General features: G+C 38.5%; 9 protein-coding genes, 1 long non-coding RNA gene and 1 pseudogene across 23 annotated transcripts; 6 read left to right on the top strand and 5 right to left on the bottom strand.

Moving 5' to 3' along the window:
- Positions 1-11991: 11991 nt before the first annotated feature.
- Positions 11992-22862, bottom strand: LOC141367265 (uncharacterized). Its single transcript, XM_073872203.1, has 12 exons — positions 22698-22862; positions 20345-20521; positions 19384-19533; positions 15926-16843; positions 15653-15753; positions 15421-15474; positions 14901-15333; positions 14640-14813; positions 13291-13423; positions 13057-13183; positions 12810-12942; positions 11992-12663 (listed from the first exon to the last, which is right to left on the bottom strand). Exons 1-8 carry the CDS (start codon positions 22849-22851, stop codon positions 14683-14685), a joined length of 2118 nt encoding a protein of 705 aa, XP_073728304.1. The 5' UTR covers positions 22852-22862; the 3' UTR covers positions 11992-12663; positions 12810-12942; positions 13057-13183; positions 13291-13423; positions 14640-14682.
- LOC129448138 (uncharacterized) lies at positions 11992-73324 on the bottom strand. Of its 4 annotated transcripts, none has more exons than XM_073872193.1 (15): positions 72957-73324; positions 70776-70943; positions 70008-70175; positions 68453-68620; positions 66884-67060; positions 65890-66039; positions 55886-56803; positions 55612-55712; positions 55379-55432; positions 54864-55296; positions 54603-54776; positions 53236-53368; positions 53002-53128; positions 52173-52886; positions 11992-12445 (listed from the first exon to the last, which is right to left on the bottom strand). In XM_073872193.1, exons 1-13 carry the CDS (start codon positions 73072-73074, stop codon positions 53080-53082), a joined length of 2811 nt encoding a protein of 936 aa, XP_073728294.1. In that variant the 5' UTR covers positions 73075-73324; the 3' UTR covers positions 11992-12445; positions 52173-52886; positions 53002-53079. The 4 variants fall into 4 exon arrangements, with proteins under 4 accessions (XP_073728294.1, XP_073728297.1, XP_073728296.1 ...); XM_073872196.1 differs by lacking the exon at positions 11992-12445 and having other exon boundaries at positions 51938-52606; positions 52807-52886; XM_073872195.1 differs by lacking the exon at positions 11992-12445 and having other exon boundaries at positions 51938-52606; positions 52753-52886.
- LOC129451467 (uncharacterized) lies at positions 30172-32978 on the top strand. Of its 3 annotated transcripts, none has more exons than XR_012371559.1 (5): positions 30172-30597; positions 31277-31830; positions 31967-32087; positions 32168-32282; positions 32416-32978. It is a non-coding gene; the product is annotated as an uncharacterized lncRNA (long non-coding RNA). The 3 variants fall into 3 exon arrangements; XR_012371558.1 differs by lacking the exon at positions 30172-30597 and having other exon boundaries at positions 31189-31421; positions 31737-31830; XR_012371557.1 differs by lacking the exon at positions 30172-30597 and having other exon boundaries at positions 31189-31830.
- Positions 73325-75528: 2204 nt separating the features above from the next.
- tmod4 (tropomodulin 4 (muscle)) lies at positions 75529-88887 on the top strand. Of its 2 annotated transcripts, none has more exons than XM_055210263.2 (10): positions 75529-75653; positions 80745-80907; positions 81418-81574; positions 84737-84859; positions 86732-86824; positions 86928-87058; positions 87623-87730; positions 88037-88180; positions 88284-88428; positions 88546-88887. In XM_055210263.2, exons 2-10 carry the CDS (start codon positions 80800-80802, stop codon positions 88566-88568), a joined length of 1032 nt encoding a protein of 343 aa, XP_055066238.2. In that variant the 5' UTR covers positions 75529-75653; positions 80745-80799; the 3' UTR covers positions 88569-88887. The 2 variants fall into 2 exon arrangements, with proteins under 2 accessions (XP_055066238.2, XP_055066239.2); XM_055210264.2 differs by lacking the exon at positions 75529-75653 and adding an exon at positions 80055-80176.
- Positions 88888-89659: 772 nt separating this feature from the next.
- Positions 89660-92516, bottom strand: scnm1 (sodium channel modifier 1). Its single transcript, XM_055210265.2, has 8 exons — positions 92337-92516; positions 92133-92203; positions 91954-92042; positions 91774-91868; positions 91573-91673; positions 91343-91458; positions 91106-91250; positions 89660-89968 (listed from the first exon to the last, which is right to left on the bottom strand). Exons 1-8 carry the CDS (start codon positions 92514-92516, stop codon positions 89860-89862), a joined length of 906 nt encoding a protein of 301 aa, XP_055066240.2. The 3' UTR covers positions 89660-89859.
- Positions 92517-92973: 457 nt separating this feature from the next.
- On the top strand, positions 92974-94943 carry lysmd1 (LysM, putative peptidoglycan-binding, domain containing 1). The gene is made up of 3 exons (XM_055210266.2): positions 92974-93156; positions 93505-93806; positions 93988-94943. The coding sequence occupies exons 1-3, from the start codon at positions 92974-92976 to the stop codon at positions 94136-94138; spliced, it is 636 nt and encodes a 211-aa protein (XP_055066241.2). The 3' UTR covers positions 94139-94943.
- tnfaip8l2b (tumor necrosis factor, alpha-induced protein 8-like 2b) lies at positions 94726-102470 on the bottom strand. Its single transcript, XM_055210267.2, has 3 exons — positions 102294-102470; positions 96665-96984; positions 94726-95749 (listed from the first exon to the last, which is right to left on the bottom strand). Exons 1-3 carry the CDS (start codon positions 102307-102309, stop codon positions 95507-95509), a joined length of 579 nt encoding a protein of 192 aa, XP_055066242.1. The 5' UTR covers positions 102310-102470; the 3' UTR covers positions 94726-95506.
- sema6cb (semaphorin 6Cb) lies at positions 96870-451257 on the top strand. 6 transcript variants are annotated; one of them, XM_073872208.1, is made up of 23 exons: positions 96870-97006; positions 220610-220689; positions 226280-226436; positions 302746-302844; positions 348768-348871; positions 390657-390850; positions 394590-394704; positions 397538-397595; positions 399762-399818; positions 400391-400492; positions 408961-409051; positions 409325-409447; positions 411697-411785; positions 411978-412195; positions 412374-412505; positions 414768-414923; positions 415204-415377; positions 417498-417635; positions 421932-422009; positions 427690-427748; positions 430904-430954; positions 435739-435891; positions 447667-451257. In XM_073872208.1, exons 6-23 carry the CDS (start codon positions 390712-390714, stop codon positions 448944-448946), a joined length of 3213 nt encoding a protein of 1070 aa, XP_073728309.1. In that variant the 5' UTR covers positions 96870-97006; positions 220610-220689; positions 226280-226436; positions 302746-302844; positions 348768-348871; positions 390657-390711; the 3' UTR covers positions 448947-451257. The 6 variants fall into 6 exon arrangements, with proteins under 6 accessions (XP_073728309.1, XP_073728310.1, XP_055066246.2 ...); XM_073872209.1 differs by lacking the exon at positions 220610-220689 and having other exon boundaries at positions 96874-97006; XM_055210271.2 differs by lacking the exons at positions 96870-97006; positions 220610-220689; positions 226280-226436 and adding an exon at positions 286620-286864.
- Positions 107749-124916, bottom strand: LOC129449201 (soluble guanylate cyclase 88E-like; annotated as a pseudogene).
- A 16459-nt stretch (positions 451258-467716) lies between the features above and the next one.
- On the top strand, positions 467717-477013 carry LOC129448152 (cortexin-2). Of its 2 annotated transcripts, XM_055210285.2 has the most exons (5): positions 467717-467877; positions 467990-468040; positions 474525-474823; positions 475068-475246; positions 475625-477013. In XM_055210285.2, the coding sequence occupies exons 4-5, from the start codon at positions 475232-475234 to the stop codon at positions 475940-475942; spliced, it is 333 nt and encodes a 110-aa protein (XP_055066260.1). In that variant the 5' UTR covers positions 467717-467877; positions 467990-468040; positions 474525-474823; positions 475068-475231; the 3' UTR covers positions 475943-477013. The 2 variants fall into 2 exon arrangements, with proteins under 2 accessions (XP_055066260.1, XP_055066259.1); XM_055210284.2 differs by lacking the exons at positions 467717-467877; positions 467990-468040 and having other exon boundaries at positions 474250-474823.
- A 1740-nt stretch (positions 477014-478753) lies between these two features.
- On the top strand, positions 478754-486580 carry tmem79b (transmembrane protein 79b). Of its 2 annotated transcripts, none has more exons than XM_055210281.2 (5): positions 478754-478944; positions 479845-480450; positions 483134-483328; positions 485066-485288; positions 485689-486580. In XM_055210281.2, exons 2-5 carry the CDS (start codon positions 479856-479858, stop codon positions 485882-485884), a joined length of 1209 nt encoding a protein of 402 aa, XP_055066256.1. In that variant the 5' UTR covers positions 478754-478944; positions 479845-479855; the 3' UTR covers positions 485885-486580. The 2 variants fall into 2 exon arrangements, with proteins under 2 accessions (XP_055066256.1, XP_055066257.1); XM_055210282.2 differs by lacking the exon at positions 478754-478944 and adding an exon at positions 478980-479139.
- Positions 486581-492131: the final 5551 nt, after the last annotated feature.

The raw sequence follows: 492131 nt of genomic DNA on the forward strand, positions 1-492131 counted from the left end.
GCATCACCTGGCGGCCATCTTACGACAGGGCGCTCGCTCACTCGTAGCATTGAGTTTAATGGTGCAGGTACTTTTAAATGACCATAACTTGCTCAATTTTCTACCGATTTTCAAACGGTTTGGGTTTTTACAAACGTTATTAACGTGGCTATAATTCTGGATGCTTTAACATGTTTCATGAATTTATTTTTTATTTTTAGTATATGTATGCAGTGTCATAGGTACATCTTTGACGTTTATAACAAACCAAACCGTTTGAAAATCGGTAAAAAATTAAGCAAGTTATGGTCATTTAAAAGTACCTGCATCATTAAAACTCAATGCTACGAGTGAGCGAGCGCCCTGTCGTAAGATGGCCGCCAAAATGCGGACGTTGCACTCAATTGGCCAGCAGCGCGGACGAGCCATCTAGCCTTTATATACATATCTATGCTTGTTACGATCTCACCTCACACCAGTTCGTCCCCCCTATCTCCTAGGGATCTGCCCACTTTTCTTGCATTTTTCAAATATTGCCAGTGGGTGGAGTCAGGCTTTGACCAGGGGTTTAGTTACGGTTTAAGTTACTCCCCAAAAAGTAACTAATTGCTTTACTTAGTTACTTTCGTGGAAAGTAATGCTTATGTTACTTTCACTTCAGAAAAGTAAAATTATTACATAATGTGCATTACTTGTAATGTGTTACCCCCAACACTGCTTATGACAAGTTAAAAACATGTATATAAATACTCTTAATGTTGTTGTGCTCTTGAGCAAGGTGATTCATCACAAAAGCTGTTCATATGCGATGCACTGTATAAAACATGTAAACAAGACAATTAAGCTAATTTATTCTTTCTACATTTTAGATTTTATCATCATCAAGTGTGGTCCAAAGTGCAGGTTATCATTACACTTTCACTGCTGTTACTGTACATCAACAGTAATCAGACATGAAAGTATTAGTGCACATTTTAAAATGTGTAAAAATCCAGTATCTGGATTCTGGACAGTCTCCATTGCCAGCAGCACCACCTTCATCCCCAGCATCAGCATCACCACCTCTATTCTCAGCATCAGCAGTACCACCTCCAGGATCAGCAATACCACCTTTACCCCAGCAGCATTATGCCATTATTTACCTGCGACTGCTTGTAAATAATCAATATTAATTATTGTTTTATTACTATAGAAAACTGCAAAACCATTTCGCCCAGCCATTGGAACTTCTTCTTACTTGTAAACTTTTTAAATATCTGTAGTGGATGGAGTATTAAGAAAGAATTCAGTACACAGTTGTGTATGCAGACAATATATACAAATAAAGCAATGCATGCCTAAAAACATTTTAATGTTTGTCTCTTCCCACAGTCAAGTCTCACAACTCCCTCACCCAGGAACTAACATATCCAGATGAAATTCACACCACCTGAGTCAGATGTCACGGAGATCACCCAGACACCAGAAATCAATGTATGTAGAGGGAAGGTTTATGTATTGCTTGACTTGTTTAACTTGTTAATTTGTGTATTAACCTTTCCTGTTTTATGAATGTGTTTATAAGGAGCACTTCATTATTAATTAAATTAATATTGGAATTCTTATATAGCACACAGAACTCAGCGGTGATGAGAAACATTCAGCTGACCTGTGAGTGGGTGAAGGAGACCACTTTACTGGGAAGATGGGCTGCAAAAGAGAAAAGAGTAGGAGACTTATTCATTATGCATAGCCTATCATAAAGGTTGAAACTATCCTACTAAGTTACAGTCAATATTCCATTTAAATTTGCAATATCATTTTTACCGCATATGCTTTCACATTTACGTACAAACCTAATCTTATTTATTATTAATAATATATTTATTTATTTTTTTGAATTAATCAGATGATTTTGGTAATACAATAAGGTTGTATTAGTAAACATTAGTAAATGTATTAGCTAACATGAAAAAACAATCAACAATATAGTTTTTCAGCAAGTATTAATTATTGTTAATTTTAGTTCATGTCAATACAGTTATTTGCTCCAGCTCTTCCCATTTGGCTCTGCAGCGAGCACCCTCTCGTGAAAAGAGCTATTTGTTTCACATGTTGCATTGTAGTAAATATTAAGTAAACGTAAGTAAATCTTTACAAAAATATAAAAACTATAATTTCAGTGAAATGGTTGAAAGCAGAGTCATATAAAGAGAGAGTAACGACACACTTTGATCTTGCCGCCGCGCGGTCACGTGATTCATGTAACGTTCTACAGTTCCAAACCAAGCTGGGCGGTCAATCTGTTTGCATAGGTTTTCAGCTATTTTAGTTAAATATTATCTTGTAATGTGAATTTATTACTATACTTACTATGTGTATAACGTTTTTTTTACTAGGGAGTGATGGAAATACAGTAAATCAGTTAATAAAGATAAACAGTTAATGGTGACCCAAAGATAACTGGTTATGTATAACAACTACAGCAACACAGTTTATCTTTTATTTTTGTAGCAAAAATATGGCTATATAAATGGCTATCAATCTGCTAAAAACATAATTCCTACACTTTGACTATATTAAAATCACAGAAAAGATAGCCAATGCAGTTATTTGTAACAGTGAAACATAACAGAAACACACTACATTCATATTTAATTATATTTATAGTAGACATTAAATGTTAATATAATTGTGCATGATTTTCGAGGATACATCACTAATATTACCTACCAAACACAAAATGAAACGCATAGCAGCATTGTGAAGCAGTGTGACTTTCTTATAAGGCATTTAGCTTCTCGCTGTTGCCCCCTAGTGTTACTCGTAATAGATATAAAAGATATGATATGGCCACCAGGAATAAAATATTAAACCATTAAATCTATATTATTCACACATTATACACAACTCATTAAAATATAAAAATTTTACTAGTTATTATTAACGATAATCATTACCTACTAGCCTAGAAATCTAGACGCACCCTAGCGGCCGCAAAATATATTTGCTGCCAGGGTTTAGTCTAGGCACTCACAATACACTTAACAGCTCCAAAAACCAAAATTTGGTCAGGCCAATCACATCGTGTGTAGCGTCTGTGGGGCGGGCTTAACATGATGACGACAGAGCTGCCTGCGACGGTTCCTACTTGAAAACAAAGAATGGCTGCTGCTGCTGGCGAACAGCTTTCTTTTGAAGCGGCTTTGGCCGCGACTCTGGAGGACTTAGACTTATGTTTTTCTTTGAGTGAAGAGCAAATAACCCTATTGAAGTCCTTTTTAAGCAAGAAAGATGTGTTTGGAAATTTGCCGACTGGTTACGGTAAAAGTTTGATATACCAATTAGCTCCACTGGTGGGGAAACGCATGGGACTCATACGTCACCTTCTTCGTTGCTCTGATTGGTCATAGCGCTCTCCTATTGCGTACAGAGGCATTTTGAGGGACAACCTTATATCCCGCCCCTTGCATTGAGCCGTTTGTATGAAGAGTTGCCAGACCTTATACATCTTGATGTAGGTCTGGCTAACCAGGCTAATTACCTACAGCAGAGTTCATAAAATATCACTGTTGACGATATTCATGAAATGTCCGAAAATGTAGGGAGAAACAGTAATTTCATCGATTTACCAGCAGGTGTCATTGAAATGAATGGGCTTCAGTGCTGCGTTTGGACCTATGGGTCACTACATAACACGCTGTTACTTCAGCATTCCATTCTTCCAACGGACGTCTATGTGAGTGTCGTAACTCTCTTATTATATGACTCTGGTTGAAAGTTACTTAAACTATTTTAGCATATTGTTTTTGTTTACAGGTGATTTAATTATCAATATGCCTAATAATATAACATTACTAATTTACAAAAATCACGCCAAGTAAACTGACTTGTGTGAAAAAATGAAATAATAATTGATGAAATAAAAAAAAATTGCTGTACCTTGACACAGCTCTGTTAGTACATATTCAGGCAAAACAGAATGCCACAGTACAAAAAAAACTGTCTAGATTGAATGACTCATACACTTGCTGTTATACAAACAACACAATGTTTGTGGTATTTTTAGATGATATTTTAAAATTTTTGTTATGATATGATATAATTTACAATACCTACAGTATATGTCATATGGTGTAAGATATAAGAAACAATGAAGTAGAGACTTTCAAGTGCTGCATGGCAAAATAAATACTTGTGTTAAATAATAATAAACTAATTTTAGAAAGCATGTCTATTAATTTATAATCATTTAATAATGAAAAGGGAATAAAACTGCATATATGGTCAAAATGAATAATGAGATTTATATTTTGACAATCGAAGAAATTGCTCTGTAAAATTTTCTTGTCATTTGAATTTCATATGTTCATTGCAAAATTCAACTCATTCATTCAAGGAAACCAGTTGTTGTCTAGGACTGATGTCAAAGAGGACTGAAGTTCTACGGAAGGATGATGGACTGTGTGCCATTTCCGTGTGGGTTGTAGGAGGTCAGTGGATCCCCTATGCCATGTTTTCATAGAGGTTATAGTGTTGTTATGGTGTGTCAGCTTGTGCAGTGAATGTTGATGTCACCCTTAAACAATAATCCTGAAGATTACACATAAAAGGTCAACTCCTCTGCTCTCTGACATTTCTTGTCTGATGACAAAACGTGAGTCACATGCATTTAAGACTCGCACTACACACGACATTAACAGGTATAAAGGCTAATATACTCATAAGTGTAACACACTGATCTATATAAATGACTGGATTGCGCATGACGTCACAACTGTGAAGCCACCGCGCCGCCATGTTGGTATTCCTAAACATTCCATTAAATCAATGAACGCGATCAGATTTTAATGATAAAACATCACTTTACTAGTCTTCGTTTTTATATCTGAAGTAACCCTGCACATTATTACAACACAAACGTCCTAAGCATGTACATAGTTATTTACTGAAAGTTGTACATTTTAGTTTTTAATCAGTTATTATACATTCATCTTCATTACTGTATAAGATCAGCAGACAGACCGCAGCATATTTAGTATTAATGACGTACGTGCTCATTCTAAAATCTAAATAAATAATCATACTTTGTACCGTATGTGTATGCAATATTTGCTGGTTTTGTAATTATGTTATCTAAACTTACAAGTTACCTAAACTTACTTAGAGAAATAACACTGACCGTGTAGCTGAATGTCAAAAAAAACTTTATTTATACCCGTGTCATTAACAGAACGCAGCAGACACACTCACCTTAAATTTTTTTTATAAATCCATTTTCCTGCCCGATTAAAACATAAACATTGCAAATAACACCAGAATTAACAGTTAGTTTATTTACACATATCCTAAAAATAATCTTGCGTGACTGATACGCTGTAAAGCGGGTGAATTTAAAACATGATTTTGAATGGAAGTGCTGAGTCCCAATTCACCTACTTATACTACGACCTAAAAGTATGTACTGTTTTTGTGGGGAAAACGTACATACTTTTGAGTGTGTAGCAAAAGAGTATGCACGTTCTGGGACATACTTCGATGACGTCATGCAACGTGAACGAAAACGTGGTTGCCTAGTTACGCGCACACCGACTGTTAACAATATTTCATTTATTCTTATAACTTATGTCCAATATAATTTTATTTACTATTCCCATTTTTTTTTCTCATCGTTTTTTTTTCACAATACATTTTACAATTTGTTCTACCAAGTTGAGGAGTGAAGAGCGTCATTAGATCCAAACGCCGGTCGTTTGTGAGGCGGCTGGTTCTGACGTTCACGTTTCACCGTGTTACGTTAAGCGTTCTATGCGCAATCCAGTCATAGATCAGTGGTTATTGTGCATATTGCCATGTCTACCATCTATCTGATAGCACTTTTTTTAATATTCATCTAACGGAAAACACAACTCTGATGTGATAAGCTTGTGAAACAGTTGCTTGAAGTACATTTGACCTCATGATGGGGATTCTGACCGGAAATGGGGCCAAAGAGCAGATGCGGTCGGAGTTATTTTAGGCTATAGTTTACCACAAAAAAAAGTAAAAATTAATTTAATTCGAGTCTGAGATATTCTAATTTTAATAAACAGTACTTTTTAACAAGAATAACTGTTGCACATTTCATGCTTTTGGTCTTATACTGCACTTGTAAAATATGTCAGTGTTAGAAAGGTTAGATCATACATGGGCAATATATGGCCCGGGGGCCGGATCCGGCCCGCATAGTGCTTCAATCCGGCCCTCGCGATCCACTCGCAATTTCGATGAAACTGTCATGGTTGCAGTGTTTCCCATATCTTTCCCATATATTTATCAGTGACAGAATCAACACTGGCCGCCATATAGATTTTTCATAATTCACATTTACGCTTTTTTTACCATTGAAAACGTCTTAATTCATTGCAGCGAGCGCTCAGCATGCCTCCTCTCTCTCTCTCTCTCTCTCTCTCTCTCTCTCTCTCTCTCTCTTTGCGGTCAGCGCCTTAACAGCGCGCGCCCCTCCCCTCTCTGTTTTACGTGCAGCGCCAGCGCGCCTCTCTCACATAACAGTAAAAAGTATTTTAACTCCACTTTCCTATACTTTCTTTTTCGCGTTAACGTCAACAGTCACGGATGTTATAACAGAGACGGCTGATCATAATCATCATGAGTCATGTCTTAATGAAAGGTTAGCAGTAGTGTTTCCCACATATACACGTTCTGGTGTGAGTCTGTGTCCGAGCTCTCTCCCTGCCTATGATGCGGTATGCCCGTGCACGTAACAGCAACTGTGTATTCTCTCATATTTCTGAATTTGCAACAAATTGTCTGCGATTTACAATAAAACTACCACTCGTATTTAAAATAAAAAAGCGCTCATAACACAACAACACTGATGAGAAGAGCAACATTAGTACAGCCTCAATGTAAATGTATGATGATTTTTTTCAGACGATGTCGCGTTTTAGCAGCAGTTAAAGAAAGAGCTGGTTTGATTAAACAAAGAGTTACTGGGTCGTGGGTTGTTACTGGGTCCTGTTTAGTCACTATTTTTTAGACAAAGAATAGATAATATGTAAAAAAAATAGCATTCAGTTGTGTTAAATGCAATATAATGTGACAAATCAAAGAGTACAACACGACGCAATGATGTCACATATATGCTAATCAATGTGTGACGTCATCACCCCACTGTCTCTTAAGATCCTGTGGGAAACACTGTGGTTGTCAATATAAAATAAAATATAAAAGAAATTATAATAGTAATAATAAATCGTCTGAGTGTGTGTGTATTGCTGTAGTATGAATGACAGTTGAACAATATGCAGGGTAGGAAATAAATCCTTGAAATTTAATCCAGTTATTGTAATGTTAGAGTAGCCTAGGTCAGACCGGCCTAGCAAAAATAAATATCAGGCCTTGATATAGGGTGTCAAAGTAACTGTAGAGTAGCCTTATACATATTCGCATTGAATTAATTTTTACCATTTAATCATGTTACTATGTTTAATTGCAGTTTTCCCAAGTGTGGCCCTCCGCTAACTTTGCCAAAGTAACTGTGGCCCTCAGGCTAAAACTGTTGCCCACCCCTGGGTTAGATGATGTTTTTCTCAATTTGTGTCAGGTCAGTAAAGGAGTCATCAAATCTCAGCTGTGTTTGTATGACCTAATTTACACTATTTAGGCAGAATATAGTATGTATGTATAGTATATAAAAGTATATATAGAAGTATTTTTTCTTGTTATAATTATTATCTTTTTTTCAGAATGACATTCCTCTGATACGAAGGTGGTAGTGTGCTGTTCCCTGGACAACTTCACTTCGCAAATGTATGAAGCTGTGAGAATGTTCTTACCTTAAACATTACTCTGTATCATATCAATATACCTATCTCTTGTCATTTGTTCAACCACTGAAGCAGAGTCCAGTGAAAACCATAGACATTATATACATAGACACCTCATGACGTGCTGGAACGCATCAAGCGTCAACGCCATATTGGATGGGTCTCCTCACTGTACGCTAGCACCAGAGTCAATCTGAGTTAACGGAAAGAAAGCAACTATGCCCGTAAGATTGAACAATCATTTTGGTTATTTTACGTCATTATTTATAATATTATGTCAATGTTCAGCAGGAACTGGTACTCTCTCTCTCTCTCATGATCTTTTGCTGTTTTTTCTTCACATTTGAAGGTTTCCCAGTGATACAGGCATGAGGAGGCAATAGGAAGTTGCTAAAAACGGGAGGGTTTTGTTGTGACAGAGTCGTCAAAGCTCTGTAGTGAGCACTTCAAGCCTGATGATTTTGACAGGATGGGTCAGATTGTCAGGCTTAGAGATGGTGCGACCCCACCTGTCTTCAACTTCCTACGTCATCTCCAAAGAGTAAGTGTATTTTTACTCTACATGACTTATTCTGGCCTTACAGTCTATGATTCGGACGGGATTAGTTTTACGAGGGTAGATGGAGTAATGTAATTTTACCACAGGACGTCTGTATACTGATAGTCAATTTCCACGGGATTAGAAATCTCAGTAAAACATTGACTTGTTTCACCGCCTAGAACGCAAGTGAATGCTTCTTTAAGTGCTTCTATAATTGAAAAGAAAATACCCAAAATTACAGGAAATGACGAAACGGTAAAAGTTGCCGTAATCTTTACTGACATTCCGTAATGATTACTGACATGAAGCATTCGGATGGGACTAAAATCACTGAGAAGCTCTTATAAAAAATTGACTTTACTAAAAAATGTTCACTACATTCTAAACCATAGAGTCATAGTGTGTATTCCTTTTATATTGCATATTAAAATTAATTTAATACCTAATTACTAGGGGTGTAACGGTACACAAAAATCACGGTTCGGTGTGTACCTCAGTTTTGAGGCCACGGTTCGGTTCATTTTCGGTACAGTAAAGGAAAAATGCATTTTATATATATATATATATATATATATATATATATATATAAGTTCTCCACTTAATAACATACTTTTTACATTATTTTATTAACAGTAGGTACGTCTTTTCTTAACCTTCTCTTAAACTTTTCTACTAAAACCTTGCAGTAAACTAACAAATTCAAGTCCTGAATACATTTATGAACTATTAGCCTACATTTTTGCCACCAACAATATTTTCTGTTTTGATTTATTTAGGATTTTTTTAAGTCACAGTATTGAATTGGTTATGTACCATCTCTGTGTAAAAATAATATAATTGCTCTATGTGTAACTGCATAGCAAGCAACATGATGATATACTTATTATACACTCACATTGAGATGAGTGAGTTGCATAAATAGCCATCTTTTATCTTTTGCACATTTCTTCTAATCTTTGTTTGTGTCGCCAATGTAAGCTGTGACTTTACAGCTCTTCTCTGTCCCGACCAGATTAACTGTTCGCATTGTGACAATGATATGATTGACGTAGGTGCAGATGAAAAATCCGATCACGCATCCTGTTATTCTCGCGTGTCACAGAAAGCGCATCTCATGATTGTGTAGCAACAAAAGACGGGCAACCTCTCACGCACTTTTGAAAGAACAAAACAGCGCGTTGACACGCGTTTAACACGTGCTTTTAGACGCGAAGCGTAAATGTTTACATCAATAATCAAACGAATATACAACTAAGTAAATAAAAATCTTTCAGCGGGCCGAATTATGTTATATGTTTGACAGAAGACTTGCGGAGACTTCAGGCACTTAATATGTTCGTGTGGAAAATTAACCTATGTTCTGCACACAAAAGACTGCATTTGGTCGTTCGGTGCACATGTGCACCGCGCCGAAAGCCCTGTACCGAAACGGTCCGGTACGAATACACTTAAGGCCGATTTATAGTCATGCGTAGGTTCTATGCCGTAGGCTATCCGTAGCCTGTGCGTAGCTCTGCGTAGCCTGATGCGCACCTCGCAAAATTTTTAACAGCGCGTCATATAAGTATATACGTTTTCCAAAGAAAAACGCTGATAAAATACAGATCCTTGAAAATGTACTTTTATGTAGAAAGTAAAACACTTAAGTAGTGCAATATGCCATACTTAAAGAGCATAATACAAAGTATTTTAGCATGAAAGCAGTATTTTTCAATGTGTGACAGCATCCTCCTGTATCATAACTAAATCTCTGCCGCTTATAACAACTCAAACCGTGTGAAAATCTGGTAAAACAAGAAGAAAATAAACACGATTGACATTATATATTGTGTTGTATCTGTGTTCTTCCAGTCATTTCGGGTATGATAATAAACTGTAACAATACTATAAGAAAGTTTAATTTTGCGATCTGAAACCACATCAGCTCACAAATGGTTTTTAAAAACTCAACTTCTGTTATAATGTGAGTTTGAAGCAAAAATATGTTTTTAATCCCATTATTTCTCCTGTTTTGATGGTGTGCTAAACTAGCATGCCAGCTAAGCTAACGTGCACCTGTTAACAGTGTGTTTTAGATATTTAAAAAATGGGTTAGGAATTATTTTGAATGGTAAAGCTCATTGAAATGTATATTTTTATAAAAAAAAAGGTATTTGACGCAAAGTCAAAGAAGGTGAAGTAAGACATTTAGGGGTGGTTTCCTGGACAGGGATTATCTTAAATCAGGACAAGGTCTTAGTTTAATTAGGAAATATAAACTAAACCTAACCTAAAAATTACTTGCATTTCGAGTAATTTCGAGTTTTTCGACACTGATGTATTTTAAGATATGTCAGTGCAAGTTGTTTTCAGTTTGGACATATATTAAATTTATTTTAGTCTAGGACTAGTCTAATCCCTGTCTGATAAACTCCCCCTGAATCAAAGAAAATAGTGATTAAAAGAATGTTAATTGATAGTTGTCTGTAATTATGAAAATAACAAAGAATGATAATTAGACGCCATATCCAGTCTGAAAGCTTCATTTTTGTAATAACTGTTTCAAAAATCTGATGGGTTACCACTAGGGGGAGTTAATCACAAATGACCACTGTCTAATAGGGTAGGATAAACTCGGGTGAGTTTTATTATGCAAATTCATAAAACATTCATCCTTATGACTGATAACACCATTTTGCCTTTTTGTTTATAGAAAGATTTAATGGCAAACGTGCATAATTAAAAGGTAAATGGTGTAAAATGTTTAGGGATGAGATCTTGTTGCTTTTAGGTCTTCACCAGCAGGTGTTTTGAGCGCTTCAAAATCTAATTTCGAAGCAATTGGTTCATTTGATTTCCATCACTACATCTGGCTTTGGCCTTAAAATAATCTAGAAATGCACTGTAGCTAATTGCAATTATATTATTATCATAAATGTATATCAAATGTTATTTGTTAAGTAATGTCCTTTTAATGAGCTCCTAACTTTACAACAAAATAACAGCTAACAATGATAACAAAAATAGCAGCAGTTGTATAAATAGAAAACAGCTAAAGCACAGTCCTATAACAGTAACAGTAAAATGTATGCATGATGGGTGAAATTTTCAAATCCACAGATTTAAATAAGCTAAAGTAAGTTAATCAAAATGTCTTGTTGAATGAGAAAAATCATGCAAATTGTGCATTAAACTATTACAGATTTCTGAAGGGTATTTTCAGGTTTAGGTTAAGTGTACCTATTTATTTGGGTTAAAACAACATCAGGTTTAACAGTGTGTCTGACTGGATTTACTACGTTAACTCCCAGTATTTTATACCAAGGTCAAGGGTTTGATATTGCATGTGAAAGACATTTACATAAGTGACCCAAGTTAATAATTTCCCATAACAGTTTGAGCAAATAATCCAGATCCCGAAAAGTCTTCCATACTCAATTCAATTTGATTTATATACTGTATCATATTTCACAATTGTTCAATTAATTCAAAGCAGCTTTACATTAATAAAAGCAGGAGAAAACACTGAAAAATGGGTGGACAACAAAAGTTGCAAGATTAAACTGAACTATTGAGCATTGTAATAATGCAACTTATAAAAGAGAGATCTAAGTTAAGCCAATGTCGGCTTACTCCCTAAACTCAGAGGGGGAAAAAACTTGAGAAAGAGACAGAAATAGCTGATTCTTTTAAATTCAATTTTATTTATATAGTGCTTTTTCAAAGCAGCTTTAATTCCCCCAGCTTTAAGCAGGGGACAACACAGAAAAATCGACAGACAACATAAGTAGCGAAATACAGCGTCTATGAATAAACTATACAAGCGAGTCTGTTAATGATGTAACGTATAGAAGAAGGTGCTAAGTTAAGCCAATGTCGGCTCAGTCCCCGGGTTGAAAAAACCCCCTAGGAGAAAAACCTCCCGCATTTTTAGCCAGGAGGAAAAAAGTCCTAGGAGGCAAAAAACCCTTGGGAGTGTTTTTTGCTAATCATAAATAGATTTGCTAAAAAAAATACAGCGGCTATGAATTAACTTTACAAGCGAGCGTGTTAATGATGTAACGTATAGATGAAGGTGCTAAGTTAAGCCAATGTTGGCCGAGTCCCCGGGGTTGAAAAAACCCCCTAGGAGAAAAACCTCCCGGATTTTTAGCCAGGAGGAAAAAAGTCCTAGGAGGGAAAAAACCCTTCGGAGATATATATATATATATATAAACATATATATGTAAACGGATTCTATAGAGGATATACTATATATAAAGATACTATACCATTAAACCTTAAAAATTGTGTTTAAGGATGAGACAGGATCTTTATGAGACGTTCAGCCAACGATTTGTGTTCATGGGATACAACCTGAAGATGAGAAAGCAAAGAAATGTCAACATTTAGTTTTTAGTCATCATATGTATAGTATATCTAGAACCTTAAAGCCACAATATGTATGATTTCTATAATATATATAATTTGCACAGTGCGATATACTAAATGTGGTTGTGTACTGTAAAGTTCCCATGAATTTGTAAATCCAGGGAAATTCCTGTTTTAAATAATGCCTCGTCTCTTGTCTCCCTTGTAATTGTCACCCTGTTAGTGACTTAATGTCCATGGTATTCTTGGTTTCAGTTGTAGAAACTAGGGAGACACGAGAGGACAAATGCAGAAATGGTGGTTAGACCTGCAGCTAATTCATAACGATGGCATTAAATAATGTGATCAAACATACAGTTGAAACCCATTCATTCATACCTTATCCGGAAACATGATTAGCAAACTCCATCCGTCTCTGGATCATGAAAACAGCATCTCCCATCATTCCCTAATCCTTCAGATATAAAGCTTGTACTTTGTTTTGGGTTTTGTGGGTTTTTTTATACTGTAGGGGTGAAAATTTACATTTAAACAATCTTACTGTTGAACACACTATACAACTAACAAAGACAAAGCATGTCATCTGCAAAATGTAGTTTCCTACTCTGTTACCTCTTTCTGCGTTCGAATTCCGGTTTTTCATTACGCCAGTCAGTTCTGAACCAGTCGTGACTTAAGATCTGGTGGAGCCATGGACGTCTATGTGGTCTTACATCCAAGCACCAGTCTATCAGTTCACGGATTTCTGTACAATTTTAGGAGAGAGCTGATTAGTCATCATGACACACAAATGGCAATAATTATCATGGCATAAAGAGACACTTTTGTTGTCATTGAATAATACTGTAAGAAGTCTGTCTGTCTATTATCTAAAGCAGTGATTCTCAACCGGTGGTGAACCTTTATATCTTTCACTTTAAATAATTTTTTTCTGCTCAAAATGACACCTATGTGGTTTGGTTTTCCATCTACAGGGGTACCACCAGGTGTACATTTAGTGACACAAAATGCATGTCACAGTGCATCGTTTTTCTGTTATTTTGCGTTGATACTATCATGTTTAGAAAGGTGGTCCTCTGAATGTCTTAAACGGTCATTGGTGGAGGAACCCCTGATTAAAAGTCATTTGTTACCAAATTGTGACCCTGGACCACAAAACCAGTCATAAATCGCATGACTATATTTGTACAGTTTGGGTCAAAATTATGAATTTTTCTTTTATGCCAAAAAAATTATATTAAGTAAAGATAATTTTTATGAAGATATTTAGTAAATTCCTACTTACAACTTTATTTTGTGAGTGGATGCAGCCGTTTGCACAAAAGTTAATTATTTGCAGATTAATTCTTATAGTTCTGGATTAAAACGAAATTAACGGAAAGCTTTAAATAAATTCTTTACTGTATCTTTGTAAATATTTAGGTATTTTATAATATGTAAGAATTTATGCATGAAAGCACACTGCTCACGTATCCTGTGCATCAGAAGTGCAAATGTCCCATCAAATTGGATTATTTGTCATTTTGCCACAGAAACAAGTCAAGACTTTATACTTACGTCTACTAGACATACGGTTTAGTCTCAGACATGCGCTACGCCTAAATCGGGTGTACGCCCAAATATTCAAATCGTTGTATATCAGCCAAACATTGTGCTAACAAACCATACAACAGTGAAAATGCTTATTTATTTAGCTTTCGGATAATAAATCTTAATTTAAAAAAACTGAGCCTTATGACTGGTTTTGTGGTCCATAGTCACATCTGGCCACAGACAGACATTACCTCCGGTTAAGATGATGGCAAAGTGATGTAAAACATTGGGGAGCCACTAAATGACTGATAAACTAAACACAATAAAATCTACCATCTTGCCAGACAGACCATATCCTCTGATAATATTTATTGTGTGTTTGATAAGAGGCTTTGTGTGTGCATATGTTGATCGATCATTTCACTCACCCTTTGATAAACCTTCATCATATTTCTTCGGTTCACCCTCATACTAGTCCCATATTTGGGGGTAAGCTCCATGCATCATGAAATATAGCAAAACACCTAAGGCCCAGGCGTTTGCTGGCATGGCAAAGAATTGCTTACTTGTATGAACCTCAGGCGGTGTGGAATGTGCAGCTCCTGTACACAAGACATTGTGTTTAGTCATTTCGTAAAAGATGACCCAGCATGTTTCCATACTCTGCTTCATTAAAAAAATCAACTCACCTATAAAGTCCTTGGAATCATGGCCATCACACCCAACTAGATGTCCATGGCCATCACTCCTAGATAGATGTCCATGGCCATCACAGTTAAATACATGTCCAAGCCCAAAGTCAATTAACTTTAACTTCATAGTTTTCTTCTGCACCAAGAAGTTCCCCGCATGTATGTCCGTATGGATGACATCATTAAGCAGGCAGTGTTCAACCGCTTTTACGGCCTGATACATTAGATGTCGTGCTGCATTTTCACTCAGTTTGTGTTTATGAGCAAACCTAAACAAGGATTCGCTCTCCTGAGGATACTCCATCACAATTGAGAACATTTCGCTGGTCTCATACCAGTCATACATCTCGATGATATTCGGGCAACGGTAACCTTCTCTTAACTTAAGCATTAATGCTATTTCTGTTAGCAGCGGTTGGGGATATCCAGGCTGGAGAAAAAAAAAAGAACAAATTACAATTAGATAAAACCAACTAATATTTTGTGTATTTTCTCTCTAGTTCACTTTACAACTTACAATCTGAATATATCTGTCCTTCTTCTCTTGTTTCATAATTTGCTTGATGGCAACCTGTAAAGAGGAAATAAATACTGAGTTAATTTCTCCTGAGCTGACTGAAGCAGCTTACCTGACACTGCACACATTAACTTAAAGGTTTGAAAATCTACAAACTTTAAACATCGTTTAGATCAAGTGGACGTACAAATTTCTGCAAACATTGTGTTCGATATAAATATGAGTGCATTACCAGATTCCCATCCGTTTGTCGGATCCCTTTGAACACTACGCCAAAGCTACCGTGCCCAAGCACATCCATCTCTAAGAGTTGATATTTAGACTCCAAAGTCTCTGAACAACACACAGAAAAACATGAAAATTGATGAGGTGTTAAAGTACATCTTAATACAGGGATCAGAAGTAAAGTACAGCATACATTTCAAGGTACAAAAAAATATGATAATGAAACCATTTCACATATTGGTGCAACCCAGTCTAGGACTAATAAAGGCGGTACACTCACCTGTAGTCACTGAGGGACCTGGCTCGGGATCGGTTGGTTTCTTCTTGCTTTGCTTTTTAAAAAGATTTGAAGTTTTTGGCCTAACAACTTTTACATCTTTTCGGACGGGATTTCCAGCATCTTTTGGTTTAGGATTTCCAGCATCTTTCGGGACAGGATTTCCAGCATCTTTTGGGACAGGATTTCGGGGATTTCCGATTGCTTTTGGTCTTGGATTTTCAGGTCTTTTTGGGTCTGAATTTCCACCACCTTTTAACCCGAAATTGGGTGGAACGGCACCTAACTTTTGTAGGCTGGCATTAGTTGCAGTGATGGCAGGAAAACTAATGTGAGGATTTAACTCACGACTGGCCAGATCGGCATCGAGCTGTGGAGTCGGCACTGACTCTACATTGCTCCTCCGGAAGCAGTCAAGGAAGCAACACTTCTTTGACATTCGTTTGTCCGGACGAATCTTAGTTTTTGCCTCATGGCAGGCCAGATCAGCACCATCCATTCCAACAGGATTAGCAAGATCGGCGTCAAGCTGTGGAGTCGGCACTGACTCCAGATTGCCCCTCCGGAAACGGTCAAATAAGAGACTCTTCAAAGTCTTTCGTTTTTCCGTACGAATACATATATTCGATTCGGGGCATGCAAAATCAGCAACATCCATACCAACAGGAATAGCTGAATCTGCCTCGACATGTTGCGCTTGAACAACAGTCTTTTCTTCCTGGAGGTCAAATAAACGGCTCTTCGAAGCCTTCTGTTTCTTCTGACCAATCTTAGTCTTTGACCAGAATGCCAGATCAACCACTTCCCTAACATCAGGGATAGCTGGATCGGCTTCAAGCTGTGGAGCCGGCACTGGCTCCACTTTGCCCCTCCAGGCCCGGTCAAAGTACGTCTTTCGTTGGTCAGGACTGATGTTACTGTCTACACCAAAAAACAAAAACAAAACAAATGGAAACTATTAGAAAATTAATTATGACAGTAGTTGAAAGTGAATGACAAAGAACCATGGCCAGTGATAATACTTAATAAACACATTTGACAAACTGTGGCAGGGCTCCAAACTGCGACCAAATATATTTATTTGCGAGTGAAATTTCTGTCAAGGTCGCCATTGGCGACAATACAAATTTACTCCCTTTGATTGTAAAATTTGCATCCTACGTGCATGTTTTATAACCAGTAGCCTATCGCTTCATTTGTTTTATTAACTCTTTCCCCGCCATTGACGAGATATCTCGTCAATCAAGAGAAAACGCTTCCCCGCCAATGACGAGTATTTCCGTCTTTCCGCAATACTGCTATTATCCACTAGGTGGCGCCCTTCGGCAACTTTTTAAACCCGGAAGTATTGCCCTCTGGCAAGCTGCTGCATGTCCGTGTCTGTTTTAAAGCTGCGGTCGGCAACTTATTTGATCATATTTTTTGATCATATTCACTGAAACCAACACTATGCTCCGATAGAACAACATAAATTAGACTGTTTAAGAAAAAACCCCGCGCTTCTAGCTCCACCTGGAGCCTGTTATTTGTTTAGCAAAAATCCACTGCTCCCGGTTCATTTGGTCCAATCAGTGCAGGCTGGTTCATTTGGTCCAATCAGCGCAGGGCTGTGTAAAATCTGCCTGTCAATCACAGTACCTGCACGCGCCAAAGATCCCCATCCCCCTCACGCGTTACAATATCACGTGCATCCGCCTGAATTCATAGGTGTTTTGGTTTCAACAGCGTGATGGCGGAGAGAACTTTCAGTAACAAACTTCCGATTTCTCGGTTAACAACTAGAGCTAGGAAAACAACCAATAAAAAGAAGGAAACAAAGATAGAAAGCGACTGTGACCGTAATAAAACTAGGATCAATATCGGACCGGCATTTGAAAGGAATCTACGAGATTTCAAGCTGGATGCAGAGCTTGCCACATTTCTTTTCAACAGGTAATTGTGCTTTATCAACCATTGATTGTATTCCGGAGTGTTATGCAAGTAATCTAAGTATTCTTGCTAAGTATGCGTTCACAATAATACTTTTGCACACGTGCTGACGAGAACGAGCTCTGAGGGAGGTTGCTCGGAGGTAATGGGGGAGGGACATGAAATTGTAAACATTTTGAAACTGCTCAATCCTCCAGAGTTGCCGACGGCAGCTTTAAAGATCGCTCTGAATGGGATCTCTATGAAAAGTCCGTCACAAAAATGGAATTATCTCTGCTTTTTGCTCAAAATGTGGTGTTTTTGCAGAAACCTACCCATATTCAAAAGCTGATTACAAAAGAACCACTGAAGGTAGGAAGAAACGTTTTTTTTTGTTTGATGGCAGAGGGTCTGTTCTTTCATTTGGTATATTGTATGTTTATATATTTAAAGAAGAACATTTTCTCGAAGGCATTAAACTTTGGTGAAAATCATGAAAAACGCTGGCGCTGGCTGGCAACTTTTTTTAAAAACGCTGGCGGTGAAAGAGTTAAATGCCTAATTTAAAGCTGTATTTGTAGTTCAATTTATAAATCCAGTTATTTATTTCTCTTTTTAAATCGCTTTTTGAAATACATTTTGAAATTCCATTATTTAATTAAGAATTTGTAAATGCAATTTAAAATGATGAACTTATTGAGTGTTTTATGTTGTTTTTGTAAATAGTTATATTACTTTGAACTATTTATTAATGGATTAATATTTCATTTCTACATTACTTTTATAATCTGACTTTTTATTGCCTAATAAAATGTTACATAATGATTTTTTTGCAACTTTGTCTATTTATTTATAGATTAATTAATTAATTTTTAAACAAATGTATTAATTGCTATTTTTATTGTCCACGTAGTTATTAAATATTGAAGTTCTGTATTACATTTTGCATGACTCTTGTGGTCCTCCATAGATGGGGAGAGGTAACCCCCCAATAATTTAAACTAGCAATGACAACCCAATATTTACAAATGATTTATGATAACAACATTATGTACACTTGACACTTCAACCCCCTTAATATTTTAACCAAATCTGTGCCTTGTAGATTATGGAGGGGGTTGAAGTGTCAAGTGTACATAATGTTGTTATCATAAATCATTTGTAAATATTGGGTTGTCATTGCTAGTTTAAATTATTGGGGGGTTACCTCTCCCCATCCACCTGGACACTAAGCCTCCATTAATAAAATAATGTAACCGAGTATCTTATAAAACTGATTTAATAAATTCATTTTTTTGTTTGTTTTTCTAATGTGTTCTAACTCTTATTTTAACAGCATTAGTAATGCAAATAGCATTGCTGTATTTTCATAATGCTGTTAAAATAAGAGTTTAAAAATGTGTCTAACATTCATTTCTTATTGTAAGATGTTTTATTTTACTGACTTTAATGTAATAAAAATATCAGTATCTGCATGGGCCATCTAAACTTTTGAGGAACAAACATCATGACACAGATTTAAAAAATGGCAAGTACACAAAATTCCAACTAACCTATTGGGCTGTTCGCCTCATCAAAAGTAGGAGTAAACTCCTTTCCTCTACCGGCGCGTCTGTCTAACAGAGATCCGATGTTCAGGACACTCTCAGGCAAAGCACACGGCAGGACAAAATCCATTCCACTATCTTGACTCCTTCCCAACACTGCAATTCAATAAATAATGTTATAAAATTACTGCTAAAGTGATTTTGTGTCATTTTAATGTATTGTTTATTCTGCATCAGTGGCTGCCGGTGACTTCATTTTCGAGGGCGCCCGAATGGGAAACTCATCTAAACATGTATTTAGCCCGTCATGTGTGTAGCTCATTATGTGAAAATATGCGTTTAGCGCGTCATGTTAACCTATGGGCATTACGCATCAGGTCAAAATACGTGCTTGCTGCACACACTTTAAAGGGGTTTATGATAAAAGAGATGCTCACGTTTGCCAGACACTCGCTTAATCTCATGTGTAATCAGAGTTTAGAATTAAGTATTTTGTGAATGTGAGCGTCTCCTTTATTGCCTAGAATTGCCTATTTATTATGTTATACATCCCTAATGAAAATAAAAGATGGTTTTACTATAGTTGCATCCAAAAAACATGGTTACTGTAGTAAAACCATTGTTACCACAAAATAACCATGGTTTTGCTAATAGTAATCAATACACCATTAAACATGGTTACTACACTTTTACCACAAAAGGTCAATTTTTGTGAGGGATATTAAAACACAAGGCCTCATACGACCTAGCTCTTATCTTAAATTGCAGGGATGTTTTATTAATTTTGGTCGCTTTTTTAAATTAATGGAGTCAAAATTTGGCTGCGTGTCAAGAAAAACGGCATGTTAAATGTCAAGTACACGAGCACCACCTTGTGTGTCTTTATGTACACGTGCATTAACAACACAATAACTGTATGTAAACTTATCAGTATTAAAGTCACATTTTGCTTTAACTTGAATCTTACTTGTTGGGCTTTTTGCCTCAGCATATGCAGGAGAAACTTTCTCCATCTCCTCAACTCCTCCACACGGATTCACACTACCGGCAGCTTTCCCGAATTCTGACAACGGTCCAGTGTTAAGGATAGTGTCAAAGCTCAGAAAAGTATCCGATAGGAATAAATCCATATCTTGCTCAAACACTGCAATTACAATTCAATAAATTAATGCTTAACTTGAAATAATATTTTTGTATAAAACATGTAACTTCATTTAAACTGACACTGTTTACTATATTGTATTAAATAAACATCACATTTGCAGTTATGCTGAAGGTCTGGATAACAAAAGTTATATGCAGTATTCCATAACTATATTTTTAACATCCCTTATGAAAATTAAACATGGTTTTACTACAGTTACATCCAACAAAACATGGTTACTGTAGTTAAACCATTTACCACAAAATAACCACGGTTAAAGTAATCAATACACCAATAAACATGGTTACTACACTTTTACCACAAAAGGTACATTTTCATGAGGGATATTAAAACACAAGGCCTCATACGACCTAGCAATTATCTTAAAGGGGGGGTTCAATGGTATTTCAAGCATTCTGACTTATAAACATGGTTATAGAGTTGTTTCCTCATGCTAAACGTAGGCAAAATGTCAAAAAAGCATTTGGGCGTATAACAGAGTATTTCTGTGCCGAATGCACTTCGCCAGGGCTCGTACAAGTTTCGGAAAGTTTTTTTCGATTACAGGTCCAACTGACGTTTCAGGGGTTTTCTATACGCACAACCGGCGCAACGTCATAGAATGTCTCCGAACAGGTTCACGCCCACTTTTGGGGGAAATCGCACTAGACGTTCCATTGGCTTCCATTCAAAATAGCGGAACAAAGCAACCTTCGTACACAGCCGGCAGGCGTAAATAACTTATGAAATCACTCAGATTAAACATGTTGAGTAATTATCTGTCCACCCTGCCGGCCATAGAGCGCGAAAGATAAATTAACATATTTAATTTGGTCAATATAAAAACATGTCTCTTTCATTCTCCCAGCATCAAATTTGTGTAACAACGCTCCCTATTGGCCAGAGGTGTCTTACCCGGACATTTACTCGTACCTCATCGAGTCAACAGGGAAGCAAGTGAATGATTTTACTTCGTATTTGAAAGTTACTTCATATTTATTTATTATGTCTTTATATTTAGAGTAATGAGTGCACTTTTCCGTCCAGCCATACAACTAACTGGCTTAGTGATATTTCCAGCAATCACTGGATGGCGTTGTTACACAAAATTTGACGCTGTGAGAATGAAAGGGACATGTTTTTATATTGACCAAATTAAATGTGTTAATGTACCTTTCGCGCTCTATGGCAGGCAGGGTGGACAGATAAATACTCAACATGTTTAATCTGAGTGATTTAATAAGTTATTTACGCCTGCCGGCTGTGTAAAAACGTTGCTTTGTTCCGCTATTTTGAATGGAAGCGCTGCTTTTTTATCCCCCGAAAAGGGGCGGTGACAAAATTTACAGTCAAGTTCCCGGATGTGCCGGTAGTCCGTATACGTATCACTTCTTTATATGGGCACTTCCCCCGGAAATCCCCGCCCACCCATCAATCAGCGGGAGACGCTAAAACTTTCAAACATCTTATCACGCGATACAGCTTTGTTTAATTTCAAAACTCAACAATGGCACGAAAGAAGAAGTGTGTTTTTGGATGTAAGGAGAAGAAATCCAACCTTATGAAAACAATGGATATAGTTTATTTTCCGGGGTAGCAGCGGAGTTTTGCGTGTGAGTTTGATGCGCTGGATTTTCCCAAACGGGTCATGAGTTGCACGCGGTAAGTAAGACTTTTGTCTTATGTTGGAAATAGGCGCGTGCATATTATATAAATGACACGAATATGTAGTGAATCATAAGTTAAACTGTGTTGTATAGTGTTGCATGACTCGTACTCGCTCCTCTCACGGTAGTAACTCCTCCTCCATTTTTTCATACGTTATCGGAAAGATTCGGTAAAGCTAATCTTTCTTTTATATATCTGATTAAACTAAAGACTTTTTCGGACATGATGTCATACTACTCTATAGGTACTCCAGATTAATATCAGAAATGCAGAAACAGCATGTGTTACGTGAGCTTTAAATTGTGGGGATGTTTTATTAATTTTGGTTAATTTGTTTTATCAATTTATTAATTTGGCATGTTCTGCTGGTCAAAAAAAATGGTGGGTAAAATGTCAAGTACACGAGCACCACCTTGTGTGTCTATATGTACACGTGAATTAACAACACAATTACTGTATATAAACTTATAAGCATTAAAGTCACATTTTGCTTTAACTGGCATCTTACCTGTTGGGCTTTTCGCCCCAGCATTTGCAGGAGAATCCATCTCAACTCCTCCACACGGATTCACACTACCGGCAGCTTTCCCGAATTCTGACAACGGTCCAGTGTTAAGGACAGTGTCAAAGCTCAGAAAAGCATTCGATAGGAATAAATCCATATCTTGCTCAAACACTGCAATTACAATTCAATAAATTAATGCTTAACTTGAAATTATATTTTTGTATAAAACATGTAACTTAATTTAAACTGACACTGTTTACTATATTGTATTAAATAAACATCACATTTGCAGTTATGCTGAAAGTCTGGATAACAACAGTTATATGCAGTATTCCATAACTATATTTTTTATGTTAAATCAAACATGGGTTTACTACAGTTACATCCAACAAAACATGGTTACTGTAGTTAAACAATTTACCACAAAATAACCACGGTTAAAGTAATCAATACACCAAGAAACATGGTTACTACACTTTTACCACAAAAGGTACATTTTCATGAGGGATATTAAAAAACAAGGCCTCATACAACCTAGCAATTATCTTAAAGGGGGGGTTCAATGGTATTTCAAGCATTCTGACTTATTAACATGGTTATAGAGTTGTTTCCTCATGCTAAGCGTAGGCAAAATGTCAAAAAAGCATTTGGGCGTATAACAGAGTATTTCTGTGCCGAATGCACTTCGCCAGGGTTCGTACAACTTTCGGAAAGTTTTTTTCGATTACAGGTCCAACTGACGTTTCAGGGGTTTTCTATACGTATCACTTCTTTATATAGGCACTTCCCCCGGAAATCCCCGCCCACCCGTCAATCAGCGGGAGACGCTAAAACTTGCAAACATCTTATCACGCGATATAGCTTTGTTTAATTTCAAAACTCAACAATGGCACAAAAGAAGAAGTGTGTTTTGGATGTAAGGAGAAGAAAGCCAGCCTTATGGAAACAATGGATATAGTTTATTTTCCAGGGTAGCAGCGGAGTTTTGAGTGTGAGTTTGATGCGCTGGATTTTCCCAAACGGGTCATGAGTTGCACGTGGCAAGTAAGACTTTTGTCTTATGTTGGAAATAGGCGCGTGCAATTTATATAAATAACACGAACATGTAGTGAATCATAAGTTAAACAGTATTGTATAGTGTTGCATGACTCGTACTCGCTCCTCTCACGGTAGTAACTCCTCCTCCTCCATTTTTTCATACGTTATCGGAAAGATTCGGTAAAGCTAATCTTTCTTTAATAAATCTGATTAAACTAAAGACTCTTCGGACATGATGTCATACTACTCTATAGGTACTCCAGATTAATATCAGAAATGCAGAAACAGCATGTGTGTTACGTGAGCTTTAAATTGTGGGGATGTTTTATTAATTTTGGTTAATTTGTTTTATCAATTTATTAATTTTGCATGTTCTGCTGGTCAAGAAAAACGGTGGGTAAAATGTCAAGTACACGAGCACCACCTTGTGTGTCTATATGTACACGTGAATTAACAACACAATTACTGTATATAAACTTATCAGCATTAAAGTCACATTTTGCTTTAACTGGCATCTAACTGGCATCTTACCTGTTGGGCTTTTCGCCCCGGCATTTTCCTCCTCAACTTCTCCACACGGATTCACACTACCGGCAGCTTTCCCGAATTCTGACAACGGTCCAGTGTTAAGGACAGTGTCAAAGCCCAGAAAAGCATTCGATAGGAATAAATCCATATCTTGCTCAAACACTGCAATTACAATTCAATAAATTAATGCCTTAACTTGAAATTATATTTTTGTATAAAACATGTAACTTAACTTAAACTGACACTGTTTACTATATTGTATTAAATAAACATCACATTTGCAGTTATGCTGAAAGTCTGGATAACAACAGTTATATGCAGTATTCCATAACTATATTTTTATGTTAACATCCCTTATGAAAATTAAACATGGGTTTACTACAGTTACATCCAACAAAACATGGTTACTGTAGTTAAACCAGTTACCACAAAATAACCACGGTTAAAGTAATCAATACACCAAGAAACATGGTTACTACACTTTTACCACAAAAGGTACATTTTCATGAGGGATATTAAAAAACAAGGCCTCATACAACCTAGCTCTTATCTTAAATTGTGGGGATGTTTTATTAATTTTGGTTAATTTGTTTTAGCCATTTATTAATTTTGCCTGTTCTGCTGGTCAAGAAAAACGGCGGGTAAAATGTCAAGTAAGTTACACGAGCATCACCAGGTGTGTTTATATGTGCATTAACAACACAATAACTGTACATAAACTTATCAGCATTAAAGAAAATTTTGCATTCTCTGGCATCTTACCTGTTGGGCTTTTCGCCCCAGCATTTGCAGGAGAATCCTCCTCAACTCCTCCACACGGATTCGCACTACCAGCAGCGTGCATGACTTCAGACAATGATTCAGTGTTTAAGACGTTGTCAAATGTCAGAAAAGCATTCGATAGAAAAGCATCCATCTCTGCTTTAAACACTGCAAATACATTTTCAATAAATTAATGCCTTCATTTGAAATTATATTTTTGTATAAAACATGTTACTTAATTTAAACTGAAATTGTTTATTAAATTGTATTAAATAAACATCACATTTGCAAATATGCTGATAATCTGGATAACAACAGTCGTAGTATTGCATTATATTTATAATATAATATTGTATATTATATACAATAATATATATAATAATATACTTGTATAATACTTTCATGTTATACATCCCTTATAAAAATTAAACATGGTTTTACTACAGTTACATACAAAAAGACATGTTTACTATAGTAAAACCATTGTTACCACAAAATAACCATGGTTTTGCTAATAGTTATGGGGTGCAAACTCATCAGAGGTTAAAAAAAATAGGTGACAAAGCCACAAGCACTCTCTCTCGCTCCCATACATATACATATATACATACATGCATTCATATATTTGTGTGTGTGTGTGTGTGTGTGTGTGTGTGTGTGTGTGTGTGTCCTTATTTTTCAACTTTTAAAAGTTCATGCTCTTACCCCACTAATATGTTTGAATAAATAAATAATAAATTGGGCAAAATGTTTTCAATATTAATTCATATTTAGAGGTTGCTCAAGACCTTTGAAGTTTAACATTTGCATATTATGTGATACTTTGTGCTAGCATGTATAATTGTTTAATAATATATACTTATGGCAGCAATGGACTTATTTGACCATGCTCCATGTAATTAAAACTCCTGTTTTAGTTGTGATATGTCTTTCAAAGCAAGAAAGCTTCAATGTGAGTAAAGCACAATAGGCAATATACACTGATATATGGTTACTCGAATCAGAAGAGTAGTTAACAGTAGTTAATGCACCACAAACTAAGATCAATTACTGTAATGACATAAACAAAAATTTATAAAATGCTTATATACAATGCATTAACTATTGTGGAAAAAATACAACCGTTTTGTGTTACAAAAACTTGTATTTCATATTATTCAGTAGGCATACACATAAACAAATAATTCAGGGTCTGTTCTGTTCACAGTTATAGCTGTAATACAGTATGAATATGAACTCTGAACGAAAAACTTGATTAAAACTTGTGTACAATTCGACGTACAAATCTTATTAAAGGTACAAAAGTGATTTAGTTAAGAGCTGTGAGCGATTTTCCCTCAATGCTGTTTGATTAACACGAGTGACAGACAGGAGCAAAATTAGGTAACTTCCCCTTTAAGACCGGATCTAATATACTGTTTCACATGCGTTTTCTCTTTCAGCTGTTTACTTTCTCTTCAGACCTAAATGGTTGTTTTCATGAGGATACTTGCAAAGAAGGGGATTTTGACGCATGTGTGTATTTAAGGCTAATACAGTGGATTTAATACTTACAACCTTAATGATTAGCGGACTGGTAGCGGATGCGCGCGTCTTGTACGCTCCCTTAGTAACAGCGCGCGCATGTAATGTTTGTTGTTTGTGTTTTATAATCACTTGATTAAAAACTGCGGTGCGTACAATGAACACTCATCGGATCTAGACGAATCACAAGAATGACCTATTTTGGATCCAAAACGTCCCCGAAAATGTGACAATTGCACCCCTGAATACACAAATAAACATGGTTACTACAATTTTACCACGAAAAGTTTAATTGTCGTGAGGGATATTTAAAAACTAGGCCTCGTACGGCTTCATCTTTAACAGCGCGGATGTTTTATTAATTGTGGTCGCTCTTGGTTAAATTAATGGAGTCAAAATTTGGCTGCGTATGCTCCCTGTCAAGAAAAACGGCGGGTAAAATGTCAAGTACATGAGCACAATCGTGTGTCTAAATAGTTACACACGCATTAACAACAAAATAATTGTATTTAAACTTATCGGAAATAAAGAAACATGTTTTGCTTTACCTGTTTTTGGGCTTTTCGCCTCGGTGTCAAAGTTCGGCACAGCATTGAATAGGCAAAAATCCATGTTTGCAACATCGGCTCCTTCCCTGACCATGAAGGACGTTAAAGGGCGAGACATGATGTTGAAAGTAGACTGCAGACTGTGTTAAGACTTGGTCTACAAAGATTTGTGGTCTGAATAAACCGTCTCTCTGTACACAGCGCGTCAAAGTAGCTTAAAGTAGCAAACTGTTTGCTTAATTCAGCAAAATCACTCAGTAATCTGTACACAGGTTTCGGAGTCAACCAGAGCCAAGCGTTCAGATCAATAGAATGGTAGCGTTTGCTTCTGACTGACCCTTTTTATAGGCACTGTTTGTGACGTCATAATGGTTCCATGACAACCATGCGTTCTATGAGAAAATGGATTCCATGATTATGACGCGTTCTATGTTCACTGTTCAACAGTAATGATTTTTTCAATTTATATGTCCCTTGTGTTGTTTAAATAAAACTATTTACAACTTGTGTACTTTTTATTGCAGATATGCATATCATATTAAAATGCTTTAATGTGTCTTACTTAATGCTTATTGCTACTTTTTGAAATGTATTTTACAGTAAGTTAGACCTATTGTGTTATTCATATACAACCACTAGATGGCACTATGTTTATTACAGTAACGTTAAAAGAGTAAGATCGTGGTGTATTAGTATTAGTCGAGAGTAAAACACAGACATGCTGAGATTTTTGTGTTTCATTTAAATCATCAAAAAGCATCAGAGGTCATATATTTTAATACATACAACAGTTTTTTCATTGCTTATATGGCAGTCAGTAAAACAGACAATTACAAAGAGGATAATCTCTTACAGCAGTTAAATCATCACCAGAGACAAAGTTACATATTGCTGGGTTTACTGCAGGGTTAAATTCACTAAACACTCCATAATATTAATTCCTAAACACATTAAAGAACATTTGACACGTTGACTGATGAAGAACCACTACAGAAACTAAGGGTCATGGTGATGGACAAAATACTGTATGAGGTGGGAGGAAAAGATTTCGAAAAATGTTTCCACTACCAAATTTTTTTGTTCTGCCCCCAAACCAATTGTATGCAACAATATCTATATCTATAGCAAGTGACGCCTAGAGGTTAAATGTGGCATAACACTACTTTAAACAGAGATATACCTTATTAAAAAAAGATTACCTTAGTCAGTCTTAAAGATATCAAGAGTGTATTTTTTACACTATAGATTTTATGTAGAAATCTCTGAAACTTGCTTCACTGATACTCTGTGTTTAGATATAGTTAATAAAGTTCAGTTTAAGGATTTTGCCCTGCCAGTCCAGAAGACCACATGCCTTTATCTTCATTCACTGATATATCTACATTTAAGATAAAGAACCCGGTACCATATACCATTAATCTATATAAAGCACTGTTCCATACCACCAAAAACGTCCTAAAGTCATACTTTTGTTAAAATATTAATTTTTATCACCACCAGGTGGCGACTGTAGCTCAGACATGCACTGTTTCATTTCTCTGCAAAGGTTTGAGTGGAGATGTATGGAGGACCACAAGAGTCATGAAAAATGTAATAAAGAACTTAAATATTTAATAACTAACTGGACAATAAAAATAGCAATTAATAGATTTGTTTAAAAATTCATTAATTAATCAATACATAAATAGACAAAGTTACAAAAAATCATTCTGTTACATTTTATTAGGCAATAAAAAGTGAGATTATAAAAATAATGTAGAAACGAAATATTAATCCATTACTAAATAGTTCAAATTAATATAAAAATTTACAAAAACAACATAAAACACTCAATAAGTTCATCATTTTAAATTGCATTTATAAATTTTTAATTAAATAATGGCATTTTAAAATGTATTTCAAAAAGCGTTTTAAAAAGAGAAATCGGATTTATAAATTGAACTACAAATACAGGTTTAAATTAGGCATTTAAAAGGGCATTTCCGTTTAACATTTCTGTTTTCATTTCCCGATGGTTCTCCTTATTCTTTTCGCTATTCGATTTGCATTTCGTTTTAGCCTCTCTATTTAGCTTTTCCGTGACTCTTTGGGTCCTCATCCGAGATCTATAAATCTGCGCATGACGCTCAATCAGAGCCAATCAGTGAGCTTGTTATATCCACCCGGCCATAGCTAATTTGCATTTCTCATTTGACCATTTGCAAGGACCCAAAGAGTCACGGAAAAGCAAAATAGAGAGGCTAAAACGAAAAGCAAACCGAATAGCGAAAACAATAAGGAGAACCATTGGGAAATGAAAATAGAAATGTTAAACAAAAATGCCCTCTTAAATGCCTAATTTAAACCTGTATTTGTAGTTCAATTTATAAATCCAGTTATTTATTTCTCTTTTTAAATCGCTTTTTGAAATACATCTTGAAATTCCATTATTTAATTAAGAATTTATAAATGCAATTTAAAATGATGAACTTATAGAGTGTTTTATGTTGTTTTTGTAAATTGTTATTTTAATTTGAACTATTTTTTAATGGATTAATATTTCATTTCTACATTATATTTAAAGTCTCACATTTTATTGCCTAATAAAATGTAACATAATGATTTTTTTTTGTAACTTTGTCTATCTATTTATTGATTAGTTAATGAATTTTTAAACAAATCTATTAATTGCTATTTTTATTGTCCAGGTAGTTATTAAATATTGAAGTTCTTTATTACATTTTGCATGACTCTTGTAGTCCTCCATAGAGATGAGCACGTGGACCTGTGTGATGATAATAAGAGATTATTCAAAGACATATCAAAATTATGATAACTTTAGTATTAGGCTAAACATTTCCTACTGAAAAACAGCTAAAACCAACCTAAGTTAGGTGGCTGGTGGTTTTAACTAGTCTCCTAGCTTGGTTTTAGCTGGTTTAGTTTAGCTGTAGCAGGCTGGTTTTAGAAAGGTTTTATGAGCCCAATTTTAGCAGTTCAGATCAAAAGACCAGCTTTACCTGGCTAAAAGCTTTGAAGAGTGGTCTTAGCTGGTTTACGGCGGCCCTCTAAGCCTGGCAAATATGCACACATCTGGTTTCCTGCCTGGTCAAGCTAATGGGTCACCTGGTCTTCCACCATGACCAGCCAAACTCCCTTTAAATCCAGCCTGCTGCAGCAGTTAAAACAGGCTGGGAGACCAGTTAAAACCAGCTAGCCAGCTTAGGTCTGTTCAGCAGGGTTATAGATGCAATCTACTGTATAGAGTACACAGCAAAATCACCAGTGTTAAATTTTCAGGGATGGTGTTAAATACACAGTGTTGATGCTGTTTTAACACTATCTGGTAATAAAATAACACTGCCATTGCTAGGCCAGTGTTATATCCATGACAGTGTCAGTGTAAAACAAGGGTGTTACCAGATTTCACACTGAGCGGTGTAAATCAAGCCACGCCTCCACTAAACATTTCCTGTCAGGGATTTTACCGCCATTTTCTTTCAAAGGAGGACTGAATAGAGCAGGTAAATCTCATAATATTCACATGGTTTAGCTAAATTAAACTGTTATTTCTCTGTCTGACTCTACGCAGCCATTTGCCAAAAAACCTAAATAAGATATTTTTCCCATTTTATTTCCCCTTTGTTCGTTATTTGGTTCAGTTTAATCAGAGCTACCTTGTGTTACGTTGTTCCCTTGTTAGTTTGGTATAAAGTTAAACTTCTAGCTTAAAGTTTTAACCAAGAAGGATAATATTAACAGGAGATATGAATGAAAGTAAGAATTGAACCCTGATAAAACGCGACATGCACTACATATTGAAGGTATGAAATTAAGTTAAATGAAAGCTCGTTTATTCACCATATGATGCTCGTTATGAGGTAATCATAATAGGCTAGATACCGTGAGTTAACGAGGTCGTTTACATGCACGTGAGTGCACGGATATCGGTTAATTATTCAAATTACTGAAAAACACGGAGAAATCCGCAACCGCATCGTCATGTGTTTTTTTTTTTTAGATGTATGCAAACAAGGAAAATATCGCCAAACCAACAATTCATTTTACCTCAGAATATGCACAGATTGGATGCATTGTATGTTGTAAGCTTTCGTGGCGCTAGATGTCAGACAGATGCAAATAGCAAATACATACGAAAGTATAAAACGTGTATGGCGAACATTTGTTTTTCTGTCATTATAGATGCTAGTTTGGTGAAAGTACACACTGAGTGCTTAAAATCATTCAGAAGAGATGCTGTTTTAGGGCAGTTTATTAAAGAAGACCTGACATGGATGACTTCCAATGAGAAACGACTGCTAATACTTATATAAATTCATTACAGAAGGTAAGTTTCATTTATACATATAAATCATTTTATTTGACATAACTGAACAGTTAACCAATCTTTTTAGTATATGTAGTTTTGTACATATTATGGTTATTAATCAGGCAAGAAAGTGACATGACCTGCTGCCAACTTTAATAAAAATATATTATCTTCTCATACATCGTTTTGCTATTGATATCATATTAAATAGCAATCAAATTGATTACTATTTTGAAAATGTATAATTGAAGATTCATATTGTCTTGAGTGCTGTTTTTAATATAAAAAGAATGTTGAGTTTTCAGAGTCTTTATTGTCATTTTTTTGTGATAGGACCCTACCAGACTATATTTGAATACGGCATACCCATGAATTCTGGAACTTTTATTTCTTAACCCAGTTTGGAGGATAAGAGCTTACCAACTATGTGAGTACACAGAGTACATTAGTACTGTACACTGTCTCTAACATGATTATACTGAGATGATTTTGATTCAAATAACGGTTAAAACTGCATCCTTTTTGGTATTTTCTTGACCCTTTTTGTCTTTGAAAATCTGCAGAAATATGCCGAGGTGATGTATTGCAAAATAGCCAACATACAACAATTAAAGGATAATTGCAGCCTATATCCTGATGAAGATATGGACGACCATCTGTCTGGTCAACAGGAGTTTAAATATGGTAAGTGTAAATGGGTTTGCTACTTTTACGGTTTTAAAGTTTAACTGTATACTCATGGTGTTTAAATTCTGTTTTGCTAGGATGGGACAGTGATGTGGCAGCTCTTCCCTGACTCATTCCCCTCTTGCCTTCATTTGTGAAAGGAAGAAAGACTGGAGAGGGTCAATGTGCAACTGAAGCTACTGATTGTGCTGTGTAAGTTTTTTGGTATTTTGTTCTAGTTATTTATTCAGCAGTTAGTTTGCATTGTTCACCCCATGTAAATGCATACAAGTTCATAAATACACATGAAATACATTCATCAAATACACTCTTTTAAAACACTTAGGTGATGAGCATCAATCCATGCTTTGAGGGGGATGAATCAGCACAGCCCTGCCTGCTCTGCGTTGGGAACAAAAGTTGCATCCAGAATTTTTGCATCATTCTGGACCAAAAAGCCATTCCCTGCATGATGAAGACCACTGATGCAGCCTTCCACTACATCATGAGTAAAACAACTACAGAACTAAATACCAGGTTGGAACGTGTTTAAGAAAAATGAAACGTCTTTTGAATTGAAATGTCTGTTTTGTTATGGAAAAATCTTTAGTATTGTGAAGGATAAGCATTTCTGCTTGCCGATAAGGTAATTGCATGTATTTTAATGTTCAAGTTTTGAGTAGGGTGGCTAATTTTTTTTAACTCTTATTTGATTTATTAAAGACCTTTATAATAAGTGGTTTTCATGTCACTGCGCTGTGGTATAAGATAACTTTCATTATTCCATACTGTATTCTGTTTCTAATTGTAGCTGAGGTATTTAAATAAGCAGTGTTAAATGCAAAGTGTTGTGTGTATCAATGTAAATATTAAATGTGATTTACTTTAATAAAAAGAGGTTTTGCAATATTTCTTGTCATTTTTCTTTTATAGAAACAACCCATTAGCAACAAAAGTGGCTATTAATCAGTATTTTAACACTTAACATTGTTGAATTCACATTACACTGGTGTTGACCTTAAATTAGGAGTGTTAATTTTTAACACTGTATTTCTGTGCCAACACCAGTGTAGTGTGGAAACAACAATGAATAGTGTTGAACAAAGTGTAAAATTTAACAATATTGAGTGTTAAATTAACATATCATGGGTGTTGTTAAATTAACACTACACTTTTGACTAAATTAACACAGTGTAGTGTGGACACATATACACACTTTGCCGGTGTTAAATTTGACACCGTGGGTGTTATTTTAACACCAGTGATTTTGCTGTGTATGTACCTGGGGCTTAATACAGTTAAAGTTCCTCAAAGTTACAGGATTAGTTTTGAGTTGACAAAACCAAACTTTCACTCTAAAAATATTTGTAACTAGTGCTGGGCAAAGATTAATCAATATAATTAATTATTTTTGCGTAATGTATGTGTGTATGTTGTGTGTAATTATTATGTATATTTAAAAACATTTTATGTTTTATATAGTAATTTATATAGAATATATAAAAATATTAATAAATATATGTAAACATGTAAATGTTTCTCAAAAAAATACATGAATGTGTGTGTGTGTGTGTGTGTGTGTGTGTGTGTGTGTGTGTGTATTTATATACATAATAATTACGCACAGCACACACATATAACACAAAAAATAACTAGATTAATCTTTGTCCAGCACTATTTTTAACCCATAATGGCACCTAAATAATGGACAAAACATGTGCTGGTTTAAAAATGACCCAATGTTGTGTTGTTGTTGTTATGCAGAATACCCAGCATTGAGTAAATTTTAACCCAGTGGTGGGTTCTGTCCAATATTTTCCCAATATGGTTTAAAAAACAACCCAGACATTTTTAGAGTAAATGTGATCACTGATGACCAGGCAATGTTGGTACCACAAAGCTGATCATCAACTTTTCAGTAATCATTTATGTTCTCTTTTTTATCAGTTTTTATCTTAGCAGTATATACAGTCACCCATCATACAGTCCATCATGCAATGGTAGTTCATTGTCATTTCTTAATAATCATGCACAAATATTAAGCAAGTTATATACTGTTTCTCTCCTGCTGTCAAAGCAAGAAAGAAAGATTGCTGATACATGACAATGAGTGCGTTAAGTTAAACAAATATGAACCTGTTAGCTGGCACTTTTATTGTTGAGCATTTTCTGAAAAACGACATACCCAAACTAAATGTTTGCAGTTCTTAAAGCCTATGGCCTATATTCATAATTCTGGTCTTGTCCAATAGTCATAACAACTAATTTTACCTAATTTTAATAGAAATTAAATTGCTAAACAAGGGGACACCATATAGGTAAACTGAATGTCTGACCATGTTGTGATTCAAATTTGAGAATGATACTCCAAAAAATGTAGTTTCTTTGAGCTTTTATTTTTAAAAAAAAATCCTGACGTCCTTTCAAAGAAAATGCACCTGAAGACTCCAAATAGACACATGATAACAAAATGACATGATAACCAAATGAGAATGAGTCAGCACTACATACTGCATGATGTATATCAATTCAGAACCTCTCTGCCCACCAAAGCACATAAAAAACTATTTCAGAAAAAATATACTTATTTTGAATGTGGTCGCTCAGGAATGGACTCCAGATTCCAGTCCTAATCTGTGTCATTTGAAGGTCTATTTTACATCACAAGGAGAAAACACACACACACACACACACACACACACACACACACACACACACACACAATTGGTCCCCACAACATGATAATTACCAGGTACACACTCAATTTATCTATAAAATGACACATCTGCAAAACATTGTATCCTTATTAACATTAAAGAAAACAAGAAAAAAGAATATTAAAAAAAGAAATATCGATCAACTTACAGCAAACTGTAACAGAAAAGACTTAAAATGTGTCAATTTGCCTGAAAAAAAATAAAAAAATTCTTATTTAAAATATTATATTTTTTGACCATTTGATACTGAAAAATTAAATTACATATAATCAATAAATAATAATAAAAACTCAAGCGGCTTATCAGCGTGATTGGGGTGTAATGTCTTTAAGTGACAGTGCAAAAAAATCATTTCCTGAAAAAGTATTTTTCCCCAGGGTCTCGCGCGCCCCCCCTGGTGTTGCTTCGAGCCCCCCCTGGGGGTCCCGCCCCACTATTTGAGAAGCACTAACAACGCGCCCGTTTCTTGACTTCCAGGCCAAATACAGAAGCCCCTACACTCGTAATATATATTTATTTATTTAAAAACGCGACAATTTTTCTCTAGAAAGGCGCAGGTTCACTGAAAAAAATGTTATGTTGAATTTACTTAATTTTATTATGATGCACACAATTAATTTATCTAACTCCAGATATATTTTTTAAGTTGAGTGTACTTATAATTTATCAATTGAGTGTACTTATATTTTATAAGTAATTTCAGATTAATTTGGTTCAATGAACTGCCGTAGCCAAGGCGACATTTACTGTACATATCTATGACATTCCCCCATCCCCCACAAGTGGTGCGTAGTATTTTCAATAAATTATTGTATTTAAATATTTGTTGTGCCTGCACAGGTACTGCTGTCTATCGAGAGATGCACAGTGTGCTGGAAAAAATATCACTGTGCCTACTGTAAATAATCTGTAAATTACCTATTTTAATTATACTCTGTATTAAAAACAATATGTTTGTTGAACCTTTCTGTTTGTCCATGTCATGGTAATTTCTTCCTTGCATTTAAAACTAAAACATATTGTTTATTTATTATTATCCTGTGTTGTATCGTAATAACTGTACTACACTTTAGTTATTGTTGTAATAGTTTTTCTGCATTACATTACTTATGAGCAGTGTTGGGGAAAGTTACTTTTAAACGTAATACATTACAATATTAAAGCGTAACTAAACCCTAAACCAACTTTTTTTTAAGTTAATGATCTGTAAGAATAGGGCTTTATTAGTGCCGTTCGTTGATTTTAGTAAGTTTTTTGACATTTGGATATAAAGTGTTTCAATCAATACTACAATATATGGTGTAAAAACGTCTGAGTGCTGCCCTCTTCAGGTTAAACGGTGGCTACTGCAGTTGAATTTTCCAATTGGATGTTGGGTCCAAAAAATGACTCGTGACGTAAGCAGGTTCAAGATCACCACGCCCTTGTTACCATAGATATGTATAAAGGCTAGATGGCTCAAGGCGGAGTCCCTGAGACAGAGCGCCGTTATGCAAATTTGAAAACCACGCCCACCGGGGGGGAAATCAATCCAACCGTCTCCATTGAGTTTGTATTGCGAGAAGCCGCCTCCTTGTCATTTCTGGCTTATAACAAAAAACTGAATAATGCCTAAAAGCTGCTGTGTGACAATATGTACAGCTAACAAGCCAAAGAACCCAGAAATAAGTTTTTATAAGCTGTCGAGCCGTAAAACCCAGCCTTTAAGGAGTATAAAGTGGATCGCCGACTACGTTTCCCCCTAGTGGACGCAGTTCTACTAATAGAAGTACTATGAAAAGTTGCCTGTATCCATTTTTGTGTCTTTAAACGCTCGTTTTTTTGGGTCGACAGCTTATAAAAACTTATTTACAGATTAAACTTAAAAACAGAATAATACCTAAAAGCTGCTGTGTGACAAGGTGTACATCTAACACGACAAAAAAATAAATAAATATTTTTTTATAAGCTGTCGACTTCAAAAAACGAGCGTTTAGACACAGAAATGGAAACAGGCAACTTTTCATAGTACTCCTGTTAGTAAAACTGCGTCCAATAGGGGGAAACGTAATCGGCGATCCACTTTATTCTCCTTAAAGACTGGGTTTTACGGCTCGACAGCTTATAAAAACTTATTTCTGTGTTCTTTGGCTTGTTAGCTGTACATATTGTCCCAAAGCAGCTTTTAGGCCTTATTCAGTTTTTTGTTATAAGCCAGAAATGACAAGGAGGCGGCCTTTTGCAATACAAAGTCAATGGAGACTGCTGGATTGCTTTCCCCCCCGGTGGGCGTGGTTTTCAGGTTGTGACGCGCTGCGCTCTGTCTCTATCACCTGGCGGCCATCTTAGGACAGGGCGCTCGCTCACTCGTAGCATTGAGTTTAATGGTGCAGGTATGTAATGGTGCTTTAACATGTTTCATGAATTTATTTTTTATTTTTAGTATAGGTATGCAGTGTCATAGGTACATCTTTGACGTTTATAACAAACCAAACCGTTTGAAAATCGGTAAAAAATTAAGCAAGTTATGGTCATTTAAAAGTACCTGCATCATTAAAACTCAATGCTACGAGTGAGCGAGCGCCCTGTCGTAAGATGGCCGCCAATTGGCCAGCAGCGCGGACGAGCCATCTAGCCTTTATATACATATCTATGCTTGTTACGATCTCACCTCACACCAGTTCGTCCCCTCTATCTCCTTGGGATCTGCCCACTTTTCTTGCATTTTTCAAATATTGCCAGTGGGTGGAGTCAGGCTTTGACCAGGGGTTTAGTTACGCTTTAAGTTACTCCCCAAAAAAGTAACTAATTGCTTTACTTGGTTACTTTCGTGGAAAGTAATGCTTATGTTACTTTCACTTCAGAAAAGTAAAATTATTACATAATGTGCATTACTTGTAATGTGTTACCCCCAACACTGCTTATGACCAATGTTCCCTAAGCTGCGCGCGCGCGCGGCCGCGCAGGCCAGTCAAAGTGCCCGCGCAATAGATTTGTCAGACCGCGCATATTTTTCAGGAGAAGAAACTTTCAACCAATCGCTGATCTTGCTACGGTGACAGACACTTTTATGAGCCAATGGTAGCAGTGCATTCAGTTCACACAGGTGCCAGCACGAGCACAGAGTGAGAGCGAGTCAGATGAGCAGCTGCACGGGGCGATCTCAAGAAACTAAAATATTTATTAAGAGGAAAAAGTGATTCAAAACAGTGATTTAAAACAAATTACTGGATTCCTGAAGTGATGCGATAACTTGGAAAAGCTGTCCCTAGAGTGAGGAGAGAGCAAAATAGAAAATTAGAACGGAGGCAGATGCAGAATCACAGAGCATCAAAACACTGCGAATGAACTTCTTCTTTTAAATAAGAAGTTAAAATGTATGCTTTGGTGAGTTATATTCTAAATATTAACTTGACATTATGGCATAAGTGTTGCAAATTTGGCAGCAAACTATGAGTTTTATTAGTTTGTTTACATTGGCCGTTGGTATATAACGAACGAGCTGAAGCTATTTACATTTGAAAGTTAACAGTCAAGTAACGTAAATGTGATTAAAAAAATAACATTTTAAGTGTCAATATGTTCAATAAGTGTTGAAACCCTGAGTTAGGTTGATATTTAAAATGTTTACATGATACTTATTGATAAATCTGTTGAATTGAAGATTAATTACTGTTCTGCCTTGTGTTTTTACAAGGCTGGATTTTTTTGTGAGAATTGCGAACATCTGTGAAGTTTTCCTGCTCCATCTTGGACACGCGAGACAATTAAGTATATACTGAAGGAACTGATTCAATAAAAAAAAAAAAAAGTATATACTGAAGGTGTGTACAAAAAGGCGAGCCAACCAGAACTGTGCTTTGAACTCATCAGAACTGGTAGGAGGATATTCCTTTTTGTTTCAGACAACTACTAGGACGTGAATTCGCTGAAACTTAATTTTCCGCATTTTCTTGGATTTTCTTCAAAGGACACTGAATTTGAACTGAACTATTTTAAGGAACAAACGGCAATCAGCAATACCACTTTTACCCCAGCAGCATTATGCCATTATTTACCTGCGACTGCTCGTAAATAATCAATATTAATTATTGTTTTATTACTATAGAAAACTGCCAAACCATTTCGCCCAGCCATTGGAACTTCTTCTAACTTGTAAACTTTTTAAATATCTGTAGTGGAGTATTAAGAAAGAATGCAGTACACAGTTGTGTATGCAGACAATATATACAAATAAAGCAATGCATGCCTAAAAACATTTTAATGTTTGTCTCTCTTCCCACAGTCAAGTCCCACAACTCCCTCACCCAGGAACTAACATATCCAGATGAAATTCACACCACCTGAGTCAGATGTCACGGGGATCACCCAGACACCAGAAATCAATGTATGTAGAGGGAATGTTTATGTATTGCTTGACTTGTTTAACTTGTTAATTTGTGTATTAACCTTTCCTGTTTTATGAATGTGTTTATAAGGAGCACTTCATTATTAATTAAATTAATATTGGAATTCTTATATAGCACACAGAACTCAGCGGTGATGAGAAACATTCAGCTGACATGTGAGTGGGTGAAGGAGACCACTTTACTGGGAAGATGGTCTGCAAAAGAGAAAAGAGTAGGAGACTTATTCATTATGCATAGCCTATCATAAAGGTTGAAACTATCCTACTAAGTTACAGTCAATATTCCATTTAAATTTGCAATATCATTTTTACAGCATATGCTTTCACATTTACGTACAAACCTAATCTTATTTATTATTAATAATATATTTATTTATTTTTTGAATTAATCAGATGATTTTGGTAATACAATAAGGTTGTATTAGTAAACATTAGTAAATGTATTAGCTAACATGAAAAAACAATGAACAATATAGTTTTTCAGCAAGTATTAATTATTGTTAATGTTAGTTCATGTCAATACAGTTATTTGCTCCAGCTCTTCCCATTTGGCTCTGCAGCGAGCACCCTCTCGTGAAAAGAGCTATTTGTTTTACATGTTGCATTGTAGTAAATATTAAGTAAACGTAAGTAAATCTTTACAAAAATATAAAAACTATAATTTCAGTGAAATGGTTTAAAGCAGAGTCATATAAAGAGAGAGTAACGACACGCTTCGATCTTGCCGCCACGCGGTCACGTGATTCGTGTAACGTTCTACAGGTCCAAACCAGGCCGGGCGGTCAATCTGTTTGCATAGGTTTTCAGCTATTTTAGTTAAATATTAGCTTGTAATGTGAATTTATTACTATACTTACTATGTGTATAATAGTGAAGCTAAGCAGGGCTGAGCCTGGTCAGTACTTGGATGGGAGACCACCTGGGAAAACCAGGTTGCTGCTGGTAGTGGTGTTAGTGAGACCAGCAGTGGGTGCTCACCCTGTGGTCTGTGTGGGTCCTAACACCCCAGTATAGTGATGGGGACACTATACTGTCAAAAAAAAAGCACCGTCCTTTGGATGAGACGTTAAACCGAGGTCCTGACTCTCTGTGGTCATTAAAAATCCCAGGATGTCCTTCGAAAAGAGTAGGGGTGTGCCCCGGCATCCTGGCCAAACTTGCCCATTGGCCTACTAATCATCCCTCATACTAATTGGCTATATCACTCGGTCTCCTCTCCACTAATAAGCTGGTGTGTGGTGAGCGGTCTGGCGCAATATGGCTGCCGTCGCATCATCCAGGTGGATGCTGCACATTGGTGGTGGTTGAGGAGATTCCCCCGTTCATATGTAAAGCGCTTTGAGTACTGAGAAAAGCGCTATATAAATGTAAGCTATTATTATTTTTTTATTATTATTTATAATGTTTTTTTTTACTATAGGCAGTGATGGAAATACATTAAATCAGTTAATAAAGATAAACAGTTAATGGTGACCCAAAGATAACTGGTTATGTATAACAACTACAGCAACACAGTTTATCTTTTATTTTTGTAGCAAAAATATGGCTATATAAATGGCTATCAATCTGCTAAAAACATAATTCCTACACTTTTACTATATTAAAATCACAAAAAAGATAGCCAACGCAGTTATTTGTAACAGTGAAACATAACAGAAACGCACTAAATTCATATTTAATTATATTTATAGTAGACATTAAATGTTAATATAATTATGCATGATTTTCGAGGATTCATCACTAATATTACCTACCAAACACAAAATGAAACGCATAGCAGCATTGTGAAGCAGTGTGACTTTCTTAAAGGCTAATATACTCATAAGTGTAACATCATAACTCATAATATACCAATAATAATAATAATTTGATCAGATTTTAATAATAAAACATCACTTTACTAGTCTTTGTTTTTATATCTGAAGTTATCCTGTACTTTATTACAACACAAACGTCCTAAGCATGTAGATAGTTATTTACTGAAAGTTGTACATTTTAGTTTTTAATCAGTTATTATACATCCATTTTCATTACAGTATCAGATCAGCAGTCAGACCGCAACATATTTAATATTAATGACAAACGTGCTCATTCTGAAATCTAAATAAATAATCATACTTTGTACCGTATGTGCATGCTATAATTTGCTGGTTTTATGTTATCTAAACTTACAAGTTACCTAAACTTATTTAGAAAAATAACTCTGACCGTGTAGCTGAATGTCAAAAAAACCTTTATTTATACCCGTGTCATTAACAGAACGCAGCAGACACACTAACCTTAACATTTTTTTATAAATCCATTTTCCTGCCCGATTAAAACATAAACATTGCAAATAACACCAGAATTAACAGTTAGTTTATTTACACATATCCTAAAAATAATCTTGCGTGACTGATACGCTGTAAAGCGGGTGAATTTAAAACATGATTTTGAATGGAAGTGCTGAGTCCCAATTCACCTACTTATACTACGACCTAGAAGTATGTACTGTTTTTGTGGGGAAAACGTACATACTTTTGAGTGTGTAGCAAAAGAGTATGCACGTTCTGGGACATACTTCGATGACATCATGCAACGTGAACGATAACGTGGTTGCCTAGTTACGCACACCACGACTGTTAACAATATTTCATTTATTCTTATAACTTATGTCCAATATAATTTTATTTACTATTCCCATTTTTTTTCTCATCGTTTTTTTTTTCACAATACATTTTACAATTTGTTCTACCAAGTTGAGGAGTGAAGAGCGTCATTAGATCCAAACGCCGGTCGTTTGTGAGGCGGCTGGTTCTGACGTTCACGTTTCACCGTGTTACGTTAAGCGTTCTATGCGCAATCCAGTCATAGATCAGTGGTTATTGTGCATATTGCCATGTCTACCATCTATCTGATAGCACTTTTTTAATATCCATCTAACGGAAAACACAACTCTGATGTGATGAGCTTGTGAAACAGTTGCTTGAAGTACATTTGACCTCATGATGGGGATTCTGACCGGAAATGGGGCCAAAGAGCAGATGCGGTCGGAGTTATTTTAGGCTATAGTTTACCACAAAAAAAAGTAAAAATTAATTTAATTCACGGGTGGAATCGAGTCTGAGATATGCTAATTTTAATAAACAGTACTTTTTAACAAGAATAACTGTTGCACATTTCATGCTTTTGGTCTTGTACTGCACTTGTAAAATATGTCAGTGTTAGAAAGGTTAGATCATACATGGGCAATATATGGCCCGGGGCCAGATCCGGCCCGCATAGTGCTTCAATCCGGCCCTCGCGATGCACTCGCAATTTCGATGAAACTGTCATGGTTGCAGTGTTTCCCATATCTTTCCCATATATTTATCAGTGACAGAATCAACACTGGCCGCCATATAGATTTTTCATGATTCACATTTACACTTTTTTTACCATTGAAAACGTCTTAATTCATTGCAGCGAGCGGTCAGCATGCCTTCTCGCTCTCTCTCTCTCTCTCTCTCTCTCTCTCTCTCTCTCGTTGCGGTCAGCGCCTCAACAGCGCGCGCCCCTCCCCTCTCTGTTTTACGTGCAGCGCCAGCGCGCCTCTCTCACATAACAGTAAAAAGTATTTTAACTCCACGTTCCTGTACTTTCTTTTTCGCGTTAACGTCAACAGTCACGGATGTTATAACAGAGAAGACGGCTGATCATAATCATCATGAGTCATGTCTTAAAGCTGTAGTCTACGATGTTGAAAATCGGTCTAGAAAGCCTGAGACGGTTAGTAAGTTTTAAAAAACTCATCCCGCCCCTCTGTGCTACCTGATCCCTCCCACGGGGAAACGACCTGAACAACGTCACTCATTCAAGCTGTGATCACTGGTAGTAAACATCAGAACAGAGATTTACCGAGCAGTAAACACATAAAGGCTTGAAGGAATGAACAATTACAATTATGATTGTAATTGACGTTATTTACTTTCACAACAACGTTTGGCATACGTTTCCCCTCATGAACTTCAAGAAATTACTTTGTAAATATAATTACTTTGACCCGTGATACGCGATGCTAAACGGCTAACATTCCAATGCCGACTGGCAGCATGGGCATGTTGTCAGACTGATAATATCATATTTATGTAACACCTCACACAATCTTTGTAAATATAATTATTTTGACCCGTGATACGCGATGCTAAACGGCTAACATTCCGATGCCGACCGGCAGCATCAGCATGTAGTCAGATTGATAATACTATATAACACCTCACACAATCTTAGTAAATATAATTACTTTGACCCGTGATACGCGATGCTAAACGGCTAACATTCCATGTAACACCTCACACAATAAAAGTATATATAAATGCGTACCTGTTCAACAAAAATCTGCCGTGTCGGCGTCGGTTTTCAGCCCCAAATCTCCCTGAAGCTTCCTCCAACAGTCAATGGCGGACCATATATTGATTCTACTTAGAGTCCGGCGTTTTTCAAATTTTTTTAACCTCTGCTTTTTCTTCAACAGACTTTCTTTTTCTTCCAACCTTTACTGTAGGGACAAGCAGGGGCTGCTTGCTGCTGTCGTTTAGTTCTTTTTCCATTAGTGAGATGTTGCTGCTTCGTTAGCTACCATACACTGACACAAATTTCATGTCGCAGGCAGGAGAGGGGCGGGGTGGTGTGCGATGGGGTGGAGACTCGAGCACGAGGTGGATTTTCAAATGTAGCAGAGATTGGATGAGAGCAGTTGACCAATGTAGGCTATCCGGCCGGACCGTTTACATTGGTCAACTTATCTGCTACCATACACCCAATAGACTGAATGGATTTTTTAAATTCTTTTTGTCTCTTAATATTGTTAGGATGTTACTGTAGAACCATAACCAGCATCTAAATGAGGTTATTAATAATGAACAATCTTTGAAATCGTAGACCATAGCTTTAATGAAAGGTTAGCAGTAGTGTTTCCCACATATACCCGTTCTGGTGTGAGTCTGTGTCCGAGCTCTCTCCCTGCCTATGATGCGGTATGCCCGTGCACGTAACAGCAACCGTGTATTCTCTCATATTTCTGAATTTGCAACAAATTGTCTGCGATATACAATAAAACTACCACTCGTATTTAAAATAAAAAAGCGCTCATAACACAACAACACTGATGAGAAGAGCAACATTAGTACAGCCTCAATGTAAATGTATGATGATTTTTTTCAGACGATGTTGCGTTTTAGCAGCAGTTAAAGAAAGAGCTGGTTTGATTAAACAAAGAGTTACTGGGTCGTGGGTTGTTACTGGGTCCTGTTTAGTCACTATTTTATAGACAAAGAATAGATAATATGTAAAAAAATAGCATTCAGTTGTGTTAAAGGTAGGGTAACACATTTTGAAAAATGCTAACGGTAGCCGCCTAGCAATGAAATCCCGATCCCACCCTCAAGTCAAACCGCCATCCAAAGTCACGCCTCTTCCAAAACACATGAACACGCACAGATCAGACGGTCACATCTCATGTCTCATTCAGCAGTGAGAAAACTTTGCAGTACAAAGTCGAATAACACTGCCAAAATAACCAAACAACTGGTTTACATCAGAATTAGTTTAAGCACACGTTCGGTTGTGTAGACGTAGTAACTATATCGTTACGCTAATCCGTAAACGAACACAAATTTCATAAGCAACACAATGTTTCATCAAAGTAGAATATCTGAATCCATCTCAATACAAACATATCGCGTACCTACCTTACCAAAATAAACTGTGCAACACCTCTTTCAGACCCTTTGCGTCCTGCAGCTGTTTGCATCTCGTGGTAAAGCAGTAAAGTTACTGATGTTCATTTGGGGTTTTGCTCTTGCTGATCCAGGCAGTTTTTGCTGTTGTTGTTATAAAAGATGCCTTTAGTTTTGTGCCTCCTGTGTAGGTTGTCAATTTAGCAGAAAAGTTTGCTGTTCTCACTGTTTACAGGCAGGAGGTGAGCGCACGTGAACGCACCGATGACGTATGGTGTCTGCGTGGACTCGCTGCACGGTGGGCATTCAAATTATGCTTACGTATGCGGGACAAAAATGGACACGTCCGTTCGGACCGAAATCTATGATTTGTTGAACATTTTTTGGTCCTACGCCTTTCACAGATGACATAAATTTCTACAAATACATTTAAACAACTTAACACAGTGATTGCTATCAGGATGTAAGGAGACTTTTAACCAGCATAACAAAAAATGTTTCAGGATCAAATCTGTTACCCTACCTTTAAATGCAATATAATGTGACAAATCAAAGAGTACAACACAACGCAATGATGTCACATAAATGCTAATCGATGTGTGACGTCATCACCCCACTGTCTCTTAAGATCCTGTGGGAAACACTGTGGTTGTCAATATAAAATAAAATATAAAAGAAATTATAATAGTAATAATAAATCGTCTGAGTGTGTGTGTATTGCTGTAGTATGAATGACAGTTGAACAATATGCAGGGTAGGAAATTAATCCTTGAAATTTAATCCAGTTATTGTAATGTTAGAGTAGCCTAGGTCAGACAGGCCTAGCAAAAATAAATATCAGGCCTTGATATAGGGTGTCAAAGTAACTGTAGAGTAGCCTTATACATATTCGCATTGAATTAATTTTTACCATTTAATCATGTTACTATGTTTAATTGCAGTTTTCCCAAGTGTGGCCCTCCGCTAACTTTGCCAAAGTAACTGTGGCCCTCAGGCTAAAACTGTTGCCCACCCCTGGGTTAGATGATGTTTTTCTCAATTTGTGTCAGGTCAGTAAAGGAGTCATCAAATCTCAGCTGTGTTTGTATGACCTAATTTACACTATTTAGGCAGAATATAGTATGTATGTATAGTATATAAAGTATATATAGAAGTATTTTTTCTTATTATAATTATTATCTTTTTTTCAGAATGCCATTCCTCTGATACGAAGGTGGTAGTGTGCTGTTCCCTGGACAACTTCACTTTGCAAATGTATGAAGCTGTGAGAATGTTCTTACATTAAACATTACTCTGTATCATATCAATATACCTACAGTTGTGTTCAAAATTATTCAACCCCAACTGAAATTGATTGTTTTGGCCGGTTTGACATTGATTTTGATCATTCAGTCATCCTGCTTACAATTACATCAAAGAGGCATGTGTAGGTCAGAAAAAAAATAACATAACATTTATAATGAAATAACCACAAATGTCTTTTCTATGCTCACATCTTTTTCAGTTTTATTCAACCCCCAATTGACATTCAATCTTAGTACTTAGTACAACATCCTTTTACAGTTAAAACAGCTTTTAAACGTGAAACATAGCTTGACACAAGTGTCTTGCAGCGATCTACAGGTATCTTCGCCCATTCATCATGGGCAAAAGCCTCCAGTTCAGTCACATTCTTAGGCTTGCGCACTGCAACTGCTTTCTTTAAGTCCCACCAGAGGTTCTCAATCGGATTTAAATCTGGTGACTGCGATGGCCACTTCAAAATGTTCCAGCCTTTTTTCTGCAACCATGCTCTAGTGGATTTGGAGGTATGCTTGGGATCATTGTCCTGTTGAAAGGTCCAACGTCTCCCAAGCCTCAGGTTTGTGACGGACTGCAACACATTGTCATCCAATATCTCCTGGTACTGAAGAGAATTCATGGTACCTTGCACACGCTGAAGTTTCCCTGTACCTGCAGAAGCAAAACAGCCCCAAAGCATGATTGACCCCCCACCATGCTTCACAGTAGGCAAGGTGTTCTTTTCTTCATAGGCCTTGTTTTTCCTCCTCCAAACATAGCGTTGATCCATGGGCCCAACCAGTTCTAATTTTCCACAGAACACTATCCCAAAACTTCTGTGGTTTGTCCACGTGACTTTTGGCATACTGCAGTCGACTGGGAGTTCTGGCATGGAGGCCTTCAGTACGCAGGGTGCGCCATATTGTCTGAGCAGAAACTTTAGTACCCACATCTGACAAATCTTTTCTCAGTTCCTCAGCAGTCACACGGGGACTTTTTTCCACTCTACGCTTCAGATAGCGCACAGCAGTCGCAGTTAGCATCTTTTTTTCTGCCACGACCAGGAAGCGTTTCAACAGTGCCCTTTGCCTTGAATTTGCGAATGATGCTTCCTATGGTGTCTCTTGGTATGTTTAACATCTTTGCAATCTTCTTATAGCCATTGCCCTTCCTGTGAAGATTAATCACCTCTTCTCTTGTCTTCCTGGACCATTCTTTTGACTTCACCATGTTTGTAACCACACCAGTAAATGTTTAGAAGGAGTTGAGTATCACAGTCATTTTAAAGCTGCCTAATTGGTGCTTATTAGGCTTTATTGCTGTTCCCTGACATCCATAGGTGTTTTCAATACCTGATTGAAAACACTTCAATGAACCTCTGTTCTTCAGAGTGGTAGTTCTTTAAGGGGTTGAATATTTGTGTCAATGAAGAATTCACAAAAGAAACATTTACTACTATATTACAAAACCAATTGATGTCATTTTAGTTGCATATGGTTCTTTAAGAAGTCATTGTAGGATTTCATTCTGAATACAATTACAAATGTACACTAAATTCCCTAAAACCCTTAACAGCATTGGGGGTTGAATAATTTTGAACACAACTGTATCTCTTGTCATTTGTTCAACCACTGAAGCAGAGTCCAGTGAAAACCATAGACATTATATACATAGACACCTCATGACGTGCTGGAACGCATCAAGCGTCGACGCCATATTGGATGGGTCTCCTCCCTGTACGCTAGCACCAGAGTCAATCTGAGTTAACAGAAAGAAAGCAACTATGCCCGTAAGATTGAACAATCATTTTGGTTATTTTACGTCATTATTTATAATATTATGTCAATGTTCAGCAGGAACTGGTTCTCTCTCTCTCTCTCTCTCATGATCTTTCGCTGTTTTTTCTTCACATTTGAAGGTTTCCCAGTGATACAGGCATGAGGAGGCAATAGGAAGTTGCTATAAAACGGGAGGGTTTTGTTGTGACAGAGTCGTCAAAGCTCTGTAGTGAGCACTTCAAGCCTGATGATTTTGACAGGATGGGTCAGATTGTCAGGCTTAGAGATGGTGCGACCCCACCTGTCTTCAACTTCCTACGTCATCTCCAAAGAGTAAGTGTATTTTTACTCTACATGACTTATTCTGGCCTTACAGTCTATGATTCAGACGGGATTCGTTTTACGAGGGTAGATGGAGTAATGTAATTTTACCACAGGACGTCTGTATACTGATAGTCAATTTGCACGGGATTAGAAATCTCAGTAAAACATTGACTTGTTTCACCGCCTAGAACGCAAGTGAATGCTTCTTTAAGTGCTTCTATATTTGAAAAGAAAATACCCAAAATTACAGGAAATGACGAAACGGTAAAAGTTGCCGTAATCTTTACTGACATTCCGTAATGATTACTGACATGAAGCATTCGGATGGGACTAAAATCACTGAGAAGCTCTTATAAAAAATTGACATAACTAAAAAATGTTCACTACATTCTAAACCATAGAGTCATAGTGTGTATTCCTTTTATATTGCATATTAAAATTAATTTAATACCTAATTACTAGGGGTGTAACGGTACACAAAAATCACGGTTCGGTGCGTACCTCAGTTTAGACCCCATTGTTCGGTTCATTTTCGGTACAGTAAAGGAAAAATGCATTTTATATATATATAAAATAAAAGTTCTCCACTTAATAACATACTTTTTACATTATTTTATTAACAGTAGGTACGTCTTTTCTTAACCTTCTCTTAAACTTTTCTACTAAAACCTTGCAGTAAACTAACAAATTCAAGTCCTGAATACATTTATGAACTATTAGCCTACATTTTTGCCACCAACAAAATTTTCTGTTTTGATTTATTTAGGATTTTTTTTAAGTCACAGTATTGAATTGGTTATGTACCATCTCTGTGTAAAAATAATATAATTGCTGTATGTGTAACTGCATAGCAAGCAACATGATGATATACTTATTATACACTCACATTGAGATGAGTGAGTTGCATAAATAGCCATCTTTTATCTTTTGCACGTTTCTTCTAATCTTTGTTTGTGTCGCCAATGTAAGCTGTGACTTTACAGCTCTTCTCTGTCCCGACCAGATTAACTGTTCGCATTGTGACAATGATATGATTGACGTAGGTGCAGATGAAAAATCCGATCACGCATCCCGTTATTCTCGCGTGTCACAGAAAGCGCATCTCATGATTGTGTAGCAACAAAAGACGGGCAACCTCTCACGCACTTTTGAAAGAACAAAACAGCGCGTTGACACGCGTTTAACATGTGCTTTTAGACGCGAAGCGTAAATGTTTACATCAATAATCAAACGAATATACAACAAAGTAAATAAAATCTTTCAGCGGGCCGAATTATGTTATATGTTTGACAGAAGACTTGCGCTGAATGCGGAGACTTCCGCCACTTAATATGTTCGTGTGGAAAATTAACCTATGTTCTGCACACAAAAGACTGCATTTGGCCGTTCGGTGCACATGTGCACCGCGCCGAAAGCCCTGTACCGAAACGGTACGGTACGAATACACTTAAGGCCGATTTATAGTTGGGCGTAGGTTCTACGCCGTAGGCTATCCGTAGCCTGTGCGTAGCTCTGCGTAGCCTGACGCGCACCTCGCAAAATTTTTAACAGCGCGTCATATAAGTATATACGTTTTCCAGAGAAAAACGCTGATAAAATACAGATCCTTGAAAATGTACTTTTATGTAGAAAGTAAAACACTTAAGTAGTGTCAGCCTCTGTCAATATGCCATACTTAAAGAGCATAATACAAAGTATTTTAGCATGAAAGCAGTATTTTTCAATGTGTGACAGCATCCTCCTGTATCATAACTAAATCTCTGCCGCTTATAACAACTCAAACCGTGTGAAAATCTGGTAAAACAAGAAGAAAATAAACACGATTGACATTATATATTGTGTTGTATCTGTGTTCTTCCAGTCATTTTGGGTATGATAATAAACTGTAACAATACCATAAGAAAGTTTAATTTTGCGATCTGAAACCACATCAGCTCACAAATGGTTTTTAAAAACTCAACTTCTGTTATAATGTGAGTTTTAAGCAAAAATATGTTTTTAATCCCATTATTTCTCCTGTTTTGATGGTGTGCTAAACTAGCATGCCAGCTAAAAGCTAACGTGCACCTGTTAACAGTGTGTTTTAGATATTTAAAAAAATGGGTTAGGAATTATTTCGAATGGTAAAGCTCATTGAAATGTATATTTTTATAAGAAAAAAGGTATTTGACGCAAAGTCAAAGAAGGTGAAGTAAGACATTTAGGGGTGGTTTCCTGGACAGGGATTATCTTAAATCAGGACAAGGTCTTAGTTTAATTAGGAAATATAAACTAAACCTAACCTAAAAATTACTTGTTGTGTGCATTTCGAGTAATTTCGAGTTTTTCGACACTGATGTATTTTAAGATATGTCAGTGCAAGTTGTTTTCAGTTTGGACATCTATTCAATTTATTTTAGTCTAGGACTAGTCTAATCCCTGTCTGAGAAACTCACCCTGAATCAAAGAAAATAGTGATTAAAACAATGTTAATTGATAGTTGTCTGTAATTATGAAAATAACAAAGAATGATAATTAGACGCCATATCCAGTCTGAAAGCTTCATTTTTGTAATAACTGTTTCAAAAATCTGATGGGTTACCACTAGGGGGAGTTAATCACAAATGACCACTGTCTAATACGGTAGGATAAACTCGGGTCAGTTTTATTATGCAAATTCATAAAACATTCATCCTTATGACTGATAACACCATTTTGCCTTTTTGTTTATAGAAAGATTTAATGGCAAACGTGCATAATTAAAAGGTAAATGGTGTAAAATGTTTAGGGATGAGATCTTGTTGCTTTTAGGTCTTCACCAGCAGGTGTTTCGAGCGCTTCAAAATCTAATTTCCAAGCAATTGGTTCATTTGATTTCCATCACTACATCTGGCTTTGGCCTTAAAATAATCTAGAAATGCACTGTAGCTAATTGCAATTATATTATTATCATAAATGTATATCAAATGTTATTTGTTAAGTAATGTCCTTTTAATGAGCTCCTAACTTTACAACAAAATAACAGCTAACAATGATAACAAAAATAGCAGCAGTTGTATAAATAGAAATCAGCTAAAGCACAGTCCTATAACAGTAACAGTAAAATGTATGCATAATGGGTGAAATTTTCAAATCCACAGATTTAAATAAGCTAAAATAAGTTAATCAAAATGTCTTGTTGAATGAGAAAAATCATGCAAATTGTGCATTAATCTATTACAGATTTCTGAAGGGTAGATTTACAGGTTTAGGTTAAGTGTACCTATTTATTTGGGTTAAAACAACATCAGGTTTAACAGTGTGTCTGACTGGATTTACTACGTTAACTTCCAGTATTTTATACCAAGGTCAAGGGTTTGATATTGCATGTGAAAGACATTTACATAAGTGACCCAAGTTAATAATTTCCCATAACAGTTTGATCAAATAATCCAGATCCCAAAAAGTCTTCCATACTCAATTCAATTTGATTTATATACTGTAGCATATTTCACAATTGTTCAATTAATTCAAAGCAGCTTTACATTAATAAAAGCCGGAGAAAACACTGAAAAATGGGTGGACAACAAAAGTTGCAAGATTAAACTGAACTATTGAGCATTGTAATAATGCAACTTATAAAAGAGAGATCTAAGTTAAGCCAATGTCGGCTTACTCCCTAAACTCAGAGGGGGAAAAAACTTGAGAAAGAGACAGAAATAGCTGATTCTTTTAAATTCAATTTTATTTATATAGTGCTTTTTCAAAGCAGCTTTAATTCCCCCAGCTTTAAGCAGGAGAAAACACAGAAAAATCGACAGACAACATAAGTAGCGAAATACAGCGTCTATGAATAAACTATACAAGCGAGCCTGTTAATGATGTAACGTATAGAAGAAGGTGCTAAGTTAAGCCAATGTCGGCTCAGTCCCCGGGTTGAAAAAAACCCCTAGGAGAAAAACCTCCCGCATTTTTAGCCAGGAGGAAAAAAGTCCTAGGAGGCAATAAACCCTTGGGAGTGTTTTTTGCTAATCATAAATAGATTTGCTAAAAATAAATACAGCGGCTATGAATTAACTTTACAAGCGAGCGTGTTAATGATGTAACGTATAGATGAAGGTGCTAAGTTAAGCCAATGTTGGCCGAGTCCCCGGGGTTGAAAAAACCCCCTAGGAGAAAAACCTCCCGGATTTTTAGCCAGGAGGAAAAAAGTCCTAGGAGGGAAAAAACCCTTCGGAGATATATATATATATAAACATATATATGTAAACGGATTCTATAGAGGATATACTATATATAAAGATACTATACCATTAAACCTTAAAAATTGTGTTTAAGGATGAGACAGGATCTTTATGAGACGTTCAGCCAACGATTTGTGTTCATGGGATACAACCTGAAGATGAGAAAGCAAAGAAATGTCAACATTTAGTTTTTAGTCATCATATGTATAGTATATCTAGAACCTTAAAGCCACAATATGTATGATTTCTATAATATATATAATTTGCACAGTGCGATATACTAAATGTGGTTGTGTACTGTAAAGTTCCCATGGATTTGTAAATCCAGGGAAATTCCTGTTTTAAATAATGCCTCGTCTCTTGTCTCCCTTGTAATTGTCACCCTGTTAGTGACTTAATGTCCATGGTATTCTTGGTTTTCGGTTGTAGAAACTAGGGAGACACGAGAGGACAAATGCAGAAATGGTGGTTAGTCCTGCAGCTAATTCATAACGATGGCATTAAATAATGTGATCAAACATACAGTTGAAACCCATTCATTCATTACCTTATCCGGAAACATGATTAGCAAACTCCATCCGTCTCTGGATCATGAAAACAGCATCTCCCATCATTCCCTTATCCTTCAGATATAAAGCTTGTACTTTGTTTTGGGTTTTGTGGGTTTTTTTATACTGTAGGGATGAAAATTTACATTTAAACAATCTTACTGTTGAACACACTATACAACTAACAAAGACAAAGCATGTCATCTGCAAAATGTAGTTTCCTACTCTGTTACCTCTTTCTGCGTTCGAATTCCGGTTTTTCATTACGCCAGTCAGTTCTGAACCAGTCGTGACTTAAGATCTGGTGGAGCCATGGACGTCTATGTGGTCTCACATCCAGGCACCAGTCTATCAGTTCACGGATTTCTGTACAATTTTAGGAGAGAGCTGATTAGTCATCATGACACACAAATGGCAATAATTATCATGGCATAAAGAGACACTTTTGTTGTCATTGAATAATACTGTAAGAAGTCTGTCTGTCTATTATCTAAAGCAGTGATTCTCAACCGGTGGTGAACCTTTATATCTTTCACTTTAAATAATTTTTTTTCTGCTCAAAATGACACCTATGTGGTTTGGTTTTCCATCTACAGGGGTACCACCAGGTGTACATTTAGTGACACAAAATGCATGTCACAGTGCATCGTTTTTCTGTTATTCTGCGTTGATACTATCATGTTTAGAAAGGTGGTCCTCTGAATGTCTTAAACGGTCATTGGTGGAGGAACCCCTGATTAAAAGTCATTTGTTACCAAATTGTGACCCTGGACCACAAAGCCAGTCATAAATCGCATGACTATATTTGTACAGTTGGGGTCAAAATTATGAATTTTTCTTTTATGCCAAAAAAATTTTATTAAGTAAAGATAATTTTTATGAAGATATTTAGTAAATTCCTACTTAAAACTTTATTTTGTGAGTGGATGCAGCCGTTTGCACAAAAGGTAATTATTTGCAGATTAATTCTTATAGTTCTGGATTAAAACGAAATGAACGGAAAGCTTTTAATAAATTCTTTACTGTATCTTCTTTAGGTATTTTATTATATATAAGAATTTATTGGGACGATCTCTCACTCTTTCATGCATGAAAGCACACTGCTCACGTATCCTGTGCATTAGAAGTGCAAATGTCCCATCAAATTGGATTATTTGTCATTTTGCCACAGAAGCAAGTCAAGACTTTATACTTACGTCTACTAGACATACGGTTTAGTCTCAGACATGCGCAACGCCTAAATCGGGTGTACGCCCAAATATTCAAATCGTTGTATATCAGCCAAACATTGTGCTAACAAACCATACAACAGTGAAAATGCTTATTTATTTAGCTTTCGGATAATAAATCTTAATTTAAAAAAACTGAGCCTTATGACTGGTTTTGTGGTCCATAGTCACATCTGGCCACAGACAGACATTACCTCCGGTTAAGATGATGGCAAAGTGATGTAAAACATTGGGGAGCCACTAAATGACTGATAAACTAAACACAATAAAATCTACCATCTTGCCAGACAGACCATATCCTCTGATAATATTTATTGTGTGTTTGATAAGAGGCTTTGTGTGTGCATATGTTGATCGATCATTTCACTCACCCTTTGATAAACCTTCATCATATTTCTTCGGTTCACCCTCATACAAGTCCCATATTTGGGGGTAAGCTCCATGCATCATGAAATATAGCAAAACACCTAAGGCCCAGGCATTTGCTGGCATGGCAAAGAATTGCTTACTTGTATGAACCTCAGGCGGTGTGGAATGTGCAGCTCCTGTACACAAGACATTGTGTTTAGTCATTTCGTAAAAGATGACCCAGCATGTTTCCATACTCTGCTTCATTAAAAAAATCAACTCACCTATAAAGTCCTTGGAATCATGGCCATCACACCCAACTAGATGTCCATGGCCATCACACCTAGATAGATGTCCATGGCCATCACAGTTAAATACATGTCCAAGCCCAAAGTCAATTAACTTTAACTTCATAGTTTTCTTCTGCACCAAGAAGTTCCCCGCATGTATGTCCGTATGGATGACATCATTAAGCAGGCAGTGTTCAACCGCTTTTACGGCCTGATACATTAGATGTCGTGCTGCATTTTCACTCAGTTTGTGTTTATGAGCAAACCTAAACAAGGATTCGCTCTCCTGAGGATACTCCATCACAATTGAGAACATTTCGCTGGTCTCATACCAGTCATACATCTCGATGATATTCGGGCAACGGTAACCTTCTCTTAACTTAAGCATTAATGCTATTTCTGTTAGCAGCGGTTTGGGATATCCAGGCTGGAGAAAAAAAATGAACAAATTACAATTAGATAAAACTAATATTTTGTGTATTTTCTGTCTAGTTCACTTTACAACTTACAATCTGAATATATCTGTCCTTCTTCTCTTGTTTCATAATTTGCTTGATGGCAACCTGTAAAGAGGAAATAAATACTGAGTTAATTTCTCCTGAGCTGACTGAAGCAGCTTACCTGACACTGCACACATTAACTTTAAGGTTTGACAATCTACAAACTTTAAACATCGTTTAGATCAAGTGGACGTACAAATTTTTTGCAAACATTGTGGTCGATATAAATATGAGTGCATTACCAGATTCCCATCCGTTTGACGGATCCCTTTGAACACTACGCCAAAGCTACCTTGCCCAAGCACATCCATCTCTAAGAGTTGATATTTAGACTCCAAAGTCTCTGAACAACACACAGAAAAACATGAAAATTGATGAGGTGTTAAAGTACATCTTAATACAGGGATCAGAAGTAAAGTACAGCATACATTTCAAGGTACAAAAAAAATATGATAATGAAACCATTTCACATATTGGTGCAACCCAGTCTAGGAGTAATAAAGGCAGTACACTCACCTGTAGTCACTGAGGGACCTGGCTCGGGATCGGTTGGTTTCTTCTTGCTTTGCTTTTTAAAAAGATTTGAAGTTTTTGGCCTAACAACTTTTACATCTTTTCGGACGGGATTTCCAGCATCTTTTGGTTTAGGATTTCCAGCATCTTTCGGGACGGGATTTCCAGCATCTTTTGGGACAGGATTTCGGGGATTTCCGATTGCTTTTGTTCTGGGATTTTCAGGTCTTTTTGGGTCTGGATTTCCACCACCTTTTAACCCGAAATTGGGTGGAACAGCACCTAACTTTTGTAGGCTGGCATTAGTTGCAGTGATGGCAGGAAAACTAATGTGAGGATTTAACTCACGACTGGCCAGATCGTCATCGAGCTGTGGAGTCGGCAATGACTCCACATTGCTCCTCCGGAAGCAGTCAAGGAAGCAACACTTCTTTGACATTCGTTTGTCTGGACGAATCTTAGTTTTTGCCTCATGGCAGGCCAGATCAGCACCATCCATTCCAACAGGATTAGCAAGATCGGCGTCAAGCTGTGGAGTCGGCACTGACTCCAGATTGCCCCTCCGGAAACGGTCAAATAAGCGACTCTTCAAAGTCTTTCGTTTTTCCGTACGAATACATATATTCGATTCGGGGCATGCAAAATCAGCAACATCCATACCAACAGGAATAGCTGAATCTGCCTCGACATGTTGCGCTTGAACAACAGTCTTTTCTTCCTGGAGGTCAAATAAACGGCTCTTCGAAGCCTTCTGTTTCTTCTGACCAATCTTAGTCTTTGACCAGAATGCCAGATCAACCACTTCCCTAACATCAGGGATAGCTGGATCGGCTTCAAGCTGTGGAGCCGGCACTGGCTCCACTTTGCCCCTCCAGGCCCGGTCAAAGTACGTCTTTCGTTGGTCAGGACTGATGTTACTGTCTACACCAAAAAACAAAAACAAAACAAATGGAAACTATTAGAAAATTAATTATGACAGTAGTTGAAAGTGAATGACAAAGAACCATGGCCAGTGATAAAACTAAATAAACACATTTGACAAACTGTGGCAGGGCTCCAAACTGCCACTGTCTTTAGCTCTTTGTGAGCGTGGCGCACACTTGAGGGGAAACTCTATTGGTCCCGCTGCTTTAAAAAGAGCTCCGTGTTGAAAAGTTGTGTGTTTAATTTTTTTTGGCTGTTCTATGTTTTTGTTTTGTTAATTGTTTGTAAAAGTCTTTTGTCCGCAACCCTTAACAGTAGTTGCCCGTGGCACGTGAGTGCAGCGACATTAATAAATATTTAAATGGTGCTTTGACTCGCGTGTCCTTTTTTATGTTGCGTGAACCCCACTACCCTTACTAGCAATTTTGAGGGGTTCGTAATATAAATTGGGGGCTCGACCGAGATTCTTTTTGTAAGTATTGTTTCCCGAGAGTTTAATCAGCTGCCGGTAATTAATTAACGTAATTTGTTTGGTGTGGAGCGAATCTGGTCTGTCCTACACATTTTCCGGTAAGTCAGAGTAAGCCAACAGGACTGTGCTTAGCGCCAGCTCTGGCTACGGTTTACTGTTTGTTATTTTTTTTATTATTTTAGTTTGTTTTGTTTGGAGGTACTCCGGGGGGGAGAGCAATCTCTTAATCGGTACCCTCTGAAGACTAGCTGTAGGATGTAGTTAGACTTCTGGTTAGGTAGGTAGGTCCGGAGTGTGTGTGGATTTTCCTTATTTGACTCCTCACCGTTCGTGTAAATATGGCAACTTTTAATTTGAACAAATTCATAGATCAGCCTAGTGTTGAGGGGTTAGGGGCATGTCGGAAAAACAAAATTTATTTCTGATAGCTCAACACTATGAGATTTCTGTTTCTAAAACACAGCGTAAAGCGAAGATAAAATCTAGTATTATGTCTGCGTTGGTTCATAAAGGGGTTTTTCCTCAAGAGGCTGTTCCTGTGGAAGCAGCCGGTCCTGTGAGATCTGCTACAGAAAGTCCTTCACGAGTACCGATTGGTGATCAATCTACTCCAGTCGCTGATGGTATAGAGATAGTTCCACCGTTTTCAATGCCTAAATTCGAACCGAGTTCTCTTTCTACAGAGGCTTCACCTGGAGTTGTTTCAGATTTACGTTTAAAAGTTTGTTTAGCTTGTCTGCAATTAGAGACTCAGGATCGTGCTCAGGCGAGACAAGATGATTTAAAACGTCAAATTGAAATGTATCGAATTGATGCTGATACAAAAGTGCGACTTCGGCAGTGTAAATTAACAGGTAAGGCGCAAGATGTGTCCCTTTCTTTGGAAGAGAGCGTCCAGTACGATGCGGTAAAAAATGCGATTTTGAGAGGTTATGAATTGGCTCCCGAGCATAACCGACAACGTTTTCGTACTACGAAAAAATCCGCGTCTCAAACGTATGTCGAGTTTACTCGTGAGAAAGGAATGTTGTTTGATCGCTGGATAAAAGCGTGCACTGCTTTGTATTTAAATGAACAAAAAGTCAGTACGGTGCAGCAAGCTGCTGTATTAGCAGACGAATATGCTCTCATGCACAAAACTGTGTTTGTTAAGCGTTCTAATGATTTTGGGGGTTCAGCACCAAATGAGAGCGTATCTGATGGTAAAAGCAAGTGGGTTCCTAGCAGTCCAACTACAAAGTCACGTAAAGAATGTAGTTATTGTCACAAGCTGGGACATTTGATGGCCGATTGTCGCAGTTTAAAACGAAAAAACGAGCGGCAGGATTCAATGCCTGTTCAACCCCGTGGTACAGTTCTGGTGAAAACTGTCTCTTCGTCCTGCGCTACTTCTACCCCTGATCCCTGTTTTCAACCTTTTGTGTTTGACGGATTTGTGTCTTTGAATGGTGTCAAAAGCCGTAAACCAGTGCGAATTCTGCGTGACACTGGGGGATCCCAGTCCTCTATACTGTCGAACATTTTAGATTTTTGTGGAGGTTCTGTGTGTGAAACAAGCACGACTGTGCAGGGCATCGAGATGGGGTTTGTAACTGTTCCTCTCCATCGTATATGGCTGACTTCTGAATTGGCGTCTGGGTGCTTTGAAGTTGCAGTCCGCCCATCGCTACCTGTGAAGGGTATTGATTTTGTAATGGGTAATGATATTGCGGGTGGTAAGGTTATGCCGATGGTAAAGGTAACTGATGCTCCGTGCGGAGATATGCAGTCTGATGCGCTCACTGAAATGTTACCTGATGTGTTTTCAATAAGTGCTGTTACGACCCGAGCACAAGCAAAACGTGATGTTCAGGAAAACCCTAACCTTTGTGACTCTGTTTTTTCAGATATTCTCGGAAATGAAACATTCCCAGTTTTACCGGCACCTAAAATGCCGCAAAGTTCACTTGTTTCTCTTGATTTTGTAACGGATGCGTCAATTTCACACAAAGCCCTGATTGATGCGCAGAAAATTGATCCGACGTTACAAAATGTTGTGTGAGCGCTGAAGAGATATTGTCACCGTGTAAGCAACACTTTTATTGGCGCGACGCAGTACTAATGCGCAAATGGAGCAGTACGCCGAATGCTGAGCAGGCAGATGATTGGAATGTAGTGCATCAAATTGTGCTTCCCTCGCAATTTCGACAACAGGTATTAAACTTAGCTCACGATCATCCTTGGTCTGGCCACCTCGGAATTAATAAAACCTATAATCGAGTGCTCTAGCATTTTTTCTGGCCAGGTTTAAAATCTGATGTTATTAAATATTGCAAAACATGCCATATCTGCCAGGTAGGAGGAAAACCTAATCAGGTAGTACCGCCTGCTCCTCTCTGTCCTATCCCTGCTGTAGGAGAGCCATTTGAGCCCGTTTTGGTGGATTGTGTGGGTCCACTTCCATGCGCTAGGTCTGGTTGTCAATATTTATTGACAAATATGTGCATGGCTACTCGGTTCCCAGAAACGATTCCTTTAAGAAGCATAAATGCTAGGTCTGTGACAAAAGCCCTTAAAAAGTTTTTTACGACTTTTGGTCTCCCAAAAACTGTTCAAACAGATCAGGGGTCGAATTTTTTATCTCGCGTGTTCCGTAATGTGTTGAAAGCTCTAGGAGTGTCTCACGTGGTTTCGAGTGCCTATCACCCTGAATCGCAGGGCGCATTAGAACGTTGGCATCAGACATTAAAATCAAGTCTGCTTAAGTACTGCTTGGAGACTGGAAATGATTGGGAAGAGGGGGTTCCCTTTGTTTTATTTGCGGTGCGCGACAAGACTTGTTGGGTTTTAGCCCTTCTGAACTAGTCTTTGGGCAAAATGTCCGTGGGCCTTTGATTGTAAAAGGAAGAGTTTCTGTGTACAGGTCTTTCTGAGAAGACGAATGTACTTGATCTTGTCTCCCGCACCCGTGAGCTTTTACATACAGCTTGTACTGCTGCTAAAGAAGCTCTTGCCCAGTTCGCAAAAGAAAATGAAGCGCTGTTTCGATCAGAAGGCAGTTGAGCGAAGTTTTCAACCGGGAGAGAAAGTTTTAGTACTGATTCCTACCCCTGGGTCTGCTTTTGCAGCCCGGTTCTCTGGCCCTTATGTTGTTAAAAGCAAGGTAAACGACACGGATTATGTAATCCATATTCCTGATGGAGGCGAAAAACTCGGTTATGTCACATCATTATGTTAAAACCATATTTGTGCCATGCTGATGTTAAAGGTGAGACTGCTGTTCTTAATGAGAGTGCTGATGTTTCCGGACCTGAACCTGACTGAGTCAGAGGAGCGCGTTTTGTTGCTGACGCTTACTCTGCCTACAGATGATGTGGATGATGGATTGGAGGTATCCATGGAGGTTGTCAGGGGTGGTAGTTTGAAAAACTCGGAAGTTTTGTCAAATATTCACTCTCAATTGTCTTATTTGTCTAATGAATAACAGCAGGACATTAAGAAGTTGTTGGATAGTTTTCCGAATTTATTCTGTGATGTTCCTCCAGGTACTAATGTACTTGTGCATGATATAAATGTTGGTAATGCCGTACCTATTAAACAACATGCATATCGTTGTCCTGTCAGTAAACGGGAAGAAATGACACGCGAGGTACTGTATCTCCTGCAAAATGGCTTTGCTGTTGCGAGTACAAGCCCTTGGAGCTCACTGTGTCTCTTGGTGCCAAAATCTGATGGATCTGTCCGTTTTTGGACTGATTTTAGAAGAGTTAACTCTGTTTCTGTCCCTGATGCTTTCCCACTTCCGCGTATCGATGATTGTATTGATAATCTTGGGGTGGCGAAGTATATTACAAAATTAGACCTATTAAAAGGTTATTGGCAAGTGCCTCTAACTGAGCGCGCCTGTGAGATCTCCGGGTTCGTCACCCCAGATTCTTTTTTTCAGTACACACAGATGGCCTTCGGCCTAGAGCCTGAAATCTAGGGCCTGACCCGGCCCTGGTCCGAGACGCTTAAGCCCTAGCCCGGCCCTTGCCCAACAGCTTATCAGAATTTTCAGCCCGAGTCCGACCTTTTTATTCTCCCAATTAGGAAACTGTGACCGCAGATATAGTCACTGCATCGCGTGTGTTTGTGAGTAGAAGTCTGTGCTGTCTGCTGTGAGGTTTTTATGAGAGAAGCACAAACTTTTTAATAGCCTATTTAATATGTAAACTTGAATTTGAAATAAAACTTACTACGGAGAAGTTAATGAGATCTCTATCGTCTCTCTTGCTACGTGACGCGACAATTATTTATTATTTGAAATCCGTTTACAAGATACATAAATATACATTGTGTTGTTACACTGATGAAATTATCTTGCTATACGCTACATTCATTATGAGAAGCCTTTTCTTTTTACTCTTACACTGTAGACAGTAATATATGTATATTATATAAAACTCTATGGTCGTGACAGAACATTATTCATTATCTGTTGGTTCATGTTGGTCCAGTTTTATTCAGGGTAATCCTTTAATAAAATGTATAATGTAGTTATAAAATATTTTATTGTTTTGTAATATTCACAGCGCACATTCTCTCGGATCGTTTTAAAACATTTTAAATCATTCTGCAAAATTCCGCATAGATTTTGCAAAAGAAATCTGCAGAAATAACAAAAAAATAACTCCTTACACAGCTTGTACAGCTGTACTCTTGCAGCAATTAAAGCAGTTCAGTTTTGTTTTAAATGGCAAAATAGTTATATTTCTTTTTTATTTACATTTTAGAGCATTTTTTGTTTGTTAAAGTTTTTTATTATAACCAAGTGGTTAGTGGCCGACAGCAAGTTGACGACATGTTTGATGAATTGAGCCTCTCAAATCAACACTTCACTTGCCTATAATAACAACTATATAAAATATATATTTTCAGCATATCACAATGTTAGTTTAAACGTTTATTATAAACACACACTATTTTTAAAAAGTGAAGGTAGGTTGCTCTGCTGCTCGCAGTTACAACGGGTGCAGAAATAAAAAAATAAAAAGGGCTATATAAAACGAAACGAAATAAACATGAAACAGAATAAACATGCATGTTGCCTTATCTTACAACTTCGCTATGCATATACATTTTTTTAAAATGTAAGGACTTACCACAGAACATGGCTATTCATGTATCCATCCAACCATTAAACTAAGAAAAAAAGTCGATCCATACACAAACAAGAAATAAAGACAGCCTTCTTACACAAAATGAATACAGGGAGAAGTCTTTAATAGATTATGTCTTGGATGCTGTCTGCATAGATTATGTACAGTATCCAAGGTTTTAATCTAGTACTCCATTTAAATTTTTCCTGGTGCGCTGAAGGTCCTGCTGTTATATACGCAACAGCTGCATTGTAAATGTGTGGCTGTGCGTAGCGGACTCATGCGATAGGTTAAACGTCTTGCTATGTTTGTTTTGCAATCATCAATGTCTGTCAAAAGGTTCTTTTAATTAAATTGAAAAATATAAAAAGATGGAGAAGCCTAAATAAGCCCGAGGTCCGGTCCGCGTATCTGCTGTGACGTGAAAATTGGCCCGAAACCCGACCCGAAGGGCGTAAACAGCTCGGGCTGAAATACAGGGCTCTACTTCGGCCTTCGAAACGCACCGGCGACGTTTCAGCGTTTGATGTCTATAGTGTTGGGCGATGTTCCTAACTGTAACGTCTATTTGGATGACGTAGTCATTTATTCGTCTACTTGGGCTGAACACTTGTCACTTCTGAGCAATGTCTTTCATCGATTATCTGTTGCGTCTCTCACTTTCAATATTAAAAAGTGGGAATTCGCTAAAGCGTCGGTCACGTACCTGGGAAAGCAGGTCGGAAATGGGCAGGGGCGGCCGCTAGATGTTAAAGTGACTGCTGTTCTTGAGTATCCGATACCTACTACAAGGCGAGAACTGCGTAGATTCCTCGGAATGGTTTGATATTACCGGTGCTTCTGCAAAAATGTCTCGAGCGCTGTTGCTCCTTTAACTCGATTGCGTAGCCCTAAAGTGGATTTCAATTGGACTAATGACTGTCACCAGGCATTTCTGTCTGCAGAATCTCTCCTTTGTAGTGCTCCTGTCCTCTCGGCTCCGGATGTGTGTCGGGCGTTCCAGCTGGAGGTGGATGCCAGTGCTGTCGGAGCGGGAGCTGTCCTTTAACAGGAGGGTGCTGACGGAATAGCTTATCCTATATCCTATTTTGCTTCTAAGTTTAATCTTCATCAACTTAACTACTCAACAATTGAGAAGGAGACTTTAGCTCTTTTATTGGCATTACAGCATTTCAATGTTTATGTGGGGGCCAGTAGGTACCCGGTTATGATTTATACGGATCATAATCCGTTAGTCTTTCTCAGTAAAATGTATAATCACAATCAACGTTTGATGAGATGGGCACTAATGGTGCAGCCGTATAATTTAGAGATCCGTGGTGGCCGATGCTTTATCTCGGGGGTTAATTCAGTGTGTGTCAGAAACCGCCTTATTTTTCCTTAACTCTAAAAGGAGCTGGAGGAAAACTTTGATCCGTTTCTGTTTTTTAGGGGGGAAGTGTTAAGGCCATGTTTTGTATTTATTATTATGTTTTGTGGTATGTAGTATTGATTTGGTTTATCCTTTTACCGAGGAGAAGCTCCGCCCTCGTGCACCTGCGGCTTATGATGACGTTGGAGATAAAAGGAGAGTGTGGATGTGTGAGAAGGCTGAGTTCCCTATGCTGTTTCCATCTGAACTCCAGTTGCCCCGGTCGCCACTGTCTTTAGCTCTTTGTGAGCGTGGCCCACACTTGAGGGGAAGCTCTATTGGTCCCGCTTGTTTAAAAGAGCTCCGTGTGCGACTGATATTCCCCTGATGCTGAAAAGCTGTGTGTTTATTAAATTTTTTTTTGGCTGTTCTATGTTTTTGTTTTGTTAAATGTTTGTGAAAGTCTTTTGTCCGCAACCCTTAACAGTAGTTGCCCGTGGCACGTGAGTGCAGTGGCATTAATAAATATTTAAATGGTGCTTTGACTCACGTGTCCTTTTTTATGTTGCGTGAACCCCACTACCCTTACGAGCAATTTTGAGGGGTTCGTAACAATACGTGCACACACTCAAGCCCAATGCGCGTTTTAAAAATCACGCAAACACATAATTTCTTTGGGCTTGACAGGAGATATACGCACAAATGATCTTGTAATGCCACAGTCTCTGCAAGTATACTCATAAAAATAGACATTTATAAGTGAGCAGTTGATCAGATGTGTCACTGTATAGATCAGCGCTTCTCCACCGGCATTAAAGGGACAGTTCATCTTATAAGAAAAGCTTATGTTTGAGTCGTTATGTAAATCAGACTACAGAAGACAAAAGGAAAATCACTTTTATAGCTTCAAGAGGGTCTGTTCTTTCATTTGTTATATTGTAAAATTACATTTACTGTAGGGATTCAGGTCCACCCTATTCCAAGGCCAACTTAAAATTGTATGGCCTTGAGACTGATGGTCTGATTATGGCAAAATAAAATTATTGCAGATGTAAAATAGTAAGGGAATGCTACTTGTTACAGCTTTCCACATGTATTAACCCATTTAATTAAACATGGTTTTGGATAACCTACTAGTCGAAGCTAAAGTCGAGGCTAAAACGAAAAGCAAATCGAATAGTGAAAAGAATAAGGAGAACCATCTGGAAAATGAAATCAGAAATGTTAAACGGAAATGCCCTTTTAAATGCCTAATTTAAAGCTGTATTTGTAGTTCAATTTATAAATCCAGTTATTTATTTATCTTTTTAAATCGCTTTTTGAAATACATTTTGAAATTCCATTATTTAATTAAGAATTTATAAATGCAATTTAAAACGATGAACCCGTTGAGCGTTTAAGTTGTTTTTGTAAATTGTTATACTACTTTGAACTATCCATCAATGGATCAATATTTCATTTCTACATTACTTCACAATCTCACTTTTCATTGCCTAATAAAATGTTACATAATGATTTTTTTGCAACTTTGTCTATTTATTTATTTATTTATAGATTAATTAATTAATTTTTAAACAGATGTATTAATTGCTATTTTTATTGTCCATGTAGTTATTAAATATTGAAGTTCTTTATTACATTTTGCATGACTCTTGTGGTCCTCCATAATCTACAAGGCACAGATTTGGTTAAAATATTAAGGGGGTTGAAGTGTTAAGTGTACATAATGTTGTTATAATAAATCATTTGTAAATATTGGGTTGTCATTGCTAGTTTAAATTATTGGGGGGTTACCTCTCCCCATCCACCTGGACACTAAGCCTCCATTACTAAAACAATGTAACTGAGTATCTTATAAAACTGATTTAATAAATTCCTTTTTTTGTTGTTTTTCTAATGTGTTCTAACTCTTATTTTAACAGCATTAGTAATGCAAATAGTATTGCTGTATTTTCATAATGCTGTTAAAATAAGAGTTTAAAAAATGTGTCTAACATTCATTTCTTATTGTAAGATGTTTTATTTTACTGACTTTAATGTAATAAAAATATCAGTATCTGCATGGGCCATCTAAACTTTTGAGGAACACACATCATGACACAGATTTAAAAAATGGCAAGTACACAAAATTCCAACTAACCTATTGGGCTGTTCGCCTCATCAAAAGTAGGAGTAAACTCCTTTCCTCTACCGGCGCGTCTGTCTAACAGAGATCCGATGTTCAGGACACTCTCAGGCAAAGCACACGGCAGGACAAAATCCATTCCACTATCTTGACTCCTTCCCAACACTGCAATTCAATAAATAATGTTATAAAATTAATGCTAAAGTGATTTTGTGTCAAAAACTTGTCACTTCATTTTAATGTATTGTTTATTCTGCATCAGTGGCTGCCGGTGACTTCATTTTCGAGGGCGCACGAATGGGAAACTAATCACAAACATGTATTTAGCCCGTCATGTGTGTAGCTCATTATGTGAAAATATGCGTTTAGCGCGTCATGTTAACCTATGTGCATTATGCATCAGGTCAAAATACGTGCTTGCTGCACACACTTTAAAGGGGTTTATGATAAAAGAGATGCTCACGTTTGCCAGACACTCGCTTAATCTCATGTGTAATCAGAGTTTAGTATTAAGTGAGTGTCTTCCACGTATTTTGTGAATGTGAGCGTCTCCTTTATTGCCTAGAATTGCCTATTTATTATGTTATACATCCCTTATGAAAATAAAAGATGGTTTTACTATAGTTGCATCCAAAAAACATGGTTACTGTAGTAAAACCATTGTTACCACAAAATAACCATGGTTTTGCTAATAGTAATCAATACACCATTAAACATGGTTACTACACTTTTACCACAAAAAGGTCAATTTTTGTGAGGGATATTAAAACACAAGGCCTCATACGACCTAGATCTTATCTTAAATTGCCGGGATGTTTTATTAATTTTGGTCGCTTTTTTAAATTAATGGAGTCAAAATTTGGCTGTGTGTCAAGAAAAACTGCATTTTAAATGTCAAGTACACGAGCACCACCTTGTGTGTCTTTATGTACACGTGCATTAACAACACAATAACTGTATGTAAACTTATCAGCATTAAAGTCACATTTTGCTTTAACTTGAATCTTACTTGTTGGGCTTTTTGCCTCAGCATATGCAGGAGAAACTTTCTCCATCTCCTCAACTTCTCCACACGGATTCACACTACCGGCAGCTTTCCCGAATTCTGACAACGGTCCAGTGTTAAGGACAGTGTCAAAGCTCAGAAAAGTATCCGATAGGAATAAATCCATATCTTGCTCAAACACTGCAATTACAATTCAATAAATTAATGCTTAACTTGAAATTATATTTTTGTATAAAACATGTAACTTCATTTAAACTGACACTGTTTACTATATTGTATTAAATAAACATCATATTTGCAGTTATGCTGAAAGTCTGGATAACAAAAGTTATATGCAGTATTCCATAACTATATTTTTAACATCCCTTATGAAAATTAAACATGGTTTTACTACAGTTACATCCAACAAAACATGGTTAATGTAGTTAAACCATTGTTACTACAAAATAACCACGGCTAAAGTAATCAATACACCAAGAAACATGGTTACTACACTTTTACCACAAAAGGTACATTTTCATGAGGGATATTAAAACACAAGGCCTCATACAACCTAGCTCTTATCTTAAAGGGGGGGTTCAATGGTATTTCAAGCATTCTGACTTATTAACATGGTTATAGAGTTGTTTCCTCATGCTAAACGTAGGCAAAATGTCAAAAAAGCATTTGGGCGTGTAACAGAGTATTTCTGTGCCGAATGCACTTCGCCAGGGCTCGTACAAGTTTCTGAAAGTTTTTTTCGATTACAGGTCCAACTGACGTTTCAGGGGTTTTCTATACGTATCACTTCTTTATATGGGCACTTCCCCCGGAAATCCCCGCCCACCCGTCAATCAGCGGGAGACGCTAAAACTTGCAAACATCTTATCACGCGATACAGCTTTGTTTAATTTCAAAACTCAACAATGGCACGAAAGAAGAAGTGTGTTTTGGATGTAAGGAGAAGAAATCCAACCTTATGAAAACAATGGATATAGTTTATTTTCCGGGGTAGCAGCAGAGTTTTGCGTGTGAGTTTGATGCGCTGGATTTTCCCAACCGTGTCATGATTTGCACGCTGTAAGTAAGACTTCTGTCTTATGTTGGAAATAGGCGCGTGCATATTATATAAATGACACGAACATGTAGTGAATCATAAGTTAAACAGTGTTGTATAGTGTTGCATGACTCATACTCGCTCCTCTCACGGTAGTAACTCCTCCTCCATTTTTTCATACGTTATCGGAAAGATTCGGTAAAGCTAATCTTTCTTTTATATATCTGATTAAACTAAAGACTCTTCGGACATGATGTCATACTACTCTATAGGTACTCCAGATTAACATCAGAAATGCAGAAACAGCATGTGTTACGTGAGCTTTAAATTGTGGGGATGTTTTATTAATTTTGGTTAATTTGTTTTATCAATTTATTAATTTTGCATGTTCTGCTGGTCAAGAAAAATGGTGGGTAAAATGTCAAGTACACGAGCACCACCTTGTGTGTCTATATGTACACCTGAATTAACAACACAATTACTGTATATAAACTTATAAGCATTAAAGTCACATTTTGCTTTAACTGGCATCTTACCTGTTGGGCTTTTCGCCCCAGCATTTGCAGGAGAATCCATCTCAACTCCTCCACACGGATTCACACTACCGGCAGCTTTCCCGAATTCTGACAACGGTCCAGTGTTAAGGACAGTGTCAAAGCTCAGAAAAGCATTCGATAGGAATAAATCCATATCTTGCTCAAACACTGCAATTACAATTCAATAAATTAATGCCTTAACTTGAAATTATATTTTTGTATAAAACATGTAACTTAATTTAAACTGACACTGTTTACTATATTGTATTAAATAAACATCACAATTGCAGTTATGCTGAAAGTCTGGATATCAACAGTTATATGCAGTATTCCATAACTATATTTTTTATGTTAAATCAAACATGGGTTTACTACAGTTACATCCAAAAAAACATGGTTACTGTAGTTAAACCATTTACCACAAAATAACCACGGTTAAAGTAATCAATACACCAAGAAACATGGTTACTACACTTTTACCACAAAAGGTACATTTTAATGAGGGGTATTAAAAAACAAGGCCTCATACGACCTAGCAATTATCTTAAAGGGGGGGTTCAATGGTATTTCAAGCATTCTGACTTATTAACATGGTTATAGAGTTGTTTCCTCATGCTAAGCGTAGGCAAAATGTCAAAAAAGCATTTGGGCGTGTAACAGAGTATTTCTGTGCCGAATGCACTTCGCCAGGGCTCGTACAACTTTCGGAAAGTTTTTTTCGATTACAGGTCCAACTGACGTTTCAGGGGTTTTCTATACGTATCACTTCTTTATATGGGCACTTCCCCCGGAAATCCCCGCCCACCCGTCAATCAGCGGGAGACGCTAAAACTTGCAAACATCTTATCACGCGATACAGCTTTGTTCAATTTCAAAACTCAACAATGGCACGAAAGAAGAAGTGTGTTTTTGGATGTAAGGAGAAGAAAGCCAGCCTTATGGAAACAATGGATATAGTTTATATTCCGGGGTAGGAGCGGAGTTTTACGTGTGAATTTGATGCGCTGGATTTTCCCAAACGGGTCATGAGTTGCACGCGGTAAGTAAGACTTCTGTCTTATGTTGGAAATAGGCGCGTGCAATTTATATAAATAACACGAACATGTAGTGAATCATAAGTTAAACAGTGTTGTATAGTGTTGCATGACTCGTACTCGCTCCTCTCACGGTAGTAACTCCTCCTTTTCCATTTTTTCATACGTTATCGGAAAGATTCGGTAAAGCTAATCTTTCTTTTATAAATCTGATTAAACTAAAGACTCTTCGGACATGATGTCATACTACTCTATAGGTACTCCAGATTAATATCAGAAATGCAGAAACAGCTTGTGTTACGTGAGCTTTAAATTGTGGGGATGTTTTATTAATTTTGGTTAATTTGTTTTATCAATTTATTAATTTTGCATGTTCTGCTGGTCAAGAAAAACGGTGGGTAAAATGTCAAGTACACGAGCACCACCTTGTGTGTCTATATGTACACGTGAATTAACAACACAATTACTGTATATAAACTTATCAGCATTAAAGTCACATTTTGCTTTAACTGGCATCTTACCTGTTGGGCTTTTCGCCCCAGCATTTGCAGGAGAATCCTCCTCAACTTCTCCACACGGATTCACACTACCGGCAGCTTTCCCGAATTCTGACAACGGTCCAGTGTTAAGGACAGTGTCAAAGCCCAGAAAAGCATTCGATAGGAATAAATCCATATCTTGCTCAAACACTGCAATTACAATTCAATAAATTAATGCCTTAACTTGAAATTATATTTTTGTATAAAACATGTAACTTCATTTAAACTGACACTGTTTACTATATTGTATTAAATAAACATCACATTTGCAGTTATGCTGAAAGTCTGGATAACAACAGTTATATGCAGTATTCCATAACTATATTTTTATGTTAACATCCCTTATGAAAATTAAACATGGGTTTACTACAGTTACATCCAACAAAACATGGTTACTGTAGTTAAACCAGTTACCACAAAATAACCACGGTTAAAGTAATCAATACACCAAGAAACATGGTTACTACACTTTTACCACAAAAGGTACATTTTCATGAGGGATATTAAAAAACAAGGCCTCATACGACCTAGCTCTTATCTTAAATTGTGGGGATGTTTTATTAATTTTGGTTAATTTGTTTTATCCATTTATTAATTTTGCCTGTTCTGCTGGTCAAGAAAAACGGCGGGTAAAATGTCAAGTAAGTTACACGAGCATCACCAGGTGTGTTTATATGTGCATTAACAACACAATAACTGTACATAAACTTATCAGCATTAAAGAAAATTTTGCATTCTCTGGCATCTTACCTGTTGGGCTTTTCGCCCCAGCATTTGCAGGAGAATCCTCCTCAACTCCTCCACACGGATTCGCACTACCAGCAGCGTGCATGACTTCAGACAATGATTCAGTGTTTAAGACGTTGTCAAATGTCAGAAAAGCATTCGATAGAAAAGCATCCATCTCTGCTTTAAACACTGCAAATACATTTTCAATAAATTAATGCATTCATTTGAAATTATATTTTTGTATAAAACATGTTACTTAATTTAAACTGAAATTGTTTATTAAATTGTATTAAATAAACATCACATTTGCAAATATGCTGATAATCTGGATAACAACAGTCGTAGTATTGCATAATATTTATAATATAATATTGTATATTATATATAATAATATACTTGTATAATACTTCCATGTTATACATCCCTTATAAAAATTAAACATGGTTTTACTACAGTTACATCCAAAAAGACATGTTTACTATAGTAAAACCATTGTTACCACAAAATAACCATGGTTTTGCTAATAGTTATGGGGTGCAAACTCATCAGAGGTAAAAAAATAGGTGACAAAGCCACAAGCACTCTCTCTCGCTCCCATACATATACATATATACATACATACATGCATTCATATATTTGTGTGTGTGTGTGTGTGTGTGTGTCCTTATTTTTCAACTTTTAAAAGTTCATGCTCTTACCCCACTAATATGTTTGAATAAATAAATAATAAATTGGGCAAAATGTTTTCAATATTAATTCATATTTAGAGGTTGCTCAAGACCTTTGAAGTTTAACACATTTGCATATGATGTGATACATTGTGCTAGCATGTATAATTGTTTAATAATATATACTTATGGCAGCAATGGACTTATTTGACCATGCTCCATGTAATTAAAACTCCTGTTTTAGTTGTGATATGTCTTTCAAAGCAAGAAAGCTTCAATGTGAATAAAGCACAATTGCAATATACACTGATATATGGTTACTCGAATCAGTTAACAGTAGTTAATGCACCACAAACTAACATCAATTACTGTAATGACATAAACAAAAATTAATAAAATGCTTATATACAATGCATTAACTATTGTGGAAAAAATACAACCGTTTTGTGTTACAAAAACTTGTATTTCATATTATTCAGTAGGCATACACATAAACAAATAATTCAGGGTCTGTTCTGTTCACAGTTATAGCTGTAATACAGTATGAATATGAACTCTGAACGAAAAACTCGACTCAAACTTGTGTACAATTCGACGTACAAATCTTATTAAAGGTACAAAAGTGATTTAGTTAAGAGCTGTGAGCGATTTTCCCTCAATGCTGTTTGATTAAAACGAGTGACAGACAGGAGCAAAATTAGGTAACTTCCCCTTTAAGACCGGATCTAATATAGTGTTACACACGCGTTTTCTCTTTCAGCTGTTTACTTTCTCGTCAGACCTAAATGGTCGTTTTCATGAGGATACTTGCAAAGAAGGGAATTTTGACGCATGTGTGTATTTAAGGCTAATACAGTGGAATAAATACGCGCAACCTTAATGAGTAGCGGATGCGCGCGTCTTGTACGCTCCCTTAGTAACAGCGCGCGCATGTAATGTTTGTTGTTTGTGTTTTATAATCACTTGATTTAAAACTGCGGTGCTTCAATGAGTGCACAAATGTTAAATTTTGGTGACCACGCACGCAGCAACGTGACGTGGGCGCGTAACCTCGAACTGCTAACGTTACCCCATCAGACATCCCTCATTAAATAAAACAGCCTCACCCCTCATTAAATAAAACGGCCCATTCTCATGAAATGCGTACAATGGACACTCATCGGATCTAGACGAATCACAAGAATGACCTATTTTGGATCCAAAACGAAAATGTGACAATTTTGCACCCCTGAATACACAAATAAACATGGTTACTACACTTTTACCACGAAAAGTTTAATTGTCGTGAGGGATATTTAAAAATAGGCCTCGTACGGCTTCATCTTAAACAGCGCGGATGTTTTATTAATTTTGGTCGCTCTTGGTTAAATTAATGGAGTCAAAATTTGGCTGCGTATGCTGCCTGTCAAGAAAAACGGCGGGTAAAATGTCAAGTACATGAGCACAATCGTGTGTCTAAATAGTTACACACGCATTAACAACAAAATAATTGTATTTAAACTTATCGGAAATAAAGAAACATGTTTTGCTTTACCTGTTTTTGGGCTTTTCGCCTCAGTGTCAAAGTTCAGCACAGCATTGGGTAGGCAAAAATCCATGTTTGCAACATCGGCTCCTTCCCTGACCATGAAGGACGTTAAAGGGCGAGACATGATGTTGAAAGTAGACTGCAGACTGTGTTTAGACTTGGTCTACAAAGATTTGTGGTCTGAATAAACCGTCTGTCTGTACACAGTGCGTCAAAGTAGCTTAAAGTAGCAAACTGTTTGCTTAATTCAGCAAAATCACTCAGTAATCTGTACACAGGTCTCGGAGTCAACCAGAGCCAAGCGTTCAGATCAATAGAATGGTAGCGTTTGCTTCTGACTGACCCTTTTTATAGGCACTGTTTGTGACGTCATAATGGTTCCATGACAACCATGCGTTCTATCAGAACAATGGGTTCCATGATTATGACGCGTTCTATGTTCACTGTTCAACAGTAATGATTTTTTTTTTTCAATTTATATGTCCCTTGTGTTGTTTAAATAAAACTATTTACAACTTGTGTACTTTTTATTGCAGATATATATGCATATCATATTAAAATGCTTTAATGTGTCTTACTTAATGCTTATTGCTACTTTTTGAAATGTATTTTACAGTAAGTATTTTGTATTAATATATTTAGACCTATTGTGTTATTCATATACAACCACTAGATGGCACTATGTTTATTACAGTAACGTTAAAAGAGTGAGATCGTGGTGTATTAGTATTAGTCGAGAGTAAAACACACACATGCTGAGATTTTTGTGTTTTATTTAAATCATCAAAAACCATCAGAGGTCATATATTTTAATACATACAACAGTTTTTTCATTGTTAATATAGCAGTCAGTAATACAAACAATTACAAAGAGGATAATCTCTTACAGCAGTTAAATCATCACCAGAGACAAAGTTACATATTGCTGGGTTTACTGCAGGGTTAAATTCACTAAACACTCCATAATATTAATTCCTAAACACATTAAAGAACATTTGACACGTTGACTGATGAAGAACCACCACAGAAACTAAAGGGTCATGGTGATGGACAAAATACTGTATGAGATGGGAGGAAAAGATTTTGAAAAATGTTTCCACTACCAAAATTATTTGTCCTGCCCCCAAACCAATTTTATGCAACAATATCTATATCTATAGCAAGTGAAGCCTAGAGGTTAAATGTGGCATAACACTACTTTAAACAGAGATACCTTATTAAAAAAAGATTACCTTAGTCAGTCTTAAAGATATCAAGAGTGTATTTTTTACACTATAGATTTTATGTACAAATCTCTGAAACTTGCTTCACTGATACTCTGTGTTTAGATATAGTTAATAAAGTTCAGTTTAAGGATTTTGCCCTGCCAGTCAAGAAGACCACATGCCTTTATCTTCATTCACTGTTATATCTACATTTAAGATAAAGAACACTGTACCATATACCATTAATCTATATAAAGCACTGTACCATACCACCAAAAACGTCCTGCAGTCATACTTTTGTTAAAATATTAATTTTTATCACCACCAGGTGGCGCCTGTAGCTCAGACATGCACTGTTTCATTTCTCTGCAAAGGTTTGAGTGGAGATGAGCACGTGGACCTGTGTGATGATAATAAGAGATTATTCAAAGACATATCAAAATTATGATAACTTTAGTATTAGGCTAAACATTTCCTACTGAAAAACAGCTAAAACCATCACCGGCCAAACTGGCGGGTAAGTTTAAATTAAGTTTTAATTTAATTTAGAATCCTGCATATAACATGTCACAGTAAAATGAACCCAATTTATAAATCATGTTTTAGTCATCCACTGTTATTTTTATAATCAAAAACAGATAACATAAAACAAAAAATACATGATCAACATAGAAAGACAAACTTTTATAAATTAACAGTTACTGTAGCCTGGTCTTTTTGCACCTCGATCTTGCTCCTTATCTCCAAAATACAAAAAAGTCGTCTGCGGAGATTGTTTATATTTAAACACTGGAGAAAATCTGATCGTATATTTGAAGTCTGTGAGCTAGCCATCGCCAGTAGCACGCATACATGTTCCTGCAAATCTGTGCAGAGTGCACATTACGTACTGTACAATGTGTTTATCCCCAAAACCACCACTGTACTGTAGAGGTCACTCTTTCATTCAGTGAACCATATTTACTGGGTTGTGGCAAGAAGGGATACAGCTACGGCCAAAATGTAGTGAAATCTCGCCGGATGAGCGCTATTTTCTTCCGAATTCTACCCCAAACATAACCCTTAAAGACGTTATGTGGACTTGCCCTTTGTGTAATTCTGAATTTCAAATGTTTAATTAAAAGAAAACTAAACCCAACATCTCGCGAGATTTGGCCGTAGCTCCACTGGCATGCTATCGGTAAACGGTTCTAGACTACTACTACCTACGACCAACCCCCCCACCCCCTTTCTCACTCCCTCTCTCTTTCTCTCTCTCAGTTACTACTCTCTCAAAGCCAAATTAATTAAAAGTTGACCTCACGAAGAGTTGTTAGCGTCCCTGTCAGAGTCAGCACAGCTCAGAAAAGTAGGCGAGCTAGGGAGACGGACAGCACGAGCGAGGGGTGGGGTAAAGGGGGAAAAATACTGAGAGAGAGAGAGAGAAAGGGTCTATTCCCTGATTTCAAACATAGTGTTGGTGTACTGAAGATCCCAGCAGCTCTGACACTTAGTGAGGGTAGGTACTACACAACCTCTCTTTCTGTAATCTGTGACTGTGTGTGTTTGTGTGACTTGTAGCATCAGTGCCACACTTTTAGAAACTGTTGTGTGTTTAGACATGGATATCTTTATGTTTAATGAGATATGTGTCTCCTTAATATAATAAACAATTTATTGGCTATTTCATATAATTCATAATCACGTGTACGGTAATATGCAGTAATGCAGCCAGCTGCTGATGCTTTTATTATTGGTGGTTTATTGCTTTGTTTATTATGTTTAAGCAATCAGGGTGATTGGTAATTAATGGTTAGTAGGCATGTATAAAGGATACAGATTGTATAAAGCGTAACCATGTACAAAGGGTACATCTTTTAATTTAAAGTTAGGCTTTATGGCAAACAGTGCAGACTTTTGCATGGCCTGACTGCACCTGTTGATTCTGCTCAAGTTTATGAATATGTGAAAAAGTCAAGCTTTCCTGTGTAATAAATCTCTTGATATTTTTGTGAGATATAATGTCCCTAGACATTTTCGTTTTCAAGCCATTATTTGCAAGATCTGAGTGTTACTATGTACTGTAGTTTTACAAGCAGAGAAAGGATTTACACAGCTGGAAGTAGCTGACTTGTGAAGCTAAAATTAAGCCGGGCTTGATTTGGAATTTTACACTTGAGCAGTGAGACTTGTTGAAGTCAATTTACAAATATTGTGAAATCTTTTGAGCTGGAAAACGCTTCTTAATCTCAGAGGACGACACTAACTGTTCTAAGATCAGCCATGTAAATATAAATAGTGAATCAATAAGTTTGTTTTTAGGCTTGCTGCATGTCTTGGGAGTTCTGACCTTTGCCGAGAGCTTGGCAGAATCACATTTGGTGCTGAAAGATACGGTATCCAATTTGTCAATGCCCGATATTCGTTCTGCACCCTCCTGAAGTACCAGAGGGGGAATTGGGTTTCTGAGACCCAACTAAACTTTTCTCTCTCATAGACAAAACGCATTGAACAGGGTCAAGTTGCTTTGCATTGACTGTTATTCTGCTAAGGGGTCAGATTGTAAGATACTTGTGGTGTTTTACAACAAAACAGTGGAAACATGAATTAAATGAAAGTTCTGTCTCCAGTCAATGCAGTTCTGCTTTTAGACACTGCAATACAGTTACAATAATAAAGGGTCTGATATAAAGTTTATTATGGAAAAGTGAATCTTTATAATGTTTGCGTTGTGTCTTTGTGACATTTTATAAATATTGTCAGGTCAATGCCTAGAAATCAGTTTATCAAAGCTACAGATCCAGATTGCTAGACTCAAGACCAATGTTCAGTAATTTGTATATAAGTGTTTATGTTTTTTAAATAAATTGTCTGAACTAAAAATAAATTGAGTTAAAGAAATGTTTTATTCATTTGGTAAGGTCATATGCCTGCTGCCTTGCGACAGTGGAATAGCAGGGATTCCATGTTGAAGGACTAATTTAAAAGACCCACTACACAACCAGAGTAGTTGAACAACAGGTGAAACTCAGCTAATATGTTTTTAGGTCTAAGTTGATGTCAGCTGGTATGTGTGAGAACAGGTGTGTAGAACAGCTGATTCTTCCTGTGATATGTGCACAACACAAATAAAGTCACCTGACCATTAAGAAAAACATAGTTTAAAAGCTATTTCTATCAATGAACTAGGGCAGCATGCAAACTTTTTCTTTATTAAAAACAAAAATAACTTTAAAACAGAGTTTGTGTATTTTTAGAGTTAAATTGTGTGCACCCTCTAGTGCAGGGGTTCCCAAACCTTTCATTTTGTGACCCACTTAAATAGCTATAATCTATCCTGGGGAAAACAAGATTTTTATTTTCCTTGTCATTTTATTAAATATACGTAAGTTTATTGCAATATCAATATACCTTATGGTATATAATATCATTGCCATTGCTAGTCATTAGTTGGACTAAACGGTTTTTGTGTCATTTACCTCTACATCCCACCTTATCCCACTGTAGTGTATCAACTGCACTAAACACACTGGGACGGTTTTCCAGACAGGGTTTAGATTAATCCAAGACTAGGTCTTAGTTATAAAAGGACATTTAAGTAGTTTTTACAAACAAACCTTACAAGAAACAATAGTTGTGTTGTGTGTGCATCTTGAGACAAAACAATGGCACTGATATATGTTAAAGAGCACCTATTGTCTGATTCACGTTTTTTCATTTCCTTTGGTGTGTAAGTGTGTATCAGTACATATTAACTATATGTAAAATGTAAGTACCCCAAAGTAAACGATGATGCAAGTTATCGTCTCTAGCGTAAATCTTTTGGACTACAACAAACACATGGATTGTAGGCAACAGTTTACTTCCTGGTATTGGTGATGTAGACAAGAGAGATGGTCCTCACTGCAGAACACGACATCCAGGGGGAGAGGTTGGATCTAGACCCAAATCCTCCCACGCCTCCCACTTGCAACCTGTGGTCGTCAACGTTTGCTCTTATCAGTTTAAGTATACGTTTGACTAATAGTATAGTCGAGAAAGATTCATAATTTAGAAAGTAATGATCACAGTTAGGTGTAAGGGGAGGTAAGGGACATTCCCGACAAGGTGATATCACTGAAGGAATTTATTTGCGTCCCGCTTGGCTGTACATTATCCCACTTATTACACGGCTATTCCTATATAAGTAAATATAAAAACACAAATTTCTTTTATTAGTACTTTTTTTTAAAGTAAACCATATACGAGGGAAACCTTTTTCTTAATGGATGTAAGCAAAGACGCGTTAAAACAAGTTTAAAGTCCATATAAGATAAACATTAAATTTATTAATTTCTAAATAATGTATCATTTATATGTTAATAATTATGCATATTTACACTGTATACATTTATAGGTATTAATCTGCATGTGGTAAGATTACTCGTAGTACCAGCAACAACACGTGTATGACGTGTCTTGTGGTAAAACTGCTGACCAATCAAAATGCAGTGGGAAGAGATCTCTGGATCCAGCTCCGCCCTGAATCTCAATCCAACCCCGCCCCCTGAATCTGGATTTAACACCGCCCTCTGGATGTCGTGTTCTGCAGTGAGGCGCTACTGAGTCAAGACCGACATTATCATAGTTCCTCCCGCTTTAGACTCAGCCTGTAAGTTTACTCCCGTTAGCAGCCGAATCTTTTAAAAATGGTGAGGAGCGTCACATTTCCGGCTGACGTCAGAGGTATTCAGGCCAACCACAACGTACAGATAAGTTGGCCAATCAGGGACACAGGGCTTTTCAGAACAATGCGTTTCAGGAAGATTATGTGAACACATTGTATTATACCAAATACACATATTTACGTTTTTAGCTATGAAATGGGTGCTCTCTAAGATGTCAGTGCAAGATGTTTTTACATTTATTACAAATTAGCCAATTAATATGTATTTTGTGGTCAATATGTTTTATAATAATTTATCACTGTAGTCTATGTGTGTGACTCTATAGAAAGTGATGGAGGTGTGTGCCATTGTAAAATGTTTGAGAAACACTGCCCTAAGCCAATTCTTGTGCCAGGTTTCTTAAAAACTAGAGTTATTTCAGAGGAATATATGTATATTTATTTTTCCTCAAAAGATCAGTCTAATACATTAGCAAATTTGCATATAATATTGAAATGGGTACGGTGTGGTCTGTAAGTTTTGTGTTGGCAATATCGTGTTATAGCATGTGATGTGTGTAATCTTTAGCTAGACTTAGTTTTTGTTCTGTCCTTAGATTTTTGATCCTGTGTTTGTGTAACTGGCTTTACAAATTAGAGGCATAGTAATCTTGCTTAGCACTTAGGCAAAGCTGATAGGCAAACATACACTCTAAAATTGTTTTTGGTTATTTTCATCAAGCAGAATTGGGTCAAAAAAGGAACTAACCCAGCCGTTGGGTTAAATTAACCCAGCCATATATTTTTTATATTTTACCTAACAATGGTTTAAAACAACCCAGCATTTTGGGTTGAAACAACCAAGCATAGGTTAAGTTAAAATCCAATGGGCTGGGTTTGTCCCTTTTCGAGCATTTTTGTGTGTGTACAACCACACAAATACACTCAGACAAACAGTGCAGTAAACATCTATTTGATCTATTTGAGACTATCAGCAGGCAGCAGTATGTGATGTGTGAGAGTGGAGAACATAGCAGATCCATGTGATCCAATGTGTGAGATGGATATGTTCATTAGCATGTATTTACAGACCATGACCTCACTGTTTTCCAAATGGTTTAAACAGATGAATGTAAACACTGAGAGCCCATATTATAGTCTGAGCAACAGTTTTTCAAAGTTTTAAAACAACCATATTGGCAATAGGACAAAATTTCCCAACAGTTCAGTTACAGACGACGTGCTGTCATAGGCTACAGTATTGGTGTGTATTGTCTGTTGTTTGTGTTGCAGATCCAGTTTGGGTGTGGTGGTCTGAAACTGTTGACTAGCCTGTGACTCTCTATCACCCAGTTTCACATGCGGGCGGGTGGCACTGTGGGCCACCTAGACTAAGTGTGAGCCAGCGATAACTCGGCACTATTCAGCTCTAACCTTCTCCTCCTTACTGTAACCCAAAACCCGAAGGTTACTGTTCAGAGACTAAAATAGCCAAGACTATCTCTATGCCTTAAAGAAGTAGGGAGTTTTCTCATAACAGGCCAGGTTTATAGAAGGGCCCGTCTCTTTTCCAAAGTACACCGTATCCTCAGAACCCTTAACTCTTGCCATGTAAACAAATGCTGGCCTTGTTCTTTTTAATTAATTTGGGCCTTGTGGCATTTAACAATGTAAGCAGTTCCCTATCATGTTTCATCAGTGTTGTCTCTCCTGGCGAAGCTAAAAGTTACTTGGAATGGAAAGTGCGTTTTGCCATTCTCGACTTTTAGAGAAAGCGAATGAATGCAGCTATTGTGACTTTATTGTGTCTTATTTGCTAGCCAATTGTAATAATTCAGCTTACACCAGAATTGTCACAGCTTTTTCTTCTGAAAATGCTGGTTTTGTGGGTCTGTTTCTAGTCGCTGATGAAGGTTTCATCTGGCTTGCTCATCTGTCATGTTTTTTTTTATCTTTTTCTCTCAGGGCTCGCTGTCTCTGGGCCAGCTGTGTGCATTGAGAAAACCACAAAGCAGCCAGCATGTCGAAGACTGATCCACGTGACATTGATGAGGATGCCATCCTCCGGGGCCTCAGTGCCGAGGAGCTGGAACAGTTGGAGTGTGACCTACAGGAGATGGACCCAGAGGTACATCGAGACATTGAGGGGGATATGCATCCCCACAATAACCAGAAACATTTATATTTTTAATATACATACATATAGCTCTGAATGCATTGGTCCCCCCAAAGATGCTGTTATGTCCTTGATATACTGTACTGCCATTTTAATATACAGTAAAATTGAGTCCTATACAGTGAGGACCTGCTTTAGTAGGGATTAAGATTACCTGTGATCTAAAATCTAATTTAAACATAGAAATAAAGATTTTATGTATAAAACAGTAAATCACATGCAAAAGTAATGACTTTCGCTGGGTTTTTACAAACTGGGTAACAAATTTGTTCAGTCATCTTCAATAACTTCTTTAGTCCAGCAGAGATTTATGTTCATTTTTTCTGTTCTATCAGTTTTCACTTCAATTGTAATGCCGTTAGCCATTGTATGTTAATAGTAAAAATAAACAGTGTAGCAATAAATGTGTGAGCCCAAATCCCAAATTCAGCTCACACACTTCTTCTGCTCTTTTTGTTTCAGAATGCCATGCTTCCAGCCGGTATGCGTCAGCGTGACCAGACAAAGAAAAGTCCCACAGGCCCTTTTGATCGCTTCGCCCTAATGGATTACTTGGAGAAGCAAGCCATTGAACACCAGGACAGAGATGACCTGGTACCTTTTACAGGCGAGAAGAGAGGTACGATCATAACCTTAATCCATAATGTTGTAGTTTGGTTGATTTACATATATAATATATTTTATCTACATACACCATGGTTACCCTTACATGGAAGTCGCCATTTTGCGCCATCATGTTTCTACAGTAGCCCTAAAATGACAAATTGTTTTATAGAGCGCGTTTTTTTCACTACGTTGGCTAAGTCCGGAATTAAGGTCTAATGCTGTCTTCAGAGGCAGCATGCCATGGCATGAGGGCATCAAGACATGTCCGAATTTAATGTTAGGTTAGGTTTACTGTCATGTCCCATAATTCTATGCGTGGGCGTGCAAGAGGAATGTGATTAGTTAAGCCTGGTCGAGTTTGAAAAAGTAAAATGACGGCCAAGAAAGTGACTGGAGCACAAATGTAGTGTAAAAAAGTTGGGACATTCCACCAAATGGGTTTATCTTTCATTAATACTATATCTAACAACATGCATATTTTACTCTTTAAAATGTACATTGGTCAATCTCAGGCAATTCTTAACATTTTTTTTACAAACTAATATGCACACTATTATATTAACAGACCCGAGAATACAACTCATTCCTGTTACTATTACTCAGTCCTGTTTTGGCTTATATGAGTAACAGGACTGAAGTAAACAGGACTGAGTCATTAGCATAGAATTAGCAAATACATGCTAAATAGGCATGGCACACATGGTAATAGACCCTTTTACAGCCCACGTGATCAAATAGCCTGCGCACGCATTTTGGCAACGGAAGTGGTGATATTCCCCATTGGTGCTAACGTGTAAGCAACTCTGAAAGTTTATTAAAACGATTTCCCAGCATCAAAATGTCTGGTTGTTGCGTTTGGTTGCACTAATATAATATACTAATATACATATATGTATCTGGACACTTTATATTTGGTCATCTGCTAACGTCTTCCATTCCTTCCACTATAGTACATGGATCTGGTAGATTTGTTGAAAAAGTTAATAGGTAAACTTTTTAAAGGTGCAGTGTGTAATTTTCAGAAGGATCTCTTGACAGAAATGCAAAATACAAAACTCTATTATCAGGGGTGTATAAAGACCTTTCATAATGAACCTTATGTTTTTATTACCTTAGAATGAGACGTGTTTATCAACAAACACAGAGGGTCCCCTTACATGGAAGTCGCCATTTTGTGCCACCATGTTTTGACCTGTGGCGGCTACCGTAGCTTCTCTATGCTTTTATAAAGCGAGGGGTGAGCTGTGAACTGAGCTGTTGGCTGCAATTTGCAACCTCACCACTAGATGCCACTAAAATTCACACACTGCACCTTTAAAATAACTTTGTCTGTCTGTGTTGCTTCACTGCTGATTCTTGCCATACTTCCATTGCCTGCATATGTTGCTACGTCATCATTGTGTACAAACAGTAAAAGGGTCTATAGCATGAGGATACTAAGCAAATGCTAGTGATTTATCAGAAATGTGTATTTTTAAACTGAACAAATGACATCTAAAATAATTTAGATAACAGGGCAGTATGTGACCCTCTCAGACACGGTTAAAATATCATCAAATACATTGAAAAGAAAATGAGAGGATTTACCTTTGGTCTCCCCATTGCTTTCAGAAGATCTGAATAATGCAAATTCCGGTTGAAAAAATATATTTTGGAATGTTTCAAGTTTATCCGAGGAGGAAATGTGTAACAGGACTAAATGTAAATCTGGGGACACGGCAAAAATTTGTATTTTATCAAAACTGTTATCGATTTTTATTTATTTTAAAAGGTAATCATTAATTGGATATAAAGTCACACATAAGTGCAAAAACATTTACATTTCTGAAGGATTTTAATCATAATATTTCATGGTAAATTATAGAGGCAGGGAGTGGGCACAATGAACAACTAACTATTTCTTAAGTGTTCTAGGTAGTTTATATTACCGTAATTATTTTGATTATACATTCTAAATTTTGCAGTTAACTAAATGTGAAGACACTTTACTTAATAATAAAATGTATTTTTGAGTTAATTTTCATGGATTTTTATACTTTTAATATCCTGGGGACAGAAATGTTAGCCATTCGTTGGAATGTAAGAGTTATATTTTCACTTTTTACACATTTTGATTGCATTTCTGGTGAGAAATTAGTATCGTAGGCCTAGTTTTCAAATATAGGATTATTTATTACAAAGGCACTCTCAAAATTCCAATTTGCCGCCTATGAAGTCTGTCCAAATGCATTTCTTTGAGCTGCCTTCATGCCGCCGAAGTCATTGCCTCATAAGGCCGGGAAGCAACAAGTCAGCTGCTTAAGCTTTCGGACGTAGCCATTGTCCCAGACGTATTAGTCCTGTGGCGGCTACTGTAGCATCACTGTGCATTTCGAAAGGGAGGGGTGAGCTGTGGACTGAGCCGTAGGCTGCAATTCACAGTCTTACCGCTAGATGCCGCTAAAAATCTACACAGTGGATGGTCATCAATTTTCCTGGTGCACATCCTCGAGTCGACGATGCGGTAGCGGTATTGTCTCCGGTATGTGGTCCTTATCAGAGTCAACAATGCTTTCATCACGGAAACTCTTACATGCAAAACACTGGCTTAATAGTGAGTACTAAATGCCATCCTATTTGTTTATATTCATAGTGATAAAGTTAGGTGTATTATTACATGTGATTGTGACATGATGTTACTACATGCACCGCGCTCCTTCCTCTCCGCTCGTCTGAGGTAAATATGCTGCTCCCAGCAGAGCCAGTCAGCGTCGCGCGTTCATGTGTTTTAGGGGCGTGGCTTTAGAAGAAACTCAGAAGGGAGGGGGTGGAGTGAATGGAAAAATTAGATGTGTTTAAAACAATCGTGAGAGGTCTACAGACCCTCGATTTTTATACTCTCTTTTTCAGAGTACTTACATTTTACTTATGTATTGGTATATAAAGACTGTTTAAACAAATTTGTAAAAAAGTTTTTTTTAGATAATTCCTGTCTATCCTGCCTTTAATTTACTTTGTGGGTATAATGGCATGGTTTTCTGTAAACCTGCTTTAAAACTATGTGCTACATCAGTATAAAACTGACACTTTGTCATCATCTAATGGGCATTTTAGCTTAAAGTGGGTGCCATTTCACTCTCTCTTAAGTTAAGTCAAACTTAATGTTTCATTGTTTCTCTCTGTCTACTGTCTGTAGGCAAAGCATTTATCCCTAAACCAGGGTCAGGACAGATCCCCTTAGAAGAGCAAATCACTCTGGAGCCCGAGCTGGAGGAGGCCCTTAAGAATGCAACAGATGCTGAAATGTGTGACATTGCAGGTGAATCTCTCACCGTTATTTTTATTCACAAACAATAGTTCATGACATCCGGTCCAACAACTAGAGGTCTGTGTAGATCATATTACACTCTAATGCTGATCCATACATTATAACCTGTAATGTCCTACTACGGCTCTGATCGTAATCCAGCTGTTGATCCATGGCTGTAAACTAATCCTCTATTTACTATTCCAACCAGCTGATCACAATAACACCTGTCTATCAAACCTGAGACCTTTCTAATTCCATCTGCTCTATTTGTATTGTACAATCAGTCTCATATTGCAACGTTTTCGATACATAGAGAAGAAACCGCTCAGGTGACTTTCCTATGAGGAACCATGAACTGTCTAGGTCAAATTCATGCAGAGATTTATAGCACACGGTGTCTGTTTCTACAAGCTCAGCAGGTCACCAAAATAAAAATCAACTGGGATAAACTACAGTAGGTAGCCGTCAGAATGAACCTTACTGTCAGTAAACCGAACTGAAACGGTAGTATTAGGAATGGAAGTTATGTTAAAGATTGTCCTTAATGTGTCCTATTTGCACTTAATAATGCTTTTTTTGGGCAAATCACGCATTTGTTTTGAAGTTTTGCAGCCCAGTAGAGCCCCTCAGGATTAAACTCTCAGTATAGGTCTGCCGCTCTGCCATTGCTTTTGCTGTGCTGCAGGGCAGGTAACTGGAGATTAAACATATCCGGATAGTCCTCCTGTATTCTAGATAGTGCTAAAGGTTTTGAAGGGACAGTCCACTTTTTTGAAAGTATGCTCATTTTCCGGCTCCCCTGGTTTTAAACGTTTGATTTTTGCCTTTTTGGAGTCCATTCGGCGATCTTCGGGTCTGGCGGTACCACTTTTGGCATGGCTTAGCATAATCCGTTGAATCTGATTAGACAATTAGCATCCCGCTAAAATATAACCAAAGAGTTTGGATATTTTTCCTATTTAAAATGTGGCTCTTCTGTGGTTACATCGTGTACTTAGACCGACGGAAAATTTAAAGTTGCGATTTTCTAGCTGATATGGCTAGGAACTATACTCTCATTTTGGCATAATAATCAAGGACTTTGCTGATGTTACATGGCTGCAGGAGGTGCAATGATATTACGCAGTAGCCGAAAATAGTCCCCTTAGTAACTTTCAATGGCAGGGGACTATTTTCGGGCACTACGTAATATCACTACGCCTGCTGCAGCCTTTTTACGCCAGCAAAGTACTTGATTTTTACGCCAGAATGAGAGTATAGTTCCTAGCCATATCTGCCTAGAAAATCGCAACTTTTATGATTTAGTGCATAGTGTAACTACGGAAGAGTCAGGTTTTGAATAGGAAAAAATATCCAAACTAGCGCGATGCTGGTGGTCTAATCGGGTTCAGTGAGTTGTGCTGAGCTATGCTGGGAGTGCTGGCGCCAGATCCGGAGATCAGCTGAGTGGATTCCAAGATGGTGGAAATCGGGTGTTTAACTCTGGGGGATCTGGAAAATGAGAATGTTTTCAAGAAAGGTGAAGTGTCCCTTTAATATTGTTATTGTATGCTGGAGTGGCTTTGAGAAGTATTTAAAAGCAGAGTCTGGTGTGGAGCATCTATCTCTCTTTCAGTCCCAAATCTAGTATTAATCTAACATATACTAATTTTCCACTAATCAAGCATTGTAAATTAAAACCTGGAGGAAGTTATTTGTGTTTTGGCGCCATCTGGTGTGGAGTTGCAGCCATGCCACAGTTCTTCTAAACAGTTCTTTGCTCAAAGCATGTTTATTCTATTAAAATATTAACTGCTACATTAAAAAAACATTAATTATTAATTTACACTCATTAATTAGATGTTTAAATCACTAACTAATGAGACTTTCATATCATCACAGCCATCTTGGGAATGTACACACTCATGAGCAACAAGCAGTACTACGATGCTCTGAACACCACTGGCAAGATTGCCAACACAGAAGGCATCAACAGTACGTATACATCAATATAATCCTTCTCTAGACACAGACAGTATCATAAACAAAATAAAGTTAAATATATATGAAGAAAATAAGCTGGTTTCTTCTCATTTAGGTGTGGTGAAACCAGATGAGTACAAGATCTATCCCGATGAACCTCCAAATGACACAGATGTAGAGGAAACTATTCGCAGCATTAAGAACAATGACAGCGGGCTGACGGAGGTCAACCTTAACAACATCCCGGTAAAAAGCACATCAATTGAAACTAAAGTAATAGAAATAAAATAAAAACTGAACTAAAATGCAGTACATTATGGTCTTTAGATGAGACCAAATTATAAATACTGTTAATATACTTAAAGGTGCAGTGTGTAAATTTTAGCGGCATCTAGGGGTGAGATTGTGAATTGCAACCAATGGCTCAGTCCACCGCTTACCCCTCGTTTTTGAAACATGTAAAGAAGCTACGGTAGCCGCCACAGGCAAAACATGTCATTGACGGAGACAACTTAGTAAAAAAAAAGTTTGTCCGTTAAGGGCTTCTGTAGAAACATGGGGCTCAAAATGGCGACTTCCACGTAAGGGGACCCTCAGTGTATGTAGATAAAAACATCTCATTCTGAGGTAATAAAAACAATACAGTTCATTATGTAATGTATTTATACACTCCTGATAATATAGTTTTGTATATCATTTTGCATTTCTGTCAAGAGATCCTTTAAAAAATTACACACTGCACCTTTAACTATAATAATTGATATTTCTCTGCTTGTGAATTGGGATGATAAAATCTGTTTTATGCGTTAGGACATTCCTATCCCAACCCTAAAAGAGATGTTTGAAGGCATGAAGAGTAACACACACGTTTTAAATCTCAGCATTGCTGGGACACGCAGTAATGATCCTGTGGCTTTTGTAAGTACTTTAAGCTCTTTTGATGTTATTTAATTAACTCACAGTCAAAAAATCAAAGTCAAATAAATTAATAGCCAGTTTTAAATTTTAATTCGTATATGCAATCTATAAAAGCAAAAACAATTCATATTTCTAACTCTGAAATCTTGCATTATGGTGTTTTGGGCATATAGCTAATTAGTTTCATGTAGTTGAATCAATAAAGTACATTAGATGAATACAAAGACTAATCAATAGTTAATTAAAAATTGCTTAATGTAATATAAAAAGTTTAAGAGAGCTGATGTAAATTTTCTTGTTTATCAGGCTATAGCTGAGATGTTACAAGTTAACACCACTCTAGAGAGCCTTAACATCGAGTCCAACTTCATCACAGGACAAGGCATGATGGCTGTCATCAAAGCACTGGGTAACAACTCTACCCTAACTGAGATTAAGATTGATAACCAGGTAATAACACTTAAAACTCCTATTAAATTATCTGAAAAGAAGTCTAAAAGATCCTGCATGTTTAAATCTAAAAAAAAACATTTGTGCGTTTTTATTCACACAGAGACAAAAGCTGGGAGACTCGGTTGAGATGGAGATTGCGGCCATGTTGGAAAACAACCCCAGCATCATGAAGATTGGCTATCACTTTACTCAGCAGGGCCCACGTGCTAGAGCTGCTATGGCCATCACGAGAAACAATGACCTCCGTGAGTGCATTCTCTCAAATAATGATGCTTGTGCTCATCAGACGTGGCAATTATTGCATGTACACTTTCTTTGTGAAATACAGTCGTATTAAACTTGATATTTTCTGCATTGCTTAGTTCGTCAGCAGAGAGTAAGTTGAAAGGAGGACTTCTCTGAGGCATCACAGCTCCCCCTGCGGCCTGCGCAACTCCACAACACAGTGACAGCCAGGACAGATATGCTCTTACAATTCAACATCGACCATTGTGGATATCATTATAGTCAACTTGATAAACCTTCAATGCTTTTTGTGGATTTCATCAAACCTATTGCTCTGATCTAATAAAATTGACCTGCTCCTGTTTGGAAAACTTGTAAAGACACTAAAAAGCCAGTCAGTCATTCATTCATGCATTTCTTATAATATGGTGCTCCCAATAACATTTTTGTAAATATTTTAAATAAAATGTTACATTCTATTTTGTCTAATTAGATTTCAAAGTCTTATTAAAATACGAAACCTTCAATCTGCTTTATATACTGTATCACTTGTAGATTTGGACACTACAACCATGTATGGGTTGAGTATATGTATTAAATTAATAATGAGAGAAAATTATAGTTATTAATGTGACAACTTTGATTAGTCCCAAACTTGGAATCACAACACCAGTGGACCAATTTAATACCCCATGGTCGCATTTCCTAACCTATTTATACACACTAGCCAACCAGTCATGAAACCCTGTCTCATGGGTTTAAGTTACAACGCTCCAAATATACCCGCTTACTGGAAAGGGAGGGGGCTAAAGGTGATTTACGCTCATTTTTGGAACAGCTGCACACCTGTCAAGGAGTCATGTGTGTCCAGCACTAATTAACCAACAGTTACTGCGTTTTTTGATAAAACAACGTTTGCATAGTGTGCTTTTAGAGATTTTGAGAAACAGGCCATCAAACTGTTTTGGGTGTGGGTTCCTGTCACTTCTGTGGCTGACTAAACATCACACTTATTTCTGTTGCTGAATGTGGAGTCACATTACGCCAACCTCGCTCTGATGGCGTTAGGCAAAAGAACCACAGAAATAGACTTGGAACCACAAAACCAGCAAAGAGAGAGCAAACTTGTTAAAAAATAAATCGACCACCACACTAAATTCAACAAATCCTCTATTTGATGAAAAATATTTATAGGACATAAGTACACAGTACTAATACAAACTGCAAAATGCAGAGAATTTTTTTCTTAAAAAAAAAAAAGGATATATTGTATATAAAGTAGGTCATAGAGGCTTGGACATAAAAGATGTCATATGAGAGCTATGACCATCAAGACATGATCATCCTCCAGCACATAGTTCAGATGAAATGTAGCCCGCAGCATATTTGGCAGTTGCTAAATGGTATGGATCTTCAGTCCTGACATTTAGCTGTTTTAGCAGAATCTGCCATTAAGAGTCATTGCAGGGAGGTAACACAGCTGGTTCTTCTTCATCGGAGTCAAACTCCACATTTTCATCTTTTACCCATTTACCACTTCTATCCTGCATCCACCCAGAACTGGAATAGTGGAGTGAAAAGAAAGACGGAGATTTAATAAATAGAGGGAACACAGGGTAGATTGCCAAAATAAGAATGGTTGTTAATATCACACACTTTTAAAGTACAAGAAATATGTACTGTATAAAACTGATTAAAATGGCATGAGAATGGGGCTTTATTGCTACTCTGTGAAAATGTATTTTTTCAACTGGTCATACCTTAGTATAGTTAGTATTAACTTTTTATATCATATATAGCCTACCTTTAAAAGGGACACTTTTTTTAATTATATGCTCATTTTCCAGCTCCCCTAGAGTTTAACATTTGATTTTTACTGTTTTGGAATCCATTCAGCTGATCTTCGTGTCTGGCGCTAGCACTTTTAGCATAGCTTAGCATAATTAATTGAATCTGATTAGATTATTAGCATTGCGCTGAAAAAATAACCAAAGAGTTTCAATATTTTTCCTATTTAAAACTTGTCTCTACTGTAGTTACATCGTCTACTAAGACCGCCGAAAATTGAAAGTTGCGATTTTCTAGGCAGATATGGCTAGGAACTTCTCTCATTCTGGCGCAATGATATTACGCAGCGCATGAAAATAGTCCCCTGCTATTGAAAGTTACGAAGGTGACTATTTTCGGTCAGTGTGTAATATCACTACGCTTGCTGCAGCCATGTTACGGCAGCGAAGTCCTTCATTATTACGCCAGAATGAGAGTATAGTTCCTAACCATATCTGCCTAGAAAATCGCAACATTTAATTTTCCGTCTGTCTTACTACACAATGTAACTACAGAAGAGTCAAGTTTTAAATAGGAAAAATATTGAAACTCTTTGGTCATTTTTTAGCGCGATGCTAATGGTCTAATCAGATTCAATGGATTATGCTAAGCTATGCTAAAAGTGCTAGCGCCAGACCCGGAGATCAGCGGAATGGATCCCAAAACGGTAAAAATCAAATGTTTAACTCTAGAGGAGCTGGAAAGTGGATTGTCCCTTTAAGGCCCCATTGAAAATCTGTTGAGGCCCCGGGCCCCTTGGTTTAGAAACACTGGTCTGTTGAGTATGTGGGTATATCAATTTGTTATATAAAAGTAAGCTAAATACAGTAATGTCAGATATGTCATGGATAATGCAAGTCAATACCATACCTTTTTAATTTGAGGTAGTGCTCTAGCTCCTTTTGTCTTTGCTCTGATAGAGTCTCACACTCGCTGGAGTTTACAGCGTTGGATCGCTTGTTTCTCTTTACCTTCCTTTTCTCTTCATTCTGGCCCTGATGCTCTATCGATGACACTTAACACAATACATATGGTAAATTAAATGACATGTAAACGCAACTAGACTCATACATACCAGAAAATGTAAATAGTAGATTTCCGTTGTACCTGTTGTGCTTATGGCTGACAAAGTGTCAGCATGTGCTGTCTTCACAGAAGTAGGGTTCTGGTTAGTTGTTGAGGTGAAATTCCTGCCTTGATCATTTCGTTGATCAGGTCGTTCACTAAAATAATAATCGAAGATAAAAAAAAACACATTCTTATTTCATTAATAATATAAGTATCTCGTCACAGCAAAGTTACTGTAAGCACAATGACGGTTTCATTTTAAGACATACCTGGCCTTCCTGTGACAGCTACTGTATGGAGTAGATTTGAGTAGGGCATGATGGGTAATTTTTCGTGTTTGGGTCAGTAAAGGAGCTGAACTAGAAGGTTCCTGCGGACAGGTTATAATAAATTAAGTGGCCATGCTTTGCAAAAGTGTTATGTGTATGTAGCTGCATTAACTCTTATTAATGCAAATGCAGTTCAGTCACCTGCCGATCACTGTCTGCGCTGACATAGTCTTGATGTCGTCTTTTATCAATTTCACGTTGCATTTGATTCTTCTTGCCGTAAAACCATTTCATTCCTAAGGACAAAGCAGAACAAGAATGATATAACATTGACAAGAATGACTTGAATGCCATTATACACAATGCAAGTAAATACATTGCCTTCGAGATGCCGCTTTCCCTTTCTGTGTACCATGAGCATATCAACAGTGTCCAGCACAGGACGATGAGAACACACAAGGCACGTGTATCTACAGAGAAGGATCAAACAGATCCAGTAACATTGTTAGGTGCTACTTACAATGACATCCAATGAATATTGCACCCAAAACTTTAATCACCTTCCATTTTTCATCAAAGCAGCTTCATCATCCGGGATAAAGTTTGAGAGTAGATCTGCAACGCGTCGTTTCTTAGCAGAAAAACACAATGAGTTCAAGAATATGTAGAAATGACATGTGTGTCCATCAGTTAACTTGGCTGTGTCTGTTACTGTAACGTTATGCACGAGCTAACATGTAATAATATCGGAGGTTTAGGCATACCTTAAGTACATTTAGTTGGCTTTGATCATCACCCTCCCTTTTAAAAGACATACTTATACGGGGATTGTACTTCTTGCAGGTGTGAAAAGATAGTTGTCCGATATTAACACATGAGCTAACTAAAACAAGCACTCTTCCTGTTTTCACAGAGGAATTCTGGGATTCCTGTGGGCGGAGCATATTTTGTCTGACACCATGGCAACACAAGCTAAGCTAATCAGCTAAAAACTTGTGATAAATTTATTTTGTGATAAATAAGACCGACTTTTTACCTAACGATTTAATAATATTTTACGTTGTCTACTGTTAAGTGTTAACTAATGTCTGCCAGTGTCCACAACCAACTCACCGCTGACGTCAACTTACTTCACGTTAGCCGTCAAAGTTAGAGCTGCGCGTGCGGAAGTCTGGTTATTAATTTTTTTCTACTATCAAAAGCATATACTTATTTCGCGCAGTAACCTGCTAACCAGTTTTATTTGGGGCGAGCTCGTTATTAAATCAGGGATTGTTTTGTTTTCTATTTCGTTTTGACTCCGTCTTTCTGCAATGCATTCACCAGCGCAATATTGTCGGCTAAAGTTAATGTTGTTAGTTCGTTATAATTTCTTCAACGTTTGATCCTGGAGCCCGGGCCATGTCAGCTGATCCTACACAGTCCCTATCTGGGACACACGGCCTGCTCCATGGCCACCGGACCCGGTCATATGGCAGTCTTGTGGCCTCTTCATCATTACCCCCCATTAGACAAAGACGAATTGAACACAAAGTTAAGCCCGGTGATACTTTGCAAGGACTGTCACTGAAATACGGCGTGTCGGTGAGTATTCCGTAAGGTTACGTTATAAGTTTTATATAATATTGTGTTTGGTTGTTCTTTATAGAAATAATCGAGTGTTTTGTCATTTGTTGTCTCTATTTCACACTTTAATGTGTTGTAGTCTGCACTATATATATATTGTTTTCACACTAGTAATGCAGTAACAGCTTCTCTTATGCATGGCTGTGTTACTTAAGTTATGTTTGTATAACTAGAATTATATTTGTACTGTAGAAACGCCTTAAACCGGTAACACATTCCTTGTATGCTCTGTGACAAGTGTCAAATAAAGCTCCTGGATAAATTCTAGACTGATAAACTGCAAAAACGATTTGTTTTTCTTTATAGATGGAACAAATCAAAAGGGCAAACAGACTGTACACAAACGATTCAATATTTCTGAAGGAGTCCCTTTTCATCCCTGTACTGACAGAGTCTTTGTCTTTCACAAATGGAGTAAATTTAATTGAGGAGGAAACAAGCTCCGGACAAACACACTCCGAGGTTCAGACCCACACATGCCAAACAGACTGTAGTAGACTTGATGAAAATGCTGATCTGTCCCCGGTGGAGTACCTTAAAAAGATAGACAGCTTGATCAGTCAGTCAAAACAAGCTGCCGTGAAGACCTGCCAGGAGGGAGAGAAACAGTAAGTTGTATGCCTGAATGTTGCTTAAAAGCTTTTGTTAATTTAGCAGTCATACAGCAAGAATACATTGGAAGTCAAATGTATTTTGCTGTGCATGGGTGGGGCTACCGTGAGAATCAGCTGGTTTGTAAAGGCATTGTTAAGAAAGGAATGTGATCTCCAACATCTGATTTGTTTAAAGGTTCTCCTTTATGGAAGAGCAGCTTCATTATAGCAAACCAGCTTCAAGCCCAGCATCCTTCCAGCAGCCCGTACTGGGAGCCATTCCCATTACAATCACCAAACGGAGCAGGAATTTGAGGGATCGGGAGGATGAGATCTTTCAGCTTTGATCTAGGTTGTTCACAGACACTGTTTTATGTTTTTGAAACATTTTAGAGGGCTTGCACTACTGGTTTCATGCATTAAAATGTCAGCAGTTTGCTACATTATGTGAGACATTGGTAAGTGCTGTTATATAAAACTGCCACCAGAGCTTTTAACATGCACTTTGTAATAGCACTGACAAACTTAATGCCTAGAAATGAGGTGAATTGTAAATTAAGGCCACACTGTTGTATTTCTTAAAATTTAAAAAAGCTATGACAAAGTTTTGAGTGTAATGTGCACACTTGCTTATTACTGCATCAGAGCAACAGAAATATGCACGTATGTAGCTTGAACGAATGGTATGTTTGATAATTGACATTTAATACTACCTCACAGGTACCTGTTAGATCTGTTATGGTCTAAATTCAAAATGTATATTTGTAATTGAATGTGCCACAACAAAACATTTTTCTGATATATTGATCTGTTAAAATTGTGAATATAATGTAGTTTTGCACTTTTACAATTTGCTAAAGCGTTTACATTCAGTGTCATGAACGCAAGCAGATCTTCATAAGTTAACAATTTGCTCTGAATGTAGTCTGAAGGAGGCATAGAGTTAAATTAATTTAACTAAAGCAATCATTACCTGAATTGAACCTGTATTCTACCTATCAGATGTTGTCATATTTTGGACCCATTTTAAACATGAACCTGATACCGGTTTAGTACGTTTGGCAAAAGCACAAAGCTATTATATAAGACACACAATAAAAAATTAAACAACACTTTATTGTATTTAAATTATGTAATAAACAATTAATGAGGCCCCTGTGTTATTATTTATTCATTGATTGTCCATGTCAGAGCAGAAATAGCTAACAGAAATAGCTCTCAGAAATGGATTTGTTTTCCCTGTAGTGCTGTGTTTTTTTATCAGGATAATAATCAAAGGTAACACTAGATGGCAACAGTGTACCCTACAAAAATGCTTGTATGGTCTTGATTACCAATTTGGACAATACAATCTAATTTACAGCAGAGTGGTACAACCTTTGTTATTAAAAATAAGAATCTGTACAGCTGGAGTCTCATAGAGATAAAAATGTTCATGTAAAATATTCGAAAAAAAAGTTTGATCTGCGCTCACTCCAGGCAGTGGCTGGTACAGCATTAACTTGTCTTTATAGTATCATCAGGCCACTGAATGCTTAAATGTTTATTAATAACACTGCAACACTATTAAAAAGGTTAAACTTAAGTGTCGTGCTCTCAGTCAGTCCACAGTGTCCTTGTTGCATCACTTGATTGCAATGAATGTACCCAGTTTCAGTTAACGGGTGGTCCACCACACCATTCCTGTTTGAGACCAGTCTGTCCATATTCTGTTCTCATAATGTCCCATCCTCCAGAAGTTTGTTAAGCCCATTGCATATTTTGGTTAGGTGGGGCTTGAGGGAACCAGTTGGATTGTAAAGCTGGGTGAGGAGCTCTGGGTCAGAGTAATGGTTGAAGACGTGGTTGATGCGTCCATGAGATTTTGGTGTAAGGTGACTGTTCACAAGCTTGAGTAGAATATCCCTAGATTCCTTCAGGATTTCTGACATAACTGCCTTGTCAAACGTGAAATCTACCTCGTGAAAGGGGAAATAAGCAACTGTAGTTAGCATAAAGTGCATTTTGGGCTGCTGACAAATCTGTCTTCAGTTTGAATGCTGGCTTGCTTTGTTAAAATCTGGTGAGAGATGGGGCCAATTAATGGCCCTAAATAATCAATTAAACAATAAAGAAATAATAAATCAATTGTGATTTAGAAGAATTAAAAATAAACATGATAAATAGTAATGATTAAAAACAAAATTGGGTAAAATTCATATAAATTATATATAACTTAATTATTTTGTAATGTGTATGCATGTTTATGTGGGCTTTTATTCTGGATTTTTTTCGTCGTTTCTGATCGTGGACCCAATTTCCTTGCTGTTCCATAAATTAAGAAAGATAAAACAGGTTGTTGATACTCATTTATTATTATTTTGACAAATGTAATTATTTAACAACATATCCATGCATTTAACTTAATACATTTGGCAGACTCTTCTATCCAAAGCGACACTTTAATTTCAGTCAGTAGCCGTTTCTCAATCGGAAGGTTGCAGCCTCCGGAGGTCGCAGGCTCAATACGTCATCACGCCTACGTTAACTGAGCAGTACATTCGCAAGTCATTACCATATTACAACAATTTATGATTAACTAAGAGTAATAGTCAACTTCATAATTGTTAATAATATTCTGAAATATAAGTCTTGGCGTATGCGGCCTACAAATGCGAACTCCGTAGGCTGCAGCCTTCCGATTGAGAAACGGCCATCGAACACATGACCTTCACCATAGCATGGAAAACTGCTTGGCACAAAAGAGTCTCCCTGTGTCAGTCATAAATAAACTGTAATGAAGTGCACTTATTTCATTTTTATATATACTTAAAAATGCTAATTTAACGTGGAAACGGATAGCACTCTCAAAATCACACGTGCAGGTGTTTTACCTCGTGAAAGCTGATGGCTGTCATTGCTCCCTGGCGCAATTTCTTTTTGAAACTCTGGGCCAGTTGTAGCTCTTCATCACTGAATCGATTGTGCCTGAAAAGGACAGCGACCTTCACCACCACCTTAATGAGATCTTTTACTATTTTTTGGGCCTCGCTTCGGTTTCTGGTGTACTCCTTCGACACGCGGTACAACTCGTCGAGAATTTCGCTGCTGGTGTCGTCGATAAACATCTGCACGACAGACTTGTTTGCCATTTGGCTCAGGATCTTTTTCTGGGCTTGGAGAGCCATGTCCTTGGAGCTAAACGACTCCATATCTGAAGAGGAAAAGGAATATAGGTAAGTCAACACCTATTGATAATTTTACCTTAATGCATTCGTGTGTCATACACTTATATTACAGTTAGCATTATTTATGGGGGCATAGATATTTTTGTTAAAGGGATAGTTCACCTAAAATTGAAAATTTTTTCATAATTTTTTCATCCTCATGTTGTTCCAAACCTGTATGAATTTTTGTTTTCTGATAAACACAAAAGAAGATATTTTGATAAATGATGGAAAGCACACAGTTGACTTCCATCATTTTTGTTTTTCCTACTATGGAAGTCAACAGCTGTGTGCTTACCATCATTTATCAAAATATCTTCTTCTGTGTTCATCAGAAAAAGAGATTCACAAAGGTTTAGGACAACATAAGGATGAGAAAATACACAATTTTAATTTTTGGGTGAAATATCACTTTAACATAAAAGTCCATAATACCTTAAAGGAGTCAGAGTGTAAAAATCAGACTTTTTCTATATTTAAGTGCTATAATTGGGTCCCCAGTGCTTTTTTCAAACTAGAAAACGTGAAAAATATCATCCCAGTAACTTTGTTTGGGTAAGACATTTTCTGCAAGCATGTGAAAAATTAGGTCGTTCAAATTTCGCCTGTTTTGTGAGGTAGGTAGCAAGGCGCATTACAATAATACCGTACCTTAATCTGCACTATCCAACCACGGCACTGCTATTTAGTGCAGAGAGAAAGAAAAATAATTGACAGCACAATTGAGTTTCAATTACAACAAACCACCATCATTGTGATCATTGTTTGCACTTCATCCGCTCATTTGCATTTTAAAGGACACACCCAAAAACAGCACCCTTTTGCCTACAAAGTGGCAATTTTAACATGCTATAATAAACTATCTGTGGGGTATTTTGAGCTAAAACTTTACTCTGCTTCTTAAGCTTCTTTTAACTTTTAGTATAAATACAGTATATGTTAGGCTTTAGGATATTTATAACCCAATGTGCTTCAAAACAGTGACAAAATCCACATTTAGAACATACAAGTTTACACTCTCTCACTTCCTTTGCAGAACATGTGAAACTATGATGGGTTTGTTTACCTGTGGTGTACTAACAAAACCGCGAACATAATTTACTCAGGCATTGATGAACGCAATTTAATCAGAAGTAATCCATTTCTTGCTTTATGCACTACACACTTGAAAGATCTGCACAGCTCACAGTTTTCTAGTATTTTTCATTTATTAACTTTTAATAATTTGGTGGCTCCTCAGCTTCCGTGGCCTTATAGGATAGAAAAGTGTGCACGATTCAATGCCTAATGAGAATCTTGGCTATAGTAGAAGTTTAAGGTATTTCTGATATGCTGTTTTTGCATACTGATGTTTCAGACATTTTGGACAAGCAAAACATATAGCTTGTGTACTTTTCAGATATAGATAATGAGTTAACAAATGATATGAAAATATAAAAAGGGAAAAATTCAGGCGATCTTAGTGGAGTGATTCTGGAAGAATATAGGAAATAGGTGTTATGTTTTTGAGACAAGATCTGGGTATTCTATTGTATATCCCCCTTGGAAAAGTCTTCTGTATATTAGTATATACTCTTCAGCTGAACTGTCAGGGAGTCCCCCTTAGAGTACCATCATGGGGAAGTCCCCATAGATTGTAGCGTATTTTACACCTTGCCCACCAGGGGAAGGTCCTGCCATGTAGGACTTCATCTTTGCCCATAAATCACATAAACAACACTAATTGTTCTCTAGACTCCTAAGATGTGTCATTATCTTTAGCAGTACACACTCATTATTACTGACACAATCAAATCCAAACAACAGTGTGTGCCACACCACTAGTTTTTCATTATGAGCTCAGAGTTTTTACTTTGTGTGTTTTTATGTAATGAAATGAAATAATAAGATTACAATTTCCCAAAAGACACACTTAAAGTCTCTGGAAAGTCCAGCATAGCATAGTTTAGGAGTGCTTTACAGTATGTGTGCTCAAAAGGACGTGCAAAGACAAGTATAGGAGAGAAGCTCATTGCATCTTACTCACAAGTTCCTACTTGAATCTGTAAGATTGTATCAAGATTCAGGCATCTATGTACTTGGAAAAATGTCTTGCATGTATAAATGTGTTGATGCTATTGTGTCTTTGGATTACAGATTGCATATATTTTGCTTCCCTTATTGCACGAAAAAATAGATTTTGTGGATTTCTTTACCATTTATTTAAAAGTATGAGCTAATAGACTAATTTGCTCAAAAATGATCCTTGTTTGCAGTGCGTAGCAGTTCTTAAATGCCAAGAATACATTAATGTGCAAATCTACACTATGTTCTTTTAAATGAACCGAAGCGCACCAAAGTGATGTCAGATCTCTGGGCGACCATCGCCTGTATTATGTTTTCCAATTCTGTTTTATTGGAGAACCAACCTGATTACTTTTTTTAATACAGTTAGTTTCATTTCCCTATGATTTCCTTTATTCAGTTAGAAACACTGAGGGCATTAGATCATGCATTCATTTCTGCGACAGGACCATCGAAACCATTTAAACAATCAGCATTTTGTACACTTCAGCTGAACTGGAAAAGCAGTTAACGTCTATTTAAGCTGTTATCTAATCACAGCCTAATGGATAGAAGTCTGTTGTTTACATTACATTTACATTGATGCATTTGGCGGATGCTTTTATCCAAAGTGCCTTACAGTGCATTCAAGCTGTATGTTTTTTATTATCATGTGAAATTGAATCTGTGACCTTTGCACGGTTAAAGCAATGCTTTACCAATACAGTGTTTCAGCCAGTATTGTGCTAACGTCCTCTGAGTCTGAAACAACTACTATCTTGCTGACATTAGAATAGGGCTTGATACCTAGATAATGTAAACTAGCTAGCCATTTAGGCATTGTATCAGAAAACTATAAGAGCTGGTTCCATTCTGGGATTTAATGATTATTTTTAATCAATTTCAGATTTATTTTCTTTTATTAATATCCAATTTCTCTCAAAAATATGTTTAGTAAGTAAAATGGATTAAGAAGAGCAAATTCCAATAATATTCAGGTATTCAACGCATGAAAGATTTTCATGTATTTGTGAGGCAGACATCGAATTTTGTCACTCCTGTCAAGATTAAAGGGACATTCCACTTTTTTTTTTAAATATGCTCATTTTCCAGCTCCCCTAGAGTTAAACATTTGACTTTCACCGTCCCGGGATCCATTCAGCTGATCTCCGGGTCTGGCGCCAGCACTTCCAGCATAGCTCAGCACAATCCACTGAATCTGACCAGACCATTAGCATCGCGATCAAAAATAACCAGAGAGTTTCGATATTTTTCCTATTTAAAACTTGACTCTTCTGTAGTTACATCGTGTACTAAGACCGACAGAAAACTAAAAGTTGCGATTGGTATTGAAAGTAACCAAGGGGACTATTTTCCGGCAGTGCGTAATTTCACTTCTTGCTGCAGCCATGTTACGACAGCAAAGTCCTTCATTATTACGCCAGAATGAGAGAATAGTTCCTAGCCATATCGGCCTAGAACATCGCAACTTTTAATTTTCTGTCGGTCTTGGTACACGATGTAACTACAGAAGAGTTAAGTTTTAATTAGAAAAAATATCAAAACTCTTATTTTTTTAGCATGATGCTAATGGTCTAATCAGATTCAATGGATTGTGCTAAGCTATGCTAAAAGTGCTAGCTCCAGACCCAAAGATCAGCTGAATGGATTTCACAACGGTAAGAATCAAATGTTTAACTCTAGGAGAGCTGGAAAATAAGCATATTTTTTTATAAAAAGTGGAGTGTCCCTTTAAGAGTGACTATCAGAAGACCAAATATCTAATAATAAAAAAAGATTGCAATTTTAGTCAAGCAAATTCAATAATTCATGGCTCTGTCTTCTGATTGCCCAATTTACAGTAAGCCAGAATGGCTGCATGCATATCTCCACTCTTCAGATTGAAAGGTTTGTCACAGACAAGGTAAATATTTAGCATTCCACAGATGATTTCAGCGTATAGCCTGCAGGGGTTGTGTGTGAGCACATGTGTACGTGTGTGTGTGTGTGTGTGTGTGTGTGTGTGTGTGTGTGTGAAGCCCAGGGGATTTGTAGGATGTTAGGAATCATTTTAGAGTACCACAGTAGTCACCTTGTCATTATAAAGCGGCAAGTCACAGCACAAACCCTTGTGGCATAACAACAGGTCAAAACCTGCTTTCGAATGATGTTGGACTATAGTATGCAACTGACAGCCCACTCAGTGGTGTTTTTATTCTAGAGGGGACAAACCTGACTTTTACAAACTTTTTGTAACAATAAGAGAGTGTGGAAAGTCCAGTTTTAGATGTCTGTGTGGGGGAGAAGCTTGTTTCGGGCCATTCGCACATATTTCGCATAAGATAACTGCAGCCTGTCCACATGAAAGAGAAGTCGCAAAATAGATCTCTATAATACTCCGGTCGCTTCTCATAAACCACACTAAGATTAGATATCGATCAAATTAACTTCTGCTTCTGTCTCGCCCCCCGTCTCTGTCAAGGCACCTGAACTGCAAGATCTGTGTATGTGATGATGTCACGTTCTGTCATTGTGAAAAATGTCCCTTATTACTCAATACCGCCTGTCCCTTTCATAGTTTACTTTACAGACACTCTTTTGTAAGCGTGTTTGTGTAAGTCTGTCCGACTCAGCCGCAGCAGTTGTTTTTGTAAATGTTCAAACCATGTGCATAACTGATCGAAAAGGAAGTGAAACTTTGGCACAGCTTTCAGACCAAATCTTTTCAGTTAAACGCATAACAGCTAATCTCTCCTGACACTCGCTGCTATAATCAAGCTCATCAAACTGTTGCTGTGAGTGCAATGCTTGCTCTAGATAGGTCACTGTTTAAAAGTTAAAAAAGTCACATACTTTATTTCTATATTGTCATCTCAACATTGTTCTAAAAGGTGTGCTTTATTCAGATTGCTGGAGAGTACTTTGAAAGGCGGTTCATCCGATGAAACATCACCTATCCCTGTGTCTTGCGCATTTTATTTGGGAGTGGTTGAATGGCAGAAACAGGTTTGAACTTGTAATTGTTGTGAGAAAACCTCAATGTATTTTTAAACAGAATCAAACAAAGCAAATATCTAAATATTAGAAATAACCTTTTTGTTAAGGTAAAAAAAGTGTAACTTTTTTAACAACCCTTGTAACATTATTCCATGCATCATAATTTTTTTTCTTTTTCATACTTGTTATTGATCACATCTCTCTCTCTATGTGATGATGGAGGAGAATGCAGAGATAAGGACCAAAGAGTACTCACCTGACTTTTCTCTCATTCACCCTCCTACTTTTCAGACTCTGTCTTCTGTCTCAGATCAGGTGTTTAAAATCCAGCGCTTGATTTTGAATGTCTTTAGTTGGGTAAAATCAAACAAATCCACCACCACGTGAGGTCTATCTTCTTATGCTCACACCACAGTAACAAGATAATTTGACTTGTACTTCCTTGAGGAACTAAATGTATAAGACACACCCCTGACTCCCTCTCTCTCTTTCTGTTTCTCTCTCTCTCTCTGTCACTCCGCCCTGTCAGTATGCGAGCTGCTGACATGGTGTCTTTGCTTGCCCTAACAAGTGCAGCCCTTGTAAAGAATTTAGCAGTAATCCTGGAATCCAGTGCAGTGAAAGGGGAGGTTTTAACTTCTTTGTGATCAGTAGATCTGGTTTTCAGCCCATACACCGGTGTCATCACTTCACTGCTGTCTTTTTAACTAAACCAAATGGGCGAATGACAATGTTATGAAGCAAAAAAGTGAAAAAATCCAATGCATCTGATCACACCCTAAGAGTTGTGCAGTCCAGCCTCCACAAACTAATAACAGCAGTGTGACGTTTGTTGTTGTGTTTGTGATCACTGTTTCCATCGTCCTCATCCACAAAACCACAGTTTTAATGAAAGCTACTGCTTTGCATGTGCAGGACCAGTTATAAGCAGTTATTTGTTTACCATCAGAAATCAAAATGTCATCGTTTTTATGTAAATTATCGGACACGTGCCGGGCCATTATGTTAATCGACAGTGTATATCAGTGGGATAATGTAGTTAACTGGTCATGATTACAAAATATTCCATGACAGGGTGTCCGAACATGATATTTTGGGGTTTTGTATCACTTTTAAGTGATTTATTTTGCTGTAACGATTGACTGAGTAATCTCACTTACTACATATAGACATAAAATATTGATTAGAGTTGTATTTGTTTTTTCATCAGAAGAGCGATAGTGATCAGGGCTTTGAACCAGATTTTTTCCCAATTGCTTCGTTCCGAACAGAAACAGTATTTTAACGTTTCTGGTTTTGGGTTCAACCCTAAAATTGACGTTCTTGAACCAGTTAGAACAAAAAAATAAAGTTCCCGAACCAGTTAATAACATTCAATGTCAGCTGTGAGACATACAAATAAGTTGGCAGATAATTAGGACACTAACCTTAAATTATTAGTTTACATATGTTACTGTCTCTTTAAGATAAGCACAAACCTGGTTTCTGCCTCTAATCTATACATACACTTAAAGGAATAGTCAATTTTCTTAAAAGAAAAATTCAGATAATTTACTCACCACCATGTCATCCAAAATGTTGATGTCTTTTTTTGTTCAGTTGAGAAGAAATTATGTTTTATGAGGAAAACATTGCAGGATTTTTCTCATTTTAATGGACTTTAATAGAGCCCAACATTTAATACTTAACTCAACACTTAACAGTTTTTTTCAACGGAGTTTCAAAGGTCTATAAACGATCCCAAACGAGGCATAAGGGTCTTATCTAGCAAAACGATTGTCATTTTTTACAAGAAAAATAAATAATATGCTCTTTTAAACCACAACTTTTCATCTAGGTCCGGTCCAGCGCGACCTAACGTAAATACGTAGTGACGTAGGGAGGTCACGTGTTACATATATAAAACGCACCTTTACGGACCATTGTAAACAATAAACTGACACAAAGACATTAATTAGTATCAGTCCACATACAACAACGTAGGAACTGTCCTCTTTCAACTCACTTGTAAACACTGGAGCGGAGTTTCGCGTTCGTCCTCTGTGACCTCTTGACGTCATGACGTATTGCGTGGGGTCACGCTGGCGCATCACGACCGGATCTAGACGAAAAGTTGTGGTTTAAAAGTGCATGTTTTTTTTTTTTCTTTTCAAAAATGACAATCGTTTCGCTAGATAAGACCCTTATGCCTCGTTTGGGATCGTTTATAGTCCTTTGAAACTCGGTTGAAAAAAACTGTTAAGCGTATTCAATGTTGGGCTCTATTAAAGTCCATCAAAATGAGAAAAATCCTGCAATGCTTTCCTCAAAAAACACAATTTCCTCTCGACTGAACAAAGAAAGACATCAACACCTTGGATGACATGGTGGTGAAATTATCTGGATTTTTCTTCCAAGAAAATGGAATATTCCTTTAAGACATAAACAAATGTTTTTATTAGAAAAAGAATACTGTGGATATTATCAAGATATATCAAGAACAGAAAGATTGTTTGCTTGCTTTTTGAAACGTGTATGCCCTTTTGAGCACATTTAAACACGCGCACACACACAGACAGAGGACGAATTCCAAACGGCGCTTCGGGAAGAAGATGCAGCATAAACAGTCCCTCCACATAAAGTGAAAATTACGTTGTTTTTTTTAGCTCACAACACTAAGCTAAACACTAAGATTTTTTATCGAACACACCTGAGCGAGCTAATCAAGGTCTTCATGATCACTAGAAAATCACAGGTGGTTAAGTTTGATTAGGGTTCGAGCTAAACTTTGCAGTGCTCCGGCCCTCCAGGGTAAGATTTGAATAGCCCTGGACTACAGTATGAGACACAGTAGCGCAACTCTCTCTCAAGTTTATACGAGTTTTGATCTTTGAAGGGATAATCACGTTTGATTGGAGTTGGACCGGACACATTCAACCGCATGCGCTTCTGTGCGTAAAGAAAATTGCTCGCTTTATTGCCTTTTTGTGCTTAAATTGTTTAAAATCACTTAAGTGTTAACCTTTGCAAGCCTTTGAAACACGTGCAAATAATCAACTTTAACCCTATTTAAATTTGCGTATTAATCCACGAACGCATACGAGCCGAACCGTCTTGAGATACTTGGTAGATATTTACTTCTTATGATTGAGCAGAGACTTGGGCTTGTTTAGGCTACTTGCTGGTGGCAAGCTTCTCATTTCTCAGATGAGTCAACAACGACCGAAAGTGAAGTTCACAGAGTCATACTGCACAGATACTTTGTCAAAGAACGAATAAAATAACGGTATTAACCGGTTACCATTATTTTAAATAAACAATTCTGTTCCGGAACATATCTTTTTTGAAAGTTTCTGGTTTCGTTTCTGCTCCTTGCAAAACATCAAAAGTTTCTGGTTTTCATTCCATGAACCGGTTCAAAGCCTTGATAGTGATATAAAAGACATTAAACTAACACGTCCAGTACTTATAAAAAATGTATACCTTGTATTGTAATGTAAGTCACTTAAGTGGATAAAGCTTCTGTCAAATGCATAAATGTAAATATTTATACACAAGTAATGTCCTATTGTATTTATTATTTTAACACTACTCCCCGTATTTCATTTTAGGGACCTAACTTAATAGCCTAGTAAATAATCCTTATGTGTAGTAAATGGTTTCTGTCATTAAGTGCACCACCCATCTTTTCATAATAGCTTTTTGTTTGCTCTTTCTGCTGTAAAGTATGTTATTGTTAAGTAACTAAAATTAGAAAATGTTGTGCAATGAATCAGTGCTTTGTGATAGAAACTCGCCCATTGGGTTAATGTCTGTGCATTGGTAATGGGAGTCAATTGTCCTTAGTAAAGATGGCTGCTTATCTTTCTGTTATCTGAATAGAAACCATCTGGGTGTAAGCACCAGTGCATATGGACTACAAAGGGAATGCATGCATGTGGCTTGGCTCCTAAAATAAAGACTCTTTAGAAGCTGTTGAATTGGTTGCATCCCCAGCTGGACTTTTAAAGCGTAAATTGTACACCTAGTATGTAGTTGGGTGAATGTTAACGTGCTGAGATAGACAAACTGTTGATAATTTGTTTTTCAGTAAAGACCAAAGTAAAAATTAAGCTCGTCTCCTAGGCAACAGACAGGAAGTGTAGTCTAAGTGGTTTCCTGATGACTTCCTCTTTATCACTGAATGATATCAGACATGTTGTGTGTAATGTGTTTCAGAGACAGAGCAATGCATATCAAGATTAAACTGTAAAATTCAATACAGATCTTAATATACTTTTGGCCAGTAAGAAACATGCGAATATGTTCATAATTGCAGTAATCTGGGACAAAGACCTATTATTTAGATTTTGTTGTAGTTACTTATTAGATCATTACATTTATGTTATTGATTGCCATTATTGCTCATGATGTATGTCTCTATGCAGACTTAAATTAGTTTATAACTTATATTAGAAGCAGTTTAAGTGGTCAAACTAGTATCTGTTTCCTGGTTTATCTTGTATCTCTGTGTGTTTACACGTGCAAGTGTGTATTTGTGTGTGTGTGTTTGTACATCTGTGTGTAATGTATGTGTGCAGACCTTTATGTATGTAGTTATGTCTTATTAAATTTGCATGTGCTCACGTTTATTCAGGTCACTGGTGTTTATCAGATGTGTTTTCTCTTGAGCAATGCACGTGTTTCACATGTTGCAGTGCTCATCAAACAGTAAATACAAATGCGTAATAAATAAGCATATTTAACGTGTAAGAGGTCAAGTTTGTGTTTTTTTGTGTAATCCTAAAATTCTTAGAGATTAATTCTTAGAGGGATAGTTCACCTCAAAATGACAATTTTGTCATCATTTCCTCACCCTAAAGTCATTCCAAACCTATATAAATTTCTTAGTTCTTCTGAAAACAGAGGAAGATTTTAAACAGGAAGCAGGAGCACCATTCACTAAAAAAAAAAAAAAAACTATGGAAGTCAATGGTGCACCAAAACTGTTTGGTTATAAACATTAATTCGGGATATCTTCGGGATATCTTTCTTTGTGTTTAGCAGAACAAAGATATTTATACAGGTTTGAAACAATGCGTGGGTAAATTTGCATCCCTTTAAACATCTATATTACAACTGTACATGCAAATAGACTTTTTGCGTGTTTGCAAACAGAGATGATGTTTTTTGTGGACGAAGCCCAACTGGTGGCAGAAAGTGACAGCTTTGCAGTAGCGGTGTGAAGTGTTTTATAGCATTAAACTGTGATTTTTATGGATCCGGTGTTCTGTCGAAATCTGTTTATGTTTCACTTTAGTGTAATGTTTCTTATAGCGTTTTCATCACGTTACATTCATTTTTTAGATAAATTGAAAGTTTAAATGGCTTGGGTACTTATATGTGTGCATGTACTACTGTATGTAATGTATATGTATTGTTCTTTATTGGTAAATCAATTATTTTTGCAGTATGAATCGCTAAAGTACATATGAAGAGTATGGATCCAAATCAGGTAAAGATTAAAATAAATTATAAACGTAACGTGATAAAAATGCTATAAGAAACACATAGAAGGAACAGACTTCGACAAAACACCGGACATCTCTCTAATTATTTTCTTTTCGAATTATTAATAGATTTCTGGATGATTTCATCTGTCCTTTTAAGGGCTTATTGCAACCATAACACCTACATTTATCTTCAAATGGTGTCTTCGATGACGGTATTCTAAAAATGAAGGACATCTTTTTTTTGGCATTTCTATTCTGATACTTAACAGCACAAGAAGACATTTTCTAGTGAGTTATCTTGCCCGTTTCACTCGTGTATAATTCATTTACACTCTTTTTCTGCCACCACATTCCACGCGCAGCTTGCATTGACGTTACTGTGATGTCTACTTGTAAAAGGTTCATACACTCATATTTATTAATAAAATAGAGAGTTATTCAAACTCTTTAAAGAGGAAGTACTTTACTGTAGCAGCCAGAAAAGTTTTGTTTTTATACAGAATTAAATATAGGATTATATACTGTATTTATAACCTGATTGGTTGTATTTGTGTGGCAACTGATGAATTTTGTTCAAGGTGTTAGATGGTTACAGCTCTGTACACCAGAGAATAAGCAGGTTTTTTAGCAAGCAATATTATTATTCAGATTTATTTTCTTTCAGACTGAAATGTCAAATTGTGTTCCAGAAATACCATGTAAATTAGCTCTCCATCTAAGGCACTAAAGCAAAGTATTTTTTATTTATTTTTTGGCAAATCTGAGAGAAATATGTATTGAAACTGCTTTATGTTCTACAGTCAGGTTGTTTCTTCAGATTTTCTTGCTTAGAATTTCCTGACATAAATGCAATTGTCTAATCATTCGGTGTCTGATCTGATTATCAAAAATAGATCTTTGCTTGAAATAACCTCAGCTGAAGCTGTCAAAACAGCTTCTACCATAAACTGTATTTTCCGATGAGGAAATACAATATGGAAAGATTTGTGGGGCTAATCAATATGTGATTAAAATCTCTCCCAGATTTTCACAGCAGACTGCAGGCTGTGCTTCTCATGGGAAGATTGACTGGTAGTCATAAGTATTGGCTTCTGAATGCTTTTTGTTATTTAGCTCTGGAGCTGCATTCTCCGGTCCTCCAGCAGGTGGAGTGCTGTCCTGTGCATTACCCGATGCATTGTCTGCCTTGCCTCCTTTGTTGTTCTTTGTCTTTTTAAGCTTTTCTTTCTCCTGGGACTCATTGGTGAACGTGTTTGGGTCAGGAGCGCCCTCTAGTGGTGGTATGGGCTTAACCTCAGCCTGCTCCTCATTGGGGGTATTCAGATTGGATGGGGAATGTTTCCTGTTAGTGCAAGTGGAACTTGAAAGAAGAAACAACGTTTGCATTGAATGTTCAAATGATCACTATGATCATAAAATCATATTGTTGTAATGTGGAAAACTTATTCCTTACTCACCTATTTGAGCTTTTGTCCTTAGAGTCCTTCTGCTCATTGCTGTATCTGAGCTCTGCTGGAGACTTAAAAGAGAGGTCTTTCTTACCCTTGAGCCAATATGTGTTCATATAACCTTTACCCTGAACCAGGAGAGATTAGAGGTTTTTGGTCACACTTTGATTCTGTTATCAGTGTGATGTATCGCAGGCATTTTTCTTTTGTTAAAAAAATCACGGGCTAATAAAAAGCTGTTTAATTTTACATTGAGCGTGTCAGCGTCACCACATGGGAGCTGACATTTTGAGATGATATGACCTGCTGAATACTTCCAGCTTTGTGGAAGGGCTGCATGATATTGTAGAAAATGCGATTTGATAATGTTAATGCAATATTCTGTATGCGCTAACATTATGTTTTAAGTTCAAATCTATTTAAATGATACTTAAAAACTAAACAAAATTATAAACAGCATACATGTTTTATATTCTTTCTGCCCATTGATCATCTTCCATGTCAGAACGCACATAAACTTATACACAAACATTAAAGGAATAGTCCACCCAAAAATGAAAATAATGTCATTAATGACTCACCCTCATGCCATTTCAAACTCGTAAGACCTCCGTTCAGATTCGGAGCACAGTTTAAGGTGTTTCATATTTGGTCCGGGAGCTTGTTGGCCCTTCATTGAAAACGGTTTACTGTCCATGTCCAGAAAGGTAATAAAAACATAATCAAAGTAGTCCATGTGACATCAGTGGGTCAGTTAGAATTTGTTAAAGCATCGAAAAAAAAATTTTGTTCAAAAATAACAAAAATTATGACTTTATTCAGCATTGTCTTCTTATCTGCGTCTGTTGTGAAGTGCATGCGTGAGACTAAAGTCACGTGACTGCAGTGACGAGGATGATGTGTTATCCTCAGACATGAGGACATTTTTTTTTTAAACTTACAGCATGTGTCTCCCTCAGACTGCAAACGAAGCCCGGGCACACAAAAAACACAAAAAAATAAACAGCTGGGGCGCACCAGATAACACGTCAGCCACCTCATACGTCATCCGCGTCACTGCAGTCATGTGACTTTAGTCTCGCGCATGTGCTTCACAACAGACCCAGAAGAGAAGACAATGCTGAATAAAGTCATAATTTTGTTATTTTTGGACCAAAATATATTTTCGATGCTTCAACAATTTCTAACTGACCCACTGATGTCACATGAACAACTTTGATGATGTTTTTATTAGCTTTCTGGACATGGACAGTATACCTTACGTAGATATTGAATGAAGGGTCAGAAAGCTCCCGGACTAAATATAAAACATCTTAAACTGTGTTCCGAAGATGAAAGGAGGTCTTACGAACGACATGAGGGTGCGTCAATAATGACATTATTTTCATTTTTTTGAAAACTATCCCTTTAAAGTCGACATAAAACAGAAGTAGCGATTGTCTTTTTTCCTCGTTGTGTATATCCTAGTGAAATGGCTTTTTTAATTTGAAAAAATGGTAGGATGTACATTGATTCCGTCCATTGAGATCTGATTGGATGGTTTGACGTTGGATCATTTTGCTATTTGGTAATCGCTGCAATCTTTTTTAAAGAACGTTTTGAGAAGGGGAGGAGATAGCTTTAATTTAGAGCAAAAAACAGAAAGGAAAATTCAAATAAAATGAAACACTCCGAACAACTGAACAATTAATTATTACCTAATTATTTTGCCATTTTTTTGCACATTTTTGCTCACTCCTACAAAGTGGCAATTTTAACATGTTATAATCAATTATCTATATGGTATTTTGCAGTTGCTCTTCATCATTCCTCTTCTCTTCTACAACATGAAATGAAGAGCTCTCGTTCTCTATGCTTGTGCATTCAGCAGACAAATACCCATCCTCGCAACCACCGTGTCTTTCTCATATGCTGCATGGTGTTCAGGATGTCACACTCTTAAAACTGATGTGTTAAAATTTTACACAAAATATGTGTAAAAGGATTCCAACACATTTTTGTGTTAGAACTGACACATAATGTGTAAATATTATGCTTAACTGCTTACACAATGAATGTGTAAAACACGTTTACCAGTACACCATAAAATAAAATGCATAATTATTGTAAATTAATGACGATTTATATTTAAAGAAGTAACAAAATAAAATATATCTACTGTTAACCAAAATATATCTACTGTTAACCATTACTACCACATAACAGCCAGCGGGGATTTTCATAAGGACTTGCCGAGATCAAGCTGCGTTGGGCGTGGTACATGAGCGCTGAGTATCCGGTGGTTGCTTGGATCAGAACTCCGAAAGAGTCGGAGCAGATTTTTTAATAAACGCTATCTTTATTAACCGACCGCACATTTGATCTTTTTATACATACATTCTGGCCTAAATAGCTTTTGAATATACATTTTGTGACACAATAAGAGTAATATTTCAAACATTATGCAGTCTCTCCCAATGGTGGCTGTCCACACGAGTCAGCTGATGACGTTTCACATGGACAGATAACTACGCATTGTTGACTATTTTATTTTTTTGCGTGTTATTATTATTTTATTATTATGAAATTCATGAACATTATTATTGAGCCTTGGCAGTCTATTTTGTATTTGTTTTATTGAGGAGAAAAAACAGAAAGAAACGCATATTGTTGCGCCTGCGCTGTGACGTTCTTTATTAAACCGCATTTCCAGTCAAGAGGTCAAGAATGTTCCTGTCTGCATCAGGTAAGAATTTAAATTAAAAATTACAGTTATAATATAATATCTATTTATCATATAGTGTAAGAAACGTTCGCATTAATTGTGCAGGAGACTGTTAATTTAAACTTTATTGTGGTAACGTTAAATGCTCGCTCGTTTTGCAAAGCTACGTTTGGAGATTCATGTTAACAGTCATTGTTTAATGAAAGGCACATTGGACTACGGGTTAGTATGTGTGACACTTGCAGCACTTTAACGTAAATCCTAAACACGGTGTCCTAAATAGACGTGACACGCGGTAAAGGGTTTCTTTTCAGTTTATGTCCTGACGTTATGGACGGGATATTATAAATTATGCCTTTCGATTATCGCAACGCCTCGTCGCGTTTGGTTAAGCACATGGTGGAACAGTATGCACATCACTGTACCTAACGTACTGTACACCTGTGAGCGGCATGACAAGACAAAAGACGGTAAAACTCATTATTAATCGGTGATGCTGTACAACCACCGCCACATTTTATAATAATGTTTTTTATTTTCGTGTCGCGCCCCTCGCGTTCAATATAAAGTTAGGCATAACGCAATTACTGGGAGAGTAACTGTTAGTGGTCTAATGGTAAGGAGTCAAACTTCACGAACCTTTCACTGCTTGCAGTAAGGCTGAAATGCTGAATAAAATGGGTGTAGTTTTGTGCTAACTTACTAGATGTAAAGTGTTTTTTTGCACTATTGAGTTATAAATACTGCCCAGTAATACTTAACTAGATGTAAATCACAATTCTTGTGTCAATGTTTGTTTGTAATCTTTTTCAGCTATCCACTGCCACTCGCAAAGGAGATTGTGTTGTTGGATTATGGTATCATTTGGTCAAAATGAGGGACATGTACTGTAAGGATGCTTTTACATACTTCATTTATGTGTATGAAATTACTTACTTGACAATGTGTATAACTGTACTTGACTCTAACTTAGTGCTATTTTTGCATTGATCATGATAGGAGCATTTTTCTTTTTTTTTCTTTTTTTTGATGGGCCATCACACAGTGGATTTATAAAAATGAGACTACAGAACATCAGACGGAAGCTTCAACACGTGAGAGGACATCATCAATAAAGAATGCCATTGACCAAACCTTCAGTCATCAAAGGAGATGGATACAGGTAATGACAAAATCACCAACTGTGGGTGAAATCTTTAAGGAATATCCCCAATGTATGGACATGCCAGTCTTTGTAATATACTAAACTGCAGATAACTTTACACAAAGTGTTTCATCATTTCAATATTAATATTTCTTATTAAATTTACTGAAGGTGGACATCGAGTTTTCCAGACTTACCGATAGGAAAGAAGACATGTTTATCAGGAAATGGGAGGTGACAATTATTGAGAAACTCAGCGAAATAGCATCTTTAGAGAAGAAAATGGACATCAGACATTCATTGAGGAAAGCTGACAGTCAACATAATGGTATGATTTCCTGTCTCTGTTCCAATTTTTTTATTTGGAAAATGACATTGAAAATGTAACATTTAATGTAAGATATAAAAGTAATCCTTTTTAAAGAATTTTTTCTCATAATTTACATTTTGCATGTGACCTGAATGTTTACCACACCCAGATCTTCTGCTGTGTGAATTCTGCTGTCTCAGACCTGTGGGACTTGGTGGCGGTAAGCTTTGTGACTAAAAAATTTATATAAAATAAGTAATTTTCATGCAACAACATTTTCTAATGATGTATATTGTTTCATTTCTGTAGGCTGGTACCAGCGTGACCTCTGCTTACTAAATGATGAAAAGGTGTCTAAAATCAGCTCAGCCACAGTTGGTTTCCAGCGGTTCTTCAGGACATAGAGGCCACTACGTAACTGTTGCAATGAACAATTCTCTCGCCTTTCCACTTGATGTTGACAATCTGACCTGTGCGGTAGACAGACTTTTCAAATTTGCTAGCTAAGTAACCTTAAGTATCCCTGCCAACTGTCTTCAGTTTTTTTTGTATGAATATGATCTACCCTTGTCCCAGTCCTCTTGCAAATGATCCAAGGCAATGGAGTTTCAAAATGGACCGCAAAATTGCAGTCTGTTTTAAACAATGCATGCACTGTGTGGTGGTTTCCCGGACAGGGATTAGACTAGTCCTAGACTAAAACATTTTTAAGAGCTGTCCAAACTGAAAACAACTTGCACTGACATATCTTAAAATACATCAGTGCTCTTTGTTTTGCCTTAAAATGCACACAGGTAATGTTTTTAGTAAGACATGTTTGTTAAAACCAGTTATATTTCCTAATTAATCTAAGGCCTAGTCCTGGATTAAGATATCCCTGTCTGGGAAACCACCCATAAATAATATGTGATGGAAATTTCATTGAATACACTTGTCAAGTTCATTTAAAGTATTTTTCTTCATGTAAAATAACGTGTTAATGTTTCAGGACAAACATTTTATAAATGGTGTTTTAAAATGTATGAATGTAATGTATGTTTGAAGTGATTATATTTGCACTTACATTTATTTAAATTAGCATACATCTAGCAACATACAGTACTAGCATATTTTCATGCTAGCATTAATTGTCAAATATTTGTTCTTTTACAAATAAATCGTTTGTGAACAATATTTAATAGTTGTCTGCTTGATTTCATTATTTAAAGTTTACAAATCGTATTTTTTTTTCTTTTATATTAAAACTAAACAATTACCGGGTAACACACAGTTGTGTTAAATTAATAGAAAGTTACACATTAATGTGTTTACTGAAGCAACACATTTTTTGTGTTGCATTTTATAACACATATTCTGTGTTAAATTTAACTCAACATGTGTTGTCCCTGCGCACACTCAGAACATGTGTAAAAAATAACACATGTTGTGTTGTTTTTAACACATTTGTTTTAAGAGTGGGATGGGTTCGGTGCATCCCTACTTTAATTTTGATTAAAGATTATAAGGGGACATGATTGTTTTTTAGAATGGTAAAGTTCAAAGATAAGTCGTTTGAAAAAAAATGACATATAAAAGTTTTAATTTCATGCACATTCGTATTCCAGTCTCTCTGCTGTCGACATCGACCTAAAACTTTAACTAGACCTAACTTTGAAATAATTAATTCATTAAGGTATTGCAAATGATTGCAATATGCACATTTGCAATATTTATATCATTTCATTATATTGTGCAGCCCTACTTTGTGGTACATTTAGTCGTAGCTAGCTGGAAACATAAAAAAATAACCATTTAGAGGCAAGTTCACTTCTTGTAGAGCATGGTACATTTCCTAGGTAATGCACATCCTAATTCATGTAGCTTTAATGTATGTCACTTTGGATAAGCATCTGCAAAGTGCATACATTTGCATAAAAGTGTAAAATTTTAGAGGTTGCGGATATGCATGATCTTGTTGATGTCAGAAATAAGGAGGGTGGCAGTGGTGAATATTTTAGATTGTGGTACCTTAACAAAAATCTTTCCTCGTTCCTCAATGATCTATGGTTCATGCTCCAGATGATCTTTGGTGGTCTGGCTGATGTGGATTTGCATGCCCTGACAGCACACAAACAGAGAGAGAATTTGATTTCTTAGTCAAACAAGTCTGAAATCTGTTTAATTCTGTTTCTGCAACACACAGTAAAATTGCTTACGATGCCATTTGACTCCATCCGAGAAGCTGTGTTTACCATGTCCCCGAACAGACAATATCTTGGCATCTTCAGACCCACCACCCCTGCTACCACCATCCCAAAGTGAATGCCTGTGTGGAGACAAACACACAATCATTGTTTTAGCCTGAAACCTAGCATTCAAAAACATTTAGCTAGAACAAGTCAATGTTGGTCTTTTGCAAATACTGTGTGACGTGCAGATTTCATGTAAAGATTACAGATACAGATGCTTTGTGAATCTGGGCGCACTCACCGACACGGATCTGGATGTTGTCCCCAGTGGAGGGATCTTTCAAATGATCGATGGAGCTCAGCATGTCTAGAGCCATGTCGCAGATGTGTTTTATTGGGCACACCTGCCACGACCATGTAGGCGTCTCGTATGGTCTCTACCTGAGAAAGAAAGAAAATTGACTTTAATAAATGTTTTAGTTAATCATTAATAATGAAGAGAAAGCGGAGGTTTTAAAGTTAGTGGACAGGTATAGAATTTGATTTAGTTACCTTATAAAACATTATGTTTCTTGCTGAGTGTGTCAAAAATGATGTAAATCTCATTTATCATATCCACCACCTGCATAGGGGTTATATGAATACAGATCTCATTAAACTTCACCACGTCGCTGAACAGAATGGTCACATCTGGAAACACCTAAAAAACACATGACAGCAAAGGGAATGTCAAGAGGAGATTTTTATCATGTAATCTTTAACTGCTATGAGATATAGTCTGTATTTATCAGGGGTCACACAAACTTATGTTACCTAAAGCTGGGACCAATAACCAAGTACTATTTTCCAGCTATAACCCTAAATCTAATACATACAGTACTACATACATCCCCAACTTTCTCAGCACACAAGCTTGTCAAATGTATACTGTATATGTTAGGCCTTAAAGGAAAACACCACCGTTTTTCAATATTTTACTATGTTCTTACCTCAACTTAGACGAATTAATACATGGCTATCTTTTTTAAATGTGTGCACTTAATCTTTGTACAGCGCGTCGTGAATGTGTTAGCATTTAGCCTAGCCCCACTCATTCCATAGGATCCAAACAGGGACGAATCCAGAAGCCACCAAACACTTCCACGTTTTCCGTATTTAAAGACTGTTACATGAGTAGTTACACGAATAAGTATGGCGACACGAATAAGTATGGCGGCACAAAATAAAACGTGGCATTTTTTTAAGCGGATAAAAATGAGAACTATATTTTATGACGGAAAAGCACTTAGTTTGCAGCACTTCGACCTCGGCACAGTAATATTGGCAGAAGTTTGAGCTAGAGGGGGAGGAGTCAGGAGTGATGATGTTACTGTGCACTGAAGTCGAAGTTCTACAAACCAAGCGCTCCTCCGCCATACAATATAGTTCTAATTTTTTATCTGCTTAAAAATCCCCACGTTTTATTTTGTGCCACCATACCCACTCGTGCAACTACTCATGCAAGAGTCCCCAAACAGGGAAAACATGGAAGTGTTTGGTGGCCTCCAAACTCATCCCTGTTTGGATCCTAAGGAATAAATGGGGCTAGGCTAAATGCTAACACATTCACAATGATGTTTTTAATGCATACTAAGATTAAGTGCATGCATTGGAAAAAAGATAGTTATGTATTAATTTGTCTAAGTTGAGGTAAGAACATAGTAAAATATTGAAAAACGGTGGTGTTTTCCTTTAAAATGAAACTACCAGTAGTTTGAGAGCCATTTCAGTCATGAGCAGTGACGGCCGGTGACTTTTTTTCGTGGGCGCACAATGCAAAGCTCGTCAGTACATGTATTTAGCCTGTCATGTGTGTGGCTCGTCATGTCAAAATTTTTGTTCAGCACGTCATGTAAACCTTTATGCATTACGCATCATATCAAAATCCATGCCTGCTGCAGATACTTTTAAGGGGTTTATGATAAAAGAGATTAGTGTTTAGTGTTGAGTTGGTGTCTTGCGAGTATTCTGTCAACATGAGTGTCTCTTTTATCATAAACTTGTTTCTTTTGACATGACCCATAATGCACATAAGTTCACATGACGCATCAAACACATATTTTGACTTGATGAGCCACACACGGCACTCCAAACACCATATTTTGAATTTGTGCCCCCTCGAAAAAGAAATGTTACCGGCTGTCATGTGGTGCATTGTAGTTACTTTATGCCATCTAGGTTTGGGAGTTTGTTCTTTAATGTCTATGAACTTTTTTGGTAAATGCATTGGTGGAGAAGTGTGATTTGCTTTTGTAATTGTTTGTGTTGCATGTGTCTGTACCTGACATGTCTCCAGGGCTGTTATTCTGTTGCGCAGTCTGTCTGCCACGGCTTTGGGTATCATGGCGTACAGTAGGGAGTCTCCTCTCTTCTTCTCCTTACTCAACTTTTTAATGATCTCCTGGAGCTGCGCATACTTCTGCTGCTCCTGTAGGTGGCACAGTTGGAGATAAGCCTGTCAGTCGGATGTCACTTCTTTGTTTGTAACCAGAGTCAGAGACTCTTATGAATCGGCATGCAGGAAACATTTTGCTGCAATGACCTCTGCTTTGCATTTAAATGTATTTGGATAATAAATAAATAATGCTAGTTTATACTTAATGTGCCGCAGTCGTACCTGGTCAAGTGCCAGCTGCAGCTCGGCTGACTGCTGCGTGCCGGCAAGGATGAGCTCTCTGCTTGAGTCGTGCAGGTTTAAATCGTTGACATAAACTCCCATTTTTATCTTGTCCTCCACTGTCTCGATACTGTGCAGAGAAGACAAAGCATTTGAATGGTTTGAAGGTACATCTTTTTGCAGTCAGAATTGAGCAAACTTGAATTAAACCAACCCGATGTCATGGGAATTTGAAGTGAAATGTACAAAATGTTAAATTCTTCAGAAGTAGGATATGGTCCTATTAAATGTGCAGAAATTGTGTCCGTTTTATGTGGCGGAAACTAAGCTACTGTCTTTTCCACAAGCACCGACTGCAGTGCTATAAAGATGTGTGAGATTGTGAGCGCTTACATGGGAGTTCCAAGGAACATGAGGGAGTCCCACTGCGACACATACTTCATCTGACCCTTTAAATGAAGAGGCTTTTTAGGGGGCTCTCGCATGTCTTCAAATATGGTTTCACTGCACTTGCCTGATCAAGAGCGAGCAAATGTAATTGTTAACTGCATTTACAGAAGATTTGAATCAACAAATTGATATGGATGATGCGGAGGCCATTTGAGAGTCAAGTTAGCTTCCAATTTATCTGGCAGTGGTCCCAAAACACTTTAAATAATGATTGTAATCTCATTCACTTGCTTTTGTTTTACATCATTGCTAGAGTGTTTTATATCAGACAAGCATACTACTGCATCTACAGAGATGATAATGGAGGTCATTAAGGGCGGCACTTAAGTTTAGAAGATCTCTAACCAGTGACAGTCTGAAAAGCCAGCAGCTCAATGTCCTCTCCTCCAGAATTAGCAGAGCTGTTGTACTGAGTCAAAGCGCCACTGTATTCTTGGTCCATGCCTTTTATTTCATCCATTACCTTAATGTCTGAAGACAACACAGGAATCAGGATGACATGTATTCAAGTCATTGCATTAATTTACATCAAGGAGCTTGCTTATGTATCGTAATATATATCATATGATAAATCTCATAGGACAGCGTGTAACTGTTTAATGCAGATGTAGGTAAATGCGTGTAGTGTGTACACTCTCAGAAAAAGGTACAAAAGTTGTCACTGGGACAGTGCATTTTAAAAAGGTCTTAAAGGGATGGTTCGGCCAAGGACGATGTTGAACCCATGATTTGCTCGCCCCCGGGCTGTCCGAGTTGCATGTGTCCGTCGTTTTTCGGGCGGACACATTTTCGGATGTTTTGGAGAATATTTTGGATCTTTCTGTTGATTGAATGTGATGTTGCGGGGTCCGGCGGTGGTCCACGACCTTCAAGTCCAAAAAAGTGCGTCCATTCTTCACAAATTAAATCCAAACGGCTCCAGGATGATAAACAAAGGTCTTCTGAGGGTAAACCGTGCAGTGTTGTTGTAGAAATATCCATATTTAAAATTTTATTAACGTAATTAACTACCTTCTGGTAACGCCGCCATCTTAGACTCAGGAGAGAGTATTAGCGTAGTGTACGCACTTTTCTTAGTGACGTATGACAAATTCGGAGGGCGGGGGGACAGAGCAGCAGCAGAGAAACCGCTGTACGCTGCGTAAGCTCTCATCCTGAATGCGGATGACTCTAAGATGGCGGCGCTACCGGAAGGTAGTTTTTACGTTAATAACATTTTAAATATGGATATTTCTACAACAACACCGCACGGATTACCCTCAGAAGACCTTTATCATCCTGGAGCCGTTTGGATTTAATTTGTGAAGGATGGACGCACTTTTTTTGGACTTGAAGGTCGTGGACTATTGCTGGACCCCGTAACATTACATTTAATCAACAGAAAGATCTAAAATATTTTCTAAAATATCCGAAAATGTGTTTGTCTGAAAAACGATGGACATATGCAACTCGGACAGCTTGGGGGTGAGTAAATCATGGGTTTAATATAGTTTTTGGCCGAACTATCCCTTTAATATGTACCATTTTGGAACAGATATGTACCAAATGTCTTCCTTTGAGGTAACAATTTGCACCTTTTGGGTACAAATGGTTACTTTTTAAAAGGTACCGACCCAGTGACAACTTTACCAGTTGTCAGTACCTTCTTGTACCTTTTTTATATTTGGTTTCTTCCAAAAAATTTGCCACATCCAAGCAACATACTTCTTTCATCCTTTTTGGGTTTTCACTTTCCTCTTTCTCCTCTGGTTCCTCTTTGCTAAGTTTGGGGATGTTGACCTTCTGTTTGCTTTCCACCACAGCCTTGGACAGGAGCTCAAACACATTGTTTAGGTGGGTGTAAATCTACAACAGATAATAGGGTCAGTGACAAAAACGGTTTGGCAAGATTCAATTCAATAAAAAATCTAATTATTATTATAACTTGTTTTTAGAATCATGCATCGGGTTTTTTTCAATGGACATATTGTATTTATGTTAATTTTATGCAATAAAAAAATTACATTTGCACCATTTTTAGGAAGACTTTTGACCTGAAAATGTCAAATGGTGTGACCACCAATTGCGCCAAAGAATGAAAAAATATAAAATATTGTATCCACCTTGATGGCATGGAAGCGTGATCACATCCTGATCTCACGAATTTCCGCGGCATAGTCACAGAATTTTTTGCAAATTTTTCCGTGGCATTCTCACGGATCTTTGTATTTTGATGTGGCCCTGCCACGGACTTTCTTTTCCATGGCATTCTCACGGATTGGTTACTCAACTGTTTTGTCCTATTTTCTTACCATTGTCGCTTCGGTTTAGGGTTAGATTTACATAAAATGACATCCCTACCTAACTCTAACCCCAACCCCAGGCGACAATTGGTTAGAAATGTATAGAAAATATAAAAGAATACATCAGAAAAAATTGTATAAACCAATACTGAAAGTGACATAACACCAAATCTAACCCTAAACCGAAGCTACAATGGTTTGAAAATAGGAAAAAGCAGTTGAGTAACCAATCCGTGAGAATGCCACTGAAAAGAAAGTCCGTGGCAGGGCCATTGAAAAATGCGGAGATCCGTGAGAATGCCACGGAAAAGTGAGCAAAAAATTCCGTGACTATCTCATGAAACTTTGTGAGATCATGTTGGCAATCATCTTAAAAAAAATATATATATATATTATGTAAAATTTGTCCTAAATAATCCTTGACAAATGATGTAAAAATGTATGTAAAAAAAATCATATTACACTTAACTAAATGATTATATTTTATTCCACTTTTTTAATGAATATATTTATATTTTACTTTCAAAAAATACTAGTTACACCAATTGACATGACCGGTTACACCACATTGACATTTTTGCAATTATCCCCAAATATTCTTTCAAAATGAAATAAAACCAGAAATTTTAGACTTGGTCCTCAAAAAAGAGAATGTATGCAAGAAATCTACAAATTTATTTAGAAATTTTAACCCTTTTACGTTTCATTTATCCATACGGACACAAAAAAATTAATGTCACGCCATTGACCCAATACTCCTTTGTTTGGGACAGAATACAAGGAGCAAGTGAAGGAACGATTTTTGGAAATGTTGCAGCATTAAATCAGGGCTCGAAATTGCGACCATTTTGGTCGCATATGCGACCGAAATTTAATCTGTGCGACCTTAAAATATAATATTTGGGAGCATTTGTGCGACTGCCCATTTTGTTGTGACGCGAGTTGATTGTGATCCTGCGTGCTGGCGCTGTCCCAGGTTCAGTGTTCTCTCCAACGATACATAACCAATCAAATTTCACCATTAAGTTCTTGCGTTTAATGAAGACCGCAGATTGGCTAATATGAGCGTCAGTCATTCCTTGTTGCCGTGAAGCGCGGAAATGTGAAAAGACGAACGCGTCGCGAGCATGACGAGAGCGAGCCGATTACAGCCAAGGTTATTACTGTATTTTTTGACGACGATCCAGATTCAAATGTAACTCCACCACCGGAAAATACGAGTTGACGTTAAACCTTTCAGAGAGAGTGGCTTAAAGATTTCGAGTGTCTCCGCTATGAAAATGTAACTTACTGTGTTTACTGTAAATCCTGTAAAACGGCGTTAATGGCGGAATCAAAACATTTTAAGCGCCAGACGTACCTTGCTTAAACATGGCGAAAGTGCCAAAAATACAAGACGTGTCGTGACAAATGTGTTTATTATTGATGGAGACAGCGAGCTGTCTGTCAAAGTGTGTTTAATGGTGTATGTGCGCATGCGCTGGTGAATGGACATTCGACAAACATCCTTGTGGTCCATGTTGCTGTGGAATACGACAATGCTGATGGTATGTTTTTGTTGTATTTTTTAAAACATTGCCTATTTAGTAGTAAAAGCATCCTGGTAATGCAGTTATCAATACCAATATATATTAGCCTTCTATATTAGGGTCACTTTTGTAATGTCACAATTAATCAGTGTTTTACGTGTTTGCTAGATTTTCTATGTAATCTTAATCATGTTACCTGTAATTGTTAAATTATTATTGCTGCAATACTATTTCAACAGCATTTGGGTATTAATTTAGGAATTTATGCAGCAAAAAATAAAATAAAATAAAATAGAAGACCAACTTTTAAATGCTGGCCATAGGACGTGTAAAGCCCGGCGGTGGTGTTTTATTTTTCATAAAATAAATCTATTAACATTTACATTGTAGTTGTGGTGCTTTTCAATTTTTTGATGGATGCGCCTTAATTTTTGCTGGTGCTCCTAACTCTTTAAAGTTGGGAGCACCAGTGCTACCAAATAAAAAAGTTAATTTTCAGTGGCTGGGGCGGCAGTGGCTCAGTGGTTCATGTAGGTTGTCTACAAACCGGAAGGTTGGTGGTTCAAACCCCGGCTCCATCGGACCAAGTGTCTAAGTGTCCTTGAGCAAGACACCTAACCCCAGATGCTCCCGACGAGCTGGCTGGCGCCTTACATGGCTGACACCGCCGTCGGTGTATGAATGTGCGAGTGAATGGGTGAATGTGAGGCTAATTGTAAAGCGCTATGGATGGCCATAGGTCTGTTAAAAGCGCTATATAAATGCAGTCCATTTACCATTTATTTACCAATTTTGAGCCCTGATTAAATGGTAAAAACCCCTGCTAGGCCCGCATTCATTTAGATACTGATTTATGTTGGCTTTGGTGCAAGTCTAGCAGCATCCACAATCGCAACATACCTATATTGTATGCTTTTAATGAGAAGGCCTTTAATCTACTTCTACCCAATCTCAACCCCATTCACTCACATTGTCCCAGCTGAATTCCAGCATGGGTCGCACCAGGGTAAATTCTTCATTGACTTTTTTGCCCTGCAGATCAGAAAACACCTCTTTCAAACCGTCTCCGATCCGATACATGGTCATGTCCCTTCGGAAAATCACGCTGAAGGGAAACATATCGAAAAAGATTCCTCGCTTCATGGGCAATTTCTCGTAGCCTGGGGCTGTTTTCTGTTGGGGCATACGGTGCTTAAACGCAGCATTGTCAAAATTCATCTTGTACACCTTCAAGACAAGAGTGAGAATAAAGAACAATTTAGCAGGTTGTGTGTGCACAGAGAAGATGAAGGTCTTGTCTGTTTGGACTCGTACCACATATGTCATTTTCTCTGTTTCCTCTTTGGACAAAATCTCCACCTCGATGTCTGTGTTATAAAACTGACGGCCCACCTGAGAGAGCTGCCCTGCAGAGTTGTGACAAGAGACGCTGTTTGAATTTTAAGCAGTCTGTGAACACTCTGGACTGACCGGCTTTTTTAGTCTTGGATTTAATCAAACATCTCTGTCTTCTGAACGTTGAACCATTTCAACACGCACATATTTCAATTTTAATACGCAAACATTGTCAGAAACTACAAGTGCAGAGGTTACTATACACATTTTGTTCTGTCAATATGATAAATGTTTAAACAGCAAAATTTGTATAATGCACAATTCTTAAGTGATTATATGGAGGTTCTGTTACTAATCTTTGAAAGACGCATGCAGTGTGTGGAGTTGACTCATTGTTCAAAATGCATAAATGGATAAATTACCATTCTGTCATTCATTAACCCTCATATTGTTTCAACCCTGACAGACACAGTCACTATTCTCTTTATACCATACAACATAAGTGAATGGGGACTGGAGCTGTCATTTTGCCTATCATCATGTAGTCACATGGGTTTTTCACTTACACTTGCACTTTCACTTACATACAAGAAACCAACCTTGAAACCAGACTACAATGCTTGAAAATCACCTTTAAGATCCTCTCATAACCATTGTTTCCAATCCGCTTGACCATGTAGACTCCAAAAGTGTACATGAGCTCATCATGAGTTTTTCCCAAAACCTCTCCAGCAGCCTTTGCCAATCGTAGGATAAGATTATCACTAAAGTAAGAAGCACCAGAATTGATAAACTGCAGCTGTGTACACCCAAACGCAATATATGGCATACAAATTATTACATATTAGGGGTCAATGCAAATAATTTTTTATACTGGCCCAGTCGGGCCAGTGGTTCAGGTTTTCACTTGCCCTGCCAAAATTTTCACCTGGCCCAACAAAAAATGTCAGTGTCACATATTTACAAATTATAATTCAAAAGTTAAATATAATTTTATACATATACAACAGACATGTTCCAACGAAAAAAGGCTCCCAACTTTTCTGCTTTACCTGTAAACTGACAGCAAATTGTGCAAAATATTGCATTGTTTCTTTCGTCATGTTTTACCAAAGTGAATGTCTGCTTCCAAAATGTTAAATAATATGCATTGATGAATATGTATTTTAGTGACTGAGGGTGAAGCACTGACAATACTTTTTACTGGATCTCTCGACTTTTATGTTGAACCCTGCATATCTGACAAATGAAGTTTAAAGGAAAATACAGAACTCACTTATACATTTGGTGTCAGACAAATTGGTCTCGATTAGTCTCCATACGTCCTCTCCATACGATTCATCTATGTAGTCATTCACTGCTTCTAAATACAGGCCATACATATTCAGAGGATTGGGAGACTTCGATACACTGACCCAAAAAAAAACTATTGGTTACCGTTCTACCGGCTGAATGAATCTAATAGATACACTGCAAAAAATTACGTTCTTACTTAGTATTTTTGTCTTGTTTTCAGTAGAAATTTCTAAAAATTCTTAAATTAAATTTTTCTTAATGAGCAAAATGACCTAAGAAAACAAGTCTAGTTTTTATGCAAAAAATATAAAATTTAAGTGAAATTGTGCTTAAAACAAGCAAAAATATCTGGCAATGGGGTGAGAGAAAAAATCTTGAATTTACTTTTTTCTTAAACACTTAATTCAAGACAAAAATTTCACATTCACTTAAATTTGTATATTGTATAACTTATTTTCTAAGGTCATTTTGCTCATCTTTATTTGAGATTTTTTTTATATTTCTACTGAAAACAAGACAAAAATACTAAGTAAGAGAGTATTTTTTTTCAGCGTAAACAAATAATATTTTGTTTGTGGCTTACCTGCAGACCCACAGTGGTGTGTATTGTCTGTAGACGTCTCTTCTTTTCTCACTCTCTTTCTCTCTCTTTGAACACCTGTTTCTGGCACCTGAGGCACTTCATACTGCTCTGTCTCAGGACAATGACCACATGGGCTAAAACAGGAAAGTGGAAGTGTGTTTGTGGCAGGTGCTAAACATAAACACCTAAAATCACAGAGACTTTTTATAGAGACCTTTCTAGAAAGTTAATCCAATGAAGCTGCTTTTAAATAGAAATTACAAATATAGTACATAAAACTTGTATGACATTGCTGGGAAATGGGGTTTGGTGTCTTTGTGTTTACTTGGGTACCTAAATCCCTGATGACGTAGTGCCTCCTTAAACATTGGGATAAGAGCAGAAGCAAATGGAAATAGCTCCTATTGTTCAAACTGCCAAAAAAGAACCCATGTGAAATACATGCATTTTGCTTATATTCATGTGTATTAATTTGTATTATTGTAAATTATAAATAATTATAAGTAACTTTAAAGGTAAGATATACTTAGCCAAACAAAATGTTTCTCTATAAACTGCTCACTAAAATGTTTTTATTTTTATTTTACTGTGATGCATTACCGCAAGTGCACACTAGGGGCCAATGTTGACACATCATCCTTAACGCTACTGTCAACGCAGAAAACAGCAAGACTGTGTTTTTGCACTTCATTGTGACATTACTCATTTTTGATGAAGCCTTGGAACACAATTAATCAGCTTACATTATTTTTATCCTACACATAATGTGCACATACATGCTCACTTGTGCGAATGCATTAACATGTACCATGTAAGTCTAATGGAAATATGAGTGCAATTAGCGCTCCGTGTGAGACAAACCTGAGAAGTGTGAATTATGTTCCTGTTGCTTTCAGGAAGGACAATTTTATTTATAAAGTCACCCAATAGAACCCTGTGAGCACATTATCATCCTCTCACACATATAGGCTACTCCCTTTCTTTATTCTTAGAAATGAGGATCATACCCATAAGTAACAACAATTAATAGATCATCACATCTGTCAGAATTAACTCTTTTGTTCTGAATTTGTAAGCCTTTTTCCTTTTTTGTGAAGCACGGCATTTTTAAAATGCATTTTTACACTAGCTTTTTCCATATAGCTTCAGTTGGGGTTGTGAATCATTCATTCTAATTAGCATAATATCTGTCCTAAATATTAGTATTTAGTATAGTATCTGGTATAGTATTATAATATAGTATTTAGTATAGTACATATAGTATCTGGGTGATCTACTATTTTTGGTGAAGCATGCAGGTAATGCATTACTGATGCTGCACTAAATTTAATACATTTTAATTTAAATAAAATTATTTAGTAAACACAACATAAGAAATAATGAATGAAGACAAGCAAGAGAGTTGCGTTTTGATGTATGACATTGTTACAGATGTAAGCATAGGCTACATGTTGGCAACTACGTTATGTGTTATGCCACAAGTTCACACTACACAATTTTAAGCCTGATTTGCAAGTAATCGAGCTCACCGAGATGAAATGTTCTTTTGGCTGGATGATTCGGATCCCCAAATGAACAATTTTTTTTCACAAAACTGAGCATGAAAGTTGAAATCATCATTGACTCTGATTCTTTTGTTTTTAGCTCACTGGTGGGAAAGATTATCAGTGAATAATGACTTTAATTTCAGTCTCTTCCGTGCTTTAGTAGAAATGGAATTTAGGACCTAACTAAGTCACTTTGCTGTGTGGATTTTTTCGACAACAGTCATGGACACTATGAACTGAACCTGAACTGCATCGGCAACAGCTTCTTCAAATATTTTATTCCACATGAGTAGAAAGTCAATACTGCTTTGACATTGTGTCTGAATTAATTTAACATTGACATTTTGACAGAGTAATTTATTTTAAAGGGGACATATCAGGACAATCAGACTTTTCCATGTTTAAGTGCTATAATTGGGTCCCCAGTGCTTGGATCAACCTATAAAATGTGAAAAAGAACAACCCAGTAACTTAGTTTTGGTAAACCATTCTCTGCAAGCATGTAAAAAAATAGATCACTGAAATTGGCTCCCCTTGTGATGTCAGAAGGGGATAATACCGCTCTTTAATCTGCACTATCCAACCACAGCACTGCCATTTAGAACAGAGATTAGCTCATTTGCATTTTAAAGGACACACCCAAAATGACACTTTTTGGCTCACACTTACAAAGTGGCAATTTTAATAAATAATCTATATGGTATTTGGAGCTAAAACTTCACATACGTACTTTGCGGACACCAAAGATTTATTTCACATTTTAAAAAAGCCTTGTGAAATGTCCCCTTTAAGACATATTGATCTCTAATATTTGTTGTCTTGTTGCAATGTATACACACATATATTATACTGTAATGACTGCTTTGCCGTTGTTTACATATGCAGGTCTGCACTTCTGAACATTCATCTAGTTGCTGTCTAGTGAGGTACTTTTGCCTCTGAGATTCTGAATAACAAATACCACTATCATTTGTTTGCATTAGCATTTTAGCGTTGTGATTCGTCTCTCTAAAATCCCAAGTCGCCTATCTGTGAGGCAAACCGGGAGCTTTCAGTGGATACTTTGTGTGTGTTTAAAAACAGCATAGGTGAATGTGTGTGCGTGCATGTGTGGGAAGACAGCATGCTTATGTCTCCAAAGTCAATGCTCTGAAAACCTTCAGAATATTTGTGATGTTATGTCAGGTTAAAAATACATACGATTTGTTGTTTCATAATGTTCTTGAATTTTTGGATCTCGAAAGTACAGTCTCATGACCTCCAGCGGGTGCTGTGAACCTGTTTATACTTGTGTAGTGCTTGTGTAGTTTAGGTTTTGCCTGAGTCTACTCAAAAGCAATGGATGAGTCATGTTTGCATTACGGTAAAAATATTACAAAAATATTAATATTATTACACGGCAACAAATCCTGTGGTCTGGCCCTGATGGATTTCATGAATAATGAGTCAAGACTCTTTCAGGACCCGCGGTCGAAGGAAAGAATACAAATATCTCCATCATATCTAATATGTATTCCCTCATAAATGTTAATTCAATGAGTGTGCGTATTTACCACCAGAATGAGTTCACCGAAATATTGCCACATTTTCAAATATGAACTCACTATTTGGCAAATGATTTGTGTGTTCCCTGTCGGAGAAGATAAGCATCGAGTCTGCAGCTTATTTAATAGGAACGTGACCATACAAAAGCATTGTGGATAATTCACACGTTTTGGAAATGGAAATCTCTTGGCAGACAAGCCAGAAGCTATTATGCCCCATAGTTGAAGCTGTCTGTTTCCCATCTCTTTTCCTCTCACTCCACAATTCACACACTGCCCTTAACAATTTTGTCTATTAATGAAGTTGATATGTAAAGTTTAAGTTAAATCTACAAGTATTAAATGCTTATAATAATTTCATTTTGAGATCTAAAAGATACGACCCAGGACCACAAACCAGATCAAGGGGCAATTTTTGGAAATTGAGATTTATGCATCAAGCTTTCCATGGGTGTATGGTTTGTTACGAAAGTATACAACTTTGGCCAAGATAGATACAACTATTTGAAAATCTGCAGTCTGAGGGTGCAAAAGAAAAATTGAGAAAATATCCTTTAAATTTGCCCAAATTAAGGCCTTAGCAAAACATAATACTAAATACATTTTTGATATATTTACAGTAGAAAAAAAATATATATCTTCATGGAACATGCTCTTTACTTAATATACTAATGATTTTTGGCATTAAAAAATCGATAATTTTAACCCATACAATGGATTGTTGCTACAATATGAATATGACTTATGGTTTTAATATTTTTTTGCCTATGATTGTGGTTGTGCAAAATCATTTATCACTTTTAAGGCATCTGCAAAGCCAATAGTTCTTAAATTGCATTTTAATGAAATTATTGATAACACAATGCTCAATTCAGTTATGCTTGGTGGAGGGTGTAGTGGGACCGTAGCATTTTATTTTGTGTGTGCTGTGATTCATGAAAAAAATCACTCTTATCTGGTGCCATTATGTATCGCTAAATCATTTGCAATATTGTATTATGGGGATGATAGAGACACCTCTCGTAAAGTGTGATTGTAATCTTCCTTTATTTGTATACACATGGCTTCTCAAACATCACATTACCATAATACAATATGTTTTTGTTGACACCTGTAAAACATAATGAACACTGTACTGTATACAAAAAAACTAACATTTGTATTTTAATAATATTTTTAATTCAGACGTGATAGAAAAAGGGGTAAATGTTAGTTTTTAAAGCCATTTCTGGTGCTACTTTAGAATTCAATGGTTAGATTTAGGGATTAATCTTTAGCAGAATAAAAGTTTTTGTTTACATCATATTATGTGTGTGAACTGTGTATAATAATTATATATATATATATATATATATATATATATATATGCACACATGCATGTATTTAAGAAATGTTTACATGTGTATATTCATATGTGTTATTTATGTTTAATTTCTATTATATATATATAAATATAAATACTTAGTATATAAATATATATGTTTTCCTAAAATTATACTTGCATGGGTGCATATTTACAGTATATATGCATAATTATTATACACAGTTCATACTGTATGATGTAAACAAAACCTTTTATTCAGCTATAGATTAATCACGATTAATCGTTATGCATCCTTAGTTAGATTATTACAGCAAAGTTTGCTAAACATTCTGGTGGAAGAAACAACATTAACATAATTTTAAAACTACAAAGTGCATACAGGCTGTAAACACACAGAAAGGACCTACAGAAGTTCTAACATCAAACATTTAGTGAATTATAAAGGTTCTAGAAATGTATAAAATGATATTTCTCAAAGCAAACATAGAAGCGTATGACAGACTTCAGTTTGGACACAAAACTGTTTTGAACAAATTGATCCAGTATTCTGTTTGTCAGCATGTTTTTAGCGTATAAGAAACAGACTTTTTTGAGAACGCCTGTGGCTCTTCTTCTTTTACCAATTTAACAGTTCAGTAAAAGAGGACTTATCAACTTACAGTAATAGCCTTATAATATATATAAAGCTGTACTGACATTTAAATAGGGGTCAGAAAACAGATTCAGCCAAAACACTTCACACTCTATAGAGCTGATAGATGGTAAGCGTGGGTTGGTGTATAAAGCTTATTGATGTCCTTGGATACACTCCACATTACATTTATGTCCATATCAAGTACTTTCTACTAAAGTTACTTACCCTAGTGTACAAATCACAAAAAAAATGGAAAGTACCAGAAAAGGATAGTTGGATTTAACAAGTTTAACCAGCAGCTCTTTCTTTACTCTAAACTCTACTGGGTTATTTTTATCCCAATGCTGGGTAAATATTGATAAGAACATATGTTGGGTTATAAATAAACAACAACCCAGCATTGCATTGAAACAACCAGGATAGGTTTATTTATTAATTTAACATGTGTTCTGTCTAATATTTACCCAGCGTTGGGTTAAAAATAACCTATTTTAAATTTAAAGTGTTGCTCAGGAACCCTCATGAGAAAGCTTATGATGCCAGAGCGGGTTTACCAAATAAATTTGCATTAACCAGTAGTGCTGTGTTCAAAATATCGATACGACGATACATCGTCATGGACGCATGACGATGCGCGCATCGATACAGCACCTTCCGTATCGATTCGGATGCACTTTTGAAAGTAACGTGAAGAAAAACGCTGTTGATCCATATGGAAAGGACGCATGTGTCCCGTGGAGTACGTAGAGTTAAGGTAGCGGGGTATAGTTTCACTTTGCGTGTCTGTCTCGCTGGCGCACGTGTCTGCATAGCGAGCCGCGTACTCGCGCTCTCTCTCTTTCTCGCTTGCGCGCATATTTAAAATGAATGAGTTCAGTATGAAAGCGCAGATATCTTAGCCTATACTACAGCAAAGGGCTTTATTAGCCACTCTCTTATAAAACAGTACTAACCCATTTGAGAAGAACAAAGATTTGCATGTGAAAAGTGTACGTCTAGAGATACAGAACTTCAAACTATAGCTGTCACATTAATAATCTGATTTCTACTAAATAGTATTAACTCTGACTGGATGTTTATAGATATGTTCAAAGATATAAAATAATTAAATGAGAGACAAATATAATGCCTAGAGTAAGGCACTACCTTTGTAAAACTGCTTTAAAAAACATAAGTACTAACTCTGGGATTTTAAGCATTTCTATGTGACCCCAAAAGCTAATAAATGAATGGCAAAAACACAACTGTTACAACACTGCTTATTCAATGTACAATAAACAGATAATAATAATAATTATGTTACAAAAGTCTGAACAAAAAATGTAATTCAAAATAGTCTTGTATCGGGATGCACATCGTATCGGGACCCTTGTATCGGGATACGTATCGTATCGGGGAATTGTTGGCGATACACAGCCCTATTAACCAGTTGCTGGTCTAACCTGGATTTTTTAGCTGAAATACATGATGCTTCCTTAAACTAGGCCTTTTTTTTACCAATGATAACATCATAACTCCTTAGGTCAGTGGTTCTCAAACTTTTTCAGCGTGCGGCCCCCCTTGTGTACGGTGCATTCCTTTGCGACTCCCCAAAGTAAATTTATGACAATTTTGTTCTGAAACTTAACATTTTAATTAGACAAAACATATTAAAGTATACAAAGTAGTGCTGTTGGTTAGTAGCCTTATTTTTTTAGGTTTTATTACACAGAATTCATGATAAATTAATGTATTTTATAAAATTTCATAAAACTGGGCCCCCCCTGGCAACATCCCCCCCAGTTTGAAAACTACTGCCTTAGGTCAACCAAAAGCCAGTGCTGTCTAGCACTTCCTGTTAGTCCTGCTAGTCCACAGCTCCAAGCCATTGGTTGGGACACAAGATAACAGTATTTGAATGACATCTAGTACAATGCAGAAGGAATAAAGAGTGCAAGGAAATACAGAGAGAGAAAGAGAGAATCAGTGGATGAATATTCCATTTACTGTGCTGAGCAAAATAGCACTGCCTTTATACCTTCAGCCACCTGATCTGGAAATAAAATTACTATAGCCGATTCTCTTTTCTTCAATTCCTCACTCTTCCCTTTACTGTCCTGTGTCTTATCAAGCCTGACACTAATCCAATTTCAGCCTGCTGAGGCCACCGCTTGCATGGTTATGTATACTGATTCTTCCTCTAGTACACGCACGCACGCACGCACACGCGCGCGCACACACACACACACACACACACACACACTTACTCACCCAGTTGCTCATATGCACCTTTGTGATATCTGGATGCAACAGCTGCTCTGTAATTGCATTAGGCAGGTTCATTTTGGCCACATCTGTTGAGGAGTGGATGGGCAGGGCAGGTTTAAAAGGTGCACTCTGCAATTCTTTCTTCATTTAAAAGTTAAATGCATAAAAGAATGAATAGTGGTTTTAATTTTTTGTTTGGGGGAAATTGTGTACCCTCGGATGACATGAACCCTCCAGTTGTATCAGCGACAAAATAAAAGCAGTTTTATCTAATACAAAATGGGTCGCATTATGGGGGGTGCCATTTTAAAGTAACATTGCTATCTTTGTCCTTGTATCATCTTTGTTAAAGGGGTGGTTCAATGGTATTTCATCCATTCTGACTTATTAACACAGTTATGGAATTGTTTCCTCATGCTAAACGCAAAGTGTCAAAAAAGCAGTTGGGCGTGTTACAGAGTATTTCTGTGCCAATTGCACTTCGCCAGGGTTCGTACAAGTTTCGGAAAGTTTTTTTCGATTACAGGTCCAGCTGACATTCAGGGGTTTCTATAGGTATCACTTCTTTTTATGGGCACTTCCCCCGGAGAACCTGCCCACCCGTCAATCAGCGGGAGACGCTAGAACTTGCAAACATCACATCACGCGACAGCTTTGTATAATTTCAAAACTCAACAATGGCATGAAAGAAGAAGTGTGTTTTTGGATGTTAGGAGAAGAAAGCCAGCTTTATGGAAACAATGGATAATAGTTTATTATCCGGGGTAGCAGCTGAGTTTTGTGTGTGTGTTTGTTTAACGCTGGATTTCATTGAAAAGTCCCAACCGGGTATTGAGTTGCATGCAGTAAGTAAGACTTCTGTCTTATGTTGGAAATAGGCGTGTGCATATTATATAAATGACACAAACATGTAGTGAATCATAAGTTGAACAGTGTTGTATAGTGCTGCATGACTCGTACTCGCTCCTCCCGCGGTAGTAACTCCTCCTTCTTCATTTTATCGTACGTTATCGGAAAGATTCGGTACAGCTAATCTTTCTTTTAGAAATCTGATTAAACTAAAGACTCTTCGGAGATATAAAGGATGTAATACTACTCTATAGGTACTCCAGATTAACATCAGAAAGGCAGAAACAGCGTGTGCTATGTGAGCTTTAATTTGGAATATAGTCTGAATATAGCGCATTTCAACGTCAGTTACTTAAAAGTTTTGTGCTATATTTGCATGATGATTCCACACCAGACTTGAAATGACTAATTTAGACATTTTCCTCATGGGGACTGTTGGCTGGTCCACACAATGAAGGTGATGTCAGGTTTACTTTACATGTAAGGACATTTGGTCCCCACAAACAACGTTCCCTTTCAGTCGGTCACTACGACGTCACGTCGTGACCGACGAATTGGGAACTCGCATAGAGAGACCAATCAGCTTCGCTTGTATGTAAAAGAGCCAATGAATGTTGGCATGCAGTATTTGCATAATGCTGGCTCCACCCCGCCAGGTGGGTATAAATGCCAGCAGCAGACTGCATTCAGTGGCTTTTCGCTTCGGAGCCATCAGCTTTGCACTGCTGAGTCAGAAGCAACTTGTGTGTGTGTTATTTAGTAGGAACCTGTGCGTGGTAGTTGGCGTGACAGCGCTACAGCGGCTTCCACTGCCTGCGTTCATTTTGAGTTTAAAACCAGAGCGTGTGGTTACTGTTCCCCTGTGTGCTTCATCTTCCATCTGCACTAAAAGAGTAGTTTCCTCACAAAAAGAGCTGCACAGTGATTTGTGTCTTTTTAAAGACTACATTTCTCTGTGCTCCACGGGCGGTTTCGCGTCTTTTTAAAGATGGCGTTCCGTCCGTGTGCTGCTGGATGCGGTCGATATATGGGACCGTCGGATGGTCACGATCGCTGCCTCTCGTGTCTGGGTGTTACACACGCTGAGGCAGCGTTCGTGGATGGTTCATGTTCCCATTGTGGGAAGATGACCATCTCGGAGCTGAAGACTAGGCTGTCTTATATCATGGGTAAGACGCCCCCCGTCCCGCTGCCTCGTTCGGTGTCGACGAGCTCCGGGCTGCCACGGGTGACAGTGGGAGTGCTCCCCGCAGGGAACCAACCTTCCGGGTCCTCTCACTCTTCAGCTCCGCTGCCAGCTGAGAGTTCGGAGGGAGGTAGTGGACCGAGTGTACCACACCTATCCTTCGGCTCTCCCGATGAGGACCGTATGTCGGTCGCAGCATCGGAGGGTGGGCAGTCACTCTCGGATGCCGGCTCGGACCCGCTGCCGCCGTCGGGGCTCGTAGCGCAAACCGAGTCAGATCCGGAGATGGCTGCCATGCTCGCTCGGGCGGCTGAGACGGTCGGCTTGGATTGGACTCCACCTCCACCACCTGAACCGTCTCGCCTCGACGATTGGTTTCTCGGGGCGGCTCGCGCTGGTCCATCCTGCTCCGCCCCGGTTCCTTTCTTTCCCGAGGTGCATGAGGAGCTTACGAGGTCGTGGACGGCTCCTTTCGCCTCCCGTAACCGGCCTTGTAAGCCTTCCCCCCTCACCACTCTCGACGGCGGGGCCGCCAAGGGGTATACGGCTATTCCAACCGTGGAGCGGTCGGTTGCGATGCAATTGTGTCCAGCCACTGCTGCCTCGTGGAGGGATAAGCCATCCCTGCCCTCGCGGGCTTGTAAGTACTCGTCCGCTTTGACGGGAGCTGCTTACAGGGCCTGTGGGGAAGCGGCCTCAGCCCTGCACGCCATGGCGCTGCTCCAGGTCCATCAGGCTAAGGCACTGAAGGACCTGCACGAGGGTGGTCACGACCAGACAGCACTTAAAGAACTGCGTGCGGCTACCGACCTGGCGCTACGGGCGATCAAGGTCACCGCACAGGCTGTTGGGCATGCGATGTCCACCATGGTGGTCCAGGAGCGCCATCTCTGGCTGTGCCTGGCTGATATGAGCGAGGCGGACAAGACACGGTTCTTGAATGCCCCCATATCCCAGGCCGGCCTCTTCGGCGATGCGGTCGAAAGCTTCGCCCAGCAGTTTTCGGCCGCACAGAAGCAGACTGAGGCGATCCGTCACATCCTGCCTCGGCGTCAGCCTGCTGCTACCATCACTGCGCCAGTGGCAGCGCCTCAGCCTGCTTCCCGCCGAGGGCGTCCACCGGCGGCTGCCTCCGGTCCCGCGCCGCCCCAGCAGCGACCTAAGCGGCGTCGTGGATCCGGTCGTCGGCAGGGCGCCCCGCCCGTCCAGGCTCCCGTGAACCCTGGGAAGTAGCACAGAGGTAAGCGGCCCTGAGACGGGCCACCTGGAGATGGCGAGGACTGCTCTTGGGGAGACGGTGACCGCACTGCTCCCTCCCCCGGAGGAGGGCCGGGTGGAGAATCTTTTGTTACAGTTAATTTCTGTTCAGCCGGCTTTTCAGCCGGCACCCACAACTTCACCAAAAGAGCAATTTCCTATTCCTTCTCCAGGTTATCAGAGAGTGATGAGCATGCTGGGTGGCCCTCTGGAGCCAACCCGCCCGCTCATTCCTCCTTCGCCAGCGGACGTGCACGGGCATCCTCGCTGCCCCGCCGTCCAACAGCGGAGCCGACCGAGTGTTCCCATACGCTCGCCTGTCCCCTCACGGGCGCCTACACAGCGCACCGCAGTGGGCATCTCGGCTTCGCTTGGCTGCCCCACTGTGGGTACGTCTGTGGTGCCTCTAGTCCCGCTCGTACGGTACCTGGAAGCCTGGTCAGAGCTCCCCAGCCCGTCGCGGTGGCTTCTGCGCACCATCAGACTCGGCTACGCGATCCAGTTCGCCCGGCGTCCCCCCAAGTTTGCGGGCGTCCTCTTCACCACGGTGAAAGATGTAGATGCCCACGTCTTGCGTGCGGAGATCGCTGTCCTTCTGGCGAAGGACGCGATAGAGCCGGTCCCTCCAGCCGACATGAGGTCGGGGTTTTACAGCCCCTACTTCATAGTACCCAAGAAAGGCGGTGGGTTACGACCGATCCTCGACCTGCGTACTTTGAACCGTGCACTTCACAAACTGCCGTTCAAAATGTTAACGCAGAAACGCATTTTTCAATGCATCCGTCCAGGGGATTGGTTTGCAGCCATCGACCTGAAGGACGCGTACTTTCATGTCTCGATACTCCCCCGACACAGGCCTTTTCTCCGCTTTGCGTTCGAGGGGCGAGCATATCAGTACAAAGTCCTGCCCTTCGGGCTCTCCCTGTCCCCCCGTGTCTTCACAAAGGTCGCGGAGGGTGCCCTTGTTCCCCTCAGGGAACATGGCATTCGCATCCTTGCTTACCTCGACGACTGGCTCATAGTAGCACAGACTCGAGAGCAGCTTTGCGAACACAGGGACATGGTGCTCAGGCATCTTGCCCGCCTGGGTCTACGGGTCAACTGGGAAAAGAGCAAACTCTGCCCCACGCAGAGGATCTCTTATCTCGGTATGATTTTGGATTCGGTCGAACTTACAGCACGTCTCACAGAGGAACGTGTTCAGTCAATGCTCAGGTGCTTGAGTTCGTTAGATCACAAGACGGCGGTCCCCCTGAAAATGTTTCAGAGGCTCCTGGGGCATATGGCAGCGGCGGCGGCTGTGATACCGCTCGGACTGCTCCATATGAGACCGCTTCAGCATTGGCTGCTCGGCCGAATTCCGAGATGGGCGTGGCGCACCGGCACACACCGGGTGCAAGTCACACCAGCGTGCCGTCACACCCTTCGCCCGTGGTCAGACCCTTCCTTTCTCCGGGCAGGCGTGCCCTTGGAACAGGTCTCCAGGCATGCTGTGGTCTTCACGGATGCCTCGGCCACGGGCTGGGGCGCCACCTACAAGGGGCGTGCAGTTTCAGGTGTTTGGACGGGGCCCCAACTGCACTGGCATATCAACTGCCTCGAGCTGTGGACGGTGTATCTTGCTCTGGTCCGCCTCAAGAGCGCGTTACAGGGCAAAGATGTTTTAGTCCGTACAGACAATACAGCGACCGTTGCCTACATCAACCATCAGGGTGGTGTACGCTCCCGTCGCATGTCACAGCTCCCCCGCCATCTCCTTTTGTGGAGTCAGAAGCATCTGAGGTCCCTTCGTGCCATTCATATTCCGGGTGTTCTCAATCGTGCGGCCGACGAGCTATCACGAGCGGTGAGCCCCGGAGAGTGGCGACTTCACCCCCGCGTGGTTCAGCTGATTTGGAGACGGTTCGGAGCAGCACAGGTAGACCTGTTTGCGTCTCCAGAAACCTCCCACTGCCAGCTGTTTTATTCCCTGACCGAGGGAACCCTCGGCACGGATGCACTGGCACACAGCTGGCCTCGGGGTCTTCGCAAATACGCGTTTCCCCCAGTGAGCCTTCTTGCACAAACGTTGTGCAAAGTCAGGGAAGACGAGGAGCGGATCCTCCTTGTGGCCCCATACTGGCACACGAGGACGTGGTTTCCAGAGCTGGTGCTTCTCGCGACAGCCCCTCCCTGGCGAATTCCCCTGAGGAAGGATCTTCTTTCTCAGAGAGGCGGCACAATATGGCACCCGCGCCCGGACCTGTGGAATCTCCACGTGTGGTCTTTGGACGGGACGCGGAGGTTTTGAGTGGTTTACCCATGCAGGTAGCAAACACTATTGCTTCGGCGCGTGCACCGTCTACTAGACAGGCTTACGCACTGAAGTGGAACCTGTTCGTCGAATGGTGTTCCTCTCAGCAAGAGAACCCCCAGGATTGCCCGATCGGTGTCGTGCTTTCTTTTTTGCAGGACCGGTTGGAGAGGAGGCTGTCCCCCTCCACCATTAAGGTCTATGCTGCGGCAATCTCCGCCTACCATGCCCCTATAGCAGGCAGGTCGGTCGGTCAGCACGACCTGGTCATCAGGTTTCTTAGGGGGGCGAGGAGGTTGAATCCATCCCGTCCCCCCTCCATACCCTCTTGGGATCTGTCCGTGGTGTTAAAGTCTCTCCAGGACGCCCCCTTCGAGCCTCTGCAGTCAGCGCATGTCAAGTTTCTTTCTATGAAAACTTTGACCCTACTCGCATTGGCCTCGATAAAGAGGGTAGGGGACCTGCACGCTTTCTCGGTCGACGAGTCGTGCCTACAGTTCGGGCCTGCTGACTCCAGTGTTACACTGAGACCCAGGCCTGGCTATGTGCCCAAAGTTCCCACCACTCCTTTCAGAGATCAGGTGGTGACTCTGCAAGCACTGCCCCCGGAGGAGGCAGACCCAGCATTAGCTTTGCTGTGTCCCGTCCGCGCTTTGCGACTGTACGTGGACCGAACGCAAAGCTTTAGGACCTCAGACCAGCTCTTCGTCTGTTACGGAGGACAGCAGAAGGGAAAAGCTGTCTCCAAGCAGAGGCTGTCACACTGGATAGTGGACACCGTTTCCCTTGCGTATCAATCGCAAGACCTCCCGTGCCCGCTCAGGTTACGGGCGCATGCCACTAGGAGCATAGCGTCTTCCTGGGCGCTGGCGCGTGGCGCCTCGCTGACAGACATTTGCAGGGCTGCGGGCTGGGCGACACCCAATACCTTCACTAGATTTTATAGTGTTCGTGTTGAACCGGTTTCCTCCTGTGTACTCACCTCTAATAGGTAGAGACACTGGGAGCCCCAGGTTCATGTGTCAGCTTGCCTTGCCGGTATGGCGTTATATCGGTGCCATAAATCCCAAAGAGATGTTTTGGTAGAGTTTGGTACTTCCTCCAACGCCCATGATAATCAGACGTGGCGGAGCGTTTGATGTCGGCTTTGCATCAGATGAATTCTTGAAAACCTGTGTTGAGCTTTGGCGTCCATATGAGCGACCCCTAGACAGGGGATCCCATGTGTGTAATGTCTGTGGAGCTAATTCAATCCCACATTTTTCCCTCAGCAGACTGTAAGTCTGCAGTCTCTGTATAGGTGTAGTCTCATTAGATAGCCACCCCAGAGATTTTTTGATATGCAGAAAGCCCTATGCGGTTATTCCATATCGTAATATGCCGCCTAAGAAACCTTTATGGGATGTGGCTTCCGCAGTGTTCTCTGCTACCGCCAGCGGGAACGCTCCCAGTGGTGCCTAGTGGTTACTGAGTGGGTTGGAACAGCAGTGACCGGCCTCCTCTGCATAGACCCAGGTTTCACTTACGTAAAGGGGTGAAAGGTTAATGCAGGGCACTGGAAGGGACAGCCTTCCGTGGCGTTTTGGTAGGGATTCCCAATTCGTCGGTCACGACGTGACGTCGTAGTGACCGACTGAAAGGGAACGTCTCGGTTACGGATGTAACCCTCGTTCCCTGAAGGAAGGGAACGGAGACGTCACGTCCCGTCGCCACGGCCGCTGTACCATTGCTGAGTCGGCCGGCCTTTTAGATGGCTCCTCAGCGAAAAACTACTGAATGCAGTCTGCTGCTGGCATTTATACCCACCTGGCGGGGTGGAGCCAGCATTATGCAAATACTGCATGCCAACATTCATTGGCTCTTTTACATACAAGCGAAGCTGATTGGTCTCTCTATGCGAGTTCCCAATTCGTCGGTCACGACGTGACGTCTCCGTTCCCTTCCTTCAGGGAACGAGGGTTACATCCGTAACCGAGACGTTCTGTACTGACCCACGGTCTCATAAACTCCAATCTTCCAACACACAGAATCAACCACACATTTTAATGTCCCTGTTTGTGTCCCTCTTTAGTGGCTTTAAATCTGAAATAAACAGCCATGTGAAAACACGGTCACCCATAATCACCTGTGGCAGTGCTAGCGGGAGGGTTTAATCAATCATAAGAGCCTGTTTATTTTATCAGGCAAAGCATTATGTTCCTATTTCACTTCAGTTTTTTTGTCTGTTGCTGTTGTGTAGCTGCTGAATATAGATTTGCTCACTTGTATACTGTATAAAATATAGCTGCAATGCCCTTGACCGGAGCTTGTATATGGAGGTAGGCGAGGGTTCAGTATTCTCCTTAAAAACACCTCTTTAAATCAGTTGCTCTGAGAAGCAATCATTGTGTCCCCATTATTCCTACTGCTGTCAACAACAACAGTTAGTGTGTGTGTGTGTGTGCATGTGTGTGTGTATGTGTGTATAAGTGCTGAGTAATGGTGGGTGGAGGAAGGTCAGTCAGTCCTTGCAGAGGGACTCCAGGGAGTGTGAACAGGCGGGATATTAGATTATCCACACATGCAAATCACAGGCTAAATCAAAGGCCACCGCACAGATTCAAATCATATCTGCAGTGCCGCTTTTTTGTGAGTTTCCATTCAAACATGCACAATAATAGAGGATTTAAGATGCTGTCATTAATTTTTGACATGCATACACTACCATTCAAAAGTTTATTTCACAAAAAGGTCTGTTATGATGATGTTAAAAAACCTTTGATGTGAAGGTTTAAGCTTAAAATTTGCTTGTTTAAAATTATTTTTGTAGACATAAATGTAATTTTTTTCACAGAAATAATTTGAAATGTAGATATATTTTTGAAATGGATGACTGAATAATGAATTTAATGCAACCATTTAAAGCCTAGAATAGATGGAAGCCCCTCAATAGTGTTTCAAAAAGCATCTCATAATGAGATGAATCTGGATGATAAAATGGCAAGAGGACGTTTCTGCAACTTCTAAGCAAAGAGTGACACTATTGATACCATAGACTGTAAAAAAAGATGGACAAGGCCCGTTCGCTCTCTTCCATTGGTGAAACGTGAAGCCGCTTGTGTCCCGATACGGCGCTGACATCTTGGGTCTGGAGTCTGCACAGTAGCGATTTCGGGACCAGTCCTGCGCAGTGAGCAGGAAGTAAAGCCACAAAATCAAGACCCTGCCCTCGCTCTCGCAGAATGCGCATATCACAGCTGTCAATCATGACGTCAACCACTAAAACAAATTTATTTTAAAAACAAACATTTGAATTTACATAAGTGTGATAAAACTACAGTAAATGACAGAAACCAACTTCAGAAAAAGATAATTGAAGTGTAATTCAATTGTTAAGTTGGTCTCTAGTCCCATTGAATAACATGGGGGAGGCGGGGTTTATAACCTGTACTAGGACCACTCACTGGGGGGCGATTCAACACGTTTTGGCTTCACTTTTCAGGGCTTGTTCGGCACGCTTTATTGATACTATTTAAGTAAACCAGATTTCCTATAGTAAACCAGAGTTACTATTATTACAAAATGTGCACCCTAATCTTTTGAATGGTAGTGCAAATGTACAAATTTGTGTAAATATTTACCAGCTAACATTTGTAAAACTTTTAGTAGAAAGTTACATGTAAATATATATAGTAAATATGATCAAATGTTCACTGTAATATAAAACTAAATTAGTTAGTGTGCAAATATGCCAAAAGCAGCATATTAAAACACAGAATATTCACATTTGTGACCCTGGACCAGCCTATATATTTAATATAATTTATGATATAAATATGATATATATTTATGATATATTGATACATTGGCTGGTCCAGGGTCACAAATGTGAATATTCTGTGTGTTTTGCAGGTGGTTGGGGACAAGAGTCGACTTTGTGCTTTTATCACCAAAGTGAGGAAAGGAAGTTTTTTTTCAAAAAGCGCCTTTTAATAGTTGTGTGTAAAAAAGGCTGAAATCATCCATTTATGTCTACCATTACAGTAAGTGTGGTCAGTCCTATTGAATCACACCTTCCACATGACCTTCAAACCTAAAGAGCAACTATGGGCCGATTCACGATTTTACATTTCCTTTGGTGTGGAAGTGTGTTGGTACATGTTAACGATATGCAAAAGGTACAAACCCCAAAGTAACCGAGTAACCGATGACACAAGTTATCGTCTCCAACGTAAATCTCTTTTCTTGGACTACAACAAACACACAGATTGTAGGTAACAGTTTATTTCCTGGGATTGGTGATGTAGACAAAGCCAACATTATCATAATTACTCCTGATTAAGACTCACAGCTTGTAAGTTTACTCATGTCAGCATTGCATTGTGAGCGAATCTTTCAAACATGGTAAAGAGCGCCACATTTCCGGCTGACGTCAGAGGTATTCAGGCCAATCACAACGTACAGACAAGCTGGCCAATCAGGGACACAACGCATTTCAGATGAGTTTTGTACAAAATCAATGCGTTTGAGGACCAGTATATCTGTAGCTAAAAAAATGTGCGGTATGTGGAAAATAATGTGTTTTTAACCATAAACCACACAAACATAAAATAACTTTGATTTTTAGCAATGAAATAGGTGCACTTTAAACATCTGTCATGATCTATCCACTCTAAAATTCATCGGACACAAAAGAAGCTATCATTAAAACGTCAATGTGATTATAAGGTATGTAAAAAGTTTCCTGTTGAGTTGAGTTTTATTATTAATTATAGTCTGTATTTATACACAGTCACCTTTGCACACTAAACAAAAACTGTACCGCGCTGATCTAACAAGTCTTGCACTTTATAAAAGATCTGCTAAGTTGTGAAAAGTGTTTTTAGTCGCTAAGGGAACCAAATAAGTGAGAACCGGCACTGATGCATCCAAAACATAAATAAAAATAGACGCCTGTGAGTTCGTACATGATATTATCTGGGGAAAAGCGCAAAAACAGGATGCCAAATATAGCAGATCTACCCAACATAGACAAGCACCAACATAGAACATGTTGAAAGAACAACAAGACAGACGTTTTCCACTTGTTACAGGATGATTGTTTCCGCAAGTGGGAAGTTTGTCAACAAGTTTTCAAAGATGCAAATGACTAATTAGTCAGCTACATTGTACAGCATGAGCGTTTGGCGTTAACTATGCTAAATGTTAGCCTTTTCTGCTGACAGAACGAAACAAACTGTGAACTTGTCCTCCATCGGTTTACTTCCTGTCAATCTTCATTGGACAGAGCGCCTCAGATGCTTTTTATAAATTTAGTAGCGCAATAAACAGCTAAGTTTGACATCAAGCTACTGAGATGAAGGGCTCACTTGTATCTGTTAGTGTGTGTGTCGCTGTGCAAGAGTGTGAGATTGCTTACTTGGAAAATGAAGGGCTCCCAGGAGTGTTTGCTTAGGTAGACTTTCATACTATAACAGAAAATGGTCTGTGCTGTCATCTTCTACTCCGCAGGCACATATGGGGGAGAGAGAGAGAGAGACCCCTGCTAAGCTTCATGCTTCTGCGATACAAATGTAAACTGAGAATTTCATATCGATGCTTTTATAGTGCACATCAAAGACTCTGCTATAGTTCTTCAGACTATTTTATTATTCAGCATAGCAAGTCAGGAAAGTGTTTTAGACAGCAGAACAGTCATCGGTGAATTAGCAAATGAATAGCTGTATGCTTTCACATAATAGTTTTATAGGATATTAGCACATAGAAATGTGTGATTAATTTACATATATTCTGCAATTTTGCCCTGGTTACTGTAGGTCACGTCTTTTCAAGACAGTAAAGCCATATTTACACCACTCGAGCCCAATGATACATTTTTGTTTTCTCCGTCTAGCAATAAAACCTCACCTAACGATAAGTTACGATCGTTGCTTTTCCATCCACCAATCAAAATCACCAATGTTTGGACACGCGTCTTTTTTCCCAGAAGGCTGCAGTGCTCCAGGGAGGGAGGAACCAGAGACAGACTGATGATCCCTTCTGCACCTCCCATCTGTGGTTTGGGTTCCTACCGTTCCTTTGCCCGCAGGCCCGTGTGATATAGTGCAGAGGAACAGGGCCTGTGAAACGCTGTCTGCTGTGAACTAATGTGCTTGTATTTCTCCTGCAGCATTGTCTCTCTACAGCCATTTGCCTCCACTCCTGTGAATTTGGCACCCAATAGATTTCCTGCCTTTCATTCCCTGGCACAAAGAGGACGAGAGAGAGATAGGAAAGCATAATGAGGTGGAAAGATGCAGATTGAGGGTCAAAGTGGGAAGCAGAAAGTGCAAGGGGGGATTCGGAAAGATAGAAAATGTGGAGCGAGTTATCAAAGCCAGATCTTTCTTCATTAGGGCGTTTGGTGGCGAGGTTAATGCTCTGGTCGACGGCCAAAGCGCACTCAGTCAATGATGCTCCTAATCTGGATTCAGGAACACATTATCACGGTCCTGAAGGAATCTGGACCCCACTCATCCATTGAGGATCGCCTTTCTGCTGATGTCTCTTCCTGGCATGGAGCATTAATGTGATGTAAAGACTTCTATTTCTCTGCTCACAGCAGGCCTACACTCTGCCCTTTGTCTGGCTGAATTCAGCTGCTAAATGATTACAATGAGCACCTGATTACTTCTGTGTGGTTGTCAACTAAATAACACTAACGGGAGGCTGATGGGTGAATAGACTGTTGTCGAAAATTGACTTCTATGGGATAATAGTATTGAACCTTCATCTCAACATTTTCAGGGTGTTCGCACATACTTAATGTCCTCTAGAGGATGTTAAAATATTGTATCATATGTGCGATTTATGATTCAAGGGACAGCAGCTGTGTATAAGGCTGAATCAATCTGTTATGTTGACGTATTTAAGAAGAAATCTCATTATGGTGTATTCCTGTAAGCAAACATGTGTCAAAGCAACCTGATGTACTTGTGGATATCAACTTTATGCAGATTGAATGACTAGGTGACTAAAGGGGGTTGCACACCAGACGCGTAGGTCAGCGCCGCGCCGTTCTAAAGAAAATCGAACACATTGTTTTCTATGAGTATGCACACCGGCGCCGACAGGTGGCGCCTGTCTCCTGCGCACAGCTTTGACTAACTGTGCATTTACACCGCCACCGGCGAGAGCGTCAATAAAAGCTCTGGCTGCCCTATTAACAATGCTATTGAAAAGGTGTAGTGGACGCCTTGACGCTCGAATGCATTCTCTGAACTCCTCTTAGGCGAAGGTTTCCGCCTTCCGATTGGTTGCTGCCGAACATTTCCGCCTTCCGATTGTTTGCCGCCAAACCGCGTCATAGCTCATTACCATAAAGTTGAGCTGATTTCAGCTCTCCTCGACGCTCACGCTGTACATGACGCGCCGCTGCTCGCCAGAGCTCGCCGCCGGCTCTCATTAAAAAAACGAATGACTTCCCGCCACTTTGACGCTTTCGCCGGTGGCGGTATGAATGCACAGTTAGTAAGTTGCTCAAATCCCTGTCGCGCCACTGAGCGCCACTCACATAGTTTAACATTAAATAACATCATATTTGTCCCAAATCATTAACGATTAACATTGGCTGCTAACGTATATTTTGCATTTTAAAGTAGACGCTATCTGACTGAGCTCACGCTATTTAATGTGCACTTTTCATTCATTCATTTTATTTATTTGACAGGGACAATGCAAACATACATAGTGTCAAAGCAAGCTTATCACTAAAGTGCTGCATAAAAAGTTTATAGCAAATGCTAATTTTCAACTCCTGTCCCTGGTTGGGCTCTAAAAACAATACAATTGAATTTACATATACTATACTACTTCTATTTAAAACAAATAAACATGATATTGACAATTCATGTCTCTAGTCATACACAATAAAATTTACCCATAAAATTTACCCGTAAGGTTTAAATACATACAGCTCATACCTACTAGTTAAAAATGAGTGCACCTTTGATTTGTTTTTAACCAGTTTTTTAGCCTGGAAGTAAACACATTAAAATCCAGTGCATTCTTAATGTCAGATGGTAATGAGTTCCAGAGTTTGGAGCTCTTCACAGAGAAGGTTGTCTGACCAAAACTGGTCCTACAAAATGGGATTTTACAGTCATGATTTGAAAAACCCCTAGTGACTCGAGTGCTGCTCTGTCTCTCAATAAATGAACTTAGTGGCACAGGTGCTACATGATTAATGCACTTGTAAATTAGTTTAAGAAAGCAAAAGTTGCTAAAGCTCTCAAAATTCATTAAATTATATTTTTTTAAAATGGTACAGTGATGATGTCGTATTGGTTTTTTGTCCATTATTTTTATTGCTCTATTGTATACAGAACGTATACATTTGGTTGCAGTGGGAGTGGCTTGAGCCCATGCTGTCATGCAATACGATATATGAGAAAAAATCATGGCATGCATGTACAGCAGGGCTGCCTGGTGCGGTATAAAACTTCTAATTAATTTAAAACAGTTAAGATTACTTTGGGTTGTTTTAAAAATCTTCTTTATGTGCTTATCAAATTTTAGTTGCGGATCTAAAACCAGGTTAACAATACCTCTGAGTTGTCCTAGACGCAACGCGGTGCTGTGTGGCGCTGTGCGGCGCTGAGCTGGGCGTCAGGTATGCGACCCCCCCTTAAGGCCCTGTGTCCACCAAAGCGTTTCAACGTGGCTTAAACGCCATGCACACACCAACTGCTGGTGCTTGCCTGCGTTTTTTTCGGCTGAGTGCTTTGGTTGCTATTATACTTCTGTTTTGTTTATCAGTCGTTAAGGGTGTCACGATTTCAATTTTAAATTGAAATTGATCGAAATTAAGTCACAACCTCGAACTTTGAATTAAAAAATGGAATCCAGTCAGTCTGCCAAGCGGAAAACAAAAACGTCTTGAGTGCTGCGAGTCAACCTCTGCTAACTACGCTAGCTACAGCCAGTTAAAAGATAGCATGGCAGATGCAGGAGACACCACGCGAGCTGCTCTTTACATGGGAAACAAAAAACAGCAAGCGCCTCCCGCCTTCAGCTGAACTCAATCAGAGCACGCATGCATGCACATCGGAGCGGCGTCTGTGACAGGTCTGGTCGTTTTTCTGAACTGAAATCTGTTTAAGTTTCACAACAACTTATCTCAGTTGCTTAAGAGTTATGAAAACAGCATTTAAACATGACTTATTGGGGTATAGTCTCAAAATCCCATCTAATGGCAAAAAAGCGCGTTTTTAAAAAAGTACTGACAGGAATGCTCATCTGATAGGAAGTTTTGTTTTATCAGGTATGTGCGTGTACTATATTTTTTTCACTGGCAGCACGACTAACATGGCAGAGCATCTCCGGGTTCAAGATCAGATATTATAATTTAATACAAGTCTAGTCTAAAAATGGCATAACAACCTGTTCTTTAAAAAAAAGAGAGAATCGAATCGAACCGTGACCTTAGAATCAAAAATGTAACTGAATCGAGGATATGGAGAATTGTGACACCCCTACCAGTTGTTGTATGATGCGGTTTGTTGGTATGATATTTGTCCTGCCCCTCTGTGATTAGACAGCGGAGTGTAAAGTGACATTGCAAGGTCAGCATTCTTTACCAAAGTGAAGATCTTGGTGCATAGACGTAAATGCAGGGCGCTGGCAGTGAACACGGACCAAAAACGCCAGCTGCTGGCATTTTTTAAAAGTGTGGCGCTTCCATTGGATACAACTGAAATCATATACTATATTTGTGCATTTTCCAATCCTAAATGATTTCCTGATTTACATTCATTCTCAGATTTTCAGTATGGTCTCAGACTTGTGAATCCCACTGTATTGTATACAGTCTGTAATGTTACCTGATGAATAACATAATGTAAACCTTTTTTTTCTCTTTTGTAATCTATTTAAAAACTTCAACTTTCTTGACAACAGTGTTTCATTTAAAAAGCACCATTACACCTCACTCCATAAAGCTGAAAGGATCCTTGTAATGGCCCTCTCGGGACTGTAGCCTCCAGTGCCGTGTGATCAGAGAGTTTCTGTCGCTGCTAAGTGTGTTTGCGGTGATCAATCGGCAGAGCTGTTTCTCAGACATTTCAAAGTCAAGAGTGACACTCATTTACTTTGTGAAGATCCTTCTCGCTTTGTTACTGCTTCACAAATCCTTATGATTCTGTCACACTTGGATCGAGACTAGCTCGAAATCTCCTCTGAGAAACGGGACACACACACACACACACACACAATTTTGTTTTTCAGGATCTTTGTCTTCTAAACCTCTGGGTGATCATCCTTTCTGACTACAGAGTGTTAAACCGTGCTGTTTTTGCCAAAACATCTAGTTGTACCAGTTCAAATGTGGGCATATGCCCTCTCCCCCAGCTCGTGCCTGGATGCTGACACCATCTGTCTAGATGTCACACCCATATTTTCCAGCCCATTTCTTTTCGCCGTAGGACGCCGTCAAGGTGTTTAAGGTTTGTGAGGTTTGGTAAAAAGAGGAAAACGTTTTTCTACGTTGCTGCTGAGCTTTTTATGGTACGCTTTTGTAGGCCAAACACTCAGTCATTCAGAGTGGGAGAAAGGGATCAAATCTAATTCTCTTCAGCTGGATACGCAAGGAAACCAATCAGTTTATGATGCTGCTGGGCTGTCTAGCAAAGGAAGCATTTAGAATGGAGATTTATGCCTTTTTTTTAGAGCCATCAGCATGTCTGTGATAAAGCATTTTGAAGCCCCAAACAGCATCTGGACCCTTAAGCCATATTTAAATATGTCTAAATTTGCTCCAAGCAAATGATGCTGGACCATAACTTACTGGTCCTAAGGTTTAGTAGGGTTTAATTGGACTGTATGAAGCTGATCCAGGTGTAGTAGAGCACATTAACTACAGACAAGTTGTTGTGGTCACTTGTCAATTACTCACATTTAAGTGCACACATGCAGATCCTGAGGTTTGTTATTTAATAATTATATGTTTATTAATTGAAATAGTGAAAGTGGCAAGCTTGCAACGCATACTCAAAATGTGACCTCTGCATTTAACCCATCACACGCGCACTGCAAGTCGTGAACACACGCACCCGGAGCAGTGGGCAGCTATCCCAACGCGTAAGGCGCAATTAGGGTAAGGTGCCTTACTCAAGGGTACCACAGTCGCAACCCGCCGGCAATGAGACTCGAACCGACAAACTCAGGTTACAAGGCTGACTCTATAACCACTAGGTTCTGGTAGAACATTGTGTTAGCAGGGCAAAAGCTTATGGGTTCAAATTCAGGGAACACAGATACTGAAAAAAAAGGTACCTTGTACTGCAGCGTCTGCCAAATGCATAAATGTAGTTTGAATCTTTGCATGTGTTTGTACATACAGTGGGGAAAATAAGTATTTGACACATCAGCATTTTTATCATAAAGGGGATTTCTAAGTGAGCTATTGACACACAATTTTCACCAGATGTAGCCATCAAGCCAAATATCGAATTCATACAAAGAAATCAGAACATTTAAGTATACAAGTTGAGTCATAATAAATAAAGTGAAATGACACAGGGAATAAGTATTGAACACACTTTATTTAATACTTTGTATACCCCGCTGTATATATGTATGTACTTGCATGTACTTTATGAACATGTTGTATTATTATTATGGAGATAAATGTTTACCACTATACTGTGTATCTCTGTCACCACTAAATGAATAAAACCATTTTAAAACATAAGATGAGGTCGTCAGAATTATCATACAGTGTAATTCTTATACAATTTTAGATATATGCATTGCAAATGTCATGCATAATTATATGCATAATATATTCCCTCATTTTCCACAATTAAGTTTTTGTTCAAGATTTCAGAATTATTGCTCTGCAGTAATAAGTTCCAATTGAATTGTAATCATAGCCAGCAAGTGTTCAAAAAGCAATCTTACAATGTGAGAGGAATAATTAAGTTTTGCTTTATTGTAACTCTGATACGGATTAGATATTCTTTCTTTGTCTCTATGTAAATAGACACAAAACCTGCTTTCTTTTATTAAAGATGAGCTGCCCAAGGGGAAACATATTAAATATTTCATCCACAGATATGGGTCTAATTACATGAGACTGTTTTGACATTATTTAATGCTTTGGGGCCAGCTTTAAGACTAAAACATTCTCAAACATTCACATAAAAACATTTCCCTTGATACCATTTTAATCACAGTGAATGTTGCATATGTACAAAACCTTTTGACACATACAGTATTAAAGCTAGGAAGGGTTATTCATTTTCACCACTCATATCCAATTTCCAAGGCATTGAATAATGCAAAAATGGCTTTTGGCAAATCTCATTTTTAACCAGTAGCTATAAAACATTTACAGTTTTTACATTGTTGTTTAAAGGAATAGTTCACCCAAAAATTAAATTAATCTTATTTCTCACCCTCATGCTATCTCATCACTCATGCTGTATTATTTTTTCATCTGACTTATTTTAATAAACATGCTTACTCTCCTTTTTTGGTCACTGTAATTCCATTGGACTGTCCTCAGTGTTTTGAAGCTCCAAAAAGCACATACCGATCCAAAAAGATTGTAAAAAAAAAATGAATATTTAAACTTTTAAAATTGAAAACATTGCTCTCTGGATAATAGTCATTTACATTATATTATGTAATTGGCAGATGCTTTAATTCAAAGTGACTTAGTGCATCCAGGGCATACGTTTTATCAGTATTTTTGTTCCTTGGGAATCGAACCAACAACCCTTTCTGCTGCAATAGAGTACCGCAGGGATGACATATTTTTGTAGGCCAACCCGTAAGTTAGCGGGACACTGGTTCCCTCGCCAAAAAGCCCATAAACTTTTCCCATAGACTTTTGGAATATTGCAAAAAATAAGCTCTGTGTTTATCAAAAGTTTATGACACTTACACGTTTTCTCCAACAAGATCATTTTCACAGATGAACACAAGTTTTATGAATTTTCAAAGTCTAAATAAAAAAGCTAACCTTAGGCTACAAGTGAACTACACCATACATGGTTTCTCATCATCACTGTCATCACCACCAAGCTTCTAAAAACTCTTTCAAACTGTATTAAAAACACATTTAAAAACATTTCCCTAATAAGGAAATACTCTTTGTTGGGAATTGTGTCCATGTTGCTTTGTTTTTAAGATCTTCATGTGTGATGACGTTTAAAGTCCCTGACAAAGTCTGTAGTCCCATTTAGCAACTTATAAGCAACTGCCCTTTTTAAGGTACTTAAAAGTTTTAGAAAGTCATGAATCAGTGTTTTACTGGTGTGTTTTATGTCGCAGAATAAAATGTGAAATTATCCTGGGTTTGGCAACTGGGCTTATGTTAACCCAAGATGTTATTTAAGTCATTTAACCAGAATCCCGTTCAAAAAAACCATTGACTTTGGGACGATGGAACCGAAAAATGCTAAAATTCTGTGTTTTGCCTACAAAAATACATTATCCCTGTAGCACTTTTTTTCTGGAGCAATTTTGACCTTTGATCTCTTGCTGCAAACTGGGCCGCGAGATGGTGCCAGGTCGGACCCAGTTTTATGACATTTTATGAAATGCATTAATTAATTAAACCTAAAAAAAAATAAGGCTACTAACCAAAACCAGTACTTTTTTGTATAATATAATGTTTTTTTTTAATTAAAATGTTGAGTATTAGAACAGTTTTTTGTCACAAATTTTATTTGGGGGGCCGCGAAGGAATGTACTGTACACAAGGGGGGGCCGCACGCTGAAAAAGTTTGGGAACCACTGTCCTAAAGCATACGTGAGCGCTGACACCTTGCATGAAGCAAATAATCTTGGTATAGTTTATAAAATCATTCCTTAGTTTTATAGAGGAAAGAATGATTGAGCACTATGTCACAAAAGTGTTCTCAGAAACTTTGCACGTGTCTCTAATGCCGAGTTGCACAAATTTAGCCCTGATTTTGACTCGTCGACAGGTTTTGAGAAATCGCAGACAAATGCCGAAATCACAGGCAAATCGATGCTTGTACAAGTGAGTGACAATCACACAGTGTGAATTATCAAAGACACGATATGAAAGTCGCCGACACTCGTGAAATATCTGGCATGCTAGATGCTATGTGAAATGTGTTTTGACTGAAAATAACATCGGCAATGACCTACAGCCAATGAGAGAGCAACATACAGGGCAGCTGGAAGTTCGGGGAGGAGTCTCCCCAACCATTTCCTCCTTCATAATCTTTCTTTTTCGTCTTTCTGCTACAAATGAGCACACATGCACAAGCTTCTTGCGGGCTACCATTTTAAATAATAATCCCAGTCTCATGTGAGAACTCCGGTCTTGCACGCGTGACATCATTCTCGCGTGCATTTGGTTGTGAGATGTAGTTTGTGGACCGGGACAAAGTTGTCTGTGATTCTTCCTATGGTAAAGTCATGCAATGTGAACCCCCTGTCGCCATCCATCATGCAGTCTGAAACAGCAGCGACTGAACGCTACCCCAGATAGTCACACAGTATGAAAATATCTGCAGTCTGAACTCAGCATAACTCTTTAACCGCCATTGACAAGTTAATTTGTCAATAAAGAGAAAACGCTTCCTGCCAATGACGACTTTTTCTGGCAATTCGTATTTCCGCATCCGTATCCACCAGGTGCCGCTCTTACCCAACTTAAAACCCGGAAGCAACCCCTTAGGTCAAACAGTTTAAACGCTGTATGTTTTGATCATTGCTCTGAATCTGATCTCTATCAAAAGTCCTTCACAAAAATGGAATTATCTCAGCTTTTTGGTCAAAATTTGGTATTTTTAAAGAAAAAAAATTTAATGCAGAGGCTCTGGTTTTTTTCATTTGATATATTGTATATTTATATATTTAAAAAAGAACATTTTCTGGAAGGCATTAAACTTTTGTGAAAATCATAAAAACTGCTGGCACTAGCTGGCAACTTTTTTTAAATGCTGGTGGGGAAGGAGTTAAGAAACAACCTGTGTATTTTGTCTTTCAAGGCCTAAATCCTAAATATAACATAAATAGTCTTGCTCTCTCTCTCTCTCTCTCTCTCTCTCTCTCTCTCTCTCTCTCTCTTTCATTCCTTATTTCCTCCTCTCTGTATGACCCACACGTCTCTCACCAGGTTAAACTGTAAGGGCATTGATTCTGTAGTAAACAAAGCAAGCTCTTTTCCAGCTTAACCGGTACATTAATATACGGCGGGTGTCTCCTGGGGGAGCTCGCAGACGTTCTGCCAACTGAGCTTCAACATGCTCCAAATGACCGGCTGCATCCTACTTATTATCTCAGGGGTCTGTCTGGGAGTCTTTCCCTTTGCTCTCACAAAGCTGCCTTTTTTCAGATAGGTTTTATCCTGTGAGATTGCTGTTAGCTGAGCATCCATGTGTTTTAGTGTTGGGGGTCTTCTCTTGATGCTCTGTCATTGGTCGTCCTTGAGCTGTTATCGCGCTAGTTTAATTTCCATTGGTCACTGGGGCTTTGATGTACCAATATGTATCTTTAAAGTACCAATATGTACCTCTAAGGTACTAAAATACACCCTTTAGGCACAAAGGTTACTTTTTTAAAGGGTATCACCCCAGAGACAGCCTTTGTACCTTTATTTCTAAGAGTCTACCATTGCAAGAACAACAAATGGTGGCCTTTAACTTTTGCACTACTGTGCGCAGTTTACTTGTGTTAAGTGTGTCAGTCTTTCTTGCAGAATAAAGCTCTTAAAGAGAATTTGTAATAGATGAAGCTGTGTAGGTGTGCTGATTTTTCTCAGCCGCAAAATGAAATCTGTGTATCGCACAAACTGTGATCCATTTTTGTGCTAAATGCATTAAGCAGTCTATGAATATCTCTGTACTGTAGGTGGTCAATAGTGTAAATGTGTTATTTGAAAACTACATTTTGGCTGAGATGTTTCTTAAACCTTTGAACCTTTAAATGTGCTCTAATGGCTCTCTAACTTGGCAAACATTTTGGATTTGATTGCATGTTTCCTATACAGAACTGAATGGAGTGTTTACAGCCAAAAGGATTTTTTATTAGTAGTGTATGATTTGTTAATCCATGCTATTGATGTCTTGCTGCTGTTTGCTCTGGATTGCACAGCCATGGTGGAGGAAAAAGGGCAGAGTGCCTCCTGAATTTCTTTCTCCAATTTAAACCCCGAATGACCTCACAGTCTGCCTCCAGGAAGGCTGTAGGATTTGCCAACGTTTACCTACCCACAATCCATTATTTAGTGTTGGATAAAGGCTGAGGGCGGAAACCGAGCTTTACTGTTCCCTCTGTTCGACTGCTGTTTTTATAAGAGAGACTTGACTTGTCATTGCATTCGTTCTGTGGTTATATTCTTCTGGATCTTTTGCATCATTCAGTTGTTTTTAGTGTGCAGAGCAGAGAGAAGCAGGCGACAGCCATCTTGGTGCCAGTTTGAAGTTGTTCTCCATGACACAGATCCTTAAACTCTACCACTTTTGTTTATAAAAGATGAAAAAGATATTTTATAACAACATTTGTTATGCATGTTACACTTGGCTCCTTCCCTGCTCGGTGAGAGGAGAAAAATTGATGCGAGATTGAAAATAAGTCTGTATCATGTGCACTTAAGAGCACCATATTGTTATATGATACTTTAAAAACACACGCCTGGGCTCCCTATGGCTTACTTTGGCTGAGAGAGCTTTGCAAATTGTTATATTAAACAGCAGTGTGCAACAACAAGGGTTTTATTTATTCCATTTTCTATTTTGAATCCGGTATATGGCAGGAATACTTTAATGGCTGCTTGAGCAACTTCACAGCAGTATGTCAGTATGCAATATTCAAGTCCATGTGGCACGTTTCCTCCTCGGTAGTCGCAAGTCCAAAAAATACAGTAAGTAATTAAAGGTTTTCAAAAGTTCACTGTCAGCTTTATGTGCTAGTGTGGCAGCTGTCGTTTGAGGCGTCTTATACAAGCAAAATGTTATTTAACCGTGAACAGATGTTGATCTCTGCATTTGTGTCGAGAATTAACACTTCGAAGGGGTTTACTATGAAAATGTTGTCAAATACGTGGAAGTTACGTGCAGTGATGGTGCCATGGTACACTTAATCTAAAACTACTTTAAACAAGACTTTTCTAATCATTGTATCATTATTTTACATACAAGAACCCAAGTAAATCGGCCGATAACGCTGACAGAACATTGGCAATTGCACTGTATTGCATTTGCAAATGCATTCAGGACTATGCAAACAGCTTAGTTTCCATTGGCCACATACCAATATGAAATACTTCAAAATGCTCTTTCTCTCAGTTGTATATGAGCTGATGGAGATGTATTTGAAGGTTATAAAACATTATAGCGTGTTTTCCAAATTTTATGGGATGCAATAAATGGTTCGCATTGCAGCATATTGTGTTACTTTTATTACATAGATGTGCTCAGTTTACTTGTAACTACGTGTGTCATAAAGAGATATCTTTTTTGCTGAATTTGAGCAGATTAAAAAGCTGTTCATGTAAAGGTAAATGTTTTAAGGGTTGTTTTTTATTTTATGTACAGGCACATTTTGTACCTTTTGTTGGTGCATATTAGTTCCTCAAATGTACATTTTGGTACCTCAGATTTACTCATTGATATCTCAAAGATACATTGCTGTACCTGAATGGAACACATTAGGACTTTTTTAAAGGGTACCATCCCAATGAAAGCTTTTGTACCTTTGTTTCTGACAGTGTTACAGAAAAGTTTGCCACAGTTTAATATATGCAGATACAAAGTCAATTGAATGTTGATACAACTAAAAGATTGGGGAAACGCATTCATATTTACATTATTTTACCTTATACTTTTAAAAAAAACATTACTAAAAAACAACATTATTCTGTGTATTTGGTTTAATGAAATGTGTTTGCGTGGTTTATGGTTAAAAAAGCACATTATTTTCCACATACCGTACATTTTTGTAGCTACAGATTTCACTCTTTTCCTGAAACGCACGGATTTGAAAAGCTTGTTGTCCCTTGATTGTCCAGCTAATCTGTAAAGTATGTTGTGATTGGCCTGAATACCTCTAACGCCAGCCGGAAATGTGACGCTTTGTGAAGATTCGGTTGCAATGCAACTAGGAGTTAACATTAGGGATGTCAATTTATGCAATTTCCCATATTCAATGATTATTTAAATTAACGATCAATGAATCAAATAATAGTTAACTGTAATAATGCAATAAGCCTTTACTGCAGTGGCATATATCCAGTGACATAAAAGTGTTCGTAAAAACGCCAGCTTCCTCACGCAAATTAAAATATTTTATTTTGACTAAATAACATGCTAGTGGGATTGTAAAATGAGAACATTTTAAAATGGTCTCATAATGAAATATAATGACTAATAGACAGCGTATAACTCCGCCACACATCATGCGCACTCTGCAACAGTCGCATATCCATGCGTCCATGAGTTTTATTATCATCAAGTGTTATTTCTTTAGTTGTTCACCTAGCTTTCTGAGTCGTTGATACACCGTTTGTTGTAATTATATCCAAGAAGCACACAAAGAGCATTTTTCCTGTTGTCACCTTACCTGTGGCGTACTTATATTATGGAGATGGCAACCTTCCATTAGAAAACACAGTCAATTTGGCTATCGTGCAGCACCTCAGCCAGTCAATAATGATCAGTGATATATGTTGCGTTCGGTCAGAGTGTAACGACAGTCAGTTACAGTTTACATTTTACAGTTTCTTGCCGGAATTTAAGATTATACTTTAATCTGTTCATTAAAAGGCTTCTGGTCTCCTTCCCTGTGTATAGCAGCGGTAGCAGCATTGTTATCCTAATCTTGCAGGCTTCTCTTAAGAGGGTCTTTGCTTTCAGTATGCTAACCGTATTTGCATTTCCTGTATCGGACCCACTGCGGATGCCATTTCATTCCGTTGGCAGCCAGCCTCGTCTCACTCTCACATGACGTTAAAAAGCCCAGGTGTGTGTTTGCCATCGAGCATCGTTGTGATCATGGCTGGTTTAACTTTTGCACTCGTTTAATTTTTTTCTCCGATTGTATGTGTTTTGCACAGGCGCCACACACACGTGCGTTCGACAATCGTTAAGCTTTATCGATTAAATTCTTAAACGTACGTGGATGGTACAATAGGTGCTCTTTAATATAAATTGTAATTGTTTTAAAGTCCTGACAGTTCTTATCTTTTAATGTAATGTTGCAGTGTTTATTATCCATACCATTTATCCATGTAAGTCCTTTTTATTACTTTTTAATCAATTATTAATCCGCTTGAAAATTTTAATCAATCTCTGAAAATGTAATTATTCTCTGGTGATGTCAGCTAGATGGTTTGATGCCAGTTCCATTTCTGAATGAAACGACTACTTTTCTATATCCAGTCAAAGCACAGTGGAAAACATAAGCCACACCCACTGTTTTCCTTGCGTGATATTTCGTTTCATTTGGAAATACGTCACAACACGGAAGTCGATTATGACTTCCAGTTCACAGGGACTTTAAGTGTAGTTCATGTAATATGGCAACCGTCCACTATCATGTAAACTAAATAAATATAGCTTGTGCAATAGTTTAGCAAATATAGTTGAATATGGTGGTCAATGGAGCAAAGGAATGTCATGAAGTCACCTGACACATTACAACAAGCAATTCTGTGATTCTCTCAGCAAGAGCCCGCATTCAGCCTCCTTTTTCTTCCTTAGCATTTGCCTGTAACCTTTCCAAGAGTCCAGCGTGAGTCATTGAGACGATAGGTGCCTCTGTTCTAGCTGAACAGTAAGGGCACCAAGCCCATGCCTTTATGACTCTGACCTTTAACAGGCACTACAAGGATGAAACTGCGCCAGTAAAATGAACAGCATGCGTGCTGCTCCCGCAAAATGAAAAATCATACTGTGTGTGGCACAGATTTTTTTTGGCTTGAAGAGGTCAGTGGCTCAGGATACGAGATGAGATTTGTGTAATACAAATGCGGCTGTCCCAAATGAAAACAAACAGATGAACGTTTCGGCTCAAGCTGACTTTCTGGGGTTTTCAATTTGTTCCTGTATAATAGCTTTGACCGTTTACACCACATTGTATGCAACTTTTCAACCCCCTGTGAAATTTAGCCTGGAGTCCTCTTTATTTTCACACTGCGATTGGATGTGCAATCAAAGGCGCAATCCCCTCTGTTTGTTTGGTGGTGTTCGGTCCGGTGGGAAAGAAATGCTGGGATTAATTTTTGATGGAGTGTGGCAGAGCCAACCTTTCCAGCTTTCCCTCAGGTAGGAGACTCCTTACTGACCTTTCAATAGACACCTGTCACCACTCTGCTGTTGGCCCAGCTGCTCCTCTGAATCTTAAAGATGATCTGAGATCAATATGGAGCACTAACTGTAACCACCTGAGGACAGAAGTTTTGACTTGCCATCAATACCAAGCAAGGTTCCATCAGGCAGAATTCATCTCCACCGTAGGCTGTGATTTTGCAAGTTTCCCCGATTCTGAGTTAATCTGGTCCATATCCAAAAATATTTTTTGTCATAAATATTTCAGTGTGTTTTAGTCCTTTGCAGATATGCAGTGGCAAGAAAAAGTATTTGAACCCATAGGAATGAATTGGTTTTCTACAGTGATTTGCCATAAAATGTGATCTGGTCCTCATCTAGGTCACAACAATAGACAAACACAATGTGCATAAGCTGACAACACACAAATAATTCTAGTTTTTTGTGTCTTTTTTGAAAACACCCATTAAACATTCATAGTGCTGGAGGAAAATGTAAGTGAACCCTATTGTGTTGAACCTTTTTTGGCAGCAATTACTTCAAGCTAATTCTGAATCAGACCTGCACATCATTCAGAAGAAATTTTTACCTATTCCCCTTTACAAAACCTATACCAAAATTTATGCAATTGCTTATTTTATGTAAAACTTACTTAAAAAAGTGGTTGCAAAATTAATGCACTACATTTTTAAGTTAAGTCAGCGTATTATTTTTTTTACAGTGGAGACACTGTGCTTGTTCAAAGACTTATGTATACTCATGAACAAAGATGTGTGCCAGTTCCAATGATGTCTTCAAGCCTTTAGCTGTTACTCCTGGGTTCTTCTTTACTGCATTGAGTATTCTGCATTGTGCCTTAGGAGTCATCTTAGCTGTGCTTTTAGGAAGGGTAGCTACAGTATTAAACTGTCTCCATTTATAAACAACTGTAGACTGATGGGTGTCTAAACATTTTGAGATTGTTTTGTATCCCTTTTCAGCCTTATGTACTTCGCACATTATGCTCGAAAATAGTCCCCTGCCATTGAAAGATACTAAGGGAACTATTTTTGGGCAGTGTGTAATGTCACTACGCCTGCTGCAGCCATTTTACAGCAGCAAAGTCCTTGATTATTACGCCGAAATGAGAGTATAGTTCCTAGCCATATCTTCTTAGAAAATCGCAACTTTTAATTTTCCGTTGGTCTTAGTACACGATGTAACTACAGAAGAGTCAAGTTTTAAATAGGAAACATATCGAAACTCTTTGGTTATTTTTAAAACGCAAAGCTAATGGTCTAATCAGATTCAATGGATTATGCTAAGCTATGCTAAAAGTGCTAGCGCCAGACCCGGAGATCAGCTGAATGGATTCCAGAAAGGTAAGAATCAAATGTTTAACTTTAGGGGAGCTGGAAAATGAGCATATTTTCAAAAAAAGTGTAGTGTCCCTTTAACATTTCCATTTATGATGACATCAACAAGTTAGATAAAAACTTACATGTAGCTCAACAAATTGCGGTTCTTCCACCACATGGAAAACTGTGACTCCGAGTCCCATCTGGATGTTGAGCATGCATGCTTTGCGGTGCCAAAGCTAATATTTTGGGGTATATTTTATCTATTTTTTTAGTGTTGCAGTTATAACTGTTAAAAAATACATAGCGCTAGTAGAATGTACCCATTATTTTGTATTTTACTTGCTATACTTAAAGGGACAGTAAGTAGGGTTTTAAGTGTTTTATAAATCAAAATCAATGCCTTCATTCATAAATATGTCCTCGTTGGTGTCAAATGACCTCTGCCAGTGATCTGATTTTTCTTTGTAAGCTTAGAATTTCTTCTCTTTACTTACATTGAACGGGTAAGTCCAAGGAGGCTTCTATGTCGTTAAGCCATACTGATAAACTATAATACCAGAGAGGGACAAAGCATTAGCTTACCAACGCGTTTTCACAACGCATTCTCATTCAGAACATGTGAACCAACTGAAACGGACAAGGAGATCAGTGATTACATACTGCGGCTACCGTAGTTGCAACACGCATTTGGAAAAGCGAGGCGCTAGAGAGCACTATTCGTTTGAATGCAAAATACAATTTCACCACTAGATGGGGGTAAATCCTACTTATTGTCCCTTTAAGTAAATTATAACTAATTTCATTGGTTGTATTTAACACCCTACAGAGTAATTGTTTACAGGGTGGAGTGCAACAACTCTTGATCGGATATCTTTAGAAAGGCATGGTTCATAAGAGCTGATGCCTCTTAAGGACAGCAATCTTAAAATGCTGGAGTGTCTTTTAAAGGCGGGGTGCATGATTTTTGAAAAACACTTTGGAAAAGGGAGTTGGGCCGAGTACCAAAACACACTTGTAGCCAATCGGCAGTAAGGAGGCGTGTCTACTAACCGACATCGCTGCCTGGCTTGTGTATGTGTGAGGCCGGTCTACCCAATGAAGGTTCAGATTCTATTGGGGTAGGGGCGTGTTTGTTTAGGTGATTTCAAATATCAGCATTAGCTTTCAGAGATCATCCACACCTTAAAACTTATTTTATTAATTAGACTCCAGTTTGCCAGCTTCTGACACAAAGTAGCTTCCATTAAAGTAATTAGTCTATGAATTCACTTACCTTTTCCTCCAGCACTGTGAATGTTTAATGGGTGTTTTCAAAAAAGACACAAGAAACTAGAATTATTTGTGTGTTGTCAGCTTATACACATTGTTTTTGTTTGTTGTGATCTAGATAAGGATCAAATCAAATTTTATGGCAAATCACTGTAGAAAAGCAGTTTATTTCTAGGGGTTCAAATACTTTTTCTTGACACTGTATGTTGTTTAAATCTCAGCTCTATGTAAGTTTAGAATGACAGCATCTTGTAAGTCATTGATTTTACTTCAAAAAGAAAAACGGATTGATTTTTGAGTTCATACTGAAATTTTAACTGTAAGAAATCAGGATGTAGTGTGGGTTGTGTCTCCTTTATTAAAAGTGGTTTGTTTAAGAATGGAAAGTCCTGAGCAAGAGGTCAGTTTTTGTTGTGTTGCATCTGTGGTTTTTCCATATAGCCGTGCATCATTCATATGTATGCATTTGTTTATGTTATTAAGATAAACAAAGTTTGTTTTATTTTGTAAAACTTCAAATGTAGGTAAATGCAGGTCACAAACTTTCAGGGCTGCATACACTGTACATTTTGATGTCATTGGGATAACTAGAAATGCTAATGGATATTGTAGCTTTTGTCAGGCATTATAGATTGTCCAAAAGCATATACCACAAAATGATTGTGGGATGTCAAAGGCAGTTAAGGACACATCTATAGGCTCAAAATTAACAAGTTCTGTCAAGAACTTATGCATGGTGAGCTGTCCGAGACTGTTGTTGTGACGCTTTGCTGATGTGTGTTGAAGTGCTTGTTTTTAGAGGCATCTGCTTTGGTTGCTTTCTACCAGCTGTTTAAATTAAAGGCATGATGTGGGACAGACGACACAGCCTGACACCCATTGGTTCAGAACAACCATGACATTTAGCTCTTTATATGTGATTTTGATATAATTTCTGAAATCATGTCTTTTCAACCTAAAATGAATCGAAAAGTATTTGGATTGAAAGGCGGGGTGCATGATCTCTAAAAGCCAATGTTGACATTTGAAATCACCTAAACAAACACGCCCCTACCCCAATTGAATCTGGATCTCCTTTTAATAGACCCGCCCCACACATACGCAACCTAGGCAACGATGTCAGTTAGTAGACACGCCCCTTACTGCTGATTGGCTACGAGTGTGTTTTGGTACTCAGCCCGACTCCCTTTTCCAAAGTGTTTTTTTTTAAATCACCCCGCCTTTAATGCTTTAAAGGATTGGTCCATTTTCTTATTAAAAAATCCAGATAATTTACTCACCACCATGTCATCCAAAATGTTGATGTCTTTCTTTGTTCAGTTGAGAAGAAATTTTGTTTTTATGTGGACCCCAACACGTAACAGATTTAATGCAGTTTAAAATTGCAGTTTCAACGGAGTTTCAAAGGAGGCATAAGGGTCTTATCTAGCGAAACGATTGTCATTTTTGACAAGAAAAATAAAAAATATGCACTTTTAAACCACAACTTCTCGTCTATCTCCGGTCATGTGACCCGCCAGCGCGACCTCACGCAGTGTTATCACTTCAAAAGGTCACTGATGACGTATGTGAAACAACTGCCCCAGTGTTTACAAGTATGGAGAAAGAGGACCATTCCCACATTGTTGTGGAACAATGGAATAATACTAATTAATGTCTTTGTGTCAGTTTATTGTTTAAAATGGTCCGCAAGTATGCGTTTCACATATGTAACACGTGACCTTTCCACGGCATTACGCAATTACGTGAGGTCGCGCTGGCGTATCACAGGGCCGGATATAGACGAGAAGTTGTGGTTTAATATTTTTTCTTTTTCTTTGCAAAAATGACAATCGTTTCGCTAGATAAGACCCTTATGCCTTGTTTGGGATCGTTTAGAGTCCTTTGAATCTACGTTGAAACTGCAATTCTAAACTGCATTAAAACTGTTAAGTGTTGGTGTCCATTAAAGTCCATTAAAATGAGAAAAATCTTGAATTGTTTTCCTCAAAAAACATAATTTCTTCTCGACTGAACAAAGAAAGACATTTACATTTTGGATGACATGGTGGTGAGTGAATTATATGTATTTTTTTTTTTAAGAAAATGGACTAATCCTTTAAGTCAGTGCTTCTCAATTATTTTCTGTCACGCCCCCCCTAGGAAGAAGTAAACATTTCGCGCCCCCCCCAACTCTCCGCCGTGACTGTAAATAGTATAATTTGTCTATAAAATTGCACATCTGCAAAACATTGTATCCTTATTAACATTAAAGAAAACACAAAAAAAGAAATATCAATCAACTTACAACAAAGAATAACTTTATTAACATTGTTTTTTAGTCTGTAACAGAAAAGACTTAAAAATGCATCAATTTGCCTGAAATAAAAAAATCAATTCTTATTTAAAGTATAATATTTTTTGACCATTTGATACTGAAAAATTAAATTAAATATAATCAATAAATAATAATAAAAAACTCAAGCGGCTTATCAGCGTGATTGGGGTGTAATGTCTTTAAGTGACGGTGCAAAAAAAATCACTTCCCGAAAAAGTATTTTCCCCTGGGTCTCGCGCGCCCCCCTGGTGTCGCTTCGAGCCCCCCCTGGGGGTCCCGCCCCACTATTTGAGAAGCACTGCTTTAAGTTGATAAGTGTGAGGAATTAATCAGAATCATCTTCATGGAAAGCAGCAGTATTTTAAATGCATTCACCTCACTGGCACCTGATTGCGTATGTAGATGTTAACCCTCTTCGATTGCATACAATTGTCAGGCATTTTAGCACTAAAAAGACAGATGTCTTTCACCTGTTATGGTAAGAAATTGGGTTCACGGGGATCCAGGTTTAAGTCTGGCACTTGTGAGTATTTTGTATTAAGTGTAGTACAAAAATACATATTTTTGTTGATCGTATTTGTTACTCACTTTGGATAAAAGTGTCTTTAAAACATTTTCTGAATCGCTACATTATTTATAGTATTTTGAAATACATCACTTAAAACCCCATATTACTATACCTTTATGTGTCTACTTTTTCTATCTCTTTGCCTCTCTGTCTGCCTGCCGCACAGGGGAAAGCCTCTTCTAAAAGGTGACAAAAAACCTGGACACTGACTTAGGTGGCTACATTATTAAAAACTGATTTATTCTTCAGACAGCCCAGAACCTTTCACTGAAGATATAAAAAAACTCTTAGAAAACCTTTTCAACATTCTAACATTTTTGTGTTTAAAATGAATAAAGTCTCCTGGTGAATCATCAGTATCACTTGGGTTTCCATGGCAAACACATCAGATATGTATTTGAGTAACTCAGGCTTGTGTTATGTAAAACATGTCTGAAGTGTCTTTACTAAAATACACGCTGTAAACTTTAAATGTTTTCATTTGTATTTATATTCATTAATTCATTCAACACGTTTTCAAGTGACTTAAAGTGCATTAAAAATACATTTTAATTAGTTTGTGTTTTTTGGGAATCAAACCCATGACCTCAGCGTTGCTGAGCCAGATATGACTAACAAGTCTGGCTAAGATCTGAAGAAATAAGAAAGGGGGTTATTGTGAGTTTGCCAGTGTTAACACAACTTGAATCCTCAGACTTGTGGGGTGTAATAAGTGCCGAATGTTTTTGTTCCCAGAAGTTACATAAAGGTGTATGTTGGTCTTATTAGATTTTTGTTCTAGGTTTACAGTAATACTAGAAACTAATATAGCATAATTGTAATGATAGACTTTGTGTTGCTTAACTGGGCTTTTGAATTGTGTTTATCTGGACTGGGTTTGGATTCCTTGTTATGTCAAGTTGGTTTGTCAGATGACTGTTTTTGTATGGTGAGTTTAAACTGTGCTGAGTTTGAGGTAAAAGCTTATATAATAATGGGGTTTACTAGAAATATTTTGTGAAGTTTTGTAAAAAAAAAGACTATGTGTTTGTATCATAGACTGTAAAAAAAAAGATGGACGATGCATCGTCGCCTCCCTACATTGTAATGAATTAAAGCCAAAAATGTCCGACCATGGTTGCCGCCATGTTACATGGAGCCAAGGCATGCGCAGAAGGAATCGTCTGTGGAGCCAGAGGAGTATCAAACTTCCGCCCCAACGCTCGCGTGCCCAATTCAACCGCCAATCATAACGACACGCAACATTAAATTACTAGCTAAAGTGAAACTTATCACAAAAATGAAAACTTAGACATATCAGCGTGTTAATAACTACCTGAAAGGACCAAAACAAATCTTTCATAAACTCTTATTGGAAGTGTAAATAATTTTTTTTATTTAGAGCAGAGTCCCATTCTTGAATGGAGAGGGCGGGGTTTATGACTTGTACTGCAGCCAGCCACCAGGGGGCGATCAAAGAGCCAGAGGCTTAACTTTTCAATACTTATGAGGCACACCCGGTTTGTATACGTACATATGCAGCGGTTTTAAAAGGTAAAATGTTTCTCTGTATTACAGCTGGGTGGCCTATCAAGTTTTGGTAATACATCGCATTTTTCATCAGTGGGATAAGGAATGAGACAATACCATCTGTATCGGTATGGTCTGATATGACCCTCATGGTTTGCAACATAAGCTGTGGCAGAAATTTACTGAGGTCAGATGTAAAGGGCTCGTTATAGTTGTGCGTAGGTCCTACGGTGTAGCTGCGACGGCGTAGGTTCCGCGTCGGTTTCATTTATACTTTATACGTGCAAACACACGCAGACCGCTGGTAGGCAGTAACCACGCGTGTAACCACAGTAGTAGCAGCGCGAACGTCAAAGAAGAAGAAGCTTAGCACGTTAACCCACAAACGAAGAAGAAACAGCAACTTGTTGTGTATAATTTGAGAAGACCAGCAATGATGGAAGTAAGTAAACAACGACTTTGGATGCAGTTTGAGTTAAATCACTCCTCAACTTGGCTCATCTTTGTTTTCACCGTCACAAACGAAAATACCTATGACGCAGTTTTTTGTTTCCTGACGGGAGGGGTTCTGGTGGACCAATCACAGCGCTTGCGGTCCGCGATCTGACGCGCTGTAAAAAATTTTGCGAGGTGCACGTCAGGCTACGCAGAGCTACGCACAGGCTACGGATAGCCGCACGACTATAAATCGGGCTCAAGCTTGCATTTAACTCGTGTTTTGCAGCTGTATATTTCCAATCAGGGAGAAAACCCTGTCTTTGAATATTATTTTCACCTTACACTGTTTTAATAAAGGAAAACATTTATTTCACTTTATAGAAAATGGCGAGATCCATTACATCATCATCCATTACAAAGATATGAATTTTGGTGAATATTGCCCAGCCATATTTTGTATATTAAAAAAACCCACACTTTTTGTGATTTAGTGGAATCTGACCAAATACCTTTTTCACACGACAGCCTGTTCACACGCTGTTCACATGCTTTGCCCAAGCAAACAAGTGTCTTGCAAACAACAAACACAGATATTTAGGCATTTTTAAAACCCTGTGACTGTAATTAATTCCTCAGATCCACCTTTATTCAGTTAAAGTTTCTAGCAGAGGCCGTGGTGCTGAATGTTGTCGACACGATTAGGACTGTCCTTTTGTCTTTACATATTTCCCTTTCCGTCTGGTACTGCTGATGAAGCACTCATTGAGGGAAGAGCACGTACTGTACTGTACAATAATGAGGAGGTTATAGAGTTTCACACAGCCTTTAATCTCTTCTGCTGAGGCTTATGTAGCTAATGAGAGTCTTGCTTTATTCTCACTGATGTTTAATTGCCTGGAATGGGCAGTGAATCATAGATTGTTCCCCGTCGAATCACCTCTGTGAATCTTCTGCTGGGAGAGAACAGATGCTCGCCACATGGGGAAAATACTCAGATGTTAAAACTATAGATGTTTGCCATTATCCGATATGCAGATAATTTTCAATCCATTTTAACTGATAGCTCGTGCTGATACCAACATAAGCCATTTTCAGAATTCCCACAGAATTTTTTATAATTATAATCAATTGAAAGTAAAACACTTGCACAGTCTCTGTATGCATTAAATATAGGCTTATACTTAGTAGAATAGAAAACTCTAAATGATTCATTGTCTTTTTCATTTCAGACAGCAGTCCCAGGTGAAAATAAGTACACTTCCATGGTGTACTTCAAGTGCTCTTTTTTCACGTACTAATTTTAATATACAAAAATCCTTTTTAGTACTTTTTAAGATGTTCTTAAGATTATCCGAGTGTACTTATTTGTGCTCTTTTGAGACACCATATGAACTATCTTCTATCAAAGGGTGCTTCTAAATATCCTTCCTCGCTTCTACATCCCACGATCCGGAAACCCATCGAGTTCCGCCATCATATAAGGGACATCTCAATTCTTTAACTATACCACAAGAGGGAAGGAATGGGGAGTGAGGAGGCTTACTGAGAAGTCATGAGCGAGGATAAACAAGTGTATCCTATTCAGAAGTGTTTTATCTACTAAATCTGATGCACGTATTAATCTCGCCCCCCTTCACATGGTCACGCATAAATTTGTAAATGTAGTTTCAGATATTATATTTAATAATTATGTATAGATCACTAGTCTATAAATGATCAGGGGTTTAGACACTATGGGCCCTATTTTAACAATCTAAGCGCATTGTCTAAAGCGCATAGTCTAGGAGGCGTGTCCGAATCCAGTTTTGCTAGTTTAACGATGGGAAGATTTGTGTTTGCGCCGGGCGCACGGTGGGAAAGGGTTGTTCCTATTCTCATAATGAGTAACGGGTGTGTTTTGGGCATAACGTGCAATAAACCAATGAAAGTCTTATCTCTCATCCCCTTTAAAAGCCAGTTGCGCTGGTGCTATGTCTAATCCCTATTTAGATGACGGACTTTGTAAACTGAAAAACTAAGCGGAGGAAGAAGACCCCCAGTTCAATAAAAATGAAAACAACAAATTTTTTTTAACATTATTCTTAAAGTTATTTTTTTAATTAAAACCTTTAAAAGACGTTTTCTTTCAGTACCAATGTTTGTACTCTAAAAATACTTTATTTGTAACAAACAAGAGATAAAGAATTTACAAACGTGCGGAGAGCTGTTTCAGCACTCGGACAGTGCTATGCTTTTTTTAAAGCATTACTTAAAAACGGTTCTCATCTCATCATATCCAGAGGTACAGAGTCATCATATACAATAAATCCGTGGGGTGGCATTTAAAAAAACATTTGAAAATAGATGCATTTGTTTAAAGCAAAGCATTTATTTACTTTCCAGGCTACAGGTGAGGCAGCTTTTTACTCCTTCTAACATCTCATAATCGGTCCTCATTTATGTCCAAGAGACTCAATAATAATCTTTTACATTTTAATCCTTTAATTTTTCATATTTAAAAGCGTTTTGTGCTGCTGCGCATCCACATGTGTTAAGCAAACCCGCAATATCGTCCTGTTTATAGGCGCATATTACTAACGCGCTCATTAAATAACAAAAACACTTCTGTGCCCTTGACTTTAGACTTTAGACCAGGTTTTTGTTGGTCAATGGCATACTCTATTTTAGTTGCCTGAAAATAGCAATGCGCCAACAATGCTCCTGAACACACCTCATTTTCAGACCAGAACGCCCATGGGTGCAAAATTGAGTGCAAAAGCATTTGTTATTTAAACAATGTGGCGCTAAACATGAAAATGATCATTGCGCCGGGTTAATACTAGCAAAAGACACTTGCGTCACGCATTACACTGCATTGCGCCGGATGTATGATAGAGCCCATTATTGCCAAAACTTTTGGGACACCCCTCCAAATCTTTGAATTCAGGTGTTCCAATTACTTCCATAGCTTTAGAAACTCTTAATGCTTCATCATACCATGACATTTCAGACAAGTTCATGCTCCCAACTTTGTGGGAAACGTTTGGAAATGGCCCCTTCCTGTTCCAACATGACTGTGCACCAGTGCACAAAGCAAGATGCGTAAAGACATGGATGAGCAAGTTTGGTGTGGAGGAACTTGCTGGCCTGCACCGAGTCCTGACCTTAACTTAATAGAACATATTTGGGATGAATTAGAGCGGAGACTACAAGCGAGGCCTTCACGTCTAACATCAGTTCTTACAAATTAGCTTTTTAGAAGAATGGTCAAAAACTCCCATAAACACACTCCTAAAACATAAACACACTCCTAAACCTTGTAGAAAGTCTTTCAAAAATAGATAATGCAAAACTAAAGAGTTTTTGCTCTTTGCTCCCCTTACAGGTTGGAAGTGGAATTGTCCATTACCACTGTCGTAAATAATTTAGCCTACTGCAGCAAAGCTGGCTCTGATTGGAGTGTAGGTGTGCCGTAAAGCACGTTTTTGTAGTTTTCACTCAAACTACAGGACTGCGACCCGACGATTGGAAACTTCTTTAGTGTGGTTTTGGCCGATAGAGGGCTGCAAAGCGAATGTGAAAGTGCCGTTCACCCTGTTTCGAGTAGATTATCTTTTTGGAAACGTTATTTTAAAAAACTCTTTAGTGTTGCTTTAAAGCTGCGAAGGTTGGGCCAACTCCATATTAAACCATATGGATTAAGAATGGGATGTCATGTGCATATAAAGGCAGGTGTCCCAAAATCTTTGGCAATAGAGTGAATATTAATTTAACAACACTTTTAAGAATGTCTTCATTTTAATGTAGTAAGGCTATGCACACTAACTCAAGTGTGTATTGAAGCAAGTGTGTGTCTTTCCTCACTTGCATCCTAGTGGACTTGAGACCCGAGGAAAGGAAGCGAGGATGGACAAATAAGAATTGAGAAACACCTAAAATATCTTCTTTTGTGTTCAGTAGAATAAACAAACTCTTGGCTAGCCTAGACTAAAATAAATGTAAGAGCTGTCCAAACTAAAGAACAACTTGCACTGACATATCTTAAAATACATCAGTGCCTTTTGTTTTCCCTTAAAATGCACACAAGTAATGTTTTTAGTAATGCATATTTGCTAAAACTAGTTATATTTCCTAATTAAACTAAGGCTTGGTCCTGGCTTAAGCTAATCCCTGTCCGGGAAACTGCCCCGTGAGATTAAGAACAACATGAAGGTAAGTAAATGGCAGAATTTTCATTTTTGGTCGTAAAGAATTTCTAAGTGATGAAATTTACATTAGCGTGCATTATTTAATGCATCATTTTTTATCACATTATTTTTAATAACTCATTTGACCAAAATGACACACTGAACCGATAGCCCTAATTTTTTATTGTCTACTAAAATATGTATCATACATTAACGGAATATTTTATGTGAAAGCATCGGAGAAAAATCTAATGGCTATGAGCACAACAGTGTGAAATAAGTTTAAGATACAGAAAGAGTGAATAAGGAGAAAGTTTGCAGGATGACTTGGTGAGTCAGAAAGTAGCTTGTATTTGTTCTTGGGTGCATGATTAAGTCAGCGCTATTTCAGAACCCTTCATCTACACCTGAGCTCCTCTCCCACAACGAGCGGCTTCATTTTTTGTTCGTTATCGGCAAGGCAGACCTCCTTCTCATCACACAGGTGGAAAGGATCTGATTTGAGAAGACCATTTTTCCAGAGCCTCATTTAAGGGTGGGCAAAGCTACTTCTTGCTTCCTTTGTTGCGCTCTCATCTGAAATAATACTGGTTAGAGAGAGAAAGAGGTTAGATACAGGAAAGATTGTACTAGACTGGATGCATCCTGCTGCCAAAGAGGCTCCAGCATCAAAGAGCCCTGTGAGGAAAACACTGCCTCCGGCGAGACAAAAGGGAGGTTCTCTTTTAAAGGTAGCCATTACGTTATTATCAGGATGTGCGTGTTGCACAGTTACAACCAATGAGAAGATTTGGTCAGTTTAATCTACAATTACTATATGAGCAACCAATTAGATAACAGTACATATGAGCAGGACTGTGTAGGTTTTTAACGGGCATCTAGCAGTGAGACCCACAGCTCAATCCACAGCTCACCCCTCCCTTTCGGAACGCATAGTGAAGGTAGGTAGCCATATACATATACACTCACCTAAAGGATTATTAGGAACACTATACTAATACTGTGTTTGACCCCCTTTCGCCTTCATAACTGCCTTAATTCTACATAGCATTGATTCAACAAGGTGCTCAAAGCATTCTTTAGAAATGTTGGCCCATATTGATAGATTAGCATCTTGCAGTTGATGGTGATTTGTGGGATGCACATCCAGGGCATTACGCTCCCGTTCCACCACATCCCAAAGATGCTCTATTGGGTTGAGATCTTGTGACTGTGGGGGCCATTTTAGTACAGTGAACTCATGTTCAAGAAACCAATTTGAAATGATTCAAGCTTTGTGACATGTAGCATTATCCTGCTGGAAGTAGCCATCAGAGGATGGGTACATGGTGGTCATAAAGAGATGGACATGGTCAGAAACAATGCATAGGAAGGCCGTGGCATTTAAACGATTCCCAATTGGCACTAAGGGACCTAAAGTGTGCCAAGAAAACATTCCCCACACCATTACACCACCACCACCACCAGCCTGCACAGTAGTAACAAGGCATGATGGATCCATGTTCTCGTTCTGTATATGCCAAATTCTGACTCTACCATCTGAATGTCTCAACAGAAATCGCGACTCATCAGACCAGGCAACATTTTTCCAGTCTTCAACTGTCCATTTTTGGTGAGCTTGTGCAAATTGTAGCCTCTTTTTCCTATTTGTAGTGGAGATGAGTGGTACCCGGTGGGGTCTTCTGCTGTTGTAGCCCATCCGCCTCAAGGTTGTGCGTGTTGTGGCTTCACAAATGCTTTGCTGAATACCTCGGTTGTAACGAGTGTTTATTTCAGTCATAGTTGCTCTTCTATCAGCTTGAATCTGTTGGCTCATTCTCATCTGAACTATAGCATCAACAAGCCATTTTTGCCCACATGACTGCCTCATATTGGATGTTTTTCCCTTTTCACACCATTCTTTTTAAACCCTAGAAATGGTTGTGTGTGAAAATTTCAGTAACTGAGTTCAGGAGATTGTCTTGACCAGGACCACACCCCTAAATGCATTGAAGCAACTGCCATGTGATTGGTTGATTAGATGATTGATTATTGCATTAATGAGAAATTGAACAGGTGTTCCTAATAATCCTTTATGTGAGTGTGTGTATATATAGGTCTAGTTTGCATTCACTTTTCATTTCTAAATTCCTTTTCCTCTCATTTTGCCAAAATATCAATGCAGCTGTTTCATGACATAAAGCAAAGTAATAATGACTCCCTTCAGGCACTCCTGAGTAAATGACTCACATTTCAATATTCACTGTCTTGACAATAATATATGTAGCTACATTACACAACATAATACAGAAAAATGCCTCTCTGTGATTTCCTGAAGGTAAACATTCCACATATGTTTTATTTTATGGAGACATAAATCCTTGAATAATGAAAACAAAACGAGCAGGCCCGAAGTCTTAGAAATGATGGCAGTGTGTATGTGTTTGCGTGTTAGATAGACAGAGAGACAGAGAGGGATGGTGCCAATCAGTTGCTAAAAATGCTGTAGCACCTTGCTGCCTCCTTGCTGCTGTCAATTTCACTTACCAGTAAGAAAGAAACAGGTGTAGGTGTGTGCGCGTATGCCAGCGGCCTGTTTGTACCGCATGATAATTGGGCTGTAACTCTGGAAAAACATATCTGTGACCCTTGGGACTATAATGATCAAAGACTTCTGCAGTGGTCACAAAGTTAAGCTTGTTTTCTGCTCTTGGATTCATTCACTTTTACTCACACCGTGTGTGATTGACAATGATTTCATGCCCACCATTCAGATTTCTCTTACAATATTCACACTTCAAACCCACACGTCACAATTATGCTCCTCAAGATCACTTTGCATTCATTTGGTCTGGACTCTTCAGCTTTGGAGCGTTTAAAATGTTCCCTCTTAAATTGCTAAGTAATGAAACCTTTAAGTGGGCACTATTTTAATGCCATTATGAAAATTTTTTCCATCAAAGGCTGCTTTTAAAATATTGTTGAGGAAGTTCTTTGTTACTCAATAATTTGACGTTCATGTCAGAATAACCAAAATTGCGAGCTTGAAATAATGCAATCTGGTTTTTATGTTAAGGTAATTGTACAGAGCAAATGTTTTAATGGCTTCTACAACGTTCTCTAAAAGCCTACACTTTCTGCATGGAGTTGCATAACCGCACAACAAAAGGCACTTTTTCCATGTGCTGCAAATCCCTTTTGTTAAAATATCCCATTAAGCATCTAAAGGTGACTTTTCCTTTCACTGAAATGACACAGACAAGCATGCAGAAAGACCAGAGGGAGAGAGGGAGCATAAAGGTGTATTGATTGACTGACAATTCGCCTTCGTCTTGTTGTCCACTTGCTTTTTGTTTCCGTCATAGTCAACATCTCTCTCTCTCTCTCCCCCTCTATGACAGCATGTTTTGCTCATTTAACTTCATTACAGCAACTGACAGCCAGAAAGTCAACAAACAGCACACAGTCTGTTATGATCACCTGCAGATCCCCGTCACCCCCCTGGGTCCATCTCATCCCCTTCTGGGCTATTCAGGTCCATTTCCCCCCAGTCCATTGCTCAATTGCATTGATAACAGTCTGACAGGCCACAGCAGAAGCCAGGAAACATTGTCCCTCTTTCTTCACCCGAAACCCGTTCAGCAAGGTCACTGATCCCCAACTGACAGCCCAACTGCCAACTACAAACCGCTTCCAAATGAAAGAATTTCTCTGAAGTGTTGAGCAAATCTCTCTGCCAGCCTCTTTCTGAAAGGAGAAGAGGAAGCAGGCCACCACGGGGAGAAAGTCCAGGCATTCGTCCAGCAGAATTTAGTATCAACAAAGCAACGTTCTCCCCCATACAGAACCTCCCTGAGTCAACATTTGCACAAGGCACAATGTCCAATCCATAGATACCCACGGGATTGGGGTAAATGTCAACACTATGGTTGTGAGTAATTTATAAGTCTATAATACCTTTATGTATTATACATTAGCAAGTCAACTTGGAATGAGGAATTGAGAAATGGCAATTCCATAATAACACACTGACACGAACAAGATGCTGAGTGATTTACACCTCAGCAGGTTTACAAATAGGCATGCTGGGATTGAGGGGTATTTTCAGTCATTTTTGTTTGGTTGTATTAATAATGCATGAATAATCGGAGGAACTGCTTTAGGAGTCGTGGCTGAAAGTTGCAGTTTATAAATTTAGAGATGCTGTTACTGCAGGTCTTACTTTTACACATTCGAGCAGGCTTATGACAGTCTGTTCCAACATAAAGTATTTATTCTATGTTTGCACTCGGAGTGAAGCAAAATGTCATTTTTAATAATGCTGTTAAGTTACATCATCTTTCCTTATTCCGTTAACCTAAAAACTGAGCACACAGATGCTGTAAGGCCCTTTTATAAGTTGTATATGAACTTTAAACTCGGTTAAAATGAGATAATTTGCGTAATGATCATCTGATTGGATGAATTTAAAGGTGGTATGTAAATTTTAGCGGAATCTAGTGGTTAAAAGTGTGAATTGCAACCAACAGCTCACCCCTCAATTTCAAAACGCATGTGGTAGCCGCCACTGGACAAACATGTTATCGTCTATATTGCATTTCTGTCAAGAGATCCTTATTAAATTTACACAATGCACCTTTAACTCATTCACCGCCAGCCTTTTTGAGAAAAGTTGCCCACCTGCATTTTTGTGATTTTAACAAAATTTTCACAAAATTCCTTGCAGGAAAAATTTTCTTCTATAAATATATAAACATACAAATTATATCAAATTAAAGAACACACCCTCTGCTTTCAAACAAACAATAAACAAACAAACAAAATGGGGAAAAAACGTTTCATTATATATTTACTTTTTCAACTTAATTTAACCACTGAAATATGGATATTTCTCTTCAAAAATACAACATTTTAAGCAAAAAGCTTAAAAAATTGCGTTTTTGTAAAGGAATTTATGTTAGATATCAGACTCAGAATGACTATCAAACATAAAGGCAGTTAAAATAAATCCTTAAATCTTTTTAACTTCCGTTTTTGATAAATTCGGTTTGGCGCCATCCAGTGGAAAAAAGCGGTATTACACTTTCACTCTGAAATTCGTCCAGAAAGGCATATTTATTAGTTAAATATGAACTCATAAATGACGAGATAACTCGTCAATGGCGGTGAATGAGTTAATAACACTATACTTAAAGAGCAAGTAAGACGCACATTTTAAACGTCCTATCACTGTTTATAAGTCCTGGACAACAGGTTTAAATGCATGCAAGGTCAAAAAACACTGTAATTTTTTCAAAATATAAATTTAAAATTACCCCATTTCTCAGAGATCCCCAAACGATTCGTGTGAAGCCGTTCAACGACTCAGTATGCCTAAACCCCACCTTTCATTTGCCTAGTCTGCTCTGATTGGTTAACTAACACAGTCTCCGCGCAGACCACAGATCAGTGGCACAGACCAAGAATAGTGCAACATGCATTGACCTAGTGCTAACATGATTTACTGAGAAGACATTATCAACATCAATACCCATCATTCATCATTATTCCAAGCAATAAAAACGACGACAGACACTAAAGTTTTTACGCTCATTTAAGCATTTATGTAAGCTTACCGGGTCATAGCAAAACTGTAAGTGAGCATCCGTTAGCCGCTTGCTAACGTGATTCTCTGACAGTATATTAAGAGTTTAAACAACAACATTAATACACATCATTCATCATTATTCCGAGCAATAAAAACGACGACAGACACTAAAGTTTTTAAACTCATTTAAGCATTTATGTAAGCTTACCGGGTCATAGCAAAACCGTAAGTGAGCATCCGTTAGCCGCTTGCTAACGTGATTCTCTGACAGTATATTAAGAGTTTAAACAACAACATTAATACACATCATTCATCATTAGTCCAAGCAATAAAAACGATGACAGACAATAACATTTTTACACTCATTTAAGCATTTATGTAAGCTAACCGGGTCATAGCAAAACCGTAAGTGCCGCATGCGTTAGCCGCTTGCTAATGTGACTCTCTGACAGGATATTAAGAGTTTAAACAACAACATCAATACACATCATTCATCATTAGTTCAAGCAAAAAAAAAAAAAAAAACGACGACAGACATTAACATTTTTACACTTATTTAAGCAAGTATGCTATGTAGTTATAATCACACTTACAGGTTATGGTTATGAGACGTTGTTCCAAATAAAGTGGGTACTGAACATTCTTTCATTGCCAAACGTCTAGTAAATCCCTCCGTGAAAAAGTAATTTTAACCACTGATTCTTCACAGCCAAACGTTTAGTATATATCTCTTGTTGAAAAAGTAATTTTAACCACAGATTCTTCATATATCTTCATCCTTTGGTAGTGAAAACAACCAACCAAACTGAAAACACAGCGTGATATGATGTTTACACACTAACTAGCTGAAGTGTCTGTGTGGGCAGGTCATAGTTTTCGTTTCTCCTGGTCAAGGCTGTAGGCGGAGATTATTATGCAAAGTGTTTGTATACGTGGATAGAGACAGGCAGGAGATTCAATCTATATGACGTCTCGTTTCAGCGATTCAGAGTCGACTCCCTACTTTAGAAGCCAATAACTTCATTAATCGTACATTTTTTGGTTCAACTACTTAGCACATTGTTTACATTGATGGACAGCTACATGACACACAGCAATACAGGTCATTTTCGATTTTGGATCTTTGTGGCTCTTTAATATTTCAGATACATCAAATCAAACATAAATTATTATTTTGCATTAACTTGATGACTTTGCATGAATCTGTCTCGACTTTATTTTATAAACATGCATTTTCCGTATAGCATATTTGAAATGATATGTATTGTAAAAAGCACTATACAGTATATAAATACTGTGTGTATATATGCACTATATTGCGCCAAAGACTATTTCTAGTTCAGTGTTTTATAATTATAAAGAGAATCCATAAAATGACCAAAAAACCATGTCAGATGCACTTGGAGGGTTTTGCATGGTCTGAGCTCTTCTTATGATGTTTAAATTGATTAACTGATGGCAATATAAAACCATTTAAAATGAACTATTAAGGATGAGGAAACTGTGACTGTCTACAATAAAAGCGATAAAAAATAAAAGCGATGTGTCATAGGGAAGCAATAGTACAAAAGGTGCTTATAACACGATACAAGTTTTCACTATTTCGAAACAATACCTGTTGAGAAAAGAGTTTGTGTTTTTTACTAAAAAAGAGAAAAAAGAAAGAAGTGCGATCAGTATGTATGTCAAGTATATTTGGAAGAGACTGGATTTAAATGTTTAAAAACTTTATCCTGTAGATCTATATAAACTGTAACTTTACATATGATTATGAAACAGAAATAATAATGTTCATTTGTTTTACATTTGGATAAATTTGGTCATTATGTGATGGACTTGAACTCTCCTGATGGAGATATTTGTTTGGTCATGGCAGGGCGGTGACACATCGCACTTTCACTTTGTCTCCCCTCCATTAATCACTCATTATCAGCAAGAGAAGAGAACAGATCAGACCCCTGCATCATACAATCTAACAGTCTAATTCAGAATGCCGGGGCTGCCTGGCAACATATAGTGATACTCCATCATAAATAACAACCCACAGCGCCTCCGTTTCATAAGCCATTTCAGCCCCGTGGCTCTATTTCTGTTTGTCTCTCAGGACGGCTGGCTGTCGTATAAACACTGTAAATTTGGTCAAATGCGAAATGCAGGGGCTATTCTGAGCTTGGTGTTGATGTAACCACATTCTGAGGGTCTCTCTGCATGGGGTCTATTACAGAATCACCCATGCTTTAATACAGCACAGATACAGAGCGCCCTTTCCAGAGAGTCGGTGCCTTAAGAAATATGAGGAGATTAAGCCAAGCACATAGCTGGCATGCGTGGGACTGCTGGTTGTGTGTCTGAAGTTGATTAGTTAAGCATGAACTTAGGTCACAGTTTGAATCGGGTCTAAAGCAGATCTAACAAGCCTCAAGTTAATACAGACGTGTCACGTGACAAAATTGGCAGGTTATTGGCCAAGCAATGATTAGCAAAATTGCTATGAATAGAACAGAAACAGATTTGAAAAAGTATATTAGAATGAAAACGTGGATTAGATTTAAATACTGCATGGGGAAAATGCATTTTAATTGTTTTTATCCAGAAGAAGAAAATGAAAGAGGAAAAATGTGCATAGGATTATAGAGGCTAAGTTTAACCCTACCAGTTTTTCAGCGAAGCAAACATATGTAAGATATTTAAAAATGTAATATTTAAAGGAGATTGATCAGAAGAACGTTGATGTCATTTCTCAAATATGTTTTGGTTTGCACACATTATTCCATTTTAAACCAATTATTAAGTATGGTGGCTCAAAACATGGTGATTTTTTTCAAACAAATAAAAAAATTAGAACTATATTGTATGGCTGAAGACGCGGAAACGCTTGGATAAATGGGAACCTACGCCATCGCGGCTACGCCATAGGACCTACGCACGACTATAACGAGCCCTTTAGTCAAATGTCGTCAATATTACTGCGCCTGAGGTTGAGTGCTGCAAACTAAGTGCTCTTCTGCCATACAATAAAGTTCTCATTTTGTATCTGCTTAAAAAATTGCCACGTTTTGTTTTGTGCCACCATACTTGCTCGTGTAACTACTCATGTAACAGTCTTTAAATAGGAAAAACATGGAAGTGTTTGTTTGGTGGCTTCTAAATTCATCCCTGTTTGGATCCTAAGGAATGAATGGGGCTAGGCTAAATGCGTACACATTTATGACGTGCTGTACAAAGATTGAGTGAATGCATTGAAAATAGATAGGTATGTATTAATTCGTCTAAGTTAAAGGGATACTTCACCGATTTAGCATTCAGCTTTGTATCTATAGAAACCCGGCAGTATTTCTGAATGACCATGTTTCCCTCCATCATTTCCCACTGAGAGGAGAGATATCTGCATTTTGGTTTTGCAAAAAAGTCCTCCGATGATGCAAAAATCGTCATATTACATCATCGGAGGACTTTTTTGCAGAACCAAAATGCAGATATCTCTCCTCTCAGGGGGAAATGATGGAGGGACACATGGTCATTCAGTAATACTGCCGGGTTTCTACAGATACAAAGCTGAATGCTAAATCGGTGAAGTATCCCTTTAAGGTAAGAACATAGTAAAATATTGAAAAACTGTTGTGTTTTCCTTTAAAGAACATTTTTTGTGCTTTTGTATTTAAAACTGTAATGCATTTTATTTAACAAAATTGTTTTAAAGAGATTAATTTTTTTATATCATTCATATATAATTTTTTTATATTCCTAGATTTATTTGATTTTTATATAGTTTCTGAAACTAAAATACCCTTACATTGTTAGATTTGTGGCTGCATTTGAAGTTCTTTTTTTACTTTTGAAAAAATATAATATTACTGTCAAATGTATTTTAGATAATAAAAATACTTTAGTTCACTGTATGTATTTGTTCACGTGTTTTTAGTTCTATAGCATACCATAATAATTCTATCAATTCATGGACTAGTAGTATATCAGCTGTATATACAGATACTTTGTATCGGCCGATACCCTGAGCCCAGGTATCGGTATTGGAAAGAGAAAAATAGTATCGTAACTCTCTAGTTATGTATTATTAGAATAAGACATAACCAACATCTTATTCAAATTTGGTCTACCAATTTAATTTTGTGATTACTTTGGTAGATAAAAACATTAAAGCTTTTTGTTTGTGTTTGTGTGTGTTTTTGTGTGTAATGCACAAACAATGTGCCACTAATAATTTCTGTCTTTACTTAACACTTAATTGGATGTTTTGGAAAAGTTGATAATTTGGAAAAAGCATCCAGTTAAAGCCCAAAGATGTTCATTATTGCTGAAAAAGCATCTCGAGTGATACCCAAAAACTCTAGTTGTTAATTTGCTAAGCGTACGTTTCACATTTTTCACAAAGGGTGGCTACGCTATGCTAAAATATTACAAAAGCACAAAAAATAAGTTGGTGATTACATTATATTAGGTTGACAGAATTACAATTTCTTTACCTTGCCATTAGCGTTTAGATGTTAGATGCTGCTAAATAAAAGCCGATACAAACCCTGACTGTTATTTTCAGATTTTGTTCAGCAGGGTAGGTGTGCAAAGAAGTGCTCACTGAATGTAAATGAGCCTTTAAAAGGACCCTCCATTACTTTAAGTTATACAGCAGCAATCAGTTTAACATAAGTGTTCATCGTCTTTAAAATGCCATTATGAAGAGCCTATCTAAAATCATTTTGTTTGAAATTCAGGAACTGTTAAATCAGGATACTGCATTTTACAGTATAACATGCTTCCATGAGTCCTACATTAAGTCTGGGGCTATAGGGACAGTTGGCTAGCTGCTTTGATATGATTTTAAATACCAAAATATTTGGGGAAAGAGTATAATTTCATGGAAATAGACTAATGTTGTATCTTATACAAGTGAGCTGGCTTTCTAGATAGTATTTTAATTGCTTACAGTTTAATGTTCTGGTAATGATCTGATGTCAGGTATGGTAAGAGCTAAATTTTAACAACCCAGCATAGGTTAATTTTAAACCAACAGTTGGGCTTGATCATATTTTTCCAGCCATGGGTTGAAACAACCCAGCATTTTTAAAATGACTGAATACCTGACTACATAATAATTAACCCCAGTGAAAGTTATCTTTATGAGTCAGATTCGGTTTAAAAAGCACCTCAAGGTAACAACTGCACACTTTCAATTTAACAGTGTATTAAACTTTTGATAGCGTTCCCGTAGCCCAATTGGTAGATTGCTGCATTTCAGCACAAAAAGGTCATGGGTTGTCAAGGTCGAATCCCAGGGAGCACACATACAGTATACTAATGTAAAGTACATAAGGATTTTTTTACTTCAGGATGTAGATAATATCTCATCTCATGACAGATGATTTTACGCAAAGAAACTTATAGTGCATTAAAAACAACACATTAGTGTTGATTCTGGGACAACACACTAAATGCGTTGTCCCAGAATTCACCCATCTCTGTGTTATTATTGTCACAATGTGTTATAATTACACATAATGTGTTAAAAGCTTAACACACAAAGTTGTGTAAAAATTAACACATCCTTTCTAAGGGTGTACTATGTTGTAATGCACTATAAGTCTCTTTGCATAAAATCATCTGTCAAACGCTTACATGTAAATGAGATATTATCTGCATCCTGAAGTAAAACAATCCTTATGTCTACCACACTTACCCTTTGATTTTTCCTCTGTATCAGTGCATGTTTGACCATTGAATTATTATGTGCGATTGATGCTTCTCTTAGTGCCAGGTGTATTCTCAATAAATGTCATTTAATATCCAATGGAGATGTGTTTCCCCAATAGAGTTTGTACACCTCCAAACCAGACTAACCCTAGTGCAGCTTTGTCCCCTGCCTAAACATTTATGACATTTACAGTGCATTATCCAGAACTGAAGTACTGAGAGAGAGAGAGAGAGAGAGAGAGAGAGAGAGAGAGAGAGAGAGAGAGAGGATGTGCATGTAGTCATATTTGATGGACATTAGTCTGGCACCACTCTGCTGTTAGTAGAGATCCGATATAGTTATATAATTCTTCATTTATAGTATGCATTATGCGGTCCTTCCAGAAAAACGCAGAGTTTTTTTGTGATTGTTGCGGGCAAAAATCCTTGATCTTGTGGCACGTTTTCTTAAAAAATGCGATGGAATATGCGGGAACATGCCGAAATTGCGGGAACTTGCAAACCTTAACTTACAAACGGTTTATGCTGGTATACTGTAATTCATTTAAATAAACATTTTTATAATATCAGCATCAGTACATACAATAAACTCTCCAAATGTAAACATTTTTACTTATAATGTGCAGTAAATTAGCTATTATTTACTTTATTTAGTTTATTTGCAAATGCTTTGAAAAGTGTTACTGGTTTAAATATGCGGACTTTGGCTGATTATGCGATCGCATAATCGCGTTTTTCTGGAGGGACTGAATTATGTAGTTTACACTGATTTTCTCTATTGTGTTAAAACTTTAAATGAGGTGGTTGGTAGATCAGAAAGGAATTACTGGTTATAGTTTGGGTACTTGGACTAACACATAGCTTAATTGATGAACGCTGCGCTGGCATTAGCTATATGCATGTGAAATTAGAAAAGTACAAATTTCATAGTATTAATAAACTTCAAAAAATCTTTTCACTATAAGACCATCGTTTTGTTTTCATGATGTCAAAAGGTTGCAATCAAAACTCGTTCTATTAACGCTACAGCGACGTAAGCATGCTAAACAAGTATTTAATCAGTAAATTGTAAAATTATTTGAAAAATTATTTGTAAAATGAAACGAAAAGATGAGACTGGTCTTAACACCTGCATACCTTAAAAAATACAAGAACATAAATATAAACCAGAGAGTAACGTTAAATTATTAACCATATAGAAAACATACAGAAAAGGTAATATGGTGGGAGTGGGGAGTAAACTTTAGTAGATATCATAGTATATTAACTATAGTAAACTGTAATAATATTTTGCAACAACCTTTACACGTCATTGACCTTGAGTGCACTATGCGCAAAACATAATGGCAGCCTCCCGTTCTTAAAATGACTATTACATATTGTTTTTTTCTTTAAGTAATGAAAATATTTTTTATCAATGGATTTTAGTAGTAAAAGGGAAATATTAAGTCTTAAAGCATAGCCTTAAAGCAAAATCTTCATAGCCTAGGTAGGGGTGAGTGGGGCACAAACTAACGAGGGGTTAATTGTAACGCAGCTACTTTACATATTTCTACAGGGCCGGGCAATCTGTACTTTTGGTCATTTTCTCTTCCTGTCAGAAGATGATCTCTTGTGAATTTATGAAAAGTTTTGATGTGTTTTGGTTAAGATATTGAACAAAGAGTATTTTGGAGGCATAAAAGTAAATTACTTCATCTTAAGTTTTTTTTTTTCGATTTCTGAGTTGGGTGTGTAAGTCACCAAATCCAACCTTTTTTACACAGTGGGGTTAGTTGTAACACAGTGTTACAATTAAGCTTCTGGTATACAATAACAATGAAATTAAAACAATTTAAATACTATTAATCAAAATGATAACTGGTAGTACAATATCCCAATATCAGGGGAAAGAACTCACAGTTATGATTTTTTTTTGTCTTAATTGTGAAGCCCTTTCCAAAAAATCTATTAATATGCATTGATGCATAATACAAGGATGACTAGATGGATAAATGTGTGGATATCTATCTATTATAGGCAGATATATAAACAATATTCACCTTTAGTATAGAGATGGAATTTAATTGAATTATTTGTGTTTAAACAACATTTTCTAGAAGGTGTTACAACAAACCTCCTATGGGGTAAGTTGTGATGTTTGCACTCCTGTCGCTTTCAGTGTAATTGTAAAATAACGGTAGGTCCCAGAAACAAACTTTAAATATTCATTTGTAGCAGAGATGTGTGTGTTGATTGTGTAAAAAATGATTAATCTAACTTCAATATTTTTTTGAATGATAGAGCCAAAGTCAAAAAGCATTAGGTTGTGCCCCACTCTCCCCTACACTTTAAATATCAGGTAATTCTTTTTGCAATAAAGTAAGTAGTTTATCAGATTGCATTTGTTTATCATATTTTATGATTTTATTCATTTAAATTGCTTGATCTTGAAATGTAAAAACCTAAAATGTGGTAACCTCTAAATTAAGTGGTTATTCAAGTACAAAAATATGCCAACTGTGAATATATGCAGTGCCTCCTACTGTATAGGTGTCAGTGTAAAGTAGAGGTGTGCTTGGATGGTAAAGGTTCTGTTGGCAGCTAGTTTAATTTTCCTCTGGGGTTTGATACAAGCACAGGAGTGAGTTAAGAGTTATGCAGACATGCAACAAGATGGTAGGTCTTTATCTGTGCATCATTACCGGGTTTGCTATTTTCTTGTAGTTGTGTTGTACCATTAGCGCACTACTTTCAAGTTGTTTTCTGCCTTTGGATTGACGCACAGTGACATAATTAGGGATGCCTGGAACGTAATCCCTCATCTTGTTCAATAAAACAAGAGTTTGGTAACTGGAATGTCTCTTCAAAATATTCAGTGCTCAATACACGAAGATTGAGAGTAGCAATTATCAGCTGCAAACCCTATTATAAGTAAATTATTCAAGAGTTCAGAATGGATCTACAGTTTGCTACTTCATCAGGTTTGGTTAAGCAGTGGGTATTACTACTGTGTCTGTCAGAACACAAACAAACATGATTAACTGTTTCTTCAAAGTCAAGTGAAAGGACATGGTAGTGAAGGAGGGTGGAGATGGATGGTTGTGCTGTCAGTGAGGAAGGCTCTTGGATTAATATGAGAAAAATGATGCTTTTTCTCTTACAAGAGCACTGAATGAGAGTAAATAAAACAATCAATTGCTAATTCTTACAAAACTAGCAAATGGTGAAGGCATTTGTATCAGACGCATGATACTTTTGTACATGCATGTCCATATTGTTGCCAAATGCATTGTTTTGCATTAAGGTTAATGGTTTTGAACAAACATGTTTACCAGTCATAATTCATCCGCACAATAAAGGGAAGCGCGACAGGCAATTTGGCATTAGAGATAAAGAGGCTGTCGAGACTCATATTAAATGATCAATCCAATACTCTTCTACCAGAGATTAATGCTGGCTAGGATAGAGAACTCTGGGTAAGTTTTTTGGCCGTCTAGCAGATTTGGTTCCCTGAGGTCTATCTGTGGTCGTTGCAAATCAATTAAAAACACTCACCTCCTGAATGCACATGGCCACTCTGCTGAATATTGATTTTCTTATTATACTCTGTGGTATAACTGTCTGCGGTAAGAGTTAGGAGACATTCGGGTATTTGGGAATTGTACATGTGACTTTGGGAGATTAGACAGATAATGGTCATTAACTCGCAGGGCCCTATTTTAACAATCTAAGCGCATTGTCTAAAGCGCATGGTCTAAATGGGTGTGTCGGATGTCGCTTTTGCTAATTTAATGACTGAAAAAATGGTTTATGCGCCGAGCGCACGGTCGAAAAGGGTTGTTCCTATTCTCATAATGAGTAATGGGTGTGTTATGGGCGTAACTTGCAATAAACCAATGAAAGTCTTATCTCTCATCCCCTTTAAAAGCCAGCCAGTTGCGCTGGCGCTATGTCTAATCCCTATTTAGATGACAGACTTTGTAAACTGAAAAACTAAGTGGAGGAAGAAGACCCCCAGTTTAAGAATAAGGTTAAAAATGTGTTGTTTTCATTTTTATAGATTTTTTTTTATTAAAACTTTTAAAAGCCTTTTTTTTCAGTCATAGAAGTACAAATAGCAGGCTTTTAATGGCTGTAAATGTTTTGATATCCTGCATAATCCTTTTAATCTCATAAATAATTTGCAAATATGCAAGAAAAGGTTTGTACTCTAAAAATACAAACAAGAGATAAAGAATTTACAAAAATGCGAAGAGACGAAGCGTTTCAGCACTCGGACAGCGCCATGTTTTTTTTTTAAAGCATTACTTAAAAATGGTTCTCATCTCATCATATCCACAGGTACAGAGTAATTATATACAATAAATTCGTAAGGTACACTGTAAAAAAAATTCCGTAGAAATTACAGTGTTATTGCAGCTGGGTTGCCGGTAATTTACTGTAGATTTACATTTATGTTATTTACTGGCAAGAGTTTGTTCAAAGTTAAATAAATTTTAAATATTAACAAGTCTTTATCTTTACAGAATAAAACTATACAATAACAGCATCATGCAAAGCATTCTGGAAACCAGAAATCATCATCGTTTTTCTGTTTTTTGCTTCAGATTTTGTTTCCCAGAACTTTGAACAAAATGTTGCCAGTAAAAAACATAAAATTTAAATCTACGGTAAGTTACCGGCAACCCAGCTGGAATTTCTACGGAATTTAAAAATATATGCATTTGTTTAAAGCAAAGCATTTATTTACTTACCAGGCTACAGGTGAAGCAGCTCTTTGCACCTTCTAACGTCTCATAATCGGTCTTCATTTATGTCCAAGAGACTCAATAATAATCTTTTACATTTCAATCCTTCAATTTTTCATATTTGAAAGCGTTTTTGTGCTGCTGGGTATTCATGTGTGTGTTAAGCAAACTCGCGTTGTCGTCCATTTATAGGCGCATATTTCTAAGGCGCTCTTTAAATAACAAAAAAAAATATATTGCGCCATAGACTTTAGACCAGGTTTTTGTTGGTCAATGGCGTAGTCCATTTTAGTTGCCTCAAAATAGCAACACGTCAACAATGCGCCTGAAAACATCTCGTTTTCAGACCAGAACGTTCATGGGTGCAAAATTGGGCGCAAATGCATTTGCTATTTAAACAACGTGGCACTAAACGTGAAAATAATAATTGCGCCCGGTTGAAACTAGCAAAAGACTCTTGCGTCGCGCATTGCGCTGCATTGCGCCGAGTGTATGATAGAGCCCGCAGTGTACAAATATTCACTTAAAGAGGTGGGATTTGTTTTGATCAACAATGTGTTTCACAGCCTTTTTAATCCTATGCAACCTCCCACAAGCCGATTGGTTTGGCGTTGCAAATGTGTTGCTATTGTACACAGTATTTAGCATTATACACTGGTATTTAGTATTTAGGTACAAAAGCTGTCGCTGGGACAGTGCCCTTTAAAAAATAATACCGTTGTAATATAAGTGTGCATATTAGTACCTCACACATACACTGCTAAACCTAAATGGTACATATAACAACCTTTTTACCATCTCAGTGACAGCTTTGTTCTCAGTACTTTTTTTCTGACAGATTGGCTTTTAATGCAGTGATTTACTTACACTGGGTAGCTTTCTCTCTCTTCATAGAAACACTTCGATCCTGTTTTGACAGTTCTGTGGAAATTGTATGTGACAATTGTGAGTATTGCTTTCAGCAGCTTTAATGAATATACAAAAAAAAAAAATGTACAGACTTTTCTAGGCTTTTACCTTAATTCAGAAAGGACAGTGAAGAGTGACATAATACTTTTGAAGTGAAGATTTTTGCATGTGCGTATGGATTTTGAAACGAAACAATTTGTTAAATACCAATGAAATGATATTTGTGAAAAAGACATTTTCTCACTAATAACTTTTTTATTGTCATTAAAGGGATAGTTCCATTAAAAAAGGAAAAATTCTGTCAGCATTTACATGTTACAAACCTATATAAATTTATTTGTTCTGATAAACATGAAGGAAGGTATTCCAAACCAGAGGCCCCATTGACTTCCATGGTAAAAGAATATGAAATTCAATGGGCCTCTGATCAGTTTAATTTCACACATTGCTCAAAATATCTTCTTTTGTGTTAATCAGAACAAAGAAATGTATACAGGTTTGTAACAACATGAGTGAGTAAATAATGACAGGTGATTTTTGTCTATCCCTATCCCTTTAAAGTGAAATTTCTAAACATACAGGAAACATGCAAGATGCACTTAGACGGTTTTGCATCTGAAATCTTAAATTTTTAGTCATAGGGCCAGATTTACTAAATGGGGCAAATTAGCGCGAGACTGCAATTCCAAAAAAGCGCAGATGGGAATGATCATATTTGCGGATTATTTACCTAAAAGGCGCAAATAAAAAAAAACGAGGCGCAACAGCTGATTTCCATAATGACCAACCTCTGGCATTCCAAATAAACTGTTCCGTGTGGAAAAATCCTCTGCCTTGTACCACGCGCTCTTTGATCTCTGCCAAGCCTTCTCCTATCATCAATTGCTGCCATTTCAAGCGCAAAATGATTTAAGACATGTTTTTTGGCGTTAAATAATGGAGCAAATACCAGGCATACAAACCTTTGTAAATCGCTTTGCATGAATCATTGAACCCCATTCAGACCCTGCGTCCACTAAAATGGACATCACGTGTTTTGTGGTTCAAACCAACAAAAATGCTGATCAACCAATCAAAATAAGGCACACTGATTAAAGAGTAACTAAACCTTAAACCAACTTTTTTTAGTTAATGATCTGTACGAATGGGGCTTTATTAGTGCTGTTCATTGTTTTGAGTAACTTTTTTGACATTTGGGTATAAAGTGTTTCAATTCTACAATATATGGTGTGAAAACGTCTGAGTGGTGCCCTCTTCAGGCACCACTCTAATGCTAATCCAGTTATATTTTCCTGTTGGATGTTGCGGTACTATGTGATGCAAGCAGAGTGTTCCTACGTAAGCAGGTTCAATCTCACCACGCCCTTGTTATGATCCCCCTATCTCTGTTGGGGTCTGCCCACTTTTCTTGCATTTTCAAATATTGCCAGTGGGTGGAGTCAGGCTCTGACCAGGGGTTTTGTTACTCTTCAAACACCTGAAAAATCAGGTCTAAAGGGGTTAAATATTCTCCTTCCATAAATTTTGCGTCTGAAAGGGAAACTCCTAGAAATGCATATGCAATAAGGTCAGTCGCAAAAATAACTAGATCGCACCTTTTCAGCACTTTTCAGATTATCCACTGCGCGTCTTTAGTAAATCCCGACAGTCGTTATTTAGGGGTTGTGCACACCCAAACGTTTAAACGCTGCTGAAAACGCCTGGACAACGCCGGATGCCAGCTGTTTTTCAGCTGAGTGGCCGCTTTCTTCAGCTAAGCGCCTTAGTAGCTCTGATACGTCAGCTGTGAGAGGATTGGTTGCTGTGATACTTGTCCCGCCCCTCCTCCACTGTGATTGGACGGCCGCGTGAGAACTGACATTGACGACCAGAGCTTTTTACCCAAAGTTTAATATTTTTCAACTCTCGGCACTGAGCGCGGAAAAACCGTTTTCAGCGCGGAAGAAAACAGCTAGCTGCTGGCTTATTTGAAAAACGCTGAGCTTCCATTGGAAACAATTGAAAACATGCGCTGGCCGCGGGCATAAAAGTTTTGGTGTGCACGCCTCCTTATCGACAAAATGATGGTTTGGTCGGAGCCAATAGTGTAGTGGGCAGTGCTCTGACATATGGTGCAAACGCACTTCCGGCGACCCGAGTTCAAATCCCGGCTCAAGATCCTTTGCTGGTTTCCGCTGACGCAGTGTAAATCTGGCCCATAATGTCTGTTTTTTTAAGTTTAACAAAGCTAATTTTTGCTGGTGAAGCTCTAGAGAGGTATATTATTTCTTAACTAGACTATGCAGTGAAGTCTAATCTTATTGAGGTCTAAAAAAATTTCAGAATCTGATTGGTTGATTTAAATTCTAGACACTGACAGCCTAGATTACTCATCATGATAGGAACCATTAAAAGCCCTTTCAAAAAATTAAGCTTCTAAGAAAATTATTAAACATCATCATCAGGAAATAAAACATGTTTTGGACTAAATTGTTACTGGAAAGATATTTTGGTTTATCTCTAAAGTTTATTTTATTTGTTGAATCATTGATGTCCTTTACCAAAACGAAACAAATCTTATTGAAACGATCTCTCTCATGCCTTCAAAGCAAGCGCTAATCCTCTCTTGTCCCTTAAAATGGAAGACTGGTCGTCTCTCTCCCGTTTAAAATAGGGATGTTCGGTGCTGGGTGATTTTATAGTCAGTTTAACATCAAGGTTGCCCATGCTGATCTCTGCAACTTCTGCAGATCTGCTTCTAGAACTTTCTCACATGTATGAGTTAACAAAGCCATTATTTACATCAGCAAGGCAAATGATGCAATTCATTACGGTGCTCTGTTTAAACAAATTACTTACCGCACATCAGCCTTGTGTGTTTACAGCTTTGTGAGGGAAGAAGAGGGCTGTGGGCCAGAAGGTCATGTGTGCATTAATGAGATAAGGTTGTTTTTAAAGCGTGGTGTGTGCGTGCGTGCGTATGTGTGTGTTCAGAGTGGGATGGATGGATGTCCATCGAAGTGCTGATGCTGCAGTGTCCGTCCTCTGCTCACCCATTTGCACTTTCTCTCATCCTTCTTTATCTTCCTCCTCTTCAAAATCTATCGCCATGTTTGCCCATCGATCTGTGAGCCTGACACGTAGGGTGAGAGAAAGCTTGCTTTCACCAGAGGCCAAAAGAGAAAAGTTATTACCTTTTAAAACACAAACTGTCTTGCTAACATGAGTGAATGTTGCTTAACCTTAATACATTATCTATTAGATAGGCTAAGAGACACAATTTAATTACAGGATGCCTGAACGGCCTCTTGTATTGACCTTCCTTATACATAATCTTAAATTGATTCAACTGAACTTGCAGTTTCTACAGTCTATTTTTTTATTCAGCCTGGTTGCCTCGTAATTTCATTAGAATTTTCGACTCGTAAACAACCGTCTCTTAATCCTTTAAATGGATATTTATCGTCAGCTGTCATTCAAAAGTGTTTAATACTGTGGCTCACTTTTGAAAAGACTGTCTGCATACTGCCAGAGCGATGCATCCCTTTCAGGCAGGTTTGTACAATGTTAGTGACCTCTTATTAAGACATGGATTGATGTTTTGTTGGTTTAGTTAGTTATTTAGTTGATTACTATTGGTTTGAACTGGGATCCTCCTGTGTCAAGAAACAGTAAGGCATTTGACAAGAGTAGCATTGCAAACAATAGCACAGGTTCGATTTTAAAAGGGCCATGGCATGAAAATCTGACTTTTTCCATGTTTACGTGGTATGATTGGGTCCCCAGTGCTTCTATCAACCTAGAAAATGTGAAAAAGATCAACCTAGTAACTTAGTTTTGTTAAACCATTCTTTACAAGCACATGAAAAAATAGGTTGTTGAAATTTGGCTCTACTTATGATGTCATAAGGAGCTCTTATTATAATAATACCACCCTTTAATCTGCACTATCCAACCACAGCACTGCAATTTAGTGCAGATAAAAGCACAATTGAGTTTTAATAGCAACAAACCACCATCATTGCAATCAGTGTTTGAATTTCATCAGCTCATTTGCATTTTAAAGGACACACCCAAAACGGCACATTTTTGCACACACCTACAAAGTGGCAATTTTAAAATGTTATATAAATTATCTATGGGGTATTTTGAGCTAAAACTTCACATATGTGCTCTGGGGACACCAAAGATTTATTTGACATCTTAAAAAAGTCTTGTGCCATGGCCCCTTTAATATTGTGCGTGCTTGTGTGTGTAGGCACTTTTTTCTGTATACTGTATGCGTACCCAGTCTCACAAAGTTTCGTGATATAGTCACGTATTTTTTTATTCTTTTTTGTGATATTATCACGAATTTCCGAATTTTTTCGTGATCGTATAATGAATTCCTGTCTTCGTGTGATTATCACGTATTGGTCACTCAACTGCTTTTTCTTATTTTTAAACCATTGTCGCTTCGGTTTAGGGCCAGATTTGGTGCTTGCATTAGAATGTCACTTTATACATTGGTTTATACTATTTTTTCTGATTTATATTTTTATATGTTGCATGGCGTTAGGGTTAGAGTTGGGTTTGGGTAGGGATGTCATTTTATGTAAATCTAACCCTAAACCGAAGCAACAATTGTTTAAAAATAGGAAAAAGCAGTTGAGTAACCAATACGTGATAATCACACGAAAACAGGAATTCGTTAAACGATCGCGAAAAAACTCGGAAATTCGTGATAATATCACGAAAAAAGAATAAAAAAAAAGTGACTATATAACGAAATTTCGTGAGACCGGGCTATGCACGCTGTATATACAGTATGTATAAATCACACATTTCCCTAAATTACTGTATATTGTAGTTTCAGGTTTATGTCAGTACTTAACCACTTGAGCAATAAAAATGTCCATAATAATATGAATAACATTGTCTAGACAACCCAGCATTTATGGTCACTAGCATATGTTTTTCTCAGCGAACTTGCTGACTCTCTTGGGTGCTTTATTAAGTGTTAAAGTGAGTCATAATGTACAACCATTGTGTTTAATCCACCCAACCTTTGAACCTCTTTTTAGTTACAAAAAGATAGTGAGTCATACAGCTTTGGATCAATATGAGTCAATAGTCAAAGTGTTTTATTATTTTAACACTCTTACTGTAACTACTGCTACATAACTGTAAAACTGTTAACACATTGCCATCTTATTTTTGAAGTGTTTTGTGATAATCGACAGCAGGCCACAGATGCTCACATTGAACACAAATAAACAGTGTTCTTGCTCCGATGTCGAACGTAGTTTTAAACAAGAACTAAAATAGCAGTGTTTTCCAAGAGATAATATCAAACACATCACAATGAAATGCCAAACGTTTGGCAACGCATTGAAGAACTGGTAGCATCTTAACATCAAGCTCTTGACTATGGCCTTGAAAAGTTTGGATCAGATTCAGAGGCAGATGCCAAGTAAATGGATAAGCAAACAGCCCTTGGATATTATATTCAGTTTATTGGCCTTGAATTGATTTAGTTCTTGGATGATGTACGCCACTTCCTCTTCACCACGATCTCTCTTTTTAATGACCACCAGGCTTAAAAGCCCCTGATAAATCTTAAGCTCAAATTCAATGCCGTTTACTTCTCTTGGAAACATGCAGAGCTCGAGGGTGTAAGCGTGTGAAAGAGTTTGGAGGAAACCGACAGGTCACATCATCTACACTTGCTGTCAACTTGTTCTCCACTTCAAGGTCTGAACGACACAGGAGATGAAACATCCATGACGCATTTCTTATATTAAAGCGGAGTATTAAATTGAAAGTTATTGCGCTGACTTGGTAAAAATGGATCCCTTGGAGGGGGCAGGGAAAAGTTTAGAGCGCAGGCATAACCCTTTTACGGAATTACACAACGTTAATGAAAAATAGATTGAAGACGGGAAAAGAACAGATTAGGCCAGGAGGAGGCTGATGGTTTTGTTTAATACCTAAACAAAATAGTCGGATGCTTATTTCCCCTGGAATTCCACTGAATAAGCAGAATCATCATATTGCCTCTCTGGCTTTCTTCATTTTGAATAGCAGTTATGATTAAATCCTGAATATGAATCTCTGGGATTATAGCATAACGAATTTCTTTTAATTAAGCAAAGTATAATTATTGAATATGAATGCATTCACGACGAATGGTTAATTATTGATTTTTGCTGAGATGTGACAATATAATTATTGCATGTAGGCAAAACTGATCTAAGATGTCAGTCAGACATGTTTATTCATGATGGCTGGTCATCTCTCTGTGCCCACTTATGGTGGCTTTTGTTGGAAAATTTCACAGCTGTTATAATTAAGTACAAATGTTACAGCAGACCGAAGCCTGAAATTTAGATGTGATCATCCCATGTAAAATGTAATCCCAGCTTTGTAGAATACAATTATTGTTTGCTCCTAAGGGGCGGGTACATCAAGGCATTTATGCCTGCGGTTGGCGTTTGTTTTCAATTGTTTCTGATGGAAGTGCAGCGCTTTTCAAAAACGCTAGCAGCTGACGCGTTTTGTCCGCACTGAGCGCCGACGATCTGCTTTTTTTCAGCGCTGAACGCCGACAATCTGCGTTTTTCAGTGATGAGCGGCCAGAGTTGAAATATGTTTAAAGGGGCAATGAATCTGTCGTTTTTTATTGTTTTATACTGTCTGAGGTCTGTTTATGATGTTTGCATGGTTTTTACAATTAAAAACTATAAAATGCAATAAATAATAGACTATTTTGTAACATGGTTCTGATAATGTCTGGAGAAGAGCTTCGTTTGAAGGGGCGGGCCACATTGAAGACCTGGACGTAAACGCCCACTGATATGATTGGATAGCTTCATTACCCTTTCATTCCATGTGGGGAAATGTTTCAAAAACATTAATTTGTAAAAAAAGCAGCCAAACAAAAATATGTTTGAGCCAAAAAAAGATTCTGGGTGCTAAAGATGATACACATAAATGACAATACATATAGTAAAGTAGAAACAAAACTTGAAACTCGATGTGACTAAATTACCATATACAACACAGTATGCGCGCATCAGAATCTATATTGTATATTTCTATTGTGCTTGTGAGGTTGCGCTTACATACACGTAACATTACATACCACATTTATTTGATATAAAAGCTTTGTTAAGTGTTGGACCTTTCAAACGCAACTTGCCTAAATTACTGTATACAACACAGTAAGCGGGCATCGGAGTCTGAATTGCGGCTGGTAAGTCCTTCCTTGTCACTAACTTTGTATATTTCTATTGTTATATTAAAGTTGTATTGTTAAGTGTTGCACCTTTATATATTGTTTAATGTTTTTAGTAGGGCTGTCAAAAGATTAATCGCGATTAATCGCATCCAAAATAAAAGTCTGTGTTTAAATAACATATGTGTGTTTACTGTGTGTAAATATTATGTATATATAAATACACACACATTCATGTAATATATTTAAGAAATATTTGCATTTATATACTGTATATAAATGTATATAATTTATGTTATATAGAAACATAAATATTTTATATATAAATATAACCAATTTTTCTTAAATATATACATGACTGTGTGTGTTTTTATATATAAATAATAATTATACACACTACACACACATATGTTATGTAAACACAAACTTTTATTTGGGATGCGATTAATCACGATTAATCTTTTGACAGCCCTAGTTTTTAGTAAATTAAAACAGTCAAATATACATGTTTAGACAGTGATATTACAACAGGACATATCAAGCGATCTCTTACTAAGCAATAGTAAAATGTAGTAACTTAAATAAAGTAAAATGTTTTACTTACTGTGTGTACTGTTGTGTCATTCCTGCCAGATGCAATATTAATGGTGCTTTTAATCACAGTCTCTCTGCAAATCCAGCATTGACTTTTGGCTTCTTTACAAATAAATCTGTGGTACACAAAGTAAACAAGCAGTCCCCACGCGAGCTGGAACTTCTTTAAAAACAAACTATAACCACGCATTCCTAAGGCCAGCCTTCGTTATACAGCAGCTATTTTCTTCCCATAGACGGTTCTCCCACAACCAAACACTCTGTTGGGTACTCATAACAGATCACCGCCTCAAAATAAAAGTCTCTCAAGAAAAAAGTATATTAAAAGTTTGGTTACATTTGGCAATCTTTAGATACGTTTAATGACTGTTGAGACACTTGCATGATTTGCTTTACCCCTTGCCCACACGTGTGTCATGCTAAGCTGTGAGCAGGGATACAAAAGCGGCTGTTGTTTTTGGGTTTGGGGAGCTGTTTCACTTCTACTCTGACGTCATATTTCAGCACATTCCTGAATAGACCATTTCCTGGCTTGGTGCCAAAAACTGTTATATTTCAGTAGCACAGACGTTTTCAGTTTTGAAACTTGCAGGATGTTCATTTAAGTATGATGACCTCTTATATAACAAATTATCAAGTTAAAATTGATTGTTTGATTTACCGCTCCTTTAACTTTGGGTAAAATGCTCAGCTCAATATCACTTTTCGCTCGGCTTTCCAATCACAGAGGTGGGACAAATATCCCAACAATTAACTGGCGGTATGAAGTATCATAGCGACCAAAGCACTTAGCTGAAAAAAACGCTGGCAAGCGCTCACAGTTGGCGTCTTTTTAAGCCGTGTTTAAATGCTGTGGTGTACATGCTCCTTTAGACAAAATGTTCACAACTTGTTTGTAAGTCACTTTGGATAATAGCATCAGTTAGAGGCGGGGTGCATGATCTCTGAAAGCCAATGTTGACATTTAAAATCATCTAAACAAACAGGCCCCTACCCCAATCGAATCTGGACCGTCTCTAGATAGACCTGCCCCACACATACACAACACAGGCAACGATGTCGGTTAGTAAACATGCCCCTTACTACTGTTTGGCTACAAGTGTGTTTTGGTACTCAGCCCGACTCCCTTTCCAAAGTGTTTTTTAAAAATCACGCACCCCGCCTTTAAATGAATTAATGTAACTCTAATGTCCTTTACCACTATGACGAATTACTTTTAAGGATCCTAAAATATATATTTAGAGACTAACATTGCAGTTATGTTGACCTATAAAAGCCTTTCCACTGAGCTTAAAAAATCATTTGTAGTTGGAAATCATTTGTACAGTAGGAGTACTGAATGGTTTCTCTTGTGTGAATACCATAGAAAAGATTGACCAACAGGTTAAATACTTTGTAAAAAGGTGGATTAAATTGGTCCAGAACACTCTGGGAATGATGTCAGTATAAAGTGACCATGTCGTGTGACTTTGGATTGCTGGGAAATTCACATTTCAAGTCAAACTTCATTCAGAGCAGGACCTTTTGTGTGCGCCTAGTAAAATGAGTATATTATTGAATTACTTTAACATTTAAAGTTTATTTAAAGTGTCACCTTTTAGCTACATTAGGTTTCTCTGGGTTAATAGACTTGTTAATGGTTATTCTGTCTGTGATTTTTCTCAATGGTTTCATTCAGGTGAGACATGGGAACTTATTCAGAAAGATGTCATTGAGCTTTTTTATATTGGCAGTGGCTTCATCCGTCTGCTGGCTGCATTCATCAGTGTATGAGAGAAATTGAATATGGTTATTTAGCTCTCCCTCTCATTTATCCCTCTGGCTTATAGATGGATATGTATTCAGAGAAAATGAATTGAGGAAATGGAATGGAAAATACCAGAGAAGGACCCACAGGTAGAAACGGTCTGTGACATTTTTGGGAGGAATTTTGGATGTATCATTAACATTAGGTTTACTGTATTTCCTGAATCATTCTGGCAAATGTTGAAAATGATTATGTGTAACACAATCGTGTTCAAGTGTGCTATTGTGAGACAGACAGTGAGCACAGTTCTTTATATCAGACTGCTTCTGAATCCCAAACTACAATCTGAATATGATGTTTTTGGCTTAATTAAAGTGGGATATGACATTCCCAGTATTTTGGTTTTTGAGATAAAGCACTTGGATTAACGTCGGTGTCAGGGGTGCTTGCGGATGGAGAAGGCAAGAGACTCAGGTAATAAATAAATATATAAACTTTAATTAGAAAAAAAGACTAAGAACCGACCCAACACAGGGGAACAGACGAGTATATAAAGGGAGGTAATGATGAATGCTGTCAGGTGAGAAAGATTACAGACGAGGAACAGTTGAGGGGGCGTGGAGGATCATGGTAAATGGAGTGCGGAGGAAGATGAACGGAGAAAATCTGGCAGGAAAGCAGAAAAGAAGTATAACAGTTGTTATTTTTTTTGTTTGCAGTTTTTATGTGCAAGATCTGGCAACACATATAAGTAAACGCTCTGTGATTTTCTGCACCGTGCATACAAGAGACTTTATCTCCTTAGTTAATTTTTTTCAGAAGACGAGACATCTCATGTCCACCATGCACATTTAAATACTTCATCAGTAAATTCGGTATTAGAATGCAGTGTACAGAACAGGATTAAGCATTAAAAGGTGAAGTGACAATAAAATTTATAGACCAGATAAAGACCATGCAGTATTAATCATCAGATGGAAATCTGGCAGTAAATATTTATTATAAATGTATAAATGTGTGTATTAGTCATCAAGTTCTTAAAAATGGCACCTAAAATGCCAATTCATTTCTTAAAGCATCCATTTTATAACAAAAGTGACATGCTCAGCCTGGATGTCTGTTCCATACTTCTTTGGCTTATCTGTGGTCAGTCTGTGAGATCAGGTGCCCCTTGGATGCTGGACAGCCTCGTCCTTTTGGGTTTATGATTCTATGGACCAAAGATGATTAAATGTCTAATGTGCCAGTTAAAAAATCTACCACCATCTGGTGAGAACCATCATTCTCTGTTCATCCAGACCAGTCCTAAAAAAACAGGCCTGTTATTAGTGTCTGCACAGTTTGACTTCTAGTAAGACATACAGAACATTTTTTTTTCATTTTCCCCAAATCTGAAATCAAATTAAGAATATTAATCAAGCTGTTTCATAAACTAAGAACTACTCTGAAATCACTCACAGGTCATACATTGGACTGAACAGCAGAGAATCAGAACTGCAGAAGAGAGAAGGAATTCTCATTGAGAGAATTTGATAACAATAATGAAACCCCCTGGGGAAAACCATGTGGAAAATATGATACGCGGTACATCCACATAGAGAAATTAGTGGGTGATAAAAATGAGTAATGAATTGAGAAGAAATGAAAGAGTTGAGAAAAATAGGCACTTGCAGGTTTTCAAGTGTACAGTGAAAATGAACCATGAATTATGAATCAGTTATACATAATAACAAAACATTATGTCAGTCATATCAATCACTTTTGATATTTGCTGAAAAATAAATGTAGCCATTTAGCATAAATGGAACAATTCAACAAAACATATTTTATGGCAGGTTTAATTTCACACCCGAGAAAGAAATCTGCATTTTTGGTGTGAATACCAAATTTGTATATTATTAATGTGTAACATATGCTGTGTTGTTGTTAACAAAACCATGAGTTGAAATAACCCAGCAAAATTACGCAGTGCTCGAAAATAGTCCCCTGCTATTGAAAGTAACCAAGGGGACTATTTTCGGGCAGTGTGTAATATCACTACGCCTGCTGCAGCCATGTTACAGCAGCAAAGTCCTTGATTATTACACCAGAATGAGAGTATAGTTCCTAGCATATCTGCCTAGAAAATTGCAACTTTTAATTTTCTGTCGGTCTTTGTACACGATGTAACTACAGAAGAGTTTTAAATAGGAAAAACATTGAAACTCTTTGAAACTCTGGTTATTTTTTGCCAATGCTAATGGTCTAATCAGATTCAATGGATTGTGCTAAACTATGCTAAAAGTGCTTGCGCCAAACCCGAAGATCAGCTGAATGGATTCCAAAACAGTAAGAATCAAATGTTTAACTCTAGGGGAGCTGGAAAATGAGCATTTTTCAAAAAAAGTGGAATGTCCCTTTAATCCAACATGTGTTCTGTCCAATATTTACCCAGCATTGGGTTAAAAATAACCCAGCAGAATTTAAAGTGCATATGTATATATTCTTTTAAATAGTATCAGGAGGTTCTCTCTCATACAAATTGCCCTTTCCCCTAATTTTAAAATGCATTTGAACGTACACCCGATGTAAACAGTTTAAAAAAATAATACAGAATGCTTTTTTAAAGAGCACCAATGGTCCAATTCACAATTTTACATTTCCTTTGGTGTGTAGGTGTGTATTAGTACATGTTAACGATATGCAAAAGGAACAAAAACCCCAAAGTAAATCATGACGCGAGTTATCGTCTCCAGCGTAAATCTCTTACGCCGCATTCAGACAGCCAGCGATGTTATCGCTGTGTGTCGCTCGTCCCTTTCAATGAGGCGTTTCTAAATCTGCTTGTCATACACAAATGAGTACCATTCACGCCAATAACTGACGAGAGAAGGATGACGTGAACTCCACTACCTCTTTCTCATTGGTAGTCGCTCCCGAAATTCGCTCGACATTTGCATAAAGTTAAACTTTGCTAAACTTTCTCGCGTCGCTGGACACGCCCATACGGTCGCCAACAGTCACTTTCGCTCGTGCCGCCGGAAGTCGCCTGGTTTCCATTGAAATGAATGAGATCGCGTCGCTCTGCTACTGCTGGTCGCTGGCTGTCTGAATGGGGGTTTATCTTGGACTACAACAAACACACAGATTGTAGGCAAGTGTTTACTTCCTGGGATTGGTGATGTAGACAAGACCGACAATATCATAATTCCTCCCGCTTCGGGCTCACAGCCTGTAATCTTTCAAACATGGTAAGGAGCGTCACATTTCCGCCTGATATCAGGAGGTATTCAGACCAATTACAACGTACAGATTAGCTGGCCAATCACGGACACAGAGCTTTTCGAATCTGTGCGTTTTAGGAAGAGAGTGAAATCTGGAGCATTGAAAATGTATAGCCTAGTATGTGGAAAATAATGTGTTTTTTAACCACAAACCATACACAAAATATCATTGTTTTTAGCAATGAAATAGGTGCTCTTTAATAGTTTTATACATAATAAAAATGTTGTTATATAACCTCTTATTTACCCTTTTTTACTGTATCTTTTAAAAACAGTATGACATATAGTATGATCTGTAAAGTAAGCAGTATGCCGTATATCAGTGTTTCATTTTGAATACAGTGATAGACATCACAAGAAACAAGGGTTTTCCCCTTGTACATATATTATTGAGCATATCCCAAGTGAAAGCTTATTTCCAGGACATTCATGTGCATGATATGAATAGAACTAATGTGCTGTTTTACCGTGCAAGCGTGTGTTTTGTACTCAGTTTCATAACCACTTTCAGTGGGTGGATGTTTACGCGTTTTATTCAGTGCCAGTACTGTCTTCAAATGATGCTCACAGTACTCATCATATTTTACACCTGAGTGTCAGCAGCCAAACCCATGCTGTCCCCCCGCTGTAATGATTACACCCCTCCTGCTGATGTCATTCTGCTTGCATCTTTGCCTTGCATTTCCTTTTTACCTCATTTAATCTCCCGCTTTCTTTGTCTCCAGGAAACTGATGTTTTTTTTTTTGCCAGTTCTCGCTTTTTCTTGGTGTTCTCTTTATAGTGTCTCCAATATGCGGCTGGTGGTGGCGCCCTTGACTTTTGACCTTGAAAGAGATGCTGTGCAGTATTTTTTGTTAAATCAGCAGACATGTGTTCCGGTAAAAGGTCCTGCTGGAGCAAAGGCCGCCTGTAAGGTGAACAGAACTGTATTACGGCTCTGTGTGCAATCAAACAGCCATCCAATTTTCTGTTTATTTCTTCTCGGCTGGTTTATGGATTGTGGCAATGTGGAACAAATGGGAGTGTCACAATAACATCCTTTTTCAGAGGTTGTAAATAAAACATATTCAAATATTTAATGTATTTTGTCAAACATCAAGCCGTCAATGGCATGTGCAAAACCAACAGATGAATCAAAAGTATCAAATAAACAATTGTGATGATTATCATCTGTTCATCAAAGAATAAAAATCACAAACAAACATTAATCTTGGCCAGCCACAGTTACTGCCAAAAAAGTCTTTGGAAAGAGGCCTATATCTGTATCTGTATGGTATTTGTATTTTTTTTTACTTAAGGAGATTCATAAATGTTTCACATTTGCATACATGATGATGATAGATGATGTGCGTATGTGAAGTGAAGCTTCATGAAGTTTTTTTGCTTATGCTTTCTAATTTATATAGTCATATGAAATATTCAAGTTGATAATAAGTTGTTCACAGATGTATGTAGCCTGTAAAAACCCAGCTAAAGTCATTTTTTGTCATTTATAACCTATATATGTGAATATAACATTGATTTCTTAAGTACTGATTGAGTGAGGTCATGTCACAAATGGAAGTAAATGTGAAATCAATGAATGAAATCAAACTTTTATGCCCCTAATCTCGTAGTTAGATTGAGCCATTAGCCTAGATTTTATGTACAGGGTCACATATAATGTATGTTCTATATAAATGGTCTCCCACATGGTGCCCGCGGGCACCCGGTTACCCGCACAGAGTCTGTGAGTTGCCTGCCAAAAGCATATTTTATTAGCCTCCATTTTAATATTTATTTATTACATATTTTTATATTAGATTGGCTTCTTTAAAGGAATAGTCTACTCATTTTCAATATTAAAATATGTTATTACCTTAACTAAGAACTGTTGATACATCCCTCTATCATCTGTGTGCGTGCACGTAAGCGCTGGAGCGCGCTGCGACGCTTCGATAGCATTTAGCTTAGCCCCATTCATTCAATGGTACCATTTAGAGATAAAGTTAGAAGTGACCAAACACATCAACGTTTTTCCTATTTAAGACGTGTAGTTATACGAGCAAGTTTGGTGGTACAAAATAAAACGTAGCGCTTTTCTAAGCGTATTTAAAAGAGGAACTATATTTTATGGCGTAATAGCACTTTTGGGAGTACTTCGACTCGCCTGAAAAGTCCGCTCCCCTTCTCACTCTCATAATGGGAGAGGGAGGGTGTTACTGCGCCGAGTCGAAGTACTCCCAAAAGTGCTATTACGCCATAAAATATAGTTCCTCTTTTAAATCCGCTTAGAAAAGCGCTACGTTTATAAACTTGCTCGTATAACTACTCGTCTTAAATAGGAAAAACGTTGATGTGTTTGGTCACTTCTAACAATATATAAATGGTACCATTGAATGAATGGGGCTAAGCTAAATGCTATCGAAGCGTCGCAGCGCGCTCCAGCGCTTACGTGCACGCACACAGATGATAGAGGGATGTATCAACAGTTCTTAGTTAAGGTAATAACATATTTTAATATTGAAAATGAGTAGACTATTCCTTTAATATAAGTTAGCATTTTAAATGCTACACAATGTTGGCACCTATTTGATCAGGGTTTTCTTAAATTTTCAGGGTATTTAAACGAGTATTATGGGTGGCAGTCATTAACAATCTATCCCTGACAGATGATCCTTTTGTTTTATCTTAAACAGAATGAGCAATGCTTTAAGCTGACAAAACACTGCAGTCAAATCATGTATCACTTTATACACACAACCGCACACGTACTGCACTTCTCCCTATCACTACCGTCAAAGCTGTATGTCTCTTCATATTACATCTTTCCTTTATTTCCCTCCTCCGGTTCCATCTCTCATGGCTCTCATCTCACAGTTTATCCTCACGTCGGTTCGTATGGAGTGAAGCACGGTGATGCTGTTGCACTCTCCATACTCACTGCCACAAGCCTATCTTTTAATTAGAATACACTTTTTTACGATTCATTTCGTTCAATTTGTCCCATTAGTTTAGGCATTTAACTAGCTAGTCTTTGGAATGGTAATTTTATTTTCACTATTAAGAAGCTTATTAGAGCTCATAATAAATTAATGTAAATCTACTTGAGAGCGGAAGAGAGAGCGGCATTGTTTAATGCATAATGTGATGCGTGATGTTTGGATGGCAGGGCGGTTAATAAAGACTGCTGGAGAGTTCATGTCACAGGTGACGTATATTTGAACGACGGGCGGAACCCGGCTTCCACATTTTATTGGGACGACGGGCGGAATCCGGCTTCCACACTTCATTTCCGGGGTTTCCCCAAAGGCAAAATTAAGCCTGATCACGCTCAGGTGGGGCAAATTAATACAGCGGTTGCTAATAGGCTAACGAGGAGAAGAGTCAGGGTATAAAGACACCTTTGCAGACATTAAACAGGGTGTCGTTGGCATACGTTGTGTACGTTGTGTTGCTGCTTTGCAGACGGATCACGCTGGTCGGATCGCTCTCCTGGGGAAGAGAGTGAGAGGCAGTCAGCGAACGTAGGGGTATCGTGGAGTTTATGTAAGGAAGAGTGGACACAGAGCCGTCGAGAGCACCGTGAACAGAGGTTATTGGCAACTAAGCGTGAGTAGCCGCTGTGATACTTCTCTGCAAATGTCTTGTTTGAAAGATTACCCTGGTGTGTGTTCTTGTGTTTCGTGAGGTCCCTGGCCCCACTGGAGAGGAGAGCGTGGGTGAGCCGTGGTTGACCAGAAGCGTGGACGAAACACCGGCCGCCAGTAAACCAGTGGCCCTGTGGGAAAGAGGAAGTGCAGGTGAGCCAGGGAAGGGATAACCGACACGCTGGGCTTGTGAATACCACACATCTCTCCCTCCCTTGGGATCCAGCTGTTGCCCAACCGATCTCTCGAGGTCGTCGTGGTCAGGTGGCAAGGACGATTTAAAGAATTCACGTGACGTGGTATAAGAGTGCTGTGGGTGAGTTTCACTGATTGATGGTGTTTACGCTTGACTTGCTGTGCGTATGCTGTGCTTATAGCGTTCGAACTGCCCAGCCTCCGACGAGACGCGAGATGGTGACATCTGTTGCGGCCTGAATCCTATAGAGAGAGAGAGAAAATCAAGCTTTGCGCCCGGGGCGTGACCACGAGAGCTTCGCCTACTACCTACCTGAACCAGTGAAGCTCCGTGTGGGAACGAGGATCCCCCGGCACTGTGAGTAACGCAGCCTGTGCAATAACCTGTTCTGTGCTTATAGCACCAACCTACCTGAACCAGTGGAGCTCCGTGTGGGAACGAGGATCCCCCGGCTCTGTGAGTAACGCAGCCTGTGCAATAACCTGTTCTGTGCTTATAGCAACAACCTACCTGAACCAGTGGAGCTCCGTGTGGGAACGAGGATCCCCCGGCGCTGTGAGTAACCCAACCTGTGGAATAATCTGTTCTGTGCTTATAGCAGCAACCTACCTGACCCAGTGGAGCTCCGTGTGGGAACGAGGATCCCCCGGCACTGTGAGTAACGCAGCTTGTGCAATAACCTGTTCTGTGCTTATAGCAGCAACCTACCTGAATCAGTGGAGCTCCGTGTGGGAACGAGGATCCCCCGGCACTGTGAGTAACGCAGCCTGTGCAATAACCTGTTCTGTGCTTATAGCTACAACCTACCCGAACCAGTGGAGCTCCGTGTGGGAACGAGGATCCCCCGGCACTGTGAGTAACGCAGCCTGTGCAATAACCTGTTCTGTGCTTATAGCAACAACCTACCTGAACCAGTGGAGCTCCGTGTGGGAACGAGGATCCCCCGGCGCTGTGAGTAACCCAACCTGTGGAATAATCTGTTCTGTGCTATAGCAACAACTTACCTGAACCAGTGGAGCTCCGTGTGGGAACGAGGATCCCCCGGCACTGTGAGTAACACAACCTGTGGAATAATCTGTTCTGTGCTTATAGCAACAACCTACCTGAACCAGTGGAGCTCCGTGTGGGAACGAGGATCCCCCGGCACTGTGAGTAACGCAGCCTGTGTAATAACCTGTTCTGTGCTTATAGCAACCACCTACCTGAACTAGTGGAGTTCCGTGTGGGAACGAGGATCCCCCGGCACTGTGAGTAACGCAACCTGTGGACTAATCTGTTCTATGCTTGCAGCAACTACCTACCTGAACCAGTGAGGCCCTGTGTGGGAACGAGGATCCCCCAGGGCTGTGGACATCAGTGGAGGGTGTGCCCTGGTCTGTCTGTGTTCGATTCTGCCTCCAGGAGAAGCGGAGCGCGCCACGGGTTGTGGAGTCAGAGCCCCGGCCCCCAGTCTTTTCCCCAAGTGGCCCTGGAGGCAAAGAAGAGCCATTAGTTTTAAAGTTCCCTTTTTCCCTTCCCCCTTTTCCCTTTTAAATATTTAATAAAGTTTGTTTTAATTATAGTATACTCGTCTGTCTGGTCATTGGGGTGGTCTTGGGAAACTCCTCGAGGTGGAAGAGTTAAGAGGGGTGTGGCCCAGTAGTATATTCGGGTCCGCCCCCGGGGTCTGACAGATTTGGCGTAGTCGGCAGGGTTTCCACCTCGAGTTGAGCGACCAAGGTCCTCCAATGGCCGACGACGAGTTGCCCGAAGCCCCGCCCCGTGTTGTGCCCGAAAGGCCAGAAACCCCACCTCGTGTTGTGCCGGAAAGGCCGGAAACACCACCCCGTGTCATGCCCGTATTCCTGGGAAACCCCTGGGTGCAGAAGTATACTGGGGTCGAGTCCGAGGTTCATTTGACGGAGTGGAGAGCTCAAATCGAGTATCTGGCCGGCCTTCAAGGGCTGAGCGCCAGCCAACAACAGCAGTTTGTATTAAACTCACTAGGAGGAGAGGCCCGGCGAGAAGTACAGGCCGCCCCCGAAGCCGTTCGAGTCACCGCCCAGACCATCTTCCACTTCCTCACTGAGCAGTATGGTGACACCACCCCTGTGGCCGTCCTGAGGGCGCAGTTCTTTAATTGTAAGCAGGGCCCCCACCAGTCCATTCGAGCCTTCGCCCTGAAGCTGCGTGAGCAGTATACACGCCTACAGCGACGACGAGATCATGGGATTGGAGATGAGGAGACCCTGTTAAGGGACCAGTTCCTGTTAGGGCTACGAGAGGGCCCCCTACGACAAAATCTCCGAGTGCAGTTTAGACGAGACCCTGAGCTCACGTTTGAGGACCTGAAAAAGGAGGCCGTGGCCTTGGAAGGCGACCAAGCGGAAGCCAAGGAGGCCCCCGTATGTGCAGCAGTGAGTGGCCCGGCGGCAGCCTCGGAGGTATCAGACTGGAAACAAACGTTGAAGATGGAGCTCTTAAAGGACGTGCGAGATCAGATGGCCGAGCTAACCAAGGCCCTGGTAGGGGAACTGCGCCTAGGGCCGGGAAGGAGAGAAGAAGGGCCCGCCCCCCGAGAACGGACGTACTCTGAGCGAGGCCGGGATGGGATGAGGCGGCCCTGGCAGGCGAGTCGCCCTAGGTTTGAGTGGGACGAGCAAGGGAGGCCCATTTGTAATCGGTGTGGGACCGCCGGGCATGTGAGTAGGCAGTGCGGACCACGAAGAGCCTCCGAGGGGGGTTTTTAAGACGACCGGCCACAGTGGGTCATGTGGTCGGCGCCCCCCAAAGTGACCCCCATAGAAGAATGGAACCCAAGGACGGGATGGTTGGGCTTAGCCCAATAGTAGAGGCCCAGGTATGTGGCACCACGGTGCGCTGTCTCGTCGACACTGGTTCTCAAGTGACTTTGTTTTCAGAAAGCTTGTCCCATGAATTATTTGGAGCCCACCCCGCACACAAGGTTGAAGCGCCCTGGCTTACCCTGAAGGGGGCGAACGGCTTAGAGATCCCCTACATCGGCTATCGACTTACCGACTTTGAACTGTATGGGGTACGAGTCCCGCAGAAGGGGGTCATCATTGTACAGGACCATTGCCTTGGCCGGCATCGAGCCCTCCTGGGTATGAATGTCCTCTCGGAGTGTTGGGAGGAGCTATTTCGGGCTAGGCCCGTTCAGACAATACCGAGGGCCGAGCGGCCAGGCTGGGAACGAGTAGTGGCCGACTGCAGGCGAGTGCAGCTGGCTAAGAACCAAGATGGCCGAGAAGAGGTTGGTCGAGTAGCATGTCGATTCGCATTGTCGGTGCCAGCAGAAAGTGAAGCCATAGTGTGGGCCAGGGTGCCACAACAGCGTCGAGGCTCTGAGAGCTGGGTGTTGGTGGAACCGCATGAAGACTGCACACAGGTGAGGGTGGCCCGAGGACTGACGGTAGTACGACGAGGCCGAGTGCCAGTGAAGGTCTGCAATGAAAATCCCTACCCAATACACTTACACAAGCACCAGCGGCTGGTGACGGTGACGTCGGTCGAGGGACATCAGGTGCGGGACAAGGAAGATGTGAGTTTCCGGCGAGTGCACCCTGCAGTAGTTGAGGTAGCACTAACGCAAACCGTAGGAGCATCTAGGACGAGGGAGAACAAGGTACCGGCCCACTTGACAGGGGACTCCTTACGAGGAGAGGACCTGGAGCAGGAACAAGTGGAAGAGCTACAGAAGCTACTGAAGAAATGGCAACACGTGTTTGCCACCCACGATGAAGACTATGGTTGCACGACGGTAATACGACATAGTATCCCTACGGGAGAAGCTGCACCAAGTCGGGAGCGGTACCGACCAATACCCCCCACCCTATATACTGAAGTGAGGACCCTTTTACAAGGTATGTTGGAGCAGGGGATCGTGAGAGAGAGTAGTAGCCCATGGGCGGCACCGATAGTGCTTGTCCAGAAGAAGACCGGGGCCTGGAGGTTCTGTGTGGACTATAGGAAGTTGAACAGCTTGACCAAGAAAGATGCCTTTCCCTTACCTCGTATTGAGGACTCCCTGACAAGTTTGACCAAGTCGGCCTGGTATTCCACCTTGGATTTGGCCAGCGGGTACTGGCAGGTACCGGTTGAGGAACGGGACCGAGAGAAGACCGCATTTACTACGCCATTTGGTCTTTTTGAGTGGGACCGGATGCCCTTCGGTCTTTGCAACGCCCCCGCCACCTTCCAGAGACTGATGCAACGATGTTTGGGAGGTCAGTTATTAGAATCTGTGCTGGTATACCTTGATGACGTGATTGTGTATTCCCCAGACTTCGAGACTCATTTGCAGCACCTGGAAAAGGTATTCCGAGAGATGGAGAGGTATGGGTTAAAGTTGCAACCGGAGAAGTGCCATCTGCTGCGCCGTAAGGTGCAGTTCCTGGGACACGTGGTGAGCGCAGCTGGTGTGGCCGTTGATCCCGGGAAGGTATCGGCAGTTCGGGACTGGGAGGTCCCCAGGACTGTAAGGCAAGTGAGATCATTCTTAGGCTTTGTCGGCTACTACCGACGATTTATTAAAGGGTTCTCTAAGATCGCCAAACCCTTGAACCAGCTACTGGTCGGGACGGGACGACCAAGGGGACGAGGATCCCCCACGGTGGGATGGACCCCAGGATGTGAGACGGCCTTTAGGGTCCTGAAACAAGAACTTTTACAAGCCCCGATTTTGGCGTATGCTGACTTCTCTCAACCCTTCCTTCTCTATACAGATGCCAGTAATCTGGGCCTGGGAGCGGTGCTTGCACAGAAACAAGATGGAGTGGAACGGGTGATCGCCTATGCCAGCCGGAGCCTCCATCCCGCTGAACGAAACGATGCAAATTACAGTTCTTTCAAGCTCGAACTGCTGGCGCTGAAGTGGGCCTTGAGCGAGAAATTCAAGGATTACCTCTGGGGAGCCAAGGTAACCGTGGTCACCGATAACAACCCTCTGGTACATTTGCAGACAGCCCGGTTGGGAGCAGTAGAGCAGCGATGGGTGGCCCAGCTAGCCAATTACAACTACCAGCTGCAGTACCGCCCGGGGCGGGAGCACACCAACGCCGACGCCCTCTCCCGGTTGCCAGCTAGGGCCGATTCGAGGGGCCCGGCCCCATTTGAGGGAGAACAAGGAGAGGAAGGACTGATGGTCGGCGTAGTGGAGGCACCTGGGAGCCAACGGGAGGCAGCACCTGTAAGTTGGGGATGGGACCCCCAGCGTTGGAAGGCTAGACAGCAGGAGGATCGAGAGCTACGGAATCTGGGCGAGTGGCTTCGGCAGGCCCGGCGACCGACCCCCGCCGAGAGACAAGCCCAGACAGAGGTGGGTCGAAAAATACTGGGACAATGGGAGAAATTGAAGTTGCGTGAAGGTGTATTGTGTAGGGCCATACGGGACCCGGGGACCGACGAGGAGGTTAGCCAGATTGTGGTACCGGCCAGCCAAGTTCGGGCACTGTTAGAGGCCTACCATGACCAGATGGGACACCAGGGGCAGGAACGCACCATGTCGTTGCTACGCCGACACTTCTATTGGCCAGGAATGGAGATTTCCGTGAGTACGTTCATTCAAGCATGTCCCCGATGTACTCTGTTTAAACCCCGGCAGGAACCCCGAGCACCGATGGTTCCAATCCTCGCAAAGGCCCCCCTCCATATTGTGGCGATGGACTATCTGACCCTGAGTCGTCCCAAGGACCGGTACCAGAACATCTTAGTGGTGACGGACTTGTTCACCAAATACGCCTGGGCTATTCCCACCCTCGACCAGACAGCAAGTACCACCGCCACAGCATTATGGAGGGCAGTGTTCCAGCCATTTGGGTGCCCTGAGTTCCTGCACTCAGATCAGGGCCCGAACTTCGAGTCCCGCATCATCCGAGAGCTATGCCAACTGTACGGTTGTGTAAAGACCCATACGACCTCGTACCATCCCCAAGGAAACGGAGGATGTGAGCGCTTCAATCAGACCCTGTTGAGTCTGCTGGGCACTCTGGACCAGAGACGCCAGGATGATTGGGTGAGTGCTTTGCCGAATTTATTACAAGCTTATAATAACAGTGTGCACAGTACAACGGGGTATGCCCCCACGTACTTAATGTTTGGAAGACACATCCGCTTGCCCACAGATCTCCTATTGGGAGCAGCGGGAGGTGAGAGAGAAGGGAACATGACCGAGTGGGTGGGACGGCACCACCATCGTCTCCACTTTGCCTACGAGCAGGTCAATAAGAAGATCCAGGCAGCCGGGGAGAAGAACAAGAGGTTGTATGATAAAACGGCGCGGGATGCTCCCCTGCTCCCTGGAGAAAGGGTACTAGTCCGGGACAATCGGCGTCTAGGTGGAGGCAAGCTGAGTGATCGGTGGGAGGCGAGGCCGTACATTGTGCAACGGCAGCAGAGACCGGGACAGCCGGTCTACACGATCCGGCCCGAAGGGAAGCCTGGGCCGGATCGGGTGGTCCATCGAAATATGATCCGCCCTTGTCCAAATTATCCCCCACTAGCTACAGAGGTGGCTCCTAAGGAGCCGGAGGCTGTAACCCCCTGGTATGGAGGGTGGGTCATCTTTCCAAGAGGCCCGGCGGAGGGGCTGGCCCGAGTGGCCCCAAGGGAGCCTGAGAACTTACCTGTCGTAGTGGGTCCAGTGAACGATGTAGCCCCAGAGGCTCCAGGAGAGCCGGATAACTTACCTGCTGAAGGAGCCCCAGAGGCTCCAGGAGAGCTGGATGACTTACCTGCCGAAGAAGCCCCAGGGCCCCTACCACAGCGCCCCCAGCGTGAGACCCGGGGGCGGCCGCCCATCCGGTATGGAGAGTGGGTTACTGGAAGCGGTTCTAGGGACTAGAACCATTTCGGCGGGGGAGGATGTCACAGGTGACGTATATTTGAACGACGGGCGGAACCCGGCTTCCACATTTTATTGGGACGACGGGCGGAATCCGGCTTCCACACTTCATTTCCGGGGTTTCCCCAAAGGCAAAATTAAGCCTGATCACGCTCAGGTGGGGCAAATTAATACAGCGGTTGCTAATAGGCTAACGAGGAGAAGAGTCAGGGTATAAAGACACCTTTGCAGACATTAAACAGGGTGTCGTTGGCATACGTTGTGTACGTTGTGTTGCTGCTTTGCAGACGGATCACGCTGGTCGGATCGCTCTCCTGGGGAAGAGAGTGAGAGGCAGTCAGCGAACGTAGGGGTATCGTGGAGTTTATGTAAGGAAGAGTGGACACAGAGCCGTCGAGAGCACCGTGAACAGAGGTTATTGGCAACTAAGCGTGAGTAGCCGCTGTGATACTTCTCTGCAAATGTCTTGTTTGAAAGATTACCCTGGTGTGTGTTCTTGTGTTTCGTGAGGTCCCTGGCCCCACTGGAGAGGAGAGCGTGGGTGAGCCGTGGTTGACCAGAAGCGTGGACGAAACACCGGCCGCCAGTAAACCAGTGGCCCTGTGGGAAAGAGGAAGTGCAGGTGAGCCAGGGAAGGGATAACCGACACGCTGGGCTTGTGAATACCACACATCTCTCCCTCCCTTGGGATCCAGCTGTTGCCCAACCGATCTCTCGAGGTCGTCGTGGTCAGGTGGCAAGGACGATTTAAAGAATTCACGTGACGTGGTATAAGAGTGCTGTGGGTGAGTTTCACTGATTGATGGTGTTTACGCTTGACTTGCTGTGCGTATGCTGTGCTTATAGCGTTCGAACTGCCCAGCCTCCGACGAGACGCGAGATGGTGACATCTGTTGCGGCCTGAATCCTATAGAGAGAGAGAGAAAATCAAGCTTTGCGCCCGGGGCGTGACCACGAGAGCTTCGCCTACTACCTACCTGAACCAGTGAAGCTCCGTGTGGGAACGAGGATCCCCCGGCACTGTGAGTAACGCAGCCTGTGCAATAACCTGTTCTGTGCTTATAGCAGCAACCTACCTGAACCAGTGGAGCTCCGTGTGGGAACGAGGATCCCCCGGCACTGTGAGTAACGCAGCCTGTGCAATAACCTGTTCTGTGCTTATAGCAACAACCTACCTGAACCAGTGGAGCTCCGTGTGGGAACGAGGATCCCCCGGCGCTGTGAGTAACCCAACCTGTGGAATAATCTGTTCTGTGCTTATAGCAGCAACCTACCTGAACCAGTGGAGCTCCGTGTGGGAACGAGGATCCCCCGGCACTGTGAGTAACGCAGCTTGTGCAATAACCTGTTCTGTGCTTATAGCAGCAACCTACCTGAATCAGTGGAGCTCCGTGTGGGAACGAGGATCCCCCGGCACTGTGAGTAACGCAGCCTGTGCAATAACCTGTTCTGTGCTTATAGCTACAACCTACCCGAACCAGTGGAGCTCCGTGTGGGAACGAGGATCCCCCGGCACTGTGAGTAACGCAGCCTGTGCAATAACCTGTTCTGTGCTTATAGCAACAACCTACCTGAACCAGTGGAGCTCCGTGTGGGAACGAGGATCCCCCGGCGCTGTGAGTAACCCAACCTGTGGAATAATCTGTTCTGTGCTATAGCAACAACTTACCTGAACCAGTGGAGCTCCGTGTGGGAACGAGGATCCCCCGGCACTGTGAGTAACACAACCTGTGGAATAATCTGTTCTGTGCTTATAGCAACAACCTACCTGAACCAGTGGAGCTCCGTGTGGGAACGAGGATCCCCCGGCACTGTGAGTAACGCAGCCTGTGTAATAACCTGTTCTGTGCTTATAGCAACCACCTACCTGAACTAGTGGAGTTCTGTGTGGGAACGAGGATCCCCCGGCACTGTGAGTAACGCAACCTGTGGACTAATCTGTTCTATGCTTGCAGCAACTACCTACCTGAACCAGTGAGGCCCTGTGTGGGAACGAGGATCCCCCAGGGCTGTGGACATCAGTGGAGGGTGTGCCCTGGTCTGTCTGTGTTCGATTCTGCCTCCAGGAGAAGCGGAGCGCGCCACGGGTTGTGGAGTCAGAGCCCCGGCCCCCAGTCTTTTCCCCAAGTGGCCCTGGAGGCAAAGAAGAGCCATTAGTTTTAAAGTTCCCTTTTTCCCTTCCCCCTTTTCCCTTTTAAATATTTAATAAAGTTTGTTTTAATTATAGTATACTCGTCTGTCTGGTCATTGGGGTGGTCTTGGGAAACTCCTCGAGGTGGAAGAGTTAAGAGGGGTGTGGCCCAGTAGTATATTCGGGTCCGCCCCCGGGGTCTGACATTCACATGTCAAAAATCATTACTGTGCTTCAGTGTTTCATTTTGAAAAACACTTTATGGGCATATGGAGTCTTTGTGTCTGGTATCATTTTTTGTTATTCATTTTGGTTCTTGAAACTTTTCATTAAAACTAAGCTATATATTTTTATAAAAATTAATTGATCTTGTAAAGGCAGTACAACAAAAACAAAATGGCTACTGTATTTCTGATATGCAAAATCTGGTTATTTTGTCCACACTGTACAGTTTTCTTATACATTTTTTTTCCTAAAGATGTTTTCTTGAAATTTGAATATTAGTGTGCATCTAAGCTGTACAATTATAACTGATTTTCACCACTTTATTCATTACATTACATTTATACTAGTATTTGACACATAATTGAGTTTCACACACCAGTGTCATTATAACAGATTAACAAAAGCCACACACAAAAATTGCTGAGTTATTTTTTTAACCCATAATGGGTAAATATTGGACAGAACACATCGAAATGACCCCATGCTGGAAAACAACCCAGCATTGGTGTGTGTTCTGTCCAATATTTACCCATTATGGGTCAAAAATATACCTGCCATTTTTAGAGTGCACATACTTTATCTTTATAGATCATCAAAACACATCTTACAAATCTTTCCATCTTGAAAGTGTGTTCCGAATTCCATCCATAGCCTGGATTTACCAATGTACTATCCTGTTATCCTTGTGGATCAACAAAAGGGACTGATCTTTCATTATTTTCAGGCCAAAGACTCAGCCAATCATTTCATACATGTGACCCTGGACCACAAAACCAATCATAGGTAGCACGGGTATATTTATAGCCATAGCCAGGGTTCCCACGGGTCCTTGAAATCCTTGAAAGTTTGTGAATCTGGGGGAAAAAATTCAAAGTCCTGGGAAATTGTAAAAAATATACATACATAGATACAGGTCATTGAAAGTGCTTGAAACTATTTTATGCAAGAAGTTTTCTGGGAAAAAATCCATATTATTCCCTGTGTTGTGTAGGATAATATCATAAAAGTTCTAGACTTTTTAAGCACACGTGCTATACTGTTAAACCGCTTAAAATGCTTATATCTTATGTATGGGAATGTTGATTCATACCAAAATGCTTTTTTTGCATAATAGACAAATGAAAACGTCTCGGGTTACGTATGTACTGTTGTTCCCTGAGAAGGGAACAAGACGCTCCGTCTCCCTTGCCATACTTCCTGCATCCCTGTAACGCCGTCTTTGGCAATATTTCAGATAGCAATATACTTCCTGGCTCCTGCATCACTCTGTCTTTGTTGTTAAGCCTCACCATTGGTTGAATTTGATATACATATTCAGACGCACTTACCCTAGGAGGGGTCCCCAAAGTGTCACCTCATAAGGGAACTGTAACAATGTATCTTTAAAGGTAACACAATGTAACCTTGCTCTCACTTGAAATGTGTCCCCACATTTAGTCTTTGAATTTGAGGGAATTTGACCTGGAAAGTCCTTGAAAGGTCCTTGAATTTGAAGTTCGCTAAGGTGTGGAAACCCTGAATAGCCAACAATACATTGTATGGGTCAAAATTAAAGTACAATAAAAAATAAATGTAAACTGCTATAAAAAAAATTATATTTTCACCTCCAGACACTTCCTTAAAAAACATTAAAGTGTCTTCTTTAAAACAAGACCAAAATTAGGTTTCTAGACCAGAAAAATGCGCCAGTTAAAGGGATAAATATATCAAAAATGTATTTATTATTAGTATTAAGTGTTGCTAAGGACTTTTTAAAAGTTATGTTATTCAGCCATATTTGCCTTTATTAGATATGATAGGAGAGGACATGAAAGCATAGGGTGGAGAGAGGGGTACGAGTTCGGCAAAGGACCCGAACTCGGGTTGCCGAAAGTGCGTATGCACAATATGTCGAAGCACTGCCCTCTAAACCTTTTCAGCGTGCGGCCCCCCTTATGTATGGTGCATTCATTCGCGGCCCCCCAAAGAAAATTTGTGACAAAAAAACATTAAATTATACAAAAAAGTAGTGCTTTTGGTTAGTAGCCTATTTTTTTTAGGTTTAATTACACAGAATTCATGATAAATTAATGTATTTCATAAAATTGGTGCCCCCTGGCACCATCTCGCGGCCCCCAGTTTGAAAACCACTGCTCTACACCATCAGCGCCAACTGCCAAGGACTTTTTGACAACTATTTTGACAACTTTTAAGGTGATTTTCAAAATAGTTTTTGAACCCACAGATTTTCAAATAGTTGTACCTCACCCAAATCCTAACAAAAACTTTTTTCCAGCCTTCAGATGTTGTATAAATTTCTATTTCAAAACATTGACCTTAACTAGTTTTGTGATTCAGGGTCACATATGGAGATTACTTCAAGCTATGTATCAAGAGTGGGGTTTGACTTGGGTCTTAAAATGTTGTCAATCACTTTCTTTTCTAGTTTTTTAGTCTTACCACCAATGTATATTCATAGTCATGGGCAGCAGTCTTGTTATTGCAGTGTTGACACTTTAGTGCACCAAAAGTGTATGTTGTGCTAATCGTGATGTTGTGTTGCTCCATGTTTTGAACATTTTGAAAATAGTTGTTTGCTCACGATATTACAAAACCGTAAAAACCAGGTGATCAAGAAATGTTTGACCTCTTCTGTGTCAAGGGTGACATTGCTATGTAGTGCGAAAGCAAGAAAATGACTTTATTTAACTTCTGTAGCAAGGCTGTCATACAGAGAAATCTTCACACTTTGTTTTGAATCTAAAGTAACATATAGGATCATAATTGCAGTGCAAGGGTTGCAGTTATTATTTTTCCCTTCATAGAATACCCTGCATATGTTGTGGCATGCTGTAAACATTGATTTTATAAAATTATACAGCTGTCAGTGAACTCAATGTCCCATTGTTTACGAAGAATAATGTCTGAAACATTGAAAACTTGCGTGGGACCTGAGACGCTAATATATTCTGCTGTCAACTGACATAATATAACAGCCTGTTTGAGTAATCTAACCCAAAGCTGCTCTCAGATCAGGACAAGCGGCTCTGCCGAAAGTACAATTTATGAAATTTGCTGAACAGAGTTTTTTAGTTTCTCATTTGCATCAGGTGTTATTGCTTGAAAAGATGAACAAATCGAAAGTGCAGATGAAAAATGGCCGGTCCTCGATAAGACAGAGTTTGTTTCCAATGGAGCATGAAGCTAATCTACGGCTCTTCTTCTTTCACCATTACCCATAATGCAAAAGAGACCGAACGCATTTAAATAAAAACATGGACTGATGGCTTCTGACGCTTTCTGCTCATTTTCTGCTCACATCAGAAGTGTGAGACGATTGAATAAACTAGCTATTAATCCACAACGTCTTGAAAGCAAAGTTTCTGTGTGGTGTTTCACTCACTTCAAAATCTACTGTATAAAAGCAGTCATCCAATTCTGCAACAATTCGCAAATAGATGGGTTGCTTTATTGATTTAATGAAAGGTTACTTTTGTGAGTGACATTTTCACTGTTTGCTTTATGCCGTGAAGAGGCCTGAATGCCGGTAATATGTCACATTTCTGTCTCACGTTGTTGGGTGGGTGTACACGTATTGATATAAATGAGAATGTCAAGTGGTGAATAATCTTTTTTTATGACTGAAAACCAAAAGAATTGCAGGAAACTAAAAGTGACAAAAGTGATTATTATAATCACACTGGGGTTAACTGAATAGATCGAGTGAAAAATGAAGTTATCAGAGGCGACTTGGTATTTTCACCAAAATCCATTAACGTGTAATATTTATTTAATCTTTTGTTGAGTGTAAAGGAGGGAAGTTAATCAAACCCCTTTTGAGTGTCCAATTAGACCAAACCAACAACCTCTGATTTTTCCTGATTAATGTTAATCGCAAAATCAGAAACCTAATCAAATTCAACATTCACCGACAGTCATTGTACAGATCATTACCAATCCCCTCGACTTTGTCTCAGGTCATTTGAGCCTCAAATTAGACTCCTTAGATCAGCGACTTTGGGTAATGACATTAGTCAATCCGAGGTGGGTGCCAGATCGGCGGACCTGTGCGAAATGTTAAATGTACAGCAGACGTTTTTGGCCCTCCCCCCGGGCTCGTGCCAAACGCAATAAGGATGCCGAGAGCGAAAACGCTGGCAGGAACTCTCCTCCTGAAAAAGAAACATCCATCACGCTTGTTTGTCTTTCAACTCGGCCGTGTTGGCAGACACGAACAAAACCCTTCACCGATTGTGAAACAACAGCAACAATCTCTGAGTTACTTTCTAGAGTCATTGACAAATCACTGGCCCAAAAACTGCCCCCCTTCTCCGGCTTCTCCGGAGAAACTTTTTTTCAACACATTTCTACTCTCTCACCCTCCCTGGAGGTCAGGAGGTTGTCTGGCTGACAGGGATTGGTGGGGGGAGATTTTGCTCAATGGGACCCGGACACATGATAGACAGCACATGACTTTAGACTCCTCTGATTGACAGAAAGAGAGTGAGAGAGGGAGAGAGAGAGGCTCACACACACCCACGCAGACAGACAAAAACAAAGACAATAGAAGTGTATGGAAAGAGACAGGCCGGGAGAGAGAGCAGGAACGGATGTGTGTGTGTGTTTTGGGCACACATTCAGTAGGTGAGGAGGACTTGTCAACAACAGATGTGTCTGCAGCACACAATGGCTGGGTGCAGCTGAAGGCTGATGTTGGTAGAGTGATTGTGCTCCTACAGGGGGCGCCTGTGTGCACTGGGACAGGAAATAAGGGGGTCTTAAGAGATGCATTCTGATATGTAGCTGGGATAATGATATTAGATCATAATATTAAAACATATTCGATGTTATATATACATTAGGAATTAATTACATTATCAGGTTATGTTTATTTTTTTTCATTTTTAATATATTTGTTATAATAAAAGTTTTTTATTAGTGTCAATCCTATAATTTGTTACTATAATCAAATTATGTGATATTTATACTGTATGTTGTTGTGCATTTTATACACTTACCTAAAGGATTATTAGGAACACCTGTACAATTTCTCATTGATGCAATTATGTAATCACATGGCAGTTGCTTCAATGCATTAAGGGGTGTGGTCCTGGTCAAGACAATCTCCTGAACTCCAAACTGAATGTCAGAATGGGAAAGAAAGGTGATTTAAGCAATTTTGAGCGTGGCATGGTTGTTGGTGCCAGACGGGCCAGTCTGAGTATTTCACAATCTGCTCAGTTACTGGGATTTTCACGCACAACCATTTCTAGGGTTTACAAAGAATGGTGTGAAAAGGGAAAACATCCAGTATGCGGCGAAAATGCCTTGTTGATGCTTGAGGTCAGAGGAGAATGGGCTTACTGATTGAAGCTAATAGAAGAGGAACTTTGACTGAAATAACCACTCGTTACAACCGAGGTATGCAACAAAGCATTTGTGAAGCCACAACACGCACAACCTTGAGGCGGATGGGCTACAACAGCAGAAGACCCCACCGGGTACCACTCATCTCCACTACAAAATAGGAAAAAGAGGCTACAATTTGCACGAGCTCACCAAAAATGGACAGTTGAAGACTGGAAAAATGTTGCCTGGTCTTATTAGTCTCGATTTCTGTTGAGACATTCAGATGGTAGAGTCAGAATTTGGCATACACAGAACGAGAACATGGATCCATCATGCCTTGTTACTACTGTGCAGGCTGGTGGTGTAATGGTGTGGGGGATGTTTTCTTGGCACACTTTAGGCCCCTTAGTGCCAATTGAGCATCATTTAAATGCCACGACCTACCTGAGCATTGTTTCTGACCATGTCCATCCCTTTATGACCACCATGTACCAATCCTCCGATGGCTACTTCCAGCAGGATAATGTCACAAAGCTCAAATTATTTCAAATTAGTTTCTTGAACATGACAATGAGTTCACTGTACTAAAATGGCCCCCATAGTCACCAGATCTCAACCCGATAGAGCATCTTTGGGATGTGGTGGAACGGCAGCTTCGTGCCCTGGATGTGCATCCATCAACTGCAAGATGCTATCCTATCAACATGGGCCAACCTTTCTAAAAAATGCCTTCAGCACCTTGTTGAATCAATGCCACATAGAATTAAGGCAGTTCTGAAGATGAAAGGGGGGCAAACACAGTATTAGTATGGTGTTCCTAATAATTCTTTAGGTGAGTGTATGTCAATTCAGATTAATTTCATATTAAAAAATTTAAGACATTCTCAATTCAGTCCTGAATAGTTCACCTATTATCTGTAAGAAGCTGGGTTTCGGGATATTTTGCCTTAGTGAGATTATCTGTAAATGCTCTGACCGAATATTAATCTTAAACTAACCCCAACCCACTCGCTTTCGGCCCCCGCCCACTTCCCCCACGATTCCCGTTTTTACTCATCTAATGACATGTAATAGGGATTTGTTTCAGGCTTTTGCACTCCATTCACAAAAGCTGAAATCTTCTGGGTTCAAGCCACTGTGACAACCAGTAAGGCGTCATTTTCTGTCATTATTAGATTAGCACTTGTAACGTTGGAAGAATAAATTGGAGCATCTCCCGACAAACGCTATAGCTGCGGGGGTCTAATGTGAATCTTCGCTGTTTGTTTTCCTGATGCACAGCAGATGGAAAAGCCAGAAAGCCGGAGGTGTGACGTTTTTAGCAGAACTGTGATCATCATTAGTATCTTGATGAAAAACTTTGCCTTCAGCATAGCATTTAAGATTTCAAGGTGACCTCAAATTAGACTTCATAGGCGAAAGGGTTAGCCGAAAACAGGATAAACCAGACTGGAACAGGATAGGAATTCAAAAATTCCATCTCTGTACATAAATAGTACATAGGATCTTTTTAAAGGGTACTGCTCAAGTGACAGCTAAGGGGCATTTTTATGTAAATTCACATTGTAAAATGTTTAGATAAACAAAGATAAAGGTTATTTTTTCAAAAAAATGATGTAGTACACAATAACATTTGGCAATTGATTTGGACCTGAGCTGAGCAGCACAACACCCTTCAACACTTCTTTTCACCTTCAGTGCAGGTCTGGCCAGGAATAGCCGACAGGGTTGGTTGATTGACTTTCTCTGTGAAGGGTAATTGATTGGCGGGTATTTCGTGGAGAGTAGGGGCCCTGATAAAGTGAGACAGGAACCGTGCCTGAACAGCCAAGTGATTTGTCCTGTCCATATATGTCCCTGTCTCACTTCATTACCGTACGACTCTTACCTCACCCACTCCACAGCACAGCACGGGGGTATTTGTTACGTCCTGCTGCACTTATTGCTTTCTTTCTTGATTAAAAACTACCCACTTCACTTCTTTCAGCCTTTTCCATCCCAGGTCGAGGCGAACATCTAGAGGGGGAATAGCCACAGAGGAACCTGTGGATAAATATTTATTTAATAGCCGCCCAGCAGTCTCTTGTACCGTAGGTCACCGCTGAGATGGGCAGAGGGGGGAACAAAACCTTTATGAGGCAATTAGACAAAACCGACTCATAAATCACATGCCGACCAGCGAGCTGCCACATACCAATGAGGGGTCATTGAGGTAATGACATAGTCTGAGAAAATTTCCCAGCGTGAGAAAAATCACATAGAATTACATTTACTGATTTACTGTGTTATTTTAGGAAATAACAAGAGCTCTTTGCAGAAATGTGCTTCGGGGAAATTAAAATGGCTTGGTTTTACATTATTTAAAATTATTCTTTATTCATTTCAGACAGAGAAACTGCTTTAATGGTTCCAGTCTGCAGCTATTCCATCTAGATATACCAGGTCTGAAGAACATCAGAACAGAAGGTTTGTTATGATTTAAAAAGATTTATTGTTACTGTCGTACAGCAGATATAGACTTCAGCTGTTAACTAACGAGAAATGATGAGTGTGGTTGAATTTTTATCAGATAGAATTGAAAACAGCTTTGGAAATGATGCATGTCACAATGTATCAAAATGGTGAGAATGATGAGAGAATACATGCCTATTTTTAAATAGCTTTCAATGGATAAATAAGCATTTTGGAAACAGAATGATGTTTTGCAGAATCTATACCATATCGGGGTTTACTGCACCATGCTAACCAGCCAAGCCTTATCCCATTTGGTTTTAATTATTGGATATCTGACTAAGTTTTTTATGTCTGATATAAATGAACAGATCTGAAATTCTTGACTCTTAGCTTACTACGTGCTGTCTTCGCAGAAAGCCTTTATTTTTGGAAGGTGTTCAACTGACCTTTTTCCAGGTGATGAAATTGCTCCATGTTTAAAGAGAACCTATTTAATTGCTAAAAAAAATGTTATTTTGTATATTTAGTATAATACAATGTGTTTGCGTGGTTTATGGTTGAAAAAAACACATTATTTTTGACATACTGTATATAGTCTTCCTGAAACGTACAGATTTGAAAAGCTCTGTGTCCCTTATTGGCCAGCTAATCTGTACGTTGTGATTGGCCTGAATACCCCTGCCATCAGCCAGAAATGTTACGCGCTCCTTACCATGTTTACAAGATTTGCGCACGATGCGAAGTTAATAGGAGTTAACTTACAGGGTGTGCCTCCAAAACGGGAGGAATTATGATAATGTCGGTCTTCTCTACATCCCCAATCCCAGGAAGTAAACTGTTGCCTACAATCAAAGTGTTTGTTGTAGTCCAAGAAAAGAGATTTACGCTGGAGACAATAACTCGCATCGTTTACTTTGGTGTATGTACCTTTTGCATATCGTTAACAAGTACCAGTGATGCGCGGGTTGATTCAAAATGAGTGGGTTTCTGGTTATAATATTTTTTTTGTGGTCTGAGTTGAGGGCGAGTTAGTTGAAAACGTTGGTCGGGTTGTTTATACAATCGAACAAGAGGTATATCAAAATCAGTCATAAGTCGCGTGGGTATACTTGTTGCACTACACTTTTTATTGTATATATGCAGTACAGTGAGTTACTGTAACTGCCCCATTACAGTACCATAACTGTACATGTTTTTTACAGTATGATGCCTTTACCGCAGTTCCATTTTACAGTATAATACCCTTACTGTAACCTAGTTTAAAAAATATATATTGCCTGTGTCGTAGGTCCATAACACTACCACAGTGCTACAGAGTTACTTGATGAAAGTTACTTGCTACACTCCCCAAGTAGCCTCTTCTGTCACTCTCCCGACACTCCGAGGAGTAAAATCTTGGAATCACTCGTATTTTAAAGTCTTGAGGTCAAATTCAAATCTGACGGTCAAGCATTTATCCATAATCCCTTTCTTGTTTCTATCTACAATTCTCAATAAATTATTTACACTGCTGAAAAACAATTCACATTGCGAAATTTGCTTCAATGCTAAAAGCATAACAAATAAAATGTATTTCATTTCATAGATATATATTTTTTATATGCTTTTATAACACTGTTTTATTCAACTACAGTAGCACTACTGCTGTTGTTTTACACTAGTCTACCGCAAATTCAAAACATACAGTAAATCACTGTAAATTAAATGTTAATACCCATAATGCAATGCATATTACAGTAATGAACTGGAAAAGAAAATGATGGTATTTTACTGGGCATTTTGTGGTAAGTAAGTGTAGAAATTACAGTTAAATCTAACAGTGTAGCAACAATACATTGTAAAGGTCAAAATTATAGTTTTTTATGCCAAAACTCATTAGGATATTAGGTAAAGATATTTTGTAAATTTCCTACTAGAAATATATACAAAAAATCATTACTATAATTACTAATATGTGTTGCTAAGAACTTTATTTGGACAACTTCAAAGGCGATTTTCTCAATATAAAAAGTTTTGTACCCTGAGATGCAGTAGAGGCGGCGAATGACGCGGAAGGTGACGTGATTACAGGAAGCCAGCGGAGTCGCAGAAGCCTCTCCCATGACACGAATTTCCACGTGAATGTCTCGAATTACTAGAATTTCACACGCAAATTAATCGAGTAAACTCAAATGTTCAAGCGTCTATCGCACTTGGTGTGAATGCACAATTAGATTCCAGATTTTCAAATAGTTGTATAGATATCCTAACAAACCATACATCAATGGAAAGCTTATATATTAAGCTTTGATAAATCTCAAATTTTCAAAAACTGACCCTTATGACTGATTTTGTGGTCCAGGGTCACATGTGTCTCTTAGTATTTAATACTTTTGCCTTTTAAGTTATGCTCAGATTGGTTCAGTATGGTTGATGTCTATATCTTACTCCTTGCCGTGAGAGCTATCTGCAGACACAAATCACTCAAAGCTCCTGACTGAGAGAAAGCAGAAACATCCTTAAAACATGGCCCAGATTTGTGCTATATTTACTCAACCAGGATGGAATTCAACATTTGCTGAAAACCTCTTGAGCTGTTATTCACTCTCAGGAGACTGCAAAACTTTTGCAGGTGAATTTTTCTGAAGGTTCATCCTCTCGTGTGTGATTGTGTGTTTGTGTATGTGTGCAGTGAATGGGATGTGAAGTTTATTCTCAGAGTTGCGGAAACTGTTGGGATTTGAGGCTCTTGAGAGAAAACACCTGTAATTACAGCATTTTCCTGTCAACCTGTTGGCGAGTAAATACAAAATCAAAATGGTGTGTGCAAAAACCAGAACATTATGCTATAAGGAAGCCCCAGTGGTCTGTAAAACATTTGATACACCTGCACATTACTATAATATACTCAATAATATACTCAAGTCACCGTTCAGATTAAAGATTCCCAGGAAATTTTACAGCCTGTTTCGCAGAAATCTGTTGGATATTTGTGAAAGTAAGCTCACTGACAAACACAATCATATACTGTAATTAAAATGTTAAGGCTTTTTTAGTTGGAAAAGTTTCGTCTAGAAAGAAGTTTATTTTTTATCTGTGTACACTACATTTGTAATAAATTTTTTATTTTTGCTGTTTAAGGACGGTTTATGCTTGCTTTTTAGTGCTTGTCTAGCTAGTAGATCTGAAAATGCATGATGTTAACCATAAAATAATGCTGGCATTGCATTTCTGGTGATGCTGGTCAACCTAGCAAGAGTCATTTAAAAACCTGGTCAGCACACTAGCTTACAAAACACAACATGTATGGTTATGTAAGTCGTTCTATCAATTCAAGTTCAATGCATTATAGTTAACAGAGGTGCCATCCAAATGGAAAACTCATTTAATATGAATAGTTTTCATATAATCTCTGACTTTTACAAATGTTGACTGAAGACCTGGATTAGCTGCTGTAACGTTTTTAATAAAACATAAAGGGCAGCAACAACAGAACCTCTATGTGTGCATAATGCAACCCATATTTAAAGTTGTATTACGGTAGTTTGAATGAGTTATTTGGGAGAGGGTCAAAGTTCATTTAACTAAACCAAGCATGAATATGTCAGACAAATCTCATTGCCGAGTGTGATGACTCTTTTCGCTCACTGTCTTTATCTTTCAGACAAACCGTATTTTCTGCCTGGTGGATTTCTGGTCGCCCTTGGTTTGTCTGTCTCACTCGATTGCGGTTTATGTCAATTTGCTTGTTTGCATGCTAATCATGTGAACTGTTTGGCATTACTCTATAGCCCATTCAGTCTAGCCTTCCAATTACAGACACATTACAGGCTGTACCGTTAACAGCAAACCAGTTAGTGAGTTAAGTTAGTGAGTTATTTAATGCTCCAGTGTCTTCTTGCACTTAAAAAAGCGGCTCACTGTGGTCCTCTGGTGGTTCATGAAAAATTCCAAGCGCGTGGTCCTAGTTGGAATTCCAGGAAGGATTCCGAATTAATTGGCTGATTGAAAAACATACCCAGTTAAATAATTACAGTTGGGGGAAATGCACCAACATTAAATTAGTTTCATGAGTAATTAACTCTTAATAATGATTTTGTTGTCATTAATTTTTGATAACGTGTTTCTATTGTGTCACTTCTAAAGTAACTGCCAATGACTCATCACTGTACAGTACAAAAGCTTATCTGGTGTGTATAAACTGCTTTGATTTTCAATAAAAGCTCAGTGCATGTACAGTAATACAGTGTGTACATTTACATTTATGCATTTGGCAGACACTTTCATCCAAAGAGAATTACAGTGCATTTAATGCATGCATTTTTTGGTGTGTGGGAATCAACCCCACAACCTTTGTGCTGCTAACACAATGCTCTACCAATTGAGCTACCCAGCTAGAGACAACGGGCACTATTTTAAAGATCTAAGCACATTGTCTAAAGTGCACAGTCTAAATGGGCATGTCCGATGCCACTTTTGCTAATTTAACGACGGGAAAAATGGTTGTGTTTTGGGCGTAATGTGTAATAAACCAATGAGAGTTTTATCTCTCATCCCCTTTAAAAGCCAGTTGTGCTAGCGCTATGTCTAATCCCTATTTAGATGACGGAGTTTGTAAACTGAAAAACTAAGCGGAGGAAGAAGACCCCCAGTTTAAGAACGTTAATTTTTTTTCATTTTAATTGAAATTTTAATTCTTTTTACAAATATCAGGCTTTTAATTGCTGTAAATGTATTGATATCCTACATAATCATTGTAATCTTATAAAATAATTTGCAAATATGCAAGAAAAGGTTTGTATTCTAAAAGGTTTCAGCACTCGGACAGCGCTATGGGATTTTTAAAAAGATTTTTACTTAAAATGTTTCTCATCTCATCATATCCACAGGTACAGAGTCATCATATACAATAAATCCGTAGGGTAGCATTTAAAAAACATTTGAAAATAGATGCATTTGTTTAAAACAAAGCATTTATTTACTTCTCAAGCTACAGGTGAAGCAGCTCTTTACGCCTTCTAACGTCTCATAATCAGTCCTCATTTATGTCCAAGAGACTCAATAATAATCTTTTACATATCAATCCTTCATATTTAAAAGCGTTTTTGTGCTGCTGCGCTTTCATGTGTGTGATAAGCAAACCCGCGTTGTCGTCCCGCTTATAAGCGCATATTACTAACGCTCTCTTTAAATAACAATAACAAAATTAATATTGCGCCATTGACTTTAATTGACTTTTAGTCTTTTTTAGTTGCCTCAAAATAGCAACGCGCCAACAAAAACACGGCTCGTTTTCAGACCAGAATGCCCATGGGCGCAAAATTGGGCGCAAATGCATTTGCTATTTAAACAGAGTGGCGCTAAACGTGAAAATGATAATTGCGCCGGGTTGAAAGTAGCAAAAAACACTTGTGTCGCGCATTACACTGCATTGCGCTGGGTGTATGATAGAGCCCAATAGATGGAAACTATCCTTTGTATATACAGCCACTGATTAGATGTTAAAAGAGATCAATTTCATGCACCAGCAAATTAAAGGTGTTAAAAAATGGGAACATGAAAAGTATTCATACAGAAGTAGCTACTATGTCAGTTTATTATTATTATGTTCATTCTTTCACAGGCAGCATTGCAACTTCATCTGTGACACATTTAGATTCGACTTTTATGGATACTTGATGTCATTCAGACCTGCAACGCGTGTGATGTCAGTCTGCTTCAGACGGGCTTTAAAACACCACCTGCACCTGAATCAATCTCTCACGGGAGCCTGTCGGAAGGTACAACAGATGCACGTTCACAAACATACATGAGTGAGTGATTGCCCAACATTAGGAAAAGTAAAGAGAAATACACAGACTGAATTTGCATACTGAGATGTTTGCAGACCTCTGGGATTTCTACTCCATATAAAGTTGGTTGTTGCCAGGCAGCTGTTGTATGGTGGACTAAAAAAGAGTGTTGATTGGGAGATGAACCGCTCCATGTGCTATAAAAAGGCACTGGATGGTCCGTTTGTGTACAGATAATTATCTCCAGTGATCATCTGCTTTCTTCTTGCCCTGAAGATACGGGGCCTTGCTATGCTCGAAAACCTGAATGACATATCATTGATATGATATATCGCATGATAATGTTTATGAGGTTAGTATCTATCACTTCAGGTTTATCGTGCACAGAGAAGCAACAGCTCACAGGATATTCGTTGCATTTATCAGATCAATATTATGTTTTATTTAGGTAGTTCCTGTGGCTCAACTGATAGCGTGCTAGCAGGGGTTAGATTCCTAGGCAACACACAAATAATAAAGTGTGTTGAATGCACTATAAGTCACTTTATATAAAAGCATCTGCCAGATGCATAAATATAAATGAGATCAAGATTCAGAAGTGCTACTATAAATACAATGCACTTTGAGTAGGTTGTTGTGTTTTATTGGTTTTATTAGTTGTTTTTGATGATGCTTCTTTTAATACTATAAATTAGTCGACTGGATGTGTTTAAAAATAGCATGTTCTGAATGTACATTACAGGCTGGTGATATAGTTTTTTTCGTGAATGTGCATAACACAATATCAGATGAGTACAAAGTCAAGGGTCTTATTATTAAGCGTCTTAATAACAAATCAAAGATATAAAAGTTGATTTATCGAACCCACAATTATTGTTTAGCAACAAGTAATATTGATCAAAGCATCCTTTTCACGTCTCTAAATGTTGTTTATGCTTCTCACGTTACAGTTTCTTTGAAAGTTCAGTGTATCTGTGTCTAGTCTAGACATAATAACATTTTTAATCAAATTATTTTTTCTTTATACTTCAGGATTTTAATCTCAGCAGATGCTACATCAACATTTAACTCCTGCCAAAATTTTATGTTTATTATTTATATTCGTGTAAAATGTGGTTTAAAATCATTTCATTGCATTTCTATCTGAAGACCCAAAGGAGCTCTGAAAAGCTGCTTATGATTTTTTTGTCCTTGCTTAGCGTTTCTTTCTATTGCAATTTTACCCGAATCACCCGGCAAACAGCCAGTGAGCCATCAACGATTATTCCCAAAGCAATAAGCTTTATCTGTTCACCGAAAAACAGATTACAAAAGCCTGTAAATGCTTCATCACAGCTTATCACACAAACAGTGTACAGATCACAGCCATTGATTCTAATGGAAGACACTTGGAGAGGCTGAACTAGGGTGCAGAAGACGTCGATATGAGCGAGAGGAAGTAATTAAAACAGGTAATCCCTGATGGGATGGGGTGTTGATTCTTGCCTGTGCCCTGAATCTGATGTTTTCAGTCGGCTATATTTAGCATCGTCTGATTGTTTGCACTTCTGAGGCACTGCTGGCATCCGTTGTGTTTCACACTTTTGGACATTGCAAGTTTAATTCATGTTTGTTCTCCAGAGACAGACTTAAAGTATTTATTATTAATTTTGTGCCCGCTGATTGAAATTTACATTGCACTATTAAAAATAAAGATGCTTCAAAAGGTTCTTTATAGTTTTTTGTCAAATGTTCTTAAAGGGGACATTTCACAAGACTTTTTTAAGATGTCAAATAAATCTTTGGTGTCCCCAATCTAAAAAAGCTTATTCCACTATAAAGGCTCTTTTGTGAAACAGATATTTGACACTGGACCACAAAATACAGTGTCTGAAGTACCACAGGTATATTTGTAGCAAAAAAAGAAGTAGAATGTGTGCACATCCAAAAAAATGTAAAGGCAGGTGCTCGATCACAAGAATAAAGTAATACAAAAACAAATAACGGCATACTGCTGCCACTGCTCTCAATATTTATTAATTAATTGTCCCTGTCTCAACCTCGATCCCGAGGACAATGAGACAATCAAACCCAGTTCCGGTAAATGTGAAGGTCGTAACATTCCCAATTTACTAGCCGTCCTTCAACGTGATGCCCAGCTGATGCCTGATCAACGACCACCGGTAGAACGACCATCTCCCAAGGGTTTTTTCCTTCTAGGACTTTTTCCCCCAGCTAAAAAAGTCCGGGATTTTTTCTCCTAGGGCTTCAACCCTGATCAACGACCACCGGCAGAACTCGTTTAATCTTCTTAATCATTTACATATATACAATATATATATATATATATAAAACTCAGACTTTATTAGCCAGGGAGAAAAGTTTTTTTCCTCCTAGGACTTTTTCCCCCTGCTAAAAAAGTCTGTGTTTTTTTCTCCTAGGGGTTTTTCAACCCGGGGAGTCAGCCTTCATTAGCTTAACTTATCACCCTCTTCCATATGTTACATTAGTAATACGCTCGCTTATAATGTTGATTCATAGCCGCAGCAAATTCTGCTGCGTATGCTATCTGTATTATGTTATGATATCTGTCGATTTTTCTGTGTTTTTCCCTGCTTCTATTAATGTAAAGCTGCTTTGAAACCATTACCAATTGTGAAAAGCGCTATATAAATAAAATTGAATTGAATTGGATTAAAAGACTATGTTTCGACCCAACATGTTTTCGTCAGGTCAGGTCTGTTTGGTCGAAACGTTGTCTTTTAATTAATAAATATTGAGAGCAGTAGCAGCAGTGTGCCGTTCTTTGTTTTTGTAATATTTGTAGCAAAAGCCATATTTTGGGTAAAAATTATATAATTTTCTTGTATGCCAAAAACATAAGGATATTAAGTAAAGATCATGTTTCATGAAAATATTTTGTAAATTTCCTCTGTAAATATTTCAAAACTTTTTTGTGGGTAGATGCTGTTGCTAATGACTACATTTGGACAACCTGAAAGTTGATTTTCTCTGTATTTTAATTGTTGGCACCCTCAGATTTTGGCACATACACTGAAGTTCTCGCTCTGTTCTGCCCCAGTGTGCCTGCTGTTGCATGTGCACTGACCCAAAGCGAATAAAGTGTTTTCATTAATTCCTAGGGAAGGTAGGTTGGGTGAATGGGTGATCGTATTTTTACCGCTCATTTTGCACAACGCCTTTATCTTTTTTGTCACCATGCACTTAAAGGCATGGGTGCGTAATCTCTGAAAGCCAATGTTGACATTTGAAATCACCTAAACAAACACGCCCCTACCCCAATAGAATCTGGACCTTCATTTGATAGACCTGCCCCACACATACGCAACCCAGGCAACGATGTTGGTTAGTAGACACGCCCCTTACTGCTGATTGACTAAAAGTGTGTTTTGGTAGTTGGCTCGAATCCCTTTTCCAAAGTGTTTTTCAAAAATCACACACCCCACCTTTAATTAATGTCTACGCAGCCTCGAACACAATCACTCAGAACCTCGAGAAGGTGCAGGATCATGCAGAAATGAGAGAGAGAGAGAGATGAGAATTAAGGTCTTATACATTAGTTGCCCAGGTCAGGAAAACTAAATAGAAGACTAGAAATGGGTAAAAGGATTAAAGGGGCCATGGCATGAAAATCTGACTTTTTCCATGTTTAAGTGCTATGATTGGGTCCCCAGTGCTTCTATAAATTTAGAAAATGTGAAAAAGATCAACCCAGTAACTTGGTTTTGGTAAACCATTTTCTCAAGCATGAAAAAAAGGCCATTGAAATTTGGCTCTACTTATGATGTCATAAGGAGCTCTTATTATAATAATACCACCCCTTAATCTGCAATATCCAACCACAGCAATGCCATTTAGTGCAGAGAAAAGCACAATTGAGTTTTAATTGCAGCAAACCACCATCATTGTGATCAGTGTTTGAATTTCATTAGCTCATTTGCATTTTAAAGGACACACCCAAAACGGCACATTTTTGCTCACACATACAAAGTGGCAATTTTAACATGCTATAATAAATTATATATTTGGTATTTTAAGCTAAAACTTCACATATGTGCTCTGGGGACACCAAAGATTTATTTGACATCTTAAAAAAGTTTTGTGCCATGGCCCCTTTATATGTATAATGCCATGTCAGTCATATCCTTACAATATGCTAACTGGATAATACTGAATATAACTTATTGTATATATTTTAATAAAATAATGTATTTTTGATACAAATCAATTAGAACTATAGTAATTCTATTTACTAGCTGGTTACCTATGATCAGCATATGGAATCTCTATGAATAATTTTAAAGACATGTTGCTAATATGTTGTACCTTTTCATGTTAATTAAATATTTTTATGCCTAGAATTACTCAAGGAGGTTGTATGATTCTTATAACTTCCTTTTCTTAAAGTTTTGTGCATGATGACATGTGCCACAAATGCATATAGGGTGTCAGACTATGCAACATTTAATGCAAGTTCAAGTGCACTTTTTAAAATATTTTGGGTCAACCTCTGGCACAGCTTCAAAGCTGAAACGTATTAAATCCTTTTAGAGGTCCAGCATATCACTGAAACACCCCAGTGGCTTTGCTGTCATCAGTATTAAACATGTTACCTCTCGAACCCCAGAGCCCCCCCACATAACAAATCTCAATTTAACCCCTGGTTGTATCCAAATATTGTCCTATCCTCACAAACCATAAATCAATGAAAAACATATTTATTCAACTTTCAGATGATGTATAAATCTCAATAGAAAAGACCCTTATGTGTGGTTTTGTGGTCCAGGGTCACAAATGTTCTGCGAAAGGTTCTTTATGGAACCATACAGCTAAGTTTCTTCTATGGCATTGTTTAGCACCTTTTTTTAAGAGTAAATCACCAGTGACTTTGGACATACATAATATTTATTTAGAAGTCTGCTCACATTTTTGCTGACCAATTTTACATGTTGTTGTTTTTGTCCATTCTGATTTCTCACTTTTCTAAATGCTTTCCTCTTATCTTTCCTGTTTAATTTTTATCCTTTCTTTCAGTAATGCATTGCTGGCCTCCTTCCCACTACCCGCAAACACACAGATGTGAACGTGACGTGCCGGCTGAGGTGCAATTAATTATTAAAACCATTTAAACAGTAGTGCTGTTCTTATTATATCAGCAATCTTGTAACATCTTTCATCCAATCAGATTTAGCGACCAGAAGTAACTATCTGAGTAGTAATAATGTAAATGTTATCAGTGCTGTATGCATAAGGCTTTATGTTTACTTATTTACTTCTGAATAATTGAAGAGCATAAGGAGCAACACAAAGGCTTTATCCTCTGTGTTTTATTCACAGCTGTGTCCTTTGAGCTTCCCGGCATCAAAAGACTCATGCATCTCTGTCTCATCGTATCATTCTCGAGTCATTGACCTCCACGAAATGGCTTTTCCTTCATGACATTTGCACATTCACAGCCTGCGTTTTGTCACACTAGACTGTTTTCTATAAACTATTTTCTAAAGAGGAAATTGAACTTGCCAATAGATTATCAAGCTCAAGGCCGTTCAGTACTGCAATGATGCTTACAGTATGCAAGGTTTCATCTGCTGTACCTGTACAGACGCTCTGCTTCATTATGCTTCGTGATGGCACGGGGTCGTCCCTCAATTTCTTTCGAGGGGGAAAGCTCTGCCGTGTTCAAAGCGGCATGTCAGATAAATTCAGTGTTAATTCCAAATGAGAAATTATAAGTTAAAGAGAGGGATGAAAAGGTTTGGTGTTGGGAATTAAAAAGAACTCATTATAACTTCAGTTATGGCTTCTATATGCTAGAAGAGCCTCTGAGCTTTAAAACCCCAGCTTCTTCTTTTGTGCTCCGTCAGCGTGTTCTTTATACAACAGTCGTGCGCCGGCTTCATGGAAGTCTCGTCGTAAAGAATTTCTCGCCCAGACAGTAAAATAACTTTGATGTTGGATATGCATGTTTCCCTAAAACCATTAAAGTGCATTAGGATGGGAGAGGAGAGTCTCGAGAGATAGAGACAGAGAGAAATTAAAGCAGTGAGAGATAAGCCTAGGGTGAGAGCTGGACCTTTATTGATGAGAAAATCACCGTAGTAACAGCATCTGAAGAGCGGGAGAAGGTCGCCTCTCAGATTCTCCTTATGTTTAATCTGCACGGACTCATTCCGATGTGCAAAACATGTCACATCCAAGGTTATTTGCAACAGATTAGCAATTAATCCCATATCTCCTTCTCTTTAAATTAAACTCATACATCTGAGGTAATACTTTTGACCTTAATAAAACTAGAGCGTGCTAGAAATATTTAAGCGTTGGAATGCTTTACATTTTATTATTGTGTAGCCAAAACAAGCCATTGCCCTGTGTTAAAGGGATAGTTTAATCATTTTGATAAATTATGGCAAACACACAGTTGACTTCACCTATTGTCTTCCATAGTAGTTTTGTTTTCCTACTATAAAAAAGTCAGTGGGTGCCGTCAACTGTGTAGATACCATCATTTATAAAATATTTTTTGTGTAAAAAACTCATATAGGTTTAGAGTGAGTAAGTGATGACAGAATTTCACTTTGGGGTGAACTGTCTCTTTAAGATAATGTGGTCTGATATGCATTGCAAAACAAACTTCATCAGCAGGTGACACAGTCTTGACCAATCAGGACTAACAATTTAATTTAGATGAAAATGATGAATGAGATTTTAAATGTGTGCGTCTGTATGCGCACGCGTGCATGAGAGCAGCCAAGCATGCTTGCGTCTCATTATTAAAAACATCATTTATCAAAGCCCTCATATTGATTACTGTCATGTGAGTTAATTGTGTTCGAATACACGATGCATATAGTGTTGAAAGCCAATGGCTAACTTCACCGTCATAATTCATCCATACAAGTCATTTTTAATGAAACAGTAATTCTTCACCTGCTAGCTATTATAAAAGAGAGACCTATTTGTACCCATAATTTGGTGTAGTAATATTACTCTTTACCATGGAGAATAACTCTCGCTACCTGCTGCACAGATGGCTGATCACTTGTTTTTCATTATCTCGCCTGCCTTTAAAAAAGCCATAACACAATTACAGAGAGAGCAATTAGAGACACGCTGTCAACATTATGAAGCTGAAGGTCGTAATTAATGCGTGAAATTTGTGCTGGCTGGGATGGCACCAGCCGTCTCCTTTCTGCATTTTTGCTTCTTTAACATCTAAATGCGTAACTATAATTTGCTAAGCTGTCGAGCAGTCAAGAGTGAAGGATTAGGGTAGAGACCTGCAATGGAAATATATAGAAGATACTGTGTTAATCGGATAAAACAGGAGCTGGTATGTTAATTAAAAAAGATATCACTTGGATAAATCCAAAGAATCTTAATAACGTGCAGGCTGCATTGTTTTGGGATTCGATTCACATGCTGGAATATGCACAACACAATTCCTGCATGTAAACATGGTGCAGCTGTTTCAACACGTTCTCACTCCCAACTCGTCACGTATTGACCTTTGGTCAGCGTCGCATCTGTGTCACTTTTTAATGCATGGTATTTCGTTGAATTTGTAAGATCAAAATAGGCTAACAGGAAAATACAGTACAGTCAGATGCATTGATTGCAAAAACTGACAAATTTTTTTTTTAAAGTACATTTTAAAGGGACACTCCACTTGTTTTAATATGCTCATTTTCCAGCTCCCCTAGAGTTAAACATTTGATTCTTACCGTTTTGGAATCCATTCAGCTGATCTCTGGGTATGGTACCACTTTTAGCATAGCTTAGCATAATCCATTAAATCTGATTAAACCATTAGCATCACGCTCAAAAATGACCAAAGAGTTATGATCCTTTTTAAAACTTGACTCTTCTGTAGTTACATCGTGTACTAAGACTGACGGAAAATTAAAAGTTGAGATTTTCTAGCAGGCGCAATGATATTATGCAGCGCCCGAAAATAGACCCCTTGGTTACTTTTAATAGCAGGGGACTATTTTTGGGCACTGCGGAATATCATTACCTCTGCTGCAGCCATGGTATGGCAGCAAAGATATTACACCAGAATGAGAGAATAGTTCCTAGCCATATCGGCCTAGAAAATCACAACTTTTTTTTCCGTCTGTCTTAGTACACGATGTCACTAAAGAAAAGTCAAGTTTTAAATAGGAAAAATATAGAATCTCTTTGGTTATTTTTTAGCGCGATGCTAATGGTCTAATCAGATTCAATGGATTATGCTAAGCTATGCTAAAAGTGGTACCGCCAGACCCGGAGATCATCTGAATGGATTCCAAAACGGTAAACATCAAATGTTTAACTCTAGGGGAGCTGGAAAATGAGCCTATTTTCACAAAAAGTGGAGTGTCTCTTTACAACTGGTGTTGTCTTCTACAGCCATGTTCCACCATACTGTACATAAACTATGCAAGACTTTTGTTTTCCTTAGTATTGCATACTATTCGAGTGATCATATAGCTTGAGAGTGCGCCAACACTCCACCTTTCAAAATGAAAGAAAACCTTATTTTCCCAGGCAAAATCCCAGTCTGAATTCTGAGATGGCCCATGGTGTCGCTCTCACCTCATTAGATCATTGTGTTCATCAGTACGGGGCTCCATCTCATTTCTCTATTCAGCCGGGCTGAGGGCTTCATGTTAAATTTATGACGCCATTGCTCTCTGTTATGGGCCTAAATGTCTTTTCTGAATGAGAGGGAAGTCAGTCCATCAGTATAGGCCATCAGTGCTAACATTGATTGATTCAGGGAAATTTGCTTTGCCTGCTCAGTCACCCAAGACCGGAGCTCAAAATGAAGCCACGTGCATCACCAATCCGTTCTCACAATGCAATCCCCATATGCAATTCCTAATCAATGCATTGAAACCCATTCTCATAGGGTCTTCCATTAAGAGCGATAATGTGTGCCACAGACTCGATTTGTGCTAATAAAAGTGTAGGCAGTGCTCTGTGCTCAGATCTCCCTCTGACTAAATGGATAAAGGGATAGTTCACCCAAAAATCAAAATGCTGTCATCATCAAATATATTTTTTTGTGTTCATCAGAATAAAAAAATCCAAACACTTTAGAACAACATAAGGATGAGAAAATGATGACAAAATGTTCTATCCCTTTAAGTAATATGCAATTTGGCCCAGAAATACTGTGTGAGCCACCAACTGAAGCTTTTGCAGATGGCGTGGACTCTTCCTCTCTTTTCAAAAGCCCATTCATGAACAATTGCTCCAGCTATTTTCTTCTCTCCCCATTGACATGCTCAATTACTGGCCAATTAGTTGGTTTCTGGGAGTTGTCTCCACAACTTACTATTTACCAGAAACTACTATTTACGGCCCACACTCCCAAGTCTTCGGTGTCAGAGCTTTAGGCTTTGACAAATACTGGTGTCAAAGTAAATTGGAGTGTCTGAAATAGATGCAAGTTAGATGAACACAGGCCTTTTGAAGAACCTCGAATCAATATGCCTTTACCAGACACGATCTAAAGCGCAAAATTTCCAACTTTAAGTTTTCATTCGTCTTCCATGGATCTGTTTTGACGGGGAAGCGCAGTTTATTATGCATAAGAAATATTGTTTCCCAAATACAACAGCTGCAAGTCTTATGACTCAAAAAGACTTAGAGCGCCTCATAAATATGGCAGGATATCTTTAATCTTCTCCATAATCTCCTTAGAGCAGAGATGATTGCTACACATGAGATGTAGCTTTCTGATTTTTTGCTCGCTTTTTTCTATCGGTGGCATCTGTTAAACATGTAAAGATCGATTATTGTCTCTATGCTTTAAATCCCCTGGTTAGTATTCAGGAAAGCGGCTTTAGCTCAGTGTGAAATATTGAGCTTCTGTGGCCCGCCAGTTCTGGATGCGATAAAAGTGCTGCTAAACTCGGCGGTAATGCCTCCTCCCTTTTCGAAATACCCACAATGCACCTTCAAAGCAGAATTACATCCCCAGCCTGCCATATGAAAGGTGCGGTTCTGCCATGAAAAACGCATCGAGCGACGACGGAAGAGCCGGAGAAATGATCTAATGCGTTTTACACCACACGAGATGGGGATGTTTTACAGTGCAGAGGGGAAAATTCAATTTGGTGAGGCTGAAATGAATACACAACGATTTACAAGCAAAGAGCTCAGAAATCAATTAATACTTGAAGATGTTTCTTCAGAAAGCTCCTTCACCGGATGAACAGCTATTGTACATAACTAAGAAGAGCGTCATCCACGGCAGGGCTTTCTCTGCACGCTCTTATAGTTAGTATGAGCTGTTACAGTTATCTTTATCAGGCAGGATGAATAAGTTATAAGTTTATACAGTAACAGAGTATTGGTCATGAAGGGCCCTCACTTCATTCTGTTAAAGAGACACTCCACTTTTTTTGAACATATGCTCATTTCCAGCTCCCCTAAAGTTAAACATTTGATTTTTACTGTTTGGGAATCCATTCAGCCGATCTCTGGGTCCGGCGATAGCACCCTCAGCATAGCTAAGCATAATCCATTGAATCTGATTAGACCATTAGCATCACGCCAAAAACAACCAACGAGTTTCGATATTTTTCCTATTTAAAAGTTGACTCTTCTGTAGTTACATCGTGCACTAAGACAGACGCAAAATTAAAAGTTGTGATTTTCTAGGCCGATATGGCTAGGAACTATACTCTCATTCTGGCGTAATAATCAAGGACTTTGCTTCCGTACCATGGCTCCAGCAGGCGCAATAATATTATGCAGCGCCTGAAAATAGATCCCTTGATAATTTTCAATAGCTGGGGACTATTTTGCTGGTGCTACGTAATATCATTACACGATGTAACTACAGAAGAGTCAAGTTATTTTTTTTTTTTGCGTGATGCTAATGGTCTAATCAGATTCAATGGATGCTAAGCTATGCTAAAAGTGGTACCACCAGACCCAGAGATCGGCTGAATGGATTCCAAAACGTTAGAAATCAGGTGTTTGACTCTAGGGGGCTGGAAAATGAGCATATTTTCAAAAAAAGTGGAGTGTTTCTTTAACTCTTTCGCCGCCATTGACGAGTTATCTCGTCAATCAAGAGAAAACGCTTCCCTGCCAATGACGAGTATTTCCGGCTTTCCGCAATACCGCTATTCTCTGCAACTTTTTAAACCCGGAAGTATCGCCCTATGGCAAGTGGCTGCGTGTCCGTGTCTGTTTTAAAGATCGCTCTGAATGGGATCTCTATGAAAAGTCCGTCACAAAAATTTTATTATCTCTGCTTTTTGCTCAAAATGTGGTGTTTTTGCAGAAACCTACCCATATTCAAAAGCTGATTACAAAAGAACTACTGAAGGTAGGATGAAACATTTTTTTTGTTTGAAAGCAGAGGGTCTGTTCTTTCATTTGGCATTGTATGTTGACATATTTAAAGAACAACATTTTCTGGAAGGCATTAAACTTTTGTGAAAATCATAAAAAACACTGGCGCTGGCTGGCAACTTTTTTTAAAAATGCTGGCGGCGAAAGAGTTAAGCAAAAACAAATCTAATCTTACTTCCAAACATTTCAAACTGTGAAAAAAGACTGCATTAAATCTCTGATCAGGTTTGAAATATGTTGAAATAACACTGATAAAAGTTTTACATCCCCCCGGGATCTTTGATTTATTAAACAGTTTGGGTAATTTGACTCTGGTTACAGCTAACAAGAGTTTCATGGTTTTTGACTGACACATTTAAACATGTTTAAATCCATAAAGCATGATTTTTCAGAATTTAAAAAGATGTTTCATAATACACTCTTAAAAATCAAGGTGCTTCACGGTTGCATTTTCGGTTAATGGTTCTATTATGCATAATTATACATTATGGATTACACCTTATCTAATAAAATTTTGCTAACTAGCATAAGCAATTTAATTGCGTATAAAAATCTCAATAAACAAATTTTGCAGCAGGTATCAAAATATATTTATGACGCTATTTAGTGAATAATCTGTTACTGGTGCTTGGGCGTCTAATGTTAAAAGCATGGGATGAATTTGTTATTTTATAATGAAGCAATTAGTCCAAATTTGCAGATCGGTTAATGATGTGTGTAGATTTCTTATAATTGTGGAACTAACAGAGTTTTAAAGATAAGATTAAAGCTCAGTCCAGTCAATCTTTACTGCACATGGAGAGAGAGTGTGAGGAGTCCTTCATTTTCACTTATTCTTTCATCGTTTTCCTCCAGTCAAAATCCAAATCAGTCTGTATTGTCCTTCTGCTGGATGTAGACTCGTGATGTATGTTTATATCAGTCAGTCTATTCAGCCCTCTCAGTCTCTCATGTGTATTTACTGTAGATACATCACATGCAATAAATGAATGTTCGGTTCGACTCAGTCAGTCTTTATAAAGTGGTCACATCCTAACAAGAACAGAATGTTGCACCTAACAAGATGTTTCTGTTTTCATTGCTGCCAATATTATTTCACTTCCAGCTACACCATGACCTCTTGTCTACTTGATAAACTTGTTTTTCTGTGGCTAGTTTTTTCAGTCTTTTTCTTTTTACATAGAGCTTATAGAGAGCATGCTTGGTTAAATGAGGAATAATCGAGGAATAATCAATATTTAAATAACTGTTTATTATTATATTGATATTATATTTTACATATGTTACTATACAAAAACCCGCCACCTTTTGGATTTACTTGCAATTAAAATGATATAAAATTAGTAGTAAAAATAGTGTATTATTGTGAGTTTAAAGGCACTTACATGTATTTACCAGACACTTAAAAAAAAAAAACCTTAAAGTGCATTCAGTCTATGTATGATATTAGTATATGTGTGTTTCCTGATATTCGAACACATGATCTTTGCAGTGCTAACACAATGAGCTACAAGAACATAGGCAGCATCTCTGTAAAGAACCTTTTGTAGCACCTTTATTTGTATTACAAAAGCTTCTGTATGCTCATTAGTGGAGCATTGAGCTAGCAGCGCAAAGGGTCATAGGTTTGAACCCAGGGAACACACATGGACTTTTGCCCATCTTGGGTAAATATCAGACAAAACACATGCTGGGTTGAAAATTACCCAATGTTTGGTTGATGTTATGCAACCATGGGTTATAATAACCCAGCAGTTGGGTTAAGCAACCCAGCATTAGGTCAATATTAACCCAGTAGTGTGTTAAAGGGACACTCCACTTTTTTTGAAAATATGCTCATTTTCCAACTCCCCTAAACATTAGATTTCTTTACCATTTTGGAATCCATTCAGCCGATCTTCGTTCTGGCGATACCACTTTTAGCATAGCTTAGCATAATCCATTGAATCTAATTAGACCATTAGCATCGCGCTCCAAAATAAAAGTTTCAATATTTTTCATATCTAAAACTTGAGTCTTCTGTAGTTACATTGTAAGACCGACGGTAATTAAAAGTTTTTAGATTTTCTAGGCCCATACAGCTAGAAACTACACTGAAAATAATAATAAAAATAATCAATTTACATTTTTTAAGTTAAGTGGTTGCAATCAATTTATTTAAGCTACATTTAAACAAAAGTTTTTTATTTATTTTTTATTTTTTTATATTTTTTTGTTTAAATGTAGCTTAAATAAATTGATTGCAACCACTTACCTTAAAAAAATTATTAAATTGAATGAATCATTAGTTTCACTGTATACTCTCATTCTGGTGTAATAATCAAAGACTTTGCTGCCGTACCATGGCTGCAGGTGGCGCAATGATATTACGCAGTGCCTAAAAATAGTCCCCTTGGTAACTTTTTCTGGCACTGCGTAATATCATTGCACCTCCTGCAGCCAGCAACAAAATCCTTGATTATTACTCCAGAATGAGAGTATAGTTCCTAGCCATATAAGCCTAGAAAATCACAACTTTTAATTTTTCTGTCGGTCTTAGTACACAATGTAACTACAGAAGAGTCAAGTTTTGAATAGGAAAAATATCGAAACTCTTATTTTTGAGGGTGATGCTAATGGTCTAATCAGATTCAATGGATTATGCTAAGCTATGCTAAAAGTGGTACCGCCAGACCCGGAGATCAGTGGAATGGATTCCAAAACGGTAAAAGTCTAATGTTTAACTCTAGGGGAGCTGGAAAATGAGCATATTTTTAAAAAAGTGGATTGTCCCTTTAAATCCAATATTTATCCAATTTGGTCAAAAATAACCCAGTCATTTTTAGATTGTGGTGGTGATCAAAAAAATGTGTACAGTATCTTGTAATGCACTGCAAGTCACTTTGGAAAAAAGCATCTGCCAAATGCATAAATGTAAGTGTGTGTAAAGTTGTAGGAGTCATTCCTCTAGATTTGTGTGTCTATTCTACATTTAGACAGAGTTTACTCAGGGTTTAATGAACATCTATTAGCATTTCTAACTACCCAGAATTCTCTAAGCTCAAATCAACCTGCCACAATGCTTAACAGTTATTCTGCCTCTAAGCTCCGTTTGACTTCATCAACTAAATTTGGTCTCCCTTGTTTTCTCTGAATTGAAAAATAAGGACTGAATGTACCCTAATTACAGAATAATCTGAATCATATTGTCATGTTTTGCGGGGGTCCCTTTGAGCTACCATTTATATAGAAATGAGAAACAATATGAGTGCTTCCGTAATCAGCCATAATCATTTTTGTCTCATTATTGCTTTTCAGTCTAGGTGGAATTTCGCTCATTGGACCTGTGTTGTGAAATTAGTTAATGCTTAATAGTTTATTGTATTAGAAAAGGACAGCAGTGGCTTGAGGATATGCTAATGAGTGCTATTGTCTGTTAGTAGTAAACACACCAAATCCGTTTTACATCATTTTGATAATCCTGTGGTGTAAACATTCTGTAGAGGGTTAACTGTATGGAGTTTTGCATGAATGTCTTATATAAAGGGCCTATTTAATCCCTTTATTGCCAAACAAAGCAGAGAGAAATTGTTGTACATCAATAATCATATTGAGCACAGTTATGACTTCTTCATAATCATCAGAGCAGGACCGAACTTGGTGAACTTGAGTTATGAAAATGAGCAACAATTAGTCAAGCTTATCAACATGGAGATTCGGGAGCAATATATCCCCAAGGACCTCTCTCATCATTTTCGACTCATAAGCTCTCCAGTAATTTTCACAGACACCTAAGGTTTTCCAGAAACTGTGTGGGTAGATCTCATTTCCAGCTTAATACCTAAATTACATTAAAAAAAGATGTTGTCATTTATTCTTCTGATGAATCTGTCATTCTAATCATTTTAGATTGATGACGATGTCATCCGTACGGATCATGGCAGAATTATAAAAAATATTGTAGTGTAGCTTATGGCTTGTATTTGCACAAGAGGGTATGTGATTAAAAATCTCACCGCCTCTTTATCTCTCTATGATTACTTTAAGGGACACAACCATTTAACCTGGACAGTTCATCTGTCAAACAGCCAATATGTCCGCAGAATGGATTGTACAAATAAACAAAAGAGACTGATGATAAAACATACTGGTCAAGGATGAGTGAGGGATTTTAAATCTGTTGCAGCTGATCAAATGAAACGGCAGAACAATCGCATTACCCAAGACAAACAATCGGATTAGAGATGCTGAATGACATTTCCTGCTAAACTGATTTATTTCTGTTGGTGTCTGTGAGGCTGCACACACACAGCCGTGAGAACAAACATCAATGTAACGTAACACCGATGTCCTGATGCATCTCTGGAAGGATGCCAGCAGTGTTTTCTTATAACATGATCCAGGCTGATCTCACAAGAATTTGTGCGTATTTTACGTATTTTCATACATATTTTTTGTATGAATTTGTACGAAGTGAAACGTTCAAAAACGCTGTAAAAAGTTGAATCAACTTAGAAAATTACTTTAATTGGCAACACCTAAAACATGAAGTTGTTTCAACTTAATCCTCCTGTTATGTTCAAATTTTGACCCCCCCTTTATGGTTTAACATATGCTAAATAACTTTAAATTTGTAATAAAATTTTAGAATTTTTTATTTAATAGATTAATTTCTATGAAAACGTATCTTGTGTAGCACATAAATTTAGTAAAAAAAGTAGTAATGAAAAAATACATAACATTTATTTTATTTGGGAACAGTTTTACCAGTTTTTCACATATTAATAGTAAAAAACACTAATTTAAGTCAAAAAGTATCAAGGAAAAGGCAAAAAGTAGGATTAAAGGTTTAAAAATACAATTCAGAGATGTCAAAGTAGCTTTGGATTCAAATTGACCCCAAACATAACATGAGGGTTACATTTTTAACATAAAGTGAAATTTTAAGTAAAAAAAATACTTAAAGTATTTAATTACGTTATTAATTAAATTAATTTTTTTAATTGATCCGTTTTTACAATGAACATACGATAAACATACATAAAAACAATAAAGAAACCCCAACATTACATGTAGGGGCAAAAGCAAATCTAAAAAAAAAAAATGGTTGTACGAATTAATACAATGTGCCAAGAGATTGTGTTGCATGATCATATTGTATAGTGATCATATACTGTTGTGATATACACGCACCTAAAGGATTATTAGGAACACCTGTTCAATTTCTCATTAATGCAATTATCTAATCAACCAATCACATGGCAGTTGCTTCAATGCATTTAGGGGTGTGGTCCTGTTCAAGAAAATCTCCTGAACTCCAAACTGAATGTCAAAATGGGAAAGAAAATTAAGCAATTTTGAGCGTGGCATGGTTGTTGGTGCCAGACGGGCCGGTCTGAGTATTTCATAATCTGCTCAGTTACTGGGATTTTCATGCACAACCATTTCTAAGGTTTACAAAGAATGGTGTGAAAAGGGAAAACATCCAGTATGCGGAAGTCCTGTGGGTGAAAATGCCTCAGTGATGCTAGAGGTCAGAGGAGAATTTCACTGAAATAACCACTCATTACAACCGAGGTATGCAGCAAAGCATTTGTGAAGCCACAACACGCACAACCTTGAGGCGGATGGGCTACAACAGCAGAAGACCCCACCGGGTACCACTCACCAAAATTGGACAGTTGAAGACTGGAAAAATGTTGCCTGGTCTGATGAGTCTCGATTTCTGTTGAGACATTTAGATGGTAGAGTCAGAATTTGGCGTAAACAGAATGAGAACATGGATCCATCATGCCTTGTTACCACTGTGCAGGCTGGTGGTGGTGATATAATGGTGTGGGGTGTGTTTTCTTGGCACACTTTATGTCCCTTAGGGGCAGTTGGGCATCGTTTAAATGCCACAGGCTACCTGAGCATTGTTTCTGACCATGTCCATCCCTTTATGACCACCATGTACCCATCCTCTGATGGCTACTACCAGCAGGATAATGCACCATGTCACAAAGCTCGAATCATTTCAAATTGGTTTTTTGAACATGACAATGAGTTCACTGTACTAAAATGGCCCCCACAGTCACCAGATCTCAAGCCAATAGAGCATCTTTGGGATGTGGTGGAATATACATCCCACAAATCTCAATCAACTGCAAGATGCTATCTTATCAATATGGGACAACATTTCTAAAGAAAGCTTTCAGCACCTTGTTGAATCAATGCCACGTAGAATTAAGGCAGTTCTGAGGGCGAAAGGGGGTCAAACACAATATTAGTATGGTGTTCCTAATAATCCTTTAGGTGAGTGTATATCTGGATTCATCCTCAAAGGTCTGATTTATTCTTTCTTCCTCATTAGAGCCCTCTAATAAACCTCCGGTTAAGGCCACTGTCTGTCCCCTGTCCTCCTCTCCGCTCATGCATGGGTAACTGATGGCAGTCGCCGCACATTTGCCAAGAAGTTTGACCAGCAGGGGTAAAGGCGAAGAGAAAAGACCCTTCACTCTGACAGCACAGCCGTTCCTCGTCTCTTCTTCTCTTCCTCTCCCTCCGCGCAGCTCCGACTGGGCGGGCGCTTTGCCGCACGCACGTTGCGATGGCTTTTGTCTCCCGAGGTAACAGAATAAAGGCAGACAGCTGGAAGCTCAGCCCAATATTCACCTGTCACACTGGGCTGCCTGTGACAGGCTCCCCTGCTGCCACAAAACCACCGCAGAGGGATGATGCTAAATTAGGATGCGGCATCGCTCTGCCGTCTCTGTCAGAGATCTCTCAAAAGCTCAGATATTCTCACTGAGCCTGGCTCTGGTAACAACTCACTGTATCACAGCTCTTAATATTGCCTTTGTATAGCCTCTGCAGGGTCCCACTTACACGCTGTTAGCGCTTGGCCTGGTAATAACAGGGATTCTGCCTGAACGACAGTATCTGTAATTGTATTTGCGGGACAGGCGTAATTGGCCCAGGGTCACATTTAACTTGGCACTGTTGGTGCCCGTAGCGTTTTCATAATGAATATGCAAAATCGCTTGAGAGGGTGAGCGAGATAGCATTCTCTTTTAATGGATCCATTTTTAAAGCAAAGATCAGACCATCAGCAAAGAATACAGAGGCATTATGTTTTATTGACAGCGGCTATTGTCGCCGGATGTGTTTGGAACACAGAAAGCGAGCGGGTGAAGGTGAGGGAGAGAGGAAATGAGAAAAAGAGAGGGAGAAAGATGCAGAATGTTTGAAAGCGAATTGATTTTGCTTGTGTGTATTTTTTTTTTAGATAACAAGGAAACAGACCAGGAACACAACTAATAAGCTATTAGAGTGGATGCTCCTCCCAGGGCAGTGCTCGGGTTTGAGGGGTTTTAAAACAAGCCTGTGTTAATTAGGGGGTTGTACGTGAAAAAAACTGCTCTTTCCTTGCGAAAGCCCAGTCTCATTTACACATGGCAGAACAATTTCAATCCTCCTGCAATTCTTCTTTCCATTAATTTGACTTCCTAGTGAAACAAGCTTTGAGCAGTAATACACTGCCAGGATATATTTATCATGCAGGTTTATTTTTTTTTTAACCCTATAATGAAATACGTGCATTTTTGAGTCATTAACCCAAATGAAAAATCTCTCATTGTTTACTGAACATACATACAATACTTACGTTCTGTTTTTTTTTTCCAATGGGACCCAAACATTATTTAAAAATGTATACATGGATATTTTCCATGCAACAACCACAAGCTGCCAAGCTCCAACTTCTAAGAACATCTATATTTATACTTTATAGTCAGTCGAAACTACTATCTTCAAAAGTGAAATGTTAGGTTTTTGATTAAAAAAATAAATAGATTCACATATCGAGCTTATGTGCAGAACTGAAACCAAAACAAGAAACCAAAAATTGAGATGTAGAGCTTAGATATAAAGTGCGTCTGACTTGTTTTATTGTAAATTAGGAATTTATATCAGACTCTTAATGGATTCTGCCAACAAACAGGCATTTCTGAATGGCCTGATGGCAGAATTAAGCGGATTTGAAGTTATTTGATTATTTGATGAACAATATGTGCATAATATGTGCAGAGAGCATTCGGTTAAAGGCGGGGTGCATTTTTGAGTTGGGCTGAGTACCAAAGCACACTTGTAGCCAATCAGCAGTAAGGGGCGTGTCTACTAACCGACATCATTGCCTGGGTTGCATATGTGTGGGCGGGTCTATCAAAAGAAGGTCCAGATTCTATTGGGGTAGGGGCGTGTTTGTTTAGGTGATTTCAAATGTTAACATTGGCTTTCAGAGATCGTGCACCCTGCCTTTAATATCATTATCTAATTTTTGATGGAAAAATGTATCTTCATATCTAACAGCACCATACATATTATATGTCTTAATATACATGTACAAGCTTTTTTTAGCCATACCATATACAGTAAGCACATAAACCCCTAAAAGGTGCTTTAGAAAGCCAAAGAAGAACCTTTAATGAAAATAAATATATTTTTAAAGAACCTTTGACTAAATGGCTCTTTCAGGAACCAACAATTGTTGAACACATCCTTTCTAAGAGTGTATAACATTTTTTACACATCTTTGTGTGTTAAGCTTTTAAGACATTATGTGTAATTTTAACACATTATGTGTCATTTTGTGTTGATTTTGTGTTAAAATAACACACTAAGTAACACTAATGTGTTGTTTTTAACACATGCGTTTTAAGAGTGTATGGTATCGCTGCTAATAACCTTTTAGACACTTTTATTTTTAAAAGTTGTGTTTTGCAAAAATAATAATAGTGTATGTGACCCTGGACCACAAAAAGAGTCCTAAGGGCATATTATTTTCTATTTAGATCTATGCATAAGCTAAAAGCTAAATAAATAAGTTTTCCAGTGCTGTATGGTTTGTTAAGATAGGATATTTGGCCTAGATACAACTATTTGAAATCTGGAATTTGAGAGTGCAAAAAAACCCAAATTATTGAGAAAATCACATTTAAAGGTTAAAGTCCAATGAAGGCTGTATACAGCCATACAGCAAGGCATATTAATGAAAAGGTTTGTATTAGTGCTCTCTATTGGCTTACCAATGTAATGACCTTGTTGACTAAATGGGGGAAGTTGTATTTTATATAAGCCAAACTTAAATGGGAAACGGGTAGCAAAGTGAAGTTCGTAGGCGAGTTTCTGGCCAATATTGATTGCAATTTTGTTGCATCCACTCACAAAAATAAATGTTTTGATATATTTTACAGTAGGAAACTTACAAAATATCTTCAATGCACATGATATTTACATAATATACTAATGATTTTTGGCGTAAAAGACCCATGCAATGTATTTTTTTGCTTTTTCTTCAAATTAAGAGTTTCGTTCCAAAACGCAATAAACATTTTCATCATCTACTTTGTACTTCGTGATCAACAAACAAACAAAAACAAAATAATACTTTTGATGGCATTGATAAACCTGTGGTGGTTTTCTGTGGTGGGAAAGAAACATAAGCCATCAAAATCTAATAATTTACGCATGAGGCACTCGGGAGACGGAAAAATGTTGTCCGTTGCTTGTTCTCACAAGACATCATCGAGCTTCTGTCATGCTAACAGAGGATCTTATGAAAAACTTTACATTATTTTTCTCGAAGTCCACGAAAATCAAGCAGGATCAAAACATTTTACAGCTGATCCCTGTCAAAAATGTTCAGTGAAGACCAATGACGAATTTAGAAATTGGGGGCCCAAGGCGAAGGCATGTATGGGGCCCCCATCCGATCTATAAACGTTTTTTTATGTTTTACTCCAAAATGAATATGGAAAGCAGAGAACACAAACCAATAGAGAATAAGTCAATGGGGAAAAAATAGCCACGAACAGTAAATAAGGGAGAAAACATTAAATCTGATGCTGCACAAAAACTAGCAATGCATGGTAATTAATGGTAATTAAGGAGTAAAAACTCCTGTATTTAAAGTCAAGACTGAGGTTGATTAACGGATTTATAAAAAAAAATTCAAAGCATTTTCCCAAAATATGTGTGAAAATAAGATCTGTCACCAAAAAATTATTTTTTTCTGTAGTAATGTTATTTACTTCACCACAAAATAATTTTTTATCAGTGTATGGCGGCTATTAATAGCAGAACAAGGTAGTTGACTTACCAAAGCCCCATTTTCGCATTGTCACTTTCTTGGTATAGAATACACGTTTTTACCGAAATTAGTCAAAATGGATTTATATAACGTTTTGGAACCAAGCTCTTTAAATATACCTGTGCGACTTCCTTCTGTTTGTGGTCCAGGGTCACATAGGTTTGGGACTATGAGGGCCGGAAATACGGACAGAATTTGTAGATGAACCATTCGTTTTATTGTGTCATGTTGTCTCCTCTTTGCCCATTTGTTTCTCTTCACTCCATCTTCATCTCTCTACAGACCGTCTTTAATTTCCCCTCTTTTTCTGTTCCTCCATCACTCTCTTTGTCACTCCTGCCTTTCTCATCATGTCACATTTGTTCCATTCTCAGGTCGCTTCTCTACGCTGTCGCCTCTCTTGCGTACACATCTTCTCCATCTCTGTCTGCCTTTTTGTCGTCTTTTTCCCTCCCCGTCACCTCCGCTGCTCCCTTTCGCAATCTTTTTGTGACTCGCTGATGTATTTTTCCCACTTATTCAGATTTAACAGTCCACATTTTCTTCTTTACTCCTGACGGTGTTTTCACCCTGATCCCGGCTGAGAAAAGACAAATCGCATGAGAAAATCAATCAGCTGCTTCAACAAGTTTTTATTAATGAATATAATGCATGGCCAGTAGAGAAAGTAATGAAAGGTGATGTTTTTGTTGAGTGTCATCCTTTTTGAATCGGCGAAATCCGACGTTTAATCATTTAACTGCTTCTAATTTTACTTGTCATTGATCCAAAAACGCAGACTCATTATTGGAAATGGTGTTCTGCTAAACCACGTTTGTAATTATATTTGTAAAGCTCACTATCGGAGACATTTATTAAGACTTTTATGATTATGAAGTTAACTATAAATCCTCTTGACTTTTCCCTGACTTTAACAAAAGTCTAAGACAAACCTCCCTGCATGACACTCAGGAATTGATCATTTATTCCAAGCCTGTTTCAAAAAAGATCATTATGACCTCATGACAGTGAGTGACGTGTGTGTAGTACAAAACAAACAACTGGCTAAATAATCCCTCCAGCTCACGTTGTTATTCCAATGATTTAATACTGCAATGGATAAATAAAAAAATGAATGCCTATATTTACTCTCTAGGCTGAGTCCAGCCCTTTTTAGGACAATTTCTTTTCCAAAAATCACAGGTTGTGATTTTCCAACATGAGGCAATGCAGTATAAATACATTGGTCTGGTTGTAATCAGACACCTTAGAAAGGATAAAAAGTCCAGAGAACATCTAAATTCACACTGTAGTCAGTCCAAACAACTCAAATCAGTTAAAATATGTCTTGTAAAGTGAAATGATAGGTTTGTGAGAAAATTTGACATTTCATGAAAATCAGACTTGTTCCATGTTTTAAGTGCTATAATTGGGTTCCCATTGCTTTTATCAACCTAGAAAATGTGAAAAAGATCAACCCAGTAACTTAGTTTTGGTAAACCATTCTCCGCATTATAATAAAACCGCCTAGCTCTTAATATGCACTATCCAACCTTGGCACTGCCATTTAGTGCAGAGATCGGCTGCATTTAAAGGGACACACAAAAATGCCACATTTTTGTTCACACCTACAAATTGGCAACTTTAAAGCTGACATAACACAAGACATTTTTGACGTCTTTTTTTAAACTAATGTTAATCTTGCTTACCTATAGAGTAGTATTTCATCATTCATATGTCCAAATAGTCTTTTGTGTTGTCAGATTTATAAAAGAAAGAACAACCTTTCTGATTTTTGGCGGAAAAGGTTTAACACTTGTAGGTGTGCGGTGGGCGGAGCTGAAGAGTTACGAGTATGCGCAGCTTTGGATACTACTTTTGGATTCACAGCCAACATAGGTGGAAATCAAACTTTAAAAAAAACTTTTAAAAAATAGCCAGCCTTACATTATACATATGATCCAGAATCGGATACTGAGTCAGTAATGGACGAACAGGAACAACAGCGGCAACGATTACAGCAGGACGTCTCTGGTAATTAATTCTTGTTTGTTTATCCACTATTTTAATAAAAAAAGCAACATAATCCAGTTTTTTACTGCATTTGCCCGTTTTAAAAGGTGTAAATGTTGTAAATGCAGTACTACGCCAACTGAGGTGAAAAATGTTTGTGTTGTGTTGTTTACATTACATGCACGTATGCGCGATTGCAAACAAAACACGTGAGATCCTGATTTACTTACGCCTGTGGTTGTGACTCCTAAACGGGGTCTTTTAAAGTTTTGATTGCTCCAACAGTTGTAAACAAGTGAAAAATCCGGCGTCAAACTGAGCCTTGTTTGTAAAGCATCCTCTCCGAAATGCAGCCAGGGAACAAACAAACTCATTCACAATTACGTTGCTGTCCGGTAAAAACGAACTGCATCCACTGTTGTCTTAAGACAGGGAAATCTAAATAAGATTTTCTTCTCCTTACATCCAAAAACACTTTTTTTGTCGAACTATCTTGCTAAAACAAAGTTGTCGCGTGCTATGCAGTGATACCGGTGACTTCTACTCGACGGAGAAATGCTAATGCGCGTTCTCGCCCTCACTTGACGTATACCCCTATTCGAAAAAAAAATTCCGAAACTTTTAGGAAAAAGGAGGGGTGAGTTTGGATCAGAAATACTCTGTCACAAGCGCAACTGCTTTTTTGACACTTTGCTTATGTTTAGCATGAAGACTACAACTCTTAAACTGACTTAATAAGTCAGTATGCATGAAATAGCATTAAACTACCCCTTTAACATGTTATAATAAATTATCTATATAGTATTTTGAGCTAGAACTTCACATACGTACTCTGAGAACACCAAAGATTTATTTTACATCTTAAAGTCTTGTGAAATGTCTCCTTTAATATTTTGAGCCTATTTAGCAAAATTGAAAACAAAACAAGTACATAGGTTAATACTTCTATCTAGTTGTTATTTTTTGTCATGAGATATGCAAGAACCATTGACAATGATGTGTCGCCATATTTAAATTTAGCATTGAAATGCATTTGTGTCAGTTAAAGCTAAATAAGCTAAAATTTTTGCTTTTTTCACACAAACATACATCTTAAACCAATGTAGTCATTTGGATTGCTTTAATGATGGATGGATGTGCCTTTTGGAGCTTCAACGTGTCCTGTAAATGAATATAAAATGATGACATTTAATATAAAATTATGTTTGTGTCCAGCTGAAGAAAGGAAATCAAAGGAAATCAAGCATCCGGGATAGCATAAGGATGAGTAAATTATAAGAGAATTTCCATATTCGGATGACCTGATCTGTTAAATAAGTAATTCAACTATTGTATTTAATTGAATGTATTTTCTTTATAGTCCTCTATAAATAAATAAAATGACTTTTAGACAGGCAATGGACGTTGAAGCACTCATAACCATAAGTTCATTAACTCTGACACCGCCTGCTGTTCTAACGTAACCTATTATGATTTAGTGGTGGATCATGGCACCGTTATTAACTTTACAGCTGATGTTCATCTTGTCATCATAATTTTATGCTCATAATAGCAACATAAACAGGGAAATTCCTCAGGGTTGAATAAACAAACTTAATTATCCAATTACATCAATTTGCAGCAAACATGACACCTCCCACCCAGATTCGCTTTCATGTTCCTAAGGAACACTTCTTCATTCGGCTGTCAGGTGTGAGAAAAGAAATGCATCAAACCAAACTGTGTTTGAAAGAACATAAATCAAACAGGCTGTGCAATAACGTGGAACCGTCTCGGCTCAGGAGCTTTTGCTGGCTGTCAGTTTTATGTCCAGCTGACGTGAGACTGCTTGGTGACAACTCTGGTTTATGCATGTTGGCTTGTAGACCCTCTCTGGAAGATTTTGCCTGCTTGAAACGTGATTGACCAAGATTCATGGTTTTGGTATTGAACTTTGCATGTGACTGCTGCTAGTTTTACTATAGTAAACGTTGTTTCAGTGATCGTATACTCTATGTAGTTGTGTCTTTTTGCAATCACATGTGTCTAAAAGTCAAACTGCGGTTTCTGATTGTTTATGTTTTAAAACAGCTTGCGGACAGCCAGTGGAAGGACAGCATGGGAAATTCAGACAGAAGAATCTGATTAAGTTGTCTGGGTACCTGGAGACATCACTCGCAAATACCCACCTGCATACACAAACTAAATCCTTAAAGTCTGATATGTTTTCTGTTTTGTCAGTTGACAACAATGTTGACATTAAAATTTGCAATGCACACTATTCATCACAATTAATACGTATTTAATTACTGTATATTAATGAGGAATAAATTATAAATATGAATTTGCTATGGCCTGAATCTTTAAGGCATTTAGGATCTATATAATTGGAATTGGTGAATTAAAACAGCTAATATAATTTTCATTCATTACTACATATATTAACAAACCCCATAAACGCAAGCAATAAAAGACACAGAAGCGTGCAATGCTGAGAATGCAAAAAATAAAAACCCTCTATTTCCACATTCTCCTGTGCAATGCTTTTGAAAAGTTGAAAACAAGCCGCCGTTGGTTGAAGATGGTTTGGTTGTGCATTCTCATGCATCTTTCGAGCTCTTTATGACAGGTCTTTGTTGGGACCAGATGGCAGTTCTCTGGCGTCTTCTGTTCTTTATGCTGAAACCACACCACACAGTTTCTCTCATGTGTTAGCATGCTACACAAGCACAACTCGGCTTCATTTATTTTTGCAATTGTTTGCTTTGCTTACCCTGAATCAAACTAATAAATGTTTGTGTGTTTTCATTACTGTATGCAGTGATGGGATTTGCTGAATGAGAAAATATGAGATGAACTCAATTGAGCATACAGTACATGCTGACTATGCAGTGCTGCTAAAATGATTTCAGGTCTTGTTGATGAGTTTTATGCATCACATTTTTTCTCATTAAATTGTATATGCTTGTTTATTTGTATTGAAGTGGCAAGTAATAAGCAGAATTGCAGATACAATGAGATATATGATGTTGATGGGAGGTGGAGAATGACTGGATCCAAAAAGTAAATAATAATAACATTTTAAATAATGCATGTTATAGGTCCCAATGGTAAGACTTTTGTTCCTTATTGCTGTGGCACAGCCATGAAACATAGTTTCCTACTTGCTAGTTTGTTACATAGTGGAGATTAAAGAAGAAAAAATCTTTCTGGTCTATTTTCTCAAAAGAAATGTGTCGTTTTGTCAACTTTTAAGACTACACTAGCACATAAAAAAATCAATATTTTCTGTAAATATAACTAAATAACTACTAAATGATTAAAGGCATATTTTCTTTGTATCACAAAACTGTTTGGAAAAGCTTGTTGTTTTATGCCATTATTATTATCCTGGTTGCAGTATGACCAACAAATCCTTTCCCGTGACTGTCCCAGAGTCAAAAAATCTCTTCAGTACTCAACAGGGACCACCTTTCACCAGCATAACTTTCTGATGAATGACTTGAATTTTATTATTTTTCTGAATTTGATGTGCAAAATATATTTGAAGCCATTGCCTCTCCAGAGGCTCTGACATGGGAATAGCTGTTTTTAAATATGAATTTAAAGGACATTTTTTATCATTCCGACAGGGGTTACATACATAAGTGTTACTTCTACATGTTCCGGTTAGGAAAACAGACCTTTACGATGTGGAGGGTTGGGACTTCACCGGAAAAGCCTGACAGGAGCCAATGGCTTTGCTTGGTTTTGATATATTTTGTCCTTTTCAAGTAAAAAAAATACAAGCACTGTTTTCTAACCAAGCAATATGTAAATCTCTTATCATGCACTGATAGTAAAAATAAAGACATGAACAAATGCTGCCATTGATCTCAAAGCTGTGCTCGGAGACCGTGTCTACACCTTTGCCTCTTTTCCAAGCCATGTAACACAACCCTGGCACAGAAACATTTGTTCCTTATTATTATTTTAAGTCATTTACTGGCTAGCTTGAGGCTACGCCAACACACGAACCAGCTCTCTAATGGGAACTGACTGTGAATAAACAGAGAGACAGAGAAAGAGAGGGCAAGAAACACAGAGAGAGAGTGAGACCTAAGGATGAAAAGTGAGTCGAGGAATGGTCTCTATAAATCTAAGGCAGGCACTAGAAGAGAGTCTGTTTTTTTATGAGCATCGATTGCTCCGGGCTTAGCAAGCTTGTGTTTATGTGACTCCACATTTACAGCTCCGTATAAAGTGTAGAATTATTCCCAAGCAGACCTGAGACATTCATAATGTTTGTCCTCTGTGTTTTAAGGGAATGTTGTGGGTGGCATGTTCACGTCCCTTAGCTTAAGATGAGTACATACAATTGAAATTATTGTACCTTATAAACTTGCTTTATATTAGTGTCTATATATATATAAAAGAGGGGAGGACAGGGCACAACAGTTTTTGCTTTTGGCCTAATCATTCAAAGAATAGTTGATTTATCATATTTTTACATAAGCAACAATCAGATTTAAAAAATGTGAGAGTAAAAATTTACGATGTAACAGTTTTGTTCCCTTGTGTTCCAGTGTGCTTGTGTAGGGTGTATCCCTTTGTACCCCTTGAAAGAAAATAAAACAATCTCAAACTTGGATTTTGAATTAAATAAAACTAAATATTAAATTATACAATGAGGTGCTGTTGGTTGGTTGCTATATTTTTCTGAAGTTTGAATACATGGAATTTATGATAAATTAATGTATTTTATAAAATACCAAAAACGGGGGGCCCCCACTGGCACCATCTTGTGCACCCCAAGGGGGCCCGCCCCCAGGTTTGGGAACCATAACCTTATGCTGCGTACACACCAAACAGGAAGCATCGCGTTTCTCGCTCTAGATAACTTAACTTCGTGCCATGCAAATTTTTCCCTCGAGTTGAATATACTATAACTTGCGCGAAGATGCGTTTGAGGCGAATAACGTGTGTTTTTTAGCGGCAATAGCGCCACCCAATCTCCCAGGCCTCTTGCAGTCAAACGTGATTCACAATAAACAAACATGGCGGACGGCAGGATTTAAAGAGCACCAATTATCCAATTCACGATTTTACATTTCCTTTGGTGTGTAAGTGTGTATTAGTATATGTTAACGATATGCAAAAGGTACAAACCCCAAATTAAACGAAGACGCGAGTTATCGTCTCCAACTTAAAGGCAGAGTAGGCAGGTTTAAGTCAAAAAAATGGCTAAAACACTTTTTTCCAAATGTGTTTAAACTGTCTTTATATACCAATACATAAGTAAAATGTAAGTACCCTTAAAAAGAGAGTATAAAAATCGAGTGTCTGTGGACCTCTCACGACTGTTTTAGGCACAGCTCATTTTTCCATTCACTCCACCCCCTCCCTTCTGGGTTTATTCTAAAGCCACGCCCCCAAAACACATGAACGCGCGATGCCGAGCCTCTGCTGGGAGAAGCATGTACCTGAGACGAGCGGAGAGGAAGGAGCGCGGTGCATGTTGTAACATCATGTCACAATCACATGTAATAATACACCTAACTTTATCACTATGAATATAAACAAATAGGATGGCTTTTGGTACTCACTATCAAGCTAGCATATCCATACTGGTAAAGTTTAAAATATATTTTGTTTGATTCGATAACAAGCGAGCTAGTTATATTTATAAGACAAAGCTAAAAACAGGTTGCATTGATACACATTTTTTCATTACCATCAGTTGCACTGTGATGAAGGTGAATTTCGTGGAAGATTCATAACATAAACGGTGTTTGGCATGTAAGAGTTTCCGTGATGAAAGCATTAGGTGTGTTCGACATCGGCTGCGGCTGGATGTAACCAATCGGCGAGATTAGACGCATGCAGGTGGGGAGGAGCTGAAAACGGAGACGTGAAGTCGGACACGCCGTGGTTCCTCTAGTTTGCTGCATTTACGTCAGGCATGGCTAATCACATGGCATTTGCTTGCTTTATTGCAGTAAACATGATTTGTAAGATGTAAACAACATAAAAAATTTATTATACTGTTTTGAATGTCCGTGTATGAGCATGAGTGGAACTGAAGAGGCTTATAGCATCTGTTTTTACAGGAATAAAGTTTAACATAATTTAGCATATATTATTTAAATACCAATGTAGTGGGGTCTACGTTTTTTTATCCATTTTATTTTGATGAACGTGACACAATATAACATCGCAACTACATGAAAATACAGATTTGTGAGCATTTGTGGAACTGAGGGCGTGAAAGTAAAGACGAAACACGTGATTGTTGTCATGTGGTGAATCCGACCAATCGTGAAACAGCTGTGTTGTCATTACAGCCCGTGCAGCTCCTTTTTGGGAAATGTGCTGGCTGACTCAGGCAGCTGATCTCGAATCGCTCTCACGGTTCTTTAAAACCATGTGACACAGTCACGTGCCTGCAGCGCCAGTTCAAGTCGGACAAAATTACTAACTGCTTCAAGTCAGCCGCTGATCGGTCTGCGCAGCGCCGCATGAAGTCGAACACACCTATTGTTGACTCTGATGAAGACTAACGTTACACTCAAACGGTGCTATATAGCACCAAAAGTGGTTCTTTGCTCGTAATCATAGAAGAACCATTTTTAGTGCCATATAGCACCGGTGAAGCACCAGTGAAGCACCTGTGTAGAACCATGTAGTGCTTTGTAGACCATATGTGGTGCTATAGTGGTGCTATATGGCCCCTATATGGTTCTACACAGGTGCTGCATAGGTGCTTCACCGGTGCTGTGTGGCCTGAAGGTGGTTCTTCTATGGTTACGATCCAGGGCAACAGTTTGGTGCTATATAGCACCGTTTGTTTTTTTAGAGTGTACACTCCGTAGACAATATCGCTACCACATCGTCGACACGGGGAAAAGCCACGCGAGATTTATTCGTTTACATCTTACTTGTTACTTATTGGTATAAAGACAGTTTAAACAAATTTGTAAAGAAGTTTTTTAGATAATTCCTGCCTATCATGCCCTTAAATCTCTTTTCTTGGACTACAACAAACACATGGACTGGAGGCAACAGTTTACTTCCTGGGATTGGTGATGTAGACAAGACCGACATTATCATTATTCCTCCCACTTTGACTCACAGCCTGTAAGTTAACTCCTGTTAGTATTGCATTGTGACGAATCTTTCAAACATGGTAAGGAGCGTCATATTTCCAGGTGACATCAGAGGTATTCAAGATTAGCTGGCAATCAGGGACACAGCACTTTTCAAATTGGTGAGTTTTGTACAAAATCATTTCAGTGAAATCTGGACATTTACAAAAATGTACGCTATGTGGAAAATAATGTGTTTTTAACCATAAACCACATGAACACATTGTATTATACCAAATACACAAAATAACGCTGTTTTAGCAATGAAATAGGTGCTCTTTAAATACTGCTTTTTACATCTCTGATGTTTATCTCACTTTGGACTGGTCCTGCTGCACCATGACTGACGTTCTTTCATCAGCTCACTTTCTGATATCGGGTATGATTTCATTTCACGTGACAATTTAGAGCGAGCATGTGCGAGGTTCCCCCCATAAAAGTATTTTTCATTGTTGAATATTTATGATTTGCCATCGGAGCTGCCTAGCAGACTCAGTCACTCTTAACAAATACAACAGAAAAATCACATAGGAAAATAGGTACAACCACCAGGATTGTCGTTAGGGAGAAAATCTGCCCAAATTTGTCCCAGTTATCTCCTGGTTGGCGGCAGCCTTTAGTTGCAACACTGTGTAACCTTCTGGCCATGAGAATCGAACCGGCGACCTTGAGAGATTGGCTCATTAAGTCAGTAAGTGAGTGAGCAATTCCTTAAAGGGACTCTCTACGTTTTTTAAAAATATGCTCATTTTCCAGCTCCCCTAGAGTTAAACATTTGATTTTTACCGTTTTGGAAAAAATAGCATATTTTCAAAAAAAGTGTGTCCCTTTAAACTCTGTCCTTTGTTCTAAATAACACAATTAAGAATGATTTTGCATTAATAATCCTTTTATTCCAAAACCGGCTTTATTCTGTACTCAAGCCACTGTCTTAACACACAAAAAAGTGTTTCAGTGACGTTTCCTGCCGGTCTTCCTCTCAGCTAAGCTCCTTAATCTCAGACTCCCTCTCTTCTCTCGACCAAAGTTTTTGTCCGCTATCTATAGTGAGTAATGAAGTCATTTGAGTCCTAAAGCACTGCCAGCTTCCTTTAATTCAGCTAGTTTCAAGAGACACAATTTACCACATCTCAACCGGTTGTTCTTACTAAGGCGGTGAGGGCCTTTTACAGAGCTGGTGCTGAATGTTGCTGTCACCCTGATTTGTGGCTGTGCTTTCTGCTCTGTATTACACTGGTAGAATTAGTGCAGGTTTGGCAGTTCCCCATCTGCACTGTGACTATAAACAGAAGCTAAAAGTGAAAAACAGGAGCTTGGCTTCAGTATTGTATTTTGTGTATAATGACTATGCAGCGCAGCAAAGACGCTCTGCTCTCATAAATACAACTGATTTCTCAGCCAGATGGAGTCTGGGTATATTTGTGTTGTTTGTATAGTGTTCTCATTAGTGTGGAGTTTCACGGATTACCAAAGATAAAGACACATAGCAGGTAAAGTGTCTCAGTGGTGGATTACAACCATAATCTCAACACCCATTGCGTCTGGCATGCAGATTTGTATGTCGTTACTTGAAATTTTATGCCATTTTTATGCTAAATCAATTATATGCTTAACAAGTTTTCAATAGGCTTTATGCCCAGCTGCACTACTTCCTGAACTTCAGCCAGCTCCTTGTTTCCTGTCTGCCATTATTGGACAAACTGATTAATCCAGGTGTGTCTGATTATTGTTGTTGTGACTACTGATGTCAGGCACACCTGGATTAATCAGTTTGTTTGTGACTACTGAGGTCAGGCACACCTGGATTAATCAATTTGTCCAATAATGGCAGACAGGAAACAAGGAGTTGGCTGAAGTTCAGGAAGTAGTGCAGCTGGGCATAAAGCCTATTGCTTAATTTTGAAGTATAAACTTTTAGGGGCGGGCTTATCCTTGTCCCAGACTAAGGCTACGTTTACATGTGGGCGGCTATTTTCATAAACAGACATTTCAACCTCTCCAGTTTCAAAAATAATATAGTGCACACATGTCAGTTTTCAGAAAAGTGTTCATTTACACGTACCCGTGCATATATGCCGTAAAGAGAAGCTCAAGCCCATGTAAGCCAATCACCAGCGGTGCTGGTGGTGACGCGGACTGGTTCTTCGTGTTGGAGGGAGGAGTTGTTGCAGTAGGTGTCTAAGTACCGCGAGAGTGATTCGAAATTAGACCTCTATGTGTGATTTCTCAACTCGCTCTCGGGGTACGTTGACATCATCCGTCTGTCGGTTCTTGCAGAGCCGCATAAGGTCGAACACGCGTAAAATTGCTGACCTCCAAGCACTCGTCTCTGCTCCTCGACATAATGGAGCAGCTGTATTTGCAAATACAAACACAAGAAATGAGTTTCCACAAACATAAATGTGATCTTGGAAGCGTTCAGAGTTGCAGTCACATGTAAACATAGGTCGCAATTTTGACGTAGGCGCGAGCTCTGGCGCATATTGTGACGTTGGCCACCTAAACATCCGTTTGTCTTAGTTTATATACCAGGTAACCGAAGATTTTCAAGATCTCCACCCTGGCCGGAGTTTTTGAAAAACAATCGGTTTCAGAGGTGAGTTCTCCGTTTGTGTGTAAACGAGGGGCACAAACGAAAGTAAATCTCTCCGTTTTTCAAAATAACCATGTACGTGTAAACATATAGCCTAAAATGTATGCAACATCAAGACATATCAGTGCCATTGTTTTATCTCAAAATGCACATCAATAATTGTAAAAACTACTTAAATGTCCTAAAATAACTAAGGCCTTGTCCTGGATCAATCTAAACCCTGTGTGGGAAATTTTATTTTATTCCCATCATATGATCCTGTAGCTGGTACATTCTGATAAAATGCATACCTTTAATGCAATGTAAGTCACTTTGAATAAAAGTGTCCCAAATGCATAACGTAAATGCAATTATGTCTTATGTATATGTGGTGAGAAACTTTTAAAGCAGATGAAACCCTTCACACAACATAAAACTAAACAAAGCTAAAACATCCACTAATTCCAATTGAATTCCAATAGAATTGCTTGCGTTCCCATAAATGAATGTTGGATTTTTCACATTCCGGGCTAGCTTTATGCTCATCTATTCAGTCTACTGGCAAAGAGAATTAGTTCATTAGCGTCCTAGTGAGTAACAGGTTGAAACGCAATGGGCTTTATTTTTAAAACTGTGGCTTCTAATCAGCACAAAGTGCAATTGTTTAATTATAAATCTCTTAAGAGTCTCCACTTGAATTCGTATCTCCTGCATTTCTGTTCTGTCATGCATCTAGTCATTTACAATCAAACACACTCACACTCGATGGATTACAGACCTCCTGCTTGTAGAACTACATCCTTGCAATAACCCATCTGGCAGCTGCTGGGGGAGAGGGAGCAGGTGAACCTGGCACCCTGCCTTTCTGCACAGGCTGAGCCAAGATTCACCTGATAGAAACTCCATGTAAAGCTTATGGATTTAAATATTTCCCAAATTATCTCCCAAATCATCTTAAACATCAAGACTGTATCATGCTGGAGTTGAAAATGTCCTTCTTAAAGGCACACTCTACTTTTTTTTTTAGATAACCTCATTTTCCAGCTCACCTATAGAGTTGAACATTTGATTTTTACCATTTTGGAATCCATTCGGCCGATCTCCGGGTCTGGCGCTGGCACTTTTGGCATGGCTTGGCACAGTCCATTGAGTCTGATTATACCATTGGCATCGTGCTCGGAAATGAACAAGGGGTTTTGATATTTTTCCTATTTAAAGCTTCACTCTTCTGTAGTTACATCGTGTACTAAGACTGACAGAAAATTAAAAGTTGTGACTATTTAAAGCTTGACTCTTCTGTAGTTACATCGTGTACTAAGACTGACAGAAAATTAAAAGTTGTGATTTTCTAGGCAGATATGGTTAGGACTATACTCTTATTCTGACATAATAATCAAGGACTTTACTGCCATAACATGGCTGCAGGTGGCGCAGTCATATTTTGCAGTGCTTGAAAATAGTCCCCTGCTATTGACAGATACTAAGGGAACTATTTTCGGCTGCTGCATAATATCATTGAGCCTCCTGCAGCCATGTTACGGCAGCAAAGTCCTTGATTATTACGCCAGAATGAGAGTATAGTTCCTAGCCATATCAGCCTAGAAAATCACACCTTTTAATTTTCTGTCGGCCTTAGTACACGATGTAACTACAGAAGAGTCAAGTTTTAAATGGGAAAAATATTGAAACTCCTTGGTTCATTTTTAGCACGATGCTAATGGTCTAATCAGATTCAATAGATTATGCTAAGCTATGCTAAAAGTGCTACCGCCAGACCTGGAGATCAGCTGAATGGATTCCAAAACAATAGGAATCAAATGTTTAACTCTAGGGGAGCTGGAAAATGAGTATTTTTTCAAAAAAAAAGTGGAGCGTCCCTTTAAAGCTACACTTTTTGAACTTTTAGGATAGAAATGAAATTCTTTCTCTTAGACACACTATAAAAATGTCAAATCAACATATTTTTATACTACTTGAACTTAAAAATTAAGTTAAACCATTTCAACTTATTTTTATGTGTGTCACAATTTTTTTTTACTTCATGCTGTATTTATTTAGAGTGTAATCCTTGGAAAAAGATTTCGTCAATCTCGGGGTTGGCTCAGGAATCAAAGTTAGTATGGTTTCCCTTATCTTGTAAACATTATGAGAATCATCTGAGATCAAAGTTGAAATTTTGCCAAAATGTCTCCCTCCACCAGTTGGAGAAAATAGCGAGAATTCAGGGTACCCAAATTTGTTCTCAAAACGATTTGTACTTGATTAGTCAGACTGAGCTTTTGAACTTTTCTAAAAAAGTTTTAATTGAACAAACTGTAAATGTGCATATGTTTCCCAATGGTAAGCTATGGGCCTCTCTCGCCCACCATGCTGATCTAAAGAGAGTTGAGCTTAATACTATAAATGAGGGCTGCAGTGTTTGTGCTCAGCAAGCTGAGGTTGGACAGGTCATTGTCTGCTAAAAGCATTAGCAGAGAGAGGACATCTGAAGAGAGGTATATGGACAGCTTAATAACAGAACAACAGAAAAAATTTAATTTAAAACACAGGATACCTTAAATGGATCCGACAAAGGCCATTGTAGGTACATTTTATTTTTCCACCCCCAAATGCATTAGTTCTCTCCTTGGTAAACACTGATCCTAGTTTGGATCCATATAAAGTTTATTGCTTTTATTAGGTTAAAATATTTACATAAACGTTAAAATTTTCTTGCACACACACTCTAAAAATTAACCCCAAATGGGTAAGTATTGGAAACACGTTCTGGGTTAAAAATAACCCAATGTTTGGTGGTTGTTGCAAAGCTACAAACCAGCTTTGGGTCATTTTTAACCCAGCTGTGTGTTCTGTCCAATATTTACCCATTATGGGTTAAAAATAACCCAGCCATGTTTAGCAATAGCAGCACTTTTGGTATAAACATGAAAATGTTGTGTGTGTCACATGGTCACATTTGAACTCAGGTGTAATTTTTTCAATTAAATATTTTTTCCTTTGCATTTCAGTAAAATGACTATTACAGTAATAATATACTGCTAAGTGCTGTTTTTGCTTTTAAGAAAAATCTGTCTGAGATGCTCCAAATAACAGTCTATTTTCATCATAGTTTACATGTAAGTAAAGACCATCGTTTGGTGAATACTAAGCAGGTATTGCGCCTCTGGCTGCAGTGGCTGCAGAAAGCTATTAGTGTCTTGCATTCATATAATGGTGCAGTGATGTGTTGCAATTTTTAATGCAGTTCTAGTGATGTCCTGTAATGTATGTTAGTTCAATGGCATTGATAAATGATACAGACTGATGAAGTCAAAGACCTTATTACAACACCCCTGAAGTCTAACTTACTGCTGATCAACCACTTAACAAACAGTGAAAGATTTCGAGAGAGGTGAGGCTGATCCTAGCTAACATTACTATTTTAACCCAGAAAATAATGGAGCACTCATCCAATCAAAGAAAGGAGAATGCAGACATCCTGGCTTAGAAGATTCAGCGTTACTATAAAAATATAGTTTTTTTATTAAAACATTTCTTGTTAATAACTGAAATGGGCTATTCTATAAAACGTCAAAAAAATTCCATGAATGTACTCCATGAATTGATTAATTTAGAAATTCAGTAGTAACACTAGGGCTGAAAATGGGAGGACTGAATCCAGGGAGTGAATCTCAAGGGAGACGGAGTTCAAAATGTAGAAGATTTCCATCTTTTATCCATGTAATAACCTCCACACGCTATGCAAATTTCATACATAGATATAGAGTAATTTTCTGCATCTGTGGTTTAAAAATACTGTCTGTCCCCAACTATACAGTATGTCCCCACAGTGAATCTCTCAAACTGAATAACACAGAATAAAATTGGACTTACAAGATAAATGGTCACATTGTTTGAATTTATTATACATTTGCCAAGTTGCTGCATTACTTGGCATCAGAGGAGGACAGAGTACACAGCTTCATTACTTGAGTAAGAGTAAAGTTACCCCTTGCTAAATTTTACTCAAGTACAAGTAAAAGTACTGCCGTCAGATGTCTACTCAAGTAAAAGTAAAAAGTACTTGTTTTTAAAAGTACTTGAGTATCAAGAGTACAAAAGTAAATTTTTAAATTTTGGATTACTACCCTGCTGAAAAAACCAGCATACCAGCAAGACCAGCATATGTTGTGTTTTGGTGCTGGTTTGCTAGTGAACACCAGCTAAACCAGCATCAAACCAGCATCAGCACCAGCATTGGCACCAGCTAAACCAGCACCAAACCAGCATTAGCACCAGCTAAACCAGCATTAGTACCAGCATCCCATGCTGGTCATACCAGCATATGTTGTGTTTTGGTGCTGGTATGCTGGGACCACCAGCTAAACCAGCATAGACCAGCATAATTCCCATGCTGGTCCATGCTGGTTTGATGCTGTTTTTTTCAGCAGGGTACTGCCACAGTGCACATTGAACCACGTGAGATGATTGACAGCTGTATGCAAATGATAAAGCTCTGAGGTCAAAGCTGACACGAATGAGTAGAGGAGACACACATCTCACTCCGTTCACTCTTTGAGCTCTTCAGATCGCATAATTCAGTGGAAAATTAATAGTGGAAAAATAATCTTATTAAGACTAAATATTTTACTAACATGTGATAATTAATCATTATTTCTCCAAATATGCGCACCATTGTACTATAGCCCTGGCGGATTCTGTATATTTTATGTATTTGAATACAAATAAACCGGAGAAGACGAAAATGAATGTTTTTTTGAGTGATGATTTCTATTCAAAATAACGAACATTACAGATTAATTATTTTGCACTCCTGGCATAAATTAAGAAATTGATGTCACTGCAAACCAGTTTAATAACAAACAGTGGTCAAATGTCGAAGCTGGAGTCTTAAACCTGTCTTGTGATGCTGAGTTTGTCCAGATCAAGTAAAAGTGTGATGTTTTGAAGAGTAATGAATTTTGAACAATAATCCGGGATCACCAGTGATCCCTGCCGCTCTCAAGGGGTTGAATTTTTGTAAGCGGTGATGAAGCTCTGTTTTGGTAAACACTTAAAGCGAAAACTATCACTAAGTCGTTTAAGAAAATTACAATAGTCTGGCGAGGTGGAGCCACGGGTTGTCACATTCTCAGGATGGAACTGCTGTGTCTTCCTCCATTGTTTCGTCCGTGGTTTCTTCTCTTATCTAAATCTGACTATTGGGACTTTGGCGAAAAGCTGAAGGTGATAGCAGATAGGCTGTCCCAATCAGTGGTGCCTGCACAATCCACTCACGTTTGAGAAAAGGGAAACAACAAATCGAGGGTTTCTGAGATTTTTCTTTTTTCCTTTTTTTAGAAGAAGTAACGGGTACTCATGGTTATGGATAGAAATGTAGTGGAGTAAAGAGTACAATACTTGCCTCTCAAATGTACTTGAGTAAAGTCATGAGTACTCCCCAAAAATAATACTCGAGTAAAGTACAGATCCCTCAAAACTGTACTTAAGTACTGTACTCAAGTAAATGTACTCCGTTACTGTCCGGCTCTGCTTGGCATACACAAACAGCCTACAGTTAGTCTAATGAACTATAATTCACAGGTTTGATAAGAGTAAATCAATTTGGCATGCTGTTTAAAAAAGAAATACCTATATTATGCTGAAGGTGGTGGAGGGATGCCAAAAGTATTGTCACAGCTGTGAGGATACACTTTAAAAAAGGCGGGGTTGTTGCATGGTTGGGTAAATATTGGACAGAAGCAACCATTGGGTTATACATAAACTTATGATACCAACCAAACAACCCAACATTTTAGCGTAAGCATGCTTGTACAGGATCTTTAAAATATGAAAATATGAAATATAAGCTTTCTTGTGATAGTTGGCAAAAGCAGATGTGGCCTTTAAAAATGCGCGTCTCTCAGACCAGAATGCCGCGAGGACTTCCGAAATTCTGCGAGATCTCGCAGAAGGGGGGTTCGGTGGGGGACGCAGGAAATACAAAAACCTGTAGATGGCAGTCGTGTTTCATGTAGGCCATACTGACGACAATTTGTGTGCTTGACTTCATGCTGAGCGTATACTGTATGATATTGAAGTAACATGACACGGAATTTCTGTGTTTAGGCGATAGACTTTGATGTCATACAAATGCAGGCTTTTTTGGCAAACATTTCGTTTTTGGCGAAGTTGTCTTTGCCTGTTACATAAACAGTCACATATGCTTCATAAAAATCCGACCCAAACGCGCATCATTTGTCTTATTTTTTTCCGTGTACTTACAGTACAAGAGACGTGATGTATGATAACTGAGTCTTATAACAAAATAACTCGCGAAGACCTTTGAAGAGACCGAGCGCATTTACGCAATATCATTAACTAGTTTATCTAATTTTACATTTAGTTCATTTTTGCATCTGAACGTTTTACTAGCTTAACATGGTTGTGTTGCGCTTTTCTGCATTACCGAACAGTAGGAATATAAGTAGAAATATAAGAAAATATAAGGTAAGCGTGTTGTGTGTATTTCCTAATTATAAGCTTTTGGGAAATTGCACCAAAACTAAACGTGCATAAAAAAACATAAACAAGTCATTTAAATAAGCGAAAAATCTTTTTTTATGAGCTCAAAATTTTGAATATAATGTGCTATTGCAAAAATTGCCCATCTCTAATGAGAATATTCATCTTTAAAGTTGAAGAAACAAAAAAGTAATGTACTGATAAGCATTCGTCAAATATATATATATATATATATATATATATATATATATATATATATATATATATATATATATTAGGGATGTGCCCGAAGCCGAATGCGTTATTCGGAAGGGCACGGATAATGGCTTTAAAACGAATAACGAATTCATCCGAATAGCAGAAAAAATATTCGGCCAGACATAATCAAGTGTTTACAGCTAAATTATAAAGCCCTTAAAGCACGCATAATATGTGTGTTAAGTGAATGAGTGTAATCTATAAAATTACATGAATGAATGACATTTTCTGCGCGTCCCTTATTTAGAAACTCGAGATGTTTTGGAATTAGTTTTAAAACGCTCCTAATATCAAGCTTCTTTTAATCCAACTGTAAAAAATTAGCCATTTTAGTTTTTTTGTTTTATTTAATTACACAAGACCAGAAAACCTTGATAAAATGCTGCACTCTGATAATAAAATATTCGTTAATAACTCTGTGTCTCCGTGACTTCGGTCACAGATGATCTTTTAATTACTTCAAGTTAAAGCCAGCTTCATTGTCAATCTAGGTGAATATAAAATAAACAAGTAAATAGATAAACATATGAAAATGTAACATTTTAAAAGCAAAATGTATACTGAAGATTATTATGACATGAATTGCAATTAACATAAAAAAAGTTAGTAAATAACAGCTGAAACATTTGAATTACATCTTTCTAATTACCTTGTTTAAAATAATTTTGCTTGTTTTGAACTAAGTCAAAACTGACTTTTAAATAATAGAGCATACTGTTATTTGAAATTATAAACGAATATCTGATTATTTATTAATTTAGATGAAGATTAATGAGAAAGTTTTTTTTAAACAATTCGTTCTGTTCGCGCAAACGCTGTAGGCTATGGACATATTTAATAATGAGCTTAACAAGTTTTTTGTAATGCTTAATATGCTTTCGTAAATTCTTGCCAAAACAGATTTTTTTTACTATTCTGTCAGTGCAGGTGCTTGCGTGTCTGTGCGTTGCGTTTCGGATCTGTCAGTCAGCGCGAGTCTTGTTGATCTTAATAACTTTTTAACATAAATCAGTCCCGAACTTTATCTCTCTTAATAACTTTTTAAACATCAAGCAAGTCCTGCATTTTATTTTAAAATTCCTGCATGTTTTTAAACCGAAACCAAGATGTCAGACATGACATGCATCTCAGTATTAATCATTTCACTCTCAGAAAACGAATTAGATGTTTAATTAATAGAGTATTTGAAAACATCCCACTCATTTAGACAGAATGGGTCACATATGTAATGTGCTGAAAGACACAATAAACGCTTAAAGCGCTCTCAAGTTCAACGCAGATAGGCACAAGCTGTATGAGGGTTTGAAAATTAGTTATTTGTCTTTTTGATAAAAAATTTGTAATATTATTTTTAATAAATATTTACAGTTATTTAAGTTATAATTATAATAAAAGCAAAAATTCATTTAAAATTGTAAAACATATTTAATGCTAACTTTACTTACAAATTCAGAAAATATTTTTTACAGTGTATAAATAAAACGACATGAAGGAAGTTCATTCCAAAATGCGTCTAGTAGCAGCTACCAGTGACACAGAAAGTCAAGAAATTAAAAACCACCCACCCCCAGGTCTGCCAATTCTTTGCCAACCCCCAATTCTAATCGCCTTTAACTCTTTAATTTGTCCTTCCCCTTAACATAGCCAAATAGAAATTATGGTTGCTACCTGTATTTGTGGTCACACGGCTACAAATCTGTATGGTTGCCTAGATAAAGGCTTATTTTGCTCCACTCTCCTGTACTTTGTATTAAGAAACGGCTATTGTTTACAGAACCCGGAGCACGAGCTACAAACTACAGAGCGAGTGCGCGGGTGCACAATGGTGAAAGAGCAACACACGATGTAAATAACTAAACCAGTGCTCGCAGTACAGACACTTTATATTTTAACGTACTGCGTACCTTCACTTCCTTTTGCGTGCCACCACTTCTCATGTTGCTGGTACTCTGCTGTAAAGAGTCAAAGGGCGTTTCTTTGTAGCGCTGCGCAGACAGTTCGGCACCGAAGACATCAAAGTACCGCAAGAGCAAGTCGAAATGTTACAAAATGGTCCGACTTTACCTTTGCTCTCGCGGTACTCTGATGTCAAACGCCGACCAGTCAGCGCTCTGGTCTAACTGCCACTTTTAAAACTGTAAAACTAAATAAAAAATATCATATTATATGCCGAATAAGCATATAAACATATGTTTTCTTGTTCGCTCCACGGGTTTAAACGCCGTTTTTTTCCTAAAAAAATAATGTTAAAACTTTTTTGGTGGTGGTTGAGAATAATTTATATGGCAAAATAATTTTACCGCAATATAAATGTATCATATTGTTATTCTTAATATAAGAGAATACTCATATATTTTTACAACACTTTTAACTTTAAAACATACATATAAAGATGCTTAGTACAATAGCTTTGCTTCTGACAACAAGTTTCTGTAATAAATCAGTAAATCAATCATAAAATGTTTTGACAGTGCCGAATAAAATTCTTGTCAATTCAAACAAAGCTGAAACGTGTATAAAACCGCTTGAATTAACAATATCTGAACTGTGCTCTTTTGCATACCTCTACTTTTCTCATGTCTTTCGTTATACCACATTTATCTCTTTAAAATATTGCTACTTTTAGAAATAATTTGTTTGCATTTTTTTGTATACTGCACACTTTATACACTTTATATTTTACCAAACCCTGTTGCTGAAGGAGACGGACCGGAGCTCCGGCAAGGTGTGTTGTGGACCCGAGGATTGATTTTATGATTTTATTGGTCATCTAGGAATAATTTTCACTTTATTTTACCTAATGGGGCGCAGCGCAAACCCGTTGGCCTGTGACATCACACTACCGCGAGATCTATTCAAAAGCATACTGTAGGCCTACTGTCTCGCGGTGCTAAGACGTCACATGCCGTCCGATTGGTCTGCGTGGCGCCGCAAGATCGTCAAACGAGCGCTGAGCATTGAGTCAAATAAGACAAGCGTCAGAAAATTACCGAGGTCCGGACGGCCATGCCCTTTGTTTTGCCTCAAAATGCAGACAAATAATGTTTTTAGTAAGGCATGTTTGTTAAAACTAATTTATATTCTATTTAAACTAAGGCTTAGTCCTGGCTTACGCTTATAAAAAACCCTCCTACAGCTCCTGAGGGGGTGCTCTCACTATTCACATGTAAATAAAATGGTTAGAAACCGGTTTTTCTGGTTCTCATTGCAGGACTGTGCGGGGGGAGGGCCTTCCGTTTTCATGTGGAGACACTTAACAAACACATTTGAAATACACCACGTTCCAGATTACAACAAACACCAAAACACATCACGTTTGGGAGCAGTGCATGTAGGCCCTACTTATTTGAGTATAATGGTAGAGTATTGTGTTGGACACTATTTCAAATTGTCCTTTTCTCCACACAAATAAAACACTGATGTGCATGTCTATAGATCTTAGAGTCATCATTTCTATCATTTTCACTTTTGTGTTGGGTTAATTCCCTGACCAGACCTCGATCATTTTCTTACGCTCGTCTTATAATTTGACTCAACGCTCAGCGCTCGTGTGGCTTCTTCCTGCACCGCGCAGACCGATCGGCATGTGACGTCTTAGCAGAGGTGGGACAAAGTCATTGTTATGCAAGTCACAAGTTTGCTCTAAGCAGAGACCTCTTGGTGATGTCAAAGTACCGCGAGAGCGATTCAAAGCGGATTTCTCCACGTGATAACTGGAATCGCTCTCGCGGTACTTTGCTGTCACTCGGCTGTGGGTTTTTGTAGCGCCACACCAGTCTGCTCCCCAGTCACTTTCGCGCCGCTATAGTAATTTCATATGCCGATTGGATCGCGCAGTTCGGCAGAAAGTCAAACACACCAAATATATAGCCTAATATGTATATGCATTTCAACCCGCTATATAAAGTAGCAAGTGTAGCATGCTAATGGAGCGGCGCGGCCGTGTGAATTTTTTGTGAAATGGGTCAGTTGCTGCTGATTCTTGCCATAGCTCCGTTGCCCAAATGCGCACGCATACGGTGCCATGTCATCATTGTGTACAAACAGTTAAAGGGTCTATTAAGTTTTAAGATAAAGTCCAAATGAAACCGAGATGACCAATAAAATCAAACCAGTCAGACAGAGGTGCAACACAGAGGTCAGATGCGCAGTTAGTGGTAGTGCAAGAAAGATGTAGCCTAAGTAATCAAACGCTGACTATTATATACAGCAGTTTAATGACGAGAAATGTGAAACCGCAGTGACTGTCAAGGTGACAAGAACAAGAAACATTACTGCAGCTGAGCACATATGGGTGTCCAGATTTAATGCGCTGCTTTCACTCCCTCCAGTAATTCACTTTCCGTTATTCAGCGTGTTTATTAACAAAATTCAACGCCACCCTTTAATTCTTGAAGATATGTTTTTTTTACTGTATAATGATTAGATTCACTGTGTTGTACTGGACTGCTGCTAAGCTTGAACTTGAAAACGATGCATCACGTGCGCGGTACAACGCTTCATCCACCCGTAGTGCGCGAGCACGGAGTTTAAATGTTCATATTTTGGCTTGAACATTTTATTGCATTTAGTCCTAAGGCCTACCTGTTGAAGTCATTAAAGTTAATTAAATAACAAAAGAAGAGAAAGTGTGCAGCAGTGTGCCCAGGATGGTAAAATAATTATTACAATGTATTCCTAATGACCAACAAAAGTTTTCTGCATACTAATATGGTTTGAAATCTATATGTATTTGATTCTTTGGTTTTCTGATTTATTAAAGTATATGTAGAGCAGGGAAATAAGAAGTTTTTTTCCTGGGGTGCATGCCCTAGAAAATACTTATATGGACCTCGGTATTTAAATCATACAACGCGGCGTGTTTGTCTTTACATACACATGTTATGAAATGTATTATTTTAAACACACATTTCACAAAGTATATATTGTAAGTGTAAATATTCATAAACTCAACACTTCCGAGGCGTTTTTCTAAAGAATAATGTTTAAACTTTATTGGTGGTGGTTGAGAATAATTCCTCTTTCCATATGTAACGCATTTTAGCGCAATATAAATGTATCATATTTTTATTCTTAATATATAAGAATACTAATATATTTTTTACAACATTTATAACATTATATATATATATATATATATATATATATATATATATATATATATATATATATATATATATATATATATATATATTTACATATATAGAGATGCTTAGTACAATAGCTTTGCTTCATAGAAGTTGCTGTAATAAATCATTAAATCAATCACAAAACGTGTTGACAGTGGCAAATAAAATGCTTGTTAATTTAAACAAGGCAGAAAGGTGTATAAAACCGCTTTAATTAACAATATCTGAACTGTGCTCTTTTGCACACTTCTAATTTTCTCATGTCATAATTTATAATTATTCATTAGATTTAATAAATACGTTTTGAAAAGTGTTGAATGCGAACGTGTAAGATATCTGAAAGGCGACGCAGCGTGTTTGTCTCTACAGCCACATGTTATAAAATTGATTATTTTACACACACATTTCACAAAGTACATATTGTAAGTGTAAATATTCATAAACTCAATATTTCGGAGGTGTTTTTCGTCCGCAAAAGGCACAGTTTCTCTGTCGCTATTTTATTAGATGTAGCCTACGTCTTAAAAATAACATAAAAATATCTGTTCTGAGAAGAATTCCTCTTTCCATATGTAAAGCATTTTAGCGCAGTATAAATGTATCATATTGTTATTCTTAAAATATAAGAATACTACTATATTTTTACAACATTTTAAACTTTAAAACATGTCTTTTTTTATACCACATTAATCTCTTTAAAATATTGATACTTTTTGAAAAACTGACAATTATAAATATTATGAACAAACAATGAAACGGTGTCAAAATTCGACAACACAAATAATTAAGATATTCATTGTAAATAGAGTCGCGTTTATTAGGCTCACACTAAATTATCTGTTGCACTTACTATAAATGCGCATTGCACGTACAGTCATCTTAATATTTGTATGCGCTGTTATGCTTGCAAGAAGGGGTTGACATATCACTTTGCTGTTTTCAATGTAAAATATTCAGCAATGCCCTTATTAACTTCTGGAAACAACGGCAATGACAATGTTTTTATGCGCCACCTGGTGGATCTTCTTTGAAGCGAAACACATTAAGGGAAAGGGAAAAGCAGCCCCCCCGAAAGCACTTGCAGAATGCTGCGGGACTGTGCGAGACGAATTGGCGAATGCCGCGGGAGACAACGCGCGTTTTTAAAGGCCACAGCTGTAAGGTTTTGATTAATGCCATTAATGTTTATTTTTTTATCAGTTTATACCACTAGTCAACTAAATGAATATAAAATGGCAAAGATGAATGCACATTTATACAGTGATTGAATAGATTTATAGCATTTTGTGAAAAAAAAATATTCGGTTTTATAATAAATCTTTGAAAATCAAGTTATGGATTTGAATTTTTTATGTTTTTATAACCTAAACATGCTGTGTGAAAGTTTGTAACAGAAAATAGTGGTTTTTATCTTGGCACTTTCTTGGTATAGAAAACACGTTTTTACCGAAATTTGTCAAAATGGATTTATTGCGTTTTGGAACCAAACTTTTCAAATATAAGTATGTATTACCCACTTATGTGTAGTACAATAAGCCACAAGAGATGGTAAATTGTAGTTTAAAGGAAAACACCACTGTTTTTCAATATTTTACTATGTTCTTACTTTAACTGACAAATAAATACATACCTATCTTTTTTCAATGCGTTCACTTAATTTTTGTATGGCGCATTGTGAATGTGTTAGCATTTAGCCTAGCCCCATTCATTCCTTAGGATCCAAACAGGGATGAATTTAGAAGCCACCAAACATTTCCATGTTTTCCCTATTTAAAGACTGTTACATGAGTAGTTACACAAGTAAGTATGGTGACACAAAATAAAACATGCTGATTTTTAAGCGGATAAAAACGAGAACTATATTGTATGGCCGAAGAGCACTTAGTTTGCAGCACTTTGACCTCGGGGCGCAGTAACATCACCACTCCTGACTACTGCCCCCCTCACTCAAACATCTGTCAATATTACTGCGCCCGAGATCGAAGTGCTCCAAACTAAGTGCTCAGTGAATACGGCTAGGCTAAATGCTAACACATTTACAACGCGCTATACAAAGATCTAAGTTGAGGTGAGAACATAGTAAAATATTGAAAATTGTGGTGTTTTCCTTTAATGGTTTAATGCCTTTACCATAGATACTGTATATATACTAATCTTAAGAACAACCATTTGCTTTTGTCTCAGTTGTGATAACATCTTTTGCTGATGCACATTTCAAAACTGACCAACGCTGTTGTTGTAGGCCCAAAGTTTGTATCATTTTAAACTGTTCCATGGCACTTTCTTTGTTTGAAAACCAAAGATATGAACTATTGATGGCAGATAAATAATCCTAATCCTTTGAATGTTTATTAAAATATGTATTTCTATTGTACTGTTGACTGGCCAGTGCCATTATCTTATTATTTCAGTTCATTTCTTTAAATCTTGATCCATATGAAATGGTAAAGGTCAACTAGAAGCCTGTAAGCCTGTAAACACATTTACTCTAGTTAAAGCCCCACTATCTTGCCAGAGATATGGAAGTTGATTTGTTTGTTGTTTTGTTTATGATGGTGATGGAGAACTGTAAGGAAAGGTCAGCAAGTGAGGTCTTCACACAGCTTTCCGTTCTTAAAGCAATATGTTACTTAACACACACACACACACACACACACACACACACAAGGGTGAATGTTACTGTTTTCTCGAGAGAGAGAGAGAGAGAGAGAGAAAGAGAGAAAGAGAGAGAGAGAGATTGGATGCCATTACTTATTTCTTCATGGGTAGTATAGATCATTTTTTAGCACAGTTTGAGGTTCTCTGCAGGTCTATTCTTTCCCACACCCATTCTGGGCTATTATGTGACCTGCCTCTTGCCGCCCACAGCAGGACACGGGATGGCAATGCTAGTATGGAGACATAAAAGCCAGCATGTGTTCTTATAAAATATATGGATTTTGTGATGGCCACATAGACGCCTTATGCTATTGGCTCAGGGTTCATGCACTGTGATTTATTCAGAAATGTTTGTTCTGTTGGAAATTTCAAGTTGGTCAATGATAGGAATGACAAGGGAATTGTGGGTTGTGGAAGTTCACGTAAGAGCAACTGACTGACTGGATGAACTGCTTTTGTGTACAGTATTTCTATGCAATAAAACTATATCTAAACTTTTAAATAGCAATATAAGTAGTTACATTTAAGCATCTTGGCAAAGATTGTAAAAAAAGCGAAAATAAGCTACTGTGATGTTTTTTAGTGCAAAAACACACTTCTCATCTACGACTTGGCACAATTTATGTACGTTTTTTTGACGACCAATTTTATTAAGAAGATATATATATATAATCTGCAAAAGTATTGCCAGAATTAAATTTTTGTTTTTGCAATGTTATAGTGATCATATATAGCTGTTTCTCAGTCTCTTTAATAGAATACATCCAGAAAATACAGGAAATGTGTATATAGTAGTGCTGGGCAAAGATTAATCGCGATTAATCGCATACAAAATAAAAGTGATTTTTGGCATAATATATGTGCGTGTACTGTGTCTAATTATTATGTATATTTAACCACACACACATTCATATATTCATTTCAGAATTGTTTTACTTATATATACATTTTTAAAATTTATATTTAACATAGAATATATAAAAATATAAATAAATATATATAAACATGTAAATGTTTCTTAAAAACATACATGAATGTGTGTGTATTTATTTATACATAATAATTACACACAGCACATACTCATATATTATGCCAAAAATCACTTTTATTTTGTATGCGATTAATCGCAATTAATCTTTGCCCAGCAAAAACTGTATAAAAAATGTAAACTGATGTGTCAAGTATTTAGGGTAAACTTGAGCAATAGCAGGAAACTGCAGGATCTCTTAAACCTAAATAAAATTAAATCTTAATTTTAAAGAAATTTTTACTTCATTCTGCTCAAAAACGCTTAAGATGTGTTTAGTGCCAAGAGAGGTCACACTTAACACAGACGATGCCTAAAAAAGACATTTAGTCCTGAAATTTTATTTTTTTTGTACATATTTCCTGATATCTTAATAAAATAGATTAAAAAATTAATATGGATGGACATTAAAACCTCTAAAACAACAAGTCTGGTGGTGGTGGCCTAAGACTTTTGCACCGTACTGTACATGCATCAAGTCAAGTGCAGCTTTTTAAAGAAAGGATTGAGATAAAGGATTTGAGGTTAACCGCTCTTATCAAGGTGAAGCCATGTAAATAACAACCCATGTTGAGTCAGATAGATGTACTTTGTCATTTACACTATCAATGAATATGGAGGGATGAACTTGCCATGTCCTACTCCCTATCATATAAATGCATCTTCGCATGTTGTCGCTCCTCTCCAGCTTAGCTTTCCGGCAAGGACAGAAGGGAGTGTTTATACACACGTCTCTTCGGGTCAAGGATTCGATGTAAATTACATCCATTAGACAGCCCCCTATTGTCATGGAGATGCATGTTGTGTGGAATGGTCTTAGATAGAGTATCTTAACATAGGCCCATCCATACGTAAAGCGCCTGCCAACCCCGACAATGTGCTAAGCTTAGGGACACCGAAATATTTGGCGTTTCTGACTGTGATTACGTTGAGCAGATTGAGTATGATTGTACAGATTGTCTCATCAGATTGCACCTCTGTTTTTCTGCTCCGTGTTTGCGTGGGGTTGAGCGTGTCTGTTATTACAGAGAGCTAGGAGCCATATTGCGAGGATGTGTCTACAAATAGCTGCATCTACAAAGAAGCCTCACAGATGTCACTCTGCGTTTGCACCCTTCCGTCGCGCCGCGTCCGGCTTATCTGTCAGCCACAGAACGCACCTGAGGAGCGGTGAGGTGTCATCGTAGCTGTCACCTGTGGGAACGGGAAGCCATTTTGCCTTTAATTGCTGTCACAAGAGTGAAGAGGGGAGGGTTGGCGTCCCCTGACAGCCTAATTAGTCTTCTTTAGCTTGGCTCTGGGCAGTAAACATAAAGAAGATCTGAGTCCATTGAACACGGTTTCGATGTTGAGGTTTCTGGTGTGTTACGGATCGTCGGACCTCTAACACCCTTATTAATAGCTCCATCCATCCTAAGGCTTTGATTTCATTAACACTATGTCACCTCATGCCCTGCAGCCAGGCCCACAGGCTCTCTCTCTATCCTGACATGCACTCGCGCTGGCTGTCTCCATCCGCTGACCTCCCTGCTGCTGTACAGACGCTCATTATACAAGGGACTCATTAGACGATTATTGAATACATGAACTTGCATATGTGTCGGATATTGAATGGTGTTGAATATTGATTAGATTTGTGTACGACTTTTAGATTTATAGATAATCGGTGTGATAACTACTGTTGAGGGATGAACAAACTACCATGATCAAGAAAGGTAGTACAATAATTAAAGAATATGTGTTATAAATATCAAAACATCAATTAGTTGACCTGACTAATTGAATTGTTAAGCTAGTCAACCATCATGACCTAACCTATTATAGATTCTATTTTTGTTTCAGAGGCAAACAGAAGCTTGCTGTTGTTATGGGCGATGCAAAGTGATGCATTATGGAAGATTGTTTGATTAATCACTGTAATAACTTCCGATTTTCTCTTCAGCTCCATTACTTGACTTGGCAGCATGTCCTTGGCAGGAAGGCACAGAATTATGTGTTTGATAAACTTGTAAATGAAAGCATTATTTATTTTGCAGCCAGGGTTGCCTAATGCAGATCAGAAAGACGGCAAATAAAGGTCTTAAAGACTTTGATCCTGAACATGGACGGCACGGAGACCCAGAGGAAGAGCAGCACTGAACCTCATCTGACCTCATGCTTTCCAAAATTCTCCGTTATTATCATTTTTATGCTCTAGGGTTTCTGTCAAGAGAGAGCGAGAGAGAAAAAGAGCCGTACACACACAGATTCAAAATGGCATAATAATTTTAACCCGCTTAAACTAGACAATAATCTTTGTTTCTTCCTTAAACCAACAATGTGCATGTTACCCAAAACTGCATTCAGGCCACAAATCATTGCATATGCGGGAAATGCCATCGCTGTTTAGTCAAAAGAAGAAGTTCAGCTTCGAAGAGTTCATAGAATATACAATTTAATTTTGACATTGAGAGATGAGGGGAATTTAGATTTGGTGCACCAAACTGCTCTTCGGGTCAACTCATTTTCTTCAGCTGTAGGCCCGGCTGAATGTGAATTCAATCCTCGCACAGAGCACTTCATTTAATTCCATACATCTTAACAGAGAGCTGAAGGTGACAGAAGACACTTGTTGAAATGTTTTGTTGTTTACAATCACAATTTTGTCCTTGTTTAGTACAAAAAGATATTTTCTAGACCTGTTCCAGTGTTTTCTAAATAAAAATCACAGTGTACTTTGATATAAATGACACATCCTGTCATGACCTCATTTCTTCAGACAGATGGGTGTTTAATTAAAGTAGAACGTGGATTAAGTTCATAGGTTTGTTAAGTCATGTAAAACGTGGCATGACAGACCTATACGGAGTTATAAACATAACATCCACATTTTATTTAAAGAGCCCATAAAAGGTTGCTATAAAGAATGTTATTTTGTGTAATTGGTGTAATGCAATATGTTCACGTGGTTTATGGTTCAAAAAACATTATTTTCCACATACCCACTGTAAAAAAGGCAGAATGAAGTTAACTTGGTTTTAGAAGTCAACCTTCTATTTTAGAACTGTGATAAGTTGACATAACTTATAAAAAAGTTGAATTTGTTTAAGCTAATTTTTTTAAGTAAACTCTTTCACCCCCAGCATTTTTTATAGCCAGCGCCAGCTTTTTTAAGATTTTCACAAAACTTTAATGCCTTCCAGAAAATTTTCTACTTAAAATATATAAACATACAAAGATCAGAAAGAACAGACCCTTTGGTTTAAAAAAAGAAAAAGTTTCATCCATTAGTTCTCTTTTATCACCTCTCAAATATGGGAAGGTTTCTTCAAAAACACAACATTTTGAGCAAAAAGCTGAGATAATTCCATTTTTGTAAGAACTTTTGATAAAGATCAGATGCAGAGCGATCCTCAAAATTACACGGACATACAGCTGTTTGCTCTAAGGTGATACTTTCGGGTTTTACAAGTTGCTGAAGAGCGTCGTCACATGGTGAATAATAGCAGTATTGCGGAAAGCCGGAAATACTTAACATTTGCAGGGAAGTGTTTGTTCTTAATTGACGAGTTAACTTGTCAATGGCGGGGAAAGAGTTAAAGGGATAGTTCGGCAAAAAAACGATATTAAACCCATGATTTACTCACCCCCAAGCTGTCCGAGTTGCATATGTCCATCGTTTTTCAGACAAACACATTTTCGGATATTTTAGAAAATATTTTAGATCTTTCAGTTGATTAAATGTAATATTACGGGGTCCAGCCATAGTCCACGACCTTCAAGTCCAAAAAAAGTGCGTCCATCCTTCACAAATTAAATCCAAACGGCTCCAGGATGATAAACAAAGGTCTTCTGAGGGTAATCCGTGCGGTGTTGTTGTAGAAATATCCATATTTAAAATTTTATTAACGTAATTAACTACCTTCCGGTAGCGCCGCCATCTTAGACTCAGGAGAGAGTATTGGTGTAGTGTACGCACTTTTTTAGTTACGTATGACAAATTCGGAGGGCGGGGGGACAGAGCAGCAGCAGAGAAACCTCTGTATGCTGCGTAAGCTCTCATCCTGAATGCGGATGAGACTAAGATGGCGGCGCTATCGGAAGGTAGTTAATTACGTTAATAAAATTTTAAATATGGATATTTCTACAACAACACCGCACGAATTACCTTCAGAAGACATTTGTTTATCCTGGAGCCGTTTGGATTTAATTTGTGAAGGATGGACGCACTTTTTTTGGACTTGAAGGTCGTGGACTATGGCTGGACCCCGTAATATTACATTTAATCAACTGAAAGATCTAAAATATTTTCTAAAATATCCGAAAATGTGTTTGTCTAAAAAATGATGGACATATGCAACTCAGACAGCTTGGGGGTGAGTAAATCATGGGTTTAATATTGTTTTTGGCCGAACTATCCCTTTAAAGTAACAAAGATTTGACAAAAATGTTTACAGTTTCCATTATTGTTGGTTCTCTATGTCCCAACTTTCTAAAACGAGTTGATTTCTACAAAGCTCATTAATCTGAGAAAGAGCGGCGTGCTTTGATAAGCCAGCCATTCAGTGTGTTGTGATTGGCCGAATACCTCAAGCATGCTACGGAATGTGACACCCCTTACCATATTGAAACATCAGCTCCCAACAGGAGATAATATGATCCAGAAAATGCAGCTGACCAAGCTGACCGATCAACTTTGGCAGTGCGTCTTAAGCAAAATGTAACAGATTGGTTCAGGTATAGGGTAAGGATCGAGAGGCAACCTTCCGATCTCTCTGATGAAGCCAATACGGAAGTGATTTAAACTGCAATTCATCAACTGGCCACTAGAGGCTGGCTCCAAAAGGGACTCAATTCCCATAGACATCCATGTTAAAATGCCCAACTTTACAGTAGAAAATAATATGATAATAATACAGCCTGGTACAAAAAGTGTTTTTGATCTGTATAGCTAAGTTTGCCCATCATGACAACTGTGAGGGGGGTGATTTTTTTTGTAACTCGTCTGTTTAAATTATATTAAGCCTTAAAGTTCTGTATAATTAAGGTCATGGCCACTTGAGTGAGGGGTGAACAGCCATTGCTGTCACTGGAGTCAAGCTAGACGGGCGTGGTTTCAGCAACCAGCCACCTCAGTGACGTGCGGCCAAGATTGCGACGGCAAGCCAAGATTGCGACGGCAAGCCAAGATGACGACGGCAGACAACGCCTACTGTAAGCTTCAAAAATGTTCTTTAGAAACCAATGGGTTACATCACGGACACTACATCCATCTTTTTTACAGTCTATAATAAGGATACTAAAACATAAAACCATGTCTGCATTTGCATTCGTAAAAACAACAAATAACAAGCCGGCAGTGCTTCAAATCCACGTCAGCTGGCTGTGAAAGTAAATTGTTGAATACAATCCTTGCATTCATTGTAGTCCAAGAAAAGAGATTTCATTTGGAGACAATAATTCGCGTCATTGTAGAAATTAATGTAAAATCACACCAAAAGAAATGTAAAATCATGAAAAGGTAAATAGGGGCTCTTTAAAGCGTAACTAAACCCCTGGTCAGAGCGTGACTCCACCCACTGGCAATATTTGAAAAATGCAAGAAAAGTGGGCAGATCCCAACAGAGAAAGAGGGGACGAACAAGTGTGTGGTGAGATCGTAACAAGGGCGTGGTGAGCTTGCATCTGCTTACGTCACGAGTCATTTTTTGGACCCAACATCCAATAGGAAAATTCAACTGCAGTACCTACCGTTCAACCTCAAGAGGGCAGCACTTAGACGTTTTTACACCATATGTTGTAGTATTGAAACACTTTATATCCAAATGTCAAAAAACTTACTAAAATCAATGACCAGCACTAATAAAGCATCATTCTTACAGATCATTAACTAAAAAAAGTTGGTTTAGGGTTTAGTTACTCTTTAAGGAACCAAACTATTGCAACTACAGTACACTAACATTTAAACCGCTCCATTGGTTTTAGATGCCTGGAAATCAACTTTTGTTAAGTTAAACATAGATTTGAGTTGAGAAAAGTCACTGATACAATCTTATTTTTGACCTGAGTGTGGTTAGGATATTCTCATTAATAAAATTTTATCATCACAGGCTCTGGAGGTCAGACCAGCTGACACGCTGCAATTTTACTGTGTTCACATTTGTAATAGGCTAAAATGAAAGATTCCCCATTAATGAGGCACAGCAAAACTGAGCTGTTACACTGATCTGCCGACCATCTGCCGACCGAATCTGAATATTCTAGAAATAGAACAAGTAGAGAGAATGAAGATGCTAAATGGAAGGACACTAGTCTGAACAATACTGAAAAAATTGCCTGCAGGTGGAATGATATAAAGATTAGGATGTTGCTGATGTTGGTTTGAGCTCCTTCCTCAGTTTCCCTTCAGCCTTTTTGTTTCAGAGTCATGTGAAAGTTATGACTGGTTGACGGCGCTTTTGTCACGTTATTGCTATACCTTATTCATTGGGCTTGTGTTTTTTGACTTGTGACATCTGTTTCTTTTGTGTTTCTGTCTGTTCTGGTCTAATCATAACATTCCTCTAAGGAATGATACCTTTTCTTTTGTTAGCAAATGATTTCTTACACATACAGTAGGGTCTATTGTGGCCGTTATTGATAATAGTGGTATTTCTTTCAAAATGAATACAATTTTCATTAATATATATATATATATATATATATATATATATATATATATATATATATATATATATATATATATATATATATATATATATATATATATATATTAGGGATGCACGATATATCGGCCGACATATCGTTATCGGCCGATAACTGCTTATTTTTAATATTATCGGTTATCAGTCTGATAGCAAACTTAGGCCGATAAATGAAAGCCGATAAATTATGTATTATTTTGGTTTGTTGAACCACTTCACTTGCTCATTGCTGGCCATTTGAAGTTTTGATTGGTGCTTTCTGTGACATAGCACGAAGATGACACATGTTGCGGGCCTAAGAAGAGTATGCTAGTCTAGCGCAAAGACAAGATGTCCGCGGTCTGCGAGTTTTTCATTGTGAAAATAATATGAATATTTATCGGCCTATATATCGGCTATCAGCCCCCAAATTTAAAGAGTTATCGGTTATCGGCCAAAATTTCCATATCGGTGCATCCCTAATATATATATATATATATATATATATATATATATATACAGTACTGTGCAAAAGTCCACCACCACCAGACTTTTGTTTTAGAGGTTTTAATGTCCATCCATGTTTATTTTTTCAATCTATTATATTAAAATGCAAACAGAAAATACAGGAAATATATATTTTAAAAAATTAATTTTCAGGACTAGATGTTTTCTTTAGGCATCGTCGGTGTTTAGTGTGACCTTTCTTGGCACTAAACACATCTTGAGCGTTTTTGAGCAGAATGAAGTAAAAAATTTGAAATTAGGATGTAATTTTATTTAGGTTTAAGAGATCCTGCAGTTTCCTACTATTGCTCAAGGGAGTTTACCCTAAAAACTTGACAAATCAGTTTACATTTTATACAGTTTTTAATACTATATACACATTTCTGATGTATTCTATTAAAGAGTCTGAGAAACAACTTTATACGATCACTATAACATAAAAGAACAAATCTAATTCTGGCATGGTGGCCTGAGACTTTTGCACAGTACTGGATCAATGTTTTTCCAGTATTATTAATATTGTTATCTTCACATTCTGTATAGAAGAGTTCATCCTCAAGGTCCTGAACTTGGTTATTTTATTTTTATGATTTGCAAATTTGGGAATTATTTTGAATTATTTCCTTGGAATTGTTCCAGATTTTTAATGTGGTCTCAAACCCACCACATTTATAAAACAGTGTCACTGAAGTCAAATGAAATGAATGTGTTGATGTTGAAATGTAGTAAGATATTTTGATGATGAATATAAGCATATGTTAGGGAAATTTGATCAGTGTGTCCAAACCCCTTTAACCACCACTGCTTCTGAAAAATGTCAACATTAGAAAAACTGGGGAATATTTTTAACAAAGTCCTGTGTCTGCTTCACATTGTGGTAGCATTGTACAGGTACAACACAAATTAAGATTTTAGGATTGTTTTGTAACCCTGCCACAATCTAAGACAAGTTTTGCTAAAGGACTATTATTGGAGGATATTGCAGCTAAAAACATATATTGGACTTGACAGCAAACCTAAAGCTCATAAATAAGAGCTGCATAACGGCGTATCTCATTTCACATGCGGATGAAGTTGTAAATATTGAACTTCTGTACAAAATGGCCTACTTAATTCTAAGGGTCAGAAATAGGGTGAAATTTGACCATAAAATAAACTGAATTATGAGCTTTACTATCCTCATAACGATGCTTTTAAAGATACAGTGTATGTCACCTTTTAAATCATAACTTTGTAAGAGTTTTATTATAAAAGTACTCAACTGAAAGTAAGAATCATTTGTAATTTTGTGCAGAACATAAATGCAAAGAAACATAATCTTAACCCGAATTCTTTAAAATATATATTTTCTGTTTATATCGATCCACAGTGTTCGTAGTCTTAACAGTGTCTGTTTGTTTCCAGGAACAGGAGTTTTCTAGATTTCTAACCACATGATTTGCTAGAGATGATGACAACAACAAGATGTGAGCCACCAAGTCAGTGTTTTTGTGTGTATAAACACAGTGTGGGCAGGTCATATGATAAACCACAGCACTTTGAGGTTTTGAGTCAAGACTGAATGTTTCAAGGAATGTTAACATGTAAACTTCAATGAGGCTCAGTAACATTTAAAGCATCACATGATAGTTTAATTAGAGAGAAGTAAAAACAGGAGGATTTTCATGAGATTTAAAATCTGGGATTTACAAACAAAAAAAAACCTGGAAAATACAGAAAACAAATTTGACATTTTTGTTTACACTAATTTATGTCAATAATAAAATATATTTATATTAATATTCTTATTGTTGTTGTTATTAATATTGAAAATTTAACACTTTTTTGTTACGGTCTCAGACCTTTGGAACTCACTATATTTCAGAGCTTTTGTTTGAATATTGCACACTGAAGCAGAAATATAAACAAGAATTAAAACAAAAAAGACGCAATTAAAACAAGAGTCTTTATAATTATTATTTTATATAGAGAGGATGGGTATATGGTGGTCATAAAGGGATGGACATGGTCAGAAACAATGCTCAGGTAGGCCGTGGCATTTAAATGAGGCCTAATTGGCACTAAGGTGCCTAAAGTGTGCCAAGAAAACATCCCCCACACCATTACACCACTACCACCAGCCTGCACAGTGATAACAAGGTATGATGTACCATGTTTTCATTCTGTTTACGCCAAATTCTGACTCTACCATCTGAATGTCTCAACAGAAATCGAGACTTATCAGACCAGGCAACATTTTTCCAGTCTTCAACTGTTCAATTTTGGTGAGCTCGTGCAAATTGTAGCGTCTTTTTCCTATTTGTAGTGGAGATGAGTGGTACTTGGTGGGGTCTTCTGCTGTTGTAGCCTATTAAGGTTGTACGTGTTGTGGCTTCACAAATGCTTTGCTGCATACCTTGGTTGTAACAAGTGGTTATTTCAGTTAAATTTGCTCTTCTATCAGCTTGAATCAGTCGGCCCATTCTCCTCTGACCTGTAGCATGAACAAGGAGTTTTTGATCACAGGACTGACGCATACTGGATGTTTTTCCCTTTTCACACCATTCTTTGTAAACCCTAGAAATGATTGTGTGTGAAAATCCCAGTAACTGAGCAGATTGTGAAATACTCAGACAGGGTTGTCTGGCACCAACAACCATGCCACGCTCAAAATTGCTTAAATCACCTTTTTTCCCATTCTGAGATTCAGTTTGGAGTTCAGGAGATTGTCTTGACCAGGACCACACCCCTACATGCATTGAAGCAACTGCCATGTGATTGATTGATTAGATAATGGCATTAATGAGAAATTGAACAGGTGTTCCTAATAATCCTTTAGGTGTGTGTGTGTGTGTGTGTGTGTGTGTGTGTGTGTGTGTGTGTGTGTGTGTGTGTGTGTGTGTGTGTGTGTGTGTGTGTGTGTGTGTGTGTGTGTGTGTGTGTGTGTGTGTGTGTGTGTGTGTGTGTGTGCGTGTGCGTGTGCGTGTGCGTGTGTGTTTTAATTCCCATAAAATTTAATAAAATAGTCTCTCTCAAGGTTTTTTTTTCCATAGGACTCTTTCCTCCTATTAAAAATAGTTTCGAGTTTTTTCAACCCCTAGGTAGTCCGCTGACATTGGCTTAACTTAGAACACTCTTCTATACGTTACTTTATTACTACACTCGCTACAGGTTAATTTTAGCCCCTGTACTCTGCTACTTATGTTGTCCACCGATTTTTCTGTGTTTTCTCCTGTTTTTATTAATGTAAAACAATTAAACAATTCAAAACAATTAAACAATTGTGAAAAGCGCTATATAAATACAATTGAATTGAACTACATTGACAAGTTAAGGAGATGAAATATAGAAAAACATGTGTAACATTTTTGCCAACATGCATTACGGAACAGTAAGCTGAACCCTTTTTTCATTGAAGGATGTGGGGCTGTATGGGCAGATCTACAGTGAATGGATTTGTTTCTTTTCCAAAAAGTTCGCCACAGTTACTGGGCTTTCAGCAAACATCCAATTGCCAAAGGAAATTACTCAGATAAATCTGACTGTAAATGCTCCAAAGCAACCAAAAAACCCAAGAAAAGCATGACAGCGCAAAATATAAAGATAATTTTACTATGTGCAAACTAGTTCCAAAACATCTTAAACAGTCTGACATGCTGGAAATCATAAACATAATTTTGTCCACCATCCATGCCTAAAACCTGTTGATCTTTTCCATGCTATATGTACTTATCCCCTTTCTTTTTGATTTTCCAGAAAATCACCAATAGTACCAATAGGTCATAGAGCTTAGAGCATTTATAGTACAAAAACATCTAAATAGAGAGGGAAAATATGTTCAGCCACATTACATGGCTGGACCGGAGTGGCTGACCACGGCAGCTAAACCAGGTTTTATGGTCCACGGCTAAGCTCTGCTGGAAATCTCTTGTCAAGGGAGAGTTGAGCTCTCTAAAAGTGCCCACTGAACCAAGCTGATTTCCTCTCTGCAATAACTCTGGGTGCAGTCACACAGCTGAATGTTTGCTCTGAGCCTACAATCAACACATAACAGTGTTACAAATCCACATAATGGAACAAAATGCCCTTTATTTTATGATGTAACTCTAAATGCTATCATCTCATTTGCCATTAGCCATCTGAGTCCAGTCACACCAGCAGTTTTGGATATGTAATGGATTATTAGTCATGTACATGGATCTACAATTCAAACAGGGCACGTTTTGGGAGGGGCTTCGGGGGAACTTTTAAAGAGAAACATCCAAAATACTTCGGCGGATGATGATTGGATAACCGGCCTGTCATTTAAATCCATGGGCGTGACTTGAACGCGATCGTACTCAATGTAACAGAGTTTTAGCGCAGTCTTGCTTTGGTAATAGGCGTGTGTGAACTGTGTGCGCGCCAGGGGGCTTACCAATATGATTAATGAAGAAAATTAACGAGAAACGCTAAAGAAACGGTCCGATTTTCTGTTTCGTCCGTGTTTAATACAAGCCAGCTTCGAGTCTGCGAGGGATCAGCGTCCGACACGAACACAAAGGAACATTAAAAGGAAAACAAAGGTAAACGGGCTGTTTTTCTTCATCGCTAGAAGTTTGTTCATTGCGTCTTTCTCTTGGATCTGAAATCTGGACATGACAGTCGGTGAAGTTTGTTTGGGATAAAAAAAACACCGCAATATTTTGCAGAGTTTGAGGGGAATAAGCAGACGATACATGTATTTTACTGTGTGGCGATGTACAGGCAGTCTTTATTGCTAAAAACAGAACGGCTGTGATCTGAATTATTGCTCTCTCTAGTTTTTCGCGTTTTTGGTGTTGTTATATCTACACGCAATGCTCTGCATTGCACAAGTGAAGGAACCACTGCGTTTCATGTTTTAATTCTGTGATATGATTGTTGACATCGTATGAGTCACACTGGCCACTTTAAAGTATTGGGTTTTTCATATTGGGTTTTCCAGCTGAACCTGTATTTGCGGTTGCTGTAGGTGTTGGCACGCTAGACATTTATCGCGTCTGTGGTCGCGATCACTACACGACACGCGTCCAGTTGTTTAGATAACACGCGCAGCACTTTCATTGCGCTAGCTGAGTTAAATATACGCAGACATCGTCGTATCTCGCTGTCGAAAATACTGATTATGGATATTGTTGACGATTTTTATCCATTTAATATTTTTAAGTAGTCATAAAGAGAGTGCATGATTTTTGAAGCGTGTTGCACAGCTTTGACAGCAGCGTGCTGGACGGAGTATTTTAAAAGGCTGCTTATAATTACGCTTGCAAAAAATACCATGATAAGTCTTACTACTGTCCCTGTAAGACCAATTAATTATTGTATGCTTTAATATGAGTATTCGGTGTTTTCTGAATAAATTTGTTTTTCTTTGTTCTTGTTATGACTAAAACCATATTTTTTCTATGGTACCCCAAACTGTCTTAGTTTGGTGGAAGGGCTCAATAAAATAAGAAAAACCTCTTTAATAATTATTTTAAAGGCGATTCAGAGCTGTTGAATTGCTTTAAGCGATTTCGTCTCTGCCAAAATTCAGCCCTAAGCCTGAATATTAGCCAGCATTCATCCCTCAGACTGCAGGAGGTATATTTCTGTCATCCACCCCGAGGTTTCTTAAATCATCTAAGACTTATTGAATAATGAATAGATTGGTGGGCTATCATTACACGTTTTCCTGTGGTCCTCTACTTCCTTTTAAACGTTTAATAACTCTTATTTAATGAGTGGGTTTGGTTCATAATTACAATACATGTGCTCTTAAAATATTTAACCAGCAATTCTGATGGCACAAGTGCAATTTTAATGAGTTCGTCTAGAGACTTATGTGTAGCCTATTTCTTGAAATGGCCCTTTTTTTCTGGCTTACCCGATATTAAGATTGTTATAAGTACGCCTATTTAATAAATCATCTTGTTTAAAGTCACTATTGTGTCGTATTGTCGTAGTGTATTGCTTGTTGTTCTCCTCCACTTATGGCAGTTTAGTTGTCTTTCTTGTATGAAAGGCACATTATTGGTGATTGTTACATTTTTTTTGTAAATTATATAGCACGAAACGTGAAATTGTTGGATGATCTCATCGGCATTCTGTGTTATGTATGCCTTTTGTCTGAGACTTTGATCCCTTAGTTTGGAGTCATCACGACTGCTGACATCCCTTGTCCTTGGTTTTAATATAAACTATAAACATTTACCTGCTCACCATTAACTTAATTAATATCAGTAGTTTAAGGTTTATTTGCATTTGGTGGTCTCTGGTAGTTAGACCCAAGGCATTTCCCCCTCCAACCTTTACCACCAGTTTTATCTTACCCCATCATGGCTGCCTCGGGGCTGAGGTAATGATGCGTATAGCCTGGGGTGTAATTTTATTTCCAATTTCCTGTTGCTGTAGTTTTGCCCCGAATGATGTTACGCTAACTGTGCACCGCGGATGACTGTGGGCTCGTAATGGCTCTTAGGGTAATGAGAACTAAAATAGCCTGGGTGCTACGATTGGATCAAAGCCATCTACCTTTGTTTCTTTCCGATTTCATCAGACGTGGGCAATTTACTTTTAGGACTTGTTTCACTGGTTTAGTTATTCATAGCCATTTTTATGATGGATTGAAACTGCGGAATGGAACAAATGCGAGTTCGTTTTCGAACCGAATCGATTCATTTACATTTGAATCTGCACTAAACGACCAAATGTACCTGTTCTGGACCGGCGGTGAGACACAATAGATCACGTTCAATTAGTTACCCCAGGGAGTTCAGTCGGCACCATAATGGCCCCTCATATTTCATTTTGATTGTTGTAACCCATGGCAACAGGGTAGGCAGTTGCTGTTAGGCACACGTAAAGGTAAGGCTATGGAGGCTGGTGAGAAGTTTGTGGGGCGCAGTAGAATCAGATCTGTTTGTTCCTGCCTGGCTGCCTGAGTCCAGTGAGGGGTTTCGTACCCCTGGGGAGTGAATTATTACCTGTCAGACCCGGAGCCGCTGCATCATCTATTACGCAGCCCTTCTCGTGGGGGCAGTCAGCCCGAGCCTGGCATCACGATCAGTGGGCCTTGGCCTTCAAACCTGCCTTTCTCTCCCCAGTTGGGTATAACTTGTGTGGTTTCAGGTATTATAAATGTGTGGTTACGCTGTGGGGAGGCACTTCCACATAGAGTGCGCTGGATCGGCTGTAGTGTTTGTTAATGCCATGTTTAAGTTTACTACGGTATGGGTCCGAGATTACAGCTGAGAGGTCATGATAACTATTTCAGTCCTCTATAATCTGCTGTAATGGATGGCACCGTCGTGCTAAACCCTGTTATCAAGTAGTTGGTGGTCAATGATGCTAATTTGTAGCACATTCACACTTAAAGTAATTCTGGTACCTTTCAGAATCACTTCAGAACACCAAACCTATTTGTACTCCTGCCTGGAGGCAAGGACTGTTACTACCAGCAGAATGGGGTGAGAAAGCTAGTGATGCAAGCTGAGAGAGAGAGAGAGAGAGAGAGAGAGAGGGAGGGAGCATGAGTGTTGGACTTGACGTTGGACGAGAGACAGGCCTCAGCCCTCAGTTTCCTTCTGCCCTTGGACAGACTGCCTGGCTTCCAGCAGCTTTGTAAGCCATTTTTCTGAAACTTTAACCCTCTTGTCAAACATCACGCTCACAACCACAGCAGCCACAGATGGAGGGACACGGAGTACTGGCCACTCCTGCAAAGCACGCTGAGATGGAGTGTGTCCAGATACTACACAAAGACAAAGATATGTTTGCAAATTAAGGAAGATTAAACCGAGCTAAAAGAAAAGCAGACCTTGTGCTGAGTACAACAGCGTACAATACACGTTTCTGGTGTTTTATACATTTCCATGCGTGTAATCAGTTGCTTGTGGGTGCTGGAGTAACAACAGATGTCCAGAGCAAGGATTACCATGATATGTTACCATGACAGCTATTTTTTTTATTAAATCCTCATGTGCCGTCAAAGGCTTCACCCAACTAGGGCAAAGAGTACAGCTATTCGGAAAGGAATATGTGTACTACAAGTAAAGCTCTGTGTGCATGCTTTTTTTGGCACTTTTATACTGTAGACTTGCATTGTAACTATAAACTAAAGGGAAGACTGATTAATCGGTTTTGACGATTAATCGGCACTAGGGATGCATTTACTAAACTAAGCCTATTATAAGTGAACTACGGCTTTGTGCAGTTAATGCGGCTCCATCTGTAAGCATGGATGGTGATTTACTACTTATCAAGGAACCGGCTTCACTGACGAGATGCGCAATGACTATCGCGTGCAAATTATCGCACGTCCCTAATCGGCACCGATAGTTAATTGGTGGAACAATCGGCTATGGGCAAAAAAATCCATGACGATAGTGTTTCCGAGTGCGTCATAATGAAGTGATTAATTTGCTGAGATGCTACATTAGCAGAGAAACAAGAGCAGGAACATAAGTTTGTCGTCAAGGTTGGTTAATTACTTTGTGTTATATATTTTAGCACTGTTTCACTTTGAGTGTTATGTTTGTTTTTTTATCCAGTATCCATTTGAAAACTGTCGGTCGATTAATCGGTTATTGGCAAGTAGGGAACCAACTTGGGTATCGGTAAAATCCATTATTGGTTGACCTCTACTATAAACAGTTTGCTTTGATATTGTAGCACTGTGAGGTTTGTAGCTAAAAGTCTCTTTCAATCTTGAAAATTTGTTAAACACATTATAAATGTATTGCTGAAATACAGCAAAATACTGTAAACTTAGTACTAAATTGCAGAGTTAGATCATTAAACAGTTTTTTACCATTTCAGGATTATTTGGGCAAGGTTTAAACATGGCCCCGCCCCTAACACAATTGCGAGCATCCATTCAGGTTGTAGCTGTATTTGGAAGTTGAGAGGGGACGGCAGTTTTCCTGCGAGTGGGTGTGGTTTCAGCGCAGACAGCGGACACGCCCCCACCGCTTGAGAGCAGAAAATGCTCATGCTGCCTATTTTTCCAAGATTTGGATCTTATTTTATTTCGTTGGTGTTTTTTCCAGCATTCATATTTGGTTGGGTGGTTAATAAAATTTTTCTGTGGTGTGACAAACTCAAAACACATTTAATATCTGACTTTACAGGGACTTTAAGAGACCAAATGGAGTCATGAGATTCACGGACAAGGCTTAAGGCTAGTCTTGGACTAAAACACATGTTTAAGCTTTCTCGACTGGAAATAACTTGCACTGACAAATAGGGCCGGGCGATTTGTCCCCTTAAAAAAATCTGTGATTAAAAAAATCTGTGTTTTTTTATTTTTTATAAAAAATTCGATTTATGATTCGATTCGATTTTTTTTCCCCGCTTCCATTTAAAACAAAATAATTTGCAAACTGTACATATATTTAAAAAATATATATTTATTATATTTAAATAAAATGCATCAACATGAAATTTACACACATCCAAACTCCACACCACTGAAGTCGAATATATTTTTTTTGGAAGGAGCTGCCCTCTTTCGCCGGCTGTTTTTGCGATGTTGTTTGTGTATGCATGCGCTGCCCTTGGGAGAGGGGAGGGGCAGAGGGCTGCGCCGCAGGGAGCGTGCTACGGAAACCCTGAAGGAAGATTTGGCGAATGCAAAATGTATGTACTGCGCTATACTGCAGAGGGGGAGAAAAAATCTATTTTTTGAAAATATGAATCGATTTGACCTACCAACTCGATTTTAAAATCAAATCGATTTTTTCCCAGCCCTACTGACAAATCCTAAAATATGCCAGTGCCTAAAATATGCTAGTGATGTCTTTTTTTAAAGGTGCAGTGTGTAAATTTTAGCGGCATCTAGTAGTGGTGAGGTTGCGAATTGCAACCAACGGCTTAGTCCATGGCTCACCCCTTGCTTTTGAAACATAGAGAGGCTACGGTGGCCGCCACTGGACAAGCATGTCATCGTCGGAGACAACTTGGTAAAATAAATGGTCCTTTAAGGGCTTCTGTAGAAAAATGGCAGCACAAAATGGCGACTTCCATGTAAGGGGACCCTCGTTGTATGTAGATAAAAAGGTCTGGTTCTAAGGTAATAAAAACATAACGGGTTATTATGTAAGGTCTTTATACACCCCTGATAATATAGTTTTGTATATTATTTTGCATTTCTGTCAAAAGACCCTTCTAAAAATTACACACTGCCCCTTTAAAGGCATGTTTATATTAGATGCTTAGGCCTAGTCTTGGCATTAGCTAAGCCATGTCTGTGAAACCGGGCCAAAGTGTTTCCACAAAGAATTTTTCAACTAGACACAATGAAGGTATTTGTTGATATACAGTTACAGTAACGCTATTGGATAAGTCTAAAGTGCTGATTTTGTATTTAACCCTACATAAAAATGAAATAAATACAACTCTATTTATTAGTACTTATGTTAATACAAACTATTTTATAGTTAATAGGGAATTTTACTTCCTTTAAGGTATTAAATGGTTGTTTTGCTATTGGATTTCTTCGCTGGTTTAATGAAAACAAACGCAGCTCCCTTTCTCACGCACATACACTGTGAATCATATGAGAGACAAAGGCGCTGCCTACACACATTTCCATTTTTTGAAGATGTAAAGCTATCCAAGAAATAAGAGCTAAATGCAGACCGAATATTAACAGCATGAAATCACCGAAGTGTGTTATTGTTTATAGTATTTTTATACATTCTCTCTCATCCACCCGATTACAGACTCACGATTGCCCTGTTTTGCTCATTTGAATATTCAGCCATACCCGCAGCCTCCAGGCACTGCCACACAGGCACCTTTTTGTCCCTGTCACATTGGTATGCTAGAATTCAAAGCAAAGCTCGCTACCACGGGCAAGAACACGGCTTTCGTTCGCCAGCCACCATCCTAATCTCCCTCGCCTTCCTAATGCCAACCTGCATTTCGAATGGAAGCTGCAGCTTTCCTTTTTAATTACTGTTCTCAATACATACAGGTTATCGATTGGCTCAGTCCAGGGTGGTGGTTTTGGGGTTGCTCCAGATTGTGCTTTAAATGATCTCTTAATCACTTTATAATGGAACAACTCTTCCTGCCGCATTGATTACCTGCTTGTGCTGGAATTGTGGTGCGGCTTCAACTTTCTAATCTGGTTTAAAAGTCTTAGGGCTCGTTTGTAACATGCTCATTTTCCCAGAATGCCTGAGAAAAGGCTTAATTTTAACCTCTCTTCCCCTCGTGGGGGAAGATAAAGCATCGTTCATGCGTAGATAACCTGATATAGAGTATTATGCAGCCAGTTATGTTGCTTCCATCACCCTGTAATGAGTTTAGAGCGTGGAATCTGATTTAAAGTGTGTGATTTTCAGCACGCTGCATAGAGAAAACCACATTCTCGGCAATGATTTTCAGCCTCTGCGTGGAATTGAAGATTGTTTTTGGAAAGTTCACAAAACCCCCAAACTCCCATAACGGGAGCAAGTAAACACACGTACAAACGGAGAGGCACAAACATGAAGACGTCAAGTGAAAAAGAGCAGAACGGAGGTTTTTCTAGGGGGAACATCACTTATTTTCAGGTGTTTGGCAGCATCTACTTTGTTAAAGGGAAAGAATGTGAATTTTTGAGAGAAAAGAAAGAGGATTCATTTTATATTGTTCGCATGTTGGTGACCTTTAAGAGTCAGTCTGAATGTTTCGCATTTGTTTGCGTTTTCTTTCACAGTGCCTTTTTATAGGTGGCTATAAAGAGCGCATCTGAATTGCGCTTATCAGAGTTAGTGCTGAATAAATGACTTGACTGCTTCACTGCATGTTTTTAAAATGAAAATTTTTATGGCTCTAAAGAATGAAACGGAGCAGGAAATTACAGCCTGAAGATAAGGAGATTCTTTCCCGGTGGAATCCCGTGGTACCGCAATGCCACACGTCACTCATCCAGGACAAGCAGCATTCATCAACCGCAAAACGCAGCTTTGAATTGAAAATTCGGTTGTGAATGTGTGTGCACGTATGCTCAATATGTAGGTGTTTTACTTTGGTGTAGGTTTAATATGACCACCAGCATTTCTTGTGAGTCCCCCCGATTTCTACAGAGAAACATTTTTCAAAGATGGCTGTAGCACTGGTGATTTGTAGGAGATCAACTGAAAGATGAAACTTAAAATAAACATTTCTGGCAGGTTTTTATTATATCTGTAAATGAAACAACTAAAGTAAACACAAAATTAAAGCTAAAACAAAAAAAATCTAGAAAAACTACTTGACCTTACACTGTCGGGGAAAAAAAATCCCTAGCTGTCCCTGGGATGGGACCCTTTCGAAAATTAAAACTTTGCATATAGACCGTTTCATCGTACACACGTGATACACATCTGGATCTGAACCTTACTTCCGGTTTTGTTTTTTTTAATGGTCTGACTAGTTGCTAAACTGATCTCTTGAACAAATGCCTCGTCGAAAATAACAAATGTTTTGGTTTTCTAGGTAATCTATGTGCTGTTTTTTGTGCTTGTTATATAAATAAACTACGTTTAAAGAACTTTGTTGTTATTTATTCTTAGCGGAGTTTACTGGAAGTAACGTGCGGATCGCGACAGCCGCTTGTTTATGGTGTTAAGGCTGAAACCGTCTGTAAAGAGCTAATATTGGTACCTTAAAGGTACATATTTCTGCCTTAGTTACCCCCTTACTACCCCATTTTTGACCATTTTTTTTCTGACAGTGAAACCTTCACACATCGTTCATTCAATTCTTTGGTACACTTAGAGGACTTTGCTAAAAATCGTTATACTAAATACTAAAGTGGTATTTCTGAATCACGTAAGGCTATATTTAGGCAGATTATATGAACATATAATATGTGCCGAGCGCATATGGTCAATTTCATCTCTAAAAGGGAGTTTGGGGACTCAAAGCACAGCAAAGCACAGATGACAACAGGTTTACTCGAGACGGCGCAAGCTAGCACAAAGGTAAAGCTAATCTTTACATTATACCGATGACGCTGGTTGTGACGATTTTCTCAGACCAATCAGTGATCTACAGTGTTTTCGCATCACGTTTTGGTATCAGCTTGGTACCCCAACTGTGGTGGTCTCAAAAAAAAAGTATTGGGTACTACGTACTGCACCCAGTGGAAAGGCCTCAAAAGTAAGCTGACCCGACTCAAACCGTGGTGTATTATGCAATGGAAAAGCGCCATAATATTATCTCATTTGTGATAAGAGCGTTTTATATAACTCACTATTGGTCAAATTCCTTTTTTAGAAATATGTGATCTCGTGAGCCTTCTTTTTCTTGAAGATGTGCAATGATTGTTGCTCAAAGTCAAACTTGGAAAGAAAAAGGTTCAAATAAGTTATAAGTTTTAGTGGTTGTTATACTTTGCCCCCTGTAAATGGAAAGTCTACACTATGACCTTTTGTAGATCTGGTCAAGGCATTTTTGTTCGGCCGGAAAGAAAAAGAAGCTGATCTGAGAGTTTAAACCTCAATGTCTGGCTTTGTGTGCATGAGCCAATTTTTGTGAGTACGTGCACATAGCCTAGGTTTGGTTTGGACCCTGTTGAGTTTTACATCAGAAACAGACATCGCTCTTGCGCTGCTCCTGCAAACTCTCTTATGGAGACAGGGTTTATTTTTAGGTCTGGCTGCAGAGGTGGGGAAGGGGTATAAAATCACCCCTTGGGCCTCGGCCAAAACGCTCGCCCCCACCCTATCCCCACGTTCCTCAAGTATGTCCCACCGTCAACCGTTTGATGACTTCACTCTGGATGTATGTGAGAAGAAAAATGAAGATGTTTATATAAAGGCTTTTTTAGTTTTCTATCCATTAAGGCTATTTGTATCATGTACCAGGTACCTGCAGATATCTTCAGTCGGTTCTGGTGTGGAGCTTCCAGGCGGTTGCATTTGATCTCGCTTTATTGCTTTCTCACATTATCTGTGTGTTGGCCTGCAGCTCATCCCTGCGGAGCAATCTCTGATGTATGAGAAACAACTCGCTATAAACACATTTCAACCACCGAGACTGATATTAGCCCTAATGCATCTCTCGCTACTGACATATAACCAGATTTTCTCTCCCTTTTTCTAGTCCCCTGTGTCATCATATAGTGATCACAGTGGATATAACTGGGAAAATTCAAGACTCCCTGAAATAATCAAGTCTGCCCTCCGTGCCACATCTCCCTCCAGCCCCCTAAAAATATCATATGATGATGAGATACATTGATTTACATAGCGACAGGGCTGAGTGGGTTCTAGCTCTCCCTGCTTCCCTAAGGTGCATCACATGAAATACACATTGAATACAGTGTGAAACTGTAGTTGTTGTTGTTTTTTTGAGTCCTTGAAAAGCTTGCGTTTTTTTATTTCCTGTTTTCTTCCCTTATCTATACGTTATTTTTTTGTTAGTGTAATGTAGACTGGTAGTTACTAGATTTTTCTCAGGAGGCCACTTTGTTACTCCGTTAGCAAGGCACATGCTTCATTAATGTACACAACCATATTCTTTCTTACTTTAACTAGTGATGTACATGCATGTCATTTTTTCACTTCGATTAATCCATAGGTCTTAAAAATGAGTACTCTATTAACTAGGGGAGGGGCAATCATATTGAAAATAATATCGTAACATTTCTAGCCTTTAAAGCACGCGTGCTAAACTGTTCACTTTAAATGCTTATATCTTCTGTATGCGAATGTTGATTCATAACAAAATGCTTTTTTGCATAGTTGTGTTTGAAACCGGCTCGGGTTAGGTATGTAACTGTTGTTTCCTGAGAAGGGAACGAGATGCTGCGTCTCTTTCCATACTTCCTGCGTCTCTGTAACGCCGTCTTCGGCAATATTTCAGATAGCGATATACTTCCTGGCTCCCGCGTCACCCTGTCTTTGTTGTTGAGCCTCACCATTGCTTGAATTTGATATAAACATTCAGACGCACTTACCCCTGGGGGTGTCCCCAAAGTGTCACCGCAGTGAAGCAGCGCGAGTTCCCTCGAAAAGCGAATGTAACCTTACTCTAACTTGAAATGTGTCCCCACATTTAGTCCTTGAATTTGAGGGTATTGGACCTGGAAAGTCCTTGAAAGGTCCTTGAATTTGAAGTTAAGTAAGGTGTGGGAACCCTGAATATGAGATGATATGACGGAACTTGTGAAAGCGCTGTATATTTTGCACCCGACTGACTGTATTTTCGTCTTACAGAAGTGAATGCGAAAGTTACTGTTTCCTTTTAATACCATAATGCCTCAATGATAAGGCTTCACAGCGTTTCGCGGATCAGCGGGGTAGCCGGAGCCAGAGCGAGCGCCCATAGGAAGCTTTTGAATCATGCATGGTACTGATGTCAGCTTATGTCGACGTCAAACACGCACCCAGTCTTCACTACCACATGTCACACGGTCCTCGTTTTCGTGATTGATCGTCGATGCCACGTTCGAATACTCGATCAGTCGATTACTCGGGGGCCCATTCCGAACTTTAACGTGTAAAATATTTGTACTGTCATGGCAGTGATGGTGCTGTCAGTTTACCTTGTTGTTGCATCTTCAAAAGTGCAGAATAAAATGTGACACTGAATTTGAAACATCACATTTGTAATTTCTGCATTTATTATTAAAGTATTTATTAGTAATACAGTGGAAATTCGTAGATTTGGTTAGCATGTTGATTTACGTTGTGCGCCCCTAAATTTTCTGGTTGTGCCCCTAAAATTTTCAGTTGTGCTCTTAGTGAAAAAGTTAGTCTGAAGCCCTGTATATATAACATTGTCAAACTAAGAGAAGGCCCACATGCAGCCTTTAAACCTGCCCAGTTTCCAGACAAAAAAGAAAATATGCCTTTTCTCCTTATTCTATTTTAGACTACAGATGTGCAATATGCATATCGCAATAGTTTGCAATAACCAAATGAGAGAGACTGGCGAGACACAGTGATGCTTTCTTTTTTCACGGAAAGAATGTAAAGCATATGTTGGTTATATTTAATTTTCAGTTTCAGTTATTATCATTTTTATCGATTTTACAAATTTAAAGCATGATTGTATCACATCTTATTATAATTTTTGTTGAACAAAATCACATTTTTCTTCAATATCACACAGTCCTAGTTGCATGTGTCCCTAAACTCACTTGGCCACGTTAAACTGAATCCAACAATGCTGCATTCAATTTAGATTTCGATTTTTGGGTACTGTTCTCAATTAGCATGATAATAGCGTGTAGATAGACGGGAAGAACTAATCTTATTTTTTCGGTGACAATCGACAGCTTATTATAATACAGAACGCACCATCAGTTAATCTAACATGCCGAACTGCTTTATAAATCTCTCATATCACACACCAGCAGCAGATGGGAAAGGGACAATGGCTTGAATTATATTTCACTTTTATAATATTATGTTTTTATAGCGCAACCCGTTTCCACGGCTATTATTCCGTTGTAATAGTTTCCCGGTGGGTACTGCAGGAAAATTGAAGCGTTGGCACAGCAGAGTTTATTGAAGGAAGAGTGAGGGCAGAGAGTAAGTTAGTGACAGTGGGGGTATATTTGCCAGAGCAAAGAAAATGTTCATCCAAAAGTCTGGAAAAGTTTGCGCTGTTGTTATTTCAGTAGAAATGAAGGTGGCATAATGCTCCCCAGGAAGTTATTTCCCCTCCCAGTATGCATCAGGACCACCCTGCAGTGTTGTTTAAATGAAGATGCTTTTGACCTCTGTTTGACTAAGTCTACATATTTCTCGTTACGCAGTTTAACAGAGTCAAAAGGTCAAAGGTTAAGCAGGAGCAGTGTGTCCTAAATACCAAAGCTATTGATTTTTCTTCTAGGGAAAAGTTGGACGGAGATGACCAGGGTCAAATCTTTTGCCCTCTTAGAGAGAGAGAGGAATGCTAGAAGGAAAAGCAATGCTGCATGTGACTGCGTTTTTTCCAGTGGTGGTCTAACATTTCGTAAACTGACCTACATCTCTGTTTGTAATGGAATGGATACCACTCATGCCAGCAACAGCTTGTTGCTGGTGAAAGGTGGTAAAAGGTTTAAGTCTTACACAATGTCCTGAAGCGTCAGGACATTCCTCTGGGCTTCCCTGAGTAGTGGACCGTGGCGCTACTCTTTAAAGAATTTAACTTCAGTAAAGGACTCATTTATTGAGCCTGCTGAGTCATTTGTTAGGGTTTAATTAAAGAATCACTTTGAATCGGACAAACGTTAATTTGGCAAGTTTGTGTTTGTTGGTCTGTTTTGATGCTCGGTGAGAAACATGCAGTGGAGAACTTTAATCATCTCTGCAAAGTTTGACAAGGCAAGAACTCGACCATCAGATAGTCTCCGCATTAGTTAGCACACAAAGCCCTCGAGACCTCAGCCGTATGTGTTTACTGCTGTTTGTTTTTTTGGTGAGATGATGTCCATGCCTTATTTATCTTCAGTAATTCCCTGTTGATCTTTTCTCTCTCGAGCTTTATCTGGGATGATGAGACCTCCTGCCTCAGGCTCTCCGACTTAATCAAACTTCAGTGGCTCACAGGCGGAAACAGCAGCCCCTTCCACAACTCTGTTTGGGCAGATCTCTGCACGAGCTCGTATCCTGCGGTTTGGAAGGATTCGGTTTCTGTCTTTAAATAGTTGCTGAGGAGAAGCGAAGAAAGAAACTCAAGCGTATCTAAATGCAACGTATGCCGTATTATCCTCGAGTCATTTTGAAAGGCCGCAGCGCTTGTGGGCAGTGTCATGAAGTTATTATTAAAGTTTTGAAATGAGACCAAGGCATGCTGAAGCATATAGGAATTGGAAAACTGCCTAAATTTCTCTGATTTGTTTGGCCATAAATGTTTCCAGCTTGTTTTCACTTTTGGATATAAATTTAGACTTGGGTGAGATTCTTTCTGAATGAGCACATGCTCATATTTATGAGCGGATAAATAAGTAGCTTTGGTGGTGAAAACTACCATTCGTTTTCTGTGAAACCACAAGTGTTTTTATTGTGCATGTTGTGTTATTTGCAATCTTTATAACTTTAGGAATTCTGGACCTTCGAGTGAACCAGAGATTAGGCAAAGATTTCAAGCTTGTTTTCTTAACTCTTGAGCAAGAGGAAGATTACTGCAAGCAAGAGTACTGGCGGTCTTTTTTGCTACTACACAACAAGTCTGTTTGGCATAAAAGCATCTGCTAAATGGCCAGCAATTGAATAACGTGAAGGACATTTGGATAATTCAATTATGCTCCTTTTAAATTGAACTGAAATTGCATACTGGAGTCGACAGCAGTGCAAGTCTCCTGTTAGTTTGTGTTGCGTTTAACCAAAGGAAACAAACATTGGATTTGACTCCAACTTGAATTAACTGGCGACAAGACTCCCAAAAACATCACATAACCTTTAAATATACTGTAATTGATGCACTCAAGTCATTTCTCTCTGGTACTCCTAGATGAAGTAATGTAAATCTGTTATGACTTTCAAACATGAGCTTTTTCAGATCATGGCGTAGAAAGAAATAAAACACGGATGGTTTAGTTGTTAGCCTGTTCCTCTCCAAAAGCCTCCATGTGAACCCTGAGGAGCTGAAGGTGACCAGCTGGCCGGAGTTCTTATCAGGGTTTGAGCTTTAAAAGCCTTTAAGGAATGTCGGCGAAACGCCACCCGTATTTTGCTCTCTAAAGGCTGCGGGATTCACAAAGAGGGAATGCTTGGAAAAACATTCTTCTGTTGAAATACTGATCTAAAATCAGGTTTCCTGTACCAGAGCAGTAGTCAAACCGTTCATTTTTATTCATTGATCAAGACACAATGTATTTTGTGACATTATATCAGATAGGCTTTAAAGTTGCAGTGTGTAGATTTTAGCGGCATCTAGCAGTGACATTGTGAATTGCAACCAACGACTTAGTCCACTGTTCACCAAAACACATAGAGAAGCTTGGTAGCTCCCAGAAGACAAACATGTTGTGGTCTAAGACAAAATACAGTGGTGAAAAAACATTTGTCTATTTAAGGCTACTGTAGAAATATGGTGGCACAAAATGGCGACTTCTGTGTAAGGGGACCCATGGTGTATGTAAAAGCTCATTCTAAGGTAATAAAGACATAACAATTCATTATGTAAGGTCTTTATACACCACTGATAATGTAGTTATATATATATAATATTGCATTTCTACCATTAGATCCTTCTAAAAGTTACTCACTGCACCTTTAAGTACCTTTAACCTTTTTCTTGACCTTATGCTTAAAAACAAAATCTGAAAATAAGGACGAAACGTAAACAGAATGCTAAAAGCAAGATTTGTGCATTAAGCATTGGATTTCCCCAAATCCCGACTTAAGAAGCTATGTCACGGATGAGATTTGTGTCCGGCACTATCCAGGTGATTGTATCACGGCTGTCACTTTAATTTTAGCCAATAAATTCTCTTTTTCTGAATTTGAGAATAATTGCCACTTTTGCGCCGTTCATTATTACATCGGCTATATGAAAGGCGTTTAACAAATGCAGGTAGCGCTCTATAATTCTCCAGAATTAAGAGGCCGCTCTACATGAGCATAACTAATTCACATCGCCCTGAGGGGATTCGCAAGTTGAAGATCACTTTACAATATTAAACATGGCCGTTATTACATCAATTTTTCTTTTTTGCAATTCACATTGCTCTCCCGTGATGCGAGCAGCCAGACTGTCGCATTTCTCCAGCGCACAGTCACGGGGGACCCTGGCGCGTCTTTATGTAAAGCACAATGGGGTGAGACAGGAGAAAAGACAGGATGAGAATAAGGTGCATGGAGACAAAGAGAGAGGGACACGGGCAGACTGGGAGATGAAGAGAGACAGACAGACTGACCGAGGGAATAAGATGATGCAAAGAGGAATTGCAGTGGAGACAGAAAGGGAGAGAGAGAGAGCTGGGTGATGTCAGTAAGGAGCTGGCTGAAGCTATCATCTCATTCTCGCACAGCAGATTGGAAGAGCAGATTGCGCTCTGAGATGCCCTGAGATTTGGGCAGCATCCGATGGGGGATTTGTAGAGATTTGGAAAGAAATCTGCCTATAATGAATGTTAAGTGAAAAGCATTTCCATCGTCTTCTCTGTGAAAACATTGTCGTTGAGCGTTTGTTGTGTTGGCTTTGGCTGTGTGTCTGTGTGTCACAATCCTGAGATATGACAGTCTATCTTTATTAACCCGTATCTGCAGACCACCCAAACAGGGATGTTTTCTGAATGAAAAGACATTTGACATTTAAATAACCCTTTTGTTTTGTTTGCACAGACAATGGTTGAGAACATGATTTAGCAGAATGTGTTGAATATTCAAAAGTTGTTTTTTTTGTGACTGAAAGCCTTAATTTGCCTAAACTAGTGTTTATCACTGTATACTGTAAAGCTGCGTTGATACAATGTTGTATTGTGAAAAACGCTATACAACTAAATTTATTTCCGATTTTTGTTGTCTTTAAGGTGAATTGTGGATTGTCCTGAAGCACTTTATCAGATACTTGATTCTTCACTGTGATCACCTGACTGAAGCTTTGCTGTCACATTAGATCTTCTTTTAAGGTAAGGAAAGAGTGTTACTCACACCCTCGGTTTCCCAATTGCTTCATTTTGTTTTCTATTCATGTTGTTTTATTAAAATTTGGTGAAGTACGGTTGAGCCATTGAACAGACTTGACCGAAAATTGAAATCTGAATTCAACTTCATTATTCTTGCTGGTCTATTCACGTGAGGCCTCGCCTAGTCTGTCGATTTTTGCAGTAGAATACAAATATAATTTTACAGACATATCTGACAATCTGGTTATGAGCATAAGTGAAGTCTCAGTGTGAACATGCAACAAATAATATGAAGGTATTGGAGTCTGAGAGGAAAACGTGGAGGTGAAACTAAATAAGCGTGAAACAAACAGATGACAGAATCTTAACAATAGACAACCCAGATAAGACAGCAGACTTGGAAAAAAAAGCTCAGCTCACACCTGTGCAGGGTCCTTGTACTCATGGCCCCGTCTGAATAGATATACCTTAGAGATGGAGACGCCTCGGCAACAGTCACATGCGTTCTGGATTGCATTGCTGTATTGGGTTGTGACGGGGTCTGTTGGGTGATTATAGGGAGCAGATGGCCGGCCAGATGTGGGGTTGCGTTTGACCTTGGGCCCTGTGATAGGCTAAACATCGCAGGAGTCCTCCAGCGCTTCTTCACCTCCCTCAGCTTTGTTTCTGGGCTCTGCAGAGTCGCTGCACCATTTTGACAGCTTATGGTTGTTTTATTTAGATGAGCCATATGGAGCCATTATGCCACTATCGGGAAGGTGCTATCACTATTCCCAGTGTAGTTTATCACCCACTATGTATTCAGTCGAAGGCAGGTTTAAGTCACCAAGGCTGTTCACAATGACAGAAGAGATAAAGTGTAAGATATGAGTAATTAGATTCAACCATGTGCTCGGAGAAAAAGCGAATGACAGAATTATAATTGGGGTCGGGTGATCCAGGGTTGATAGAGTGGATCTTTAGTAAGTCGGTTAAGATTTATAAACGCGCTCGCCAGATTTAGCTGTCATCATAGCGGTTTACCAGAAAATGCTAATTGGTGAGCATTTTTTTTATGGTGAACATGATAGACCAGCATAAACCAGCTTGGTCCTGCATGGAAATTCATTTTAGGTCAGTATAGTCTTTTAATAGGGTACCCAGAATTCTGCTGCATCTTGTCAGTTTGGTTCAATCATACCGTTTAATCTATCTAGGTCTTCTTCTAAACCTGTGGGATGCATCAGAATTGGGTTTGTGAGTGTTGGTTGAGCCATTATATCACCCTGTTTAAAGGAAAACACCACCAATATTTTACTTGTCCTTACCTCAACTTAGACAAATTAATACATACCTATCTTTTTCAATGCGTGCACTTTTAATCTTTGTACAGGGCCTCGTGAATATGTTAGCATTTAGCTTAGCCCCATTCATTCCTATAGCTCCAAACAGGGATGAATTTAGAAGCCACCAAACACTTCCATGTATTCCACATTTAAAGACTGAGTAAGTATGGTGGCACAAAATAAGACTTTTGTTTGGAGCCATAAGAATGAATGGGGCTAGGCTAAATGCTAACACATACAAGAAGCGCTGTACAAAGATTAAAAGTGCATGCATTGCAGGGCTCCAGACTAACTTTTTTCACTAGGAGCACAGTGGCCCCCAACTGAAAATTTTAAGGGCACAACCAGAAAATTTAGGGGCACATACCGTAAATCAACATGCTAACCATGCTAACAGATTTCTACTAAGTAATACACTGTATTACTAATAAATACTTTGATGATGGATGCAGAATGTACAATGTGCTGTTTTAAATTCAGTGTTACATCACAAAAAAGGTCAAATTTACTGGTCGCACATGTGCGACTGGATGTAAAATTCAGTGGCACACTCTCAAATTTTGGTGGCAAAATGCCACCATTTGGGGCAGTCTGGTGCCCTGCATTGAAAAAATATAAGTATGTATTAATTCATCTAAGTTGAGGTAAGAACATAGTAAAATATTGAAAAATGGTGGTGGTTTGTCTTTAAATGGTTTATGTCTCTGTTCACAACTTTATTTAAATGCTTGTTTGTTCATTTCAATGTTTCCCCGGTACTACTTTTACAAAAATGTGACTGACAAATAGTTTTCTGTCTATCTCACAATTTTCTTTGATAAATTGTACCACCGTTCAAATTCTTCACATTCATTTCTGACAATAGCACCGCAAGCAATGTTGACAGCTGACTTTCCTACATTGATTTTGATCTCAGTCCAGATGTTCAGGTCACATTCTGATTCTCATCTTCATCCACATTCATCAAACTACTTTTTTAATATGGATTTCTCACGAAGACCGCCGATCAAACACTCTGTGACACAACAGGCAGAACTGAACTTATCATCTTGAGGTTTGAATTGAGCTAAAGAATATTTGATAGCTTTCTGGCGGTCTCAAAAGCAGTTTAACCCTCTGAAACACCACATCTTCTCTTCCTCTCATGAGAGGTTTGTTTGACCATAGGTCAGCTGAATAGGCAGATGCCAGCAGAGGATTTGGTCCACCATAGCTTTTTCTGGTAATAAATCCTCTCGATGGTTTATCACTCTCATTAATGTCAGCACCTGCTGTGGCTGGGCTCTTTCTGTCTGCCCGCCGGCTCTGCAGCTGTGCAAGGCACTCTGCCCACCAACCATGCCCTCTACCCTTCCACTCGACCAATGAGCAGTTGGCTGGGATTGTGTAAAATAGCTTCACTAGATTCATGCATGTAGGGGCTTGGGCTTGCTCTGTTGGTCGTAAACGTGTTTTTATTATGATCTAAGCATGCACATTCCAGATAATGAAGCAGAAGTTCTGCAAACAGATTTAAAGCTTGACTAGGTCATTGCATTTCCTGCCTGTTGAAATTCTCTTTGATTTTGCTCTTTTGGTGAGCAGAACCAAATATGGAGTGAAAAGAAAAAGAGGAAAATAAGATGGGGTCACAGACCAGGAGCTCACCCCCTCCCACTCGTTCTTCACAAATTGGTTTCTTAGGACCCTCTTTATTAGACTTTGTTTGTGTGTTTTCTGCCTCCTTTAGTTTTTCGGTTAATCCATCAGTGCTGGCATCAAAAAAGAAAAAGCTTGTGCATTCGGAGCCAGGATACACCTTCTGGCTCATCTGTGCCTTTTAATCCTGAGACTAACCGTGCTGGTGAGATTGCAGGCCCCTTAGAGTTTCTCCTTCTGGAAACTTCAAAGTCAGGCGTTGGAGATTTGGAATACAGGGAGGCAAAGCTGGCGGGGTGCCAGCATGTAGGTCAGCCCAGATCTTTAGCCGAGAGCCCCTGGTTCAGTGTAGGTGGATCTGAGGCCTGTTCTGTCACCATAGGCAGATGGAGGATTAATCCCCTTCTACCGCCACATGTTTTTGCATTATAAATGTCTCCCTTTATCTCTCTGTCTTCAGCTTTTCTAATAAGCATAATTGTGAATACAACCCTGGTGCCTCAAGATTTCTCTGTGGAGTTATGCGTCATTAGACCTTTAGCATTTTTGTAAAATGAAAGTACATTTTTTGCTGTTTAATTGACTGCGGAATCAGAGGGATGACAGGAAGTGAAGGGGAGAAAAGGGAGGTTGGGGGCCAGAACCGAGAGGGTAAGGTTTGGCTGCTAGTAAATGCCATAATTACACCATCTGGACCCATAAAGCATATTTTTAGTTGATCGACATGCAGAAGCTGTCAAGTGCTCTGACAATTAATAATAATTAAATAATAATTATAAACTAGTCCTGGGCAAAGATTAATTGCGATTAATCGCATACAAGATATGTGATTTTTTTTTTTGCATAATATATGTGTGTGTACTGTGTTTTATTATGCATATTTAATCACACACATGCATATTCATTTCAGAAATGTTTTATTTATATATAATTATTAAAATGTATTTATCATATACAATATATAAAAATAAATATATATATATACACACGTAAATGTTTCTTAAATACATACATGAATGTGTTTATATATACATAATAATTGCAGACGGCACACACTTTTATTTTGTATGTGATTAATCGCGATTAACCTTTGCCCAGCACTAAAATAACATTAAAAATGCTATTTATGTACAGATGGTCTGATTAATTGGCTCCCAAATGTTATAGGGGGTTTTATAGGCCTTATTTGTCAGGTCATAGTGCAGGTGATAGTCAAACTGTATAATGGCGCTTTTCTATTGCTTAGTACCCCACGGTTTGGTTTGGGTCAGGTCGGTTCACCTCACCTCACTTGGTTAGCTTTTCTATCGAGTTTAGTATCAGATCGCAGTGGGAGGGATTAGGCGTGTTGTTATTTGCGCTGCCTACTGCTGTGACATCATAAAAGTGAGAGCGTCGTTGTACATTCCCATACATTTATTTATTTCTCAGTCTGCCACAAAATAAAAATTAACCACCACAAATAGATGTTTGCACATCGTGTTTATCACTACCTCTGTATCACATGACAGCTTTTGTACAAACACCCGTGGCGTCAGTTGACACGCTCCGCTGAGCCTTATTGAAGTTGCATTTAAGCATATATGCGGACGTGCTCATCGTGAATGTACTGCCACAAACTGCAAGTCTGGAAAAAACTGGTATGGTGTCCCTGATTCTCAACCTGTGGATGTTTTTCATCACTAAAAGGGAGTTTGGGAACTTATAGCAGAGCACATGACAACATGTTTGCGCGAGACTAAGGTAAAGCTAATCTCTTACATTGTAGTGATGATGCTGGTAGTGATGATTCTCTCAGACCAATCAGTGATCTACAGTGTTTTCGCATCAAGTTTTGGTATCAGCTCGGGTCGCTTGGAACCCCCACCGAGGTGGTACAAAAAAGTATAGTGTACTACGGACTGCACCCAATGGAAAAGCTCCCAAATGTAAGATGACCCAAACTAAACCAAACCAAACCGTGGGGTACTATGCAATGGAAAAGCACCATAAGTGCCACAGCTCATGGTGTCTGCTGCAGCACATTGGCAAACCCAATGTCATGGCTCTTGTTTTGGATTTTTATCTTTAGAGTTAGCTTCTGCCTGAGGCGATAAATTGGATAAATCAACTCATTTCATTAAGCTGTAATTCCGTCTGGTAAAACTTTGTTTGATTGTAATACCTAGCCAAAAAGCACCTTGACGCATGTGTTTGAACCTATGCCGTGGAGAAGGCAGGGATTGCAAAATTTGGGCTGTGAAGATTTTTCAGTATAATTCAAAAACACAAAGGAGTAGCAAATTCATGGAAATGAAACGAATGAGGTTAATACAGGCTGATTTATGCAGAAATCCTTGAGGATGACATTTGTTTTGTTGCACACAAAATGTAAATGAAGAAGGAGAGCCTTGCTTCAAGATGTCTCTGAGGGACTCAGTCACCGTGTTCATAGAAAAACAGCAGATCTGGGATCAGGTTCTACCTCATCTTCTCAAATCATAGAATATAAAGCAAAACAGATCTAGAAATACCTCTAGTTTGAGGATGTATAGTTGGGTCCAGCAGTCAAAGAGCGCAGAAGATCTATTTATTTTATTTGCACATAGTTTAACTTAAGTTAAAATAAGCAAAGTTATGACATTGACCATGTTAATTATTTAACAAGATGTTCAGATTTTCCGTATTGATGCATACAAGATGTGAAACGTTGACAGCCTTTTGGAGCGTGTACTGTACTATAAATGGTTTGAAATTTCATTAATACAGCCTAATTCTTTGAACATATCCATTTTTTTGTGCTTTTCTTGGCTTAGTTTGTCATCTGAACTCATGGAATTCGAGTATGTTTTACAAGCTTATTTCTGCCAATGAGATGTGACACTGGCTGAAACCATTAAAGAATTGAGCATCAGTACTTTAGATGCCAGAACTGTCTGTCTCAACAAAGGCATGAAGAGCTGAAGACGTCTCACCACCAATCAGATTCTATTAAAGCTATTAGCTTAACGGGTGACTGTGGTGACAGCGTTCTGGCTCTCCGAGCTGATGTCAATCTGTTTGCTATAATATACCCCAGACAGAAAAGACAACTTGGGAATTCAGTCTCATACTTTTAAATGTTTAAAAAAAATGTACAGCTTATTCGGTTTTTAACAGTTACACAATGGACTTTAAGACCCCCTTCCACCTGGCATTTAAAGGGGACATTTCACAAGACTTTTTTAAGATGTCAAATAAATTTTTGGTGTCCCCTGAGTACATATGTGAAGTTCTAGCTCAAAATACCATATAGATCATTTATAATAGCATGTTAAAATTGCCACTTTGTAGGTGTGAGCAAAAATGTGCCTTTTTGGGTGTGTCCTTTAAAATGCAAATGAGTTGATCTCTGTACTAAATGGCAGTGACGTGTTTGGATAGTGCAGATAAACGGGTAGTATTATCCCTTTCTGACATCTCATCTTACCTATTTCTTCACATGCTTGCTGTAGGGATGTCACAATGTTTAAATAATCATCTCATCGCGATTGTTTGACCTTATCGTGATGATTTCAGTTCACCGCAATGATTGCACATCTCTCTAAAAAACACCAGGGGGAGGGCTGCAGCGCCTGTATAAACGAGACGGTATCAGATTACTTTTAAATATGTGTTATGTGTATTAATATTTACTGCCAGGTAAACCTTGCAAAAGATTTAATTTAAATCACAACAATGTGTGAAAATTATTTCATGAACACACAAAAAAATGTATGAGAATCAAATGTTAAAGCAAAAAAACAGACAATTAATCCTCATATTCGTCAAAGCCCTAAAACAGGCAATTAATCGTCATAATCCTATCAATTTATTAGACAATTAACCATCAGCCCTAGCTTGCAGAGAATGGTTTACCGAAACTTAGTTACTGGGTTGATCTTTTTCACATTTTCTAGTTTGATACAAGCATTGGACCCAATTATAGCACTTAAACATGGAAAAGTCAGATTTTCATGATATGTCCCCTTTAAATGCTTTTTAAGTGAACAGAAAGCACATGGCCACATTAAAAGCCTTTAGTGTAAATGCACTAAGGATGCATTGTTATTGGCTCATTAAAACCACATTCAGTCGTTCTGACTGACTGAAGCTTGACGGGAGTGTAAATGTTAAGGTGTTTTCTGTACTCGCATATGATTATTTAAGCATTTCTGAATTACTTAATATTGCACTAATAAATTAAATTATCCGCATTTGTCACTAAATGTGTTGCACAGTTTTCTCCATACATGTTTATAACTTGTAAAATAACACTAATCAGTCCTTCCAAAAAAAACGCAGAGTTTTTTGTGATTGTTGCGGGCAAAAATCCTTGATCTTGCGGCACATTTTCTTAAAAAATGCAATGGAATATGCGGGATATTTATGCAATGAAATTAGGGGAACTTGCAAAAACTGCGGAGACTTGCAAAAACTGTTTGTAGCTTTTGCAGCTTTTCAATGATGTTCACGTCACATAATCGCGTCACCTCATAACGTTCCCATGGCAACATGGGACATGGCTGCACTTGTGTGAATTAAATGTAACATTTTTTAACTTTCTGCTAAGATATGTGATGTTTTTTTCAACTAAAATGCGGGGATTATGAAAGCATGCAAGCCCCGCATATTTTGCGCACGGAAATCTGCAATTTATACTGCAAAGTGTGGCGTTTTTGAAAAAATGCGGCCCCCGCATAAATATGCGGACTTATTGATTATACGTTGAATCATGCGATCGCATAATCACGTTTTTCTGGAGGGACTGACTAATGTGACATTGATATCAGCACTTCTCCAGCAAGACCTATTTTAGTCTTTCCAAAGGCCATGTGGGTTCATGGTTTTTTCCTTCTACAGTACAGTACATTTCTGTACAATAATATTTCTGAGTCTGGCAGATGATCCTATTTAAAGTGAGATACAGTACATTTAAAGTATGCATTTTTGTCAGTTTGTGTTTTAACAGTCTAACCCATGATCTTGGCATTGCCCGCACTGTTCTCTACCATTTAAGCTATAGAAATACTGCTTTATATTCTGCTCTTACTATGAAAAATAGATTATGTAAGACTGATTCAAATTTTTTTACATCTGTAATATATACAGTAAGTGCCCTTTTCCATTTTGCACAGGTGGCACTTTAGGATCTATCCGATCACGCTCCAGGCGCATTGAAAATCAAGGTGTAAAGCATTCTAAAAAATTCCCCAATACTATCTTAATGTGACACACATTGTAATGCTAGGTGTAAAGAAGGCCTATTTCTAGCTAAAGAAATGCAATTGTGTGACAACGGATGTGTCGTCGTTTCCTTCTCTCCTAATTCTGTCCTCACTCACTTTCTCCCTCATTTGCTCTCAAGTCTCATTTGTCTCATTATTTGAATTTAACAAAGCACTTTGTTGTCTTTGTGGGGGAGGCTTCATTTAAAGGCCTGATTGGAATGAGGAGATGATGGCGGTGAAGGAGCCATTTATACGAGATGAGAAGGTGGTCTAAGCTATTTTGAGAATGAGCCCCGTGCCCACAAAACCTGCCAATTAGCCTAAGTGGCCTCACAGCGAGCCGGATTAGTCCGTACCTTTCCGTGAAAAGCGACAGCCGCTTTTTCTAACAAAAAAAGTGACAAACCTGGTTAAGCTGCCAGGCTTTAATTGCAGGTCTGGTTGCAAAATATCACGTTACATTACAGACACCCACATACGGCTGTGTTTTATGTTGCGGTAAAATGACTTCCTGGTTAAGCTGACTGCTGTTTCTTCACATTTTCTACCTGTTGTGTCGTAGTGTACCTTTGTTCTGCCAAGCTGTCTGGCTCTGATTTATTTAATTTCTTTTCACTGTTCCAGTTACGCTTACCGGATAAGCATGTTTATTTTGGCCACATTGTGTTTTTTTTTTTTACCGTAGGCCGACGCGACTCAAAAATAGCAGGCGTTCGTTTCGTTCTCGTGTGAAATGCCTTGGTGTAAATTTTATAGAGAATCCAAAAAAAGTTTCCCACAGTCTGGACAGACAGCACGTATCGATCAGAGTGTAAAGCCGGGTTTTGCCGGAGATTAATACTCTGCTCAGCAGAGCTCATGAAGTTGTTACCTTAATGTGGAAAAACCAGCGTGATCAGCCTTATTGACAGCGCAGGGCAAGGCCAATGATTAAGTAAGTGAAGTGTATTTCACAAGCATTTACTGGTTTCCACATGAACTATGTATCTTGTCTGGTATGTCCTACCACCAAACGATTTCCGTTGTGCCTCTGTGGCAGCACATGTACTCGTGATAGATTGGTTTCATCCAAAACCCATAGCAGAAGTACATTTTTAATAGGAGGAAGAGGGTTGCTTATGCATCTTGATTTAACCGGTTTAATGAACTCATATTTATCCTGAATTGCGAGCTTGTTAAATATCTAAATAGTGGGCATGGAAGGTCACCTTGAGAATTTCAACATTCATTTTTGCTCTTGCCTATTGAACTAGCTGACCTGCATTGGAGAGATGTGTTAGTGAGTTTTTAATCGGCATGGATATTTATTTATGACTCTCAGCCTGCAGCTAATTTACCTCATCTCATTCTCCTGTTTCAGGTCATTTACATACAGCCCACCCCCAAGGCCTGCCGGGACAGGATTACTGTATTAATTGCTTTTTGGTGTGATGGAGAACAAAGCAATCTTTTTCTTCCCCTTCATATTCCAAGCGACTAATGCTAAGAACTTTGCAGGAAATTAGCCACTTGGGACCGAGCCCTTGACCGAGATAGAGGCGTATGTATGTGTGTGTGTGTGTCTAACACATGTGTCCAAGGTCCAAATTAACACTTGTTTGCTTTAAATACACACAAAAATTAGATGTTGCGAGTAAATAAACTTCGCCAGTTAGTTGGAAACTTTGTATGGAACTTCTAGCCTAGCTTATATATGATGTGATTTAAAAAGAATAATGTGTTCTGTCACTAATAATTAATATCATTAATAATAATAAAGGGGTCCTACTGTGCCTTTTATTTTAGTTAGTTAATGTTGATGTTTTAAGTGTAATAAATAAGGATGCCCCGAAATTTCGTCCGCCGAAAATTTTCGCCCGAAAATGCCATATTGGTTTCGGGCCGAAATAAAAACGCAGAAAAAATGGATGTTGATTTCGGCCCAGAATTTCCATTTTAGTGCATCACTAATAATAAATATCTGCAGTTAAAATCATAATGTCCACTTCAAAGGAAAATATTCACAATAGAAAGCACTTTTTGGTAAGGGACGGGACATTTCTGAAACACGCTGCAAGCGGTGACTAGGGATGCTCTAATCGATCTTCCGCCAATCGGTATCGCCCGATAATGGGATTAAAGGTGTAGTGTGTAATTTTTAGAAGGATTTCTGACAGAAATGCAAAATAATATACAAAAGTGTGCAGCTGTTTGCGGGACTCTTTGATATTATGAATAAACGAAGTGTCCAAGGTTCAAAGCTTCTCTGTATTTTTTAAATTGGACTGAGAGTTAATGTTGAGGAATACGATATTGAAGACTTTACCTTTTATTTCCTGTTTAATTCATTATTTTGTGTTTTTATGTTTTAAATGTTGCTATGAAGCCCGTAGTATGTGACAATTATATAAATGTATAAAGACCTTTTTATAATGAACCATTATGTTTTTATTACCTTAGAATGAGATGTTTTTATCTACATACACAGAGGGTCCCCTTAAGTGGAAGTCGCCATTTTGTGACGCCATGTTTCTACAGAAGCCCTTAACGGACAAACGTTTTTACTAAGTTGTCTCCGACAATGACATGTTTTTCCGGTGGCGGCTACCGTAGCTTCTCTATGCGTTTCAAAAGCGAGGGGTGAGCAGTGGACTGAGCCGTTGGTTGCAATTCGCAACCTCACCACTAGATGCTGCTAAAATTAACACACTGCACCTTTAATTTACTCGATCGGTACTTGCTAAATTTGCAGATCTTATAAATCGATCTTTCTGTTTACTTTTGTCATCATAGGGATTCTAAATGCGACTGAAATTAGAGACCGTTTTTTTACGCAGTGCGAGCATTTTTATAACCTGTTGCTCATGTGCAACGTGCAGATTTGGATTTCTCTCTCTGCCTTTACAGAGATATGTGCATTTTCTATGAGGACTGGATCTTCACATCCCCATCAAACAGCGTATACAACACACATCTATCGCGGACAATTGGATTCTCATGCGAACGTTTATTATTTGCATGTGTTTTAAAGTTTTTATCGTTTAAACTTTCATTTTCCTCACAGCTGCTCTTGTCCGCGTATACCCGACGCGCGCGCACACGGCAGCCTGTCATCAGTGGTACACGTGAACAGATCGATCTCTCTCATGTCTTAAAGCTACAGTATCCTAATTCATCTCTCAATAAAATCACTCTCTGCTCTTGACTAAAGAACTGTTGTACTTCATACGAATGCGTTTATATTTAATTCATACAGTAAAGACTGTGAAGTGTTTTTTTCCATTAGTTTTAAGAGACATAAACCTTTTTAAAGAAATATTAAATATCTCTTTGTAAAATAAATATTTGTTGTGCTTATTTATCTATTAAAACAATAATATACCTAATTACTGCAAGTAATATAACAAAGGCAACATCTGTGTATTACTTTATCTAGAAAACATGTTTACAATTGCCGTCATCAAAGAGCTTTCATATCAGCTTAAAAAAATCGGGAGGATCGGCCGATCACGAAGATAACAAATCTGTAATCGGTATCGGATGCAAAAATCCTGATTGGAGCATTCCTAGCGGTGACCAATCACAATTGACTGCGCTATCTTGACCAATTACAGCTCTCTGGAAGGAGGGACTTCAATGACTCCTGAAGAAACAAAGCTTTACAAACATAATGGGAAGAGAAATGCTGCAACATTATAAAAATTCAATCAAGCATGAAAATCTATTCTAGTACCTCCCAAAAAACAAAATCAAGAATTTATAAGAGCGCATACAAGCCTTCTTTAATGGCCAATAGAAAACATTAATGGCGGGATAAGTTTGCTTGCAAAAAGTTGATTTTGATCTCTTTATATGCGTATTTGTCTGCAAACGGTCACACTTATTACCTTACGGACACAGTGGATGCCAGTATTATAGCTTCCATAGTCACCACACGTACACACACATAGGCAAGTGAATTGATTTTTGTGCGAGTGCTGCACAATATGTAGCGAGGAGTGATTGAACGGCGTTTTGCAATCATGGGTCGCATGCCACTACTCTTTGCAGCCACCTGCATGCGACCCCTGTCGTCACGGTGATCGATGACCTCACAATAAGGCCTGACGTGTGCAGGTAATGTCACTAAATCTTCCACTACAAAGACTCCTGCATGCTCGATAATATTGACTTTGCTTGTTTGTGTGTACGCGAGTCTGAAATTTGTGCCCCGCTCACCCCCATTAATAGGTTGTGGGATATCTTTTCCATCATCTCAATGTTATGGGATAGGTTTATCCTTGTCTTTCTATTGTTGGATATAAATGTCTTTTCTGTCCGGTCCAAAGAACAAAGGTGTAGGGCCGGGGCGATACAAGTCGAGATGATTGGATAAATAAGGGAATGGAAAAATGAAGGGATTATTAGATACAGGAAGAAATTTCTTCGTCTTAAGGCTTTACCATTTCGCTATAGGCTTCATTTCTTTGAACGTACCCCTCGGGTGAATCTAAAATTGTATTCTCCATTCTTCAAGGCCGAATGCCAGTGGCTCTGTGCCATTTATGGGTTACACCTCCTGTTAGATTCATATCTCTTTTTTGGGCATTTCCAGCCACACATACGAAATGATCGCCTTGCAATTACTTCTGAAACCTGCATTTAGAGTGAGTGATGCCTGCATCCTCCGTTACCCACAATCCCTAAGGTTTTATTACCTGTTTAGAGCGATACGGTCTTATGGCCTTCAAATGATGGCCTTAGGAAAGACATTTAAGGCTAGAGAAATGTCTCTGTTTCTGTCTCTTCCAAGTCCAGAGGTGACTTCTAAAGCTCGATGCTTTTGACAAAAGTGTCTTAAATTGAAAAGCTCAAAACTGTGGACCACCATCTGTGTTACCATGGAGATTGTAGGGTTTTTTTTCCTCTGTAGTGGAGAGCACCAGTTACATGGCACTCTAATTGCCTTGTCAGACATTGGAGCAGGAGGTTTTAATGTGGAGTTTGGCACTTAATGCCAGAAGCAAAAAACATCCCCTCCTTTGTAAGTTTATTTAGAGTTCCAAGATGTTCCTCGGTAAGCTCTCGGTAAATAAGCGTTTCATACCCGAATGTCTTGTGTTTGGAAATCATTGCAACTCTCTGCACTTTGTCCTGGGTTGTACTGTACTTCACCACCCTCGGGTCTAAATGGAGTTTTTCACCTTCCGTGCTAAAAATGTTTTGTTTATTTTCACTTTTTGATAGCGTATGGGATTTTGTCAGCATCGTTCAGCATATGTTGCGTGCGTCTTTCGCAAAAGAGTTGCGTAAGTTGCAAAATGCAGACTGTGGAAATAACCCAGGTATTTTGGTACCACAAACCGGTTAGTCTGAAATATTTAAAAGCCTTAGTGACTATGAATCGCTGACAGAAACCTTTTGCTAAGTAGAATGGCGCTGCTGTTTCTGGCCTCAGATCTTTGTTTGAGAACGTGTACAGTGCGGCCACTGACGCTGCACAGTTGTTGATGTAAAGCATTTTTGCTGTACCGTAATGGGGGAAAAATTGCCTGCGGTGAAGATTGCACAAAGCTCGAGTGTGTGAAAGAGCAGCGGTGATCTTACCTGCCCTGAGACTTTGGGCACTAAGCACACTGTGTTACCCATGCTGGTGCCCTTCTCGCCCCTCTTACCTTAGCCATGCGCTTGGCTCGCAGGTGCAGACGGTGGAAAGCTGAAAGATGGGAGAGGGTAATCAATCGTTTCTTTTTAGTGGTAAACTTTATGTCTGTTGAACAGAAATGGAAGTGAAAGATGGGGAGATACTGACTTTATGAGACACTTTGAGAGCAATTTTTTTATAACAGAATTAAATGAAATCCGTTTTGTGATGCATCACAAATTTTATGTGTGTGTGTGCGTTTCGCTTTTTATGGCTGAGGGTTTGCACTAAAGAAATTAGTTTTGTTAAGCAAGAACAACAAGAGGTGACATTGCTTCCCAATATAGATTGACAGCGCAGCATATGTAAAGTAAGACATCCATTGGAAGGTGAACTTGGTTTCAATGGCGGTTTAATGAAGGGGTTTATGGCGTGTTAAAGCCAGTGCTGCAGGGGAGCTTGACCGCTGAGTTTATGATTTTCTGAGACTGCAGTTTGACCTGTAGGCTTTTTTCTTTTCAAACGCACACAAACGCTCAGAGGAGCTGAAATGCCGGAGGAGGTCAAGATTGTGTTTCGTTTGTCCTGTGAGTTAAAGAGAGAGAATGAGAGACACACAGAGAAAGAGGGCGGGTGTATCTATCTTGTGTTGACTGTAGCCTATCAGCATGCCAAGTTCAACAAGTCAACATCATTTTCACTCCCTACTCTATTTTTCTTTCCTTTTTACTTATTACCCGCTCTCCTTTTGTCACCCAGATGATAATCAGAGGGTCAGTGCTGTTCACACAAGATGTGGTCAAATGAAAACAAAATGAAATCCTAGCTAACCAAATTCAACATGTTAAAGCTCACATAACACACGCTGTTTCTGCATTTCTGATGTTAATCTGGAGTACCTATAGAGTAGTATGACATCCTTTATATCTCCGAAGAGTCTTTAGTTTAATCAGATTTATGAAAGAAAGATTAGCTTAACTGAATCTTTCTGATAACGTATGAAAAAATGAAGAAGGAGGAGTTACTACCGCGTGTGGAGCTAGTACGAGTCATGCAACACTATACAGCTTGTATAACTTATGGTTTACTACATTTTACGTGTCATTTATATAATATGTACGCGCCTATTTCCAACATAAGGCAAAAGTCTTACCCACTGCATGCAACTTGTGACCCGGTTGGGAAAGTCCAGCGCATCAAAAACACACACAAAACTCTGCTGCTACCCTGGATAATAAACTATATCCATTGTTTTCATAAGGCTGGATTTCTTCTCCTTACATCCAAAAACACACTTCATCTTTCGTGCCATTGTTGACTTTTGAAATTAAACAAAGCTGAGTGGCGTGATATGATGTTTGCAAGCTCTAGCGACTCCTGCTTATTGACGGGTGGGCGGGGTTTTCCGGGGGAAGTGCCCATATAAAGAAGTGATACGTATAGAAAACCCCTGAAACGTCAGTTGGACCTGTAATCGAAAAAAACTTTCCGAAACTTGTACGAATCCTGCATTCGGCACAGAAATACTCTGTAACACGTCCAACTGCTTTTTTGACACTTTGCCTACGTTTAGCATGAGGAAACAACTCTATAACTGTGTTAATAAGTCAGAATGCTTGAAATACCATTGAACCCCCCCTTTAACAGTATAACCATATGCAACATTCTGATTCTAAGCTACACAATAACCGTGTTGCAATTTCCCCACTTGTTGCATCCCACATGAAATGGCCTCAACTTCAGGATCAGAAGCTCTGAGGGGATATTAAGAAATTGTAAACATCTCCATAGCCGACTTCTCAGCGCCGTCTTTCAGCGCTTCGTCGGCTTGCCGTGTAAATGATTTCTAATGTCATTGTCCTTCAGGAGTCTGTAAACCGTCAGCTTTTTGGACTGCATAAAGACAACAGCGTGTGCGTTCCCACAGCTCGAAAGATCTTGGGAAAAATGCTGAGGGTAAACAAAAGCTAGCGTGTCACTGTGTGTTTTCTTTTTGTCTCTAGAGTTTTATGAAAAATCGCAGTGTTGATGGGACATGCTTTGTAGAGTTATTTTTGACAAACTTTGTACTCCGGCTTGACATTGTGCATCTTCTAAAGCACTTAAAGCAATCACTATTGGCTGGCGCCGTGGTTTAGTGATTCACTGGCAGATTAAGCCATTATGCTCACCGTATTTAATAAAAGCCTGTAAACTGTACAAGTAGATTAGCATTTCCTGAAGAAAACGGTGTTTGCATGGAAATATTTTAAAGTTTTAGGTAAAATAAGGTTTGTAGTTAATAAATAATTGTATGGAAAGTTGATTGAACAAAATGTATGTCAACAGGAGATTTTGAAACTTTTTAATATAAAATGTACGGTATGTGGAAAATAATGTGTTTTTTAACCATAAACCACATGAACACATTGTATTATACCAAATACACAAAATAATGTTGTTTTTTAGCAATGTAATAGATGCCCTTTAAAGGTGATAAATATTCACCCTAATACTTAACTTGGAAAGTCCAGTGGGACACAGTCTGGTTCATCTTTGTGTTAAATAGGATAGTTTTTGGTTCAGTCTTAAGTAGGGACACTGATTTTGGGACCTGTCTAGCTCTTCTTCTTAGCACTGACCGTTCCTCATGGAACTGAATACAACCAATCAAAACCCCGGTCTGGCACCACCATCAACACTCTCCCCCCTTCATATTCAGCCCTCATTACCACCTCATAAATAAATAATGAAGGATCAATGAGATGGGACATCACTGGAATTCTGGATGGAGCCCACTTAAATACAGAGCTTTGTAATTCCCTCTCTCACTCTTTTGCTGCCTACCCCTTTTTCGCTCTTTGGTCTTAATTGAATGTCTCATAATGCAAATTGCTCATCATTTATGGATGGGTCATGATGAAGCTGACAGGAGGCCTCTATTTCTTCCCCATACTAATCTGGGACTTTTGAGAGAGGCGATGTGCTTGCTTGTGAAGATGTTCCCTTGTGCTTTAATGCTGTAGATGATGTTTGGGTGACCTGTAGCTTTCCATGGTTTTTTCCCTGTCAAGTTTTGCCAAAGGCCTCACCTTGCATCTGTCTTTTCCAAGCCTCTGAAGTCTCTAATTGACTTTTCATCTGAGTGCAGAGTAATTGGGTTTTAATTACAATTTTGCGTACTGTTTTGATATTTAAATCAGTCTCACCATGCAGGGGGAAAAGCAAATCACTGCGTTCTTTAAGCTTCGATGTTGTTGCAGTGCCGTTTTGCTGATTACGCTTTTGAACCCGGCTTCAGAGTTGAGTCACACGCGCGCTCAAAGTATTCAGTAGCAAGGTCTCATACACAAAGATCTGCTAATGGCAGCCTCGCTTGTTCACAGTAAATACTAATTACCTCCCATCACCCGCACACTTCGTCAAATCCTTTAAAACACATGTGAAGATCTATTTGTGATGGTGTCGTATTTCTGTCCTTTTCATCAAAGCATTTTACTCTGAACACCAGAAAATGTCTGTTAGACGATTCAAAAGATGTCCAAAGGTTTTTCAAAAGTAAAACACAGCTACTTGCAAGATTTTGGTCTTTGGCTATGCAATAGAGAAGATGCAGATTTAAAATGTAATTAATTTGCAGTTTTTATGTTGGTTTGATGTTTTCATTAGTTATTGCAATGCTTAAACGAAGACTCAACTCTAAAGCATAACATTGTGTAATATTCAAGAGTGAAAATCAAACATTTAAGAGAAAGTGAAAATGATGTTCTTTATTTAAAAATAAGCCGTGCGATTTTTGAAGATTACTGATCTTGTTCCTCACAACATAATCAGAGATGTGGATCATAGTTCTTGAGATGTGTTTTCATGTAAGGCAGTGATCTTGGAAGATATTTTAATCTCCGAGCCTTTTGAAGCATTTTGAATCTTTATGCCGCATACCTGTGAGTCTTAAGCATCTATTGATGCTAGACAAAACAAGATATTTTATTAGCATACCAATTACATGTCTTCTTACAAAATAGTTTATCTGTAACAAGCAATCTTTTAATTTATTATTCAGGAACTGTAGCTTGCTAAGCTTATCAGTGTTGCAATAATTAATTTGATGTTACTTTCTCAAATTTTAACTTGTATGCAAACTATACGCAAGCTATTCGTATAGGTAGACTTAAAAATACATATTTTTTTACAAATAAGTAAGCAATAAGGTACGAGAGGCTGTGCTGTATCGTGAATAAGTAACGGCTGAAGGGCGTTGTTAGGCACGACGCGAAGCGGAGTGCCTGCAACCCTTCAGCCGTTACTTATTCACGATACAGCACTTGCCTCGAGTACCTTATTGCTTTTATAAAACGGTTACCACACAATATTAAAGTAAAAAAAATATTAGTGCAACTTTCATGAAGTTAAATTAATAAAAGCATTCCTTCCGCCAGAAAAAACAGTCCCCGACTGCGAAAAACAACATGAAAGCTCAAACAAAAACAACAAACTGTTCTCAGACTTTGTCTCATTATATGTTTATGTGTTGCTAAGGGTGTTGCTAAGGGCGCAGTGATATTAAATAGAACCGTTGGGTGAAGCGGTCATAGCAGTGTTTTATTGCGAATAAAGCACACCTATTGACCAATCAGAATCAAGGATTGGAACTAACCGTTTTATAATAGTAGATAAGTATTTCAGCCATTCTGTTTGATATGTGTGTGTGTGTATGTGTGTGTGTGTGTGTGTGTGTGTGTGTGCGCGTGCGCAAGTTCTGTGAGCTGCACATCATTCAGTTTTTGTGAACTTAAATATCTTCATATGTGCATTTATTTTTCGCATTAAGCTGTTGAATATATTAGGAAGACTTTGAATGTAATGTATGAAAACATTTATGGTAATTTTATAATAGTCTGACCTTTCTATAGCATTACACTAACAACCATAGGCAACAAAACACACTGTTTTGGATTTGGATAAGTCCCATTAGTCGGAAACCCGATCCAGTAAAAAAGGTCCAGATCGGCCTGATACCGATCCCAAGTATTGGATCTGCCCACTCCTAGTTTTAAACCATGGTTGGATAAAATAAGTACATTGTTTTGGTTATTTTAACCCAGTGGTTGGGTTTGTTCATATTTTACCTGTGGGGTGAAACAAGCTGGGTATTGTGACCAATTCTGCATTTTGATTCTTTTTTATTTGGTTTTGATTCATGGATATTGCAATGAATTGAAATTAGTTATTTTCATAAAAAATAGTTTTACAGACATGGAATTTATTTGGTGTGCTGTCACTTTAAGATGTACAGTACACGTACACACAGATCCAATATACTGGTATACATTTGTTTTCTTTCTGAGTTGTTTACATTTACAAAAGGTACTACGTTTACAAGGGTAATTGCATTATTTTGAAATAATTTTGTCTAAAACTACGTTCAAGCACAAGTAATGTGAACCCAGTATTTTGCCGTGTCTGAGGTGTTAAGATGTTGCTTTCCACGCTCGTGCATTGAGTTTTGTGTGTGTGCACATCCAAACAGCGTAAGAGTTTCGCGTCTTGTTTGCTTGAGTATATCAATTGGCAATGCCAATTAAAGGGGACATTTCACAAGACTTTTAAGATATCAAATAAATCTTTGGTGTCCCCAGAGTACCTATGTAAAGTTCCAGCTCAAAATATCATATAGATAATTTATTATAACATGTTAAAATCACCACTTTGTATGTGTGAGCAAAAATTCTTTTTGGGTGTGTCCTTTTAAAATACCCAATTATAAAACTGTTAGTTCCAATCCTCGATTCCGATTGGTCAATAGGTGTGCTTTATTCACAATAAAACACTGCTATGACCGCTTCACCCAACGGTTCTATTTAATATCACTGCGCCCTTAGCAACACCCTTAGCAACACATAAACATATAATGAGACAAAGTCTGAGAGCAGTTTGTTGTTTTTATTTGAGCTTCCATGTTGTTGTTTGCATTCAGGGACTATTTTTTCTAGCGGAAGGAATGCTTTCATTGATTTAACTTCATGAAAGTTGCACTAATATTTTTTTTACTTTAATATTGTGTGGTAACCGTTTTATAAAAGCAATAAGGTACTCGAGGCAAGTGCTGTATCGTGAATAAGTAACGGCTGAAGGGGTTGCAGGCACTCCGCTTCGCGTCGTGCCTAACAACGCCCTTCAGCCGTTACTTATTCACCATACAGCACAGCCTCTCGTACCTTATTGCTTAATTATAGCACTTAAACATGCAAAAAGTCTGATTTTCATGATATGTCCCCTTTAAATATGATACACTTTCGTGATGCTGCCACACGGGCCTTATCAGGCCAGTGAAAGTTCTCTCAACTAGCCTGCATGAGCATCGTTTTCAGCATGTGCATTAAGAATCGATTAAGGGGATTCCAGATTCGATATTGTTTTGTTAAATTGAAAATCGATTCAAATCTCAGAATATTTTTCCCCAGCCTTGTCTTCGGGTGTAGATATTGCACACAGCAGTTTAAAGGTAGTTTCCCAAACACATACCCGGTTATAAGTCTTTTTTTACAAGTTTTCTCAGACTTCTTGTGTGGTTTGTAAATGTATTTTCTCTTAGCCATGTTGTGCCCAGCTGCAGGTCTCTGCCTGAGGGAGGTGAGACGTTTCTGCCTGGATGTAATTGGTGTGACAGAGGCCTGCAGCCATTCTGTACTTCCACACATAGACTGGCTGTTAGCTTGCATTAGAGACCCTGTGGGTCCTGCTGTTACCCAGCACATCTGATAGGACAATCAGAGTTTTCTAACCGGTTTCCCTTCTGGGCTGGCCATTTAAGAGAGCGACATCGGTGCGGGATGCAAATTCAGGTTGGCTTTTAGTGGCTAAAAAGCTGTTTGGTCAGAAAACGAATGTTCTCATTTTAATTGAAAACCTTTCAAGTAGAACTTGTTTTCAAAAGATTAAAAAAAATATCTGCCATGTATGTGGATTGTGCTTTTTGTAATCGGGCCGAGATGCAGGCGGATCAGCTGTATCCGTGGTAACGGGTAAAGGTAGCTTGTGTTATGTGTTCTGCGTTAATGATATTTCATTTATCTGTGTCTCTGCCCTTTTGCAAAGAACGATAACGAGCCATTCGAAAGGCCAGAGTGCTCGTACACCCCCCTCCCCACACACACACACACATCTGCTTTGTATACCAATATCTTCACCTGTCTGTCTGTGTATATATCTGTCTCTCTGACTTACCAATTTTTACCTATGCACGTGATTTGTACATAAACAAAAAAAGATGCGTATGTATATTTCTCACTGTTTTATCTGCATACCTGTATGTGTCTTTTGCTTGTCATCTTTTGTTTAAGCCGTCCTGTGTTGGTTTTTAAAATCAACTACCACTCCAGGCATAGAGAAAAATAAAGATATTTTCTTGTAACCTCCTTTTATTACCTTCTCCCTTTTTTGACCAAATCCATCGAGTTTCTGCTCAGTTGCACAGATTGTAATCTTATTCTGGCAGAAAGACCTGCTGGAAATGAAGCCATAGATCACACGAAAGGGAGCAGACTGAGTGAGGGAGGGAGAGAGAGAGAGCTGGCAGAGATGGAAAGGTGGATGGAAAGATTGAAGAGAGCAAGGAATAATTGCATGAGAGTGAACAAGGAAAGGGTGAAATAAATAAGAGCCTTTATCCATCACCTGATTCAGTGTTTTTACCCATGTTATCTTGTTATAGGAAGAGCTGCTACTTAAAGTCGAACGTCACAATGTATTGCACATGTAAATATTACATACAGTACATACACAAAAATGTTATATTTTTGCTGTTATATTGGAGCATCTAAATGAAATTATTATATATCATTCTTTTTCTTCTCTGTAATTATTTTAAGGATTAGTCCATTTTCTTAAAAAAATCCAGGTCTTTTTACTCCCCACCATGTCAACCAAAATGTTGATGTCTTTCTTTGTTCAGTCGAAAAGAAATTATGTTTTTTGAGGAAAACAATCCAGGATTTTTCTCATTTTAATGGACTTTAATGGACCCCAATACTTAACAGTTTTAATGCAGTTTAAAATTGCAGTTTCAAAGGACTCTAAACAATCTTAAACGTGGCATAAGGGTCTTATCTAGCAAAACGATTGTCATTTTTGGCAAGAAAAATAAAAAATATGCACTTTTAAACCACAACTTCTTGTCTTCCTCCGGTCCTGAGACGCGACCTCACGTAATACGTCATCACGTCGAGGTCACGGGTGACGTATCGAAACTACGCCCCAGTGTTTTCAAGTGTGGAGAAAGAGGACCGTTCCGACGTTGTTGTATTTTGAATGATACTAATTAATGTCTTTGTGTCAGTTTATTGTTTAAAATGGTCCGCAAATGTGCGTTTCATATATGTAACACAACACGTGACCTTTTGACGTCATTATGCAATTACGTGAGGTCGCGCTGGCTCGTCACACAGCTGGAGGAAGAAGACAAATTGTGATTCAAAAGTGCATATTTTTTATTTTTCTTGTCAAAAATGACAATCGTTTCACTACATATGACCCTTATGCCTCGTTTGGGATCGTTTAGAGTCCTTTGAAGCTGCATTAAAACTACAATTTTAAACTGCATTAAAACTATTAAGGGTTGGAGTTTCTAGTTCAACCTAGAAAATGTGAAAAAGATCAACCCAGTAACTTTAATGCAGAGAGAAAGAAAGAGAGAGAAAATAATTGACACCACAATCGAGTTTCAATTGCAACAAACCACTATCATGGCATTCAGTGTTTGAATTTCATCAGCTCATTTGCATTTAAAGGACACACCCAAAACGCCATATTTTTGTTCACACCTAAGTGTCAATTTTAACATGTTATAATAAATTATCTATATGGTATTTTGAGCTAAAACTTCACATGTGTACTCTGGGGACACCAAGGATTTATTTTACATCTTAAAAAAGTCTTGTGACATGGCCCCTTTAAAATCATAACTACCATGGCTATCATAACTGTTTAGTTCAAATGATTGAACAAAAACTTTACATAAATCTCAAGCTATATGCTTTGAATATCGCTACAAAGCTGAAAATAATATAACTGATATAGTTTCAGCACTAATAGCAAATGATTTTTATATAAAGCGGATGCTTTCTTTTCACCGTATGCCCACATTAACATTCTGATTCTGCGGTATATGCCACACGGATTCTCTTCTACAATCCCATTCAATCTCACAGACACGGCTCTGTCTTTGACTTTCTCTCTCTCTTTCTTTAGGTTTTTCTCTCTCTCTTTCTTTCTCTCTCTCTCTCTCTCTCTCTCTCTCTTGGCTTTGGCGGTGTTCAGAGGAAGCAAAGAGAAAAGCTAGAGAGAGAGAGAGAAGACGGGGTATCTCCGTTATGGAGAGCTCTTTAGTGTCTTTGTGCTCTGCATGTGTCCGGCCATACCCTCACATGTACCCGCTTGTGTTTGGACTCGCATAAAACTGCCCGTTCAGCCCTGGCAGTCGTTGCCATGGAGACAGAGTGGTGATGGACCCAGAGAGAAGCTGCAGGTAACCGAGAGAGATACGGAGACAGGCTTAAAAGAAAAAGGAGGGTGTTACTGGATGTAACCGTCTACTTTTGAGTAGGTCCAGGTTGAGATAACACTTCATTCAGATAAACACAACTTCTTTCAGTCTGTGGACAGTCTGTGGACAGTCTGTGTTGATGCCAAAGGGTTTTATAGAAGCATCTCTGTATGGACGTGGTCCATGTTACTGCAACAACAAGGTTGATTTAAGCTTATTATGTATAGAGTTTTATGTATATTTAAATCTTAATATACATATGCATGTATGCATTTGGCTGATGCTTTTTCCAAAGTGCATTCAATCTATACATTTTATTTCATCAGTAAGTGTGTACCCTGGGATGCTTATGTAATGATTTATCAATTGGGACAACAGGAACAATGCATACAATGTACATTTGAAAGTACCTTAAACAGTTAAAAGAAAATCTAAAGTTTTTTTGTGTATTATGCAGTATTTATATCATAACTTCATCCTGCCAAACAGCCAAGCATCTGTGTTATGGCCCATGTCCTCGTATTGTTTGTTTCATTTGCAGAAGTCAGCATGGAGCTGTGCGTAGGCTGCTCCGGGTGAATCACAGCGGCGAGATGAAACCTAAACCAGTCTGGAAAAGAATCAATAGAGCTATATGTGGATCAGAATTAAGGCTCACGTTAACTTAATGATGTTTTTTTCTTTGAGAACATGTGGAATGTGGGTATGTTATCGGTCTCGGGTGAACAATAGCTAACGAAAATGTCGGGCCAGAGAGATTGGTGCTTTGACACGCCGACAGATAACTATCAGAAACTAGGACAGTTCTCGGAGGGACAGTAAGAGACATGACAGGGGCTCATGATGAAGGCCCCTAACCTCGGCATCTGATTCGAGTCCCACACACACAGAGCTCGGTTTCCTTGAAGTGTCCTTCGTTCAGAGCAGGTGTTGTTACGCGGTGACCTGTTTGGCGGTGGAACAAAGACTCTCTATTACGGTTTCATCCTCTCTTAAGTGTTTTAGAGATAAAAGACGTGCATTTTTGAAACGCCGTCCTTCTGTTTCATTCACGTCACAAATTCTTCTCCTTGGGTGAATGCCTTTTTAAATACTTGTTTTTCTTTCAGACCAGACTCATTGATCGTCCTGCTTCCTGGACGATCAACATTTCTTACTTTAAAAGCATCCTACTGTCTTAGCATCTCGTCCTCATCGGCCCAGCCAACTGACCTCCTCAGGGGGCCGCTCATGGAAGGCATCACCAAGGCTGTAGGTGTATTCATTAAATGCATCCATCCATTCCTCGCTTCCTCCACCTGTTCTCACTTGGAAGCTCTGAGGTTAATTAGCACATTCGATTAGCTAGACGCCTCCACCGTTTGCCCTCGTTTCCATTTCCCTCCTTCAGTCTCTCCTCCTGAACTCCTTCACCTCTCAGATGCTCCTAAAAGCAATTAAAAGCATAGTTTCCTCTGAACTTGAGTTATCAATAAATGAATGAATAAGAGGATCATTTTTAGATGATTTTACATTTCAATTTATGCATTTTGCTTGCATTCAAGGTATACATATATTAGTGTGTGATTCCTATAAATTGAACCTACAATCTTAGTTTTGTTTACGCAGTGCTCCTGCAATTGAGATACAGGAACACCTCAAACCAAACCACAACGCTCCATTAGACAGCAGTTGTTTGCAGTCCTCTAATGTTATTGGCCAGCTGCCGTTTCAAGAGACCTTGTATTTGGTGTGACAGAACTGGGTTGTTTTCTTGTATCGCTTCATTTGTCTGCATGTGTCAAATTGTGGCAGAGCCCATAATAAGCTCGACAGGATTCGGGTTTTGGTTTGATTCTTGTAGAACTGCAAACTGATAAAATGTATGCTTGCACTATAAGTCTCTTGGCATAAAAATGTCTTCCAAATGCATAAATATAAATGATGCCAAGTGTCAACCCATTACCATCCCTGACCATGTGCAGCTATTTGTTTACTGTGATTTAACTAAAGATAACTGGTAAAACTGGCTCTTGCTGTACACGAGAACTCTTCGAGACATTCACCAAGCTGCCATAGAAACACGCTTTGACATGTTGCGTGTGCTTGTTGTTTTGTCTTGACGAAACCGTGATAACACATGCTAAAGTGTGACGCTTGCTTGTTTGTATGTGTGTGTGTGCGCGCACGCATGCGAGCATTCTGGTTTGTTTTTACTGGTGTTTCTCTCTTGTCTTGTATTTTCTCACAGGGTTCATTAAGGACTGTTACAGATTAAAGGAGTAGTTTACCCCCAAAAATTGTGCCACTTGACTTTTCATAGTATGGATAAAAATGACTATGGTCGAGTCAAACTGTTTGTATACAGGTACCAATACGAAGTGATTTGTTACAGTGATCATGCTTTCCAATACAATTTTGGTTGTGCCATAGCACCACTGGCACAACCAATAATGTGAGTTTGGGGCAAGACTACCTGTTTGTCCAACCAATGGTAGATGGGGTTGTTGTTTGAAAACTCATTATTTTTGCCATTCTGTTTGGTGATGCTGATGGCACTTCACCTTTAATAGTGTCTTTGTTCTCTTTGTCCCATCTCATCAGCAAATCAATGCTGTAACACAGTGTTCCAACTCAAGTCTTTGGACACCTTTGTACTATATTTTGCTTTCTAAAACACACCTCCCCATCCACACAACAAAGGCTAACCCGCCCAGGACAAATGCTCATTACAACCTCCTACAGTAAATATCCCATAATCCTTTGTGTTTTGGTGCCGCTGCATATTGCAATGCAGGTACCCCAGGGTGAGCATCCGCTGTTAAGCCCCTCTGTCCTCCGGATGCAATTCGTTCCTCCCCGCCTGCAAGCCAGACTATTCAGGGCAGTAAATATCAGCAAGGTTATACACATCTCGCTCGCTCGCCCATTGGAGGCATGAGGGGAAGTAAGGGAGAGGCTTCCGGGGAAGGCTGTGATGAGCCTTGGCGAGAATGAGGATGGATGGAGAGATGAGAGATGGGAATGATAAATCGTCTGCCTCTACTTTATGTAAAAGAGGTACTTTTAGACATGACACAACCATAAATCAGACATGGGCCGCTCTGTGTAATTTCATTACAATAGCAGGCAGATGCACAGACACACGCGTTCTTTTTACACTCTTAGGCACACAGCCTTTCACAATGTGGTTTACAATGTCTGGGGGTCTGGGTTATAGCTGTGGGGGCGTTTAGCAATATTCACCTAATGGGTTCATGTGTCTTTTCATATTTCTTTATAACACCACCGTTTCATCTGTCACACCTCTCTTCCACCTAGCACGGTGTTCGATATATATATACATTAGTGGCCAAAAATGATGTAACTTTGAACAGTTCTTTGCTCTCTTTTCAAAATTGTATTAAAGATGCGTACATGTTGTGTGCATGTTGCATTAGTGTTTTAAAGTATGAATTGAAGTTCAGCTTTGAGAAGGAGGTTTGGCAAAAACATCACCCAACACACATTTTAGAAAGACATAGCCTAGGATGTATAGACAGAGTACAGAGCTTCAATTCTGCTATGGATTGTGCCTGAGCCTTGGTGCATTATGCAACTGATACCAGGTAGGGTGGGAAAGAGTACACAGACAAAGCAAGTTTGGGTAGATTTTGATCCCTAAAGCAGGTGACGAAAGGGGTGTGTGTGTTTACATGCGTGTCAGCGTCTTTGTCATTCTCTGTCTTTAGACTCCGTAATGTCTTCGTAAATGTGCATGTATATGAGCGTGTTTGTCCTCTCAGTTGGAGTCGCCGAGTGCTCCAGCTGTTTTGGCAGATAAGCCGTTGCTATCGGCTTCCTGCAGCGCATCAGCGGAACGGAGCGTCTTCTGTCGGCACACAAACCAACAACGCACCTTTCGTGAGCTATCACGGACTCGCACACCACAGCAAACCGTCCACCTGCTCCAAATCTGTTCGCACAGCATAACGGGCACGGTTCAACCCAACACGCCCCCGTTACCGTGGTAACCTGATTACCTCTCGGCCCCCGACACACTAGCTTGATCATAAACAACTCTTCAGCAAAAAAGTCTATTCTAATGAAACGGCACAAACAATGTGATTGGCACACCGATATTCTCGTGACGCTGACAATAATTGCATTAATGAGACCCGGTGTTGTTTTTCTCTTTAATGCAGGGTCTGATGACTCAGACTGCCATGTTTAGCAAACGCTGAAATCTTTCCCAACCTGTCCGTCCGTCAGGGCGTTCCACAACTGTCAGCCTTTAACTCGGTAATCACCACCTGAATCAGCTGAAAGCATTTTTGTCAGATAACACTGACCAAGCACCGCTGTCAGCTCAGGTAAGGGAATCGTTCTCCACCGCTGAAGAGAATGTGACCCGGCTGGTCTTCTTAACTTACGGAAGCTGTGACTGTATCCATATACTAGAAAGGGTAAATGCTGAAACTGCAATAAAGATATGTATCAGACTGCATAAAAATTATGGGTCTCCAACTGTGCTTAAGTAATGCACATCAGACGTAACTTAATTAACATTGGATGTAATGAACACACCGGATATGTTTTGATTTAGATGATCTGTTTCTCATCTAAGATGTGCAAAAATTGGCCAGTTACTTTTATTTAGGAGCACACAGCCAGCTTGAATAACCGGAACAGCTTTTTTCTGTTTTCTGGAAACTCTCAGCGATGGGAAGTCATTAGTTAAACCTATCACAGAGCGAGATGTTTTCAAACTTTTCATAAACACAAAATCTCTTCACTTGCTGAGAATTCTGAACGTTCTGTTCCAGGTTTAATTTAAAAGATTAGGTGAGATTGTTAGCACATCTCAACTAATTAAGCGCTTTCGTTTATGTATGTTCGTATGCGCCTTCTTGAATTTATGGGTGCGAGTACGTACAGGATCTGTTGGCACAAGGATGTGTTTTTCTTCAGATGGAAGGGAGTGCAGATCTTCTCACCTCATGCAAGCTGCCTAAACTTAGCAGCCAGTGAGTGCCTCCATTCATTTACCTCATATTTACACAGCCCACATCATAAAGCCCCTCAGCTTGCTTAGGCTAGAACAGAAATTTCCAGAAATATTTTTCTAAGCTGCAGTTGTTTGTTGCAAGAGACTAATCATAACTAATCTATGAAGACCTTACAGGTTTGAGATACACTTAGAAATGATATTTTCTAATGAGGAAAAATTGAAATGCTTTAATGTTACATGATGGAAAATAAATGTCTCCCTCTCTTTCTCTCTCTCTAATTCTCTGTCTCTCTTTCTGTATGTATTGATCGGTTTTATTGGATTTTCGGTGGCATTTGCTCATTGCTTTCTCATTTCAGTTTATTGGATGACTACCACCACATGTTTAGCAATCGAAGAAAACGCCAAAGTCAGACCAAGAAACAGGCCACACTGCTTTTCCGCCCAACGATTCGCACTCCTACAACTCCCTGACCCATGCTCAAACAATGTTCCACTGCTGCTAGGCACTCAATTTATAGTTGATTTGATTTAGAAAAAGAATTTGCGAAGCAGTCAGGACTGTGTGTGCCAAGTTCGTTTTTGTTTTTTGGGTAAAAGGTCACTTTGCAGTCTTCTGTGTGTGTGAAGAATGATGGCTAATCCTGAAATATACTTTATGAACTCAAACTTTATGTAAGCAGCTGTTTCCCTTGAGGGATTTTTTACTGTAAATTTGGTGCGCTGTAGTCAAAAAGAGTAAAAAAACATATTTGAGCTAATGTAAAATCCAGCTATAGGAGGGTAAAAGTCTCTATGAGCTCTTAGGTCAATAAGCAGCTGAGCATACGGTATCTAACCCATATCTAGAAGTCACCACAGTGGGATCTTTCCCCTTTTTTCAAGTCAAGGTGATTGCCAAAACATACCGTATTAATAAGAAATATGTCAACTTAAGGAAAAACAACTGCTGATAGCAGAAAGTCACTGAGTTCAGATGTTTAGTCCGCCAAGGAGAGAAGAGAACATAGAAAACCTTTATATTTTTGTGAATCGATTGACGATGTTAAGAAAGTGGGAGCGATTATAAACATATCAGTCATATTTTATGGTCAAGAAAACACTGTTGCTGTGTCCGAACCACCTACTTCCATACTATAAAGTAGGCGAAAAGCGGTAGGCGAAACGAGTAGTATGTCCGAATTCATAGTATTCCAAAATCATTAGCCGGATGACCTACTACTTCCGGTTAGATTTTAAAGTGTGCATACGACGGACACTACTATCCCATAATGCCCTGGGAGAGGAGTTATGCAACGGCGAAGAAGAGGCGACGTCATATTAGGGAATGACGGAAAGCTGCGATGTGGCTGTATTCACGCTGGTATGACATGATGTGATGACGATTTATGTCATGTGATGTATCAACATGGCGGATATGGTACGTCTGAAACTCATTCATACTACCAGGATTCATACAATACAGTACCTACTGTTTTAACTGACAGTAAGTAGGTACTTCATCTCATTCAGTATGTACTGTCACAGTATGCGGTTTTGGACGCAGCCCGAAATCCTGCAGGTTTATAAAGCCAGGTCACATGGCTTCTTTATATATTGACAGAATTGCCGAGCTTATGCATGTTTTGTGCAAGTAACCACAAAAAAATCGTGTCGTGTTGCAAGAGTGAGTCCAACAGCAACAACGTAGGGTTATTTTTAGTAGAATTTGTTTTTTGACTTTTGATTTGCTGACTTTTAGAATGCTGCTTAGTGCCATTGTGCATTCCAGGTTCACTTCAGTAATGTTGTTTTCTTCAAGGTAAGTGTTTTTTCAGTACTGGGTATGTCTGAGGTTTTGTGAAGGGGTAAATGCATTGATCCAACTTCATGCATATTTCATATGGACCCCTTAAAAATGATATGCAGCATTTTAGCACAATAACACAAAGTTTCTATTGGGTAAGTGTTGTTGACGTGGAGACAGGAAGGAGAGCACTTTTGTTTAGGAGTGTGCAAAATTCCCCCTACCTTTTGCATAGATACAGAGGAAAAAATGGCAATTATGTGATCTTTTGAAAACTTTGAACTTTGGTCTATTGGCAGAAATATCGACATCTTAAAGGAACAGTATGTAAAAAATGTATATCAATTAATCATAAAATGGCCCTGATACACTGAAAAAAATGATTCATTGAATTTAATCAATTTTTTTAAGGTAAGTGGTTGCAATCAATTTATTTAAGCTACATTTAAACAAAAAAGATTAGTAACGTAAAATAAAATATAAAACTTTTGTTTAAATGTAGCTTAAATAAATTGATTGCAACCACTTACCTTAAAAAAATTTATTAAAATCAATGATTCATTTTTTTCAGTGTATGTCACTAGACATTTAGAAATCATTTTCATTTCAAATACTTCACTCACAACAGTGGTCCGGCTAGGATATTGTCATTTAAAAAGTGGAGTTGCAGCCCTCAACTGATGTTTATATTGTCATGTTGTGTATTGGCCACCAGTTTTGTGATTGCAGTACCAGTTTTGGCCACAATCCTACATACTGTTCCTTTAAATCAAAGCATAAATAACTCAAAACCTTTCAAATTCACTGTAAAAAAACGCAAAAAAAATTTAAAAATTTTTTGTCAAATCAACATAGAGTTTTATGTTACTTTAAGTGAATCAATTTCAACTTGTTAAAATAGTAGGTTGAATAGACTTGCAAGTTGTTTTAACTTCATGCTTAAGCCTCATTCATGTTAGCAGCGCCAGCGACTAGCAGTACCAGAGCGACTCGATCTCCTTGATTTTGACGACTTCCGGTGACACGAGCGACATTGACCGTTGGCGACTGGATGGGGCGTGTCCAGTCGTGCGACAAAGTCCAGAAATGTTTAACGTTATGCAAATTATGAGGGACTTTCGGGAGCGAATACCAATGAGAACGAAGCAGTGGAGTTGCGTCATTCGTCTCTCGCCAGTTAATGGAGTGGACGGTACTCATTTGTTTATGACAACCAGATATAGAAATGCCTCTTTTGAAGGAGACAAAGCGACACACAGTAACAAAGTTGCGTATAATGCTTATAATGAGGTGGCATTTAGAGCCTTTTGCATCTGAGCTCCTCATTTCCTACCTTTTATGTGACATACCTGTGCATTGCATATTTTGCATCCCCTATTTTATTGTATTCTGGTTTAAAGTTATTGTGCGTTTGGCATGTTAAAGATGTTGTTCTTCTTGATTCTAACCTTCATTTTTTTCTGGAAGACAAATTTGACAGCAAATCTCAATTCCCGACCTTTGTCCTTGCTTTGAGCTTTAGCTTTGGTGTAGCTTTCTGTTGTGTAGCACTGTGGTTGAATTCATAGTTTTGAAAATGTAACAAATTTGAATGAAAATGAAAATGTATATTCTTTCCTGTGTGTTTATCCCTTAGGGCAAAGTTTGTGCTGTGTGCATTTAGTTTGAACTTCATTGCTGATGATAGCCAGATGTGTTCAGCTGTGTCCAGCTTTATTCAGTGTCCAGCTTTTTTTTAGCTTTTTGTTCCACCGAGGTTCATTTATTCTTGTTTCGTGTAATTGTTTATATAGTTTATATGTCTCAGTTCATTTTCACATGCCTTTAATTAGATTTGGTTGTGTAGGCATTAAACATTGTAATTGCCAGCAATCACTTGAATAAATAATTTTTTAATTTAATTAAAAAATATGCACACATTATATATGAACACCATGCATTCAATGTTTTGAAGTTGTACTATGTCTCTTAGTAAACATTAAACATTGTATCTAGCAACATGACTTTAATAGATTATTCTTTAATTTAATAAAAACTTAATATTAAATATGTATTTTTCACTATATAAAAATATTAAATGTTGAGATGTTTTAAGCCATTGTTACACCAAGCCCTAATGATCAATACCATGGGATTCTGGGTGACCCATTTTTGCAGCTATTTTACATAATGGTCTAGACCAGGGGTGTCAAACATACGGCCCGCGGGCCGCATACGGCCCACAAAGGTGTCCAATCCGGCCCGCGTGATGATTTATTAAATATGAAATACATATTTTAAAAACCCTTTCAGGCGGGTGTCTAGTTCGTTTTTAATATGAGAGACTTGCGGAAAGCAGCAAAACGCGGAACATAGACTAAACACGGTGCCCAAAAATCTTGCTGTTGTATTGTTACTGCTCCGCTAAAGATCCACTTATTCCGGTGATCCACTTCGTGTTTTTCCGACCGCTCCGCAGCATCTCTGTGTCCACTCTCTGCCTGGTGCGAAGACGACAGTTTCCGAAGTTCGTTGCATTAACAGGTAGATTAATTACATTAAATCAGTTGTTAAACAACAGAATTAGTAATTTGGAAGTTTGTTTATGTATTTCTTCCGGTAATGATTTGCTGTCGGTGTTTTAAAAGTGCTAACAAGTGCTAGCAAGCAAATAACAACAAAATAGCCACATTCTTATTAACGTTACAATACATGTCTAATCGATTTAATGTTCCCGATCAGATCTAAGTTAATATAAACACTAAATTTGCTGTTGTTGGCACACTTTGTAGACAAAAAATACAAAAAACACCAATGCCTTCACAAAATAACGACAGAGAACGGAAAGAGAGGCTGCTAAAGGCAGTTCAACATTGCAAACATGGATTCAAAGCTCCATCAAGCCAGCAGGTAAATCATATTGAATATTTAGCAGATTGTCACACTTTAATTCTTGTTATTATATTTCCCATTATAATCACATGCTAGTAATATAACACATCATAATATTTTATTAAAACCATAATAATAGTACCAACCCCTTTAGTGCCCTTTTTGGTTTGGGCCACTGCCCCATCTAGCATTTTCATTTTCTAAATGACTGTTCTCATTACAAAGAAAAGTGAATGGTTTATAAATAATTTTGGCATTAAGGAATAATGCAAAAGAAGTTAAATTAAGGCTTTTCAACCTAAGGCCAGTGGATTTTGTACAGATGTAAATTTGTGTGTATAATATGTACAGTATGAGTGTGACCTTATGAAATGTAGTTTTCACAGAGCTGTGTGTTTCTCTAGTTTTCTTGCTGAACAAACAAATTAATTGGTTTGTTTAGTTAATATTAACACAATTATCAGCACACTAAAGTTTAAAAAAATCCGGCCCTCACATCATGGCGTTATTTACCATCCGGCCCTCAGCCTAAAATGAGTTTGACACCCCTGGTCTAGACAGACCGGAGAGGTAGAGAATTGTATGTCTACCTGTACCAAGTTTTTTTTCCCCGATAATATGTTCCCTCTTAAACCTGCCCAAGACCAGGGGTCAAGTGTTCTTATTGAACATGACAGGGGTTTGAGAAACAGATTTACATTTTTAATTCCTGCTACTTGAGACTTTTCTGAAGTGTTTTGTCCAGACAGAAATTATGGGCTATTGAATTAATTCTGGCTATTAAATTAACTTTTTCATGGTCCAAAAATCTTTACCTGAATAAGCAAAAGCCCTTGCCTCTGTTTCATGTGTGTGGTATGTATCCATGCTGCTTATACAATAGAAAGTCGTTTCTTGCCATGTGCTAGATAAGAATTTTAAAAATAGTGGGCCATCCTCACGCCCATTAACCTAAGTTGACGTCATGGTAATCTTTTACTTCATAAAGTGTCAGGGAGAATTTTAAATAAGCATTTTTTTTTTTCTACCCAGGCATTTTCCCAATCTCTCTTGAATGGTGGTTATGACATGCCATAGTTCTTTGATTTAGTTGTCACCCCTGTAGCGGCATACATCACCCCTGCTCTTTCTATAAAACACAGTCTTATTTAAACATTCATCATTCCCCCATCTTACATTACATCATTCAATCTTTCTGGCACCTGCTCTCTTATTTTGTTCCCTTATTTCCTCTCTCGGTTCTCCTGACACTCATTGTTCTACATGTTTCTTGGGTCTCTTTGGAAGGCGGGGCTGTTTCTGGGGCCTTCAAGATGTGGCATTTAATAAAGACATGCGGTGGGTTGCCAGGTTGTCAATTTTTATGCCGCTTGTGGCTTTCAAGGTGATTAATGCGCAGAGATGCCATTATATTGCTCTCAAGCCTGATCGTACCCACGCGGCCGTTGGCCACTCGCCCAGAGGGGGGTCTGGTGATGCCTTTCATTTTAGATCGAAATTGTTGCTTTTTGTGGCTGCTGCAATTGAACAACCAGCTACTTTTCTTGTGATATTGGCTGTTTGTAAGTGCCGTGTTGAATATGGTGCAGACTCAGCATCTAGTTACAAATGTGTGAAACTTTATGAAACAGCAATACTTTGGGGTCGGTGAGCAGGTTCATTGTTTTCTGTTGAGCAACTAATGAACCAGAAAATAATTTTAAAGGTGTCACATACTTTTGAACCTATATATTGCCCCCCTCTTATAGGAATATGTGAATAATGGAAGTAAGAATTTAGTTTTATTTTCTACCTTTTCTAGAGATTAACAAACTATAGTACTTTAAAACTTCTACTAAAGGTGTAACTGAGCTCTACTATAATTGGCTAATTTCTTTTAAGGGCGCACTCAAACTATCCAAACCAAACCACGCCCGTGCACGTTTGACCCCCAAAGCCTGGTTCATTTGACTAGTGTGATTGCTCTTGCGCGGTTTGGTTAATCACACTTTGGGTTGCAGAGGTGGGCTTGAGCGTGGTTTAATTGGGCTCAGGTGCGAACACGCTGTGTGATCGGAAATCACGGCAGAGCTTGGTTCAAAATAATGCGTCTCAGTTGCAATATTTATTCATTACATATTTTTTATATTAGCATGGCTTCTTTTATGCATGTTAACATTTTAAACAACAATAAAACATATCAAGCGGAGTGGGACCAAAATATCTACCGGGAAATTTCGTAGACCACCGGCCCAGGGTGGACAAAACAAAAATAGGTGGAACGTGCTCATAAACAGGAAGTAATTAATGGAATAATGTGCGCATCTTTGAATAACTGCAAGAATTAAATATCATTTTTGACATATAAAGTTTTGAGAGATAAAAATGTTTTTCTACTGTTATTGCTTATTTAGACTTGTTAGTGCGGTTAAAAGCGTGTTTGGTGCAATTACCTCAGAGTTTATTTCAGTATATTGCTGTTTTTCTGGTAATTATAATACAATTTACATGTCAATTCTGTTTCCTTTGTTTATTAATTTCATTATGCTGTTACGGGTATGTTATGTACATTTATTGCTATGAGACGTTCATTGTTGTTATATAAATACTCTCGTCTAATATTCAAATCATAATGCGGAATAATGTGTGCATCTTTTAATAACTGTAAGAATACAGCTTTGAAATTATTTTTGTAATAAAGTTTTGAGAAATAATAATGTTGTGAGGATATTTATTGCATGTGAGACGTTTATTGCTGTTGAATACTTGCGTATATAATATGGAAATCATACTGTATATTAGGGCTGAACGATACATCGAATTTTCATCGTCATCGCGATGTGGAAGCGGTGATTCTCATATTGCGTCTATTGCGCGCTCAAGTTCATTATTTCAAATGTATGTGTGCTCTGGAAGCGCCGCGGTCGCGACACGCTCGTTTTTTCCAGGTATTTCAAAAACATTTTAACTTTTCAGAATGACACAAGCGCAGCGTGCAGCTCATGTGACAATAACCTACGTGTCTAGTGTTTTCCACATGTTTTTAGGCGCGACATGTGAATGGCCCCTAAAACATGAAAAAAAATATATATCTATCGCAACTCACATCGTCATCGCAACATTAAACAATGTCATCGCACATCGCAACTTTTCCTAACATCGTTCAGCCCTACTATTAGGGAATATATAATGTGGTATACTGCAAAGTTACCCTGCTAATTTTTATTTATGATATATGTGGAGATAAATAAACCTTTGCAAATCTGCTGATTTGATCCATTCATGTCCTGACCACCAGGCTAGAGATTTTTAACATTCTTAATCCACACTTACTAGTCTACCAAATAATATCTAAAGTATATTATTTTGTGAAAAAAGGATGCTTTGTTATATTGTTTATGCGCTTTTCCGCAGAAAGTGTCAATCACACAATCATTTTATACGCAGAATCAGCAGTCAGCAGCTGCAGCGCACTCGGATCCGATTGCATACATACTGCAATAAACATGTGTTCGGAGGCTTTTTACATCCATGGCCAAGAGGCTATGCCATTTGGGGAGGAGCCGCTCACTGATCCCCATATTTTTGTATATCCTGGACATTGGACCTGCCGAACGGGTTGAGAACTTTTGAGGGTGCACAGTTTGTCCAGCGGGAAGCGGCCACACATCAGGCCGCCAAATGGTGTTGCTAATATAACTCGCAATGTATACCTATTATCAGACAGACCGGCCTCAAAACACTACAGGCCCACCAACAAAAGTCCTGACTCTCCAAATTGCCACTCTGCTACTGTCAACAAGTAAAATAAAATAAAATCAACAAGTAAAACAAAAAAAGCTTTGAGTAGATTCTATAAAAAGTAGTCCTCCAGATTGTTTTGTCCTTTGTGGTAGCCCTTACTCACAAAAAGGTTGGAGACCCCTGGCCTAGGGCCTCTTCATCATATAACTTCAACACAATAACTATATAGTACAAAGAAGCACATGTTTGAGATATGTATATCCAGGGCCTGAAGTTAACTTTTTTGACCACCAGCCACTGTGGCAGGTGGATTTAGAAATCCACCTGCCACAGAGACTTTTTACCAGACAGTTTTTTTTTTGCCTGAATAGTGAATGATAACGCTGTCTTTATTATATGAATTTAATATATATATATTTTCAGATCTACAAAAGTGAATTTCTCTTTGTCTTAGGTTGTTTGATTAACATTAATGACCAGACTTAAGTAGGTTAATTGAGGTTACTGTCTCTTTAAGACCAGCACATACTGGTTTTTGACTCTCTATAAATACACTTAAGACATAAAGAAATGTTTTATTAGAAAATGAATACTGTTGAGATAATTTTGTTTATATGTGCCCTGTCAAGAGCAGAAAAATTTTATGTACGCATGCTTTTAGGAACGCGTCTCTCCGATGTGCCCTATTGAGTCCCCTTAAACCCGCGCAGACACACAGAGACAGGGGGCACAAACTGCGCACATAAACCCCGCACATACGTTGTTTTTCATTACTCTATTCGCAAAATGTATGTTAATGTACTACAGTATATGGCATAGTAGCGCAACTCTCTTTAAAGTTTACACATCAAGAGTTCTGATCCGTCACAGCAGCACTACACATCTGTGCAACTGTGATTGTACAGTAGCCTATGTCAGCATTGTATTATCATCCCATCTCACCAACAGTTTAATACTTACTCGCACATCCAAACGTAGTCAGAGAAGTGCCTCATCTTCTTTCCAATCGCATGAACGTTGCGAAACAGAAGGCGCATCCTCTTAATGAATCACACAATTTGCATCGGTGATATGCACAGGTTGATAAAAAATGAGCGGGTGCCGGTTACGAGTCATCCAAAAATATTTTAATGATATTCAGGCCGCGGTCAGTCGGTCGAGTTTAAAAACTATTTTCAACAATTGCGGGTTATAGTGATGGGTCGTTCGCGAACGAGCCGGCTCTAAGAGCTGATTCTTTGTAGCGAACGAGCAGAGCCGAATCTTCAGATGCAGGCAGGGGTGGGACCGTAAAGGCCAGAAGAGCCGAATCTATGAAAAGAGCCGGACTGCCATCACTAAAATGTAGAGCCGGAGCTGGAGCCGAAAGAGCCGAATCTATGAAAAGTTGAAAATGTCGGTCGGTAGTGGGTTGTTCATACAATGACCCGCGCATCACTGATTCGCATTGGCTACCCGCCAATGTGGCTAGTAGATTGACTGTGTTACCCGCCAATTACAAAATCCACCCGCATTTGGCGCGTGGTCGGGTGTTAATTTCATGCCCTGTGTATATCTATGTAAATATGTATATCCTGTTTCCCATGATATGTCCCCTTTGAAATAAGTAAACATTTCAGCCTGCAGCTGATGAAACGGTTGGTCGAGACATCGCCGAAAGGCCACTTGTCACCTGACAAAGATGGAACAGCAGGACTCCTGTGGACACAGAGAAAAGATATGTCAGGGTCACTGTGAGCAAGACCAGTGAGCGAGATGGCATGATGAGAGAGAGAGAAAGAGAGAGCGAGAGAGAGAGAGAGCAGGTGCAGCACAGGAAAAGAAACTAATCCACCTTTGACTGTGATTGGCAAGTTCTCTTTGTTTTGAAGTCAGAGCTGTGGCCATGATTCTGTTCACATAGCAGTGAATTTCAATGCCTGCTGTTTAACTCACAGATTGTTACTTTTAACTAATTTTACTGAAAAAGAAGAAAGGAAACACTTGAAATGGGGGGAGAGATACAGTGGTCTTTTTGTGTGTCTGACCCGTCTGTCCGTTCCCACGGTTTGAAGAGGAAGAAGAACTGACCCTGTACGAACTTTGGCTCTTCATCCTACCCGAACTCTTTTTCTCTCACACATAGAGACACAAAGGGGCTGTTTACACTTGGTATTAAGATGTGTTTTCGTCCATCGGATCACAAGTAGACGAGAGAGACACATCACGTTTACACCTGGTATTTAAATCCGTCTCTTTCGACCGCTTCGGTCCTGAATACTGTGAGGGGGGGTGGTCTGTCGAGACGGTGGGCGAGTCTCTCCGCTGTCATTCAAACGCGAGCGGGGGTAATTATGAGTTTATATGGACGCGAACTAATATTATGTCGGAGTCCACTGCTTGTTTAGCAAGTAAACATGCTGCACAGTGTTTTCTACGTGTTTATGTTAGAGCTTTCTCTGAAATTTCAGTGTAATTGATGAAATAGCATCGCGCAACTTTCACACGCTTGCAAAATGAAACTGTGGAGATCAGCCACTTTAGTTTTATCAATGAAAGGCTAAAAATAGCGCTTTTCACCGTGGGTTCGCACCAGAAGTCAGAAAAGACGCAAAACAGTACCTCAGATTAGATAAATGGGCGGAGAGAATGCGGTCACGTGTCGCTGTTCGAACACATTCAATCACATGTGCGTTCCGCAACTACTAAAGCGATCTGATTGAAAGTGGTTTTGACTACCTCTGGATGTGGTTGAAGTGGTCGAAAGTGGACGAGCTCAAAATGGTTTGAACACAGTTTACACCTGGCATTAACGTCGTCCACTTGTGATCCGATCGATGAAAACGCATATTAATGCCAAGTGTAAACAGCCTAAAAGAGTGTGGTCACATTAGGGATGGGCATAATTAATCGACGATCGATAATTGATTGTTGAGAATTTCGTCGATCACGTTAATTTGTTATCAATTAATCTAATGCATTTTTTTATCTAACTCCTGTTTACAAATACTCTGTATGCAGTGCGTTTGTGTATGTGTGCGGCGAATCCGTCAAGCACCCGTTGCAGTGCGCTGCTGACCGCTTATTCTGCATATAAGATGTTAATGTGATTGACACTTTCTGTGAACACTTTTCCGCATAAACAATAGAACAAAGCATTTTTTTTTTCACAAAACAAAATATTTCAGATATTATTTGACATATATACATATATAGTAAGTGTGGATTAAGGATGTTTAAAATCTCTAGCCTGGTGGTCAGGATCTGAATGGATCAAATCAGCAGTTTTGCAATGGTTTATTTATCTCCAAATATATCATAAATAAAAATAAGCAGAGTAACTTTGCAAGTCTACCCTTCCACATTATATATTTCCTACTATGTATGTATATGATTTCCAAATAATAAACGAGATTATTCAACGACAAAAAGCGTCTCATATGTCAGTCTCCTCGGAGCGGGTGTTTTCGGCGGCGGCTGGACTGACGGTCACCATGGGTTGCGGTCGCGTCTGACCCCAAAACATGCTTTTATTTCTCAAAAAAAATCAGTAAACTACTGGTGCAGAAGTTTTATGCGAGTTACTAAAGTTAGTTATTTTTCACGAGGCTTTAAGTAGCCTAATTTGTTATAGCCTAATTTTAGGAAGGCTAATTTCTTTCTTCTGGCTTGAATAATTTTGAGTTACATTTTGACAAAACCTTTCAGATCTAATTATTATGTTTTTTGTTTAATTTAATGTTAAACATGAATCTTTTTTTTTTTTTTTTGAACTAATGAGGTCTCTGTTTAAGAACGCTGGCTCGCAGCTGCAGGTTCCGCTGCTTTAGAGCACCGCACATGCACGCACATATATGTTTGAAACATAGTTTAACTGTCTGCCACAAGTTGATCTTGTAATAAAGGTCTCATCGAGGAAAAACACGCTGTATATTTGTATTCATTGCATTTTTTAAGTATAAAAGTTAAATAACAAATTTTATTATAAAAATATTAACGATTAATCGATAGTCGATCGTTAATTCTCCTGACGATCGACAAAGAAAACTTAATCGAATGCCCATCCCTAGGTCACATCAATGGCGTCAGTTATTTGATTTAACCATGTAGATTAGTAGATATAGAGTCATAAATAAAAAACATTTGTTTGTTTGAAGGTCTGGCAGCCTGTTTACATTTTAAATCCGTTTGTTCAAATGTGGTCTGTTACTATCTAGCAATAACCATCAGATATTCGTCAGTCCATCAGATCTGTTATTCTTTGTTTTGTCTTGCGTTTGTTGTTTAGTTGCAGCTTGTTAGAAGTCTATCCTTTGATTTCAAGAAACAGAGGGATCTCAATATCATTAATCTCCAGTATTTTAGCTCGGTTTCTTTTATATTGATACTCTCTGATTGAATGATAAAACACAAATTCTCAGACTGGGAGTGGGATGAAAGTTTATATTTAATAATACTGGGGTTAACCATGCGCGGGGTACCAAAATGTAATGTGTGATTGGGTATCATAGAACAAATTTGGCCCAAGGAACATGTCCAGTTTTATATGCCAGAACAGCATGCTGAACAAACTAGTTGAAGTGATGTCTTATGTGATTTATTAAATGGTTATGTTTTCTTAAGATTGTACTACAACATTGTTATACCTGTTTTGATGTTTGGATTGAGTTGAGATTTGTTGTCCTTGTTCTTGCTCAACCGTATTGTTGTTTTGAGTTCAACTTCTTGTAGGAATTGATCCAACCTCTCTGTTTTTGTAGATACAGCATTAAAATCTCTTAAAGAGAGGACTATTACTCTTACTCTCTCACTTCTTTTTTGTTCATCTGTGTAAATTATACATGAAAAGTCGGCGAGTGTCGCCATCAGCCCGACCACATCAGACTTCTCATTGCATTTCAAAGTAGACTGTGAGAGAGAAATAGAAAGAGACCAAGAGAGAGAGAGAGAAAAGTATGCTATAGAAAAAAGTTGCTGAGTTAGGCCTAGTCCACACGTACGTTTAAGGGTATTTTTGTAAACTAAATATGAAGAGTTTGGTTCCAAAACGCAATAAATCCATTTAGACTAATTTCGATAAAAATTTGTTTTCTATACCAAGAAATTGACAAGATGGAAACCACTGTTTTCTGTTACAAACTTTCACAAGGCATCTTTAGGTTATAATAACATAAAAAATTCAAATCCATAATTTGATTTTCAAAGATTTATTATAAAAGCAGATTATTTTTTCCGTAAAATGCAATAAATCCAATACAAGTTTTTTTCAAAATGCTATAAATCTATTAAATCAATATATAAATGTGCATTCATCTTTGCCATGTTATATTCATTTAGTAAGAACAAGCAATATAGGCTACGGCATTTTTCACCCTGGCAAGGGTTTTCAAATAAGTTTTGGTGTCCGGATGCTGCGTTTGCATGTATACGAAGAGCCAAAAAGAAAATGTCATTTTAACGCTGAATACAAAAATTTAAACATGAAGGTGATGTTTATTCGTGAATAAAAACATGGTCTGGTTTTTCAACAAAGTTATCCCATGTCTTTAGATGATTAGAACATAGCCCACGAATCATTTGAACTACTTTAATTGTTATATGATGCGTTTTATGTTTTTTTAACGCTTGACAGATGTGGTTTCTATGGCCCATCATATGGCCCATCAAGACGTTCGTAATGATTCTTAAAAAAAATCATATTTATGTTACAAATAAAAAATAACAGCCTTTGATTTTGACAGGACTTGAGGATGATTAGATAATGACAGATGAACTGTTTCTTTAAGGTGGGCTGTATGTTGGCATAGTTTATGGTCTGTGCATGTGTACATCTATATGAGTCACTAATCAATATTTATACTGCATGGTTTATGGAAACACAACTCTAATTTGTATAGTTTACCTTGCACACGGACAAATAAACACAATAACTCAACACTGTTATCATCTGGATACCATCTGTATATGAACGGTAAAATAATTTTGCAGGTAAATAAATGAATAATGATTTATATAAATAGCGTGGATTTAATAACATTCATTCCTGAGCTCAGCTAGTAAAAACACAAACTTATTTAAGCATCAAAAAACCTTAGGTTTGTGATAAATTAATACTGATGTTCTCTTTGATGTTCTCACTTGCATGGATATGACTGGATATTGTTTTATATTGAAAACTGAGAAGTTTATCAGATTTGTAAATAATGATGTATTTTTCTAGGACAAGCATTGGTTAGCGCCATCGGCACACAAATTACTCAAGCGCATATACGGAAAAACAAAATAATGTTTTCACCAGCGTTCAGCTAGTACCAGTATCGCTGTTTGAATTCTTAATAATGGGCAATGTACTCTTTAGATAATAGTGGTTGCTTGGCATAATTGCAGGCGGTTCTTGGCTGAGGTTTCTAGAAGGTCCAGTATATTACCATGCGCTACGTGGTCCCTCACGTTTTTCATTTCCCCACTAAAAGTCAGCGATTAATCTGATTAGTAATCTATCAGCTGAAGGTTCTGCCTCCTGGCTTTAATGGTCAATGCCAAAGCCTGGTCTGAATTATTAACAGTTCCATTCCTGGAGACCGGGGACCATTTATCACGAAACGGAGAGACAAACTGAAATAAAGAGACAGGTTGGGCAAAGTGGAGTCTAACAAACAGGAGAGATTGTGGATGGAACACACAATTAGAGGAAGATATAATTCTCATGTAGCTTAAAGGAGGAGACAGGGAAAATGTTTACTAATAGAGTTGGTGTTTAAAAAAGTACTTTAACTAAAAATATACATATACACCTGTCATTCTAAACCTTTGACTGGAACACACATGAGACTTTTTTCTGACATCGCAAATAATGACTTTTTGGTCTGTGCATTACACAAAGCTATATGATGACTTGCACATCTGTAAATAATAACAGAATTATAACATTACATTATTGTTTTAAAAGAAATGCTTTAGGCAGGCTCCGTAGGGTGACCCTTTGGGTTTTTGGACATTACATATCTATGCTTAAACCTCATGTATATGACTAAACCTAATCATGAGCTTAAATGTTTTTTCTGGTCAGTAGTGTCTCTGAGAGCATTTACAAACAACAACAACAAGTCTGTCTGTGAAGAACAGTCCCGATTTAAGGACAAAAATCACATTGTAAAGCAAACAGCTGACACTCAGCTGAAATTTGTCATGCACACGCACACTTATTTGCATAACTATCTAAATAGGAATCTATTGATTTTATATACAGCTAAATATAATACTGTACACTAACCTAACAGTAAAATTGATCCATTAAGAATTAACAAACATTGAATTACTTAAGGAACAAAGTAAAAGCCTGCAGTATAGTTTGTTGTTTTACGCTTACACGGATGCATGCGCATTGGGACAAATTGGAATACCTTTCAGGTAGGGGTGGGCAATAAACCGGTAGACATGATTAACCGGTAGAAATTTGTCAACCGGTAGAGATTTTGGACTATCGTCTCTATAGAGGTTACGCGCCCACGTCACGCTCCTGTGTGCGTGGTCACAAAAACGTAACGTTTGTACACGTATTAAATCTCCGCAGTTTTTTTTAAAGTTATTTTAAGACATTGAAACACAAACAACTTTCTGTGTGAAACACAAACAATTTTCCCGCTTTATTGGCCTTAATTCCCGTCTTTGCAGGTATCCTCACAAACATGACCATTTAGAACTTAAGAGAAAGTAAACACCTGAAAGAGAAAATGCATGTGTACTATAGACCCCTGCAAGGTTTGTAAACATTGAATGACTATCGGGTGCACGCGCAGCATGGGGTCAAACTGTTCATACCATTTAGGCTTTCTAGTTTAATCTAACAGGGCTGAAAAATGATGACTTGCCTGAAATGAAGTGAGCACTGATCTTTGCATTGTCCCAGTCTGCACGTTTAATTACTTGCAGCCACAGATGTTGTATTTTTGCGCATGTATAACCTACGCAGACACCTAAATCACAACACGCACACAAAGGCTGTCACTTAATGTGTAATTTAGCCAAAGAGGGATCTACTTGCATCAGGCAGTTTCTACATTGTTATCCTTTTTTACCCTCAAGTTCATATATCCAAGCTGAAACTCACTCTCACCACAGTGTGTATTGATTTTATTGCAGTGTAACTTCATGCTTGGATAGTTAGATTAGCTTCATTTTAAATGAGCTGTGTTTGATGGATTTGCTCATCAAAATGCCAATTGACATCCACCAGCCAAAGCAGAATGAACTACGGTTATGCTCCCTGCAGTGTACAGGCATAAACACCACGTAATGTTCGTGTGAATTCGGTGCAGTTTTTACAGAAGCAGACCAGCATAGAAAGCTGGCAGCTTTTTCGAAACAAGGTACTTCATCCCAACACGGCAAGATAAGCAAATGTATTTTGCCATTGTTTGTTTTGTCTATTCTTCTTCTGTACCGTTAAACAAATTGTTAAGTTCAGGCACCAATTTTGAGCGTATTTGCAATGCCTATACCCGCACCCCTTCTGTGTCCCCCTTGGTTAGTGTGTTTGCGGTGGGGGGTTGTGAGTGGGTGAGTTGAGCAAGAGCCTATGCATGAACACGCTATAACTCACTGGCGGTTAGAGGGGCTAACTGTGGTCAGAATGTGATAGCCTTGCACAAATGTTTTCCGGGAAATGCAGTCAATCCCCCCAGCCTCACCAAGGGGTTTTAAAAGATGCAGGGGTATGGAATTCCAGGACTGGTTAATTGAATCCGTGATTCAGTCACGCTGACGGATTCCACGGTTAGATTATTTTTTGTATTATGGCTGCGAGGGCGTATTAACCCCCTATAAAAGTTTAATGGTCTCTTGCATGAGGTAATGGATGGATAGATGGGCACCTATACTTTATTCATACATGGCATTACTTATTGTGCGTAAAGCACAAATGGCTTCCATGACTTTCTTGTTGTTTTTGACGACAACGGGTTAATGAGTTTAAAAAGTGTGCTTTGCTTTCTTTCTCCATGCACAGATGGGAGTGCAGTTCCCAAGCAGAAACATCTGGTCCTGTTTAGAGCTATGCAGTGCGTGTTTATACGAGAGTATTTTTTTAAAGCATGAGTAGGATTTTTTTCTTCACAACAGTTTGGGCTCTGAATCTTCCTCTGTTGCGGGTCACTGACCGGTTTACATCTCCTGCCAACATGAGTCACCTACAAACCAGCGGTTATTTGTCTGCAAACCTCTAACACAGCCAGATCCCAATATACTTATGTCCTTATTTCTCTCTCCCTTTCTCTCTTTAAGGCTCATCGAAGACATTTAGTTTTTGGAGGTCTTCTCTTGTGAGTGAAAAAGCAGGACCGTATATCGTCTGACTCCCCTACTGGCCGTCTGCTGAAAGGACAACAGTGAGTACTGAGTTCACCCTCTCTCTCTCTATTTACAGTGTACGAGGTTTCCTGCCTGTCATCATGGAAACGCCAGTTCATATTTCCTCTCTTCGTCATGGCAGACAAAATCAATTTTAGACACCGCAGTTTACAGAGACACAGCATCGGTTAGAGATCAGCAGAACTAACAGACGCAGATCAACCTGTCAGGGCTGATGCAACCCGCGCAAGCCGGATCGCATCCGTGGAATGCGTCGCTAAGGTAACGTGACCGATGCCTGTCAGTCACGTAGGGGCTGCGTATCTGAGATTAGTTTTTACGGTGCTGCTTAGAGCGACCAGACGTTCCTATAAAATTGGGGCATTGCGGTTTTATGAACCGTGTCCCAATTAGTTTGATTCCTATCAATAAACATTTTAAACTGACACCAGAGTAATTCATGCTGTTTCTATCATAACAGCCGGCTGCAGTGCAATATGTAGCATTCGTAGTGGGTGGGTTACTTTGTAAAAAATATTTTTGTCAGTTTTAGACATTTTCATCTTCGAATTATACTCTTCAGCAAACTTTAAGTCTGCAAAACTTTGGCTTTGTGTGAGAATTGAAAGGTCCAATTCTTTCTGTGTTTTGTGTTTACAGTGCACAATATAACATATGTTCATGTTTCATGTGTTAAAAAAACGCATCATTTTTCACACAGTTTATTTATCTGTATACCGCTGGTCCTAAAAACGGGCTGATGTCTTCCTTGTTCTACAAAGTCCCTCCTTCAGAAATGCGTAACAAGTTCTGATGGTGTAGTTTGTTTAGTGTGTTGTGATTCGATAGCAGCTTAGCTTGCCGTTGGCTTAGCTGGCGACTGACATATTCCTGTGGGCGGAGCTTAGTCAAAAACTGTACTTTTGACGTCATTAAATCAGGGAAGGAGAGGGCTGTAGTCCTTTGAAAGGCGAATTCTGTTAAAGAAAATATATCGCCTGGCAGTGACCTTTGAGCTTTATCATTTTACAGGTATTATTTATGCTATTATAGCAACATTACACACTAACTAGGGTTTAAAAATGGGATCAGGAAGAACGTGACCGTTAATATAAATTGTTGTCATTGGTCAAATGTATGAATTTGTCACACCACAGAAAAATGTGTTATTAACGAATGATGGAAAAACACAAGCAAGTAAAACAAGATATCAAAATCTTGGAAAAATAGGCAGCATTCTGTGCTCTCAAGCGGTGGGGGAGTGTCTCCTGTCAGCGCTAAAACCACACCCACTTGCGAGCAAGCTGCTGTCTCTCAACTTTCAAATACTGATGCAACCTGTATGGATCCTTGCGGTTATTTTAGGGGCGGGGCCATTCGCAGTTGCTCAAACGCATCATCGAGCCACCGTTTTAGGCCTGCCTAAAATCTGAACTCAGAAATAGTAAAAACCTGCCTGCAGTTCAGTACTACATAGTTTACAGTCTTTGTGGTGTGTTTTAGCAGTACGTTTATAACATTTATCATGTGTTTAGAAACAATTTTAGGGTTGTGCCAATAGACAATATATCATGTATTAACGATCGTCAGACATATCGCCAATAGCGGCCTTTTATGACAATATTTGGCGATGATTAGTATTATGATCACCCTAGTATCACATTAACATGTGCATTGCATGCTTTTTCTCGCATGAGATGGTTTGTGGGCTTCACTTTGCGCGAGAGAGCTTGTAACACGCGCAGATTCCTTCTTGCACGTACCTGGACTTAATGCGCACATCTTGCTCGGACCTGAATGTGCACGGCATGGACTCCTCCTAGCACCTGAACTTGAAATGCGCATGATTCGGACTCTTCCTCGCACATGAGCTTGTAATACGCGCGGCTCTGACATTTCCTTCCACTAGAGAGGTTGTTAGCGCGCAGAGGGTTAAAATCAGCGAGTGTGTTGCTCCCGCTCCATGGCACAGGAATTTAATAACGCGCTCGGATTAATGCCATCAGTTTTAAGAAGGTTGCTGTCATGACAGTGTTGCCCTTGCGTCCTTGTCATAAATGAGTCAAAAATAAACATATAAATAAATTAGTATCGGGGGGCGGGGAAGTAGTTTACTATCGTGTATCGGCGATCTCACAGGCTGACGATAGGACGATCTCAAAATGCGGCATATCGCCCAACTATTGTCTTTACAGAGACTTTAATAGGCATTCATATTGTTTTCAGAGCATTGTGAATTAACAGTAACATTACCCTATATACACAAAGGTTGCCAATTTCTATACATATACATAGAGAAACACATGATGAAAAGGTTGTTTTTCTGGTCACACAGTTAGCTTTGTCTAAAACTGTCATGCCCTCACATCATTTGGGCAGCACCATTGTCCATTGACTCTCTCTTTCTCTTCTGCTGTTCTTTGTGAACAGAAATAACAATGTAAGCCCTCTCATTCTAGATTTCTCTCTGTCCATCTCTTTTGTCCTGAAATCCACATTTCGAGGCCACAGAGGATACCTCATGGTGCTATTCACTTGACTTCAAATAAACTTAACTGTTTATTTATTCTCTGTGTGTTCTGTATAATCTGATTCAGAGTTGAGCCGGGCAGGTGAGGCGGTCGCACCTGGTTAGGCTGGTACGTTTTGAAAGGTCAGATGAGGAAGCTTACAGAAAATTAGTTTTTGCTTTCGTTTGGGGAAACTCTTGATGATTAAACGTCAACATAGTTTTTTTCAGGTAGTTTAGCTAAATTGAAATCTCCATGTAAACGAGTGGCCTTTTCCAAATATTTCGATTGGATAGTTGTCAACATTAAATGAAAATTGTGCCTGTATTTAATATGTTTTACACTTTTAATATCAGTATTACGTTAACATTAATTCCCTGAGATTTGCACTCATAACTAGTGCAGACATATTTTTATGCTCATCATCATGTACTGTTGTAGTGTGTTGGCATCCAATACTCACCCCATACTAGAGCAAAATCTCACCCAAAAAATAATACATTTCAGAGTTGTCATCTGGAACAGTACTTTAGGCAGGCAGGCAATTGTTACCCCGGATTTCCACCGACTGCGGAACGGCTGCAGATCGGCTACGCTGTGTTACGGCTACGCACTCCGCCGTGCACCAATACCCACCAGTTCCGTATTTGTTGCAGAGCGGCTGCTTGCTGAAGTGACGAGGACCCATGAGGTCTCGCAAATTCACGTGATGATCGCGCGATGTCTAGTTCTGTCTCCGCCCATTATGACGTTAAATTATGACGTTTTGCTGGACCAGCCCAGCTCACAACACGAGATCTCGTGAATTCAGGTATGATCACACGATATAGTCATGGCTCCGCCCTGCGGAGCTGTCCGGCATCCATCAAAAATAGAAGCGTATTTGTTCCGGAGGGCTGCGGATTGCCGGAGCTGTGACGGATTCGGAACACAGTCAGTGGAAATACACATATTGACTTGAATGAAAACCGATTGAGTCCGCTGCCGCTTCGCGGTGGATCCGCAGCCGTTCCGCAGTCGGTGGAAATCAGGGGTCAGACTATCTGTGTGCAGTTTATAGAGCATGAACAAGCAACATCAGAATATCCCACATATCCTCTAAAATTATATAAATGAATAACTGTATTATAATGACGTCTTTTAAAGCCATGGCACATAATTGTTCTGGGACTATTAGGATTTTAGCATTCACTTATGGGTGCAGTTTAATTGCCCTATATAGGATTCATACAAACAGTACCTTTACTTCACCTTAAGTACACGGCCCCCCATCAATATCTGAATTTTAAATCGGCTCCCCTGTACTCCAAGAGGGATGCACTCGGGTGCACAAAAATAGCTAGGGGTTAAACTCTCTTTTTCGCCAGGAGATTGGCACACCAATCACTTCCCGGTTCCTGGTCTGCTTGCCTAACCACTAGTTTCTCTAGTTATTTCAGTGTGTTCAATGTGTGCGGGTGCATGTGTGTGTTTGTCCCCTGGGGCCAGTTTGAGATCTGAGCTTCAGTGCCCTGAGACTAACAGGCAGGAGGAAGCAGATGGCTCCAAGGAGGGGTGACCCTGTAGCAGCTCTCTGACTCTGACAGAATTATATTCTCCTGTGTCACACATGCCTCGCTTCTGTAATCCTTATAGATACCCAGACACACACACACGCTCACACTCATATTTGCTGTATCTCTGTAATCCATATGGCTGCTCCTCCTCCTGTCTTGCAATAACAGCCAGTGATGGGTAACCATGGGATTACGCTCAGTCACAGTGACACACTGACTTTAAATTATATAGACTGCATTGAGCAAACCCACACATACCCACACCGACTGAGAACGAAGCAAGGACAGACTTGGAGATTGAGAGCTCATTAAAGATCTCAGAGATGTTAAATTTCTTCATGCCGTCAAGAGTCGGCGCCATATTTAATGTGACACAGGATGGTGAGGAATGGAAGTACAGTTCGTTCAATATTTCACAATGTAACTACGTGCCAGTCGTACATGTGACAAACATTGGCGATATGTCTCGCCACAGATTTCACAGTGGACAAATAGCTTTTCTTAGGGTTTAACTGGAAAACAAAAATAGAAAACAATATGACAGCAGTATTGAGCACTTGTACTTCAGTTGGTCACAGTCTTGTTTTCATCTGTACCAACTTAAAAATAATCTATATTGAATGGATAATGAAAAGCTTACCCTACTGAAAAATTCAGCTGGTTTAACCCTGGAGAACCCATGGGTCAAATTTGGCCAATGTTAATTGCTGCTAATAAAAGGGTTCTTGGGTTCTTCAGGGTTAAGCTGGTCCTCCCAGCCTGGCCAAGTTGGTCAAGCTGGTGGGTCAGCTGGTCGTCCAGCTAGACCAGCTTACAGGGTTCCCACAGGTCCTTAAAATCCTTGAAAGTTTGTGAATCTGGGGGAAAAAATTCAAGCCTCTGGGAAGTTTTTGAAAATATACATACAGGTCATTGAAAGTGCTTGAGTCAATCTATGCAAATGGTAAATGGACTGCATTTATATAGCGTTTTTTTTTTTTTTTGCAAGAAGTTTTCTGGAAAATCCATATTATTCTCTGTGTAGTGTAGGATAATATCATAAAAATTCTAGACTTTTTAAGCACACGTGCTAAACTGTTCGCTTTAAATGCTTATGTCATCTGTATGCGAATGTTGATTCATACCAAAATTCTTTTTGCATAGTTGTGTTTGACACATGAAAACGTCTCGGGTTACGTATGTAACTGTTGTTCCCTGAGAAGGGAACGAGACGCTGCGTCTCCCTTGCTATACTTCCTGCATGCCTGTATGCCGTTTACACTATTGGTTGAATTTGCTATACACATTCACACGTACCACTGGAGGCATCCCCAAAGTGTCACCGCAGTGACGTAGCGCGAGTTTCCCTTGAAAGGGAGCTGTAACAATGTATCTTAAATGGTAACACAATGTAACCTTGCTCTCACTTGAAATGTGTCCCCACATTTAGTCCTTGAATTTGATGGTATTGGATCTGGTAAGTCCTTAAAAGGTCCTTGAATTTGAATTACCAAAGGTATGGGAACCCTGGGCTTAAAAGGTGACCGAAACACAGTCACACCAGCTTGCTACACCAACAATACCAGCTAAACCATCTCACCAGATTATGCTGGTCTTTGCTGGATTTTTCATTAGGGTAGACTAGCGTGAGTTCTTATGCACGTATGTGAAATAATTGAGAAGCCTTATGAAAATGCTAGCATCCAACGTTGAGGAGCAGCATCTAGGGGTACATCTACACAACAACGATGAACTTAAAAAGGAAAAGTTTGCCTCGTAATTTTTGAGTACAGATGACAACGTTAGTATGACATTTAAAGGTGCAATGTGTAACTTTTAGAAGGATATCTTGACAGAAATGCAACATAATATGCATAACTATATTATCAGTGGTGTATAAGTACCTTACATATTGAACTCTATTGTTTTAATTAACTTAAGCTGTTTTATCTACATACATCACGGGTCTCATCAAATGGAAGTCGCCATCTTGTTTCTACAGTAGCCCTATTTGGACAAACTACAGAGTGAGTTTTGTCCCTACAAAGACATGTTTGTCCTGTGGCGGCTCTACCGTAGCTTCCCATTGCGTTTCGAAATTGAGGTTGGTTACAATCGCAATCTCACTGCTAGATGCGTGAAAAAAACCCTGTACTGTACTTTTAAGTCTATACTGATGAGTAGTCTATTTGCAATCCCCTGTACATGGCCTGAGATGGGGCTAATTGCTACGGTCAAAGTTGTAATTTATTTTCCAACTAAACTCGTTGACGGTACATTCACAAAGTGAATTAGCGTTAACGCTTCCCATTCACTGTTAATGGATGATGTCATGCATTGCCAAACTGAATTGTGGATCCTTCGGTGCTGCGTCACTGACATTGCTTGCGGTAGAAGTTGAACATTTCTCAACTTTTCAAGCGCCAATGCGTGAGTCAGCCAATCAGATCGCCTTATGCAAATAACTTGGGCAGAGCCAGCCAATTATGTTTATAGAAGACTGGAGCATGTGTTGTGGCCACTGTGATTGGCTATTGGCCATTGGCCACGCTTCAGACAAGCCTTCCGTCAAGCATTAACGCTTTCGTCTCGTGTGAATGTACCGTAAGGATTCCTGCAAAAAATTTCCCATGATCTGACTGCAATATAATCAAAATCATCTTCTTGCAATCTCGCCGAAACATCATTTGAGAAATCTAGCACCCATAAGTGGCCAGCATGTTTATGCGCAAAAGTAATTATGGGCTGTAGCCGATATTGTCTGGAAGGTGGTGAGTGAAAAGCTTTCTCACGGTCAATTGTTATTCCACAACAGCGCAGCATTAAGTGAGGTATTGATCTTTTGATGTGATGCATCCGTCGGGATTCACCCACTGCTGATCCAGGATCAGGTCTGTCAGCCCTAGATGTCTTTCACCCGGGTCCTTTGATGCATTCACAACCACCACAGTGAGAGACGGCATCTGCTATGCGTTGGCTTGCGTATCAATGTAATCCTGGCCAGAAAACAACAATCAGGACTAAACCGTTTTTCAACTTTGATCCTACCTGAATATGTGTTTGGCCCCAAACCTTACTGAGCTATTAGTGTCTGATCCGTTTCCAAGCTTCGTGAACCTTTCTCACTTTCATTTTCACCCTTTACTTTGATGTGTATACAGCCCCCAGTTGTGGTTCGTTTCATTCTCCTTTTCTCGAAAAAACACTGTACCAAACATTCAGTCTCTTAAGAAGAAAACATATGCACACAACTTATGCAATCTTTTGTGCTTGTGTATGCATCGGGCCATGAGGGAAGCGCTAGCTCATCCTCCTGTTCAATCTCGCCTCTGCTGAAGGACTTGAAAAGCAGCCAAAAAAAGATAAATGCAATGCATTTAGCTGAAATCAAAACCCCACACCCCTTCCCAGTGATACCATGATGCTCAGTTCTGGCTGGTCTTCTGAATGGTGTGGAAGGGATTGAGATGCCATTACTGATTTCTGCAGCGTGAGATAGCAGGAATGATAGCACATATTGAGCTGTATGGATAGATAAGACTGGTGAAATGCTCTGTGTTTAGCTACCGTACACACAAGCTTAGAGTTTTCTAAGGCCTGCTGAACTATCTCAGAGTGATCTATTATTCATTTTCTATCATGTAACTAATCAATCATTCATCATTTTAAAATGTGTTTCAGACCATTCAGTCTGTTATTCTGTTTAAACAAACAAAAAAATGCCATTGAAAGGCTATTTTACACAGTACACAATAACCCCAAGTTTCCAGACAATTTTCAATGGGCAGTTGACAGTAGTGACACCTAAAATAATTAAGATTCAACATCTCTATAACTGCTGCGTCCCTGACCAATCACGTTATTTTGATAACAACCATTAAAAACGGCATTTAGCTTTTGCACGGTGAAAGAACAACTTTAAGGAGAATGTAATACTTGCTGTTGCCGATTTTCTTTTTTATACAAACTTTCTCTTTGTATTCTATAGACGGTTTCATCGGACATGTGCGTTTTCGTGGTTATGCTTCTGGATGGAACTTAACTTCCGGTCTCTGTTTGTTTAATGGTCTAACTAGTGGCTAAACTGAACTTTGGAACAAATACCTCATTGAAAATAGCAAATGTTTTGGTTTCCTTAAGACGAGGGGGGACGGCGATCATGAATCACCGCTATGTAAAGAAAGGTTTGGCAGCCGATCTGTAGTTAACATTGTATACTGTATATCGGGGACTATTTTCGGCTCCTGCGTAATATCATTGCGCCTCCTGCAACCATGTTACAGCAGCAAAGTCCTTGATTATCATGTCAGAATGAGAGTATAGTTCCTAGACATATCTGCCTAAAAAAACTTAAATTTTCTGTTGGTCTTAAGGGCTCGTTATAGTTGTGCGTAGGTCCTACGGCGTAGCAGCGACGGCGTAGGTTCCGCGTCGGTTTTCATTTATACTTTTGCGTCGTCGTCCGCGTGGACGTGCAAGCACACGCGTGGCCGCTGGTAGGCAGTATCCACGCGTGTAACCACAGTAGCAGCACAAACGTGAAAGAAGAAGAAGCTTAGCAGTTATCCCACAAACGAAGAAGATACACCAACTTGTTGTGTATAATTTGAGAAGACCAGCAATGATGAAAGTAAATAAACAGCGACTTTTGATGCAGTTTGAGTTAAATCACTCCTCAACTTGGCTCATCTTTGTTTTCACCGTCACAAACGGAAATACCTATGACGCAGTTTTTTTTTACCTGACGGGAGGGGTTCTGGTGGACCAATCACAGCGCTTGCGGTCCGCGTAGATCTGACGCGCTGTTACATTTTTTGTGAGGTGCGCGTCAGGCTACGCAGAGCTACGCACAGGCTACGGATATCCTACGCCGTAGGTACGGCGTAGAACCTACGCACGACTATAAATCCCCCTTTAGTACACAATGTAACTACAGAAGAGTCAAGTTTTAAATAGGAAAAATGTCAAAACTATTTGGTTATTTTTTAGCGCAATGCTAATGGTCTAATCAGATTCAATGGATTATGCTAAGCTATGCTAAAAGTTGTACCGCCAGACCGGGAGATCGGCTGAATGGATTAAAAAATGGTAAAAATCAAAAGTTTAACAGTAGGGACGCTAGAAAATGAGTATATTTTCAAAAAAAGTGGAGTGTCCCTTTAACATGCATAGCAGAAGCTAAGCTAATATAAAAATATGTAATAAATAAATACTAAAATTGAGGCTATTAATAGAATGTGCTTTGGCGGGCAACTCACAGACTCTGTGTGGGTAACTTGGTGCCCGTGCGCACAATGTTGGAGACCACTGCTGTATATAGTAAACATTTTACACAGTAACATTAGCTAAGTGTAGTTTTTGATATACGTTTTAGCTATGGTTTGAACTAAGGTAATTTACTTGTTTATTTTGCTTGTTATCAGAAATAAACTACCGGTACTCTAAAAGGACTCTGTTGTTATTGATTCTTTGCCAAAGCTTACTGAAAGAGCTGCATTTGTTACACGAAAACCGTTTGTTTATGTTATTACTGCTGAAACCATTTATAGTTTGAGTAGGTAGTTAATTTACATTTTAATGAAGAAAATACGTTTTTTTTACTAGCCATAACTTGTAATATGGAATAGAATTTCAACACAAATCGATTCATTTCGAGATATATGAACGGTAACAAGCAATAAACACCTCGCCACCTATTACGTACTGTGAAAAATGCCCCTAGCAAGCATTAACTAAAGAAGTAGATGAGACTCAGAATAGCTGACGGAAGCTTGTGATTAATGTGCATGTTAGACGCGGAGAAGTGGCTTTTATTCACGAAGGGTTTTGGCCTTTTGTGCGAGACATTCGCACCCTCTCATCTGATAATTGTACGATAGAGATGCGGTGAATCACTCTTAACGTTTGCCCTCTTATCTTTCCTCTGTCTGTCTTTTCCTCACAACACGCAAGAGCACTCGCAATCACGTTCATCCACACACATTCCTGTCAGCCCTCTGGCCCTATTTGACATGGTCTCACCAGGCCATCTTATGCCAGGATAATTTCAAAGTCTGAATGAAAGCGGCATCCAAATAGCGATGCAGATGATCCTTCGCTCCTCTGCTGCTCTCATAGACGCTGCGTTTATGCCCCCGGGTCACATTACAATATTCATAGAGCCGGGGTGTACTGTATATGTGAGCGAGTCAAACCTAGGCCGCACATTTTCGATCTGTTTAATATAATGTTAAATTTTTCAGCAGGTAAAGTGTGATGTGTCTGTTTCTGGTTCTACTTTAATAACTCTCAACTCCGTGGATAAATGTGGCCCAGGGGCATTTGTGTTATTCATATTTCACTCCAAACTGTTTTTCCTTGAGGTACAGTATGTATATCAGACCTCTATAGTGCTATTTCTGGGATTGATATCTGATCGACCCAAATTTTTTCTATGGGTAGCCAGAATAAAACATAGCATTCTACTTTTAGATTTAGCCCTGCTTACGTGTCCAAAAGTATTGGCAGAAGATGAATTCATTCTGTTTTGGGCGTAACTAGACCTTGAGATAGAGCCAACCCTCTTTTTGAACTTTGAAAGTTGTTTTACGTTACAGTTAAAGAGTTTTGAGGATTTTAAATGCATTTAATTCAAGTTAATTAGACAGGCTTTAACTTCATCTCACAAAATAACAGGCTCTTATTATGGAAGATTTTTGTAAATATATTTTTACAAAAATAATATTATATATTTTGTAAATATATTATTGTGTAAATATATTTTGTATAACATTTTCCTTCTTTTGGATTTAACTTCATCTCACAACATAACAGGCTCTTATTATGTAAGAGTTTTGTAAATATATTATTTACAAAAATAATATTATTATATATTTTGTAAATATATTATTTTGTAAATATATTTTGTATAACATTTTCCTTCTTTTGGATTTAACTTCATCTCACAACATAACAGGCTCTTATTATGTAAGAGTTTTGTAAATATATTATTTACAAAATAATATTATTATATATTTTGTAAATATATTTTGTATAACATTTTCCTTCTTTTGGATTTAACTTCATCTCACAACATAACAGGCTCTTATTATTTAAGAGTTTTGTAAATATATTATTTACAAAATAATATTATTATATATTTTGTAAATATATTATTTTGTAAATATATTTTGTATAACATTTTCCTTATTTTGGATATAAAAATAATCTAAAAATTATTAATTACTTGAAATAAAATGCAACATGCATAGCTTGAGTTTTAAATGATGTCATGTTAGTTAAAGTGTCTGTTGGACAAGGAAAACATTGTTTATTGCTGTCAGGTTGGTGAAGACGAAGCTGGTGTTTTTTGTTTAGACTGGTTATGGCCGGTTTTCATCATCTGACATTATGAATGAGGAAGACGTTTATTTTCTGCTGATTGTTACACGATGGCGAGCAGGTAGACTGTCTGTCAAACTATCTGTTTCTCATCAAGTAAACATGAAAGACGCGTCACCTCTCGTCTTGGTGTTATTATGTGCACATTGTGCAAAGTCACATTTACAGGCTTTACTGGTGTTAAGTTGTCATGCCAATAATGTGAAAAGATTAGATATATGTTTAGTAAATAATTATTATAGTTATATAGATACACTCACCTAAAGGTTTATTAGAAACACCACACTAATACTGTGTTTGACCCCCTTTCGCCTTCAGAACTGCCTTAATTCTACGTGGCATTGATTCAACAAGGTGCTAAAAGTATCTTTAGAAATGTTGGCCCATATTGATAGGACAGCATCTTGCATTTGATGGAGATTACATCCAGGGCACGAAGCTCCCATTTCTCCACATCCCAAAGATGCTCTATTGGGTTGAGATCTGGTGACTGTGGGGGCCATTTTAGTACAGTGAACTCATTGTCATGTTCAAGAAACCAATTTGAAATGATTCGAGCTTTGTGACATAGTGCATTATCCTGCTGGAAGTAGCCATCGGAGGATGGGTACATGATGGTCATAAAGGGATGGAGACATGGTCAGAAACAATGCTCAGGTAGGCTGTGGCATTTAAACGATGCCCAATTGGCACTAAGGGGCCTAAAGTGTGCCAAGAAAACATCCCCCACACTTACACCATTGCATTAATGAGAAATTGAACAGGTGTTCCTAATAATCCTTTAGGTGAGACATGTAAACACACAAATCATGCATGTTTTGTTTATTGTAACTGTGAGCGTTTTTTACTAACATGTTTATCTAAAGCGACTTACAACAAGTGCATTGAAGGAAGATTTTATCAAGTTTTGTGTTCCCTGGCAATCAAACCCTTGACCCATGTGTTGCTAGCGCCATGCTCTAACAGTTCAGCTGGAGAAACAGCCTAAGGGTCGAGTCTAAATTATTGGCTTCCTATTCCACGGAGAGAGAAAAACAAACAATAATCACAGTAGTAGTTTGAAACTTTACAAGTCAATTTTTGTTCCTGTACTTCGTGGCGTTGGGAAACCCTGAAGTAACACAGTTGCACATCTGACATTTTAATGAGAAAATATAATTGCCTTTACAGTGTGCCACAGAAGAGTTCGAAACACGCTGCTCTCCCTGCAAGTTCAACAGACCCGTTTCGTTTCATTCAGTGGTCCCTCCTCGCCTGAGGGGGTGTTGTGGAAGATTTGGGCCTTTGATCTGTTGATAGGACCGGAGCTCTAGAGATCTGAGTTTTTCTCAAGGTCTAAATATGCTTCTATCCCCTCCTCCTTACTATAATTAACTCTGTTCCCAGATGACTTACATTCATGGGACTCATAAGTCAGTCTTAACTACTAAGATTCTGGAAACTATATTGTGTATTTTTTAACATCTTATTTACTAAAATGTGTACCTCATCTTACCTAATAGACTAGTAACGCCTCAATGTCTCATTCTGCTCCTGGTTCAACATTGGTGAATTGAGAGGCATCACCCATGTCCACAAACAGCCTAAATATCTTTTATTTCTAACCGCAGCCCTACGCAGGCGTCTTCTGTTGCTTCTGTTTGCTATTTTTACTTCTCATCGATCCGGGGCTCATATCTTTCGCTCTCCCCGAGCCTCTTTGTGTTTCATTATATTCAGATTTCAGGCCACTTGAATGATTTCAAAACATCTCCGTCTCCATTCGCATATAAGCTCTCTGTTGCGCGTGGCGCATGAGCTGATAGATACGAGACCCCTCTAGGGAGAGCTGTATCTGAAGGCCGTAAATGATGTTGGTGGTTTTGGGATACGGGCATCCCAGGCTTGTATCTGTGTCTGTCTAATGTACGCACGGAGCTTCAGTGTTTCTGCGGTGAGTTTCGTGTTACAGAGATATGGTTGCAGAGTTGTAGCCATTATAAATTTAGTTGTCCTAAAATCGCTGGGTGTGTTTAGACGAGCGGTGTGTGTGTGTATATGATGCCTGGTGCCACTACTAAATTCCCAGACGTGACCAAGCACTGTCTCAATACTTTATGTATTGATTCAATTTAGATGATTCTCTCTCTCTCTCTCTCTCTCTCTCTCTCTCTCTCTCTCTCTCTCTCTCTCTCTCTCTCTCTCTCTCATACCCGCACAGACACGCACAAACAAACACACATGTGTCAGGCAGAAGAGTAATGGCCTCTCCCTGCCTCTTGCTCACACTAATGAGAATCTCAAATCTGACAAGTGAAGTGCATTTATCTCCCTCTCACACACACACACGCATATTTAATGACACCAAATCAAGACTGTTAAACACACACACCAACACACTTTGTCTCTTGCACAGAGACGCATTTAAATCTTCTCCATTACTCCCGATTTGTTGCTCGGGTATGTGTAGTCAAACATCGAACTATAGCACTGTGAACTAACCGGGTGCACTGGGACAGGTTTTGAGCTAATTGTCTGCCCTTTGTGAAAGTGAAATACTTTGACAGCAACATTACACCCAATCGAAACGTATTTGAGGTTGTATTTGGTACCAATGAGCACTGTAGTTGGACAAAAATTGAATTAAGGGCCTAATGAATTGAAAATTTAGAGTTTTGTTGCTTTTTTCCATGCATTTTCAGCTTTGATGCTAATGCGGTCTTAAATATTGATAAATCTAACCTTGTGCAGGTATACACATTTATTTTATTATCAATATTTATTTTCGGGCTGCATAGCGATTAATCGTTTGCAGAATAAAAGTTTTTGTTTACATGATATGTGTATATATATGTCAGAGCCGGCCCAGCCACTAAACGACCCTTGCGATTGCAAAGGGCCTCGTGGCCAGCAGAGGGCCCCCTAAAGTCACTTAGCTAGTGGTTGAAAAAAACCATTCATCAAAAGTAACATTATTTATTATTATGGCAATGTTAATGTTATTATAGTTATTATGAAAGTTCGCTAATAAGATCTCTTTCTTGCCGAGATTGATTGACACACAGCATCAAGCGCAGCAGCCAATCAGTGCCCGCGATCTATGTGCAGGCGAGCATCCCGCCCACAGAACGCAATGTTGAGTTGAGCCGGATCGCTGATACAGACGTGAACTTTTGCTGTTGCTTTAAGGACAATTTCTTTAATGTTATGTGTGTTTGTGCGTAAATGCGAAGTAAGTGGATCTTATTTGACTTCGGTAATGACCAAACCGGTGTTCTGTTTGACTTCTCTTTCTTATATTTGCCATCATAACGTGCATTGGTTTATTAAGCTTAATAATTAATATTTAAACGGTTTAACATGGTAAATTAATTCTGTTACGCTTATATTTCACGTATGCCATTGTCATTTCTACATATTTATGTCATTAGTGTTATTATATTGTTAAGCGTCTGAATTTAAAGTGTTTTATGTGTAAGAGTAAACAAACTCGTGCGTATATGCGTGGTACATGCCCAGACAGTGCACCGTTGTTAAACCACCTGCTAGCCTTTGCAAAAGTGTATAATGTCACTGTTCAGTGTTTAATTTTAAACTATAGCAATGCATATGACATACAGTAGCCAGCTTTGTTAGATTAATGTTATGAACGCAATGTTAATTGTTAATCTTCAGTTATTAATATTATTTGCAAGTTAATTGTTATTATCCACAAACCTATGTTTGTGTCAGATTTAGCTCATCTCAAACAAGACTATTAACTTTTGTTATGCTATTTACGTAAGGGATAATATATAGTGAGGCGGTTGTTATAGCGAATGTTAGGTACTATTAACCTTGTTTGTGGTGTTTTAGATATTATTGTTAATTTTGTTTATTTGAAAAATTTAAACATTTAAGTGTTATATTTATTATTTTATATAATATTTTATTTAAATGTTATTCTATTTACTCTATGTTTTCTAATTAAACTAAGGCCGAGTCCTGTCTTAAGATATTCCCTGTCCGGGACCACCCCAAGGTCTTTTATTGTCATTCTGTAGGCTACATGTTGCCACATAAGAACGAAATATGTACTCAGGCCAGCAATGTAAAAAAGATCATTTACATACAGTATACATAGAATAATTAAAACATAATTTAATAGACACATTTAAAAAAAATAACATAGTAGATATAATATGTGCAGTATAGTCATAAGGTAGTCGTTGCTTTTCTTAAGGCCTTACTTAAAACGGACCAAATTTTGCTTAGGGCCCCCAAAGGTCTAGGGCCGGCTCTGATATATGTATATATATATATATATATATACATATATATATACATATATATATATACATATATATATACATATATATACATACATATATATACATACATATATATACATATATATATATATATATATATATATATATATATATACATAATTATTATACACAGTACACACACATATATCATGTAAACAAAAACCTCCATTCTGCAAAAGATTAATCGTGATTAATCGTTATGCAGCCCTAATTTATTTATAATATAATTATTCCTTTTAATTTGTTTATTTATTGCATTTAACTCTGAGAGGACTTCTGAAAGTAGCCCATACTTGAAATGTAACCCCTGCATTTTACCCATCCCAGTAAGTAGCAAACGCATGCACATACCCGGTGCAGTAAGCAGCTATCATTGTCACCACAGTGCCCTGGGAGCAACCTTGGGACGAGTGCCTTGCTCAAGGTCACCTCATTCGCTTCCTGTCGCCCATGAGACTCAAACTGGTGACCTTCGGTTACAAGCCTGACGCTCTAACCATTAGGCCATAATGACTACCCCGTGACTTGTCGTTTTTTGCTAAGCGTGTCACCTTAGGTTAGGATCTTGGATTAAAAGAGGCTTCAGACCGCTCACTGACATGGCTGGGGTTTCCATTCTCACTGTAGCTCTGCTGATGTTGAGTAATTATGATGCCTTGATGCAGATAACTAACTGATGGTCAAAAAGATGTGGATTAAGAGAGATTATAAATTTCAGTTGAAAAGGAAAGAAGATGGAGGAATGCCACGATCACATAAGCCTTAATTAGAGTGGTCTCAAAGCCACATTTGATCTTTTAATCAGGTCTGGGATTGAGATTATGGGTTGGAGATTGAGATTAGGATTACATATGGGATCATCCCATTGGAAGACAAAAGTATCTGTGTCATTCAGCATGTGATCGAACAAATCACTGTTTCAACACACAGTCAAACTCATACAAACATGCTCAACTCCAGAGGCCTTCTCATAGTTTCTAGTTAATCAGATTGAATGCTTTACTACCAGCAGGCATATCATCATCATTATAGGGATCAGACGGGAGCAATCTCAGATTTAAGCCTCAATTAGATTTGAGTTAAAGTGATGCATTTAATGTCCTAAAAGATGCTTTGAGATGATGTTGTTTATTTGGAGAAAATTTAACCGTATGGCCCAGAGACCTCTTCTGTAATGGTGCTCCACACGTGTAGTGTGACCTGTGTGGTCTAAGCATTTGAGAGCTCTCTATTAGTTCTGGTCTGGTAACAAACTCTTCAAACAACAGCTGAAGGAGAAACTAGCAGATTAGTTTCAGTTCAGGGGGCACACGCTTGAATAGGATGTTTGTGACAGTGTCCTAACCAGGCCTGGTGTTATATCAGAATATATTTGACATCTGTTGACAAAGTTCTTTCATTTTATAACCAAAGTTGGATGTTTTCTTGTTGGGTTGCAGTGTAACCCACTTGAGGATGAACAGTTGTGGATGACTTGTAATGATTGGTAATGTCGACGAGGAGCATTGAATTCACATTGATTTAAATCTTTGACATGTTCTTCTTCAGTCAATATTGAAGATATCAAGGTTATATTTTCACTGAACATTCTTTCCATTATATAGGATGATTGTATGTAGAAAACAGTATATTAAATATATATATATATATATATATATATATAATCAACTTTTTGACTTACGTTAAAGCAAAATATCACTTTTTTTCAATATTTTACTATATTCTTACCTCAACTCAGTGGCATTTAACCTAGCCCCATTCATTTCTTAGGATCCTAACAGGGATGAATTCAGAAGCCAGCAAACACTTCCATGTTTTCCTGATTTAAAGACTGTTACATGAGTAGTTACACGAGTAAGTATGGGGTTCTCAGGAGCGATGATGTTACTGCGCGCAAGTGCTCTTCCAACATACAATAAAGTTCTTGTTTTTTAGCCGCTTAAGAAATGGCTACATTTAATTTTGTGTCACCATACTTACTCCAGGGTTCCCACACCTTAGTTAACTTCAAATTCAAGGAACTTTCAAGGACTTTTCAGGTCCAATACCCTCAAATTCAAGGACTTAATGTGGGGACAAATTTCAAGTGAGAGCAAGGTTACATCGTGTTACCTTTAAAGATACATTGTTACAGTTTCCTTTCGAGGGAACTCACGCTGTGTCACTGTGGTGATACTTTGGGGACGCCTCCAGGGGTAAGTGCGTCTGAAAGTGTATATTAAATTCAACCAATTGTGCAGCTTAACGACAAAGACAGGGTGACGTGGGAGCCAGGAAGAATATCGCTATCTGAAATATTGCCGAAGACGACGTTACAGGGACACAGGAAGTATGACAAGGGAGACGCAGCATCTCGTTCCCTTCTCAGGGAACAACAGTTACATACGTAACCCGAAACGTTTTCATGTGTCAAACACAACTATGCAAAAAAGCACTTTGGTTTCAACATTTGCATACAGAAGATATAAGCATTTAAAGCGAACAGTTTAACATGTGTGCATAGAAGGCTAGAAATTTTATAATATTATCCTACACTACACAGGGAATAATATGGATTTTTCCCCCTTCTTTCATAAAATGATTCAAGCACTTTGAATGACCTGTATCTATGTATGTATATTTTCAAAAACTTCCCATTGCCTTAAATTATTTCCACAAGATTCACAAACTTTCAAGTATTTCAAGGAGCCGTGGGAACCCTGTTACTCATGTAACAGTCTTTAAATAAGTAAAACATGGAAGTGTTCATCCCTGTTTGGATCCTAAGGAATGAATGGGTTTAAATGGCTAAATAGGCTAAATGTTAACACATTCACCACGCGCTGTACAAAGATTAAGTGCACACATTCAAAAAAGATAGGTGTGTGTTAATTCATCTAAGTTGAGGTAAGAACATAGTAAAATATTGAAAAATGGTGGTGTTTTCCTTTAATACCTTGTACCCTGGTTGCCTTCCGCGCACACCTGATTTTTCGGTCATTGTTTTAAAAAAGAAAATGGTTTTCAACATTTTCCTTTAAAATGAAATGTTATAGTGTTTTGAAATAAACTCATTACCCTGGGAAATCATAGTCTAACATACACCGACATTAAGACGGAGCTGCTAAGCGTGATGGAGCAGAAATGCAAACAGCAAGGGCTCTTGTGTAGAAAACTGTAAATAACAGAGGTGACGGAAATATGATAACACTCAAAGCTTTCCGTGTGTGAGCCTATGAGCTGGGTTGCTGAGCTTTGAAACAGCAACTGAATACAGTCCTGTCACTGGAAACTAACCAGCCTGAAATGACATGAGTCTCCTGCGCTGTGTCTGTGTGTGTGCACTTGTATTTGTGTGTGTGTCAGTACACAGCATGTATGTATGATCACAGCTGCGTGACTGTGGGTGTATGTGTGTGCGAACTTTTTGTGTGACTGTGTGTGTTCCTTGTCATGTCTGTCCTGCACAGCATGTATGATCACAACTCTATGACTGTGTGTGCCCGTATCAGTGCCAACATCAGTGCCCCGTAAAGAAACTCCTCTCCCAAATGGTCTTCACCAGGCACAGAGACACTGAGCTTAGCATGTGTCTGCACATGTGTGTCATACAGTACACACAATCACACTCTATGCATCCTGTTGGTGCACATTGTAAGCTATGTATAGATGCTATATCTATACATCCACAGTACTGTATCAGCAATCGTGACAGCGATGTTGACTTTAGCGAACGTCCCTAGGGACAAATCATACACCTTTGTATGAAGTTGTTGCACGTAGATGTAAAGTCTCCCAGCTAGTTATTTGTTCACCCTGTGTATATTTAGCATCTATCTGACAGTGTGTGGCATCCCATTCTTACTGCAGTTGGATTTTAACACAGGCCTAGATTATAATGAGGCAAAATCATTGTAGTGTTTATTATACTTGAGTATGTTGCATGACACTCAAATGTGCTTTATTGGCGTGCTGATGTCTCCTTTGGAGCTCCGAGCTGCTCTCTCTCTCTTTGTCTCTTTCTCTCTCGAGCTTTCTAATTGGAACGCTTGCATGCTGTGCTTGGTTCGAGTGAAAGACATAGAGAAGGAGAGCGTCAGGCAGATTTTGACAGACTACACAGCATTTCTTTGATAAAGACTCCTCCTCTCGATTCCTCGCTTACCCCTGCACATAACCACCCACTCCTATTTCTCCTTCGGGAATGCTCCGTGGAGTCTATACGTGATGACTTTAGCAGTCGAGTCCCTGGGATGTTATTTTTTCTGAATTTATAATAAAAATAGACCCACATAAAAAAATCTGAGGGGTGAAAAGACGTTTTCCTCCCTTTTTTCCGTCGGCACGCACACACATCACCCTCCAATTATAATATCCGCCGTGGGATGACGGCTCCAATTTCTGTCAATGCAGACAGGTAATGCCTCTAAACAACAACCTTAAATATTAATGAGATCAAGCAAAAAGCCTATTTTGCATTCGTGACTTTAAAAGTCAAAGGAAGTGAGACAATTTGAAAGTAGCATGCATAATTCGATGGCTTGTGTTTGATGAGGTTGTTGTCGGGTCATCTCGAGGAAAGAAAAGAGGAATTGATTTTCCCCTCCGTTTAAATGACTGATTTGCAAATTTGATGCACGCCCGAGGTTTGATAAAAAGCGGGTTAAGCGAGGGATGGATCTGTAGCACTTTGTTAATGCCGCAGTCATCTATGAAGTCTGTCTGGCTGGGAGACAGCAATAGAGAGTCTCTGTGGTTCTTGTATTGATCTGTTCGGCTAGAGTGTTTGCTGTCTGGCTCGGATACCGCTCTGATGTCTGGTCAACGTTGTTGACGTTGATGCTGTTTTAAACTCTCAAGAGCGAAAAACTTCAGTGAAACGGCTGAAAGTTTTTTTGATCGTTATAGGGGTGGAACAGGGCTCATCCTAGTTCCAGACTAGGATTTAAAAAATGTTTCCTATAGAATTATTTACATTTTTAGATTATCATTATCAAAAATGGTCATTACCGCAACATATTACATTAAATGTATGCATTTCCAAACTCATGTTCCGGTTATGATAACTAAAAAGTTGTCTCTGTACTATAACAAACAAAATTTCAACTTTTATCTGGAGAGAAATAATAAGAACTGCTAAACTGGTAGCCATCTTGAGTGTCACAGTCAATTAGGTCCCTTCCAACTATTTTTTTTTTTTGAAAATGGGCTTAAACAATGATTGAAAATTGTTGCGGAGGATGATAATTTTTCTTGGACACATTTTTATTACTTATTATTGTCTCTACATTTAACACTGATCACCAAATACCACATGTTTCTTTACTGTAAATGTTTATAGTATAACATGCACTGAAGCTTTTTATTCTTTAGATTTTTTAATTATAAATATTTCCATGTCAATGAACCCAAATCCGATCATTGACATGTTGCGGTACTGAAAATGTTCCCCTTAAATGTGGAAAAACGACAAAATTGGTTTGTATTATGTCATTTGAAATCATGTGCAAAATAGTACATGAGATGTTCGTAACTGTAGGCTTCTTAATTTGATACTCTTACTTTGCATTTCCTTTTTTATCAAAATGTTTCTTGACACCTCATAAGTCTAATTTCGCGAGAATCACCCAATGTGGTTTGTGCCGTTTGACTGATTTAATCTTTCTCTCCCTTTCTGACTCCCAAAAATAACATAAAACCATCCGATTTGAACTGGCGAGATTAGCCATCATTTCTTTATTCACAGATATGACATTTTCACCAGATATGACATTTCGTATGCCCAACTTCATGCTAATCAAGTCAGACATTGACAGCTTGTCCTCTTGGAATTTTAGAATGAGATGGGAAAAACATGAATTTTCATTGGTGCATGATATTAAGAGTGATGTTCTCGTTTCCTCCGGCATTCCCAGCAGAGGCAGTGCTGCAGACTGGCTCAGCCCACCAGAGTTTCCCTGCCTTGGACTGACCTTGTCAGGATTGCAAAACCCATGTGGCCGTGGCAGATCTCTTTCTTCCCTTAGGGATTGGCTGACTGGCATTGATAGTGAGAAGGTCGTGACCTCTCACTGACAGATCAGACACCCGTGTGACATCAGATGCTTCTGATTCTTTTAATCAAAGCAGTTTTTTATAGTTTACTTTTTATCCCTCACAGCGCTGCATATTGTTTCATTTGCAGAGCCACACATTTAAAAATGTTTACACAGGAACTCAACCTGCCAGTGGTTTATAGTTATCTCTTCATATTAAGCTGGGATAGGAGAAAGTACGCAATTATACACCTTACCTAAAGTTTTATTTGTCTAGTTCATAACCGCATACTGCAGTACATGCTGACAGGGAAACGAGCTATATAAATGTTTCATTACTGCTACATTTTAACAGTAAGCAGTACCAAACTTCTGCATCTTGTGTCAGATGGCCTGTACCGGAGAACAGCTAGTCCCTAGATTTGTTCATGTTTACAAAGTTTATGGCAATTGAATCTTTGTAATATATCAAGTTATGATTCAAGCTGTTTGCATAAACAACATGGGACAATAGTGGTATTGTAACATTTTGTTGTCGCAACTGCCAACATTTTTGCCACATGTTAATGGTTAATAGTTGTTTAAAATATTGTGATTCAAACTTACCTTTCTCTGTCCTATTTTGGGTGTTCTTGTTAGTCAGTATTTATTTAAAAGTCACTTTCCCTGTGTATCTGCTTAGTTTAAAGGAACGGTTCACCCAAAAATAACATTTTTGTCCCTATTTACTCACCCTCATGTTGTTGTAAAACCTGCATGAGTTTCTTTATTCTCTTGAATACAAAAGATGATATTTTGATTATGAAGGCAAACACACAGTTGGGTGATTCTTATGAAATCCAGACTTAAAAGGTCTCCAGCATCAGATTTTTTAAAAAGCCCTTGAAGCCAATTTTTTTGCACATATAAGATTAAGGTCTGAACTTACTATAACCAATATGTTTAGAGGATTTAAAGCATATTTCCTATAGAATTATTTAGCATTTTTCAGATTATCATTATCAAAATCATTACCGCAACATGATATTACATTAGATATATACATTTCCAAACTCATGTTTCGGTAATGAGAACTAAAAAGTTGCCTCTGTACTATGACAAACAAAATTGTAACTTTTATCTGGAGAGAAAAAATAAGAACTGCTTACCTGGTAGCCGTCTTGAGTGTCACAGTCAATTACATCCCTTCCAACTATTTAAAAAAAAAAAAAGTTAGTTCATTGAGGGCTTAAACCAGTGGTTCCCAAACTTTTTCAGCATGCGGCCCCCCTTGTGTACAGTGCATTTTTTCGCGGCCCACCGAAAGAAAATTTATGACAAAAACAGTTTTAAAATGTAATATTTTTATTAAACAAAACATATAAAATTATACCTAGTAGTGCAGTTGGTTAGTTGCCTTATTATTTTTTAGGTTTAATTACACAGAATTCATGATAAATGTATGTATTTTATAAAATGTCATAAAACTGGGGCCCCCCTGGCACCATCTCGCGGCCCCTAGTTTGAAAACCACTGGCTTAAACAATGATTGAAAATTGTTGCTGAGGATGATAAAAATTTTCTTGGACACATTTTTATTTCTTATTATTGTCTCTACATTTACCAATAATCACCAAATACCACATGTTTCTTTACTGTAAATGTTTATAGTATAACATGCCCTGAAGCTTTTTTTTAGATTTTTTTAATTATAAATATTTCCATGTCAAAGAGCACAAATCCAATCATGGACACGTTGCGGTAATGAAAAAATGTCCCCTTTAATGTGGAAAAAACAACAAAATTGGTTTGTTACTTTGCGTTTACGTTTTTGATAAAAATGTTTCATTACATCTCACAAGTCTAATTTCGCGAGAATCACTCACTTGACGGCACCCATTGACTTCCATAGTATATAGAATTCAATGGGTACCATCAACTATGTGGTTACCGTCAAAATTTCTTATTGTAGATTAGTTGTTCCTTAACTACAAACTCAAATTTAATTTTAACTACATAAAAAATTTAAATGTTCTACTTTGTGTCATTGTTAAGAGTTTTAATTAACAATAACCTTGACAGTTGGCACACGCACAACGAGAGAGAGGTTTAATTTGTTTTGTAATCCCACATGAGGGTCATAGTGTTTCCTGTCTGTCTGTCAGCTAGTTGTCATTCTCTCTTATTCTCTGCACTTGAGAAGACTTTGTCTGCTGTCACACTGGTATTGTCTGCATATTAATGTCTTTTTGGTTACTACGGTTACCAAAGTTCCTACTCCCATCCCATACGCCGATATTGTGCAGAGTAGATTAAAAACTTAAATATGTGGTTTGGGATAAGGGCAAGCATGTCTATTTTATGAGGCATGATAATGGCCTCTTAACTTTGTGCTGTCAGATGTCTCTCTATCTCTCTCTCTCCATCTTTCGCTTGCTCTCGCGCTCTCTCTCGCACACACACACTCACTTATATTTGTTCTGCAGGGGCAGACCCTCAATAATTGCCTGACACTCCTTAAGTCCAGTTGTAATTTAGCCAAGCACCAGCAGGGTGGGCACTCACTGGAAATCTAATTAGTGGGCTGTTGTGTGTGTGTACATGCCTTTCCACATACAGTGTGTGTGTCCCCAATGAGATGTGGAATAAAATGACGGATGGCATTGACGGTTTTGAGTCAAACCCAAAACTGGGGAAAGGTTGGAGTTGTTGTTTAGAGCCAAATATGGCTGTGAATTATATAGTATGGTTTTAAGGATATATTTTTATGTACTTTGTCACACAGAGCCCTATTGTTAGCTGTTTTAATGCGTGCGTGACTGCATGCGTGTGCGCATTAGCCCACTAGGTGACCCTTGGATCAGGTGACAATATCATGAGACAGGTCGGTGATAGTGATTGGTTGTTTTTCCGTAAACAAGTGGATGTCTGCGGTCTAAAACCGACAATGATGCCTTTGTGGTCCATAGTCACACACCAGCATACACTGCTTCCTCCTTGTTTTTCTTCCTCAACCCGAAAGCCCATAAGTCGTTTCGGTAATTTGTTTGTTTTTGTTTTTCTTTCCGCCGATTGAATGAGGGCTGTTGATCGGTTTCTGACTCTAATTTGTCAGACTAAAGATGAACCAATGTCCAGGTTTTTGTGTTTTACGAGAATCTTACGTGATATTCTTTCTCTTCAGCTCTTCCTAGCTCATTAGCTCACACAAGACAAAGATGTGAAGTATATGTGCGAGGAACATAAGGGACTTTCAGTTTGGCAGATTTCAGTGAAGCGAGGAGTCCGCTCATCCAGGATGGTGTATTTGTGATTCAGCAGCAATTAACCTTAAAGGAATATTCAATTTTCTTAAAAGAAAAATCCAGATAGTTTTCTCACCACCATGTAATTCAAGGTGTTGATTTTTTTGTTCAGTCGAGAAGAAATTGTGTTTTTTGAGGAAAACATTGCAGGATTTTTCTCATTTTAATGGACTTTAATAGACACCAACAATTAACACTAAACTCAACACTTAAAGAGACACAAGGCAGCATTTTTATGTTAATAAATCATCTTTGTAAGTCTGTATATGGTTAAATGACTCATTACATGACGAATGAAGACTCTCTTGCCCGCCCCTACCGTCTGTAGGAAGAATACCCCACTTGCAAGTTCGCTGTATCCGACCCGGTGTCCTTCAGTCTCGTCAAGTCTCAGATATAGAAAGCATTTACTCCCAGACACTAGGGGGAGCTAGTAGAGAAATAATACTCAGACTTGCCTTGTGTCCCTTTAACAGTTTTTTTCAACAGAGTTTCAAAGGACTACAATCCCAAATGAGGCATAAGGGTCTTATCTAGCAAAACGATTGTCATTTTTGACAAGAAAAATAACAAATATACACTTTTAAAGCACAACTTCTCGTCTAGATCCGGTCGTGATGCGCCAGCGTGACCCCACGCAATACGTCATGACGTCAAGAAGTCACAGAGGACGAACGCGAAATTCCGCCCCAGTGTTTACAAGAAAGAGGACCGTTCCTACGTTGTTGTATGTCAACTGATACTAATTAATGTCTTTGTGTCAGTTTGTTGTTTACAATGGTCTGCAAATGTGCGTTTTATATATGTAACACGTGACCTCCCTACGTCACTACGCATTTACCTTAGGTCGCGCTGGATTGGATCTAGACGAGAAGTTGTGCTTTAAAAGTGTATATTTGTTATTTTTCTTGTCAAAAATGACAATCGTTTCGCTAGATAAGACCCTTATGCCTCGCTTGGGATCGTTGATAGTCCCTTGAAACTCCGTTGAAAAAACTGTCAAGTGTTGAGTTATACATTAAATGTTGGGCTCTATTAAAGTCCACCAAAACTAGAAAAATCCTGCAATTTTTCCCAAAAAACATGCTTTCTTCTCGACTGAACAAAGACAGACATCAACATTTTGGATGACATGGTGGTGAGTAAATTATTTGGATTTTTCTTTTAAGAAAATTGAATAATCCTTTAATCTTTGTGTAAAATACAGGCATTCGTTGAAGGTTTCTTATCATGGACGGGTTGAAAGGTGTAATTTAAACTGTGTTTTCTGCTGATGCAAGTCCATATCTCGGATGAAGCTCCAACATAGTTAGGGTTTTGTAATCTTTTTGAAATCTCTAGATTCCAGAACTATATGGGATCTATACTGTGTATATGTATTGTAAGTCTGGCCTCTGCCCCAGCTACTTGTGGGTCCCTGACAGCAGGGTTGCTGGGTAATGGGCCGTGCAGAGCCAGAGCACTAATGTGCTTAATCGTGTTTGAAATGACAGAGGAGCCCAGGGACACCAGACTTTATTATGTTGGGCCATGTATACAGAGGGGAGACTCATTCAATCTCTGCTTTTGATGGTGTGAAAGGGTCCCAGGGTGGAAAAGAATAGAGGAGGGAAAGGGAGCGAGTGAAGTGTATCCTTTTCCCGTGTCGGAGGACAACGAGAGAATTACATTCCAGACAGCCCAAGTCTTATTTGAATAAAAAATGATACCCTCTTTATTCTTTCTTGGCTGATTTGATGTTTCCTTACGCAGGTGTAATAAACCACTGATGGAATTTAAAATTGTCTGTGTGAAATTTTAATTGCGAGGTTTTATCGCAAGCATGCCTCTGGCCAGCAGTGATAAAAGACTTGTTAAAAACAATGTCAACTTGTAAATTAATATAGGTCTTTTAAAAGTGATATGACCTCGTTGCTCACACGCCATAAAAAATGTCCCCATCAGGGCCTCTGTGAGCGCTTTACAAGTGATGGAAGAGTTGTTGGTAAATCCAAATGAATGTCAGATAATTAATCCTGAGCTCAAGAGATTTCTCTTCCTCAAACTTCATAGCATCTTCTTTACTCACCCCGCCCCACACAGCATCGGCAACTCCCACCCACACAGGGCCGAAAGAGAGCCAGCACTGGCCCCTCGGAGGAAGCAGGGGATTAAACGGGTTTAGTCACATATCGACAGCTGTCTTCTCATCAGCACCCCACATTACTACAAACGCCACATGAATGAAAGCTGATTAAAGTAAGAACCATGCAGACAGTTTGCAAAAGACGCTCGTAAGCGTTAATGTGTGCCACCTGCCTGGAAAAGAGAGAGAGAGAGAGAGGGGAACTACTTAGTTCTCAGTGTATGCATGTTTGTGAAAATTGGAGGATTTTCGTGGATCATAAGCATTTACAGATGTTTGAATTTGATCTTGTACAATTGGTTTGACTTACCATAAACAGGTGTGACCTAATTTAAGTGGGTGTGGCTTTATAATTAGCATAGTGCATTTCAATAATTCAGTGGGGCAAAACAAGGATTCTTAAAGTGCACGGTAAAAAAAATCAGTAGAAATTACAATGGTATTGCAGCTGGGTTGCCGGTGATTTACCGTAGATTTGGATTTGTGTTATTTGCTGGCAAGGGTTTGTTCAAAGTTGAATACATTTTGAATATTGGCAGGTCTTTATCTTTACAGAATGAAACTATACAATAACAGCCTCATGCAAAGCATTCTGGGAACCAGAAATCATCATCAAACTTTTTCTGTTTTTTGCTTCAGATTTTGTTTCCCAGAATGTTTAGCTTAATGCTGTTTTTCTAGTTTTATTAAGTAAAGACAAAGACTTGTAAATGTTTAATGTTCATTTAACTTCGAACTAAATGTTGCCAGTAATAACATACATTTAAATCTACGGTAAGTTACCGGCAACCCAGCTGCAAATTTCTACGGAATTTTTTTACAGTGTGATAGTTCGTCCAAAAATGATATTAAATTCATGATTTACTCACTCCAAAGCTGTCTGAGATTTCAGTTATTATAGAAAATGTTTTAGATCTTTCAGTTAATTAAATGTAAAGTTACGGGGTCAAAAAATGTGCATCCATCCTTCACAAAATAAATCCAAACGGCTCCAAGATGATAAACAAAAGCCTTCTGAGGGTAATCCATGCCATTTTGTTGTAGAATTACCCACATTTAAAACTTTATAAACGAAAATAACTAGCTTTCGGTAATGCCGCCATCTTACTCACGTCCACATTCAAGATGAGAGGTTTCTCTGCTGCTGCTTTGTGCCCCCGCACTTTTCGCATTTCTCATACGTCACTATTAAGAAAAGTGCATAGACTACGCTGATACTCTCTCCAGAAATTTAGGTGGCGGCGTTATCGGAAGCTAGTTATTTTTGTTTATAAAGTTTTAAATATGGATATTTCTACAACAACACTGGACGGATTACCCTCAGAAGATATATGCACATTTTTTGGACTTGAAGGAGCTGGACCCCGTAACTTTACTGTTTAGCAGCTGGAAGATCTAAGACATTTTCTAAAATAACTAAAAATGTGTTTGTCTGAAAAATGATGGACATATGCATCTCGGACGGCTTCGGGGTGAGTAAATCATGGGTTTAATATCATTTTTGGCCGAACTATCCCTTTAAAAGTTGGTGGGGCATAAAACTCCAGTGGTATTGTACAACAGTGTTTTTAATCAAATTGTTTTAACTGTGGGCTGCACAATGGGATGTGGTGGGTCACGCAAAGTCACTTTGATATTGCAGTGAGTGGGGGAGAGAGAGAAAGTGAGTGAGAGAGCACAAAACCAGTTTAAGGTGGGTTGCACAAGTCACTTTGATATTGCGGTGAGTGGCAGAGAGAGAGAGAGAGAGAGAGCACATAAAACAGTTTAGTCTAATGAATGACTGGCAGTGACAATGGTTGTAATATTACATATTTCACAAGGTATTTTTTGATGATCCAATTAATTTTCTATTACTTTCATGCAATGACAAGGAATATAAAAACTTATCTATAAATAAATGTGTATTTCCCCCATATTTCATTAAAATATTTTGTTGTTGAGATCAGGGTTCCCACTGGTTCTCGAAATCCTTAAATCTTCTAGGCTCTGGGAAGTTTTTGAAAATGAAGGACATTGAAAGTGCTTGAATTAATTTTATGCAAGAAGTTTTCTGGGGGAAAAAATCCATATTTTTCCCTGTGTAGTGTAGGATAATATCTAAAAAATTCTAGACTTTTTAAGCACACATGCTAAACTGTTCACTTGAAAAGCTTATATCTTCTGTATGCAAATGTTGATACCAAAATGCTTTTTTGAATAGTTGTCTTTGAAAAATGAAAACATCTCGGGTTACGTATGTAACTGTTGTTCCATGAGAAGGGAACGAGACGCTGCGTCTCCCTTGCCATACTTCCTGCATCCCTGTAACGCCGTCTTTGGCAATATTTCAGATAGCGATATACTTCCTGGCTCCCGCATCACCCTGTTTTTGTCGTTAAGCCTTACCATTGGTTGTATTTGATATACACATTCAGACGCACTTACCCCTGGAGGCGTCCCCAAAGTGTCACCGCAGTGACGTAACGTGAGTCACCTGGAAAGGGAACTGTAACAATGTATCTTAAAAGGTAACACGATGTAACCTTGCTCTCACTTGTCCTTGTATTTAAGGGTATTGGACCTGGAAAGTCCTTGAAAGGTCCTTGAATTTGAAGTTAACTAAGGTGTGTGAACCCTGTGAGATACACATACCTGTGTAAGTGGGTCCTGAAATTAAAGTTTTTTTCACTATGTGTCTGAACTATACATTCTTGTTGTCATGTAAGAAAATATAAGATTTTACTCATCCACCGAAAATATGCTAGATCATCTTGACATCCACGCGGCAGAAATTTTAAACATCGGGATGAATGAACTGTCTGTTAAATCCAAATGTCCTACTGTATACAGTCAAGTGCTAATGTCACATCCACCCCCCCCCCCCCCAGAAGATTGTGACGACATGCACATCTCATCCAGCATGTAATATCATTGTGCCAAGAATTTCGAGCTGTTATTGGAAGCTTATTTATGTAGACTGAATGTGCCGAGCTATACAGAGACAGACAGAGTGAGCTGAAGTGAAGTAATTAAGTCCAAATCCATTTAGGTCATTTAATTAATTGAGGGACACATTCAGTGGTTTCCCAGCCTTATCAGTGCTCACATCAGCCTTGAGAGCTGATTGAGGTGCCATTTGGAGCATGTACGGTATTAATGACAGCAAAGAGAGAGGAGCTCGGAGGAATGGGCTGTCTGCTCTTATCTGCGCCGTACGCTACTGAGGTCTCAAACTTTTGGGTCTCTCAAGAGTGCTAAAGGGACGTTTTAATGTTGATTATTATTAAGGCAAGAGTTTGTTAAGGAGTAATTTGACCTGATACCTTAGATTAAAAATCCTTTAAATTTTGTTTTTTAAAAAGATTTCTGAGTATAATTGTAGTGGTGGTGCTTGCTGAGGTTCTAGTCTGTTTTACTGGGGGTTAGAGGTTTAAAATGAAGTATTACACTGCAGAGCCATGCTGAAAGGATAATTGATACCTTAACGCATGTGAAGCATTGTGAAAAGAGGTGTACTTTACTTTTACAGACAGCCAAGAACAGACTTAAAAAATGTTCATCTGTCTGATGATTAAACGGACTTGGACTGAAAAACAAAAAGACTTTATTGTAAGAGCCAGCAACCCTTTTGACTTGAGCCAGCAACCACCCATCTTCACATCACTTACAATTTCTCAGATAATGCAAATTATAGTTGTTGAAGGTAACATTTTATTCCTGATTGACTTTATTTATCTATTTCAAGATTTGTTTGTCAAAGATATTTCACATTTGTATTTCACATGATCATCTCTTCCTTGAAAAGTAACTCTGGTTCTGCAGTCATGAGATGTCCAGATGATATAGCTTGTGCTTGTCTGCTATGGTTCATGCTTGTTTTTTCTATAGGAAATAGGCCACATGATCATTCAAGCTTTGGACTGGGGAAGATAATATCTTACCATTTGTGCTGCATTCAAAAAGAGCGTGTTTTTGTTAAATGTTAACATTAGGTTAACATTAGCCTATCTATGTACCCAATGCCATTTTTTCTGCGTGTATCTATATTCACATAATCATTACAGTATATGGGTGATTCTCACGAAAACTTGGTTTTAAAAATGTCAAGCATGAAAATGTAAAAATTGCTTAAATTTACTTTTTTCCCACCAGACATTGAAAAACAAAGTCTGGAGTAAATGGGAACATTAATTTAAAAACTTTTACTTATCATTTAACACTTTTTGTAACATAATTTAAAAAATTTGTCCTAAAAAATCTCATTACCGCAACAGTCAGAAAACATCAACACTGACATATTTTCAAATATGACAAACCTGAAAGAACATAATTTGGAGAATCTGCACATGCATTTAAAATCAAAGTATTATGCTTCTATTAATTAAATTAACATTTAATAAGCATCTGTTCCGGTAATGATAATCAAAATGTCGTGTAAGCATTCTGACAAGACAATATTTCAAATTAACTGTAAAAAAATGATCTTACCTGGTAGCCATCTTGAAGTAACTGGTCCATGTGCTTGGTCACTCAAAATCAAACTTTATTAAAATTCTGTATGTGTGCTTAAACTGTTCTCAAAAAGTGTTGCGGAGGATGAGAACATCAGGCATGAACACATCATTTTCCTAATTTTTCTTCATTATTATTATACATGAATATTCAGTCAATATTTTTTCTGTCATCTAAAGTAGTCACAGCAAAACATCCATTTATTTTTCTTCTTAATATTTTTGTGTTAATTTGATTAAATTACGACATAACGCATGTTCAAACACAGCTGGACACATGGCGGTAATGAGAATTTCAGCAGAAATTAGATAAAATTTACAATTATAAATTCTTATGTTGAAATCACACATTGTGCAAGGTAGAACACAGTATTGTGATAATTCTGATGCTTTTTAATGTTACTATATTACACATTTTAAAGCTAAAATCATTAGTGCTGTGGTGTTTCAATGGTTTCGTGAGAATCACCCATATAGTCCTAACAGGGTGTGTGTTCATGTGGGTGTGTGCGGTGATATTAATACTAATGGGACTTCATATTCGTGTTGACACTGCCAAAGTGCTAAAGCTCTAACGGCAGATGACTATTTGAGTTCTGATCCAAAATACCGACCGGTCATTAAAATTTAATCGGCACACTGGCCTCTCATAAAACACATATTTATCTGTAAGGCTGTTTACTGAAGCAGGGCTCTGGTGGGTTGCAACAATAAAATGGGCCACAAGTCTGTTCTGATAGCAGAAAAGAAATGCTAAATGTAAATAATTAAATGCAACTAACCATGTAATTATTCAAAGCAGATAGCAAAAATAAGCTTTAAAAGGGAGGTTTAAATGTTTTCCATATATTATGCAGCTGACATCAAATGTAGCATTAATATTTTTGTATAATTGCAACATAAATGTAGCATATATGAGAAGTTTAGATGCAAAACCCTCTAAGGGTCAAATCACACCAGACACGTTTAAACACTTGGAAACGCAAGGCACGTCGCACTGCCTTTTTTGTTTACTTTAAATAAAGAGTACACTTGCTCTGAGCTTGTTTGAGGGTAAGAGGTGCACAAACATGCAGAGGAGAGTAAGGTCCTATTTACACAAGAACGCTCGAGGGTGAAAACATACAAATATTTTATCGGATGTGCCTTTTGTTTACACGGCGACTGCATTTTTGGGGCTTAAAAACGCAAAAAAGTGAAACCACCCTCTAGAGTGGAAATCCTAAAAACACTCTACCGTCGCGTTGCCGTCTAAAGGGTAAAAACGCAAAAGTCTGCTCACGGTGGCTCTCTTTGCGTGCGCGTTTACATAACAGGCATGCGCCAGGTCAGGAAAATAACAATAAACATGTCGGATTATTTCCATACGTTGGAGCTTCAAGTTGCCATAGCAGCTCTGATAAATATACAAGAATCTTTCCTGCAGTTGTACTAAATATTAACAGTGTTACGTTCTTCCTTAACGTTAGGCTTTAAGTCTAAGGGATGTTTAATGTAACAGTTGAATGAGTAAACTAAAGAGTTAAAATAAAATAATTAAGACGAACAACCAGTTGGAAAAGAAAACTAGCATTTTATTTAGAGTTTAAACTCTGCTCTTTTCAAGTCAAAAGGGGTAACAGAAACAGTGGAAGCAAACAAAAAGCATCAGGAGTGGTATTTGCCCAAAATAACAAACATAAAGCCCTCTACCTAGGGGTATTAAATCTACTTAAACTGCCAGACAAAAGGTCAAATAAAAGACATCAAAAATACCCTTCCTCCCTACCTATTGAAAAACAGGAGAAAATATGATACAAAAAGTAAAAAGTGGGCACCCACCTCCCTACAGGCTTCCAGGAACACAAAGAAAGTTCAGCAAACAAAATAAGGTTTCAATTTAGGCTTCAATTAGCCTTTCTGCAACTCTTACAACTTTAGTTGCTTAACACCCAAAATTCTATTCAAAGCCAACAGTTTAACAGTAAGCAGCAACACAGGTCTCCAACAAGCTCACTCCCTCCTCTGGACTCGAACACAGTCTTTTATAGGCAGCTTGTAGTGCTGTGATGAGCTGCAGGTGATGTGAGCAATCAGGTGGTGTGCGCAATCAGGCCGTAGGAGAACGCACTCTCTTGCTCTTACTTTTCTCCCTCCTAATGAGAGTCACTGGAGAAAAGGACAGGCAAGTAACAAAAAGTACAACTCTATGCACAAAACAACTATAAAACCAATAAACAAGCTTAACACAAAAATATACGTTTCATGGGAACGTAACACCCCCACCAACAAGTTTTCAAACATCATTGACGTATTGAAAAAAAAAAAGGAACAAAAAGAACACCACATCCCCTTTACCCTTCAACATTATACACTCTTGAGAGGGCATCAGCCACAGTGTTATCAGAGCCTTTACAGTAGCGGATAATCAGATTGTACTCTTGTATGATTAAGGACCACCTCATCAACCGCTGATTTGAGTTTCGCATCCTGTGCAAGAAAACCAGAGGATTATGGTCTGTGTATACAATAACAGGGACATTACTACCGCCAAGATAAACTTCAAAATGCTGCAGCGCCAGCAGCAGAGCCAGTGCTTCTTTCTCTATGGTGCTGTACTTCTGTTGTGGACGAGTAAATTTCTTAGAGAAGTAACACACTGGATGTTCTACACCTGAAGTATCCTCTTGCATTAACACAGCTCCAGCACCAGAGGAACTAGCATCTACACGTAGCTGAAAAGGTAGTGTAAAATCAGGAGCAGAAAGTACAGGAGCATTACTCAGTACATCTTTGGCAGCAGTGAAAGCAGTAACACACTCAGAAGTCCATAAAAATGTTTTAGCTGAGCTAAGCAAGTCAGTCAAAGGCGTGACTATGGTAGCAAAATTTCTGCAAAATCCTCTGTAATAGCCAACCATACCTAGAAACCTCCGTAACTCTCTCTTGTTGCGGGGAGTTGGAAAGTCTAGAATGGCGGTCACTTTAGCATCGACAGGTCTCACTTGACCTTGACCCACCTTTTTACCTAGGTAAGTAACAACAGCCTTAGCAAATTCACACTTCTTAAGGTTAAGAGTTAAAGAGGCTTCAGCCAACTTGCTAAAAACCTGCTCTAGGCTTTTAAGATGGTCTTCCCATGTATGGGAATAAATGACTACATCATCTAAATATGCTTCACAATTAGGAACTTCAGACAATACATGCTGCATCAACCTTTGGAAGGTTGCAGGCGCATTCCGCATCCCAAAGGCTAGGACGGAGTATTCTAGAAAGTTGTCAGGGGTCACGAAAGCAGAAATCTTAGACGCTCGGGGCGTCAATGGCACTTGCCAGTATCCCTTCAACAAATCCAACTTTGTAACAAAATTAGCAGAACCAATCCGATCAATACAATCTTCCATGCGAGGCAGAGGGAAGGAGTCAGGTTTTGTAACATTATTGACCTTGCGGTAATCAGTACAGAAACGGAAAGAGGAATCCTGTTTTGGCACCAGCAGACAGGGTGAGCTCCATGGACTATGACTAGGTGTAGCTAAACCATGTCTCAAAAGATACTCAACTTCCTGGCGCATTATCTCACGTTTCAGAGGATTAACGCGGTAGGGATGTTGTTTAATAGGAAGACATTCACCAACATCAATGTCAGGGGTAATTAAAGTGGTTCTACCAGGAATGTCAGAGAATAGAGTAGGATACTTGTTAATCAACTTTACAAGAGCTCTGCTTTGCTCTTTAGGTAAGTGGGTTAGATGAGCTTGGAGATTCTTCAGCATAACTGAATTGTTAAAGCGATTACTAGGCACATCAATTTCTTTCAAATCATCATCTACAAGTGAATACATAGCAGCTGTCAAAATCGGAGTTGGCTTGCTAGACACAAGGGGAGTAGAAGAGGCAGATTTATCTTTACCCACATAAGATTTAATCATATTAATATGACACACTCTGCTCTTCCTTCTACGTTCAGGAGTGGAAATGACATAATCGGTTTCACTCAACTTATTCTCTACAACATAGGGGCCAGCAAATTTAGCATGTAAAGGAGAAGTAGACACAGGGAGTAAAACTAAGACTTGGTCTCCTACTTCGAAACAGCGTTTAGAGCTTTTCTTATCAAACCTCCTCTTCATTTTGGTTTGAGTGCTAACAAGGTGAGCTTTGGCAATATCACAAGCACGATGTAACCTTTCCCTTACAGCACTGCCATAATCCAACACATTGGTAGCAGCAGGGGTAGTAGACATCAAGTGTTCATAAAGAAGTGTAAGGGGGCCACGAACTGTATGACCAAATACTAGTTCGGCCGGACTAAATCCTAAAGACTCCTGTACAGTTTCTCTTATAGCAAAAACTAGGAAAGGCAAACCTTCCACCCAGTCTTTGCCCGTACTCACACAGTACGTTCTAAGCATCGACTTCAGGGTTTGATGGAAACGTTCCAAGGCTCCTTGAGATTCAGGGTGATATGCACTGGATTTTTGGTGACTAACTCCTAACTCTTTCATAACCTGTGCAAAAAGTTTAGAGATAAAGTTAGTACCTTGATCTGTCTGAACTGTCCTCGGTAACCCAAAAGTGGAACAGAACTTAATGACCTCTTTAACTATCAAGCTGGCTTTCAGTGAGCGCAGCGGAATAGCCTCGGGAAAACGAGTAGCTGTACACATTAAGGTCAGAAGATACTGATGACCAGATTTTGCCTTAGGCAATGGACCAACGCAGTCCAAAATTATGCGTTCAAAAGGCTCACCCATTATTGGTATTGGATGTAGTGGAGCAGGAGGAATGGTCTGGTTTGGTTTACCTGACAGTTGGCAATCATGACAAGCACGACAATATTTCACTACACTGCCTCTTAGGCCAGGCCAGTAGAAATGCTTTAAGATGCGCCTGTATGTTTTAGTGATACCTAGGTGGGCAGAGAATGGATGCTCGTGTGCCAGCTTTAAGACCTGGGGACGATAAGCAGAGGGTAGTACAAGTTGATGAACTGTTAAAACTTTCTCACCTCCTGGAGGTCTCCAGCTTCGCATAAGAACGCCATCTTTCCAATAATAAGCTACATGTTCGTTAGCAGTCTGCTCCACACTAGTAACAGCAGCATCACAACATGCCCTTAAGGATGAATCAGCTTTCTGAGCTGCAATGAGGCCCAATTTACCAGTCAATGAAAATGCCTCTTCTAACTTAGGTTCATCACTTTCCGAAGAACATGGCACAGGTTCAATAGTCAGGGAACACTCCGTAGTGTCCGAATCAGGATTCAAAAAGGAATCTGCAAGATTCACAACATCATTAAATTTTCGAGCCTGAGCTCGGGTAACAGCACAGCCAGGGAAGACAGTAGGAAAACACGTAGCCACATCTGCATGTTTTAAGGTGTCGGGTACATCCATAACAATAGGGCAAGAAAAGACTTTACCTCCCGCCAAGTCATTGCCGAGTATTACCTTAATGCCTTCAACAGGTAGTTCTGTCCTCACTGCTAGCTGAACTGGACCTGTGATCAGATCAGACTTCAGGTACACATTATGCAAAGGGACTTTTATACAGCCCAATTCAAAACCGCGGACCAACACATCCGCACCAGAGTATGACTTTGAAGAGAAAGGCAAGGAATCAGCCAGAATGAAGGACTGCGCTGCACCTGTGTCTCTCAAAATAGATATAGGGAAGTCAGGTGAGTCGGCTGAAAGAGACACAGAACCAGTTAGTAGGAAGGGTTGAAAACTAGAACTTGCAAGTTGTGGAAATACGCTTTCAGATGCAGATTTAGTTGTAACTGCAAAAGCTACGCTCTTAGATTTTTCCAGTGCAGATTTCTGTTTCCATGCCTTACAGTTTGTTATCAGGTGACCTGGATCTAAGCAGTAAAAACATACTCTTCTGCTCTCAGAATGTTTAGGCTGATCTTTTTCACCTCTGCTGGAAGATACAGGTTTCTCAGACTGATCATTGAAATTTCTACGTTTCATCTGACGTGAAGTAGAAAATAAGGTTCTATGTGTAAGAGCAAATTCATCAGCTACCACTGCAGCATCTGAAAGAGAACATATCTTCTGCTCATTTATATGCATCACAATGTTTTCTGGGATACAATTTTTAAATTCCTCAAGCAGGATAAGTTCCTGTAGCTGCACAAAGTCAGTAACCTTACTAGCTAGAACCCACTTATCAAACAGCTGTTTCTTCTCCCGTGCAAACTCTACAAAAGTCTGCCTTGCTGCTTTAACAGTCCCACGAAAACGCTGTCGATATGCCTCAGGTACAAGTTCATAAGCACGCAATACAGCAGCTTTCAGTACAGCATAGTCCAATGACTGTTCAATAGATAATGCGGAGCATACCTCCTGAGCCTTTCCCACAAAGTTACATTGGAGTAATAAGCCCCACATATCCTTTGGCCATCCTAGCTTTGTGGCAATGCGCTCAAAGGCCACAAAATAGGTGTCCACCTCAGTTTCTCTAAATTGAGGCACCAATTTAATATACCTAGCGGCATCAAAGTTTACCTGATTTCCAACAGGAGCTCCAAAATTAGGAGTGCTAGCCTCTACCGGAGTACGAGGGAACACAGGTGAGGGAAGATTTGGGGCAGGAACAGGTAGTCGTCGTAAAGACTCTGCCTCCAGTTCTAGAGTTCGCAATTTGAGATCTACTTCCGTTTTGCGGAGATCAACAATCTTGGATTCATGTTCTTGCCGTTTAATGGCTAGCTCAAGTTCCTTTAACTTTACAGCTAATGTAGGATCCATACCAGGGGGACAGCCTAATGAGCTAGTTTCGCCATCAGTACCATCCTCTTCCTGTGACTCAGCCGACAATATACCCTTTTCAACCAGTTTACCATACAATTCCTCTTTAATGACTTGCTTTGTAGAGGTTCTAGCAACTGATATATCAAAAAAATCAGCTATCAACAATAAATCTTTCTTACGGCATCGATTAAAAACTTCAGCCGTAGGAGCAAGGGTAAACTGAACCAAATCAAATTCCATTTAAAAGGTATATTCTCTCCTCCCTTAACAAAAAAGGAAAATAGCCAAAGCTAATTTTCTTTGGAATACACACAGATACACAATGTGAAAAACAATGAATTTCCCCCTTTCAAAAAAACTTTACAGATTCACAAATGTAACTCACAAAACTGTTAAGATAAGCCCAAAAAACTGTTAGGACAAGATGTTAACTTTAAGACGAGCCCCCAAAACTGTTACGTTCTTCCTTAACGTTAGGCTTTAAGTCTAAGGGATGTTTAATGTAACAGTTGAATGAGTAAACTAAAGAGTTAAAATAAAATAATTAAGACGAACAACCAGTTGGAAGAGAAAATGAGCATTTTATTTAGAGTTTAAACTCTGCTCTTTTCAAGTCAAAAGGGGTAACAGAAACAGTGGAAGCAAACAAAAAAAACATCAGGAGTGGTATTTGCCCAAAATAACAAACATAAAGCCCTCTACCTAGGGGTATTAAATCTACTTAAACTGCCAGACAAAAGGTCAAATAAAAGACATCAAAAAAAATACCCTTCCTCCCTACCTATTGAAAAACAGGAGAAAATATGATACAAAAAGTAAAAAGGGGGCACCCACCTCCCTACAGGCTTCCAGGAACACAAAGAAAGTTCAGCAAACAAAATAAGGTTTCAATTTAGGCTTCAACTAGCCTTTCTGCAACTCTTACAACTTTAGTTGCTTAACACCCAAAATTCTATTCAAAGCCAACAGTTTAACAGTAAGCAGCAACACAGGTCTCCAACAAGCTCACTCCCTCCTCTGGACTCGAACACAGTCTTTTATAGGCAGCTTGTAGTGCTGTGATGAGCTGCAGGTGATGTGAGCAATCAGGTGGTGTGCGCAATCAGGCCGTAGGAGAACGCACTCTCTTGCTCTTACTTTTCTCCCTCCTAATGAGAGTCACTGGAGAAAAGGACAGGCAAGTAACAAAAAGTACAACTCTATGCACAAAACAACTATAAAACCAATAAACAAGCTTAACACAAAAATATACGTTTCATGGGAACGTAACAACAGTTAGTATTACTAATCAGAGAAGGTGCATTAATTACCTCTATCAAACTGTTGATGCGCCAATTCGTCAGAGGCAAACCAGACGGCTTTGGACGAGACCTGCGAGAACAAGAAGGTTGTACGCAGGTGCGTTGACTTGGTGGTGTTGGGTGTCAGTGCCTCACATTGCCACCTAGCCGCCTGGAGTGCATACGAATAGCACACACTTTTGTGTCACCATATGCACGCAGATTTCCCCCCCCCAAAACGCTCGTATAAACGCGGAATAAAAAGTGATAATGCAATGCCATTTTTGCGTTTTCATTTCAGATCGTTTCTGTGTAAACGTAGCCTAAGTGAGTGGAGTCCGATTCTTCCAAGGAACTGTAAACCTCCTTCACCACAATGAAAGGCCCGCATCTCCCCTCATTCGATCGGACAATAGAAAGACGAGAATGACGCCGGGCGCTTTTCCGCATTCATTGCTCCTTCAAAAGTGCTGCTTCGGAAAAAATAATTATTGTTAACTGCCGCTGTCCTGTGAATGTTAATCTATCACAACAAACTATATATTGTTAAAAAAGGTCTACGTTTTCATATTTCAAAACCTTTTAGCAGTAATAATAATGCAGTGACTGTAATTTATTAATTTGTGACAAGAGTATGCAGCAAACCAACACAATCTTCATTTTTTGAAAATGTTATGTATACAATAATACTATAATAAATTATTTTTATTTATAACAATAAATTAAAACTGTTATAAAAAAATTTTATTTAATATTTTCACTTCCAGACACTTTAATAAAAAAACTTTTAAGGCTTCTAGACCAAAAAAGGCCAGAGTTTAATTTGAAGGTTTACATCGCCTTTTAACCCCCCCCCCCTTCAAAAAGGCCTGCGCCAGGTAAAGGGTTAAAATGCTGTTATGTTTAGTTTCAGTAATTTCACATTAATGGCATTGAAAAGGTCAGTAATTGAAATTCCATATTTTCACAAATGTCACTTAATCCATCTCATTATATAATGAGATAATTTAAATAATAATGATGATGATAATTTGATTGTCTTTCGCTGTCTTTCCAAGGCTGTAACCACAATAGACATTAAGGGGGACATGTGCCCCCCAATAATCAGAAACTTATATTTTTAAAATGCATATAGCCCTGAATGCTTTGTTTCCCCCAATATTCAAGGTGTGGTTACATTTTGGGCATTTCTGAGTGACATGAGACCGGAATTAAGCATATTTGAACTGAAGGTATTTAATGAGGGAATAATACATGCCAAGAGCATCTGGTTAATAACATTATCTCATTTTTAGTGGCAGTTAGTGGCTTTTGCATTTAAGCTCTTCATATATTAAACATCGGTTCTGTTGCAGCAAGTTTGGTCACAGTTTGCTTTGTGTGGTACTGACATTTAGAAATGATATTCTCACTTTTTTCATATAAAGGCCCATTTTAATCATGTTGAATATTTGCCTTATGCAGTTTGTGGTACTATTAAGTTTAATAGTTATACAAGTATTAATATAAATTTCAAGAGTGCTTCATGTAAAATCTAAGATCTGAAGCAAAACCAGTTGAAAGCCACTAGAATAAAGTACAATGCTTTCCTATCTGTGGGCCATTGTATCATGTAGAATAACCTGATGCTGAACTCATTACTGCAGTCCATTATGAATCTAACACAAACACTCAAGCAGTTATTAATAATTCAGCCTAAATTACATTTTCAATAGGACTCTCAGGCAGGAGATTTAAAAAAATTTTCTCTGCCCTGAAAATACGTTTTTGATCCATCCCTGTTGGCCTTGTGTAAAAGCTGACAGACTGAAACGATATCCCAGCAGCCTTTGCGGTTAATTGAGTTAAGTCACCTGTGAAAGACTGTACAGTTTAAGTCAATGAGCAAGGTGTCCCCCAGGCTGGGGCTCTTATAATAAAACCTAATGTGTTCGCCCACGCACTCCTTCTCTTTATTTCCTGAGCTCTGTTTCTCCTTTATTAAGTTGTGTGTGTTAATATAAAGTACACTTTCAGTCAAACACATTCTGACTGCAGGTTGTTGGAGTATTTAACTAGATTAACAATGAATTTCACAGTCGTCGCATGTACAAATTGATCACTTAGGTAATGCTGCAGAAGAAGTATTGTGAAACCAGTTTGACAATGGTGCTCTCTTTATGGTCTCTTTCAGGTGGTGGTTGGTCCACTCTGGGTCATGTGTGGCTGACTTCTATGCTCTTGCTGAAATGAGGTTGGTGGTTTTGGGGTCGCGGCCCCTCTTGGCCTTGACCCTCACACTCACCTTTACCTGCCTAACTCATCTGTGCCGTGGTGCCACACCATTTCCTCAGGACCTGGAGCCCATCAGCACCATTGGAAGTGAACGTAAGTATTAGGGTGGTGGGTCACAATGGTTAGCTGGTTTCGATTAGTCATTCACAACATCCCACGGCTTCATGTTTCGAGATGTGTGTTTTAAAAATTAAGCAGAATAGCTTCAGTCATAAGTTCATTTTCACTTAAACAATTGTGTAGTAGTAAGTACGAAATTATCACAGATTTGTTTTGGAACCTCGGTGAGAAAATGAGCCTTAAACCCGTGGTTTCGTCAGATCTTTATAATTCACAGGCAATTTGAATTATGATTGCAGTATCTCATGCGGTATAGCAATAGAGGCATTAAACCGTACCCTAAGTGTAAAAGTAAAATGCCTGCCAAGCAATCAGGTCTTGGCAGATGTAAAGCATTTCCCAGGCCAAAATCTCGTATCAGCAACCATGGGTGCCAAGTCCATCCCCACTACACCTTCCTGTTCCCAACCCTAATCTAGCCCCTTCCAGTTTACCGCCCCATGATGCTCTCCAGCTTCCAGACACAGTATTTCTAAATCTCAGAGCTGCTGAGGCATACTCGATGTCAAATGATGTGTAATAGATATGTTTAGTGTTTTATGTTGATATTTTTGTGTTTCATTTATTCATAACAGACTGTGTACCCAGCCGTACAGTATGTTGTTCATAATTCTTTAAGAATACAGCAAATATTCTGCTGAAATTCACTGAATTTGTTGGACTTGTAGCTTAGCGGTTAAAGGGATAGTTCACCCAAAAATGAAAATAATCTCATTAATGACTCACCCTCACGTCGTTCCAAACTCGTAAGACCTCCGTTCATCTTCGGAACACAGTTTACAATGTTTTATATTTAGTCCGAGAGCTTGTTGACCCTTCATTGAAAAGCTATGTACGGTATACTTTCCATGTCCAGAAAGGCAACAAAAACATCACCAAAGGAGTCCATGTGACATCAGCATCGAAAATACATTTTGATCCAAAAACAACAAAAATTACGACTTTAATTAGCATTGTCTCCTCTTCTGGGTCTGTTGTGAAGCGCATGCGCGAGACTAAAGTCAGATGACGTACGACGCGGCTGACATGTTATTTGGTGCGCCCCAGCTGTTTTTTTATTGTTGTTGTTTTTTGTGCGCCCGGCTTCGTTTACAGTCTGAGTGAGACGTACGCTGTAAGTTAAAAAAAAAACTTCGCAAACATGTCTGAGGATAACACATCATCCGCGTCACTGCAGTCACGTGACTTTAGTCTCGTGTATGCGCTTCACAACAGACGCAGAAGACAATGCTGAATGACAAAGTCGTTCATTTTTTTGGACCAAAATGCTTCAACAAATTCTAACTTGACCCACTGATGTCACATGGACTACTGTGATGATGTTTCTGGACATGGACAGTATACCGTACATAGATTTTCAATGAAGAATCAACCAGCTCTCGGACTAAATCTAAAACATCTTAAACTGTGTTCCGAAGATGAACGGAGGTCTTAAGAGTTTGGAACAACATGAGGGTCAGTCATTAATGACATTATTTTCATTTTTGGCTGAACTATTAGCTCTGGGGACCACCGGTGGAGAATCAATACCTTAAATGACAGCAGTGGCTCAGAGGTTATGTTCAAGCATGTACGTGAGCTTTGCAAGGTGTTTTGTTCTGTCGAAGCGAATGGTCCCTATTTGAGAGAGAGTACAAGTGGATCAGAAAGAGATATCGAGCCTCACAGCCATTGGTACAGGTAGCTGGGCTAATAGAGCTCTCAGAGAACAACATCACATGAGTAATGAAGCCCATTTATCAACTATTTCCACCTATGTTTGTGTGTATAAATGTGCTTTTACATCTTAAGGCTTTGTGCAAGAACTTTTGAACATTATATCCTTTAAACTTATTAGAACTGTGGCCACAATGTAGCAACAAACAAACAAACAGTTGATACTTCTGACATTACTTAATTTTTTCCTCTTTCTACAATGTTTCATTATTTTAAAGAAGTGAGTACCATATTCTACCACCCAGTTGCTGTAATGCATCAAAAGTTTCATGTTGGCATAAAGAATTCAGGCTTCTATAAGTACAGGACAATTCGAGAGTCAAATATATGTTACCTGTGTGTGTGGCTAAGTATTTAAAATTGCTATAATCAATCCTTCTTTTTTTTGTAATTGTTGCGGGCAAAAATCCTTGATCTTGCGGCACGTTTTCTTAAAAAATGCGATGGAATATGCAGGATATTTATGCAATGAAATTGCGGTAACATGCAAAAATTGCGGGAACTTGCAAAAACAGTTTTCAGCTTTTGCAGCTTTTCAATGGTGTTCACGTCACATAATCATGTCACTTCATAACGTTCCCATGGCAACACGGGAACATGGCTGCGCTTGTGTGAGGTAAATGCAACATTTTTCAACTTTGTGCTAAGATATACGTGATTTTTGCTATGAAAATGCGTGGATTATGAAATCATGCAACCTCCGCATATTTTGCACACGGAAATCTGCAATTTATGCTGCGAAAGTGCGGTGTGTTTGAAAAAATGTGCCTCCTGCATAAATATGCGGACTTTGGCTGATTATGCATTAAAACATGCGATCCCATAATCACGTTTTTCTGGAGGGACTGTAAATAATTCTGTATAAGGAATAAGGGTTCCCTCTGTCTCTCCATGACTCTGTCTCTATAGATATACAGGAACTCCGGGAAATCTTTACTAAGTGATGATGATACTACAGGGATCATATGATGGTGTTTACCCCAGAAATCCCTTGGAGAATATGGGGAGGTTTCTTCTCTAGTTTAACCCTTGCATTGTTGTTTTTGAACAACAGTGAAAACTTCAGTCCCTGTTGAGTCCACCTGTGGCCTGCAAAACTCTAAAAATCCACATGTCTATAAAGTCTTACCATCAGCTATTATATTGGGTCTTAGCAATAAAGATCATATAGAAGTACTTATATTGTTTGTTTTCTTTCCACCCATAGGTCATGTCTGTGACCCTACACCTTTCTGCAGAAGGCAGTTTGAAAACCAGACCTGTAAATTAAAGGTCCCCGCGGGTCACTGTAGTCATTGAAATTGAATTTGTTGTGAAACCATACCAAGAGTTTAAATTGTTGTGTGGATAAAAAGTAGTGGACCCATTTAGATATCGAAAGAAGAACATGGTGAAGTAACTCTTGACTCTTGACATTCTGCTAGAAATAAATCTCTTATGTGTAAAGGAGAATAATTTGCAAATGGTACTTGCCATGTCAGAATGTAAACACGCACATCAGTATAGCTCGCAGCAAAATGAGATCTGGGATATGAATCACTTTTCATGTTGATGTCAACAGTTGGGGGACATGTTTATCAACCTCCCGCTTGAGCACCACAACCGAATGAGTCTCAATGCTAAGCACTGGACCACAGAACTATCAGAATTTAATAGATATAATTATTCCTTGTTGATAAAATAAATGAATGCCTCAGGTGACACCAAATATTAAAACAATTTTTAGATTTTTAGTTCATTTTGATTTTGACGTGTTCCTGGAAGACTAAATGTGACAAGTTAATCAAATCTTCCAAAATCATGGAAAAAGGTGTGTTTTTAGTAATAAGTTTTATATTGCTGTTTATGGGTTCAGTCTCGACTGCATAATGTTTTAGAAATCTTTATCTTGTATTCGTACTGGAATGGTCATAGAAAGGTCATGAAAAAAGTATTGGTCAAAATGCTGGAAACTCTGCTGATATTACCATGTATTTTTCTCTTCTCCATCCTGCAGACACCTACCTGTACCCCAGTTACCAGGGGAATATGTCCGATAATGACACTGCCAGGCTGGGGCTGGATTTTCAGAGGATGCTGCGGATTAACCACATGCTCTACATTGCTGCCAGGTATCCCACGCCAATTCAGTCACACACACACACACACACACACACACACACACACAGTTACACTGCACCACTGCAGAGAAAACCACAACCACAAAGGTTTGCAGATTCAACATTTGCTGAGAAATCCAAACCTTCTGTTTCGTACACAAGGGGACTGTTTCTCCAGACGGCTACAGTGATAAGACCCACGCACTAATGATAAGGGCTGGGTGATTGGGCCAATCAGTCTCATTCAGACCTGGATTGCAGACAGATGGATGCTTGCTCACTCTGTGTCACCACATTTACCCATTCTATTTCCTCTCCCTCTGTCTCTCTGTATGTCGCTTTACCTCTCTCTCTCTCTCTCTCCCTCTTTCTGTTTTCTGTTCCTTTCAATACAATTCAGTGTTTTTGTACTGTTGTTATTTAGCTACAGGAACGGCACATACATTAAATTGCTCAAACAATTTTTTTGTTGAATTCTGATTGTTCAGAATCGGTTTTAAACTACAGTATATCGGTTTGCCTGCAGTGTTGCCATAGTAGAAATACAGACAATAAAAGCAATGATTGGAAAAACCTTTCAGTTAAAGGTAACTGTAATACAGTAACAGTAATATATCAATAAAAACACATTATTTTTACTGATATACTTTAAATATAGTTTGTTGAAAATGGTTTATTTCTGAAAATGTTTAAAAATAATAATAATGCATTTTATTTGTAAAGTGCTTTTTTCACTGTGGGTTCACACCAGACCGGGTGTGCCTCGTAAGTCTTGAACGAATGGGACTCTGCTCTAAATAAAAAAAATTTACACTTCCAATAAAAGTTTCTGAAAGATGTTTTTGGTTCTTTCAAGTAGTTATCACACTGATATATGTTCAAGTGTTCATTTTTGTGACAAGTTTCATTTTAGCTAGTAATTTGATGCTATAGAAATGTGGCGTGGTGTTATGATTGGCGTTTTTGAATTGGCGCACGAGCGTTTGGGCGGAAGTTGATACCGCGGCTCCACCTCTGGCTCCACGGACGATTCCTTCTGCGCATACCAGGCTTGTGCACAATTCAGAATTGAAATGAGAATGACTCATAAATTCCAATTTAATTCTTGAATTTGAATTGATTTTGAATTGATGTCAAAAACAGGATCTAGAATTACAATTCGAATTTGAATTAAAGGAAGCAGAATTGCAATTCAATAGAAATTCAAAGAAATTCATATACATATTATACAGTAAGTAAAGTGTTAAAAATAAAGTTTCAGTATATGTCAGATATGATTGCATTAAATAATCTATAAATTATATTAGTTTGAACTAATTGTACAGATTACATTAACAGAAAATGTTTTCCCCCAGCAATTAATGTTCAAAACTCTGGTCACATAACAAATAATGAAGTTTGATTTTTTTGTAATTGTAATTTTGTGGAACACGATGGAACACGACTTCATTTCCCAGAATGTTTTACTTTAACCAAGTATTTAAAATGGTTTCCAAACAATTTTCCAAAGTAACTTTTCTAACACTGAATGTATGTGAGATTCTTTCTGTTTTGTTTGTGGAATTTCTTTGAATTGCCATGAATTTAATTCCACTTCCTGTCATTCCAATTCCAATTCAACTTCCTGTAGGGCGGAGTCAATTCAATTCAAATTCCAATTCATGAATTGAATGGAGGCCAATTCTGAAATTCTGAATTGTGCACAAGCCTGGCGCATACCTTGGCTCCAAACTGACATTTTTACGTAACATGGCAGCGGCCATGGTTGGACATTTTTGGCTTCAATTCATTACAATGGAGGGAGGCGACGTCGCGTCATACATCTTTTTTACAGTCTATGCACCAGACGCGTTTGATGCGTCAAATTCACGTCCATCGTGCGTAGTTAGACGCTTGAACATTTTGAGTGTACTCACTTCATTCGCACGTAAAAGGCGTGTGTGAAATTCAATTCGAGACATTCACGTGGAAATTGCATCATGGAAGGTGCTTCTGCAACTCCGCTCGCTTCCTGTAATCACGTCACTACTAGAGCAAGCTCCTGATTGGTTAATGCGGCACGTTTTACCGCAAAGTTCACATTTTTCAACTACTGCAGTAAACGCCTCATTCGCGCCTCGAGACCTCCAGATGCGCGTCAGCGCGTGTTTACATTGACTTAACATTGAAATCACTTGCGCTTGACGCCTTTACCGCGGCTGGTGTAAAAGCAGCATTAAACCCAAAGCGCATACAGTAAAATAAACAACAAGAGCAATAAAACAATTAAGAAAATACAGCCTTAAACAAATGTGTCTTCATTAACTTTTTGAAGTGTCCCAAAGTTTGTGCATTTCTGATAGTTGGAGGAAGCGCATTCCATAGCTTGGGGGCTTTATATGAAAAGGCTCTTTTCCCCATGGACTTGAGCTTACATGAAGGCTGTTGTAGTAAGAGAGAATTAGCAAAACGAAGTGAGCGTGATGGGGTATAAGTGCTAATGAGGTCACACAGATACTCTGGCGCAGTCCCATTTAGTGCATTGTATGTTAAAGTAAGAATTTTAAAATCAGTTCTGGATAGCCAGTGTAACTGTGAGAGCACCGATGTAATGTGTTCACGAGGAGAGGTACGAGTTAGTACACAGGCAGCAGATTTTTGAATATACTGTAGCTTGCTCAGTATTCGAAAATTGTAAAAAAAAAAAAAGAAAATTAGAAAATTAAAATAGAAAATTGTTGAAATATAAGTCTTTCTGGAACAGTAATGCATCTCATCTATTCCTGATGGTTTTGGAAAATGTGGAAGGAGGTTTAAAAGCAGCTTTTTTAAATATTAAGTGTTGTGTTGTATTCTGTCTTTTCAGAGATCATGTTTTTGCCATTAACCTCAGCGCTTCTGCGGAGCGTCTCATCCCACAACAGGTAAACCCACCTGACCCTCAACTTCCTGTTTTATTCATTTCTAGTGGTGCTCTTTTTCAAAGATCTGTGCTGAAGTGTGTGATATTGGAATATTTTTCTTTATTTGTCTTTGGGGAAGGACCATTCAGAAATCTCATTTTTCAAATGAGCAGTTCTCTTTATAGTCCCTTTAAAAGCCCTTATATTCTACACTTCTGTAGCATTTTATATTTTCTCTGAGGTCCACTTGTAATGTACTGTGGGACAAGGTCTTGAAGGTCCAAAAACACCTGTAATTTTGTTTTACGCAATCATATTCCACCGTGTCTAAACAGGCTGTTTTTGTAATCATACCTTGAAGACTTTTATGTTAATGGGATCTATTATGGTTAAGCTCTTATTTAACACTTACCGTTTACGGATTTGAAGAGCTCAGATGCAAAAGCCACTACACGTCATCTCCGTCAAAAATGAGAATTGTTATTTACAAAATGCATCAAATACTTTCGCTTAAATCTGCTTATTCCCAGCCTCAGGCCATTCAGAAATACCAGTATGTTGGTAGAATCTATTAAGAGTCTGATACGAAATGCTCATTTACAAGAAAACATGTCAGACGCACTTAGAGAGGTTTGCATCTGAGCTCTATATTTGCTTTTTGCTTTCCAATACAGTTCCCACAGTCCCATCATTCAGTAACAGCTTCTTTGAAAAGACTGCATTACATTATATGACTGGTTCACAAAACAATCCATGCCGAACTGGTGCACACATAATGGATTTTCTGAAACATCTATTTTTGTTGGGTTTCAATAAATGGACTGGGTGAAGTGTGTTTTGGGTTATTTTATACTGAAGGTTGAAGTATGTCCATAGTTCTTTCAAAAGAACAAGGAAAATACTGTTTTTCATTTGTTAGTTGCTATATACCAAACATATTGTGGTAGTTTCAGGGGAGTCATTTTAAAACATCATGGGTGCGCTCGTGACAGAAAATGTAGTAAACTTTGTAGCTTATTTTGTGCAAATTCTGAGGCAGCATTGAATGTATCTTTTAAGCAGAAAACAATCCCACAATAAAAAGGCAATAAAGCAGAAATTGCATAAAGAAATCTATTATGTCAGAGAATATGAAGAGCTCAGATGCAAAATCCGCTGAACAGCACCTTATGGCACGTACTACACATTTATGAAGTACTTTCGCTTCAAATCTGCTTAATCGCGGCCTGAGGCCATTCAGAAATACTGGTTTGTTGTAAGAATTCATTACAAGATGTAAAATATCTTTGGTGTCCCCAGAGTACGTATGTGAAGTTTTAGCTCAAAATACCATAATTTATTATAGCATGTTAAAATTGCCACTTTGTAGGTTTAAGCAAAAATGTGGGTGTCCTTTAAAATGCAAATGAGCTGATCTCTGCACTAAATGACAGTGCCGTGGTTGGACAGTGCAGATTAAGGGGCGGTATTATCCTCTTCTGACATCACAATCCTATTCTTTACATGCTCTCAGAGAATGGTTTACAAAAACTATGTTACTAGGTTGTTATTTATCAAATTTTTTAGGTTGATAGAAGCACTGGTGACCAAATTATAGCACTTAAACATGGAAAAAGTCAGATTTGTCCCCTTTAAATGCCACCTTTTTGCCTATGCAGGGGTTTCCAAATCTCGCAAGAATTTATTACCATTAGGATACACCCTTGAAAGCCATCTGCTAATCCCACTAGATTTTGAAACTAATCAAGCTAATGTTTTGGTTAATTATAATATTCATTAATGTAATTTGCTTCTTTGTGACTTTAATGTCTTAACTTTCAAGAGTGAGACATCAGATATAACTGCAGTAACTCGTGTTGTTGTTTTACCCTGTCATGGTGTCTGTGAGTGTTGATTGCCCGGTGTTCCTGTTGGGTGGGCTAACGGGGGGTCAGTCCAGTAAATCACTGAAATACAGCCTGACCTAACAACACCAGCAGCCACCCCTGACACACACATACACATAAAGACATGAGCACACATCCCACAGCTTGTTAACAACCTTTGAGATCTCCTTTCCTCTTCATTGCTTAGTATTCTCTGCCTGTTTGTTTATTATCTGTGATGCTTATTGAAGTAAATGAGATTTTCTCATTGCAGCTGTTGTGAATAGGGACAAGTCCATGATTGTGTTTCTTTGTGTGGCAGAAACTGACATGGAAGACAAAGGATGTGGAGAAATGCACAGTCAGGGGGAAAAACAGCGTGAGTAAACAAGCTTTTTATTTTTCTCTCTACTTTATCTCTTTTTCACTCTCATTTTTCTCAATAGACAACAGTTAAAGGTCAAGAGAGCTGAATTGCATTTGCACTTTTGCTAAAGCATTTAAAGTCGATATGTATACTATATAGAAAATAAATGAAAATGCAGATTAAAATATGGAAAAACAAAAGGGGTAAATAGATAATTGGGGTTAAAGGGGTTTTACAGTAACAGAAAGAAGGATACAATGTTATGCATACTGTGTATACATGCATTCGTAATGACTACATAAACATAATGACATACATTTGAAACATGCACACTAGAAGCACTTTTGGACCCCATTAAGCATGGGGTACATACCACCACACACAGGCTATAATGTTATTATAGGTTTCAAAAACTGAGTTGCAGTGAGCGAGTCTCATCCTGGGGCTTAGCATTGGGATTATGGTAATGTTGTGTGTGTGTATGTAAAATGATTTGAAGATGACTCAGTCTCTGTGTGAGTATGTGATGCAGGAGCTCTGTATAAATATACTGCGCATACAAGTCAGTCTTCTGCCTCTCACAGGATGAGTGTTACAACTACATCAAAGTCCTGGTGCCACGTAACGACGAAACTCTCTTTGCGTGTGGAACCAATGCTTTCAATCCCACCTGTCGCAACTACAAGGTATGTTAAGCCTTTATCTGTCACACGCACAGACTCACATGTTCACACACACCGTTTTTAGATGTCTCTACAACAGAGTAGATTTTTTAAGCTTTTCTTTAAGCATCACATCTGACAGCCTCCTTGAACACACAGACACGTTTGTCTTGAATGTTTTAGCATTTAATTAAATTAGGCCCAATAAAAGAAATATATTTGGACCTCCACCGCCACTCAAAAAGTAAATCATGTTCTACACACCACTCTCAATTCTAACCTGAATTCGCAAAGAAGGAATCAGGTTTTTTGCAAGGCTGAGCATGACATTTTTCTTGTAGTTTCTAGGAATTCTGCCTGTTTGTGTATTTTTTGTCTGCTTGTAAGTGGCTTTCATTGTCAATGCGGGTGATTGTGTGCTTGTAAGTTGTGTTGGATTATGGTGGGATGTAGGAGATGTGTTTTTGTTGTGTTTCTTTGTTTGTCAATAGGCATGTGCTGGTATTGAAATGTCATGTTGCGGTAATTGATTAAGTTTTAATTAATGTTTGGTTAATGGTGGACGTTATTACCACAGTGTTGAATTGCATCACAAAACGGGTTGAAAAGTTGAGATGAAGTTGCAGACTGTACTCACTTTTACAGTACAACAGTGTAATCAACATACATGGCCAAATACATATGTAATATTAAATTCAATTAAATGGTCATTATTTACTGACACATCACTTAATAATAAATTATTTCCTGTCAGTGTCGGTACTATAATTCATGCTTTTTTTCTAGATAGTAAGCAGTTGGGTAGTTTATATAGATTAATAGACATTTTTAACTCTTTCCATGCCAGCTTTTTTTACGTTGCCAGCAGGGCAGGACTTAACAGGGTGGAGGCCCCTGGGCTTGAATAAATTTTGGGCCCTACACTATCAGAACAAAAGGTACAAAAGCTGTCACTGGGACGGTACCCTTTAAATGGGTCCTAATATTTACCATTTAGGTACAGATATAGGTACATTTGTACCCAATATATGCACTCTTTAGGTACAAAGGTATACTATTTGAAAGGGTACCACCCCAGTGACAGCTTGTGTAAATTATCTTCTGAGTGTGCACATACAGTAAACAACCTTAAATAAAAAATATATCAGAACTACATTTTAGGGAAGTTTTAGGGATTTTTAGGGATATCACAAATTCAAATTAATCATGCACATTAAAAAATACCCCATAACAACATTTAAAATCATTGTGTTAGACTTAGCTTAAGAAGAGAATATGTTTTGATTAACATTCACCTTATTACACACCATATAAAGTTATAAACATAATCAACAAGCGTATTTTGTGCATATAGCCTAAGTGGTGCAGTGAAAAGAAAAGATTTTAGGATGTTATTTAATAATTATGACAAGACCATCATGTAATATTAGACACCAAAAACCAAAGTGGAGAAGATGATCATTAAATAATTTTTGCGTCTGATATGAACGTAATACATTAAAACCTTGAACGTAGATATAAAAATGAACACTTTTCAGAAGTTTAAACTGTGATTCTGTTAAGCACAAGCAAACATGCTGAAAGAGAAACTACAGGTAGGCTAGCTAACGTTAGTGAATTATATCAAAAACCATCAGGACATCAACATGGCCATGATTTAGTGAATCCTCACCTCCAGATGAAGTAATAAACTGGACTGATGATTTAGATGTTGACATAATATGTGCGTGGTTAACTCTCCGGATTTTGTTATGTTTCGTAGCTCTGCTCCACTCCTTCACAGTTTGGTTACAGTGTCGTGTGAGCTGCAGACTGCGAGCAGATTGGATTTCATTTGGCGCTACGCAGACCGCTTGGTGATGATGTCAAAGTACCGCGAGAGCGATTAGAAAGCAGACTTCTCCGTGTGATTTCTCGAATCGCTCTCGCGGTACTCTGATGTCATTCTTTTGGCTGTTGTTGAACCACATGAATACACCCGTCTGCTTTACAGTCACTTTTGCGCCGTGATAATTTGATTTCATATAATGATCGGATCGCGCAGTGCCGCATGAAGTCAAATGTACCAAATATCAAATAGCCGACTGTATATGAGGTTAAACCCGCCAAAGCAGCAATTGGAGCATGCGAATGGTGAGTGATTCAGATGACAATTTATGAATGAAAGTGTCACACACTGTTAAGTATTTTCACGCTTTTTTAAATGGGTATACGGAAATCCTTGACTTTTCCTAGTGGGTATACTGCGTATACCTGCTGCGTATCACGTCAGATTACAAACAAACAAGAAAAAACAGAGTTACAAGACCTACTCTAGTAATCTTTCATACGGATAGCTTCATTTTCGCGTTGCTCTTTCTCGTTATCTGTAAAGCTCATTTAGGACTCTCATTTCGCGTATTCGCTATAATACTAGCATCTTTGAGTTTCAAAAGCAGTAAACTCGTCATATTCAGCACCAAGATGACTGACATATATTAACGAATTAAATGCAGCACCAACCAATAGGCTGTAAAATAAAAAATGAAAACGACTGAACAAATCAAACGAACGCAAGCCGGCACGGAGGCCCCTATTGGCCGGGGCCCCTGGGCTCAAGCCCACTCAAGCCCAATGGTAAGTCCGGCCATGGTTGCCAGCCAGCGCCAGCATTTTTTATGATTTTCACAAAAGTATAATGTTTTCCAGAAAATTTTCTTCTTTAAATATATAAACATACAATATATCAAATGGAAGAACAGACCCTCTGCTTTCAAACAATAACCTGTTTCATCCTATCTTTATTTGTTTTCTTTTTATCCGCTTTCAATTATGGGTAGGTTTCTTTAAAAATACCAAATGTTAAGGTAATTGCATTTTTGTAAAAGACTTTCGATGGAGATCAGATTCAGGCCTAGTCCACACGGACACGGGTATTTTTATAACGGTGAGTTTTTTCACGCGGTTCAGCCGTTCGTCCACACGACACCGCAGTATCAGGGCACTGAAACCGAGCATATTTGAAATCCCCAGCCAGGGTGAGCTTTTCAAGAAACCCCGGTTACAGTGGTGTCGTGTAGAGACTAAAACCGGGGGTTTTGCCTTGCGACGTCAGAGTGTGCGCCGTTATCCACTGTGTTTGACGTCAAGATTGTGCGCCGCTGACTGCTTTGTTGATGATTCTGTGCAATGGCGGACGTATCTTGCTAATAATAACAACTGTGCTAACAGGGCTTTTAACATGTATACAAATAGATGCTCAGTTATCTCACTATATTGCGGAACATGATTTGGGTTATATCCCCGCCTGCTGGTGTGGCATGCTCTTGACAGCGCTTGATAGCATGCTTTTTCTTTATCGTGTGGATGGACATTTAATTTAAAGCGAGCATGTGTGTACGGGATTTTTTTTAGGGAAAACTCCGGTTATAAATATACCCATGTCCGTGTGGACTAGGCCTCAGAGTGATGATCAACATACACTGAGTATTTACTGTTTGGCCTAAGTGGATACTTTCAGGTTTTATAAGTTGGATAAGAGCACCACCTGGTGAATAATAGCGGAAATATGGATTGCCGTAAAAACAAGTCATTGGCAGTTAAGTGTTTTCTCTTAATTGACGAGAGAACTCTGCTTTGCAAGGCTTTGTAGAGGTCTTCTCGGGTCCCAAGAAATGTACCCGACCGAAATGACCCGAATCACTTTATTCCCGAACCAGACGTGCGTAAATATTTTTTTTTAAAGAGAGACCCGACCCAAGACAAACCTGAGAAAATTAGACCTGAACCAGTGTCAATTTTTTTTTAACCCGACTGGACCCGAATGTAAATGACACCGACGTGTTTGCAGTCTGCAGCCCCGCAAGCAGCAGTCAGACAGAAAGAAACCCCGCTGGTCTCGCAACCAATTTGGTGAGCTGCTCCATTTGTTTTACTTTGTTATCTGACGACGACACCAAGGTAACTGGTAATTGACTGTATCAATGAAAATTAACCTACCGCCGGCCACACAATGTTGCAAGCGCTCTTGGCAAAGAGAGGAGAGGTTTGAAAAGGACATTGACGCACACACGCAAGAGTTCGGGTCTTAGGGTCCTTTCGGCAAAAACACATTCACTTTAAATTACCTGAGATCCAATGCCGCTATTATTATATCCGACTCGTGTCCGAGTCACACGTGAAACTTTTAGACCCGAAGTCGATCAGGTCTCAGGTCGGACCTCGGGTTTTCGGACACGTAAAGACCTCTAAGGCTTTGACTGAACTTATAGACCGTTTCAGCAGTAACAACATAAACAAGCGTCTGTCGTGGTCTGCACGTAATTTCCGGTAAACTCCGCTAAGAATAAATAACAACAAAGTTCTTTAAACGTATTTTATTTATATAACAAGCAAAAAAACAACACATTACATAGGAAACCAAAACATTTGTTATTTTCGACGAGGCATTTGTTCAAGAGATCAGTTTAGCAACTAACCGGAAGTAAGGTTCGGATCCAGACGTGTATCACATGCGTCCGATGAAACCGTCTATATGTAAGAAAACGGACTATACGCCAAGCTTTTCTATTAGTGAATTTCTATATTTTAGTTGTTAAATTATGTGATGCAAACTTAAGCTTAGCTGGCGGACCTCTAGTGGACTCTTCAACTGGAGGAATGCAATGGCAATAATGTTAATTTTAAATTTAATTTATCTTAGTTCAGCTATTTGTTTTTATGTGGTACTCTGAAAAAAATCTTAAATTTGTTAATTTCATTTTAAGAAAACCTAATTTAATCATGTGCAACCGATGTCCAGAAGTTTTGTTTCCAGTGTATTTATACCTCTGATTTTAACCTTTTAGAAAGAGGATAAATAGTCATCAGCACTCATCCTTCTTGCATTCTTTTAAGACTGTTACATCACCGCGTGTGTGTGCATGACACGTATACAGCATGTACACAGCATACAGGCAATGTAATTTTAACTGTTAAGATGAGAAGATGATGCAAATTCTTCACTGTAATTTTAAGTGCCCACAATAACACTACCGTGCATTTTCACTTCCATGATATAACGGATTAAATTGTTTACCTTCATCATCTTTCTGATACACCTGCTTGACAAAGAACATCTACATAAAAATTCTAGTTGGGGCATACAAACATGTATGTAACATTTTTCACTTAACTATTTCTAAATGTTATTTTTCTGCATTACCTGAATGCACGCACATTACGATGTTTGCACATTTCTGGATGGGGAATCAGGGCAGTCGTATGATTGATGGATTGTCATCAACTGTCCCTGAGCAACGTGTTTGATTTAGCGTATGTGTGCGTGCGCGTCCATGTGTTTCTCTGCGACAGAAAGCATGTAAATCTGACTATACTTTGCGGGCCAGCAGGGAGTCAGCTAAACTCGCAGATGAGTCTCCGCTCCTGATTTATGCACCTTACCCTGACGGCATCTTCCTTCCCTATCTCTCTCTCTGTCTTACTCACTGTCTCGTTTTTTGCATCTCTCTGAGGAGGAGGCCGTTCTGTTGGAGCCCTGGAGAGGGAAGATATGTCACAACGTGCAAATCATGTCACTCAGTTCCTCTGCCTCGTCTCCTTGTGCATTCCTTCACTCTCAACCCAAAGCTCCAGAGGTTACACATTAGCTGAGAAGAGCTTTCTGGAAAACTTAAAAGGGAGGTTGTAGGAGATTTAGGGCTAAAAGCTATAAACGTTTGCAAACACTTAGACTTTCGTAGCATTTATTTTTCCCCTTATTTGATGTTACGTATGATGAAAAGTCATATTTTATTTTCTCATGACCATTGTCTAGCCTTTCTCCTACTCAGAATTAGGCTGTTTAGCTACTGTACCATCAAGACTTCGACTGCGTCCGAAATCGCATACTGTGACAGTAGCTACTGAATTAGATTAGACCATTAGACCAAAACAGCAGGTACTATAGTATGAATATTGATAGTATTAATGAATTTGAATGTACTACATCTGCCATCTTGATACATCATGTGACACACGTTGTCAAAACACCAAGTTAGTCATTAACTTGCGCAATTTAACAACAATGGACAGCTGTTAAAGTATGTATTATAAGGATGTGCATTTCCATAACCGAGTCTGATGCGATACGCATCTCGATGCATAGCCTATGATGCAATACATTAAAGATACATATGAAGCAATTACCTATGCGATATGATGCGATTCATCTCATTACGATGCACTGCGGTCCGATTCAGTTCGACACGATGTCATTCAATGCAGTATAATGCAATGAAAAATTATGATGCAATGTAATTTAATATGGTCCAGATAGTTTCCACACATTGGGTTTGTACATGTGCATCTAAACCATTATAAGACCATTTTAAGACTACATTGTACAAATTCTTTGCTGCCTTATTTTTTTTTGTTTAATCAACAGATTTACAAGTTAATCAAGTAAAATTTCTAGTATTTATCATGACTAAAGACGACTTGTAATGCTGCGTTTACACCAGCTGCGGTAGAGGTGGCAAGCGCAGGTGATTTACATGTTAAGTCAATGCAAAGGCGCGATTAGGCATCCTGCGACGCGGTAGGCCCAGCGCGAATGGCGTGGAAGGCGCTGCGCGTTCCGCGCGAATTGAGCGTTGCCGCAGGAAATGCTCGGGTTGAAAAATCTGAACGTCGGCGGTTTTCTGCACCGCATTAACCAATCAGAACCTTGCGGTAGTAGTGATGTGATTACAGGAAGTGAGCGGAGTCTCAGCAGAGTCGAAGAAGTCCCTCCCATGACGCGGATTTTCGCGTGAATATCTCGAATAACTATGTTCACACGCGGCTTTCACACGCGGCTTTCACGCGTGAATGAAGCGAGTAAACTCAAATGTTCAAGCGTCCAACTAGACGTTTTTGTCACCTCTACTGCGGCTGGTGTAAACGCAACATTATAACTTCTAAAATATAGTTGAAATGTGTCAACATTAGCCACCCATCTCTTGTCAAAATATGAAACGATGCATCACTATGCAAATGCTACTTTGTATCCGATGCACAAGTTTTAAACCGATACATCACATCGTTAACTTTTTATGCCGATGCACCAAGCAAATCTGCGAATCTTCCCATCCTTATTGTATTAGCTTTTGAATAGAGCCGAGTTACCGCTTTTGGACATTTCTAAATAAAACAACACCTCTCCTCCTTCTTCGTTGGATAACTCCTCTTCCGGGGGCTCACGGTACAGTAAAGGGTCCATCGAATGAACACTTCAGGATCTTGCTGAAAGTCGTAGGTCATCGGGTACTTTTCGCCTGCTGTTTTTGGAATACTATGAATTCGGACATACTGTACTACTACTGCTTTTCACTTACTATATAGTATGGAAGTAGGCGGTTTCAGACGCAGCCTTTGATATGAAAAGTTTGATTACTATTTAAAGGCCAAAAGCCTGATTGGACCTAACTCTGGAGTAAAACCCAAAGCAAAAGTGTTTTCATACAGTGCATTATATATCATATCATCCAACCCCTTTATTTTACTTTAACAGATAAAATTGGAAAATCATCTTAAATATTTATGTAGCTACTGTCAAAGATTACAAAGGTGTTTAGTGTTAGTTTTAAGTGCTCATTGCTTTTGCACAGATATCTAGGAGCTTGTCTCCGGTGTTACAGAAATATTGTGGACCGGTGGGTGTTGCGCGTTTCCTGGTTGTTTTGTTTTGTTCCTTTTTGGGAACTGGAGGCGTGAACGGCGTGCCAACTTCTCTTGTTAGTCATAGGAAGAGCAGAAGCTACAGACCTGTGGTTTTATACGAAAGCGGCGTGCTAACTGCCTCTGTTTGGTGGCACCCACATATGTGCGAGTCCGGGAAGATATTCACACCTCAAGCCCTCACAAAGACCACCGGATTACACGTGCACACAAGGACACACATTTAGCGGTGCGTTACTGCTGTGAGGGTCCTGTGGGCATTCTGGTATTCAGGGTCACACGGTGTGTCATCCGCACTGGCTTAGCACCTCCTGAACCTGTTCAAGCTCACCAGAACTTACTCTGCCCTGTAGCTCACAGAGAAAGAAGAGCATTAGATTGCTTCCAGCTGAACTGTATAAAGTGAATGTGTGGACACATCTGTTATACGATGTGTTTGTTTTATTTGATTTACATTTATGCATTTTGCAGATGCTTTCATCCAAAAGAGGTATACATTTTATCAATATGTGTGTTCAACGGAAATTGAACTCTTGAATTTTTGCATTTAGCTATAGGAACATCAACATATGTTTTATTTTTACTTGTAACCCTCAGTCTTAAGTGTTACAGACATAGGTCACTATAGATGGATGGATGACAGTAAATCATTTCAAAGTGTGACACCATACTCAAACTTGCATCATTCATATAAGCACCATATCTCAATCACTGTGCAACTATCCAACCAAAGCATCATTGTTGGTACAGAACTAAAATCCTGTTGCTTTTGCAGTATTCTCAGTAGATTTCTTTTTGTGTCTCCGTCTGGTCAGATGTCATCTCTGGAGCAGGACGGAGAGGAGGTGGTCGGTCAGGCCCGATGCCCTTTCGAATCACGCCAATCCAATGTTGGCTTGTTTGCCGGTGAGTTGGCAGAGCACCAGCTGCCTGGGGAGGAAGACACAAAATCTCCTATAATCTCGCTAGTGTTCGACTGACATTTTACAAAGCACAGAAAGTGGCAGCGAGACAGCAGTGATCACAGACGCACAGAGATTTAAAAGGGACATCAGGGAGATGAGAACGCCTCAGACTAGAGTTTTTTTGTACTGTATACATGCTGAACCGAACTGAACTCTTTACGGCTTTATGGCTTTGTTGTTGCTGTTTTATCAATACTCATTTCTCACTTCCCAGGCGGTGACTTTTATTCAGCCACAATGACGGATTTTCTGGCAAGTGACGCGGTGATTTATCGAAGCTTAGGAGAAAGCAGTCCTGTCCTGCGCACTGTAAAATATGACTCCAAATGGCTACGAGGTGAGTCACGTGACCCGGTTTTATTAACGTACAGAAGATACAGAATTGTCATTTGAGGTTTGAATTTAAATATTCATATTTGTGCTGTACAGTAAGTTTACATTTTCATTTTTTACCTGTACCCATTAACTATTTGTGTCATTAACATGACATATGGGATATTGTTAAAAACAATAATCATCAATGTAAAAAAATTTTTGTTTAAACTTGGCATAAAATGGAAGTTGGGAGTTGTTTTCTTCCGTGTTGTGACACATATCCAAGTGAAATGCGAAACATATAGGGTGGGATTTGATTTCGTTCATCGGGAGTTACTGTAATTAGATTATTGGATGTTTAAAGTCTGGCCATTGGACACTCAATATAGCCCCGCCCTCAGGCCAAGACATGCATCATTAATAAGAGATAGGAGGGGAAGTTAATGTTTTTAATTAAAGATTATGAGGGCACATAAACCTGACATGGAGGCCTGATGAAGACCTCTTAGGTGAAAACGTTGTGTGTATTTTAATCGTTAATTTTGGGGGGCAGTGTGCAGATTCTTGTTTTGTTTTAGTAAAGTGCTTTGGCTAATCGTTCACCTGCCTAACTTTTTTTTTTAGGTGTGCAGATATTTTTTTAAGGCACATGAATTTAAAAAATATTTATAATCATTTATAATAAACACTGCAATATTCCATAAAGCATTGTTATTTTATGGTCACTTAAAAGGACACTCCTACTTTTTTGAAATTATGCTTATTTTCCGGCTCACCTAGAGTTGAAGGATTAGTCAATTTTCTTAAAAAAAATCAAGATAATTTACTCACCACCATGTCATCCAAAATGTTGATGTCTTTCTTTGTGCAGTTGAGAAGAAATTATGTTTTTTGATGAAAACATTCCAGTATTTTTCTCATTTTAATGGACTTTAATGGACCCCAATACTTAAAGGCGGAGTCCATGATGTTTGAAAGCCAATGTTGATATTTGAAATCACCTAAACAAACACGCCCTTACCCCAATAGAATCTGGACCTTCTGTTGATAGACCCGCCCCACACATACGCAACCGGGCATTTGATTTGATTTGATTGGCTATAAGTGTGTTTTGGTAGTCGGCCCGTCTCCTTTTCCAACGCGTTTTTCAAACATCGTGGACTCCGCCTTTAACAGTTTTAATGCAGTTTAAAATTGCAGTTTCAAAGGACTCTAAATGATCTCAAACAAGGCATAAGGGTCTTATCTAGCAAAACAATTGTCATTTTTGGCAAGAAAAATAAAAATATGCACTTTTAAACCACAACTTTTCGTCTTCCTCCGGTCCTGTGACGCATCAGCGTGACCTCACGTAATCTGTCATCACGTCAGGAGGTCACGGATGACGTATGCAAAACTATGCCACAGTGTTTACAAGTGTGGAGAAAGAGGACCGTTCCAACGTTGTTGTATGTCAAATGATACCAATTAATGTCTTTGTGTCAGTTTATTGTTGTGGTCCACAAATGTGCGTTTATATGTAACATGTGACCTTTCGACGTCATTACGCGAGGTTGCGCTGGCACGTCACAGGACCGGAGGAAGATGAGAAGTTGTGGTTTAAAAGTTAATTTTTTCTTGCCAAAAATGACAATCGTTTCGCTAGATAAGACCCTTATGCCTTGTTTAGATTGTTTAGAGTTCTTTAAAACTCCATTGAAACTGCAATTTTAAACTACATTAAAACTGTTAAGTGTTGGGGTCCAATAAAGTCCATTAAAATGAGAAAAATCCTGGAATGTTTTTCTCAAAAAAACATAATTTCTTCTCGACTGAACAAAGAAAGACATCAACATTTTGGATGACATGGTGGTGAATAAATTATCTGGATTTTGAACATTTAGATTTTTACTGTTTTGGAATTCATTCAGCTAATCTCCGGGTCTGACGGTACCACTTTTAGCATAACTTGGCATAATCCGTTGATTCTGATTAAACCATTAGCATCGTGCTAAAAAATAAGCAAAGAGTTTTGATATTTTTCCTATTTAAAACTTTGATTATGCTAAGCTATGCAAAAAGTGGTACTGCCAAATCCGGAGATCAGCTGAATGGATTTCAAAATGGTAAAAATCAAATGTTTAACTCTAGGGGAGCTGAAAATGTCCCTTTAAAGTTGACATTGTGATGGACATGTTGTGGTGACACACATCAATAGTAATTTTTTCTAGAAAATGTCTTCTGTATAATTCCTGTTTTGTTTCTTCATTTTTTGTTTTTGTCTTTATTCAGAGCCTCATTTCCTGCATGCTATAGAGTATGGAAACTACGTGTACTTCTTCCTCAGTGAGATCGCAGTAGAGTACACTACCCTTGGCAAGGTCAGGCCCACAAATTTCTCCCAAACTTTGACTTCTCTGATTTAAAAAATATTGCGTACTTCTTTCAAATCAGTCAGACTGAATTCAAGTGAAGAGGTGTGAAGAAGTTCTCAAAAATGTCACGCTGTGTAAAGCTCATCTCCTGCATCCTTTCATCTCTCCGTCTCTCTCATTCTCAACTACTCACACCAGGTGGTGTTCTCCAGAGTCGCTCGGGTGTGCAAGAATGATAACGGTGGATCTCCGCGGGTTTTAGAGCGCTACTGGACTTCATTTCTGAAGGCCCGGTTAAACTGTTCTGTTCCTGGCGATTCGTTCTTCTACTTCGATGTTCTTCAGTCGTTAACCAACGTCATTCAGATCAACCACAGACCCGCTGTGCTGGGAGTCTTCACCACGCAAGCCAACAGGTGCAATCACTCATTCTGCTTCTCACAAATGTATACACCGACCTTAAATGTCATCCAGAATCCAGTCCATTTGGTCTGTTTTCAATATAAAGCTTTTGTTGTTGAATGATTTGTTTGTTTAGAAAAATTACAACATTGTGCGCAATAACAGCAAAGCATTTCCTCGCTCTCTCCTCAGCATCACCGGTTCTGCCGTGTGTGCGTTCTACATGGATGACATCGAGAAAGTGTTTAATGGGAAATTTAAGGAGCAGAGAAACAGCGAGTCGGCCTGGACGCCAGTCCCTGATGAGATGGTCCCCAAACCCAGGTGAGATTATCAAAAAAACATTACATACACAAGTATCCAAAAGTATCCTTCCTTGTCTGGGATGGATATGGTTTGTTTCATTTGCGTTGATTCTGGTCTCTGGAGATAAGAGAGCAGTTTGTTTGGCCTAACGGACCCAGAAAAGAATTGCAACAGCTTTAATTTAATAGTGGCAGATGGTTGGAATGGGCCTTGTTAATTGTATGCATGTGCTGTTTATCTCCATAATTTTTAAGTCCCTTTATAGGAAAGATGGGAAAGTTAGAAGTGTTTTCCATCTTTCCTCTCTTTCACTTTTTGCTTCTTTCTGCTTGACTTGCTCTCTTTTCTTTACAGTTGGCATGACTCAAACTGTACATTTGTGTTGCCAAAACTGTGCATTACAAGGCTGACAGCATACTTTTTTCTGCTGCTGAGAGATGAATTTCAGTTGCTCAACATAGTGCACGCCATTATGATTGAATGAATGCGGGTCAATGAGCTACTTCCAGAAGTGTTTCCAGAATGTGACTGCCAATATTTGTATCTTTTATTACTCTTTCAAGATTCAAATAGCTTTATTTACTTTAAAAAAAAATCCTTGTTGCACTTACATTTTTAAAGCAGACATTTTTCCTGTGTTCGAAGCTTTGATTTTGTTCACAGTGCGCAATATAACGTGTTCATGTTTTGTGTATAAAAAAAAACTCAGTATTTTTCACACAATTTACTCATCTCTATAGAGCTGTTTTCACTGTCCTATAGACGTTCTAATGTCTTCCTTGTTCTATAAAGTCCCTCCTTTAGAAGTGCGTAACAAGTTCTGATTGTGTAGCTGGTTTAGTGTGTTGTGATTCGACAGCAGCTTAGCTTAGCAGAGCCGTTTGAGCTTAGCTGGCAACTGACGTAGTCTTGTGGGCGGGGTTAGTCAAAAAATCTTACCCTGCGTTCCTCTACCAAGCGTATAGCCGGAAAAACGTGCTATTCGCGCGTAGCAAGCTCCTGATTGGTTAACACGGCACGATTATCCGCCAAAGTTCATATTTTTCAACTCGCGTGCCATTCGCGCCCCACCTTCCGCACGTACTGAGCCGCAGGATTCCTATTCGCGTCTTTGCATTGACTTAACATGTAAATTACTCACGCTTGCCGCCTCATCCGCTTCTGGTGTGAACGCACAGTTATATGACGTCATATATCTGGGAAGTAGAAGGCTGTAGTTCAAACCGGCCGTTGTCTGTAGTCCTTAAAAAGTGAAAATATATCGCTTGGCATTGGTCAGGTATTATTTATGCTCTAACAGCAACCTTACACATTCACTAAAGTTTTAAAATGGGTTCACGAAAAATAGCCAATTTGAGTTTAAACACTTTGACCTAAAGAAGTCATTTCAACTTTCTTGACTAGAGAGAAGTTGGTATAAATAAAAAATTTACTTGAATGGGCTTAAATTATAACTCTATATTTATAATTGATCTACTGACCGTCCTTCAACGAGATGCCGTGCCGATGCCTGACCAGTGACCACCGGCGGAACCAGTTTAATTCGCTTACCCGTTCACATACCCCGATAGTATTTATATGTATATATATATATATATATATATATATATATATATATATATATATATATATATATATATATATATATATATATATATATATATATATATATATATATATACATATATATATATATATATATTTATATATATATTTATATATATATATTTATATATATATTTATATATATATATTTATACATATACATATACATATACATATATATATATATATACATATACATATATATATATATATATATATATATATATATATATATATATATATATATATATATATATTTATATATATATTAACTTACTACTTTACTGTATACGTTACATTATTACTACGCTTGCTTTTCTATGCTTTTCCTACATCTATTAATGTAAAACTGCTTTGAGACAATTAACAATTGTGAAAAGTGCTATATAAATAAAATTCTATTGAATTGAATAATTAATTCCAACTTCTAAATAGTCAAAAAAGTTGAAATAACATAATAAAGTTGTTTTAACTTAAACATTTAAGTGCAACAAGGAATTTTAACAGTGTTGGCATAATAAATAAAGGCTTTAGATTAACAATTTTTTTAAACAATAAAATTTCAAGTACTAATAAAAAAATCTCGTTATGAGTCTGTCATTTTATGCATGTTTTACTGGTTGTCCTTGGAAGAACTTGACATACATCTCTTGACATCTCTCCCTCTCTCTATAGGCCGGGATCCTGTGCTGGTGATGGCCCTGCTGCTGGTTATAAGTCCTCTACAAATTTCCCAGATGAGACTCTTACATTTATTAAGTCGTACCCACTAATGGATGAAGCCGTACCCTCGGTCAACAACCGACCCTGCTTCACACGAACCACCAGCAGGTGCGCGTACACAAACACACTGGTTCACATGCTCCACTGAAGGTCATTTGCTCTTTAAAGACTTAACTGCCTCACTCACTTCTACACACTCTCCCTCACATTCACGCTTTGTTTCTGAACTCGGCTCTTCATTCTCCAGCTGTTTTCTCAACATCTGCGTCTCTCCCTCTTCCCCGAGGGCTAGTAATAGTACTGCAAGATAAAGAAACATTTTGCGTCATGATGAAAAGACAGGTTGTGATTTGTTTTGTTTACTAATAAGCTCTTGTTCCACATCTAGGTTTAAGCTGACTCAGATCGCAGTGGACACGGCAGCTGGGCCTTACAAAAACTACACAGTCCTGTTTCTAGGCTCGGAAAACGGGCGAGTTTTGAAGATCCTTGCCAGCACACACCCGAACTCCACATACAGCACCCAAGTTTTAGAGGACATAGATGTGTACAACCCCAGCAAGTGAGTATAATACTGTTGTGTAGAGCAGTACGCCTGCCTAAAGCCCGGGGTATAGTTTGTTTTTTATGTGTACGCGAATGTATGCGCACGGTTGAATGCACAGCCTTGCAAAGTACAGTTTATTTGACTCGTACGTGTACACAGACGTTCGATGCATGCGCAATGCGCCGAAATGCAATGCATCTCCTTGGGCTACATATTACATCTCCTGTAGGCACATGTGCGACCTACGTGGACAATGTGCGCTGTTATTTTATTTTATAAAACCTGGCGGTGTGCGTACAGTACGCACACACTCTTCTTATGACAAAATTGCTTCACACGGACTATATTTGGACTTTCGCATACACGTAAAAATGAACTAGACTGTCAAAAATAAAGGTACAAAGCTGTCACTGGGGCAGTACCCTTTAAAAAGGTCCTAATATGTACCATGTAGGATGTAGGTACAAATATGTATCTTTGAACCACTAATATGCACTATTTGGGTATAAAGGTGTACCTTTTTAAAAAGGGTACTTTCCCAGTGACAACTTTTGTGCCTTAATTTCTGAGAGTGTATACATTGGGCTTAATACCTACATGGAAGCCATCTTGTTAAGCACTCACTAGTTATTGGACTTTCTTGGAAGGAGCAAGACAGCATGGCTACACGAAAATAGTTTTTTATTTGCTGCCTTATACCATTTCTTTGCATCTGTTTAGGGCACGTGTGTTTACACACATACAAACACATACACAAAATAACACATCTCTCTCACGCACTTCACCCCCATCGACAGGTCTCGGGCAAATATAAACATGCACACACAGATAACCCTTAACTTAATGTCAGAGGAGGTGCTAGATTAAGACCGAATCTTCACTGCAGTGGGTTATAAGTGTGGAGCTGTAATTGTACTCTTGGGATCTCAGTTGTGTTTGTGTCCCCACTGTGTACCGACTCCAGCTGAGACTCACAAGTTCCACAACAAAACATGAGCTTATCTCCATCCTGAGTGAAGAGAGGCTGGATTTCCCTCATTCCCTGTATCCCACCCATAGCCCAGTTAACCTTGGTAGAGACATTTACATGGCCCAAGGGATTCATTTAGGATACACATGAGTCACCCTTAGGATATGACTTGTGTGGAACACATATTGGTCTTTTTATTATTGAGGATTTCTTTTCCTCCCATTAGAAAGCGAGACCCTGTTCTTTCTTTAGCGGTAAAAAACTGTATTTTTCCAGATTAGTTACCTCATCAATGAGACAACAGCACAAAGCACCATTATAATAATAATCAGGGTTCCCACGGGTCCTTGAAAATTTGTGAATCTGGGGGGGGGAATTCAAGGCCCTGGGAAGTTTTTGAAAATATACATACGTGGATACAGGTCATTGAAAGTGCTTGAATCTATTTTATGCAAGAAGTTTTCTGGAAAAAAAATCCATATTATTCCCTGTGTAGTGTAGAATAATATCATAAAAATTCTAGCCTTTTAAGCACACGTGCTAAACTGTTCGCTTTAAATGCTTATATCTTCTGTATGCGAATGTGGATTCATGCCAAATTGCTTTTTTTGTAATGCGTTGCCCCCAACACTGATAATGAATAGAAGCAGAACACGCTTCACACCAAAGGCAATTATTGGACATTTTTTGGTCATGTTAATAATCTTTAGACCACTCTTTTGTATTGCTATCAGGATGTAAATAGACTTCAAAGTAGTAAAATATATATCTGAAAAATATTGCCCACCCAAAAAATTTGAAGAATCAAAAAGCATCCCATCCCGTTTGTGCAACTGGATAAAATTCTGGATATGGAGTTTGTTGCCACTGTGGCTCTTCTGTTCAATACAATAAATTACTAGCAGCGCACGGTCCAAACGCTCTCACGAACCTCATGTTTGCTTGCAATCAGTGGCAGATGTCTTATGTCTGGGAACGCAAGCATGTCAGGCAATTCTGAGAGGTAATTGTAGCCAATCATTCTGATGACAGACTTTGGCCTTTAGAGTGACCTGACAATTTTCATACCATTATGTACACCATTCAGTGTTTGTTACGTTTGCCATTTTTTGTTACGTTTGCCATTAATTGGTTCATTTACTCAAATCCCTATTTCCCTCTCCAGGTGTAATGTCCAAGGTGAGGATCGGAAGATTCTGGGTTTGGAGCTGGACAAGGACCATCATGCCCTCTTCGTAGCCTTCTCAAGCTGTGTAATCCGTGTTCCCCTCAGTCGCTGTTCGGATTACGGCGCTTGCAAAACGTGAGTGATTACTGTAAAGACGTGATTCTGAATTCACAATCCATATTAGTTATATAATAAAGTGCACAACTTATTATCTTAAAGAGACTTTTCAAGCATGTTTAAAAGATATACTTGAAATAGTCCTATTGACAATGCAGTGCAGCAACTCTGTGCTGAGTGGAAAGTTTATGCCAGTCTTCGAAAAGCCTTGTGCGTGGCTTCTCTTTTGATCTATTATGTATAACGTTCTCCATAAGTGCGCTGAAAGTGCTATGCGTTTCCAAAGACATGCATGCACTCGTTGAGGGCACAAAAGCTTTAGTATTCAGCTTGTCCTGAAAGCTGCACCTAGAAGACACAGAAATGGGTCTCTGTGGATGTAGACGTGTTTCCATCACATGCTGCAGTCCTTTATCCAGCAGCATCACCCATGCATTCCGCACTCGCACGCAAATTACAGCCATCTGATTGGACACAGGCCAGTAGCAAACAATTTCTTTTTTTTTAACACAGCTGTATTATGAGCAAGCTGATAGAGCGTTTCCTTTTCAAAAGATTTTCAAGTCCTATCAATGGATTTCAGTCCAAAAACAATTCTGCCTGCTGGGTGATGTTGGATCTAGCCGGGTCTTAACTGTTTACTAATCTGTTAGCTCATGCCAACCAGTCTCTGAGGACAGACTTACATGATAACCCCTGTGGATATTTGTGAGAAAACTTTCTTTTTATGGTTTTCTGTCTGTGGAGCTGGATGCAAAAGGCAACTACGTTTTTCTACACTCAAATAATTTTATTCATTCAAAAAAAAATGTTTGTTGTGATCAAGGAGTTTGTTTCTTAGAGTCTCACAGCAAAAGTATTTTTTAGTGTTTTCCAGTAAAAACAAGATACATTTTCTTTAGAAACAATTAAGACTTATGGCAATAAAGTTGCATTAGTCTGAAAATACTGTTTTATTTTTTGAACTGAGGACATCAGGCTGATGAAGAAAATTAGAAAACGATTTAAAATCTCAAAAGAAAGAATAGATAAAATGCTATAGGCTGCATTTGCAAGACCTAGACCATATTTTATCGTCTTTACACCTACTCCTATAGTTTTTTTTACCCATATCGAGTTAAATATGTAAGATTTTTGTATTAAAATATACAAAAGTTGGTAACACTTTACTTGAAGTTCATGACATGACACATTTATATTCTTGACATGACACATGCTATGAACATGAAGGAGATTTTATGCACGTTTATGACAACTGTCATTTAAGTGTCATTCGTTCAATTATGTAATTTTTAATGCAAAAAATCTATGACAACTTGACATTTTAACAGCGTCATTATTTTTTTTTCTTGTGGTAAACATGCGCTAAAGTCTTTAAATCTTATAAAACTTTACGCTTAGCTTGTTATGGTTTGAACAGCTCGTGTCTTCATTACCATGTCAACAGCGGTACCGCCTGTGGGCGTGACCGCATTAAAGATAATGAAGTCAGCCAGGCAAAAACAGTACTCTCTTTACTTCAATGCAGATTATATAAACAGGCAATATTTGTTTTCGATTATGATTAGCTTGTTTAAAAGTAGACATTTCAGGCTTTCTTTGGATATGTGTATCATGTTTGTGTGACGAGTATTGGCGGAGTTTCAACGGATTTTTGTAACGTGTTTTAAGAGACAGGTGGCGGAGACAGAAATGTCTGGATGCACACCCTGTTTATTTTCTTTGTGTTTTTGTTAAATAAAGATCTGTTGTTATTGAATGTACACAAATTAAAGAGGACCCTTCACAGTTTCAACTGATGTCAAACACGTAAGTGTATGATTATTAATGATGGAGTATTTTAAATTGATTCTGCTATGATAAGGAGAAAACACGTCAAAACGCGCCGCCGCGTTTTTGGACCCCTGGGGGTTAAAATGTCATTAGGTGTTAATGCTCTTTCAAATAGTTTTATACAACGTCATGAATATTCTTCAGTCTATAATTTTTTTAAAGTTTCCTCCATGTGTTCAACAAATAAAATCAATCATTCAATAATAATAATATTTAAAATTGAAACAATTATATTTTATTGCATTTGGAGACCAATTCAGGATTCGGATTCGGCCGAATACTGGGCTTTTTGACGGGGTTAGGGTTCGACCGAATCCTAGATTTTTTTCCTCCGAACCCGAACCCTAGGCTTGCGCTACGCTGGTCGACGTTACGGGGCCGTTGATTAGACACATCAGGTGCTGATGTGGAGATAAGCTTTATCTTTCGGTGAGCCTTAGGGCAGTTCACATTTCGCGGACGCACCTGGAAAAACAAGCGTGTTGCACCGCATCGCTTTCATTATGCATAGGCTTATGGTAATTGTCAAAATAATTTTTCCCACTTGACATCCTGGCATAACGTTGCCTATCCTTTTTTTACAGTTAAAATTAAATAAAATGAAAAATACACTGCTGTGGACGTTGTTTACTTCATTAATGGGTTTTACTGTGTTAATGGAAAAAGGATGCGCGTAGGATTCGGTATTCGGTTTCGGCCGAATCTTTAAACAGTGGATTCGGTATTCGGCCGAACCCAAAAAAATCTAGATTCGGTGCATTCCTAAAATTAAATGAAAACAGTACAATGGTGGGTTAAGCCATGCAGCGCTGGGCCCATATTGCTGCAAAATTAATTACATAAAATTCAATTGATTAAATGTTTTATTAGTTTTCTCTTCCATGTCAGAAAATTTCAGAACCCTCTGAAGTTCTGTTAGTTGTCAGTTTGTGCACATACATAAAGTTAAGTATAATGTTTTGAATGTCTGTTGCATTTTGTTAAGGTATTTAAAATTATTTGACAGTATTAACACTTAATGACATTTAAATGACAGTTTAATGTAATGTTGACCCATAAAGCTAAGTAGTTTTTATGTTTGATAATAATGTCATGTTTATGACAGGTTTACGACAAGTTATGATGTATTGGTTTATCATAACAAAAGTTGTCATAACAAAGACAATTCAAACAACGTCATCTTTGTCTTAAAAATTACATAATTGAACATGACACTTGTCATAAATGTGCATAAAATCTCCTTTGATTTTCATGAAGTGTGTCATGTCATGATTATGAAGGTGTCATGTCAGTGAACACCCCTTCAAGTAAAGTGTAACCAGTCAGTTTTTGCTTTTGCTGCCATAGAAACCATAGGCGTGTTTAACTTCATGTGGCAATGCGAAGAACAATCGGCATATGACATCAAAATTGTGAGAGCGAAACGAAAGCAGCACTCTTGGGATAGTTGGGATCACGTAAAGTCAATCACACCTACACCCTAAAAAATTAGGACAACAGTTTGGGTTGAAACAGCATGTTAAATTACAACCTAAGGGGTTGGGCTCGTCCCTTTTTGACCAAACACTGGATTGAAAATAACCCAGCATTTTTTTTTTTTTAGTGTATGATTCTATGGCAGTAAATGCAACAACCGAGGATAACCCTGACCATGACGGACATTTGCACAAGTAGTTACGTCTAGCAAACCACTTTATTGAGGCTTTATCAAGCCACACTGTGGGGCCTACGTTTGAATGTAACGATTAAAAAACTTTATTTCAATGCGTCAATAAAGTATCCACCATACGTCAATGATCAACCTGTGACAGGGAAAATATAGCAGGAAATAGGAAACAGTAGTGACCTTACCCTTTCACTCTATGACTTGCATCAAGTTACCTCACACACTTCCCTTACCTCTCTGTCTATTTTTTCTATTTTTCTTTCCGTATTTCTCTCTATATTCTTTCTGTCTCTCTTTGTCTGTCTGTCTGTCTGTCTGTCTATTGTTCTGCTTTTCACTCCCTCTCTCTGTTTCTTTGGGTGACTTGCCAGCTTAGCCATGTATCTGAATCTCAGTTGGCCTCTGGCAGACACAGCACACCTGTCAATCATGCAACACAAGCATACACACTCACACACCGGGCAGTACAGCAGTAAGACCCACTCTTTTTCTTTGGATTTTTACCTTTAGCCTCTGAACAACGAGGGCCATTAATGCTTAGAGTTGTCGTGTCTGGCTGTCCTTTTCACCATGTGACATACTGTATACTTAAAGGGAGAATGGAAGAGGAAATTGGGGAGGAGGGGTTGGGGGGTTGTTGGGGTAGAAAAACATGCACAACCTTTCCAGGACATGTGGTATGAGTTAACTCTCTCTCATTCTCTCTCTCTCTCTCTCTCTCTCTCTCTCTCTCTCTCTCTCTCTCTCTCTGTGTGTGTGTGTGTGTGTGTGTGAGTGTGTGTGTGAGTGTGTGTGTGTGTGTGTGTGTGTTTTAGGAGCTGTTTGTCCTCGCGAGACCCATACTGCATCTGGTTGAGTGCGGGGAATTGTGCCACCGTGGCGCCTGGATTCAAGTGAGTTAAACCGCATCACGCAACCTTCTATTAGTCTTGCCATAGTAAACATCCTATGGCACACTTTACAGTTCATTACTGTATAAAGAGGCCACACATCTACTGTACTCTATACACAGTCTTTACAGTATTCTTATAGAACGCATCACTATTTAAAAAAGTCTCTTACAGCTCAAGTTACTCAAAACATCTTAAAAAACATCTGGAAAATATCTGATGGCCATAAAACGTCTTGAGAATTTATTACCAAGCACAGTTACAAAAATCTACCAGACATACTACACAATGGCCTGGATGACTTCATACTGTAGATAGGCTAAAAATAATTTTTACTTTAAATTCATTATAGAGCAGTTTTAAAGTGGATCAATTTAATCCTTTTAAATTAGTATCATCCTCTTATAACAGTTTACAAGAAATTCGAGTGAAAAGCCCATTTAGTCTGCTGTTAATGACATCACTGTCACACACATTCACGCCATCTGTTGTTAGTTTGCATCTGCTGCATTAGACCAGTATGAAGATTGTGTCTCAGATAAACTTTCTTTAAAGATAAATATAAGGCCTTGTTTACTAAACTTAAAAACTGTTACAAATGGCACATGGCGTTAACATCAAAATAACACATGTCTTTCACAGCACAAACACTATGTGCCCCTTAAACCAAGTTTATAGATATTTTATTGATGTTTTTTGGCATTTTATAATTCATGATACGTCATTTGAGCATTTGCACTGCACATTTTGTATAATTGTGTTGTATAGCATGTTAGCATTTAACAGATTAACATTTCTTAACATTCGATTTCTTGCTGAAGTTAAATATAAAGGTACATTTTATATTGTCAGATGTCTTAACTTATACATTCTCTGTTTTGTGTTTATATGATCACATTGCAATAGATTGTAATAGTAAATATTCCAGAGGTATTTGGTGCATCACCACTTTTGTAGTTATGTCAAATGTATGTTGTCATAAATCCAAAACATCATGGCATTTAAACAGAACATCATATACATTTATTGCTAAGGGTCTTACATAACTCCCTTAGAGATGTCTTTTAAAGATTTGTTCAGTGTAGTGGACACCATGCATCAAAGAGTTAATGACGGCCTGTAAATTGTATTTTTATGGATCCGGTCCCTTTACGCTGTTTTTCTATAACCCAGTTGTAGTGTTAAATGGTTTTACTTCCTATCCACAACTTCTTTGGCATAGTATTTGTGCCAGCATGTGGTCTTTCTGTATCTGCGAGTATGAATGTCTTTAAACAGAGATGTAGTGTTTTTTCATCTTAAACATTATTATGAATCCAGCAGATTTCCAGAATGCGGTCAACAAATTGTTCGGAACATGAGGAGGGTACTTATCATTGTCCCAAGAGACTCTTGGTTTTTCTCCAGGATTCAATTATTTCCATAGCCAAACTTATGTCGTAGTCATACATCTTTTGCTGTCAGATGCCATAAAGTGTTCTCTAATCATATAGCAATTTATCATTATTATAAAGAGCTGGAGAATATTGGATTTAGGCTTGGGTTCTTTCATAAAGCCAGAAGCATCAACACACATACTAGTCAGGCCTATGGAAACAGCTATCAGCATTAAAGGGATAGTTCACCCAAAAATGAAAATAATGTAATTAATGACTCACCATCATGTCATTCCAAACTCGTAAGACCTCCGTTCATCTTCAGAACACAGTTTAAGATGTTTTATATTTAGTCCGAGAGCTTGTTGACCCTTCATTGAAAATCTATGTACGGTATACTGTCCATGTCCAGAAAGGTTATAAAAACATTATCAAAGTAGTCCATGTGACATCAGTGGGTCAGTTAGAATGTGTTGAAGCATCGAAAATACATTTTGGTCCAAAAATTACGACTTTATTTAGCGTTTTCTTTTCTTCCGTGTCTGTTGTGAAGCCCATGCGCGAGACTAAAGTCACCTGACTGCAGTTTCAAACTTACAGCGTGCATCTCCCTCAGACTGTAAACGAAGCCCGGGTGCACAAAAAAACAAAAAAAAACAACTCGGGCGCACCAGATAACACGTCAGCCACGTCGTATGTCATCCGCGTCACTGCAGTCACGTGACTTTAGTCTCGCGCATGCGCTTCACAACAGACGCGGAGGAGAAGACGATGCTGAATAAAGTCGGAATTTTTGTTATTTTTGGGCCAAAATAAATTTTCAATGCTTAAACACATTCTACCTGACCCACTGATGTCACATGTACTACTTCGTTGATGTTTTTATTACCTTTCTGGACATTGACAGTATACCGTGCGTAGATTTTCAATGAAGGGTCAACAAGCTCTTGGACTAAATATAAAACATCTTAAACTGTGTTTCCGAAGATGAACGGAGGTCTTACGAGTTTGGAACGACATGAGGGTGAGTCATTAATGACATTATTTTCATTTTAGGGTGAACTATCCCTTTAATATGCACACATTTGGGCTAAGGCTGTTATTGTTACCGTGTCCCAAAGAAGTCCCAATAATGATATTTTCATGACATCTATTGAAGTGGTTTGGTTATTTTTGAGCACGATGCTAATGGTCTAATAAGATTCAATGAATTATGCTAAGCTATGCTAAAAGTGCTATCGCAAGATGCGGAGATCAGCTGAATGGATTCCAAAACGGTAAAAATTAAATGTTTAACTCTAGGGGAGCTGGAAAATAAGCATATTTTCAAAAAAAGTGGAGTGTCCCTTTAAAGCTGATTCAGTTTTTTTTAAATAGTTGTATCTCGGCCAAATATTGTTCTTTCCTAACAAACCATACATTTAATGAAAGCGTATTTATTCAACTTTCAGATAATGTATAAATCTCCATTTGCACCTTTCTTTTAAACTAGAGAGCTGCAACGTGGATCAGATTTTATGCTGATAAAAACTGGCTAAATAAGACTAGATAATGTCATAACAGGTAACAAGACAGGGCACAATATGTTCGGAGGGGAACTATAGCTGCCAAGTGTACTGTGCGTTTAATTGCTAATCAGCTTTTAATGAAATACTGCTAGACAGAGAAGGTGACATGTGAGAAAAGAGGCCAATAGATAATGGTAATAGTTTGACTTTCTCATTTTTAGAACAGTTCTGTAACTTTTCACACTTTGTTCTGTGCAAAGTAGGGTTGGAGAATATGAAAAAAATATGACTTTATAATCTTGTGTGAGATTTTCCTTCAGTATTCCCCTTCTCCCCATGCGCTCGTTCTCACTCCCAGGGGCAATTTAATCTCCACGCGATGGGGGAGAGAGTGTTTTGTGCTAAAGTGTGTGTGTGTGTTGGTGAATTTAGGCATAATGAAAAGCATGCGTCTAAGAGCCATATTGATGTTCAGATATTATGCACCTGCGAGATCCCAATTTGCCTCTTTATGTGGGAGACTTTTTTTATCTTGTCCTTCCATTTATCCTTCGATATGAGATGAAGTCATCTTCTCTCTTTCTTTCCCTCACTCTCTCTTTCTGTTGCTCTCTCTCCACTCAGGTTAATGGAAATAAGGACTCTAAATCATGTCAGGTAGAGAGGGCTGATTCACAGATAGATTGAATATGCAGGGCAGGGCGAGGCGAGAGAGAGGCAGGTGTCTCGGCAGGGCTGAAATAGGGTGTCATTATATGATAAGTTGTGTGTTTGTGTGTGTGTGTGTGTGTGTGTGTGCGTGAGAGAGAGATTTTCTTTCAAAAGTCACCATTGTACCCTGTGTTTCACAGTTAGATCTCAGTCCCCTCTTGATTGTTTAAATGGACTTAAATTAAATCAAGTCAGCCATAGATCAAATCTTTAGTGTTTCAGAGCAGTGTTTACTTGTGATTTTATCTTATGCACCCTCACAACGCCAAGCTAAAGTAGCCCTTAGATGACACTAAACCAGAAGTGTATTTATTTTAACTCCTACTTTGGATGTATAGTCACAAACTCGTGTACATACATATATAAAACCTGAGCTTAATACACACATTTCTTTTTTCTTGGCTTTAAAGAAACACGCCGACTTTTGGGGACTTTAGCTTATTCACCGTAACCCCCAGAGTTAGATAAGTCCATACATACCTTTGGAGATTCATCTCTGTGCGTCCCGTAACTATATCTGACGCACCCACCGCTAGCATAGCTTAGCACAAAGACTGGAAGTAAATGGCTCCAGCTAGCATACTGCTTCCGATAAGTGACAAAATAACACCAGCATTTTCCCATTTATATGTTGTGAGTTGTATAGTCACAGCGCGTACAAATAACAAGGTCATATGAGACACAGCCATCTTTTAACCGTATACATACTGGGAACTATATTCTCAGAAGGCGAAGCATTGCTGCTTGGGCGGAGTGATTAGCGCAACACTTGCGCGAACTCTCTGCTCCTCACCACTAGGCTTCTCAGGTGCTGCGAGCAAATCACAACCTATAAATAGGAAAATGTTGGAATTATTTTGTCACTTAGTGGGAGCAGTATGCTAGCTGGAGCCATTTACTTCCAGTCTATGTGCTAAGCTAGGCTAGCGGTGGGTGTGTCAGACAGAGTTATGGGACACACAGAGATGTTAAAGGTATGTATGTCGGCATGTTCCTTTATGTCCAAATGTAAATGTAACTACACAACTTCTGGGGACTCAAAAAGAGATGAAAGGCAAAAATGTTAGTGACCGACAGTCCCAGCCCCCATTTACTTTCATAAAAACATAAAGTTTGTTTTTTCCCACAATTTGTCATGTTCAGTGGTAGAAAGTAACATACGAGTCATACGGGTGTGGAACAACATGAAGATGGGTGAGCAAACCATTTAAATACACCCATGAAACACAAACCCCAGGTTTGGGAATTACTGTTGTAGAAAACAAGCGTGTAGTGATATACGAGCTTTGAGAATGATAGTTTTGGACGTTTAGATACAGAATTGCACTTTCCATTAGACCACATTCCCTGATCTAATCGTGTCTCCATGGTAACGCTGAGAGAAAGGGAAAACCAGCAGGATGTGTTGTGCATCTGTGTGTGAGATGTCACTCAGGTACTCAGCAGTGAGTAACAGTGACACATTCGTTTCTGTGATGCCAAGAGCAGAGGAACATTGCGGTCGGAGAGCGACGTGTCACCGTGGTTACGCTGTTAGACTCCATGACTCGGCGACATCCTTCTCAGTAAGCATAGTTGCTTGCATTTGCTCTTAATGGACTGTTTTGCCCAAACACTTATTTCCTTTACACAAAGGAAATGAGAGTCAAAGTGGAAGATGTTTTTATTTATTGAATGAATAGTCCATGTAGCCCTTTCCACTAATTTAGCTTTAAAGCAGTAATTCAGTGCCTCTCAACATTGTTATACTTATAAATTAAATCTGTAATTTTTTTTAACTCAACAAGATTATTGCAAAGTCATTGCATTCTTATGTTTTGGTTAGTCACGTGATGAAGTTTATAGCACATGCAAAAAAAGCACTATATAGAAGCCATTTGTCCTTGTATGTCACACGTTCAAGCTTCACTCAGATTGTTGCGTGCGATTTCCCTTCACAGTTACTTAGAGAGACAACAACAGCATGATGACAGCAGAACTAATTAGAAAGATCATTCAAGGAGACAAGCACAAAAGAATGATTGTCACTCGCTTGTTCTTTCTCTTACTCATCTTCGGTTTCTCTCTGTGATTCTGTCTTTGTCACAGGTCTGGATTTGAACAGTATGTTGAGAGTGGATATCTTCAATACCCAGACAGCTGTCATGGTGAGTTCCAGACAGTCCGAGCTGACTCGCTCTCAAAGATCATAACTCATCCACACCATTATTACAGCCCTGCAGATTTCTGCTCCTTGTTACGGCACAGTACATCCTCTCTTATGCTCTCTAGAACTATTGAAACTTGAAGGAGAATCTGACGAAACCTGTCAGAAATTTTTCTGGGTCATGTGTCACAAGATGTATGTTTTGCCTAAAAAAATGTGATGGCAGGTTTTTTTAATTATTTAGTGAAAATCAAGCACCCCCTTATTACCATAAGTGTAATGTTAAGCTTTTTTATCATGTTTTTATGTTAAGGTTCGGTAATTTCACTCGATAAAGTAATTAAAATTTCCAAAATGGGATTTTAGTTATTTTCTTGGCATTTATGAAATTTGACTGTCTTTCATTGCAAAACCATTGTAATGCATGTAAGCTTTTAAAGGACAAGTTCGGTATTTTACACTTAAAGCTCTGTTTTCAGATTGTTTATGATGAAATAGAACGGTTTTGACTGAAATTTGGACATATGATGCTGGCCCGAGAATTTTTGGGTGTTTGTTCTATCACCTCCCACCTCTGCAATGGCTGTATAGGTGCACTGGAATAATCCTTCCTTAAATGCATTAAACAGCTGTAAAATGTTTTGTTCCTGCTAGGGCTGCACGATTAATCGTATTTTTATCATGATAACGATATGCGTGCCCCACGATTAATTAATGACAATCGTCGCGATTAATGTGCAAAGACCAAGCACAAAGCAGACGGTCTAGAATCAAGCAATGTGTTTGTTATGGGCAGAGTCAGAGTAAACGGAGTGTTTCTTTGCAAGCGCATTCTGTGTTATGGTAGAAATACGTTAGCATCACAAGATTTACAGTCATTTTTGAACAAACATAATGGCAGAGCTACAAGAAGAAAGTGCAGAAATATGTATGTTTAATTCTCAAAAAGGGTCATATAGGCCTACTCCATTGTTTCGATATTTCGGATTTGAGGAAAGTGATGTTGATCAGGTAAGTTACGAGTCTTGTGCAAACTGTGCTCCTGTTCCGTCCAAACGTGAAATATCAAGAGCTGAAGACACAAGCCGCAACCATAAAAAGAATCCCCGACATCCACGACACAAAGAACAATAACGGATCGCGTATCATGTAAGTTAGCCATGTTTCCAATAAGCAGTGAGCAGGGGTTTAAAAAAAATTATTGCCACATATAAGGCATATCATAGGCATTTTTTTATTCAAAAATGTTTTGTTTTTATTTCAGTTTAATTCTAATTTGATATAAATATATATTAGAGCCCTGCATTTCAGGCTTTTTACGCCCCTCGGGTCGGGTTTCGGACCAATTTTAACATCACAGGCCTCTGGATTTTTTAGGCTTCCTCACCTTTTTATATTTTAATTTAATTAAAAGAAACGTTGAGACATTGATAAATTGTAAAAGAAAGACATTTAACCTATCGCATGAGTCCACTACGCACATTCACAATGCACCTGTTGCAACAGTGTTTAGCGTCTCCGCCAGCAGCAGGACATTCAGCGCATCGGGGAATATGGAGAACTGAATTAAAACCTTAAATACTGCGCATAATCTATATAAAAGACTGATGCATAGCGAATGTGTAAGGCAAGGCAACCTGCATGTTTATTTCGTTTCATGTTTATTTCGTTTTGTTTTGATTCATTCTTTTTCATTCTTTTTCTGCACCTCGTCGCGCCTGCGAGCAACAGAGCAGCCTCCCCTCCGCTTTTTTAAAAATAGTGTGTTGACAATAAACATTTAAACTAACATTGTAATATGCTGAAAATATATATTTTATATAGATGTTATTGTAGGCAAGTTGAAGCGTTGATTTCAGAGGCTCATTTGATCAAACAAGTCGTCAAAATGACGTTAGCTGTCGGACACCGCTTGGTCATTATCAAAAACCTTAATTTAACAAACAAAAAAGGCTCTAAAATAAATAAAAGATAATATATAATATAAGATTTTATAATTTTGACAGTTAAAACTGAACTGCTTTGATTGCTGCAGTACAGCTGTAAGGAATCTGTGTAAGGAGTTATTTTTGCGGATTTCTTTTGCAAAATCTATGTGGAATTTTGCGGAATTATTTTAAATGTTTTAAAAAGATCTAAGAGAATGGGAGCTGTGGATATTACAAAACAATAAAATATTTTATAATATAGGCCTATAAAATGTATATAATATTTTATACATGGCTGAAAAGTGTAATAAAAATACTGAAGTAAATAAAAGTTCTTCACTAAAAGAATGATCGTATTTTTAATCGTGATCAAAAGTTTGAGCAAAACAATCGTGATCATTATTTTTCCTGTAATCGTGCCTGCTCGATTTTTGTTGACTGAGTAAAATAATGGAAAGTTTTTCATAAGATCCCATGGGGTCAATGTGTTAGCATGACAGAAGCTTAATGCTGTCGGGAGAACAAGCAACAGCCAGCATTTTTCCTTCACCGGAGTGCCTCTCACTTAAATTATTAGATTTTGATGGCTTGCGTTTCTTCCCCGCCACAGAAAACCACCACAGGTTTATCAATGCCATCAAAAGTATTATTTTGTTTTTGTTTGTTTGTTGATTACGAAGTACAAAGTAGATGAAAACTTGGATTCCCTGTGTATTCAATGCACCGCCCTATTGTTTACAATGTGTTGAATGGTGCGCTATGATTTGTTGAGCGGATTTATTGCATTCTGCAGAGAAGAAGGACTAGCGTTTGTCACAAAAATGACAGAACACGGCAGATATTGAATTTTGCTTAAAATAAAGAATTTACTTTTTAATACTGACCAGATACATATTGATTTTGGTAGTAACTATTTTTTTTAATGGCGTTAACTCTTCATATATTGTCATTGTAGTATGTATGAGAATCTGAACAATTCATCTATGATGACCAGCATGGTTAATTTTTATAGTAACAACAATATAATTTTTATCACATTGCAATAATATATTGACAATTTAAAGGGAGAATTTTAATTAATTGCAATAAAAGTATGTCAAAATGCAAAAAATATATACAGTACAATATATATAATATTAATGGTTGCATATTAAAATAATAATTGTGTTTACATTGTCATAATGTTTATAAAATCATATTCTTCTTTTGTTTTGTTTTTATTTTGTAGATGTCTTGGCCACAACCCGCAAACAAAATCCCGCTGTGGATTCTGCATACGGTCAGTGCACTAAATTACTATCGTGTGTTTTCATTTTATTAAAACTCATTCAAATCCCATTTGTAAAAAATCACTCTTTTCCAGCCATATTCATGGTCATTCCTATCAAAGCAAAAAAAAATCATGACCCGCCATTACTTTCCAACAATAGGCACAGATTGCTATTATTATTGTGACATTTTGTGGCTAGCACCTTGGTGTGAACATAGCAGCATATCATTTTAATATCCGACAGTTTTTCTCTCTCTCTATCTATCTCTCTCTCATACACTCTCATAAAGTCTGTCCTGCTCTGACCCCTGATCAGCCCCCACAATGATTTTGACCAAAGCGTTAACATCCCAGATCAATAGCGTGCGTTACACAAATGACCGTCAGTGAGGCTGCAGGCGACAGATCTGAACTGGCTCGCAGGACTCGACTTTCTGACTGTGCCAGTGAGCTTTGTGCAAGAGCTTTGAAAGAACAACTGAAATTCACGATCTGACAAATTAATTCTCACTGAGTGGATGTGTGATATGTCAGTATGTGTGTGTGTCTAACAGTGGGGTGTATGTTGTGATAGACACACACACACACATATGCACATGCACTTGAGAGACAAAGCATATGCATGTGCTTTGGAGAGCAATAGAGAGCGTGAATGTGAAAGGGAGGGTGAGAGTGTGTGTCTGAGGGTGAAAGAATAAGTTGCAGGGTTTGGCTTTCATTTTTTGTGGACTGTATTACATTTCAGACAGTCATGCGCTAATACTAGCTGACAGCTGGCTTCTGTATGTGTGTCTGTGTGTGTGTGAATATCCCTGGGTGGTTTTGTCTGGTTTTGTTTCTAAAGCGTGCCAGTAGCTGATCCGGGTCAGAGCATACAGCTATTTTACCACACACAATACACTCATACACACTGACGTTCCCTGTACTATCCAAAATATTGCTTGGAGTCATTGTATTGCCATCTGGATTAGTCACGTTGCGTTATTAACACAGATTAGTTTTAGTAAACAATACATTTTTTAGTCACCTGCCTTATTTTAATCCTCAACTAATGAACCAGTGCCACTGTTAAAATAAAGCGAGCTGAAATATCTCTCAGACAGCCTTGAAACGGTCTACTAGATAATTGGAGGTGAATAATTCCCTGGTGACTCCCTAAATTTTGTTACTGTCTGTTTAATATGCTATTTGCATATTGAAAAGAGGAAGGAAGGTGTGATGGTGAAATCAAGAAGCAAAAAGAGATAGTGAGAGGGGAAGAGAGAGATGAAGAAGAAACGAAGGAGGGATCAAGACAGATGAAAGGAAAAAATAGAGGAAGCTAATGAAGGAATGAGAGAGAGAGAGAGATCAAAAAGTGAAATAAGGACTGCGAGATCAAGAAAAATGAGAGCAGGCTCTTGAAAGAAAAAATGGAACGAGATAGGAAATGGATGGAAAGGTTGGAAAGTGTTAAAGAGAGATCTATTCATTATTGCATTAGCCTGTAGTGTTGTCTTCAGATTGTTGGTACGAGTATGTGGGACGCTGGATGGCTTTTCCCCACGCTCCTCTCTTTCTGTGTGGGGTTTTGTATGGTGTGAAAGAGCACACAGTGGGTGCACGGATTCAATGAGCTTCCCCACAGATTAATTCAGTTTGCATCCTAAGGCACCCAGGCTCCTCTTCAAGCTGGTGTAAATGACACAGCAGCGTACCGTCCTTCTCTTTTCACCTCACGCTGAGACGCCGCCTCCCGAGACACCGTGGCACGGTAATTAGAAGTCTACCTGCATTCGAAAGGAGTTATTAGGTTCTCCGAACCCAACTCCCAGGCTATCTTTCTCGCTTTCTCTCTTCCCACTGTGTGATAAAGCCATCCCATTGTGAAAGCCAGACTAAAAATTCCCACAATGCACTACTGTTTTCCGACAGCTCTTTTCTTCCGGCACCCTTTAAATAGAAAAGAAATGGAAATGGTAATAAAAGCATCCCCTGTGCCAGCCCTCAGCCTCCCCACTGAGCGGGCACCGTGTGGCTCGGATGGCAGGCTGACAGCCTTTATTTAGAGGTGGACAGGCTGACGATGGGATCCGTTCTTGGCCTGTGCTGATGAGTGCCTCGCGACGGTACATTAAGCATTAGTCCAGTGATGGGGCTTTTCGCAGCGGCCTGGGCACAAGGACAGGGAGAGGAACTTTTCAAGGTCATTGGTAATTAAAATGGCCAAGGATGGAGGAAAGCTAAATCTCTGTATCGGTCTCACTAGGATTTCCTCAAAGTCCGTGGTCTGCAAGTATATTTAGGATCAGCACTTTGTGGAGGACAGATGGAAGAAATGAAGGGAAGAAAAACTGTTCTGTAAGATGCTTAGACTTGGCTTTTTTAGATTAGCTTCGGTTCTGAACTTTTGCACGCCTCTGATCAAATGCTACAAGTCCACTGTCATATAATGCACTAGGGAATATAAAACTAGAAACACTTTTTGGATTCAGACTTTTCAATACTTTTGAATGTAGTTCACTCAAGAATTGATACAGTTTGCTGTCATTATTACTGTCAGTAATAATGCACCATATATAGCACCATATAGCACCGATGAAGTACCTGTGTAGCACTGATGTAGAACCATATAGTGCTAAGTAGAACCATATGTGTTGCTATATGACCCCCGTATGGTTCTTCATAGGTGCTTCATAGGTGCTATATAGCACTAAAAATGGTTCCTCTATGATTACGAGCCAAGAACCACTTTTAGTGCTATTATAGGAACGTTTGGCCTGTGTTGTGCTGGCCAGTTTTTGGCTACCAGTGTCATTTAAAAAAAGGCCCTATTAGCATTTCATGGAATGTATTACACGAGCAAACACGTACGATAACTGGGGGTTTCGAAAAAAATAAAGCAATTAATATTTGTCTAGTTATGTGAAAAGGTCCCCATTAGTTGAGTCACTCTGTGTGAAATAAATAAACTTTTAATAGGTCATTGTACGATTGGATTCAGTATGTGATTTGTTCACATTTGTTTCATTTCTTTTTGGGTAATACTTTTTTAATGAGAAAAAACGCGCCTTAAACAAATAAACCATCAGCTGGAGGATATGTTTGTATTACGTGTTCAAATTACTTTGGAAGGTTGTGTTCCTATTTTTCTCCTGTTTGATAAAGTAAACTACAGTTTGTTTAACAGCCAATCTTCCTGCTCTCCGAACAAAACTACTACAATTATTGTTACAATTTTGCACAAACTGTACTTTATGTTGATTTTTTTGTACATTTTTGAACTTTGGTTTTACTATGAAAATAATTATAACTTTTATAATTATTTTATTTGTACTTAATTTAAATTTTACTAATAGTTTCTTATAGTATTAAACTACACTGTAAAAAATTATATAAAATCATCATATATTTCTATGTTACAAATGACAATTTCAACTTGTTTTTAAGTTATGTTAACTTATAAGTCAAAACTTAGAGTAACTAAACCCAAAACCAACTTTTTTTAGTTCATGATCTGTAATGCTGCGTTTACACCAGCCGCAGTAAAGGCGTCAAGCGCGAGTGATTTCAATGTTAAGTCAATGTGAAGATGGAGGTCTCGTGGCATGAATGAGGCGTTTAGCACGGTAGACGCAATTCCGTCTCATTCACGCAAATGGTGCGAATTGAGCGTCTCCCGCGAATGGTGTGTTTTGTGCATTTTGCATTTCACGTGAATTTGTGTCTCACGCCCGAGTTGAAAAATTTTAACTTTGGCGGATTTTCGCGCCGCGTTAACCAATCAGGAGCCTGCTTGCTGCTGTGGCGGCAGCCTCGCCTAGAGTCACTCATTCAACATAGAGGAACGCTTGATATTGTCCGTGAGCAGTCCCCTGGAGCTATACGACACAAGATCTTATTTCTATAAAGACAGGAATAAAAAGAACCTCGCTTGGAAGAGTGTCAGTGAGGACATTGGGCAACCTGGTAGGTTGTAAATTCACATATCACTTTTGAGTCACGTGGCATTTATCGACCCGCGGCATTTCCGCAATTTTTTTTACTATTTTCCCCTTATAGTAAAGTGACCAAACACTAACCGGTAACTCTCTCGATGAATGCACGTTCAACATCAGCCATCTTGCAAACAGACAAGCACTTGCCCCTCCCACAAGAAGCAGATTTCGCCTCTGATGCGCGTCAAATGCTTGCTTTTTCCGTGCACCAACTTCGCTCTAGACGCACAAATGCATTCAAACTGTTCAAGCGGCAAACTAGACACGGTAGACACGATTTTGATGCCTCAAACGCAGCTGGTGTAAACCCAAAGTTAGAATGGGTCTTTATTAGTGCTGTTCTTTGATTTGAGTAAGTTTTTTTGACATTTGGGTATAAAGTGTTTCAGTGCTACAATATAGTGTAAAAACGTCTGAGTGCTGCCCTCTTCAGGTTGAACGGTGGCTACTGCAGTTCAATTGTAAGTGCGTGATGTAAGTGGTACGACCCTACGTAAGCAGGTTCAAGCTCACCACGCCCTTGTTATGATCTCACCACACCCTTGGAGCGAGCTCAGTTCGTCCCCTCTATCTCTACCTCTATCACTTTTCTTGCATTTTTCAAATATTGCCAGTGGGTGGAGTCAGGCTCTGACCAGGGGTTTAGTTACTCTTCAAATAAAAATAGAAGGTTGTATTGCCTTGTATAATCAAGTTGTTTTAACTTTTTTTACAGTGTGTATTTTTTAACAATTCATTTGTTTGCATTTGTTGTGTTCCTGCATATTACGGATATCTGATTGGTTATTTTGTTGCCCCCTTCCAACACAACCACAGAAAGGACCTCACCCACAAGCGCTACCCCAACCAGTCAGGGGCCAGCTGTGCCTAAAGTCAAAGGTGTCCCTGAAACAGGTACCCACCCTGAGGAGGGGAGTCGGGGAGGGCAGGGTTCTCCTGACTTGGAGCCAATCAGTGTGGAGATGGAGGGTAAGGGGGCAGGAAAAGGCCCTTGACCCGTCGTCTGTCCTTCTAGCTTCCTTTTATCCCAAGTTGAACTTTTCTAGCGCTGTATTGGATTCCACTGTGTGACCCCCAGAGCCTCACATGACACAAAATACTTAAAATGCACCCACATCAGTTGTAAGATACAACATACCAACTTCGATAGATGGAAAGCCTTTGAGTCAAGCAATCTGTCAGCAATTATCGCATTCGAACTTAATGGAATAAATTTCCCACGGTGTTTTAATGCATTCATGGTTTCCACTCGTGTGTCCCAGGCTGATGTTATGTACAGTAAAATGCAGCAAAATGATCATAAATCCTGCCGCTATGATTGTTCAGTCAGTTCATAATGAGAAGCACCAGCAGTCGATAAATAAGCAAAGGACTACAAGCCGGCCGCCAAACATTGCCTGATAGAAACTTCCAGTATGCAATCTTTTCAGCGGCTCGGTCGAGAGCTGTCGTGTGCTCGTGCAATCAAAAGGAGGAGCAGGGGTTTAGCAAAAGAGCCACAATGCACCTTATCTTTCATTCTTTTTACCTTTTTATTCGACTCTATTTTGATTCATATCTCTCTCTCTCTCTGTTCTTCTGTCGTTGTGGCTCCTAGTAGAGACATTAAAAGTAATGTGTTAATACTCACAGAGGTCTTCTATATGACTCTGAGATGAGTTTTCACACGTTGACTGTAAGGTGAGAGGCACTGATGAAATTTTGTAGCCCCATTCAAAGAAACTCATTGGTTTGAAATAGATAACATGAATAATAAAATAAGTAATAAAGCGAATACGAAATGACAGTTTTCATTTTAGGGTGAACTGTTCTTTTAAAATTAACTTCACATGCTTAACCGTTATACGAGATTGTATATAGATGAAAATGTCATCCGCTAATGATTTAATCTTCACAACCTGCATTATCATGGTTAATTTTAGCGAACGGAGGGTCAAAGCCGAGCGAGTCATTTTGTATCTCTTTAGGTATACCCGAATAGGCATGGGTGAATCTTCCTCTATTTATAAAAAAGAAAGCGATAATGATGTCTGCCAAAACGAAACCTCTATTTGTTCCGAGGTGACGGCTACCGAGTTATTTTAAACACACCTTCTCGCGGGTCATTCACGCACTCAAATAAGCAGTGTGATGGCAGGAACTCTGGCCCCCAGATAATTTGTGAGAGTGCTGGAGGACGGCCCGCTATGAGTGGGTGGGCAGACTCTGAAACTCATTAAAACTGTAGAAGATGAACTGACAGTGAACTTCAGCTAAACTCCCAGATGAAGATGCATTCAGTTCTGCAGAGAGGCTAATAATACCTCAGCAGAGAGAGAGAGATGGAGGTTTAGAGAGGGATTGAGACAGTGGACAAACGTGGAAAAAATAAGCAGGTGTCAGCAAGACATTGTAAAGAGATGGAGTGCGTTCCAACCGATATAAAGCCCTGCAAAGCAAAGGGAATATGGACATCTTTTATGAAATAGATTAATATCTATTTTTGTCATCAGGAGAGTGCACACGGGAGAAAGAAGTATGTAGCCCAGCTTTTGTCGCAATGCACTGTAAAAAAAAATGTCCAGTAAATTACTGTAGATTTAAATGTACAGTACTGTGCAAAAGTCTTAGGCCACCACCACCAGACTTGTTGTTTTAGAAGTTTTAATGTCCATCCATATCTATTTTTCAATCTATTTTATTAACATACAAACAGAAAATACAGGAAATGTACAAAAAATAAAAAAGTACTTTTCAGAACTAAATGTCTACTTTAAGCATCGTCGGTGTTTAGTATGACCTCTCTTGGCATGAAACACATCTTGAGCGTTTTGAGGAGAATGAAGTAAAAAACTAATTTCTTTAAAATTAGAAATTAGGATTTAATTTTATTTAGGTGTCAGAGATTCTGAAGTTTCCTGCTATTGCTCAAGTGGAAGAGGAGTTTACCCTAAATACTTGACACATCAGTTTACATTTTTATACAGTTTTTAATACTATATACACATTTCCTGTATTTTCTGGATGTATTTTATTAAAGAGACTGAGAAACAATTATCTATGATCACTATAACATTGCAAAAACAACAAATCCAATTGTGACATGGTGGCCCAAGACTTTTGCACAGTATTGTATGTCATTTACTGGCAGTCGTTTGTTTAAAGTTAAATGAACATTAAACATTAACAATTTTTTGTCTTTACATAATAAATCTATAAAATAACAGCCTTATGCAAAGCATTCTGGGAACCAAAATCTAAAGGATTTCTGGTTCTCAGAATGCTTTGCATCAGGCTGTAATTGTATGGATTTATATAGAATAAATCTATAAAATAACAGCCTGATGCAAAGCATCAAAGACTTCTTAATGTTTAATGTTCATTTAACTTTGAACAAACTGTTGCCTGTAAATAATATAAATTAAGTTACTGGCAAAACAGCTACATAACTACAGCTAATTTTTTACACGAACGTCTGCGTCAAATAAACTTTACTTTGCAAAGCAGTGTGTTTGACCGTGCTTACATTCGCATACATAGACTTTAGCCTGGATTACACAAGGCAAGGTCACGTTTATATAGTTAATACAATTACAATTGTTCATTGTTTATTCATGTCAGTTTGATGTAAATAGCTATGGGGAAGTTTCCCGGACAGGGTTTAGATTAATCCAGGACTTGGCCTTAGTTATTAGGACATTTAAGTCATTTTTACAAACATACCGTACAAAAAACAATAATGGTGTGCATCTCGAGACAAAACATTAACACTGATATATGTAAAAATGTGTCAGTGTAAGATGTTTTTAAATGAAGGCAGATCAAACATGCATGTGTTCCCTGTCCGGGAAACCACCCCTAAATGTTTAAATAAGAATTAACCGTAGAGTTATTATTGTTAGGTCATGTTGAACTACATTAACAAATGGAACCCTATTGTTGCCATTGTTTATTAATGTAATTTATCTTAAAGGAACAGTATGTAGGATTGTGGCCAAAACTGTTATTGCAATCACAAAACTTGTGGCTAAAACTGGTACTGCAATCACACAACTGGTGGCCAATACACAAAATGACAACATAAACATCAGTTGAGGGCTGCAACTCCACTTTTTAAATGACAATATCCTGGCCAGACCAGTGTTGTGAGTGATATAAGTATTTGAAATAAAATTATTTCTTAATGTCTAGTGACATATCAGGGCCATTTTATGATTAATTGATATACATTTCTTACATAATGTTCCTTTAAGTTAAATATAGCTGACATTGTTAATGCAGTAGTGAATACTTCATAGGGATCCTACAGTATGAATTAAAAGACAGCCATACACATAGAGGTAAAGGTAAGAAAATGTAAAAGTAAGAAGTAGGAAATCTTTTTACCGTACACAAACATGACTTTATGGTTTTCAGTAAAAATAAAATAATTAAAACGCTCCTCACGGGCAGGTGTGGTAAGGGCTATAATCGCTTTTATAGGAGCTCTGGTCCTGAAAAGAGCAAAGTGACGTTCATCTCATTAAAGTGTTTCACTTGTAAATGTCACAGCTAGTCTGCTGCCCATGTAGCCACAGCGAGGCAATAATGTCCATCACCAAAGGTCACAAAAAATAGATCACGTTTTCTTCTAATATTTTCCCGCAGACATGCAGACTCGAGTCATGTGGAAGAAAACTGGGTTTTTGACCCATGGCCCGTTTTTTACACTATATAATTATATATAATTAAGTCCAACGATGGCTCTTGACTCAAACCTATACTATAATAGCGTGCACACATATTCATTCATACACATTAGTTATTTAGTACTGTGGGCTCATACAGTGTTTGGATCCATATAACGCGCTTCCTAAAACCCTCCGCCCTCCTCCTTGCCCCCCTTCATCCGGTTCTTCTGACCGGAGAGATGTAGTGTTTTGTTAACCTGCCTGTTTTTTTCCAGACTAATGCTTCACCTTCTAAAGTCTTCTTATTTCCCCCTCTGGGTTTAGTGTAGGATCTCTTAAAGCCTGAGCTCTGTAGTCAGACTGGAAGATTATTGCCTTCAGCTTTTTAGACTTCCAGAACTCGCTGTCACCTTTTTTTTGTCTCAAATATAGAGTTCTGGAACTTTCTCCCGAGGACTAGAAACACACAGTCACGCACACATATAGACTTCAGCTGTAATGGGGTGTAGTCTTACTGTGAACTCAGGCTTCAGAGTGAAGCTCCATCATCTCCCGCATGCTTGTTTTATGCTCTCTGAGGTTTTTAGATAGTTTTCCCAAGATGGACCAGTGCTGACTTTTCCCTTGAGTTTCTGCTGTGTGATGTATAAACAAGTGCGTGTGAACCTGCTGCATGAATCTAACGGTTGTTTCATTTGAAAGCAAACCTGAACAGAAGATCTTTCTTTTACTATGAATGCATGATGCTTTATGTTATGCATGACTTTTCAAAATGTGGTATTTTGCGAGATCTATTGATTTTTTTTGTGTGTGAATTCTGTCCGATTTTAGCTGGACTGAATTGTTTTTTGCTGAATTTGTGTTATTTGATGTGTCTGAGGTGAAGTTTTTTAGAAAGATGCCAATAACTAAACACTGACAATATCAACCCAGAATATCTATTTATATCTTATTTTAATGCATTAATGTGTTTGTTTTTTACTTATAGCAGGTAAAAGACAACATAGTGAAAAAAACATTCTATAGAGCAGTTTGTCCGTTTAGGGCTACTGTTGAAGCATAACAGTGACATTTGTGTACGGGGACACGTGGTGTATGTATATTAAAGGGACACTTCACTTATTTTAAAATATGCTCATTTTCCAGCTCCCTTAGAGTTAAACATTTGATTCTTACCGTTTTTAATCCATTCAGCTGATCTCCGGGTCTGACGCTAGCACTTTTAGCATAGCTTTGCACAATCCATAAAATCTGATTAGTCCATTAGCATCATGCCTTTCAAGAAAGAGTTTCAATATTTTTCCTATTTAAAACTTGACTCTTCTGTAGTTACACTGTGTACTAACTGTGGGTTTACACCAGACGTGAGTTCAACATTTTTCACGTGTAGATTACATTCAAAGTCAATGCAAAGATACGATCAGACGCGTCCTCGCATGGGGCGATGCGAATGATGCGATATGGGTAATGCGCTTGCAGCGAAAACGCGCTATTTGTTGAAAATATTCAACTCGAGCGAAAAATTCGCATGACACGAAGTTAAATCCCGTGAGTAATTTAGAGCGAGTAACGCGATGCCCCGCGTTTGGTGTGTACGTAGCATAAGACCGATTTTGGCGTAATAATCAAGGACTTTGCTGCTGTAACATGGCGGCAGGAGCCGCAATGACATTACACAATGCCCGAAAATAGTCCCCTGCCATTGAAAGTTACCCGGGGGACTATTTTCGGCTGCTGCGTAATATCATTGCGCCTCCTGCAGCCATGTTACAGTAACAAAGTCCTTGATTATTATGCCAGAATGAGAGTATAGTTCCTAGCCATATCTGCCTAGAAAAACACAACTTTTAACTTTCCGTCGGTCTTGGTACATGATGTAACTACAGAAAAGTCAAGTTTTAAATAATAGGAAAAATATTGAAACTCTTTGGTTATTTTTTTGCGCGATGCTAATGGTCTAATCAGATTCAATGGATTATGCTAAGCTATGCTAAAAGTGGTACCGCCAGACCGGGAGATCAGCTGAATGGATTCCATAATGGTAAGAATCAAATGTTTAGCTCTAGGGGAGCTGAAAAATGTGCAAAGTGTCCCTTTAAAAACGTCTCATTCTAAGGTAATACAAACTATACAGTTATTTTGTGGGGTCTTTATGCACCACTGATACTATAGTTATGTATATTATATTGCATTTCTGTGAAGAGATCCTTCTAAAAGTCCCACATTGTACCTTTAAAGATGTTCTAAACTATTCAGAGACTTCTTACTAACTGACTGGTCTGAGAAATAACTTCATACACCAAATAAAAAGTGAAAATCTATGGCTCGCTCACACAGGCCATGTGAAATTCGAGTGACAAGAGCCACCAGGCTGAAAACACAAATCCATTTTTTCTAGACACATTCAATTATTTACCTTTGTTCGCTGTGAACCTTTTCATATCCTCAGTCTGTGTTTAATTTTGAGAGAAAGATTTTGCACTCCTGTGTGTAGATCAGAGAATGTCAGTCACCTTTTGACTGAAAGAATTTCTTGTCATTTCTTGGCATTTACGCAGGTCAGGCTAGATACAGAGAGGCAGGGCAGGAGGTAGCAGCTGCTCGATTGAAACTTCTTAAACCACTTTTCAGCACTTCGAAATATTCAACAATGCATTTTTTGAAGCATCACAGATACTTCTATTTCTGAAGACTGCTTTCCCCCCAGCCACATGGTGGTGGGCAAAATTAATTTTAAGCTTTTCCAATTAAAGGGACACTCCACTTTTTTTGAAAATATGCAAATTTTCCAGCTCCCCTAGAGTTAAACATTTGATTTTTTTCTGTTTTGGAATCCATTCAGCCGATCTCTGGGTCTGGTGGTACTACTTTTAGCATAGCTTAGCATAATCCATTGAATCTGATTAAACCATTAGCATTGCGCTAAGCTAAGCTATGATAAAAGTGGTGCCGCCAGACCCGGAGATCAGCTGAATGGATTCCAAAACGGAAAAATCAAATGTTTAACTCTAGGGAATTGAAAAATTAGCATATAAAAAAAGTGGAGTGTCCCTTTAAATGGTTCTTTGGAGAACCAAAAATAGTTCTCCTGTGCCATCGCTGCAAAGAACCCTTCACAGTAAAACCTTTAATATTAATGTTGTAGTCTTGCACAGAGCCCACAAATGTTAATGTCACATACAGTATTTGTGCAAAACTGGTACTGCTCTTCAACACCCGGGTATGCCCTGTATAGTCCTTGTGCAGCTCATTGAAGATGCTTTATGATGCCATTCCTTCAATCACATCAGCCCATCAGAGGTAATTGGGTAATCAAGAAGCAAGACTATTGAATGCACAGAAAGCTGTGAGGCTAATGTATCTAATTCCTTCAAGTCTCCTTAAGGACACAGTGAGCTATATCCAATATACTTAACATCTGGTCTCCTTACAGACAAAGTCAATAAACAGAAATCCTTTGCTTCTTTCTAGGGAAAACTGATTCAAACCAAACCAAGAGCTATATAACCTACATCGAAATTATCCCTCAGGACGTCACTGTTTTCCTTTTACCTTTGTACAAATATACAGCACACAAACTGCACATCAATAGCCCTCGAAGCTCTGTGATGCCTGATATCACACCGTCTCTAAATGGATCTGATCTATTCGGTGATATCAAATTTATGGTGCATGAGAAGTCCCATTCCCGAGTCGATCACAGACAAACAGCCACACACCGAGAGAGAGAGATAATACATTTAAAAAGTATGTGTTTGTGTGGAGGAATTATAGGAAGTCTTTTATTTGCACATACAGTGAGAGCATATCAAAAATCAGAAATTTAACCTTCACATTAACAGCATTTTTGCTCAAAATTATGGTTTTTCATACTTTTTGGGTTTATTTTTCCATGCAAGGCTGCCGATGACTTCTTTTGTAAATTAAAGAGTCCAGCTATGCAAGTATTAGCATGAAATACATTGACTTTAATGTACTCACTTTTGGCCCTAATGTATAAAAACCACCATGTACTGTAACACACACAATCGCGAAGCATCGCGTTCCTTGCGGCAGTCACACCGCCCAATTCGCATCATTCGCAGCACCCCCATCTATTCGCGTCTTTGCATTGACTTTATATGTAATCTACTCGTGCAAATCATTGAATTTGCGTTTGGTGTGTACGGCCCATAAGAAATCCACTTTCAATTAAATACACACATCTGCTTTTCACACAAGTCGTTCTCTCCCGCTCTCTGGCTCTTTGAGGAGTTAGCTGGGTTTTGACAGAGGCCTCCACAATCCCTCACACAGCCAAAGGGAAGATAAGATTGCAAGACTTTTCAGAGTTTTCCCCACCGAATGTCTGTCACTCATTTCTCCCGAACCTATTCTCTCCATCAAACTCCTCTATTCTCACCCACTCTCTTTACTCTCACTCCCGACTCGTTTTCTCTCTTCTCCTTTCTCAATAAATCTGTCATTCTCTTTTCTAACAATCGTCTTTCTCCATTCTCTCTGTCCTTTTTCTTTCTTATCCTCACGCTCTTTCACTCAGTCAATGAGGAGTTATTGGATTTTTGACAGGGGCCTACACAATCCCTCGCAAAGCCGAACCCTCCTCTCTCCCCTATATAGGTTTTGTCATCTCCGCACCTCTACTCTGCTCTCACCCACTCTCATACTTTGTTTTCACGCTTATTTTTATTATTTATTTATTTCTCTTTTCTATATTTCTTTTTAGTCGCTCTCTCCTCATCCTGTAGCATATTTTTTAAGTTGTCTGCCTGTTTGTCTTTTGGCAAAGAGACATCTGTCCTTTTTCTGCATGTCCCTGTTTTTCACACTTTCTCACTATTTTTAGCTTGTGTTCGCCTTAAAAAGTGAGACTGAGACATAGATAAAGCCCGCAGCTAAAAACTCATACTCTAGTGTTTAATGAACACTGATGGTGATCTTGTTTGCATGGCCTTGAAAGTTACTGACCCAATTCCAAAGTCAATTCGATAGTTTTAAAGGAGAGAGATAGTTCAGCCAAAAATGAAAATTCATCCATTTACGCTCCCTCATGTTGAGCCAAACCTAAAAAAAGATATTTTAATAAATGATGGTAACCATATGTCTCACGATACCCATTGAAGTAGGAAAAACAAATATTATAGAACTCAACGGGTAACGTCAACTGTGTGGTTACCGTCATTTACCAAAATATCTTCTTTTGTGTTCAACAGAAGAAAGAAACTCGTGCTCAAACTCAGGGTGCATAAATGATAACAGAATTTAGATTTTTTTGTGAACTATTCCTTTAAAGTGTGCATTTTTTAATTTATTTGTAGTAAATCTCTTTTCCTACTGGAAATTGTGTTTAAAGTCTATAGGTGCTAATGCATGTAACCCTGTATGTGAAATCTAGGTTAAAATCTCATAATCTTGGAGTAAGTTTAATTCATTAATTTCATATTGATTTTAGTCTATGACATGACCTTATCCTTTTGAAATATTAAATATCAAGGTTATATTTTCACAAAATGTTATTTTTATTATGTATAATGATTTTATGTAGAAAACAGTTAATCACAAAAATGACTTAAAGGGGACATATCATGAAAATCTGACTTTTTCCATCTCTAAGTGCTATTATTGTGTCCCCAGTGCTTCTATTAACCTAGAAAATATGAAAAAGATCAACCCAGTAACTTAGTTTTGATAAAACATTCTCTGCAAGCATGTGAAAAAAATAGGTAATTGAAATTTGATTCCCCTTGTGATGTCAGAAGGAGATAAACCACCCCTTAATCTGCACTATTCAACCACAGCACTGTCATTTAGTGCAGAATAAAGGTCTTCTCGAGTCCAAAGAAATGTCCCCGACCCGAAATGACCCAAATAACTTTATACCCGAACCCGACGTGCATAAATATTTTTTTTTTTAAAGAAAGACCCGACCTGAGACAAACCCGAGAAAATTAGACCCGAGTCAAACCCGAACAAGTGGCATTTTTTTTTACCCGACTGGACTTGAATGTATACGGCACTGACGTGTGTGCGTTCTGCAAACTTACACGCAGCAATCAAACAGAAAAAAAACTCCGGTGGCCTCGCAACCAATTTGGCAAGCTGCTCCATTTGTTTTACTTCGTTATCTGATGACGACATCAAGGTAACCACTAAAATTTACATTTAAAATTGACTGACATGTCTGTCTCAACGAAAATTAACCTACCGCCAGTCACACAATGTCGCGAGCGCTTTTGGCAAACAGATGAGAGGCTTGAAAAGGACATTGACGCACACACGCGAGAGAGTTCGGGTCTTCTCAGGTCCATTCGGCAAAAACACGTTCATTTTAAATTACCAGAGACTTGATGCCGCTATTATTATTCCCGACCCGTGTCTGAGGCACACGTGAAACTTTTAGATCTGAACCCGATCGGGTCTCGGGTCGGACCTCGGGTTTTCAGTTAGTGGACCCGTGAAGACCTCTAGTGCAAAGATCAGCTCATTTGCATTTTAAAGGACACACCCAAAAACGGCACATTTTTGCTCACACCTACAAACTGACAATTTTAACATGTTATAATAAATTATCTAGCCGTTATATAAAAGCCGTTAAGTGCTTCCCATAAACATTGTGAAATGTGGATGCGTGTGTGCTCTTTCAGAAGTTTACTTAACTATAACTCATCCAGGTTTTCATCTATGAACTGTTAGAGAGAAACATTTCAGGGAGTTGGCGAGAAGCTCTCCTTGTTCTATAGTTATAGAGCCACCGCAGCTCTGCTAATGTGTTTGTATTGATGCCTGGAGGAAGATTAGCCTTGTTTTTCTCACGTAGAGTTATTATGCATTCATAGATGTATTTTTGCTTACAGCAGCTAGAAAAAGCGCAATAGCATCTCTCTTTCTCTCCTTAACTCAATAGCTTGCTTACGGTGGTCCACCCACTCTCTGCTCACATTTTGTTGTGTTTGCCGTCTTTGTATTGAAGCCTTTAACAGCTATAAAACTCTGTTAGCCTTGCCAAGTTCGTCTGTTAAAACACCTAATGCTACACGTTCCTTTCATCTATGTTTAGTTTTGGCTTTGTTCGCACAATTGTCTCAATTTAGATTTTCGTGATATGATTAGAGTTTATTAACCACATGCTATTTTGCAGACTGCCACCACAGATATCTTAAGCATTCCTTATCAATTTGAAGTTACGGTACCCTGTTGAGCAGGTGTTTTGGATGCGGTGTCACCACTTACAATTACGGCCCTCCAGTGTAGTAAGACCATCATATCTTTAACCTGTAGGTTCTCCATTAACCGCACCTCTCATAAAGATTAAAGAAGGAAATATGGGAAGGGGGAATAAATTGGGAAGAGCTGACAGTGCAGATGGCTGTGGGAGTTACTAATGATCTGAGCGTGCTCAGAAGCACCTCTAACCTCAGCTCATTAGGACTGTAAGGTGGCTCGTGCCTTTTATGTTTTTGTTTTATGTTGCTCGCAATAAAGGCATTTTCATGTCATATTCATACCATCTCCAGAACTCCAATATCAGCTGTGAGTCAAGCGCTCACTTCTGCGTTTTTTCAGATTGCTCACTATGAGACCATTAGGGGGCGTGCACACCAAAGCTTTTACGCCCGGGGTCGGCGCATGTTTTCAATTGTTTCCAATGAAAGCTCTGCGTTTTTTAAATAAGCCAGCAGCTAGCGTTTTTTTCTTCGCTGAAAGCCGCCGCTCAGCGTTTTTCTGAGCACCGAGAGTTGAAATAGATTCAACTTTGGGTGAAAAGCTCTGCTTGTCAATGTCAGTTCTCACACGCCCGTGGAGCAGAGACGGGACAAGTATCACAACAACCAACCGACTCACAGCTCAAGTATCACAGCTACCATTCGGCGTACCCAGGTGTTTTCAGCCGCATAAAAAAGCTTTGGTGTGCCCTGCCCCTTAGTGATTGCTCATGAGGACTGTACCATTATTTTACGTTCTACCATTGAGCATTCTGGGTTGTCAGCAGTGTCAAGTGTAAACAAAACTTTTTTTTCATCACTGCGGAAAGTTCACCTCACCTTGCTGTGTCTTTACAGTGCACTTATCTTGCTTTCTTTCTCCCTCTCTTCAGGAGTACGCCGACCCCCTGAGGTAGATAAGTCCAACCACAGTGTTCACTACACTTTGCTGATTGCATGTGTACTAGTGGCGTTTGTCCTTGGTGCTTTCCTCTCTGGGTTCCTTGTCTCCTGTTATTGCAACCACAATGTTAACAAGACCAAAAGGCTGTCGAAAGACCCAGAGGCACCAATCCCTCACGCTCTATCCCTGCGCAGCCTGGCCAAGCTAAACGGCTTGCTGGAGAGTCAAAATAAGGATGAGAAACTAGAAGTGTCTTCACCCAAACTCTACAACTCTTTCTTCAGCAATGGCAAAGAGCAGGCACATCGAAGGAACGCCCACCACGGTGCCATGACGGACCTCATTCATCCACATCATCATCATTCCACAGAGCTCACCGGCCTGCCGACGCCCGATTCGACACCGGAGCTTCCCATCAAGAGCATGAAGGCTTTCAAGAACCAGTGGGAGAAGAATCAAAACTGCAATAATGCTAAAGAACCCAAATCTCATAACATGGGTGCATCTCGACCGAGCTCCGCTATCCAGCATCAGATGTTTCCTTTCTCCCAAGGACTCAGCAACGGACAGGTACTGGGTGGCTCGGCGCACCTCGATGAACGCAAAGTCCACAACGGCGAACGGGTCGTAAATCAACCCTATCATTGTTACCCCCACAAGATCGTGGACGTCACCTCCCTCGACGAACTTCTGAAACACATCCACGAAATCAACGTGGCTACTGGTAAAAGTCCCACTGTCCTTACTTCCTCCATGTCAGCCCATGGCGGTCAAATGGCGTTCGCGAACCGCATACAGCCGCACATCCCAGAAACGGAGTCTGCGCCGTATTACAGCTCCTCCACTCTTCCTCGGGACAGTCTCACTCGTCGCATGGACGTCCCACCTGAAATTCCTCCCCATCATCACCAGTCCACGCTGGAGAGAGCGTCCCGTCACTCATCCCAGCGTCACTCACTAATAACCACCCCCAAGATGCCCAGCGGCGGCGTGGTGCCACGACAACACAGCTTCAACCAGCGCAGCTCCCATCAGCCCCTCCTGCTATCCCGAATGAACTCCGGCGGCAGCAGTTCGGGTTGTGACGTACGACATCCGCTCATCCCTAACGGATATCTAGCGCGCCAGCACAGCTACAGCGAGCAGCCGGATATTCACCGTGGAGCTATCGTCCGCCGGACAGCCTCGCTTAAGCCCGACGTCCCGCCCAAACCGCTCTTCATCCCTGCCAGCTCGCCCGTCAACCAGGCGGGGAATTTCAACTACTGAACGATGGAAAAGCCTGTGGTTTTTCGTGAACGGTTCTCGACCTCTCAGAACTAAACGTGTGAGGATTAAAAGATAAACTGCCTTTATCAGGGACAGATCCTCTGAAGATTGACTGCCAGTGTTGTCGACTTTACATTAGAACTATGACCTGTTTTCTGTTTCATAAATATATTTGTACCATATTGGTATTGCTCAGCTATTGGCCAATAGGAGGGGAGGAGTTGCAAGAGTCCACACCCACCTAAATTTAGCCTGACACGGTGATGAGTGCGTGGCTTTACGGTGTCACTTTGGATTGTCTATTCACTACAAATCCTAACTTCTGGACCTGAACGTTTATCCGAACAAGCGTACACACCTTTGATACTCTAAAATCTTTCTTGCTTTGGTTCAACTATTCTGTTTGTGTAGAGTTGATGAACTACTGTGCTGATCCCAAGTAGAAACGTGTATATATGCATGTGTGTGTGTGCGCGAGCGTGTGTGCGTGTATGCGTGTTCATAACTGCACAGAATATGTGAACATATACATGCCCAGAATATCGAAATGGTTTAGCCCCTAAGCAGATGTGCCCACACAACCAATGAAGATTTCTTTGTAAAATCCATAAGCAATAATCTCAATCTCATTCTCTCCACTCCAGCGTAATTCAACTAGAAGAATTCAATTCAATAAAAGTTAAAACTTAAAGTGTAGCTATAAAAAAAGTTTCATTAAAATGCTCAGTCGCCAATGAGGTGAATCGATCTTACCGTCATGAAGGAAAAGTGTGTACTGTATACACTTAAGAGGAATGTATTCTTTGTCTTTTGGTTCAAGGGTGCTTCAGTATTTATCTTCGGATCTCTGGTATGATAACGTTTTTAACCTGAAAATGAATCTAAAAGTGTCCAAACCGGGTGTGACACAGTAAAGAAACAAGCGATAATAGTTCAGTATTTGTCCTAACCAGCGAGCAAACAATTTTTTTATCGTTTGGTTTCTGTGATGATGCGCAAAGGGGAGCCCCTCCCACATTGGTCCAATTCACAGCTATTTTAAACATCATATGTGTTCTGATTGGCTGTGATAGATTGCAAACAGACAAATTGCTTGTTTTTAAGAACGTGTTTCGTCTGGCTAAGATGCCATAAAAGTCCAGCAAAATTATTTTCTATTGAGTTATTCCTATATTATGTGTTACAAACATTGTATCAATATTAACACTACAACTGTTTTGTGTAAATAGATATAAAGATAACTAGCCAAATTTGAATCGTTTGTGTAAATTTGTGCCTTATTTAATATGATGTGTTGGGGGGGTTGGCGGCGGAGCGGAATAGGAAAGAACAGGGCAGAGGAGCCGTCATTATATTTTTATTTTTAGTATTTTTTTTTATTTTGGTTGTCTGTATGTGTCATAGCTATTGTAGATATATATTTCTAAATACTTTTGATATCCCCAGGCTGTGTGAGGCTTTTGCATTTAGATCAGCATTTATTTTCTTTCTGTCTTTCTCGTGCATTTAAACTCCTGCCCTCACAGAACTGGGTTTTTCCGAAATTGTATAACATAAGATGCGTAAACAACTTCTTCACTCAAGTGTATTTTAATATCTTTTGTTTAATAGCGGGAGAAAGACTTCTTAAGCTTTGCTTTCTGTTTGGAGGAGAGATGTGTGTGTGTGAGCGAGTGAGTGAGCGTCTGTGTGTGTGATCCATAAGGAGACGGTATCAGTCGTCTGTACTGTAGTTCAAACACATACCTCCCTTTCCTTTTCCCTAAATACTTCCTTTGCTCCAAATCATCTTCTTTTTCAGTCTGTCTAAGACTCTATGATGCGTCAGCTTTTGCATAAATTTTTGGTGCTGGTCTAAAACTGTTTTATCATGTACACTCGAATGAACTTTTCAAATTGGCTGCCTGTAACCGTGTCCTGTCGCTCCTTACAAAACCAAATGCAACATTGCATTTTAAAGAACTGCTACTACATCATATGCATCATCACAGATGGAAAACGGATTGAGTGTTGAACATCTGCTCCGCCCTCTGCTGCAAACTGGAGTGAAAGACTGGAGCAGGATGTACGGGAGTAGTTTTTTTGAATTTCTATAGGTATTTTGATGGAAAGGGAACCGCGTGTGTCTGTTTTACCTGCTTTAACCATTGAGGTTTCTGTTTTTGCACAGTGTAAATACAGTCCTGGAGTTTCCCAGGATTCAGTGCTCTGTTATTATTGGGCAAAACCCCATGGATTCTCCACCCCTGCTTTTATGGAATACTGTTGTATTTTCCTTATAACAGAAATAAATGAAAGATCATAACATGCATTTGGTTTACTAATTGATTATATTATAAACGTTACCTGTTTTTGTCTCCTTTTATTTATTTTACATGTACAGTGACATTCACACTTCAACAGCTTACTAAGTTGTTTTCCTTAAAAATCCCAGATTTATAATGACCATGTTAAGAAGTGAAAAATATTTGGGTGTAGTCAAGGTCTCGCTGCTGTCGCAGATCCTGATGTAAAGCACAGCTGACTCAATTGTTAGTGTTGGCCAACCACAGCTGTATTACAAGGATGCATGAGATGATGTTGACCGTACCACACGAAGGCCAAAAAATGACTCAACAGCCATTTTGCTGCCCTTGGTCCTTGGTTTTCACGTGAATATGTATTGAATGTGATTTCTATGGCTCTCTGGCCAGATGTTGAATGCACATGCAAGGATGGATTATGGGTTAGCTAAGTGGAGACCTTTAAACGACAGAGGACTCAAACTGAGACGCCCACAGTGACCTGATATCAGCGAAATAAAAAAGTCCAAGGAATGTAAAATAACACAGAGAGTGCGTGCAAGCGTGAATGATGAAATATTGTGCTACACTTAGGGTGTCCAGTAACTTTAAGCTTGAAATATACTTTCATACTTTCATTTTTACGTGCACAGTGGAGCGCACACTCTCATAAAGCATATTTAATTTGATTTGAATGCATGCATAGACATTGGATGAATGCAATACTTCTCCTAGCCTACAGGGGTCCATAAGGAGAAGTTAATTGTATTATTGAGGTTTTCTTCTTGACCTATTTGCACCATAGATTTTTTTTAAAAGATGTAGGACGCCCGTTCGCTCTCTTCCAGTGGCGGCTGGTGACTTTTATTTTGAAGCGCACGATGCGAAGTTCATCAAAACATATATGTAGCTTGTCATGTGTGTGGTCTGTCATTTCAAGGTGTGTGTTCTGCGCTTTGGGAGATCGTGTGTGCAGCACGTGTCGTGCCAAAATTAGTGCCTGCTGCCTTGAACTTGAAAAGAGACGCTCGCGTTTGCCAGATACTCGCATAATCTCATGCGTAATCAGAGTTTACTTTTAAGGGAGTGTCTTGCGTGTATTTAGAGAATGTGAGCATCTCTTTTATCATAAATGGTTTTGACGCGTGTGCAGCAGGCACTTATTTTGACAAAACACGTGATGCACACAGGATCTCTCCACACGCAGGACACATATTTTGGAACAGGGAACCACACACGTGACAATCTGAACACTTATTTTGAATTAGCGCATCCTTGAAAGAGCAGTCACGAGCCGCCACTGCTCTCTTCCATTGGTGAAAAGTGAAGCCACCATTGTCCCGATACGGCGCTGACATCTTGGGTTTTGAGTAGCGATTTCAGGACCAGTCCTGCGCAGTAGTGAGCAGGAAGTAAAGCCGCGAAATCAAGGCCCCGCCCTCGCAGAACGGCATATCACAGCTGTCAATCATGACGTGACACCACCTTTTTATAGCATTAAATAACTAACTAAAAGCAAACTTATTTAAAAAACAAACACTTGAATTTACATCAGTGTGATAAAAACTACAGTAAATGACAGAAAAAACAGCTTTGGAAAAAAGATAATTAAAGTGTAATTCAATTGTTTAGTTGGTCTCAAGTCCCATTGAATAACATGTGGAGGCGGGGTTTATGACCTATACTGGGACCAGTCACTGGGGGGCAATCGAGACGTTTTGGCTTCACTTTTCAGAGCTTGTGCAGCACGCTTGATTTGCACAATGTCTTTCTTATATATGGCCTTCATTGTTGATATAGCTTTCCAACGTTCCGGTCAGTTTTGTTAACTTATTCCCCGCCAGACATTTTTTGAAAAGTTGCCCTCCAGCATGTTTTGTGATTCTCACAAAAGTTTCACAAAATGCCTTCCAGGAAAATATTCTTCTAAAAATATATAAACATATACAAATATATTTTTTTCTCTGCTTACTCTACTTAAATATGGGTATTTTCTTTAAAAATAATTTTTTTAGCAAAAAGCTGAAATAATTGCATTTTTGTGAAAGGAATTTGGTTGGAGATCAGATTTAGAACAATTATTAAAACATACACAGAGTTTAAAATTAGTAAATAACATTTTGGCTTCAGTTTATTCATAAATTGGGTATCTAGTGCAGTAATTCTCAAAGTGTGGTCCGCGGACCACTATTGGTTCGCCAAACCACCCCAGTGGTCCGCCAAAAGATGAACTTAACTAGGGAAGTGTTTATACAATCGTCACTTAAAGGATAATTCCGGTATTTAACACTTTGAGTCTCATTTCTGGTTTGTTTTGGATGAACTACAGTGATGGACACAGAAATTTTGACAATGGGTCGTGTCTTGACTTTTTGACTGATTTAGAAGCGTCTCTTGACTGCTTCAGAATGGAAGTCAATGGCCATGCACAAACATGTTTTAATGACAACACTTAACGTTCATTTTCAAAACTGTGCTGCTCACCGAGTGGTTCGTGGTGTTCGTTGATGATTAAAAACAAATATATTGGCGCAATGTATGATTTCAATCCGTGTTGTTTGCTATAGTGGAACTATTTTTTCAGATACCTCACAACCGCGTATATACTTCCGCTCTATATTTGAGTCTGAAGCATGAATGAACGTAGTCCAACAAACTGTAATAAAACGGTAGTATACTTTCAAAATCAAGTTTATTTATAACACTTACACCATCGAATATGTTTTTTCATCAGCAAAACAATAAAGAAAATATTTTGCAGAAACCCCAGTGCTCCGTCATGCAAGTCAACAGATCCGCACACTTTAAGAGCTAAAGCATATATATCCAATACAACAGTAATCCCCCATAACTCCGTGTGACATATTGACGTCTTGTGAAGCAAATCAATCAGTTTTTGCAAGAAACTGAACGTTATTTACAACACTATTAGCGTGAATGCCAAAGCAGGAAGCGTGCTTTCCGTTTGAGGTGATCTCTTCCACTAGTGCTGTTGTTGGCTCTGGATGTTGGTCTCTCTGCGCCACCTATAGAGCGGGAGCGTGAAGCGCACTTCCTGCTTGGCAAAAGCTCTGCATTAACGCTGTAAAAAATATATATATATTCGAATCTCAAAACTGAAAATCGAATGTCAACCCATGAATCGAATGTCAGCCCTACAAATATGGGAAAAATTTCTTCTGAGAGTAAACAGCCCCTTTTCTGTTTCCCGGCGGCGGAGTGATATATCAGCGAGCATTGCGTCTTCATAGAGAAGTCAATGGAATTTTACAAAATGCCAAATAAAACACGACAGAAACTGTATTTCGCTACACAACTTGTTTTTAATTATCAACAAACACGACGAACCACTCGGTGAGTAGCACAGTTTTGAAAATGAACGTTAAGTGTTGTTTTAATGACATGTTTGTGCATGGCCATTGACTTCCATTCTGAAGCAGTCAAGAGACGCTTCTAAACGAGTCAAAAACTCAAGACATGACCCATTGTCAAAATTTCTGGGTCCATCACTGTAGTTCATCCAAAACAAACCAGAAATGAGACTCAAAGTGTTAAATACCGGAATTATCCTTTAAGTAGATTTTTAATGCACTTGCAAAACTGTAATATCAGTTCTTGCCTTTCTGTTTTAATAACGTAAAAATGGATCGGTGGCTACACCAAAGATGAGTCAAAAGAAAGATCAAGCGCCAACTGAAAGCAGCTAAAATCCACAGATCTATTAGTTTTGTAATGTACTTTTGTTTCATGTGTAAAATCCCTGTAATTTCAGTGATTTTGGACATTAAGGGGAACATTTTTTTTCAGCATTTTATAGTTACCATAGTTACAACCATAGACTTCATATACCCACCACCTCAGTTTTAAACTAATGGCTCTTTGGAATGACATTAAGTGGGACCTAGGCTGTTATACTATGTTTAATTGCAGTTTTTTTTCATATGTGCAGTTTATTGTTCATATTAAGCTGTAACTCATTTCACATTTACTTTTTCAAATGAAATGTGCGCAGTACACACGATTACAAAAATATGGCGGTGTGTGTTCTGATGACGATCTTTGCCTCACACACATATGCACTGATCCTTGTGTACATGTAAAAAGTGAACTACACCCAGCCCTTTAGTTATTACAGTTGCCACACTATTTCTTAGATCATAATTCTGTCATAATTTATTCTTTTTTTATAAGGGCTGATGGTGTCTATAATATGGTGTCATAATGTCTATCTAATAAAGGCAAAAATGTCCCAAAAACATAACTTTAAAAAAAATCACAGTTTGGGTACTGCAGGAAAATATATAAGCCTACATCAGTTCGATTTTTATAAGCCATAAGTCATCCAGAAAATGTTTAATGCGCATTATAAAATGCTAAACTGGTTCATTTTCCAGACATAATTATTAAAAAAAATCTATAAATCTGTGATCTTAGTCTCCTTGTAAATGTAGTTGTGCATGTTTCACATTCCAAAGAAAACAAGATGAGCATCCCATTTTGCTGTGCAGTGTATGTGTGCGTGCGTGGATGCTTTTATATTTAAATAGAAGATTTTTCCATTTCGGCGCTGCTTTCTCAGCACTATCGTCTCTGAATAGATATGAGCTCCAGCACTCAGACAGAAAATAAGGAACCATGATCTTGAACCACGAGACAGAGGACCTTGATTAAATGCTCCCTGATAGTTTGCTGGTTCTCTCTCTCTCTCTGCTCTTGTTCAAAGGCAGTTGAGATTAAATTCTCGAACTTTAGCTGCCCTCATCAGCTCAAAGCCTCTACTAGCTCCAGATCGAAGGAGGTTCTGCAGATGAACAGCGGCAGTACTGACTTCTTGTCATTGCAAATCCGTTCGCTGTTTTGTGGATTGTTTGGTTGTGGCCAAAAACAAAACAAATGATTTCTCTCAAAAACCAATATACGGTTCAAAAGCGATTTTTACCAATCTAGCTAACAAAAGCATTGCGGCTATCTCGCGTAGCAAAAGCATGAATGCATTTCCCGGATGGAATTATCCATGCATTTATATCTGATTTTGTTACTAGTAAACGTCTACACAGTGTTTGCTACATGTATGCATTGTTTAGTACATCTGTTTCTGCCTCGTGCAGCATTCCAGAGCAGACAAGTGGTGTTTGGTTCAACGGACAGGCTAACAACAGGTTACCTGACACGGTTTCCATTTTTCCTCATCATATGAGTAACTGTCTGATATTACCTTGGCAAGAGTCATCAGATCTGTGTCAGAATATACACTTCATTCCTGTCTGTCGGTTTTTTCCTCCATTATTTTCTTTATTTCTCTCTCATTCACTTCGTCTCACTATCTCTGTTTCTCCTGGCTGGTTGTCAGGGCTCTGGAAGTGTGAGGGTTATTAGAGAGGTGCATTCTGGGAAACGAAATGAACAGCTTTCATCTCAGAGCTGTCAGGCACTCTTAACATGTTGAACTTAAATGGAGCTGTTAGACTAGTATCTTAAGTGAAAATACCCGCCTGGTTTCTCTTGTTCGATATGGATTATATTATTTTTGTCGCTAACATCTGCAGGTTCAAGGCTTGGTCTATGTGAACACACTGCAGTGGTTTGTAGCGGCGTATTATGCTATGAGTTTGTTTGTTTGTGAGTGAGTGGTGGGGTTTTTGTCTGTTTCACAGTCAGTAACACAGATGAAAGGATGTATACAGAACAGAGCATGAGAATAGACGCTGCTGACAGCAAGCTATACAACTATGCTGACTACATCTGTTTAGATGTGTATGTACTTGCAGGTTTATTATATTGGGGCCTATTCTATTTACAGAGCTTATAACATTATTAAAGGGACACTCCACTTTTTTAAAAATAAACTCGTTTTCCAGCTTCCCTAGAGTTAAACATTTGATTTTACGTTTTGGAATTCATTCAGCTGATCTCCGGATCTGGCGGTACCACTTTTAGCATAGCTTAGCACAATCCACCGAATCCGACTAGACCATCAGCATCGCGCCAAAAATCACCAAAGAGTTTCAATATTTTTCCTATTTTAAACTTGACTCTTCTGTAGTTACATCGTGTACTAAGACCAACAAAAAATTAAAAGTTGCGATTTTCTAGGCAGATATGACAAGGAACTATTCTGGCGTAATAATCAAGGACTTTGCTGCTGTAACATGACAGCTGGAGGCGTAATGATATTACGCAGCACCCGAAAACAGTCCCCTGCTATTGAAAGTAACCAAGGAGACTATTTTCGGGCAGTGCTTAATATCACTACGCCTGCTGCAGCCATGCCACACCAGCAAAGTCCTTGATTATTACGCCAAAATGTGAGTATAGTTCCCAGCCATATCTGCCTGGAAAGTCGCAGCTTTTGGTTTTCGGTCGGTCTTGGTGCACAGTGTGGCTACAGAAGAGTCAAGTTTAAGTGGGAAAGGTATCGAAACTCTTTGGTTCTTTTTTGGTGCGATGCTAATGATCTAATCAGATTCAATGGATTATGGTAAGCTATGCTAAAAGTGGTAGCGCCAGACCCGGAGATCAGCTGAATAGATTCCAAAACGGTAAAAATCAAATGTTTAATCTAGGGGAGCTGGAGAGTTTGCATATTTTCAAAACAAAGTGGAGTATACCTTTAACACCAGCATTTATGGCTATAATAATCATTGTGTACATCTAACTTATTTAATAAACAATTGCATTTAAAATCTGATTTAAAAGTCAATACTTAATCTCATTCATTTCTCTTGAAGCTTTTTCAGTACTTCTTTCCATCTTTGTTTTCTGCTTGCTTTCAGTTTTTTGCATATAAGAATATGCATCATTTCTTTATGAGTCTTTTCTCTGTTAAATGCTACAGCACTGCAAACCGCACAGCATTTGGATACATTTATATGAATCATAAACCGAAGAGAACCACATGTCTCTGTGTATGTGCATGTGTATTGAGAGATATACAGCCGGTGGACTGTGTCTGGCTCCCGTTACTCCCAAGCGTAATGTCTCTTCAGAATTGCAGCTACATTATGAAATTACAAGACTCACTGCTATTTGCCCCTTCCATATTTTATTAGTTCGAGTCAATCAATATATTATTATTTGATTCACTTTGGATGAGTTTAAGCACATACAGTATGCATGTAAGAATAAATGACCTCATTGGTGTACTGCAGGAACTCGGTTAGGAACCTGTAAATCCTCCAAAGATGGAGCGCCATAGAATAATCCCATCCTGTTGTCATGGTAACCTTGTCCCACTATGTACTCTCTCCTAAAGCACAGTGACCAAACGGGGCTCACAAAACCTCCTTAAGTGTACTTCTGTGACATAGCACGCCATAGTCTTCTCGGCAGTGATGATGAGGGATTTAGAGTTTTTCGATGAAAGGCAGATGGATCTCAACCAGAACTAAGAGCTTCCAGAAGAGACAGAAAAGTGAATAACTACAACTTGAATGATGGGTAACAGTGCTATGCACTGAGCAACTGTGCCACCTTAAATTTTCCAAATGATAATCGTTATGGCCTTATTGATTAATAACAGGCTCACTAAACCCCAAATCTATGTGTACATGTTAAGTAGGGCATTAATGTCCATAATAACAATGCTTTAAAGATCTATGTGTGTTTTAAAAATGCTGGCTTTGTTTAAACCCAACCACTACTTGCATTTACATATGCATTTGATAGACACTTTATCCAAAGCATACAAGGTTTAAGCATTTCATCAGTATGTGTGTTTCCATGACCTCTTGCACTGCTAAAAAAAGTATCTACCAGTTGAGCAATGCTGGGTTATTATTGCAACCCATGGTTGGTTCAGATATGGGTACATTTCCTATAGAATAATTTAACCCATCAATTGGGTTTATCCATATTTTACCCAGCCATGGACCCAGTCGTTTATACAGTGTGTGTTGTATGGGGAAGTCCCTGGCAAAAGCACAGAGACTCTTGGGTCAGTGAAGGACTATGTGCTATGGGTGGCATGTCCAGTATGCCAGACAGCCGTGGCACACCTCCATTACAGTAACGGCCGGCTTCATCCAGTTTCCCCTGGTGTACCAGAAACCTTTACTCAGCACTTTGACATTTTACATTGATACACTAACACACCTGTCTCTGCCTGTCACATGTACACTCTTCCTGACCATTCGCACTACATTGGCAGCCTTCCATACCTGCATGCCCCAGCCTGCTTGTCATCTACACCCTGCATCTGCCCCCCAGCTGCTTTAATGAATCCCACCCTAATTACCTTGCAAACCACAGTGTGGGCATATGCACACATGCACATTCTTCTACCCACTCTTAATTAACCTACAAAGTATGACCCCCATCCCAGTCAGCACACGCAAACATATACACAGCTAACCAGAGACTGGCAATAGTCAAAGGAGCGGACCATCTAAACAACTGCGGGACTCACGTACATTACCAGCTGCCACAGGACATCTGCTCTGTCACCTGATGCCGGAGATTTTGGGTTTCAGTAATACAGAGTCGTTCTTATGCCAAAATTGTGATCATCACGAATGCCTATATTGGTCCAGGCTGGTTTACGCTGGTTAGCGGTGACCTTGTTGGCACGCCAACATTTCAGCAATCAGATACTTTTAATCATTTTATCCTATCTATTGTATATAATCTAAACAAAATCTGGGTTGTTTTGAACTCTTTCAACTTGAACATATTCTAGGTTAATTTAACCCAACAGTTGGGTTCGTATATGTACATTTACATTCAGTTATTTAGCAGACGCTTTTATCCAAAGCGACTTCAAAATGAGGTAAACAATAAAAGCAATTAGAAGAACAACACAAGAACAGCAATACATACAGTATATGCATACATAAAAGCAACACATAAGTAAAATTAGTCTCGTCAAGTCTAACACCGTATACATAGCCAAGGTTTTTTAAGAACAGAAAAGATATTAAACTCTGTATTAGTAAATGAGGTGTTTGCGTAAGAGATGGGTTTTAAGCCAATTCTTAAAGATGAGGATCAGGAGATCTTGTATCAACCGGCAGATTATTTCACAGATGTGGAACAGATCCAGAGAAGGTAAGTGAAAGTGATTTTTTTTCCCTATTTGGGATGACACCACAAGACCCAGTGGATGGGAGCAGAGATTTGACTTAGAATGTGTTGAAGCATCAATTTGGTCCAAAAAGTACGACTTTATTCAGCATTGTCTTCTCTTCCGCGTCTGTTGTAAAGCATATGCGCTAGACTAAAGTAGGGCTGGGCGATATGGCAAAAAAAGTATCAAGAATCTTTTTTTCCATGTCAGTCGATAACGATAATTATCATGATAAATGACAAATCTTTATTCCTGTCAAATTTAAAGGCAGATTTTTGCTCCTGAATGAAAATTTAATGAAAAACCAGACAGTTAATAATGGTTTTAAACTACAAAAGGAAAATGTTTACGCGCATTTGGATTCCGTGATTCCGTCCGCGTTATCCGCATCACGAAAATCATAGGGCTCTACTAATAAATGAATAACTTGTCTCATCTTCCACTATTTCAAGTCTAACAGACACTGTGATTGTAAACCAAGAGCGCGTGCCGCATCCGGAAGTGCTTGCGCAACACAGTGCGTAAGCATTATCGATCACTTATCGATACTTGTCGTTTTTGTTTAATCAGGAAATTCTATATCGGTAAAATTATCGTTTATCGAAATATCGCCCAGCACTAGATTAAAGTCACGTGACTGCAGTGACGCGGATGATGTGTTATCCTAATACATGTTTGCGAAGTTTTTTTTCAAACTTACAGCGTGCGTCTCCCTCAGACTGTAAACGAAGCCCGGGCACACAAAAAAACCCTGCTGGGGCCCACCAGATATCATGTCATACGTCATCCGCGTCACTGCAATTACGTGACTTTAGTCTCGCGCATGTGCTTCACAACAGACGCGGAAGAGAAGACAATGCTGAATAAAGTCGTAATTTTGTTATTTTTGTCATTTTTATGCTTCAACACATTCTTACTGACCCACTGATGTCACATGGACTAATTTGATGATGTTTTATTACCTTTCTGGACATGGACAGTATACCGTACGTAGATTTTCAATGAAGGGTCACCAAGCTCTCGGACTAAATATAAAACATCTTAAACTGTATTCTGAAGATAAACGAAGGTCTTACGAGTTTGGAAAGACATGAGGATGAGAGATTAATGACATTATTTTTTACATTAATGACACCCATTTTTGGGTGAACTATCCCTTTAAGGAACCATTTTAAAGAGTTAACTGTACCTTTAAAAGTACACAATAGATCTTTAAGGTATGAAATTAATTATGTTAAGTATACATGTAAAGGTACAAAACAGAACCTTGGGGTACAACCCCAGCAACAGAAAAGGTGCAGTTATGTACTTTTCTTTATATACGTGACCATACATTCTACATTAATGTGCAATAAACTGCTTCCTTGCTTCACAAGTTGTCCACAAAATACTATACAACCATTATTTTCATGTGAATCCCTGTATAATTAATGACAATTATGGTTTTAACAATTCTCAATGCCCCAATCCTGATAACTATTTTATAATTTATAGGCATAATTAAACTAAATACTCAAGGTACTAACAAAAAAATCACTTCATTTTCTATATTTACTATAGTTCCCTTAGGTAGGAAGAATGCTATTAGTGTGACACAACACAATCCTCCTCCAGTGCCACTTACAGTACCTGCAGCTTGTGTGTAGGGTGGAAAAAGTCCAAACCCAGAAAACATTTTACTCCATTTCCAGTTTGATTGGTTGACATAAATTGAAAAAAAAATCTGACAGATCAGTGAGGATTTAAAATTTGTGTTGAGTAATGGCCTCAGCTTAAAGTATTTGGGGTCTTCATCTCATACTCGAGGTCCGAACTCCTGATACCTATAAACACTGTTTGCCTCTTTCCTTGTTCCCATTAAAGACCCAGTTTGGAGGATCACGGAAATGAAAAAGTGATCTGATGAAACGAGAGCAGAGAGATTGAGTGTTCCTATCACAGGCTTTTCAGGAGCTGCCTGCACTGTGGTGGTCCCTATAGAGGAGGCCCTGATAAACACCAGGTGCCAGTGCTTCACAGATTGAACTAATCTTGCACCGGCATGAGAATTTCTAGGGTTCTCTAATTTTGCACCCAATTAACTAGAAATTCTAATTGACTAAAAATGGACCAATCTGGTTGTGTACTGTAGGGTTGAATATAAATTGTGACCATCTGAGAAAGATGAGGCTTAGGAATAGGAGCATCTGGAAAACAGTTCTCTTCCTGCTGTGCATGTGTAATGATGGAATAAAGCCAGGAACATAGCACAGGGAAGACATAAAGCAGAGAAGATACTGCTTTGGGAGTCCCTTTCCGTAGCTGTGGATGATGTAGACTAGATCGCCGGTGAATGAGGAAGAAAATCCAGACAGAGTTTGAAAATGTTGAGCAATCATTTACACCTTCTTGTAAAGAGTTTTGTTTTTGCATCTAAAGCACCACCTGATCCAACACAAAAAAGAAAGTTCTGTGCAACTGAATTTGCTGAAATTGACAATTCCCAGATTTTGCGAAATGCTGAATCTACAACTTTTTGGTCCTGGAGCAACAAAACTGGGTTCAGACTGCTTACATTAGCTTATAGCTTAGGGTTTTGGAAATTCTGTTATCACTTTTATTATACTGATCCGACTAGAGTCTTCATTATTTCATTTGTTCTGTATGTAATATAGTTAATGGTATTAATACATATTCCCTATGCATGTTGCACACCTGTTCATGGTATAATGGCACATTCTCTGTAACCATCCTGTTCTTATATTATTTTCTCTTTTTCTTATGTGTCATGGTTTGTAAAGGAACGAACCCAGATGCAGGCAACAGGTAAAGACAGACAAGGTTTTCATACAAAAAAAAAAACACAAAGCAAACACCCACAATGGAGTAAAACAAAGCAATGCCAATGACAGATAAAAAAACAGGATAGGAATGAACTAAAGTAAGACAAGACTACTAGAATACTTAACATTAAACTTGAACAATGAGCTAGACAATGATTACACTACACTTCCACAGAGTATTCACAGGTAAGTACAAAAAAAAACAGTACAGGACAGCAAACAGAAGGGCATTAAATATGGCAGCAAATCAAAGGGCAACAGGTGACAATGATGAAACAATAACAAGGTGATTAACAAGGAGACGAGGGGTCACACAGCCCAAACAAAGGCCATGTGCTACTACACAAAATATGGGCCTGTCATGATCCAGCCTCAAGACTAAATACATTGCATGATTTTAGCAATCCTATAAGAGTATTACCTTGCACACATGGATTGTTTAAACTTGGGTACGACAAGTATGTAGACTGTACGATAATGACACCTATTGAATAGGGTGGCCATTCGTGCCAGCTCCACGAGACACGTCCCGAACAGGATTTCGATGCATTCTCCGGAACTTGGATTGGTCGACCGTAGGTACTGACTCTGTTGGTACTATTTACCACGCAAAAATTCCTTGGCATTTTGACTTACAGACACCGCTACTAGCATACAACACAATGCACGTCTCTTCTTTCTGCCTCTTGGTTGCGCGCGCAACCATTTAGTGACGTCGCCGTGCAACCCGTCTATACGTCATCAAGGTTTAATATTTCAGGTTCAATTTCAGAAAAGCAACCGTTACATTTCAAGGTAAGAATGAAACTACAATCATTGTATGTCTTAAAAGAAATAAATCTTAATTTTCTAATGTATTTTAACTGAAATGTGAGAACCTCAATGATGTATGCGATCGAGCAACACGACTTCCGGAGAACGCACCCGAAATACTGTTCACGAACTGGCACAAATGGCCACCCTACTATTGAATCAGAGGCTTTGACGGCTGCGACACGTGTAAACATGTGCTAGGGGTAAACAAATACAGGTCGTAGCAGCAAACACACCGTGTGTTGATCATGCTGAATTTTTGGCACTGTTGGAAAACTATCGTAGGCTATCTATGGATGAAAGACCAGGATACGGCCGCCTTCACACCTCTCTGTACGACATAAAATCACAGATGAAGAGCCCGATCACAGAAATCGCCACAACTGTTTCACGATGGCAATCTTTTGTCTGGGACAACCAAAAATCGAGCAGTGTACCCCAGGCAATAAAACAAGGACAAGAGGGCAAAATCATGATACTTATGGCAATGAAAGGGATATTAGTATGTAACTTGATTATTTTCACAAATGTCATTTCATTGGATGTTAACACATTTTGCTACAAAACCTATGCAAAACTCTCCACTTCTAAAAAAAAGTCTCCAGTCATTTTTCGTTATCCTTTCTAGATAAAAGTAAAAGCAAAATAATCAGCCAATATCCTAATATTAAAGACACACTATGCAGTTATACCTTAATATAACCACTTCAAAGTTATTTTGGGTGGTAAACAAAGTCATAGTAGGGCGAATCATCCTCCTGTTGAAGCTCGGGGAGGACGCCGCTAGCAAAACCAGCAATACAAGCTTGAGAGGAGCGACCCTGAGAAATCTTGCGAGAATCACGACTTGCTGTATGGCAACAACGTCACACACGTTAGGCTTGTTCGACTTCGTACGGCGCCGCTAGAACTGACAGACAGATGATGTCAAAATGCCGTCTCTGATCATTCTCGCGGTACTTTGACGTCATTCGGCTGTCGGTTCTTGCAGCGCCGCATGAAGTCGAACAAGCCTGTAAACAACAACTGTATGCGGGAATTTGAGACGTAATGCTCAGCGATGGAAAAGTTAAGAAAGCGCGTTCGAAAGAGAGTAGGAAAAGGAATCTGACCGCTTTAGGAACCGGACAAGAGTCCCACTCGGTCAGGCTTTTACCCGTTGGCGTGAGCTAAAAGACAGCACTGGATGCAACAGGGATGCTGATCTGATGATCTGATTTACTAGATGTGACACGTGTGCGTATGTTTTTCATGCTTGAGTTGGTTATTTTCCTTTGTCTCTAGACAATGAGTTTGTAACAAAAGTTAAGGGGACATGGTGCAAAAATTAAATAAAGTGTAGTTTCGCGTGCGAACGCGAAACTATCGCGTGCGAACGCGAAACTAAACTTCCAAAAAATCTGCAAATGAAGGTTTCGTGTGAGCACATGAAACTGAACTTTAGATTTTTTTACTTCAATTTCACCTTAGGGGCTCGGTAATATTTAGAGCCTTGAGCACGTGTCACTCACACAAATTTCTATAAATTTAGAAGTCCGTGGCACGACTTTCTTTTTCATGTAATTTTATGTATTGTTTTCTCTTTTTCCCCTATTTTTCAATTATTGTCGCTTGGTGTTGGGGTTAGATTTGGGGTTTGTGTTAGGATGTACTTTTATGTATTGGTTTCTACATGTTTTTCTTCCACTTTTAAAACTATTCTCGCTTGGAGTTGGGTTTGGGTTAGGATGTCTAAAAATGTAACAGAAAGTGATTGTAACCCCAAGCGACAATGGTAAGAAAATAGGAAAAAACAATGAGAAAACAATACATAGAATGAAACGAAAAAAAAAGTTGTGCCACAGACACAACAATCTATTTATAGAAAATCATGCAAGTGACATGAAAAAGACCTTAATGCTCAAGGCACGAAAATAAATGAATTTCGTGCTATGGACGCAAATAAATTAATCAATATTCGTGACTATAACACGACTTTCAACGAGATCAGCCTGGAAAAAAAAATACGCACTTACATTTGCTTTAGTTCATCAAATTCTTCTTCTGTGAACATAGATGACATAAATCGCTGTAGCGTTTAATGGATTATGCCAACAAAATGGTATTCTGAATGGCCTGAGGCCGGTATTAAGTGGATTTGAAGCGGAAGTATTATGATGAATGTGTAATGCATGTCGAGCGCATTCAATCAATCATCTCATTTTTTAAAACGTTTAGCGGCTTTTGCATCTCAGCTGTTATGAAACAGCGACATAATAGAGCAGAGAGTTACAGATATATTTTAGTAAGATGTAGGAGTTAAAACCCTTCCGATAAATCTTGTCCAACATCAAAGCTTAATTTTCCTAACTTTTTGGCTGTCATCCACCCACCTGGTTATGCTGACAAAGCACTTGAGTTCTTTTTCAATGGTTTATGCTGACATTCAATTAGTCCCAAAACCAGTGCACCTCCTTGCAGTTAATGACTCTGAACCATAATTTTCCACAGAAAACACTTATAACATTTGTCGCAAAATGAGGGTTGAAAATAGCCCAGGGTCAGTGCAGTCAGCATGACACAGCAGTGAAGATTTCTTTGTTACTGCTGCTTTGTCTGTTGTTTTTCATAAAATGTTTCTCTAATGAACTGCAAACGTTTCACACGCTTTGTTCAGCTGGATTTAAATTCATCTCTATAAACATAGGTTATCCAGTGCTTTGATGACGATGAAGCGTTTAGGACATAACATGCATCACTCGGATATAGGCCTGAGACGTTTGTAAAAAGCAATTATTTTGTCTTTCATCACCCTCTTAAGCTTGCTGTGAAGAAATTCATCAAAGGTCACCGCAGGCCTATGTCAAAACATGCTTCTACATATGGATGCTTGGCTGTGGTTGTGGGTAGAGACAAAGGCAAAGAGCTACATTATAGAAAGAAAAGAAACAATTTAAAAGCAACCACAAAAAGCAATTTAAGCCTGAGGTTTAAAATATCACGTACAACGCAAAAAATATTGTCTTCTAACGTTATGAAAGAAAAATGCAGATCTGCGGATGCAACACATTAGTGTGGTAAATGTTCCTTTCTTCTTCTTTCATTTTAGCATTGAGTGTCTCTCACCTCATTTATTCAAACAGCCGTCTCAGCTGAATAATAACGATCGATAAGATCATTCATCTTTGAAATATATGATCACATATCCGTGAGCTGCCCGCAGTTTCTTCCATTTGCATCCATATTAGCAGCAATGCGAATGAATCAGTCAAATGTTTCATTACTGTAATATTTCTGATGGGGCTGCAGCCGTACCTCACAGTCTTCATATCGTTGGATGAGCCAGAAGAGCTTGCAAATGAGATTTAGATAGTTGTTTCGTTAATGATTTTCACTAGACATATATTAATGGTGGTTAATGTTGTTGCTGTACAGATGAGTTTCTTCTGCTGGCTCATTAAATGGTTATTGTGTTTATTTTTACCTTTCACTGAAACTCACAAAGGTAAGATCTTGGGCAGGTACAAGCTTGCATAATTAATTTCATTTTGAGTAAATAAAGCTGAAATATTGTTCAGCATACTGCTATGGTTTTGGCTGCTTTACTAAATGTGACACGTGTGCGTATGTTTTTCATGCTTGAGTTGGTTATTTTCCTTTGTCTCTAGACAATGAGTTTGTAACAAAAGTTAAAGAGATAAAGAGCGCCATCTACAGATGCAATTTAAAAACAAGAAAGAGACGAAAAGATTTAAGCGTGTTGCTCTGCTGCCACCCAGTGGTCGTTCATGAAATGGATGTGATGTTTTTACGACTGCTTTTGTTTGAAGAAATTACACGATTATTTCGTGTCTTAAATGTGGTCAGTTAAATACCAGTTTCTTCCTTTATTTATATGTGAAGATGAGAAAACATTTATCATTTTTTAAATGAGCTAGCGTCAAGTGCAAGGCAATATTTCAAGAAGATGTTAGGTAAGAACACAAAAGATTGAGAGTTTTCGTACATATAACATACCTTAAAAACCACGGTCAAACTGAATTGTTTGTTTATATTGTTTTTCTCTGTTTCTCAATTCCAAATTAGAAGGTGGAACGTGTATTTTTGAGCTCAAGTGTGCACTACAACAGAAACTCGGTAAGTGGTGCTATTTAAATCTACATGAAGGTCTATAGATGAAGAAAGCGAAAGAGTTTAGTTTCATTACAGAAGTGCTAATCTGCACGTGCTATGTAGCCTATGTTTGTGCACATTATGTGAAGGATGTTTGACAAGACCATAAACTACGGTTCTGTTTGACAAGACCATAAACTACGGTTCAAACGTTTAGGCTCACTTTCCTACCTATTTGTTACACTTCATGTTCTGACTAAAATCATCAAAATGCATCAAGAATATTAAATTAGCACCTTGGGCATAGGAGGAGTTTCAAGTTTGTGTTTGGGGGCACCCACAGGCAGACAGAGGAACTGCAATACTTTAAGATAGAGATGAGTGGGGCTTGATGGATTTAAATATGATTTTAATCACAAATATTTTAGCCTTAAGTTACTCAGTATGCTTACTAAAATAATAGGATATGAAATATTTAAAAAATCTAAATTGGCTCTGGTCTGGCCCCCTCAAATTCTGCCTATGATAGTTAGTAGCAAAATGTGCAGAAAGGTTCTGACATTATCACACTGAGATTTTAAGTAGTAGGTATTGAAGAAGTCCCTGTCTATTCTGGGTTTTTGCATTATTAGCAGGGGCCTCACTGGGCTCTGAATGTTTTCAGTAAAGTTCTGAATGTTCCTATTATTATTATTATGCCATGTAAGCATCATCACTGTGGTTTCATGCAAGTCATGCGCATTAAAATAATTTCTGTTAGAAGCCCAGAACTGCTCTTTGCACATCAAACACTCAATGTACGCTGTCATTTACTTCCGTCAAGGTCTATCCACTAGCCGGACTCACGCATGTTGCCACGCTTACACACACGGGCCGCAGTTAACTTCATGTCTGTGCTTGTTTATCAGTCTTTCTAGTGACTAAACTGACCTCTTGAACAAATACCTTGTAGAAAATAAACACATTTTGGTTTTCAAAAGACAAGGGGAGTCAGTGAGTATGGATCACTGCTTTGCGGATTTGGCAGACAGGCAAAAATGTAAGAATCTGTAGCTTGTGTTGTATAACTTAAAGAGCACCTATTTTTTTTGTAAGTATTCCATGGAATTTTAATTTGTTAAAATTTAAAGTAAAACTTACTTAAAAAAGTTAATGCAAAAATGACGTACTATATTTTTAAGTAAATCCAGCGTATTATTTTTTACAGTGTATTGTCTAATTGACGTTTTTTAATTTCCTTTGGTGTGTAAGTGTGTATCAGTACATGTTAACGATATGCACAAGGTACAAACCCCAAATTAAACGATGACGCGAGTTATCATCTCCAACGTAAATCTCTTTTCTTGGACTACAACAAACATACAGATTGTAGGCAACAGTTTACTTCCTGGGATTGGTGATGTAGACAAGATCGACATTATCATAATTCCTCCCACTTCGGACTCACAGCAGCCTGTAAATTAACTCCTGTTAGCAACTAAATCTTTCAAACATGGTAAGGAGCGTCACGTTTCCGGCTAACGTCAGAGGTATTCTGGCCACTTACAACTTACAGATTAGCTGGCCAATCAGGAACACAGAGCTTTTCAAATCTGTGCATTTCAGGAAGAGAGTGAAATCTCGGTATGTGGAAAAAAATGTGGGTTTGTTTTTTTACCATAAACCACACAAACACATTTTATTATACCAAATACACAAATAACATTGTTTTTAGCAATGAAATAGGTGCTCTTTAATTTTACACGGTAACGTTAGCTCAGTGTTATGGTTGATACGCTTTAGTTATGACTAAGGTAATTTACTGGTTATTTATTTTGCTTGTTATGAGAAATAATCTACTCTAGAGGGACTCTGTTGTTATTGATTCTGCAGCAAGATGTAGCTTCTTCAGGCATTTGTAAATGACTGTTTAACTTATTGGTTGCAATGTAATTTTGTTGTAAAACTCACTATTTGTCAAATAAGGATATTTGTTACTGAACAGCCCTGCCACTGTAAGCATCAAATATAGATGTTATTCATAATATTACATTTTCTAGTTTTTTATAAATCTTTAAAAAATTTAAAGATTATACATTTTTAAAAACTTTTTTTAGGATCCAAGTCAGTGCGGAGCTATCTAGACCCTCCCTCTTTTTTAACCAATAGCATTTTGTATAATTCAGCAAAGCCACATTTGACAGCCTTTGAGCATCAGTTATATATCAAACTGTTATTACAGAATTAACGATAACATTTACATTTAATATTATAAAGTTTGTGCATATGCAGCAGTGTTTGTCTTCTCTTCTACTCGTCAGTGCTATTTATAATGTTGATGGTTTTCTAACTGTTGATGCTCTCTGTGCTGTCGTGCTGGAGCACCCGATATGTGTTTGCGCTGTATTGGCTCACGGAACACTGACTCATTTAGTATCTCCTACATTTCCCATATAAGAACTAGTAAATGTATTAACTAGTGTCTCATTTCAGACACTTGTCATTTTAGGCAGATTCTACAGATCATTTAATTGGACAGGACATTTGATGAGATGCTGATGTGTAGGATGACGTCTTAAAATTCTATACTTTTTTAACGCACATGCCAAGTTTGTATGTTTTGAATACTTATATAGTTCATTCCCATTTAAATATATATATCCTTAAGCCTAATGTATTGGTTAATTTAGATCTTATGGGAACATTAAAGGTAGTGTGTGTGAATTTTAGAGGCATTTAGTGGTGAGATTGCGAATTGCAACCAACAGCTCACCCCTCAACTTTAAAACGCATATGGTAGCCACTAGAGTTCTCAACAGGTCGGGTCGCCCTGACAAACCCCAACGGGACCCGTGGGATCGGTCCGAGTTCGGGTCAAAAATATAAGCAAATGACTCGCGTCTGGTCGGACCTTGGGCTTAATCTTTTCCGCTCAGTGAAAAAAAAACATTTATTAACCATCGCTGCTGTTCACCGTAAAGAAAGTTTGGCTGCATGCGTGCAACGTGCATCATATAGAGGGGTGGGCGCAGACCTGACAGCGCTGCATGCATGCCTTTAGCTTGGTGAAGAAGTTGGTGAAAAATAAACTTGCCGCAGGTGAATTCAACGTCGCAACTACAGGAGTGGGAAAATCAGAGGTCTGGAAAGTTTTTATATAGGCCCATGTAAAGTTTATTGATTCAGTTGTTTGCATTGTTTGTATTGTAAGTATTGTGAATTGTAAGGCTTGAACATTAAAGCCTCATTCACATTAGCAGCGACTAGCAGTAGCAGAGCGACGCAATTTCATTGATTTCAATGGAAACTCGGCGACACAAGCGACATGTGACCGTTGGCGACTGGAATGGGCGTGTCCAGTTGCATGTCAAAGTTGAGAAATGTTCAACTTTATGCAAATTATGAGGGACTGTCGGGAGCGACCACCAATGAGAACGGGGAGTTCACGTCATCCGTGTCTCATCTGTTACTGGAGTGGACGTTACTCATTTGTTTATGACAACCAGATTTAGAAACGCCCCTTTTGAAAGAGACAAGTGACACACAGTGACAAAGTCGCTTATAATGTGAATGTACCGTAAAGGTTGATTTGAATTCCTGTCTGCTGGTCATGATAATACGTGTATTGGAACAAAAAGGGGGGGTCTGCGGACCACAGGCGTGGTTTCTGGCAGATAAATGTTGATATGTCTGGTTACATCAGGTCCGGGCTTTAAAAGCCACTGGCCGGGTACGATCGGGTTGTAATTTTCAGGCCTGTTGACAACTCTAGTAGCCACCACAGGACAAACACACCCTCTGTAAAACAGCTTGTGCGTTTATAGCTACTGTAGGAACATGACGGCGACTTCCATGTAAGGGGACCCGCCGTGTATATGGATAAAAACGTCTCATTCTAATAAAAACAATACATAAATACATTATGTAAGGTCTTTATACCACTGATAATATAGTTATTTATAATATATATTGCATTTCTGTCAAGAGATCCTTCTAAAAGTTACACAATGCACCTTAAAAACAAGAAGTTAATATTAAGTGATTCACATTAAAGTGACATGCTTCATTTCACCAACAAAAACAGTTCCAAATCCATTAGAATTATGCGTCTCTGCAACAATACAAATTGTGTTATTTATAGTGTTTTGTTTAATGGATGAATTTGCAGTTTTTAATGAACTGGGTGAATCAATGATTCACTGACCCATCTATATAATACTAAATGAATCCTTATTTATTACCATAACGTGCTTTGAATTATCTTTATAGGTCAAAGACTATTCCTACACTTATAATATCTGTGATTATAAATCATGTAACACAAGTACATAACTATACTAACATGAGTAAACAGCGTGAGCCCTCCCCCCCCCCCCCTTTTTGTAGGGCCTATCCATATGTGGGCCCTCCAATGAAAATTCATGACACAAAACGATCTCAAACTTAGTATTTTAAGTAAAATGCATGTTAGATTATATAATGCTTGAGCATCTGTTCTGTTCTTTATATCCTAATTTCACTGATGTTTGATTACACAGAATGTATGATAATTTCATATATTTCATACAATGCCATAAAACTGGCACCATCTGACTGCTCAGAGAGGTTTATATTACACAGATTATTTATCTGTTATTGCTTGTAGACTAAGGTGACCAGATTTTTCAAATGACAAGCAGGGACATGTCCTAGTTTAATGGTTAAAATATCTTTGAAATCTTATTTCTTATTGTCTATGACAGGCATCTCCAACTTTTTTGTGAGCAAGGGCTACCACATTGGATAAAACAAATCTTTTTGTTTTATTTTACTTGTTGATTTGTTTTATCATTATTTAAAATGTTTACATGCATAAAAGAAGCTTAGCTAATATTAAAAATATGTATAAATATTAAAATTAAGGCTATTAATAGAATGTGCTTTGGCAGGCAACTCAAAGACTTTGTGCGGGTAACCTGGTGCCTGCAGGCACCATGTTGGAGACCACGGGTCTATGAATTTAAAATCGAGGACAAAACCTTTTTTGAACGTTTTCATCTTTTTATTCTTGTGGTTTTATGAAGAACAAAACACCAAACAATGGGACTGCTGTAGACTAATATTTAAATAAAAGTTAATTTAAGCCAATTAAAAGTATTTGTGAACAAAAGTGCCTTAATGTTGACATATACAATCATTAGTTTTGTGTATAACCACTGGGGAAAATAAATATTCTAGCATATACAGTATATGCTTGTTTTCCACTGTTAAGACACAAAATTTCCACAGTTACAGGTGATGATTCATACACTGTTAGACTTAACTGTAATTTCTACAGTTACTTACCACAAAATGCCCAGTAAAATCCATCATTTTCTTTTACAGTTCATTACTGTAATATGCATTGCATTATGGGTATTAACATTTAATTTACAGTGATTTACCTTATGTTTTGAATTTGCGGTAGACTGCTGCAAAACAACAGCAGTGGTGCTACTGTAGTTGAATAAAAAATCATATAAAATGGAAAAATATAAAAAAATATATCTATGAAATGAAATACATTTTATTTGTTATGCTTTTAGCAGTTTTTCAGCAGTGTAAATAATTTATTGAGAATTGTAGATAGAAACAAGAAAGGGATTATGGATAAATGCTTGACCGTCAGATTTGAATTTGACCTCAATACTTCAAAACACTATTGACGCCAAGATTTCACTCCTCGGAGTTTCGGGAGAGTGACAGAAGAGGCTAATTTGGGAGTGTAGCAAGTAACTTTCATCAAGTGACTCACTGTGGTAGTGTTATGGACCTACGACACGGGCAATATTTTTTTTAAACTAGGTTACAGTAAGGGTATTATACTGTAAAATGGAACTGCGGTAAAGGCATCATACTGTAAAAAACATGTACAGTTATGGTACTGTAATGGGCCGTTACAGACTTACCGCATACAATAAAAAGTCTAACAGTGTACATTCATTCATAAAGACCTTAGTCAGAACAGTCTTAAAAACGAATCTGCTTTTTGCTCATATAATGTAAATTTATCAACAACTAATTCAGTATGATGAAGGCTACTATTCATTGCTGCCTTTTCTTCACCATTATTTCCAAATCACAGCAATCAATCAAACATTAAACCAGTCTGCTCCCTCTATAACATCATGATTTACATGATTACATGTTTTCATATGCACACATTTATTAAACTGTAGGTTTTTAAAATGTGTTGGCAATGACAGCTCTAAAAATGTACAGATTAAATGTATACGTTGTGGTGTCTTAGACATGCCAACATTAAGAATGGCAATCCCAAATTCAAGCCGATTGGCCGGCGTTCGTGAGCAGCTTGCGTGGACGCATCACGTCTCGGTGTAGTTAAAGACCGTATTCAAATGTGTTGTTAATCCAGCAAAGTTAAAAGCGGTGACTATTTTTAGCTAGTGTTGTTATCACACATCAGTGGCTCTCTGTATTAAACCCTCCGCCTTCACAGAGACACACGTTTACTCTGCGCTTTGGCTGGATCACACTTGTCTCTCACCAGCTCAGCTTTACTGAACACACTTGGAGGGATTGCTATGGCAACTGGTTGCTATGGGTGATGTGACACCACTACATGCTCATCTTGGTGAGGGAAAGAGGGAGTTGGACTACAGAGGAGAGGAATGGAAACAGAGAGCAGCGGATTCTCGTTTGATTCCTGAACGTATCGACGAGCTGCCTCGAAAAGTTGTGAAAGACATCCGTGTCTGGGTGGACAGCCGTGATGGAAGCCGTCTGTCTCTTTGGTTATTTCGGATCCCCGTCACCCACGCACTGATGAATCCTCTTCAGTAACAACAGGTGAGAAACTAATGCGTTCGTTATGTGTTTACAGTGTTTCAGGTTGAACTGTCACAGCTGTCAAAATGCAAGCTAGGGATTTTATGTGAGCTCAATCTAACGTGTACACACACAGTCACACGAAAATTGCATGAGTAAAATGGAGATAGTGATGGGCACCTTGTTTACAGGGATCCAAAATCCAAGGCACCCAACGCCTGTGTTGTTGATTTTCAAGCAACACATTGTATTTGTACGATTTCAGGTTATCTGAGAGAATTCTTCGCATCGGTGGTTCACACAAAATCCTTGTTAGACTCTGAGGCAGATATCAGAGGGAGTGCCAGGGCTGATCGTGAGTGCTGGCATCAAAGAAGTGAACCATTAAAGGGTCACCGGCTGCCACAGAAACAGAAGCGGGTTTAGAGAATGAATCGTGTTTTGGTAGGAAAATGGATTCGATTGAATTTACCTGCTGTAAAATCAGAGAGATGCTGTGTACTCAAGGCTACTTATTATCCCCAGTGAGATTTTCAATGTGCATATGAACCGGAGGAATAACATATAATTGTGATTCACAGCTGTACAATTATAGTAGTCTTATGTAACATGGTGTATAGCAGTAAAAACGTGAGGCCTGTGTCTGATGTATTGACATACGCACATTATACACGTATGTATATATTTACAGTATTTATTCTCCAAATCAGTCTGGATTCTATAGCTTCTTTTACCATAAATCTTATGGTCATATTTCATGTTTAAAGAAGACATTTTCTTAGTGACGTTCTCTAACATTTTGTTATAAAATGTGTGTTCTAGAATGGCTCTATCCAGGAACCTGTTGATTTCGAACGTGGTGAAAATGGCCGCGTGCCCCTGACCCGTGGCGTCACACTGGACAGGATGGCCGAGCACCTCCACAGCAGCACGCTGTCTGCGTCTGGGGCCAACCAGCCCATCCCTTTCCTCACGCTGGAACAGAAGGCTGCCTTTGTCTTCGTCCTCCTCCTCTTCATTTTTCTGGGGCTGCTGATCGTGCGCTGCTTCCGTATCCTGCTGGATCCCTACAGCAGCATGCCGAGTTCCACATGGACGGACTATATGGAAAAAGACACATTCGACTATCGCATCGCCTGAGGTTTCGAGCTGGGAGACGTGCGATGGTTACCTCACACAAACACACACACACCACCACCACCTTCACCTCAAATACGCCACCTCAGAGCTGACTGTACCTTTCAAGTGTTGTTGTTCTGTAATGGTGGTTTCGTGTACTTGGTGGTCTGCACTTAAACGTACATCGTCTAACAAAGGTTGATACAGGGTTTTTATAAACTCACAGATTTCACCACTATCCACTGATGTCACATTCAGCGTAGCTGAAAACTCTTAGCGATGATGACTCATTTATGTTTAAAACCTGGCAAATAGCTTTATCATTTTGAATGCATACGGTCTTTTGTACGTCCAAAGAATGACAAAAATTGCAAAATTATGTAAAATAAGGTTAATCCGTTTTTGAATGAATCTTATCATGAAAAGCACAGTGCATCGGTTCCAGGATGATTAAGTCCTCTGAGCTCTACTTTTAGGGACTCGAGCTTTGCGCCTTACGAATCTGTGTGTTTACAGAACAGCAAGACAAACTGGCCTTGCTGTTATTCAGCTAAATGTCAATCAATGTACTGACCTACCAGCCTCTATGGGCAATCTGAATGTTTCACTTGACAATGTCTCCCCGCCTCTCTCTATACAGTGTTTTTAATGGACTCTGGTGTCTGATGTTCTGCCAATGTTGAAATGGACTTTTCTTTCAAATGTTTACTGTTCTGCCCTGGCTTTCAGCACAGTGTTTTTCTCAGTCTGTGATTTGCTTAAAACTTGCGTGTTGAATAGAAACGATGCCGAAATAAACAGGTGCAATATATGTCTAGTGTGCAGAGGAGGTCAATATTACCATTTAGGTGCAACTTAGTTATTGCTTTAAAGTCAGTGGTGGTTGTTTTCCTAGGACACCGGTCTGCTGTTCTCACAATGCACATTGTGTCTTAGCTGAGTGGTGTGTCTGGTATTTTTGAGCCTTTAAATGCGGAGAGATGCTGGTGATTTTATTCCAAGAGAAAATGTGCCATGTAGTTTACAAGTGGCTTTTGCATTTTAATGTGCTTTTATATTTGTTTCCGAATAAAATGATATGTTTACATCTCACCCTGTCGAGTGTCATGATAAATAACACTAACAAAAAAATGTGATTAAAAGGCATATTGCATGAGTTGTTTATTGATTCTATTCAGTTTTTCTTAAAATCTACTGCGAGCCACAAATACAACATAATTAGATACGACTGAAAGGCCCAAATAGATGCCAAGGGATGCTTATCTCCTTACTCTCACTCTTTTTTATCCATAAACATCTCCTCCTGCTGAGAAAGACATCAGATTCTCTTTTCAGAACAGCGTGAAAATAGCTTTAACCCCTTCATTAGCATTGTGCGAACAGCAGGGACGCACGCTGGTATAGGGGCTTTCGCAGGGGGGAACGTGGAGCAAGAAAACATCTCAAAGTCATCTGTTTTCATCTTCTTGTGCCACCATGTACAGATGTGCTTTCACTCAACCTCAGGACACCATTGATGGTTTCATTTTATGGTGCCACATCCCAGAAGGGCCCTTTGGGTTCAGAACGTCATGCTGTGGAGCAAAATGAATTAGGTGTGTGGTAGAGGAAAAGGTAATGAGACATGTAATGTAGGCAAGGGCAGTGCTACTTCATCAAACTACATGTTGTGCATTTGGGGGGTCATGAGTTTCATTGACATAATGTTCCCGCTGCAATACTCTTACAGTGCAGATGTGCAAAATCATTATTTATATGCACATTTCTTGGCACATGCCAAATGACTACCAAAGTGACTTATGTTTTGCGTATTCTGTATGTATATTATTCCTGTGAGTGTGTTACCTAGCAATGTTATTTTAAGAGTATAGATTTGATGGAGACTTAATTTGAGTAGATTTAAGCATGGAGCCTGAAATATAAAGTAGGATAATAAACAACCTTCTTCAGTTTAACTGTTAGTAGGTTTAATTTTGGAGGTGAATGTTAGTTGGCCAAAAAATACCTCAAACATTTTCTTTTTTATTGGATAAGGCTCATAATTACAGTAATATACGGTTTTAGCTACAGCAACATAAAAAATGGCTTTTGTTGCCCAAGCTTAACATCTAATAGATTATTTCTGATAACAAGCTAAATAAATAACAAGTAAATAACCTGGCTAAAGCGTATCACTGAGCTAACCTTACTGTGCAAAAATAATGTAGGCTATGTTATCTACAGATTTTTGAATTCTTGACTGGCTGCCAAACCTCTCTTTACCCAGCAGTGATTCATGCTCGCTGTCTACCTTCGACTTTAGAAAACAGCAACATTTTATTTTCAACAAGATATTTGTTTCCGAGGTCAGTTTAGCCACTAGCCAGACCATTAAACAATAACCGTCCATAATAATATTATAACATTTCAGTGTACAAACCAACAAAATTATAAATGCATGCAGAGTGTCTCAATGTAAGCAGACATAGATGAGCTGGCTTTTATTATGTATCACTTTATTATGCCCTTCCCTTTTCTCACTAACGTTTCTTTATCGACTTCATGCAGTTCCGCATGAAAAACATCATAGTACCGCGACAGCGATTCGAAAGCTGACTTCTCTATATGGTTTCTCGAATCACTCTCGCGGTACTTTAATGTCACTCGACTGTCGGTTCTTGCTGTTCCGCATAAGGTCGAACGCACCTGTTGCCTACATTGAGTGCCCACTACTGGCAGAAGACCCTTCCAAGACAATGGGTTTAAATCAATTGATTTGGCTTATTTTACTAATATTTGGCTTATATTATAACTATAGAGATGTGTAATGTAATATACATTTGATTTAATATAGGCTACTATGTCAACGTATGTCTCTTGTGCAAAGACTCCACTGATGATTAGACGAGAGAGCGAAAGCCACCCACCTTCCCTTTAAGAGCCTGTCCCTTTAAGAAACTTCACACCTGGACACACCTGAACTTCGACTACAAAGTTTCATTTCAAAACAGGAAGAGAAACATCCCAGAAAATAAAAAATCAGGGTGAGGACAATAACAAAAATAACCAAAAATATTTTAACCATAACGAGCGAACTGTTACGTAATTCGCGTATGTCCAACGATCTGTCGTGTTTTGACGTAGCAAATAGCTTCAGTTGTTTTCGCGCTGCTTGGGATTTTCCTTCATTTAAACAAGGCCATATGGTTAAAGATCTGGATCAAATGTGTCGTATAGAGGTATAACAGACTTAAAATAACTGTTGTCGTCTGTAATTTTAGTGTTTTTTAGAGCTCAGTCTTTTTATGTGATCATGTGTCGTTTTGCGGCCTTATCGTTGAATTGTGCGCTAAACTGTCGCAAGCGTTTCTGACCAACCTTTATAATTTATTATGGATTAATTTCATTTTTTTGTGTGCAAATTATGTGTTGTGTTTTATACTGAATGTTTATTTCCTAATAGAGTCATAGTTACCAACTTCTTGCCTCGTTCAAGTAAATAAACTCATCTGATAAGTGTTAATACGTTACTCCATCTTTTTATTTTTATTTTACAATTAAGGAATACAACTTTTTTATAATACATGTATTTATTTCACCGTTTGTATAAACGTTAGCATAATTTTATTTGAATAGAAACTACTTTAATCTGATAATGATCTTTAGGCTACATGTGTTTTCTATACAGTTTATTTTGTATTAGGTAAAATTGCATTGGTGTAAGTTAAGTTAGTTGAAATTCTTGTGTTGTGTTATTTGTTGATTTGGAATATATTAAATCTTGATTCTATTCACACTCATCATCCGTCAAATCCACAAACACCAACAGCATAAGTCCGGTGTTGGATTTTGTATGAACAGTGTGAAGTTACTCAAGACTGTTGCCAGTTTCTCCACATCATTCTTTTCAATTTCCGTTAATTTTCTCTATAATCTGTCTTCAGGCGAAGGTAAGATGGACAAAGGCCCTCCTGCGACCGCAGCAGTGCCCCAGACCCCTGAGTGGGTTGCAGATGTAGATAATTTTACAAAGACCAAAAGCAGCACTGAGGAACCAGAGGAGGATATCAAATCTGCAGATATGGAGCCCAGCACCTTACAATGGCCCGAGAAGAAACCTGAACCACAGAGCGCAGGCAAGGATGGAGAGAGTGCCAGTCTGAGATCTGATTGCACCTCACTTCGAGGCGGAGTGAGCCGGACGGAGAGCGAAAGGGAGGAGTTTGCGATGAAAGAGAAGCAGAAGTTAGATAAGGGATGCATGGATTCAGGGGAAAAGAGGGTTTTAGAGTTGGAGCTGAGGAATGGAGTGAAACGCGCATCTTGCACAGAGATAGAGGTGGAAGAGGAGAACATTATGCCAGATAAGGCTGCCAAAGTGTTTAACGTCAACGTCCTGCGTTCCACCAGCCAGCCGGAGTATCCTCGGGACAGAGCAGATGACTGGAGAGATGGTGAAGATGAGAAATTTCTGGAAACGCACACTAACCATGGAACACCTGTGGATGATTATTACCCTGACTGGCCCGTTGAACGCAAACGACGCTGCTGTAAGTAAGGTGTAAAGTCTGTAAAATGTCATAAAACAAAATTTGACACAATCTTAAACCTAAAATAAAGAGCAGCATTTATCATAAAAATCTAATAAAAAGTGTTATAAATACAAACACTCCTAGATTGTTGCTGGCTGCTGTCAGGATGAAAAAGGTTGTTAGAAATCTGAAAAAAATAAAAATTTACGTAATTATTTGCTAAACATTTTTTCCAATTGCACACATTTAAATTTGTCAGACATTACTTTCATTTTTAGGTTAACTTAACTGTCCCTTAAAGGGGACGTCACACCAAAGCGTTTAAATGTGACTGATTGTTGTGATATTTGTCCCACCCCTCCTCCTCTGTGGTTGGACGGCTGAGTTAAAAGTGACATTGACAAGCTGAACGCTTCACCCAAAGTTGAACATTTTGGGTGCTCAGCCCACTCAAAATGTCGACGCTCAGCGCATACAAAACCCGCCAGCTGATGGCATTTTTAAAAAGGGCAGCGCTTTCATTTGCAAATATTGAAAACATACACCAGCCGCAGGTGTAAACGCCTTGTGTACACGCCCCCTAAAGGGGGGTCGCACACCGGACAACATGTGTCGCGCCATTAAAGGGACACCATGAAACTTTTGGCCACTAGGGGGTGCTAGACACGTATTTTTCACTTCTAGCGCCCCTAGAGCCCACAAGCGCCGCAGCACTGTCGCAAAGGAAAGGAACTGGCCAACCTTAAAACTAAACTAAAAACTAAACATTTAAAATGCTAAACGATCAACATTTTGAGACAACAGGGAGAAACGCAGTCATGTTACAACTTTCTGATGAGGAACTCGTCGTGGCAGAAGCCATTTCTCAATCTGAAGGTTGCAGCCTCCGGGTGTCGTATTTCTAATACGTCATCTTATTTCACAATATTAACAATTACAAAGTTGACTATTATACTTAGTTAATCGTAAATTGTTGCAGTATGCTTATGACTTGCGAATGTAATACTCAGTTTACCTTAATAACCCAGGCTTGATGACGTGTGCAGCCTGCATATTTGACCTCCGGAGGCTGCAGCCTTCCAATTCAGAAACGTATTTCCTTGCCTTTTTCCAAACAAATATTGTTGCATCCTCTCTCTCTCCCTCGCCACCAGGATTTTCCGCAATGGCGCTCGTTATTCCTCTTTTTTGTGTGAAAATCGCTCCAAATCCAAGTAAACCGATGCGTTTAGGTCTGCCGCTTTGTAATACGTCACGCGAGTGACAGCGGAACGCAGCAAATGAGGAAGAGAGAAGAGAGAAACGCTCGGATCTGATTGGTGAATGAATAGGGTTTGGTTTTACACTGTGAGCAAGTTTGAGTGCTATAGCATCCTGGATTGTAATGTAAATATCATAGACACAGTAAAAAGAAAGGTAAATACGTGAACACAGCATCTGAATACAGGGAACTATATGCAATATAATCGCCGTATTTTATAAAGAACATCGCATTTATGTATGAATCAACAGTTTATATAAAAAATAGCCTTAAAGGGGAATCGAACCCGGGTCGCCCGTGTCATAGGTCCGTGACACTAAAGACTGTGCCACAGAGTCACATAATAGAAACTGCTCTCTACACTCCTTAAGTAGCCTCCAGCAAAATTCACGTTAAAAACAAATTGTGTGGAGGAAGTGACGTATGCCGTAAAGCAGTCGAATTTTGTAGTTTTTTTTGTGCTCTGGTTACTACCACAAACCCTAAGTTTTAATATACGAGTAAAAGTGATACAGACCCCGTCAGGCTATGGTAGACATGTCATTCAACCTATTTAAAGTCGATGTACTATCACAAGGGTCTTGAAAATGTATTATGAAGGTTGAAAAATTACATGGTATCACTTTAATCTAGAAACAGAACACGTTATTTTCTATGAATGTATGCACACTAGAGGTCTTCTCGGGTCCAAAGAAATGTACCCGACCCGAATCACTTTATTCCCGAACACGACGTGCCTAAATAATTTTTTTTTAAAGAAAGACACGACCCGAGACAAACTCGAGAAAATTAGACCCGAGTCCAACTACTGGCCATTTTTTTAACCTGAATGTAAACGCCACTGACGTGTGTGCATTCTGCAGACCCACATGCAGCTGTCAGACAGAAAGAAACTCTGGTGGCCTCGCAACCAATTTGGCGAGCTGCTCCATTTGTTTTACTTTGTTATCTGACGACGACATGAAGGTAACCGCTAAAATGTACATTTAAAATTGACTAACATGTCTGTCTCAACGAAATTTAACCTATCGCCAGCCACACAATGTCGCAACCACTCTTGGCAAACAGATGAGAGGTTTGAAAAGGACATTGACGCACACACGCGAGAGAGTTCTGGTCATCTCGGGTCCGTTCAGCAAAAACACATTCATTTTAAATTTCCCGAGACACGATGACACTCTTATTGTACCCGACCCGTGTCTGAGGCACATTTGAAACTTTTAGACCTGAACCTGATTGTGTCTCGGGTCGGACCTCTGGTTTTTGGATTTAAGTGGACCCGTGAAGACCTCCTAATCCACTCCTGCGTCGTCTGTTCGCTGTGACACTGGACACTGCTCAAATCCCTGTTGCGACAACTCTGAGGTATTGTTGTGCGACCCCCTTAAGGGTCATAATAAAAGTGCCCCATTAAAGGTTTAAACTCTTGTTCTTTTTCAGGTAGCTATGGTGGATCTAGTCGTGATGCCCTAAAACTGGGTGCATCTATGTTCACCTCAGCTTTGATCTTCCCTATGTTGGTGTGGGGTGGGTACGTCTTTCTGCCATTTGATGCACCTCCACTCGACAGCGCTCCCTTACGGCTGGTTTACACACTGCGCTGCTCTGTTTTTGCAGTCATCCCTATTGTGCTTGGTAAGCAACTTTGAATGTCCTGCTGTGATTTGCTCTCTATATATACAGTACTATGCAAAAGTCTTATGTTGGGTGCACACCAAAAGATAATCTGGCTGATTTTTGGCCGATTTCCCCTCTTCCGACAATCCTAGCTATGTCCTGATTATCTTGATGGTTCTACAGATTATCTTATCAGATTTTCCCTTGGTGTGAGGTGTGTTAAAAGTGTCTGAACCTGATCAGAAGAACGTCGGAGCCGCCCCGATCGCGAATCGTAAATATTAAACATGTTTAATATTAACATTTCCAATCAGAAATCCCGATGTGTGTGGGGAACCTCGAGGACAAACGTGCGCACACTGTTGAGATTATCACGTGAAACGAAACAATATCCAATCAGAAAGCGAGATGATGGAAGACAGGAGCAATCATGGAAAGTGATCCGAAGTGAACTTGTACAGACCATGTTCTCGCTGTCTCCATGACTTCACCCAAACCCATTTCTTTTTATCCCTAGAATTTTCTGTGAAAATCATTACAAACACTATTATTGAAATTTCTTACTGCATATCGTCCGCCATGCTTATTCTGAAGTCTTGCAAGATTTTCCTGTGTTCACAGTCGAGACTGTTTGTGTGTGGTGTAGAGCTGCACGATAGATCGCATGTGATTGTCGCGCGCATCTCGTCGGTGGTGCCGGTTCCTTGATGGGTGTTGGATCGCCATCAGCTGCTTTCAAGTGGAACGGCATTAACTGCACAGAGCCGTAGTTCACTGACAATCGGGGCAATTTCGCATGAATTATCGCGGACGTATCACCTGCTATATGTATGCGATATGGCCCAGCTTGTCGGGGAACTGCGGCTCTGTGCAGTTAATGCCGCTCCATCTGAAAGCAGCTGATGGCAATTTAATACTAATCAAGGAACCGGCATTACTGATGAGATGCGCGTGATATCGCATGCGATTTATTGTGCAGCCCTAGTGTGGTGTGCTGTCTTTGACACATCATGGCACACCACACACTACAGGAGCAAAACGGTTAAATCTAGGATTTTTTATCCTCATGTTTGTGGTATATCACATTTTGAAAATCTTATAAGATATAAAAAATATTTTGGTGTGTGCCCAGCATTAGGCCACCATGCCAGAATTAGATTTGTTCTTGCAATGTTATAGTGATCACACATATTTGTTTCTCAGTCTCTTTAATAAAATCCATCCAGAAAATACAGGAAATGTGTATGTAGTATTAAAATCTGTATAAAAATGTAAACTGGTGTGTCAAGTTTTTAGGGTAAACTCTTCTTTCACTTGAGCAATAGCAGGCAGCTGCAGGATCTCTTAAACCTAAATAAAATTAAATCCTAATTTTAAAGAGATTAGTCTTTTTACTTCATTCTGCTCTAAAACGCTCAAGATGTGTTTAGTGCCAAGAGAGGTCACACTAAACAGACAATGCCTAAAGAAGACATTTACTCCTGAAAATTACATTTATTTTTTTGTACATATTTCCTGTATTTTCTGTTTGTATCTTAATAAAATCAATTGGGAAAAAAATTTGGATGGACATTAAAACTTCTAAAACAAGAAGTCTGGTGGTGGTGGCCAAAGACTTTTGCACAGTACTGGATACCTTTGTGTTCATTCAGTACTGTAATCAATGGTTTATTGTAACAACAGTAATCAGAATATAATAGGAAGGAATTTGAGGCTATCAATCACTTTTCTCACTTTTGTTCAAACCGCTTTTAGGTGTGTTGGTGCTAGGTGTGTCTCGTCTATGGTATCGTTCGTTGAAGCCACGATTTGAGGGGGAGATGGAAGTTAAGCAGGTTGCCGTTCACCAGCGCTATGTGGAAGATTCCATCTCCCTCTTTCTCCTTTATTTTCTTCAGCTGGCTGTCATGGCTGCTTACCTGAATCAGGATCTGCTTAAACTGGTTCCTCTTCTGACTATCGTCTTTGCATTTGGCAGGTACAGAACTCCTTTTAAAACTACAGGACTGGATATGAAAAAGCCACAAGCATGTGTACATCTTTATGTACAGAAATTACCCACATTATTACTACTGTAACCATACTTCAACTATGGTGATTTAGTATGGTGTTTTAAGTAGTTCTACAGTATCCACAAGTATTAATAATGCACAACAGTGATCCTATTTTAATCATGATAATTGTGGTAAAACTATGGTTATAAAAAAATTCAAATTGGTTTGCAAAATATTTTTTCATAAAGGCTATGGCTTATGTCATACATTTGGTGATTTGCAAAGGCTTCTCACTCAGTTTCCACTTTAAAAGAGTACCGTATGTTTTGTACTTGGCAAACAATGAAGTGTTTGATATGGTGTTTTGTGTTCTGTGCACCACAGATTGCTTTACTGGATCGCAGCAGCGTGTGAAAGCAGTGTGAGAGGCGTTGGCTTCGGGTTCTCTTTCCTTCCAATGCTGGTTATGCTTGTGGCAAATCTCTACTTCATTTTCCTCTCAGATTCTGGAGGTTCTATCTTTGCACCTGACATTCCAGAACCACAAGTTCCTTCTGTAAAGCAGAGGTTCTGGGGCTAAACCGGACACGATAGACTTCTCTTGGCAAATGCCCAGATATAACCCTGAATATATCGAGACTCGAAGCCAGCTTAAATATGCATTGGACCATTACTGTGTGAAAATGTTTAATCAAACTGTGATTTTTTTTCTCTCCTCATTTCTATTCTTGAGCACTTTTATATAATGACCAGGTGGGTTTTGCTTTTGCCAGAACACCAGTCAAACTGCCAAGGAGAAGAGAAGAATAGCGAGGCGAGGGAGGAATAATGAGGGAGGGAGTGTGGATCACTTTTCGGAATAAACTTAGAAATAGAACTGAAAACTTTAGATATTAAGCTGCATTTAATTAGGCTGAAGTACGATAGATGTACTATAGTTAAGCCAACAACAAATACAAAGCAGATGCAGTATAAGCTTTTTAATAACTCTGAAATGCACTAGTTTCAACTTTTCAACCACTTTATGAGACTGTCAATATCTCAAAATGAAATTTTCAGATATTTATTCCTCAAATATGTATTTTGTATGCTCAAAAATGGGTAAGCTTTATGCAATGTTTGCTTATTCAAACCACCCTAAGTATTGTGTTGTTTGCCTGCCTGAGCTTGTAATTTTCCACGGCTGCTCGTTTATCATTATTTTGACATTTGAGGGTAGTGTGCTGATAACAATGTGCAAAGTGTAGAAATAAACTTTTAATATATTTGTAAAACACTACTGCGTCAGTCATTTCTGAGAGCTTGTAACTCAAATGTTTGTAAATCGTACACTGAAAAAAATGATTCATTGAATTTAATAAATTTTTTAAGGTAAGTGGTTGTAATCAATTTATTTAAGCTACATTTAAACAAAAAAGATTAGTAAAGTAAAATGAAATATAAAACTTTTGTTAAAATGTAGCTTAAATAAATTGATTGCAACCACTTACCTTAAAAAATTGATTAAATTCAATGAATCATTTTTTTCAGTGTATTTGAACAAGTGTGGTGCATATGGATTTAAAAAATAGTTGAATTTCATATATTTTCATCAACACTATATGACATGCATTTCTTTGTTATGTTCGAAACGCATTACATAGAAAAGTGGTGGCTCAGGCTCACAGATATGACCTGTTTAACAAGTTTTTAATACATTTTTTGTCGGAGGATAAAAATTATTTCCTGCTACCTGCTGTCATTTGACAGCAGAAAAACACACGTAGCCTACAAAAGACGAGAGACCTGTAAGACTCTTAAAACGGTGTATGGGAAGACCTCATGAACACTTGGAAAATATTAACTAGTATAAATAATCGGTATGACATCTCAAGGCAGAAGGAAACATAGCGCGTGTCTCTTTCGAATGAGGGAAAACTGCCCGTTTCGAAAACTGAGGAGAAACAAATGCGGCGGTAAGAAGATCGAAACAATACGATTGAACTGACATGAAAGCAATTGAACTTACAAAATAAATATTTGTTTGGTATGTAGGGAAGAATGCAACAATTTGTATTTCGCTTAGTCAGACTTTTTGGACTACCAACTTTTTTTTATAATTGTGGATGTCGATTATTCATAGCCTACCATTTAAGGGTGATTGCATATATCACGTATCATTCACGTTTATATTTTACGTGAATAAAAAAGCCTAATGTTGTGACCATGGGACACTTTTTGCACCACACATTGCCTACAACATATTCTAAATATTTAATTTCATAAATTAACTTTTACTGGAATCATAAGCATAGTATGCCATATCTGAAAATTAAAGACTTAGATTTAGTATACCGAGTATTAAACCTTTTCTTTGTTTATGCAAAGCAAGTGTGCGATTTTTATATTTTTCACGCAATAATTTTGTCCTTTACATTTTAAAAAATCAGATAAACTTAAGATACTCAACTGTACTATTTTAAGAGAACACTGATTTAGATACAAAATGTTTAGTGTATCAATTTGCATTGATGTACTGTAGTAGAACTATACTTTGAATTAGTATATTTGTAGTGTATAACTTTTTACTTTTATTTAGCACAGAAATAATTTCTGGTATTTAAAGGTGCCAAAGAATGCATTGAAATAATCTGTTAAATTGTTCTTTGATTTTTACATAGAAGTTATGTAACTTTATTATGTGCAAAAAATATCCAGAAACGTTTTTACGTCCCATTTACAACCTTAGGATTTGTCATTTGAATGAAATTGTCTATTTTTGCCCTATTTGGAAGGGTCATGAATAATGTTGAGCTGTGCTCTGATTGCTCTGCTCTGAGGCTCATGTCTGTAGCTCACAACATGAGGTGGTTTTCCCGGAAAGCGATTAGCTTAATCCAGGACTAGGCCTTAGTTTAATTAGGAAATATAACTAGTTTAAACAACCATGACTTACTAAAAACATTAATTGTGTGCATTTTAGCCAAAACAAAGAGCACTGAATGTATTTTAAGATGTCTAATTCCTGTCCGGCAATGGGGGCCAGTGACTTTTTTTCGAGGGCGCTCGATGCAAAGTTCGTCAAAACATGTATGTAGCCCATGATGTGTGTGGTTCCTTATTTCAAAATATGTGTTCTGCGTGTCAAGTGATCATGTGCATCAGGTGTTTTGTCAAAATAAGTGCCTGCTGCAGACGCATCTAAAAGGTTTATAATAAAAGAGATGCTTGCGTTTGCCAAATACTCTGATAATGTCATGCGAAATCAGAGTTTAGTGTTAAGGAAGTGTCTTGCGTGTATTTTGTGAGCGTGAGCGTCTCTTGGATCATGAACGGTTTTGACGCGTGTGCAGCGGGCACTTGTTGTGACGGGGCACATGATGCGCATGGTTCACATGATGCAACAAACACATATTTTGAAAACTCAAGCAACACACATGACACTCCGAACACTTATTTTGAATTTGCGCCCCTCGGATGAGCAGTCTGGGGCCGCCACTGCTGTCCGGAAAACCGCCCCTATATGTTTGAGCCTATATCAGGTGAAAATACAGATTTTAGGAAACACCGATTTGTTTGGAGATTGTTAATGGACTATCTGAGTGATAAGTTTGTGTTATTTTTCAGGATGGACCTGCAAAACGTAACTGTAAAGTCAATAATAGAACTTCAGCCTAAACGTTAGAATATAGCATTAATTAGCATGTAGCACTAATGCAGCAGTCCCAACTTTGTGTAATTTAATGTTGCGGACGTACATCTCGACTGTGATGTCACAGTCTGTGTTATGTTAAGATTGGTATGTTTTCCAGCAGTCTTTTGCGTGCACGAAGTTTACATAAAAACGAGGAAACAAATGCGTTTGAGGCTCACGATATGTCATTACCATGTACAGAGCTCTATGCCTAGCTAAATACAGTTTTTATTCTGTGGCACCTTTAAGTATAGTTATACTTATTTATATTTTAAGTATATTTTTTACCTGGGACAGAAAGAACAGAAGGAAGAAACATTTTCAATGCACCAAACTTATTCACTTCAATGACTTGTTGCAACCGTCCTTATCAAAATGTGTTAGCTAGGCACACTGACCTTGTTTCTTGGTGAAAAGGTCAAGGTATCAAGTGACAAGGTCCCTGTCACTTGATACCTTGACCTTTTCACCAAGAACTCAACAAAACTGATTCAATTTTTGACAATTCCTATTAAAGGTCAGGGCAGTGTGACAAAATACATCATAAGTCAAAATAAATTTAAATACCTCAAAATGGGTTTTTAAGAAATACAGCAGCGAATGTTGAAATTGCTCGGTTCCAGAGAATTGTCTCTATAGTTTGGTTAATTTTTTGTTAATTGTGTTATATTCACGTTGTCCAGACTCAAGGAACTCAATCGTGTCCACTGGAGAACAATGGGGAGCATCAAAAACTCAGATAATGGCAGGACCCTCAGTGTCAAACAGTAACATTAACACAGCTGTCAGCATTGAAAGCCTCTCGAGACCTCCAGCAAACATCCAGTCTGTTTCCCACCCGCAGGAGGAACTCTCAGGTCTGCCTATAGTGAATCATATTCATATCTGAATTGTTTTTCTTGACATTAAAATGTCATGTGTAGCTTAAGGGATCATGTACTTTTAACCGCTTTAAATAAATCACTATCTGATTCTACTGTGGGAAAGGGATCATTGCTTTGTATGAGTACAATACATATTGTTGTTTAGATAACACTGTTTCTTCTCCTGTTATCTAAACAGCTATGGACACAGATATGGCCCCCTCAGCAGCCAGGCCAAATTACATGGTGTCAGACACAGCAGGACGTTCCAGTTTCATCAACCACCAGCAACACAACTTGTCCTCCAGCGACACCAGCATGGGTAACAGAAGCAGCTCAAGGACCAAGGCTATGGTGATGTTTGAAGGGACACTCCACTTTTTTTAAAAATATACTCAATTTCCAGCTCCCCTAGATTTAAATATTAGATTTTTACTGTTTTGGAATCATTCAGCTGATCTCCGGGTCTGGCTGTACAGCTTTTGGCATAGCTTAGCATAATCCATTAGATCTGATTGGACCATTGGCATCGCACTCAAAGGTGACCAAAGAGTTTTGATATTTTTACATTTATTATTTAAAACTTGACTCTTCTGTAGTTCTGTAATGTTATTACGCAGTGCCCGAAAATAGTCCCCTTGGTTTTCTTTCAATAGCAGGGAACTATTTTCAGGCAATGTGTAATATCATTGAGCCTCCTGCAGCCATGTTACGGTAGCAAAGTCCTTGAGAGTATAGTTCCTATCAACCTAGAAAATTGCTAATTTAAATTTTATGTCTAGTGCAGAAGAGTCAAGTTTTAAATAAGAAAAATGTTGAAGCTCTTTGGTCATTTTTGGGTGCGGTGCTGGTGGTCTGGTCAGATTCTATGGATTGTGCTAAGCTTTCCTAAAAGTGGTGCCGCCGGACCCGTAGATCGGCTGAATGAATTCCAAAACTGTAAAAATCTAATGTTTCACTCTAGGGGAGCTGTAAACTGAGCCTATTCAAAAAAGTGGAGTGTCCCTTTAATACCATGTATTTTGTTGGTGCATGGTGAAGATCACAAAGTGATCACTTAAACACCACATGGCATAATACTATTAAAAGAGACCTTTCTATAGTAGGCATTATTGCATTGCCGGGTGCTTAATACACACCAAAAAATTCAACTTATTTTCAGGAAATTAAACTAAACCTTAATTCAAAGTCCTTACCCTAATTTTCTGTTTTCTTCTATTAGAGCTAGACAGTGGAGTGGACCCAGAGACAGGAGAACGAGCTCAGGGGTGACACTAAAACACACATCTGCGTGTTTTAAGGAGTGATGTCATTACTGCTTGCTGGGTATTTCAAAACGCTTCACCATGACTAGTTTGTATACATTTGAATGTGGTATTGTCTTGGTCAGTCACTGCAGAGTGTTAGGAATGCCTAAAGGAGCAGTCAATGCAGTTAAAACAATTCTTTTTGATTGTGGGCTACATCCAAATGTTATACTTTTAATAAAATGTGTTAAAAGAAATGCAACATAGATGTTAAAAGTGCATATGAAGAGTGTGGTTCCAAAACGAGATAACTCTGTTTTTAATGTTTTTGTCAAAACACATTTATTAATGTTATCATGTTTGTATTGTGCTACGTTATGAAGGCTTAAAGGGGACATTTCACAAGGCTTTTTTAAAGATGTCAAATAAATCTTTGGTGTCCCCAGAGTACATATATGAAGTTCTAGCTCAAAATACCATATAGATAATTTATTATAGCATGTAAAAATCACCACTTTGTAGGTGTCAGCAAAAATGTGCCGTTTTAGGTGTGTCATTTAATATGCAAATGAGCTGATCTCTGCACTAAATGGCAGTGCCGTGGTTGGATAGTGAAGATTAAGGGGCAGTATTATCCCCTTCTGACATAACAGGGGGAACCAAATTACAGTGGCCTATTTTTTTCACATGCTTGTGGAGAATGGTTTACCAAAACTAAGTTATTGGGTTGTTCTTTTCACATTTTCTAGGTTGAAAGAAGCACTGGGGTCCCAATTAAAGCACTTAAACATGAAAAAAGTCAGATTTTCATGATATGTCCCCTTTAATCAAAACAAACCAACTGCAGTTTGATGGTTATTAATTGGAATGCACAATCAAAAAAATTTGATTTTTGGAAAAAAGTTTCTCGTTTTGCAACCAAACTCTTCATATTATCTTCTGGTTAATTAAATGTTTTATCCACCACACTTGCCGTTTCATTACACATCAGCACTGTCCATCTCTTTATCAGAGCTAAATGACAGTAAAATCTTGTGCAGGTGT

Source organism: Misgurnus anguillicaudatus, chromosome 10 (assembly GCF_027580225.2).
Source record: "Misgurnus anguillicaudatus chromosome 10, ASM2758022v2, whole genome shotgun sequence".
Classification (NCBI taxonomy): Eukaryota; Metazoa; Chordata; class Actinopteri; order Cypriniformes; family Cobitidae; genus Misgurnus; species Misgurnus anguillicaudatus.

Bases quoted from the DNA above. Each gene is read 5' to 3' on its own strand.
- LOC141367265 (XM_073872203.1), bottom strand. From the start codon at position 22,851: ATGGATTTATTCCTATCGAATGCTTTTCTGAGCTTTGACACTGTCCTT. The intron at 19,534-20,344 runs GTAAGATTCAAG...ATTGAATTGCAG, and splicing joins TGAGGCAAAAAGCCCAACAA to TGTTGGGAAGGAGTCAAGAT. The intron at 15,334-15,420 runs GTAAGTTGTAAA...TTTTTTCTCCAG, and splicing joins AGGACAGATATATTCAGATT to CCTGGATATCCCCAACCGCT.
- LOC129448138 (XM_073872193.1), bottom strand. From the start codon at position 73,074: ATGTCTCGCCCTTTAACGTCCTTCATGGTCAGGGAAGGAGCCGATGTT. The intron at 70,176-70,775 runs GTAAGATGCCAG...TTGTAATTGCAG, and splicing joins TGGGGCGAAAAGCCCAACAG to TGTTTGAGCAAGATATGGAT. The intron at 56,804-65,889 runs GTTAGTTGGAAT...TTTTTGGTGTAG, and splicing joins TGAGGCGAACAGCCCAATAG to ACAGTAACATCAGTCCTGAC.
- tmod4 (XM_055210263.2), top strand. From the start codon at position 80,800: ATGTCGAAGACTGATCCACGTGACATTGATGAGGATGCCATCCTCCGG. The intron at 84,860-86,731 runs GTGAATCTCTCA...ATATCATCACAG, and splicing joins TGAAATGTGTGACATTGCAG to CCATCTTGGGAATGTACACA. The intron at 86,825-86,927 runs GTACGTATACAT...CTTCTCATTTAG, and splicing joins CAACACAGAAGGCATCAACA to GTGTGGTGAAACCAGATGAG.
- scnm1 (XM_055210265.2), bottom strand. From the start codon at position 92,516: ATGCTCCGCCCACAGGAATCCCAGAATTCCTCTGTGAAAACAGGAAGA. The intron at 91,674-91,773 runs GTGACTGAACTG...ACCTGTCCGCAG, and splicing joins GCGCAGACAGTGATCGGCAG to GAACCTTCTAGTTCAGCTCC. The intron at 91,251-91,342 runs GTACAACGGAAA...TATTGTGTTAAG, and splicing joins GTCAGCCATAAGCACAACAG to TGTCATCGATAGAGCATCAG.
- lysmd1 (XM_055210266.2), top strand. From the start codon at position 92,974: ATGTCAGCTGATCCTACACAGTCCCTATCTGGGACACACGGCCTGCTC. The intron at 93,157-93,504 runs GTGAGTATTCCG...TTTTCTTTATAG, and splicing joins CACTGAAATACGGCGTGTCG to ATGGAACAAATCAAAAGGGC. The intron at 93,807-93,987 runs GTAAGTTGTATG...ATTTGTTTAAAG, and splicing joins TGCCAGGAGGGAGAGAAACA to GTTCTCCTTTATGGAAGAGC.
- tnfaip8l2b (XM_055210267.2), bottom strand. The intron at 95,750-96,664 runs GTAAAACACCTG...CCCTTTCACGAG, and splicing joins CAGCCATCAGCTTTCACGAG to GTAGATTTCACGTTTGACAA.
- sema6cb (XM_073872208.1), top strand. From the start codon at position 390,712: ATGAGGTTGGTGGTTTTGGGGTCGCGGCCCCTCTTGGCCTTGACCCTC. The intron at 427,749-430,903 runs GTGAGTTCCAGA...TTTATTTTGTAG, and splicing joins ATACCCAGACAGCTGTCATG to ATGTCTTGGCCACAACCCGC. The intron at 430,955-435,738 runs GTCAGTGCACTA...ACACAACCACAG, and splicing joins CGCTGTGGATTCTGCATACG to AAAGGACCTCACCCACAAGC.
- tmem79b (XM_055210281.2), top strand. From the start codon at position 479,856: ATGGACAAAGGCCCTCCTGCGACCGCAGCAGTGCCCCAGACCCCTGAG. The intron at 483,329-485,065 runs GTAAGCAACTTT...AACCGCTTTTAG, and splicing joins AGTCATCCCTATTGTGCTTG to GTGTGTTGGTGCTAGGTGTG. The intron at 485,289-485,688 runs GTACAGAACTCC...TGTGCACCACAG, and splicing joins ATCGTCTTTGCATTTGGCAG to ATTGCTTTACTGGATCGCAG.